Source organism: Lagopus muta, chromosome 1 (genome assembly GCF_023343835.1).
Source record: "Lagopus muta isolate bLagMut1 chromosome 1, bLagMut1 primary, whole genome shotgun sequence".
In the NCBI taxonomy this organism is placed as follows: Eukaryota; Metazoa; Chordata; class Aves; order Galliformes; family Phasianidae; genus Lagopus; species Lagopus muta.
The window spans coordinates 144,178,133-144,746,964 of NC_064433.1; the positions used below are offsets into that span (position 1 = coordinate 144,178,133).

The following is a 568,832-nucleotide window of genomic DNA, read 5'->3' on the forward strand; positions in this document are numbered from 1 at the left end:
TGCCCCTTTCCTTCCCCTTCACAAATGCTATTATCAGGGCCTTTCTGCAAAGCACAGCAAGAATGAGATTACTTAAATGTACACAAACAGGGGGAAGACAGAGCTGGAGCAACAAGGCAACTGCTCCCAGTTGAGTGCTGTGGTAAGGACCTGTCTGCACAGGAGACCTGACTTTCTCAGCTCCTTGAGATAATGGGGACTTCCTGGAACTGAAATAATTCTGCAGTCATCAGTCTTAGGGCATGGTCTTTGGTTTTTATGTGCATTTCATTAAATAACAGATACTGAAGAATAGTGTAATTCTACAAGGAGCTGGTAAAGTACTCACAGGCAAAATTCTCATCTGAACAGGATTCCCTGATTTGGATACAAAACTAATATTTCTCTATGCTACAAGGATGGCGCTACGAAGTTATCACTTCTGTATGTCCATACATCACGTCTATACAGCTCATCATTGAACCCAAACAATTGCTTTACTTTATCTCACTTGCTGTCTGTGTGATTGGGCCTCACCTCCAAGCTATGCCAAGCCCTAAGCAGAAGGCTTGAAACCCTCAAGGTCCCTGGCATCCAAGGGGGTACTTGGCAAGAGCAAACTGCTTCTCATCCACCCTAAGCAAAAGCAACAATGTGTGCAATGGCAAGGCCTAAGTGGAGAGGTCTTGGGGCTACCAAGAGAGTAACCAGATTGCATTGAAGGGAACACACTTGACACTTGAGCCTGGAGGGAAAGGTGTGATGCCTGGGAGTGTGGTTGAGAGCAGCATGGGACAGGCAGAGACCTAGGGGCTGCTAACTGCAGGCAGCAGCATTCCTCCCTGTAGATGCGCTTAGAAGTTATCTCCTGAGCTCATTTTCTCCTGGCACATTATCTCCCCCTGTAATGACACACTTGCTTATCAAAATCATAAATGGCTTTCTAAACCCTTTCTAGCTCCCTGCAAACAGCTTCACCTGATGGCTTCACCCACCAGCTGCACACAGTCTTTCCCTTCTCAGCTTCTAGCCAGCTCCCCCAGAGGATAGAAGGGCTTGTTGTTTTTCTTTCCATTTAAGTAAGCTTTTGCTAAGAAGAGGTATCTGAGGCAGGCATATACTGTTCTTTAATCCTCTACCTCCCACACTTCCCTCTTTTCTTAAACCAAGCTGTTAATAAGAATGCAGATTACTGGAGCCAGAATTTATAGCAAGAGTAAGCAGTAGCCAACTATAAATTTTACAAACAGTGGTAACAGCATGACCAAACTACAGCTCTGCTCATAAACATTTCTTGCAGTATATCTTTTTCACAGTTTACCTATCCCAGGTTATAGCCAAACATACTTCTGTGAAAGTGTAGGCTATTTTTAAGGATTTTCTTCGTTATAGGCATGAGAGACATGTCTCTCATATCTCATTGCACTGCATGTCTCATTGCCTTTAAATCTACATCAATGGAGAGGTCCCGGTGCCCTAACTCTGCAGACTTCTAGCTGGGTCTCTCCACAGCTCATCCATAGGTACACATCCATGTCTACTGTTGTATGAAGCAGTACCGAAGATCTGTATTCATTTTTCATAGATTTATAGAATCATAGAATCTGAAGGCCATCTAGTCCAACTCCCCTGCAATGAACAGGGACACTACAGCTAGATCAGGTTGCCCAGGGCCTGATCCAGCTTGCCTTTAAAATATCCAGGGATGGGGCACCAACCACATCACTGGGCAACCTGTTTCAGTGCCTCACCACTCTCACTGCAATAAATTTTTTCCCTATATCTTGGCAAATATTTTGTGATTTGCAAGTAAAAACTTGCAGTTAGAAACATTTTAAAGGCATCGTTTAGCGTGAGCACATTTGTCTCAGCTGAGTGCAATGCCACTTCTTCAAAAAGCAGCAACCCATCACTAAAAGGCTTCTCTATTAGTAGCATTTAATGTTACTTGTGCATATGCAACATGGAATTGCCAGCGAATGAAATGGACATTACAATTCCCAATTAAGTTGACATATACTATTATGCAGCTCTCCCATCACCTCTATAACTGTCTTGGCTGCTTGCTCCAAACCTTGGCGATAAACAGCTCTTTGTGGCAGCTTTCCCTGCAAGTTCCTTACTATGAGAGTGGTGAGGTGCTGTAACAGGCTGCCCAGAGAAGTTGTGGATGCCCATCCCTGGAGGTGTTCAAGGCCAGATTGGATGGAGTCCTGGGCAGCCTGGTCTAGTATGAAATGGGGAGGTTGGTGGCCCTGCCTGTGACAGGGGGGTTGGAGATTCATGATCCTTGAGGTCCCTTCCAAACCTGCCCATTCTGTGATTCTGTGATTCTGTGCAAGAGGTGATGGGACTGGATACCTCCAACACTGGTGGGCATTGGCGTGCCATTCAGCTCAGTATCCCTAAGTAGACAAAGAGAGCTGTGGCCCATGTAAGAGACATCAAATGGAGGCTTATTATCCATGTTGCTGACTTTTAACATTGTTTCATTCTCATACTTCCTGGCTAAGAAAACATGAGATGTGACAGACATTAATTAATTGTTTGAAGCTCCACTTCAGTCAGAGGACGGCAATGCTGGTAAAGGCACGGAGGATTAAGCAGGTTGTGTTGCTGAGTTCACACTAAGTTCACAGATGACAATATTCAGATAGCCTGGGGCAGCATGCCTGCAGCTCCCAGCCCAACAAGACGGACATCAGCGTGTGCAGGTGCAAAGGAAGTCCCATGAAGCAGAGAAGCAGAGTGTGTCCAATGACAGAGTGCAGCTCTGCTGATGGCCTGACCATCTCGAGCACTTTTCAGATTTTCTGCTTTATCAGCCTGCTCTAAGGAAATCTGAACTGCTGAAGTACATACTGGTGTGCTTCAGGCAAGCTTATTTTGCTGCTGGTCAGGGAGATCTCTGGCAGCTAAAGGCATCTGGCTTCACTCTCATTTTCCTTATCAAATTCTCTTATGAGGTTCTGACCTTGACTCCTCAATAATTGCTGCTCTTTGTGCCAGCAGATAGGATGCAAGTGAGAAACTCCAGGAACGGATGGACATCTTTGCTCTTAAGCACTGTTTTCATCACAACAGATGGCTGCTGGGTGTGATTTTTTTCTGGGGTTCATACCCCAGCTGCCTGAGCCCTTGGGCAAACACCTCTGGTACCTCCCAGCCTGCTGCCTGCCTGCCCTGCTCAGCTCAGACTGGGCGAATGTACAAAATATTCACTGCAGGGGGATGGAGGATGAAGCTGGCCACCTCTACACTGGTGAGATAATGTGATCTGGGTCCTCGTCTTCTTGTTATTATGTTGCTCCTGGGCACAAGTTTGACACTTACGATCTCCTTTCTCTCAGACCTTGCTCTGGGAGAGCATAGACAAAACCTGAAAAGTTGCTCAGGAATAGCCATCCTGGTGGAAAAGATCTGACCACATCTAGCTGCAAGGAAGCTCCAACCTGCAGGGCTGGGTCCTGCCTTTACATATGCCCTTCCTATGCTCAATCCTTGTAGCAGTTCCTCAATGCATGCCCACAAAACAGTTGCTGCAGGGGCATGTATGTGAGGCATGTTCAAGATCTGGCCACAGAGAAAGATCTATGAGCAAAAGCAAGTAGATAACTACAGCGCAAATGAAAACGGTAACAGCCCATTTCTATGCCTTGGGCATCCTAAACTACCTCTCAGACAAAATGCTTTCATAAGATGAATGTACATCAAGACTCAAGACAGGGGTTTGAAGCTTGGTTAAGTAGGAGTGCTTACAGGAAAGGAGAGCACCCTTTCTCTCACCTTGTCAGGAATCATCAGCTGAAAGTGCCATAATACTCTCTTTCTGTCAGTTATCCAGCAGCAGGAGAACAAATTGAACAGCAAGGCTAGAAATCATCATGGGCCAGGCTGGGGCACCAGGGAAGGACTTTCTACCTCCTGGGAGACATCTGTTCAACAACAGCATTGTCTGTGTGCGCACTGAGCAACGTACTGACCATCTAATGACATAAAAAGTACGTCATAAATTTTAGCTTGCTATTCTGCTTCTGTGCCCTGCACAATTCCCTTCCAAAGGGCATTTATGTCCTCAGACTTCTGCTCCATAAAGGTATGATGTTTATTATATTTTAAGACAGGCCTTATCAATTAGAGTAGCTGAAGAATTCAACTTGCCATAGTTTTTCTGGAAACCTCCTTGATATTCATTACCTGCTTGGCAGATTGCATGAATTTGAATACTGATTTACAGAATAGAACTTAAAACCAGTGTGATACACCTTGCTAGTTGGAGGACATGAAGTCCCATTTCTAGTTATATTGACAGGAAATATTAAATGCTCTGTTTTATTACAGCAGTTCTGATAGGGCCTGTGTTATGCTAAGTAACAGCTTCTGTATTAACCCATGCATATGTTCAGAAGGTCCTAAGCCTAACGTGGCTTTCACTTTTAATGAAACAGAAACTGAAAAAATTTATACAGATTTTAAAAAAGTATATTTTATTTTCTTTTCCTGACCCCCAGAACCCTTTCAGTTTCCCTCAGTCAAATTCTTACAAATCCTTAAATTTTCTCATTGTACAGTTCTCCCAAGCATCCTGTCAGTAGTCAGCAGGACCTCTCCAAGCAGGAGGTTCAGTGTCATTGCAGTACCAACAGTGGACTTGTATATTCCTTCAAAATCAGTATTTAGCTGGTGGCTTATGTTTATGCTTCACAACTACAGCCTCATGTGTATTTTCTGTGCCTCAGCAGGGCCCCCAGAGATGGTAACTACAACAGATGGTGTAGTGTAGTGAGTCAGCACCTAGGGTATAGTTTACAAACAAGACAAATTGAATCAGCTCTTAATGTTTGGTAGGAGAGGGAGAATCAAGCCTTTTCATGTTCAAGCTGATCCTTGTGGAAAACAATGGCAATGGTTTCCTTTCCACATTTGAGGTCTGTCTTATAGTCTGATCCAAGCTAATCCAGCTAAGGGCCTGGATCTTGTATTTGCTAGAGCGCAGGGTACAACTGGAGAACAAATAAGATCTCCAAAACAAAGTCGAAGTACAAGATCCACATAATAAACATGGCCTTGAAACCGTAGCTTGTGTAAGAAAACACGGAGATTGAGTGCACTCTCAGTAAGTTTGCAGATAACACCAAGCTGGGAGGAAGTGTTAGTCTGCCTGAAGATAGGAAGGGTCTTCAGAGGGATCTAGAGGCTGAATTGCTGGACTGAAGACAATGGGGAAGTTCAACAAGACCAAATACTGAATCCTGCACTTCATCCACAACAACCCCACAGAACACTAAATGCTTGGGGCAGAGTGGCTGGAAGATTGTGTGGAAGAAATGGACATGAGGGTGTTGGTTAACACTTGGCTAAACAAAAGCCAACAGTGTGCTGAAGGCTGTGGTGAAGTGGAGGTTGGCCTCTTCTCCCAGGTAGCAGCAATAGGATGGGAGGGAATGGCCTCAAGTTGCAGTAGGGGAGATTCAGGTTGGATACTAAGAAAAATTTCCCCTCCAAAAGAGTGGTCAGGTATTGGAATGGACTGCCCAGGATGGTGGTGGAGTCACCATCGCTGGAGGTGTTCAAGGAATGTTTAGATGCAGTACTAAAGGACAAGGTTTAGTGGGTAATATTGGTGGTTGGTGGATGGTTGGACTAGAGGACCTTTGAGGTCTTTTCCAACCTTAATGATTCTACAATTCCATGATTCTATGAAAACGTTACATTGGGCTGCATAATTAATTCCAATTTGAAATCAAATGAAGATTAAAAATAAAATATTTGTTGGAAGAATATAAGATTAGAACCAAAAAGCCCACATACTATCCATAAACATATGAATTGTACAAGGCAAACAAAATGAATCCATAGACCTCAGCCAAAAATTCTCACTAGGAAATACAGGTACACAGACATTTAAGGGCCTATCATTCTTTTCACAGTACCCTACCTCAATTTAAAATGGACAGAAGATTTCTTGTCTGCTATTCACTCTCTTCCCTCACAGTTCAGTTCATCTTTGCCCTCAGTTGTATGGATGGCCATGCCAAGTTCTTGGGAAGAAGAAAGAGCAGCAGGCTTAAAACTCCTTGGACCAGAAGGATTCATAACCTGAATCTATACATTTCAGTCTCGTTCTCCCATTATGTTTGCAAGCAAGAGAGGAGCAGATCACCCAGACCCACATATTCACTGTCAGTATCAGAGCATTAGGAGTAATACAGACCAATTTGGCAGAGATGTCCTGTTGCAGCCAGGTAGGCAGTAGGTGCCAAGCTGATTTGGAAAATGACTTTTTTGGGGCTCGCTGGGATGGTTGTCACCAGCCGCTATCTCAACACTGTAAGTGCCACTCCAGGGGCTGGCTGCCAACTTATACACATTTCAGTATGAATATCATGAAACACGTTGTGAAATACACGAAATACTAGTAGCCAGTATTTATGGAAATGTTCTGCATTTGACCTGGTGTATTGCTTTGATGTTATCCTTTGCAGCAAAAGGATACTCCTATAAGTTTAGGGCACAGAAGTCCACAGAGATTTATTTCTCAGTCACGTGACCATAGCCATCAAAAATACGAACGACCAAAAGAAATCAAGATGAAAATATTGATATTCATTTTCCTTACAGATGAGATTTTATTAAAAAAATATATATTAAAAAAATAGGAATAAAGAAAGAAAGAAGGAAAGATAATTCTGTTTCATTTTTCTCAGGCATTCCAACAAGGACAGGACGTGACATCCCTGATGGAGAGTGTATCCACTTCTTGGAGGTAAGGAGAAGGGAGAAGCAAGACAGGTTCTCTGGAGCCTAGAGTAAAAAAAAGTTCTGGAGGCCCCAGGGGACTAAGCAGTGATCCCCTTGCAGCTCTGTGGCTGTTCACGACTGCTGCTGTTCCTTGCATAGCATCTGCCCAGCTGGCAGCAGCTGGGATGGATTTTCTTGGGCTTGCAGCAGCTCTCCTTGGCACTCTCTGTACCCTCCAACAAATGGAACAGGGAATCATTGAATCACAAAATGGTTTGTGTTGGAAGGGACCTCAAAGTCCCCCTAATCCTAACTCCCTGCCTTGGGTAGGGCTGCCTCCTACCGGATCAGGACTCCATCCAACCTGCTCTTGAATGCCTCCAAGGATGAGATTTGCTTAAAAAGAACATGTTTCTTGTGTATGTTTTCCCACAGACTTCTACTAGTATGGCTGTGATGACAGATGCACCCTGGTGGCCTTCTCTGTGCCGGGTTAATTTGTCTCTTGTGTGAGATGTTGTGGCCATGCTGGATGGCTGAGGCTCTATCAGTTTTGAGAGTCCCCTCTGTCTATACAAGTGTAAAACATTATCATTACCCAAACAGAAAAGACAAACTGGGAGTTTGCCAAAGACTTAAGCAATTATTAAGCTAAATTTCTTTCCCTCCTCACTGAGGTCCCAGTGTTGTCAGAAGGGCATCAAGGACTTCTCTTTGTTTATTGGAATTAATTTACTTCTTCCCCCAGATGACAACTGCAGCTCGCTTAAAGTAGTCACCCTCACGCTAATTTATTTGTTCAGTGAGTGCCATTCAGCTCCCTGCAAAAGATACCAAATTAAAAATTGTCAGTTTCTGTAATGGCCTGACCTTTTCAAGCTGAAAAACTTCCAAGTTTGGCCCACTGGGTCCTAAAGGAAAACTGCCAGAAGCAGCCGCCTGCACTGCAGCATTGATGTGAATGCTCCAACAGGTAAACAGCCACTTGGAGAGCTGGGGAAAATATTTTTCAGGTTGAGGAAGGAGACAAGGTGCTACGTTGAGAGTAAACTAGAAAGGAAATAGTTTTAGTGATGCATCTGAGGGAAAAGGCAGAGATCAGATATCTATCGAATCAAAACTAGTTCACATGTTTTCATATTCTGAATTCAGAACAATAGAAATAACAAAAAATCCAAGCTTTCTTGTGCAGAAGCTATTAATCTTCTGTTGCCTGATTTTCATTTTTAATTAGTCTCCTAATTCATTAATTCTGTCGAGTAACTTTAGGCTTCAGTAGCACTCAGAGCCATTGTGTTATGCTCAGTACGAGCATACACTTTAATCTTTTCTCCAGGTCTTCCCGTTGGTGCCACACGCCCTATAGCACTGCAAGTCACTGGCTGTGGTCTGGGGAATGCCAAAGGCTTTGGGCTCCTGTAGTCTCTGCTGGAGGACAACCAGCACAATGCAACACTAGAGCCCTTCTGTTCCTCCTGACCTAATCCTGCAGATGGGTGAGATTAAGGATGGTTTCCTGCACAGATGCAATAAATTAACACAGAGAAAGACAAGGACTAGCAAAAGAAGCTTATTAGCATGCAGAATGTGGGTTTGTTGCTATCACTAGCTCTAATGTGTGTTTATTGGAAGGGCTTGGGATTTTGTTCTGTTTGTTTGTAGTCCTTGTGCTGTGTGGGACTCCTGTGACTCCCACAGACAGATGACTTCAGATACAAACTTACCAACACATTACAGTATGTAATTTTCTAATGATCTTCCCACTAATGATGCAGATTAAAACCAACAGTTGACAAATCTTTGTCCGGAAGAAAGGTTACAGTTCTTGAAGCTGGCAAGGCACAGGGAGCAAATCTGAGGGAGGAACTCATACAGCTGCTTCTGCCTCCCGTATGGCTGCAGCAGCAACGGTGTTAAAACACACAGCTTCCTGGGGCTTATCTCACACCTTTAATGAGAAGTAAGAAAGAGACAGGGCTCTCTTCTTTTTTCTAAGTCCCTCATAAGTTTCTCAGGGACTATGGATTTTCTTCTGGCCTCCTGGAAGGGCACCTACCACAGAGTTTAAATGGTAATTGCTCCATGGGATGCTCTCTGCACTGACAGAGCAACTGCAGTCTCTAGGATTTTGGTTTCTTTTTAATCAGAGATTAAGCAATTTTACTAATATCTAAGAGGCAAAGTTGAAAGCTACAGGGCCATGCATGCTAATTACACTATTTTTAATAACAGTGGGGATCTTTGGAGATTTAAGAATTTGAAGAAAGACTTTGGTTGTTTATTTTTTTGGTAATCTTTGCCATAAAGTAGAGAGCATTGAGAAGGAAGAATCAGCAGAGAGCCTGCTGACTAATTATACCCTAGAAAACACCATTTCTAGTCCCTGAGATTACTCTATTTTGATTACTGTACTTCAAGACCACATCTTGGGCTCTACAGACCTCTCTGAAAACATTTTTCCAGTGGAATTAGGAAGTCGATAATTGATGTCACCAGGCCTTCAGCAATTCCTGCTGTCTACCTAGCTTTCTTTCTCCAAGTAGTTGAAAGTATAAAGTAGGGTTAAGTTTTGATTACTGCACATGCATTCTTCGCAGAGTCTGAACTTGCCTGCCTCCCATACTTCTGATCCAATGTCTAGCTCCTTGCTGCCACGTGCTGCTAGAACTTCCTCCCCAAAAGTGTGTCCAGACCTCTACAGGTCCCTCCTCTCAGCCAGTTTTTCTGTGATAAACTGTAAAGTCAAACTTTTAAGTGGGTTTCTTGCTTGCTGGGAAACTTGACTGTAATCTCATGCATGGATCTTTACGATCAGTAACACAGTTTAGAGAAGTTTTTTAGTGGACATGGAAGAGCATGGAAGAACGTACCAGGAACAAATTTCCATAAGAGATGCTGCACGAGGATAAACATTGACTGGTTTCACATCTGCCAGGCTGAGGTTCCTTCCCTGGGTTATGCTAAACCAATTCACTGAGTGTAAGAGGTGACCAGACCTGAGAATTCCTAGTTGTCAGAAGAACCCTTTCATCGCATTAACCCCACACCATAGCCAACCAATGCCCATGGTTTTCCCACCTATCTTTGCAGACAGTATATAAATATTCACTATATATTTACAGCCTTGGCATGGATATGCATCTCCTCATACTGTTATATTATTTATAGGCTAGGCCAAACACTGGGATATTGAAGTGAGACTACGAGATGTTTTCAGTATCAGAAGCAGCTCATAAATAAGAAGTTAAGTCTTAAGAATTTTAAGAAGAAATGCTAAGGTTCTTGTCCTTGAGTCTTACAGGAAAAAAGCTGAAGAAAATGCACTCCACAGTACTGCCAAAATCCATTAACTTGTTTCTTCTCCAAATCACCTTTACTGTAAACCAGCCTGATCCCAGGGCCATCCTGCCAGCAGAGGGGAATAAGGTGGCTGCTGCCTTTGTTTGAAAAGACCAAAGCAAGAGGGAGGGATTCACCCAGTGGGTCTCCCTGTACACCCTGCAACAGTACCCTTCTCTTGTTGCCTCCCACTCACCTGTATTTCCTGTCATGCTCCAGTAACTCACCCTGACTTCAGAGGCTACTTTTCTCCTTGTAATCTGGGACATTTTGGGGACTTGTTCATTAAACTGACTTTTGTTCACAATGAACACTGAAGTCAGAAATCAGGGTTTTTTGCCTCAAAATGGCTTTGATATCCTTGGGCACCAACCTTGGGTCACCTGTACACTCCAGGGGAAAATAACTGCACATACAGATGGGGCTGTAGGAAGGTGTATTTTGGACCCCATTTTTCATCCCTTCTAAAGTGGATGTCTCTTCCCTCATGTCTCCCTATTGCACGCACCCAGAGAAATACATGAGCCCAAATTCCTGTGTACTGTTGAAATATAAGAATAACATCACTGCAATTATACGTCTCCAGCGGTTGCTAGGGTGGCGGGTTAGACTATCAAGCTTCCAAACCGAAACAATATTAACAAGATTTTTGCAGAACTAAAGCATTCCCCTTTTTTCTTGACAGTCTCTGAATGTGGCTCAGCCTTGCTTCCCACTGCGTGCAAATAGTAATGTGCCTATCAGTGCATTTTTGCAATAGTTCCTAAATGCGGTTGCATCAAATTAAATCAGAAGAGGAAGTTTATAGCACTTCACATTTTCCATACATGTTCTCAAGCTGTTATACACGGTGTTCATCACATTTTCCATATCTTATTTGCTGTGAGATATCTGAAATTCTTTGTCTTATCTGATCCACGATTTAAGATCCTGACCTTTTCAGCTTTCTGTAATTTGATGGCCAGCTCACTCAATCCACCTTTATTTATAGCCATACAGCAGAGAGAGGCGAAAATGGGAGCTGCTTGTGTGCTCAAAAGACACAAAGTCCTATTTGCTAAAATCTGTGTGCGAAAAAGGGAAACAGTCATAAATTCAAAAGTTTTAAAAGAATTTGAGAATACAGATGAGAGAGGGGATTAAACACATTTTCAGTATGACTCTCTGCTGAAAGAACGAACCAAAAAGCAATACCTTTCTGTTTATGGCAACCTGTGTGAAAAGCAATTTCAACATTAATAAAAACTGATTTTTCACCTCCATGGTGAGAGCAGCAGAATGGGAGCGTACATCTCAGCACTTTCATCAAAATGGTTGGGATGGTAAATGAAGCCTTTATATCTGCTATTGGGATGCTGTATCGGCTTGCCTCAAGTTCTGCTCCCCTGCTGCCTCGTCAGCTTGCAGAATGAGCTCTGGGGACACTGATCTACGCTGGAAAATAGCTGCTAAATTATTCAGAGTACTAAAGACAAGGGCTGAGTGCGAATTGCAGAAGGCCCTGATGACAAGGAGTGACAATGATAGAGTGACAGATGAAATTCAGCTTAGATGAATTCAAAGTGGGAGACATGGGAAAAAATAATCCTAATTTTTCATACACTGTGCAGAGTTCTGAGCTGAATATTACTACCTGGAAATAAGTCCTCCCCATTATAACAGATAATTTGATGGAAATGTAGATTTGTGCTCATAACTGGTCAGAAAAAAATCAAAACTGAATTCTAGGGAAAAAAAAAGCACCATTACAATAAACAACTTGCAGCACAATTATTCTGTCAGCATACAAATCCCTGGTGAACTTGTACCTTGAATTCTTGGGCAGATTTTTCCCCTGCAGCTCCAATGGAGGGTGAAGCAGAACAAGAAATGGTGAAGAAGCAAAGTTTCAGGAAACTAATCACCTTCTCCCAGTGCCTACATTTCCCAAGCCTAGGATCATTATGACTCAACAAGAGCATGTATTTTGCCCCAGAGTACCACAACTGCATATTTCTTACCTATTTGTTCCTTCAGATTCTTATTCCATTCTGTGATTTATTTAAATTGGTTTAAATGTAGCATAAATTTTGCTCTGTGTTTATAAATAAAGATGCTTTTTTAAAATAAAATCTGGCAAAGACAAGCCTGGCTCAGACCCAGGAGAAGTTTACATTCAGCCCATGATCTGCTGAGCTAGCTTCCTGACTGATCCAACTGAAACATCCCACGACTGTTTGTCTAAACCATTGATAAACTGCAACTCATTTATTTGCTGTTTAATTCTCATAAGCATACAAGTGAGTAAATCTACAGCTGTGTAATTTATATATCTGGTGTCAAGCCCACATCCCACAGTTTTCATCATTGGAGGTCTTCCTACAACCGGAGTGGCCACTGCTCCCATCTAACCCACTGGTTTTTATTTTCCTTGCATGGAGAGCAAGGTACTTGGTTAGGGCAAGGGAATCCTTATGGAGCTGGGGCCCAATATCAAATTAAGATCAGAAGATGAACAGAACTCCCAGTTTGTGGCTAACCAGGGGAATTAAGTGTGAGCATATCGGATGGAAAAACAAAGGAGAGAAATCAAGGAAAGCTGCAAGACACCTAAGGTCCAAAGAAGGTAACTTGCTCCATGGTTCATAAAGGCAGTTTGATGAAGAGGAAGAGATTCACTGTAAGAAGTATTAGTCCCTGAGAGTACTGACACAAATCCTACAGTGTGCCCAAAAATGATAAGGAACTCGGGAAGGGATTTAGCATTTACTGTTTTACCTTCATTTCTGAAATCAGATATGCTCTTCATAACCACTTGCTATCACAAGTAAGTATTTAAATACTAGAGAAAGAATACAAATTTCATGAGGCTTCAGCTTCTGGATGGACACTCTTGTGCTAGCAGATGATGACATAGCTTTGGGCAGTACACCTGAAGGTGACAAGATCTTCTGCTCTAGCAGTTGTGCTGGTTGGAGGACCTGTATCTGGTCCTCACGTAGTAGCTTCCCCCAAATCAAAGCCAGGTGCATGGCTGGCAGTCCAAAACATGTGGGTCCAACATGTAGGAATCAACACAAATAGTAAGCAAGTGGCCAGCAGTGACATTTTGACAAATTTATTGTATGTGTGTGCTTGGACATAAGGACACACTCATCCATCCATATGCACTAACCTTCAGTCACTCATGAGAATTAATCACTCCCTAGCAGTAACTGGAGCTGTGCAGCATTCATGTCTTCCAAAATGTTAATGCTTTCTTGTCAGTGTTTATTTTCATTTGATCTCTTTGCTAACACCCTGTCCTGACTGGAACAACACACATCTACAGACTACTGAGATCATATTGTTAATTAAAATAATGATATGGTTTTATTTTGGTCTTTTGCTGATGGATTTCAACTATGACTTCTTCTTATTTAATATCCTGCCACTTATTGGCATGCATGTTCCAGCATTGTGTTAGAAACGTTTGAAGTTCTAAAGCTGTGACACTGTCATTACTGCTTATTGTAAGCATCCCCAGGCAGATTCACAGTCCCACAGCTGGAGCAGCAACCCTGGTCCTACGCTCACTATAGACAAAGGGAGACTTCTTAGGCTCCACATATGTGTGTGGTAATGCGAGGCTGCTTACTTGTCACTTGGATGTCACATCACAGCAGTGGAATCCCAGAGGGTCTGCTGGGTGGCCTTGCCTATTTTTGGCAGAGCACATGTGGTTTGATGTGACCCCATCAGATCCTGCCTCATGAGGCTGGGACTGAGCATGTATTAAGCAGTATAAAGCTTTCTGAGTAAGACAGTAAGACAAAAACCCACCAAAATCTGCTGTCAGTTATTTCCTTGATCTTTGCAGAGATTTTTCAGGGCATCCACACTTTCTCTACACAGCTGATGTCTCTTTGGCTCTCTGGTGCTTGTACTCCTCCCTACTTATCTTCTATTTCTCAGCTAGCAAACTCATTCTAGTGGTTTTGAGAATTATCTTTGCACAGAGTGTCCTGAGGTCAGCTCTCTCCATCCTTGATTCTACCTCTCTGGTCTTTGCACATCCTCAAGTAACTCTAGTCCTGTCACCTTGGGAGTCTTACTTTCATTTGAGGGACACAGTTAGTGGGCATGGCGGTGATGGACTGATGGCTGGACTAGAAGACCTTAGTAGTCTTTTCCAACCTTAATGATACTATAATTCGTTTCTAGTGCAGGCTTTCCAAAGGTGAAGTACATGTTCTCTAAAGAACATTTGGGGATTTTTTTTTCCTGTTTGCAAACAGTGAGGAGAAGGAGCCACTTCTGGGACAAGTGCCTTCTTGCTCCACAGCAAATTTCTAAAGCAGGCCAGCTTTAGCTTATGCCCCGTTAGGGATTCCCCAAGGGTGGTATGAGAAAGTGGTGTTCCAGTTGACCTCTTGTGGTGTGAAAGGACTCTCATCTATGTGTTTCACAGTGAAGTTGCAAGCTGTTCACCCAGCGGACAAAATCCTGCAGTAGACCTCTTGTATGAGCAAGGCAGGCATTATTTATTCTTACCATTATACATTTTTAGCACTCTGTGCTTTCATATAACAATAGGATTTATAACAGTCATTTACTTACCTCCATGCTGTCTAATTGCATTTTCTCATATTCCAAATTTTCGGGCATAATCAGAAATTTCTTAGCAGATGCTGAAAGGTGTCACACCTTGTATAACCTCTGTAGCTAAAATAGAAATAAATGCGAATGAAACCTCAAAAATGAAAGCCTTTCTCCAGCTGGGTGTAATAAAGTCCAGAAATGCCAATTCTCACACTTGCTTATAACTGTGCCATAACTGTGCATTACAGTACAATTTTCTGACACATTTCTTGAAATGTAACTATGTATGTGGAAAAAAGTTATCTGTCTTCTGGTGGTAAAATCCATTTCTACTTTTGCTATACAGTAATATTTATCAGTAATACAGACATTTATTTCATTTACCGTCTTTCTGCCCCTGCTTCATAACTGCTTTCACTAGAGTGCAGGACTCAAAAAGATAATAACATTCATTTTGCTTTTCGATCACTCACACTGTCCTGCAGTGCATTTGATTTTGTGCTCACTACTGGCAATGATGATGGACTCTCACCTTGCAGTCTGTCTCAATTGATGGCCTCAAATGATACAAGCAATGGGGCAGCAATCTGGGTTTCTAAATATAAGTCTCCAGTAGAGAGATTCTGTTTTTTAGAGACCCGTGGGTATCTGAGACATTTGCACTGGGCTTACAAATACAACACAGCATCTATGCTGAGACTGACATCCTTCTGGAGCAGGAGTTGGAGGCCAGGCAGGCAAACAGCACTGGATGACTCTGTTTAGCAGTCTGAATTGTTCCGCAGTAGAATGAGCTCCCCACGCCATCTGGTCTTCGCTGTCAGGGTCCACTCTCTTTGCTCATTCAGCCATCAGTTTCTGGGGGTCTGGTTTCAAAAAACACTATGTGTTTCCAGAGGCTGACATCTGCCTCCCAGGAATTAAGCTCAGTTCACATCAACCACCAAGCCAGCAATGAGATGCTGCCACATGTACAATTTAGAGAAATCTGGAGATTGCAGAGTCCTCCAATCCTTTCACTTCTCCAAAATGTTACACACTAAAATTGGTACAGGTGATATGAAAACTGAAATTTGCAGCAGGGATTTCATCAAAAGCACGGAAAGGGATACAAAAGCTTATCAAACAGTCCTTTTGCAAGGCACAAGCACCATTTTACCTTGATATTCATGATACTTTTTTGATATATTTAGACCCCAGATGCATATCCACACACATACACAAATATTTCAAGAGAAGACCAGAAGTACAGTTAAATTGAGAAAAAATACAAAACGGGGTAGGATGACATAAGGATAAATTCCAGAGGGGTGCTCGTTCCTATAGACTCAATCAGCCTCCCCTTACAATGGTGTTTTTTAAGCACTAGCTTTGGAGTGTAAAGTTTTGCAAAGAACAGTTTAGAAAACAAAACTAACCTGAACTTTTGAGAACTTCCTTTCTTCCACTGCCCTAAACAACTGCTATTTTCACTGTGTATCAAGAGTAATTTCTCATGTTGACTATATTTTTTATCTTTAATAATGCTTTCCATTGCACTTAGCAGAGGGCAGTTGGCTTTGATGAAAAGGATGTAGGGCAAGGTCACCCACTCTTAATTTGCCACAACATGGCATTTCTTTAAATCAGACTCACCTCTATGGATGTGGCATGTTTGCTTATTGTTGGAACCAAGAGCTGTGAAGGATTTTTGGCCTGATAAAATAGTCATGGAACAGTTTTTCAAACTGTTCTCTGAAGGAGCTAATGTAAAAGTGATCCTGAATTACTTTGTAAAAGAATTCAGAGTTTCCTCCTTACTTAAACCTCTCCATGCTCCCCCATGTTTCCATCCCAGTCCTAGTTCATTGCACTCATCCATTTATATGAGATATTAAGGCTGAAATCACCTCCTCTCAAGGCCCCTGCACTCAAAGAAGATGTAAGGACATGTGGATGAGACTAAAGGTGCAGCAGCATACCCAAACTTCTCTGTTTTCCCTGTGGTAGCTCTCTAGATTACTCCAACGGTTGGGACTGGTAGAAATGAAGTCCAACAAATTCACTAGCTTTATTTCAATCATTTCCATACTTAAATCTTAATTCAGCCCAAGTATGGAAATTCTGACACTGAGGTCACTTGAATTAGTGCTAGTGACTATGCAAGTCTCAGGTTTCATGTCTGAATTTAATCTGAAATGAAGCCCACTAAAGTCAATTGCAATCGTAAGATTCGGGATTGGGTCCCAACATAATTAAAGAGTAAGTTATGTCAACATGCTTCTCCTCTATGTACACTTTATTAAAAAAACATAATTATGATCACGGTGAATCTGTATGCATGATGGAAACCAGTCCATCCAGAAACAGGAATATTTTTAGCCATTTTTATGGCTACGTAGATAAGATGGAACCTTCAGTATTTCAAAGATGCAATCAATGTTTATTTGTTGCTCATAAGTAGTTCATGGACCCAACAATATTCAACAAAACATTTTTAACAGATTTCTTAATGAGTATCAATTTACAGAAAACCACCAACTAATAAATATATGAAAACAATTGCTTTTGACATCACAATGATTAAACACATTAAATAATTCATTAAATTGTGCTTTACATCAATGAAAACCCCTAGGTCTACAAACTACCCTTTAAATAGGAGTAAAAGTAGATATGGTTACTCACAATACAATCTCTTAGTAGCAGAGTTCACACACATTATTGCACATAAACAGAAGGAAAAATCCTAAAGAATAAGATAATTTACAGCCTATTAATTTACTCTTTTATCTCAAATATGGCAACTGATGGGAACTCTTGATTTTTCCAACATTTCTTAGAAATCATGGAGCTATTGATATGGCCAAGAAGAAAGCCAAGGACCTTGTAGGCTATGGAACCCATTTCCCTCCATGAAACATAAACAAATAAAGCATTACAAACTGAATGGAGCCCTTCAGTGCTCAGTACCTTTTCTGAATATCCTTTTGCCATATGAAGGAAGGATACAGCAATCTATTATATGAGAATGATTTTATCATGATCATCTTAATGCCTCATAGAGGGTAATCTCCACTAGCTTGGAAAACAGACATTCCCTATCCCATACAAACAAATAATAATAACAATAATAAAAAAATTCATATGTATCAGGGGAACAGCAATGGAGGAAAAATGTAGTGGAGATAAAACAAATTTTATAGCATCAGTGCTCAGTACCGTAAGGACTGTGGTGGAAAACAACCTACTAGCACAGAATGAAATGTGTTATCTGGAAGGTCAGCCTGAGAAAAGTCCCTAACAACACACTCAGTCATAGTTACTGATACTTGCACCTCTTGAAAATGTATAGGAAACAAGACCTCCCCAGCAAGAAGTGGGAAGCCAATTCTGAAACACCTTCAGATTCAAGGGTGATGTAATCCACCATTTGGACTGGTTGAACAGAGACAATAAAGTTAGGAATTTGGCTGTGGATCTGATTTCCTTCCTAGCTAAGAGATATGATTATGTAGCTTGTGGTAGCAAGGGTAATGGAAGCATGGTTGGACTAGATGATCTTGCAGATCCTTTCCAACATTGTGATTCTATGAATTTTTTTACTCTCTATTTCTGTTTCTAGCAAGCTGCAGGTAACTACCACATGCTGGGCAGAAGTCCTAGCAAGGCTATTACAGCCTCATTGCTAATGCAATTGCAATGAATAATACCAAAAATGATAAACTATATATTTTTTTTTTCATTTCCCCATGGCAAAAAAGCATTTTATTGTTAGCATTGATGAGTGAGGAAGAAAGGAAAAAAATCCATTCCTTAATAAAGCACAGCCCATAGGCAATAGGCTGAATTCTTGGACTAGACATCAAATTACCAAGAACCCGTTTCAACAACACAGCATGTTTCTCCGGCCTCTCCAAGCCTACAGCAAACTATAACTGGAAAAGGCAGCCGGTGATGGGAGAGATTAGTAAGTACATCTCCATTACAAAAGAATGAGACTCGCTTCAGCACCACAGTAGCAGAAGCCAAATTGCCTTGTTTAATCAACAAAATAAAGCCACTGCCATGGACAGAAATTCTACAGTGTCGTTGCTCACAAATGTTTTGAAAGGAACACATTGCTCTCTGATCTTACAGAGCGGGTGTAGTTACAGTGAAGCACTGTCAGAGCAATGAAAACTGGAACAAAAGATTTAGGTTGGATGTCAGGGGGAAGTTCTTTACTATGAGAGTGAGGTGCTGGAACAGGCGGCCTGGAGAGGTTGTGGATGCCCTGTCCCTGGAGGTGTTCAAGGCCAGGTTGGATGGAGCCCTGGGCAGCCTGGTCTAGTACGAAATGGGGTGCTTGTGGGCCCTGCGTGTGGCAGGGCGGTTGGAGATTCATGATCATTGAGGTCCCTTCCAACCCTGGCCATTCTGTGATTCCGTGATTCTGTGAAGAGAGAGAAACCAGGACCTTTATTCTTCTGCTGATTTACATTATTTTGGGTGCTGCCCTAGAGAAGAAAAAGCTGCATGCTTGTGTCTTAAGACAAGTCCACCTGGAAGTATTTCAGAACAGCCTTATTTTGTATGTGTCAGGAATATCTGCTAAGGATGACAGAAGCAGTGTTGACACTGGGGGCTCACTGGACTTAACTGCTGTAGCTGTAGGGAGCTGATGGGGCCATGGGCTCTGGTGACAGCATGATCTCAGACTCTGATTCCACAAAACCAGTGCTGTGTGACACCAGTGCTATGGACAGGCTCCAGGAAAAAGAAAAAACAAGAGAACCCTTAAATTTTAACTAAGTCCCAAGCTTTAAAGCAAATCCCATTAACGTGGATACTACAGCACATTAGCAGCTCTTCAAGACCCTAATCTTGTCTTCTGGGGAATGACTGAGAAAAGGTTAGGCATTGCATTAAGGTATTGCCAAACCATTAAAGTTCATGGAAACTGCCCAAAGACTGCTTTGATTTTCCTCATTAGGTTTTGTTTTGCATTGTGCAGAAGCCTGGAGACTTGTTCGTGTGCCTAGAGAACTGAAACTGATGCTTTGAGCAACTGATGGGGCTGCAGGGAAGAATTTCTGCTCTCCCTCTCTCCTTTCCCCTCGAAAGATAACACTACACTTCCAAAATGAAAAACAAGGCCTCTGTTGCTGTTGAGGCAGTCTGCTGGAGAGAGAGGCAGGGATGAGACAAAGGGAACCCTTTCGGTGCTGATGGACACTTTACAGATGGGACTTATTCTGTTTTCTTGTTTATCTTTCTCCTTAATCCAAATTTGTCCTAGCATCTTTCCTTCCAGGCACACCCAACAGCAGCCCTGCTCCTGCCCATCTCCGCCTCTGGCACAGGGCCCTTCGGGGTCCCCCTGGCACTCCAGCTCCCTGTGCTCACAGAGACAAGAAGAGCAGTCACAGACCCTGGACATGGTGCATGGAGTGCCACAGGCACCTTCCCTTCTCTTGCACGCACAGCGAGAGTCAATCTGTAAATGCTTCAATTCAAACCTCTGAACACGGGTATTTCTGTGTGAGTGAAGAGTCTGGGAGCCTCTTCAGGGAGATGGGGATCCAGACAGGACGTCGGGCAGTCTTTTCTAAGATGGACATCCCAAGCTTGGGCAGGAGAATCACTGTAGTCCCGTGATTTCCCTTCTGAAGGCAGAGGTGGGAGGAGGTGTATGCCATCCACCAATGGAACAGGTATTGCGGACCAACAGCCCTGCTGCTTATCACAAAAATAACACACTGCTGTCAAGAAGCATATTGCCAATAAGCTACATCAGTATTGAGGTGTCCCCCCAGTAGCCTCCTTCACTTCTTAATGTTCTTTATGATATTCCAAGTTGAACATATTGTTGTATGCATTAACTCTCAACAGGATCGTTAGATCATATTTTTGGTATTATGCATAGATAAGCAGCAAATAGCATTGTTGGAACAAAAAAAGATGCAGCATGCATTAAAAACAACATTTGGAAATAAGGGATAAATTTTCAAACTTGATTTCTTTTTCTGCAGCACGTTAAACTTGTAATGAGTGGCTAAAAAGTTGAATTCTGAAAATAAGTGAGAAATGTGCATCCACATCAGGTGCTCCACTATTTCTAATTAGTAAATCTGTAAGGTAAAAGCCATTCATGCATGCAATAATATACTTTCAGCATCTTGATTTAGCAGCCACGTTGAGGCACTTAGAGAAATTTCCTCCTAATGCTTTAGATTTATGCTAGAAGAAGAAGGAAAAAAACTCCCTCAAAAGATCTCTGATGCACAGGACCCTCTTTTCAAAGTTCCACTATTACAAATAGAATCAAGAAAAAAAGATCAGAATAAATAGGTGCAGTTAAGAATGTAATGTGTGGACAAAGAATCCACTGAATCTTTTTGTGGACAAGGAATAAAACCAGATACAGACCTCTCTTCATGAAAACAACTAATTTACAAAGAATCTTCATACAGAATAATGAATATCAAGCCTTCCCAAATATCTACTATGTATCTATAAAAACAAAAGCTGAGGGTTTTTTTTTGTAGCTACTACCATAGTTAGAGAGAAAACCAAATTGTGCTCACTTGGCATTAATGTATTTTAACAGACAATATCATAAACCTGCCTGTCTTCACAGACAATACATCTCCAGGCTTTTGCAGCAAATGTAGAAAATGTCCCACTAATATTCAAGCTTCTCCTGCTCTGTCTTTCCTCTCTCCTGTAGTTCACTTAGCCCCTCTTCACCTTCTGTGAATGTGAAGGCTGATTTCATTGCCTACAGCCAGATAATGTTGGCAGTGTGTGGCCAGCTGCAGCAAGGTCCTCATTTCCCAGTTTTTGCATTCCAGCTTTCCCTTTGCCGCACACACTTCAAAAGATGGCTGCTACCTGGCTGAGTCTGATACCCTTAACATCTGCAGAGAAATAAACTAACCCCCCATCAATTTGCTTACAAATGATCTCTGACCTCTGATCTCTGCAGGTTTACAGAAAAGAACAAGCACTACACCAATCCCACATTTCCTATGTCTTTTTTAATCACCTCAGCAAATTCTTTCCTTAATCAAAACCCAGCATGTAGAAGTTTGAAGGGCAATATGTTTACCTCCATTTCATTCACTAGGAAACTACACACTACAATTGCAAAGGACAATATGAAATAAACCAGCTCTCACAACACAGAGGAATCAAAACAAAAATTTTTTTTTTCCAATTTTGATTCATGTCTGCACAAGTTTTGGTAGCTCAGATTGTAGAGGGTACGTCTGTTAATGCCATAGACACAGCCCTCTCTTCAACCCATTCTCACAGCTTAGGGTTTTGAAGGAAGTCTGTTTGGATAGGAATCTCTTCTACTGCGATTAATAACACTAATTAAAGTACACGGAGAAAAAAAAATATATTCTTCTTACTGACAGAAAGCAAGAAAAACTGAGACAAGGAAGGTTAGCTGTCAGATGCTGTATCATTTACCATGGTGGGTGGCTTTCCTTGGCCGACTTCCAGGCAGCTGAACTGCACAAAGAATCAGCCTCTTTGATCCTCCCATGGGTTAGGCAAGATGGAGGAGTGTTACCACCGTGCAACCTGGCTGTTGTAATCTTCAGTAACAGCTACTTCTGCCGCCTCTTCCCTTGGCCACTGGTGAGCTCTCTGCTCCCGCAGCAGTCTCCGCTCCTCTCGCCTCTTTAGGCGGTTCAGCTGATGCTCCTCTTGCTTGGAGTACTGAAAGCGCTGCAAGAACAGGTCCTTGGCGTAGTCATAAAGCTGCATGTCCAAGAAGTTCAGCTCCTCTATCCGTTGCCGCACATCCTCTCCGATGTCCACATTGGAGGCCCGTGTGACGTTGAATTGGGTGAATGGGGAAATGAATTTCAGGTTGAATGTCCTCTCAAAGAGATACTGTGTTTTCCTCTGAAATTCCGTAAGCCCAAAGAAGGCCATATTTTTCAGATTGTTCTTGGCGCTTTGGAGAAGAATCACGTTTCTCTCAGTCTCGTTCATAAAAGTCAAGTTGTAGCATCCCACCAGGCTGAGATCTGCCAGCATGCGCACCTGGCGGTTGTTGGCTAAGTTGTAGCTACAGTCCATGAACTCCCGTAAACTGACTCCAGACCAGTCATCTCCTTCATAACAGGTTGGTAGCTCGTCTGGTGTTGGGCTTCTTCCATCACACATATGAAGGGAAGTTTTCCACGTTGCACCCCTCTGGACATGCTTCCATTCACTCAAGTATCGTGATACTGGATCCCTCAGCATTGTGATGTAATAGAAGTTCCTGAAACAAATCATTAAACACAGTTTTAAGATGCAGTGGATTTTTCTTTTTTTTTCTCCAACAAAACGATTCCCAGTGGCCATCACCACACACCCCCTTCACTCTTTTCAGTGTAAGGCAGATACTTAAAATGACTATTTCTGAGATAATAAAAAGCTTAAAGCTTCACAAGCACTGAGAATAAAACAGCAGGTACATTGGAAGAAAGAGAAATGAAAGGAAGTAAGCAGCTATCAGAGAAAAGGAGTTGCTTTGATTTATCAGCTGTTCAGTGGTCATTATTTTATGTAGAAGCCAATTAACTGAAGAGTACTCCCTTCTACTTAAAATGTTAAAATTCAGCAATGTCAGAAAATGTGGAAAAATAGATTTCTATAATCCTGTAACCATCCTTCTGGACTGAGACATGCAAGTGTGAGACGATAACCCATACAGCACTTGGTCAGAATATACAAGAAGCATTGGCAATAATACCACGTGGAAGACCAGCGTAAGACTTACTTAGGAAGAGCCCAATTATTAAATGGGTTGGAGTGATGATAACGAGAGGCCCCAGGCCTATTCACATGACAATTTTAGACAACTGCTTGATTGAAATTTGTTATAATCACATAGTAGAAAAGCATTTGTTGATATAAAGATTGTCATTATTCAACCTCATCTGTCGAGAATACAGAAGAGACACTAAGAAGTATTGATCTGAAATAGAGCAAATAAATGCAGCACTCACATTGTCAATTCACCTTTTAGCTATGGATTGAGTTTGAACATCTGTTTACAGCAATCTGAGATGGACTGCAATCGGGTATGGTTCCAAAAGGATTTCACACATAGTTTTCTACAGATAAATGTTTTATACTATAGCTACTAACCTCAGTTACAGGGTGATATTATAAAGACAAAACAAAACCAAAATACTTATGATTTCTGTCAGCTAGAATAATTAGCAGAAGATTCATGACTAAAATTAACACTCAGAGAGGTACAAAAATAGGCTTATGAGTTTGCATGACTCATCCGACTGCAAATAATACATTAATAAATCATGAGTCCTAAGATAAGTTTTCTTAAGGAAAAGTCTTATCTAAATATTCTTTCTCGAACCTAAACAAGAATGAAGCAAACAAGGAGACAAGCTCGCTGTAAACAAGTTACCCAGTACACAAACCAACACAGGGTCACAGAATCACAGACTTGCAGGAGTTGAAAGGGACCTCTACAGATCATCTAGTCCAACCCCCCAGCTAAATCAGGTGCCCTACAGTACGTCACACAGGTAGGCATCCAAGTGGATCCTGAATATCTCCATAGACAGAGATTCCACAATCTCTCAGGGCAACCTGTCCCAGTGCTCCGTCATCCTTACTATAAGGAAGTTCTTCCACATGTTAGCACAGAACTTCATGTGTTCAAGTTGTTCAAGTTTTAGGCCATTACTCCTTGTCCTATTGCTACATACCACCAAGAAGAGCCTAGATTCATCCATTTTTGCCTCCCATCTCCCTACAGATATTTATAAACATTTATCAGATCCCCTCTCAGTCCTCTTTCCCCCAGGCTGAACAGACCCAGGTTACTCAGCGTTTCCTCATACAAGAGACACTCCAAGCCCTTTATCATCTTCGTGGCCCTCCGCTGGACTCCTTCTGGGACCATCTTATACAAGAGCCAACCTGTTAAATTCTTGACACTACGATTTATCTTCAAGACTGATACCCTTATTTTTCAGATATCACTGATTTTCTACCACTAAAGATTCCTGTAGCTTCTCTGTAAACCTTGGGTTTGTCATAAAGGCAGACATGCCCCACATTTTCCCAAAATGCAGATATATTTCCCAATTCGGATAAAGCAAAAGGAAACAGAAGTGAACACATTGTCCTTATTCATTCTGCATTCTCTACCTAGAGGATTTATAATACATTTTTTGGAATGAGGTTATGAGACCAAATTTTGGGTAACATCTTGAATTACTATCTAATGACAGTGGCTGTTTCAAAGATGATTTCATAGCAGAAGAGTTACAGGTGGAAGGGTATAAATTAAGAAGTACCACAATTTGAGAGTATTTGAGTACTTCAGACATGGCTTTCACTTCTCAAACTGAATGTTCATCTCACTTTGGCTTTACTTTGCATATATGAGAGCACATTACGAATAGCTTTCCTACAAAGAGAACAAGTGGACTTTTCACTGGTGTTGCAGAGATAAATTGGCCAAACTCTCAGACACCCATAAACCCTGAGCATAAGACACTGCTATTGCAACATGCGGGAGTCACCAGACATGAGAAAAAATGGACCAAGATACAGGGACAATTGCCAACATCTATATCAATGAAGACCAAGTTTGGCTTAGACCTTGTATTGCTGCTCCTCCCATCTGTGGATCTTTTTAGATGTTGCTAAGTGGTAATAGGTGGATTTAAAAGTTGCTCTCGACAATTATTTATACCTCTAACAGTTCTGTCTTCCCTCACTCATCTCTAACAGTCCTACTCAGGCATGCTTCAGAGCACTAGCAATTCACAAAGATACCTCCTTTGCATCAATCATTTCCATTTCATCTCTGGATATGCAAACGTGCTTGCTGTGCAATAAGCAGGAATATGAAGCAAATGCAGGGAAATGAGCAGTGCATGTCTTTGTGTAACTTCCGTAGCTTTTTTCTTTTTTTTTCCCATTCTGTGCAAGGAACTTCCACCTGTCCATTATGGCTTCTTCTAGTGACTGACTTCTGCAAATTGTTTTGCTATCCTGATTAATTTGCTTCTGATTTGGGCACCTTGCAAAGTTGCTTCCTTGTGTTAACACTGAATGGCTTCTTCATCTGGAAGACAGTCTTTTACAGCATCCTGATACACATTTAGATCCCAGGGCACTAAGAGTGCAGCTACCTGCACCCCATCCACACTTCACAACCTTCTGTTTAGCCTTCTGTTCAAGACTTTTCATCACCCCCAGCCAATTTAAGCTTGGAATATCTTAGACTTCTTCCACCTGATCCTGGACACTGTCCAAGAGACACTGCAAGAAGGCTACAGAGATGCATGGGGAATGCAATCCAATAGTCATGGCACTGCTGTAATTTTTATTTATTTATTTATTTATTTATTTATTTTCAGGAGAAAGGATGCTGTGTATCTAGAATAAGAATATAAATAAATAATATACAGGTTACTCACATGTGTTTCAGTTGGAAAACTATCAAAATTATCTCAGGAAATTGTTTTTAAATTTAGTGCACTAGTGCAGTTTTAAATTTAGTTTATTTAGTGCCAAATACGCAGTTTTCAATCACATTAAGAATGGCTGAGGAGTCAGCTTATAATAAAGAAAAAGAAACAGTTCATAAAAAAATGGCCTTCCATCTCCTTTTTCACTTCAATAGAAGAGAATCAAGTTAACTACAGATTGAATGTTTCTGAGCCAGTCTAAATACAGAGATGCACTTGTTCTTGCCTGTGTAAATGACTCAGAGAATCACAGAATCATAGAATCATTAAGGTTTGAAAAGACGTCTGAGGTCAGCTAGGCCAACTGTCCATCTACCACCAATATTGCCCACTAAACTATGTCTTTAAATACTACATCTCCCCTTCCCTTAAACACCTCGAGAGATGGTGACAGCACTATTTCCCTGAGCAGCCTATTTCAATACATGACCTCTCCTTCAGAGAAGAAATTTTCCCTAAAGCCCAACCTGAATTCTCCCCAAGTGCAACTTGAAGCCATTCCCTCTTGTCCTGTTGCTGTTACGTGGGAGAAAATGCTGACTTCTGTCATGCCACAACGTCCCTTCAGATAATTGTAGAGAGCAAGCGATAAGGTCTCAACTGAGCCTCCTCTTCTCCAGATGAAACAACCCCAGATTCCTCAGCCTCTTCTCATAAGACTTGTGCTCCAGACCCCTCACAGCTTTGTTGCCCTTCTTTGAACACGCTCCAGGGCCTCAGTGTCCTTCTCATAGTGAGGAGCCCAAAACTGAACACAGTACTCATGGTGCAGCCCCACCAAAGCTGAGTACAGGGGAATGATCACCTCCCTGCTCCTGCTGGCAACACTATTTCTGATACAAGTCATGATGCCACTGGCCTTCTTGGCCTCCTAGGCAAACTGCTGGCTCATGTTTAGCCAAGCGCTGACCAACACCCCCAGGTCCATTTCCTCCATGCAGCTTGCCAGCCACTCTGGCCCAAGCCTGTAGCGTTGCCTGGGGTTGTTGTGGCCAAAGTTCAAGACTCAGCACTTGGTCTTCTTGAACTTCATCCCATTGGCCTCAACCCAGCTATCCAGCTTGCCCAGATCCGTCTGTAGGGCCTTCCTACCACCAGGCAGATTGACACTTCCTCTCAAAGTGGTGTCATCTGCAGACATATCACAGAATCATAGAATAGTCTGGGTTGAAAAGAACCACAATGATCATCTGGTTTCAATCCCCCAGCTATTTGCAGGGTTGCCAACCACCAGACCAGGCTGCCCAGAGCCACATCCAGTTTGGCCTTGAATGCCTCCAGGGATGGGGCATCCACAACCTCCTTGGGCAGCCTGTTCCAGTGCTTCACCACCCTCTGAGTGAAAAAAATTCCTCCTGATACCTAACCTAAACCTCCCCTGTCTTAGTTTAAAACCATTGCCCCTTGTCCTATCACTATCCACCCTCGTACTGAGAGTGCACTCAATGACCTCATCCAGATCATCAACAAAGATACTGAACAGGCCTCAATACTGACCCCTGGAGAGCACCTCTCATGACCTGATGCCAGCTGGATTTAACTCCATCCACTATCAATCACCAATGACCTCCTTGCTTTAAGCATGTTCATGACTGTGTGGCTGTGTTAAACTCCAAAGGTAGCCTCAAGGAGTAATTCTCAGAAAAGAATTAAGCATTAACTTGTTACTATGGTTTGACACAGCAAACTCATCCCAGACTTCTTGACTTCATTTCAGTGGACTTCCACAATTGATTATCAAATTGCTGCTGCAGACAACCCCAGTCTTTAAAGGCTAACAAAGCAGAACATGTTGGCACATCAATGAGAAGATGTTTCATACAAAACCTTCCAAATGGATTTAAAAACATGTAGAAAAAAATGCATAAAAAACAACATAGATGGGTACATAAGTAACAGTACTGAAAATGACCACAAATCTGTCCCACACTAGGAGGGTTGCTGGGAGAACTGATAACATACAACTGGTTCAACATCTGAGGACAAATTGAGCACGCATATAAAAAACAACTGATGACAATGAATCAATCATCTTACCCCATAAATAGTGAGCAGTTCAAGAGCCCATTGAGCTCTCCTGCATGGCAGCTGGCTGCATGTCAGTATCTCCTCGGAAAAGGGATACCTCTTGAATTACATCTGCTCAGACATCCTTTACACCTTGATGTCAAAATGCCTTGTTGATACAAATTCTCAGTGTGACTAATTGTTTTAGGCTTTGTTAGCCTCAATAAAATCACATCTTTGATCATAATCTTTGTTAGCTTCACTAAGATTCACACACAATCGCTTAGACATAAACCACTGAACAAGTCTGGGACTAGGTATAAATCCATACTCATTTCAGCTCCTTATGTGCATGGTTTAAAGAATTTAGAAAGCCGGGGTGTCTGCTTTGAATCTTGTGCCTCAACAGGAGGGCCCCCTATCTGTGTATTATCCTACCCTCTATGCAGTAAATAACCAAGTGTTTCCAGCCATCTTGAAATCTTGTTAAGTTGTTGCCAACTTACTCAAGCTCAGTGAAATCGCTATATTGTATCTGTATTGTATCAACAAATGTGTTCTACATTCTCTCTTAAGAGAGCAGTACAGTGTAGTTGTTTCCAATTGCGACCACAGCTACAAGCTCAGTACCAGTGCAGGGCTGTCTCACTCCCCGTAGCTTGAGAAGCTCAATATCTGAAATGTTGCTATTTACAGCAGAATTAGAAACTACCTGGAAATTCAGAAAGCTCTAGTCCCACCAGCATGAAATCTAGACTCTTTGTTAGCATTAGGCAAAAGAAACCCTATGTCCCAAAAACACGTATTTCTTTCACATTATAAGGTATTATAATATAAATACTGTAATCTTACATTAATCCCTCAGTAGCATTGCTCTTCTTTAGAAATCTATTTCAGAGGAGGAGATTATTGAGGGTGAACCCAAACCAGGGCATTTTTTGCCTTCTATCATTATGAAACAGACTTCCAGGGTGAGGAAGATTTACTATACAAATGAAGGATCCCCATGCATGGAGAACAAAACATGCTGTAGGGCCTCCTCAGGAAGAAGGATGAATGACATCTTCTTTCTCTTGCATGGAGCAGCCAGCATAAGGAGAACTCTCACAGCACTTCTGGAGGCTGAGCGGTGAAAAAGCAACCAGCAAGCAAGCAGAGATCTTTTCATTCAAAGAACGAGGCAGGACCTTATTGAAGGGATTGATAAGCTTCATTAAAGGAGAAGGGTGCACTCACAGCAGCTGGTGCAGAGGTGGAGAAATATTTGAGGTGGAAGAAAAGGCAATCATAGAATATTTTATAAGACACTAACAGCCAGATGAAAGAAGAACCAACATGACTGAAAAGCGCAAGTGTATCATAAAAACACCCACACTGGTAGAAGAAAATAAGACCTATTCAAGTTTATGTCCCAAGCTGCAACAGAATGTTAGCAGCTTTAACCCTGGAAATGAGTGTACTCCCCTGGCAGGTTCTGAAATGCCCATCCTGGCAGTACATTTGTGCTAAAGACAGAGGCTGTCCTTACGAGATGAAATGTTAGGAAGGATCTGCAGTACATGAGCAAAAACTGTGTGCTTCCCAGTTTTGTCCTCAAGCCTGCGTTCACAACGTTGCCATTGTAACAGAGCAAACCAGTGGTCAGCTATCCCTCTTCACTCAGCTTTGAGTGACATGGTCTAGAATGGTCATAGGTGTGGACTGAAGGTCGGACTAAATGATCTTAGTGGTCTTTCCAATCTTAACGATTCTATGATTCCATGATTCAGGCTGTAAGTATTATCAGCCTGGTAACAGTGCATTGAGCAGGATAAACAGGTGAAACAAACTGTGGATAGTGCACTATGTAATTTGGGCATATGAACAGACAACACGAATGGTGGGGGAAGGCAGAAAGTGAAGTGGCACTGTTGGGCTGGTGCCAATATAAGCTGGTCAAGTCATACTAGCATAATGCAGATATTTCAGCCCATGGCTAGCAGCACTGCAGTGCTGAGCATAGCTGCATCTATGTTATGCCTAATTTACAGACAATCTGCCCAGTGTGACAAAAGCTGGCTGTATACTTCTCCTGAATAACTGTACTACCAGGAAAATGTGATGAAGTGGCACATGTTCAGCTTAACCAGGTTGGATAAACACCAGCTAGCAAGCAGACTTTTGTGTAGGTGTAGCAACAGCACATAGGTTTCTTAAGCTTAGCATCTGCTAGAGGATGCTAGACTGCTGTGATGGAAATGGTTTTCTAAGCCATCCCTTAAAAAAGTTTGTGATCTTAATACCGTTAGCTGTACTTTCAGGTTGTTATGGATTTCATTATATATATCTTTTACTGAAAGTGTCAGTAGGACAGCAGACACCAAACGTTGACAGAAGTCAACATTTATCCATTCTTACCACATACCTCACCAACTCAGCATGTAGGAAAGATGCTCACCTGGCTGGTTTTCTGGAAGATACGAGTCTCCACCACTTCTATTATTTTTAATTGGGATGGTGAGTTGCACTTACTTCATGCAGTGGCAGCAGTGCCTTACAGACACTCAGCTACTCTACATTAAAGGAGAAATTTGCCAATTCAGATAAGTTAAATGTAAGAAAGAAGTATAACCTGTGTTTTGCAGCACAAAATTAGATGTGTCTCATTATTCCTCTGGGATTTTGCCCCCCGAAATGGCCAGTTTCCAATTTCCAAACTGGTCACAAGCTTTTTGCGGTTTAACTCCTTTCGCCATCCCAGTGATGTATGCTGCAGCAACATCTGTAGGACATCCCTGCTCAGAGATGGAGCAGGATACTACTTCCAGGCTAAGAACTCCCAATTCAAGGATCTACGTAGAAGCTATGCATCTAAGCAACACCAAAAGCCAGCAGGGAGCTGCCTAACTCAGTCAGTAGTATCTGGACAGTTATGCAGCTGGCCAAAGGTAGGCGCTGACTCTAGAATGAGCTGCATCACTTCAGAGACACCCTGTACGTTGTACTGTGTATACTGACCACAGTGGGATCTTAGATATCTGTAACTTCAGTATGTCTACCTTGTAGACACCTGTATAGAAGTCTCAATCTGCAAAGCGGATCCCATGCCTGGAGTCAAGGAATCCCTGCCTACACAGAGTAAAAACTTCAAGCCAACCTTGAAAACTAACTAGTCATGTAACATTATGTAGTGAGTGAGAAGTAACTACTTATTGTGCTTATTGTATACACACCAGTCATGTCAGGATATTTCCTTATAAGCAAGGTTTTAGGGCTGGAGCATTCCCAAAATAAAAAGAAGCTTTAAGTAAGCTTTGCATTATTTCATACGCATCTTCAGACCAAGATAAAGTCTACCATAATTTTGTTGTCCTTGCTGATCTAAGTAAGATGAGGGAAGGGCTTCGAGTCAGACATATAACATATTAGTATATTAGATTTCTAACCCTGGATTGCAAGGGAGATTGCTTAGAAACTAAATTGCAACAACAGCCTGTTACAGCCAAGAGAAATTTGGCATTTGGTACTGGGAAGCACTTACAAAATGTGAAACCTCACATTTCTTTGCATTTTAAGAAGAATACTCCCCGTTAGCAGTTTCAGTTTCTGTTTCATTAATCTGTTGCTTTTGCACTCATTATAAAAGTCCAGATTTTTTATTTAGAAATTGCAAACTTTTTTTTTTTTCAAAAAAAATAACTTCTGGAACACCAAATGAACTTCTGTATCTGTGCTAGCAGAGAAAGCTCACAAAAGCTTTATAGCACCATTTTATTTATTTATTTGCATGGCTGCTGATGAGAAGATTAGTGTCCTACAGCTGATTAAAGAATGTCAGATAACAAAGAATGTCTTTAGAGATCACTCACTCTCAGACATCAAACAACTTTTAACAGCAGTGATTTAGGATAATCCAGAAGGGGAAAAAGAAGAAAGTGAACCTATGGCAACACAAATGCTGCATGTACAACATTAGGAATTTTTCCACCCAAGGAGTCTAACTTGCCTTCAAGTAAAGCTATGGCAAGTTCAGTAGTGGTATATAAAGGAATGTTATCACATGAAAATAATAAGATGCTAGTTAAGCTATTTTGAAAATAGTTTTAATTTTATATTAAATAGAAAATATGTGGCTTAATTTAAAAGCAGTAGTAACAAATACATTTATGTGGATTATATGTATTTTTCTTCTGATGTATGCCACAAATGAATAGGCCCAGGACTATGCAAACTGATGATTTCCTTTTGAAAAACTGTAGGCTTTTGAAACTAGGAACTGTGATTTTCTACATGCATCTTTTGTATGTAAGAGATTTTGCAATTAAGTAAAGAATAACCATTTGAAATAGGAATCATGTTTTCTACACTCACATTGCCATAAGCCCTTCAAAATCATTACTGAACACAGTTCTCAAGATCTACTGCAAAGAAAGGAAACTGAGTGCTGTGACTCTTTCTTCCCGACACAGAGGAACACCTACTTGTGAAGATGCAGACTTTAGCAAAGTATTTTAAACACATCAAAGACATTGGATGGGTACCAAACTTCCAGTATTAGAGGTTACTGAGAAGAAAGACTCTGGTTCTTTGCAGACATACACAACAGGACAATGAAAGAAAATGGTCAAAAATTGAAAAAGGGGACGATACAAGGAAAATAACTTTCACTAGCAGAGTAACTAAGTGTTCAGAAAGCTTTGCCTGAAGATGTTGTGCACCTTCCATCCTTGGAGATTTTGAAGATCTGACTGGAGAGAGCTGTAAGCAACCCTGCCTACATTCAGTAGCCTTGCCCTGGGAAGGGTGTTAGGCTAGGAATATTCCAGGGTCTCTTCCCATCCCAGTGCTTTCAGGATTCAGTGTGACCATGCACAGACTGATACCAAATTCACAGACCTGTCAGAAAATACATCAAAACATAAAAAACCTGCCAACTAGATCTTGCCTATCATCCCTTGTGCCTTCCAGGGTACCCAAGACAGAAGACAGAGTACAGGGAACATGCTTTGCTTTTCACAAGATTGCTTTTTTATATGGTTTTAAGTAGGGAGATAACACTCTGGATGACTGAGGAGTAATGAAATAGCTACCCATGGTTCTAGTCCCAGCATTTCAGAAAATGCACCCAGACAGATATCAATATGCATGAGCTACTGCATAATTGTGTGCTGAATTTGGGCTCAAATTTTCAAAAAGAGTGCATAGAGTTAAGCAAAGTTAGTGAAGAAAGTCTAGAGTTTAATGAGCTAAGGATGCCCAAGCCCATGGAAAGCATAGCCTGCTGTTTTATTTAGCTACAGGAGGCTCCCAAGATTATCAGTCTCCTTCCCTGCCAGTAATCTGTAATCCCCTTCATGAAACACCCTTTTGAAGAATTCTTTTCACTCCTTCACTCTGACTGGGTTGCTTCTTATGGTTAGATTTTTGTTCCTAGATGAAATCTTGTCCTGGCCTAGTTACATCCAGTTGTTCTTGAGTTTGCACTGCACATACATCAAGAGGATTTATAATGGAACATCAAAGGAGGGGAGAAGGCCTCTAAGCCTTCGTTATTCAAAGTTATCTGTTTGTTATTGTATCTTGCGATAAGAAAAGCTAGAAGTGACCATGCTGTATTCCCCCAGTACCCTCAGTCACGCTTAGACTGCATCAGCATCTGATATGAGTCTCATAAAAGTAAATCATGCTGAAAGCACCTGAGACTGGTTCTGGATTTTGACCACGCAAGCAGTCCATCTTTTCATTTAACCTTGCAGTATCTCACATTTCAGTGCACACAACTAGAATTGGGCAAATTTCACATGAGGCTTCACAGACAGTCTGTATTATAAACACTTGCTTAAATCCACTAGCAATGTATTATCTGACACACTCTTCCATTGCATTTGTTGGGGTTTTTTTGTGCACTCTGGAAACTCCTACTCACTGCATTACTGGGATACACATACAGAATCCTGCTCCTCCTTCCATTTCAGCACTCAGTTCATAGAGGAAATCCATTTCAGCAGAGCTGCAAAAGCATGACCTTGCAGTTTGTGCTACCAAACTTCATTCCACCTCTTTCACTGATATCCTCAAGGTCATTAAGTAAATTCCATTAACATACTTTAGCTTTTTGTGCTAACATCATTAATGAAAACATGTAATAGGATAAGAGTTAAGACCAGCCCTGAGGAAATTCATTAATAACTTTCCTTTAAACAGAAATTTCCTTTTTTGGCACATCCCAGTTTGTTAACTTCCATCTACCAGCTTCTTGTCCACCAGAAAATTCTTACACTTAGCTCCACATTTTTCTGTCTTCTACAGTAAGTTTGCAAATGACCCTTTATCAAATTCTTCACAGAAGGTAAATTTGCCATCTCATACCAGAGAAAGATGCTGGATATTTACACGTCTCAGCTCAAAGCCTGAGAACAGTTGCCCAAGCATTGCTGCATGTAAGAACATGGAGAAAGGTTAAGATGAGAAAATGACAATTTATTTGAGAACGAAGCAGGCTGGAATAGAAATGCACAGATTAGGCAATTTGAAGGAAAAACAAAACTGCCATTTTCCATCAAACAACCTTGATACAAATCGTAAATCATTTCTTGATGAGACGCAAATCTAATGAAGTTCCCTCTAGAGATTTCTGCTCTTTGCCTAAACTGTATCAAGCTCAATTGTACTAAGTGTTCTTCAAAATGCTGAAAAGATGGAAGTAGCAAGTGCCTTGATGAAATAAATACTAATATAAAATGTGACAATGAAATCAAATAAGAAGAATTTGATTCAAGTATATGCATAATAAAAACCTCATACTTTGTAGGGGACTGCATGTGAACATACACAGGATGAAATAAAAAATGCTATTTAAAAGCAAGCAATACACAGTGTCCATAGGATTCTTTAAAGATACTGTATGCAAGACCATGCATTCCTTTGTGCCAGAGAGAATAATAAACCCTTTGTGGCCAGGATTAGAAAAGGAGGAATCTGTTCCTCACATCGCTCTCATTCCATTTCATCTTCATGGTGCACTGATCATTGCCAGTTCTCATAAGGACCATGAAAATCTGGAGCACATGTGACACCTTTGCTCCAGAATGTTCCTCCTCCCACCTTTGCCTTTGCCATGCCACTACACAGAGAAGAAAAAAAAGAAACACGGATGCATTTGCACTACTTTCCTTCCTGCCTCCTTGGAAATCTGCCTCTAGCCTCAGCATGGGGAAGGAGCACTGACCCTACCTCCTTCAGAAACAGGTTACAAGTACAGGAAAGATGAGCAGAGGGGATCACCCATAGGCCTCATGTGGCAGCAGAAAGCAATTGCTGGGCAGAGAAAAGAAAGTGATGATAGGCAAGGGACAAGACAAGAACAGACTTGGAGACAGTTCAGCAAGAGGGAGACAGCTGGAGCTTGTTCTGCCAGCTTGACTTCCAAGGTTTACAAAAACTGTGTTGGATAGGGACCCCTCCAGTGTGATACCTATAACCACAGGGAATGCTTTAGCACAACAAAATACCCCTTATTCCACAGGACAAGCCACAAAGTCTCTCTCATGGTCAGATCCCAGCCTCTCAGCTGCTTCTGGAGGACATCCTTGCATTGGGAGCAGTCTCCCTGCTGTGGGGACTGCCTGGGCATTCAGCACTCACTCAGCTCTGATGCAGAGAGCTGGGGACACAGAATTCCCACATGTTCAATAGCTTAACATAGGGTCTCCTCTCTATGTTCATAAGGAAAAATCCCCACACTTCATCTCACTTCAACAGCAACCAAGTGTGTGCCGCAGGTGGCAGGAATCCAGGCCCCATCTCTAATTTCCAGCTCATAGTTCAGTTGTAGGTACTCTCATCCAAATCTGGGACACTTAAATGAAAATTCTGTGGGATTTTTCACTTAAGCATGTTTTGAATCAGTACAGTACTGCTGCTCAATTAATAAAGTAATTAACAATAAAAAGGCCCAGTAATTGAAATCCCTTTGAAAGAACATCAATTTATTCTAAGCTTTGCCTCAAGTCTTTATTAATTCTGACATCAAGCATAATGACCTTAAATTATAAATGATCATCACAAAATCCAGACATCATAAGCATTTTCTTGTCTGCATGCTGAGTTTTTAAAACATCTGAGTTTGGTCACTACAAGTGATGCAAACAAAACACCCTGTGTTTGTTTACCTATAAGGGCACTGCATGCCTATAACGCAAACAAAATGACAATATGGATATCACAGAATTTCAGGTGATTCTAATGAAGAAAACATTGTAAGAGTAGTCTTCCTCATTAACTCAATGAAGCAATTTGAAAAAAAAAGAAGGAAATCACTCAGCTGTAAAATGAAACACTAATTTTGCTTCTCCTAACATTCCTCTTCTTGTGATATAGCTACCTTTTTTTTCCCTGCAAAGCCTTAAGTAAGCAGATGAGGAGGCGTTTAATTATTATAAGACTGCTTCTTTTTTACATTGCACTTTGTGTTTTCGCTGAACTCTTGCTAGCGTCTAACCGAACCCCAAAATGCTTCCCGAAAATACAACTCACAGCTACAAGCAAAATTGCTGCTTTCCCTCCTGCCGGGCGCGCATTTCTACCTGCGGCAGTCGCTATACGCACAACCTCCACTAGGGGGCGCTCTTATCTTCCCCAAATCTTAGCGAGAAGCTTACCGAGCTTTCCAACGGAGCGCGTTACAAAGCTTTTGTCGATCGATACTATGGTAGCACTGCACTTTTTTTTTTTTTCTTTCTTTTTTTCTTTTTAAATAACTGGAATTTATTAAATTATATCATTTATTTTTTTTAAATACCGTAATTTGAAAGTGAATCACTGTTATATATAAAATTTCCACTGCATATTTGGTGTGCAGAGAACTTTGATAAAACTTTTGCAAGTTTACTAGCTGCAGTTATCACTTAAAATAGGATCTTATATACAACTTCCCCCTCCAAAACACACACACAGATACATGCAATCAGCTCAAACTGCCGTGGCAAGGCAACCTCCAAGACCAGGTGACTGCACTTCATTGTAATTTACAAGGTGAGTTCCAAGTAAGCACTATGTGTGGTTCCAGCTCTGCGTGAATGCACCCTCGAGGCAAAACACTTAAGGTACAAATGGCATTAAACTTATTTATATGGTCATCTCAACTCCAAGCAGGTATGGAAAACAAATACTGTTCAGGATAACATGCTATTTGCCTTAATATTATAGAATCATAGCATTGTTTGAGTTGTAAGAGACACTTAAAGGTCATCTAGCCCAACTCCTCTGCTAGATCAGTGTGCTGACAGCCTGACCTTGCATGTCTCCAGGGATGGGGCATCCACCACGTCTTTGACCAACCTGTTCCAGCACCTCACTACCTTTATGGTAAAAAATATCTTTTGTCCAATCTAAATTTCCCTTCTTTTGGTTTGAAATCATTTCTCCTCATCCTAATGTTCTCAATCCTTTACAGAGAGTGTTATATATCCTCATCTTCCTAACTCATGAGATCTTTATTATTTACCATCCATACCCAACAGAAATCAAAACACCTCCTTCTGATCTCACATCTTAATGAAGGCAGCTTGTGAACATGCCAGGCTGTACCCTGTGCTGTGCTGCTATCAGCCACGGAATCCACGCACTGGGAAACAAACAAAAAGGACTTAGATGAGGTAAGGATACCAGGGCTCATAACTTCTATGAGGGATGCTCTGCCTTTCAGGGGAACTAGCAGGCATGCAATTATGTGAATTCAGCCTTGCTGGTACAGCACAAACCCACCAATGTGTAGCTCATCTGATTAATTATCTGTACGCTGATCTCACAGCAAACTAAAAGCAAACTTTTTGTGACCATTCATCAATTCTGACTTATGATATGGTCACATGAAACCACTGTCAATGATGGAATTCAGTTTGCTGCAACACTTCTGCACCCAGGTAAAATAGAATAGCCAAGTTGCTGATGGGACACAGTATGAGTTACTGTCTGCAGTGTGTCATCAGAGGCATCTCTAGCTCAGCAGCCCTCCTCTGAAATGGGCAAATCCTAATCAATGAAGCACATCTGTCCAGTGGAGAGAAAGCACTTCCCAATCCCTTCAGGCCATGAACTGACTACTTGAAGCATGACATTTGATTAGCCTTATTATTGCAACTCATTTATATAAAAATGTTGGTAGGGCCCACGAAGCAATCCAACCCTGAATAAAATACAGCCAACAGCCTCTTAGCTGATGTTTCCACTCTTCTTCTTTTCTGCCTTTAAAAACAAGGTGGAATTTATCCTTCATTTAGTGCAGCAGACTGTTGCTGTGCCTCATGTATGCAAATACATCAGTCTTCCTAGTCTTTTCCCATAGAGATCTTTGACACTGAGACTCGACAGGATCTGGCATCCTTCTGAACCAGAGGCCAAGGGAATAGTGGGCAGGAGTGTACTTTCATATGTATCTTTCGCCAAAATTAATGAACATTTGTGCAGATGCTGAATAGGAATTCAGGCAGTAGAAACAAAACCCATCTAAAATGAAGCCTGGAGCTACAAATATCCAGGGTTAAGCTTCTTTATCATTGCAAGTCTAGATTTCTCCCCTCCCCTTGGAAGAGCCAGAGTACTTTTCTAGTCACAAACGTATCTTGCTCTAAAGGAAACAGAATGATAACATAGTTATGAAAGATAATTATTCATTAACAAGGAGCAAAGTAGCTGACATGGATCCTAAGTAACACAAACATTCAAATATGAAACATTAAGATTCTGTTGTAGATTCTACACCGCTTTCTTCTTCATAACACAATATTACTGTCAGTACCATCTAACAGTGGCGCAGACACCAAACTTCAGGTTAAAACATCACAATGTCACGACCATTTCCCTATAGCTGTAATGATTGCAATGTTTGTATGAATGAATGGGTTACATTATGCAAACTGGGTCAATCTTACGTACACTGAATATTGGTGACCATGCCTGTGGCAGGGGAGTTGGAGCTTGATGATCCAGGAGGTCCCTTACAACCCATGATTCTATGAATATGACATGCTTTTACATAAGTTAACAGCTGTACATATCAAAAAGAAATCTCATTATATTTTCCTGAGAAACCTGCTCTATCAGCAAACCAACAAACAAAAAACTGAAAAGGAGACAAACTGATCAGCTTTTGCTTATTTGCCTTGAAGATGTTCCTTTACAGCCAACAAACCAGCATTAAGCACACTCATGCAAACCACAGCTCTAAAAATAACTCACTTGAGACTTTCAGACATTTTTCCATGTTTCCAGTAACAGCAGTCTCACTGCTAGGAACAAACACGGGCAGGGCTTTTCCATCAAGAAACCACACGTCAAAGAGCAGCTGGAGCCCACAGAGGTGTAGCAGGGGATGAACTGAAGGGCCACAGTAGTGTTCTCTGAGCAGTAATGGAAAAAGCCTGGGAGCAGCCATGCCACTGACTGGGGTAAGCAGGCATGGCCAATCCTTATTCCTTGACCTAACATCCAACAGCCGTCTCAAAGTCTGCTGATCACCAGACTACCGACGCACAGATTGCTGGTAGCCTGGAGAGAACAGATGCTGGTGGGAAGGGAAGGCACAGGCTCTCCTTCCTAACTTCATAAAGACAGGCATAGCTTTGCCCTAATCTGATTCCTCTTCCTTTTTCTCTCCAGTGTTCTCCACATAACAAGAAGTGTTTACGACAGGTGCTGTGCAAACAGTAAGAAAGCAAGCAATGAGGGATGTGTACACAGGCTGAGCTTTCTTTCAAGATTTTTTCTCTCTTAAATGTAATGCTCTTATCTCATCCCAAAACGTGGATGCACTTATTGTGAAACTGCACGCAAACTGAACAAAGCACCAGTCTTCAAACATATGTCACCCAGAGGCTGAGCCCTGAATTAAAAGAAAATAATTTGATGTTAATAAAGAGCCCATGCTAGATGCTTTGGAACAAAGGATCTGTGGGTGAAATGTTTTAAATCACTTCACCTCGAGCACAGTCTCAGCACTCAAACTGAGAAGGCAGCGGAGACTCATTTTTTTTTTTTTTTCTTCTCTACTTGCAGAATTTCCAAGGAAAATTACTCTAAACAAGAGAGAGAAGCATTTGAAAGTGTGGAAAAACATTAAAATACTCAGAACCTGTATAATGGGCATAACTCATTACCCCCAGTAGCACTTCACCATGCTATGCCCATTATATCTGGCTTTATGGCTGCACAATGGGGATACACAGCACTGGGGTAAGAGGTGTGTTGGCCTAGAATCACAGAATGGTTTGAGTAGGAAGGGATCCTTAAGGGTCACCTAGACCAACCACCCTGCAATGAACAGGGACACCTACAGCTCGATCAGGTTGCTCAGAGCCCCGTCCAGCCTGACCTTGAATGTCTCCAGGAATGGGGCATCCATCACTTCTCTGGACAACTTGTTCTGGTGCTTCCAGTTTAGGCACATGGCTGCTTCCCCATCAGCAGTTTCAAAGTGCTGTCCTCATTTGTGTCTCTACATCTACAAGCTGCCTGGATGGAGAGCTTTGTGCAACTTGGGATTTTCAAATTCTGGCTCACTGAAACTGGAACCATCCCATTTCTGAATCCCAGACACACCATTTTAGACTCTTTAAGGGTTCAGTTTAGTTCACTGTGCATCAGATACTTTAATGTCAGTTCAGGTTTTCTTAACAAATGTTAGAGTCAGAATGCTTTTGCAAAAAACCTCACTGTACCTTCCTATACATCCTGTAACAGTTTCAGTATTGTAACAGTGCAAGTGCAATTAACTTCCTTCTGTTAAAGCTAGCCTGAACGTAGCTTTGGCTTTCTGAAATAGAAGAATTGTATTCTGTGAAAAGAAAGCTGCATGGAAAATATCATATAAAAAGAAGTTCAAGGAGCTACTCAAGTAGTTCACGGGAGACAAACTCAGTAAAAGCTATTAAATACATAGAAGTCTCCACCAAGCAAGAAATTCTGAAGCCTTGAGCTTTTAGATGAAGGACTGTATTCAGGAGTAGCACTGTGATGTGCTTATCCTGTTGGAGATAAGGTGCTGGGAGAGATTAACGTTCCCTTTGACTCAGCTTGGCTTTCCCTGTGCTACTATATTCCTCTGTGAAGCCACCACACAGTGTTGCTTCTTTTTAATTAACTGTGATGAGGGAAATGTCTCACATGCTGATGAGTTAATTCAAAGCAAACAAACAAACAAGCAAACAAAAGAACAACAAAAAACCACCCAACAACAACAAAAAAGACAAAAGATGTCTACAATTTAGTCATAAGTGTAAAGAAAACTTTGGATGTCATAAAAAAATGTTCTCTCACCTACATTAAGAAATCTGTTTTCTGTTTTCCTAAAAGCAGATCTTGCAATGCGGGTGCTGCAAATTGCAGTTCTTTCTCTATCACTTGTGAAAACGAACGCTTTCCATTCATTTACAGAAAGACTATCAGGAAATATATTATTAATGCTGGTTGGTAGGAGGCAACATCAAACAGCATGTCAGCTCTGAGAGAGAAATGAGCCATAGAAATAGGCTGTGTGTGGGAACAGTGCATGGGTATTCCTCACACAGGAGAGGGACATCACATCCTGGCCACAGTGCAAGAGGAGCAGCTGAGAAGACCTGCAGGTAGTCTGGAAAATGGCTCACTACCTCCAACACCACTCTACAGCAGGTCTGTGTGTGGATAGGGACCTGCCAATACCAACACAGCCCACAGCAAATGTTGGCATACAACTGCATTTCTGTTGAATTGGCCAGAGTACGTGACATGGTGCTTGTGCTGCTTTTATGCTTTCACATGTGCCAGAATTGAGAAGATAGCTGATATCAGATGGGACATGAGGGCTATGCAGACTGAAAACACTCTTTCTGGCACAAAGTCTTCCAGCAAAAAATACTCTATTGACTTCTCCTGAACAGTAATTGATGCTGGAGTAGTACTTTGCATCATTTGTTCATACCACTTTTGAGCAACTACTAGGAGATCTAAAACCATAGAATCACAGAATGGCTTGGATTGGAAGGGACCTCAAAGGTGATCTAGTTTCTAGCCCCTGCTACAGGCAGGGTTGCTATCCACTAAATCAGGCACTAGATCAGGTTGCTCAGAGCACCATATAACCTGTCCTTGTCAAAGTCCAGCTTTGAACTCTAATCCACTGAAACAGTGCAGGAGTTACTCTGCATTTATGCTTATGAATCCACACCAAGATGACCTGCCCACTATGCCTGCCTGCCTGCCTGCCTTCCTTCCTTCCTTCCTTCCTTCCTTCCTTCCTTCCTTCCTTCCTTCCTTCCTTCCTTCCTTCCTTCCTTCCTTCCTTCCTTCCTTCCTTCCTTCCTTCCTTCCTTCCTTCCTTCCTTCCTTCCTTCCTCCCTCCCTCCCTCCCTCCCTCCCTCCCTCCCTCCCTCCCTTTTTCTCTTCCTCCCTTCCTCCCTTCCTTCCCTTTCTCTCTTCCTCCCTTTCTCTCTTCCTCCCTTCCTCCCTTCCTCCCTTCCTTCCCTTTCTCTCTTCCTCCCTTTCTCTCTTCCTCCCTTCCTCCCTTCCTCCCTTCCTTCCCTCTCTCTTTCTATCTTTTTTTCTTTTTTTTTCTTTTTTTTTCTGGTGTACTACAACTATGTGAATGAGAAGAAAGTAAATGACACAACTGAAATATTAAATTCCTTAAACGTTGAATATCGCATATAAGATTTAAAGGAGTACAATATAGTTAATAACAAAACTGTGGAGTTTTCATGAGAAAATGAATGCATAAGAGCCTCTATTACAAGGTGAAATATTGTCCTCAGAGTTAGAAAATGATGGAAATAACATTATTTGTGCAGTTTTATTTTGCCATTATGATACCATATTTAGTTGCAATAAAAATTATTTTTCCACAGAACTCCTGCTTTGCTCAGAACAAGCAGTGCTCAGCAAGTGAGATGACTGTTCAATATTTCTTTTTATCAACTTAGTGCACATAGTTCAAAGTTCTATTTACTGCACGTCACACAGACTCTGCTCAGACTATAGAATTTCTCATTTCCTTATGGCCATCACTATCATAACCAGCCTTGAAATATACAACTCTTTTTTTTCTGACTCATACTGTTTCCTACGCCTCCTATTAAAAATGTGTAGAAACAAACAAACACAAAACAAAAAGATGAAAGGACAAACTTTCGGCATGTTGGGAGAGGCAGTGCAAGAGGAAGCAGTGTTGCTCTCCTGCTTTCAGAGGGCATGTTGATTTATTAGGGCAGAGATCACTGGCTACTGAAGTCATACTGTCATGTCTTGCACATTGAATGTGATTTCTTTTGGGGTCAAAATGAAACAGCATCAAACCTAAGATTGGGGACAGATCCTTTCCTCAAGGAAGCAGGAGCTACAGCAGCTTTGTGAGCAATAGAAGAGGCAGGCTTAACATTCCTCAGGTGGTGGAAGAATATGAAGAAACACCTCTTGCTTGCTACACACCTCCAGTAGCTGTAGACAGAAGCAGGTGTCAGTACTGCTTTTTGAGGCATTCCCATCTACCTGCAGGTTCTCAGTGTGCTGCACAGCTCCTGAAGCAAGGCAGTCACACAGAATCACAGAATCACAGAATCACCCGGGTTGGAAGGGACCCCAAGGATCATGTAGTTCCAACCCCCCTGCCTAGCAGGGCCACCAACATACATATTCAGATCAGGTTGCCCAGGACCCCGTCCAACCTGGCCTTAAACACGTCCAAGGACAGGGCATCCACAACCTCCCTGGGCAGCCCGTTCCAGGGCCTAACCACTCTCCTAGTAAAGAACTTCCCCCTAACATCTAACCTAAATCTTCCCTCCTTCAACTTAAAGCCATTTCCCCTAGTCCTGCTGTTGTCAGCCCTTTTGAAGAGTTTACTCCCCTCCTGGGTGTAGGTTCCCTTCAGGTATTGATAGGCTGCAATGAGGTCACCCCGCAGCCTTCTCTTCTCCAGGCTGAACAAGCCCAACTCCCTCAGCCTGTCCTCATAGGGGAGGTGCTCCAGCCCCTTGATCATCTTAGTCGCCCTCCTCTGGACCCTTTCCAAAATCTCTATGTCTTTCTTGTACTGAGGGCTCCACACCTGGACACAGTACTCCAGATGGGGCCTCACAAGAGCCGTGTAGAGAGGGACAATCACCTTCCTGTCCCTGCTGGCCACCCCTCTCCTGATGGAGCCCAGGATCCCATTTGCCTTTCGAGCTGCCAGAGCGCACTGCTGGCTCATATTCAGTCTCTCGTCCATCAGGACCCCCAGGTCCTTCTCTGCCGAGCTGCTCTCAAGGACCACTCCTCCCAGCCTGTACAGGTGCCTGGGGTTCTTCCGGCCCAAATGCAAAACCTTGCACTTTGCCGTGTTGAACCTCATCAGGTTCACCCGAGCCCAGCCCTCCAGCCTGTCGAGGTCCCTCTGAATGGCATCCCTTCCTTCCACCGTATCAACCGCACCACTCAGCTTGGTGTCGTCAGCAAACTTGCTGAGGGTGCACTCGATTCCCTCATCGATGTCATTAATAAAGATGTTAAAGAGCACCGGTCCCAAGACAGACCCTTGGGGGACACCACTTGTTACCGGCCTCCACCTGGACGTAGAGCCATTGACCACCACCCTCTGTCTGCGGCCTTTCAACCAATTGCTTATCCATCGGGTCGTCCACCCATCAAATCCACTTCCCTCCAATTTGGAGATGAGGATGTGGTGGGGGACCATGTCAAAGGCCTTGCTCAGGTCCAGGTAAATGACATCGGTCGCCTTCCCTTCGTCCACCAATGCCGTCACTCCATCATAGAAGGCCACAAGATTAGTTAGGCATGACCTTCCTTTGGTGAAGCCGTGCTGGCTGTCTCGGATCACATGCTCATTCTTTATGTGACCGAGCATGTTGTCCAGGAGGATCTGTTCCATGATCTTCCCAGGCACGGAGGTGAGACTCACCGGCCTGTAGTTCCCCGGGTCCTCCCTGCTCCCCTTCTTGTATATGGGAGTGACGTGACCCTTCCTCCAGTCGTCCGGGACCTCACCTGACAGCCACGACTTCTCAAATATGATGGAGAGCGGCTCGGCAACCACCTCGGCCAGCTCCTTCAGGACCCTGGGATGCACGCCATCCGGCCCCATAGACTTGTATTCATTCAGTCTAAGGAGGCACTCTCGGACTTGCTCTGCCCTTACAGTGGGGAGGGATTTATCTCCTCGGTCCCCACATAGAGGTTTGGGGATGCAGGGTTCAGGGACGTGAAAAAGACTAGAATCCTGGCCACCAGTGAAGACCGAGGTGAAGAACTCATTCAGCACCTCGGCTTTCTCTTCATCTGTTGAAGCCAGTTGATTGTTGAAGCAATCCCCACTTGTGCTTCCCAAAAGTTTCTTACAGGGCTTCTCACATGCCCCAAAGCAGTCACATCCACAGAATCAAAACTGAAAGATCCTAAGAAACCTCACTGACCACATCTGATGTTTCATGGGCTCCATGTTGGATCAGGCAGACTTTGAGTATGAGTCTCCCAGACTTGTTACCCATTCCTTAGGTCCTGAGGTCTCAGGAATTCCTCATGAACGCTAATTTTGCTGGAAATCAGTCCACCTCTTTTCAATTCCAACTGGAATCTTGGGCAACTAAGTATTAAAATATCAGCATCTTCAGGATGTAGTAATTAATCTATGTTACACTCTTGCTGTGTGCACTGATTAGAAGTTTGCATGGCCTAGGAAGATGAAATGCTTACCGGCATAAAATATTATAGCTACTAAGTGATCCATTGCCTCTCTCTCACTTTTGGTTTGGAAATGTTTGTGTCTTATTTTTCATTGCACCTTCCACACAGTACAAATCAAAATAAAGCTATGATTGTCATTAATAAGGCAGTAATGTGCTTTCAGACTCATCCCTTAAGTGGTAGTCACTAGGAATAGATAAGACACAGGCAACAGGCAATTAAAAGAAAGATAATCATATGACACGGCTTATTTTTCTCCATGTATTTCCCAGCAAGAATTATATTACTGAGTATAAGGACTGTGTCCAAATAGCTGATAAGGAAAAAATAAAACCATAATGCAAAGGCAGTACCTTGTGTGGGAGCCCCATCCCTGGAGATATTCAAGGTCATGCTGGACATGGCTCTGAGCACCCTGATCTACCTGTAGTTACCCCTGTTAATTGCAGGGTTTGGACTAGGTGGCCTTTAAAGGTCCCTTCCAACAAAAACAATCCTAGAATTCTATTTGATATACTCACAGGAAATATAAATACTTTTTTTCTTTTTTTTTTTTTAGTCCAATAGGCTGTAGGCCAATCTAGTGTCAATCCAGCAATAAGTAATATTAATATACTTTATAAAGCAGTATATCCAGGCTACATAGAAAAGTTCATTTTAAAATCAGCCTACCACTTTATACTGACACATAATGAGCATGGTTTGCAAGCAAAGTTGCTTACAGACAAAAATAGTATGATGAGATATCATAGCAACATAGAATCACAGAATGGCCTGGGTTCAAAAGGACCACAACAATCATCTAGTTTCAACCCCCCTGCTGTGTGCAGGGTCACCAACCGCCAGACCAGGCTGCCCAGAGCCACATCCAGCCTGGCCTTGAATGCCTCCAGGGATGGGGCATCCACAGCCTCCTTGGGCAACCTGTTCCAGTGTGTCACCACCCTCTGTGTGAAAAACTTCCTCCTAATATCTAACCTAAACCTCCCCTGTCTCAGTTTAAAACCATTCCCCCTTGTCCTATCACTATCCACCCTCATAAACAGTCTGAGGGACCAGCTGGATATCTTATCACCACTGCTAACTTGTGTCAAGTTAAAGATGGGCCTGTGCACTTTGCTGAATAAAGACTTAAAGGCTCTAAGCATCTTATTGAACCAAGGTTTCAATTATTCCTGCAAATTTAGAGAAGTTATTATCTAATTCATTACACAGAGAGACAGTTGTGAGCACAATAAATTAGCTGGAGATAGGTGGACTGCACATGCTCTGAATTAAAGTAATTACAGTTTTATTTTCTCTGACAGGGATTAATTCAGTCAAAGCGCTAATAAATGGTGTAAATATGGGTAAGCAAATAGTTGGTGCAATATTGCTTCAGTTCTGGAGATGTTTTGAATTCATTTGTGCTTGAAACTTGACTGCTTCAGACCACAACCGTCTGCGAGGAGACATCACAACTGACAGGAACAGAGAACTGATACGGAAGCTCAGCTCCTGCTTGAATGCCTGCAAGGGTTGAAGGGTTGAAAGGCACACACAGGCTGAGAGGCTGGGTAATGCCTTGTGTCCCTGACTCAACAGCAGCATATTTAAGCAAGAAAAACCAGCAGAGGGCAAACCAACGTGCTTCAAAGAAAATAGACTCTTCCAGTTTAATTTTTCAGACAAAATTGATGTTCACCACTTTTAAAACATGCCCAAAATACAATGATATGACTGTCTATGGGATAAAATATCAGTGATTATAAACAGGATTATATCTGATGTTCGATTTCCTCGTTTTCAATGACTAGATATCTTCAGATAATCAAAGTTTTAGAGATCCTTTGGAGCTAATACATCCATAGAATCTTTGCCTTCCTGTATTTCCTCTGGTCTGTGACTACCAAACAGCTGAACTTTTTCTTTTTTTTTACTTGAACATTCAGTATACTGAAATACAGATTTTTGTGAGATCTCTTCTTGCTAACTACTGTCCTGACCGAGAGACTCTGTTAACCAAATTGCCTCTCACTGCTTTCAGCTGTGTCCTCAGAACTGCGGCGTGTGTGTTTCTCCATGGAGCACAGAAATAATTGGCTCCTGCAAACTGTCCATGGCTTATGTTCCAATGCCTTGGAAATATATTCTCCCAATGCATAACGGTGCTGCTGATCTCGATGAGACCATTGTGTCCGGTTTTCCTTACCTTTTTGATGTTTTATTTTAATTTAACTATGCATCTAAAAACATTTCTTTTGAGAATATGGCAGTGAGAATGAGAAGTTTTGACCAGGAAATAAAACATGTAAAACAAGTGTACAAACTCAGATTTTCTTCTGAGCTCTCTCCTAAAGCCTCCCCCATTCCTGATCTCTTAGCAGAAAAATGTTTACTGCAAGCACACACATTCAAAGTATCTTCCGTTTTTTGACTTTGTTGATAGCTACCTCCTCACACAGGACACTTAGGGTAATAACTAATTCACCCGCTGTCACCCAGTGTTAAATATCTACTCTCATTTAAGGATTTGAGTTCCTGGTGCAGTCAGTAGAGATAGCTGGGTACTTCACCTCCACTGTTGCCTTGTAAGACCAAGCTATGACCCCTGAGATGAACCTGTGTGAAGGTGCTATCCAACTGAACTCCATAGAGTTGCATTCCATTTTGGTTACAACCTCCTGTTGCTGCCGCTGTCACCATCACCACCACATTCTTGATGTGAAAGACATTACAAGAAATTCAACTCAGGGACTGACAGACATCACACTGCATTTGGTAGATGCTGTTTCTTTTCAGCAATTGGTAAACAACGTGGTAAAGAGTTAAGACTCTTTAATGAACAACTAGCAAAGAGATTTTCCCCAGGTGACTTGCCTTACATTATTGGAAAAACAATATGGTTGTACCACTTCTTTTATAAAACACTGACTTCTAAAAGATGGCTCTCTCTGGCATTTAAAAAGTTGAGTGCTGCTTGTTTTGTTTCACTGTTGCTCTAGCTTCATAAGTGTAGCTGCTCAGTCATCCACTGAGTTATTGGTTTATTGCCATATAATTTAAACTAAATGATGGTCCAGTCCATTTATAAACGTCTTCTGCCTCCGAGCTTTTGCCAAGACCCGCTCATTGCTGTCACTTGGTAGAGGAAATTATGATGCACTTTGGAATGTGCATGGTATATGTGGGGCTATTTAGTCCCTTCTGTTTCTGATAAGAACCAGTAACACTGAGAGATTTCATTAAGGAATGCAGTGACTAGTTGCCTGAGCTTAGAGCTTGACAAGCGATCGCAATTTTGCCCATAAATTGTAAACTCAGACACTAAGATTTCTAGAAATGAGAGGTGGAAATTAAGCTTTTAAAGCTGTATCTAGATTCCAGTTCAAGAAGGATGTCTTCTACAAGAGTGCAGCATGAAGCTGCAAGTGATTGCAATCACCACAGTGAAGGTATTAGAGGAGTGCAATCAATGTATACAAACTGCTGTAAAATGTAATGGTGTTCCATAAATCCATGAAAAAAATGGAACCATTTCTCAGTGCTTGACGTGGTCTTATAGCCTGGTAATTAAATCATGGGGAAAAACAGAAATTAATGTCAAGCCTGGAAATACTGCAAACAGAAATTTATAATAGGTGCTGCTTTGATCAATGCTGTTGGATGCAATGTTATCTAGTGTAATATACAATGATTAAAGACTTTTAGTGAAAAGATATCAAGTGAACTAATTAATTGTGAAGATGATAGTAACATGGAAGATGCCAACTAACTGGATGACCTGAAAAGAAGACAAAGACACTTTGAGAATTTAATAAAAAGAATAATCTTTAAAAATGTATGAGGACATATGAAGGAAAATATAACCTGAAACTTCAATTTTGAGGGGTGGAAACACTAGGAATTAGAATTACGGAATAACTTAGGAAATGCTTTTTACACATACAAAAAAACCAGAAATGTTTTCACTTCTCATTTCAAACGACTCCATTTTATGGTACAGCTCTGCTGACTTACAGCAAATTGTCCTGAGTATCTTGGGATAAGAAAAAATACAGACAATCTGGAGGAAATGGCAGCAAACTGCTGCCAGTACAGGAGCAAACCTGTGTAGCCGGGCTGTATTAACTCCTGCTTCTTGAGCACTGAGACAGTCAACTATAGAAACTTGCTCAGGACTGTTTCCATTTGGCTTTCAGGTATCTCCAGAGATTGAAACTCCACAACCTCTCTGCACAACCTGTTCCAGCGTCTGGACTCCATCCATCATAGTAAAAATGTTTTTTTTTCCTATGTTTAAATGGTATTTCCTGCAGTTCAGTTTATGCTCATGGCCTCTTGGACAACACTGAGAAAGTATGGCTCTGTAAGTATCCCCCATCAGGTATTTATCCATGTTCCTATGATCCCTCTTGAGCCTTCTCTGCCAAACAGTGCCATCCCTCTCAAGCTGTTCCTCATACATTCAGATGCTCCTGCTCTTTCATCATCTTTGTGTCCCTTACTAGATGTGCTCCAATATGCTCACATCTAATTCTAGGAGCCCACAACTGAACACACCATTCCAGGAGTGGTTTCTCCAGGTGTGGTTTCACCAGGTGAGACAAGAAAGAACCACATCCCTTAATGTCAACAGCTGTAGGATGCACAAATGATGCTATTTAAAACTATGTAATTTAAAGCACGCAAAAAAGCAGGGAAAGAATCCCAAAGGTAAATGGCTGAACAGTAAGGAAAGATGAAAGAAAACACATGTAAATTAATCAGAATAACTGATACCTGGATGGCAGAGACACAGTTTTGACTGAGACATTATGGCAACTTTAGTAACTTGGAGTAGTACTAATCGTCCCAGAATTAGCACAGGGAACAAATATGCACAGGCAGAGAGAAAAGCAATGTTAGAAAATGCAATATGTCTCTTCCATTTTTAACTTCTAAGGAACACATGTTGCATCTTTTCTGAACGCTGGCAGATGTCAGTGTCCTGCCGACTGGCTTCTCGCTGGAGGAGGAATCAGACTGTATATACTCCAAAGGCAAATGAAGTATTTTACATTTAGACGCTCACTCTGAAGCAGAGATTGTCATAAATAACACTCAGGCAATCCCTTCTTTCAAGACACTCAGCTGAACCCCAGTGCTCTGCTCCTAGGGAGCACCTTCAATCAAAGATCTCGGCAGATAGCAAACGTTCTGGCCTCTCACACAGTGATGCTCTCATCAGAACGGTGTATTAAAATGTCAGCAGGAAAGAGATGCCAATCTTTGTGTTTTTTAGTGCACAATGACATTTTGGAAGTACTGCCACCTGCCAAACAACACTCTGCTGCTCACCAGAGGGTACACTGCCTTGGAAATATCTTAAAGGAGGGTACAGAGTTGAATGGAACACAAAAAAAATAAATAAACTGGATTTTTTCTGCATTTCTTTTTATTATTCCTCGCCAGGTTTTCAAATGCAAAAATCAGTTTTATTTTTATCTGCAAAGTGGTGAAAACAGGCAATGGGTTTAATCGCTGGCATCAGTCCCTGCCTGCTGGTACCGTAATTTATCTCAGTGGCATGCTGTCATCCTCTGCCATAAGCTGCCGTGCCACCACCAGTTATAAATTCTCTTGCCAGCAGTGAGCCTGACCCATAACCAATGGTATCCATGCTTAGTTCAAAGTGGGTTTTGAAGCACAGTTAAGCTGATGCAGGAGCAATCACACTGCCTTTAAATGCTGCAAATGTCCAAATATAGTCTGGAGCAGCTTCTCCTTCTCACAGTGCTGACACACAGGTTTTATGATATTGGCAAATGCATCAGGAATAGACCCTGGACAAACCTGTACATCAGGGCTTGATTAGAGGAGCTGCTGACCTGAGCAGCTGCTTTTGCATGTTATTGTGTCACAGGGAAATCCTATCCCCATTCAGTGGTATTCATCCCTTTCTCTAAAAATAACTTTGTTTTTCCAGATTCAGTTCCACATCAAGCTGTAAGTGTAAGGAAGCCAAGTACCTGCAGGCTGAGAGGCAAGCCAAAGCAATACATTTTCCATAAGCATCTCAAATATGGCAGGGTTGTTACACAAACCAAAAAGCTATTGCTTTAAACTGTCATATCTTTTGCCAGGAGTAGAAGTAGTCTTTTATCTGTCCTCTGGATCCATTTATACCTTCCTATTCCCAAGCATCAGCATTCAGCCAGCAGAGAAAAATCTGCTGCCACTGAAGGTCTCTGCAGCTCAAATTCCCCTTAGGCCCTACGCATGCCGTTCTCTCTGTCCACTGAATGATTGACATTAATTAGTTCAATCACAGCATGGATGCTAGCTCTGGTGAAAGGGATTAAAGCAGGAGTAAATGGAGAAAATTTTCTGTGGGAGGATGCAACACCTACAGACTCAACAGCAGTTTCTCCTGGTGCACTGTGTGCTGCTAACATCAATCCCTACGCTTGGCTTATTTGGATATTTGCATACATCCTGCCATCACAGCACTTCAAGCCCAAGGAATGAATGTGTCACTCCATCCACGAAGGAATATATTATCATCCTTGCCTTTGGAGAAGGAGATTAAGTAATCTCAAAGTCACACAAGCAGCCTGTGGGAGGGAACAAATAAGGCATCCAGCTGCCTTGTGTCCCTGGTTGGTCACTCCTGACCCATCAGCTGGCCTGTCTAGTATTGAACCATAAACTATCTGTGGCCAGAAAAGCTGCTTCGACTTCATAATTTTCTAACAGAAGAAGAGACAGTGAAGGAGTGGATACTGAATATTCACAGGCAGCATATTTCCTTCAGAACATTCATGGGCTGGCATGAAGACAAGCAGCCAGGCAGCAGCCCATCTCCTCATGTTCGTACTGCTTGCCATGGCCTATCACATCCAGTCAACATGCATGCCAAGTTTGAAACACTAGAGAAAACGTAAGTAGCCTAACCTATTTCTCCCTGCCCATTAATGACAAAACTGAAAATAACTTGATCATGAAAGGATTAAGAGCAGTCTCTGAAAACTGGAGCACCCAGTACACGTGCAAATAATAAAAACATCAGAAGGGGAAAATCACTTGTCAAATTTCCTTCAGACTTCTGTTTTCCTTCAGAAACAAATGTTCATTGAATTGGATCTGGGAGGTGTTTTTGATATATGGAACCATCTTGCTCGTGAAGATGAGGGTAAGCAAGGAGAAGACGGAATGCCACCAGGAGAGGTTTAAAGCTCTTTTTCTCGCTTCCTTTTAAAATGGGGATTTTTCTTCTCATAAGGACTTTCTAAAACAGAGACTCTGCCGTTGTCAATCCACGCCTTGGATCTAAATATTTTAAAAGGCAGCAGTAACAATGAAAATATCTAGATGCATATATTCCACCATGAGTCATTATACTGCAATATTACAGTGTCTGGCAAATCACTGAGCATACCCAATATCTACCCTTTGAGATAATTAAGTTTAAAAGTCATAACAAATGTTATGTAACACATAATGTAAATGTAAAATAACACATAATGAAACAATTCAGAAGTTATGTGTTCGTATTTTTCTTGGAATATTTTCTGATTACCCTCTTGCAAACTGTCTGCTATCCAGAGATTGTAAAATTGTTTGAATAATTCTAAGAGAAAAATCAAACACATTAAGTTTTAATAATATTTTATGAGACACATAATTCTTTGGCATGTAATAACCTCTTATCCTACTGCGATTAGTCACTTGGATCCATCATGCCGGTCCCCTGGTATTCAAGACAATCTACATTTTGAGTAATACTGCAAAAGGTAATGGAAATCCAAAATTAATACAGTTCTTCGTGCTTTTAATGTTGTCCCTAATGGAAGCGTTTTCTTTAAAAAAACTTTTTTATACAACTGGGAAGCAAATGGTGAAGAGCCAAAGGATGACTAATTTGCAGGAAGAAAGACTGCGATGGCATCCTAGTATGAGGATTTAATTATTATCTTGAATAATCACCGTTGTAATGATGGTTGTTTGAAATGATACTGAACACCGAAAATCCCTGCTGTCAAGGCCAGAAGCAAAAGGCAGGAAGACAGTAAATCCCTTTACAACTTGATAGAGGGCAGGGAAATATCATGTTAATGTCAGAGGCTCACAACTCACCAACTCCACTGTTTCCTTCTGTGGGAGGTATTTGGTGTTTTGCAGAACACCACTGTATGTCTTCTGCTTTCTTGTCATGGGCCCCGTTTGCAATCATGTTTATCAATTTAATACCTTGGCTAATTTCACCCCAGAATAATGTTTGTTTACATAAATCTATTCCCCACGGTAAAATAGCTAATGCTTGAGCATTTTGAACGTTACCCTATTAATGGAAGACAGGATGGTGAGAGCAGACGTCCTATAGAAAATTACTACACTCTCCAATTGCCTGTGTTAGTACTGACTGTCGGTAAGTGGTGATTAACACCCCGCTGGCTGCAGCTGTACTTCTCAATATAGCTTCTCTGAGTAGGAGGATGCACAGAGAGTACCTCATTACTATGTCTTTAAAGCTGTAAAGCAAGGAATAATGCAAAATAAATCCTTTAAAGTAAAGGTCATAGACCAGAATAAGTCAGCATGAACACCTGCTTGCACTTTTCCCCGATAAAATCACAAAGATAAGTGATTTATCCTCTTTTATTCCATTCCCTTTCATTGCAGGTATGCAGAGGCCACACAACTGGATGTTAGCACTCCTCAGACATAGCAGTGTGGTTTACATGTAATGCCAGAAGAAAGGCTTAGGAGTTTAGCTAACAGTCTGCTCTGCAGGCTGCTGGCTGAGATGGCAGTGCTGGCATCAGTTGTTTCCCTTCCCTGCCCCGTGAACTTTGCTCACCACAGACTGAGGGGAAATAGACAAGTTATCTTGTTCCCCCTTACATTTCTAACACTGAAAAGTTTGATCCAATTCAAGCCCTTTTTTTTTTGTGTGCACATTTAAAGTGCAAGCTAACAGGTGAAAGTCAGTCATGATGGTAACCAAAAACAAAAACTGGCAATGTGAAGAAGTCTGAGTGGCCACCACCTTGATAAATCCGGGGGTCCTTACGGGCTATACTTCTGACCATGGAGGAGGTCTGTGGCTATCCTCATTCTCCATCTCTCAAGTAACTTCAGAGGCCATGCAGCAGCGCAGACAAGTGCAGACTGTAAAGGATGCACATAAAACATGACATCCCTCTGCTGTGACATCCCCATCTAGCTGGAAATAAGCCCATTGATTTTGTCCAACACGGCTCTCTGCCCTGGACACTGATGGGTGTTGCAGGAGTCCAGCACAGCAGAATCTAAGCCCCCTCCAAAGGACCCAGCACCCCAGCAGCTTTTAGACCTGAAACACACACAAAGAATGGCAAAGTATTTGCAGCAAGTGCAGAGTCTTCCGTAAACCTGTGTGAAAAGGATGCTCTTTTGGAAAATCTAGTTCCAAATATGAGCAGTGAAGGTATCTAGAAATATAGAGAAGAGAGGTTTTAATGGAGGAAGTCAGCCTTGGACAGAGAGTGACAAAGAAAAACAAAGGAGGATAGAAACCTAACCACTGCTGGAGAGAGAAGTGCAGGCTGATTCAGAAGTACTTGTATGTGGAAGATTTTCACCCAGGCGAGTCCCACAAGGCAAGGCAATGTGATCATGTCTCATAGAATCATAGAACCCTTAGTGTTGGAAGGGACCTCTGAAGGCCATCTAGTCCAACTTCCCTGCAATGAACAGGGACACCAAAGCTAGATCAGGCTGCCCAAAGCATGATCCAGCTTCACCTTGAAAGTCTCCAGGGATGGTCTATCCAACCACATCTCTAGTCTCCTGCTGCCAGAGGAGCTCAGCACAGCTCCCTGCAGACCACAAAGGCCTCCTCAGCCAGATGTGCAAGCTGTGCTGTCCCCAGAAGACACCACTCCTCTCTGTGCAGAAATACCCACCCACGTGCAGAGAGCTCCCACATCCAGTATGGCCACACAGCCTGCCAAGAGTCATGCCAGAAAGAGAAAGGGTAAAACATCTGCCTTGTGTTCCACCGACTGAAAGAAACGCTACAGCAGAGGCTGAGCAATGCTCTGAGCCCTCTGCAGTGCTGGGAGATGGTTTCCTAAGTACTGGCTGGAGTGCTGCAATTTTTAGGAGGTGTGAGTAGATCTTCTCAGGTTCCCTGCCGTCTTGCTGTACAATCAAAAAGAGATCAATGATACTAGTCCTGATGGGCCCTCTGATCAACCAACATCTGCCATAAAACACATTGTAGTGTTACTGTACCTACAGAAATTACTTCTTATAAATTTCATAAACCAATGTTGACTGTTCAGCTTGCCTCTCCTGTTGGTTCCTGAACTGGCTTGTCGGGGAATTGGGCGCTGCTGGAACTGCTGGAGTTTTTCTTGGTCAGCTCTCAGGCTGAAGACTCCGAAAGACCAGATTCTGTCATTTGAGCAAGGTGCTGCTGGTGCTGCATAAAGAACACCCAGGAAAAGCCAAATTCAAGTAAGACCAGAGTATGCTAAAAGCACATAGCAGCACTCTCAAGAATTAGAAAAGCTGCAACAGAGCCCATGGAGGACACTTCAGGAGATTTACCAGCAGATTCAGGAATCCTGGGACCATTCAGCTGCTTCAGAAGCCAGGGGCTCTAAGTCCCACTGGAGGCAGGCAAACAACTCTCTGCTGCCTGCCCTGTGCCCTATCTGCTGCCTCTAAGCCAGGTTAATGCAGTAAGGTAAGGTCTGCAGTTCCCTGATGTAAAACAGAGAGAAGACTCAAGTCAGAGGATACCACAGAACCAGCCCTTAGGCAGGTCCTCTGTCCTGGGAAGTAATTTTATGAATAGCATAATTCAAGCTTTCTAAACTGATGTTTAATATTTGCACTTTCCTCTAATGCACATGGGATTATGCTGGGTACCTGACAAGTCAACTCGTACTCCATAATCACAACTGCCTGTTAGGATAATTAAACTGTCACCTAACAGGAAGAAGCTTACGAGTGCAGGGGGCAAACGTGATGTAAGAATTACACTTGGACTACAGATATTTATTTTTCCTCTTACTAGTCAGGAATAAGAGTCATGTGATACATGCCAAATTGCAAACATTTAGCACAGCTCAACATGTCATCTACAGATAGAAGCACAGAAAAAAAAAAAAGTAATTTAGAACTCATCATGCTGTTTCACCTACAGAATTATAGGAAACAGATACAGATATGCTTTGGGAAACACTCAGATACTCTGGTTATGTCAAAAGAGATTGGATTAGATTGATAATGCAAATATGCCAGGGCTGCCCACCTGGAGAGATGCAGTGCATCTAAGATTAATAAAGATGTCACCAGGAAAGGCTTACATACCAGAGCTGAGCTGCAGATTTGCAGCTCAAATCATTGAGGCATTCTTGAAAAACAAACCCTTGTAGAACAAAAACATGCTACCAGTTCAGAAAAGAATCCTGACTGCAACAGTCCTTATTGACACTCAGAAACTATTCTGTGAAGTGACAAAACCCTGTTTCCCTGCATTATTTTAAAGCTGAAGATACCTCTGGGCTGTTCCCAGGCAACGGAGTTTTTACCTTCACTGGAAACCTCTGCCTGTCTCTTGGAGTGCAGAAATTTGGAGGAAAAACTTGAAATGCACACACTTTTGCATGTATTTTGGCTGAAATGTTAAGTGATCAAAGCCATAGGGCAGCAGCAAACCCCTCCCTTCATAACTGAACAGCCCAAGAAGTAATCCCATATGGAGCTACCATATGTGGCCAAGGTTGTGAGGTGGTCCCAAAAAGGACTTATCACCATTCGAGGCAACCAGAGGAACATCAGAATAATCAGTCCCTGATCAAGGCAATCCCCTTCAAAGTCTCTGGGCTGTGTTTCACAAACAAGCTGCTCTGCTCACCCCTCAGTTCAGGACTCTGCCAGGGGAGGGAGGACAGACCTTCAGTTCCATGAAGAATGACTGCGCCATGTCACTCTGATAATGCCATTTGCCAAGAGCCACCAAAAGTCATTACTAAGACTACTTACCCAAAGATCAGCAGAAACACTTAACTCACATCTGCAATAATTGATGCTTTCCTCAACAATGAAAAAAGTATGTAACTATTTAAAAATTTTTGAAGTCCATTAGCCAATCACATTTTCTGCTTTAAAAATTGTTATTTTTTCCTTAAATCTGTGATTATGTTTTTAAATTAAATCAGAGAAAAGTGTACAATTTCTTGAGTCCTTCCATAATTTCACTTAGACTCCCAAATAATGAGCAATACTGCAGTAAGTTACCTTGAAGTATGAATACAAACAGTTTGAGACAGTTCAATTCTTTTTGAGTAAGTCTTTTAGATACTTCCATAGTCATTAACTATGACTCCTGGGAGCTCCACATGTAATTGCCTTTCGCACACAAGAAATATTTTATTTAAGTATTCATACTAAATGGTTTTGGTCACAGAGCAACACCAATACCAAACATGTACTAATAGACATATCTTTGTGTAATTTGTGGTGGCTGATCGATGTATTAGAATGAAGACTACCAAAATTATGAAAGAAAAAACAATTTGATGTTCTTCTTTATAAGAGCTGCTTTCACAAAACATGCATAGTTAATATTCTACCAATGTCCACCACTTAACTGCAAGATTTCTAGAAATGGCTACATTCTACATCATGGAAAAAAAAAAACAAAAACAATCCAAAACATACTGGTTACCAAACTGCTGGCATGGATTTTTACTGCAACTAAAGAAGCATTAAACTGCACTATGAGCGTTTCCCAGCTGCCTTAACAAGAAGAAGTGCATATGATCAGACTGTTTTCATCCCACAACATGGATTTTTCAAGAAGCCATTCCGCATAGTGTTTATTTGTGCCTTATGAAACACAGAATTTCCCCCTGATGAAAGGAAATCACTGTTTAGAAGCAATTATGGCTTACAAAGTTTAAAATATCCTTTAATCAAATTGAAGTTAATGACGCTAGATTTTAAAATAAATGCCCGTGGTCTGTTTGGCAGATTTTGCATGGTGCTCTCACTGATGATTGCCTTCATTGCCATAGCTGCTCCCACTTAAGCAGTCAAACCTGCCTTATCAGTCCAGTTGATCGACAAAGCCATATTCCTAATGTTAGTTTTGCAGAATGTCCTGCTTAACAAACATAAGGAGAATGCATATATTCCAGGAAACTGATTCTACAGAAAGAGCAAGCTGCCTTCCTACTTCATTCTAACTGAATTGCAGAAGACTACCCAGTTACCAGAGCAGATCAATCAGACCTAGCAAAGAAAGATTTAAGAAAACAAAGAGAAGCTCGGTATAAGTGAATTTCAGCAGGAGTTGCTTACTGACTAGAGCAGAGAGCAGCCTTCAGCCTAAGAGCCTGAAGGGAGCAGGGAAGTGCTGGGCAGCAGATCGGTACTGCTTGATTTATCACCACACGGCTACGGGCTACGATGTATGGCACTCTCAGTGAAGCACCTGAAGGCAGCTTGGTAGGGCTGTATGAAGATCAATGATACACCAAAGAATACCATTAAAAGACACATTCATCTTCCGCTAATCAATAATGGCCTTAAAATGATCTCCATGACACACTATTCTTACAGGCATTGCTGCTGGGCTGCTGCAGCCCACTTGTCATCCTCTGGTTCAAATCTTATTACTGGCAACTACTTCACATGTTCCCCTCAGAGCAGGAATTTGGCTTTCACTGAAACTTAAAAAACAGAACACGAAAACATAAAACTGGCATCAAATTCAGCACAAACACTGAAGCACCTTCAGTCTCCTCAATAACTTCTCACACAGCTGGTGTAAGTGGTAAGCGATATTTCTGTGTCTCTCATCAGACCAGTGCAGCCTACTGTTGTTACACTGTTCATAGATTTTAACAAGCCATTGTCAGGGGGATTCAGGAGTAATGAAAAGCATCCTCAGATCTGAACGAACGGCCATTAAAGAGAAAGAAGCACCAGACCACAAATGAAAAGCTTGATTTATTGTTTTGCGCAGATGAAGTATCAGTGTGGAGCTGCATTCCTACTGGGATTCTTGTCCTCCTGAGATGAGCGTTGTCCTCTGTGTGGGAAGCTGTGGGAAGATGTTGCAATGTACCAAAATCAACAGCTCCATGTAACTGCATGTTTCCTGGTCAGCTTGGATAGTGTCAAATCCTTTGCATAAGGGTCTGGTTTGTATGGTGGCAGCCTGTGTCTTCAGCTCAGCTGCCAGTGGGATTTTGCTAGTAAGCCCCCTGAACCATCCATGACAAGTCTCTCTGGTTGGGAAACCACAGATAATGGCAATGTTTGCTGGAATACCTGACTCTTTTTGGAAAGCTAGATAGCCAATTTCTCCTTGTGCATACAGACATGACTGAGGCACAGAAGATGCCTGTGTGACCCCAAACCTCCCACCAGGAAATGTTCTTTCTAGGTGATGCAGTATTCATTCGTACCCTGAAAAAAAAATCATTGTAGTTTTGCTTTGTCTGAGACAAACAGATGCTGTTGTTGGTAGGGGGAAGGGAGTAAATGCATGAGTTAATGAATCCCAGATAAAACCCTTTTATGTTAGTTGCCCCTTCTACTCTTGCTTGACCAAGCTGCTAAGTCAAGATATCTAGTGACATTGCTCATCTGCCTTATAATGTGCTTGGTTAACACTGTTAAGCAGAGTTACCACTGCAGCTGTGAGGGCAGAAACCATCCAGGAAGGGCCTCTCACAGTCAATGCCCACCAGTAACAATTCCTTCACCTCTGACACACAATTATCTGTGTGCTCACAAGCCCACTGTGCTCAATTTTCTCTAGCACTGTTCAGCATGCATAGAGACTCTTTGCCTTTACAACCTCCTGTACCCTCAAGGCAGCTGAAGTTTAGTTCTGCTTCATTAAAAACATCATTCTAGTTAAATGAATGAGATTTCATTAAGAGCTTGATAGATACCTAACTGGTAGGGGCTGCAATCATGACGTTATATACACATTTTTCCTGCATCTAAAACAAAGTTCTACCCAAGATGAAAAAAGTCAGATCTGAACCCAATTTGTGGGAAAATCCCAAGAGGATATATACATTTGAATTCAAAATTGTGGTTGAGAAATGTTCTGTTATGGACCAATCTGAGAGGATGAATCCCTACAGAATCCAGAATTAGTATCTTTGCAACTGTGCCCGTGCCTGAGATCAATCTCTCATCTCATGCTGAAACTTGCAACGGTGAGAAGGCTTATATATACTTAAGAAACAATTACAGCTCGTGATGCAGAAATAATTCCCATACCAAAAATATTTCAGAAATAAGGAGAAAATATAACTCAATTTTGATTGTAATTAGGTTTCCTGTGGTTAGTTAAATGTTTTCTCATTTACCCTTTCCTTCTACCAGTGCAATCAGTCACCTGGTTCTTCATGAGCTACACCATGGTGCACACGTAAAAATAACTGGAGATTGGCTCAGGATCAGCTTCTGCAAATGTGACGCCCCAGGCTGGAAATAAGCATCGGGCACATACATATTAAGAAAAATAATAATAATAGTAATTAAAGAACAAAGCTTATATCCACTTTATTGCTTAAAACTAATGCAGTTATTATACTAAGCAACAGGACTTTTAATTTCTAATTACAGTATTTATTTTCCTGAACAGATTTCAAAGTTGTTAAAAAATAAAGGAAAATTGTTTCATATGAGCAATTTAATATCAAGGCTAAACAAACAGTATTACTGAATAATTATGTTGAACTATGTAATTATTTAGGAAAACAAAAATGAATCATTGTTGACTTTCTCTAGCCTTTGGGAAGGAAACCATTTTTGGAGATTCCTATTAAAAGTGGAAGGATTATTCATATCTAGTAAAGTTCAGACTTGAGCTAGCTCAGAGATCTGCTTGTAAACTGAATCTATATTTGCCAACAAAGGCAAAAACTCCAAACAACATTTTTCATTGCTTAAAACAAACTGTTTCTGAGTAGAAAGCAGGGACGTGGAAACAGGATACAACAAAACAGCAGAATTTCTCAAAATCTTCCTATATTTGGCTTCATGCATTCCAGCTTCCTTGCTTTGCAGGACAAAGCAATAAAACACATTAATGATTTTACAGGAACATAGAAGTGGAGCCAGTTCCTGTTTACTACCAGCAGGTGCATTAACATGGGTGTTTGGGACAAGATGAGTTGCATGAACTCTCCCTAAGGTCTACAAGCTTCTGGCTTCATTAGAGCTGCTTTAATTCCCACCGAAATGCATGGCTTTGGTGTTGATTTTTGCTGGAAGTTGCACAGAGTGGGTAGGATAGTGTCTACCTCCTGATGCTACTGTAGGGAACATATTGCAGTACTTTCTCCTATGCTGACTTTAAGTATTCAAATAGCATTTTAGCTAGCAAAGTGCTTGCTAGATCAAAACAGTGATCTTTCATTGTGTTTTATCACTTTGAGGCTAAAAACAAATGAAAACTTCTTTTTTTTTTTTTTTTTTTTTTAAACTGTTATCTGGTAAAAGAATATAAGAGAATAGCATCAGAAAATCATGACAAGTCTTCCCTAGATATTTATGTGTATTTGTGTATCCATATGTGCTTGCTTCAACATATTATCAGTATTAACCAGCTGTTCTCTTTAATAAGTAAAGGGAATACAAGCAATGCTCTAAATGTTGATGTTGTCACTTCTAATTGCCCAAAATAAACCCGAAAATCTTCTAGGGAAATGCACTGCAGATACCACCACATATGCTTAGTGAATGATGAGAACAGCCAAAATGGAGCTTGGAATGGCAGAAAACATCAGTGCTGCTGCCTCAGTTTTAACTGCAATGAACTTTACCAGAAGTACTGATGGCAAAATTTTGAGCTGACAGAGATATTCCTCCCTCTTGGCTGCACATGGAGCTGTGGATACATACGAGCACAGTTGAGCAACCAGTCTGGGATTGGAGATCATTCATTTTGATGAGGAAAAGAATTTCAAGCCATCCAAAATGTTACAAAAAGGGAAAAATGTATTTGGGAAGCTCACACGATGAAGCAACTCATCCAGCAACTAGAAATCCAGACATGTTTTATAAAACAGATTTATAAAAAGAAGGCAAATTTCAGAGCCAGAAACCCATGAGCACAAACAGTCCCAGACAATTTATAATTCTGTACCATAAATAGCTAGTCCATAATTCATTGACGGAGAGTTAATGAGAATATTTGTAACTAATACCCATAAGAAAGATAAGGGGTGGTGTAACATAGTTTATATGTTCCTGAAACGCTTTTCAAGGACAGCTGGGGAAGCTTTCTGACAGCAAAAAGCAACAAGAAATATTGCACTGACCTACTGATTTCCTACATTCCCATCAAAGTAATCCATGTGTAGAGACATTAAAGAACAATTTGTCCCAACTGACAGTTTCCAAATAACGAGATGCCTTTTAATTGCTGGCATCATTAACCTTAATAGTATAACTGTGTAGCTCCAAATAATAATAATAGTAATATAATTTCCCCTCGCTTCCAAATTGTTCAGCAAAACAAAAACAAAAACAAAAACAAACAAAAAAAAGATGCACAGAAAAAAAGTTCTAAGATGGAAAAGAATGGAGGAAAATTTCTGAATAGATAAGAACAAGAACTTTATTGGTTTTATCAGCCACAATTACCAACCTTTAAGGAGTAAGTATATGCATGAGAACTTTTTAGACAAGCAATAAATATTAATATTTACCAGTGCCTATAGGTTTTAAGTGACCTTTTCAAAGAATATGTCAGCTCCCTCCCTTCTTATAATGTGCTATGGAATTTCTTTTAAAATCAGTCTTGTTTTGAATGATTCATTCTTGTATATGCTCAGGCTTCACAATGCTACCTGACAGAGTAACCTCTACTAAAGATATATTGACGTATTCTTTAATTGACAAGTTTAATCACACCTACAAGGAAGGGAGATATGTTTCCTCCTTTAGGCTAAAGGGAATGTGTGATCACATGTTCTCTCTCCCTAAACACACAGAAATACATCTGTCTAAAGTTCCTGAGACCCACAGACAAGGCTGGGTACCGTTCACCACAACCTGCCAACGCTCAACATGGAGAAAAAGACATCTCTTAAAGGCAGTTCACATTCAGTGACTTTCTGAAGGAGGTAGAGGGCTCGGTCTCCCCTTAGCTGTAAATGAGGTGCATTTGGATTATAAACATCCAACATGTTTTAAACAGAACAGCACATGCCAAGGGAAAGGACAATTCATTTTGCCAGACAAATCAGTAGCTGTCATTGGCATAAATAACCAAACTACTGTTTTTACTTCAGTCATCTCTGTGGAAAGAAAAAACCTACTCGATCATTTTTTTCCTCTGCTTTCAGGAGCGTAACATAGCAAATGCCTGATTTGGCACAAAAACGTCCTGTTAAGGAGTCCTGGACTTCATGCAGACAGTTGCTTAATGTTCAAATACATGCTGTTTTAAATATAAAACCCTTGTTACGTAGTTCTCTATCAGTGGAAAATGCAGAACTGAACAATATAACATGACAACATAACATAACATTGTTGGAAGAAAACCTCTTTAGGGAGCAAAGGCTCAAGACAAATAGCCTTCTGGAAAACACGAGGTAGATCTCTGGTTCTGTTCCCATTTTGGCCATTGTTATACTCTTCCAGTTGTCCTTTATCAGTCTCTCCATTATCTCATGACTCTTTCCTCACAGACAAACCAGGGATAATGACTATTAGCTCCTTTAGTGCTTTGAGACCCATAGATAAAAAGCTAATCGCTACAATGAGGTTTTCTACAGTAATTATAATTGTCCTGAAAGACAAAGCAGTATACAAAGAGAATAATCCTTAGGATTTGAGCTGTAAAGTATGCAAAAATAATTATTTAATGAAAGTGCTATTTGATGAACGTTACAAATTAACAAAGTAAGAAGAAGATTAAATTTCTTATTCTTATATCTTTGACTCTGCTTTAAATACACTGATTTTTCAGTGAGGAACCGTATCTAACAGCATACCCAACTTTCTTTCGAATCTATATTCTTAGGGGAGCAGTGCTATACTGTTTCCTCTACAAATACATTTCCAGGGAGGAGCTTATTTTGCTTGGAACACTGATCAATTTTTTAACATTCTTTTACTGCTGTTTTTGACTTTGGTCTCACCCAAGCCAGGGTTATTAAAAACACTCTACCCCATTCTGCTGTACCGAGGTAGAGAACAGATACTCCACAAAAAACTTTCTTCCCTGGAGCAGGATATAATGTGGCCTGTATAAACCAACAAGATAGGCGCTCAGATTCTCAGGACAAGGGTACTAAGTTTCAAACTTAGCTTAGCTAGTCAATTTCCTAACTAGAAAAGTCATGGAATGGCCTGTGGACAGGCGTTTTCCTGTCAAGTACTTTGTCAAGTACTGTCTCGAGTACTTTGATACTTAGCACTTACACTGAATATTATATCTTCTTCCCCACTGTATGTCCAGAGATGATGCTTACGTAAGAATATCATTCTGAGAAACAGATCTATCAAAAATCAAGAGGATCTGATTCGTTGCTGTGTTACTTTCTAATTTATTTACACACACATACACACGCACACATTTTGATTTAAAAACAAGCAAGCAAACAAAAATATGATGAACAGATGTTTACGTAAAGGCTCAGACTCAGCAAAGTTATCCCCAGTGCACTATGAATATTCTTGTTAAAAGAGACATTTAAACACTGTGGCTCCCAAGAGCTGCCTTGTTGAGATCTATGTAGCAGGAGAATTACATACAGAACTCCCAGCAGAAAAGCTGAAGGCTTCAGACATCCCACAGACAACTGGTAGCAATCATGTCATCAATCATCTCCAAATTTTATCCAATTCTGTCTCATAAACTGTTATTTAATACGGCTTTGTCTGGCTAGAGCTCCTAGGAGAACTCCTGCTTCTGAATAGGAAAAAAAATAATAATCTGTTGTTAATCTTTTGTGCTAGGAAAACAAGATTGAACTAATAAAATACAGTTAGCAGATCTGTTCAGCGTTATGAAATCTAGCCAAATCTTCTGCTTTAAAACCTGCTGTATTTTTGTTAATGCTACTCTTTTCTCTTTCTCTTGCATTTTTGTAAATTCCATATCATACAGAGAATCATGCAGAATGATTGAGGTTGGGAGACACCTCTGGCTCCCTCTAGTCCAACCCCATGCTCAAGCAGGGACACGCTAGAAAAAAAATGCACAAAATCATGGCCAGGCAGCTTCTGCAGAGGTCCAGGGAGGAGACCCCACAGCCTCTGGGCAGCCTGTGCCAGTGCTCCAGCACCCACACAGCGCAGCACTGCTCCTGGTTGTTCAGAGGGAGCCTCCTGGGATACAGTTTGTTCCCTCTGCCTCTTGTCCTGGCATGAGGCTCTGCTGAACAGAGTCTCACAGTACTCTTACATTACTTTTAGCTGTGTGGTTTTAGTTATTTTATTATGATGATTGGACATTAGCACTGGGGCAAAAGTTTTTGTTTGTGAAAGACTAGAAAGGTGGGGTAAACTGCATTTTTGCAGTGCCACTAAAAATCCCATTTCTATTCATCTTTTCTGTAGACGTTCCTAGAGCAATGAGAAGAAAATCATCAAAAAGAAATATTCAGGTTGTCTCCTATAAAATGCTGATATCAGCAGAGTGCAACATTTTTGTACGTGGAGGTGATATCTTCATCCATTAATACGTCAACCAAATATTATTGCTTTCTGTCACCTATAAAAGTTATGTCTTACTTTCAGGCTGCAGACTTGCAGTCACATACTGGGAGACAGCTGTATAAGCTGTGTTTGCTACATGCTGCATAGCAAAATAGTTGGCATTTCCTGGGCACAAGTCACCACGCTCACAGAGTTGAGTGTTACTTTGATAGTCAGAGATGTTGTTCATTGGGTTGTGACAGCTGTTTCCAAGTCTTCTCTTCAGCATGCACCATAACACTGAAAGCATATCAAGATCAATTGTAAGTTTCATTTAAAAAAAAATACTGCTGCAGAAGAGCTAGAAAAGAAAAAGTTGGGCTACTGATATCACATAAGACTCGAGGACCGGATAACTGAATCCCACCGTAAAGATCTCTCCTGAGATGCACGTGAACCATAGATGAAACTTTTGTGTCTTCTGAACTAAAAAAGATTCTCAATTCTTGGAGTGATCTCACAAAAATAACTTTGCAGGGATAACTATGATAAAAAAATATCCTCCCCTCATACACAAAGGTGATACCATGGCCGGCATCAGTTAAAAACTTATTTCCGACAGTAACAGTGAGCAAAGAGTAGTTCTACTATTCGTATGCTTTAAGAAGCCAGGTAGGCTAGGATTTCAAAAGACAGGCTACAGATTGTTTAATGTTCAATCAAACAACGAGGAAAAGTTTAATCAAATATTCAGTTCTAGGAGTTCTGGCTTAGTATGACAAAAGCTCAAGAGCTGCCTCTGAGCAGAGGCAACAGATTGATTCGTGGAGACGAATAATTCCAAGTCATCCCTCCTGCCTTTGGATCTTCCATTTGTTTGTCCAAGCTCATAAGGGTGATGATGCTGATGCATAACTCTTCACATAGGCCTAAATAATTATCCATTTCTGTTTAGTCTTAACCAGAAAACTAGTGCAAATTTTCAGACTGAGTCACATGCAGTAGTTCAATCAGTGTGTTACACTGATACTTCTCATGACTTTTGCCATTGTAACTACATTTTTTTTCTCCTTTTCACCTTTGGGCACGTGACTTTTCTGTACTGGCTTACACATACATTTAATTATACTCAAAGAAGAAATACAGTTTGCATTTTGAAGCTGATGGATCAAAGCATTCTGCAAGGACAAGGTATTTGTGTTGTTGGCTCCTTTATTCTAACTTTTCTGATGTTCACATTATTCAACAGGGCAAATTGTTCCAAGGTGACTAAGAAAGAAAAGACTGATGAAAATGTAATATAGAAAATACAATGAAAAAGAAGCTAGAGAAAAGAAAGAATGAGTTCCAACTGTTTCAAGTTGTGTCCAAATGAATTAAACCCATTTGCCTGCAATCACTTACAGTATAAAACTACACTGCTGTGATGTGATCTGCTAGTCTTATTCTCTTTTATCACCCCTGCGCTGATTGGAACTTCCTCAGGGAAGTCCTACCATTCCCCATCCGAGCTAGTGGACCAGTAAATAGCAAATAGCTCACAGTCCCAAAAGGAAGCCTCTCATTTTTTAGAGCAGCAGCTCTATTCCTATGGAAATACTGGAACATGATTTCCCAAATGACTTATTAACCAATCACAGTCAGCTTACTATATTCAGCTAAAAGCTTATAATATTGAGGCCAAAGGTTCCTTCTGCCTCTGAATTTCAGCAATTCAGTGCCTCCTCTCCTCACAGTGTTTCTGAAACAACAAGCTGTTGTGCTGCATAGGAAAACGTCCTTCTAAACTCAGTCCCTTCAAAGGGCCGTTCAGCTCACAAAATCACTCAAGGTGAACAGAATGCAGTTATCAGTTAGGAAATTCTGCATTCTGCAACTATGTTGTGAGAGGTTTCTTTCTTTTAAGAAGCAGCAGGTCACTAAGATGATAAATTCTAGAGTTGAACAAGAATTAATTGCACTGGAAATCATGGCTCAAAAAACTTAGTTGATCTAGCAGCATGCAGGAAATGCTGTCTGTCCAACATATGAAGGACTCCTATCAATACATTTGTCAGTCTTTGGAGCATGGATCATACAGAGAAGTAATGCAAAGAGAATTAAGAGGATATAGTCTTTTCAAATTAAATTTGCACATTTCCTCCAGGTCTTCTGCCCATTATTCCATTTATCATCTAGGAAATATTTGAAACAAAATAAGAATTCACTTTCACGGCGTAGTGTGAACTGGTTTGACTTAAAACGTTTTGATCTGTAAAAAGTATGCTAACAAAACATACAGTATGGCTCCTGTTTACTTAATGTAAAATGTAAACGTAATTCCCCTGGAATTCTAGCACTGTCATTACAATTTCTTAGTTTTATTACATTGGAGATACTTACCTTTTTCAATAATTCTAACAGAAGTAAATTGTTTACATAAATTTTGCCTTCTTTCCACTAACATTACCAATCAAGCCTAGATGATGGTAAGTAATGTCAACATTTTTATGAACGCTGCTCCTCTGATAACTCAGTGCATGCGGCACTTTGTTCCTTTGATATAGCCAAAAATTAGACAGTTAAGGGGAGAAATTTTGAGAAAGTTTTCTGTATAAGGAATAATAGTCCTCTTTTTATGGCTGCTGTCATCGTGACAGATGGAGCAGAGGAACAGAGAGCTCCTGTGCACCTACCCCCATAGTAACAGTCCTCAGGTTCTTCTGTTCACAAGGCTGCAGCGCTGGGAATAGAGCTTGCTTGAGATGCACAAATGAGAAACTGCAGTTTTTGGAGTAGCTGGGCCAAATTCCTTTTCTAGAACTATTGCTCCTTTTGAAGCTGGAACAGGAAAGCACACATCTCCACCTGTCCTCCTCTTAAGAGGTAAACCTTCACCAGGAAGCCCTTAAGGCTTCTGGAATACATTGTCCACTGTCCTTCTGAAAGAAACCTTATCTCTGATACGAGAACAGACTGAGTTCTCCAAGAGCATCATTAATTTTCATGCTTCTGTCTGTTCTAGAATAAAAGACAAGGAACTATCTTTTTCTACCAGGATGAAACATATTGAAAGGATTAAATCAAATAGATGGAGAAATATCAGTTTCAAGAGTGCACTAGCAGGACGTTGGCACCATCTGAGCTACGGCCTGCAGCAGCACCTAGGCAGATGACACACTCACACCACTAAAAAGGAGCAAAGAAGGGTTGGAAGGCAGCAACACATGAACAGCAGAGCTTAGCACCACAGAAGAACCACACTAAAGCTGCCTGGTAGAGCAGTTACATCTAACACAGATTTAGTAAATAGCATTGTCACAGCTCAACATTCCATTTTCAGTTGGAGAGTAAAGAGTAAAGAGAACAGGAGTAAACAAGAACAACTACAATTTACTTTTTAAAATATGTCCAGAGGTCACACTGCTGCTACATTAGCTTCTAACTTTTCCACAAAGTATTTATCTGAGATCTGCACAACAGTTCCAATTTTCTTGGATGAAAACCTGAAAAACATTAAATTATTATTGACCTTTTTCTGGGGGGGGGGGGGGGGAGGGGAGGAGAATAATTTTTAATACTTCTTCAATATATTTACACCACTTTCTATCTTTCTATCAGAGGCAAAAATCCTTATATGTTATTCCAGTTTGCTCAAACCCAGGCATACTTAAGGTTTTCCCTATGGCTATGCAATGTCTTAATTTAAGCAGTTTGTTTCCCTGTAGCAGTAAGTAGTAAGGACCTACTGTAAGGAGTGCACCCACTATTCAAAAGAACATTTTTAAACAGCAGTTCAGACATTTATCCTCACTGATTGGCTAAGCACAGATTGGTGCTTCTTTACATGTCTTTCTCAGTTTCAAAAAAGATGCAGGAATAATGCTCCTACTGCAGATGGGGCAGAGGGAGACAGGAGACAGAGACATTAAATTCCAGAAGAGTTTAATGGCTCCAAAGAGGACACAAGAAAAAATGGTTTATCCTCCAGCTCACAGGTTGAAATACTACCACCAGAGTGGTGTGAACACAGAGCTTGAAATTCTCATTTAGTTCCCTACATGAAGTCTGCTTATCCTTGACTTGAGAAGAGCAAGATGAATATCACTGATGGAGAATTTCAGGACCCTGCTTGATGCATACTGACTTTATAATTAAAAATATACAACTGAAGAAAAGATGGTCATAAAGCATTGCCTAGGGCTGTACCTAATACATGATGATGTTTCAGCCTCCTTCTTACATTATATTTTAATCATCAAGCCAGGGAGTTCATTAAATCTGTAAGTTGCTGAAGTTATCTAGTGGTGGAATGTATTATAGAGAGAACTATTGATCCAAGCTACTCAATCCTATTACAACACTCTTCCATAAAGCTTGAGAGAGGCAACAATCTGTTGCTTCTGCACCGACTGCACTTATTTGTCATGGATGGAATAATGAAATATTTTCTGATGTATAATCATGACAGATTTTATCTGGGATGAGTAAAACAAGTAAAAGTCAGTCATAAAATATAGCTCGGCTAAAGTAAAAGGAAGGAAACTCATCTGCTCTTCCATCAGACTGACAAATAACTAGCACATTGTGCAGCTCTTTGTATATGACATTAAAACTCCATCAGTTGTTTTCCTACTGTGAGATTAAAATAGACTTATTTATCTGGAATATAAGAAGGAGCACTACATCATGAACTCTATAAGCTTCTTGTTTTGGTCCAACATCTTCCCCAATAAAAACTAAACAATATCAAATGGACTCCTCTGAAGATGCAAACTATGAAATCTTTGCTAGTACAGCAAGCCTCTGCTTAATCTTAAACAGGATTTATGTTCTACATAATTCTTATATCTGGATCTCACTAGACTGAAATTCACTGTGAAACTCACAGGACCACAGAATTGCTGAGCCCGGAACCACATCCAGGAGTCTTCAAAGAGCTCCAGAGAGGAGACCCCACAGCCTCTGGGCAGCCTGTGCCAGTGCTCCTGGTGTTCAGAGAGAGCCTCCTGGGTTCCCATTTGTGACCATGGCCCCACGTCCGGACATGAGGCACTCCTGGAAAGAGCATGGCTTGACTCCTGAGCAACTCAAGCAAATTTACAACACACAGGACTCAGAGGAACACTTTCTGACGGTCTTCTGTAATATAAGGTCAAACTCCTGGAAGTTTATTTTACTACATTGACAGCAGAATTATATCTGAGGATAGCGGTATAATATTTCATATGATAATTTTAGTACTTGCAATTTAATAAAATTTGAATATTAGAGGCTGAAATTTTCGAAGACTAGTATGTATAAAAATGTTCTTAGTTTTCATTAGTTTTTCTCCTGGAAAGTCAGTATCAGAGAATAAAAAAAAATCTGTGTTTTCCCTACCAATCTAATCACATTAATGGATTCAGACCTAACTATTGAAAAGCCAGACTATCATTGTGCCTTGGAGCAACAATTCAAAATACAGGTTAGCTGCAGCTCTAGCGTCAAAAAAATATGAACTCTGAGGTGCTATCCAACTTCTGTAATAGAGTTGATACATGACAACACAGACAGATGACCTGGAAAAAGGCAAGGGAGGGCAGTGACAGAAAAAGAAGTGTGAGGAAAGACTGGGGATGCAGCAAGACTGCTCCACTGAGAATGCATAATTTAGGTAACTTTCAGCAATGTTCTGCTGGCAAAAGAGATACCTGGGTAAGGTCAAAGAATTCCACAGTGCTTTGACCAGGTCCTCTCCCAAGAACTGTTATTTTCTGCCTCATGAATTGAAAAAGTCCAGTCCCTGCTGTTGAGTCAGGGAATAATCTTCTTCACATGGTTTATGCAGGATGGCTTGTGTCAAGTGCTGTACTGGGGAATCCTGCCCTACCTTCTTCCTGCACGCTTCTTCAAACATACATTTAATAAGCGCACAGACCACACAGTACAAATGGTGAATGAAGAATTCTGTATGCAACAGCTTGCCTTGTAACACAGATTAGGTCTTAGTGCATTGTCTCATCACAGCCACAAAATAAGCTGAGGTGAATATACATAACAGGCATCTGTCATTTATTATAAGCCATACATGTACACATACACACTGGGCAACCTGATCTAGCTGTGGATGTCCCTGTTCATTGCAGGGGAGTGGGACTGGATGACCTTTAATTCAACTCTAAAGATTCTATGACTCTATGAAAGAACTAAATTAAGACAGTATGAAACAGCTTTATCTCTGGCATTTCTTGACTTCTATGAGCTTGATTCAGCACTGCAACAGTTTTCTGAAAGCCTTTTCTGTATATGTGTACATCTACCTCCTAGATCATTACAAAGTACACTGTATTTTCATTGCATTCTACAAATGTTTGTTCAGTACTTAGAAGTGTGGTAAAACGTAATTTAATGTGTAAAAGGGTGTCTATAAATGCACTCTATGAAAGCAATCAAAACACAGTAGAATGTGTATCATGTGATCACTGGCATCAGTAAGCAAGTAGGAACAAAAGTTGTGCATCTGGACTAAGGCCTTCAGATGTATCCATTTCTCATGGCCAGAACTGGCAAAATCTTTTCTCTATTCCTTGCTGGGGGACCTCCCACTAGAGACCTTCCAAGCAGATCTCCTCCATCCAGCAACTTAACTTGATGAAATGCATGAGGATAATCATCTTGGAAACCTTTCCACCTCTACCAAATGTGTCCACCACTTTTACTGAGGAAAAATAGGCAAGCAAACACAGAATACATGCATAAATACTGGTAGTATCTGTAAAATTACTTTGATAAAGTACTGTAAGAGCTGAACAGAACCAGTAATCAGTAGCCCAAACAATACAACTTGACAAGCAAAAGACAAGCAAATTTGGCTTGAAAGACAGCTGGCTCCAGAGAGTTCATAGCATGGTCAGTTCCTTAATTAGAAATCTTCTTTAATAGTGCATCCTTAGATGTTGCCAAATTATTTCACAAATGCCTTCTTGATACTTTTGCACAGGGTGGCTTCAGAGTTTCGATCACTGTATCTGAGCTTTATTTCTGAAAATTTGACCTCAAACTGAGTAGCTGCTCCTGTCTGAGCTGAAGAATTACGTGAAAATGAAGCACAAATAATTCTAGCAGCTCTTCTACAAGCAAAAAAGTAAAACTATAGAACACAGTAGATATTTTCCTGTTGTTAAAAGAGCCCAATGCTTTCATAATCTCTAGACTGCCACATCATATTTATTTTCTGTGTTAGAATGCAGTTTCTTTATTAGAGACCATAAAGGTCTTCTACCAAGATAGGTTAGATAAAACAATTAATGATATTGTGTCTTTTCTCTATCAGAAATGACAAATAAGCTGGGCTGAGAGTATGTGACTCAGATGATGTAGCAAAGACATCAAATGTAGCCCTTGTTGGATAAATGGAACAACAATTAGAATAAAGATTACCTCTAAGCATCACATTGATGGGGGCAATACAAGATTATCACACAGCCTTCTGGGATTTTCCTTTTAAAAGAAGAAAATAACACTGGAGAACCTACATAACACTTAACTGAGAGTTGGGAAAATTTCAAAATGCATTACAGTGAAGGACTTACATTAGAACTATTTAGTTTTTCAAAATAAGATGGAGAAAAGATTTGGTTACAGCAAAGTTGTACTTATGGGAGAAAATGTCAATATTAAAGGACTATTTAATCTAATATGGAATGAAATAACAAGAACCAGTGACTAGAAGCTGAAGCTAGACAAATTTAAATGAGAATTAATGTCTCTACTTCTAGCATAGAGTCATTAACCTTTGAAACAAAGTACCAAAGGAAGTGCCAGATACTCCTTTTATGGATAATTTCAAATGAAGATTGTATGACTTTCTGGAAAACGTCCTTTAGTCAAACACATCAGTGGGGTCCACAAGGGTAGATTTTCTGTGATTCCTTAAATACTGGAATCCACTTCTTGACAGGTATTGCACATTAAATACAGCCTTACACAATAACACCTCAAATTTTAAATTTCCCAGCTTTCTCAGAAGTACAAAAACTTCAGTGCATTTGATAAAGACATGAAAGAAGCTGAGACTAAATTGCTCCTCTTCCCTTTTTTCTCCACAAGCTTGTTTAGACAAAGCAGGATATATCTCTCATTTAGCATTTCCACTCAAGTGCTTATTATTGGATTCCCAGCAGAAGAACAAACATTCTTGGTGGATCTCATACTGCTCTTTGTTTCTGTACAGAAACAGCACAGAAACTCACTAGCAACCACTGGATGCTTGTGATGCAGAAGGGCAGGAGGATGAGGAGGATGGTCCCTCAGTGAGGCTGCTCTCGGTGAGTTCTTCGCATATCTGGGATTGCCCTGATCCAAGTGTATCACCTTGCACTTGGTCTTGTTCTCATTAGATCCTCAGGGGCCCAGTTCAAAAGCCTTTCCAGGTTCTTTTGGATGGCATCCCTTCCTGCTGTTGTTTCATATCAACTGCACCACTCAGCTTGGAATCACCTGCAAACTTCTGAGGGTGCACTCAGTCCTACTATCCAGACCACCAATAAAGATATTAAAGAGCATCCATACCAGGAAAGGTCCCCGAGGATACCACTTGTTACTGCCCTCCACCTGGACATGGAGCCACTGACCACAACCCTTTGGCCGCAACCATCCAGCCAATTCCTTATCTACCACATTGTCCACCCTTTGTATTCATCTCTCTCCAATTTAGAGACTTATTTAGAAAGTATTTATTTTTTTAAGGTGTTTTTGATCACTAATGGCATTTCCTGCATGTATAACATCACTGTAAGAAAAACCAAACTCGAATACTTCAGTGTATTCATTTACAAAGCCTTCTTTGGTTTGGCTGAAAAAAATCAAAATAACGTTTGCCTTGTTGTCAAGGCTAATTTATTTCAAACTGAGAGCATAACCGAAGAGCCAGCACAAAGTATAACTCTCTCAAAACACCAGAAACTCTGACTTCTGAGTAAGGGACAGCTCACCAAAACAGCCTCTTCCTCAGCCACACACACAACTGGAGGCATACCCAGAAATTAATTTTTCTATGGTTTCATCACATCCTTCAAAACCATGGCTTGAAAAGTAGGTTCACTGAAAATTCTCTAATGGGAGAATTCCACTCAAAACTTAATGATTTTATGAAGCTGTCAGTTTTAATGAGGCTCCTGAAGGAAATGAGGCATGTTTCCTGTAGAGCCAAATGTATCTCTTGACTGTTTTGCTTGTGATTCTGTAATCGCTCAGTAGAAATTGAAAAACACCAAAATATTCCTTATTCCTTCTAAAAGAAAGTAAACACTTGATGCTTTATTCACTGTGTTGCGCAGTCACTCATAGACACAGGAACTGTTAAAAAGCCCCAGTTTTAGGGACCTCTGCACAGGGTAATGCTTGCATGAGGAATCAAACTCCTATGCAGGATGGTCGCTTATTGTACAGATGGGATCCTTACAATTATGTCTTCAGCTTGCTAGGTGAGACTTGTCCTCTTATACTTAGCTGGCTGATGGTAACAGAATCACAGAATCATAGAATTGCTCAGGTTGGAAAAGACCCTAAAGATCATCAAGTCCAATCGCAACCTAACCACATTACCCTAAATCTAACAACCCACTGCTAAATCATGTCATACATGACCATCCCAGCATATGCATGGTCCTTTGCTACACATTATCTTAAGCTACCTACAAAACATTCTTATTTAAAGAAAAAAAGTAGTCCTAAATTACTATTTGGGCATCTGCAGGAATATTTCCTACTGCCCATGGACAAGTATCTTGTCTACGTAGTATCTGGCCATCTCTGCATTGGTAGTCTCAAATGACCAGATTTACTACCCAAGATGTTATTCAATGTATGGGGCCACATAACTAGTGCCAACCAATTGGTGCAGACATGGCAGACGCTGCCTTGTAGATGTCTAGCCCTGTTTGAAATTCCCTGCTATCACCAATTAGTCAAACACTGTTGCTGTGAAGGTGACTCACAGTGGAGTCCATTGCCTTGTCTCAAGTTGGGCTGCTATCTCAAGCAAGCCTGCTGTCTCGTCTATGCATATGACTAACTGGGAAGCTCCATTCCACACAGGAAATTTCTGATTTAAGTGCATTAGGTGTGTACATGGACACAGCTCTGTTACTCATCTACATCATAATTATAACTATAGAGCATGCTTATATTTAATCCTTTTTTCTCTTGTAAAAATACTGCAGAGCTCTGGTCATAATGAAAATCTCCCCCAGACGCTGTATTTTTCATCTAATGGAATCTGAACAATACATAGCTTTTTCAGAATATGTTTTACTAATAGAAATCAAAGGATCAACATTATTTTTCCCATTTTACAAACAATATTTCACAGCTAGCTGTGTAAAAAGGGAAAAGTGACTTTCTCATAAAATTCCTCAGTCCAACACTGACACAGGAAAGAACATAGGTAACAGAATAGGCAGTTGGCTTAATTTCTGTCCTCCCAGACCTTTCATCAAAAACGAAAAAAATACTTGCCTGAAAGGTTTGTATCATCACCTCAATTTGGTACCAATGTAACAGATCCAGGAAATGTCAAGAGATCCCACTAGCAAACTTGCAACAGAGACACAAAGAAAAACCACATTTTTACTGACTTTGTGCTATATTCTTTAATTCATTAAGCATTTTTTTCTAAATACATTATCAGAAAATACATTGAGGATATATGTTCTTTCAGCCTCAATATATGACAAAGCAGAAGCCAGCTTCACAAATTTATAATCTTGTCATCATCTGATAAAGTAACCTAGAGACAGAATACACAAGAAGAAAACACAGTTTTCCTTAAAGCAAAATGTGCCTCCTCACCTTCCAACTGTACCTTTTAGGATGCTCCTCTCCTTTTTAAGTACAGAAAAAAGAGGAAAAACCCATAATGATTTAGAGGAGCCATTAATAAATAAATTATACTTTGGCACTGCAATTTTTATAATACATGGTTCTTTTATTAAAATCAGCCTTCAAGCACTAAAATGAGAAGTCACAGGAAATTAGACCTATGTTTCCGCTGCACTGCAACAGCTCTGAAAATACAGAGCACTCGCTGATTTACAACACTGACACTGCAGATTCTACAAACTGATGACTACCTACAGGCTTTTCTGTTTGTTTGAAATAGTGCTGAACTTTAGCCAGTGCAGGAGTGTGATTATGGAGGCAATTTCTTCTTGCCCTATTTATTATGCTGATAAAACAGCAGCTAGCCTTGTACATTAGTTGGAACTTCTACTTTAATTACAGGATTTTACTAAAGCTCCTCTTTCAGTGACATTTCAGCAAATGTGCAGACTACATGTGTGATGTAAAAACAACTAATTGTTTCTGTGTCACTGTGCCTGCATTTAATACTTGCAACAGATTATGGCTCTTAAGTATTTAAAGTGTGGAGAAGTAATACAGCGATATGCACTTGCTACCCAGATAAATATTCTGTATGAAGAAAGACCTTTTCCCAGCTGGATGTTAATGCAAGCACAGGGCTAAGTTCTTTCATTGAATCAGATTGAATTTTATAGTAAATATAAGAAGGTTTGGTTTCAAGAATATTTAGAAAAATGGTTACCTGCTGATGGTGACAGATTACTCAAATTTAAAAACTGAGTTAAGCATTGAATGTAATCAATATGTGGTTGCGATGGCAAAGTCAGATTCATGAACAATGTTAAGAGAAAACCTGCTAGGAATAAAAAACAATTCCTTACTAGGAACAAGTGGTACCTCATATGAATGTCAATCCTTCCAGCTTTATCGGTGATCAGAAGGAAATACAGTTGGCTGCAGAGCACTGCAGTAAGTTCCTGCATGAGCCACGGCTTTCCTACAAGTTTCAGTGAAGGACACAGGATATTGGATATTACAGAGACTTCCAAAATTATGTGCTTTTTGTTTCCTTTCCAGAAATCAGAACTTCTGAGGAATCAGTCTCTCTCATCAGGCATTCAAGGATTTATCTTACCTATTAAGAACATCTGCAGATGCATCTATCTATAGCCAACAAAAGTTGCTAGAAACTGGCACTTCGGGGTAAAAAATATCTAACCCTTTTAAATGCCTAATGGTATACTTGATGCAATGGAACACACCCTAAAAGTGTGTATTTCTACTCACAGACTATAAGAAGAATGCAGACAACTAGCTCCAATGCAAACATTTACAACTCATCAGATGAATCCCACTCTTAGTATCATCAAATGGACTCAAACACAGCAACTTGCATGCACACTTCCAAGAAGATCAATATTTTCAAGTGTAAAAGGAGAACTTCTTTCCTTATCTCACTATTCCACTCTAACATAGGTAACAAGTGACCTACCACAGCAAAATACACTTGACAGCCAGGAGGAACCTCTATGTCACAGAGATACTATCTCCTCTGGTGAAATGGTGTAAATACATTGAAGAGAACAGAAACCTGAGGTCCTTTGCCCTTGAGCTGTACCATATTACCTCATTCACTGCCTTAAAGCCACTATCACTAATCAAACCTGAGGTAGATCTCTTGTACTACTGTAACTACAAAAAAGTTGAAAAATTTAATTCAGCCACCATTCCCCATTCCAAAAAGGATGATGATCACATCACCCAACAATTCCAGTAGAAAAAAGATACAAATTATCCCAGAAAATTACTGATCTAAGCATACTTTTCATAACTTAACAGTTCTGTTTCCATAATTGACCTGTAGGCCGCAACCTAAACGTCACTAGCAACATTGAGCACCACTGCAATAAGTGCGACCTGATAAAGTTCTCCTTTTTGTAAATGTGACCCAGGTCTGCCCTGGTGCCAAAAGCTAAACTGCAATCGCCCAAGAAACTTACTGTAGAATGGCTTGCTTGCAGAAAAGGAGGTCTGTTAAGTGCCCATTTAGAAAGGAAAGCAAAGCAAAGCAAAGCAAAACAAAACAGAATATTGAATATTTTTGCAAAATCTTCTGTAAAAATGGAATAAAAAGTTAAAAGACGATATAATAGACTTAATATCAGCATTTATCTGCCCTCCCCACCTCATCCCCTCCACCCTACCAGCTTGTCCCATGCTTCAGTAGACTCAGTGGTGGCTGCTACATCACCAGCATGCAGCATGCTGGATCATCACTTGAATGGGAGCCAGCCAGCCATGGCGAGGATAGACTCATGGGCACTAAAAAGAAAAAAGTCAATTTTGAGGTAATTATGTGTTGAATGCCCTTCTTAACCTGCAGCTGTCGGGGGCATTCAGCACATATGGTTAAGGTTGATGGAATTTTTAAAGTCACTGAAATTTATAAGGTTACCTTGGCAGGTCACTCAGCTTGATTTTTTTTTTTTTTTTCTCACTAGCATACAGAAACAGGAGAGAGCAAGACCACACCATTTACTGACTGCAAAAGGGGAATGCAATTGTGCTGCATCAGAAAGTGCTCAAGGACCACAACTGAACCAGAAGTCCTCAGTGATCCAGGGAAAATGACTGGGGGGAAGGGAAGTGTAGAAGGAGAAGGAAGGCAGAAACCATTATCCATCATCTCGTTTACCAAATGCAGTATCACCAATTGACTCTATCCATTCCTCTTCCTCACCCTCAAAAGAGAGGAACTGCTTCATGCCTTTGGACGTGCATAGCTCCACCAATGAAAATGAGAGCTCCTTATGGGCCTCATAATATCCACTAGCACAGTAAGGAACTCTGACAATATTTTTGGATGGAAAATTACTTAAGCAAAAACCATTTTCTTCTTACTTTTTTCAAAGAAACACATTGATGGGAAGGGATTGTTGTACAGAATGATGATCAACTGCCATTCCCATAGATTTATGCAACACATCTCAGGATACGAGGTGTGTGGTTTCACATATGGCTGGAGTAGCCTTAAAAGTCATTATTACCTGAAACAGACTGAAATCAGTTGGGGTTCCTACTTCTATTCAGGTCTTTGCACCATTACTCATTGTCACAGTGCTGAACTCTTGACTTTAAGAGAAGCAAAACACTGAAGAGCTGTCAAGACCCCAATGAGCTTTTGTGGCCTTGACTGTGCCAGGAGAATTCCCTTCACTTACTTACCAATCCCTGTTCGACTCTCTTTTGATAACTGCAGGGCCTCCACTGCAGCCTGCAATTAAAGTAACCATGACTGCTCCACAAAGTTTACTCTCAGAAGAAAAAACACACACTACAAATTTTCTTGAGTTTTGTTTTCTGAATCAATCTTTACAGGTCTTACAAACAACTGCAGAAAATAATGAGGCAACAAGGTCTTAGCTGAGCTGTAAGTAAAGCACAAAAAATATTCTCCTTTGCTTTTCAGCCAGCTAATACACGTATATAGAAGAGGTTAGCAGATTTGGAAGACCTGAAGTGTTCTTCCCAAACAAGATGACATGGCTGCTTTGCCATCACCACTCTGTAGGAAGGTTCATGTCTTCACTCATATACTGCTCAAGTTCAGTGTTAATACAGAGTATTTCCATGCAAGTCACTTCGGAATTGTGTTGGAATATTCAGAGAACTAATCATGATAAATGTGTTGCAGGATTCTTTATGGCTCTTTAATGAGTAAAAATGTAGTGCTTGCTGATTTATAGATGATGCAAGCTTTGGATGTTCAAAGCTTATGTTACAGTAAGGCATAAAAGGTATCACTAAGTCCTTGCCACTCCTTCATGACCTACTATAACGATATGTAAAAAGATTTGCAAATCTCCATTTTTATTGACGCTGGTTAAAAATCCTTCATTAAATTAAGTGATGAGATACAGCGAATAACAACTGCATGTACTTGGAAAGCCTGGGTAAAGTACATAAAATTTTCACTAGAAGCCAGAATGGCTCATCCTTGGAAGTGTTTGTTCAAGGCCTGTTTGGATGGGGCCTTGGCAACCTGATCCAGTGACTAATTTAGTGGATGGCAACCCTGACCATGGCAGAGGGGCTGGTACTGGATTATCTTTAAGGTCCCTTCCAATTCAAGTCATTCTATGTTTCTATGATCATTAAATCCGATTAAGGGAAATCCATAAAAGGAAAAAGAGTCCATGTATCTGTATGCCACTAATATTAAGGAATACTTACAGAAGACAAACATTCACATCTACATGCAGTGGGTCCCACTGAATAGTTTCATAGTGTTGTGGACAGTTAAACAGCCACACACTGGCCAGATAACTGGTAAAAAGAGGTGAATGGAGCACAATTACACTGATATGTATAGACACCTTAATTTCAACAATCTGCGTACTTTGATGCAACATAGAACTTGAAAAAATTAAGCAAAGCTTCAGAGATGTTAAGTAGAAAATTATCTATGGAATTGTCCCTTTTAGAAAAACAGACTTATTTGTAGTGCTGATTAGCCCTTCATTAGTGAAAGAACAGAAGCCACAGTGACAAAGGCAGTCAAGTAACAGCCATTTGAAAGGAGACAAAAAGGAGATCTCAGCCTTAGGTTTGGAGACTGAGTTAGAACTTCCGCACATGAAAAAACTAATACAATGATAAATACAGGCAATCTGCATAGGATAACATGCCCAATCACCAAACACTAACCAGAAAGTGAATGGGAATCACCCTATGTCAACATATTGACATATGTTTTCTGGGCAGCCTGGTCTGGTGGTTGGCGACCCTGCATATAGTAGGGGGGTTGAAAGTAGATGATCATTGTGGTCCTTTTCAATCCAGCCCATTCTATGGTTCTATGATTCTATTCTGTGAGGTAAAAATCAGGTTGAACTATGCAAAGAGTCTAGCTAGAGCTGCTGGAAGTAACTACAAAGTGGAGTATTACCTACTGATTACAAGGGACCTGCTCCCACCTCCAAAGCCAGTACAGGTCTCCTGACTGGAAGACAGTAGACCTGCTCGTTATTCCAAACCCTCTGATGGATATGGGTGTTACATTCCTGTAACGTGCTGACCCAAAATCTGGGAGGAAAATTAACCTTTTCTTTTCTGCAACCTCCTAGCCAACCTTCTTTCTTCCTTTTGTAATGCTTTTGGTATCTCTCACTTCGGAATCGAAAAGGAGAATGAAGCTGAAGAGCCTCCTCTGCTCTCCTGACAGATTAGGGCAGAGAGTAATGACACATCTGTGCAGAGAAAAATTAACCTAACTGTATTAGTAATGGGCAGTCTTTCTCTGGAAAATATACCATCTTATGCAATGAGAGATTACAGAGATTTTCCCAGTGCTTGGAATAGGAGGAAACTGAGCATGCACCAGAGAAAGTCTTCTAGAAAAGAATGAAGATGGCAGAAACTGTAAATGGGGCAGTAGGCTTGAAAGAAGTCTGCCAAGAGTTCTGTCTGAGAGAGGAATCATCTTGGGAAAATTCGGGACAGAAATGACAGAAATTAGAAAATGAAAAAGAGAGATTCATTCTGACATTCTGGAGAGGACTGGAGCAAGTGTCATGGCTCAATCCTGTCTGACTTCAGAAGTGCCATCACTCAGTGTCAAGCTGTTGTGCCCACTTAGCCTCGCTGCTGAGCCCAATGTTCAGTATCTTTCTCACCTACAGAAAAGTTACACTGCAGTGAGTACTGATTTCTGCATAGGAAACAGTTAATACCATCAGCAAATCTAGTTTGAGTTGAAGTTCTCCTGCTGTCTACCGGAGCTAATTGCAATCATAGGCTTCTTCCTTTCCCAAAGCACTAGCAATAGGTAATGGAAACATTTGTCATAATTATCCTTACTGGAGAAGAGCAAATCAAATAAAATCACCACAACACTAGCTGTCATGAAAAGGTATCAAGATGATCTATTTATAAATGTTGATATATGGCTAGAGAACAAGAGCAAGCTTTGCCTGCTCCCACAGTACAGTCCTGTTTACTAATCAGACTGGAACAGCATTAGTGCTTTTTCCTTTGAAGAAATAGGAAGAAGGGAATCAGAGGAAAAGAAAAGCTGAAAAATCCTGCTTACAGTGATCATGTGTAGCTTCACTGTATTTGTGAGACACTTCAGCAGAGCCATACATTGCTATCATTCCTTTAACCATCCTCTAAGTGTTTAGGCCTCACGCTAGAATGAGAAGTGTGTTTGCATTTCCAGCAATGATACAAATGAATGACACTCTGTTCAACTGGTTTAGACAATGATACAGATCTTAGATAGTGATACAGATTTTAGAAAGTATAATAGAAAAGAAAGGCAAGAGGGGACAAAAATCTATCTGTATCTTGAATGGAAATAGGAATAATTTTAAGGATGCTGTTAGAACAGCAGAAGTTTGAAACTAACGTGCCATAATCCCTTTGATCAAAACATTTCTTAGTATTTCACATGTGATGGAGAGATTTCAGTTTTATTATCTGTATCATTTCTTAATTATTATAGCACATCACATTCGCAAAGTGTTAAAAAGTAAAGGAGGTAGGGAATAAGCAAGTAGTGCAACAGCTGTTTAGAAAGCTCTCTTCAGAAAGTTGTAAAGGAAGATCACACAGAGCCAAAGCTGCTAAAATCTTTTTCAAAGATAACATAGGTTAGTGATGTCACTTCAGGGTGCACTTCAGAAAGCCTCCAGCGATGCAGAAAGAACAAAGCTAGCATCCCAACCAGCATTTTATCATTTCAGTGATTGTCGGGAGCATCGCAGATTTCCAACCCAACGCATACAAGTTCTCAACTTGATACTCAGAGTAAACCAATGGGAGGAATTACCTGCAAAGAGTCTGAAAAGCAGAGCAGGTGGGCAGAAGCAAGGAACTGACTGGATGAGTCCAAAAAAAAAGGGCAAGACAAAATTTGCTGCCTGTGTAGCATTCACATCCTATCAGTTCCCTGGAAGCCTAAACACCAGAGTGGAAAAAAATCCCCACATATTTCCTCTGAAGCTGCCTAGAGTCTAGTCTCAAATCCCATGATTGTGAGTCTCAAGATTCAGGGGTTGATTAGCAAACCTGTTTCCTAGAAATTGGATGCTAGCAAAGATACCTCAGGCACTCATTCTCTGCATACATGCTCTTGTCCCCTGAAGCTCAGCAATACCTACACTACTCCTGGCAGATGTTTATCGAGCCTATTCCTAAAGAGCTCTACAAGCTCCATATATTTCTTCATTATCCCTACTGTTTAAAAATTTACCTAGTATAACCCACAGCTGGCACAACACACAAATTTCTTCCCCCAAACAGAGACTAAGCTTGCTGAAAACCTCCACAGCTGCATTTAGATATCTGTGTTTACTTGTATTTTTAGACACATGCATACTGCTTGTTACGTGTGGATAAACTAAAATGAGCAACAAGTTAACCATGACTTACATTTTAAGACTCTCTAAGTAGCAACTCAGGCTGCCAGAGAACCTCAAGTTGCACTTTAACTACCTGTATAGAAAAACCACTTCATCTACAAGCAATAAGCAGACACCACTGGGATAGAACGCACCATCTGCTTAACAGAACACCATGACACTATGTAACAGTTTATGATAAAAGTGCGATGTTTAAAAGATCCTATATCTATTACTCAATGGCTCTCCTCCTTGTGTGTAAATCCAGTAACACCTGCTTTCCGCACTGCCTCCTTTTGCTCCTTTTAGTTCTGTCTGACCTGGAGAGCACTAGCAGCAAAAGCTCCAGCACTGGACAGCACATTATCAACAGAACTGTTAATTAAATTGCAGGTCAAATTGTACCCTCACTGCTCCAATGTAACAAAGTGACAAAGATTAATGTCATTTTTGGAGGCTGACAAAGCAGACCTCAATGCAATGGAAATAAAAAATGCACTTAAATTTTTTTTTTTTTTTTTTAAGTGTATAAACTTAATCTTGATGTGTGTGCTTTAGCATCAGCTTGAAAAGAATTTAGGGTCTGCGTCATGAACACTGCATTTTTCAGGATGCAATTTTGACATAGGTACATAGATGAATAGTAATAACGGGATTTGTAGCAGGGCCTCAGTTAATGGTTTCAGAAAATGGAGTTGAACAAACTTTGGTTTAACTGCACATGAAGATGTAGCAGTAAAATTAAGGCAATAAATTCACATTGTATGGGTGTTATTTTGTATATGAGGTGCTTTCACACTGATGACCATCTAAACTCCAGCACATTGCTCTCTCCCTCCTCTCTCCTTAAAGGAAGAGGAGGAGAAAATACGACGAAAAAGGGCACAAGAGATAAGGACAGGGAGATAACTCACCAGCTACAGTCATGGGCAAAACAGACTCAGTATAGGGAGATAAATATAATTTATTTACTATTACTAAGAGACTAAAGCAGTGAGAAACTAAAAGCAAACTAAATCTTCATGCCTTCCCGGTCCCTCTGCCTCTGCTCCACATGGGGTCCCTCCTGTAATGCTGTCCTTCCTGAACTGATCCTGTGTGAGCTTCCCACAGGCTGCAGCCCTCCAAGCGCTGCTCCAAAACAGCTCCATACCACAGAGCTCAGTACCACACAGCTCCATACTATAGGGCCCACCCTTCAGGCACTAATCCACACAGGTCCCCACAAGCAGCAGCTCCCCCAGCCCTCCTGCCCCACTGCAGGCTGCTCTCCATGGGCTGCAGCTCCAGCCTGGGCTGCTTCTGCATGTGTATCTGTGGGCTGTGAGTTCCTTCAGGCCCCATCCACTGCTGCCCCATGGGCTCCTCCGTGGCTGCATGGGGAGATCTGCTCTGTGTGGTGCCTGTGGGCTGCAGGTGGACAGCCTGCTCCTTCGTGGACCTCTCCTGAGCTGCAGGGAGCTGCTGCTCTGCATCTGGAGCACCTCCTGCCCTCCTTTTGCACTGACCTGGGTGGCTGCAGGGCTGTTCTCTCGCATTTCTCACTCCTCTCTGCCAGCTGCTGTTGTGCAGCAGTTTTTCCCTTCCTTCAGTCCGCTGTCCCAAAGCACTCCCAGCGCCGTTCATGGCTCAGCCTTGACATGAGGCAGAGCGCCCACAGAGGCCACCCCTGAAGCCCCACCTCTACCAAAATCTTGCCATGTAAACCCAACTGAGCACAACGAGCTATTTGTCTAGAAAAGAAGGAAAACAAACTTCAGTCTGTGTCAGACACAGAAACTAACAGTCATGCTGAAAAGACATACTGGCTTACACAGTATCAGTAACTGGCAAAGCTACATCAGTACAAAATGTCATTAGATTACAGTATGGAAGGAGATGCTTTCGGTTCTCCACACCACTGAAATGTCATAACATTCACAACCGAGCACAGCTTTAACAGGAAAGACTGAGAAAAAAAAACATGCAATGGTTCTACACTACAGTAGTTAAGGTCATACTTAAAATAATAGTTTTCACCGGAAAATACTTATTTTTATGAGTAAACATTTTCTGATATGTCACTTAGCAGCATATTCTTAGTCTCATTTTAGATGGAATCCTGTCACATTCTGAACAACCATTACATTTTCAGAACCCCCTCAGATATTTTCACATCTAAACGCTAACTAGAGGTGATACCTACTTCGAAAAGTCAAATGAAGCCACAGCCCACATTACTATAACAGCAATAAAAGGGCAAAAAAAAAAAACCCCTGTGCTATTAAAGATGAGGAAAATAACAAATGTTGTAGACTTTGCAAATGGGCTGGGAAATATTCTGAAGTGCAAGCATTTTTATTCCAAGAGCTTCATAATTAGGAACAAGATGCCAGGAACAGACACATTGCACTGAGACACACTGCAACGTTTGGACCCCTCCTGTCTGCTTACTGCAGATGAGACAAAAAGTGTAATGCACTGTTCACAGTGTACTCAAGCTTAAAGAACTACTACCTACTAGAGGACAAGGCAGATTTCAAGGAGACCTTGGCACTTTATAAGGAAGACATTGGGATTTTGCTGTATCTTTTGCTCATATAAGAACCATGAAAAGTGGGTTGAAAGTTCTTTTATAATCGGGTAATAAAACTATGGAACTTTGTGAGAAAATCTTCTCCATAGCTGTAAAGTGTATCTGAAGACAGGAAAAATAATTAAAAATACATATATTTTAAAAATATAACAAATATGTTACCAATTTAGGGGGGAGAAGAGAATTTATATAACTTAAAAAAAAAAAAAGAAAAAAAAATAAGGAAAAGAGAAAATAAATACAGAAAGAAGCTTTCTCAGTTTTAATACTGTCCTTGCCTAAGTACATCCTTACAGAATCACAGAATCACAGAATCACAGAATCACCCGGGTTGGAAGGGACCTCAAGGATCATGTAGTTCCAACCCCCCTGCCTAGCAGGGCCACCAAACATACACATTCAGATCAGGTTGCCCAGGACCCCGTCCAACCTGGCCTTAAACACGTCCAAGGACGGGGCATCCACAACCTCCCTGGGCAGCCCGTTCCAGGGCCTAACCACTCTCCTAGTAAAGAACTTCCCCCTAACATCTAACCTAAATCTTCCCTCCTTCAACTTAAAACCATTTCCCCTAGTCCTGCTGTTGTCAGCCCTTTTGAAGAGTTTACTCCCCTCCTGGGTGTAGGTTCCCTTCAGGTATTGATAGGCTGCAATGAGGTCACCCCGCAGCCTTCTCTTCTCCAGGCTGAACAAGCCCAACTCCCTCAGCCTGTCCTCATAGGGGAGGTGCTCCAGCCCCTTGATCATCTTAGTCGCCCTCCTCTGGACCCTTTCCAAAATCTCAATGTCTTTCTTGTACTGAGGGCTCCACACCTGGACACAGTACTCCAGATGGGGCCTCACAAGAGCCGTGTAGAGAGGGACAATCACCTTCCTGTCCCTGCTGGCCACCCCTCTCCTGATGGAGCCCAGGATCCCATTTGCCTTTTGAGCTGCCAGAGCGCACTGCTGGCTCATATTCAGTCTCTCGTCCATCAGGACCCCCAGGTCCTTCTCTGCCGAGCTGCTCTCAAGTACCGCTCCTCCCAGCCTGTACAGGTGCCTGGGGTTCTTCCGGCCCAAATGCAAAACCTTGCACTTTGCCGTGTTGAACCTCATCAGGTTCACCCGAGCCCAGCCCTCCAGCCTGTCGAGGTCCCTCTGAATGGCATCCCTTCCTTCCACCGTATCAACCGCACCACTCAGCTTGGTGTCGTCAGCAAACTTGCTGAGGGTGCACTCAATTCCCTCATCGATGTCATTAATAAAGATGTTAAAGAGCACCGGTCCCAAGACAGACCCTTGGGGGACACCACTTGTTACCGGCCTCCACCTGGACATAGAGCCATTGACCACCACCCTCTGTCTGCGGCCTTTCAACCAATTGCTTATCCATCGGGTCGTCCACCCATCAAATCCACTTCCCTCCAATTTGGAGATGAGGATGTGGTGGGGGACCATGTCAAAGGCCTTGCTCAGGTCCAGGTAAATGACATCGGTCGCCTTCCCTTCGTCCACCAATGCCGTCACTCCATCATAGAAGGCCACAAGATTAGTTAGGCATGACCTTCCTTTGGTGAAGCCGTGCTGGCTGTCTCGGATCACATGCTCATTCTTTATGTGACCGAGCATGTTGTCCAGGAGGATCTGTTCCATGATCTTCCCAGGCACGGAGGTGAGACTCACCGGCCTGTAGTTCCCCGGGTCCTCCCTGCTCCCCTTCTTGTATATGGGAGTGACGTGACCCTTCCTCCAGTCGTCCGGGACCTCACCTGACAGCCACGACTTCTCAAATATGATGGAGAGCGGCTCGGCAACCACCTCGGCCAGCTCCTTCAGGACCCTGGGATGCATGCCATCCGGCCCCATAGACTTGTATTCATTCAGTCTAAGGAGGCACTCTCGGACTTGCTCTGCCCTTACAGTGGGGAGGGATTTATCTCCTCGGTCCCCACATAGAGGTTTGGGGATGCAGGGTTCAGGGACGTGAAAAAGACTAGAATCCTGGCCACCAGTGAAGACCGAGGTGAAGAACTCATTCAGCACCTCGGCTTTCTCTTCATCTGTTGAAGCCAGTTCTCCTTTTAAATTTACCAAAGTAGTAACGCCCGTTTTGGCCTGTCTCTTCTGGGCAATGTACCTGTAGAAGGTTTTCTTATTGTTTTTCACGTCCCTTGCCAAGTTCAGTTCTGCCTGCGCCTTGGCTTCCCTGATCCCACGTCTGCAAGTCCGGACGGCATTCCTGTACTCTTCCCAGGTGACACAGCCTTGTTTCCAGAGCTTGTACACCCCTTTCTTCGCCCTCAGTTAAGATTTACTTAAATCTTACTTAAACCTTACAGTTTAGATTTACCTCCCACAACAGACTGCTAGCAGGTATCTGGTGCCAGGCTGGTCAAGTATCATTTCCATCCTGGCCTTGCTGCTGAGTTGTGCTGGGCTAATCCACTTACTGCACAGCTATCCATCTGCTGGCCTCAATCTGCCCCTTTATCTCTTCCTCAAAGGATGAGATGAAACCCTCTTATGCTCAGGCTAATTCCACATTAACCATGGAAGCTCTGGTAGGTTCTGGGTGCTATTTCTCTCCTTACACCTTAAAAACATGCAGTGTTATAGGTGAGAAATAATGGGTTCCTGAAGGTGAAGAGACATTACTGCTCTGATACACTGAAAGCAGATATTATCAGGCTTTCACAATGGGGACCACACCTCAGCCAAGGAAATATCTCCTGTTGAGGCAGTTTGCTCCTTGGGTGGAGGAGAAGAATACACAATATGCAAGAAAAAGGCCAGTGTGTACATCACATTTTTCTCCATTTAACTAACATTAAAAAAAAGGTTTAGCTACAACAGTGCAAGCTTCTATGTTGCAAGCCCTAACACTGATAGGAGCAGAAGAGCAGCCACTTGCAATGAGAATAACAACGAGCTACTCTTTCCACCCCATTTTCCACAGTTACTCTTGGCTAATTCGCTCACAAACCATAATTACCCATCTTGCCATGGCAGACTTCAAATTAATTTAAACATTTACAGAGGTTAATGCAGCTACTCAAATGTTTCAGCTTAGAGAAGTAGTGCAGCCATCTATAGGCAGGATAAGGCTGACTGGTGTAAGCCCCTGAATTTCCTCCACAAGTAGGTCAAAGGCTGGGAAATAAACTCCAGGAACATCCACACATCAATACATTCCCCAGCACTCTCTGTTCCAGCAGCAGAGCACACATCACTGACACTGTCCTTAGCAGCAGACAGAGCATATGGAATTATTGAAGAAAACCAAGCCACAAATGCAGTAATTTTTCCTATGGAAAAAAAAAATAATGAAAGGGCTAAGTGTGTTATAGGCAGTCTATTGTACTATGGGAAGTACTACAGTGCTGTAATTAAGATGCCACACCTTTGTAATAGCACCAAACCTGGCTTCTCAGTCTTCACTCCTTACACATATACTCCTCATTTACCTGTTATCTACATTAGTTTTCAAGAGGATCATATTGATACTCCACATGCTTTGATGTTTCCTACAAATTTGTCTGGTTTCTATGTTTCTTCCTCAGTGGATTTGATGAACAGTGGCTTTGTATCCACCCTCCCCAAAGCCCTTCAAATTCAAGGTGTCGGTCCTTACTACCCTCCCCTGGAACACCATTCCTGCATATTATCCTCTTTACAGCTCTCACAACGTGTGCTTTGTGTTGCTTACTCAAATATTTGGTGCAAGTGAAATGCTTTCCTGTGCTCTTCTAAGACCAACAAAGGAAGCCTTTTTTGGCTTTCTGTGTGAGTAGGACTGTGCAGACAGATGATCTGTCTGCACCAAGACTACCGAGCTTTGCATGTGTCACTGGAACTTAACAACCATCTTGCCTCGTGGCATCTCTGGACCCCTTCACCTCAACCCCTCTACTTATTTTAACTGAGAGAAGCTTCACTTCCAATTAGCTGTGATGCACTTCATAAGAAATCAGAATTAATGAAGGCTAAGGAAGTCAGAGAAAATCAGAAATGAATTTCCAGCATCCCGACATACAGCCTCTAGGGAATTTATTGGGCTTGGTCTCCAAGATTGCTACAAGCTGGTAAGACCTTAGTGGACAAAATGCCACGACCACAACTAGAAGGAAATGAAAGAACAGGAGTAGCCTGCTATGATTTAGGTTTAAATAGGGACATAAATATTAGAGAAGGATTTGATTTGTGATAAGCATGAAGAGAAACAAAATTAAGAGTATGTGTGTGTGTTGCTATTTCACGACCCACTGTGCAAATGTTGCTGTAGGCACTGTGGGTTTTATTGCTCATTAGTAAATAGTCAAGTTAAAATAAGATGGTTGGGAAACTGCTGATTGATGAGGAATAAAATAACATGACATAAACATCTGTCTCCCAGTGTAATGTGTGATGGTAGAGGAAGACATTTTCAAGGCTCTTGAATGCTCAATGCACTGATGTAATTGTGATTACATTGGAAAAGTATAAGGCAACTACAGCTGCCATTCTCTTTTCCACAAGGGGAACATTACAGAAGTGTGGATCCTGATTGTTTACTTCCAGAAAGTCTTTAATCCCAAAAGACTGCCACATGGCTCAAACTTTCTTTCCAGATAAAATTCTGTTCCCAAGTACCACAGCTCTCAGGCTGTTGCTTGCAATGGTATTCACAGAGGAAACAGAAGCAACATTTTCAGAATTTAGTCAAGGCGTACTGCATTACAACACAAAACTCCACCTGGAAAACAAATACATTCACACTGAAAGCACTTCCAGAGAATATAAATGAAGATAGTTAGTAGATAAGTGGAATAAGTATGAAACAAGGGGCAAATAGAACAGTCCAGAATGATGCTGATGCCTGGGATTTATCTAACATACATCTTAAGAAGAATAAATATTATAGTAATTCTTAATTAGGTCTTTTGTCAAAGTCACAGCCATCATCAGCACATTCTGCTGCTAGGCCTCCCATTTCCTAGGTGAAAGCTCTGGGGTGGACCTTGGCTAACAACCAAACACCCATTCAGACACTCATACAGTCCTCAGCAGGACGTTGGAGGAAAAAAAAGGATGAGAAAGCTCATGTGTCAAGATAAAGACATGGAGTCTGTTTAGCAGTTACCATCCTGAGCAAAACAGATGTAGGAAAATATTTTAATCTGTTGCCAATTAAAATACATACAGCTAGTGAGGAAAAAAAAACATCTTTCTTCCCTACTTTCCCCTATTCAACTTCCCTCCAGACTCCTCCATCTGCCTTGAGGATTGAGGAGGCTGAAGAAGGAAGGAAACAGCAGTTTCTCTCTGCTACTCCTTCTCTCTCAGATTTCCTCTTCTCCAGCACTGGTTTTCCACAGTCTGCATGGAATATCTACTCCAACACACAGCACTTCTCCTCCTTCTCTAACCTTGGTATTCCCTCTACTATTTTTCACCTTTTTCCACCTCCTCCACTGTCTGTCCACTGTCTTGCCCTTTTGTAAGTACATTTTCCCAGAAACACCACCATCTTGGCAGCTGGGCTCAGCTGTGTCTTATGGTGGAACCACTGGAGCTGACTGGAACCAGCACTATCAGGCACCCTACACTTTAATACTGCTTGCTGCCTCCAGGTCACTCAAACAAAAAGAAAAAGAAATTGAGGTTGAAGGTTTTCCACTTGCTCAAAATCTACAGAAGTTAATAGCAAATGCTGAATTGGGTCATAGTAGCAGACAGGTCACAGGACAGACAGGTGGATTCTCCAGAGAGATGAAAAGAGTATGAGAAGGATGGGAAACTCATCTCACTGGAAAGTTTCTTCAAGTGCTTCTTTTTCATCCTTCAGGGCTTTTTTAGATAGTTCTGCCCTCTGCCACCTTCATGCCTGCTGCATTCACCCTCCCTCCCCCGCCAAGAAGCTGCAGCTACTACTTTCACAGCCTTACGAAGTTGCCCTTCCCTTACCCCATCTCCTGTTAGCTCCTTCATAGGCACAGATAAGTAGCAGGTAATGCTCTCCTGATCATCACACAATCACACACACATCTTCCTTTGCTTTTCCCCTACACTGAATGCACCAGAACTGGTCAACCATTGAGTTGTCTCCGAAAATTGGCTGCATCTGAAGATAAACGTGGGGAGTGTTTTCATGAGGGTGCTGGGGTTTGTGTCAATGTCGCACACCAAATACCGTGTGTAGAGGGCTAGGAAAGGTTTCCTATGAGAAGGCATTCTGCTCAGGAAGGGCAGAGGATCCAGACCACCAGAGAATGCATAGATGAAGCAAAGAATGTATAGGGGATGCAACAATGCACCATATGACAACAGAAGTTGCACAGGCTCTAGAAAGCACCCATGGATTTGAGGAGAATAGGTAACAATGGTCTCAAATCATACTTTGAACATCTCTATAATCACTTTTCCAGCAGTGGATATGGGCCCTCCTGTGTGGGTCAGCCATTTACTTGTAAGAACTGGGAAGGTACAAGATAATAAGATTCATTTCTCAACACTGGTTGATACAGCCCCAATAATTCCAGCTCACTGCAAAGTAAAGTTCCTGAGTTGTCTGTGGACAATATTACCACATTAGCAAGGACTGGAATAACAGCCGTCGTAACTGTCTTCTTCTCCAGAGGAAGAACCACCATGGCTGAGACAATAATAGTACACTCAGAGGACTCCTGACACACCTGCTGCAGGCACAGACTTAGTTATGCCACTAAAGAGCCTTGCTGTGCATGCTATTGGAAATGGAAGGGATGAATTGGGTCCAGAAAGTACCAGGATATCTCTCAGAAACATGAGCAGTAATCATGGAGTGCACTGCTTTATATAAGCAATGCTGGTGTATTTACACAGGTACTGCATCATGTTCATGCCATCTGCATTATAATCATCCCACTGTTTAGTAATTTCCATAATGAAGACAGAGTAAAAATTCTCTCACCAGCTGCCTCAAAATTAAGAGATGTGGAAGGTCTCAAATCAACTGCCCAGGTACACACAGTCATTACCACTTCATTTAAAAGTCTAGATTTACTAAAGCAAAACAACTGTAGTCTTGGGAACCTTTTTGTCAGCATTCTTTCCTTCTGAGATTGCCATTTGCCTCTAGTGAATAAAGTCAAACTACCAGAAACAGAGCTGAATTCTGCTATTAGTGGTGGTTGTGCATATGCTTTGTATTAATAGAATCAGTTGCCCCAAGGAATTAGCCATCTATATTCATGAAGTAAATGAAACAGTATTCATTGAGCTGTTGATGACAGCACAGCCGCAGAACAGGTCAGTTTCTGTATTTAGTAAGAAATCTTTGCTTCCTGTTGCAGATGACATTCTCTATAGGAACAACAGTGTTCCACTCAGTTGCCTTTCTCCTTTTACCAATGCTTCAGTCACCTCAGTATAACTCACTGTAACTAGTGTCACTAGATTGAAGAACGTTTCACGGTGACACAAGAGAGCCGAAAGAAAGAAAGTTATTTAGCAAACATGTGCTCACCATCCATATCTTAGATGCTTTTCTTATCTTCAAGCTAAATTACGAGGGGTTCAACATTTGTTCTTTACTCTCAGCTAGAGGGTTCAATGTCCATTTATAGATCCATTTGAGAAAATTAACGCTGAATGTGCACAGAACTGATCCGAGACAATAAAAGAAGGATGCAGCATTGCATGGTCAGGTGTTAAATATAGTCTTCCATTAATTCACTTTTAAAGGTTTAAACCATTTAAGTTCCATTTTTATATTTTCCCCTTTTTGATGACTGTTGTGACAGATGTGGAGCATCTACTGGGAAAGGGGTTCAGAAATTGCCTTTGCTTTACTCTGACTTCAGAAGAGACCAAAGAAAGACAGAATAAGAACAGACTTTTCATTTCCAGCACACAGGCATGTGGTCTCTGGATGTCATAGCCATTTAAGTAGCCTTGTTAGAAGTACTTAACCTGATTTCACACTGCAACTTACTGGGAGAATGAGCTCAAAAGACTTTCTTGGTTTAGATATACTCTAGAATTTGGTCATCCCCTGATTCTCTGTGAATCTCCAAGTCTAATGAAGTCTAAAGTCTATGAAAACATGTGAACCCATACCTTATCCAATTTGTACCCTCAGGACTTGTTCTCTTTGCCCCATACCCAATAATTCTAACAAGCACATCTCTCCTTGAATGTGAACATCTCTGTGTTTCTTCATTGACTGAATAACTCCCAGAGTGCCGTATAAAATTCACTGCATCTACAGTCATGGTGCAGACTCTGTAACACGTCACTCTCTCACATTTCCTCATTGCCTGGGCACACTGTCCATTAAGCTCCAGATTCTTCTGTTTCTCCAAGTCATGATGGAGACTGCTCCCATTATCTGGTGAGGACAGCACCTTCTAGTCTTGACTTGTGCCTTGGTTAAGCTCATGCTTTCTCACCAGTTCTGCCCAGAGGAAATACACTCCTGAGTAACTGTCTCTTGTTCAAACCTCTTGCGCATTCTGTGCAAGTCTCAAGAGCTCTTATTCCCAGACAGTAGCTCTCTTGTTTTGCAACTAGATACTTACAGTGCTCCCATCACCATCATTTGCCTGTTCTCCTAACATGTCTGCTGCTTAGTCATCACTAACATCATTAAGCTTAACATCTCATCAGTATTCCTCATCTGCTAGCACATATGGACGAACTGACAGGCAATTCACATTTCACTCTGTGAAAAAACAATTTCTAGAACTCAAGAATTTTGCACAGTTGGTATCTCAGAGCTCATGTTTACAAATGCACAAAGGATGCATACAAGATGATGCAAAAGAGTATCTATGGCATTATTCAAGAAATACCACAGCCTTCTCTGTTCCCTCAGCCCATGGAGATATTTTTTGTATTTCCACATTAAACTTTTTTTCTGCTTCGCTGGAGGTGGCATATACTCTGTTGTTGTCTATCAAGACATTTTTAACCTTTGCATTAAAATTTTAAACAAAATAGAGTATAATAAAGTCCTGTACAATGACTGTGCCTGACAGTTAGCTGGGGAATACATGCTTTTGCTCTGCATCCAACTAACATCACTTTCATTTGGCTTTTTGATAAATCTATAACATCACTTATTATTTTGTCTGGACTCAAATCAGCAACCGTAGGATGGGAAGTCACATATTACATTTGTTATCCAGTTCCACAGATAAGCACTTCTGCCTCAAAGTCATGCATCAGTTTTGGACATGGAATTTACAGTTGATCACAGGGGGAAACAGTGTTAATTGAAGTGTTGCTGATGTGCTCCTGACTCTGACTAATTGTACATAATCAACTGATTCTCTAACATCAGAATGCTGAATGGTGCCTTAAATCACTCCTACTTGATGGGAAACATTCTATTGCCTGAAGACTTGAAAATGGTTCTTAGTAATGAAAGCCAGGTCCAACACTTCAGGAATAATCTCTTGAATCTACACAGAAACGAAGAACTAACATCTTTTCCCTCCTGTCTTGCAGAAAATAACCTGAGTTAGCATTTTTCTTTCCTACAAAACGGAATAAATACATTAAACAGAAAGTATTAAGATGTGTGCAGTATAAGTACTGTTAAAACTCATAACTGACTGAATTTGTATGGTAAGAAACTGGCAATAGACTGACTGGAAAACAGAAATTCTGGCTTTTAATAGAAGGACATGATTCACACAAAATTTGATGTGTTACTGAGTAGAATTAAGACATTCATTAGCAACCCACAGGGACCATAATCTAAAAATCAACCATAGCCTTCCCTCTGGATCCAACCAATCCCACTTTTATTTAGAGCTCTCCATTTCATATCTGAATTAGAAAAAATATTGCTTGTCAAAAGACACCTTAAAAATCCAACCATAACTAATATGGGGGAATCTTGAAGAGAAAGATTTTTTCCATGTTTGTAAATTCCCAGAGATATGCAATAGCTACAGAAATATCAAGACCACAAGTCTACGGAATACAGTAGACTGGCACTGTGCTTCCTAAAACAGTTTGCAACCATCAACTCATCAGCTTCATTTCCCCAGGGCTAAAGGTAAAATGTATTTAGGTGTAACAGTTCTACATAATTAGAGTGCTGACTTGTATCTGTCAGTATGGTCTCCAAACATTTAAACCTGAGAAACACAGAAAAGAGAAAGGTACTCAGAGTGAGGCATGTCAGTGCTTGACTGCCTTCCTTCCAGGTGCACACTCAGCCATGCCCTGATGGATGGGCGTCCATCATAAAGTCTCAATAGACCACATCCAGACTGCATCAGAGCCCATGCCTTCCCTTCTGCACCTTGATGGCCTCACAGAAGGGTTCAAGCATCTATACCTGGACTTCTGGGTAGGTCAGCTACCTACATCTGAGTCAGCTCCTCAAAATACCCATGTCTTCATATTACATGCTGTTAACACAAACCACCCAGTTTGATACCAGACATTGTGCCTCTGAATTTTGTTTGAGTGGGTAACCTGACCACTAATGTTCCAAGTAATGATTGTTCTCTCATTTCTTCTCATCCCTTCATATGGCTTTATTTTTAAATATTTCATTTTTTTTTAACCAAAGAAAAGAGGGAGAACAAAGAGCCCCTAAACCCAAACAAGCTAATTACTCTTAAATTAAAACAAACAAACAAACAAACAAAGAAACCTACAACAAAACAGCAAAATCAGTTTGCACTATTTATATGTTTTCAAAGAACAGCATCTGCATAAAGACTTCAGGAGAGGATCCTGGAGAACTGGAGAATTGCCAAAGTTGGCAATTAAGTCTGGAAAGGCTCAGAATTCAACATACAGCCTGAACTGCATCACTTGCATTTCTTAATTTAGGGCACTGCTGTGTGCCCTAAATTGTGGATCTTTCTGTGTGCATCAGGTCTGCGCGTAAGGTTTCTCCATGGGGTAAGTGGAAGTTAGGTTCCAAGGTCATAGGTGTGGTTGAGGGCCTGGAAATGCTGAGTATCATCAGAAAGAGGTACTTTGCAGATGCAGTGCAAGTGCAGATGGTATCTTACATGTGTGTGCTGGATCTGGATTTCTTTTCTTCCCAGCTATCCAGAAATAATAAAAAAAAATAATAAAATACATCTGTACCATTGCTACAAGAAGCAGAGATGCTCCTTGGAAAGCAGGAATCTATTGAAAGAATCTCATCTCAGCTAAACCAGCTTAAGCTGGGAGCAAGTACACATAAATCATACGTGCAAGATAAATTTTTTATGGCAGCTTTGCATCACTGTACCTGGAAACAGAACTACAGCTTTGTATTTTAAAGGCCAAATCCTCTTCTTCATTATTATTATTATTGATGTTGTTACTAATACTACTTTCTCCTTTCTTCTTTTTCCTTTTTCGTTTCCCTTCCTCTTTCTTCAAATTAACATTTGAAACACTTGACAATGCTAATTGGGTTTCACTTCATTCAGACAGAAAATAATGACCTCAAGTTAATAAGACAAGTTAATTGTCCCCTGCAGGTAAATTAATACAATACCAAATGCTTGAAGACCTTGAGGATCACAACTGTTAAACTTAAGGATGCATTCAAAGCAACTCTGAGCATGCAACAAAGCAGGTCACAGTTCATAAATCAGAGCTAGTGGGGAAAAAAAGTCAACTCAAAAAGCACAGGTACTGCAGAACACACAAAGTTAACTTCCTGCTGTAACACAGCCAATGGAATGAAGACTTTAAGTAAACAAGCAAACAAACAAAAACAACTGAATACTCAATGTATACTGAAAGGAGTGTTTAATGAAAACAGTGGCTCACTCCAAAATCAAATTAATATATTTCAGTAATCCATTTATCACAGACAGCTGCTTTTCTATTGCAATAATATCAGCTTTTCTTCTTGTAATCACCTTACAGGCTTCAAAATACAGATTTGATTATATTATAAACATGAAGATAAAATACTTACAGAAATCACAGTGCAGTTTAAAGTCACTAAACAAGCACTGCCAGAGCCTGTAAACTAAAAAGTACTATAAAAGTGCCCAAAGCATAACAGGCACTCCACATGTTATCTTGATGTCAGAATGGACAAAGAAACCTGACTTAAGGAAGCTCACAGAAAAATATCCTCTATTTGAAGTACATTTTTGATAATTAAGTACACTTTGACAAACTACTCGGAATTAAACTCAAAACCCTCTATTAAAAATAATGGAAATGTGTTTTAAAAGTTAAAACTGACAGGTGTCAGGAGTAGATTTTCTTTGCCTGTACAACTTCATCCAAAGTTAGGAAATCAGCTCCAAATGGAAAAAGCTTAAAAGTTTGTTCTCTTCCAACATATGAATACAAAGTATGTGCTAAAAAGGGAGTAAATAAAACAAATGGAAGGAGATGCACAGGCATTCATCTCATGATGGGTGTGCAGTGCTACAGACAGGTGATGGACTGATCTTTCAGATCCTTTTCAGCAGGCTTTGAGCTTTAAAATGGCTTTAAAACCATTGCAGAGCATGGCTTGTTTAGGGCTATGTGTCAGGAAAAGAAAGAAAAACATTGAATACGAAGGCTGGAGCAGTCAGCAGCTCCAAGAGCCTGCTAGCTGGTTTTAGTAGCTCTCCTGGTAACAACAGCTGCAGCAATAAGGCTACCAAAGATGTTAGTTAGTTAGTTAGAATATTGCTTCCTTGGAAGGGCTGCCAGCATAACCCTCACACTTCACCTGCTGGGACAGTATATTGAAATCTCTACATTGATAGCTGCTTAGATATCCAGATAAATCAGTCCCCCAGTGACTAGAAGCAGCAATGAAATTTGGTAAATCTGTTGCTTGGAAAGACATTGATAAAATAACAGTAATAAAGATAAAACAAATGCAATCATTAAAAATCTGATAAATTCTAGCATTTTTTTAAGCACCCGTTTCCATCCAAATGGAAAGTGCACAAATCATGAGTGAAATAATAAGCAAATACGAAATATATCAAACATTTTCTGCACAATAAAAATTAAACATTATAATTTGATTAGAGCTTGCTAATGATTATTCTGCTAAAATTAATGTTCTGCATAAATTGTATTCTGCGTTTGCAAAGGGGGGGACTCAAAATTGAGCATGAAAGATTTTCTCAATTAGAAACAACTAGATATGGGTGGCTAGAGTTTCCTGTTCTTTGGTCTTTCTCCTGGAAACGAATGCAAAGCCAGATTGTGATAAACTGCTTAAAGCATACATGCGTATTTTATCATAACTGGCATCACATTAAGCTATCATTAAAGATTTTAAATCTCTTCTATTTAAGCCAGCTCATTTTTCTCTTTTCCACGCCATTCCCTGCACGGCGCAGTTGTGTTTCACAATGATCTGGATTTTCATCCCTTCTGAACACTGTGGAAAAAGCACATTCTGAACAAGCTGCTATACAGTTCTGGCTGTGGAGGTTATATACCTCATAACAGTACTTTTCCAAATGATGTGGATATTATTTTGCAGATTCCAGAAAGAAGTTCACAACCAAAAGGCTGCACCATGCAAGTTGAAGGTGAGCCCTGAGGAGTTACAGTGACTGGAGCAGAGCTAAGAGAAAAAAGCACTTGAAAAGAAGAGTTGATATTTATCCCAACATTTTGCTGCCAGTGTCCCAGTCAAACATGAGAAGCAATCAAAGCACCTTAATGCTTGTAAATGCATCCCATACCATTACAGCACCACTGGGACTAGAGCTCTGAATAGTTTGGGTGCATTCTCCTTCAATGTTTTGCTTTCATTTTCAATATGAACAGTTCCCCAAAGCCATCTTCATCATCCCATTGATATATTGCCTCAAAACTAAAGCAGAGTTCTGAGCTTTTACAAGAACTGTTATGTTGACACCAGCTTCGTAGTACTGAGCGGGGTGACAGTCTATCCTGGCAAAAGAACAGTTAGTCACAGCAGGAATAATCCAGACTGGCCTAATTAGGTTCCTTTTCTACTAACCCAAATGTATTTCTTGATTACTTTTTTTTCACACAGATTTGGTGACACACTGGAACAGGTTGCCCAAGGAGGCTGTGGATGCCCCATCCCTGGAGGCATTCAAGGCCAGGCTGGATGTGGCTCTGAGCAGCCTGGTCCACTGGTTGACGACCCTGCACATAGCAGGGGGGTTGAAACTGGATGATCGTTGTGGTCCTTTTCAACCCAGGCCATTCTATGATTCTATGATTCTATGGTTCTATGATTCTATGATTCTACGATTCTTCTCCATCAGTTCAATAAATTTATCTGAATGGAACAAGTCTTATTCTCTTTTGAATTGAGGCCATCATCATCCATAAGCTTTGAGATTCTAAATCTTGCATTTTGAGATTCCACAGAATTGCTCTGAATGCTACTGAATTCTACCTTGTTTCCTAAATACGAATAGCAAGAAAATCAGGGTAGTTTGTGCAGTACGTTATATTGCCATGTAGAGCACACTTCCTAGAAGCACCTTCACACATAAATAAAATATAACAGAAAACCCCAGTTGCATTTGTATAACTTGTACACAATTCCATTCCAGATGCGATATTTAAATGAGTCCTTATTTTTCACCCTGAGGCATCACAGCCAGAGTTGCTCTGATTTACAGATTTATGCCAGAAAATTACAGGTGCTGCAGTGCCTTGCTTAGTGAAAGAGGAGTAAACGGTACAGCAATTCCATACAAAGTTCTGAGGAATTATTCATGACAGCTGAAATTTAATACAGACTCATATTGTCCTTGTTTAGATGCACATATGTAATAGCCAAATTTAATAATATCAGAGATCTGCCTAAAGAATTTCAATGCTCAATAGGCTCAGTAGACTTGAAAAATTGATAAAGCTGTGTGGAAATACTAGACATCGTTACAACTAAAATTTTACATGACAATGATTGAAACAAGGTAGTGAAAAAGACAGTTAATTTCAGTATTTCCTTATGTCGCTTGTCAGTTCATCTTCTGTGGTTATAAATATTCAGAGGAGAGCAGAGAAAAATTATAAAAATGGTACAAAGATTTTCTGTTTGCTAAAATAAAAAATATATCTATTTTGTCTTGGTACAGCTAGCTCTCATCTTCTTCCTATTATCACCAATATTAGCTACCTTTGAGTTTTTTTAATAATATCTTCTTCCTTTCCTTCATCTTCTCAGGCTTGGGAAGAAATCAGCACTACGGAAATCACCTGCTCCTAGCCTCTTTCAGTTCCTGCTTTAACAATAATTATTTTGTTTTGATGCATATGCATCACTAAATATGCGTATTTTGACTTTTATGAAAATTCTGTTCTTGTTTTTTATACCTCTATCTACATTCTGTCCTTCTAACTCACCTGTTGCACAGTGAAAATTGCATGAACTTGAGCCAGTCTCTTTTACTGAGCATGCCTGACTGAGGCCTTAAACTTTAACTGAGATTCAAAGACATTCTTAATAGAATGCAGATTGGGTAAAACATATCCTCCTACCACGCAGTCTTAATTTCTAGAGATCAGACAAGCACTGTGCTTCTTCCTATGTGTCTGCAAACACATTGTCCCAATTAGCAGTGATGGCGCCAATTGCAAGTGGTCATGAGCTTGTAAGAAAATTAGTGGTAGTGATTTCAGGTTGTAGTCCTCACTGGAGTGAGAACTACAAATGGAAACCAGGTGTCACAGAGACATTTTGAAACACCAGGTACATGACATTTCCAGATCCCTGATACATCATTCTGTAGTGCAACCAAACCACCTTCTGTGTAATTGGCCACTTTCTATCTCCAGCTCACAGCCTACACATCACCAATGCTCTTCATCCAGATTATTTTCAAGTTGGCCGCTGAAGACCAAGTATACAACAGTTCTAAAATTTGGATACATACAGTTGTTATATCAAAGTTTGCCTTATCTCTCTCACTAGCATGAAGCTGTCACTCCCAGTGAGCATCAGCATGACTGAAGACTTTCTCCAAATACTTCAAAATACTGGAAATCCATTTCATGACTATTTTTACATCAGTTTTTACATCCACTGCCTTCCAGTCTTAGAAGAGCAAATATCAGTATTTTAAGAAACAGAAGGATTGAATCCAATTTGCATTAATTATGTGCCTGAGTCATGTGGACTGGAGCAGGGGAGCAGGAAGCATCCTATCTGCCCACCACAACTAATTATATTTCTTCTCTGGAGCAAAAAAGTCCTCCTGAAAGTTCACATAACTGGAATACCTTCTTACCTCTAGTAACTCATAAAGAGTTTGTGCTCTTCCAATTGAGAAACTTCAGGAACTGGAAAAATGATGCACCTTTAGTCACTCAAATCCAAGGCTGGATTTAGGTTTTATCACCAAGGGTGCAATGCAAAGTTCATCCATAGTTTGGTGATCTCTGAGTTGGGAAGATTAGTTCTGCAGCCTACCAGTCCACTAAATCAGCATTTCCCTTACTGCACTCTTCCTAGGCCCAACTTCCTCAGTGCAGGAGATGAAAACCTTTGCAGAGAACAGCTTAAGAGACAGTGGTGTCTTAAGGACAGCCTTCTTACAGAAGGCTAGGTCATTCTCTTCTGAGTTGATGAGTGACCAGTGTCCCCTGCCTCCTGCCTGATGGCTATGAACAAAAATGTAAAGGCCTAACATCAAAATTTCTTTGAGATCTGATGGTATCTTGTTTCCCAAGCATTTCTTAAAGACAGTAGTATTCCCTAAATCAATCTGATAGCACTTCAGGGTCTAAACTTTCCGTTGACTAGTAGAATTAACCATGTACAGACTTTCACAATAAGTAATGACATCAAACATGCAATCAGGCAGCCCCAGAAAGTCATCAGACTGAACGTGTGTCTGGACTTCAACTGTAGGCACTAAAGCCTACACAGCGGGATTTAGAAGTCTAACCTCATACTGATTCACGGTCATCTACAGACCATAGAAAGTGCATCATGAATAGCTCATGATCCAGACCTCAGCTGAGTATGAGTCAGACTTCGTACAAAAGTTGAAATGCTCTCAAATCTGTGGCTTGGCATTTCTCTCCAGCCCTGAACTACCTGCATATATAATCTGTAGTGAATAAAATTGTTATATCAAAAGGTTGCCTTAGTCATGACAATGCATAAATGCCTTCCTGACAGATATTTTTAAAAACCTTCATCACTACCCAAGGAAACTACAGAGTCACTTAATGCATCCTAATGCCTCATTACCCTCACCAGTAAAAATATTCCTAATATACGACCTGAATCTTTTTGGTTTGTAACCAAGTCCATACTTTTCCTATCCTAACCCTTCTATGAGCAGCACTTTGGTAATAAGCACTACATTTTAGGTAAAAAAACGTCCTTATGCATTGAAAGCCTCTGTGTAAATTTCTCAAGTATTACCAATGCCAAAATCTAAAATCTCTGCTTCATAAACTGTAATAGTTGCTTTATTAACTCAGTCGGTATAATTAAAGCAGTATGAACAAGACTGAATTATATCCATCCAACTAAGTGCACCAGCACAATCCAGAAAGTTCCCAATTGCAATTAGCTGTTATTTTCTGTACTTTAAAGTACTGCAACCATATTGATATTTTTGAAGGTCACCATCTAGTTCTTGAGTAAGCACATTACAAAAGCACCACAGAATATGATAACCTCTTTGCTAAAAGACTGACTGTGTTCAGAGTTCTCATTCATAGGACACTTCGTCCTGTGTTTGCTGCTCTGTCTGAGGAATAACTGGAGGTCAAGAATGAGAAGCTGGAACTTTCCCTAAACCTAACAGTATTAAACAGTTGTGCAAGAGGCAAGGCTTCCAGCAGAAAAACTTAGGAGAAAGAAGCACACAGGATGCAACAATCCTGTTTACTCCTATTGGCAAGACTCCCTAATTAGAGCTTCTGATCATTACACTATTTTTACTTTAAATGAATAGAATGTATCTTATGTTAAAAACAACAACACAACATGGCTCTATATTTTGTACATTAGGTGCTTAGGCTTTAAATTGAAAACAAATACAACAACAGAAGAAAACAGGCAGTACAGAAGGGCTGCCTATAAATTTAATCAACTCTCACCCTTCGCACACCCACTTTCCAATAGCTAGGGAAAAAAGAATTAAGCTGTAAAATTTGTTCTGAGCAGGAACTTGGCATCTGCTCTGAAGTCAGAGTCCAGAGCAAATTAGCATCACATACTTCAAATAAATTGACTTAAGTCACATAACTCAAAAACGTAACTTTGACTTAAATCATAAAGGATTAAATCCTGGCAGGTTGAAACACCAATGCGTGGGGCAGCAGGGATTCAAGAGAACGGGGCTCATAAAAGTGGAGTCTCACTGCTGGCTTCTTTAACCAAATGATTTTGCCCTGCCAGAGGAACTGACTATTTCACATCTCTTTTTTCCAATACTAGCTGCAGATGTGAAGACAAATTAATCAATTCCTGTGTCTCTCTTGTGAAATACTACTCAATCAAAAGTGAGTACTGCATTCTTTCAGCCCATCTTTCCTGACTAGGAAGTGTCTCCAGTTTCATGCAAGCAAAAGGTCTTTTTGACTGTGAACTAGAAATGTATTTTTATTTCTAATTAGCACTCACAGCAAACTGCAATTCTGTTGTCTCTCATGCAGCTCTTAGTTTTAGAAGGTATGATCCGATCTAAACATGTGAACTACCTGCTCTTCAATAAAAAACTTAAGCAATGAAAATAATGAGAACTACAACTGGAGAAGAAATACCTCACAGTACAGATTATGAAGATTTTCCAAGGATTACAATACCCTTGAAAAGTAAGATTAGAAAGGGTCAGGCTGGAAAAGATTCCTCTTCAGAAGACATATACAATACAGATGGCAGAATAGAGAAAAATACAGAGATTTTTCATTAAAATTCCAACCAAAACTCCAAAAAAACTCCAAACTTTTGCTTAAAAAGAAAGTACCTGCTGTGGTACCAAAGCTTCCCAAAATTGTAACAATGAACAATTCACAGAATTTACAGCAATAAAGAGATTCTACCTTCTTATTAGTATTCTTCAACACTTTATTATCTGAAATGATCTTTTCAAAACATTTCTATCAGTCATCGCAGATTACACTCTTTAAGGGAGAAGAGAATCAACGTGGCTTTTGCCTACTTCTCTTCAAATGAATTCATGCTAGCTCAGTTCTGAGGCTTTATATGTTAGCTTGTATGCCTGTTGACTCAGGATCAAAAAATCCCAAACAACACAACTAGCTTCTGCACCATGAAAATCATTTTGGTTTCTGTATTTTCAAGGGTCAGATTTCAGAACTTAGCACTCAATCACTGTAGGGGCATCATGGACACTGAGATCAATTGCAAGTTGGCAAATGGCTCCAAGGTAAGTGGTGCAGATGACACACATGAGGGAAGGGATGCCATCCAGACAGATCTGGACAGGCCTGAGAGGTGGGTCCATGCCAACCTCATGCAGTTCAAAGAAGCCTAGTGCAAGGTCCCGCATCTGGATCAGGGCAACCCCAAGCACAAATACAGATTGGGCAGAGAATGGCTTGAGAGCAGCCCTGCGGAGAAGGATCTGGGGAGTGTTGGTTGATGAAAGGCTCAACATGAGCTGACAGAGTGCTTGCAGCCCAGAAGGTCAACCGCATCCTGGTTGTTTCAAGAGAAGAGTGACTAGAAGGGCAAGGGAGGTGATTCTGTCCCTCTACTCTGCACTCATGAGACCCCACCTGGAGTACTGCATCCAGTTCTGGGGACTCCAAAAGAAGAAGGATGCGGAGTTATTGGAGCTGGTCCAGAGGAGGACCACAAAAATGATCAGAGGACTGGAGCACCTCCCCTAAGAGGAGAGGCTGAGAGAGCTGGGGCTCTTCAGCCTGAGAAGGGAAGGCTAGGGGGGACTTTATAGCGGCCTTCCAGTACCCAAAGGGGGTCTACAGGGAAGCCAGGGAGGGACTTTTTATAATAGCATGTAGTGGCAGGATGAAGGGAAATGGTTTTAAACAGGACAAGTGATTGAATATTAGGAAGAAACTCTTTACTGTGAGGGTGGTGAGACACTGGAACAGGCTGCCCAGTGAGGTTGCGAATGCCCACTCCATGGAAGCATTCAAGGCCAGGCTGGATGGGGCTTTGAGCAACCTGTGTAGAGGGAGGCAAGGCGTTGGAACTAGATGATCTTAAAGGCCCCCACCAACCGAAACCATTCTGTGATTCTATGATTTCCTGAAACTTGTAAAATGAGCATAACAGGCCAAGTTCCTAAATGAAGTAAGCCAGAACTTGAGGTCCCTTCCAACCCTGGCCATTCTGTGATTCTGTGATCTTCTTCTGAATGCTGTGCTTATTCTATGCTTTTACTCATCATATTTGATATTGTTTTAGTAGATGAACTTGTACAATAGTCACTTCACTTATTTTCAGATTTGTTGCCTTCTCCAGAATGTATATGTAACTACAGTTTGTCTGGCGAGGAAATCCAGAGTTGAGATTTCCAGGCACCTTGCTTCCCCTGTGCTGCACCCTTTCAGGACACAAAGAAACATGAGGGTTTTCAGATGACATCACATCAACAGTGGCACCTTTCTACTGCCTCCCTGAGGCAAATCTTTTCCTCATGCTGAGGAAATCATTGACAATTGGAAGAATGGTTTGTAAAATGGAACAAAGATCAAGGTAGGACCTGGAGAAGGCAAATTCATTCAGGGGAAAGACAGAATGTTTCAGTTACAGCTAGAAAGCAACCCCAGTCATATTTTGAAGCTCAATATAGCTCTTCCCATTCAAACATTTTTCAAGCACTGTGATTTCAAAGATATTTTCACTACAAGGCACAAATTTTGCAAAGCAAGTGACAACACATACTATGTCCCCTAATTATTTAAAACAGTTCTCATACAAATTGTTTCTAAATAACATTACTGTACAGCTACTGGACTGTAACTGGAACCATTACAAATAACCATAGTGTTCAGTTAGCCAGTTTCTCTTAATTTCTTCTACAATTTGAATTTATAGTTAACACTTCATTGTTCTTAAGCTTAGTGTAATTACTATCAGCTCACATGAAAACCAAACCAAAACTGAATCTCTCAATAACATTTATTGTAGAAACTGTATCGAAATATGAAGTTTAATAATTAAGATTTTTCATTAAATAAAAGGTAATCCTTGAGTATTCTATATGAAAAATCAGTTAAACAGTTTAAAACCAGAAGCTTTCCATGCACAGAAAGCAAACATAAAAATTAAGTAAAAGCTTGAGTATACAACAGTATTTTCAAAGGCTAAAGTAAAGTGAGGAAAAGGAAAAGGAAACTGCATTCTGCTTAAAAAATTGCATGTTCTCTCCTTTAGCTTTTGGAAAAAGTGAAGGCAGTTTTGACCTGGTTGAAGATGAAATCTATAAAAAACATGGCTGAAGATTAGGCAGGGAGCTACTGTTTCAGGAAAGTGAGAGGAATTTATTCTGCAATCAGTGGAAATACCTACTTAAGGGACAAGACAGGCTTTGGGATTTACAGCAGGAGATTGTCTGTTCCTCAGGATGAAGAAAGCTATTAGAGAAGCAAATGTTATTTTAGATTTTATAGAGATTAATGGGAAATATTTGGGAAAACTAAGTGGAAGTTCAGTGAAGCTGAGAATATAGCAAAAGAACTTGCTATTTTAAGGAACAGAATCGGTGAGAACTGAAGAGAAGGGCAACTGTCTTCAGAAGAGGAATTCAACCTATCCAGGGAATAGGTTGAAACAGTCTCCTGGGAGAGCAGCATAAAGGATGGAAGTGTCCTGGAGATCTAAAAATCTTATTAAATACAACAGCAACCAACTATGCCATTGCAGAGGAAGGGTACAGAGAATAGTGATAAAACAATATGACTGCATTTAGAACAGTCAATGACCTGAAAAGAAAAAAAAAGAAAAAAAAAAAGAAAAAAGCAAGCTATACAGAGAGCTTAAATAAGGACACTTGTTTAAGGACAAGAACAGAGGAAGAGTGCCAGCATGTGGGAGCAACACTGGAAAGGTTATGACACAGGCCACGTATTTTGTAAGATACATAAAAGGCAGAAAGAAGGTTAGTAGTTAGAAGAAGACAGGAAAATAGTGCTCATTTCTGTAATGGGAAAAGCACACATAATGGATGACGTAGGGAAGTTTTAAAGACTCAGTGCCAATCTTCTTTCAGTCATTTATTGCCCTCCATCTCATCTCTACTTCAAATTAATTAATCTAGCTATAATGGCTGGACAAGAACGTGAAGGAACCAGGTAGGAGCTATGGAGCAAGACAGAGATATCTGAGTCAGGACAGCCTCTGAGCTGCCCCCTTAAACTCTTGCAGGAAGTAGCCAAAGATGTCTCTGAACTGCATCCATGACAACTATTGTCAGTGATGTCAATTTTTTGGAAATGCAAAAGAATTGGACTGAAATCCCTTCTTTACCAAATTCAAAACAGCAATTTCAGCTGAAGTCACTTTCTTAATAATTGTCCTAGACTGGAATGCTGTATGAGACTCTCTAATACTGTCCTTAATATTTTGCTGAAGCTGTTCCCCATTGCACAAAAAGTTTTACCCAGCGAAACAGATGGCTGTAGAAGAAATACTGTCAAGTTTAGTTGACTAGATTGCAGGCATTTGGTTCCTAGTCATTGCTCCAGTGATTGTTTTCTTGTCCAAAGTGAATGCATGTCAGCAGGAAAGGTGGAGGATGAGATGTGGTACTTTGGACTATTTCCGATGTGGAAGGCTTGGGTTTGTGCCCTTGAAGTAGAGACAGGAACCGAATAAAGCTCTCCCACATCAAGGGTGAATGCTCTAATCACCAAATTAGTTATGGGATTAACAAAGAGAAAACTTCCAATTAAGCCCTGGAGTTTTTCCAGTTTTTCCAATTATTGGATGCATTCAAATGCTTCTGAGACCTTAAGCCATGCTGTTCAGCAAATTTGCTGTTTCTCAGTAAATATAAACAAACTCATACAACCCTAATGATTATTGCCTGAAGGAGAAGAAAAGGAAAGTTGTAATGAGTTGAAGAACGAGGATACAACTTTTGGATAAAGCATTCAGCTGGCAGTTCTGGCCATCATCCCTGCCATGGCTTTTGCTCCTGGTGGACACTCTGGTGGGTGCTGCCAGCTGGGAAAGTGGTATGCTTCTTGCATAGCACTGAAAGCATGACAGAGCTGCAGAGCAGCAGCAGCTACTTTATCGTAATACCAACTACATTGCATAAATACAGAGATTTAAATTTTTTTTTCATAAAACACGCTCCATATGTTGCTACCACTGTTCTCACTTGAAGTTCTCACTCACTTGTCCCCTTCTCATCTTCACATGTACAAAAATAACACATATTTATTATTCACTCTTCCTTATATAAGGCACATGCAGAACACTAATTGACAGCAAAGGGTGAGAACAGCATATTAACTGATTCTTGAAAATATTTGTTCTCCACACCTCTCTTTTATCAGGTTCAGATCTGATTCAGCAATGTTGCACAGGATGTTCCAGGAGCAAAGCAGTGTTCAGGTGATACCACAACGATCCATACTCATGTTCACTGCTTGTTGGGAATTAGGAGAATGGAACCAAGAGAAATGGTCTGGGAACAGCAGTGTGGCTGTTCATCACTTTTGGGACTTCATCATCTCCCCTTCGGAATGCAAACTATCAGCATATTGCAGGGGATTGAAGCCAACCACTCAAGAACTGTCAGCTTGCCTGTCCTTTTTCTGAGACTATAAAATATGTTACCAATGCCATTTGCATTCACTTTCCTTAAGACTGAGAATAGGTAGATTTTGCTACAGTCAGACTTTCTCATAGCTTCACATGAGGAAACCATTATTATGAAGCTATCATTTTAAACTCCTACATAAATTGCATTGTGCCAGCAATTTCGTATGTTCTTCATATGTTTGAAGCCAATCATATTCAGGGTTTCTGGTATCAGGGTTTCTGATATGTGCTTGCTATGGTTTGCTTTGTGTTTCTGATTCAAGAAAAACAATCACATTTAAAAGGTGAGTCTGAACGATCAAACTTTTATAAACCCATAGGCTTTGAATACTGAATCTTCCCTTTATGTTTTATACATTTTTTGTAAGGCTTTTGTTGTTGGAGTTGTTTTGTTTTGTTTTTTCTCTTTTTTCTTTTTCTTTTTTCTTTTTTTTTTTAATCCATTAAATATACAGTCATCATCTAATATAATAATGAAAAGAAACTCATTCCCTTAGCTACAAGGTACTGAAATTGATACTTGCACAACACTAAACTTAACAAATCTCCAATTTTTCACTGTAGGAAATATTACTTCACATCCTTTGTTTGTGATAAGAGATGTAAGGTCCCTTGAGCAGCAGTCTTTAAGCCCCTTGTATCACCTTGGGTAAGTTGTGTAACTGAGCTTTTCTGAAAAGCAGCCTAATATCCTTCAGGTCTCCCAAGAAAAATAATGTTGGCTTTATAAAGCCCAAGGTGTGCCATTTGCTTTTAATTCAAGCACTATAGGAGGCACTGCTCTGAAAAGTTACATCTCACACTCAACAAAAGCCACATGATGAGTCTTCCAAACCCAGAAAGGTTGTATTAGTGACACCATATGCATCTATATGAGCCTACATGACCCTTTTCCTAGTCCTGTAGGACAAAAAATTGGATAAAAGCTGAGGGGCACGAGTGCCAAAACTAATTAGCTCAAAATCATGCTAAATGCATGCGATATGTTATGTGACGTGTACCTCATTGTCACACAATGTGTGCTACAAAAAGGAATTCAAACAGGAAGAGTGAACATCTATTTCTAAGTTAAAAAAAAAAAGTATTAGCATTCACCTAGAAATAGATGTATTTTAAAAACTCCTTATGGAATTGTAACATAATTGTATTTGTTCAGGATAAGCAGCAGCACATTATAGGCACCTTGTGATTAATATCACCTACAGAAAACGAAAAATTTGCAGCTAGCTGCAATAATGTTTAATACAATAGAGGCAACAGTTTGTTTTAATGAAAGCTATTCCCAGCTTCAACAAGTTTGAGCAGCCAAAACAGCCTCAGGATTCATGCTGCCAAACTTGCACCTACCTTTGAGGTAGAAAAGCACTTCTCAGAATGGTGGGGATGAAGGCATGTATCCCTGAAGGCTTCCAGAAGATCTTCCTTGCCTAACTTCAGGCTTTTTTTTGTTACCAGACATATTGGTTCTAATTCTAATAGTTAATCCTATGTTTAGAAATATTTCTCTTTTATTATGAAAAAAATTCTTGTTAATCACCACTGTTTTCCTTCTGGATATAACCTCCCATCCAGGTCTCTCTCACTGAAATGTAAAGGCCTGACTTCAGAAACTGTCAGATGTTAGATTGCTGGGTAGTTTCTGGACAGAAGAAAAATACTGAAATCAGATATAGAAAAGTTGTAAGGAGAACAGGAAAATCTGATGTGCTGGAGAAAACTGCAAATTCAGTATGTAGGATTTTATCTCCTTTCATGTACAGGTCTGCAGAACACCTCAGTTAAGGGAAACACATTAAAACTCAGAGAAACAGAAGGAGTAAGCATTACTGACTGACGGAGTTAACACAGATGAGCTTTTTGATGTTCAGGATTTGCCTCTCCCAAAATATTTCCTGCCTCTGATTCACTCCCCACACAGAATTTTGCTGATTTCTTTGAAGAACAGCAAATGAAAAAGCATTTGGCCATTCCCTTCTTTTCTTCTCATGTCTAATTTCCAGGTTGATAAATGGGTCAACCTGCTTCTGCCATGTTCCCCATTCCTCTCTTCTACAAAACTTCTGCTTGCTGCTTGTTTCATCTGCTGGGAATCATTTCTCCTCACTTAACACATCAGCACCGTAGGTGTCTACATTGCAGCCAAACAGACTCAGCTGTTCATTTTTTGCCTTTTCATCAATATAGAAATATGCCCTCTTAAGGCACAATCCACGTCCCTGAACAGTTTAGCATCTGAAAGATGAGTTGTGCCCTCAGACTGCTTCTCTGCATCACCCACAACAGGAATCTCAGCAGCAAACTCATTCAGATGTAGCTGTCTAAAGTGAAGCAACACGTGTCCCAGTCTATGCTACAGCTGCCAGGTTCAGTATGACTAAGCAAGTACGTAATCTTTTCTTTCATGCTTCCTTTCTTGTTTCTTCTTGTCACCATCACATTTCATGGACCTGCAACCTGTACTTCAGACTTTTTTTTTCCCACTAAGATGTATTTATTTAGGAGATGCCTAAGCCCCACATATCATTTCAGTACAATATAAAAGTGCCCTTAAGCCTCTCCCCAAGGTTCTCCACTGCCCCAACCTCAAATTCTAACCCGATGTCATTCTGCTCTTGTGCAAAGAGCATTGCTTATCATGCTCACCATATGGCCTAACTTTCTGTGTTGTACCAGCAACTGCAATACTGTATTGTTCTCTTGTTCTCCTGAAACTGTTTCTTGTCTTAAATTTCAATAATAAATTCTTAGGTGCAGAGATTCATGTATTTCTGTTCAGCATTTATCAAGTACTTGTTACACTGGGGTGTTGTATCATGGCTATTCCTTCGAGGTATTATAAATATAAATAAATAACAAACACAGTAACACAATTACATTTTGTTTTTGCTTACAGCTATGCAATTTTGCTTGGGCATTAAACATAAGAAAAATTAGACCTAGCATGTGTAGATGCTTCTATGACAATACTGTAATATTTCTTTATATCATAAACACCATTTAACAAGAGTAATTGTAAAGTGTTAACAGATTTACAAAATTATCCATATAGCACAGATACTTTTATCTACTTTATTGCTAATATGTGGGGCTCAAAACAACACATCTATCAGTTTGCTCTCTTTTCACTGACTGCTTCAGGTTCCCCTTTTGCAGTAGCCCTCATGGTGAGTCAACCTGATAGTATTAGGAAAATTTTGCAAGCCTACAGTAAAACAGCTTTTCTCAATTTTATCCAGCTCTATGAAAAATGCTACAAGAATGTAGCATTCAGGTGGGTTTAGGTTAGATATAAGGAAAATATCTTTATAGCGAGGGTGATGAGGCAATGGAACAGGCTGCCCAATGATGTGGTTGATGCCCTGTCCCTGGAGAATTTCAAGGTGAGGCTGGATCAAGCCCTGGGCAACCTGATCTGACTGTGGTGTCCCTGTTCATTGCAGGGGAGCTGGACTAGATGGCTTTCAGAAGTCTCTTCCAACTCTAAGGATTCTATGATTCTGTTCTAATGCCCTACATATTTTGATACTCTGCAACTGCAAACTTTTCCAGGTTTCAAAAGAAAGGTATTGCTCTCAAAAAGAATTCTTTCCATTTGTAAGAGGTCGTTTAGTTATTGCCATCCATCAGTCAAAAATCAAAAACTGTCTTCTTGAATGACAGGCAAATGACTAAGCAAAGTCACTGCTGTAACCCACAGTCTTTTAAGATCTCCTTAGCTGTTTTATAATTCTGCTAGTAATTGCTCACTCAGTCATAGGAAAATATTTTTTCCCAAAACACCATCATTATCTTAATGTTGAAGAAGCATTAAGATATGAATGGTGCATAAAACATTACACTACTTAGACTATTCATTACCAAATTTAATTGTATAGCTACTGGATTATACATGCATACATGCAAGAAAGGTCAGAGCTCTTTTTCAGGGATATACTTTGAGGATATTTTTTCTTTTCTTTAACTGCATGTGATTGAAATCAGTATCTTAATGTTGCACAGCTTTGTCTTCTGATTACTGCAAGTGATTAAGGCAACCAGCGGCAGTAATTTTTCACAGCACTACAAACAAAGATAAAACAACACTTTCCAGTTCTTCATTTATTTGTGTAACATAAAATATAGCTGTATTTACATAACATAAAATATTGGTGTATTGGATATTCCCTTGGACTCCAGAAACTCAGTTCCCAGATAGATGACAGCCACACTCAAGTGCATGCAAAGCTTTAACACTTCCTACTTACAATGCAGGAGAAACATACGTTGCTTATAGGACACAAAGTTATTTATTAAGTTGATTTTGTCTAAGAATGTTTCAAAAGCTGAATGGAACATTCTCCAAACCACAAGTTGGGTAAAATTACCATCAAGTTAATTGTTCAGACCATTAACAAAGCAGTATTCATAGCCCCAGTTAATTAATAGGAGAGTGTAAGTAGGAATTCTGCAGAATCAAATGAACAGTTTTTAAAAATAGGTATTGTGAGAAAACAAATTCTTCTTGGTATTCAAAAACAAGCAAACAAACAAACCTGAAGAAACCTCCACACGAGTGCTCTGTGCAGGACTGACCCTCCCTTTTTAGAGAAGAACTTCTTAGCTGAGTAAAAACAGGTTTATTCCATTGTGATTACTGCAATGTGCAACCCGTTGAAGTTATCACCCAGCTTCACTTTGGTGTGGGGTGTTTTGTTAGATATCCTTGAGCAGCCACTGCTCAGCACTCAATATTCTCCCCCAGACCTCTCTGTGTACCACCAGAGAATGAGAAACTTTCTATTTCAACCCCTCAGAGGCAAAACACAACGCATCTCTGAATCATTTGAGCTCTGGTGACACAGGTATTTTGGGCCAAAGTCAAATCAGAAGGCAAGGCTGCAAGCAAAAGATTCATTAGAGTGTAACATCAAACAAAACAAAAAACAATCAAACCAAACCGATAATCAAAGCAAAGACATCTTCAGGTGTTTGAAATTCCCATTTATAACTTCCCTTCTCTTTACTTCTCATTCACACCACTTTTTTGATGCACGAAATACTTGACCCTGAATATTTCTGCAACGCTTCTGGTACTTCCCTCTCCACCTTAAATCTTCCTAAAGCTTGCTACTACGGCATCTTCACTACAAACTGGCACTTGTTTTGTGAGCTCAGTCTAAGTTTCTGGTACAGATCAGAAAAACTCATTGTACGCTGCACCCTACTGACCAAATTTCTTGAATTGCCAGCATCAAACAAGTAAGCAAACACCTCCATAAAACAAATCAAAAGCATTCAGAAGTCAGCAGAGTTTTTAAACATGCTTTTGTGGTATTTTGTATGTCGCATTCAGCAAGGGGAGCTTCAGGATCCAGAGATGTATATTATTTGCTTCGCATTTTCCCTCCCATGTAGCTACTGCCTTCCTTTTAATGACTCCTAACACTGAGAAAACTTGAAAAACACAGTAAAATTCATCTGACCTGCATTTCATAAGCTTCAAAAGAATAAAAACATTATTAAAGCTGCATAAATGACACCTTAATCTCACATCAGATGGAGGTAAATATAGCGAGAAACCAAATTAAATGTCATTTCTTTTTCTGTTTTTCTCCTTGGACTGCCACACACCAAACACTTCATATGATCTACGAGTTTTCCAGGATAACAAAGCAGAAAGATACATTTGTATAATTCTTTCTGTATTTACAGGAAGACAAATTGTCTTGTTTTGAAACACTGAGTCTGATTGGAGTTATCCAGTAGGGTATAAAATCGTCATTGCAGCAGTCTGTATTTGTGTATACTCAAATGCTGCACTGACAGTATAGCAAGAGTTGATCATACTTTGAAAGAATTGTTTCTACTTTTTTTTTATAAAATCAGATCTAAACCCCTCAAAACCGTTCTTCTCACTTCTAATCTTCTAATTTTAATTTCTTCCTAATGTGTTCACATTGATTCAAAATGCAAATATAGAAGAATAATAGAGTTATTTTTACCTGTGCTGTGCTGAGATGTACTGGCATTTACAATAAACATGTTTTCTGCTTGCAATTCTTCTGCTTTTTGTTCTGTGAAAAAAACTGAAATTATAGGAGTCAATGTTTTCAGTGGTGGAGCCTGCACTTGTCCTCCCAGATTTAATCTTAATGTCTCCATAAAAGCAGATGTGTTAGAAGATGTGAAGGACCATTCAATTTTCAATAAATTGATCATGATCAGAAAATCTCACATCTTATTGACCTATTAAGACCAGATGCTTACATGTGGCATAGTTGATATGGTCCACTTAATTCTGCACCTGACTACCAAAAAGGGCCCAGCATCCCTTATGTCATCACAGAAAAATGTCTAGCATGTTTATCCTTTGTCCCTTTATCCCTTGCACCCCCGAATACTCAAGATCTCACAGAAGTATTTTCCATTGATGTGTGCAGTAATCAATAGTCAATACTGTGGTTTGAGTAGGACCAGGTCATTTCTCAGAACAGAGGTACTGGGTCAGATCAAAGAGTGTATAGCTCAGTATCGGGAGTACGGACATCTCAGTATCGGGAGGACGCAAACAAAAAAGCTGAAGCATAATGTAAGCACTGATGCACTTGCAGCACGCAGCAAATTTTGTTTCGTTCACATTATAACCCAGAGGGGTAACTTTCAACTTCAGTGGATTTTTCTTTCATTTTTTTCAATATCTTTCTGAAGCTCTAAAAAACTTACAGCACCAACTCATTGTCCTCTGAGGGGAAAAAAAAAAATTCTAAAGCTTAAACAAATGTTGTGTGAAAAAGTATTCCTCTTTCACAGTTCTGCTCATTTCTATCATCTATCTCCAGAATTACAGCTATTGACGTGATTTTCTCATCCTTGCAAAACAGACTGTAAAATACAAAGACCATCCAGTTCTAAAAATCTCCCCTACCCCCAAAGTGAACCATGAAATTGGGCACTGAACAATAGATTATCTTTCCTTCTCATCATACAGGAATGCAAATCTATTAAGTATGACTAAGAAAACTTCACAGCCTGCTTGGTGAAAGTACAGAACACTCTTCAGCATCTGTATCCCATAAGGGATTTCAGTACACTAGATTTATACATAAAATAATTTGGAAAAAAAAAAAAAAAGGTAGAGAACACACACTTTGCAAATTTAGACAATAGCCTCAAGAGTTAAGTGCTTGAAGTGATCAGAAATGCTGACAAGAAACAGCTTTTTACTCACTCCTTTGTGGAGACAATATTGATTGAATTTGTATAAAGCTCTTAAACTAAGCAAGATGAAAAACAGACAAGCTGTACTACGTGGCTATGAGTTTCACACACAGAATTGTAGGGGTTGGAAGGGACCTCCAGGGATCATCGTGTCCAACCCCCATGAGTTTGGCATACTTGAGAATGAAAACTCAGGAGCTGTATGGCCACTCCTCCCCATTGTGTGGTGTCCTTATAAGGGTGTACTCATGCCTTCATCTAGGCTATTAAGTATTGATCACTGGTTACTGGCCTCTTCCACATCTGTAAATGGGCTAATTCGGTGCAGCTAATTCACCTTCAACCGCAAGGTACCAGCTGAGATGAGCAGGACCTCCAACTTGAGTTATCAGTGGTGATGGTCCACTGAAGGTACAGACTTTAACCATAAATGATACCACATCACTGACTACAGTTTCCACTTTCATTGTCCTGTGAGATTAAAGTAGACAAGGTCCTGAAGTAGGAAGTATTTGCCCTAATATCCTACTAAGACTTTTATCAGTGGCATAGAAGTAAGATTCTTAATTCCTGTAAGGGGTGGATTATTTTATGACTACGTGGAATTTCTGGAACATGCTAGTCACCATGATATCTGTCAAGTGTCATGTTCCTTGCAACTCTATTAGGAGCAATGAGCTTACATCAGGTCCAGAAAGAAAGCCTTCATTGTTTTGCTGCCTTCCATGCAGCACGTCCGTGATACCAGATTGTCTCCATACCACTGTACCTTCTGTCCAAAATCCAAGTGTTTTACATAAAGCTGGACTAGACAATTGGTTATTCTCATCTACAAACCAAAGTCTGTTCCACAGGCCTGTTTGGCATCTGCAGTTTATAGCTCTGTTGAACTTGCAGGATCCGCAATATAGGACAAGACACACAGACTGACACATCACACTCTCACCTATTTCCTGGTGGAAGGATGACAGCAGCAGCATTTCACAACTATCCAGATAGATTCAAAGGCCACATGCAGGTGGGATCTACTAGATTTTAACTTTTTTTAGTGTGTCTACGCTTTAATTCTTTTCAGTTCAAATGGGAGTTTCAGTCAAGAAAAATCAATAGCAGCTCTGCCTTCAAGCCTTGTTTCTGAGGGCTAGGTGACCCTTTAGCCTGTTAATCCATAAAGGGCCTGTTCCTCATTTTTTTCTGTTTCTCATTTCATACCTTTGATCCTCTCAAAATCTATTTTCCCCAGGCACTCTTGTCTATGATTAATTTGGATATTTCACACTTTGCTGTGTGCGGAAGTCAAGTTTATTTACACTCGTAAATGAACTAGGCTATAAATAAAGTCATCACTGCACAGTCTGATTCACAGAGCTCCTTTCTTTTTCAGGTTATTATTATTTTTTTTAATATTCACTGCATCTGTATTACAAGTTGTTGGTTCCAATTAAAAGGATCAAGAAGCAGGCACAGGGCTAATTTCATCCCGTGTAGTTACTTGCCATTAGACAAAATGAATATAAAAATGCAGCTATTCTCTTACAACATGACTTCAAAACTTCTGCACTCATACATCTGGAGCAGCACACTACTCTGCTGTAGCCTCATTACTAATTTTAAAATTGAAGGGATTGTTACAATTCTCTCTTAATAAAGTCACATAAAACAAGGAAAATTCTTGACAAAATTATTTATTTCCTGGTTTCCAAGTTGAACAGTCACAAATGCTGAGATCAGTACACACATCTTTCTTCCTCATTAATCCAATAACAAAGAAATTACATTAACACTGCCTGCTCATTTCTGTTTTGTCAAGGATTATAATGAATTTCACAGCATGCTGCAGACAAGAACCCCAAAATGTCTGCAGCAGTCTGGCAATAGACTGCTGTCTGCTGATCCAGTGTAAAAGTAACACAGGTGAGAAAAGTAACTCAGCAATTTGAGAAGAGTTTGGTAAGAGATGAATTTAAGAAACTCATTCATTTTTCAACTGTCAGGTGAGCTAATATGAGCTATCACCTCTCTCTGAAAATCAAAGCTCAAAAATGTGTAGAAAAAGTAGTCAAATGTGAAAACGAAGGCCCACAGAAAAATGCACTAGGGTGAATAAGCAAGGGGGGAAAACGACTTTCTGCTTAAAAAAATGCTGTATGCCATAATTGCAAACAAAATGCATTGTTTGTATTTGATTAAGAAGTAGTAGTAGAAACCTCTCTTCAGAGAGTAAAAATCACTGAAGTGCCATTCTCTCTACACTTGTCAGATGGGGGCTTTTTCTTTTTGTCAACAGTAATAAAAATGATATAGATTCCACTGGGGGAAAAGAAGTTGAGGAATGCTGCAACACAGCTTCCTCTTCATGGGCTCAGCTCATAAGCTGCTTCTAAAAGTAAGAAGAGCTGGTGGCAATGTCTGAGTGTCCCTGGCGGAAAATGTTGGCATGCCCTAAATCTGTTCAGTGCGGGAAACGCTTGTGCCCTCAGTGGGTGCCCTGTTGTATCTCTCCAATGAAGTTAAAAGAGTTGAAGGAACTTCTGTAAAGACAGACTGGTAGGAATTTCAGTAATACAACTATGACAGCCTTCCCCCATCCTAATCCTTCTGGAGATGCTCTTTATTTACACATTTAAAATATTTTTAAAAATGAGAGAGAGATGAGAGAGAGAGAAGCTAGGTTAGCATAGGATCATAGAATCATAGAATGGGCTGGGCTGAAAAGGACCACAATGATCATCTAGTTTTAACCTCCTTGCTATATGCAGGGTCGCCAACCACCAGACCAGGCTGCCCAGAGCCACATCCAGCCTGGCCTTGAATGCCTCCAGGGATGGGGCATCCACAACCTCTCTGGGCAATTTGACTTGGCTTCATCTTGGACAGAAGTAGCCATAATAAATTGTGACATATGCTAAGAGCACAGTAGGAAAAAAAAATAAAAATACATGAAAATTCATTTCCATGCACCTTTAAATGCAAAAAGTCCATATTATTTGGACAAATTGACACCCTAGGCCAACCGTTTTCCTTATGGCCTGTTAAAAATGGCTTGCTAAATTTTCGATACGATCTTCCATTCTTAAGTTTTTACCTAAATGATCATATATGTTTATATTTGTGCTGGAAAATACATTCAGTATTATCCCAGGACAAAAGACACTTCAAAGTAATTTAAAAATTCCCATGCCAACAAATCTGTGTCCACTCATGGGACTACAATTTCTTCCACTGTCAGCAGTAAAATACCTAAAACTATTTAACTCAGCCTAAAACTATTAAAATCTGCCCCACAAATGATTTCTGTTTTGCTAGAAAACTGTATGAACTTCCTTCAAAGTTTTTACAGGTTATTTTAAGAAGTCTTTCACTGCAAAGTGCAATATTTTATGGTACAGCTCACAGAATTAGTTCAATCTGGGAGGCTGGTTACCAATCTGATTTCATATGAGCAAGCAGTGATGAAAGAGAACATTTGATGTGTTTAGTTTTTGTATCAACGCCTACTGCCTCAACTTGCTCTTGTAAAGAGAGAAAAAGAAATATTAATCCACACACTATCAACCTCTCCTTCATATTCTACTATTTTATGTGGCTTTAGATACCACATTTGCAGAGACAGGTTGGATTAGGTGTCATTTTTCTTTAGTCTCACTCAGAACTTCATACTGTTACCTCACCAGCCACAATCCAAAATCATACAGTAGCAGAACCACAGAACAGCTTGGATTAGAAGGGATCTCAAAACCCACACATCCCAACCCCTGCCATGGGCAAAGCTGCGACCCACCAGCTCAGGCTGCCCAGGGCCCCATCCAGCCTGGCCTTGAGTGTCTCCAGGGATGGGGCACCTATAGCTTCTCTAGGCAGCTGTGCCAGCACCTCACTGCCCTCGAATGTTCACCCAGCAAAGTTCTCCATAGGAAGAAGGGGAGTTTAGTACATCATGAAGGCCACAAGCACCTAAGAAACTGTTAGAGTTGCGCTACTGTCGCCAAACTGATTGGAATCTGCAACTGTTTTTTGCTCATCAGCATACAAGATGCCATAATGTAGCCCTCCAAATCATGAGGAAGAATATAACTCTGGGACATTTTGGTCTAAAGTGCATCAGTCATGAATATGCAATCGCTAAAAAGTAGACATTATTTTAAAGGAAAGCATTTAGGCTCCTATGTTTCATGAAACAGACAATTCATAATTTAGTATCTGCAGTGTAAATGAAATCTCATAACAGCATGAAATCACAGTCGTGAAGTCACAGAAGCAATCAATTGGTATTTTTAGGTTATGCAAGAAAATGAATATAAATATTTTTCATGTTGTTTCAAAAAGGCACTTATTTTTCTCATTAGCAGGGCAAATGAAGTTATATGTTTTGACAACTGCAGAGAAGTTCTTTTTTTTTTTTCCTTTTCTTTTTTTTTTTTTTTTTCAATACACCCATGCAAAATCTCAAGAAGATCAAGTACCTGGATCATTAGTTTTGAATAAACAGAAATCTTGCTTCAGCTTTTGCTAATTCATTCTACAAATCTGCTTTGAGCACACTGATGACAAAGAAAACAGTCTGAATATGCTAATCTCTGTAACATAATTCCCAGAAACTGAAATGTGAAGATAATCCTGCGCACTGATATGGGCTAAGGAGTACTTACTGACATGTTGACATGACACACTGAGGTTAGCATGCCAACACTTGGTACAAACCTGTCACATTTCTCCATTTCTGGGCCTTGGAAACTCATCAGGAACACCAGCACTTACCATTTTCTGTTTCCTAAAACATAAAGAGTTATCTACACAGGAGACTTACAACAAAGCAATCCCTTTCTCTGAGGGCATTCCAAACCTACTTGGATGCTTTCCTGTGTAACCTGCAGGGAACCTGCTTTAGCAGGGGGTTGGACTAGATGATTTCCACAGGCCCCGTTCTGTGAAAGCACATACACAAAACCAGCCACCCAAGCAGTCCCACAGTAGAACAATTTGTCTGCTAGGCTGGGAGAGAATTTGTACTCAAATTCTTTTTCTTCACTTTCAGAAGCGGGAAAGCAGAAGGCAGGTGCAAGAAAACAGGCAAGAAAATCACTTCATATACCCAAACATAAAAAACTTTAAGAGACATCACTAGAAACTCCACTATTTTCGTCACAAATATTATTATGTGGCAACATTTCCTTAAATTTCAGTTTCTACAGCCAAGCAGAGCACTCTGCCCTCATTCATACAAACATATCTGTAGCCCATTCTATATTTGCTTCTATCTTTTGTTAAGATCAAGTTTGTGTGACTACATTAAAAGAAGAAATGTAGTCATTAACAACCAGGCAGGGATAATTTGTTGATCCACGCACTTTTGCATGGACCACAGCTGCACTCTTGAAAAGGAATGCAAAAGCCTACAGTGCTGCCATCATCTCTTTATATCAGCTCCCTTACTATTCCTCATTTTTTTCCATCAGTTTCAGTTCTTTTCAGATCTATAACTGTTTGAGGTGGTCCTTCTTACTGTGTACCAAGAAAAAGGTGGTGTAGAGTTGTAATAATACCCCAGATTTTCAGAACTTCCCTTAATCTGCACACTTTTCTTCAGAGCAATGGACTTGACTCCTGTACGCCGTCCTTGTTCCTTTCCAGACAAACAGTGGGAGTATAATGAACCACAAGTTTTGCAAAGAGATGAGTAGAAGTACAGTCTTAAAATAGTAATAATAATAACAACAGCAACAACTGAGTAATCTACTTAAGCTTGCAGTTGGCATCCAAGAAGGCCACTTGGGAAATCAACTCTTCCATTTTCCTAGCAAACAGTCTCACCCTACACATAACTGCCTCTCTAAGCCTATATATGACAAGCATAAGCAAACAAAACAAACAAACAGAAAACCACAACAACCAAAAAAGAGGTTCTGCTGAAGAAGTTATCAGAAGTGAGATTATTAGTCATGGACAAGCTGAAAATCCTTGCTGGTAAACTTTAAATCAGCACACCTAGAAAATCCTCAAGCTTCTTTTTAGAGGTATTTGTATTAAGACTCTTTTTCTCATAGAACAAAACATTCTGGAGATCACCCACCTCACAAACTACATTTGAGCTGCTCTTTTATGTCACGTTTCATTTGCAAGGATGCAGGTATGCAAACAGACTGAGAACTTGCGGCCTCCTGACATTCTGACATTTTGGGAAGAGTGGTCAGCTGTGCTTTGCTTTCCTTGCTGCCTGCTGAAAAGCTGGGTTGCTAAGATTACATAGCTTTTCAACACCAAAACTGGTGCTTCTCATTTAAATAATTTAACACAAATGTCCTCAAGTGTCTGTCCCCCTTGTGCTCCTCTTGCTTTTACTGACACTTATGTGGCAGATGGTACAAATGGCTTGACATATGCTTGTAGCCTCAGTGCAGGAAAGGAAAATGACACCACTGCTGAAACCTTGGCCGTAGCCCTCCAGAGCCAAGACTTGAAGGCTGAGAAGAACAATATCTGAATACTAAGTTTGAAGTGTTTGGGGGACTTTATGTTCTCTGTTGTATCTTTTCTCTCTCATTTCTTAGACTCTTTTCACTTCTCCTTTACTTGCGCATTGAACCTGATGAGTGTGAGCAAATTCCACAGCACTGCAAGACATCTTGCGAAGCAATGCATTTATTTCCTTCACTTTATTCCAAGTCCTTACAGAAATAATATATTTCACAAACTAATTCTCTGCTCAAAGTAAGTGGAAATATTCCTTGAACGAAATGAATCTGCAGGAGCATTGCACATAATGTACAGATGATTTTTGTAACAACTGAAAGGTATACCCTTTCTTTTAATTGGATGTAGAGGAAAGGGCATGAGGTGCAACATCCTCAATGTCCTTTGGCTAGTTCTGCCAAATTCCCATCGAAGCTTCAGCACTGTCTCATGAAAAACAAGTAGGAACAGGTAACACAGGATCTTCTGACTAGTTAAAAAATACATCTCACATTGGTTAGTAGATCAAAGTTGACAGGAGAACTGGTCAAAAACCTCTTTTGTTTTAAGTGTTGATAGAAAAATGTTTTTTTTTTTCTTGAAAAGAAAAAAAAAAATCATTCAAATGAAAGTATTGCCATAAACAAACTTCTGAGGGGAAACAAGAAGGTAGAAACTTAATTGGTTTCCCGTGCTGAAAACCCCAGACTTCTGGGCAGTGCATCTTCACCTTGATATTCAGAATCCCAGGGTCTTTCAGCTCCTTGCAACATCATGAAGATACTAGAGCACAATTTTCCAGCAGGAACCCTAACATCTCTGGAGCCATACCTGGTACCACGATTTGCAAGATGCTCAGGCATCTCTCTGCTGGGAAGAAGCTAAGACTCTGGTAAACTAGAACCTACAGAAGTAGAGTTAACACTTTACATTTGTGAACATTTGTACAATTTTGGAACTGATTATTTTCATTTGAGATCCTCTTCCTTACTTTTCACGACAGGAAAATTTTCAGTTTTATACCCAAGAAAAAGGAAATTGAAAATGACTGAATGTGGTGCATCATCCTTCCATAAAAGCTGACCGTCAACAACAAAACTGTAAGTAAATGCATTGCTTATATTTGTATGCATACTCCACAAACAACTTAAAATAGCTATTTGTTACTAACAATGAGGTTTTCAGGGATTCTGATTTCTCTTAGACTTTAAGAATTCCAGAAAAATTCACACACACTTACAAGAAAAGAAAGAGAGAAAGAGAGAAAGAGAGAGAGAGAGAGAGAGAGAGAGAGGGAGAGAGGGAGAGAGAAAGAGAGGAAGGAAGGAAGGAAGGAAGGAAGGAAGGAAGGAAGGAAGGAAGGAAGGAAGGAAGGAAGGAAGGAAGGAAGGAAGGAAGGAAGGAAGGAAGGAAGGAAGGAAGGAAGGAAGGAAGGAAGGAAGGAAGGAAGGAAGGAAGGAAGGAAGGAAGGAAGGAAGGAAGGAAGGAAGGAAGGGAGGAAGGGAGGAAGGGAGGAAGGGAGGAAGGGAGGAAGGAAGGAAGGAAGGAAGGAAGGAAGGAAGGAAGGAAGGAAGGAAGGAAGGAAGGAAGGAAGGAAGGAAGGAAGGAAGGAAGGAAGGAAGGAAGGAAGGAAGGAAGGAAGGAAGGAAGGAAGGAAGGAAGGAAGGAAGGAAGGAAGGAAGGAAGGAAGGAAGGAAGGAAGGAAGGAAGGAAGGAAGGAAGGAAGGAAGGAAGAAAGGAAGAAAGGAAGAAAGGAAGAAAGGAAGAAAGGAAGAAAGAAAGAAAGAAAGAAAGAAAGAAAGAAAGAAAGAAAGAAAGAAAGAAAGAAAGAAAGAAAGAAAGAAAGAAAGAAAGAAAGAAAGAAAGAAAGAAAGAAAGAAAGAAAGAAAGAAAGAAAGAAAGAAAGAAAGAAAGAAAGAAAGAAAGAAAGAAAGAAAGAAAGAAAGAAAGAAAGAACTTGGTCAGACCTATATCATAGTTCTTAACTTTTTCACTTGCCCCTTAGCATTTGTTACATTGGAATGAAACATTAAAAATACTTCACAAAATCACAGAATGGCTTGGGCTGGTAGGGATCTCAAAGCCCACCCAGCTCCAACCCTGGGCACAGCTGCTACCCACCAGCAGCTAGGGCTCCCCAAGGCCCATCCAACCTGTCCTTGAGTGCCTCCAGGGATGGGGCACCACAACTTCTTTAGGCTGCTGTGCCAGTACCTCACTGCCCTCTGAGTAAAGTATAGAATTGCAGCACTAAGCTCATGTTGTGTGACACATGGTATTTGACTTGTGGCACGTGGCTCATAGTGCGTGCTACGTGGCTTATGGTAAGTAGCTTGTATGTGGCCACCACAGGGCTAATACATATCTTTTAAAAAAATTATTTATTTTAATGGTATCAGGAAGGCATGGCTACCCAAAGGGACATGGACAGGCCTGAGAAGTGGGACTTCAAGAACATCTATACAAGCAGTGAGGTAATTTGAAATGTGGAAGAGGCAAAATAGGACAGAAGTTGATATTCTGAGGACATAGGATGTCTACTTACTTTGTCTACCTCTGTGGGTTTATATCTGCATTAACAGTACAATAAGAAAATCTGTGCTGCTACACTGACCTCCAAAATAAAATTTTCTAGGGAATCAGATGTCATTTTGTTCCACCAAGCATTTACATTAATTTTGCATTGTGTATGCAACTCCATACTTTCCCATTCACTAGATACACAGTAAAATCTAATTGAAGTCAATAATATACATTAACAGCCTTTAACTATATGTTTACTAAGGTGTACTCAAGTACTCAAAGCATAGCATCAGCATTTCACAAACCATTTCATCTCAACATGAAGATGGGTGCTTTTTCCTGCTAGGTTAAAGGCAAGTCTACAAAATCAATATCTAACATATAAGCTGAGAGGAAACTCCTTGCTTCCTAAATCCTGTCAGCACTCATGTGCTGAAAGGCCCTGTGGGACTAACTGGATCATACTCTTCTAAAATGTTACTACCAAATGGCAGAGAAGTCATTGTTGCTTTTTATTTTATTTTATTTTATTTTATTTTATTTTATTTTATTTTATTTTATTTTATTTTATTTTATTGGCCTTTGAAGGAAGGGTAGGACTCCCTGGTTAGGCAGTCTTTGCCAGTGAATAATTCACTGGAAAATTGCTTCTCTAGTGCTAGGTTTGGGGTTTTTTCCCATTGAATTGCATTTGATTGTCTCCAGGGATCACATTAATGCACAAACAAGATAGACAGTCCAAGAACTACTTTACCTTTTCTGGCTTCAAATTACATACACTGAGCATTTCTACATTACTCTTTCCAATATTGGCAGTGTATTTTTTCAGTAACATAACTATTATTATATTATTGTTATTATTATTATAACTGGTATCATAACTAGTAACATAACTATCCCAAATCCTTGTTAGAAATACACATTTTGTCAATGTGTATTTTCTCCCAGCTTAGTTCATGACTCACTAAGGTTTTTACACAGTCTGAGGATAGGAGTCCCACATACTTAAAGGACACAAAGGCTGCAGGGGAAAAATGTCCTTTAAGTTACTCTAGGAAGAGATGGGTAATTTCTTTGGATGGACAGAATTGGGCAAGATAACAGAAAAGCCCTTCTCAAAAAAATAACCAAACTAGCAGCTTTCCCCAACATCTCAGCGCCTTTTATATTCCTCTGTGTATCTGCATGCCATAGATCTTGCCACAGATGAGGCAATACAGTTTTGTGAGAGCCCCTGTTTAAGTTACTGGCAACACATCATTGAAACCATCAGTGTTACTGCTAGATGGCATCTCAAAATCAAACTGATATGGAAGGAGACTACCTCTGTCTATGAGATGCTAGATACTTGCATTCCCCATCACATTTGTATACATTTTCGTGTCACATACGCAACACAATGAAGAGAATAAACTTTGTTACAGGAGTAAACACTACTGTTTTCCCAAACAACTCTAAACACAAGTGACCACAAGACTGCAAGGGTGAAATTGCACTTTGAGCAAAACAACCAGCATATATTGCTTCTTCTTAAGTAATAAGGAAGCAGTTAAATGAGAGCTGTTTAATAGTCATTTAAATAAATTCATTTGAATGATGGAATTTGAATTACTGTTGGGGAAAGCTGTAAACGAAAAAAAAAAGTTCTTTTATTGCAACTAACGTTATGCTGCCTGTTTCAATGAAATTTGCACTTGCCAGTCACTGTTATTTTGGTGAAAGACTAAATTATTTGCTGCATGTTATTGTGGGGCAGAGTGTAGACAAAATTTAAGAAGTTGACAAGTGAGACGATAGAAATGAATAAAATTTATGTTCTTATGAACCTAATGGCAAGTAATTATCTCTGAACCTGCAGTACAAATGTGCTTTTTCATCATGAATACCTGACATGTATGAGAAATTTCCAGAAGACATATTATTTATACAGTGAAGCAACAGAGTGGAAAACTTGTTAAATATATGGCTTTTGCATCCTGCATTTAATAGAAAAGTTTAATTGAGTGGTGAACTTTTCAGGAAATTTTATGCAATGTTAAGAGGCAGATGCTAAGAAATAACAATAAAAAATAGGCTCCTAAGTCAATATTCTACTTTTTTTTTTCCTTTTTGTTTTATAATTTAAATATCCATCTGAGTGTCAGATTTGGTTCTATTGCATGCTCTGGTCTCAGACTCCAGCATTAACAAAGCTTGTTATAGGAAGATGTGTGTATGTGTGCCTTTGTAATACAACTCATATTATCACAAAACACAGCAGCTCATAAGAATAGTAGTAGATCCATAAGTCAACACCGTAAAAATTGCAGAAGTCACAATCATGGTAGACTGTCCTAGCTTAGTCCTTTTTCATGTGCTCCTGTACTCTTACATACTCAGCACGGAAGTCTTGATTTGTGCTTTTTTCCCCTAAGATGAGCTCTGCCTCATTTAGATGCAGTGCTTTCTAGTCAGCATTTTGTGTATGACCCTGTGCCTAATTTAGTAAACAATATTCAGATCCTGCTAGAAAGACAGAATGTTTAATTTTCTTGTAAACTTTACTGCATTACTCATCCCTTAAGTACTTAAGTGCCTCACTAATAATTTATCCTCACAATATTCCTGAAAAATGAACAGCTGTTATTATCCAGATTTACAGATGAGAAAACAAAACACAGAGAAATCAAGGTCAAACATACCTGTTAAATGTAGGGAGCTTATTTTGAATATCTAGCCCGTGTTATTGTATGGGACCCAGAATGTGTCAGATCTTCCCCTGCTACATCCACGAATGTTCAAGAGCAGCTGGAAGCAGCCCCAGGAGAGCTCAGTGACAGCTCAAGCCTGACCTCCTCAAACTTGGTCATGGAGAAGCAGGCACAGTGCTGAGGGAGATCCATGCTCTTCTGGGGGAGCAGCTGGAGGCCAAGGAAACATTACAGCAGCACAGTGGCACTAGCTACCAGCATGTGGACAACTGTAATGCATCCCTACGTGGAGTAGCTTTCTTTGCCATGGACAGCTCTGTGTAAGAGAGCTTTCATCTTGTGAAATGTCAGAAATTCTTAGCATGCCTGGTGCATTAGTCTACAGTGAGCTTCAATGCGTGTGCCTCAGAAGTTTTAAGAAGGAAATCTGGCCCACTCACCGCATTTGGCTTTAAAGTACTTTTGCAAAAAAGTATTTTTAAGTTATGTAGGAGTACTACAAGTTAAACTTGTATAAAAATTATCTCCAAGATTTTCTTACATACAAATAGACAGGCACTGTTAACTGATTTCTGAGGCTGATACATTCAAAAGTGACTAAGCAAGTACATCTGATACTTTGGTAGTGTTATTTCTTTCAGCATGATAATGGTTGAAAATAAATTGGAAAACCAGTTGTCTCTTCAGTTTTCAAGGCAGCATTTCCAAACTACATCAGAATACATCGCCTTATCTATTAAACCCATTCAAAGCAAGTAATTTTAGCATGCATTCCATAACCAGTTATATATGCCTTTAGCACGGGCTGTGAAAAATTATCTCAGTACAATCCCTCTGAAGAATGGAGCCATGGCAGTCCAATAGGACTGATGTTAAGAGGACATGTTTGACACTTTGAAACACTGCTGACAGCAGAATTAAATCTTCAAGACTTTTGCATATTGCTGACCTTGGTAATACTGAAACATCCTGTACATTAGCAAGGATGCAACAGCAGCAATTGTGTTCTCTTTTATTGTTGGGTAAGCCTTCCCACAAGCACACAATTGTAAATAACGAATTGCATGGACAGACACTAGACTAGTTTAAATACTACACATCTTACCCCAAGCTCCAGCACATGTACATAAATATTGTGGTTGTCAATGCCATGCATTAATGACTGGCCCTAAATTCAAGACATCTGAATGTGGGTCTCTACATCTACTTCCTCACATGTGCCTAGGCTCCCACTACAGCAGCAGAAACCTGTTGTCTCATTATAAAGGTATGGTACCATTTCAGTGTCCTGGTGTCCTGAGCAGCCTCTGCAGTTGTGGCTCCTGGGACAGTGCAAGCTTCCCCTAAATCCCATGTCACATCTTCCTGGCCCTATGCAGCCACAGTGCAGGTATCCCAGAGAGTTTCTCAATCAGCATCACATGTCTTTGTTGAGTTGACCAAACTCTGTACCAGATGAGCTACTTGAGCACCCTTCCAGACCTCAAGGACTCCCCTACACACTCAGACATCTAACTTATGTACAAGCACCAGCATGCAGACATTTAAACATGTAAGTAGGAGTCTAAAAAGCCAATTCTAAAAGCCCCAGCAGCCCGCATTAGCATGCAGATAGAATCCTGGGCACCACACTGAATATTTCTTGATTTCATCAAGACTTCTTATGACATCCACAGGGGATTTCATTTTCACAAAATCAGATAAGCAATGAGGCAGTCTCCTTTTGTCAATGTGGCTAACAGTAGAGAAAGTCACAGTGTGACTTTCTGAAGGGAGAAGCAGCATACCTTTTTGTATGGCACTCACTGTATTTTAAAAGCATGGATCTGTGTAGACACTGGAGGATTATATTATTATTTGAATCACTGTGCTCCCAAAGTGATTACTGTCTAGGTTCTTCTATACTGGAATGTTGAGATCTAAGAAGAGATTTTCAGATCTTTCATTCCCTGTGTTATCACAAAGCTCTCCGTCACAGCTACCATTAGTTTTAAGACACAACAGTGACCTATTATTAAGGTTGCACCTCAGAGGGAAACAATGAGCGAGCTTAGTAAGAAACTTGGCTAAATTAAAAACCTTCAGTCATCAAAGACAAATAATGAGCTTTGTCACAGTCTTTATCTTTACTGCCTGTCCCATTATCAAAATCTGTTGAATGCTTCTCAAGAATATCAAAGTACTTTATTACAAAATCACTAACTGTTAGTATACATCCTGAATACCAAAAACTACTCTCAGCTGCTGACAAAGTTGGTATTGCAGATTGAATTTTCCATTTTAGCACAATGAAAATCACTTCTTCCAGCAAGTTTGTTTTCATCACATTATTTCATGACACACAGAAAGTGCATTTTATGGCAAAACAACAATAGTTTATGCCTTTAACACATATAAGGCCACATTTTATTATCTGCTACATCCATGAAGGACTGCCATGTATCAAGAAACAGAACTTCTCTCAAATTATTTGTGTGTGACAGAGGGATAATGTGAGTGAAGCACCAAATGATGAAAGAATGTGCATGTCTTTTCACTCATGAAAGAGTCTGTAATGTATTTCCTAACCAGAAATGTCTCAGAAACCAGCCCATAGTTACCAAATAATCTAGTCTGTATACTCTTAGCTGCTTACTGTATGCGTCCGTGGGTTTTTTTGTTTTTCTTTTTTTCCCACCAGTAGAAGGAGCTCTTTATTAAACGAAAAACATACTAATTCAGTTTGTTGGAGGTCTACAGCTTTTTTGGCTCCTCCTAGCCAAAGATCAAAGAATTCAACATATGTGGTATATCTAGGGGGAAAAAAAAGGGATGAAAAAAGCTTGTCAGGAGGACTGCTGGTACTTGAAGCATGTACAAATGTACCATGCTAACTACGTGCAGTCACAGCATCTGAGCTTTACCCCATTAACAGCAAAGAAAGCCAAAGAAACTGCCTGTTCTGAAGTTATAAGAGCTGTCTGATTAAAATAATTGGTTTCGAGACAATAATAGTAAAATCTTATGTTAGAAAGTAGAGAAATGATACCTGCTATTAGGTGTGGGAATATGGGCAAGAGGCAAACTTGAACCAGACGTTAAAAATGAATCTTCGATCTCTGGAAAGTGAACGGTTCCCTAATGATTTCCATTACAGCTTCTCAGCAGGCCTACACATGCTTTAGCAATTCGGTGCAACCAAGCAAAAATACTGAAGGTTTAAGGTCAGCCTCTATTGTCCTAGCAGGAGAGAGGAGATAAAGCACTAAGCAGCAGCTATCTTCAGATACCTGGCATTATATAAACCCAAAGAATTCTCTTTTATTTCAAACTCACGCTGGGCAAATAGAGTTACTTCTTAAATCAGAAGACTGCTGCATTAGCTTTCTGCAGATACATCATTACAGTAGTTATTACAGTAGCTTTTTTCTATCGGGATCACAAGCTACGATTTGGTATGATTTTGGAAACTTTCTCTGCTAAATAAAGACATCTATTTCTCATCCCTGTAACTTGTTTGAAGGGCAATAGATAAAATCTCTAATTCAAGGGAGTATGTGATACTTTCACCTTCTCCTTTATCTTCGAATTTCCATTCTTTCCCTTTCTGTCTCACGTTTAAAAAAATGTGGAATAGGGTCATGTCTGTTTCCTTTAAAGTATTTTGAAATACACAGTTTTGTTGAGATTAGAACATTTAAATCATACCGTAACCACAGTCCCAGCCTGTGTAAGTCTATAAATTCACTAATTTCACTTCATGTTTTGGGCAGAGTTCATCTCTCAGCGACATGTGTAACTTTGGTATCTACTTTAAGTCTCTCTGTGGAGACAGGCAGAGCTGCTGCCAGGAGGCAATTTATCACAATCACCTATACCATCCAGGTGAGGAAGGAAAAAAAATGCCCTCTGGCTTCCTCTTTCTCACTTGGAAGTGGCTAAAAGAAGGCACAAAGATGATGAGCTCAGACTTACACTTTATATGGTACCTTTCACAGGGTAAGTCCCATCCATCATGGTCACACCAGATGTACCTTACAGCCCCAGCAGAATACAAATAAGGAGGGCTTATTTGAGAGCTTTTCAGACTCACAACTCACAGTGTCCAAGTTATTACTTGTCTCTCAGCGAGTGCACTGCCCTGCACCTACTGATCTCATCTTACTGTTACCTACCAAATCTATTACTCAACCACAGCATGAGCCACGTGTTCATTCTGCGTAATGGCTCACCGTACCTTTTCTCCCTGGAGCGCATTCTCCCAGGCTGACCCTCACAGAGAGAGAGACTGCAGTCAAAGCCCTTAAAAAGCATCCCTGTTGTCCTCCTTCAAACTCTTCATTAACATGCATCTTCTATGGATAGAATAGCCTGGCACCATCCAGGCCATCAGAGTTATACACTCAGTCCTTCACTCACACACCCCAAATACGAACAACCCCTGTCATCCGCCTCCTCAAAGCCACCGGTCAGGTATGTATAATCAACCTTTGGAATCTCTCCATAATCTTAAATTTGGAGCTCTCCAGGGAAAAGGTCGCTTTTAACTTAGCGCATGCAGCATACAGGATTGTATAAGCCTCTATCCAGCAGCTACTGCCAGGCACATTATTAAAAATAGCTGTTGCAACCTACTGCTCCTGGGTTATAAAACAAATTTGTTTTTGAAGAGAAGATTACAACGTCTCTTAGTCCTTCTATAAATTCTGAGGATTTATCAGAGACTGAGAACATTTTGCTAAAAGTGTTAGCAAGCCATTCCTAGTGTAGCCACCTCCTCTGAGGATTTAACTGCATCTTGAGCAATTTTTTAAAAAGCTCCTTTCGGAGTTATAACCGTTTGCTGTTATCTTTCCTTTCACATGAAACAAAGAGCTAAGCACCAATTTATCCCACTAAAGCTTAATCATTAAGTTAAGGTGACTAATTTAGGACTATAAATATCTCTGAAGTGTCTTTCACATCTCAGTTACTTAATTCTGAAGGGGCCTATCTTCCTCTATAGACTAGAAGGAAAGTATAAGCAATCGTATTGCTATAGCAGGTACTTCAGTGAAGTGTGTGAAAGTAAGCAAGCTGAATATACGCCTCACAAGTGCATAGTGAAGCTTTGAAACCCAAAGACTACATGTCTGATAAATAAGAGACCACTAAAATCTCCACAGTCGCTGTTTTTTAAAATCCTTTCATTATAAAGGCAGCATCACAGCCTCAGATCCTACTCCATGATTATGAATCTATCACATTTTGCAAGACAAGGTGCTTTTGCTAGGAGCGCGATGGGATAATTTAAGTCTCGGGAGACATGCTGAATGCACATTCCTTCTCCACATCAGTTGAACAAAACAGAGTTTAGCGAATTAAGACAGATGAAGAATAGATGTTGAGTGTGTTGTTTCACATGTGAAGATGAGCTCATTAGGACATGCCTGAAAAACTCCTGTTCCTAAGCAAAGCTTGAGCCTGGGCTTTTTATTTGTCTGCACTGCACAACACTACAATTATTTCTTCCAATTGAGACCTCTGGTCTATTCTATTTTCTCTCTATTTTATCACATACATTCATGAGTATTTGCTGACTGGGACTACACTTCTAGTCGACTTTGAAGAAAAACGGTATCAGCATCAATAGGCAAATTTACTACTATTCACCCAAGCATTACAAGGGTAAATGCTTCTGTTCCCTTGCCCTGTATTTATCAAAGCCAGAGAGACATATGCAAAGGAAAGAGCACACTTCAGTGGCATGCATCCAGCCTTGGGAAACTTGCCACAGCATCAGTTCAGTGGTTCTTAGAGCACACAGCACTCACACAGGTTGCTTGCTTTGACCCTGGAAATCTGTTCCTTTGCTGTAATTGCTACTTAGCATCCAAAGTCACTTCAAGGAACAAATTTTGCCTGGTGACCAGCTAACTTGCTTATACCCACTTCTCTCCTTAATTGGCAAATACTCATTTGAAGAAGACTGGCAATATTCAAATGCATTTGACTTCTAGTGGGAAAAGAGCTTCTCCCAGCAGAAAGGAAAGAAGCAAGCCCAGAAGCTGTTGGTTTGACATTGGGGTTTTTATCTGGGGGATTCTGCTTGATATCTGATAGTGGATTTGGAGAAGCTCCTCCTTTCTACACCACCATGCAGAACCAGGGAGTGCAGTCAGATAACTTTGCACAGCCTCCACTCATTAAATCCACAGCCTCAAAACAGATGGAAAAAGAACAAGAAGGAACAGGCAGAATGGTTGAAGCAACAACAACAACAAAGCCACTCCTGTCACTTGCAAAAGATCTCTCTTACTCCTGTCTTTCCAGCCCACCCAAAATAATAATATTTTTAGGAGGAAAAGAAAAAAAAGCTGGATAAAGGAGAGACTGCAGCAGTGAGCTAATGGATGAGAGGTAATGAAAAACATAAGGTATAAGCTAAAGGATTAATCAAAGTATCTTAGAAACTGAAGGACTGTGCTAGAAGAGGTATTTGTGTGACTGTGGGGGTGCTGATACCTCACTTCTATGCCTGAACAATAGCATTTCTTCATCAGTCATTAAGCACCCAGCATTGTGTCCTTTGTTGGTTTCTTTTTTTGCTTAACAGGGCAGGTGAGCTGCACCTGATGCACTGGACCTGGAACAGGGAGGAACTATGGTATTTCTTGGCACTGCAAACTGATTGCTTCCCAGCAGGTGCTGCCCTGCAAGGTTTATCAGCAGAAGGGCACCTTTTGAGAGATGGCAATCCACTGGGACAGCACATGAGCTCTCTGTGACCCACAGCTCTCACCTCCCAGCACAGTGCCCATCAGGGCTAAGAGCAGACCACAAGAGTTCAGCCCTGTAACAATAAATGGGCACACACAGCTCCCAGCTTCTCTTGCGTGTGCAAAGCTTTGATGGCTGATTTGGGAAGGAGCCTGGAAAAGGCTCTGTGTCCCAGGTATTAAAAACTGTATTCACTCCTTTCAGGACAAGATCATCATCCTACATTTCTCCTGAGCATATGGGAAGTTGTTTGCCCACTTAGCCCTAAGCACTTGTGAAATCTTTCATTTACATCACCCTCTAATCAGGACACTGCGTGCTGCACTCAGTCTTTACAGGTCAGCAGCACCCAAAGGCTCTGGCACATTTCCTGTACCATTAATTGATCACAGAAACAGATTTATTGTCTCTTTTGGACTTGGCAATCAGCTCATGTACTAGTTCAGATTCAAACCAGTAGCAGCAACAAGACATCTAAATTTGAGCCTGACACAGCAGTACTCGAACCAGTGGCATAATCCTGAGCGATGTTCACAATGGCATAGTGCAGTGCTGGTCAGCAGCTGGCTTACAGTCCAGTAGATCAATTCAAACATTTTAATTATCTTGTATTTTGCATGAAATCATTATCTGTCTTGTAATTGCTGCTTGTAATATCACACTAGAAATAGGGAACTTTATAACTACCTTGGAGGCTTTATAACCATCTCTGAGGCAGCCAGGCATTTTATTCTGCCTCCTCAGCATCACTCATGTCCCACGTCCCTATTAAGCAGCAGGTCTGACACCTGTCTCCTTAACAAGCAGCAGGACCCCCTCCTACAGACAGCCCGTAAGCCTGAATGTAAATGATAAATACTCCCCTCTCATGAAGCCACACATCTTTGCGCTCAAGTGCGAATAACTGCTTGTCCTATTGCAAGCCATAAAATGTGCCATTCAGTCCTTGAAATAATAGCTTAAAAGTGAAGGAGAGGTAATGTGGGTGTAAGCCAACAGAAGCAAGTTGGAATCCAAGGCAGCTTAGCAATATTCGTGGGGTCAAGTATGAGTAAATCATTTCTCCTCGTTCTCATGCCTTACCATCATCCTAATCTTCAGAGTTCTGTAGTAACAGGTTATTCTCAGTAAAAGTCCTAACACTGGTTACTTCCCTTTGCATGATCGCCTAATTCTGGAAAATTCAAAGCTGATGTACAGAACAATGTGAATAACTCATTTTTATTAATAGTCAAAGAGTTTACTACTTCCATTTATTTACGGATGGGCACACATCACACCATGAAGCACTACAATATTCCAAGAGACATTTACCAGTGAACCCATACCCAACTGCAATGTAGTTGTATTTCAGTCTTGTAACACCGTGAAGGTTTCTACTGCATGTAAAGACAAGGATTCTTGCCCTTTGCCAGAGATTTCCAGTCCTAAATAAAAGAGTATGTCCTAAATGCAAGCCACTGTGAGATCCAAATATGTGCACAGGAAAAGCATTTGAAATCGACCCAATACTATTTAGTTAGAAAACAGTTCCTTTTCCTACTTCGTTGCTCTCCCAGGACAGTACAGTTTGTCTCTGGTTTTAAAAGTCTACTCACAGAATAATGATGCATGACCTTCCTTCATTCTGCCAAAGTAATATGTTTTTAAACAGAGCCTGCACTGCATTTTACCCTTTACAAATGCTGTTAAAAGTGTTCTTGCTCTTTTACCAGCATTAAGAAGGTATCCACTACAGGATATGCTTAAAGACCGAATCTCTGACCCTTGGAGCAATCCCAGTCCTGGATGCAATAGCAGCAATGTCCAGCTCATGTAATAACTTCATAAGACAACAGAACTACAGGAACCAAATCACATAGCTAAATTCACTGAACCAACAACAGCAAATGATGTTCAGAAAGACAGTCAGGCGTCCTCTTACAGGGAGGAAGTGCTGCACCAAAGCACGCGAAGCCTTGCACCGCTACTATTTATGCAGACCTTTTAGTGAATACCCTCTCCTGGCTTGCAATTTATCAGCTTTGCCCAACCTACGCAAAAGGTGATCTAAGGGCTCACATGCCATTTCCATGGGAGATGGGACATTAAAATAAAATATATTCAAGTTCTTTGATTCCCATTGATTTTGTGGGTAATACAATAACCAGAATGAGATAGCTGAAACCAATAAAAACTGATTTATAGCATTAAAGGCATTCTTTATAGCACTTATTTATGGTACATTACATCTGAAATCCAATTTCACAGGCTGCTGTTTGAAACTTTCTGTTCAATCATAAATACACTACATACAGCATACCTCAGTGCCACAGAGTCCGATTATACAAATGCCTGTGTTCCCAGAAGGAACTGAACTTCTGCTGCAATTGTGGTAAATGAGTTTGACAGTAATTTTTCCCAACCAACTCCCAACCAACAGTTCCAGTCAGCACTCAATAAATTTTAGATGTACAGTTACTCCTTTAATCATAATAAACATCTATTTATTCATATACTTCAGCTACTGAAAAGACATTAACAAAAATCACAGAAAACAAACTTGGCATATGCTACACGATAGTCTCCTACTTAAGTGTGCTAGTAGGGATCCTGTTTTGAACACACACAGAAGCATCCAAGTGTAGAACTCCCGTTTATGGGAACAGGAACACTGTAAACCCACCAGTTTTATTTTAGAAAGGTGAAAAGAGTGAGTTTCCAGTCGCACATTTCAAAGGCACAGACAACGTTCAGGTCACTTACTATAATCATTGTCAAGAAAAGGGCAAAAAATCAGATCTGACTTTTACAGAGGCACTGTCATGTGAATCTGGAGCAAGTTCTTATTTATTTGAAAGGGCTTTTCCCTGAAAGTAAAATTGCTGCAAACTACATTTGTCAGGTTTTGTACAAATTTGAGTTGAAAGATGTTTTCTCCCTGCCCCTGATATGAAGGCAGACTTTGTCTTAGTGTGATGTAATCACTTTGCGGTTCTAAGAGATTATTTTTAAAGATGCAAGTACTCTGATGTGCTACAAAACAGGGTACCTGTACTGTTAATATTTATAGGAATAATGAAAAACAACAACAACCCTATTGTGGCATGTCACATTTGACTCCTTGAGAGAAACTACTTCTCAGAGAAACGCAATGAGACAAAAGTCAGTCTCCACACATACAGGAATATTTTTGGTCTTTGGTTCCTTCGCTATAAAGATACAGACTCCTGTGGGAACAGAAAATACATCATTATTGTCAAAGCAGACAGTGGCTGGAGACCTAGTGAGAACAGCTGAAAACACGTAGACTTGTTGCAGATTTAAGGGGAGAAGCACGATAAGGGAAGAGCAACTAAATCCCAGGTTGCCAACTGAGAACAAATCTGAACTGACACCTATTTAATACAAACTTCCATGGGAAGCAGATGGGAGGGAAGCACACTTTCATTGTGGAAACTTAAGACTGCGAAGCATTAATAATTTATTATACAATCTTTCATTTCCAGAACACCAATTCAAATCCAATTCACATCAGCTGTGACTCAAACATTAACTTTCCTGCACGTTGAAATGATATGGTAGTCTTAATTGGTTTCTTGTACATGAGAGATAAAGCTGGCCGCTACCTCTGACATCAATAGTAAACTATACAAAGCACTGAATACTACAGTGAGAAACACTCTCCCAGAACAGATATTGTCCACTCCAGTAGGGAAGTATTCCCTTGCACTGGAAATAAAAGGAATTTACATAATGTTAAAGCAATTAAAAAAAAAAAGATAATTCATTAGCTTGTGGCATGGATTTTTCCAACAGTTATAACTGCGTATCATGAATTTTATTTGCATACTTATGCTGTCATTGAAAGAAAGGTTTGGCCACTTAAAGCAAGTACTGGGCAAGACCACAGTGCTGGGTGACATGGATATCATGAATCATATAACAGCTCGTACTCCTCAAAAGTATAAGCCAAATCCTATAGGCGTAGCAGATGGAACCCAAGGATAAACTGAAGGAGAATGGGGAAAAAAAAATCAGATCACATTATCCAGGTGCTGGTCACAAGCAGAGAAACACTTCTTCAGTTTCGCTGATACCATTTAAAATGGCTCACATTTGAGAAAATACATAACTGTACACCATCTTAGAATTCTTCCGGACAACGAGCACAGACTTAGGAGCCTTGTGGAAATAAATGTTTGTACAGATTTCATTGAAATGAAGATACTATAGCACCTCTTCTGAGATTTAAGGAAGTAAAATTCCCTAGGCTTGAACATGAAGTGTTCACATCAAGACTAGGATTTCACTTCCAGGCATGGCATATCGAAGTATCTACGAATATATTATTTGGAAGATTTTTAAGATATTTTCAGACTAAAGACCCTTCCACAGTTGTCTTACATGTAATGAGAGACTCTACAACTAGAGAAACGTTTGTGGTCTCAGCATTTTTCAGCAATGTAGGGTTCTGGTTATTCTGCAGCTGAATTTGTTCAAGAATTTGTGAAGAGTCTGCTCAGAATATCAAATAAAACATGTGTGAGCAGTTTGACTTTAATGGCTTTCCCATGGAAGAACAGCCCCAAGTAATGACCCAAACAAGCAGTTTGAGAACCTACAAATTATGCTCTCAAGAAGAGATTATGAGAAGCAGCAAAATTTGCAAACTAAAGAAAGATTTCAGAAAGAGAATCAAGATATAGAAAAACCTGACATCATTAGAGGCTCTTTACTTAGCTACTTCAGTGTACAATATTGAACACATTCTACATTGTACAATGCTTAAAACGTACCTGACTCCCTCATACTTCCTGAATTTTTGGTTAAACTTTACTTCAGTGTGAAAAGAGTGAAACTCATACTGGATAGCTCAATGGCAATGCCTGCTTCAGGTAGAGATTTAGATAAGAAGATGGAAAGAATTTGAAAAGGAATTCAATATATGTATATTTTTTTTACTGTTTTTAAATACGCACTGAATCACCTTGTTTTTTTCTCAGTAGCATATATTCTTCTTGAAAGAGTACACAGGTGTGAGATAGATCAAAAAATACAGTGAGAATTGAAAAATGACATCTCCTTAAGAGGATATATTGTAAAATGATAAACGATCTGCTTCTATTTACATTCTCTTCTTATTAGACAAGATTAAATTCAAAGGTGTGTCATTTAAGTGTGATTAAAGGATTTTTTTTCAAGTTTAATACATTCAAAATGTACTACGGATCAGGTTAAAAATATAAAAGTACAATTTAAAGACATTATGAATTGTAGCATCACCCTCAAATTACCCTAATGTCTTTTTCTTGCTTGTTTTTTTTCCCCTTTTAAATGAAATCCATAACTATGGGCCAATGGAAAGTGACAAATACAATGCTGACGCAGTGCAATGCTTCACATTGACGCATGACTTTTCTCTGAATATTTGAGTAGGAAATTAATAGCATAAGAGATACTAAAGCAAACACTTCATGAAATCTAGATCAATGTGGCTAACTAAAGGAAAGCAACAAGGAATCATGAAACAACTAAGACTTAGCTGCAGCAAAAATCTTTCCTCTACCATCTACGGAGTAGACCAACAGACAACAAGAGACATTCAACCTCTTCAGCAAGTTTTTAGTCTCAAATATCAGGGTGACTTAAAAATCAAGACTTTTTCCTTCTTATGCATTGCATTCACTGTTCTCTTGTTTCAGAATACTTATTTTGAAAAGGCAGAAAATGAAACATAGAAATGGAAACGTTCATCCAGATAGGATGGGGTCAGAGAACTGCACAGAACAGAGGAGGCCAGATCTTGTGCATCCGTAATGCTGTCTGAGTGCAGTGCCTAAATGGAGCTATCCAAGCGAGGTGAACTCACACTTCAGAGAAGCTTTTGCCTTTAGGAATGTCAAGTGCATCCCAGAAATACCTAACTTCTGATAAGACAACAGGTGGCTACCAAAATGAATATTAAAATGTGACAAAAAGTGGGGATGTGGACAGAGTGTGAAAGGCATCGAAACCATTCTGAGGACTGCTTTTATTTCATACATCAGCACTGAGCTGCAAATTCTCAGAATCATCTCGGGGCACAAGGAGCAGAAGTTTGCAGTCTGAAGTCACTGCAGTGCTCTCGTTTCTAGGTCTGAAGCCATACACATGTTGCTAGAATCTAATAGCCTATTTGCAGGCAAACATATATATATATATATATATAAAGTTATTTTGTCCTGATTTTCAGGACCATTTAAAGCTTATTTTCTCCTGGTTTTAAAGGATAACCAAAAGACCACTGCCAGAATTTTCCTACGAGTATGCAAAGTCCAAAATTCACAGTAATAAAGGTACAGAGCACAGAAAATCTCACTGTACTTTCATTTGCCATAAAAGACCCTTCTTGCACTTAAATTTAAAAAAAAAAAAAAAAAAAAAAAAAAAGGATAAGATGAAATAGTGCACTAAAAAGCAAATTGTAAGTGGTATCCCTGCACAGCAAACTTATTTTGTGACAGGTATTACGAATTTTCCTAACTTTTCATTAGAATCTCAGAAACAGGCAGTTCATTACTGTGCAATTTACCATAATTCAGGTACTGAAAAAAATGCCAGTGTCAGCAATCCAAAGCTAAGATTTAATAGGATAATGTTAAAGAATGCTATGAGAAATTATAATTATTAAACCATACTTTGTGAATAAACGAACATGAAATATATCTACTTTATTAAATTTTATTTACTAATTCATAAGATTTAAAAATTTGCAAAGAGCTTTCAATTATTGATGTGACTTATGCTTTAGAATATGCTCAACATATTTCAGCCTCATAACCTAAAGCTGGAGACTCTTAATTTCTTCATTTAGCTCCTGTCCAGCTGTGTGCACATGAAGAAGGGAGACTCCTGAAAATAGCCACCAGCATGCAGTATGGGTTCTGTGGTACCTGTTTAACCTTTATTGTACTGTATGGTGTAACAAACATAGATAATGGCATACACCCTATTTCCTTCGGTTCTGGATTATGTTGCCACAAAGTACATGTGATCATTGGAAATTTTACAGAGTTTGAGGGCTTCACTCCCTTTGTCTGTGACAGGTTAAGTCCTTTAGATAAGACAAACTGCTGCAGAGTGGGTTTTTTTTTTAGTATCTGTGACAGGTAAGCAAAATACATAATGTGTTATCTTTCACAGAGCACCTGCTATATTCTGAACAATTAGAAATTCTCACTTTTAACTGACTTTTTCCAATTAACAAACAAAGTGCTTCTTATCTGCTTATGACCATTGTCAATGAAGTCTATAAACTCACTACAACTGGAAGAGTTACAGTGTGCCAGAAGTGCTTCAGAATTATTCTAAATCAATGAATAATTCTTACCACCAAGTGAATCAAAGCCAATTCACCTCAGTTTCATTTAGAAGAATTCTAAAATGGTCTCGTTTGCAGCAGTTGTACTGGAGAACAACTGTGATGGTGTATTCCCCACCTCTCCTTGCCTAAGCAATAACCACAGTGGCAGCTGTGATGGCTGTATTCTTGGACTCTGGGGACACAGATAACAAGGCAATAACGAAGAGTTATTTTGCATGATAACCTACAAATTCTTCTCAACAGCTGAAGACTAATTGAGCATGTGCCACCAAGGTAAAGATTGTATGTAAAAATATGACAACGAGTCAATCATCTTCACCATAAATAGCAAAGAACCCAACAGCTCACCAAACATTCCCACGTGGCAGTGGGATCCTCCCTGAGCTGTGACAACTCTTGAGGTTACACCTGCTGCAGAGATCCCTTGCCACAACAGATTGAGGGAAGCTTACTGATCTTCACTGGTTTATTGTCTTAGAATAATATTACAACAAATCGCTCTTCAGCCATCTTTCCATCTTAAAAATGACACTATGACATTCAGCATCTCTTCCCTTCTTTAAAAACTGCACTCTTGTCAAAGGCTTACCCTTCAAGGAAAGGGCTTCCCTACTACCTGGAAATGCGTATAACAATGATCCCTCAGGTATCTCACCAAACAAAGTTATACTGCTTATTCTAATAGAGAGAGCAGTAATGTGCATTTGCAGAACTATGAGGCTCAAATATTTTCTCCTGTTGCAGCAAAGCACAAGACTGAAGTATCCAGTTCTGGGCTCTCTGATACAAAAAAGACAGATCTCCTGAAGAGAGTCCAGTGGAGGGCCACAAAGGGCCTGGAGCATCTGCTGTATGAGGAAAGGCCGAGCAACCTGGGTCTGTTCAGCCTTGAGAAGAGATGTCTCAAATTGGATCTGATTAATGTTTATAAATATCTAAAATGTGGAAACCCAAGAGACATAGCCAACGTCTTTTCAGTGGTCTGCGGAAACAGGACAAGAGGAAACAGCCATAAACTGGAGCATAGTTCCTCACCAATATGCAAAGGAACTTCACAGTGAGGGTGACAGAGCTCTGGAAAAGATTATCCAGAGAGAGGGTGGATTCTCCTTCTCTGGAGACTTTCAAGACCTGTCTGGATGCCCATCTGCACAGCCTGCTGTAGCGGGCCTGCTTTGATGATCTCTGGAGATCCCTTCCAATTGCTACAATTCTGCAATTCTGTGAGGTCCCATCTTGGAGTACCTAAACAATCATACAGCATCTCCATCTCCCTTGCCTTTGCTTGGTGCCAAAGAGGAGAAAGAAGTTAGAAGTGTTGTGTACAAGCCTCATGCTTCTCTGCCTTTCACTTCTGTTAATCTCAGTGAAGAGAAGGATCAGATTAGCCCAGAAACCTCAAATTAGTACTTTGGTATCTACCACATAGGAGATCCGCATAAGCATCTGAGAGCAACCAGAACACAGTAGCCCTGCACTTGCAACTTTTGTACTCAGAACATGGAGGACTGCCCAGAGAAAGTGTAGGAGGGCACCCAGTAGAAAGACAAAACCACCAGAAGCTGAAACCCGTGACTGATTCTTCCCTTGTGTGCACCACAGCAACATAAGGAAGACCATGCAGAAGACAGCAGCAAGCCCAGGAAAAAATGGGTAATCACAGCCAAGGCTAAGAGGAAAGCTATTATTTGTCCCATTTGTCACTTTCTTTTTTGTTTTTCTCTACCTTCAACAAGTGCCACTCCTCACACAAAAAGTGACTCTTTTTCATGATAGGCACTTTTGCGGTATGAAAAATTTAATGAGCAGATGGAACAGCAATCCATTATCCATTAAAATATTGCAGAGGGTTAATCCAGCAAATGAAAATGGAGAACAAAGCAGATGGCCATTTATAGTACTCTTGATTTCTTAAATATTCCTTCCCAGTGCACAGCCATTCTTGTATTTAACGTGAAATGCACAGTTCTCACCATGTGCACATTATGCAACCATTCATATGACCTCATAAACATTACATCTTATAGAGCAATTATTTTTTATGCCTCTTTTTAAGGGAAAAGCTGTATCATTTCATGGCAATTATTCCCAGATCTCAGATATCTTGAAATAATTTGACAAACTTGCCAACAGCAAATGTAAATCCACCACACGCAAACGTTCGCTCCTTTTTGGCTGCATCTTAATTTTCTGATTTCACAGAGTAATACAGGAAAAACATTTGGATTTGGATTTAATATTTCAATTATTTAATATTATGTCACGCACACGAGGAAAATAGGTATGTGAACAATTTTCTTAATGTGCTCAACTGGAAACAGCTGTTTCATCAAAGCAATTACAATTCACAGTGAAGCAGCAATTGAGTACTGGCAACTTATTTCAGATGTTACAAAAACATTCTCCATCACTAAAAAGAGTGAAAGTAAAATTTAGTGATTGGCTCTTACCCAACTTTATATGCAACAACCAAAGCTTGTTGTTATTCCTTGCAACAGGTTGACCATAAGAAGCCAAAAAATACTCTTCCTTTATTGAGAGATACACAGAAGGTTAAAATAATTCCTTAAAATAAGTTTTGTCCTTAAGATGCATTAAGATATTAAAGCAGCAAGTGAAACTACTATGCCATTAATGAAAACTGCTGTGTGCATTCATTCAGCCAGTACATATAGGCTTTATATACCAATTAATCTCACATTGACAAAGGGTGCTTCAGTGAGTGGTATGGTTTGAACTGGGGCATTCCCCACCAAGTAAAAACTGTAACCCTCATTTCAAGTGTTACACTTCTGATCCTACTTATTTATTTACTTTGAATTACTTCCTTGGTAAATCGTCACTTCTTTGCACCACGTTACACTCCAGATCCAACTCAACGTGAACAGATATACTGTCTTGGGGAAGGTGGACAAAAGTGAAGTACTTAAAGGCAATACAATAAACTTTGCAAGTCAGGACAGAATTTAAATAACCACCTCCAAAGTAATGATTCAAGGAAGAGCCTACAAAGCTCAAAATAGAAAACTGAAAAGCTATATACATCTACATTGGCAACCAAAGCACTCTCAGTTCCATGGCAGAAATACTGCTACTACCCAAGGACACAGCTGCAAGAGACTGGATGCCTAGCCGCTGTCCAAACTCTTCTGGATCACAGCTGAGACATCATTTGATCCTATGTTTTCTAAGGGCTCAACCAGACAGCTAAGTTACTCCTGCTGCTTATACTGACACCACCACATTCTGGTCTGAGTACTGCAATGAGGGCCACTTTCATTCCTTCAGCTCTGCACCGAATATAAAACCTGTTCTGCAAAACTCTGTTCTTGGTCCAGCATTTGCTCAGATGCGATGAAACCAGCAGCCTTCGGAGGATACAGGGGAGGGAGAAGGCATCCAAATATCCCCTTTGTCCTGAAAGCAAGTAAAAACACTACCAAATCAGACCGAAAACAAAACAAAACAAAACAAAAAAACAGAAAATTAGAGGGAGGGCACAGAGTGATAGGAGAGTGGCACCTGTCTGTCCCTTTGGTTTATGGTGGAGGAACGTGCAATCAGGACAGTGTCCAGGAAAGAAAAGGACAAGAGCACCTAGACAGGACCAGAAGAACCTCCATGGAGAAAGGACTTACCAGCTAAAGAAATAAAACGTTTGAAAAGGAACTGGGCAGAAAGAAAAGACAGAGCAGGATAGGTCAGAAGTGATCTGATAAACAGGGGCAGAGATGTGCGCACCTAAAAGTACACTTTGTTCCAGAGCTGGGATGAACTGAAAAACTCCCACTCCTGGAAGCCAGTTTGTATGAGCCTACTGGAAAAGGGGCAGGTCCCTCAGAGGAGGAGGTTGCTGCATACTGAACTAGGTTAAGCAGCAAACTTCTCCATAGCACATATCAAATTTTTCAGTTCCTCTGACAATCAGTGTGTGTGCTGACTTATTTTCTCCCTTGTGACTCTTCTTAAACCTCTGGAAACCACATGCACAAAATTTTCCTGAAATAACCTTATGATGATTTTAACTCAAGTGCTCCAGAGAGAAAATGCCAGAAATTGGTTTCCATCCGCAAATTTAATTTATTCCCCCATGCACACACACTACAATTCTGTTTTTAATTGACCAGTCTCAGGAGTTTGTGGAGAGTGGATCCAAACTGTGGACCTATTTGCAGACTGATGCCCAACAAAATCCTGAAGGAGCAGTCTGGCTGTAAGCGATAGGTTTTGAAGGGCACAGAAAGGAATTTGGCTTTTTAGGCAAACACTACTCAACATCTAAAAACCATGCAGGTAAAATGAAAGTGTCCTAAAGAGAGTCAAAACCGTATTTCTGACAACCACAGCTACAGGGCCTTGCAGATACGTGGTCAAATATACCTCTTATATTTGTATTACACAGACAACCTACAAATGATTCTGATTCACAGTGAACAAAGATGTTGCAAAGCTTTGTACAGAAGGCATAGAATGAGAAACATAGTGAGAGCAAGGAATGAAAAGGAAGCATCGTGGCTCTTTCGGGTAATAGGAGAGCCTCATGAAGGGAGCAGAGGGGCAGCACTAAGGTCTGCTCTCTGATGACAGCAACAGGACCTGAGGAAAAGGCATGGAGCTGTGTCAGGGAGGGTCGGGCTGGGGATTAGGGAAAGAGTCTGAACCAGAGGGTGGTCGGGCACTGGCAGAGGATCTCCAGGGCAGTGGTTGAAACACTGAGTTTGCTGGAATTCAAGAACCACCTGAACAACACTCTCAAGTCACATTGTCTGATTTTTGCATTGTCCTGCGTGGAACCAGGAGCTGATCTTGATGATCCAGGAATGAGCTGGGACTGGTGCTCTCTAACATCTTCATAGATGACACGGACAGGGGGATCAGTGCACCCTCAGGAAGTCTGCAGTTGACACCAAGCTGAGTGGTGCTGTTGACACTCTAAAGTGAAGGGATGCCATCCAGAAGGACCTCGACAGAGTTGAGATGTGGTCCTTCAAGTTCAACAGGGCCAAGTGCAAGGTCCTGCATTTGGGTTGGGGCAATCTCAAGCATCAATGCAGGTTGGGTGGAGAATGGCTTCAAGGAGAAGTCTCCAAGGACAGTCTTGCAATGGCTCCAAGGAGACCTTATAGAAGCCTTTCAGTATCTGAAGAGGGTCTACAGAAAAGCTGGGGAGGAAATTTTTATGAGGTCAGCTAGCAACAGGATGAGTGGAAATGGTTTTAAACTGAAAAAGGGTAGATTTAGACTAGATATTAGGAAGAAATGCTTTACTGTGAGGGTGGTGAGACACTGGAACAGGTTGCCCAGCGAGGTTGTGAATGCTCCCTCCCTGGAAGCATTCAAGGCCAGGCTGGATGGGGCTTTGAGCAACCTGGTCTAAAAGGAGGTGTCCCTGCCTATAGTAAGGAGTTGGAACTGGATGATCTGAAAGGTCCCTTCCAATCCAAATCATTCTATGACTCTATGATCCTTACAGGTCCCTTCCAACTCGGAATATTTTATTTTATATGCCCGACATACATATCACAGTTATGTAAATGTTTAAATTCAAATGGCATGAATCCAAGCCTGGAATTCCTCACTTTAGGTTGATTCCTTGAAGTATTATCACAGTTGTGCTCGAAAGACGTGAAAGCTCTATCTCAAGAGTGCTAGTACAGTTTCAAAGCATTACATGGTATTTTACAAAGCAAGGAGTTTAAAAACCTAGGTCCTACAGGCATGCATAAAGTCAACTCAAGCATAACAATTTGTCCCATAGTTCCTTGGTGTCACTTTCAGCTACAGAAGCAAAACACAGTTCTTTGTTGTTCTGACAAAAACATGTTTTTCAAACAAATACATCTTACTGTAATGAGGGCCACAGGAAAATCAGCTCATTCTTACAAAGTAAAGCTTAAAAATACTAGTAAAATAAGATAAGGGCAATATACTGTACAAAAACGAAGCAACTTATTATTTTTATGGGAATGGCATCCAATCTACTCAGAGAGCATGGAAGAGACTCTGCATGTAAAAGAACTTAAATCATTTAAATGAAGACTGTCACACTCATAAAAATTAAGTTTGTATACTGTGTTTGCAAGCTTATTACGATCTTTTAGAAATGCTATGTTTGCAACAGATTTCTATTAATATTTCATACTACACTGAAATAAGACAGATGCATTTAAACTGGAAGTAATTGGTCTTGTGCTGTATTTATTTATATTCAGTAGTTTGTATTTGTTTTTCTATTTCATATATTTCATTTGCATCTATTCAGGATTCAGTAGAATATCCAAAAGCAGTATTACAAAATCAAAGATATTTTTACAGCATTAAACAGATTTGGAGGAAATTTTGGGAGGTTAAAACTGGAGCAAGCACAAATGAATAATGGGAAGAAATTTTAACTATCTAAAAGAATTATAATTAGAGACCAAGTCAAAAATGATGAATTTCACCATTTAGAACTATCATGATGAAAATGGTAAATATGAGTTGTCATGCTTTAATTAAAAAGGAGTGGAAATGGCGTGAAAGCGTTCATTGTTAAAATGTTCTTAGCACTATAATTATTTTTATTGATTAAAATAATTATTAATTCATGAATAGGCTCTAAAATGTTGATACTGTAATTCACGAGATGAAGAAAGGAATGTGCTATCTCATTTATTCATGAAACTCTTGGATTTCCATAAATAGATCTTTACAAATGCATGATAGCTAAAATAGCATACCTCAACCTGAGGCAAACTTCTGAAAGTGTTCAAACTTGCATAATGTGATACCTCAACAACAAATTTGCCCAACTGCTGTTTGCCCTAGGTTCAGCCTGCTATCAAGTGTTACCATTGCTCAGCTGCTCTCTGCATTTGAACAGCTTTTCAGGAAAACTGCTTTCAGCATCTCAGCTGAAAAGGAAAACGACCTCATCTACAAAAAGAGAGTGCTCTTCCCTCAGATCTATTATATTACTCCTCCAGAAGATTTTTGCCTAGCTGGAAAAACAAAGCTGATGCCCACATTTCTAAAGTATCTGGGACACTTCAGACCTATCACATATGTACAAGTTATTTCGGACAAACTGGACTCCCTGAATAAACATTGCAGGGTTGAAATGCACAAGAACTGCAGTTCTCAGCTCACTGCACATAGAGTGAGCACATGGCAGCTCCACAGGACTGATTCACCATACAGATGCTGTACAGAAGACTTCTGCCTCTGTACCTCACTCACTGCACCCTGGATGGGCAGGATGGATACCTGGAAAACTACAGGACAGGAAGTTTCACACCTATGCATGGGAAGATCACAGAGAAGATCTGCTTGGAAGCTACGTTAAAGCACATGTAGATGGCAGATTACGACCAATTGGTAGACAAAGAAAATTGACATCATCTACCTGGACTTCTGCAAAGCTTTCAATATCCTTACCACATCCTAACCACATCCTTATCTCTAAATCATAAAGATATGAATTGGAAAGGTGGACTGTTTGGTGGTTAAGGAATTGAATGGATGGCTACAGCCAGCGGGTTGCGGTTAACAGCTCTGTGTCCAGGTGGAAGCCAGTGATCATAAGTAGTGTCCCACAGCGGTCCATCTTGACACCAGTGCTCTTTGACATCTTTATCAATAACCTGGATAGCTGGATTGAGTGCACCCTCAGCAAGTCTGTTGATGACATCGAGCTGAATTGTGCAGCTGATAAAACAGAAGGATGGGATGCCATCCAAAGGGACCTGGACAAGATTGAAAGGTGAGCCCATGGGAATCTAATGAGATTCAACAAGGCCAAGCACACTTGGATTGGCACAGTCCCACATATATGTACAGACTGGGAGAAGAACTCTTTGAGTGCAGCTCTGCTGAAGGACATGGGGGTTCTGGTGGATGAAAACCTGGACAGGAGCCAGCAGCATGCTCTTGCAGCCCGAAATTCCAACTGTATCATGGGCTGTATCAAGAAAGGTGACCAGCAGGGTGAGGGAGGTGACTGCCCTCTTCTGCTTTGCCCTCGTGAGTCCCATTTGGAGTACTGTGTCCAAGCCTGGGGCCATCAGCACAAGAAAGATGTGGAGTTTTTTGAGTGGGTCCAGAGGTGAGCCACAGAGGGCTGTATCACCTCTGAAGACAGGCTGAGGGAGCTGGACTTCTTCAGGTTGCAGAAGGCTCCAGGGGGACCTCACTGCATTCTTGTCTGTCCTCTTGAAAAGCCACTATAAGATCTCCACATAGCCTTCTCTTCTGCTGCTGAACAATCTCAAGCTTCTATGAAACATGAAAGTAAGAGGAGGTCATTTTACATCAAATGCTTTTCAAGATAAAAATAAAAGAAAACCAAACAAACTTGCACAGCCTACCAATCATTACACCTGGTGGAAGCTGATTGATTTGAAAAAGTTATATTGATAGTGATGTTTAAGGTCATGAATTTCCATGCGATGCCTGATACAACATGAGTAGGTTAGCGTACAGTTCCATAAGCTGTGAGCCAGATGGATACCAATTTTGTGACAAGATGACTATATGACTGTAAGAAGGATGTCAGAGTTTTTAATTATGCAACAACTTAAATTTCAGTAACAAAAAAAAAAGAAAAAGGAAAAAAGTGTGAAGCTCATTTTGGGGATGTCAAAAATACTTTGTGTGATAGATTGCTATACTCCTTTGTTTAAGAAGCTTGAGGAGGGTCATAAGTGAGAAATTGAGGGAGCACAGTAACTACTCATTTGTTTTTAATACTCACAATTTTTATTTATTTATTTATTTATTTTCAGATTAGCTTTTTATGATTAGAGAATTGTCAAGTAAAGAGCCAGAGGGGTGTTTTGTACATCATGCCATGCTCACATCCCTCATGATTACATAACTACTTCCATAACACAAGCACCACAAATTGGAAAAAAGTGTAAGCTTGGTGAATTTTGTGAATTTTAGAAATACTATGCTAATGCACTTCTCAAGCATTAGACTATAAGCAGTAAAAAACTATGAATGTACAAGGCACTGTTTCCTGTTCATGGATTTTCAATAACTGTATTTCAGTGTGGTGGAAACAGAAATGGAAGACATGAGATATAAAAAATGAAAACTGAATGCATAATCACTTAAAGATGTCCTATTGTACACGTTCTGGATGTATTTACATACTGTACCTATGCTTCTGACTTCTACTATGCAGCAAGTCAGCTATTTAACGGAAGACTCTATACAACACACCACTCAATCTACATCTAAAGCATGTACTGACAAAATTAGAAATGCAAAAATCCCTGGTGAATTACAAGAAACAGATGGTCTCTCTAAAAGAATTTGTTTGCAAAGACTGAACTTGGACTAATGCAAAGTCTAGAAAAGACTACCAGCAAGCCACTTTATGCCCAGCACAAAACTAGGATTCAAATAATGGAAAGACACCATGGACAGAGACACAACAATTCCAACACTGAGCCTTTGCAATCTTCAAACCCCAATGACCCTACAACACAACATTCCCTAAGAGGTGGAAGCCCTGCTTTATTGAGGATCACAGCGTGCTACTATTAATACTGTTAAGCATCATTTTGCCTAGCAAGCTCTCTGGAATCCTTTCTGTTTTAACTCAAGCGTGCTCTAAATGGATGGACACCAGAGAAGCCTTTGGAGCAGCAACTTCTAGAGGAAGAAATGCCACATGAAAAGTTTCTTCATGATAACTTGGACAAACCAATTTATTTCCAAAGTCAGTTTTAGCTCCATAAGTTTCCAAAGACCTAATAATGCAGAGTAAGTACAGACATCTATTTCCATCTGTTTTTTCAGGAAATGAAGACTTAGCCTTATTAAATGAAGATGATTAATCATTTATGGAAACATTCTCATTTCTGACAGTGCAGGAAAAGAAAAAGACATCAGCAAGGTTGGATTCTCTTATCTTTTTCATGCTAAGGAAATGCCTACCATAACACAGACTCATAGTGAAACTTGTTCTTCATGTGACAATAAAGATGGGGCATTCATCCTGCTAAAACGGAAGAAGGTAAGGAAATTAACAATAATTAATATTCTGGCCACAGCCAGTTATCAGAGGCATTACTGTAAGAGAAAAGATTTGGAAAGTTACTTTGCAGACAAAAGAGAGATGGGCCAGAAACATTCTGCACCATGATTCTGTCAGATCACCAAACCTCACATTATTGTCTGACCTGTACTGTGGCTTCTGTAACATTTTGCTTTGCATACGAGTCTTTTTTATCATTATTTTTAACTACTGGTACTATCACAGCATCCGTAGGTTGAGTAACTGAACCAAATGGGTGCAAACTTTGAGGGAGAAAAAAAGAAATCTTAGACAAAGTGATTAGGTAGCCCTAACTTTTCTAAAAGTGCTGACAGCTATTTGAGCCTGCATTTAGGCCAAACATTTGATTGCCTACATTTTCTGAAAAGAGCAGAAAAATATGAAGGAAGCACAGCTTCCTATTTTGAACTGAATCACTCCACAAATATAAAACATTGTTCTATTTGTTCTCTGTCCAACATGTCATTTTTGCAGACTTTGTTTTTTTGCAGATTTTTGGTTTAGTTGGAAAAATAATCACCTCTGATGTGTGCACAACAGATTTTAAAAACACTTCCTTGACAGGCTTTGAATCTCTTCAAAGAGAACAGGAGGTAAATAAATTCAGAGAATTTTCAAAATTGCATTTCCTAACTTTCCATTGTCATATCAGAAAGCATCAGTGAATAAAGTACTCTTGGAAGAAAGGCCATTGTATTTAAAACATCCCAAATCCATTTCCTCAATCCTACATTATAGCACGTTACTTGAAATCAGTGATGCACACAGTAAAAAGAGATGATTGTTTCTAGAAAACCTTTCCCACTTCAAATAGCACTGAGGTGTGGGGGGAGAAGAGGACAAGGGTTAGGTCAGATTCCCGTATCTTTTGAAAAAGCATCATTGTAATATGTGCGGGCCCATGAGCCCAAGTATGTGCTGAAGCTCAGCGTGCCTCTAACAGAAACTTTTGAGTAGCCCCTCTTGAGTCACATCCTGTTGGAAACAGTCAAAGAATCATAGAATGGCCTGGGTTGAAAAGGACCACAATGATCATCCAATTTCAACCCCCCTGCTCTGTGCACGGTCACCAACCACCAGACCAGACTGCCCAGAGCCACATCCAGCCTGGCCTTGAATGCCTCCAGGGATGGGGCATCCACAGCCTCCTTGGGCAACCAGTTCCAGTGTGTCACCACCCTTTGTGTGAACCATTCTCCCTTGTCCTATCACTATCCACACCTATAAACAGTCATACAAACAACACTGGTCAAAAGTCCTAAACAACTTGCAAGAACACAGTATAGGTAGGAGACAGGTGAAAAAAGGAGCAATGTTCTCCTCTCAGTTGTAGACAGGAAAGGTATGAACACATCCACCATAATACTTTTATATTGGCTTTCTGTTGTACATGTCCAAAGCCCATGCCTACCTTCAGCAAGGAACATTTTGTTTTCCTCTTTGATGGCATTTCCTACTGAGAGGAAATGCTATAGCTGATAAGATCCTTTCAAACAATTTTCTCTCTAATGCTCAAAAACACTTATTAATCCTATAATGCTGTTACAAAATTGAGAGAAATTACATTTATCAGAAAACCAAGTAGGATGTGGATTACACAGCAAAAAATAAGCAAGCACATTCTGGACCCCAGAATTGCTTCACTCCACTTCATTTGCTTTCCAGCACGCACAGTAAATGGAAAATGAGTCTCACTGGGAACATGATCTTAGAGACAGCAATACATGGATGTGTAAAACAAGGGAGCATTGAAGTGAAGCAGATAATTCTGTCTACACATTTATAGCTTTTAATGTTTAACTTCATGATACTATATGTTTACTGATAACTATCCCACATATTTTTAATGGAAAAATCAAGAAATTAAGAAATCCCACTGCATTACACAATTTTTGAGACACTGGCAACATCCTAACTACAAATGCATTCCACCAGTGAGGGAAAACATTTTGTTTTGTATTCTTTTTTTTTCACTTGGATGCTAACATGTGAAACAGAAAGGAAAATACCCTGTGAGGATGCCATGCCAGAGGCATATTGTATAGAATTATCAAGAAAATATTCCTCATTAACTGTCTTGTTTGACAGTACAGCATATTGGAAAAAGGAAAAGAAAAAGGAAACGGGGGAACGCAGAGCAGAGGAAGGGGAAAGGAAAGGAAGAGGCAGGGAAGAGGGAAGGGAGAACAGGGGAGAGGGAAGAAAATCAGTGCGCAGACCTAAGGAAAAAAATTGTATTTCTATCTAACTTTGAATGCAAATGTAGCTCAACTGAAAGGCCTATATTAAAAGCTGACAACATGATTTCTGAATCATCCTGACCTGTATCTGAACTACCTTTCTTCTCACGATCTAGTAACCTACCATAATGAGAATTCCAGCTTAAGCAGCTGTTATGCTTACAGCTAACAGGCATGAATCTTCTCCTCTCTCTACATTTTAAACAATTTTCAAGTGTTTGTTTTTTTTTTTAAATTTCATAATTTAAAGTTGCATCTTCAATTTATGAATTCATTAAACCAATGAGCAGCTCATGATAAATGAATTAAAAACTGTGAAAAATAACACAATAAATGGTTCTTTTCCTCCCATAGTAAAAAAGCTATTAGTGCTGTGAAAATATTACAAATTTATCCTTGGGCCCCTAAGAAATGGCAAATTGTTCCCAAAATACACCACACTTAAAAAACTGTAAATAGATAAAGATGAGTCTTGGTACTGAGAACACTTACCTACTCTCACCAGTAACTGAAGCCCCATTGAATCCTTTGCTCAGCAGACACAGAGTGTTATTTACACAGTCCTTTTGTCATTGCTTCTCCTTATAATAGTTTGACATTTCTTGAAAATACTTACCATACTTTTGGCCAGACATATCAAGAAGAGATAGGAGTCACTTATGTGAAATTTTTTAAGCTAGCGTAGAAAACAAAGCAAAATCCTGCAGTGAAATTCCATCTTCATTCAGATATTCTTTGGATTACGGAGGTTACACAGTGAATAATGCGTTCCATATACCATAGGAACTGGAAAAAAGTAATTCAATTGCTTCTATCCTCCATCATGAAGGTTTACCTTTGGCTTTGCACTTAGTTGAGATCGAGGAATCACAGAATTGTAGGAGTTGGAGGGGATCTCAAGAGATTGAGTCCAACCCCCTTTATCATGTATTATAATGTTCTACAGCATTTGCTATTTTAGCAGGCTTACTTTGCCTAGAAGTCTCTTCAGACTTCTCAGAAGAATCAGCTAATAGCCCTTTTCCATAAAGAATTTTTTGATGAACAGATGCTTAGCTCCTAGTGATATTTCTGAGGACAGTCTACTCTAAATGAAACACATACTTGGATTAGCTAATTTTTAGTCTCTAAAGAATCATTTTAAATAAAGGTCACTGAGCATTTCACTATGCAATTAATAAAGATTCAGCTAGCAATTTTTTGATCAAATATTAGTATTTTTGATTGGTCCCAGAAGAAATATCTTTTTTTATGTAAACCTGGCACATGAATCCGAGCCACAGCTGCTGCCTGATATAATCAGTGTACAATATTCTAATCCCATGAACTCTGACTCAGCAAGCATCTGCTTTCCACATAAACTTTATAAGACACATTTTTTTCAGAACTAATTTTGTCAGCTGAAGTTTAAAAGGAGACATATCTCAGAACCTTTCTGATTACTTGGAAATAAAGCACTACGCTTTGGCTTCTTTCCAGAAGAGCATCCCAGCGAATTCAAACAGTTGTGATGCTGAGTTTGAATGTTTGCTTAGTAAAGAGAATACTGTGATGTTATATTGAGAGTTAGTTAAAGGAGTTGCTGCTTCTTGATGTGCAAGTATTAAATACTAGTTTTGTACTATTCTAACAGTCACCTTGCTAGTAGGTACTGAAGTTTATCTGTAACACCAGGGCTTCAGAACCTACCTTGGATACTTGTTTGCTTCTAAGTACATGCCAAAAGCCATAAGGTCCATGGCCTCAGAAAACAGCTACCATTCTTCAGCTACAGCTGAAGACAGCTGTACTTCCTTACAATTTAAACTACAGTTAAAACAGCTACTTCCTTACAATTAAAATCACAATTTGGTGACTGCGTGTTTTCCACACAGCTTACAATTTCCTATACAGTTCTTACATCGAGATCTTTCCTATGACCATAAGAAAAAATAAATAAATAAAAATATTGTAGACTCCTTTAGACATGAAATAAACCATCTTAATACCCATATATATATAGACTTTCTGGGTGAGGCAAAATTTGAGTTTTTCCTCATCTTCTTGCATTAATGTTTCTACATGCAATCACTGGGATTGTAAATAAACAGTAGGATCATTCTCCACAACCAAGGGCAATCCAGAAACAAGGACATCACAGAAACATCTTCTAAGAGAAACTTAAAGCTGTAGAAATGTTGTCACAGAGCCATGTAACTCTGAGGTCCAAACAACCTCTCACTCAAAATAAAACTATAATCAGCATTATACCGTTAGAGAAGCTGTAGCTTCACGTAGCTAAGTCTTGAAAAACATTCACAATTGTGAACAAATGTGAAAAAGTTATTTATTCAGGCCGAATTTGGTATTTTTGTTAAAACTTTTGTTCAGTTTATAGTTATATGCCATATTAGTTTTATTGATTATGGTCTACTTCATCATTTTTAATCTACTAAGCACTCTCCATTTCTGTAATTGTTAGTGACTAAATAGCTGTACTTTCAAGCCTCATCAAGCTGGATTCAACTAGCAGGTCACTCTTGAGGTTATGACATCATTCTCCCTGAAGATTAAAATCTAAAAATCTAAGTTAAAATCTAAAAATCTAATATTAAAATCTACTAAAATAAGTCCAAGAGGCAGAAGTAAGATTAGTGCTGAAGTCCACACGCTATGGTGCTTTTGAAATGCCAAATGGAAAGGAAGCATCATTGTAAGGTTCCCAAAATGCTGCCTCAGAGGAGAAACAGCAATTGGAGAGGAAGTCTTGAAAATCTATAACTCTTCATTCAGCTTCACTGGTCTCTAATGGCAAGCAGTGTGGAACCAATGTGGAACCAATACTGTGGACTACAGTATCTGTCTTCAAGATGCTTGCTCCAGCATATAGCCAGGAGATACAGATATAGTTGAGCAAAGAGAGAGTCTCCAAGGCAACGAAGAATGCAAAAAGCACAAAAAAGCCTGTCTAGGGGAAGTAAGATTCCTCTGGCTATCATAAGGTGTCTGACCACTGCATAACAAGCCAGAGGTTGAACAGATAGAAAGTGAAGAATAACATCAGTATGGGGCATCCATAAAGAGAGCAAAAATCATATGGAATAACAATAATCCTGACAGAAAAGGAAAAAAAAAAAAAAAAAGAAAAGAAAAGCAAAACTGAGAGAGAGAAGAAAACAAGAGAGAAAACAGGGGGAGAGAAAGTAACATTGCAGTCACAACACTTTATTTATTTCAGATTTATGCGTTTCCATATTCATTCATTGAAGGCACAATTCCTTTTGAACTATCAATCACTTTTGCAAGATGTGACAAGCAGTTTTTCATCTGGGCTCCCTTTTTCCATTTCCTTTTTATATGCCTTTTCAAAGACCGACAGATCACTTCACAAAGCTATCTATCAGAACTGCTGTATGGCAAAGCAGCAATTTTGGGTGCACACACAAACGCACACTCCTTTATGGTTGTTCTGCTGACTCCACCAATATCTGCAGCTCTATACCGCTACTGTTTGTGCACGCACCTCTCCAGGCTGTTACACTTGACTTACACTCTTTCATGTGTGTAATCCACACCTATTTGTAACATCTTGCTGGTTTTGCAAGCATGTTGTTACCAACACCCACTAAAATCTATTAGGCAAGACTTGGCTCCTAAGACATACAGATTCTAGTAAGATGCAAGAGTCTTCTCATCCAATAAATTCTCATTTATTCATGAACAGAGATGTTGTGATCTTGGAGAATTTACGTATTTTATGAAATACGTCTCTGACTTTCAAGATGGAGTAAGTAGTTCTGTTAGGGAGACACCTGTAGCTCTAACTCCACCGTAACAGATGTCTCCATTTAGTAAGGCACGTGATCCTGACAGGTCCTTTTCTGCAATCCAGCAGCATCCTGAGCTACCAGCTTCTTTGTGAACCAAGCACAGAAATATCAGAATTGAGAAGCTGGCCCTAGTACGGAGATATGAAATCCTCTGTGCCTGGAGGTAGGTTCAAAAGCTTTTTCTTACAGAGCATGACAAGGTAGAAGAGCAAAACCATTTCATCTGTCTGGGGATACAAAGCAATTTTGACACTGCTTTCCTTCAGTAAAAGCTTTACTTCAGTATATGAGGGAATGTAAGAAAAGCATGTATTAGACATTATCAAGTTCAATTGTATGTGTTTATTTGCTTTTATTTTTACGAAACATGTGATTCACCTTCAAAAAATCAACAACAAAAAAACACAACCAAAACAGTAAGGTAGAGAGAGAGAGATGGGAGACCTGCCCTTCTGATGAACTGCTGATCATCATCAGAACCTGCTGAGAGAAAAGGGAATCGCAGCCCAGGCTGGGAATGCTACATACAGATGGAGACTGCCCAGAGCCAGGAGCACCCCCAGGCCCCAGAGAGAAAGCTGAAAGGCAAACTCCTCAGCACCAGAAGGTCAGTGCAGCATTTGCTGCTACTGGGAGCCATTAAACTGTCTGGAAACAAAAGCCTTTGGAACACAGTGGGTAGCAGATTTTTTTAGTCAATATGAAAGAAAATATGGAACATTTTATCTCATTTAGCTACTCTGAGTTTTCCAGATTGAAGAAGTTACATATTTTGGCTGTGATTTGCCTAAAATCTAGCTTGAGTTCAAAGGTTTTATCTTCTTCAGGGAGCTTATTACAGGAAAAATGTCTGAGCACATCTCAATCAAAGCTCTGAGTCAAGGCATTCTTCACAGTACAAATAAGGGAATAAGCCTTGATCTGGAGAAGACTTTGTTTTGCCCTGAGCAGATTTACATTCAGGATCTTCCAAAAATTGACCTTGCCAGTTTGTGACCTTGCTAGAGCATGTTGCTGCGTGCATGTGCATACGCACATGAATGTTCCTAGAGGGGAAGAGCACTGGAAATTAACCTCAGCTCAATCCAGAAATTCTGGTTTGCTGACCTGTGGCACAGCAGTACACAACACAGTGGAAGTGTCCAGTAGTGCAATTCTGTCCCATCTCGTGGCTCTCAAAGCAATGAAGTGATGACAACAGCTTACTGTAGGGAAAGAAGGTTCAAGCCTGACCATTTCTCATTGCAAAGAGCAGACAATAGTGTGAGAGACAAGAAATTGGAAACGAGAGGAAGAAGAGGTCTTTGTGATTTGGATCATCTCAAGCAATTTACAGCATTCCAGACCTGTTTAGGTTCATGATTACTGATAAGATGCTGCCTCATGTATCTTACTCAAGTAACCTTAATGCACAAGGACCTAATATGGAGGATTTTCTTATTTCCTGAGTTCAAGAAAACAAAACAAGTCTTGACAGTGCCTGAATGATATGCTGTAATCAAGGAAAAACTGTAGTTGTGAAATTCTGTGAGAAAAAAAGAGACAACTCCAGAGGCCAGGAGCAGCTCTCCTATGAGGAAAGGTTGAGGGAACTGGGCTTGTTTAGCTTGGAGAACAGAAGGCTCCGAGGAGACCTCATTGTGGCCTTCCAGTACTTAAAGGGAGCGTATGAACAGGAGGGAGAACAACTGTTTATGAGAATGGATAGTGATAGGACAAGGGAGAATGATTTTGAACTGAGACAGGGGAGGTTTAGGTTAGATATTAGGAGGAAGTTTTTCACACGGAGGTGGTGATGCACTGGAACAGGTTGCCCAAGGAGGCTGTGGATGCCCCATCCCTGGAGGCATTCAAGGCCAGGCTGGATGTGGCTCTGGGCAGCCTGGTCTGGTGGTTGGCAACCCTGCACATAGCAGGGGGGTTGAAACTGGATGATCATTGTGGTCCTTTTCAACACAGACCATTCTATGATTCTATGATAACTTAGAGGATAGAACACTGAGTACATTATCAGTTACTGCACCTTTTTAAATTTATTTTTATTTTATTTTTTTTTGGCAACAGAGGGAAGTCCAGTGCTTCCCTTCTAAATAAATAAGTCAGAAAGAAAGTTGAAAATGAGTTGAAAATTTATCTTGGTCAAATTTATCTGCCAACTCACAGCATGTGTCATTCTGTAATTAAGACTTTTTCACCTTTCCTCTGGAGGTTCCCTGAAGAGACTACCAGTGAGGATGATTCCAAAATGAAGACAGTACACTCAGGGATCACTGGTTGCCACAACAGCCTCGCATGAGAGGAAAGAACCAAAGCCCAGGTTGAAGAGTGAGGGTCCGTAATTACCAAAGGAAAAACTGAAGAGATAGTTCTTTTCTTTTGGAGACAGGTGATAGCACAGGTCATAATACACTGAGGTCACAAGTTATATTAAAAGTCTTGCTGTTCTCCTCTACAACAGATGTGTGCTTTCATTAAAGTCTTCTACTTTAATCCCACATTGTAAAATAGACAACAGAAAAGTTTAAGCCGACAGAGAAAGTAATGTCTCACTTTCTTAAAAACACAAACTGCCATGAGCAATCAAGCTGCTATTTCCCCAGAACTCCATCCTCCAGTCTCCATAGCATTTTTTCTTCTAGAACAGGAAGCTCTAAATTGTATTTGCTGCCATTATGAGATTGTTACTTGAGCAAATCAGGATGTCCTGATCTTTAAGATGTGATAATTTACATAAGTGATAATTGACAAGCATTGGCTTGTAAATGTTTCCAGCTGCTTCATACGTTACTCCTCCCTTGTTAAACTGCTGTAAAAATAGTGTGTAGTTTAAAACTTGATGTATGCACATATGCCGAAGTACAAGGCATAAGAAAGTTTTGCATTACTGTTAAAATTATCCCGACCATGTGATTACAGAATTATCCATAAAATGCAGAGAAAGCATTTGATTCAGTAGAGTGGAATAACAGATATATCATCCTCAGAATAACATTCATCATCATCAGAATAGCATCCTAACAGAGTCCAAACATCATGCTCTTGTTCAACTGGAAACACGTTTCTTCACTGAATAAGACACATAGGAATGAATATTATTTTTCACTTTCTTAAGGACACCAAAACAAGCTTATTCCTGAGTTTTCTATACTATAAAACAGTTATGCAATCTAAAACTGCAACTTCTAATTTTCTTTTTCAGCTATCTCAATAAAACTGTTATAAAAGTTTCACAAAGTTAGCAGTCTTGAGATCAAATGACTATCAAACAGTGTCTGGATATTTGGCAATGAAACTTCAGGGAAATGTTATTTGACTTAAAATGAATCAGAATTAAGTTGTTTATCAATAAAATTCAGTTGCATTATCATCACATTTCTGCATTATTCGAAAAATTTGAAGAACAGCTATTCCTTTTTAGCTAGGCTTGATAGCTACTGTCAAAATGAATTTTCTGCTTCAACTCACCTTTTTATTCCAGACATTTTTAATTATGCTATTCTTGGGAATAGAAGTGAGTGAAGAATGCAAACTAAGATATTTTCTCTCAAGAAAGAAAAAAACATACGTCCATAGTCTAAACAGACCAGTATGCTGGGCAAGGCAGCAATACCAAACACACAGGTCCATTACTATTCCAGACAGTTGAGACTGTCTATTGCTGAGCTGCAATCTCATAGCTTTTGCATTAACAAGTTTTTCAGAACTCAAGAACAGTCTTGTTCTGAAAATCTAATAAATCTGCTCTGCTGGCATAAAGTAAGAGAAAACAAACAGCCCTTCTTTTCCTCATTATTAGTTTCTAGAACAGCAGTTTAACACTCCATTCAGGCACCCGAAGATATACAAACCAATCAGTTTTCACATTGGGCATGATGAAGAGATACAGAACCCACATAAGGTGTATATGGGAGCTATTGTAATATGCTTGGTCATTCCACTTCACATCTCACCTACTATTGATAATCAGACACCAGAGTGAAATTTCATCTTAGCTAGGTGTCTAAAATTCGTATCTCTAAATACTGAGTCATTGTTACCACCCTGAGCGTACGTCCAATCCATGAGATCCACCCAGAAGAAGGTGGATTAACAGGCAAGGTGCTATCGGGTGAATAATATCAATATGTATCAATACACACTCAGACACAGAAAGGCCCACTGACAAGTAATTTTGAACTGCACTATTATTAACAGGAGAGACTGGTATGAAAAGGACAATCTGATAGCAAGCATAGGAACAGACTCATCATAAATCATGCAGACTGGCAAATCAGACAGCAGAAAAAGTCATAAATCTTGAACATCTCTCAGCCTTTGGGAAGATGTTTCTGTGTTGAAAGGTAAGCTATACTTCATCCGCTTCATATTTTTCTTAGAAAAACAGAAATAAACCGGTCCAAGAGACAAAACTGTTACATCCTTAGGGATCGATTAGTTCTTGTATGTATTCAACTGTCACTTTACACAGATGTACCCGATACAGATGTTCAAGTACAGATAACAAAACTTGAGTCTCCAAGTCTGGAGGGCAACTACATAGGGATAGTAAGGGACAAGCTATGTCATACAAGCTGCTATACGATTTTTCCTCTTCAAACTCTGCTTGTTGTTTAACATTCCCAGATAGCACTTTCATCCCTGATACCTTTTACAGTCAAGGAGAATAAATAATGCCTCCAGAAGGTGACTCTCCTAGCCTCTTCCAGGTGCCTCTCTTAGGATGCGTGAATCGTCCCTAAGAATTCCTATTTCTCCCCCTTAACTAAAACTAAGTGAAGCAACTCAGATGAATTAGCCAATTAGTTCGGACTAGAATGTCAGGTATAGAGTTTTAAATTACACAAAATGAACATGGCTGTATATTTTAATTAAGATGTTGCTTTAGATCGATGGAAAAAATTTACATTTTAATCAGCATCTACATCACTATAGAATTTTTTGTTGGTGGTGGTGGAGACATAAAGGAAAGATTTTATCTCAAAGAAAGAGGAAAAAAACACTCAGATATTTGACTCAAAAACTGATACCATTATAAAGGAAACCAATTTGGGAATTGTATTGTAAGTAGAAAAATATTTATAAACAACTAAATATTGATGCTTGAGGAAACATAGCAGCACAGAAGCATTATTATTTGAACACAGTCTATAAACAAAATACCTCTGGAGCAGTACAGTAAAACAAAACAGTAAATGTGAAACAATTTTCAGAAGACCTATTAGTGACTACCGGTTTTGCTCGATTAATGTCATAATTTTTTTTTAAGACATTACGACAGAGAGCATAAGGCAAGAGACAATTTTAAAGAATCATAGCTCAATTAATAGGAATTAGAAAAACTGTACTGTTATCTTCGTGTCTAGAAAAAAAAAGGCTTTGGACTCTATTATTGAGGCATTAGCACATCAGATTAAAATTTAACAAGAATAATAGCAATAAACAGTGGTGTTAGAAAACACATGCTTGGCCATTCAAAATGGAAATAGGAGGAGAATAGAAAAGATCACCTAGAAGATATTAATTAGCTATTAATCTGAAGCTTTCAATGACAAATTAAAAGAGATTAAGCATCTTAAGGAAGGTAAAATATTCAGAATTAATACAATGGTTTTCAACATCTTATCTACATCTGAATACTTCAAGTTCTCTCTACCATACTCGAGGCACGAACAAAGCAACTGACCTCATTTTTACATGTTTTGTGTATTGTTTCACTCCTGAGTTACCTTGATATTTCTTAACAATATGCTGCAAGTTTGCCACCCATTATACTATCTCCACAAGAGCAGAAAGACAAGAATTAATTGGAAATATCGCAGAAAAACACAGAAATAGTTACAATACATGACTGAGCTGGTGACTAAAACGCTCATGAAAATAGGCAGCCTGGAAGATCTGGAGTTTCCTACAAAAACAAAGCGCCTCATTTGCAAAGGTGATATTCAAAAGCACATCTCGCATCAGGAGGACTGACTCAAAGCCAGATGGAGTAAGACCTTGCTTCTAGACACAAAGCTATTTGAGATTACTTTAACAGAGAACACTTAAGTAATCATATTTGATGACTGAGACTACCTCATTTATCAAAAATCTATGGTTAAATTTAATTTTCCATGTGAGTCAAAGACAGCGGTGGCAACAGTGCTTGTTGTTGCTGATCTGTGCCTGTTGATGCCTTCTGAAGTGGAAATGATGGATGCCACATGTTCTAGCTGTGATTAAATTTGCTTTGACAAAGCAGCATGGAAATCTGATTTTCAATAGACTCTTGCATTTCACCCAGTGCTGAGTAAACAGATACACAACATAATGCTATATGGTTGTCAAGCTGATGGCTAATTCATTGTGCTAGTCCAATCAATCTATCCATTAAAATATTACCTGTCAATATCAAGCAGGTTCAGTTTGGATATTGTGCGGAAACCAGAAGCTATTTAGAAGTAAAGATTAAATCTGAATGTATGTTAAGTTATTTCTCTAGGTTCTCCCAGCAGCTTCAGTCAGCCTCAGTAACAAGGTTGGCAGATTTTTGTTGCCATGTGCTTGACACTTCCCAAATGTGTCATCATTCAATTATGCCACAGAACATACAGAAGCCCTCTCTTTCTGTGCTACTGCTTGAAGAGAACGAAGCAGAAAATAACATTAAGAATACATATAAATGTTATAGTCCCAGTCCTTGAAAAAACTGTACCAATACTGATTTCAAAGAGAGACATTCTTCCTGCCTTGACTGACAAGCCAGCAAAAAAGGCACAAGAGATGTTGACTGCACTGAGCTCAGGTACTGTTATTTAATATTTTAATTTTACCATTCATTTGGAGGAAATTGGAATTATTACCCACTAATCTCTACCAGCAGCAGTTCGGTCAACATTTGTCCCATCTCCACAGTGTCCAAGAAGTCCTGTCCATTACCATAACCACACAGTCATGATGCTCTCGCCATTACCTCTGCTTTCAGCATTCAGCTCCTCACCACACTGTAAATCACCATAGTGTGGCAAATAGTATGAGCATATAACGACTATAACCTGTAAAAGAAGTCTAAAATATCAGTGTAATGTCTTTTTTTTCTCTTTTTTTTTAATTGCAAAAGGTTGTCTAGAAACATAGTATGTATGCTAAACTGTAAAAAATAAAATAATAAAAAAAATAGCACTTTGACAGTGTCAAATAGAGAGGTAATTAGAGAGAGTTATTTTAAGCTTAATTGAATCATGATGAAAAGAAAAAAAAACCCATGCTAATAAGCATTAACAACCACCTCCTATTCTTCCTATTCCCCTGCTATTCAAATCTTCATAGCTAAAACACCACTCTGAGTTAATACAGTTTCCTTTCCAAGAGAAAGAGGAAAGGAGAAGATTCAATTCAAACTACACCACGAGAAAGCTGAAAGCTGAAAGTCACAACGAGCCAACAGAAGCTACACCCAGTTCTTGGCTTTGTCAGACTACTACAATGTAATTATGCTGTCTGTTTTTTTTTTTCTTTGCAGAAACTGAAGAGATACTCCAAGTTCTTGTAAGTTTATTCAAGGACTTTTGCTGTCAACCTAAGATAGAATGAGATTGCTGTCATTCTTGACAGCAGTGCCCATCAAAAATCTGCTAGGCTGCTCATACAGTACTGTACACACACAGAACAAAATGATCGAGTATTGAACTTGAACATTATCTTGGGCCTTTGAGAAAACTACTTCAAGCTTGAAATAAGATAGCTACAGTATGTTTGTTAAATAGTATATCTGTATTTGCATTATTTTGAAATACTTGTTCACTTGTTTGCCTGTGGTCATGCTACTTGGAGCTGAAACATGAAATTCAAGAGCCCAGTTACTGAAGTACCTCATCTCCAATAAGGATAGTGCAAGAGAAAAACTGCACACAGTGATATAAATCTTACAGATTTTTACAAGACTCTCTAAAGAACGCTTAATCTTGACATTAAAAAAAAAAAAATAGTGTGGAGATTCTGAAAAATGAGCAGATGAGCCTGATATTTATGCCCAAATCAAAACCAGAAAGATTGCCGTCAATAACCTTATTTGTGAAAGGATAGATGGTGTCATTACCATTTATTTTACATGTGTGATTACATTTTGTGACTGATTTTACTTTGTGACTTGTTGAAAAGTTAGCTGTGTTTATAGAATTTGTATCTAACATCTCACAAACTGACAAAGGCACACCTACCTCATATCATGCATTACAAGACCATTTATGCCAGTTCTATCTCAAACTAACATTTACACTGGTTAGACAGAGTAATTTGAGTCCAAAGGAATGCAGTTTTGTAAATTAAAAAAAAAAGAAAAGAGTTGACAAGCTCCATCTCTTTGCAGTCATGCAGTCACGCTGTTCTTAATTCCACAGCAGCCCTGGCTGAAGATTTTCCCAATGTCATCTGCAGACATTTGCACTTTGGTAAGGACACGTTACGTGCCCCAGAACTATCTCATGTATTCAGTTCTCATATATTCAGATGTATTCTGGAAGATTGTTCTCTAGAATTCTAATCTGTTTTCACACAGAATCTGTTTAAAGAGGCCTTTCCTGCTGGGTGAGGGTGTGGGGAGGTGAACGTGTGCTGTCAGTAGTTCTTGTTATTTGTATCCAGGAAGCATTTCTTCCTCCCATGGCTCTGAGCATCCTGATGCAGAAGCCTTCTATGAAGGTGGTACCATTTTTATCCACTTCAAATAAACTGCATAAGCTCAGCTTTTGCCATAGTGTCAATTTTCTGCACGTTTTGTTAAGGAAACCTACATTTTTTTTTTTTTTTTTCCCCAGCTAATTCTGCTGAAATTCCTCTTCATTTAAAATCAGCTGAAGTTAAAACCAAGTATTAATTTATCATATTCAAAATAGTCTCAACACAGCTGCAAGTATCTGTAAGAAGGTGAGGAACTAAAAGAAAAAATGGATTTAGCTTGTCTATACCAAGATCAAATCTGAAAGCTCACCCTTCTATCCAGATGACTTTGACGTATTCTGAGAGACTTCCTGCACACCCTACCCTAACGGGGATAATCCTAGCTAGTGACATGTGCCTTCACAGATAAATAACTTTCTCTTTGCAGTTCCTTGGGGGTCCAGACAGAATTAAGTTTCCCTCCTTGAAATGTGTTTATTAGTTCTCCCCCACCTACCCTGCCTCCCAGCCTCCCCCCGTAATTTAATTTCTTTTAATTTATTCAGGGGACAGTTTTGCCACTCCTTGAAAATAACTCTCCTCTCGCTTCCTCGGAGATGCAGATGTCACCTTGTTGGACTAGATGTCATCTCTTGAGCAGTTAATCAACAGATTCCCTTTTCAGTTGGGGTTGAACTCTTCTAGATTCCCTTTCCTTATATAAATCAAAGCATGTTTCAATCTGAAGAATTTCCATCCTCTAAAGCTTACAGTTTGTACCTGTCTTCATTCCCAAACATGCCTGGGACAAATATTCAACTGGGAAATGTTGGAAGGTCTTCATAGGCTCCTCAGTGCGAAGAAGATACCTGTCATTAACTGCTCAGGGATGGCAGTGGGCTCAAAGGGCTGACCCTCCTCCATCTGGCTACTGGGATGGATAAAGGACATAATTCCTCACAGCACTGAGCTGCTGCAAATTAGACAGCTCCAAGACAGACAGTCCTGCATGCATTCTAAGGTCTAGTGCAAGACACAATAACGGAACGAATAAACTTCAGAAACATGAGACTTGAGGCACATTTTCTCAGACCCTTTAGAAAGGACTGCATCCTGGAACTGCAAAGTCTGACCACTTTGAAGAAAAGTAAAAAAACCCCACCATCCATATATTATTGTGTAAGCTTCTGACTAAGTTTCTGTGAAATTTTTCAAGCTGGAATTATTGAAAATAATATCCAAAGAACAAAAAACACCAGTAGAATACAGGAAAATATCAAACTTAAGCTCTAGGTAAATATACAGCAAATAGGAAAGCCTTAATTCTTGTCAAAATAGACTGTGATAGAAAAAAAAATGTGGAGCAAGGAATACTGTTAATCATGTCTTAACCGATTAGCATTAAAGCTAAGAGATAAATTAACCACAAGACATGAAGTAGTAGCATTTCTCTCAACACCAACACAAACAGAACTGGCAAATTTATCTTTGACAAAACAGATACACCTCCCATAATTAACAGGAAAAACAGGGTAATATTTAATGAAAGCAAAATGAAACACTATCACCAGTAGCAGACAGAAGGAGAGAAAGAGTGAAGATACGGGTTTAACAAACTGCAGAATGAAACTACGAAAAGCCTAATTCAAAAACAAAAGCTAATGATAACAAACAAAAAAAATCCAAATGCATCAGCACAAAATGTTTTCCTTTAGGAAACTTTAAAGTCACAAACTCATCAGAAGAAACTCTTTGCAAGCCAACTTTTACAGAATAAGAATACCTACTGATTTGGTTAATTGAAAAAAAAAAAGTCATTTTTAAAAGGAAACTTGAAGTAAGAATGAAATGTTATTTTCTTAATATGAAAAACTGTAATGATCATATTAGCTATATCTGTAATAATAGGTGACAGCTTTTTGCATAAGTAACATTTTCCATTTTTAATTACTGCTTCCAATTTAATTCCTGCTTGCTGCAGCAGCACAGTTAAACTGTTGTAGAAATCAAGATGGGTACTGGTCATTGACATTTTGGAAGGGATAAATATATAGCTTCCAAAATAAAATAGAATCACAGAATCACAGAATCACCCGGGTTGGAAGGGACCTCAAGGATCATGTAGTTCCAACCCCCCTGCCTAGCAGGGCCACCAAACATACACATTCAGATCAGGTTGCCCAGGACCCCGTCCAACCTGGCCTTAAACACGTCCAAGGACGGGGCATCCACAACCTCCCTGGGCAGCCCGTTCCAGGGCCTAACCCCTCTCCATGTAAAGAACTTCCCCCTAACATCCAACCTAAACTTCCCTCCTTCAACTTGGATCCATTTCCCCTAGTCTGAATTTACAACTTCCTTGCAGTGTTTGAAATTCCTTCAGAATTGCAATTTCTTAGCTTCACTAACCGAAATAGAATATTTAGGGTGCACTTTTGGAACCTGTCACTCATAGTAAGTCTAGCTGTTGCAGGTAAAACAGTCTGGACTGAGGGACGTTTACCTTAGTTTTTCTCGACTACTTCTTCCTGCTCCTCTTCTTGAGCATGGTTTCCTCCATGGACCACAGTCCCTTCAAGGGTATCCATACTCTAGCACAGGCTCGTAGGCAGCACTCCTTTTGAGGGTGCCTATACACCAAGGTTTTCTGTGTGTTGTAGACCCTTTGGAAGTGTATCTCCTTTGATGCGGGTTCTCCACGGAAGGCAAGGTCTTTGCTTTGGGGGTGCATCTTCTCTAGCATAGGTTCTACCTGGGCTACAGCTCCTTCAGGGGTGTATCTATTTCAGCACAGCGCGCTTTCCGTGGGCTGCAGTTTCTCTCAGAGGTTTCCCTGCTCCCACGTGGGTCCCTCCACAAGACATAGTTCCCTTCAGGGAGTTTCCTAGCTCCAGCACTAGTTGCCTACAAATCACAGTTCCAATGGAAATGTTCCTCCTCTGCCATTGAGTAGTTTTTTGCGACTCTTCTCTCCGCCTGTGTCTCCAACAATGTCCCCTTCCACACCTCTCTTCCAAACACACTTATTCCTACACATATCTCCTATACATCCTACTCCTGGCAGCTGAGACTTTTTCTTTAATGTGTCTATGCAGAAACATTGTTGGTTTAAATCTGGGTGCACGGTGCAGTGTTTCAGAGCTGGCTGTCTGCTATAAGGGAAACCCCACCAGCACTCTGCTACTGAAACTCTGCTCTTGTGAGGCCGCATCTGAAGTACTGTGTCCAGGTCTGGGGCCCCCAGTACAAGAAAGACAGGAAGCCGTTGGAAGGGGTCCAGAGAAGGGTCACAATGATGATCAGGGGGTTGGAGCACCTCTCCTACAAAAACAGGCTGGGGGAGCTTGGCTTGTTCAGTGTGGAGAAGAGAAGGCTGAGGGGTGACCTCATTGCAGCCTTACAGTACCTAAATGGAGCCTATAAACAGGAGTCAACTCTTTACAAGGGTAGATAACTGCAGGACAAAGGGAAATGGTTTTAAGTTGAGGGAGGGAAGATTTAGCTTGGATGTCATGGGGAAGTTCTTTACAGAGAGAGTGGTGAGGTGCTGGAACAGGCTGCCCAGAGAGCTTGTGGATGCCCCATCCCTGGAGGTGTTCAAGGCCAGGTAGACAGGGCCCTGGGCAACTTGTTCTAGTATTAAATGGGGAAGTTGGCAGCCCTGTCTGCAGCAGAAAGGTTGGAGATTCATGATCCTTGAGGTCTCTTCCAACCCAAGTCATTCTATGATTCATTGATATCAAACACACTAGAATTCCAGAAAGGCACAAATATTTCACATCTTTGCTGTAATGGCAATAGGGAAAAATTGTATCTAAGGACTGCAGAGGCAGAACACAGAAGCAGGATTTTTCTAACAAAGGGCAAGAACTCCAACAGCAATACTTGAGGTGCTCACACTTCATTGAAAGAATTACAGAAAGAGGCTTCTTGAAAGACTCACAAGTGAACTGATAAAATGTTCACTAGTTTTGACATGCCTTCAACCACTGGAAGTTGTTTTTGGTTTTTACTTACTTTAATGTAAGCCATTAATTTCCATTTCACTATTTCATACCTAAGGACATTCTAAAACAAGCAAATAAGCCTTAGCACGTAGACTACACCTAGGAACATTTAGTATTTTCATTTTACACTGCAAATTATGCATGATTCATCACCACTTCACATCCTACTGCTTCTAATTAGCTAGCTAACACTTCAGAAAACCAACATCACTGAAGTAGCCTGGGAGTTGAATTTCAGTACAAAGAAAGAAAAACTGCTGGGTGAAATAAGCCATCCAATGTTTTTATCTTGGAAAAATACAGTTCAATTTTCAAATGAGCATGTCTAGAGTGTTTTGCTCTTTTTGACACAGACCTACTGTCACTGCTAGCCAACATCATTCTTGCAGCATTGCATACCATTAAGGGCTGAATAATGCAATGAATTTGTTGTCATCTTGGTTCTATGAAGTATGCTGCATTTCTCAACACAACAAACTGTGTTGCATACAATGCTTTTATTCGTGGCTTGTTTGTTTTTTGACACTACAAACACCCTTTCTGCTCAGCAAGGAAGACTACACACAATATACTGAAGCCATGGATTCCCATGCCAAAAACAATCTCCAAATTTAAACTGCTTTTGTCACTGTACACTTGTAAAATGATGCTCTGGAATCTTCTGTTGATTCAGAAAGCAGTTTTCCAGCCAAACAAATCCAGACATTTGAAGAAACACAAGTAATTGAATTAAAAAAAAAAAAAAAGGCAGGCTCACTCTTCCATCAAGATTAATTTGATTCTAGATTATGCAAACCTTGCAAAAAAAAAAGTCTAAATAACTTACCAATTAGCAACAGACTATGAAGGAGGTGATCCAACATTAACACATTACCAGTGATAAGAAAACCCAGTAATACTTTATTACTGGGTTTGCTACAATAACAAATCAAATAAGTTCCACACCAATTTTCATTTTGACCCATTGCATTTTGATAGGTGGCACTGATTAGTAAAATTCTTGTAGGTCTAATTTTTCATCTGACCATCCAAAATCAACAAGAATTTTATTGTTATTCAACCATAGTCAGGCAAAAACACTGGTAAATATAAATCATAATGTTATCAAAAGCCCAGAGCAGTGAAAGACTGAATATGAAAGGGAAAAAAAAAAAAAAAAAAAAGGTTTTGTGCGAGAACAATTCATCAGTGATAAATAAGCAATATGCCATGAAGGTTTGCTACATAAATCAGGAAAGAACTGGCTGTGACAGTGTGAGTCTGACTAACACCTTATACCGGCCTACATCAGAGACCTCACTTCGCTTCCAGATGCTGTGACTTAATATTTTCTCCTTCTGCACTGCACAGCCCTGGTCAAGGTCAGGCCCAGCTCCACTGTCCGTGAAGAGAGTCAGAGGCACAAAGCACCCTGAATGAGAGAACTGTAGCATATGTACTGTTACCAACCAGTGTATAAACTGCTCATGACACACACAGTTATCTTTTACATTAAAAATGTAGGAAGGTTAAACAACATACTACGCAGAGCTTATCTATCTCACTGCTACGGCAACACATTCCGACATAAGGTACATCTGTATAACTCTCGGCTATCAAAATTGGGCAAGCTCTAATAACCCTATAAGCAGGTATTTTGCATACACAGTTTCAAATTATAGTGAATTTATAGCATTGTTTTCAGTCAGAAGCTAAAATGAATTCTTTTGTTGTCAAATATTAGCATTCTTTCATCTTTAAATTCATGCGTGAAACTCTTACTGATTATACAAACAAGACTTTCAGCTACAGAAGGAGCATGTTAATTCCAACAGACATTATTTGCTTTACAATTAAAATACCTGAATAATTCTCATGCTCAGTACTTTCTTCTCTAGATATTTGTTCACTCAGGACACTCAAACTTTAATCTAAATTAACCAAACATTTGGCTTAAAAGTTCTTTAGTTAAATTATATCAAACTCCCTGATTTGGAATCTCACTGAGCACAGTTAGACTTGCCTCATTTTTTAAGTGAATTAAAATAAATCAAATTAAGGCCAATGCAATTCTGAAGTAGAAAGGTTAAACAAGGATTTTATCTAATTTAACTAACTTAAATTTGGTCATTTAGTAAATTCGAAGAGATGGAACCTAATTTAATTAATCTACTTTAAAAATCAATTTGGATTAGTTTTCTTGAATGACCCTATATAGACAAACTGGTGTTCTCCTAACACAGATAAAAGTATTACTGTGCTAGCCTGTGCGGATTGATAAGAGATTATTAGCTCTTAGGTAATAAAGTGCTGAATCAGCTAACAGATATCCCAGCTGGCAGTGTAATTATGCATCTCTGCAGGACCGATCAAATTGCTATGAATTATTATCAGTGAAAGCATGCAGAGAAGTATAAACTTGCTATGGATTTTCCATACTTGTTGTCCTGGAATGACTGTGTTTTGGTACTGATTCTGGTCACTGATAACAGCAACCAGTCGCCATCAGCTAAGCACGCTCCTTTGGCAATGCTCACCTAAGATCTGGATGACAGAAGTGCCAGCTTGCAAGAGCTACCAGGATAGACCATGTCCTGTCATGTACAGGTGCTGGATGGACATTCCTAGGTTTAGATTAGCTCCTACACATCCTGTGCACGACAGATAAATTCACTAGCAGTAAATACTGGGCAGAGAGACATAGAGAAGCATGGTCTGCTGTACTATGGCACCTGCCTTGTGGTAGAGTTTACAATGAAGGCCATACTCACAGGTTGTATCCACACCCACATAGCTTCAGCTACTGAAGTACAGTGAACTGGAAGGCTCTCTTACATTTTTCACAGTACCCTATATTGACCAGAACAAGTATGGTTCATCACCTGCTACAACCCACTTAGGATAATGGTGAACACCAAATGAATATTTAAAGTGGGTATTTTAATGCTTTCTGTTCCTTCTGTTAAAACTGTTGTGTTGAGAAGGCATAAAAATAAAAAATAATAATAATAATTAAAAAGCAGCCCTCATTCTGCATTCAGAGACAGTAAGACAACAGCAACAGGTCACTGCAAATGAGCAATAAGAACATTTAACTTGTGGGCACAGAAACTGAAATCCCAGATCTGACTGTCAGAACAGGGATATAACCTGGATTATCTGCACGAGCAATCCTGAAGGCACCTCTTTTCCTGCTCCAACCAGCAGACATCCAAACCATGCTCCATACTAAATGCTTGCACCACAACTGTCTCTTCCTACTCTGAATCAGGAACAACAGTGGTCCAGTTACCTTATTACTGGTATGCTGCCTTATATGGAAGGAAAGCATCTAATTCCTGCTCATTACACAGCTGAAACTCATACATCTAAGTGCTCTAGCTTGCAGATCAAAGCTGTAAATTAGGGAAGCTCTTCTAAAGCTGAAATTATTGAGTTCAGTGCTAAGAAAATCAAGTGAACAGATCTGTCCTTACCATTGGCCCCAGTAGGATTGTGAGAAAAAGCAAAAAATCTGGTACAACTCATAGTCAGGTATTGTAACAAAATAGAATTTGTGAAAAAAATATGACATAGAATGTAGGTTTTCAGCTGTGGAGACAACTGACCTCATCTTCAGTATCTGTGTCCTCTTATGGGGCCAGAGTACACCAGAGTATTTGCTCTGCCTCTTACTACTTACAGCTTATATCCAGAGGTTTCAGATCTAACACGCGTATATAAAAATAGATTGGTATTTCTATCTCTGAAGAATGCTTTTATAGTTCCCAAACCTGTCACTGATTCAGCTGCATCCAGTTACCTAAAAACGACAAAAATAGTTGCCTACAATTTGACAGAAGAAGCTGAGAGACTATCAGATACTTAATGTGGCAGTACTCTACAGCTGTACTCTGGTGTGCCACTGTGAAGTACACCGCAGGAGGCACAAGCCCACACTGGCTCTCCTACAAATAAATCTAACCAGTGTATTTTGTTCACCATACCAAAAAGGAGCGAGCCTCAAGTCTTTTACACAAACACTCTCAAAATCAAACATTACAAAACAACAGTGAGAGAAGTTTGCAAGGGTTGCATTGGCCTGTTTCAGAAGACAACAGAAGACTAAGGCATTCCTGTTGAGGAAATTCCCATGGATTCTAAGGTTTCTTGCATTTTGACTGTAACATCTTCAAATATCTTTGATTTATCTGCTTTCTAAACTATATGAATAGAACTGTGCTATTTAATTATTTATATCTAAATTCCACTGTTCTTAATAGTTTCTTAAATTATCCTAGAATGTGGCTGTACTGTTTTATTTCACTATTTTCTTAGTATTCTCATCTCCAACTACTATCAGTTACTCAACTAAAATCTCCTTCCACTTCTTTAATATTTAGAATCATAGAATCACAGAGTCGCCTGGGTTGAAAAAGACCTCAAAGATCATCTAGTTTCAATCCCCCTGCTATGTACAGGGTCGCCAACCACCGGACCAGGCTGCCCAGAGCCACATCCAGCCTGGCCTTGAATGCCTCCATTTAAAGCATTTATGCTTTAACGTTTCAGAAATTTCCCATCAAAACATCATGCCTTTGGGTACTGAACTTAATACTGTAATGCATACAAACATACATACTTGCATCCAGAAACTACTGACCCAATAGTTTTGACTAGAGATGAACATTACATAGCTTTGTACCCACATAGCAGTTTCATAGAATCATAGAATGGTCTGAATTGGAAAGGACCTTAAAGATCATCTAGTAGACTCACAGAACCATTGAGATTGGAGAAGACCCTCAAGATCAAGCCCATCCATCAACCTGACCTACTGAATCCCATCATCAACCCTGCCATGGACAAGGACACTTTCCACTAGATCAGGTTGCCCAAGACTCGATTCACCTTGACCATGAATTTGCTCATTTGGAGCTCTCTCATTTTGTATGCTTTTTTTTGCCATCCTAATTTCTAACACACGTTTGAAAAAACATAGATGAGCACAATCAAATTTTCTTCTTCCTCTTTAAATTCAGCAAACAGAAACACACTACAATTCAGTAAATCTTTAACAAGCAACCAGCATTCAGAACGAGTGCACATTTACTTTTGCTGTGCGAGCTTCATGCCTCAGAGGTACTTTATTCTGTACTACCTCTCACATATTGCATAGAAGAGGAATGCACTTACCTTCAGGTACCACGATAGCCTTGACAAAGTAGCATTTTACTGTTCTCACATTACTAAATACAAAGAAGAGTTTTAAAACACCTGAGTCAGAACTGTGACATAAACACGAGTTGAACACCTCCATTTTTGGAGCTCACACCATCTTGTGATGCTCTAATATTTGTATTCTGCAATGAGGACTTTCAAACAGGTGACAATATATTTTTGAACAAACTACAGTCAAGAAAGAATTGAAGAAACTAAGTGAGGAAATAAAACCCATGAATAAAAGAATAAGACCCTGTACTACTAGTTTCAGTTCCTCTATTAGCAGTCAGTAGCTCTTTAGGACTTCTTCATACAAGAAAAAGGCACCATACCACAAGTCATGCATTGCTTATGTTCCTGAAAAAATCGTATTGCTTCACTCTAAATTTTTTTCTTATTAGCCATCTAACTCTGCATGTACATCTCTACACACTACTATTTGATCTAAATACGAACATAAAAGTGAACCGTCAATTTTTTTTATTGCTGCTACTAAAACAAAAATATAAGTGGAAGTGATAATTATGCCCAAATGGCTATTTCATTAACTGGATTCTTTCGCAGTTCTTCAGAGTATCATAATGACAGTCATCAATTCTGGCACTCAAGGACAGCAAATGATTCATAGCTGACTACACTGAACTAATTAAAAGCATATTCCATAGTGCAAGATGAAAATACTGTCATCTGCTCTAAGGAGTGCAGAGGTGAAAATTAAACTGCAGAAACTTTTCAAGCAGGGCTCTTACCTGTTGAAATTGAATACATCCCAAGTAAAAGTCAATGTTCCCAGCATCTGCACAGATGACAAATTTGCCATTCAGAATAATCAGATCAAAAGGAAAACAAGATGGAATGAAATTAGGAGTTTTAAACTCAACAGCGGTATCTCGGCTCCTGCATCGCACTATTCATTAGTGAATATTAAGGATGTTTGACTATAATTACACAAAGCTAATAATTAATCTATTTCAGTATATAATTTACCAGGTGTTTTTACAATTTTCTACACTAAAAAGATCTGTTGACTTTTAATGAGACTAGTGAAAATAAGCTTCAACTTTTATAATTTGTGGAAAAATGAGGAGAAAAGCTTTGAAGATGCTGATGGCAGTGTATTTTCCTCTCATCTGACACACTTAAAACCTAATGTAAGGAGTCTATTCTCTTTGAAACAGTACGTTGCCACTAGCTCTCTGTCAGAGTTGCAGTACTTCCCAAGTAGGCCTCGATGCAATCAGCGGGGATCATGGCCAAAGCAATAAGTAGGGTTTATATACTGTATTGTCAAGCAAAACAAGGAGGCAGGCACACAAGGAATATGAACAATATATTTTCTAGAAGCAGTGCACAATTAGCTTTCTATTTAATATTGAAAAAGGAGTGTGTAATGCTAGAGTAGTGCCATAAGGGCTAAAATCCTTGGGAATGCTTACGAGACCAAGCAATAGTTGTTCCTGATCAACAGTAGTATTTGCAAATTAAAAATTACAAGTATTTGTAAGAAACCAGGCAAGACCAGTCTGTTATTGGAAGAGAGTATCTAGTAGGTGAGGTAAAATTCCCACTGACCAAAGCTTTACATTTGTTAAATTGATCAGGATTTATGGAATGTGCTATTATACTTCTTTCAATATAACCTGGTTGGGTTTCCCAGCTTCACTGTGCTATAATACAGATTAACATGGAATAAACAATTGCAATATCTTGTCATGTACCTGACAATAAACGCTCTGTTAGGCACCATACAAAATTTAGGAGAAATCTGAGGCACAGAAACCTCAGAGGCTAAAGACAGAAGTAAGCAAAGAAAAGTGTACAAATGAGCTAATGTGGAGCTCAGAAGAGCAAGAGAATAAACAACAAAACTGACAGACAAATAAATTTAGCCTCAATAAAGATCTTTTAATTTTAAAATACTTTTTATTTGTTTTATTTCTAAATCATCAAAGTCTTTCCAGACACATACATATGGAAACTATAAGGACACACTTGCAGCTGTTATCCAAAAAGCTGAGAGGGATCTGGAATGAGATTAGATACTTTTAAAGATATTAGAAAATTATGTAAGATGATGGCAATTGAGAATTACAATAGATAAGAAAAAAAGAAAAGCATGAAAACCTGCAGTGCTCCACAGAATAAATCAAGAAAGATGCTTATCGTGCAGCACTGTCGGATGTTATTGGCCTGCTCCAATGCAGCCGTTCCTGATTTTCTTCACTGACAATACTGAAAGTGAGGGAATGAGCAGAACATATACTTGCATCTGTCCCATTTGAACTTGTTAGTTTGGGTTCAGTCTAAGAATAAGAAAAGCATAAGCATACAATGCTTTAGTCACTGCTGCTTAACTCTGTTGTATCTCATCTCAATCCTCAGATCCTCACTGACAGCTTGCTGGGCTCTTGTATGAATCCCTGTTTTCTGTGCGAATGGGATGAAAAACCTGACTTTTTTCAGGAACGTTGCAAGCTGAGAAATATTTTGAAACAAATGAATGCAGAAATGGGTAATGCATTAAAAAGAGCGTGGCCAGCAGGTCGAGGGAGGTAATCCTCCCCCTCTACTCTGCCCTGGTAAGACCTCATCTGGAGTACTGCATCCAGTTCTGGGCTCCCCAGTACAAAAAAAGACAGGGATCTCTTGGAAAGAGTCCAGCGGAGGGCCACAGAGATGGTGAAGGGCCTGGAGCATCTCCCCTATGAAGAAAGGCTGAGTGAACTGGGTCTGTTCAGCCTTGAGAAAAAAAGACTGAGAGGGGACCTGATCCAGGTCTATAAATATCTAAGGTGTGGGGGGCAGAATGGCGAGGCCGGACTGTTTTCAGTGGTGAGTGGAGACAGGACAAGGGGAAACGGCCGGAAACTGCAGCATAGGAAGTTCCAAACAAATGTGCACAAGAACTTCTTTACAGTGAGGTGATGGAGCACTGGAACAGGCTGCCCAGGGAGGTGGTGGAGTCTCCTTCTCTGGAGATGTTCAAGACCTGCCTGGATGCCTACCTGTGCGACCTGCTGTAGGGAACCTGCTTTGGCAGGGGGGTTGGACTCGATGATCTCTGGAGGTCCCTTCCAATCCCTACAATTCTGTGATTCTGTGAATACTGTGTTGAAACACTAAGATATAAGCCTTTTTTAGGCATCAGGAAGAAGATCTACACATAAGAAATTCTTGAAAAACTTGAGAGCTGTAAGACAAAGGACACCAGCTCATAAGAATGCTAGGGATGTTCAGGGATAACCAAAGTTCTTTGTACACAAGAAAGGCTTTAGAGCCATCTACTTACAATTGAATATGCATTAATTAATGGAAAGCCTGAAGGGATAACAAAGGATTGATGGCCATCATCCTCTGCATAACCCTACAAATGAGCTTGCTTGGCCCACCGAAGGCTGAAAGGCAGCACTTACCTCTCCAGGAATCTATTTTTAGAGGTGTCATGAGGAATGCTGTAAGACAACTCCTCATCCACTGCCCCAGTGCTGTTATCAATCAGATCAGCATAATTTCCAGGTGAGGAAGCCAGCAAGAGGCCATATGGCAGGAAGGGATGGATGTTGGACTCTTCAGCTCACCTGGAGCCACACAAGGCAGTCAGTCACAGAAGGCACAAAACCACGAGTTGAGGGGCAAATGTGGGATGGCAGTGAAATAGGATTTTGGTTTTATTTTTTTTTTTTCCCCAGAACTTCCCTGGGAAAAAAATAGAAATGGTTCTCCACTCCACACTCCAACAGGTCAATGAAGAGAAACTAAAGGCAAAAAAAAAGCATTAGTAAAAACTGAACAGAAGCACTAGCTAGAGAAAAGCTATTCATTTTAAGAGCATTTAAGGGGATTTATAACCAGTCAGGCTCCAAAGAAACTGCTTCCATGCCAAAAGCCACTGAAAGTAATCCACTCTCACTGCTCCCTGCAGTCCCTTACTGGGTAAGGTTGAATCAACTGATATACATGTTTGTTTGGCAGAACTCACCTACAAAGCAATTGTTGAAGGAACTCTACTAGACAAAAGTGTGATCTTCCAACCGTGGAGAAACATGCGCCTTTCTCAGAAGGAATATTTGCTTCTACACCAATTGAAAAGAAGTGGCACTGATATACACACATCCTGTCTCAGAGCAAAATCTTCTTTTGACTCTGGTAGCGAGTTGATAACGCATTGATCTGAACAGCATTTGAAGTCAAGACGCCAAATGAAGAACATGTTTCAATTAAGCTTAAAAATAGAGAATGAAGTAAAATGTATTGGAGCAATAAACTGATCCTGATCATTCATATATAACCCATCACACTGAGTTTTCAGCATCCTTTTCTGCCCACATCACAATGGAAAATGTTGACTGAACACACTGTTACTCCAGCAGTTATAACTTGCACCTATTTTCAGAGATGGTAGAAAAAGGTTTAGGCCCTTGCTTGTCTTTGTGGTCAGTAAGGAGTGGGGTGCTTCACAGCAGCAATGAGCAATGAAGATCCAATGTGCTGAGCAGGAAACTGCCATGATTAGTGCAGCCAACAGCACATTTAAAATGTCAACCCATATCTCAGATGCAAACACCTCGTTCAATTAATTAGGTAACTCCGTAGCCTCAAGACCCAGTCCACAGGGAGCTTTATTTAGGTAGGACCATAATTAACTGTTGAAGGCTGTTGAGAAGGATGCAATACTCATTCCAGGAGATTCTGAAATCTACAGGATGGACAGCAAATGGCCCGTTTCACTACTGGCTCCATAGTCACTGTACAAGCCCCTGCTACATTTCCAGCTGTAATAATCTACATGCAGCTTTGTGTCCTTTGCCCACAGTTCCAGTCCTGGTGCATACAGTATGCTCTGCTTCCTTTAAACACACAGCAGGGCCACCAGTATCACACCTCTGTATTCTTTACTCTTTGTTCTGGAAACAATTCAAAATTAAACATATATATATATATAATTTAAAACTCGTTTACTAATTTGTGGCAACTCAACTCTCTTTAAATCAACCTTTCCATTTAGTATGCATAGACCATCAAAGATGCAGCGGGCATGAAAGGTCACATCGTCACAATTCCTTATCTTTAATCAGACTTCCCTTTCCCCCTCTGCTGTAATCACTTTCCATCTTATTTTAGATCTCAACAGACTTTTTCCCTCCCTCACTCTTGCTGTACTTTTCCTTCCTTTCATTAGGTTATGTGATAAAAAAGCTCATCTTGTCCCCATCCCCCTTCAATTACTTCTTGTTTCTGTAGCTACGTTATTTAGCCTGCACAGGATTTTGAGAACATAAAATCCACGGACAATAAAAAGTCTAATACACCCTGCTATGTCTTATACCACACTACTGAGGGCAAAAAAAGGAAGCTTAGGCTCATTTCTGGTAATGAATAAAAGACAAGCAGGATATAACAAGGCTCTGCCCAAGAATCCTTCATGGGTTGCTGTATTAGAATGATCTGCTCAGATATCTGCAACAAATGAATGAACCTAAATGCACACCTCTTTTGAACTCTAGCTTCCCCACACTGCAAGGAGAGCATGCAAAAGCAATGGAGCAGCACTTATGTCAGACCAAAGAAAGGGGGGGGGGGAATCTTCAGCAAAAGAACAAAGAAATAGAGACACATCCCAGGGATATGCTCTCAGCTATACAGACACTAGCAGTGCCATCAGTCATAGCTGTGGTTCCTCTGTGCTGTGACAGATTTTTCTGCATTTTGTGACATTATTTTATTCTATTTTACTCGATTTCTCTTTGCTTTCTGATCTTACCCAAGTGTTTGAAAAACACAATATCCCCAATCACACAAAGCATCTCTCTTTTTTTTTGAACTTGTCATCTGTTATCTTCATTTGATGCCTCTGAGATCTAGAAGGCAAAGATCCTGTATGAGAACACTGACTGTTCACCTTTTCCATGCCAATCTGCGCAATTATAGATCTCCTTATATCCACTGCTCAATCATCTCCTTCCAAGGATGATGGAAGGGTCCTGGGTTTATTTAATCACTCACTACTTGTGCAGAAGCTCTCACATACCTTTATATGTATTTATGATTCTTACAGAAACTGGACACTGAACACAGTTGCTTATTGCCATTGCTATGCTTACCACTGGGGTAAGAAGACGTGCAACACGAAGAGGTGTCCAAACAGGAATATTCAACAAACAGCAACTGCCAGGCACCCACCCAGCTGCCGTGCTCCAGGCACACACGTTCTAAAAAATATCAATGAGCATTTTAAAAGATGGTGCATTCATGCATCACGTCACATTTCTGATGCTGGACAAAACCCAAACTGCATTGCCGCTAGCGGGCTGTGTTAAAATGGAAATCTATTTTACTAATTTTTGAAGTATTAAGTCATGCAGAATGTATGCTGTCCTAAGTATTAAAAGGGTCAGACAAGTGCAAGGCGCAAATATGCGCATCTTCAAATTCAGGTGATGATACAGACTGACGAATTTAGGTAACAAGATTACATCTCTGACATAAGCTCTCTGCATTTCTAAATTCCTGAATCAGTGTGCCAGGCCACAACCCCGTGCCACACTGGATCTAGAACAAGCCTAGTTTTCTACACATGGCTCAGCTTCCCTGATAAGGAAATTCAAGTGGAAACGCACAGAGGATCCTTGAGAACACCTGGTACAACAGTTCTGTGGCAAATGGCTGTGGTCACAACAGGCAATGGGAAGCAGTAGATCCCGCTGAAGTTAGAAGCCTGAACTCAGATGAAAATTAGATCTCTAAAGTCTGTATCTGTTTGTCACTGGCAGCATTTTTTATCAACAAGTAGACATTAACAACAACAGTTCACCTACACTTAATGTCAATCTGTGTTCCTGTTCCAAGAACAGTTAAGAAAAAAGGAAAGCTAGCATTGCCTCCTAATCCATTTCCCATTCTTCATCCAGCACAGAACTGTAGTACCTGGGTATCAACCACTTGTTTGGAGTCTAGAGCTGCACAGACAAGTCATCTTTTTTAGTTACCAACACCTATGAACTATCAGTTTTGATGCATTTCTGAGCCAAGGTTACCCTGCCCAACAGATGCTGGATGTGTTTAAGTCCCTCTGCCTGCTACGGTGGGTGGAAGTGCAGACAAGCAGAACACAGCATGCTTGCAAGGGCCTCACTGATTTTTGTATGTGCTGCCCAGATGTTACCTACTGCAATAGATTTACTATGATCTTATTAAAAAAAATAAGATTTCTTTTTCTGCTCTTAAAATACTACTGACGGGAAACCTGACCCTCATGAATATTAGATGTTTATACTCTCACAAGCAACGGCAGGCATATGCAATTATATAACAACTATTAGGCTGCTAGAAAGGTAGATCAGATTCTGCCATGGACTACCCTAAAAAAACTACCCATGCTCTCTTCATGCTCCAAGCTCCTAATTCTCACAAAGCGTAGATTAGGGAAGCCTTACACTCAAAGGATCTTACATTAAAAACTAAGTCACTTGTATGTCATGGCAAATTGCAAAAGACAAGTTGCAGAAACTGCAGTGGGGTGCTCAAACCTCTGAAATCTTCTACCAAGTCTTTAATTGATTTGTGTAACTTCTTGTGATAGGCAAGAAACATTTGTTAAAAGTAAACTCAAATTGAAGTGTCACAGAATATCTAGAGATAAAATGGCAAGTAGTACCACGAGGACTTACAAAAAAATGCTTACATGTAATCTTAATTTCCTCATAAAAGGAAGTGACTTTTGATTTTTAGTATAGAAGGTCTTTAGCAAGCTGCATAAATCAAAAAGAAACAATTTGCCCTACAGCTATTATTAGATAACACCTTAAAAATAAAATAATAGGAAAAAGAAGAAAATGAATTATATGCAAGTGAAAACTGAAAAAAAGCCATTAAAAGGGAAGGGATGCTGAAATACCCCTGTCAAAATTTGTCTATCCAGAACAATTTATATCCTCTGAGTGCTTCATTTAACCCACACACAAAAATTCAGTCTCCATTTTCTAATGCATAAGGTTAAAAAGAAGGCAGTATTTTGCTGGCTATTTACTGGGGCAAGAAACACTGCAGACTGGAGCTAAAACTGGGCTGCGCAGTTACCAGGAGGGCAAGAGGACAGCCTGAAGAGCCTTCCACTGTTCTGCACTCCTTGAGATCACAATTCTTGTCGCTGCTCTTCCTCTGCTTAATAAATATGTAAATCCATTCTGGGGGCAGAAATATAGAGAGTGGGAATTAAGTAAGACTCATGGTGAGAGCTGGAGGCGCAGGTTACGCCGTGGCCATGCTACACTAATAACCTCTGCTCTCAATGGGCATGGTCTACTGCAGAACCCATTTTGATGGTATGCGCAGCCATGGCTTCACTTCTAATGTCCCAGCATAGATCAAAAAGAGGGATTCAACTAAGCCAATGATGGAGAAAAACTAATTTCATGGTAAAATAATTCTAAAATATATTTAAGGTACATTGGTAAGGCTACTTTAAAGGGAATCTGCATTATAAAGCATGTAAGGGAATTGAAGACTATATTCTGACGTTCTCCAGCTGCTAAAAAAATAGTTATTCTTTATCACTTTCTGACTGTGGTATTTTATGTAAACAATTTTCTGAGAAGAAAACTTCGTTCCTTCACTGTATTGGTTTGGTACTTATTTTTAAGACAGAATAGAAAGAGCTACATCTTCTCTATTATTCAGACTTCCTTTTTCCTCTCAGAGGACTCAGAAGAACAAGATGCACAGAAAAATTTAAAATAATATTTAAGGAAATACTCAGCTGTCCAAACGTGACTCTTAAGACCTGAAGCTGTTTAGAACAAATACAAAACTGTCATTTGGATTTTACATGTAACAGTCCCAGGAATCACTGCAGAAAGCTTGTCAAAGCAGCTGTAGCTACACTTTGTGCATTCATGGAGAATGCAGCACTGATGCAGCAAAACTTTCAGAGAAACAGCAGCTTATCATCAGACAAAAATGGAATAGGTAGGTTTTCAAAGCAGTATTCGTTCAAGAGCAAAGTATTAGATGTTTGAACAGTACAGTCCTGAAATTTGGACATTTATTTTTGACTAGGACACAGAGTGCCTGAAAATATGATCAGAGAATGTAGGTTGCACTGTATTCACTAACAGATTAATAATAAAATTAAATTTAAAACAAGTCATAAAAGCATGGGAGTATTTTAAAACAGAATTGTAAGGGTAGAAAATTACTAAGACCAATGGAAATTAAATAGTAATCCATTTACTAAACAAAAGCTTTATTAAAGCGGGCAATGCCATTTACAGTCCAAATTTCTGGCTAAAGCTCATTTAAGTTTGCAGTGTTGATCTAGATAGAAAGTACACTTAAAATACAGTATTCTTCTCTCTTACATGCATCTTGTAACTGGAGAAGAAAGACTTCTGGCCAGACAAATTCAATTGAAAATCTCAGTATTTAAATTACATCACTTCTCTGTAATTACAAGGTTTTGTTATTATTAAATACGACACTATTGGATGTAGCATAACTCAGATGTAACACTGAACTTGCAGACCTGAGCTGAAAAGGAGCATTAATTTCATTTCCACAGTAAAAAAAAGAATAGCTGAAATGGATCACACATGGAAATAACTCGGTTCATTCTCATTTCATGCATAATGTGAAATTAAATGGTCAAAAAATGAAAGATGGGAACAATCTGACACCACTCAATTATGCTTTCTTTAGCAACTCTTACTACTCTGCAAGACGTATTTTTTGTATGTATGTTGAAATTGCTTATCAACTCCATGGCCAGTCGCTCTACAAAGGCTCGATTTAGATAGAAAAAAAGATGGGGATGAAGACCATAACAGAAGACTATTTTTCTTATCTTTTTTTTTTTTTTTTTTTTTTTTTAAGAACAATTCTATTTAAAACATTCTATTTTACGTGCAGAAGCCTGTAACAGCAACTTATCCTATTGCTTTCTGTATAACTCTTCATCATATCAACGTTGGAAACAGCTATTTAAGGAAGTCTCATAACTCAGACTTGTATTATCTTGATACACACCATGCAGTGCAACCCAATTAACCCTCATCTTCATCTTGACACTGCTCTGCACCACCTGTCTGAGAAGCAATACCATACCACAGAGAACAAGTTTTACTTACACTCCAGAACAGTAAACCACAATTATCTCTGTTCAGCCACATTCTTCTTACTTCTCATAAGGAAGCTAAGATTACAGTTATTTTTATGGCTATAGTTAAGATTATTATTAGCTTGCTGCTTTTTCCACATCTAAGGGATTGAATTGTGCTACGCACTCTTGTATTATCCACTTCCACATTCTGCCTATACTCTTCTCTGTTTGTTTCATCAACCTACACTGTAGTACTCCTTTGTTTTGCTAATGGACTTATTGCCACACAATACATAGAAGTAATAGTAATGCGATCGGGGATTTCAAATCCCAAGAACGCAATCTCAAAACATTTTGGTTTCTATACTACGGCGTTGCTGTAGCAAGGAAAGTGTTCACAGCTGAGAAAAAGCTGAGAGTTAGAACCTAGGAGGCAAAATTGGGCTCTGCAAATCTTAACATCACATGCACCTATACGTGATTCTTCATCTGTTTGAATTTAGCATAGTTGTTGGCTTTTTGGTTTGGTTTTCCCAATCCAATTGCACTTTCATTTGTTCTGAGTTTTAGGCTACAGGTGATAAGAAAACATATTCTAAGGAAGACACCCTTTCAGAATTAGTCCAACAGGCTACCGATGAAAAGCACTTCAGCCCTAGACATTGTTGAGCTTTACTTTTGGATCATGCACCTGAGTTAACTGTGGCCTCAGGCAAATCAGTTAATCTCACTTTATTCTACTTCCTCTCTCAGAAGTCACACCATTACTCCTTTATCTAAGGGACAGAATCTGTGAGTGATGGTGGTAAAAATTCTACAGGGGAATTATAGGCCACAACGGCTCTGTTTTCATTTTGCTTTTGATACAGGAGGGATGGCACACAGATCTTGCTAAAAATTAATGTGTTTCAAGTGAAATGTTTACAAAGAGAGAATCGTTATTATGCAGCTAATGAAAGATAGATAAAACTTGTCTAAATTAGTATTATGGGAGAACTAAACTCTTTTTAAAAGATAATGAGGGAAAATTCCAGTGACTTGGACAGACTTGTACATATTTAACAAAAACGCACTTTCTATTCTACATCAGAGGCACATAATGATGATATTTCCAGGGCTAAATTAACACGGCCAACCTTCTGCAATGTAAATAGGCTGCTATTGATTAAATTAAGCATGGGGTGAACTTAAGCTGTTTTATCTGACTGTCAGTAAATGTTTTGCTGGCTGGGAATGTCCCCAAAGAGGAACAGAAGTGCTTGGAATCGATACTGTCCAATCCAATTTTTTTTCACTGTTATCAAGGACAACTCTGTAATTAAGAAGCAATTCCATTACACTGTCCACCACACCACATTACATAGGGATCAGTCTGAGACAGCTTCTCACGCACCTCGTCTGGTGGCTTTGAATAATGTATTACCAAGCAGATTCTTAAGTGTATATAAAAGAAGGCTTCATCGCAATTAAATTTTATTTGATGGTTTAAAGAGGAATGCTTTTCATATTTACCTTGGTTTAAGCAGTGCCATCTGAAGAACCCAAGACCTATCAGATTACATTATGTACAGTCACATTGGGTTGGAGCTTTTTGTTCTGTAGTAACTATGATATCTAGGAAATTCTAGCTACATTGCAAAACTTCCCCACTCCACAGAGATAATGATGCTTACCCATCTGCCTAATAAATACTGCCGTGTTTGACCTGACATTCCATCTCTGTGCACTCCACAAGCATATTCAGTAGCTCCCCTGCAGCAGGAGTTAAACCACATTCTCAGAACAGAAATGTTCATCCACAGTCCCATCTTGGGCCTCCCCTTCTTACATCTGAAGTTAACAGAGCATCATTTCCAATGCTGGTCTTATTTTTCTACCTCTTCACTCTCACTGCATTTATATGAAAGTTAGAAACAAGTTCTTCAGAATTCAGAACGTTTCAAAAGTAAAAGCTCAAAATTAAATAAGGATACAATGTCAAAATAGTTGCTGTACAAAGGAAAGATCAAAATGGTTCAGAATGCAAGTTCATCTTAAGCTTCTAGAAGTGAACCTAAGGAGCTGATCAGCCTTACAGGCTGCTGGATTTGCTTTCAAACCTGGATTTTCCATATGAAACATGAACTGCTTAATAGATCATCTCTAAATTTGGCAAAGCTATTTTATTAGAAATAAGCACTAAATGAAAACAGACAAGGTAAAATGTCAGTGAGATTTCAATACATTTCTTAAAAAAAAAAAAAGAAGATTTGAATCCAATGATTTCATCCACATGAACTGTTTATTAACATTGACACTTATCTTGGCAAAGACTATTGATTGGTTAATAACATTTGATATTGGATTGTTTAGTTTCAAACTCAGTAAGTGGCAAATCATTTTTGACACGTTCCTTATTGACAAGCTTTTTTTGTATTAGATACACTAAGAAATACATATTTTAGGATACATTTACCTGTAAAAACGATCATTTCTCTAGTGACATTTTGTGCGTATCTCAAAAAGGACTTCTCAGAATGAAGAAGATAGCACATCAGTTTGGAAAAAAAAATGGAACATACTAATTTACCCTTATTATTCATTAAAACTTCAATACTCCACAGATCTGCTTTTTCTCCCTAAGCATTTGAACTGCATGTGGTTCCAGAAGTCCTGCAGGACTGGGGAACTTAACTGGAACAAAACTAGCTGAAAGTGGATTTGGGGCATGATGAAAAGTGGATGAAGGTTTGGATGACACAATCCTTAAATTCCATTCAGGTGCCACTCAACAGCTACCAGCCTTGGTTGGATACAGCTATTAGGAGAACAAAATCAGCTTAAAATTAGGTTATTATTAGAAGTCAATGTCTGTTTGGAGGAAGGGACAACTTATTGCAAGCTTGGCAGGATACCTAGGAATGAAAGAGAAACTTTTTACTCGACATAAAAAGGCGCAGCTTAACTCCATGGTGAAGAGTTCATGAACTCCTTGCATTCAAGAATGGGAATATTTTTAGAGGACCCAGGAGACCTGAATGTCATAGAGAAATTCATAAAGGTAGCAAAGTACAAATTAGAAATGTCCTTAGAACAAGGCGAAACATTGCTGCTCCCTCTTTAAGCTCTGTATTTGAAATAAATAAAAGGAAACTGAAATAGCAGCAATGAAACTGTTGAAGCAAGTATGTGAGACAGAAGCAATGACTCCACGCTGGGAATGAGCCACTTGCAACTTTCTGATACGGAAAAATAAATTGGTAAATTTATAATAAATAATTAACAACCATTACGCAGTTTGACCCTTTTCCCTCTGAAATTGTAATGCACCCATTACTTAGTCCAAGGAAGATGCTGTCCAGGACAATGTTTTTAATCTGCTATTCTGTTTCCAACAGCACCCAGTAGTGGAGACCTAAAAGCCATAACAAAAATAGCCCAAACGTGGAGTACTTTTTCCTTCACATACCCTTCCTATTTCAGTAGATATTTCAGCTCAGAGACTGCCTGAGCCAGAGATGGTATCTTTCTGTTTAATAACCCTCAGCAGATTTTTCTTCCATCAACCTCTCTTTTTCTATCCATGAGGGCTTTTTAGCACACAGTAAGTATTCTGCAGTAAAAAAAAATTCACTATTTCATTATGTCATGGGAAAATGTGTCTTTGCACATTTGTTGAACCTGCCACCTGCTGACATTTAATAACTCTTGGTTCTTGTATTACAGAGGCTAACGAACAATCATGTCTCATATAAAGCATTACTCAGCTAGAACATTATTTTACAAATGCTCAAAAGATACCTTTCACTGGAGGCTAGAAATCTAGAGAAAAGAATTGGTGTAAGTAACAGTAGAAGTATTATTTACATACATTGGTTTTTTCCTCCTGTCTTATTCAAGTTGATCTTTTGGTACACTGCCCTAAGTGTTTATTATATACTGCATTCAGAGTTGTCAAGCTAAGACCCACAAATATGCTTGCTATGTCTTCATTTTGTAACAGGGTTATCATTTTGCAAACAGTAACCTAAAAGGATAGGACATTAAGAGCATGACCAGCCTCATCAGATATAATGGCACAGACTTCCTAATGAGGGGAACTTGCAGGGAAGAAGAAAAAATATGCCATGGATGTCCCTAATTCATTTTTTTTCCTATACAAGCAATAAGCTAATTATGCTTCCTTGCTTAAACAGCATTTAAGTTTGAGACTTATATGCGTGACTTAAAAAACACCACATGCACACACACAACAAAATAAAAATCCAGGCTTCCCTTTGGGAAGCACAGAATTTTGTGAAACCACGCTATGAAGATTAGTTCTATGGTATCACTATATTCCACTTCAAAATTTGGGAGAGACTAAAAAATGAGCACCAAACCTGAGAACATAAACTATATGTGACTATAAAACCACAGCCAAGTGTTAGCTAGTTACTATAACCACATTGTTTTCTGTTCACGTTTTCATATTACAGTTTGGCTTTGTGGTTTTCACTATGTAAGAAACACCAAAAGTTGATAATGTAATGTAAACTAACAAACATTGTCTTACTTTTAGACTACTTTAGATTCCAATTTCTTATGGCTTCAAACTTCTCAGATGTGAATCATAAGCCTTCTTTTTCTTTTTTCCTTTTATCCCAGTAACCATGCATTCATAGAATGAGTTGGTTAGAAGGGACCTTTAATCACAGAATCATACAATGGCCTGGGTTGCTAGTTCAACCCCCTGCTACAGGCAGGGACACTTCCCTCTAGACCAGGTTGCTCAAAGCCCCATCCAGCCTGGCCTTGGTCTCTTCCAAGAGAGGACATCCACAGCCTCGCAAGGCAACCTGTTCCTGTGTCTCACCATCCACACAGTAAAGAATTTCTTCCTAATGCCTAAATCTACCCTCCTCCAGTATAAAACCACTTCCTCTCATCCTGTCCTTATAAGGGTGCTACCTGCCCTTATAAAAAGTTCCTTGCCTTTAAATACTATGCAAATTTAATGACGAGATGAATATTTAAAATATATATATATATATGTATATAAAATGTCAGTGGGACTTCTCAATGATGAAAAGTATTACACCCAGGTCCTCTGAAAGTAATACCTCCTACTTACATCCATGGAAAGAAACTACAGAAGATACTGAGAGTACAGTAACACTGTTTGATAGAGCAAATTCTCAAATACAAAACAAGAAGGGAGACCATGGGCACAAACTGTATCCCAGGAGGCTCCCTCTGAACACCAGGAGCAGCGCTTTGATAAATTAAGCATGAGGAGTGACCTCAGCAGCTTTCCCTTAATTTAGATGCACGTACGTAAGCTAAATAGGCTAGCAAAGTGACCTGTAAGGCCATTTAGTGCATTGTGCTAGCCCACAATGAGATTAGGTTTCCTAAAAACAATTCTTACGTTTCATTTTTTTCCCCATTAAAAACCCAGAGTGGGATCAATCTACGCCCATCTCACACCCAGTAGGGGTTGGCACTGGATGCTTAGGAAAAGAATACGCCATCCTATTTCACACAGCAATACTTCTTTCCCTCTGCCCAACCCTCCAGCAGCCTTTCATCTTCCTGTAAACTGTGGTTTGGGGATTCCCAATTCCCATCATCGTGCTTAACAGCCCTAGATGGAAGTAGCCGTCATGAATTTCTCTAATTGCTTTTGAACCCATTCAGACTTTAAGCCTCCGTAACACTCTGCAGCAATGAATCCTGCAATTTAATTATGCACATCATGAAAAAGTACTTCCCTTCATTTGTCTTAAAGCTACTGCTTGATCATCTCACTGGATACTCCCTCACTCTTCTGCTGTAAGAAATAGCAAACGATTATTCCTTATTCACCTTCTCTGTGACATTCATGATTTTATATACTTCCCTCTATTCCCCCTCAGTCATTCCTTTACTGAACTGAAGAACTCTTTCATAAAAGTGTCTTCACATAGAAGTTGTTCTTTCCTCAGGATGCAAGATATCTCACTATGGACTTAGGGAAGAGTATGATGTCTTCAATTATGCTCCCTTCCCATCTTCTTATCATTTGTAAGATTATCAAAACCCTCCTAAAACACCTATTCAATTTGCTGAATTTTGTTTTAATTTTTTTGTGGGCAGAGAATCTGTTCCATCCACTCCTTAATGCCATTCTGTCCTTTCTGAGGTTGGGAGACCAGAGCTGCATTCACATGGGTACAATACATAATAGCACAATGGTGTTTCATTCTGTTCTCATTCTGATGCTGTATCTATTCCATTTTCATCACAGATTTTTAAACCTAAACTTTTTCTTCATAAATCCAGAGATTTAGGCAGCTCTTTCCTCTGAAGATCCCATGTGTTTCTCTGCTCAAAAACTTCTGTGAGCTACTGGCTCAATGTAAGCACAGTCTTCGCAGAATTAAGCAAACTGCATGCTAGATATATACAGATACACACAGAAAGAACTGAATATTTTGCACTCCTCCTGTTTATTCACTCATGATAACTTTCCTTTCCTAAAACTGTAAAAGGAAGATTCTGTACTGCCCCCTGAGACAGCAAGAAGGAGGATAAATAAGCACTTCCAACAAGAACTCAGAAGAATGAAGAATGTGGATGAAAGATGTAGGATCCAAAGAAGACAACGAAGAGAAGGCAAAATAGGAGTGGGAAGAGATCATGAACAAAGAGAAACAGAGAATGGTTGAATAGAAGATGACAGCTAGCAGAAAAACCTGGAGAGAACAGGATGAAAAGGCATAAGCATGAACATACATGAACAGCAAGCAATACGTTCAAGAGAAAAAAGGAAAAATATTATGCAGTGAGGAAAGGGGTGCAGTTGGCATTATGGTGACTGAAGAGCACTTCATCAGAACATCAGTTCTATTACTCTGGAATAATGCTGCATTCTTTTCTGATCCCTGTGGGATAGTCTGTCATTCTCCAGTAATGCTATCTACTTTTGGGATATCCTCAGGACTTGGCCACTACATATAGGTGCTTGAGCAAAGTCACTGTAAACATCACTCTGCTGTCACTCTTCTTCAGGGAAGTCTGTACAGAGATAACATTCTGCTCATGATAAGAAAAGCTTGACTGAGAAGCCTGCTGCAAAAAATTCAAATGCCACAAACAACTCATCAAGGAGAAGGAAAGAAGAAACCATCTTTTCAACACATTCAGTTATTAAACCTTTTGTACATTTAGAATACAAAAAGGACGCTACCATATCAGTGATCAGGAAATGAGAAGACAAACCCTGCTTTAGCAGCATTAATTTATCATCTGTGTATTAGGCTTCAGTCTGTAATTACATGACCATGTACTCTTTTGTTCATTAAATTACATAAAGGACAGACTAATCTGAGAGCATCAGTGATGCTTGCCTACAGAATCAGTCATATGGTTCTCCTTATTTCTGCTGTCGCAAACGTTAGAAAATACATAATGAACCAGGCAGGAGATTTCAGAAGACAAGCAAATCCTGCGGCTCAGGATAGTTCTGCTCTCTGTATCTGGAGAACCATATACCATTAGTAACACTGTGCAATCCCTCTATGATGTTAATCAACAGAGAATCACAAAGATCTAGATTCATCTCAACTAGCTGGAGGTACGTCAGACAAGTACAGTCTACACACTAGCTTAGGCTCCTGCTAGTCACAGGTAGCCAGGTATACTGTCTGCTCTCTTGCAGAGCTTTTCTCCTCTACAGAGTTCAGATAGGACACAGAGCATCCAATATTTTTCACAACCTAGATGCCTCAGTTGTATAGAATGAATTAAAGCTTAGCCAGACTAGCTTGCGCTTTCTACATCTTTGCTATGCCCAGTATGGCAGCTTGAGGTTTGATTCACTACTTAATAAATAGAAATAGATATGACTGCTGTTGATATAAAAACACCATACTTCAGTAAATTACGTCTAGCCTCAGATATTCTTCAAACTCTTCATCCAAAAACTATGTAGCATAAGCTTATTTCATTGCATGTGAACAGAGACTACAGCATTGCCTCACCTCACGATGACGTTCCATAAGTTGTTTGCAAAGATCTGCCATAATCAGAGAGGGGTAGGTGATTTTTCAACTTTGCCTTTGATAACCTGACACTCTGCAATGAAGGCTACAAGAACAGCTCAGGGAAATGAAAAGATTCTATCTGTTTCAGGATGTGGCCATCTTACATTAATGATGCATAATAGCACACAAGGAACACGAGCAAATGGCAAGTGAAATGGGGATGTTTGCTGAAGATAATGCTTGAAGAGTCTATATTTTTTATATTATTTTCTTAAAATATATGCAACCTTTCTGTAATAGAAAAAATGATTCAGAAGCATATCGTTGCTTTTTAAATATCCTGCAAACAAGGCAAAAAGCTAAACATTTCAAAAAGACTGCATTTTTTTTACATTATTACCTCTGTCCTATTTGCAGAGAGGGAAAAAAAAAAAGTTTTATGAACATTAGCAAGCCAGGTTGATTTCACATCTCCACAGCCCATGGAAGTCATCCGTCTACGAACCAAAGACATATTGTAAAAATCAAAAGCCCTAAGAATAGCTCATTAAATAGAACACCGCATGGTGTAAGAACCTGTATTCAATGGAAATAAACAATTCCTTCCGTAAATGCAGTCTTGTTTTACTACTTTTCAAATATATATATATACAAAACTCAACAGGAGTGAATACACAACACAATGAATCATCTAAGCAACAAATTAGTTCCATTAATTCTTCAGTGTTAGTTTATAAATTAAATCTGATAAGAAGTCTGAGTCAGTAGTGCTAGAAACGTCAAAGGAATATGCTCTGCTTATAAATTTTCATGATTTTGAATTGCTAGGGAAGTGTGACCAGATTTCTCTGTTGCTTTGTGCTGTTGTTTTTTTAAGCTGTTCCCCAGGTGTCATCAAGCATGTAATCAAGAAGCACCTATACTGTATTTTAAAAGACCTTAATATTTTCAGTGCTTTGCCAAGCACACAGAGGTAGTCACATAAATCTCACAGTGGACGTTAGGGCAGCCAAAGTATAATTGTTACTGATCCTAGACCACAGTCATCAAGTACTACGTGTATGAATGGTAGCTGCATAACATTACAGACAACAAGCACTATTTGAAAACACCTGTTATTACTTTCTCATTATCTGTCCCGAGAACTTTTGTCGTCTTTCTCATATCCTCAGTTATGAGTCCCAAATACCAAACACACTTCTTATTTGGAAGCATGTATTGCCTTCAATACTTTCAAAGAACATAAAATAAATATTTAAAGCACTCATGCCACACGTGGATAGGTCAAACAGTTGCTTATAATTAAATTCTGCCTCAGCTTATTGATTTGAATAAATTCTAGTGGACATGGAAACAGGTGACAAAACATACTCTCACTCAAGAATGCCACCACTTTCACTAATAGCTTGATTATGTAGAGTGATTCAGTATTACTCACAGGAGAGTTTTAAATAATTTTAGTTGTGGCTTGTGTTTAGATTTTAACAGAGTAAATATGAATTTACTAATGGAATCATGAAAGACACCTACACACATCTGCAACAGAATCACAGAACGGTTTGGGTTGGAAGGGACTTTACAACCCACCCACTAGATCAGGCTGCCCAGGGTTCCATGCAGCCTAGCCTTGAAAATGTCCAGGGATAGGTCATCTAAGAAAATTGTGAAGAAAACTTTCAAGAGTATTCTCTCCTATTCACAACTGCCTTATTAGTTTTACTTTAAAATATTTTGCTCAACATCACACGGTGATCTTTAATGTCACACACAGTGTGCCCATCACCCTGAGTCATTCATCTATAAATATGTGAAGATCCTTGTTCATAACATAGAATTATCTAAAAGGGCAGAATAACATATTAAGAAAAAAAAATAATAATCTGTCAAGTTATTTCTTTCCTCTTTCTTCAACACACTGTACAATTACTAAGGCAGTTCTGAATACTCAAACAAGTTTGACCCCAGCACATATGGTTTAACAGGGTCTGTCGTGGCAGAACAAGGGGAAATGGCTTCAAGCTTCAAGAGGGTAGATTTTGGCTAGATATAAGGAAAAGGTATTTTACAGTGAGCAAGATGAGGCACTGGATCACAGCCATACATGTAAGACAAAATTCTGAAAGTATTTTTGAAAGATTTCAGCACAAGCATTAAGTTTGTAATATGTCCATTCCCATTTTATCTATTCAATTTCTTCCAAAAGGCTAAAATATAACTAAACACTAAAATATAACATTGATAAAATATAGATTATATCTTATATTATGCACTACTGTCTAATTAAATTAGCACTAAATATCAGTGACTAATACTGCTGGGATGAGATTCATAATTAGAAGAATAAAGGACTGAAAAATTGGAGCATTAACATTTCCTCTATTCTCATAATCATGCAATTGTTAATATACTTCTGCTTTTACATGCAAGTCTGTTTCTCTGATAATAAAATTAAACACAACACAGATAGAATGGGAGAAAAAAAAATCAGAAATACTATAGCTGGTATATTCAAAAGAACATGTAAAAGATTTCTGGTGTGCAAAGTAAGAGTATGACGAAAACTTCCCTCTTCATCCTCTCCCTTCAAAGCAGTTCCTAAATTCATTGGTCAGTGCCTTTCGAGATATTTTTCCTTTAGAGTATGCTGTTAAGTATTTAGTTGTCTTCAGAACTGAGCAACTAGTTACCTACCAGCTTATATCAAATTTGAGATCATGAATCTACAGAAAGCAATACAAGAGCTTGCAGAAAAGCTAATCACTAAGTATATCCACAGCAGCTTGCTAAGTACCAACCTCATCTAGAGGTCAACTTTGGTTTGAGACCTACTGTCCAGGCCTTACTACTTCAGAGATGTACAGTTGGACAGTATGAAACACAGCAAACCATTTGTGAATGAGTGTCAAAGGAATATGCTGCAATGTTTTACAGACTAATGTGAGACGTATTGAGGATATCAATTCCTCATGCTTCTGAGTGATTCGCCATTCAAAAGACAAGGTATAATACATAAATTTTTTCCATGCAGCCACACTTCTCTATAGGTGTTCATCTGATTTTACCTTTTCACTACAAGTTGAAAAGTGAGAACTCAATATAACAGAAGTCCAAAGGTCTTCAATTCCTGATTTAACACATCTATGAAATCAACACATATTGTGTTCCTTTCCACAGTTGTTTCATGGTCTTCCATCGCTAGGCTTTCTCCATACCAATTTAGCCTTTATTTTCTACTCAACTTTCTTTTACAATATATTTGTGTACACAGGTTTGGAGATCCAGCCTTGTAAACTTTAAATCTCCCCTCATATTAAATCTCCCTCATATCTGCTTCTCAAGTTCTGGCAAATTTCCCAACAACCCTTTGATTTCTAACCCACAGACTTCAATTCTCACTGAACTGTAGTCTCCTAAATGCTTTTCTTCCAACCTGAAAGTTGAAATAGAAAAACATGGTACTATGTTTAAAAAACATTACTAAACTCCAAAATCTACCCTGTCAACAGTCAAGTGAGCTGTAAATCTACTAACAAAACACAGGCTCTAACGCTGCTCTTCCTTTTTACTGATTTCTAATAACCCAGGCCCCTATTCATAAGGATCAAAACTTTCTATATGCACACCTTATACAATGGACATCTTGCTATTTCTCCAACACTGTAGATCATATAAACCTATCCGTTTGTACTGAGGACCAACCAGAGATACATACAGTTCCATCTATTTTGAGTAAGTGCAGTCAGGAGTCTATTTTAGGTGACCATTACTATGCATATACCACTTCTGGTTAAGTGCTATCCTACCTATAAAACCAGATGTACTGGGTGAGACCAAGTGTCAGTTTGACCAACCCTTTCTCTCTAACAGCAGCTGATAGGGGTTGTTGAAAAAAATGGCATAAAGAAAAAAAGGGAAAATGCGTAATCAAATGTCTCAATTTTCAGCAATCTCTATTTTAAAGAGTTCTCAAGCTGAAGAATGCATGCACATCATTGTGTTTATCAATCTTTTATTTACTCACCCTGCCTAATCTGTTTGGTGAACATGTGTTTCACCTTTACAAGAGCTCCACATAATAATTATGCACAGTATGAAAAGTCTTTTCATTAATTTATTTTACAGATGCTTCTTGTTCATCTCACTTGATATCCCCAAATTCAGTGCTTTGAGGAAAAGGCAAAAAATCAGCCATCATTTACCTCCTCCAAGCCATTCTTTATGCACCTCAATCAATTTCTCCTCAATCATCTCTTTCATAAACTGGAGAGCCCTTAATCTCCCCTGATACAGGAGCTGCTTCCTACACAAGATGAAAGTGCATAATACATTTACAGAACACTTTCTATTTTGTTTTCTCCTCTTCTCCTAATCACTTTTAATGTTGTTCCGACTGGCACTAACCACACTATCAGAGTTTTCAGACTCCTATCACAATTATTTCCAGACTTATTTTCTGAGTGCTAATGGATAATTTACAGCCCATCACTGTGTAAGAAGCAATAGTTTTATCCCTGATGCACTACTCTAAATTTATTGCTACAATTTCATTGTTGCTGAGTATCATGAGATTCTTCTGTAATTCTTTGGTTTTAATTTAATGCTTTAATTAGACAGAATTACATCTTTTCATTATTCATCACTTTTCCAGAATCGGGAATATGTTTAAACAGTGCACATTCCACGAGATTCCTGCTGGATACTGTTCATAATCTCTTGATAGTATAAAAATATAGCTCATGTTCTTTGCCCACTGTCTTTAACCAGTCATAAACCCATCCATAAAAAGGCCTTCAATGCCTGTGAAAGGCGACACCATCAAAAGCTGTTTGACAAAAAACATCCAAGTTAAATTCATCAAGAAGCTCAATCACATTCTCAGCCATCCATGTTCCTTTAAAGACTTATAACAGTTTTCACAGAATGTCAGGAATTGGAAGGGACCTCAAAAGATCATCTAGTCCAATCCCCCTGCTGGAGCAGGAACACCTAGATTAGGTCACAGGTTTTCTGGTTATCTCTCCTAAGAACTCAATATAAGGTATGTTTTTTTCACTCCACACACAATCTCATGTTATTCTCAAGTTGAGTTTGCTGATAGAACTCAGCTCTTCCTTTTCCTGCCCAAACAAATAATGATGATGTCTCCAAGATCTCAAAACTTCAAAGAGATTAATGACTGGAAAGACAGAAGTCGTGATACCTGAAAAAGGGAAGACACAGGACAAATGTACTCCAGTGACTGCAGTGACTCCTCATAGCTCTTCTTCATCCAATCTTCCTACTTTCTCCAATTGCTTCCTCAAACAGGATTTAATACTTCAGACAACACCAATATGAACAACTGGATATTGCTTTTGGAGAGTGTCAATCTTCACACATAAATGTTTTGGTAACACTGACCCAGACTAAGAAGACAATTTCACAACTACCAGCTAACCTAGCAGCTCACTGTTGGTTAAGGAACAACAATTTGCCTCTTTCCCTGCACATTCAAACCACTGGCATCAGCTCTAGCATCTCACATCTTTTCATGCGTGGATTCAACTCACTAACCAGAAGGAAATTTAATTTATTTCATTAGCCTAGTTTCTTTCCAGGCTGGTGAGTTTAACTGTTATGCAAAGAGGTGCAGTGAGTGTTAGAAGCATCGAGTGAGAGCACAACTATCTCCTTTCAGAGGGCTTACACTCATCTCACACAGCTCCATAGCTCTGGGGAGGGCAGAGGAGAAAGCAAGTTCCAATGGCAAGACTGCTTCTCCTTCCTTCTGACATATGGATTTTCATCTCCAACTTAAGAGATGGATATACTCATGGAAAACTAGAAGTTTCCTTTTTAAAAAGAGACTTCATTAGATTACCAGAAAATAAATGCAAAGTGTCTTTGAAATCATATAAATAAATTTTCAAAATCACATTTAGAACTACTGCATTAAATTAGTCATGCTCAAATTATCATTTATTCCTGTAGGAAATATGAAGATTAATTGCCTGTACATTCCCAAAGATACTGAATACTAATAATATCACTATTAAAGTGCATTTACTTTAATTAAACTGTAAATAAGCTTCTGGTCTGGAGACTTAAGCGTCCATTCAGCGTACCACGAAAACTGCTGTTAGTTATCACAGTCAGAACATTTTGCTATCAATATTAGAAAAATTCTATTCAATTACTTAGTGCCTGCAATTTGTGCACCATGAAGTGCAGTTACAATCACTGTACAATGTGATTATAGTAAGGTTCAGAGGGGGGCAAGCTTCAAAATGATTCAGGCTACCTTAAGACTCATCATACGTGCAAAAAACAGATTTTTTTTACACTTGAATAGACAGATTAAACACCTAACTCCTCTTTAGAATCATGGTCTGATGCTTTCTAACTAAAAGCACAACATGGAGCACCTCACTGCCAACTTTGAAGCGTCCTTATTAGGTGGGACATAGAAAAATCTTCTCAGAGTCAGAGTGATTGTGCTCTGAGCTTCTAGAACAGCTGTCCAAGCATTTGGTGCCTTTGGCTACCCCATGACATTGTATTAGTCACATTAGAAGGCTGAGATTGCCTCAGGTTATGCCCGTTAAGTAATAACTAATTCATCCTGCTCTCAGCAACAGGGCTCTAATGTAGCTAAATCTCCCAGAAACATGCACTCAATTGTTATTAGATTATTAGTAGAGTCTCCCTGACCTTTGCTGTCTTAAAATTAAGCTGCTCAGAGACTGAAATAAGCATCTCATTTAGGTGCGCAGTAGTAATCTCATTTCAAAGTATAATGACTGGAAGCCATCTATAAGTATTTTCTAAGGTATTTGAAACCGTTACATAGTAGCTGACATTTCCAAATTGCAGACCTCCTGAACTATTCCACATTGGGTAAAATGGCATCCGATTCAGCTTCTCATGCTCTTAGCTACATGGAACTTGCCATGCCATGCATCATGTTACAAAAGTTTGTGCACACATTCATTCATTCTCCTTCAGAGGAGGGGGGGTGAGGGGGAAGGAGAGGGTCATAAGCATTTTCCGTAAATACCTGCAATAAACGTTCCATGCACGACAAGAAAAATAATGATTTAACTACTGAAGCACATTCAAGTTGTCTGTTACCTGTGCATATTCAGATCTGCTGAAAGTAGGAAGCACTGATTCATCACACAGTGAATCTGCAGAAGGTAGCAGTCGACTGCATCCAATCATCAAGGTTTTAAGGCTCATTTAATATGAAGATAACACTTATCTCCCTACATTATGTTCACCTGTATAAATAGGTAAGCATCAAAGACCCACTTCTCTATTGCCACTGAATTGCCATAGAAATAAATGAAACAGATTTCCCAAGCCCTTGCAATTGGGATCAGGGAAAGTGCGAAGGGAAACGAATCGCCTGCTCCACCAATGAAACAACATTAATAACCACCACTATAGATCGCTACAAATGAAGAAAGAAATGTGGAATACTACTAATGCTTTCTTCAGGAGGACTGCTTTCTCAACTGAACCTTCTAGCAAAGGAACAAAGACGTAATCTTAAAAACAGAATTGAACTGTGAGACATAGAGGATAAATAGATAGTGAGGAGTTTGTGGCTAAGTTTACATCTGATGGAATCAACCCCAATTCCCATCAGTTGTAGTATCTTGGACCTACTAATTTCAGAGATGAATCTATGTTTACGTTATTTTAATTTCAACTAACAGATTCAGTGTTTCTGAACATAGCCTATTATTTGTTTAGGGTAATAAAGCAAGCTCAAGTTGAATCTCACACCTTGCAACCAAGACTAAAGAAAAATTAGGACAGTCTGCTGAGAATTTTTTCTAATTTGTTTCCTCAAAGAAATCTGAAGTTGTTGCACAAGGAATTTAGTACAGAAAACAAAAGAGGTTCTTTTCTTCATATATTTTCTTCATATATATGTATTGCATCTGCCTTTGGCATACACGGTTGACCAAAATTACTTTATTAAACTTGCATCCTAAGATAATCTAGCTAGAGAGAAAGGAAAAAGAAAAGCCATTTGGAAAAGGTTTTCTTCCTTCTTGCTGAAAGAAAGGGAGACCTTTTACTAATTCACAAACAGGGTAGTCATTTTGGGTAGTCCTGTGTGCAGCTAGGAGTTGGACTCAGTGATCCTTGTGGGTCCCCTTCAGTTTGGGTTACACTATGATAAGAACGCATAAGGGCATACAATGCACCAATATGCTGAGGACAAGCAAGGTTTAAAATAAGCATGAGGTGAATCAAGCACTGCATTGATTTACTGGATCACTTAGAAATAATGATTGGTGACATTTCTTGCAGCTTCTCTGACTGAAGCAAGTTTTATCAATTTTCACAAAAAGAATATATGCATTCTCCCCCCACATCACTTTTGGAGGCGGGAAAGGATCAGAAAAATCAGTGTTGGTAGTTATGTGCTAACAGATTATTTGAACAAAAGATAGCAAAAACAGCATATCAAAACAGCATAAACAGCTGGTGCTGAAAAGGATTAGTGGTTACCCTCTTTTAATAGCTGACTGCACTTTGCAAAACCACAGGAAAGATATCTTCTGTCTTTCCAAGAAACTCACACTGTAGTTTGTAACCACTCTGTCATACTGAACATCCTACATTACCCTCATCAGGGCTGTCACTAACATCTTAGAAGCAGACCCTTACCATTTTTTAATTCTCCCGGTGAAGGGTTTTGGCATCTTATTTAAGGAGGTCTGTGTTAGCCAGCCAAAGCAAAGTTTCCTGTCACTACAGAAAATATCACAGAATCATAGAATCTTCTGAGTTGGAAGGGACCCTCTTAAAGGCCATCTAAGCCAGCTCCCCTGCAATGAACAGGGACACCTACAGCTAGATCAGATTGCTTGGAGCCCCATCTCGTCTGACCATGAACATTTCGGGGAGGGAGCTGGTGGGGGTGATTGCTGAGCCCCTCTTGGCCATCTCTCAACACTCCTGGTTAACTAGTGAGGTCCCAGAGGATTGGAGGCTTGCTGATGTGACTCCCATCTTCAAGAAGGGCTGTAAGGAGGATCTGGGAAACTATAGCCCTGTTAGCCTGACCTCAGTACCAGGGAAGGTTATGGAGCAAATCATCTTGGATGAGAGTGCACAGCATGTGCGCAGTGTCCAGGGAATCAGGCCCAGCCAGCACGGGTTCGTGAAAGGCAGGTCGTGCTTGACCAACCTCATCTCCTTCTATGACTGGGTGACCAGACTGGTAGATGAGGGAAGGGCTGTTGATGTAGTCTACCTAGACTCCAGCAAAGCCTTTGACATGGTCTCTCACAGGCTTCTTCTGGGGAAACTGGCTGCCCGTGGTCTGAACAGGTACACTCTTATTTGGGTAAGGATCTGGCTAGAGGGCCGTGCCCAGCAGGTAGTGGTGGATGGAGTTCAGTCCAGCTGGCGACCCGTTTCAAGTGGTGTCCCCCAGGGGTCAGTACTGGGGCCCATCTTGTTTAATGTCTTTATTGATGACCTAGATGAGGGGATTGAGTGTACCCTCAGTAAGTTTGCAGATGACACTGAGCTGGGAGGTGGTGTTGATCTGCCTGAGGGTAGGGCAGCCCTTCAAAGGGATTTAGACAGGCTGGATCACTGGGCTGAGGTGAATGGGATGAGGTTCAACAAGGCCAAGTGCCAGGTCCTGCACTTTGGCCACAACAACCCCATGCAGCGTTATAGGCTTGGGGATGAGTGGCTGGATGAATGTGAAGAAGAGAAGGACCTGGGGGTGTTGGCTGATGCTTGGCTGAACATGAGCCGACAGTGTGCCCAGGTGGCCAAGAGGGCCAACGGCATCCTGGCCTGCATTAGAAATAGTGTGGCCAGCAGGAGCAGGGAGGTGATCATCCCCCTGTACTCAGCACTGGTGAGGCCGCACCTTGAGTACTGTGTTCAGTTTTGGACCCCTCACTACAGGAAAGACACTGAGGCCCTGGAACGTGTCCAGAGAAGGGCAGTGGAACTGGTGAGGGGTCTGGAGCACAAGTCTTATGAGGAGCAGCTGAGGGAGCTGGGATTGTTCAGTGTGGAGAAGAGGAGGCTCAGGGGAGACCTCATTGCACTCTACAACTTCCTGAAGGGAGGTTGTGGTGAGGAGGGATTTTTTCATGACTCAGGTGCAAGACCTTGCAGTTGGCTTTGTTGAACCTTGTGAAGTTTTCCTTGGCCCATGGCTCAAGCCTGAGGTCTCTCTGAATGGCATCCCATCCCTCAGGCATGTTGACCGTACCACACAGCTTGGCATCATCCGCAAACTTTGCTGAGGGTGCAGACAATCTGACTGTCAATGTCACTGATTAAGATGTTGAAGAGTACCAGTCCCTGTATCAACCCCCAAGGGACACCATTTGTCATCAATTCCCATTTGGACACTGAGCCACCACTCTCTGGGTGTGATCTCTCAACCAGTTCCTCATCCATCAAACATTCTACCCATCAAATCCGTATCTTTCCAATTTTGAGGAATAGACAAGAATAGAACACAAAAGGCCTATATGAGAACAGGCCATGTTGTGCTTCTGACTCCAGACTACAGAATCTAATTGCTGGGACTGTAAGTCATTTATCTGGAAGACATTTGCAGACATTACATCTGCAGAACTACACTGCACAGTTACTCCGAGTTGCTCCTGGCAAATTTAGTTCTATCTTAGTTTGACACAGCAAAAATTCACTAGTCTGCACTTGTTCATAGCTGGACAAACTTTGTTGATTCTACATCTAAAATACTAGCAATTACTTGTTTTTGTGCTAATTCAATCTCCTAGACCATAGCAAAGATACAGGCTTTCAAGTGGGAGGGCCATAAAAGCCCTCAGGAAACAGCTCTGCATTTGCAATTTTTTCCCCTTGAAAGCAGTGAGGTTTTTAAAGACAGGTACTAAATGATACTAAGATACGACCTTTTGAGTGATAAATGTCTCTTCAACACACCAATATGTAACAGCAACAATTTTCTTCAGGTTTACTCCATCTCCTGTTCCAGCATGGGTAGAACAGAAATAACAGAAGTTCTTGTTCATAACTGCATGATTTATCACCACTTTCCCTTGCTACTAAAAGATCTGAAAATATGAAAAATTTATGCATCTACATTTTTACATCCTGTGGCACACAGTTTAAAATACAGAATTAGTCAGCATTCTTGCTTTTTTTTTTTTTTTTCATAAATCAATATTCATATTTTTCCACCTCTTTCTACTCCTGAGTTTATGACATTGTATCCTGCATCCATATTTTCTTCCCAGTCAATTTCAAATACAGTTTTCTTCAGTTCTGGAAAATCAGCCCTTTTGATAGAAACTTGTGACTGGACTTGTCTTGTTTGCCTATACCAAATACAATCAGGTCAGGATTACTGGTTCCTTGGTGTCAGTTTCCAGATCAGTGGTTAGTTCAACTTCATCCATCCTCCAGAAATGACTTACCATAAATTCAATGTTATATTTTTTTGTTTTAGCAAATTATTCTCTATCTTCTGGCAACAATATTTTGTTTTATATTCAACTGCAGAGAACTTCCACTAAATGTCTCTTGTATTGAAGTTCCCCTATAACACCACCATTTTATTAACCGTGAATTACAGAGGTACTTAAAGTCACTCTTCTGCTCTGTACCATCATTTGATGGTTGGTAACAGATCCCTCCAGCAGCATATTGATCCACACATTTGAAAAGCCATCGTTTTGCTTTCCATAACTCTATAAAAGGTAATGAAATCTTTAAAAATCAGTATTACCTACCTCATTATTTTCTCTGTCTATCATAAAGTGACTATAATTCAGTACAAATTATTCTACCAATTACATCCAACTTCTCATCACATCTTTACTTGTTATCTAGACATCTACCATTACTGAAAAGGGAACTGAAAAAACACCCTCCAAATTTTATTCAGGTTTACTGCAATTTTTCTTGACATACCAAGCTGCAGTCTATATGTATTTGACATTCTTACCAACTTACAATAATGCTAATTTGAAATTCACCTGGTATGTTTTATGAAGTTTTCAGCCAAAATAATTACTCTTTTCGCAGACCATCTTGTTTCTATGACTCTCCTGCCAACAAGTGCAATCTAAGGTTTCACAAAAAAAGGACTTTCAGCTTTTCTTTTTCTTTGTTTAACACAAAACACACACTGGTTTAGAATAATCCCATTGGGAGCTAATAAGAATGTGCATGATAAACACCCTTGACTTCAGTAAGCACTGATGACAAAAGGCCAGTGATGGGTTGTTTGTTGTTTTTTTTTTTCCATAATTCAAGCAAATCAACCTCACTTAAAGAGCCAGATCATTCAAAATCAAGTGGTCAGTACAGAAATTCATTACAAGGAATGGGCTTTCTGATGAAGTTTTATTTTCCTTTCTCATGGTATTTAAACAAAATGTTACAATAGTTAATTAACAATTCCCATCTTCTACACTGAATTAATACATGATTTTATTGCTGTAAAGGGACATCAATTATTTATTGCTCCTAACTCCTGTAATCAAGAGCGCAGTTTTTTATAAGTCCAACACAATGAAGTATAGACTCCAGTTTTGGTAAGAAAATATCTAGATTAATTTTCAACCCTTATCTGCTTGACTTCTTTCTGAAAGGAAGTTGGCTACTGCTCAGCTTAACTCATGTAACATTTTGTTGCTTATGTTTAATGTAATTGCAAACATGACATGCATTCATAATTAAGCCCAAAGGGTAAGCCTAGAGCCTGAGACATTCTGGAATACACTAAAATAAGAGTAGCTAATCTCTTCAAAAGCAAAAAAGGGAAAATATGCTATAATGAAAATCAAATAATAAAAATATCCATTGTAGTTCAAACATGCTGCATTATCATTGCTCACCACATCAAAAAGCATATAGTAATACTATTGATGAAATTAAATTATACTTGTTACAACAGACATGAGTCTGCACAGTCTACTTAATGAGTCTGTAAATCTAATAAGAGGAACTTGTGATAGTCTGTTCCTGTCAGAACAGACAGAAAACTTAGATCAAAAGACTTACAAGATTTTCACTATTATACAGCAGCAAAACTTACAAATCACGCAACGTTCATTCTGATACTTGCCTCTCCCTCTCCTGGCATTCAACCTGCTGGAAGTACAGCATTCTACATTACTCCAGAAAGACATTTAAAAAACCTCCAAACACCCATAAAACTGTAGACATATCCATACAGACCCCTTTGACACTGTGACCTTGCCAGAGACAAATTGGTTATAGCAGTCTTCATAGCTTTTGACTTCAAGGAAAGGGGAAATAAGGCAACCTTTGAGCATGACCTGAGGAAAGAAACAAACGTTAACCTGGAGGTTACTAATCCCAAAAGGAACATGAGAAAATAACCCCAGTGATCAGTACTAAAAAGTAACACAAAGGAGCGACCAACAAGAACAGAAAAGTGGATATTAGATGAAATTATTCAAAGCTGTGTTTGATTCGGGAACACATGATGCTCAGGCCAAGACACTGGTGACATTACCCAGCATTGGATCAACCATGTATTTATTTTATAAAACAACGTGATGTTTGTGTGGATGCCTACGTCCAGTTTTAGAATATAACTTGTTACATCTTGTTTTCATTCCTGAGAACACAACCAAAGAAATTGGGCTAAGGTACTAACAATTATGGATCATAAAGAAGAAGAGCAAAACACCACTCCATAGCATATCTTTCTACCTAACTGAAGAGAAAAAAAACACCTACAGCCACAAAGAAGAAAATTCTTCGATTTCTCATAGAGCTACTATTAGAGGGAGACTAATAACCAGAACAATATTCATACATGCAGGCTTACTTACTTCAGCTTAATAAGCAGAGCAAAGCCAGGCTTACTCCTCAAATGTACAAAGCTGAGGGGCACTAAGATGGCAGCAACTCCAGGAAAAAAAGCTGATCTTCAACATTAAATGTCCAACAAGATACATCAGAAACTCAAATAGCTTATGGTATTATAAACATATAAATCCATTGCAGTAAAAAGATCAAAAGATAAAGATTGCCATTATGAAATATGAGCACACTGCCATGTTTCTTTTTACAAATCATATTGGTGTAATGGTATAAGTGTAATCAGTGTAATGCTGGTTTTTACTCATCTTTCATATCCAGATCCAAATGAAAACTAAATATGAAAGGAGATTAATTTTGATGTGGGACAAATTCTGAGGAAGAATCTAATAAAGCTGCAATACACAGAGGAAAGTCCTGACAACCACTGGTATCAGTCTATCCAAGCAATAATAAGAGAAGAACCTGTAATACATACACGAAGTCCCTTTTCCCAGATAACGTGTTTCTTTTTTTATGCTGCTTCTATAGCTCTATAGGATTCCGGGTCCACAAAATCTCCAGTTTTACAGCAACTACAAAGAACTTGAGAGCTATTCTGAGATTTAGAAAGTAGAAGCTGGAAAACTGAAAACAAGGGAAAACCAACGCTACCACTCTTGTAAAAGGGCACAGTATTTTTTTTTTTTCATGAAAATCACAGAATCCTTAGTCAAAAGGGACTTCTGAAGGCCATCTAGTACAACTTCCCTGTAGTGAATAGGGACACCACAGCTAGATCAGGTTGCCCAGGGCCTGATCCAGCCTCATCCTGAAAGTCACCAGGGACGAGACATCAACCACTCCTCTGGACAGCTTGCTGCAATGCTTCACCACTCTCACTATGAAATACTTCTTCTTTATACCCAACCTAAATCTACCCTCTTCAAGCTTGAAGCCATTTCCCCTTGTGAGGTGATGTTCCTTTCCACAGATCATTTTTGTGGCCCTCCTCTGGACGTGCTCCAATAGGTTCATGTCTCTCCTGTACTGAGGACTCCACATCTGGACGCAGATGCAGAGTAGAGGGGCAGGATCGCCTCACTCACCCTGCTGGCCACGCTTCTTTCGAAGCAGCCCAGGATACAGTTGGCTTTTGGGGCTACAAGGGTACATTGCTGGCTCATGTCCAGTTTGCCATCCAGCATTACTCCCAGGTCTTTTTCAGCAGGGCAGTGCTCAATGGTTTCATCTCCCAGTTTGTACTGGTACTGAAGGTTGCCTCAACCCAAGTGCAAGACCTTGCATTGGATTTGTTGAACCTCCTCATGTTCACCTGGGCCCACTCAAGCCTCTCTAGGTCCCTCTGGATGGCATCCCACCCCTTTGATGAGTTGATCACACCCCACAGCTTAGAGAATGATGAAAATGATGAACTCTAGGAAGCACTGGAGCTGATTAAGGCACTTTGAATTCATTTCTGAGAAAACTGTGTATGTTTTTGCAATTTCACTATATAACTAAACAACATTTTGAAAATTAACGCCAAGTAACTCAAATGCACTTGCATAAACACTGGGTTGCACAAAGACCAGCATGAAAGATGACAAAACCCAAGCCCATCTGAAGCTCCTAACCTTCCCAGCACAATCAATTTTCAAGAAAAGCTTTTATACAAAGCTTTACAAAGAGTCTTCCAATGTCTTCTTGTAGATCAATGAACAGGTGTGAGGGTTTTTTCTAATCCTACCTATACGATCATGAGTATTTCCTTCGTGATGGAGGATCAGACACTCGCAACACTTTTTAAGAAAAATAAAAGATGCTGACATCACATATTACCTAATTTAAGTAAGTCTAAAGAAAATCATGGAAGGTACCATCAAACTTGTTGCTCCCTTTCCAGTCTGCATTTTTCATTCTCTGTCTGCTTACTACAGCAAAAATCAACAGACATCATCTTTGAAAAATTTTGTAACATAAATAAACATAAAAGCACTGCATGAATACAAGTGTGAAAGGGCAAGGAGAAAGGTGAGCATCACATCTCTGTATATCTTCCTCCCAAGTAATAATGTCAGGCAATAGCTGCAGGCTTTCACACAAGAAACGTCCAAAAATGGAAATACAGTGCAAGTATACATTCTGCCTTCTTAACTTCTTATTAAGTATTTCAAAGCATGTTGAAAAATAGCAAAACTATAAGCCACCGTTTCTGTAATTTCTTCCAAAAGCAGAGAATAAGCACACCAAACAATTATGTCAATACAAAAGTATTAAATAATCAGAAGAAAGTATCTTACGCAAATACAAATATTAAAGCACTTCTCATTCAGATTTCCATTTAAGGATTAAGAAAGCAACCATTTTCCCAATCTATTCAGGTAAGAGATCTCAGCAGTAGAAAACAGTATGCCTTATGGTTGTGGAATATGAGACAGCTTTGTCCCAGCATCCCCATAAATATGTAGGTTGCTCCAAAAGTAATGCCTCTTATTAACTTCCACAGAAACTACGATAGCTACAAAGAGCACAATAATACTATTTGATAAAGCAAATTCTCAGCTACAAAACACTCTTTTTTAACAGTCACAACATTAGCTATGCATTTTTGCCAGCGATGAACAAGAGACTGCATGCCACACTCTTCACCAGCAGAGGAGACCCACTGTCACCACTGCTGAAATGCACAACCCACTGCCAAGTCAATGAATGTCAGTAGGTGTCATTTTTTTTGGCACAGAGGAATTCAATGCCACTCCTTTGCTTCATACGCACTTCTATGTAGGACACCATTTTGCCAGACTGCCCCTCTGCTGCCGTTTGACAAACGGCAATAAAATGTAATGGGATATTGTGGAAAGTTTCAACCTCTACTGCCATACCACAAACATCTGTCTCTGACATCATGGGCCTACAGAATAAAGTAGGAGGCATAACCTTCAGAGCAGCCCTCATAAATGCAATCTTAATAAGTATTAACATCTCGACTGTCACCTGTGAAACACCCCTAACTTTAAGGTAATGAGAGCATTTGACATTCACTTCTCCCTTGTCTCATACTGTACAGTAACTACAGTATGGAAAGCCAACTCAAGTAATTTATTTTTAGAAAACTAATTATTCTAAACAGGTTGTTCATTTTTCTTGAGGAGACCAAATAAAATGAGTGAGTATATTTAAGTCACACTATTTAAAGAGTAACTGCATAATGATGAGTCTGTAAGCAGAAGTACTCTATTCTCCAATTATAAGTGATTAGAAGAATAAGAGCACAGTAATAGATGCTTTAGCTTTGTGGCAATGAAAAACACTTTTTTATTCACCAAAAAGACAGAAGAATTAGTCAAAGACTGCCATTACATACTAGCATGTGTCCTGCAATGAACTGGGAAGGAAAAAATAATAATATAAAAAGCAGGACTGCAGTCCCTCTCCTAGGCTCTATCCCCACATCTTTCTCTGTCTACTGTCTCTTCCAAATTGAGAATGAGAACAGGGGCAATAGCAGAATTTGCTTTCTGATGGAAGGAGGGAGTGTTTCAGCTTCCAGTCCACGTGCATCTCTGACACGTGCATCTCAGACCCACTTTTTCCAAGAGCACTGCTATCTCCTTTGTTTTAGCATCTCTCTCAGTTACACAGTTGTTGCACTACTCCAAGGGACCGCTGCACAGCCAACAGGCTCTTCTTCTTATGTGAACGTGAAGCAAGAACAGTTGCAAAACAAGAGACACACAACCCCTATTGACCCAGATTGCTTCTCTCTGGCCACATCACTTTATTTATTAATTATGCTCTCAAATACATGCACTGTTCAGACAGGTCTATATTAACAATGCTCTACATAACTCAACATTTGGGTTACTTCCCTGCTGACTGACAAATATAAATGGCAAAAATGCCCTACAAGTTCATCACTATTTCTTACTGCTTTCCAACACAAACCAGAGGGCTCCATCTAAATAGGATTATAATAAAAATCTAATCCTAGTTCCATCTTTTTTTCCCCCACATCATGTAAAGAAAGATAGCTATTAGGCTGATAGAATGTAAGAAAGGTCAGAAAAGCAGTTAAGTATCTTGATTGTAACTGCCTGCAGCACGGCCATGGAAAAATGATTAAAACACAACAAGACCTAAGATTTGAAGACAACTTCAAAGAACAGGCATGTTGCAAATAGAGCCTGAAATAGCAGAAGCAATTTCTGCATGAAGGAGACCTGAGGAGAGGCATGAAAATACATTTTTTTAAAGTGTCTAAGAACTATTGTGCATATTTCATGTCTACAATGAAGCCATGCAACAAGTCAATCCAATTTTCATGCTATTCTTTAAGTTCAAAAAACCTGATTATTTATTCTGAGTTTGCATTTTTTTTTAATATATTCTGTCACAACAGCTTTAGACAGAGCACCACAGCACCGTACAAATGCTCACAATAGGATCCCACTGTGGGCATTTTATTTCCAAAGATTATTTGTTAAAGCTGTATTCATGCCTGCATTCATCTTCTGTACAAGCAGAATATATAAGCAGTATAACTACATTGCAGTATGATACACATCTGATCTACAGACTGAAACGAAGGCTGCCTCAGTTCTGACGAAGTACACAGAGAATGCTAACTACAAAACTCAAGCAGCTGAAGTCTGTAAGCTTTTACACAGAGAGTTAAACATGGTGAACAATAAAGGGAGGTACTTTCCACGATGCATAGCTTGGGATGCATTCTCCATATACCTGCCTAAACTGTGAATTGAGATCCTACAGACTTTAGTGGAGGAAGCTTGCCATTACAGTACGTATAATGTATAAAGGTATATAGCAGGCTTCTCCTTTTGCTTTACAGATCTACAAAAACGATGTGCCATTTTTCCCCTCAATCCCCTCTCATCAGGAGGCTGCCAGGACTGTCATCCACAGATGACAAGGACTAAATTTGAACAATCGATTTTAACTCAGTTCTACTGCTAACTGTTCCTCGTGTTCTTGTTATGTGCACTTTTCCACTGCAAGGGACTTCAAGCATGACACTTCTAAACTCTCGGTTGGGATATAAATCTCAGAGTCTTTTGGAGAAACAGTGACTAAGACAAGTTACTCAAGTGGAACAACACTCCTCAGTACATTAGCACTGCACTTTCAAGTGTCTAGAGCTAGTTGTGATTAAAAGTGACTAGGATTACGCGGAAGCAACGTATCAGGAATGGCAGTCATTTTTCAGTAAAGCCGCTGATAAACACTGACCTTCTGCAAAGCGAAAGTATCTCCAGTTTAGCAAGTCCTACACAGTCTTGGGCATTCATCAAGTAGCCTCTAAAAGGAAACGGTTGGACTTTGGGTTTCTTAGCTATACTCACTAACAAGAAGGACATGTGGGAGGTAGAAGGACTGCATTACATAAATTGCCTATGAGAGCAGCTTGGCCAAGCCCCTGGTTCCAGAAGGTTAGGAGAAAAGCAGAGACAGCTATGTTCTGTGATTCAGAACATAGGAAGAGGTAGGCACAACATCAGGAAGGAGCTCCTCAGAAACCACTCCAATACACTAAATATAAGACAATCACTTCTTTCTCCCTTCCTCCACACATCAACTATAAGTCTCACACTGATGCTGACCGTACATAAGGCTCCTTACTCAAAAGTTCAAAAGCTCTGGGTGATCTGTATGCAATTTTGTTTCCTCTCTCTCCTCCCCTTCAAATAGCAGCATTAGTATGTAGAGACATAGGGATTTCCTGTGTCTTTCTGTTCAGTTCAGACCCTTCCATTTTGTTCTGTCCACCACTGAGCCCCCTTCAGCTCATGCTTCCATTTGTGCAACTGTTTACACGTAACACTCGACTTGAGAGTGGCTTCAGATGTTTCCAGGACCTGTTCAGACAAACGTGGTTCATACACACAGACCAGGGCAAAGCAATCTCTTCCATGGGCTGGTTCCTATTACCTAACCTTTTCCCTTACCTCCATAGCAGCAGCACCTTTCAGAAAGATGCTCAGTCTTGGCACTTGGGCAGCTGGATGCCAATACATACTACAGCGTATGCTGACCAAAATAAAAACAGCCATACTCTTTTTTTTTCTTTTTCTTTTTCTTTTTTTTTTGGGTGTGACATAAAACAGAATCATCCTTTGTACAATCTCTCCCAAGCATCTTGGGTGAATTTACAAATCCAGAGAAACCCTCAGTAAGTGTACTTTGTCCTACTTCCATCAACATCAATAAAGCTGTGAATATAGAAGACAGAGATTCTGCATCAAACAGACACAACTAAATGTCATCCTTCTCAAAATCACGCACCACGATCCACATGAAATAAATGGGGTCTGTACACCTCAAACATTAAGTATCCATTTTCCTTTGCTCTTATTTGTTCTCTATACAACAACAGAAATCACACTTTGCAGATGCTTAAGCAGGAAGACATACCCTCAAGGATTTGGCTTTGATGCTCACTCCAAGCCTTAAATGCTTAACCAAACCTGTCACAATCCCTTGTTGCTTTGTAATGTAAGCACAGAACACCTGGACGCATGTAAATTTCCACAACTACTTGTGCCCCTGATCAAAGAATAAGATGTTCAAAGGAAATGTTCAAAGGTTTTAGTTCTACATGGATAAAACAGTCACCAACAGTTCAGACTCTTGGCCACTCTGCTTTGAATGTTAAGGACTACATTTGGTAAGGAATATTGAAGTTAACTTCACATTAAATCTTTGAACGCGTGCTTTGTGCATAGCACAGAAGACAAATCTACTTCCAATTATGAAACACAAATTGATCTGTCCTTAAACAAAGGAGATGCGGACATTAGGGCCGGATTATCAGTTGCGCTTACAAGGAACTTGTTAGAAACACTATACTTGACATGGAGAACTCACTATGAACACCACTCCTTTGAAGAAGAAACAAACACTCATACAGCGTTCAGAGGTGGGAGAACTACAGTAAGAAAATTATCAATGAAAATAATCACAAATGCTGGAAAGAGACTTCCGTCTCTGTGTTTCAACACATTTTAGCACAAAACATTATTAACAGAGTGCTCGGAATGCATCAATCAACTGATTCCTTCAGCTTCACAGATTTCACTTTCATATTTGCTAACATAACTCTGTAGGGGGACAGGCAGTAGTCACCTGTTGTACCAGTTTCATTTACCAGAATTCCTTCATGGCTCACACTGCTAGACAAGGCCCTTCTATTAAGATTGACTGCCCAATTACCATGCAACGTTTTGTTTTCAACTGTTTAAAAGACTGTCTGATTTCCTTCCTTCAAAGAAAAAAAAAGAGCCACATTTATTCGTTCTATGAATACCAGCACCACAGCAGCTCAGCACAGCAAAAATTTATTTGGTCTTACTCTTCTACAACCAGAATTGCTGAAGAGTAATTCTGAATTCAGTTTGATAGGAAGTAATGACATCTGCATATTGTGGTTGCCACTGGGGAGTCCCAATTGGGACCCATTGGGAGTGTAACACCACCAGAATGCCTGTTTCAGTGGTCTTGATTTTACCAAACCTGCATAACGTAAGGTAGACAAAATCCTGACAGCTTGAAGAGTTCAGTCTAATTACAATATAAAAACTGAATCTACTTAAACATCATCATTCAAACGTTTTTTTAAATAACAGACTTTCAAGATAAAAGAAAAAAGAGGGAGCTTTCTCAGTAGATATTGCTCTTCAATTATATATTATATCAATTACATTAGCTCCAATTCTAGTTGTTGTCTGCTTCCAGAGTTACTTTTGTTGTTACAGCTCTTTCCACTAAAAATTGGAAACATTAAATTTTTTAAATTATTTTTCTGAAAACAAAACTAATTGGAAGACAACTGAACAGGGCTACCAAACCAAAGAAGGCAAAACGCTACTTGAAGAGGTAAAATAATACAGATGAATATCCCCACCCTATTACACTTCCTAAAGTGAAATCCTGAACCCAAACTGAACTAAACCTGAACTACTTCCTCTCTCTACCTCCAGCCCCATGTGATGGCTTACTGCTTCTTCTTCAGAGACAGGGGAGAACAACTCCCTTGGTATGAAGTGTGCCCCTAGCTCAGCCTTGCCATCAACAGCAGCAAAGGCAAGCTGATTTACTGAGGCGTCCTCACAAGCAACACAGGCAGTGTAATCCTGATCATTCTGCCACCACTGCCATTTTGATAACCAACAATTTGTATTCAGTTCTCTGCTGGGACTTCACTTTATATGACCATATAAATGACCCAGTCCTGTATTTCTGATGTCAGGTAACAGCACTGTTGCAAGCTCTCTTTTTATTATTCCCATAATTACGTTACAGTCAAGGTATCAACAATGTCTAACAACCTCCCGCATTTGAGTCAGAAGAACAATTGTTTTTTAAGAGCAGTACTTGAAGGAATTGCACTGACTTCCAAATTTCTGACAAGTCTTATTGCGGGCGTAAGACATCCAAAACAAGGGAGTTTTGTTCATTTTGATATCTCAACTGTTGACTATTGATGCCATAGAATAATATGCATATAGACTATGGAACTAGCTAAATAACACTGTGTCCTAGCGAAGCAAATTACCAAAGATCCTTCCCTCCATCTCAGTGTGCTTTCATTCATTAAATAGACATTGCTGTTTGCTGTCAACCCCCAAAAGCGATCCAATGATTTGGGAAAATTATAGAACAGAAAAATTAACAAAAACCTATACTGAAATTGTGAACTTTCTGCTTAAGAGAGCAACATCAAGCTTTTAATTTAAATAGGTTGTATAAAGATATACTAAGGTTAATTACCTGTTAAATAGTCTACAACAAACTGCTTTAATGCACACAAGAAATATGGGTGACACCTACGACATCACTAAATCAAAATAGTAACAGCTTAAGTAGAAGGACCCATATGGCTTGTCCACAGCTGGTGGCTAAAGTGATGGTGGCAGAGACAGCAAAGCGCACTTCATTCCTCCTCTGCTTTTGTAATCTCTGGGCTGCCTGAACTAAAATCCCTGGGCTTCAACTTGCTAAGCTCTCCACAATATCCTGAAAATAAAGGGAGGAAACAACCAAAGCACTTGCTGTATCACATTTTCAACCAGTTGCAAAAAAAAACCAACAAACACCAGTCTTTACCCAGTACCCAATTCTTCCCACTTAAGTATCCTCTGCAAACACCTCCCACTGCTTCCTCCTGTGATAAGAAAGTTAAGACTTTTGTGGTCTTCTCAGCAGAGGCTTTGAGAACCCCTAATATTCAGTAATATTCCTGTAAGTACCATTATTTAAGGCAAAAGATTAATCTAACATCACAACATACATCCCAAAATTTATTGTTCAATTTTCTAAACTAATGCATAAACTGATTTCTAAACTAATTATATCAGCATGAACGAACTGAGACACACACTAAAGAAATGTAAAAACAAATACTGTGTCATTTAGGTCCCTCTTTAATTTCACAAACAAATGTTTTCCATGTTGTTTAATCTTCACCTGCTCTATTAGCAGTGGTCACACCTCTTATTCTCTAGGAATCCAATTTCACACAGGTTACAATCAGTTCAATTACCATAAGCTTCTGTAGCCACTGTCTTCACACTGCAAGTGGAATATAGGAAGGAAACAACAGAAAAAGTAAATACGGACCAGTACTTAGGAATGTAATTATCAGTGAAACGTAGTACAAGCTGTTTCCCCTTATTAGATAAACAATAATGCAGTTTTCAAATTTTAATTATGTTACAATTAGCTGCATAAAGTGAACTAGAATTTTTATATTCTCCTTCATTTGGTTAGTGAAATTTAAAAGTATTTGAAGTGTAAACTAGTCCTTCTGTTCATCAGCAGTTCTAAACATAACATTTGTGAATATAATGTGACCGTAATTAACATGTTAAAAATAGGCCATTAATGCATATTTGTGCTTGATTAATTTTACTGTACAACTTTTTATTTTTTGTAACTCTTGCAATAAGTACTTTAGAGATGTGAAAACAAGAAAAGAAGCCAAGACTAGAAGAATGAAGCACATGTGTGTGTGATCTGGGACAATGGGGGAAGTGTAAGTCTTTCTGAAGCTCTGAGTCAAGGCTAATTACCTGCTATTCAGGTTTTACCTATACACAGCAAGTAGGCAAAGTGAGTGCATTGAGCTAATTGACCTACTCCAGCTGGATACTCACAGGTCTGAAGACTGACACCATGTCCAACTTGGATGCAAACCCAGACATCTGCTGATTCTACTAAGGTTTCATTACTGCTTGTATACATACACCTGTGCTGCACTCAATTCTGGCTCTTTGGCTAGACCAGCTTCGTGGTATGAGCAAACTTCAATTTGTTATACCTTCGGAGTAGTGTATAGACATCAGAGATTTCTTCACTGCTGCACTTCTGAACTTCTAAAGTATGAACTACTTAAACACTGATAGGTTTTCTGAGCTCCTCTGCAAGTTTTGAATGTAGTCGTTGGCTCTAGTCCCTCTTGAGGCCTCACAAGACTATCCAGATGCCATTGTCAGTGCCTGATCCCAAGCCCCCACCAGCAGCAGCACAGCGTCCCAGAAGGGAGGTCTACCTGCCCACCTCCACTAACCTTCAGGCCTGTCTTGTAGCTCAGACACACACCTTGGACAGCTCCATCTTTACCTTGAAAAGCGCATCTCATGAGACAAATACTGCATGAGCTGAGGACATTACACTTTGCAAAGGAAAAGAAGCAGGAGCCACAAAATCACAAAGGAAGAACATGCAGCCCAGGTGAGGTAATGAGAGCTCCGAGCTTGCTTTGAGTGTGCTTCATTGCATTGTAAAGCAGCACATGGCCCTGATCTTGCCTCTGCTCATTTTGTCAGCACAGACAAAACTACCAGCTTCCACAAGAACTGCATCTCCATTAATACTTTCATCCATATGTTCTTATTAAATAGTAGGTATGTTAAAAAAATAAATATATATATATATACATATATATATATATGCACACATACATGCACAAATACATTTAATTTTAAGGTAAAGGAGATAGAAACCCATCAGTTGAAGAGCTGTCTAATTTGGGGGCAGTACATACACTATTTGATGCTAAGTCAAAGCAACGAAGTTCAGCAACTCATAGGAATGTAGCCTACACAGTATTCTCCATGGTATGCCACCCCAGTACTTCAGAGACATCTGAGTCTTCAGACTTCCAAATTCTGCGTAACCATAAAACAACACTTTCAGAGGCACTGAGCACCTATTTCTTTTTCTTTACAGTAAAACCTTGCTTTGCATAGACAGACACCTATTATAACTAAAAGAACTTTGTGTAAAATAGTATCTTGTTGGCACACCTTCCTGCACAGAGCACCTGAAAAATACCGAGTTACAAAGCACTTCTGACTGCATCCCACACAACTACTAGCTGCAATCAACACAATATTTGCAGCCATGAGGACAGCAGCCTCTCAGCCCGAGCCCAAGAGAAACATCTCAGGCTTCTCACTTTTCTACCTCTCAGCTCCTATATTTCTCTGCAAGCAAATACCACTTGTTCCTCTTCTGCTGCCAGAACAGTGAGAAAGGAGGAAACATTGAACCATTTCAGTTTTACACTGAAGATGTCTTATTCTTCAAGAAGCAAACTGTTACTACAATTTTATTTTAAAGCAGAAACCTCATGCTTTACTTTCCATCTAATGCTAGTATATTCACAGATATAAAGATGGGATGGTTCTCAAAAATTTACCGTTATTTCCCCTCCAGTTGCATCATCTTAACAGATGCCATTCTTACTCTAACGCTCTTTTTTTTTCCCTCCAGGATATTCCAGGTTTGGTTCTTCAAACCAAACATCCAGCTTGGTTGGTTATTAGTTGAATACTCCAGCTGAAAGATTCAGAATCAGATGATGTTGCTGGCATTGTTTGGAAATCAGAATTAATCCTTGCTGACTAATCACTATCTCAGCATCCCATGAATACAAACGTACTTTCTACAATATTTACATATTCTGGAACTCAACCTGCTTTGTACTCAGCAAGTTTTTTTTGTACAAGTCCAAATAAAAAAATACAGATGATATTTTAGTGACTGAAAATGCAACCCCATCATTAAGACTATTTGTATCATTTATTAGTCCTAAATAAAATAAAAATAAAACAACAGAGAAAACATTTAGAAAACATAAGCCTGCTTTGAACACAAGTCTCAGACTCTAAAAACCTAGTTCTACATTCTCCACTTCAGAAAGGACTTACTGGTCCTCTTACTCTCCCCCCCTTTTCATTCTTATTCAAGTGTAATGAAGCAACATGAAATCACTTTGCAGAATGACAAAAACTCTCCATTCTTTATTCTTTGTTTTTTTCAGTTTTGTTTTTTTGGTTTTTCTCCCCAGTGCTGCTGCAAAGATTACAGAGGCCACACTGAAGAGCTAACAAATAGGCAGGTGTGAACAGAGAGGGCACAGATTTGAAAATAAAACTGTCAGTAGATTTTTTTTTTTCCTTGTCATTCAAGGAACTCTAAACACTGGAATATATTTAAACCTTAAGAAATACTCCAGAACCAACTCCGTGCCTCATAAGACTGCAGCAGTACAGCAGCAGAGATAAATGTGACCTGCAGTGGCAATGAGGCAGCTGTTAACAATACTCCAAGAATTTGGGTATTTTAACAACTAGACTTTCTGCTCAGCTTTGTAGAAGACAAGGGAAAAAAGGCAATCTATTGTTTCACTTCTTGGCATTTAGTCTAATTTTTCTGATATTCACATTGGGTTGGGTTTAGGTTTTTTTGCTTTTGTTTGTCTTTACAAGGCTCAAATGTAGAGATTTACCACAGCTGAGTTAGCAGAGGTCTCTAATATTAGCATTTAATGAGGAAATAATTAGGTTACATGAAAGATCACGTCCTCCAGGAGGAAAGAGCCTACACTCACAAATGCTTCATTTCCAAAACACTATGATCTATGGGTACAACCTGTCGTATTTGCTGTTAGGTGGAAGGGCCTAGAAGGAGTATATAACAGAGCACAGCAGTATTTAAAATTTGAGAGAGCTTTTGGAGACCCATGGTGCTCAATTACAGGCTCTCCCGATCATCTCTAGGATCCCACAGATTCGCTCCCACATAGACAGATGAGGGGACTGTTGTGCTCCATATCTAACTGAACAGGTACAGAGAGGCTACAGACTGGAAGGTGGCTTTTAGAGCAGAAGTAGGGGAGGGAATGGCGATTGTATTTTTTGTTCTCACCTGTATGAATAATGTTATTATATTCAATATCATTGTGTACTTCTCAAATTTCTTGCATTATAAGGACAATTTGGTTTCTCTTTAGGGAATCCAGCTGGTGATGCTGTGTTTTCTCACAGAGAAAAGTTGGCTTCTGGCTGTTATCACAGCCCTATGAATGTCAGACTCCTTCACACTGTGTTTCTCTGGTCCACTCGAAGACCAGAGTGGAGACTGACAAGTTAAATTCACAGACCCCTACAGTTCTGCTTTCCTCACTGGCTTACGTGCAAAAATAAAAACTGTATTTGCAAAGGGAGAACAGTGTTATTAAAATAAACTTTATATTGATATTAAAAAAAGAGAGCACCAAAGAACAACTTAACCAAAAGCGACTGTTCCAATTCTCCCTTTCGCATCCAGGATTAGTTCTGCACATGAAAGAAATACCACAATAATACAAGTAGCACACACACACACTTTAGGTAAAGTGGGCCAGAATACTCATATGCATTGTTAGCCACTCATTAAACAAGATTATTAAACAAGATGGGGCATGGTTCATTTGCCTGACAAAAGTTAATGTTTTTCCAAATCAGAAACATCTCCAGTGTCTGAGCAAATGCTCCACACAACCCCTCGTAAAAACCTGGCCTCAGTGGAGGAATGCCTGGCCATAGCTAGCACCATGGCCTCTACCAGCTCCTGGCCGAACTTTTCAGTAGCCCAATCAGCACATGTTGGGATACATCAAGGTAAGTTCTCACAGGAGGTTCCACCCCAAAATCTAAATATTTATGCTATCTCTAGAGGACGTTATTCTAAACTTTGTTTCCAAAATCCTCCTTTGCTAGTGCTTTAGTCATCAAAATTGATTATTGTTCTCCCAGGACACTACTGTATGATCCTGTCATTTCTTTAAATGTTTACATTAGGCATTGCATTTAATAGAGAAGTCTACAATGAACAAATACACTTGACACCAATATTTATGACTGCAACTTCCGACTTTCCTTATTCACTTAAAATACAATTAAATTACATTAATCCATTATTATGGCAGTAAAACCACTTGTATTTTACAACTTTGTTTTTCTGGTGGGGTGAGAACAAAACAGTTGATGGTTAAGAGCATTTTAGGATGTTGTAATTTACGTTTTTCCATCATAATGGAGCATGCACCTTATTAAAGAAGTACATACCACAAGCTGTATCAGGAGAAAAATGAAATAAGCATCATATGAAATTTAGATATTAATTATGAAATCACAAGGACAAAAATACATCCGCATATAGTGCAAATTCTTGAGCATCATTCTAGTAATAACTCTATGAAGAAAGATTAAAAAAATGCTTACTTAACCTAGAAATTAGAAATTATTGTCACAGTCTGGTGTTAGCCTTTGAACTTTGGTGTTGGGACTTTGGGTTACGACTGCACACCTAGCATCAATGTTCACAAGTCTGACTTGCCAAAAGAAACTGAGAAGAAAGGGAATCTGTTACTTTCTACCGCTGAACAAGAGGAGCACACAAAGGCAGCCAACCCTGATTTGCATGTTTATAACCTAATATCACTGAACTGGTGTGTATAAAATTAATGGTGTATCTTTACTGCATCTCCAAGAGGCAAAGCAACTGTACTCACACCCTAAGCAAGCAGCTGTCCTAATGCACATCACAACTGTATATCCTGATAATGGAATTGCTGAAGTAAATTGGTAAATTTGAGTGTGGAAAAAAAATAGATGTTGCCAAAGTTAACAACAAAATTCGTACATCTTTTCAAAAGTGTAGATGAGTCATGTTTGCAAATAAATCCAATGTGTGACAATGCTTATAAACAAGGATATTTTATAGGAGCAAGGTTGGTTTGTTTAGAGGCTAAAATTAGCTATATTTTTCATTTATCAGAATAGAAAAAACAAAATTTAGTTTTCAAGGGGAAAACTCAACATTCTCATTGCTATCCACTCACTTTGAGCATTTCAAAAACCCTCTTCAGGGCAAAACACTCAACTTGAAATCATCTGAAATGGGTCTTGAAATATTTCAATGGGTATGCCAAGAGACAAGGAACCTTGAAACCTTATTCAATTTTAAACTTAAAAAGGTTAGTGTATCACCTGACATCTGATTTTTCTTTGGCTTTCCCTTCTCCTAGATGGAAGTGGCAGAATATTTAAACAGATCAAAAATGAGGAAATAAGCCCACAGAATTCTTTGACAAACAAAATAATTTAAAATATTTTCAGCTCACTGCTTCATGAAGGTGAATTTGGGAATAAAACATTAGTTTGAACACTGAAACAGCTATTACAGTTGATTCAACTTCGAACTGTGAAGCAAGAGGATTCCAGAGAGATGGGCAGGGAGAGATAAAAAAAAAAATAAAATCAAAATGTCTCGTGGGCAGGTATTATGATCACTGGCTTTGCATACTGATTTTCAGAAGAATATGCACTACTGACATATACTAGAATTAAATGAATTGGAGAAAGTTCTCTGCAGTTTGCAATGTTATTCATCCCAAACTCAAGGTGCCAGAGGAAAAAATGGGCAAGCAGTTTTTGAAATGGCGGTTACATAAAGTTAAGCAAGATGTGCAATTAACTCCTGTTTATGTCAGAAAATTCATTAGATTCTGAAGTAAGGATGAAGGATCCTATTGCAGAACATAAGAACTGCCTATGGGCCCTACTAAATCTGTAAATCTAAAACAGAAAGAGTAACTACTTACCTTCAAAAACTTAAAGGACATATTTGTTAACTGCAAGGCCTTGAGAAATAATACAGATACTAATCTTAGAGGAAAAAAAGTATTCTTTGTGCAGGTTTTCTTTTGATTTCTTTTTCAGACAAAAGATATTTAAACAATGCTTTAGAGGAAAAGGTTGGTGAGAAAGGGGAGGCGCAGACAGAAAGACACTGGAAACAGTCTTTAGGACATATTTAGCAGGGAGGTACAACACTATTGACAAAAACTTTTAGTGATTGATTACTCTTGGTTGGGTGAGCCAAACTGTAATGTCGGTGCTCATACTGTGATAATTATGACTGCTAATGCACTCAGTCAGATCACAAGACTGAAGCATATTATAGAGATACTAAGACCACACCATGAAAGCAAATGAGACCTACATTCATCCAAATACGTCTGAAGAACAAGTCTTACTAATGAGGTATATCAACCTTGGATTCAAGGGGCACGCTGCTGGACAGGTCTGTCCCATTACTGCTTATGCTCCTGCTACAGTATAAGACGAAGGTAATTTCAGTAGAAATTGTGAATCTCTCTCCTACTGTTTGCACTCAAACCTCATCTCCACTTAACGAGAAGCAGCTCCCCACTGTGACCCTGCTATTTACACCCGGAGGCACAACATTTCCAACTGAGAGTCACCAAATGAGCTGATAGTTTTTTTAGATACAAACAGCATAAATTGCACCAAGGTTCACCGTGGAGATGGTATTTCAGTTGTACCATGTGCATCATCTTGTGCACTAGGTGACCCTGGGTAAGAACAGAAGATGAGGGGAGGAAGAATAGACACGTCAGATTCGAGTGGTTTAATGGTGTTATCAGAATACCTTTTTTACAGGAAGTAGATCTGTTCAAGTGTTTAAATAAATTATATTCCCCATTCCGTAAGTCTTAATGCAACTCTGAACAACTTACCAAGCCTTACGCTCAGTACGTTTCAGATGTTTTAAGAGCAAATGAAACTGTAAAAGTTGAATATTTTTATGTACATATTTCACATAGACCAGAAAGCATTTAGCTAAGAATACATCTTTCATTCCCCTTTTCCTCCAATCCTACACCAACTATTTAAAACCACTCAGTAGTCTGTAATCTCAAAATAAATCCCTAAGGAAAGGGAATAATGGCAATACTGAAGGTGAGTCTGAAGCATGGCAAATCTGATTTTCTGAGCAACTGTATAATTCCACATACTTATCATTGTCCACAACACTTTACCATACTAATATTTTACATTTATTTTAACATGTTAATATGCCACCGCATGTACCATAGCAGGGTCTGCACTGCATCTGCTCTACAAATACAAAAGGACACCACGAACTCACCAACAAGGATGGCTAAAAGACATTATGCCCACTTTGAACAGATCCTTTCCATTATTTAAAAAAAAAAAAAAAAGCAAATAGCTTTAATAAATAGGAGAAATACAAATTATCAAAAAATCTTCATGTAAACACACGACCTACTCTGAACCCCTTTCCCTACATTGTTCAACATCTCCTACAACCTTTTGAGACAGGCTCAATAAAAGACCACTTCTTGCTACAGAAGCTTGACACTAATGGTGCATGTACCTCCTGCATGATATTACAGGAAATAAGATGTATCATGACATTAAAAGCTTTTCTAGAAGAAACCTTTACTGTCTCTAAGTAATAAAATCAACAAGTTTTCCTCCTAATATTGCTCATATTCAATTTAGTGGAAGGATAAGAAATGTACCCAGATGAATGAGTTTTGCATTTGATGCCAATAAGAACATTTTCAAAGCATACTGAATCCCTTGAACAATAATTAAGCACCAAATGAACCATTTAAAAATTCACTGCTACCATTAGAACAAATTAAATTAAGTCAAGATTAACATATTAAGTTTGTTCAACCCAAAGGCACATCATTTCACCTAGTTTCTGTTTAGCTGTGTGTAAGCTGTCTTTCAAAACATCTGACCATAAAGACATGCCAACAAATAAATGCAAGTAAGTGCATTACAAGTTAAAGTAACTTCATGTTTTGCTTAAGTAGAGGAAGGAACACTATTCTTGGAGAACTGATATGTGGCCCATCGATAATCATTACAATAAATAAAGGGTAGTGTTTACCTGCATGAATATTTACAGGTTCAACACTATTTACTCCAAGGGCTACTTTTTTTTTTTTCTTCTGTTTTTTTACTATGCAAACAAGCATGTTTCCTATAACAAGCTAAGTAGGGCCATCTTCGTAAAGTCACCTAACAACTAGTAAAGAGTAACTGGTAGGACACGTGGCTTTATATAACATAACAATGAATGTTAATAAAGGTGATGCATATGTCTTCAAATGCTTTAAAAATTATTTAAAAATTATCTCAAGTTAGTTTCCCAGGAGATGATTCAGGAATAAATTCCCAAAATTTTTATATTAAAAACTGCTTGGTAACAGACTAAGCAATTTTCAGTTTAAGTACTATTCATCTCATTCAAGAACCTCAGAGTTCCATGTTTAGAAGCATCTCCCAAGATCTTTACATTCTTCTCATAACAATTTCAGTGTCAACTAACTGAGCAGTGACTTAAAAGTCTGGCCAAATACAAAGGCTGAACACTTCAGCATTAAGTCTGAACATGGGTTTATGCTGATGGTGATATTTCTAGGGTGGTTACTGATGAACCTTGCTCACACAGTGAAAAGCTGAAGAACAAAGAATCACACAGTGTCCCCAGTGCTGCAGACCTCCCAGCACAAAATGACTAACATGACACTGCAAACAGCGTTTAATTCCAAACATACTCCAAGATAATTTTTTCAAGGAAGCCAGACATGGACCACAGACCAACATGGCCTTGACATTTAACATTGCTTATGCTTAATTTTATGCTACTTGGAAAGCTAATAATCCAAGTCAGTCATTTTATGAAGTCTGAAATCTATTCAAAATCAGTTTCCTTTTATATCAAAAAGCTTCACTTGTTTTTGTGGTTAATTCAGTGATTAAACCATTATTATGTATTTCTATAGATTATATCTGGAAAATAAAAAAGCATATCAGCCGAGGGAAAAGAAAAGGGGGGGGGATCTAATAAATGTTTATAAATACCTAAAGGGAGGTGGGAGGCAAATGGATGAGGCCAGGCTCTTCTTGGTTGGTATGCAGTGATAGGATAAGGAGTAATAGCCTAGAACTTGAACATAGGATGTACTGTGCTATCACAGAGAAGAACTTCTTTACAGTAAGGATGACAGAGCACTGGAACAGGCTGCCCAGAGAGGCTGAGGAGTCTCCTTCTATGGAGATACTCAAGACCCATCTGGACACCTACCTCTGCAACCTATTGTGGTACCTGCTTTAGTGGGGGGTTGGACTCTATGATCTCCTGGGGTCCCTTCCAACTCCTGCAAGTCTGTGATAACAATATAGAATAAAGAATATTACAAATACCTTTCTAAGTTTCTACTTAACTCTTCAATACTTAGTAAGCAATCTAGAGAGCAATGCAAATAAGTAGATGTCAATGTTTATCAAATAAGGTTATCAAAGAACCTCTGTAAGAGCAGCTGAGGTAGTTTCACTTTCTCTTGATTATAATCATGAACTTCTCAGGCACAATTCTCAAATTTATAATTCTTCACAGTTTCATAAAACATCTCTCTCTACTATGTATACTTTATATATATATATATATATATATATACTTACATACATACTTTTTTTATATATAAACATACAAATAGCTAACAAACAACCCATTATTATCAACTAGTTCATCAAACTGGACATCAGGGACTTTCTCCCAGCATTCACAAAACATCTCCTCCTAGGGTTCTAAGAAGTGCCCATGAAGAGGTCTGCTGGGAAGATGAGATGAACTGTTACAATTTTCTAGAAATCACATTTAGTAAAAACAGACATCAGATATCACCGTCTGTGCTGACAGCTATCATGTATTAATAAACTCCTATTTTTTACCAGGAACTGAAATATTGTTACATTCTACCAATTCAGTTCATAGCTTGGTTGACAAGACTTGAAAGAGATACAGCATGCCTGAATCTCCCAATAATGATTAATTTAAATCTTCTGCAGAGACAGGGCATTAAGTCAGTCATTTTTTTCACACTGAAGTAGTTGACAGTACACTACTGGACATCAAAACTTCCTCCTTAGAAGCACTTATACTTCCTCATGCCTTTCCAAGGTCAAACACATTGAGAAAGATCTATTGGACTACAGGTACTCGTGATGTGAAACCGGCAGAATTGAAACAAGCATCCTGTGGCCCATTTCTCTTTCTCCCTTCATGAGAAAGAGTTTCTATTGCCAGAGATTCTTTCTTAATCTTGTCTCCACTCTCAAGTTCACTACATCTTTGTCAACGTTACAAATACACACGCAGGACTGTAAAATTAACAGCAGCATCTTAAATTCCAGCTTACAGTTCTGAAGTTGTTGAAACAGTAGCCACATTGAAATGCTCGTAGCACACAGTTAATTAGTCTGCATCTTAAAGACTCTAAACCAGATAGCAGAAAGCAACAAAGACCATTTAGAATACTTGCAGTTGTGCACCCAGTGAGAAGGTGTGGCTAACCCAGGGAGCTCACGTGCAAGCAATACACCTGAGTGATGAGAAGGGTTGGAGCCTGGATCCATTCCTCCTTACCCTCATTTAAGGGTTAGCAGCCAACAGAACAGCATCTCTACTGGTATAGACTGTACTCCTCTTGAGCCTTCACCAGTTTTTGGAAGGGATGAACCAATTTTTCTTCTTTGTTACCTGCTATTGCACCATAGTGCTCATTTGATTAGAAGGCACTGTCATCGCATTCTTTTGCCAAACAGTACTCACAGTGTGTTCATTACCACATCGTGGTTACTCTGCAACCCATGTCCTGTAGTACTGAAAGATGCAAGTAAGCCATAGAGGTACTGTTTGGTACCAATAACAGAAATGCTCTCTCTATGCCATGTAGGCAAGGGAGAGCACTGCTGTTACATCTGCTCTAGTTTTCAGTGTGCACATATCCTAGAGAGTCCAGCACACACATGTGGAGTCGGCTACAGCAGCATTCATGCCAAAACCTAAAAAGAGCATGCCTAGCATGTTCTGATGCTAGGCAGATGCTTTCTTACCCTTTCTTACCCGTCATTCAAAGGTGGCAGCTCTTAGCCAAACTGGAGGCTCTTGGCCAAACAAAATATGGCCACACCATATGAACACAACAACTAACAAGTCTCCTTTACCAGAAATTAAAGATTTAGATCTCAAGAGAGGAGCAAAAAAGAAGACATGTTCACCATTTGATCCCTTCCCCTATAAAGTAGCAAAGCTGATGTAGATCTGTAACAGGAGTTCCTCCCCTAAAGCAATAGCAATTCCACTGAAGATGCAGACTATCAGGTCATAATGATGCTGTCCTTCAAGCGGTGTTGGTGCTGTTTTCCTATTTCAATCCCAGCTGACTGCACAGATATTATTACACGAATGAATGATGTTGGCATTGATATTGTCTTCCCATAAAAATTATTGTTGGAGTTAGTACAGTTGAAAAGCTGAGGGAAGATAATGGATGCTGTTCACAACAAACAAAAATACAACACGTTTGAAAAAATTTGTATTAAGATTTAAAATAAAAAGTTATGATCTATCACTTTAGAAAGTTAAGCCAGTTTTTGGATACAGAGAACAGAGTAAGGGACTGGAGGTGTTCAGAACTGACTTAGCACATTTGAGGTTTCTATTAATAAAAAGTGGAGAGTTCTGCTGAAAAGAACCTGTAGAAAGGATTTCGAGTGCCTATAAGGCCAAAAAACTGCCAAATATTTTTTCTACTAACGCATGATAACCAAAACATTTCGAAGCCTGCCTCAAGTGTACACATCCAGCTCAATGCTTCTCAGTCACAGAAATACAAACAACAAGGAAGAATGTATTTTTATATAACAAACAACGTGTACACTTAAGAAGACTTTTTTGGAAGCAATGACTCAGGAAAGCTTCCAGTATTACAGTGTTAAAGGTGTTTGCCTGATTTTGGATTGCAATGACTTTATTAGTTTTGAAACGCGATACGTCTTTCTTTTAAAGCCAAAATAAAATTAGAAGACAATGTTTCAACACTGTCATCACAACTGCTGTAACCTAGGTGCTACCAGAAAAGGGCACTCTTGCCTTCCAAGCAAGCGGTTAAGCACCTAAGCATGAATTTCAAGGAACTTACTCAAGTACCAGGGGAAGAAATATCAACAGTGAGACAGATGTTGAAAGACAGCTGTAAAATGAAAAAAGACTTCAAACTGGACTTCTGCCCCGCCGTAGCCATAGTCAGACAAGTCACATTTTATTTAGAAACTGTTGAGAAGAAAGAAATAGCTGCAGTTCAGCAACAACAAAAAAAAAGATGAACTTGTCGTTCTTTTAAAAAACCTTAACACGATAAGAGAACAAAATGACCTTCCTTTCCCCACTTCCTACCAGCATCACTTCTACTTATAGAAGTGCAGAAACAAGAACAGCGTAAGTGTTAATTTAAGATTACAGTAATAATTAACAGGTTAAGATTAAAAGAAGTATGCACTACAGCGTGTTGTAAAGTGAGTTTTCTCCTCTTTTCACTGATTTTCACATTAAGCTGTATTTAAATGTTATCATGTTCAACATTAGTTAATCACCTGCACAATTCCTTTAAATGAAATCAGTTCTCCTTTTCTCAACAACAGATACAAGGTGATGCCAATCCAAATGAAGCACTTATGTCAAAAATCAAGTCAAACCACTTTCCTTTTTATTCACTATAATAGTCTTTAAGTGTGATTAATCAAGTCAACATTCCCTTTTTCACGCAGAGCAATAATTGCTAAGTGCAAATTAAAGCATATTATACATGACATACGATACTTAATCTGTCGACAAATTTTTATTAAGGTTTAAGTCAAATTTTGTTAAATGACTTGATGTTAAGCTATATTCAGTGGGTATCTTTATGTGCGTGCCCTGAGGGAAAGGAAAAAAAATATTACAAATGTACTTCAAACACCATCAATAGTCCATTTGCTTAACCAAAGAAAAAGAAGAGTAGCAGTAATAGTATGTTTGTAAGAATAAATACAATAGATTCACAAATCATAGCGTACAGTTTAAACTAGGATAGTTCTACACATATTGTCAAACACAAACAAAAATAAACCTGACGTCTCAAGCCTAATTCTTTTTCAACATAATGCACAACAATTCTTCATAATGATTATTCGCTACTAGAGTCATCTGATGCAACTCTAATGACTTTAATAATTGTTGACAACTGTTGTGAAATACATTGCCATCAAATACGGACAAGAAAATTCCCCCAGAAGGGGGATTTAAGGATGAGCATTAGTACTCTTGTTCAGTACCCTATGGCTTATTTCCCTTTCTTGATTTTGCAGGTATTGATACTCACAACAATGCTTTCCGATGCAACTAAAAAGTTAGCTGTCCCACCATGCCCATAAGTAGCTAAAACATATTTCGCTAACAAAACCTGAAACAGAACAAAACTGTTCTGGAATTGCAAAAAGGAAGAACAACCTCTGAAAAACCTTCATAAGCTTAAAAAAAAAAATTAAAAAAAAAAAACCAAAAAAACCCACAAAGTATGAGATATGACTTTAGTTAAAAGAAGAAAGGGTAAAAAGAAGAATTTGGTGACATAGTGTCAGCAGCTGAATCCACCTTAGGTGAACAGGGACATTGCAACATATTTAAAAGATGCTTAGCTATGAAGAACTGATTCATTCAGGCCAGACTGGATGTGGCTCTGGGCAGTGTGGTCTAGTGCTTGGCGACCCCACACATGGCAGGGGGTTGAAACTAAATGATTATTGTGGTCCTTTTCAACTCAGGCCATTCTGTGATTCTATGATTGTACAATTACTTTTAAGACAGTGTTTTGTCCTAAGAATTATCCTCTGCATAAAGCACCCACAGACTCCAACTGACTTTATTTTTTAGGTCAATACCTTTGCATCTAGAGAATCCCTAAAACATATCAATACCCTCGTATCTAGAGAATCTCTAAAACATATCTATAAAGTAACTAAGAGACTGATTCAGTGTTCTGTGCTTTCAAAAAATCATTACCAACACAATGAATATATTTAAACCTAGTGGAAGCAAAAATAACCATTTCATCCAAACAGTTGGAAGAAAAATAAAAGAATGAACCCTTATCCAACATCCTTTAAAGGACACCATCAATCCTCTTAAATAGATCTTATCTACTACAACTACTGAGCTTTACATTTTATGAAAAATTATGTTGTATCAGCTAATGCAATGTTTTCTACCCAATTCATGCCACAGGTCACCCATGTAGAATGTAAGCAAAGAAGTAAAATAATTCATCTCTGTGTACGACAATCTCATACCTAATTGGCTTGGTCCATTGTGGTATTCAGGTAGAGCAGACAGGACTGTCAATACCTAAAATCATTTCTGGAGAGTCTTTGGTGTATGTACAACTCATGTAACTATTCCACATCACAAGTAGTAAAGCAAAGAACTTCATCTCTAGCAAATAGTCTTTACCCAGAAAAATCACCAGCCCAGGCTTGAAGCTCAGCCTTCCAGTCTCACAGCCTGTAACACAACCACCACACACTGTAGTCTGATATCACACATCTAGTACTGATATGGCAGATACACGATGGCCAGCTCACCTGGCTGCCAGTATATGGAACAGGATGAAAGCTCAATTTCACCCAGCTCCCCATCTAATAGGAAAAAAGTGCTATTTCACTTCCAATCTTCAAGAAATCAAAACTGAGAACCTTTAGTATTTTCTTTTTCCTTTCTAATCTGACAATTGGCCAATAGCTGCAGAAATTATTTTAGAGAAAAAGGAAGATGCATTTGGTGCATGTCAGCTGACAGACAGACTTTGATGTATCATCTCAACGCATACAAAATAGTAACAGGAGAAGGGGGAATGTTTTTAAGCTCAAAGAGGGGAGGTTTATATTGGATGTCAGGGGGAAATTCTTTACAGAGAGCTGCCCAGAGAGGTTGTGGATCATCATAGAATGGCCTGGGTTAAAAAGGACCACAATGATAATCTAGTTTCAAACCCGCTGCTATGTGCAGAGTTGCCATAAAAGGGTGCTCTGTCCCTGGAGGTGTTCAAGGTCAGGTTGGATGGGGCCCTGGGCAGCCTGGTCTAGTACGAGATCTGGAGATTGGTGGCCTTGCCTGTGACAGGGGGGTTGCAACTTGAGGTCCCTTCCAACCCAAACCATTCTATGATTCTATGAAAAAAATCACAACTATCCTTGAATAAAAAACTCATATAATCCAAGTCTGATTTCCTATTTCAATCCCAATTTTCATTCAGTAAGACTTGTTTCCAGCAGGAAAAATAAAGTAGAGACTTTAGGTTGATTTCAAGCAGCCTTCACCATTTGAATCATTCTAGGAAAGCTGAACAGAGACTTATTTGTTCTGCTAAGCAATTGCTAGACTGTTTCTCATACCTGAAATATCTTAAATTTAACTGAAAGCAGTCTTATGCTGCAATTACTGCACTTTTGTTTGTTTTTTTTTTCCCCATTAATTGTTGAATAGTGTTTATAATTGGCTGTCGCAAGTTTAAAATGTAGTTACAAAATGGAAACAAACATTTAATTCCATCCATGCTCCATTTCTGTCACTACACACATTTCAGATTAACAGTTTATTATCTAATTTCTGGCATGGACAGCAGAGTATGGAAGGAGAAAGAAAAAGACAAAAGAGAGGTGAAAGGAGAAATATGAAGGTGTACAAGACAAAGAAGTGCAAGAAACATCTAACTCTCCATACCACGTCAATACAGTATTGTCCAGTTTGGAAGGGACTCCAACAGTAAATAGTTTTGATTCTAAGGAATGGGTGTCTGCCTTCCTCCGCTGGGATACTAAAGGTCAGAAAGAAGTTTTCTTTTTTTTTTCCCCCCGTTATTCCAATTCTAAAGGTATGGAACAAGCCAGCACCATCTACACGCTCATCTCTGAAGAACATGTGACAAGCTGATGTACAGGAAAATCATAGAATCATAGAATCACAAGGTTGGAAACGACCTGCAATAGCATCTAGTCCAACCATCCTCCTATCACCATTGCTACCACAAGCACTAAACCACATCTTGCAGCTCCTCATCCAGGCACCTCTTGAACACTGCCAGGGATGGCGACTCCACCACCTCCCTGGGCAGCCATTCCAGTGTCTGACCACTCTCTGAGAGAAAAAGTTCTTCCTTATGTCTAACCTAAACCTCCTCTGGTACAACTTGTACCTGCTAGTTAGAGAAATAAACATCTGAAAAGCTCTTCCTTAAGAAGTAATTTTTTTGTGAAAAAAACAGCAGATCCTAAACTAATTGCTAAACAATGGCACCCTACATGCAGACTTATGTTACCATCTGCTATACCTATCAAGTATTTCATCATCCCCTGGAAAAGTTTTCCCTTTACAACACAGTTTATCACACTTAAAATTTGTTCTAAAATTCTGCGTATTAAGAGTGCCACTTTTTGCCTGAACATACCCACACATTTCATGAAGTCATTGGATTTACAGAGTTTCCTCTGTAGCTGCTTTAATTATAGAAAGTTTTCTGTAGATTTTTATTATTATTTCTTTTTTTAATTAAGAGATAAAAAAGCTAAAGACAAGATGATTAGTAGTCACAGCATTAATCTTCTCACTGTACCTAACAACTTCATTTAGTGTTTAAGACACAAACCCTTCTAAGGTTGCTCTTCGGTTGAACTCAAGTCAACGTACTTGCTGGGAAGTTACCTCTACCTCATCCATCCTCTGCTAAGACACAACAGGCCTACCCTCAGGAAACTGAAACTGATAGGAAATACTCACTGACTTCATTGAACTCTAAACAGAAGAATAAATTCTGCTCAAACAAAAGAGTAAGATACAAAAATGACAGAGGAATCCAACAGATTCTATTTAAACATTAAGACTTATCTGACAGTGGAAAAGAATTCTTCTCTTCAGACTCATATCAGCAACAAGATTTAGAAAAAATATTTTATGTTAATATTACCATTAGCACTTAAGAGAGGTTATTTTAGCAATTTCTAATGCAATTATTATATGCAATGCTTTTATCACTGTAAAGGAATAACACCACTCATACCATACCCATTAAACAGCAGACTCCAGACCTTAACTTTCCAGTACAATTGAGCAGCTTCATGCTACATTAGCCTGGTAATGCAAAGAGAGCCCAAAAATAGAGGCATTTTTAACCTGGACTGTTTAAGGCTCCAAGGAAATGAGGCTTAGGCAGTCCCACATCTGTTCACTTGTCATATTTAACTTCTAAACTTGCTGGCCAACTTCAACTAAATTTGACAAAGGGATTGGAGACAGCAAATAATATAGGTTCTGCAAATTCTACAGAAATACAGCAGAGCACGGAGGAGATGCCTACACAATGCTCTTACAGAAGGCAGAGGAGTTTTGACTGATCTATTACCTATCACCTAACTAATGAATACTGCACTTTGTGGGAGGAATCCAGAACTCTCCCTCCACACTGTGCGGTATTCATATATAAGAGTATATATAGATCCTGGACAATCTGCTCTAGACTGTGCTTGAACCAAGGGATAAATAGGTTATCTCATGAGATCCCATCCAGTGTAGATAATCCTGTAAGGGCTGTCTGTATGGTTTCAAAGAAGCCAAAATATCAAATGATTATCAGAGATGCTTGTAGAGAAACTCAGGGAGAAAAGACAGAATTATGCTTGGAAGATAAAGCATATTTACTTGCTAGATGGTCACAGCTTGAGAGTTGTGTTCAACAAATCTATGTCGAGGTGAAGGCCAGTGACAAGAGGTATCCCCCAGGGGTTTGTCTTGGGATCAGTACTCTCCAACATTTTTATCAGTGACATAGGCAGCAGGATCAAATGCACTCTCAGCAAGTTTGTTGACGATAGCAAGCTGAATAGTGCAGGTGATACAATAAAAGGACAGGATGCCACCCAAAGGGATCTGGACAGGCTTGAAAAGTGGGCCAATGTGAACATAATGAGATTCAACAAGGCCAAGTGCAAACTGCTGTATCTGGCTCGGAGGCAATCCCAGACATGAGTAATGGAAGAACGTGTTGAGAGCAGCCCTGTGGAAAAGGGGTTCTGGTGGACAAAAAGCTGGACATTAGCCAGCAGCATGTCCTTGCAGCTAAAAGGCCAACATTACCCTGGGATGAATCAAAACAGGGGTGGCCAGCAGGGAGAAGGAGGTGACTGTTCCCCTCTATTCTGCCCTTCTAAGTCTCTATCTGCACTACAGCAGCCAGGTCTGGCACTCCCAGTTCAAGAAGGACATTAAGCTGATGGAGCAGGTCCAGAAGAGAGCCACGAGGATGATCAGAGGGCTGGAGCAATTCTGTGAAAAAAAAAGATTGAGGGATTTGGGCTTGTTCATTCTGGAGGAGAGAAGGCTTTGAGGAAACCTCATTGTGACCTTCCAGTACTTAACGAGAGCTTGCAAACAGGAGGGAACCAACTTCTTACACAGGCAGATATCACTAGGACGAGGGAGAATGGTTTTAAACTAAAAGAGGGGAGATTCATGTTATATGTCAGAAGGAGATTCTTTATTCAGATGGCAGTGAGGCAAAAGTTACTCAGAGAAGCTGTGGATGCTCCATCCCTGGAGGCATTCAAGGCCATGCTGGATGGGTCACTGGGCAGCCTGTTCCAGGGAGTGTGTCACTGGGAGCTGGAGAGGCAGGGGAGTTAGAACTGGATGGCCTATAGGCTCCCTTCCAATCCAAACCATTCTATGTTTCTATGACATAAATCCAAAGGCAGTTGAGCTTTATCAGTCTTGCTATTAATGATTCTTTTTCTTCAGTGACCTTTAGAATTTCACTGAAGACTCGTCACTCCGCTGCTTATGTGCTATTAGCAAAATCACTTTAGAAATCATCTCTAGGGATGCTAGCTGCATAACTTTAATTAGACTTGTGTTAAACATACTTTTCCACATTTTATACCAATGTTAATGTATCCACATTGGGATTAAGTATCTTCCTCCTTATCAAATAGCTAAATAAATACAGAGAATGTACAGCAAAATTTATAATGCCCTGCCATTTTGTGGTGGGAGGAAACTGGACATATAGGAAATTTGGAAACAATTGCTAGTAAAAAACTGTGAGAATTTGTTTCAGTCTCACTCAATCCTACTGAACAGTAGCCTTATAACTACTAAAAGGAGTGGGGTCTGGAGTGAGCAGTCCCACAGCTGAGACCTCTCCCACCAGCAAAAGACTTCTTGAACAAAGCGTGCATTCCTATATGGACAGGAACAGGAAAAAGTTGTGAGGAAGAAAAAGGTTACAGCATTATATAGCCAACTACACAGTAAAACCAGAGCAGATGCAGGGTGGGCAGCCTGGTAAAGAGGTGACAGATCACAGTAGGTGAACCCCGATCAATAGTGGGGGCATGCAAAAAAACGGTATCTACATGTGAGCTTGTTACCTAAACTCCTGTCTGTATCATTGGCATTAAATCAAGTTGTTATGAAGACTGCGATGAGCCAAATCAGGAACACACCAAACATGTCAGAAGAGGACTTCAGAAGCCTGAAGTATTTAAGATGGAAAATCTGATCCTAAACAAGTTAAAAAAATGTCATTGAAAATGGACTTACTGAAATTACCAGGATAAAATTACAATTCTAACAGACCAACAGATCTAGAAAACAAGAAATCATGCCAGAAAAGATTTAAGAAACAATCTGGAAAAGACACAAACTCTAAAAATCCAGCTTCTCACATAAAATTTTCTCTGTACTAAAAGACTAATATGGCTAATGGGGCATGAGCTATTGAAAATGTTTCATGAGAAGATCTAGCTAAGTACAAAGCAATAAGCCTTGCAACTGTTTCAGACAAAGTGAGAGAAGCCACTCTGAAAAACAGAGTTAATGACTACACAGATAAACAGGATATATCAGGAAAGAGACAACGAAGTTTTGGGGAAGCAATATCAGGATTGACAAATGTTAAAATAAGATTCACCATGTGAGCAGCACAAAGTAAAAATCTAATCAGGCAGAACAAAAAAAGCATCTTTGAATGTCCTTCACACAAAGCTGCCACAGCAGAAAAGTAATGTTCTCGCTTAGATAGATAACTTTATGAAAGACAGAAAACCAAAGAAACAGGCAGTACTGCAGACCAGAAACATTTTGCCCAGTAGTATTTCATAGGAATCTGCTCCATGAACCTGCTGTACTCAGCTGTCTACAGATAATCTAACTGTTCAGCAGTCGGAGCAAAGGACATCATGTCCTGGTATGAATTCATGAAGCAACAACATCTGCAATACTCTGTGCACTTTTAATGCCCCTTATCACAAAAAGAATGTAAACAGGACAGTTATAAAGGACAGCAAGCAATCACCTTCAAATACACAAAACAGATTAATCTGAGCAATTGATACACATTTACTCTTCAGTTCAATGAGGTAATTAAATTAGGACAGTAATTTATAAAATAATGAATGCCATGGTTTCACATCTGACAGTGGGGCAAAAAGGGGATGGGGAACGCCTCCCTGGACCCTTGCACTCTCCCATCCCCTTTTTGGGTGAAAGAAAAACAAAAATGACCCACTTAGGATAGGGAGAAATAACAAATTTATCACACATGGTAAAAGAATGTAAGATAATGATATAAAAAGGAGCTACAGCTAATAGATCAAGCAAATAGGAAAGAAGGATTTTCCAACTGTGCTGACTGGAAGCAAAGAGACCAGTTCACTCCCATTGCCTGGAATCAGAGACTACATAGGGAGTAATGGAGGCTCCTGGGAACTGTAGTCTGTCTCTCCAACTCAGTGCATCTTCCTCTTGGAGAGCAGGAACTCACATGAGACTGCTAGAAACACAGGACTAGGAATCACAGCTACAGCACTGTGCACTGTGCTCCAGAACCCAACAGCTTGCCGCATTGTGTCATTGTATGTAATTCTGATAAAACCAGGACAAGCAAGCACCTGCAAATCCATGAAACAGATTTATCTGAGGAATTAGTACTCTTGCACTCTTCCACTCGGATGCAGTAACTAAAGTAGGACAGTGCTTTATAAATGAACGACGTGAAAACGGAGACAGAACAATTGTTCAGTGCATTTTCCAACTTCAGCACCAGGGAACATTCAATGAAGCTAATATGTGGCAGGTTTTCAAATAGAAAACACTCCTTACTGTTCATTAGCCTGTGAATTTCCTCGCTCAGGCACCTGCAGCAAGCCTCAGAGGGTCTGTTCCAAAAGCAACTGGACACATTTTTGGACAAAAACTCTTCCAAACTGTAGACAACAAAACTGACCACAGCCATAGAGCATTATATTCCAGTATGTTCACTCCCGCTATCCCACTGCCAATAGGAGACAATCAAATGGACTTTAAGTTAATACATCTAGTTATATATTTCATTTGTACATTTCAAGTAAAAAGCACTGGGGTAAGGACCATCTTCAGAAACTTGGACTATGCAAGTTCTTATTTTGATGTAATCATCCAGTAACACCACATTCAGAATAAGTTAAAAAAAGATCTGTGCTCCACAAAGAGACAAAGAAAAATTGGCTTTCATATATGAATAATTCATAAGACAGACCTACTTGTGATTATTTATATCATCCCAGATTTCCATGAAAATCTGTACTTTTCACATGAGCCTTTATAATAAGCTTCTATTACATGGATTGCACGTAGATTTGTGATCACCTTCAGAGGGTATCAAAAGAACTAATCTCAGTTCTCTATGCTCAAAGCGGTATTTTAATTACATTTCTTGGCCTTAATTTCCAAGTAAAGAGTCAGAGTTGTAATGCATGTGAAACTTCTCAAGTTTGTAACGTATGCAGGATAGATACAATACCAGAGAAAGAAATACTTCAAAATCCTCATATATTGTACATGAAGGAAGTCAGTCAGATAAATGAAAGTCCGATACAGTAATAGTAGCTAAAGGCACAAAAGCAGAGAGGGGAGCAGAGGGAAGCAAGATACGATAGTATTACACATTTCTGACAATGTGAACAAATTATTTTGCTTGCAGTTTATCTTATTATGTCCTCCTTTCCCAGCTTTAAATTTAATTTATCAGTGTATGTTGGTAAACTGTCTGATGCACAGGCAACACTTTCATATATGAATTATTCTTGTGCAAAAACAATAAAGACTTGATCCTTATTAAACCTTACTGCAAGAAAAAAACCAAACAGTTATTTATATTACTTCTTTTTCCCATCAAATAGAAAGGGAATATGTTCCACAAACATAATATTCAAAGTCTCCCTTGAGGTGGGAGGAATGTTACCAAAAGGGAGAGAAACTGGTCCACAATCTAACATAACAAGTTAACTGAATAAATTGACATAATGCTTTATAAAATGAGAGAAAAACCATAAGGAGTTCAGATTTATCTCTCAGTGGCAATCAATACAGGTTTTCCTTGGGAACCAGTTCTAAATCATAGAATCATTTCTGGGGACTCTGCACTAAGGTGCACTGAAGCACACATTTGCCACCCAGATAATCTCTCAAGAAGGGTTGCTGCCTTCTGGGATCCAGCATCTGGGACATAAGGAAGAGGCTACTAGGTAAGATGAACTCAGAGAATGCCTTTGTAAATTAATCTGCAGAAACAGATATAGAAAGTAATATTCAATATTCATATTCAATATCATGATAATGACAATGCTCTGTGTGTTTCTTCTAATGAGTATCTTTAGGGAGGTTAGAATTCAAATAAATCCTTTCCACCTTAGAATGGGTACCTCGAGGGCGCCAACATCACTTCTGGTTAGATAGCAACAATATATACGCACTCCTGGAGGTCATATTTTCCTGCTTAGAAAATCAGTCCAAGAAACTCCACCACCAGGCAGCTTCAGTAGATTTAGAGCCTTTCAGCATTTTGAAGGCAGACTGAAGAACAAGAAACTTTGTGAAGCATTTAAGTCCCAAGACAGAACCCAGTACATCACACCCGACTGTTCTTTCAGTTGCTGCCAGTGATGCAGCAGCAGTTGGACAAAAGGATGCAACTGCATTCTACCATTCACCTATTATTAGCAGAGGGATCACCTTACCCTTTGATTTGACTTGAAAGAGAAGGAACCTAACCTATCCTCTAAAATGGTGGATGTCTTTAATTTCTAAGCAAGCATTGCGATATCTGACAGAAATGAAAGAACTTATCAAAGGTTTGAAGCTTACATTACCAGACCATAAGGCCACAGCACTTTCTAACAGGATACCTAGGATGTTGAGATAACTTCTTAATCTTCACAGCTACCACTCCCCACATGTCCATGCAGTAAGGTATGAATTATGTCTCCGAAGCTGTGAACACTGTCAATACGAATGGTAAGCCTTTAAAAGTGATGCTGTGCAATGGAAGAATATGAATTGGTTGGAGCACAAGCTTTTGATTGCCTGAGAACTTCTAATACTTCCAGCACTGACAACCACAAGCTGAAGTATGCCACAAAACAGGATGTAACATCTAGACACATCTGCTGTGGTTCAGGACTATTCAAAACATCAGGAGATGCCTCTTAAAGACTGAGATCTGTGATACTCAGCAAGGATGCTAGCCAGCTGGTGATGTTAGAGAACATACACACCAGCTATGCTGGCAATCGATGCTCCAGGCACAGCCTCAAGAGATGCCCTCCTCCTTTTAAAGGCAGGCTAGTCTACAGCTGGGTGTGCACTGATATATATGTGTGTGTGTGTGTGTGTGTGTGTGTGTGTGTATGTGTACGTATGTATGTAAACAGTTGAGAATGCATGTGTATACACTGACACAAGTGGTGTCTGTCAAGCACAATAAGACAGAAGCCACATACACACTGAGCCAAAGTGAACACAAGAGTTTTTAACAGGCTTCTGAAAAATAACCTGTATGAGTGCATTTCTGTCACTGTAATTTCAGAAAGCTTTTAGAAGTTGCCTTCAGTTTCAAGCCAAGTACTTCACATAGATATGAATGCAATTTGGTTGAAAATTCTGCTGACATGCACCATTTCCATGGTGTTAGACCTTGTCAAGACACACAGTGTCACATACACTTCATATTAGCCACCCACCTCACATTACTCACAAACAAAACAAACAACTTCATGGAAAAAGCAGTTTGTTTAGTGTATAATAGGGAGCTCGTGATGAAAGCACTTAACCTAGCTTAATGCATGTATAGCAAGTGACAGGTGCAGTTCATTGTGTCCTTTCCATCTCTGCAGCTTCAGCTTCAAAAATGAGTTTTCAGTATAGAAAAATGAGTTTGAAGAAATTCCTAAGTTGTTCTGTTTAATGAATCCTGCCCCATGATTTAGGGTGCACTTTTCATCAGGTAGTTCACATCAGTATGATGTTCAACCAGTAGTTCAGAGAATACCCAAGTAGATACCTTAACAAAACAGGAATCCCTGACATCAAAACCTGTGCATATAGAAAAGCAGCTTCTCACCTGAGCATATCATACTAATGAGGTATTTGTCACAAAATTAGTCAGATACAGCTGTTATTCACATTAATGAACTTCTCACAAAGATCTCTGTATTTAGAATCATGAAATCATTAAGATTGGAAAAGACCATTACGATCATCCAACTACCAACCTCAGTGCCACATCTACACGTTTCTTGAACACCTCCAGGAATAGTGACTCCAGCACTTCCCTGGGCAGCCTGTGCCAGTTCCTCAACACTCTTTATAGAATCATAGAATAATTTAGCTTCAGTCCATGTGCACTGCATATACACTGATTGCATTTTGTAATCATTCACTTATGGCCTGCTTTAAGTAAAAGTTACACGTCATGATAAAAATATACATGGAATTTACTTTGACTGTCTAAAAAGTGGGATCAAGAAAAAACAAAAACAGTAAGCTTTTGGATTAAGTCACCTCCATCAGTAGCCAAACTGACTGAATAGATCTGTTAGGTTGTGGTTGGACTTGATCTTTAAGGTCTTTTCCAACTTGAGCAATTCTACAATTCTATGAAAAATGCAAAGACTTTCAATACTCTTGTAATATTGATTAATGTTCTCAATTTGGAGTATCTTCACATGAAGATTTTACTGAAGTACTAAAGCCAATTTAATTCTGAGTTGTGCACAAGGACTACCTGCCACTTAAATCATCACCCTCTACTTTTACTTGATTTTTTTTTTTTTAAGTTCAATTCTATAGGCAAAGCAAATCCCACAGACCTACTAGCCTTAACTTCTTCCTAAGAATAGCTAAGACAGCAAAGTAACTGTGAAAAGTATAGAAAAAAATATACTGAAAGGAAGAGAGGTATAGTTTTACACAGAATGTCTAGGGAGGAATTCTTCAGACAGAAAAAAATAAGTCATGGGAAAAAGGTTTTGCCTGACACCAGGTTTTACTGACCTGATTCTCTTCAAATACAGCATCTTAAAAGGTAACTTCTGTGCTCAATTCTGTCAGCTTTTTGTCTGTTTGTTTGAATCTAATATTACGCATAAGCAGCATTCTATTAAAACTTTCAGAGAAGCTCTACCAGGTACATAGTTCACACTGAAAACAAAGCATTGAATAGCACAAAAAGAAACTGGTGTTATATACATCTTAACTTTTGGCAGGAATGAACAGCCACAGTTCAAAGTAGTAGCACAGAACGTTAGACAAAAGCAAAGAGCTCTTACCAGGTACCACACAATGCAAGGTATAGAATTATAGAATGGCTTGTGCTTAAAAGGGACTTTAAAGATCATTTAGTTCTCTCAGCTTTGCATACTTGACAGTAGTTCAAATCAAGCATTAAATCAGTTGACTGCACGCTAAATTCTGCTTTTTGCCAATTCACCAAATTTGCAATCCATCACCAAATTTCATGAGTACTTGATACATGGTACTTAGCTTCCCAATGAAAAAGTCCCAGCACAGGTTAAATTAGCCCAGCACATCAAAATATTGTTAATCTTATTAAAGATTCTACAACCCCTTAAAAATGATCACTTAATTATATTTTAACTTATTAAATAAAACAAGATATCTCTTTAAATAAAAACTCTAACAATGCAACCTTGCTCACAAGGTCAAAAGATGTTGTGCTTCTGATTTCAGTGAATATGCAAGTTAGTAAAATCTTAGAGAAAAGGATGATAGGAAGGTATTCTTCTGTTACATTTAGTGTGTCAATAAACAACGAGCAGATAGCTACTATTAATCTAGTCAATTTATCTTCACATTTAGGCATCACAAGTTCCACCAGGAGGTCTAGAGGAGTCCATCTGGGATGACTTTGTGCCCAGATTAACAGCCTGCACTAGACATGCCATCAAGTAGCAATCAATTGCAGTGTTTAAGTCTGCAGCCGTAACTGCTTTCTTAAAGACTTACAAACTACATCTTTTCCCTAAGGGAATCTGAAGTTTGACATACTGTAAGGGCAGAAGCACACATACCAAAGAAAAGCACTGCTCACCATTACCGTACAAGCAACCTATAAACAAGCAGGGTTCACATTTTAGCATAATATTATGGAAAATGACTCTGGCATAAAACCCCCTGGGGTCTCGCCCCTGGACACGCACCCACTGTGTTAATGCCATTCAAGTGCAGCAAAGTCCTGAAGAGATATACATGCATAAATCAAGTCAATACGAGGTTGACCAGAGTTTGTGTAGTTATTTCTCTGCCTCCTGACAGCTTTCACCAAAGACAGGAGAAAACTGGAAGCTAGGCTGCTGACCTGCCCCTCAGCTGCTGAGGGACTCTGCTGATGCACAGGGCTAAGGTTGTAAATTAAAAAGCTACGGTAGTCTGACAAAGAGCAGCATCACTCCATATAAGTACAAAAGCTCACTAAGATGTGAGCAGTACACTTAGGTGTGCGCTTTCAACTTTGGAGACTTCTGCTCTACAGCAGCAAGCTATCCATTACCAGTGTACTGGTCCCACTGTGGGACAAAGACAAGGGGGCTGTACTTTCAGCAATCCAAGACACTATGCTGTACAGCAGAGACAGCTTTCTTCTGCAGAAACCACTTTCAGTGGTATGCAGCCACAATTTAATAACAGTACCAGCTGAATGCTGTGACGTATTACATAAGCAAATTACCTGGATTTTTCCAAACTCTTTTCTTGTCTTCCAGTCTTCGTCCTAGATAACGAGGAGCTGACAGTGGAGTTGTGTTGCTATTTCAGTCCTACTCCTGAACAGCTGACTGGTGTGGAAATTCAGACATTAGCTGCTATTACTCAGCTGGGGTGAAATTACATCTTATAATTCAAGTCATTGTCTTAAGAAAAAGGAAAAAAAAATAATCAATAGCATAGAATCTCCACCGCCATTTCACTGTCAAAATAACTAATTACTGAATGAAACCCATAAACTTAACTACTTCTCATTACTAATAAGAGTAGGAACCAGGGATTCTCACTCTGACATGTGCTTCTTAAAAATTGCACCTGTAATGACAGAAAGGGGAAGCTGCATGACCATCAGTGCTCTTAAGAAAACATCCTGAACACACATCAACAGTTCCTAAGAAAGGAAATGTTTTGTCCTCTGAATTGTAAGTAAAAACAAGTGAACATGATGCAGAAAGGACTAACTTCTCAAAGAGTCATTTCATTGCAACACAGGTATTGGGTCTTAATGACTAATACTCCAAATGACTCCTTTTCAAGTTATGAATGTCTGCAGGTCATTTAGGCTGGCTTCATGCATAAGGAGTCAGTAATCTCATAGGAGGCTAAAAATCAAAAAGTACGTTCATTTATTTATAGCAAAGTAACTAAGACTTCAGCCAAGATCAACCAATAGGTAGGAAACAAACTTCTCAAAGAGCTATTGATTTCTCCATTGCAAAAATCAATTTAAATCATATTCAACCTTCATTTTTTCTGGTTTTCAAATTTCTAGTATTCTGAAATGCTCAATACAACGCTCAAAACTAACACCCCTTTTTTAGAGCTTTATTTCAATAGACTGCAAGAAGCAGTGCTTTTCGTCAGGTCCATTTTAACAGCTTTGATCATCTGCACAGAGCATGAGAAAAACAGCCATGAAAAATTATAAAACACTCCACTCCATTTGAACAGACTCAGCATCCTAGTTCCTGTCAAAGTCCTGAAAGGAATGAGAAATGAGAGATCTCAGAAAAGAGGTGTTAAGTTGTAATTCCGACTGCATGCAGAAATAAGACTGAAGTTTATACATTGTCAAATCCTACTTTGCTAAAACACATTGAAATTTTACTTACTTGAATAAAAAAGGAGTTTCTACATATATTTTTCCTTTCTTATTGAGCTATTTTCTTCTATTTAAAAGAAAAGCTTTTTTAGTATTTATGGGGTTCATATGTTTAACGATGCACAAAAATAAGTAGTCATATTTTCAAAGAAGGAAAGAATGCAACAGTAATGTACAAGCACACAAAATCTTTTATTTTAAACATTTTTTGTTTACAGATGCAGGGTCCAAAATCCCCAAATAATTATTGGGAAGGCCCACTGCCATCTAGTTGTATAAACACAAATAAACCCAAGATAACACCCCAAGCACCAACAGTAATGACAAAGGTGGAAGAGATAGCCTAGTCAGGCATGAAATTGATTTTATAATAGCAAATATCTGTTGCCTTCCATGTGCTAAGTAAATAATTCTAAAGAAGAGAGTAAAGATAATAAAAACAAAATCATTAACTGCTCCTACTAAATCAAATGAAAGAGAGAAAACTGTTCTCACATTGACCCTGAAGCCTGTTTAATAGCTAATTAAAGCAATTACTCCAAGCATGACGAAGCATTTAATCATCAACACCTTCAGATGCAGAGGTGTTTGGTTGGTTATTTTTGTTTTATTCAAAGATACCAGTATTTTATTTAAATAAGAGGCTTATGCCAGAAGAACTTTCACCAGTTAGCCACTGCACTGTTTGGGGACCGCGTCAATGGTTAACTCTGACTAGTCCAGTTATTAAGAAATATTCTGCACAGACTTTCCCAGGTTTTACTGCTCACCAAAAGTAAGACTGAACAACATCGAGAGCTCTTATAAAAATGATTGCTCTAAATCATTTGAAGATAGTTTGACTTTTTTTTTTCTTTGCATGGGAAATAAAATTGATAGCCAACTGAAATCCAATGTTATTGCAGTGCAGCTACAAAAATTACTCTGCAGGACTTCAGACACACTTCAAATTCTATACCCCTTCATATCACTCACTCTTTTTAAACTTACTGCAGTTACTTTTGTTCTCTCCTCCAAAGCAGACTTATACAGACTTAAGATCCCTTGATTCATAAGCTCCAGTCACAAATAATTTATTTTTAATAAAGCTTTTAAGTTCAATAACTTTATGTAGCTTTTTAATAATGATCAGCTATCTCATAACATACCTAGTGCTGTAAGGGAACTAATAAAGCTTTTATTTAGATCATTTGCAAGTTACTACATAACAAAAAGTTGAAGTAATGGCTTGATCGTTAGTATCGGTCAAGTATTAACTGTTTAGCTTTACAGTTTATCCAGTCATGTTCTTGAAAATTCTATATAATACAGTGATAACAGCAAAATGGTATTCAGTTTTCATGCTAGAAAAGAGCCAAGAGAAAAGAAATCCTATGTGGACCACAGATGAAGGGGAACAGGCCGTTTAATGCACAAACTGCTTGTACTTCAGAAGTGCTACTTGGGCTGCTAGCAAAGGCTGAGGCATCACTATGCTCATCTTGTTTCATTTAAGATGGAAAACCTCTTACTGCACTGACACAGACAACAGTGTACTTAGTACAGCCTGAACACAAGTACTTGTATGCACATTGAAGCACTTATATGGCACAGTGCTCATTTTGATTTATAGAAAGTTAAAAACTGGCCTTTAGATTCATTTTGATGTATCTAAGGCATCTCCTCCATGAACCAAAAAGACCAGAGCCACAGGACAAGATCGCATTTGGCACACCCAGAAATATATCCAGACTTCAAAACTTTCTGTTACTTCTTATACCTCTAGAGCTCTCTGCATCTTGGAACCCTGCATATGCCTTCAGGCATAGCTGTTGGCATAAACTTATGCAGCCAAGCTACAAAAAAGTAGGACCAACAGTCAAATCAAGATACACTTTGCATGCTTGCATGTTCTCATCACGCTGACACACTGCTCCATTTGCTTCAGCTTTACGTTCCCTGTTTAACAGTGGCCTTCTTCTCTCAAAACAGCCTCACATACGCAACCAGTAAATTTCAAGAGCAAACCCTCTGAAAAAACAGAGGCAACACAGGCAAGGCCCTAAAAGGAACCTTTCCACAGCACCAATTTATTTTGGAAGTTTCCATCTGCTAACTATCCTGTGCCATCACCATTGTAACTGGTACCTCGTGCAGCCTTGCAAGGACCACTAAGAATTCTGTCAGGCTTCAGCAGAGTTTACACACACTAATATTTTGCCAACCACCCATTATGAAGGACTACTCCTGCCAAGGCATCCTGTCCTACTCCTCTTCCATATATATTTATCCTTGACTCTTTATATTTCAACACAACACCTAAACAACCTGTGAAGGCTGAGCATGCCGGAAGGAAGAGCCAGTTAGAAGGATAGAGAAAAATGTTATGTTCACAGTGTTGCCAGTATCATTCCAAAACTAGAACCAAGGAAGGAAGCCAAACTTGTTAATAAAATAAATTTAAGTGCATATACATTTATTTTTCCCAGAAAAAGTTTGCCTTCAGTCAGAAAACATTTCTGGTTGCAATGCTGGCCCCTTAGTAAGACACATAGCAATCCTGCATCTCTTCCCATAATAATTCTGTCTTCTGAGTTTAACTGCCAGAAATTGCTACAAAGCTGTGCAAACCTCTGAGCTATATGAAACTCCTCTGTATTTGGCAAGATAAAATTATCATTGACTTTAAATTTAGAGAAATTATTTTTGAAACACTAGACTTGTTAAGTGACTGGAACTCCTTACCACTTGTACTGCCCTTGGGACATAACCCAGCAGACAGCTGAACACCACACAGCCATTTGCTTCTCATCAGTTATCTCCCCAACAAAGTAACAGTGAAACACACCGGGCAGAACCCCAGTCTGGCTGAGGTGAGCAGGGCCCTCTGTGTCCCTCTGTGTCCCCGTGTCCCAGCCCCTGCTCCAGCAGCACCACCCAGAGCAGGGTGCCCAGGCCCACGGCCAGGCGGTTCTGGAGAGCTGCAGGGAGGAGACCCCACAGCCTCTGGGCAGCCTGTGCCAGTGCTGCCAGTGCTCCGGCACCCGCACAGCACAGCACTGCTCCTGGTGTTCAGGGGGAGCCTCCTGGGATACGGTTTGTGCCCCCTGCCTCTTGTCCTGGCACTAGACCACTATCCAAAAGAGCTTAGCTCTGTCATTTGTGCATTTCAGGTATATATAGACACTGATGAGATCCCTCTCAGCTGCCACCTCTCCAGGTGAGCAGTTTCAGCTCTCTCTTCATAGGAGAAGTACTCCAGACCCTTCACCATCTTCATGGCCCTCCATTGGACTTTCTCCAGTATGTTCCTCCTGCATTGTACTGGGCATCCATTACAGTGCATAGTACACCATGTGGCTTGCCTCTGTAGTCTCCTACACTGATGGGATGCTCCTGAGCCTCCTGCTCTCCAGTTACAGTCCCAGCTCTCTCAGCCTCTCCTTATAGGGGAGGTGCTCCAGTCCTTTCATCATCTTTCTGATTTTTTCTTGGATTCTTTCCACTATGTCCGTATCTCCCAAACTTTAATGTGCATAATACCTGGACCTAATGTAGATAAACTCTATACCATATCTTAACAAAACCAGTATAAATTACACAATTAAGCTAACAGAAAAAGATGATTAATGATGCGGTACAAACCCTCTTTTGACTTTACAATATAGCTGTGTCCTTTTGAGAATTCCTGCCACTCCTGCCTTGAATGGCAAGGTAAACAAGACTGTTTCTTTTCAGAGCATCTGTGCCAAGTACAGAATGATACAGAGGAATATTCTTGTTCTTAGAAATTGCAGTAAGATCTTCACATTCACTCCACACAGTACTTCAGCCACAAGTATTATAATCTGAAGTAATTTCTATAAATGTGAACTGTAAACAGGAAAGTTCTGATAAATGAAAGGTATCTTTTAAAGACTATGCACTAGAAACACTGTGCTATAGCAATCAGAAAATGTAAGGTGGGAGTGGCTGTTTACATGATACTGGCCACATACTGTCCAGTACAAGTCCCATCTAAGTGGTCTCACTTTCAAATAAATCAACATCACTTATTTTGAGTTTTAAGTAGAAAAACTTACTCGAATTTCAATACAGGGCAGGATCTACAAAGAGCCGACACTTCCTTCAGACCAAAGGAAGGACAAGGGGGACCACAGGCACCAGCCTCAGTGCTATCTGCAAGAAATGTGACAGAGACTCCTTGAATCACCAAGAGTTCAAGGAGCTCACTCAACCTGCAGGTTAACCTATGTCAAATTTGGAGTAGCTCAGTGAGATGGTAACCAATCTTCCAGTTAATGGTCTCACAGACTGACAGTGCTTTGCTATTGCTATACTTCTGTATTGATGTTCCCCTGGTGACTTCTCAGCCTCTCTTTCCTCTCCAAGAACGTTTACCCTTTCAAGAGGGAAGCAGCACGCACTCCACACATTTAGCCACCAATAACATCTCCAACGGGAAGCAAGAATGAGCCACACAAGACATGGAGGGGAATTTGCTTTTGACACAGCAGCAATGTTGTCTATAGGCAACAAACACACATTTCAGCAGATGCTGTTAAGCTCCTGTTGCCTTCTCTCCTCTAACATGGCTATGAGATGGCAGTTGATTTTTTTAATAAAGGCGTGTAGCAACAGAACAAGGGGAAATGGTTTTAAACTGAAAAAGGGTAGATTTGGATCAGATATTAGGAAGAAATTCTTTACTGTGAGGGTTGTGAGACACTGGAACAGGTTGCCCAGAGAGGCTGCGGATGCTCCCTCCCTGAAGGCATTCGAGGCCAGGCTGGATGGGGCTGTGAGCAACCTGGTCTAGAGGGAGGTGTCCCTGCGTGTAGCAGGGGATTGAAACTAGATGGTCTTAAAGATTCCTTCCAACCCAAACCATTCTATGATTCAGCACGTTGTAATTTAGGAAACATGAAAATGTTCATCTAAAAATATTTTAAAACGTTTTTCATCAATTACCATTTTTTCTTTTGCAATCACCCATGTCTCAAACAACTCATAATAGAATACAGATTTAATAAGCTCTTATGAAAGCTCCATCAACTACTTCATTCCTGCAACAAGACTAAGTCAGATGTTAAAAGCCAAATCACCTCATTTTTTATAAAAGTATTTTTGCTGAAAGGCTGCTTTATTAGATTTGGGGGCTGAAGTAGCTCTTTCCCAAATTTAATCCTCAAGAGGTTTTCTCTGTACCATTTTAGAGACACAAGCCAATCCCACTGCCATTCAACATCTTGTGTCAATGCAGCTCTACTTCTGCAACTTTTTTGTTTCAAGCGCCAATAAATCTTAAGACTTTATTTACTCTCACTTAAAAAAAAACAGTGTTTTCAAAGTTGACTTTGAAGTCACTTTGACTATATATTGATGGAAATATGCCAGATCTCAGCGTGAAATCAAAGCCCTGGACAGTCACACTTCAGGAGTAAAACAGCAAAGGTGTTGTCCATCTTTCTTCAGACTAGCTTGACAACTTCCATTTTTTAGTTGCTAACCGCAAAGATTTCCTTATGCTTCCAATTGAATTTATTTTACTAAAACACACAGTATGTCTAAAATAATAGACTAAAGTTTCCTGCATGTCATTTCCAAATTAGAGTCCTTTCAAAAAATCAAGCTTTTTTCATACTGTTTCAATAATATCACTTAAGTATCATCTACATAAAATCCCAATGAACTCTCTTTCACAGCAGTAATGAATGTCATCACAGCTACTTTCCTACTACATTAATTTCACTTTAAATTTTTAGTACAGCAGCTACATTCATAAAACATGTAGTCTCCCAATGTCTGTCATTTCAGGCATGATGACTTCAGTTATGATAGAAATAACTTATTTTTATGGGCGACTGCAGTAAACATGCTACAAGATTTTCTACTACAGGATGTTCTTGATATGATTAAACTGTTTTGGTTTTCTGTTTATCAAAAACAAAGTGATTGCCATTTCACTCCCCTTTTAATAGAAACCAGCATCTGTCACAAATACCTCATTTTTTAAAAAAATATTATTTTAAATTTTATATGTACTCATAACAACCCTACAATCTTAGTAACACTGGGAGACTGACAAATAATCGTAATCTGTGAACAGGATAAAATCATCATAGATGTATATCAGGAATCAGAAGGAAAGGATCTACTGCTGTGATGGTATCCTTGTTAACCGAAGTTTTACTGTGCAGGCTTTAGTTCAACAAACAAGAACTATAAAAGATCTCTCTGCCCTCTAATCTCTGCTTATGTTCACACTTTTAACCTTGGAAATAGCCATTCCACATATGCATGAAAGTTTACTTGCAACAGCAAGGGAGGAAACATGATTTTCAGCAGTACCACGCAAACATAAAATGAGAAAATGTTAAGACATTAAGATCAATCAATAAATATTATTCCTTATGTACTTGCAACTTTCTATAAGGAACCCAGAAAATTTCAAAGAAAGCACATTTTCATAGTTAAGTATGGTTGAAATGTTAAGCAAAATGGCTAGCTGCTCATATTTCTTCAGGCAGAACAATTTATGATCAGATAGAGCTGATGCATTACAAACACAATTGGAAGAAAGATTTCCAAGCAACATCCAGAACAAAAGTAGGTTTCTTATTAGACATTCACTTCTTCTGTTGCTGTATAAATTACACTTCATACATGAGAAAAATAAGATGAAATTTTGTAAGCTACTTGAGTCCAATGTATTTAAGAGTATAAAACACAAAATTTCTAAAGAAAAAAGTAACTGCAATGTAGTGAAAGTGAAGAAATTCTCAAATGTTGTGTGTAGTTTGGAAGCAGCTGTTAACACTCATTGGTCTGAACAGTGTATGTAGTATTTAATATTTACGTAATATTTAATAACTTCATCTATTCTGGCACGCGCCTACCAAGAATTGTAATACTACCAAGTCTAGTGGGGACTTCAACTGCATGCATTAAAAATGAATACACAATCTCTACCAATGACATCTGCAAGGACAAAGCCATTGAGACCTCTCCATTCTCAGTAGGTGGCTTGTCTTAAAGTCTTAAAAGGGCATTTTCTAGGCCAAAACTCAAAATCTAATTCCAAGCTAACAACATTTTATATCACATTATAACACCTTCTGCATCACGTATGCAATACCTATTACTGCAATGGAAAAAGCAATGTTAACACAGTTCTTTTTTAAACTGCTTTTAAAACTACAACAAATTTATATTCTTGAAGATTTCAAAGTTATTGTGTGAAAAGTAAACTGTCTTTACTGTGTAGATTAAAATATTCTCTTATAAAGATGAAAATCTCTCTCTAAAGAGGGCTTATGCTTACACACCTTGCTCCACAGAAACAATGTCAATTACCTGACAACCAGCGACCTCAACTTTCTTGGGACTGCCCATGATAAGCCAGCTGTTTACACTGCTATTGTTCAAAATCTCTTCTCCTAACCTTACCTTCTCTTATGCAGGCTGTTGACTGCAAATAACGGAAGACTCTTTGGTATTTAAAAGTGAAAGCCAAAAGTTCTTATGATAAACTGGTAAAGCAAGTGTCTTTCTCCCTCCTTCCCCCCACCCCCATAGATGGATTTCCAATCCTTTTTAGTAGCAAATGAGTTGCACTGACATACAACCTGTGTACACAAAGCGAAAATGAACATTACCCTTATGCTACTCATTTTAATATGAAGAATTCCATTACTGTTGCTAAAGTTCCACATGTTTCTTAGGATGGAAAAAAACTGAGCAAATGGGCAGGTCTGATCTGGAAGCTATTCATCACAATGAAGGATGACACACTAAAAGCTAGTTAATGTTTCAGGTAATCTTTGTCTTATAGACCATCCTCCAAAGCAACTTTTGCTGGAAAACGCTTTGGGAAAGTAAAAAAGATGCTTTCTGTTTAACTGTTGATAAATAAAGTATTAAAAGCTACTCCATTCACTCTTGTCACAACAACGTACAAACACATTTAATCATAATATGGCTCCTTCAAGCAACTTCTGAATGTTATCACCAAAAAAGTCATCCAAAGCTAAAATTTTAAGATCTGAGGAGATAAAGTCTCCTTCCTTAGCACTGCTTCATCCTTTTTTTTCTAATTGCAAGAGAACATCCAGAATCTTGCACTTTGTCAGTTCATATTCTCCTCACAGCATCAGAACTTGGAGAGAAATGTCATTCCTCAAGTCTTCTGCACAAACTCTTTCCACTGAAAAGCCAACTCACGCATTGTGCAGGTTCTGGAAATTACCCAGAAGAGTTGACAGGGGAAACATATCTGAGCTGCCAATTAATAGTGTTCAAGCAAATTTCGTGGCGATAAACAGAGAAATAATGCTTCAAAATCACAAGATGAAAACACAGACCTTACTTGCAGATTTCATCCTGTTTATCCATTAACCAAGTACTTCTGCAAGCGATTCACAATATAATAACAGCAGATTAGACAAGAATACAAATCTTGAAGAGCATAGTGCCCATTTTTCAGTCACTGTGTTTAACCAGGCATATCACTGTAAATCTCTAGTGCTCATGGATTTGCATTCTGGAGGATCCCCATGAAGTGAATTAGACCTGTACCACCTTCAGCCTTTTCTTGCACATACACAGCTGATGAAGAGTTCCAAAGCATGGCAGCTGCAGAGAGTCAGACTGATTGTCTCTTCAAAACACCATCCCTTGTTTCTCAAGAAATAGGATCAGAGTCCTAACTCTCATATTCTCCTAACAACTCTGTGAGGCTGCCATTAATTGAGGACACCTCAACCACTGGGCATGTGAAAAGCAGCAAAACAAAGCAATGATTTCCTCCTAACTAAAGTAAAAGAAGACAGTAAACGAGATAGCATGGAAAAATTGTCACTAGGGTAATTCACTAGAGTGATGTGAGAGCACTAGTAAAGTCTCTTCTGACATTTTGCTGGCACATACATGCATTGATGGAGTAGGCCAAGCAAGCAGCATAAATTTTGCTTTCTTTAATAGTTTGCTAGGCTGAAGTAGTGTTTTGCTAGAGGCAACAAGAACCAAGGAGAAAGAATTAAAAATAAATAGGCCAGAACAAAGTGTATTTTCAATTTCAGTTGAAAAACCAATGTAGCAACAATTTTCTCTTCTTTTAGTATGAAAAACATTGCTGGCAAATTGCAATGCCACCAATGTAAAGCAAAGACTAAGCAATAAAGAGTATTTGGTGTTTGCTTTTTTCATTATTATGAAAGTTTCTGCTCTACTGAAAAGTTCACTTACCTGCAAAGGTGCAAAAACAACACATAAATCTAATATTATACTCAATCTTTACATTTGAGTTTCCAGTGAGATAAAGTAAATGAAACCAGGATTTTTATTTATGTCTGGGTTCGCATTTTTTCCCCACACAGGTCCCAAAAAGTAATAGTTTAGGTCATGAAGGTAAAAAAAATTCAAAGATCAGATGGATTAATTTAGAAGGGTTATGAAATTACCGTATCCTAAAAAACGTGGGTTTTATTTCATTCCTAAGGACCTGAGACACTGGAAACTGAAGTTCTATGCAAGAAGTCTCAATGATGCACCTGTATCCCGACTAAGAGTCTCCTAATCCTTAAGATGAAAATGAAAATCTTACTGCAATTTGCTGTTGTTAACTTCTTTGCAGATCTATTAGAGATAAATAGAGTTCTCCCTTGCTACACTGCTTCTCCGTTGTTTTCTAATATTTTGTTTATCTTAACATAGGATAAACTACCTCTGTTCTTCACTTCTGCTTTGGAAGTCACAAATGACAGAACATGAAAAATTTTGGTGCCCAAAACAGGGCAGACTGATGCAGCAGCTTAACCACTGCTGAGCAGAACACAAACTTCACGTGCAGCAGAGCTTGACATCACTGAATTCCGTGCAACTTGTCATCAGCTACAGTCTCACACCATTTCTGAGGAACTTTGCTTTGAAGAAGAATCAGTTATTCCCGGATTTCATTTCTGGGGTTAATGTTTAGCAGTTCAGGCAGGGGGTAGTGCAGAACCTCAAACTCATTTACTTCAGATACTTCTCCAAACTGCCAAGCTCCTTTGAAATTCTAAATACATCCCTTCAGCATCCTAGCAGAAGCTCACTACTCTGTCACAAATACCCCTACCTCTGCAAAACTAACTCCTGAAGTCTTCAGGCAGACAAGCCTCAGGTCTCCCTTCTATACAGTAATTCCTCTTAAAAGTGGAATGCTGAAAACTGTGCTGGATACAGTTTGCAAAACAATTTTGAGCCTGGATTGCAATGCTCTCCTCTAAGCTATTCTTCCCATGTTTACCTTATGAATATCCCATTTCAACAGTTTACAAAGCTAATGTGGATGACATAGAATGTTTCTTTTCATAGATTCCTCAAATTTTGGTAAGCAAAAGTCAGGAGACTCAGATCTCACCTCTGAAATTGAATTCCTCCTCTCTCTGAGCTCGTCTTTAAAGAGGCAACGTTGTCTTATTTAGAATTACTTTATTCAGAATGGCTATGCTCTACTTTCTTCTGTTAGGCGGAGTTTTATTAGACTTGACCACACAGATTCCTCCAGATGATCCCACCTGCTTTTCAAAGCTCCAATTCTGACTTACCAAGGCAACTGGAGGGCCTTAAGCCCTCATGCCTTGAGATGTAAAAGTCAGATCACATGTGATGTTCTTACAATACTATTCAGAAGGTTTTCAGCAAAAAGCATATGGCATCGGCGCATTTAGAAGAGGATTTATACAGGTTTCATTTTAAAGAAACACGTTTACTATGGCCTTCATTCATACTCTAGAAACTAGAATACTCTTCATTATAGAATAAATCAATGTGCTACTAATTGAATTTTAAATAGTTTTGCTGTTTTACTGGTACTTTCTCAAAACACGAAATACTTAGTTTCACTTCAGTTGGCCTTCAGGTCACTTAAATCCAGAGCCTGGAAGATAAACAGATACTTAGCTGCTACTGCCATCAGAAGCCTAATACATCTAAATACATCTGGAAATCTGAGCCTAGGTCTCTTATTCTCAGGTCTCAACTGGCAGAACAGTGACAGTTTTTCCTTGTTACATCCCATCATCAGACAGCAAATATATCAAAGGCTTGCAGCTAGTCAAATAAGATTATAACAGACTATTTAATCACCTGCATCTTTTGGAATTTTTGTATTTTCTTTCATTAATATCTTAAAATGTTTGAGCTTCCTCTAACACTACATTTCTATGTAATGCAAGAGAGATACCTGCTCCCATTTCTGAAAGCATTGCTTTTAATGCTTGCACAAGCGCAGCAGGAACAACAGTAATCAATTTGATTTGGCCTTATGAAACAAGTGTCATTTTGATAAATGATCCTAATTAAGCTGATATTTCAGGTATAAAGAGTATTGAGTTAATGTGTTGGCACCTCTCTAGTTATAGTCAGACAAGTACAGATGTTGCAATAAAGCAGCAGTAGTACATTATTAACATTGCAAGTCACTCAGTTTGCATTCGCTAGTTTGATCAAAGCCACACAACTCAGCAACTGAAGGAAAATGCTGATTTTAAGTTTTAATTATTCAGCAACATACACAAGTAGTAGCTCCAGGAAGTTTCAAAGCTATAGGTCATTCCTTGATGATCCATACCCAGCATGGAAATGATTAATTAGCTCAGCAGCAGCACACTACGTAGGGCAGAGAGTCACATTTGTTTAGAAAACCTTGCTCAAACAGCAAAAGACAAACCTGTGTTTCTTCTCTTTTACATAAATCTAATTACAGGATGTCCTGTTAAGGCTAAAAGACATCATACATTTGCATAAACCTAATTAGAAGATGTTAAGGCTAAAAGACACAATACACTTCTATGGAGTGCTTTCTTACGCTGTGGAAGAGTCTTTGATATAGGGCACATGGCTGGCAAACACAGATTTGTTTTATATTTAGCAATGGCGGCAGGTAAACTAACACACTAACTATCTGCTCCAAAGTCAAACTGCTCTAACATGTTCCTCATTTTCCTAGGTTTTTTTTGTAGCCCTAATTTAATTTATTGCACTTAGCAATACTTGCTAAGACTTGAAGCTATATTCACTGCTAAAATACAACTTTCTCCTAGCATGGCAGCTGCTTTCTTATCTTTCTTTTCTGTTACATCTACTACAGAAAAGCATTGGTTTGCAGCGTAGGCACCACTAAAAGCAATTACAACACAGTAAGGTAGGTAACCACTAACATTGCTGGGATATTGCATGCAGTTCTATTCCTGAATGTTGCTGGCACTTGAGCTGAAGGTTGAGCTAACTTCTCCGGTAACTTGGTTTCCTCTAAACATCAAAGGACTACACACTGCTTCTAGAAACAACAATAAGCTTTTAGCTGTGTAGCAGTGTATCCTGAAAGCTCCTTCCACTCTCAACATACATCTCCTTGGAAACACCTCCAGAACAGTAGAGTGAAGGGGGCAAAGCACACTCTTCCTGCAACAAGTTTCAAAAGGCATTTCAAGAAGCCTGCCACAGCTTCTCAAAATCCCACCCTTCAGAAATTGCCTTCCCTAAGCTTTTTGTTCTGTAAACAAGCACAAGCTGAAAATAAGGTCTGATGTTTCTTTCTTGTATCCAATTACTTGTCTACTTAGGGGTTTTCTCTTGCAAGACAGCCAAGAGAAATGCTTACTGCATTACCTTCCAAAAGGTTCCCTCTGGAGTATAGAAAGATCCTGTTTTTGACATGCCCCAGTCAAAAGTCAGGGTATTCTGCTCCAGATGTTTGCCCCACAGAGGTATCTTGGTACTACATCAGTCTGCTTTCACATTACAGACCATGAGGTAGGAATCCATTCCCATGGTTGTAGTATCTTTCAGGCTGACGCATTAACTACAACAGTCTGCACTGGTATATATATTTGAGGGAGCTGGCAGAGGTGATTGCTGAACCACTCTTCATCATTTTTGAAAGGTCTTGGTGAATGAGGGACGTGCCTGAAGACTGGAGGATAGCCAATGTCACTGTCTTCAAAAAGGGCAAGAAGGAAGATCTGGGAAACTACAGGTCAGTCAGCCTCACCTCCGTCTCTGGAAAGGTGGTGGAACAACTTGTTCTGGAAGCCATCTCCAAGCAATTGGAAGAGAACAAGGTTATCAGGAGTAGTCAACATGAATTCAACAAGGGGAAATGATGCTTGACCAACTTGATAGCTTTCTGTGATGCAATGACTGGCTGTGAATGTTGTGTACCTTGATTTCAGCAAGGCATTTGACACAGTCTCCACAACATACTTGTTATGAAACTTAGAAAGTGTGGACGGTGAGGTAGATTGAGAACTGGCTGACTGGCAGAGCTCAGAGCATTGTCATCAGCGGTACAGAGTCTGGTTAGAGGCCTGCAACTAGCCATGTTCCCCCTGGGTTGGTGCTGGGTCTGGCCTCGTTCAACATCTTCATCAACAACCTGAATAAAGGGATGGAGTCCACCCTCAGCAAGTTTGCTGACGATACAAAGCTGGGAGGAATGGCTGATGCACTGGAAGCCTGTGCCAGCATTCAGCAAGACCTGGACAGACTGGAGAATTGGACAGAGAGGAATCAATAGTACCCTGTGGTGCATTAAAATAAGCTACAAGTGCATAGATATAAAAAGAGCATAGATGTGTATTCTAAGAACAGTCAGCCAAGAAATATATATTGCAATCATGATCTGGGAGGAACACACATATTGTCACATTTGAATCAAAAGATGACAAAGATGCACAAAAAATGTTGGTTGTACTAATAAGGAGTGTTTGCAGGAAAACAGCACATAGGCAGCCTGTCTGCACATTCAGCTAGTCGCTGCAGCACCTAACATATCCTTCAACTATGAAGCATATTTCTTCTAGCAGGTACTAGTATCTGACAACTTTGCTTAGGTCTGAAAACTTCTAATCAGTAAGTCAACAACAGGAGCAAGTAACTAAATGAAAAGAATACAACTGCATAGCGCTCTTTCTCTCACTAGAAAGCCTTTCTGACTTGTCCTATTGCATATACAGGACAAATACAAATGCCAGACAAGAACTAGAAGATATTACTCATATCATTTCGGGGACTTTTTTTTTTTTTTTTGTACTTCAAAATGAATTTGAGTTTCCATTTTCTGCAGTTTTGTCAAAAACGCAGTGTATTTAACATTGCCATGAAGTCTTGGTGGATGGGTGAGGAACATTAGGAGTCAAAGATCTGTAATCCTTGACCACAGACGTTCCAGACCTTGAAAAGCAGACAAATAGGTTGGAATGCTTTCAGGTCGTTAAGCACCAGAATGAGAGCCACAAAGATTGATTCATGTGCAGGAACGTAAGCAGTCCTGGCAAATGACATCAGCTGCTGTGGACAATGGTACCCACACTTGAAAGAACTTTTCATGCTCATGCTTGCCATCAGATAGGAAACTGCAGGGAAATACAAAACAGGAAGATTCTAGAATAGTTCAACAGCACCAAAATGTTGCAGGTAACAGCAACAGCATAGCTGACCTCATCTATAATAATGAAAAATGGAAGGATTTAAAAGAGCTTGATTTATAAAGACCACTGTGGAATCTCAGCAATAACAAGTCCCTCCTAATATTGGGAAAAATGTGTTCTATCCTAGTGAATACCTTCAGTTAACTGACTTTTCTACGCATCAATGATGGTTCCTGCTGTGTCTCCTGGAGGGACTGGTACTGGTTACATGGTTGCTTCCTGCAAGAAGGAATCAGTAAATACTAGGTTCCGTGAGGTAACACCACTGCAGAGAATTGAAGAGATACAGAGAATTGAAGAATTTGCACCACACAGTTGATCTACATGCAAACATCACTTGAAGGAACCACATCACTCACAAGTAGAAGCTCAACACAGAGACTATGTCAATACTACAAATAAGAAGACTCTTCCAACCCTCAACAGAACATTTTCACTCCCTAGACAGCATTTTCATTCCCTAGACAGCACCTCCATCTAGACACACAGCTTCACCTTGCCCTGATGTGGGTTGTGCCAGTCTGTAGTGCTGAAATAGCAGCCTGCAGAAAGGTGAAAAGAATGGAAAATCTCTGATCAAAAGCATGGATCTTTTAGTGACACCACTGCTATCAGTTTTGCAGATGCCAGCTTGCTAAAACCTCAGATGAAAGGTATTAAAAAAACAAACAAAAAAAAAAAAACCAAAAACATCCAAGGTAGAGTTAAAACTACTTCTTGTGGACTATGAGAAAATGCAGGTGCTGACAAACATCTCTGAACTTTCCATCTCCATTGAAAAGGTCTAAGAAAGACACAGAGTTCAATAGGGAAAACGCAATATAGCATAACATGCAGCTTTCTGTGGCTGCCTGTAAAGGACTTAAAAGCATATAAGGGACAGGAAGCATTGAAATGGCCAAGACTTTACTTTGATGACAACCTGGTTAACATCTTATTAGAGAAGGAGGGGAAACCAATGCATCTTCTGTTCTTTGAAAAAAATAGTGGAAAAAAAAAGTTCAAATAATAAAAGGGAGAAAGGAAAACAGAGGGGTACATCCTAACATGATTCTAGCAAACCTAGCAAAGCTATCAAAGGTCAGAGAAAGCAGAACAAAATGCAGTTTGTAAGGGAAACAAAGTAAGTAGACTTCACCTTTACAAAATGTATCTTGAATTATTTATTTTTTTTAACCACCACAGATTGCTGAATATTCCCAAATTAGTAACTCAGAAGCAAGAATGCACACAGGTTGCAACTCACTTCACTGCACCATCTTGTGGTTAACAGCAGCAGCCACAGAAAGAATGATCCACAGCAGCGCTGCAAGGGATTGACAAAACTCCTGCCCTACCTCATGATTTTGGGATTCAAACCAAAGCAAAACTTGTCACAGAAAGCCACTGGTCTCATTGTCTCAGTAAAGTTTCAACACAGGGCAGGAAATATGCAGCTTCTCAGCTACTGAGCATTTATTTGCAGATGTAGCAAGTTTTAACACACTACAATACAGCCTTGTCATCTTGCTTCCCTAACAGTGCATTTTCCCCTCCCCTTACCCCAAACTCCCCAAAGACAGCAGGTGTTAGAGCAGAAGTCACACCTGACCAAGTTCTGCCACACAAGGTTATAAGTTGAACTAAGGCCCCAGTGAAGTACTGCATCCAAGTCAGGGGTCCTCAACATGGAATGGTTTGGAGGTTTTGAAGAGGTTCCAGAAGAGGGCAACAAACATGATCCAGGGGCTGAAACATCTCTCCTGTGAAGAGACAGGCTGGTGAAACTGGGCTTGTTCAGCCCAGGAAGAGAAGGGTTTGGGGACACCTCAATGTAGCCTTCCAATACTTAAAGGGAGCTTTAAGGAAAATCAACTTTTTGCAAGAGTAGATGGTGACAGGATAAGGGAAATAGTTTTAAAATAAAGGAAGGGAGATTCAGATTGGATGTCAGGGGGAAAGAGGTTATTCACTGAGAGAATGGTGAAGTGCATGCACAGGCTGCCCAGACAGGTTGGGATGTCTCATCCTTGGTGATGTTATATCCTTGGTCCCTGGGCAGCCTGGACTAGCACCAGATCTGCAGATTGGTGGCCTTGCCTGTGGCAGGGAGGGTAGAACTTGGTGACCCTTGAGGTCCCTTCCCACCCAAGCCATTCTGTGATTCTAAGTGGTACGTGATACTGCTGAGGGTTATGCCACAGAAATGCAGTTCTGAGCTGTCACAGCAGCAACAGTGGAAGAAACCCAATGCACAATGGCTCCTCAAATACTTGCTTAGAAAACTACCTTGTGTTTGCAGATTACCACAGGCCATGGCTAATGCCAACTATAATTCCCTTTGAGAAACTCCTGTGAGCGCACAAGAGCAAGGGCAATTTTCACACAGCTGTTAAATCAGCATAAACATTGCTTATAAATCAGCCCAGGTTTGTTAGTCTGCCAGAATACTTAGGCCATACCGAAATAAAACAAGCAACCAGCTCCCTCCCTCACATACTTTTAAGTATCTTAATGCTGTTTTGGAGATTTGTGATTGTGCTACAAACGCGTACAGCTACTTGGCTACGCAGGGCACCCACAGGGAGGGAAACTGGTAAACACTTCCCTAGATCAATCGATACACTCACAGAAAGATGAGCTTTTAATGGCTATTAATGAGCATCCAAATAGTTAATATTTGGGAGGCATTTAGGTAACTAAACGATAAAAATCTCTCAGAGAGTTTAATATTTTTCAATAAAATCACTTTCTCAAAACTTCAGAAAATATCAATAAGATATTTGCTTCCCAGGAGCACAGAGCTATTAAGTCATTCTGATTAGCAAATTTAATACATTCTCATCACCTCGAAAACCATTAGCCGCCAAAATATTTATGCACAAGCTGTTATAAAAGCCACTTTACTGAAACTAGATCATTTTACTCTTTAACAATGATAAATGAAGCAGATATCAGTATAAATGAAGAAAACAGCTTAAAAGATGAATAATTGCTAAGAGGAAAAGGAGGGAAAATCCTCATTGCTGATGATATAAATGAAGACCCCTTAATAGCCTAAGTTTTAAATGGCATAATTACTTACACAAAAGTTACTAACACAGTAAATCTGTATAAATAACTGCATGTTCTAGTGCTGATTCGCTAACACTTAGAGTCGTCAACACAATTACTAGCTGTTAAATAATGAGCTCTCATTTAAGCAACAAGTACAAATAAAAGAAAAATGCTCAGTCTTAAACTGGGCATATTTTTTCCTCCTTAACCACACCAGCCAGTTAACAAATACTGTTTCGACAAGGTATTGCTGCCTTGCAAAAATGGTGATGCCCCTCGGTTAGTCTGTGTACCTCACAACCAATTCTTATCCCATAGGCTATCTGCAATTGCTTTACCTACAGTATCCAAACCTTTCTTTGCTTCATAGTGTTTATGCCCCACACAAGATGAAGAGCATGGAACTTGTTTAGAAACACTGGTGTTTCCTTTCTGGTCATAAACTTCAAAAGCACCAGCACAAAAGCCACTGCTCAGTTCCATATCAAAGGCACATAGCTGCTTCCTACAGCAGTAGGAATATAATACATATAATCTGGCAGACAGTCATTAAGCAAAAAGTTTCTATTCCTACTACATGATAACTTTCTTTGCTTCACAGAACAAGTCTACATCTTAGATATTTCTTCCCGGATTTTACAAAGCATACTTGAGGATGCATCAAAATGCCTGAGCTGTCCAAAAATCTGCACAAAGCAAAGGGGAATAAACTCATTTCAAATTCATTTAAAATACTGGTTTTAACTAACTGATATGAAATGACATTCAAAATGATTAAAGCATATGCTGGAATCCAACACAACCAAAATCTGTTTTTAGAAAGCTTAAGCACTGTATTAAAAGGCACTACATGTCTTCTACTGTTGCATCTGTATATAGCACAGGTGGAACTACAAATTCACAAAGTGGTAACACAGTTTTGTCTGTAGCATCCTATCCTGCAGGAAGAAAGGAGCATTCCTTTTCCTTTCTATTTTATTCAAATAGTTTCACTTATTGCCTAGCTCCTTCATAATTAAGAATCTTACTGGGAGCAGCAGGAAAACTTTATGCACTTTCACAGGAAGAATGAATATCTCAAGGCTGACATGACAAAAGCAAACACATACACACACCCAGTAACTAAATACAAGAACACATAAGAACATACCCACACACTCTAAAAGGATCATAGAACGGCTTGGGTTGGAAGGGACCACAAGGATCATTAAGCTCCAACCCCACTGCGCAGGCAGGGCTGCCAACCTCCATATCTAATACTAGATCAGAATAACTAAGTACAAGAACATATAAAAAAAAAATGAATGTTATTTTTGTAAGTCTAACGTGGCAAAGAACAAAGCATTTAAAAACAATGCACTTGTAGCTTAGTATGGGACATAAACAGAGGAGGAATGCATACATGACAGACTCATCGCTAAAGATACACAGAAATGCACCCTACTTGTTAACTTTTTCCACACAGGTGAATGAGCAAAGGCTTGGTTTCATTCATTAATAAAAAGCATATGTACAGTTTTATGTCTTAGCATATTTCTATTTAATTTCACAGCCCTTTAATGAACACTGCATATTTTTTGCATCCAAGTGAACAGCACAGTTAATAAGAAAGTAATTTTACAGCAGCTTCTCAATTTAATCAATCCCTATCAGGTTCCAATATGGATGTAAAGACAAGATTCGTTATATTGCCTACTATCTCTGAAGTACAATTAAAACCTCATTTGCTGAAAAGCTCTTTGTGACATACATGCAATCCAGGACCTGATGAACACGCAATTAAACAAGTTAGACTTTCAGAATTGTAGAAAAACTCCATATGTTATGAAATGTATTTAATGTAAAAATAGCTTTCCAAAAAAGTCAAACATTGTGTCAGCATTTTCAATCAAACATCAAAAAGAACATCCAAACATCAGCGTACATCCAGCAACTGGAAGCCCTTTTGCTCAAGCAGCATTATCGTCTCCCTTTCCGGCCCACTCTGGTCAGCTGTTGGTAAATAATCTCTATCACTATCTAAACAAATACTTCACCTCCTACTTCCATGATTTGGACACACTCATCAAAATCTGCTTTTTTTTTTTAAGTAAACTAAAACCAGAAACAAGTTGAGGATTTTTGTGGTTTATGACATAATTTTCGTTATCAAAAGAATTAGACTTGGATTTCTACTTTGTTACTATCCCCATATTTCATCTTCTTTGAAATTGGATTATTTGTCCTATACGCAGGATATACAAAGGTCAACATTAAACACACAAAAATGTATTTCAGTGAGTCATCATCCACAAATGTATTATGAAAATAGAAGCCTGTGCACACAATGCCAGAATTCCTGTTAATCCTAAGTATCCTCAAAAAGCAACTATCAAGACAAATGATTTCCAAATGTGTGAGCCATTCCTACCCCTTAATTCTTTCTGACAGTACTGAAGGCTTCTTGGAGGGAAAAATCTAAGCTTTTTATAGGCCATTGAAGATTATAAATTCATAGAAAACTGAATGAAACTGAATTGTGTCGCAGTTTAAAATAAATATTATCTAAGAAAACAGAAAGAACTGACTGAAGAATAGGGAATGAACATATACATTCACATGTATACATACACACTACTTAGTTATTATGCAGCACACAGTAGATCTGTAAAAATCCTGACATCACAGTAATCTCGGAGAAAAACACATGAAAGATCTAATACAGAAAGACTGAAAAAACAATTAGAACAGTTTCCATAAAAAAAGAATAAAAGCAAGCAAGCACAATCCACTATCTTATTAAGAAGTTAAAAGCCTCTGTGGTGTATATGTAGATAGTTAATAGGTACCCGTCTGTACTCCACACAGAACAGGACAGTTGGTAAATTAAATGAATAAAAAGCCAACAAAATAAGTGGTAATAGTGAAAACCATTATGTGCTATATAAGACCTCTGAAACGATTGCCAAAGCTGGTCAATGTAGAAACTCAGAAGGCACTTATGGTAATGGATTTGTCACAATTAATAAAATCTAGGTGCCCAACTGCTCCTGGCAAAACAGAATTGAGGAAGAAAGATCATAATAATACTCTATACTGATTCTACAGACATTTTTTTAATTTTTTCTTCATTTTCTCTTAAAGCTCTGGCAGTGACGATAGCTAGTTAGCAGTCATTCAGACAAGGTAGCACATTTCATCCAGCATGGCAAACCTTATTTTCCATTATGCTTTTCAACATGTTAGAGTGAATCTTACTAGCAATGACGTAACTCCCAAAGACACGTAGACTGAGTTACACACATGATAATAAAAAGGCTCTCAAATTAGAAATACATCACTAAAAATTTAAGTCTGCCTTCCACATCACTGAATCACAGAATAATTTAGGTTGGATAGGACCTCTCGAAGTCACCTAGTTCAAACACCTGCTCAAAGCTAGTCTGATCAGATGGCTAAGGACTGTGTCATCTGCTCTGAGGCTTCCCCACCCACCCTGAAGACCCAGTGGGCAAAACCATGTCTGAGGCCACCTTAGCACTTGACTAACCCAGGACCAAGGCCTCTTCAGGTCCTTCCCCCATCCCAACCATCCCATGTCAGATCTTGTCCAACCATCCAGGGGCTACATCCACTTAGAAGCCCTATACACCCAACCCCACCAGCCACTCTGCATCCCATGCCTTTCAAGCACTGCTTTTCCTTTTCTCCACACTACGAGGACAAAACAGCTTTGCTATTCACTTCACTTGCACTTACCAGGGTCAGTCATCCCATGTTTCTTAGCACAACTTACGGGAACAGGGCAGATGTGAAATGTTTTCTCTAATAATGGACAGAAAGAAGGATCTGAATGCAGTGAGCAGGAGGCTCCTACCTTTTCTGACGCACATGAAAAGAGAGCCTTATTTGATGTCTTTCTCAAGGATCGCCTCGGAGGAGTATGGTTTTCTATTTCAAATATCAACTGCATTTAGACTTCAGTCTGGTAAGCTTCTTAGATCCTATATCTGAGTGGTAGGATTGGGTGGGTGGGGGAGATATGTGAGACAGAAGGAGCAGTAAGCAATAGAATTAAAACAGAAAATAAGGGTGAGGTAGAAACACAACATGGAAAAACAGAAGACAGTAAGAATAGGGACATAGAAAACCAGGGAATCCATTCTAGGAAGAGCAACCAGGGAAAAAAAAAAAAAAGGAGATGAAAAAAGGGACAGGTTTTTTTTTAAAGAAAAAAGAAGAAAAAGTAGAAGGAACAAAATCTTGGGCATAAAATAAATTAGACATTTTTGTAGTATCAATGCTGATTTACAATGCCACTCATTAAGCAATGTTCCAAACCCAATTTAATCTTCATATTCTCTGGAGTAAAGGAGTATAGCCTTCATTTTTTTCTTGATTTTGAGTTATTTCTTCTTGGTGAAGGAAGAAGTTAGTCAGAAACATTCAAGAACAAGAGATTTCTAGTGCTTTTTGACTCCTTAGTACTGTATACCTGGTGTTCTATATGCATGCTTCTCCCCTACTTGAAAATATCACTGTGAAACCTCCAAGCTGCAGACTGTGATGGAAAATGCTAAGACTCAGAGGTGCAATTTGGTATCAAATTTGATTTCAGTGTGATCTGAAGGTGAAAGCACGTAGGATATTTCTGCAGCTAACAAGCTCAACTGATTGTAACCCATGGCACTAATCAAGGAGGTACAAGAAGGAACCACTTCAGCCCTCCTAGCCCCAGTTGTTATCCTCACACTATTTCCCATCCTTTATATGTAACTGCATGCACAAAAAAACTTAAGTGAGATAGATAGTTCTCCAATTCATTTCACAGCTTTGGGAAAATGATAGCAGAGAGAGGAAGAGAAATGAGCATTGGCACAGGATGTGAAATGAGAGCTACGAGCTCTGGACTTCTTTTTGAGAAAATGCTAGTTTATCCTGGCTTGAAGTCTTCTGCTGTGATTTCACAACCATTTTAAATCAGCTCACAAGACTTATCTACATGAACACCTACAAGTCCCCCAGGACAAAGTTGTAATCATGTTTTACCACAACACAATTCCTTTTTAAAGATAAAATGGTAAATAAGACATTGTGTACCATATACCCAGCCCCATAATAACCCCTTCCTTGGTTTTAAAAATGAAGAGCTTCTCTTTGCACAATCACATTTCCAGAAACAGCTCTGAACAGGTAGTACAGTTAGATCATGGTTGGATTCGATCTTTAAGGTCTTTTCCAACTTGAGCAATTCTATGATTCTGTGAATAACTAAACGTGTGCTGGAAGTGAGGGCTTCTGTTTCTACAGGAGCCACGTGCATGGACAGCCAATCTCTTGGATTGGAAAGAGGAGAGAGAACCCGGATAAACCAAACCCATCTAGAACATGAAAACTACATAAATGAGGCATAGTGGATTAGGATGAGGAAGTATTACTTTTCATGAGGAAGTATTACTTTTCAGAAAGGGTGGTCAGGCACTGGAATGGACTGCCCAGGGAGGTGGTGGAGTCACCGAGCCTGGGGGTGTTCAAGGAAAGACTGGATGTTGTGTTGAGGGACATGGTTTAGTGGGAGCTGTTGGGAATAGGTGAACAGTTGGACTGGATGATCTTTTAGGTCTTTTCCAACCTTGGTGATTCTATGATTCTATGATTCTATGATTCTATGATTCTATGCATATTAGGCAGTTAAAAGTATAGTGGAGAAGATCAATGTCAGTGATGCTGCCCACCAAAGAACACAGCAATTGCCAAGCCAGTGTTAACTCAGATTTCTCACCCAGAGCGAGAAGCACCATTTGGACTAGTAAACTCAACAGGTCTGGTTTGTACAGAATCTGTGCCTTCTACATCACTTGCTATTCTGAAGTTGGCAAAGCTGAAGTTTTAGGGTAGCATCTAAGATACCATGCCTTGGTTTCAGCAAAGTCAAGAACACACTGATCTGAGAAAGCAAAAGACGTGCTTGCAGGTACCAGTCAGTACTTTAAAAGTTTCTCTGCACTGTAAAATCTAATCCCCCTACAGTCATCAAAAGCAACCATAGCTGTATAGCAACCAAGGAGTTATATTGGTCCTGCAACCAGCTGCAAGTTACTCAAACTCTTTATATTACCACAAAGCAAGACCCTGCTGTCACCCTTCTGCCCACTACATGGCTAAGGAGTTTGAACAAAGTGGTGGCTTCTCCTTTCCACACCACTCCCTCCTGGGTGTGCAAAGGACTGATGAACTAGCCCACCAACATTTCTTACAGCAAAAGGTAAACACAATGGAACTACAGCATTCCAACAGTTTTATTAAATCCTAGAACCCCAATACATGAAAACACCATTGGATAAAACTACAACAGCTTTTCCTGTGATGCGTGGTTCGCTACAGAACAAGTCAAACAATAAGATCTTCTCAAAAACTCCTGTAACAGCATCCTTAACCTTTCAAGTATCTGAATTAACACCTTGTAGGACTAAAGTATTAATTAAGCAACAGTTTGAAAAACATCAACAGTTTGAAAGATGTCAACTACTACAATAAACTATGGCTGTGGGCCTCAAGGGCTTCAATTAATCTTATTTTCTATATACTCATACATAACATTTATTTATGACATCCTTCAAATAAATGTCTGCTATGTTTCAATATCTTTCAGCAAAATATTTTTACATGACATATAATTATTTTCAGAAGATATCCATGGTGGATTCTGTGTAGATATTAATATATCTTACCAGAGGAAAAAGCTTTCCTATTCTGCTGTTAAGGGTGGTGTATTACTTCAAGTAATAAGTGTCAGAAAAATCCTTGATTTTCAAAGAAGCGCTTTTTGCAATGCTTAAATTCATACCACAAATACTTAACTATTTGTTTGACTGGAGGAAGTCAGAGGGGGGGGAGGAAAGTTAAGGGTGTTTTTTTATTATTATTATAAGTTAGATGGAGAGAAGTTTGGGGTTCATTTGTGAGGTTGTTTTAAATGAGAGCTAGAAACTAGCTATCACACATTTTGCATACATCACTAAATTGGATAACAGAGACACACAGGAGGCTGGTACATTCACACAAATAGATTTATGTAGCACAGGTGACTGTACATGTGAAAATCTCCAGGTAGTTCATCTTTGTGAATAAGTAAATATTGTAAAAACAAGTAGTTGCATGCCCAAAAGCCTCAGAGGCGGTCAGAGGCATCAAAAGAACTGTCCTAAGCAATATCTATAAACGGGTTACTCTTGAGGAATACAGTAAAAATTTTAAACTTAAGAAGTTTCCTATCCCAGACCTCTTCAATAGATGATCCCCACCAACTGCTCTCAAATTCAATCGTTCTGTGACAGGCACAGCCACTCAGATACAAATCACAGAATATCCCAGGATGGAAGGGACCCACAAGGATCATGGAGTCCAACTCCTGGCTCCACATAGGACCAACCAAAATTCAAACTCTGTGTCTGAGAGTGGTCTCCAAATGCTTCATGAACTACGGCAGGTAAAGTCAAGAAGAAAACTATATTGTGTACAGAAGGCTAAGAATACCAGAGTGTGGGCACTTGTTTGTATATGCTTCAATATTCATGTATCCAAAATGAAAATCAAAATATCAAAATAACACAGCCAATATGAAGCTCACACATAGCCACATCTCTCTGTTGTCTTCCTCCTTCAGTTACAGCTCAGATCAATTTTCTCCCAGGCAACGAGCAGGACACGGGGCAATGGCCGCAAGTTGTACCAGAGGAGGTTTAGGTTGGACATAAGGAAGAACTTTTTCTCTCAGAGAGTGGTCAGGCACTGCAATGGCTGCCCAGGGAGGTGGTGGAGTCGCCGTCCCTGGCAGTGTTCAAGAGGCGACTGGATGAGGAGCTGCGAGATGTGGTTTAGTGCTTGTGGTGGCAATGGTGATGAGGAGACGATTGGACTAGATGCTCTTATAGGTCGTTTCCAACCTTGTGATTCTATGATCCTATGAAAGCTGCTTCAGAGTTTGGTTACCTTTATAGCACTGGGTTTACAGAAGGACCAACATTATAGAATTTGAGTGGCTTCTATCTGCTTCAAGGTAGAAGAAAAGGCACCGACTGTCCATTTGTAACACTGGCAACCAGAATCAGCTTTTGCGTTCCACTGTTACAGCTAAAGACCAGCCAAGGTCTTTAGGTTAACATTAAGTACCACTTAACACATGGGTTGTGGTTTCACCAGGCAGCAGCTCAGCACCACACAGCCATTTGCTCATTGCTCAGGTAGGAAGAGGAAGAGAACCGGAAACAAAATGGAATTCGTGGGTTGAGACCAAAACTATTTCCTAAGACAGAAGAAGAGAATAGAGGGAAAAAAAATGCAATTCTAACAGTATATGTGTATTTCCTCAATGCAATTACTCACCACTTGCCCATCAGTGCTCTGCCAGCATCACAGTGTCTCATCCCACTAACTGCCTGTGGTTTTATACCCTTCCACACGGTGTCACATGGTACAGAATGACCTGGCCTCATTCTGACACCTCTGCCAGTCCTGCCCTGCCCCCATTTGTCTACTACAAACACCTACCTTATAAATCCAATTACCCAGATAGGTAATTTGCCCTTCTATGATTTTACACAAAGAATGTTAATCTCAAATGTTTTATATGCTGAAATTAAACTGTAAAACAACATTTAAGTTTAAAAATGATGACAGCAGTCAAAGAATGGTCTTTGCTGGTCTTACCAAAGATTCACAGATACAAGTTGGGCTACAGAGATGCAAAAGAAAACAATGCAAACATGGGCTGTGGATAACATTTCCTTCCCTGAAAATTCCATCAGCATCACCAGTTCTGTCACAGAAGCGCCTCAGGCACTTAAGAATGCCTTTGTGTTCAGTGGCTCTTGATTTTAGATGCTGGTTTCAAAAATAGTCAATTTTCTTCTGTTATGCTGAAGTCTTCATTCAAACTCCAGGAGGTGGAGGACACATTTGTAAGGAAGCTAAATGTTACTCCCGCTTAGATTCGCTCTTAGGGATGGAAAGCTTTCTTCTTTTTTGAAAGGTTATGATGACAGAAAAGTTCTTTCTACAATCAATGTTTGAAAATGTTGTTATCTAATGATAAGTCTTGTCATAATAATTTCATGATGATACTCCATGGGAATAATAAAATGTTACAAATACAAGTTGACTTGATGTTGTATGCAATTACTTACCATATTTCTATCAAGCAAGAAATAAACTACATGCTGTTAATAGTGCAATTCCTAATCAAACAAAGACAAGAGCTTCCTAATAACTGACAGAACGAAAGCACTCTTGCTGGTGAAGTATAAATCTAGGAAATATAACATCATCTTTAAAATGACAAAAGAGCTGGGAGATGAAGTTTTTGCATGAATTAGTATGACAACAGATTGCCATTCAAGCAAAACCAAGCCCTCAGAATAAGCATGCTTTGAAAAAGGCCATGGAAAGCACACTCTTTTTTTTGTACTCACACCTTCACTCTTACAGCATACTCACAGTAAATCTGTTTATTGCATCCTGACAGTCAACAAGTGGCTTAAACGTGACAAATGGTTGGAAAGCTAAGTGGTACGTACAGATTATAAAGAAGAGGAAGCTAGCAGAGTAATTTTTTCAAAACAAAATTTTGAAATATTAATTTGAACAGGACAGTGACTCACCATATTCAGCTCTGTTTGTTTGACTTGGAGAAAATGGATCAGTGTAGTATTTGGAAGCAAAGAAAAACCATGGAATTTAGTTTTTAATGGCTAAGCTAATGTATTTCAAAAATACACATTTAACAGCATCATGTAAATAAGAATTATTGTTCCAACATTCCAGAACACTTATGGGAACTAATCTTTCCCCCTTAGCATTTTTTTCTTAGTTACACCTGAGATATGGTGAAGATTCCCAAACATTTTGATTAAACTTTGGTTGCCAACAATGCACAAACATAGAACTTTCTAGTAATTCTTGGAAAACATCTATTTTGATCCAAATTACTTTGAGAAGAACAGTTCAACTAGAAGTAAACCTGCCACCACGCACGTAATCCATACAGAAAGCTACAGCCTACAGATCAGATATTTACACACAGAATCACAGAATCACAGAATCACCCGGGTTGGAAGGGACCCCATTTGCACTGGCTATTCATTTATTCTAACATTGATTATTTTCAGTCCCTTAAATAGTTAGCAACAACATTTTTAACATTATACAATAAAAGCTAGCAAAGAATATCTGAAAATTAAGTCTAGAACAACCGAATCCTACTTCTGATTTGAAAATGTAACTAGGAAAAAATTCTTGCAGTTCCAGGATATACATGTCTGTCAGTTTGGGTCCAGAGACCTTAAACACAACTTTCCTCTAGCCACTGAATTTCTCTCAGTGTCTTATTATTAGAAAAAAAAAAAACACTTATACATCATGGCTGACACCTATCATACCCCCTTATCATTTACTTTGTTAAGATTTGACCAACAAAATAGCATTTATCTTGCTTACTGTCTGTATGAAGTTTAGGGAATGTTTTGGAGAGGATGAGCAACAGACCAACAAAATAACACATAGACAGATGTAAAGGAAGTAGTGGAAGGGTAAAAATTCCTGTGAAACCAGTTTCTGTTTTATCAAGAAAAATGTTTGTACATATATATGGCTGCGTGTACTAGTTTTGGCTGGGGTGCAGTTCATGTTCATCATAGCAACGTTGCTATGTTTTGGATTTGTGATGAAAACTCTATTCTAACCAATGGAATGGTTGTTGTTGAACATCGCTTGCACAGCATCAACGCTTTCTCAGCTTCTCCTGCTGCCCTGCCAGCAAGGGGGCTGAGGGGCACACAGCCAGCAGAGCTGCCCTACACTGATCACAGGAATATTCCATACCATATTGCATCTTGTTCAATAGTGAAAATGGAAGAAAGAAGGAAGGCTTTGGGAAGGGGAGGGTGCTGTACGGGGTGGGATTCAAACATGGCATTTATCTTCCCAAGTAACTGTTACACATGATAAACTCCAGCTTTCCTGCAAATGGCAAAGCATCTGTCTTCCAATGGGATGTAGCAAATGGATGTTTCATTCTCCTTTCCTTTGCACACACAGCTTTCACTATTGTTATTAACATGGTCCTGCCTCAAGCCACAAATTCTTGCACATTTCACCTTTTCCAGTTATCTTCCCCATCCCACTGCAAGGGGAGTGAGCAAGCAGCTGTGTGGTGCTGAGCCGCCTACCAGCATTAACCCATAATAGCTTGCTTCACAAGAAATTTGAAATCCCTAAACTACGAAGTGAGAAATTTCACAGAGGGTGACATGGATATCATGAATTTGCCTTTTTTAAATAAGAGAATTTATGCAAACATGACAAAGCTTGAAAAATCAGAGAGCTGACAGAATCTAACAGTCCTCTCTAACGCATCTCGAATTCGAGAGCATTTCCAGATACTTTCAATTAAAATAAGGTTTCACTGAAACAAAGTAGCTAGGATTATACTGTGACTTGCTAGGGCACTTTCTTTGGTGGTTGGCACAGAGGCCTATCCCACTGAACATGCTGCCAGCATACCACCTCCCACTACCACTACACAGAATGTGCGCTAATCCTACCCCTGTATTTATGACCAACTATTCTTACGCCCCCACCACAAAGGCAGTGAATTTGATATATCATGGTTTCTTACCCTTTGATATGAAAGGGAGATGTAAACACATTTCTGTTTCCTATGTTTTTCCTGTAACTGTTGCTCCCAGCTCCACAGAAGCCAAAGCTAGCCCACACACTGTGCTCGCAATTAACTTCTTACCAGCTGCATGCTAGAAGTAGTAATCTGACTAGGGATTAAATCTAGATAAAGAAGTCTTGCTTAATTGTAAAACCAATGAGAAGTTTCTCTAAGTTTTCTAATATCAGAGTACTGCCAGCAAGTATTCCTGCATACACCTGGGTGTGACTCCGTGTGCACCTCCACTCCAAGAACATCCTTGCTGAGCTCCATAGAACCCTTGCCCTGCTCACTGATTAGGAAAGATCCACCCTAGGGATAAATCAGAGCTGAACTGGCCAAGAGGTCCTGAATCCACAATGTAAAGCTTTTCCCTCTCTTGCCTCCCTGTTTATAAGCTCTTTTCCTCATTCACCTTATCCTCCTTTTATCTCTTTCTGTCTGTAGTTTAATTGGAGTCTTTTTCAGACAAGACTGGATCTTTTCTTGCAAGCCTGAAACTACTGAGGCAATCAAACACAGAATCTTCAAAAGCCAGATGCTTGGGCAAGCTTGGCAGGTCTCCAAGTGTTTTTTTAACACTGCACTGTGTGCCAGCCTAGGCCAGAAGCTGCAAAGTAAGGGTCAAACACTACAGTGTTCTACCTTTTAATCTTTCATATTCTTGTGTTCTTCCTAACATATCTTTATCTCAAAAGACTGTTGATGTTTTTTTGTGAAGTACTCAAACACGACATCAATGAGTACCAGAAAAGTCCACCTGGAAGTACTGTAATAGGGACTTAATAGCCTATAGTAAACAGAGCCTGAGGCTCACTTTGCAGAACCAGGATAAGATAAAGTATTGATTAGTAGCCATGAAATTGAATACCATCTGTCCTTACTGAATGAGGCAGGACTGTGAGGAGGAGAAGAGCTGCACAGGTGAATAGGCAAGTGGAGGTTCAGTCATGCTGCCCAAATACAAGGGAGCAAATTAAAAATACACACACCACCTCAGTTATGGGATTCCTTAAGTGAAGTATCTGATGCCCATTTAAAAGAATCTGTGCTTGTACTTAGCCATGCCTTCTATCATCAAAATATATTAACAGTGAATTCAGAAACTTTTAAATCAGCTTGTATTATTCATTATATTACTGTGAAAGTAGGATACATTAAATACTGAGCAGCATATTAATCCATTTTATTTCTGACATGTTATACTCCGGTTTTAAAGATCCTCAAATGTAATTTGCAAGAAGAGTATGTTACTAGAGTTCTGTTTGAATGTCTTAGCCTTCAAGTAAGGTATAAGTGCAAACGTTCACGCTATCTCAATGATCAAGCAGTAATGAAAAACAAGGATTCTGCCTGAGGAACATTTTTGTACTTAAAGATGTGTACAAAACCAAAGTAAATGTGCCTGCATTTCTGCACAGAGACAGATGCAGCCTCTACTGGTAAAGCACAAGGTAAACTGATTTCAAAATGTTGAAGCATACAATATTGTTTCTTAAACTGTTTCTTTCCTTCTGGTTATTTTTGACATTCCCAAAATAATAAAAATAAATTAAAAAAAAAAAAAAAAAAAAAAAAAAAAAAAACAGCAGGAAATCTTAAAAAGACTTCCTAGTCTGATTTTTGTTCTTTGGTGCTACATTTTTGTCTGTCACTAAATTACAACACCTTAGATGTGTAATGTGTGTGACACTGAAATCATAAAATTTTAATATTATATGTATCTTACATGCAAAATAGAAACTAATACAGTCCTAGAAAATCCACCAAGGCAATTCTGGAGTACTGGAAAAGAATAATTATTCCTCTGCCTGCATACATTCATACTTCTGTGATATTTAAGTCCACTTTAAAAGTGGACTTGGACAGCTTGTTCAGTGGGCGTACAGGCAAAGATGCTTTTACTCACTCCAGTAATTCCTAGAAGACATCCAGGGTCAAGTAAGATTCAGTCTAAATGTAGACAAGTAGTTTGACTTCAAGCATTCTAAGGTAACTTCTCCCCCCACCAAACTCCAGTACTCTAAACTGTAAAGTTGCTCTAAAATACCATAGGTCACCTGAAAAATCCCCAACTGCATTTCATCTACCAACCAGCTTCAAGTACCTAGTGTACTAGAACCATCCAGTAGGGATAGGTTGAGTTCCCTTAGATGTTTGCAGTGAGGCACCCACCATCTCTGATCATTTTTCAAACTGTTTTTTTGTTTGTTTGTTTACAAAACACGTATTCTTCACAATATTACACATTTGGCTTAGACTTCATACAGGAGAGTCTTACTCCTGGCGTTTTATACAAATATTTATTTTCTATCAGTTTCTTCCTTCTCTTTTATTCATTTTGAAAAAATTTCAGTCTCATTCAATATATTGTTTCTTTTTTTATAACCTTTAAAATTACTGAAAACATGTCATTACCTAGTATCAGAACTGATTTACTTCCTGTTCTTTTCCATACATAATATCCAGCAACAGAGAACAGACAAAAAAGTGATTCGATAGCTGAGTGTTTACAAAACAGATCAAGCAAATTTTCTAGAATTGTCCCTAGCACAAAAACCATTATTGCTATTGTAAATCAACTAAAGCTTTGAGTAGCAGCTTGCAAACATCCCACTGCAAAATGAGGTGGTTTACACACTTTTCAGAAATCTTTTAAAATGTTAAAAGATTTCCTGTGGATTTGCAGCTACATCCTTCTAGAAGAACATATTTTTTACAAATGTTAGATTTTAAAAAAAGATTTAAAGCCTGAAATTACACATTGAAACAAACCACGTGCAATTTACAGCACTCCTGAGCAGACTATTATTGCACCTTTCAATGCAACAAAAAAGGACAAAGCTCTCTGACTGCTCATGGTGTTTGTTACTTACAGAAATTTCCTTGCTACAGGGAGGGCAGTCTACCTCTGTGATGTTTCTATATTCATAAAGATTGTTCTTGGTAGACACCAACTTTAGTTTGTGTCCACTCTCTCTTGTTCTGTCACTAGACACAACTGAAAGAAGCCTGGCTTCATCTTCTCTGCACCCTCTCTTCAAGTATTTATAGACACTATTGAGATCCATAGATATCGATGAGATTCCCCTCTCCTCTCCAAGGTGAGCAGTTCCATCTCTCTCAGCCTCTCCTAATAGGAGAGGTGCTCTGGTCCTTTGATCACCTTGGCAGCCTTCCTTTGGACTCCTGGCAGTATGATCCAGAACTGAATTCAGTACTCCAGGTGCAGCTTCACCAATGCTGAGCAGAGGGAAAGGACCACCTCTCTAGATCTGCTGGTGATACTCAAAATACTTTGTCTGAGGCAGCTCAGGATACAGTTAGCCTTCTTGGCAGCAAGGGCACATTGCTGACTCATGTTCAGTTTGGTATCCACAGGGATCCCTCAGATCCTTTTCCACCAGGCTCCTTTACAGCTGAGTGGCCCCCAGCACGCCTTGTCCTAGCACTGTCAGTCCCCAGATGCAAGACTTCACACGCCTCTACTTGTTGAAATTCCTGGACAGTCTGATCTAGCAGCTGGCAACCCTGCCCACAGAAGGGGGCTGCAACTAGATCATCTTTGAGGTCCTTCCAAACCCAAAAAATTCTAGGATTGATTCCACAATTCTCTTCAGCACACCTCTCAAGCCTGTTCCCTTGGATGACTGCACAGCCCTGTAATGAATCAACCCCTCAGTTATCCAAACGTTATCATGCTGTACAATAGCATGTACAAGCCAGTGAAGAGTGGGTCACTATTCACTTAAATGAGGTGCTAGCAGCAGCTCAACAGTCAGGCTACTAGCTGGTATAACAGTTAAATTACAACACAGAACTGTGCAAGCTTACAATTAGCTCATTACCCACTAGAAGAAGATTTCTCTCAAATCATCGGATCGATAAAGCGTAGGTTTGAAGAAGTTGCCCCTAAGCGATATCAGGTTCTAGGTTGAAAAGATAAAGCGACCCTTTCAGTGGTGTCACTGAAATTGTTGAGAGTTGCAAGAACAGAAGAATAAACAGATCTTGAATGTAAGAGGCAAATTATTTTGACTGACAAATTATTTTGGGGTCTTTGTATGAAGATTTCTACTAGAAGGTGAGTAAATTTAATGCCTTATCAAAGAAACTGAGTGACAGCAACCCTCTGCATTTCTTTGTTTCAGAAGAGTTTCCTCCCACTGGTATTACTGGTGAAGATCTCACAGGCAACTCTGAACCTTCACAGCATAAATTATAAATTCCTCTGGAACAAATGATGCTAGCTAAGTATGTGAGACAATATCAAACACAGATAAGTAAGTGGCAACAAGCCATAAAGTACTTAAGACTGCTCAGTGATTTGACCTCTGCATTAATTACTCTTTCTCAATAGCAACATGGGCATATGGAAAGACACAGATGAGCATTCCATCCTCTGAAATCAGATGCTGCTGACAAACCTTACTCACTGATACACGTAAGAAAGGAAACAAACAAACAAACAAACCATCCTGCTCTGAGGAACTGCTTCCTCTTTCATTTTTCCCCAACAGCCAGAAGATGTAAATACAGGATACATTATTTTACACAACTGCACAATGCACGTAACTGAATGGCAGAGGCACATGCAGCTTTTGCATAGATTAGGATGTAATAAAGTTTGTCTCCTCTAGACTTATCAGTTAATTGTAGATTTTATCAAAATTCCTTGAGCAGTTTAGAAGATAAATTATTGCAATCAGTGGAGGCATTAGACATTCAAACCATCAGGTATGAATGCAGATATGAAGTTTATTTCCATTCACATTAAATAAAAAGACTTTGCAATGCAATTATATCCTAGCTATTTACATCCAAATCAATCAGTAATGTTGCCTCACATATGTTACAGTGGAGAAAAAAAAAAAGAAAATAAAGCAAGGAATTTTTCATGTAAGTTCCTCACAAGGAAACCGTATACTGTCACTCCGGCTCTAGACCTGCTCTTGTTCCCTGCTTTTCTCTTCCCCTTGCAGGCAATTTAACTTAAAAAGAAACAGTACTAAACAACACAAGGAAAAAACCTCTGGAAATTTATCTTGTAGTCACATCAAAATACAAAAAGCTGTAGTAGGTGGATGTAACAGAGAATTACTTTGTCCCCTTGTCCCCACTCCATTCTGTACACTGTGAATAACCAGTCATCTTTACCTAACAGTGAAAATAATGATCTATTTTTATGTTAAACAGGGCCAAAAATCAGTCTTGACCTACTTTCAACAGAAAAAAAAAAAAAAAAGTACCAACACTGGTATGTTGTGATGTATAGAATATGTTGGAAGAGAGAAAAAAGATGATTTCTTCCCTACACATTGAGCAGTCTCAGGAAGGCAGAAAAGAAGCACGCAAGTGACAGAAAGGGAAAGTCAGCAAGGAAGGAAGCTTTGGAGCAGTTAGTGCTGACAGTGTTCTTGACAGCTTCCAAAAGCATGACTGCAATCAAGCCTCAGAAGGTGACTGAACAAGGAGATGGAAAATGCAGATTGCCTTAAGCTGAGCAACCACTGGGAGAGGGGAAAATGAGCTGGATTTGAAGGAAGAAGAAAAAAAGAAAGACTAAAGAAAAGCCAACACACTTGAATGGCACTTAAAGCAAGCAATAGATTTGTTTTCCAGCCTCGTAAATGATTCTCCCTCACTCTGAGGTTTTCATATATTTTTTTTAAATCCTGGTCAGATATATTATGCATTATCAGAAAGACTTCAGTTTCAGGGATTTCAAAGTTTGGTATGCTCAATATTAAAATGGAGATGGCAATGCACAGAGGAAATAATTCCACCAATATACACTGTCTGATTCAAGGTCCTAGAAGACTGTACAGCATTTCTGAAAAAGATCCCATCATTTCTTTAAAAAGCTTCATAGTTGAAGATTTAAAATTACAGTTTCAAGAGCCAGTGTATTTTATCTTAAAAGTGCCAAATGAAGGTAAAGGATTTCTTTGCTTTATACACCTTTAAGCATTTGCTTTATACATCTTTCTAAGCATTGCTATCATACATACGCTTGCTAACAGCTGTACCACTGAATAAAAAGCTGTCAGAATTTGCAGATTCAGAACTTCAGGTGAATAGGATTTTCCACGGCAGATGTATCTAAGCGCATCTTCTCACGTGCAAGTACTTTTCATGCCAACATCTCATCATGCCGAAAAAAAAAATGCATTTTCATTATGGAAGGGATTAAAAGGTGCATATACACACAGCTCACAGAAATTTCACTCTAAGTTTACTGTATTCCATAATGACTATTTCGATTTAGCAGGATTATAATCCATCTACTGCAATCCAAGTGCCTGCATAAAACTGAGTTTGAGTGCTACATGGGCAACCAGACCAATAAACTTGAAACTGATGTGACAAAGTATCTGTAAGGTGTGAAAGAATAACAATTGGTACTAACATGTCCTCTTTCTTCAGGAGTTTGCATTTATTTCAAAAAGTTTTGAGTAACAGCAGCGAAATCCTTGTAAACTATTTCTCTACCAATGATTCTCATAAGGAGTGCTGTCCTAAAAAGGAGTCTTCTTTGAATGCTCAAATCTTGGATAGTCAACTGCTAAGAGTTCTAGGATTTGCATTATTTTTGAAGTCAGGAAAAATACATTAAGCTCATCTACTGTGAGTTTAAAAAAAATAAAATTATGTGTTCCATGGATGGCAGTTCAATTTGGATATGAAAATGTAAAACAATTACAGCCAGTTTTCAAAACTCTTAAAACCTCCAGCTACTTCTATTCAACGTCACTGCTGAGCCACACATATACTTACAGGCTATACTAGACATTGACCCTACCCTTCTCCTGCTCCTCTTCACCACTCATTTTCAGATCTCAAAGTCTCTGTTTCTCAGCAATCCCAAAACCTTACTCTCTCTTCAACTCTGACTCCACACTCGCAATCAACTTCTGTTTAAAATACAGTGCATCCCATATTCTTTTTCTACCAATCTTCATTCATGCCCTCCTAAAACTATTGTCCTGTAGATGTTCTGCATTTAAACAAAAGCAGGAATTAATCAAAGTAAGCCTTCAACAATATCAGTCTCTGGTCACACAAAGCACCTAGAGCACGGATGTTCAACCTTTTGGCTTGCCTATGCTGCACTGAATGAAGAGGAATTTTCTTGGGCTGCATATAAGATAGATAATACAGTTAGTGTATGTAAGTAACAAAACTTTTCAATATTTTTATTAAAACAAAAAAGACAGCAATAAAAACTAAACTTATTTGACCTTGTTTTAGTGAAAAAAATGTGTGTGTTAACTTACTATCTTGTTATTTTACAAAATAACACAAGCCCAATTTTAATAATTAAATACAACGTACGAGTCTGTTTAATAACAAATATTACACGTTTTCAAAGGCACACACAAGTGGGTAGATTGAAATATTATCAGCAATCATTGCACTCTGCCAGGAAGCACAAGCACCTGTAACGTGTGGCACACACTGGTTGCCATTCAGCTGAGTGCATGTGGCAGACTCAAAAGGTGGAGTCAGCACTGCACCACTCTCTCCCCTCCACAGCATTCTGTTGTCATCTACATGGCTAGCAATCAAGCTACATGCAACAAATCCATGAAAAATATTACTAAGCATCACAATGTTAAAAAGTTTATAATCTTGTGGGGAAGCATTACTAGCTGTCCAGGGCCAGGGCTGTACACATATGACCTAGAGCATAACTTGTAATGATCTAGTGAGTAATGAATCAAGTGTATCATGTGGCTAGCAAAGCCATGTCATCCTATACTTCAGAGGCACTTGAGAGATGTGCCAGTGAAGAAGTAGATAACTTCCTTCTGCACAGACCATCTCTGCCATTCACTAAATTCTACCATTATATGCATCCAAAAGCCTAGAAGTGACTTGTCTACACCCTCCTGCTTGGAATTCTTGTTCCCATTTTCCACTTACCCACAAACCTGCATTTCATCATCCAGGTCATAACTATAGACCTTTAAAAAGCATTGATCCCCGTGTTACTTGTTCAGTGACACCACAAGTAACCAGCTACCACCTGGCCTTTTATGGTTGCTCACATCCACTTGGAGAGCAACAGTTCAGTTCGTCATATACCATATATCATATACCATCCAGTCCATTTCTCATTCATATTGCTCAAATGCCACTAGGGAAGAGCTTGATTTAGTCCTTGTTAAGATCAACCCACTGGTCTTCATAGCCAGTCCTCTCATTGCAGAAGACAGTGGGGTTGGTTCATCACAGCTTGCCACTCAACTTTGTACTGGCTGTTCCCAGTCCTCTTCTGGTTCTTCACATGGTTGGAAGTGGCTTCCAGGGAAATTTGCTCAGTCACCTTTCCAGGGATGGATACGAGACTGACTAACCTGCAGCTCTTTGAATCTTCTTTGCTGTCTTTCTTGAAGAGAAGTATGATGTTACCTCAAAGTTCATACTGCACAAGGAAAAACTTGGATTTTATAAGCATCACTGCACACTTACTAACTAAGAATGCCAACTGTCATTTTAGCAATGACTTACCTAATAAAGACCCACCACAAGTCCTCACAGTCAGCTTTTTCTTAACAATCCACAGCATCACTATCTTACCACTCATTTTCTTTCTGCATGATATCCCTTCTCTTTTGTCAGCATTTTAGAAAATAAAAAAGTGAACATACTAATAACAAAACACAGGAGGACTATTCCTACACCCAAGAAAAAACCTTCCTTCTTATTTGGTAGCAAGTAAGTGTCCCACACAGCCTTTGTCAAAAGAAAAAAAAAGAAGCCAACATAATCTTGTTGAATGCCCTTGGCAACTCAAGCAGACTACAATCACCAGACCTTCCTTGTAACATATTTTCTTCATCTTTTCAGAAATCCTCTCACATGACAACTGAGGCACAGTTTCATATTTCAAAAGTCACTTGGATCTCCCACTGTGCCATATTAGGTGAGTATAATTCCATTCCCTACAGTACTTTCTCCTAGTTTTCCCCTTGGCAGATGTCAAGCTTACTAGTAAGCAATAGGGCTCTTTTTAAAAACTACTTTCAAGTTTTCCAAATACCAAGCTTTAAGTAGAAAGTCACATCCACATGAAGTAGTTTGGTTGTTTAATTCTTGAGCTTCTTTAAATGCCATCTGGTTGTGGTAAGTGGTGCCTTTAAATACCATCTGGTTCTTGTCAAAAAAAATAAAACACACACCTTGTTCCATAATTGCCTCTACCAACTCTTCAATTTGAAGAAAGATCCAGAACTTCTTCAAAGCTCAAAGATGAATACAAATGCGAGTGGTAAAACTAACTTCCTGAGCTTTATTTCCAGATTACTGAAGGACAGATATCTATTAGCCCTATACATTTTCTAGCAGGTTTCACTTTCCAAGAGTATTTCAAAAAGTGCAATTTATACCTTCTGAAAGTTTTTCCTCAAACATCTTCCTTAGTTGCATTGCATTTTTACTATACCCTGCCAGAATTTATGATCCTTCCAACTTTGTTCTTGCAGACAAAATTTGACCTTTAAAAAACTGAACAGCTTTGTGTTCTACCTCCTGTTTATGCTGCTATGCCCACCTCAGTTTGATAGGTGCATGCATTTGCTTCAGGACTCCCATACAGCACCTTTGTAGTTCCCATGTCACTCACAAGGATTTTACTTTCATAAATTCTTTTCAATTTTTAAGTAATTTCTATTAAAAAAAAAAAAAAAAGAGATTTTCAGAGGGGAGAAAACATGTTTGTTCTTGTAAGAGTCATAAATATATTGTACAGAACAACTATTTATCACACATACTTTGAACCACATACTACACACGGTGATCAGAACTACAGAGCAAAAAACTTTCTCCCTGTTCAGGTTTGCTGACTAACTGCTCTATGTAATACTCATTAACTGCCTGGTACTTGAGTCTCCAATCAACCACAGCCACTACCACCATGCTGACTAGGGAGCAATACAACTGAGAAGCCAGAAGAGAATGAAAGGACTTCAAAGACAAAGAAGGAGAGGAGAATGACCAAATGATAAAGGCAGCTTCTGTGCATCTATATACCATGTTGCTCTTAGGGCTCCAGGTCTTGGAATTAAACATTTACCATTTTCCGTGAACTGCTGTTTTTCTTAACTTATAACTGCAGAAAGAAAGTCAGATAGTCAGCATGAATTCAAGAAGCATGAAGCAAAAAAAAAAAATTAAAAAATCTATTAAGAGATAAGAAAAAAGATGTAAACTCCTTAAATTTAGCTCTCAACTATTTGAGAGCAACACAGATTTGACCGAGACTGAAAAACCACTGCCCTGCCAGAACAGCTGCTGAAAATTCACTTGATAGAGCTCTGCATATTCCAGTGTTTTGATGCAAACACAGATGTACTATTTGGATTTCTTTTGCCTTTTGTCTCTGTTGTGAGATCACGTTTCCCTCTGTGTACCCCAGGACTATCTCCTACCCTACTTACAGATAACTTCTTCACTTCCTAACTTCCTAGTCTCATCAAACGACCACCTTTTTTTGCTGGGCTCCAGGGGCATTAGCAGTCTTCCTTCTTTCCTTCTGTGAGAGGGGGAAGAGCTGGGACTCATCAGCCTTCGTTCACCTGCTGGAAAGGTGAATGAATCTAGTGGCTATGAAGACTGCAATATACTATAAAGCCAGAAGAGAGGCAATATTTTGAAAAAAAGCTCTCCTAGAATCATAGAATTGCTCAGATTGGAAAAGATCTTAAAGATCATCAAGACCAACCACAACCTAACCATAGTACCCTAACTCTAACAACCCTCCAGTAAATCATGTCCCTGAGCACCACATCCAAATGGTTTTTAAACACATCCAGGGATGGTGACTCAACCACCCCCCTCAGGAGCCTATTCCAATGCTTAACAGCCCTTTCTGTAAAGAAGCTTTTCTTTACTCTATAGGGGTCACCCTATAGAGCAGAGATTTCAGTACTGCCGACCAACAGTTGACATTAGAGCACAATAACTATCAATACCAATCTTAAATACCTTCCTCTCCAAGACATCATGAAAGTAGAACGATGAAGCACACACCATAGAGACTACTTCCAATCATTTAATATTCTTCTCCTTAAATAAACTGAATACAAATCTAAGAGAAACAGTTATAAAAACTGAGTAGCAGCTTTAGGAAGCAGACAGAAACAGAGTTACAGAGAATATGTTTCAGGTAGAGAGAAGAGCAGTTATTTCTCCTTATCAGCTTTTGTGTACTGCTAGGAACAGAGAGAACAATAAAACAAAGAAGTTAGGGCAGATTAAAGTAGTAAATTCAGTTAGCCCTCATACATCTCAGACCAAAGAGCTAAAACTCCCAGAGCCCCATTGAACTTCAGCAGGTCAGAGAAGCTCAGAACTGAACAATTCAAGCCTGCAGTTTGCCAAACAAGCAAACAGAGACAAGTACCACTTCAGCCTGCTCATTGTACACACACAGCAAGCAAGTACACTGTGAACAAGAAAAGCACATAAGACAAAAGCAGAAGAGCAACCAAAATAGGGGGAGCAGCAATGTGTGAGAATGGGTAAAGACAGGCTGACAAGAAGTTAAATCACAAGTGTAAGACATAACCCTGGATAACACAGGAAACAGCAAGTCCTTCTCCTACAGGCGTGGGAGTACTAAAACATATAATTGTGGAAAAGGTATCTTTAGTACTCTATGTGCTTTTGAACTTTTCTCTTACCTACTGATACACAAGAAAATGAAAAGCCTCTGGTCATAGAGCTAAAATTTAGCTCCTGAAAGTACAGACTATTTTATTTAAAATATCAATGTAACCACAATAATGTGCGTACTATGAACACTTCCTAATTCATTTTATTTACTTTAAATATTTTCTTTGGAAAAATCTCATAACGGACTGAAATACAAACAATTGAGCATGAAACAAGAATGATAAACATTTACCATCCCAACTGATCTCCTAATCCAAGCTGCAGTTCTGTGTGGCTGCAGTTAAGCTTCTCAGTCAATCTGTTTGTCAGATGCCGTCCATCAGTTTTACTATTACTCTATACCAATGCCCAGCAGCCGTTTAGATGCTTGCTACTGACCCATATCACAATAGGATTCTTTGTCATATTGTCAGGTATTTGACAATTTAATCAAAAGAAAAAGAGATATACACTAATGTGAAATAATCTGCAGATGTCAGAGGCAGGGCTACAAAATAAGGCAGTGTGCATTTACATGCTCATTGACCTGCCAGCTTTAGAGTGCAGATGTAGGCGACAAGAGAACAAAGCAAAGACCTTGCTGAAAAAAATGACGCGTTACAGAGGACCAGAGCACTTTAAGAAAAAGCTACATTCAGTTAATCTACATGCTCTGCAGAGATACAAACAGGAGGAAACTCTTCACAGAATCATAGAATGGCCTGGGTTGAAAAGGACCACAATGATCATCTAGTTTCACCCTGCTATATGCAGGGTCACCAACCACCAGACCAGGCTGCTCAGAGCCACATCCAGCCTGGCCTTGAATGTCTCTGAGAATGGGGCCCCTGAATCATATAGTTTGGAAAAGACCCATAAGAACACTAAATCCAACCATCAACAAGCACTACCATGTCCACTACTAAACCATGTCCCTAAGCTCCTCAACCACACATCCAAAACATAAGTCAGAAAACAGGAAATTTCAGCTAGGTGAAAAGGCAAGCTCTTTCCTTCTACAGATGGTCAGACACTGCAAAACGTTGCTCAGAGACACTGTAGTTTCTCCACAGATTCAAACCCTGTGGATGAGGCCCAAAGCAACCTGCTCCAAGTTCTACTTCTGAGCAGAAGACTGGGCTCTATGGCTGCCAGAGATCCCATCCTACTGAAATAATTCTGCAATAAATAAAAGTAACTAGTAGCAAAGAAAAACAGAATAATTCACGAAGTTATTCTTCTCGTCTAAACCTTGTTAAATCAACAACAGAAAAGATACGGCTTGAACTTGACAAAGGCTCTTCTGCCTGGTTTTCAACAGTAAGAGAAGGTCACTCATGTTTGAAACCTCTTGGAAGCTAATGGTCCTAATCCCATAACTAAAACAGGAGGTCTAGTTAATGGATGAAAAAGTTACATTACAACTACACTATGTGGGATTTACAGTACAAGAGCTGAGAATGCCTAATTTAACATTTGGTTCTCTTACTAAAACACGTACCTGACTTGATGAGCCAGGTGGGAAGAGAGGGACAGTAGGGGATGTGGAAGTCTGTAGGACAGAAGCTCAAACTAGCTAGTTCTTAAAGTACTTCATTATATCTAGGTCTTTCTCTCCTAGTCAAGTATAGAAAAACAGAAGGTGAGCTCTAGACCATACACCAAGTTTTATTTGGAAGAAAAAAAAACTCACAAGCTTCCACATTACGTACCTGTGATCCCTCCTTGACCGGATTCTGTAGCAAGGATTCAGGCATCCCTGAACCTGTCTAGGTGGGAACTAGGGGAGCATACATCACTCTATTGTAAGAGCAGAGCAAGTCTGAGAGCTGCTTGTGAGACTGAAAGTGTACAAGTCCATGGGTCCAGATGACATGCATCCCAGGACGAGGTTGCTGAGCTGCTCTCCATCTTATTTAAACAGACATGGCTGTCAGGCAAAGTCTTCAGGGACTGGAAAAAGGGAACTATCGCTCCCATTTATAAGAAGGGGAAGAAGGAGGACCTGGGGAAGAGGCCAGTGGGAAAGAGAAGGCTGTGAGGAACTTCAGTGCAGCCTTTCAATATTTAAAAGGAGTTCATAAACATGAGGGAAATCAACTTCATACATGGGTATAAAGACAATGACAGGACAAGAGGGAATGGTTTTAAACTAAAGGAAGGGAGATTTAGATTAGATGTTAGGGAGAAGGTTTTTTTTTTTTAACTGAGAGAGTGATGAGGTGCCGGAACAGGCTGCCCAAAGAGGTCGTGGGTGTTCCACCTATGGAGGTGTTCAAGGATGGGGCCCTGGGCAATTTGATTTAGTACTGTCACAGAGGGCTTAGAATTTAATGATCCTTGAAGTCCTTTCCAACCCAAGCCATTCTACGACTCTGAAACAGTTTATGCTGTTCATACCATTTATGTCTAATAAAATGATTGGTGTCTTCTTCCTAAGTGTTGTCCCCCCATGTCATGGCCCTGAATCAGCACAACCAGTGAGCCTGATGTGAAGGGCTGGGCACTCAAAGACAGTTTTAGATTCATTTGACTACTGGCCCAGGACAGGAGAGAGCAGGATGCAGCAGGGTAAAGACAGTAGCTGTTCCTTGCTAAGGCAGATGGCCTGTTGCACATCTAAGTGCAGTGTTAGTGGCAATGTTTTACTATGCCTTTTTTTTTTTTTTTTCTCTCAAATATTCAGAAAAAAAATGAGCATTTCAGGTAGCTCTGTGTGAAGCCAAAAGTTGGACTTGGTGAGTTGGAAAGAACATACAAGGCTCAAGATATCCTATTATTTCTTCACCTTGCAAGACTGTAGCTGTATTTCTGCTCTCAGCCCTTCTCTGGTATCTTTCAGCCTTAGTCCTTATTTCATGCTCACAGTTGATTCCTATGCTCCTCTTTACTTCACCTCCTACTCTTAGGAATTTCTCAGCCAACACAATCAGTTGCTATTCCACTCATCCCCAAATTCTCAGCTGTAGTCTGTATGCAAATACATGGAAATGAAGTCAAGAATTGCAAATAGCTACTTTTGAGTGTGAAAATATACAAAGTGAGATATAAGTTTATTTGCCACTTAAACAAAAGCCAGTGCTAGAATAACAATAGAAATCTGTTACTTGGTTAAAGAAAAATGTACTCTTTTTCCTGCATTACTACCTCTGAAGTTTTATTCCACATGCATTTGAGCTTGCCTAAGTTCTAAAAATGGAAGTCTAAGACTCAGCAAGGTCTGTCCATTAATACTGTTACACCTCATATGAGAATGGGAAAAAAAATCTTTTGCAAACCTTAGTTCATTATAACCCCAGGAGTGATTAAGCTGATCATAACATTGAAAATTAAACTGTTTGTGTATCCTATATTTTAGTGCACGTGTGGTAAATCTACAATTTATTCATTACTGTCAATAAAAAAACCCATCCATCATCCTGGAGATATATTGCATATGTCTACCCATACTTTGTTTCTGTGAGAATTCCTGATGCTTTCTTGAACTATCAGAATGATGCAATTTGGATAAACTGGCATAAATAGGATGTTAGATACACCACAAGCCACTTTTACAACTGCCGCCATTGAAGAAAGTAGGGGCTCTTTCTCCTCAACTCAGTAACAGTGTTTTGTTTTATTGAATATTCCTTCCTTTGTTCAGTGGAGTTTGAATAACAATGCACAACACTTATACAGTCAACATGTGACACTATGTTGAGACGTCTACACCTTCCCTTTAGGAGGCTTTTATGATTCATTAGTTCTGGAGAAAACATCCAACCAATTTCTCGAATGATTTAACTCCTAAAGGCACTTAATCTGAATTGATCTACACGAGTTCAGCTTTTACGAGTGATCAGCTGACAGAGGAACAGCTCCATACTACCTACTACTATTTCTTACACAGTTTACAACCTAAAATATTCTATTACATTTCTTTAAATTTGTGATTACTTCAGCAAAGTATATCACATGCCTATTAAATACCATATATCCAGATTTCATTTTTAGAAGTTCCCACAAAAGTTCCTTCAATTCAATGAAATTTAGTTTCTTTCACAAGAGTACTCTTGAACTCCCCACTTTACATTTCCAAGGCAATAATTTTTAATTCCTGTTGTGATACCATTGAAGATTGTTGCTCAAGAGAATGAAGTATTTTTTCAGCTCCTATAGTCACACAGTTGACCATTTATCAAACTCTTGACAATTTAGCCAAAGGACTTGGAAGAAACTACTCCCACACCCAGATGACAAACTAGCAATTTGCATCCTTGCTGAGTTGGTAGTTTATTTGCATTTCATTCAGCTAATGTTTCCAGTTCCTTTATTAGTTTAACTCATATGCTGTCACACCATTTTCTGCAATGCTTCCTAACTTTTCCAGCTTACATTGAACAGGTTTCTTACCTCTTCTTGGGTATTCTGGAGGAAAGAAACATGTGAAGTATGCCTCTTTCTTTCACTCCTGAGTTTCCAGTTTACTTATTTACCAGATGTAACTGGTCTCTGAAGGGAGGTCAGCACCTCCAAGTGCTCTAACATGCTGAAAAGCACCAAACAGCACCTGGAGCCACATGCCACCCTTCCTAGAAATATCACATTATTTCACAGAATCAGGTAGCAAAGCATCAAGTCAATTATGAATATCATGGTTTGTTTCATCAGTTCTTCACTATGTTCTTTAAAAGGTTTCATTCTTGCACAATAGCTATGTATGCATAGAAAATAACTGCTTCAGTAGCACAGCAACCACAGCCCTCTGGGCTTGGACTGTAAGAACACACTTCATACCATTTAGTCATTACCAAGATCCTAAGCACTGCTCATGGAAGAGACCACAGGTGTTTCAATAATTATCAACATTGCCACACTAGAAATGTTTTCAAAAGATCAACACACATTTTGAACAAAGCTGAGATAGGTTTCGTTGTTAATCTTTTTCTCTTTTATTAGTGGTCATGTACAGATAGGTCATCCAATCAGCTTCCTTGACAGAATTTAAAAACCTTGTTCATCAACAACAGAACATTGAAAGGACTTTAAGATACCTTGTAAGGCAACTCAGAACATTAAAACGATCAATTTAGCCTAACATTTAATCAAGAAATGAGTCTAAGTTTGGGCTGCAAGTACTTCCAGAGAGCAGGCAGCATACCGAATGCTAGATACTTTAAAGAATACAGGTTCCCTTGCTCTTATCAGGTCTCACGCTGCACAGAGAGCAGCAAAGTCTTTGAGCTCCAAGCATAATTCACTATCACTGCTGCACCAAGATCCAAGAGGAAATGCTTTCCTGTTACTGACTTTGAAGACAACATATGGAAACTGCCAGCACACCTGAGGGGAGAAATCATTCAGTTAAAATGGTTCTTTACCCTTTTCGTTTAGTTTCTTGTGATCACTAGAGCTAAGGTGGCAGACCACCCCCCCCCCCCCTCCTCAAAGCAGTCTCAGAAAAATCAAAGTAAGTAAATTTTATCCCTATTGTTGCCAATGACTGCGTCTACAGATTTAATCTCTATCAGCAGAATGACATTACACAGAAACTTTTCCCATTGGACCTCAAAACAACACATACTCCTGAAACTAAGAAGTAGTTTTAGTATCAATAATCAAGAGTACTAGAAGTTTTAATTCAGGCAGCTAGGTAACAGAAATTAATAAGATGCTTTTTAATACAAGAGTTAAACCAACTACCATCTTACAATGCTGCATAGCCCTAGAGGAAGGTACTGACAGCTCCACTCTATTTTTTCCTTCCCTAGATTTTAGTCCACAAGAAGCCAAAAAAGAATTCCTCATTAGATTGGTACTAACAACTTTCATAAATACTAGCAGTTAGCAGAAAACATGGAGTTCTCATCATTTTTGTAGTCCCCAAGCACAGCAACCTGCTGAGATTTATTGCAGCAGCTTCAGAGATCTCAAGACAAGGCTTGGGGTCAAAGGTTTTCTAGGGCTGCACCAACCTCGACACTGGAGATTCCTATTCCCATCAATCAATTGCCTGCTTTTCCTGAAGGTGGGATGCAGGGCAATCATCTCACAGGAGAAAAGCACAGTGAGAAATTAAGCCAGGTAAAATTGTTAGTTATTTATACCATAAAAGTAAAAGGAAATGCCTTTAAAATAGTATGAGTAGACATTTCCTGTTAGTGTCTTAAGAAAGAAAACCAATGTTCTAGAAACAAAACAAAAAAAAGAGGGGGTGGGGGGATAGGGGAAGAACTCCCTGGAAAGCAATGCTCAGAATTAAATTAAACAGAGCATATATTACAATGGAATTGAATTCTATTCAATGTTTACATCAACAACACAGCCACTGAATACAGAACACATTTAAATAAACCCATGATGTAAAGCTAAGGACAAATTATAACTCAGATCAATTTTGCAAATTAAGTAAACTGGCAGAAAAGGAGTAAAATCCAGTGGAGATGAGCATAAACCTCTACAATTAAATGGAAATTATCAGTTGTATAAAAAGACGATGGGAAATATAAGTAATAGCCTTCGAGAAAAGAAGCAGCATCTAAATTTCAAGCTGAACAACCAATATCAGACAACTGCAAAACAGCCAAGTTTTCTTGGCTTTTCTTCAGCCAAAGGAAGGCTGAAAGAGGACTTCCTATGAACCAAACCACCCAGTAGGCTAATGAAGAGAAAAGGATCCATTTTTCTTCTGTGTTCCTCAGAAACGATCCACATTAAGCACTGGAGGGAAGACAGCACCACCTTCTAGCAAGAAGGACAATGAAACCCCTGAAGGAATTACCAAAGGTTCCTCTGAAGTGACCAACACAAGGAAAAAAAAAATCTACAGCGTCAGTAGCAGGATCTCAAAGCAGTTTTTATCCTTCCTATTCCTTAAACTTACAAAAAGGGAAAGAAAAGAAACCTATAAGGGCTCACTGGTTCTAACATTCACTTCAGTAGAAGACACCAAGGTGTGGTAGAGCATTTCTGTGCTTTTTTCCAGGTTCAATACTAGTAACATGTACAGCTTTTTATTCTCTTCTCCCCACTACCTTCAGCATAGCCCTAATTTTTAATTAGCACTCTTACATTTTTGTGATGATCATGGTTACCATGGCTGCAAAGGAAGGAGTCCATCTTATGCTCTTGTTAGAGCCTTAAAAAAAAAAAAAAAACACACCTCAGTACGACTGCATCAGAAGAAACATGAATCTGCTGGCTTCTATTTACCTCTCCCAATTCTGTAACTTGTGGGTTCACTGCTGATTTATACTTCCACACAGTAACACAATTAAAAGACTCTACAAATAGGAAAGCATAAGCAAGTGAATGAATGAATGAAAAAAATCAATACTGCAGAAGACTCTACTGTACTAATAATAAAGCTCATGAGGTTTACAGAATTAGACTAATTTCACCGTTTCATAAGAAAATTAGACAACAACAGTTTCAATGAAGTATTCTTTCAAGTGTGTGGTTTAAAGTGTCACCTTCCTCTTTCAATCAAACTCATAATAAATAACAATGTGTAATTATTAATGATATTACAAACAACTGAGAAAGTGTGCCTTAATAAGAAGTCTTAAGGTCCCTTTTTAGTCTACCATACATAAAGTGGAAAGAAAAAGCAATCCCTACCACATACACCAAATTCTATCTGGTAACCTGAGAGGCAATTATCTTGGAATACCGACTGCAGCCCCAGATAAGGAACACTCCTCATCAGGTTTTTGATATCTAGACTCTCACTCCAGCCTTCTGTTGTATTACCCTGAGAAGAACTGCCTCTCCATCACACCTAGGATCCTTCAGAGCTGTGTTTCTCCACTGTCTAAAGAGGCAGCCTAAAGTCACTCACCTTTCCACACTGCTGCAAAGTTCTGCACCAATTACTTTCCACTGTAACAGCTATTTTTGAAAGACAAAGAAAATAACCCAAGTTACAGACGCTGGATATAGCAATATATTTCCTCTGAAGTAAATGTGGGGATAGTGTTATTGACGTAGAAACCTCCCCGTGAACACCACCACATCCTTGTGAGAGAAGTCACAATGCTTTAATTATGCTAATCATTACTTTAGTTTTCAGTTGCAAATAATAATTTAATTTACAACTGTATCAATTGCATATTCTTCACAATATCCAGATAGCAACTTCTGTAAAGTGAAAGCTATACTTCAGCGCTAGAAACCAGAACAGCATCTAGCGTGCAATCAGTAAACATCTTCTTACACTTATAATACTATAAATGGGATGGAAAGTACCACAATAATAACGGGGTGGCAAAGTCTCTGGCTACAGCAAATGAGAATGAACCCAAATGCAGCAGCCACAGAGTCAGACATGAAGGAAAAGAGAAGCTTACCTTCAGAAGGCCTCAGGTAGGGAGGGATCTCCAGCAAGAGATACCCTCATCCCCACTGCCAACCCTTAAATGAGGTCTGGGAGGTGGATCCTGGGTCTACCACTTCCAGTCACTCAGCTGCACTGCTTGCATGTGAGCTCCCCTGGGTTGGACCTGCCTTCTCTCCAGGTGCTCAATCACTGTTTCAGGCCATCACTTAGCATTTCCACTACAACACTGAAGTACCTAAGCTGGACACAACACACTTTGTATCATCGTATCACTGTGTCACAGATACAACAGTCCACTGGCATCAAAATTAAAAGTTGGTGCTTGGGCTTGAAGGAGTTCAAAGTCACTGATTCACAATGGTAGCTGCTGTCTACTGAAGTCCCTTCAACAGCTTAAGGAGATTTCAGGCCTAAAATCTCTTTCATGAGCAGTATTTTTAAAAGAAATAATCCAGGGAGAGGTAGTGCTCCACATATTTCAGAAACCCTTAGGGCCATCTTCCATTCCTTCTCTACCCACCACACAGTCCGCACTCCCACAAATTCAAAGTACAGTTTTTCTAATCAACTCTTCTAAATACCTGTGTTGAAAGATAGGACTTAAGAAAACAGCAAATGAAATACTCGATAACGTCAAACAAGATTATATGAGGCTCTCACTTGTTTCCTCTTGACTTACATTACTATTACCAGCACTGCAAGGAGCAAGTTTCCAAAACACACAGATCTATATTTGTAGTTAATGTTACATACGTTGAGATCTGAAACAGTTTATACCTTGCTATGAAGGAAAAAAGGAAGTTAGAGATACATCCTCATTGCATCGAGTGTATTATACTAGAGATCAAACACATAATACGATTTGTCCCACTGCCCCACAAAGAAAATCCAGTATCATATATTTACCCGAATTAGTCTAATTTTCTAACTCTGTAGCTGGAACACTGAAGAAAAAAAAAAGATATTCAAAGAAGTCTAATGCCTCAAATATCCTCAAAAGCTTTGAAAGACAACTTTAAAAAAATTTTTGTTTTAAATCATTGTGTTCTACTTTAGGCTCATATGATGGTCTCTTGCTTAGTTTAGGCATGCAGACACCTTGCGCTCAATTTGCAGTTCATACATTAAAAAGCCTTCAATCCATGCCTCTAATAGTACAGTCCTCCAGCAAAGTATTTTAGGCTTGACTCCAACTTCACCAGCAGCAAAGGCATTCATAGCAGAGACAAACCATACCTTAGGGTTCATTCTAAAACTCACTGAAAAATATTGAACTCATGCTAACTGACTATATGGAGTAAGCAAAGATAAAAAGTAAAAGGTGCCAGCACAGCATATATTATACAAGGAGCAACTTTATTTACAGGACTTCCTCCCAGAAAGTTCACCCAGGATGCTACACTAACCAAACAAGAACAAAAATTAACACTTGTCAGCTGTAGCTGGTGCCTCTACTTGTCTTCCTTCAAGCAGAATAATTACTAACAATCCACTGAATAACTCCCACATCGTCTTTTGCAATTCAACTCAAAGTCATAAATTGACCTAATTTTTTTTTCTTAATTTTAAAGTACAAGACCTGTTATTTTACCAATTTTACTTCCTACCTGCTATCGTTGTGATTCAAAATAACACTTGGTTATTTACTTACTAATATTTTCCACAGCAGAGGAAGAGAGGAAGCCAGAGACAGACTGCATGCTTTCAGATACTGCTGTGATCACTGCTCTTTGTCCTCCCTTCCCTGATTTACACTGCAACTACTCAATATTCCTTGAAGCTGTAGAGTTACCACTAAATTATTTTGTACTCCAAGACATTCACTGTGCTTTTCTCCTGCTAGCACGTTTTAAAGTTTTATCCTAAGCTGAATTTTTTAAATATATAAATGGTATGAGTTGCCCTAATTGTACCCTGCAAGTCCAGTCCAAGTCCTCAGCAATCATAATTACGTTATGCTAACTGGAATAATGCCAAATGTGTCTGGCTTTGTAATACAGGAGGGCCAGCTGTCAGTCACATCAAATAAACCAGCAGCAGCTGAGCAGTTGAAGATACCTTCTTGACGCATGGGGCCAGTGAAAGCAAGCCCCTGTATGCCATTGGGCCGCATGCGTTTCTGCAACACCGCACACAAAATGATATGTCAGCGGTGCCTCTGAAAATACCAAGTCTTCAGACTCAAAATTAAGACGGGTGGTAAAATGAATCATTATCTGAAAAACTACACAAGTGGAAGTAGGATTTTTCTTAAGTATTTTACATATATTGAAGTTACATTGCTAACAGTGTAAAAGTTCAGGAGAACACCTCTGTTTCCTCATTACCACACACGTCCAGGAGCTATCGCACAAGTAAAGACAGGATCTCTCACATTAACCTGGGAAAGCTTAAAGATAAATAAACCAGAGCAAAGCTCGCAACCCACTGCATTTTCTGTACCCAGTGGAGCTGCCCTTCGACTATTTCTCCATTTGCAACTCAAAGACTCGTTGCCAGACCCGACAGAAGCACGGGACAGAATACACAGAGAGGCCGCACATCCACGGAGCAGCAGCGCGGCTCCCCGCACGAAGCCTGCCTTAAAGCCGGGCACCGCTTCGCTCCTTTCGCTGCGGCCGCACACGCGGGGGATTATCAGAAGTTTGAAGAGAAACGAAAGCCTGGTATGCAGCAAAAGGGAAGGAGGGCACCCAGAGCTAGCAGCTCCGCAGGAACGCGAGCCTCGCCGAGTTATTCGGGGGCTTTTCGGCCGTTCTCTCCCCCGGGCCGCTCCCGCCGCGCGGCACTGACCTGAGCGTGCGGTTGCCGGCGCAGCCGCGGCGCTCCATGGCGGCGGGCACGCAGCTGGTGAGCTCGGTCCAGTCGGCGTGCAGCCCGCAGCTCCAGCCTGTAGAGAAGCGGGAGAAGAGCCAGGTGTCCTTATCGCCGCCCGGGCGGTGGCAGGCGCACTTCTTCTGCCCGGCGCGGCAGTAGCAGGGTTGCTCCAGACGGATGTTGCGCACCAGGTGCCGCCCGAAGGTGGTGCCGCCCGTCTTCTGGATGTGCAGGAAGACGATCACGTCGCGGCCCCGCATGTCGAAGCGCACCCTCCGGCACAGCTCCCCCCGCGCGAACGGGAACTTGGGCTCCAGCCGCGGCACGGCGGCCGCCGCCTCCTCTTCGTCCCGCTCCGCCGGCTGCTCCTCGCGGCGGGCGGCGGGGGCCGAGACGGGCGGGCGGCGGGGGCAGGCGGCGCCGGGGCAGGCGGGCGACACGTACTGGTAGACGATGAGCAGGAAGAGCAGCGCCAGCAGCGGCGGCAGCAGCCACCTGTTGAAGCGCTCGTCCATGGCGACGCGCGGGGCACGGCGCGGGCTCAGGCGCTGCCGGGCGCTGGCGGGGCGGCCGTCCCGCCCGGCTCCCCTCCCGCGGCGGCCAGTGGCATGGCCCCCGCGGGATCGCTCGGCTCAGCGTGGCCCTCCAGACGCGGCCATCCCCGCGCCCCGGCCGGCAGAAGCCGAGACACCGCGAACCGCCTCCGCGCTGCCGAGCGGCGGCAACCCCCAACTCCGCTCCGCCGACAACTCTCCGGCCCGAACGCACCGCTCAGCCTCCCGGGGGGGCGGGGTGCCGCCCGACCGCCGACCAATCGAAGTGAGCGGCCGGCGGAGTAGCCAATAGGCTGGCCTAGCACGCCGCGTGATTCACCAATGAGAGCGCGCGGTGAGGAAATGAGGGGGAGGTGGGAGCCGCTCCTCTCTCCCCTCCAGGTATCAGGCGCGGACCAATAGAACGTGAGGGGGCGGCGGGACCGGCCAATGAAACAGAGAGGGCGGGGCGAAAGGCAGCCAATGAGAGGCTCCGCCAGGTAAGCGGGGTGTGAAGCTCTCCGCCGTCCCGGCCCGCCTAGCGGGGACTGCCGCGGCACCCCGCACCTGCAGCGCGGTGGTTGAACGCTGTTGGTAATTAGCTGTCTGCCCTGAGCTCCCCGCGTGTTTGCAAAGTCTGTCACAAACGCCTCATATCCCACACGAGCCTCGGGCAGCTCCGGGATGAGCATGCATTTACATGCAAAGCACTTCAGGTCGGAACTGATTGCTCTGAAGGTATTTAATCACGGAATGTCTTTATTTAACGAGGGATTAATTAGGTATCTGGCAGTGCCACAGAACGACTTTCCTGCTTGGTACCTTTGGGAGGTCTGATAAAAGCAGCATGGCACCTCCCAAGGGACTGTTTCACTTCAAACTATAAAAACCATCCAGCCTCTGTATTTCAATTTCAATCTCTGTATTTCAGTGTGGAGAGCCAGAGTGTTTGGACAGTACTTCTGCAAGTGTTGATGAATGTCAGTGTTGATGAATTGTCCTGTGACAATTCCAGTGCCACAGGAATTCAGTGACACCCCTTTGCTTCATGCATGTTTCCATGTCAGATGCCATTCTGTCATGCTGCCCCTGTGCTGCCATCTGTCACACAGCAACAACACGGGACAGAGCACTGATGGGAAGGCTCAACTCTTCTGCAACATTCGCCTCTGACACCGAGGGCCAGCAGGATAAAATAGAAGGCATGGCTTTTGTAGCAATCTTAGTATAAAGCTATAGAAAATGGTCAAGCTGAAGGGTGGTTTCAATTGTTGTTACTGCAGGAGCAATGGCATCCATCACCTGACTGCAACCACATGAACAAGCTGCACACGCACTGCCAGGATCCCACTGCGCTGTTAGGATTTAGGCTGAGAGCAGGGTGAGAGCAACCAGACCTTGGTCTTGCCAAGACATCAAGAGAGAAGCACTTCTGTCTAACTAAAATGTCATGGGCCTGTCTAACTAAAATGTCATGGGCTATCTGGTGAATGTTTACCTCGCACAGCCTCAGGCTCCTAAATGGGGACATAAGCACATTGCCTTCTCCTTTCCTGGCTGATAGGGAGCCTCTCCCATAGACAATTGTGTATTTATAAATGTAAGGTAAGGAAGCACTTTGTTCTCACTTTTAGTCTATTCATTACCTAACAAATTTACATCAAAATAGAGAAACAACATCAAATATAGCTTTGTTTCTGTAACAAACAGCTCTGGTATTGCTTGTATTGGTAAATCCGTATTTGGAATAAAAGCACTGCTGAAGTATTTAGACTGAATTATCTATCACAGTGCTTTTAGTGAGGTACAGAAATGCTATTGCAATTTAAGATTTTCTCATTAAGTACCAGATTGTTCACACAGTACCTTCATTTCCCTGAAAAGGAGATCAAAGGTAAATTTGCTAACAGAGAAACTGTGAATTACAGTTACATTTAACATTTATTCAGACTTGGATAAGAGAGAGCCCGATTTGTGAAGATTGGCAAAAATCAGTATCTCTATATATATTTTATTGGGCAGAAAGGATGTACAGGAGAAGTCGGAGTATTTATAATCAGGCTCAGATGAAAAATTTGACTTTTAAAAACCTGTCACATTTCTGAAACTGGCAAAAAGTACACATGAATGAATGTGCTTATGCATCTCTCACAGACAGCCTTTCACTTATGAATTTTAATATTCCTAATGATGTTTTGCAGACCGCATTTTACACAGCTGTGCAACTCAGAGTACATCCAGCCCCCACTCAGTCACACCGTGAGGAGTACTGTCAGCTCTGCTGAAGGCAATCCCAGTTGGAGGAGAAGCCAAGGTCTCCAGAAGGTACCCATGTGGCATTATCCCTATAAAGAGAACGCAGTGTTTCTATTTGATACCATCTTATGTTCTCCTTTAGAGAGGTGTGTTACGGTGCAAGGCCCTGTGGGATGAAACTTCAATAAAATTTAGGTTCTGTAGAAGTCAATGTCTATAGCTCGTCAGCCTCAATAGAGCAAGGATAAGAGTCATTTTGAACCTAGTTGTGTTTCCACTGATTTAATGTGAATATGACTGGATTGAAAACATAAGAACTGCAAATACTGTTAAGTCCCAACATTTTTCCCTTTAAAATATAACTAATCTTTAAGCCTCCAGTGAATGCTTAAGGAAAATCCCTAGTTAGTTGCAGGCTAGTTTTGAGGTACTCTTACAAAATGAATGGAGTTTCCGTGGATTTCAAAATAAAACAATTACAAGATCGAGGTTTCACTTATTTTTTACATAACACTTCTCCAAGACCCAATACTGCCAGAGTAGAGCTCAGAGTTCACCAACTGTCCAAAGAAAATAATCGATGAGATAAATAAATACAGCAAAATCTATTCCTCATTGTAATTTCAGATGGAGTACATCCCCCTGTTAAAAACAGCATGTAAAACTCTGTCATTTCTGCCAGAGAATCTGTTGATGTGAAAATATGAGAACAATGCTGTATTACATTCCGACACAGAATGTCCCTTCTGCTTGGCGCTTCACAGGTAACACACAACAGGTTTTCTGACTTACTAAAAATCAAAACTGGCACACTCACCATTTATTTTAGAAGTCAATATAACATGGGCTATTCAGAATCAATGGGCATATGAAACAGTGTCTGTGCCAACACCAAGCTATGTATAAAATGCATGAGTAAGCAAATGATATTATGAAACAAAGGTACAAAAGTATGATTTCATCCAGCACTTACCTGTCAGAAAAGTTTAAAATCTATTAGATCTGTTAATGGAAAATTGAAGTGACACTTCCACATTGGTTTCTTTAAATTATTTATCACCACTTGACCCGAGCTGTTTCAGCATTTGCAGACAGTTGAGATTTCCCATAAAACATTTTTTTCTCTGTGTAGCAATTCCCTGGTGTCTCCCTTGTCACAGGGATGCAAACTGTAAAACCATAATAGCTAAATTAATAGACTCGTACCAACTTCAGTCATCTCCTTGGGATTAATTTGTAGCAAGGTTTATAGTATAAACCTCCCCTATTTTTTTTTCAGATTAAATTTTATTACATGCATTTATTGAACCTTCTATTTCAATGGCAAATTGAATGCTTCATTCTTCCTTTGTTCTTCCTTTTAAAGTAATCTATGCCTTATACCTATATCTATGCCGCCCACCAGCCCCACCACCCTGTAATTCATTATGATGTGTTAATTTTTAATTCTTGTGCTTGCCATTCTTTTCTGTAGCTTTCTTAAACTTACAGCCCCCTTTCATTACCTTTACTCAGAACACTGACATCACAGAAGCAATGTTTTCAGTCTAGCAGAGATGATGATGCATAAATGTGAGTCAAAATATGTTCTTCAGTCACCCAGGCTGTTTTCATACACTGTCCTGGAAGTGACGTAGTAGCAGTTCACAATATCTACACTACCTTACTATTTCATAGTCTTAAACGTTTCATATGTTCTAGTACATAAGAAATCACATCTACAAGTCATACTTTACACATTGCTGCTTGCTGATAGTTCCACAAGTGAGAACTGAGCTAGGAAAACTGGGACAGTCAGCATTTTATTCCTTTCTTCTTTGTTCAACTCGGTTGAACTGTTCATAGGATTTTTGTTTTTTTATTCTTAGTAACAATTGTTGTGAAGATAGTTTCTTGCCCAAAAAGGAATATTTCTGAAAACTCTGAGTTAGATCTTTTACATTGATGCCAAGGCTTTGCTGCACATAGATGGACTTCTTTTCTACCAAGCAGACTTGGTCATCTTTTGCTCTTGCAAAAGATTCACAGAAGGCATCTGTACCAGCAAATGAAACAGTGATAATTCCTGGGCATCGCTTATGTTCATCTAGCAAAGTAAACAATAATAAAGTGGTCTAACATGTTTTGGCTTGTGTCCAGCACTCTGCCAAACAACCCATGAACATAGTTTGGGAGTCAAACCATTCCAGAAGACATTTCCAACCAGCACTCAGTCACTGAGAGCATCAGCGCAGGTCAGATCGTAGTATGGCGTATGGCTTCAGTATCCAAGAAAGATTCTGAGAATGTTTAATTTAACATAGACTACACCACTAGATCATTTATATTTCAAAATTTGAGGAGGAAAATCTGTTTTCTCTCTTGCCATTTGCACTGTGACATAGGCAAGCATTACAAAATTCAAGTTGAATTCCAGTGTGTTTGCTGGCAAAGAAAATCTCTTTGTAGCCAATGTAAAAGGCTTACTGGAGTTCACTGCTTAGAGAATATGATGGCCACCAGGGACAAGGAATGGTGAGTCTTGCTAGTGTCCAGCTGCAATCAAAATTGTAGCAAGAATGATGTGAGGTGTAATCCCTGTCTGCAAATTAGCCAAATACTAGCCTCTGGCTGATGCTGCTGTTCAAGAAGATGTGCACATCTTCATAATATGCCAGGTGAGTCAGTGAATGGGAAGTTACTTGAGTAAGTGCAAGATCAAATGACAAGGAGCAAACACTGGTTCTTCAGCAAAGGGAGAAGGCAAACAGTATGAAATGCAGGGTGGTGGTGTTCGTTTGTTGTTGTTGTTGTTGTTTTGTAATCCCAAAAAAACTAAATATAGGGTCATTTGGGTATGCTCCTTCTACAACTGAAATCTGCCACACAAAGACAGCATTTACCAGGACAGACACAGCAATTGGCTCTTCCACTTCTGTTGCAGGCAGAGAAAAATCTAGACCTGCTGTCACACATTCCTGGCAGTCTCCAGCCCTTTGAATCCTGCAGTACTTATGATGCAAACCCTGGAGTACAGGGCTGCTTTTGTTGACTTATTAGAGAACAAAGGCGTATCAGGGAATCTTAGAATCATAGAATCGTTTGAGTTGGAAGGGACCTTTAAAGGTCATCTATTCCGAATCCGCTGCCATGATCAGGGACACCTACAGCTACATCAGATTGCTCAGAGCCTGACCAGTCTGACCTTGGATGTCTCCAGGGATGGGGCTTCCACCACATCTCTGAGCAGCCTGTTCCAAAGCTTCACTAGCCTTATCGTAGAAAAAGTTTAATGCATTTATTTGATAATCTGCACACATCCACTTACACTTTTCCAGATTCTGGTACAAGTAGAAGTGCTACAGACTCAGTCAGTGTCGATCATGTCAAGGACATCTCTACTAAATTTGCATTTTGTCTTTTGTTTTTCCCATTATAGAGCAACCTAAGAGGATCCAATTCATTCCCTTGTTTAAAGACTGTGGTGCCCATGCCAATGTTCAAGACCCCAGACTGCAATGTCATCCGAAGACCTGATTCTGATGCAGGAAAATCAGGGCGGAGAGAGACTGGAACTTTCTTCTGCCTAACAAAAACTAACAAATATTCCTATCAGTATTCCTTCCAAGATCCCAAATTTTCTTACAGAGCATAGGAGCTGCAAGACTGTGTAACACTGCCACCTGGTGACACGCACTGTAGCAATATTTTCTTCCTCCTCTCACTGCACAAAAAAAAAAAAATGCTTTCTTTCAGGTAATCTTAATTTGCCCATCCCTATCAAATAGAACTTACCCACCATCACTTTATCTTGAGCACTTCTGATTGTGTCTAGAAGTCAAACTACTGAAGTCTGAAAAGTTTTTTAGGGCATACTTTGTCTTTTCCTTCAGGATTGACTTTAGTATGCATATGGATAATTGAGGTCTAACTTGATCCAAATCCCCATCTCAGCTTTCTATAAAGTTTAAAATTGTAGTGTCTCTTGGGAAATAAATCTGAATTAATATTAGAATTGATCCACGTGACATAACCTTTTTTGTCCATCTTTTAGCCATGAGATGTAATTTTAAAGACCAACCAATCAACTAAAAGCAACAAAAAAGCTCCAGTAGCAACAACAAAAAGTCTTCCAGGAAGTCTCCATTTCCGATACTTGATCTTAGACTCTTTCATCTCTTTCATCTGATCTTTGTGGGATATAGATGGAAAATGGAGAGAAGTGTAAATCAGGATCAATGTTCAGCACCTCTATCTGGCTTTCACAGCTGTCTGCAAGTCTGAACCTTTCTTTTATGACTGACCTCCAACAGTTTACTCAAAATCATAGCGAGTTCTGAACTGTTATCACTTTCTGGGTTGCCACTTCTTACTGGACCTCACTTGGATTCATTTCAACAAGCTGACTTGGATACTTTGAAGTTTGAATTCACAAACCAAGTATTGTTCATGCGCTGTTGTTTTTAGTCCAATTTGGTCCTTTCTGAGAGACTCCAACTTTTGCTTGGGACTTTTTTTTAACTCTTTCTTATTCACCTCTAGTTCTATAAGCACCTGAGTTAGTAGCACCACTTTGATAGAATACTGCTTCATTGTTTTCTCTTCAGTATTTCCTTTTGATTTTCTCATTCAACCATAAAATTCTGCAAGCCCTACACACTTGGTGAAGGCATTATTTCAAAAGTGCTGGTCATCATGAAGATGCATTTAGAATAGTTTCCAATAAGTAAACAATGCTTCCACTTATCTCTTAGAATTCTTTTTTTTTTTTTTCTTCTTGAGACACTTCTCAATGTTCTATGGGAAAAACATGTTCATAAAAGGGTTGTACAGTCTTCATAAAATAAGCATTTTCCCCACAGTTTCATTTTTCTTCTTGGCTCATTTTAATAACTTAAAGGTTTGTGATCAGCGATTCTTCCATACACAAAGATTTAATGTCATTCCATATGTGTTTTCATAAAACCTGTGAATGGAAATATGTACTGGAACAGGCTGCCCAAGGAGGCTGATGATGCCCCATTCCTGGAGGCATTCAAGACCAGGCTGGATGTGGCTCTGGGCAGCCTGGTCTGGTGGTTGGTGACCCTGCACATAGCAGGGGAGTTGAAACTGGATGGTCATTATGGTGCTTTTCAACACAGGCCGTTCTGTGATTCTGTGATTCTATGAAAGTTATTTGTACTCTAAGTGGCAAGTTAGATACTCACACTTAGTATGAAGCCGTGATCTGAGGCATCTGCTTCCAGCATTAATTTACTGCTTTTTATGGTCTTGGATTAAGTATGCTGGGAAGCATAGTAATCAGAAGAACTGGGAACTTTAATCTACAATACCAAATTGTGGCAAGAAATGTAAATATATGAATTTTTTCTCTAGCTCTTAGTATAAGGAAGGATCTGTTGGCCTTGGAGTCTTTCTGAGACAGACCAAAGATTAGGGAAAAATACTAGCAGGAAGAAAAATTGTTCACCACAGACAGGTTAGAGATGAAAACTGTAAATTCAGAGGCAGAGTTGACATGAAGACTGTTCAAGTGTTATTTCAGATTTAAAATGGCAAAAAAGTCAAGGGAATAATTCTCAGACAGTCAGAACAGGAGATCAAAATACAGGTTAATCAAAGCAGCTAGTGCAGACCAAGAGTCTATGGGCACCTGAAATGTTTCAATAAAGAGGTGCATGTACGTACAAACTACTAACACTGCACATCATTTTCTGGCAAAAGGAATAAACAGAATGTGAATTATGTTGGTAGGAGGGGACAGAAGTAGCATACAGCAGTACAGTCATACTGAAGGCGACAGGTTCCTAGTGGTGAGCAAAATATCAGAATTTGATCTATTGAACAATTACCAGTAGTAACAGCCCATGACTATGTGCAAGCATAACCGAGGGCTAGCAGACACTGAAACATTTTGAATTGATGTTCATAACATAAAAATGTATATGCCATTTTATTTAAATAGAGACTATTTAAAATAATTATCATCTCTTCCTCCAGTTGATAAGGAATAGCAATATTAAAGTTATCCAGAGATTTTAGAATTGCATTCTTTTAAGAAAGTTTCTGAGAACCACAGTTTTATAGTTAAAACCTAGGGAAGATGGGAGCTTACACTTTCTTTGGAAGAAATTTTAGAAAGACTTCTTTGGAAAGGTTTGTTGGGACTGCCAGTACTAGTATCTCTTTTTTATTCCTTTAGTACAGACCTACAGTACATCTATTATTTAACATTAATTCTTTCAGGATGTCTACATATATCAGCCTATTATAATAAATTGTTTACAATAGCTGTCAGAAATAGTTATCAGTATTATGTTATTAACAGCAGATTAGCAAATGTAAATGACCAGTACAGGCAGCACGTTTGACTTCAGTTACTCTAGGAAGTTATGACCAAGTAAAGTGGAAAACAGAAAGAAAGACAAGTAATTCCACTATGGAAACCAGCTTTATTACAAACTAAGGGATAAATATAATTTTTTGTTAGTTTTCAATTAGCTATTATGTATATGTTTACCAAAGATATGTTTTTAATATTAGAAATTAGCCAAGTACCTAACCGTAGGCATGATTTTATTTCAGTGAATGATATTGAAGAGTTCTACATGAAGACAGCATGCATCCAACACTGATCTTGTTGCCTTCTTTTTCATTCACCTTGAGTACAGATAAGATGTGAAAAAGCCTGCAGAACCCATACCACTGGTTCATGTCTGCAGTAAGCTTGCATGTCTGGGAATCCTTCTGCCAAGAGAAAGATACAAGAGATGCAGAGGCTAGCACATTAGAGGTTAAGTCATTTACATTTCGTTAATAACTCTTCATTTTTGCCCTCAAAGTTTATCTACATTAAAACATTCTAAATGTAGTGTGTTTCTGTAAGTCTAATTACACGTGGTATGTGAAAACATATTTGATAATCACATTGCTAATTACATGTAATCACTTCAATATGCAGGTGCAAAGCTCCAGAAATCTGCATATTTCAATCTCTTCATGCATAGCCATAAACCACAGCTTTGCAGTTGGGTTTTCTGGCCAGTTATTTCACCAGGACTGTGCTTGTTTGGATTTCAGAGTGGTCAGACATTGGAACGGGGAGGTGGCGGAGTCACCAACTCTGCAGGTGTGCAAGCAATGCTTAGATGTTGTACTGAGGGACATGGCTTAGTGGGGAAATATTGGTGGTAGGTGGACGGTTGGACTGCATGATCTTGGAGGTCTTTTCCAACTTTAGGGATTCTGTGATTGAATATATACATTCATGTTCCAAAAAACAACTTTGCCATATTTCATGAACTTAAAGTATGTATTTTATAATTTATTGATGGATACATAATACTACTGTCTGAGATGTGGGAATCAACTTTTTTTCTTTGGGAGTTTTAACTCTCAAAGTGTTCATTTAATACATATTTGACTGGAATGTCATACATACATGCACATGAATGTGTCTTTTTCAGTTTGGATTAAACTTAAAGGACCTTCTTAATGGTTTAATAATAGAAGGTAATAAGAGACTTAAGCAATAAATCCATGTTCATTATATGTGTAATAGCTTGTGGCTGCACTTTTTGCTTCTATTTCATTTATGTGTAACTGTTAGTTTTTACATTGATTTTTCAAGCTGTCTTGACAATGGATTGTAATTAGCTCTGTGTATAAATCATAAAAATTGAAAATTTTATATACTCAGATAAATTGAAAAGGACATAAAATATTAATTTACATTATTGAAAAGTAATACTTCTATGTTCCCTCTAAATACATTCAGTATAAGTTATTGAAAGGAATGGATTTAGATGACTTATCCAGAAACGTTCTTCTTCAGATTAGGGAAGTGAGTTGAAATGAGCCCTGACAGACCAGAAGCCCACATACTAGTTCACTACTGTTACCAAAATAATAGACAGAGGAGAAGAACATTGCAAAATCTGAAGAGCAGCATTGGAATTTGTTCCACTGGTAACAAATTCACTGTATTTCACACAATAAAGCGGCATGACTTGTTCTATTTTTGTTTTAGTTCCACAAAGCTTTAATTAAATTATATTTACGTTAGTCACAGACTAACATAGGCTGGAACAGCACACTGGAGGTCATCTTGTTCTACTTGTGCATAAAGCAGGATCAACTTCCAAGGTACCTCAGGCTGAACGGTGCGTTGCCTATTCAGGAGTTCCAGAGCTGACTGAAAGCCAGTGTCACTATGCCACTCCAGACATCTGAGATCAAGGAGTTACTGCAGAGGTTACCTCTCTGGTAGCATGGCAAAAGCAATTTGGTTGAGGACTCCCTGGGTAAACACAGAATACCCCAAGCTGAAGTGATCCACAAGGGTCACTGAGCCCAACCCTGGCCGATAGATGGCCATTCAAAACTGAATGCTATGTCTGACCATGCTGTCCAAATGCTCTGTGAATTCCAGCAGCTCAGTGCCACAAGCACTGCCATGGGGAGCATGTTCCAGTTGCTCAAGCGTTCCACGTACCACATGAAGCCTGTATTACCTAAGCATACTGTGCATATATATACATATATATCACTTTTTAAAACACAACTCCGTTTTTCCAACTTAGCTTATGGTTTTTAATGTACTTCCTTCAAGCAAGGATTTGGTGCTCAGGTTACTGAGCTGACTCAAAAGGAAACACCACTGCCAGACTTCATTGGAAAGGCATATGATCTTCAGTTGTTCCACCTCACACATAGCAGCACCTTTTGATTCACAGGTAATGCAAATAGAATTCCTTCTTTTCAGGAAATACTGTATTTGTTTCAGTAAACTCACCAGCAGCATCACACTAAAGACTTTTTTGCTGCTGCTGTTTTTCCTATGTGTTCAGAATTATCCTGAGTCATTTTTCTTGTGCATATCATATAATGATGTAAAACAAAACCTCACCTTAGCACTTTTTACATAAACATCCTTTACCTGCTGAACTCAATCTCTCACACATATGCCTGTGGCAAACTACATTTGGGACATAAGTGTGTGGCTGTTATTTAAATCACTAACTGAATCAGTACATTTTAAGATAATTTTTGTATTACTGGTGCATCACTCGCTTATCTTTTTTTCAGACCATATAACACCATTTAAGAATTGCTGGGTTGGAAATGGTGAACATGAGATTTGACATGTGAAATGGTGAACATGAGATGAACATGCATTACATTTGCAGAGTATTTTTCAGTAGGAAGCAAATTTATTTAAATAAATTTAAAACCCACATCATAAGTATCCATATCCTGGGCTGCATCCAAAGAAGCATGGTCAGCAGGTTAAGGGACAAGGAGAAACGATTTCAAACTAAAGGAGGAGAGACTGGATTTGAACAAGCTTTTTACAGTAAGGGTGGTGAGAGACTGGAACAAGTTACCCAAGGGTGTGGTGGATGCTCCACCCTTGGTGCTACTCGAGGTTAGGCTGGACTGGGCTCTGAGCAATCTGACCTAGCTGTAGGTGTCCCTGTTCACTGCAAGGGAGTTGAACTAGACGACCTTTAGGGGTCCCTTCCAACTCAAATGATTTTATGATTTTAAGTCAAACACTGACATTTTCATGCCATCTTTGACCTGGATTTCAAAACAAAACCCCAAACAAACAAACAAAAAATACTGAAACTAAAACAACTTCTTTTCAGTTCTTGACTTATAGTTATCTGGAGTCAGGTCATTCTAAGGCAAAAGATGCCAAAAGAATTTCTCCTTGAATTGCATAACATGACCAAAGTGAGTAAGCTCACTCCTGCTTGGTTTCACTCTGTATCTTTTAAACACACCATCCCTGCCCCACATTTGGAAACTTTGAAACAATACATGCATGCCAGTCTAAGATTCACCTGCTATGTCTGCTACTTTGCTGAAGCTTTCAGACATTTTGTGAATGCTTTTTGCTGTCTAGAATAAATATTAAGGTCCCATGCAGATTTGTCCCACATCAACTTACTGTGCAAGTTAGAATACTGTCGCAATAAGATTGCCTGTAGGTTGCTCACTGATAACCTTTATTTAAAAATTAGTTGTAGTACACAGACCTGTACCCCTGTCAAATTTATTGGCAAAGATTGGACAAACATTATTTAAGTGTCACAAAAAAATATTTGCTTCTGAGTAATAAAAACAGAAGTAAAATGACATTCTAGGGATTACAGACATATCTACAACCATTTATGAAGGTCTCCACTAAAACCCCATGACATTCTACATATGTTCCTTTCACTAAGCACACATACAAACTCACAATTAGGGAAAATGGGAGAAATGCTTGTTCTCAACAAAGAAGAATGTCTCAAGGTTTTGTAAATTAGGGAATAGTTGTGAGAGCACCCCAGGTAGTAAGATCTTAACTCTCAATTCACGTTACACGATGAGCTTGGTTGAGTAAGCAAAGATCTGGCATTGTCAGATTCAGGAAAGCTGTGCTAAAGATAAGCTCTGGTTTTATTCGTTGGCACAGTCAGTTGCCCAGGTGAGTCAGCATGGTTCAGAAATCACTGCAAACACATTTTCCAGTTGGCAAAACAGAACTGCATCATTGCTTACAGACTTAAGCTGGTGTATCCACAGAAAGCTGTAGCTGCATTCCCCCAAATTGGTAGTCCACTAAGTACTACAAATAAACCTAGAGATTCATAGTTGTCTCACCTGACCTAGGAAGTATTTTCTTTATGGTTCTAAGGTGGATCATAAGCAGTTGTAACTTCTATGTTCATTTCAGAAAGCAAAATGTTGTTTGTTTTTTTTCTAATAAGTTTGAAAGAGAAGAACATTTACTACAGTAGCATATGTAGGCTTACAGCAAAGCAGCATAGATTATGATCACCAGAGTTGCCACTGAACAGCTTCTAAGCTGCTGAAATCAGGCTTGTTACTTTTACAACAGCTTTTGAATTTGCTCTTCTCCGCAAATCATAAAGAAGAATTAAATTATAAAATAAATTCTGCATTGTTTATTGCATAATATCACTATATGGTCACATGCTTATTGCATAATGACATAGACATATGCTAATCTTATAATTCAGGTTGGTCTTCATTTCCAAGGGAATGGATGAAAAAGTACTCAGTACTTAAAATTCATACTTAATCTCTGCAGGGAAATACCTCAGAAGGCCTGTTCTGCTCATAACACAGAGCAACACTGATAGGTTCTGAAGAGATCAGCATCCAAACTCACAGCAAAGTAAAAGGAGGCCAGCAGTCACTGCTCAGAAGTTGTAAATCAATGACTAGGTAACAGCAGTATCATGTCTAGTGTTTGTCATTTGTCTTTCCTCCAAGTGAGAGAGAAAGGAAGCCTTTCAGCTCAAAAATTTTCAATCTATAAAAAAAAGAGTTGCATTTTCAGCTAACTGATTACACTGATGAAGTTCAACTTATTCTCACTTAGTACTACTGTTTCAATTAAGTAGACATAGCTTACTATGACTTACACTACAAAACATTTGCATCTTACTGAGAAACCCTCATTAATCACTTCCTCTATTCACACTGAAACAGCTATGATAATCAATTCTTATTTACACAGCTGTGAAATGAATAATTTTAAAGTTCCATTGTAATGGTTTTTCTGTTCCGCTGAAAAATGGTTCAGGAGAACTGAGGGTTTTCTTCATACATATGGAATGTGCATACAGCAATGTCTAAGTCTCTTATTTGGAATACTTAATTGCATAAAACTCTGCAGGAGAAATGAAGATTAAGTCTCCTGTCCATCTCCTAGGTTTGCACGCTGCTTCGAAGATTAAAATCTGCCTTCACATAAATATGAAAGAATTGATTTCTGAAAGGCATACCTTGGCACTCTGTGGCTAGAATGTAGTCAAGGTACCAAAGGAAAGGGAAGATAAATATAAATATTGAACATAGAGGGATATACACAAATATTTTCTTTACAAGGAAGGTGCTGCTCTGTGACAAAACCATACTTACTTCTGAAGAGCAGAATCAAGCAACGGGTCAAAATGCTCAAAGGGGTGTAGGCCATCCTTGAGATGGACAAAGACCTCAGAGACCTGCTCTGAGCAGGAGGTTGGCAAGACAGAGTTAAATTAACTTATCTATGACCCTCAATTTTAGGCAACTGATAAAAAATAACCCTAAATTGGAGAGCTAAATGTGTTGGGAAAGAGATTGTGTCCAATGGAGACCTCTGCATTTAAGCAGAAAGGATCTTTCTGCAAGACAGAAAACCCAATTAATGATTTTCTGTAATTCAGCCAAGGCTAATTATCTTACAATTGATTTAGAGCTCCACTTTATCTCACCACAGTATCCAAAGTAGTATTTCCGTAACTAATGGCAACAAAGCTTAGGTTCTTTTGTGTGGTAAATAATAAACTGTGTGAAGAGAAAGTACAACCTATTAAGAAATCACAGCAAAGCAGCAACAGCAGTCTCTCAAATATCAATGTAAAATAAAATGTAACACAGCTGCTTCATAGAGAACAGTAGCTGACAGATGAAGGTAAGGTAGAAAGATCCATGGAGCACACAGCAGTATCACAGAATGGTTGGAGCTGGAAGGGACCCTTAGAAGCCATCGAGTCTAACTGCTCTGCAATGAACAGGGACACCCACAGCAGGATGCCCAGAAACAGAGCTTGCACCGCCTCTCTGGGCAATCTGCTCCAAAGCTGTGCTACCCTTACAGCAGCAAACTTTTTCCTTGTATCTTTCCCTCAATAAAACCAACGATTCAGCTGGAGATGAACTCCGCCTCAGGACCCAACCGCTACCCACACCCCATTGCGCGCGCAGCGATGCCTCCCCTCTACCAGCCGCTACTCCACGCATGCGCTGAAGCTCTGAGGCCGCGTGTCAAAGCACAAGCGCGTACAACTCCACTATATTTATATGCCGTCTGTCCGTGATTGGCCCCTAGCGTGGCCAATAGTCCGATAGAGAGCGCACAGGACAGCCAATAGGAGTACGGCATTGGCTACGTGGGCGGGGCGAGGCGCGCACGCCGAGCTCCGGGCAGCGGGGCCGTGTGGGCGGTGATTGTCCGAGTGTGGTTCGCGCTGTCTTATGGCTGCCGACTCGCTGCTGTTCGCCCTTCTGTTCCTCCTGGGGGTGCGGCCGTGTCCCTGCCGCGGGGATCCGGCCTCTTCCCCGGCCGTGACGGCTCGGCTGGCGGCGAAATGGCCGGCGACCCCACTGCTGCTGGAGGCGAGGTGCGTGCAGCCCCCGCCGCCCTCCTCGAAGGGAGCGGCGTTTGCTGCCCAGGTCGGGGATCGGGGGGCAGGCGGGCGGGTCTCTGTTCTCTCTGTTGCTCGAGTTAGGAAAACTGCTCAGCTTCTTCGGTTGTAACGTGCCGTTAGCACCCTTTCCCCTGTCCTCAGTGTGCTATTTCTCATTATTCTGTCGTTAACCTACTCAGACGCTTTGCTGGTGGAGTTGATGAGGTGGGTAACTGAGCAAAAGGGCGTCCCGTCCCTGCAGGTTGTGCCCTGCTGGTGCTCAGGGCCGTGCTGGATGGGCCCTGGAGCCTGGGCTGGTGAGTGGCAGCCCTGCCCACATCAGTGGGCTTTGAGGTCCCTTCCAACCCAAGCGATTCTATGGTTCTCTGATGATGTTCCTCTCACCCAAGTTAAGGAAACGCATTAACAAAGATGAGGAGATGCAGTAGTAAACCGTGTCTTCTAAAAGCGTACTGTTAATTTGCAATCATAAATTCAAAATATTGAAGCCTAGATGCTTTCCAGTGTTGGATGTTTGTGGCTCCTGAGCCGGTTTGTTTTACAGAATCTTTTGTTTATTTAATTTCAACGTGCTTAATGCTGTATGAAGGAGTCCCACAAAAGGGAGAATTGCAAGCTCCTGTCATCGAAGTGGCAAAGTTCCAAAGTAAACATTAGAAAACAATGCACTCATGATAGCAGATGTAAGGGGGAAGGAAAAAAAAAGCACCTGATGTTGCCTTAAAAAAGGCTTTAGAAATGTTACCAGTAAGTGTAAAACTGTATTTAGAATAAAGTAACCCCAGCCTTTTTCAATTATAACGAACAACCCATCTTTGAAAGTGTTTGAGAGGTTGGGATCTCCCTTCTTTATCAAAGTAAACATTGTAATGGATAAAAGTCTGTGACTGAATTAAAAATGTAACCCAACACTGTGTTCTTATTTGTATGTATAGCTGCTATTTAATAAAAGTTTGTATTCTCAACTGGTTTCATATATAACAGTATATTGGTAAGCGTATGGAAAAAATAAAGATAAAATATATTGTGTTTATTAGTAGTCTCTTTACTTTACAACCCTGGCCATAAAGTTTGGTAGTATTTTGTTCAAAATTTAACCAAAACATACCAATTATTAAGTGCTCTATTCTACTGGGTATTTGTTTTTGTTGTTACTTCAGAACAACTGAGGTTTTTTACTATGGTATGTCTTTGAAGAAAGTCAACCTATGGACAATTCCATTTTTATTTTTTAAACAGTGAATTTATTGCAGAAGATGGTAATGAGAAGTTTTGGCAGTTCTTGGAAACTGTACGAGAATTAACAATTTATAAACAAGGAGGTAAGTTGAACAGCATGCCAGTTTCAATAACCCTTCTATAATTTTTGAGCATCAAACTATGACATTGGCTAGTTGCAGTCAGGTAAATCCTCTCTCTTCCATGATTGCTTGTTAAGTATTTATCTTTCAGAAATTTCAGCTTATGTTTTCCCAGAGAAAATATTCTACTACTGCAGGGCTATTTTAAAAACAAGGAAGATGAGATGGACTGAACTGCTTTTACAGCATGGAACAAAAATGCTAAGATTAAATACACCTACCCTCTGATATGATTCAGCAAGAGTTTATAGGATATTCAGAATTAATGTGTTGTGGAAGAAGTATGTTTGAAGAGGAGAGAATCCCACACATGGCTAAAATGAGAATGATGGCTAAAGGAAAAAAAGGAAGAAAACATAGACATATTTAATACTTCTTGCTGACAGAAACTATGTTAAAAGCTATGTTAGTGTTTTAGAATAATACTGATGGCAAAACATAATAAAATCCCTTCTGTGATGACAGAATATTAAGTTCCTAGAATTTTTGAGATAAAATCAACTGAATTAATCGTAAAGGTAAGTGAGCCATCCCAGAAAATATCTTAGGGAACAGTTTAGTAGAAAGTACAAGAACTAATAATGAAAAATGCTTCAACAGGTTAGTCAATATTAAGTCTATTTGGAAGTTTAATAGATGAGCTAAGTGAGAAGGCTTCTGAACAAGTTGTTTCATTTGCTCTTTATTTCAAAACAGTAGCATTCATTAGGCATGAGCATGAGGACGTACCACTAGAAGAAGCTTTAAATACATTGAATGCTAAAGTAAGTAATCAGGAGCTGAAAAGTAGGAAAATCATACCAGCTACATAAGTGTGATGATGGAAATGAATCCCTATCGTGCCTGGAATATAATATATTGGAGGGAAATAGAACTCAAGGAACAACATGTCTCTGCAACTATGACTGAATACTAGTCAAAAAGATTTTTGTGTCCCTGTGGGTAAGTCTGTGAGAGCATTGTTTGAGTGCTTAGCAATGCCCAGAGAAGTGATAGACTTAGGAAATTGCTGGAAAGGGAACAGAGACCAGCATAGTGAACAACATTTGCTTGCTTATGATTGCATGGAGCGTTTCTGTGTTGAGTAGAACATGATGTTCTGTTCTGTTTTCTCACTGCCCTTATCCCATTACCTTTCATTCTTTCAGAAAGGATCTAGTAGAAGCAGGTAATGTACATAGAATTGTGATTGTAGGTGTGGGGTGTAAACTGAAGAACAAAAAAAAAAGTTATGTGAGCTAATGAAAACTTGAGGATAGTCTGATGTCAAGGATATGAACAAAATCGGAGAATAACTGACTACAGTAAGCCTGAGTAGCGAATGCTGTATGGAGCTGTTCTGTGTAAGAGTGTGAGGATAAAATGAAACAAAACTCAGTCTGATTTGTGTCTGACTGCTAGTGGCATTTGTTATGTTATGTACTGTGGCTAACTGTTTAATGTGTTTATCAAAGCTCAGGGTAGTGTCTTGCATTACAGCTGCCACAGGCTTGTGGGTGGTACAGAACTGGGGTAAATCACGAAGCTGGCAGGCTGGAGAGATGGGCCAGGAGAAAGATCTGAAAGTTCAGCATTAAAGACACTTAAAGGATTCATGCACGTGGGCTGGAATAACTTCAGCAACAGGGTAAGAGTGGCACTGGATGAGTGGAAAGCAGTTCTTGAGAAACAGAGCTTGCATTGAGTTTCATTGCACCATTAGGCCCATGAAGGCCAGTTATGTACTGGGTTGCTTGAGTGTAGTGGCAAGCAAGTTGAGAAGAGTGATTATTTCACTATGGCACTTGCAAGACTGCTTCTGTACTACTAAGCCAATTTGGCACTCACATTATGAGAAAAACATTGGCATACTGAAGCAAGTATAGGATAAGATCGTCACAGTGCTTATGGATCTGGAGCAGATTCGTGAACTGGTTTGTATTCAGCCTGAAGGGGAGGAGAGTAAGGGCAGATCTTATATCTCACCTACCTGATAGCATGATGTACAGAAGATGGAACCAGGCCCTTCGTGGAGATCTGCAGTAATACAAAAGGAATCAGTGGGCAGAAGTTGAAACATGGAAGTTCTGGTTAGAGAGTGGGAGAAATGCTTTTGCCGTGGGTGTGAGTAAACAGTGGAACAGACTGTCCAGGAAGGTTGTACAGTTGGCATCTTTGGAGGTATTTGGAACTCTGTGTGCAAGGCCCAGAGCAGCTATATCTAGCATTAAAATTGGATCTCTTCTAAGTAAAAATTTAGGTGAGATGACTTCTAGAAGTCATTTCTAGATTTATTATAGGGTTTTTTTTGTCAAAATGAGAAGGTACGGTTGATATGATGTGAACAGTAGGTAAAAAAGATTGGTTGAGGTAAGTGACTTTTTAAGTTGTAATCTTTATGATATGAACAGTAGGTAAGCTGGATAACGGTTGGTTTTGTACAGGAAAAGAAAATCTTAGAGGGTTAAGAAATTCTTGATTTTAAGCTTAAAAGCTGGGCTTATAGCAGACTTAATGGTAGATTTATATCCCAGTGTACCGTTGAGTATTTTAGAAAAGAATGGAGTATTGGAGGAGATACAGGACAATCAGAAATATCAAGTATACTGCCTTTTTTTTTTTTCCAAGTCATTCCTCAGATGATTTCAAGTCTGTTGTTTTACCAGTCTCTGAAATGTGTTCTTTTAAATTCAGAATAATCAACATTGATTGTTAACGTGTTCATTTAAAATTTTTTAGCCGTAGCAAATTTGGCCTATAGTTTGCTTAGCTATTGCATATGTAGAAATTTAACAAATTTGGAAGGAAAAACATGTGTGGAATTTAGCGTAGTATTTTGTAGAGTTAGTGTGATGGTTACAACACTTTCTTTAATAATGACTCAAATCAACTTGGACATGAACAAGCATATATGCTATGAAAAATATCTGCAAGGGTAATTATGAGATACACACTATTAAATTAGACTGAGATCTTCAGGTGGCATGGACAACATTCTGTATATCTATTATGAAAGACATTTGGATCTGGGCTTGTGGAAAGTTTTGAAATGAATTTGCTGCTATTTTGAGCTGCATGTAAGTTATAAAGAACTCAAAGATTTAAACATTTGATGGTAAAGAGAAACACTGTTACAATACAATAAAATTGCAGTTTAAACTTGCTGCTGGTTTTGTATCTCAAAAAGTTAATTTAGGAACATGGAGTGAAGGTAAGTAGTTACCTGCTGACAAACAATAACCAGAGTGCTTATTGTCTTCCTAAGTGATTTAGTTTATATGTAGATTTCAACTACCTCACAAATACTGAAAAATACCCAAAGCCAACTACAATAACAAAACAGAACAAAAAGCCCCACATAAGCCAATAAGGAAACTTCTCCAGAAGAATAGAGCAATGTATTCCATATAAACAGCAGTAATGCAGATTATCTTTTGCAGATATAGAAAGTTTATCAGTGCACACTTATTAGATCAACATTATTCAGAACTAAAACAGGTAAGTGTTTTTATGCCCATACCAACTATACTGAGGAATAATACAGTCTCACAGGCATGGCACTTTTCCGTAATAATCACGCAATACTGTGCACTGTTCAGTTTATACTGGCATCTGGCTTGAATTTATGGGGTTTCAACTGGCCGGTGATTGCTTGAACTGCTGTTACCTAGGTGCCCTAATTGGGGAATACAGACCCTGACAGAGTCTGTAGATACAAATACACATATAGATGCTTTTGGAACAGTCCCCATACTCTCATACTTCAAACCAGTAAGTCTATCACTCTGGTCTTCTGAGTTTATTCCATCCCTTTTGGTTGCTCACCCTGCCTCCTGTGCCTCAGTACTTTCAATTCTTCTGTGAGGCACCAGCGTATTTTCAGATTAATTTTGGGGTGCTTGTTCTTACTTGGTATGGAATCACAAGAGCTCTGATAAAGACCTTTGCTTCCCTTCTGTGACCATCCTGGTCCTCTCCCTTTTGTTACATTGTATTTAATCTACCTGTTTTATGAGATACAGCTGTAGATTTTGGACAGAAAATGCAGATGTTAAATACGGACTTACTTCTTAGCTATCTACTTCGGTTCTTGTTATAGTCAGCTTGGCTACAGAAGTTTAGAGAGCTATTCAGCTGACAAATTTAGGCATCTCTAGGGTGAGCTAAATAGCTTTTCATGTTTTGTTGACTGCTAGACTATATTGGTTAGAATGGCAGTTTACAGACTGTACATTGCAGGCTTGTGCATTTACATTTGGATGTTTCAGATCTGGAGCTGTATCCCTATCATTGCCATCTCACTTGTTTTTTAATCAACTTTGTTAATGAATTTAATGGCTCTATGCTATCATGCAACACTTTATGACCAAAACATCTGTTTCTCCTTGATTCCTTCTAACATCCTAGAAATTTATTATAGCTTCCACTTTTCAGCATGGAGTATGTCGTTAACAGTGTGCCTGAAGGGCAAGCAGTTGTCAAGTTTCAAGAAGCAAATACTATATGAAAGCAATTTGAAGCATATAATAATCTTAGAAAAAAATGTTTTTGCATGTTTGTATAGTTATTGGTGTGGATTGATTTAACATGCTGAAATTTAAAGAGGTACAACTGTAGCCTGAATGAAGCCAGCAGGGTTAGTGTAATTAGAAATAGTCCAGTTAATTTAAAGTTTGATGGAAATGATTGTACACAATTTATGGGAAGGCAACTCCTTAGAAATCCTGATTTTTTTTTTTTTTTTTTAATAGTAAATTATAACAAGTGGAGCCTTTCTAAATAGTGAATTTTAAGGAGGAGAAGGCAGAAAGTGGGTCCTAGAAGCTCTAAGAACAGAAGTTTGGAGGTTATAAAAAGGAAAGTCAGAGGATAGGAAGTGCTTAGTTATGAATATTGTATACAAAAAGCACTGCCAATCCTAAGGCAAATAGTAAGTGAAAAGATAGTTCCGTGATTCATTTTTGAGTATTATGGTATCAGAGAGAGATTTCATAATTTCCAGAAAATAAAAAATAACTTAACAAGCTTGAGATACAGATTAATGAGTAAACATTAGAGAAAACACTCCTTGCTAGCATAGAAAAGAAAGAAGTTGAGATGGTGTCTTGCAATAGTAGAAGTATTCCTACAGTACTTGGGCAAGGAAACAAGGCAAAGAAAAAACTGCTTAGTAGGTGTGTTCTATTTAATAAATAACGGGAATGAAATCTTGCAATGAAAACTCAGGGTATCACATAAGCTGTAATTAAAATTACTGTACAGGAACAGTGAAAGACTCTGATATTTTGGTATCAGAATGATGAATGATCAAGTGTTGCCACATTTCTTCTGCAAATTTTATTGTGTGTTTTTTTCCTTAATCTCCCAGGTTATGGGATTTTGTTGATTTTTTTCTTTTTTTTTTTTTTAAACTCCATCTGAAGAGATCCTTTTCATGAGGACTTGTAAGCTCAGAAGTTTATTCACATCTAGAGTTGGGCGCAGTTAACAGATAGTTCCAAAACTGTGACCTGCTGGTTATGGTATATGTCTTGGGACCATAGCAAAGTAGTATCATGTTGAGAGCTGCAGTCATCATTTAATACAAGTATTTCTGAGATCTGCTGCATCTGAGTCAGGTAAAATGGGACATGTAAGGTCATGAGAGATGATTTTCAAGCTGTAGAAATCCCTCTGGGATGATAATTCCGTTTGTGCAGAAACAGTACCTTTAAAATACAAGAACACAGATAGACTTGAGCTGGACAGTGGGACTGGTTTCTCCCCTAAGTTCACTTTCCCTTAGAATCATAGAATCATAGAATCACCAAGGTTGGAAAAGACCTAAAAGATCATCCAGTCCAACCGTTCACCTATTACAAACAGCTCCCACTAAACCATGTCCCTCAACGCAACATCCAGCCTTTCCTTGAACACCCCCAGGCTCGGTGACTCCACCACCTCCCTGGGCAGTCCATTCCAGTGCCTGACCACCCTTTCTGAAAAGTAATACTTCCTCATGTCCAGCCTGAATCTCCCCTGCCGTAGCTTGAAACCATTCCCTCTGGTCCTATCACTAATGACACGAGAGAAGAGGCTCTTGCTATAAGTTTTCAACTATTTAGGAAAATATGGTAATTACACGTGCAAGAGATCCTGAATTGCTGCAAGAACAGCTAGTATTTATTCATATAGTAAAATATATGCTGATTACTTAGATTTTTTTTGGCCACAGTGTCAGTTCTGCATTGGCCTGTGCTTATTTCAGCTGTTCTTCAGTGGAAGACCAAGCTCTGGAACAGGGATTGTGCACAATGTGTGTTATGATAACAGCTTTTGTTCTCTGTGTTTTGTGTTCAAAGATATGTAGCCCTGTATAATACATACAGACCAGTTCAAATTTTTGATACACGTTATTTCTTAAATTCTTTAAGAAGACACTGGTCTTTTTCACAACTTGGTAAAGAGTACTACAGCTTCTTCTAATTAGGCTTCTTTGTCTTGTGCCTGAAGAGAGCATGAGACTATTAATGTGTATCTCAGAAAGTCAACCCAACTCTGGGCTGTATCAGAAGGGGAGACTAGCAGTGAGGTAGGTGATAGTCCCACTTTGCTTTGCCTTTATGTGGCCCCACCTGGAGTTCTGCATTCAGCCCTGTGGTTCTCAACATAAGAAGAGTGTGGAGCTGTTGGAGTGGGTCCATAGAAGGACTACAAGGATGATCACAGGGCAGGAGCACCTCTCCTATGGAGACAGGCTGAGGGCTGGGCTAGTTAGGCTGGAGAAGGAAGGCTCTGGGGAGACCTCGTTGCAGTCTTCCAGTATCTGAGGGGGACCTACAGGAAAGCTGGAGAGGGTCTCTTTATAGGGAATGTAATGATAGGACAAGGGGTTATGGCCTTAAACTGGAAGAGGGTAGGTGTATGAGAGCGTTGAGGTGCTGGCCCAGAGAAGCTGTGGGTGCCTCATCCCTAGAGGTATTCAAGGCTAGTTTGCATGGGGCACTGGACAGCCTGACCTGGTGGGAGGTGTCCTTGCCCACAGGCAGGAGGTTGGAACTGGATGATTTTTAAGGTCCCTTCCAACCCAGATCCTTCTGTAATTCTGTAAACATTTCACTTCAAGAAGAAATAGAAATTACAGAATCACAGAATCACAGAATTGTAGGGGTTGGAAGGGACCTCCAGAGATCATCGAGTCCAACCCCCCTGCCAAAGCAGGTTCCTTCCAGCCACAGTTCCTTATTATATCTTCTGTTGTTCCCAGACAACATTCACCTTCCTTTTTTACTTGGAGTCCTAATTTTGTCTTTGAGAAGGAAAGATTGTTTGAGTTACTGGGATGAGAAGCCACATCACTTCTCATAATCTTGTTCATCATGTATTTCTAGGGAAGAAATATGATGTGAGAGTAGACTAAAGTATATCACCTTCAGAGGAGCTTTATTAATATAAGCTGCATGGTTCAAATGTTCCTAGACTAAATATGAGATAACAATTTGAAAATAATGCTGATTAAATGTAAATAACCTTCAAATGTTGCATTAAAAGTACAAGGTTGAAAAATAGAAAGAAATTAATAAGCTCTATTCAGTACTTTGAAAATGCTTTAGGTGTTAACTAGTGCTGTTTTGCTCACTTCTGGTTCATTTGTATTACATTAGAATTGGTAGTAAAGGCAATTATCAGTGGACAACACTGGAGTGCCTGACAGTGATGAAGTTGCATATTCAATTGCACAGATAGATACGTCATGCAGTTAGAGGCTGAATACTAAAAGTTTGTCCTTTTTTTTCTTCAACAGATACAGAGTATTCGTATTACAATTTAATCTTGAAGAAAGCAGGACAATTTTTATCCAATTTCCAAATCAATCTGTTGAAGTTTGCGCTTTCCATACGGGCATATTCTCCAACTGTTCAGATGTTTCAGCAGGTATATTCAAGGAATATATTCTCAGATACATTTGGTGAATGATTTATGTGGTATTTTGGCTTCAGAGTAAGCAATGTTTATTATTGCAGTTCAGCAATATACATGCTGGTGTTTTTATTTTTGGTTTTTTTTTTTGCAATGAAATCTGATCTGTATTATAAAAAGCATAATATTATGTTTTATAAGCTAGTTTTATTGTGCAGAATAATAATTTGTGCTTAATTAGATGAATAGCTTTATTTCCAGGGTAAATTTTTTTGAATTGTTCTTTCTTAAAACTCAAGTGGTTTTATTTGTTTCTTTGTTCTTACATTGCTTTAAATACTGTAATGCGAATTCAGACATTTCCCAAAGCGTGAAATTTTCAAAGCATTTAGATCTGTTATTTAGTGGAATTCTCTTCCATTATTTTAATCTTTCAGAATTTGAAAGATAGAGTAGTCAAATACTGACAGTAATTAAGATTAAAAATGCCTTTAGTTCAGTCTGTGACGCCAGCCTATGGAGGACATTTCTGAACCCCATCATTGCAGAGCATAAATAGACTTGCATTTTCTGGAATCCGATCACATTTAATAGATTGCATCTCACAAAGTTTGGTCTCAATCTTCTAATATTTTCCATTACTGTTTTCACATGTACACAACTTTGAATGGGCTTAATTAGAAACACAACTCAATGACAGCTGTTATTTTAATCAGAGGGATGTGAGTTTAAGTTGAAGTGCAATCAAAGTATTCCGGTTAAGTATAATTGTTGAAATATTAGATTGCAGCTGATGAACCTCCACCAGAAGGCTGCAGTGCATTTGTGGTTATCCATGGGAAGCACACCTGTAAGACTAATGAAATTAAAAAGCTTCTGAAGAAGGCTAATAAGAGGTAAATGTAATGATTTTGTTTTAAGTGAAAAAAATGCATTGCTAAAAAAGCAAAATGCATTATAGCACTTATACTTGTAATATTTTGCAATTTTACATTCTATGTACTTCATATTCTATATACTCTATATACATCCTCATAAATCAATGCTTACAGCATGTTTAAAATACACATTATTCCAAAAGAGTTACTTTTGGTTCTTGGATATTTTAAACACTCGGTGTTGTGGAAATTCATTAATTACATATCAAAATACACTTTTAAAATAAAATACAGAGCTTTGCTTCTCTAACCATGGGAATATTTTTTTTTGCCCTTTTTGTTGGTGTGAAATAGTCAAGTTTACTCTACAGTATGCAAACACACCATTTCATGCTTCAGAGTCAGTACTTCCACCAGCAGTTTTTTATGTAGTCACTGTCAATGTATTTGAGGGTTTCTGAACTGTAGGAGTGAAAGAAGAATCTGCATAAGCTGGCATAACTTTTCTTACCTTGTGCTAGACTTTGCACCTATCAGAACTCTGCAGGTTTTGTCCTGTAGAAACTAGCATTAGACCAAAATGAGTTTCAGCCGTGAGATAATGTAGAACCTATCCAAATAAATATATAATTATGAAAGCAAAATGTTTAACCTGTATCAAAAGGAGATTTGAACCTGAAAGATAATGTAGTTGAGCCATAATTCTTGGAGTCTGATTTTGACCAAATGTAAACTGTGGGGGGAAAAAAAAATAAGAAATTACCACAGTGTCTGTATATAGTGTTCTTATAAAGCAGTTTACTGCTCCTTTTAGGTGGATTCTGCAAGTTCTTCTTTCTGGAGATACTATTCCCAAATTTGCAAGATTCTAGAAAATTAGGACACTAAACAATAGAATTATAAAGTTTTCACAGTTGAAAGAGACTACTGGGAATCATTAAATTAACTTTAAAAACTCACAGGAAAACTGAAGGGGTTTTTTTCGGTTGTTTTTCTGATTTTGTTTGGTTTGGGTTGTTTTTTTTTTGTGTGTGTGTGTGTATGCACAGGTTACATTGCAACCCTTATAGCTGCAGGGACAAAATCTTACTGAACTTCCTCTACTTTTACCAAGCCCAAAAATAGCTGAATCACTCAGACATTTAGAGTTCCCACAGCTAAACTTTTACGAAAAAATGTTCCCCTGCAAGTAGTTTCCACTGTTATTTCCAGTTATGCTCTGGGTAGCATACGCTCAGTCACTTGTGCTGGAGACTTAGAGCTTTAGTGATATAAAAAGGGCTGTGCTCCTCCTCTGTCTTTTCTGTGTGATGTACATAATGGCATATGGGACGGTGTTCTGTCTTGCTGCTGGCTCCTCTATCTCAGTTGTTCTTTTTCTCTGTGGCGTTTAGGACAAGTAAATTTTTGTAATGATGTATGCTCCTCCCTTTTTTATTTCAAACTATTTTTCTTCTTGCTCTTTGCTTTTTTTTGTCTTTTGTCTGTCATAACTCCTTCAATTAAGCCAGGCATAAGCTAGGTTTTCAGTTGTATTTTTAAGTTCCCTGTATGGAATGGGAACATGAAGAAATACTCTGTTTTTAGGGATTTTAGATTCAAATTTCAGAGAAAGAGAAATAAGAGCTTACAGCATTATTTTGTGCAGATCCATCAGCTCAGTCGGAGGTCTAGGAAGGCTCCAGCACTTTGGACTGAGGAGAGCCCAAAAGGATAAGGTCTACGTGTCAAGGTCAACGTTTTATTTCTGCCATTCCTTTATGCAGCAGCCACCGTGATTTGATTTATGTTATGTTCCAGTGGGCTGTGTGGCTCTAATAGGAACTATTTTGTGAAGATGCAAAGGCTGCTCAATAGCCTTGGACATTTCAAAGAAAAATCTTCAGTAGTAAAATGATTAGACTTGCATATCTTGAAAACAACACTACGATTTTTGGGGCATTTTCAGCCAAGAGCAGAAATATCTGATGCTGTTTTTGCAGCTGTCTCTACAAGTTGCCTGCAGTACTCTAGTAGCTGGCTAATGGCTGCCAGAACCCACATCCACATTTATTTTATCATTTCTGCCTGCTGATCTTCTGTTCCTTACCTTTCAGGCAGCATTCACATGAGAGTGTCTTTTGGCAGGAAATTAATTAGCTCATAGCAGTAAGAAAACCAATTCTTACATGGCTATTCAGTTTCAAAGAGAAGCAGAGAATGGAGGCTTATCTTGGGTTCACTGAATGCTTTAGTTCCGAAATTACAGGTCATTATGGTAGCCTTGTGCTGTGTTATTTCACTCAGTGCTTAAGTTTTTAGTGAAGCTTGGTTGCTGTAACATGAAATGCATTCTTTAAGACTGTCAGTGAGACAACTGTTGGTACTTACTGAGAGCAGGAATCATTCATCTCCTCTGCCTAGGTGATTGGTGAAGGAAGGAGAAGCTCCCTTTATTTAGATTTTTGGTGCCCTGTGAATGACTGCAGCAGTTGTATTCTCTCTGGGTGTGGGAAGGAAGTTTCAGAAGTCACATCACTATATTTGCTTTCATAGGGACAAATGTGGATCTGTTCTTGAAGACAGCTTACTCATTCAAGAATTGTTTTAAATGTCCTGATGACATCTACTTTGCATTTCTTGTCCTGCAATGAGCAGGGGAAAGCTTACCTGACACTTCTGCAACATATGGCTGCGTGCTCACAAATTTATTCTCAAGCCAGGCTCCTTCTTTGATCTCTGCCTTGCAAATGTTGACTCTTATTGCAACGCCTGCTAAGCTTACATAGGATGTCAAGGCCCTGAGCAGCTTGATACAAATTGACTCCACTTTGAGTGAGGGATTGAAGCAGATGACCTCCAAAGATCCCTTCCAATGTAAATTACCTGTGATTTTATAAAGAAGATGTTCCTAAGCTTTGCAGCACAGAAACTGTGGCATGTGGAATTCTTCTCAGACCTTACAAGTATAATTTTTGAATGAGTGTGTAGCTGCAGTACACACATTTATGCAGAATGTGTTGGGTTAGAATTTCTTGGCTTGCCTTGGGGAGATTTGGAGAGAGTTTATTGATCCTTCCAGTGTGACTGTACAAAAGCAACTTTGGAAAAAAAAAAAGAAGTTCTTATCAATAATTAGCACCTTGAGAATATTAGTTAATTGTATTATCTGTTACTTTCCCACTATTTATTCAAATAACATATGCAGTCATCTAAGAAAATATTTAACTTATTGCAGGTGCAAAAGCGTAACTTTTCTACAGTCTTGGCATTGAATGAGGAGGGTAGGTGGGCAATTAAAATTAGCAAAATGACTAAATTAAAAAAGCTTGATGATGAGTGATAACCTCACTTAGTTTCCATGTGTGTTAGCAGCTTTCTCAAACTTTGCTGAATTTCCTTCTGCTGTTGTGTTACTCAGTGATTGCTCTGCATATCTCTAATAGATCTAATGTCATTTCAATTAAAATGTTCTTGCTGTAAGCAATTATTGCCCCAAATGCCAATGCTGTGCTTTTTATTTTGCTCTCTCTGTTGCAATTTGATAAAATACATTAAAGTACTTATAGTTGATGCTGATTTTTCAGTTTTTGAGACTTTAATTTGAAAAGTGGTGTTTCAAGTTCTTTTGTGAGCAACTGTGATTATTTTGAAATGGTTTTATGTAGCTCGTTCACATCTAGTGTGTGAGTATAAGCTTATCATATAATCGTTTTTCAATTTTGAAGTAGAAAAACTGCCACTGTTTTTATTTCACTTCTGAATACATAATAACACAATTATTTGTTTCTCAAATCAGACCCAGGCCGTATCTTTTTAAAGGAGATCATAAATACCCAACTCTCAAAGAGGATGGCCCAGTTGTTGTTCTTTATGCAGAAATGGGCACAAGAGACTTTGTTAAATTCCACAGCATTTTATCTGAGAGGGCGCAAAAGGAGGAAATTGTTTATGTTCTCCGGCATTATGTTCAGGTATGCAATTCAAATTAACATTGATTCAGTAAGCTGTTAACATTCTATCTCTATTTTTCTTGGTTTTTGTTGTTGTTGTTTGTTGTTGTTTTTTTTTTTTATAGACATGCTTTATACGTTGTTTTTTTTTTTGCATAAGCCTAAATTATGTGTACTACACGTACAAGTTCTAATTTAGAATCACAGAATCATAGTCACCAAGGTTAGAAAACACCTCTGAGATCACCCAGTCCAAGCATCCACCTATCACCAATGTAGCCCACTAAACCATGTCCCTCAGTACAATATGTATATGTTTCCTGAGCACCTCCAGGGACACTGTCTCCACCACCTCCATTCCAGCCCATTCCAGCGCCTGGCTACTCTTTTGGAGAAGAGAGTATTTCCTAACATCCAAACTGAATTCAACTTTTTGAAAGGATAGATAACAGCAGGACAAGGGAAAATGGTTTGAGGGAGAGAAGATTCAGGTTGGATGTCAGGGGGAAGTTCTTTACAGAGAGAGTGGTGAGGTGCTGGAACAGGCTGCCCAGAGAGGTTGTGGATGCCCCGTTCATCCCTGGAGGTGTTCAAGGCCAGGTTGGATGAGGCCCTGGGCAGCCTGGTCCAGTATTAAATGGGGAGGTTGGTGGCCCTGTGTGTGGCAGGGGGGTTGGAGATTCATGATCCTTGAGGTCCCTTCCAACCTGGGCCATTCTGTGTTCTGTGAATCTCCCTTTGCACAACTTGAGGCCATTTGCTCTAATCCTGTTTCTAGTTACGTGGGAGAAGAGACTGACCTCCACTGCACTGCAACCTCTCTTTCAAGTAGTTGCAGTTTGTTGTAGAAATTTTCTAGATGAAATGGTAGACAATACAGCTGTAAAGTTGGGAAAGAAATGATAATATTATCAATCTTTTCCTCTAATCTCTGGTTATATTTCTGGAGTTTGTACACTCTATGAGGATCTTAGGTGAAACTTGGTGCAGAAGGCAGAACAAATGAGTTACAAGGTTTAGAAAAATGGGAGCTAGAGTAGAAAATCAAGCTGTAAAATGAAATAAATAATTACATATGATTTTATAATTTTATATGTTCATTATAGTAAAGCAGCATGTCAAGAGTCAATGTCATTAGACAGTTTTGACATTTGTGTTCCTCAGTGTCAGTGAGGAATAGTGTCAGTATTTTAAAAACAATGTTTCTGAATGTTTTCCCTATCTTACTCTTAACACAGAAACAAGACAAAACTAATTCCAGTATATGGAACCATATCATCTCCTGGTTTTGATTCTCAGAAAGTTTGTGGAATTTATATTCCAAGTATGGCTTTTAAATAGTGCAACTAATATAAAAATAGTCTGAAGCACCAAGAGCAATTTTTGCAGGCGAGGCATTTCAGGGAAATGAGATCTGTGGTTTGCAGATTTTTTACAGAATTGTTTGCTCACAGTAACGAAATAGAGAATTTGAGGAAGGCAAACTTAAATTCTAAGATGTGTAGGGCTGTAGTTTTTACTGAACTTTTGGCTCTTTTATGTACCTACAATACTCAGTCTCCTTGCTCTTACCTGTCTATGCAAGGTGGTCCCACAAAATGCTTGTTGTCTTTTTCCCTGCACTTTCCCTTTCTATACAACTGCCCTTCCCTTTTCCTCCTTCCTCACAACTTCCTATTTTTCAGTTCCCACTGAGACTAATTCATTTTTCATTAAACACCAGGAGAGGGAGTGTTGAAGGAAGAGAGATGGTCTTTCTGCTGTCTTTTTATTTGCCAGAACCTCTTTAGAGAATGCAGAGCTCTCTGCATTGGGATTGGCTTAGATGACCTGTAGAGAAAACCCCAGTGCTGCTGGAGTTTTGACTTGTGAGCTGGAGGAGTCTCAACACAAAATGTTTCTTGGAAATCGCAAAATAAAGCTGAAGGGCTTTCATAAAGTTCTTGTTGTGCATTTGCAAATCACCTTTTGGAAAGAGGTTTTTCCTACATTTTGGGTGAATTAGAACACTTTTTCAGAAATAACTATTGGTAGTTACCCTGTTGAACATCAGACTTCCCCTCCAAAGTTAGAAAAAGTTAGTTGTTCTTATTGAAAAACCTGGCAACAAGATTTTGGCAGTAACACCTTGGTACAGTTTCTTAACTCTTTTGTTTTGAAGGTATCAGCCTGCTGCAGAAATAGATTCCTCCTAACATTCAAAAGTCTGGCAAAACTACAACAATGCGTGAACTGTTTAATATATTAATTGTAAGGCATCAATAATTGCAGAGTGCTACCAGCTCTGCTTGTTTCAATACTTCTAATAATATGTGAAGGGATTACAGCTTTGATAGCCTTTCCGTGCTCTATAGGAGATAAAATGAGTCCTTATTTTCTGTTTCTAATGTTCTCAATGTTGTCAGTGTGCCTGGCATTATTTTTTCTTTATCTACTGTTTTGTGCTTTGAATCATAAATTGAAAGATGAATTTAAGTTACAACTGTCATAACATTTTATAGTATTACATATTGTTAATCTTCTGTGGAGACAGTTTTTTAAGTTATGTTTTTTTGTTCTGTTAAAATAATATCATCAAACAGAAACCACGCTCCAGAAAAATGTATTTATCTGGATATGGTGTAGAACTTGCAATAAAGAGCACAGAATACAAAGCAGTAGATGACACACAGGTTAAAGGTATGTTGTGTTTGGTTTGTTTTTTTTTCTTTCATTTATGGTATCCTATCAGAGATACTATTAAAATATGCTGTCATTTGTAGCTATAAAGTCATTAATCTTTTGAAGGTTATACTTGTTATATTTATTTCTTTTTACACAATGGAAGCTTACACATTAAGAAATAAGGCATTAAAATACATGGAAACATTGTAAACAGCAGTGCTTAGGATACAGTTCATTGCTTAACCTACAATTATTGTTATCTGTTGCTGTACTTCAAAGTGTACCCCACTCTTTTTCCTTTCAATAACTACAAAACTGTTTGATCTTTGATCTCCAACAATTTTGGATCTGTTGGTATCTCTGGTGAGGTGATTTTTTTCCTAAATTAGTTCAGATTTTTCTAATTTCTAAAATAATTTTTCATTCTTCTACCTCTCTTTTGGTAAGACTATGGTTCAATAACCTTTGAGCAGCTTCAGAAGTAGATTAACTTTTTTTAAAGGAATCAGACTGTTCTCTGGCTTGTGTCCAATGTTGGAGATTCCTATTTGGCTGATAGGAGTTGTACCTTAACCACTCAATCAAGCTGAGAAATTACTTTTATGGGAATTGAACTATTTAATCATAGCAGTTTAATTTATATTGAAATTCTAAACATTAGATGAACTAAATTAAAAAAAAATAAATTGAACATTGGTGTGTTCTGCAAAGTGATTCATTCTGGTGCCAAAAATATGAAGGCAAAGATATAAATCTAATTGAAATTGCATCTGGGAGTGACAGCTTTCTGATTATATGTTTCTGTTAACAGTTTTATAATTAGCAAGAATTATATATCAGAGTACTTCAGTAACTTTCTTTTTTTGTACTGCATATATGTGCTGTGTGTTCAGTAACAAATGAAACCAGAAAAGAGGAAGATGAGGAGGAGGAAGAAAGTGATGTCCAAGGATTTCTCTTTGGAAAATTAAAGTGAGTGGTCAGAAGTTATAATGGAACTATTGCATTTGTTTCCAAAATGTGAACACTCCCCCTGGCCCCCCCCCCCTCCCGTCCCTTTCCCTATATATATAGAAGGGAAATCTGTGTGGAAAATGCTTTCGTTCTCTGTGGCTGAAAATTCTGATTAATTCGTTATTGTATGCCTTGTTAGTGTAAAGATGCAATCATTGTTTAGTCTACTAATTTCAGTGTATTGCTTTTAGCCTTCTGATTTTCTTCAAATGTATGCAATAAACTATTTTCAAAGGCAGAAATTCCCTCTGAGAAACAAGACCTTAGATACAGACATGAAAAAATTGGTGTGATTGCAAAGTGAATAGTCATAAATTTCCTGGGCTTAAGGGGTGATATATTTATTTGTTAATTTGTGTTCTGCTCTTGCAGGAACTTCTGTTTCCAAGTTACAGTCTGTTAATCCAATTGATAGAAGAAATTGGATGCTACTCTCCTATTGAGATCTGTGGGCTATTTCTGTTCATTCATTGATTGATTCATTTCATGATTGCAACCATCAAAAGTGCTTCCCTTTTCCTGAAGCAGGATTGTAGGTCTTCTTTAGTGTCATTTTCTCTTATCTTTTAAAGCAAAAAGTGAACTTGTAGATATTCTCACCAAACTTTATGGCTTCCCAGAGTTTTGATCTGCTAAATTCTACCGTTTTTAAGATAAACACATTGAGATAGAAGTGCAAGCTTTCTTATCGCTTCTTCTATCTGTAGAGAGACCTTTTGCAGCAGGTTAAATCAGATACTTATGGCATATTTTTATCTGAGCTTTTTTCTTCTTGGATTGTGCTAGGTTTAGCTATACTTAGGCTCTTCGTGTTGCACTGTAGCCAATTTGTGAAGCTGTCAGATGATTACTCAGAAACCAGTGTTTCTAGGATCTCATTTTTTCCATTTTTCATACTGGAGATGAAAGAGATGTGACAAGAATCTTTAGATTGTCCCTCAGTTATAGCCATGCCAAAGCTTATTCTTTTCTTAGCTGTGAAATGTTGTCTTTCTAAGGTGTTATAACTTCTGCTTATATCCATAACTGCTTGGTTATGCAAAATAACATAATTCATGATAATACATGATAATACATACCCACAGAAGGACAGCTTCTTTTAAGTAGTCTTTACATGTGCCCAATTTTGTGTTTACGTTGATCTGTAGTATAAATGATCAACAGAAACAAAGTAGCAAGCGTCAGAATTCAATCTTGATTGTAGCTTGTAGCTAAGTCTAATTACTCAATTGCCTTTAATTCACAGAAGAGCTGGGGATCTGAAGAAAAAAAGAATTATCAATATAAATTTGCGAGGAATACAGTTAAAATCGTAATTAGAAAGTTCAAAACTAGTTAAAAGTGCTAATTCATGGAGGAATTTATAGGAGTACAAACCATGTTTGTCATTTCTACTTGTTTCATTTCTGTTATAAGAAAAAAGATGTTTTCTATCTTTGCTTCCCTTTTCAGTTAAGCCTGCTTTCTTTGAGGAACCTAGATTTCATTTTAATCCAGAACAACAAACTTCATATATGATTTATTTTTTTTTCCTAGAAAGGGTAACATTCTTTTATTAAAAGCATCCAACAGCTTTTGGGGGAAGGAACACAAAATTACTTATGAAACTTCTTCATATATATATATATATGAACAGTGACAGAATATAACAGTGACAAAATATACAGAACATATATATACAGTGAGATGAAATATTATGGAAATCAGTCTTGATGCTTTAAATATATGGTTTTTAGCTACTTTTTACTTCTTGTTCTATAATCTCATAGAATAGTCTTAAGAAATCTAAAGGAGATTGTTTGCCATTGGAGAGTCGTATCACAGGCTGAGGTTTTGCTTTCAAAGCTTCATTGCCCAACTGTTTTGGGAAAAGATCATAGAATCATGGAATCACCAAGATTGAAAAAGACCTCCAAGATCATCCAGTCCAGCTGTCCACTTATCACCAGTATTTCCCCTCCAAACCATGTTCCTCAGTACAACATCTAAATGTTTCTTGAACCCCTCTAGGATGGTGGCTCCACCATCTCCCTGGGAAGCCCATTCCAGAACGTCATTGCTCTTTCGATGAAATTTTTCCTAACGTCCAACTTGAATCTCTCCTGGTGCAACTTGAGGCCATTCCCTCTAGTCCTGTGTTACATAGGAGAAGAGGCCAATACCCACCTTGCCACAACCTCCCTTCAGGTAATTGCAGAGAGCAATGAGGTCTCCCCTCAGCCTCCTTTTCTCCAGACTAAACAATCCCAGTTCCTTCAGCTGCTCCTCATAAGACTTGTGCTCCCAACCCCTCACAGCTTCATTGCCCTTCTCTGGACACGCTCCAGGACCTCAATGTCTTTCCTGTAGTGAGGAGCCCAAAACTGAACACAGTACTTGAGGTGTGGCCTCACCTCTGCTGAGTACAGGTGGATGATCACCTCCCTGCTCCTGCTGGCAACACTATTTCAGGATGCTGCTGACCTTCTTGGCCTGCTGGGCAAATTGCTGGCTCACGTTTAGACGAGTGTTGATCAATACCCCCAGTCCATTTCTTACACACATTCTTCCAGCCACTCTGCCCCAAGCCTGTAGCGTTGCCTGGGGTTGTGGCCAAAGTGCAGGACCCGGCACTTAGTCTTGTGGAACTTCATCCCATTGGTCTCAGCCCAGCTATCCAGCCTCTCCAGATCTCTGTGTAGGGCCTTCCTACTGCCAGGCAGATCGACACTTCTTCCCAACTTGGTGTCATCTGCAAACTTACTGAGGGTGCACTCAATGCCCTCATCCAGGTCATCAGTAATGTTACTGAAGAGGAAAGACCCCGATACCAACCCCTGTGGATCACCACTCACGACCTGTCACCAGCTGGATGTATCTGCATTCACCAGATAGCCAAGTTTTTGGGCAGCTGTGCTTGTCTTCAAGTCTAACTAGTGCCTTGTGTGCTCAGTAGCTTGAGTTTGGCAGTGATGTTAATTTATTAAAGATTCTCCTGCCTGGCATTCTCATTCCCTACTGCCACTAGCTTGCTTATGTGTTTCATGGCTAATACAACAAGCTGTGTGTTACTGCACAATTCTGGTTGATTATACAGTTAATATACCATTAGGTATGTTTTATGCTGTGGTAAACTAACTGTACAGTTTAGTTTATAACAACTTTCAGTTTCATGCAGTAGAGAAATCAGACATTGATGGATATCATTAATTTTATCTTCATTTTAAAACATTTTGGTATAGACAATTGCATCCTGACCTGAAAAATAATCTGAAAGAGTTTAAAAAACATCTAATTGAAACTACAAACAGCATGGAACCACTAAAGGTTTGGGAATTACAAGGTATGTAGAATAGTTTTCTGTATTATCACAATGCTATTTTCCTTTATTATGTTGATGTACCAGTATTCTAATACGTTTTTTTTAATTAAATAAGCATATAGTTTCATTAAAAACAGTACTATATCAGGTATTTTAAAAGAACATGTTACTTCATATGCTAGCATTATGTGGTAGAAATTGGAGGAACGTTGAATTCATTTTATGTGATGGAGGACCAATATTAGATTTACTGATTTTAAACACAGAAATGAAATTGCAGTTTTCTGATGGACGTGTTATCTCAAATGTTAAAGTTAGTTTCAGCTCTGATCTCTTTAGTGTCTACCTTTAAAAGCGAGTATAAGGTTTCTGTTTAGTGGTTGCCTTTTCTGTGGTGATGCTGTATAAACAGAAATGAAATTGGTGCTGCAATCCAGACAGCCAGCTCATATAGGTGTTGAAATTATTCAAGCTGGGAAGCTGTTTGTTCAGTGCCAGAAAAGTTGGTGCTGACTTGTGAAGAGTACATTCGAGACCTTTTTAGTTGAGGTCTTCAGCTCTTTCTTTGTATGGTACACTGATACTTGTCATCCTGACGTGATTGTTTTCTCTAGTTCATTCTCAGTAGCTAATGATACTAGGTGTGTTAGTGGCTCAGCTACTTTCTGGTTTTCTTGATTTAGCTTCCAAGTAAGAATTTAACCAAATTTAACCAAAACTCCAGCTGTCAGGCAAACACTAAACACTATTCAAGAATCCAGTTTAAGAGCCTTATGTTTTAGATAAGTAATTAGATTTGCTATTCATAATGAAAAACGATGCACAGAGTATCAATGTGATATTCCCTTTAATAACTCATTCTTTTATCTGTGTGAACACCTTCTTGATTTCTAGTGCTTCATTAGCTTTCAAAGCATACTTTGAGATCTAATTTAAGCTCTGACTCATCTTTTTCCCCAAGATGCCCTACACTGCTCTCTCATCTGTGTTGAGTACCAAAACAGGGAGGTCTTTAAATACAAGTCTCTGACAAGAGAAAACCAAGAAAGTACAAAGACATACCTGCTTTCCTCAAAGAGATTTGAATATTTGTGCTCTAAGCTGTTCAGCATTAGATGGAAAAGATTAGTAATTTTGAAAGATTATGCAAGGCTTTTAAGTACACATCCCCAGTGCACAGCAGATGAGGCATTATTACCTGTAGTAGCAATAACAGCTCGGTATTGCTTCACTTGGTCACAGCTCATGTGGTTGTTGAAAGAGATCTGAAATGTTGGTTATGAAAACAGTGATCTCATTGTTAAAAGTATTGCTATAAAATTAAGAAATTTCTAGTGAACTATCCACCTCTCAAACTCACCTTCTCATTCCACTCGGGTGCACCTTATATCAGGCTAACTCAGAATACAGTCAGAATCAGTACTGACTTCTTAGATTTATTCTATCAGTTCTCTGAAAAACCTGTGAAGTCCCAGAGGTATAAAGACCTTTTTCTGCAGTGCAGTGGGTTGATCCACATCTACGTTTGAACATGATGTATTTATAATACTGATATAATGCCATGTATTATCTTATTTCAGTATGTTTTTGTAAAACCTGGAAATTGCATTTATATTTTGCACAAGATGCCCAAACAGAAGTTGTTTGGGAAGCCCTGATTTTGGTGCTTTCAGCTTCTTAAATGCCTGTCTTTTCAACCTCTATAATCTTGTAAAATGTCTAATTGAAACATTAGAAAAAAATAAAGTGCATATGGAAAGGTTTTCTGATTGTAGGCAATATTGATATTACCAGTGTTTTTTTTTCCCAGATCTTAGCTTTCAAGCAGCTGCTCGAATTATGTCTACCCCTGCTTATGATGTCTTAAAGGTGATGAAAGACATAGCTCAGAACTTCCCAATAAGAGCCAGGTATGATACTTCAACTTGTTTTTCAAATTCTGTTTTTATGTTTGTTTTTGAATTTAATAACTGCAATTCCGATTTATACCTGAATTCTGCAGTCTGGTATTCATGTTTTACAGCTTGCTAGATGCATTCCAGACAGTTTCATTGAGTAGATAATAATTCCTCGGAGAGTTCATGATTGGTCTCTTAAATGTTTTCCTTCTCTTGCATGAGTTATCCTATAGGCATCCTAATCCTTCATGCGCTTGTGGTTGAAGGCCTAGTCCTGGCTTTTACTGGAATTACATTTTCACAGATGCAAAGTTCTGTTGAATTAATAGCAGACCTACTTGCACTAAGAGTAGACAAAATTCTGTTAATTTCATAAGGAGATCGACCCACGCTTAGTTCTAAGTACAGTATTGTTTATTAGATATGATCCTGGCTTCTGTATGTTAGAGTTTTTACAGGGAAGGATCTGTCTTCAATTACAGGTTAGTTAACAAAAGATCAAGGTAAATAGATTAATAACAATTTCCTTTGTGCTAATATCAAAGATTGCTTTCCTGCAAGACAATTGTACTGCAAATGAGAAATGTTTTTCTCTACATTTAATAAGTTCTTCACATAATTTATCAGCACTATTTGCTTGAAGTACTGAATTAAAGATGATGCTAAATATGGTCTTTAACTCAGTGTGCTTTCACATTTTATAACTCTTGTTTAACTGTCATGTAATGTTTCAATGTCATCTCTGATTTTCTGCTAGCAAAAATCTGCACTGTAATGGAAGTAAAATAAGGTTTAAAATTCCTGAAACTTAATTATTACAAAATGGTAAGGTACGAGTTTACACGTGGATTAGCAACTAGGAAATGCAGCTTTTCATTACAAAGGAGTAGAAATGTACATGATGTTGAACTGCAAGGTCAGTTCTATTCTGTAAAGTACTGGAGAGAAGACAGCATGAAATAGTCTAGGTGGCATTCAGGTCACTGATTTCAAAAGCCATTAACTGTTATATCCCACTCCAACTCCCACTGTCTGTTTGTGGCACTGCAGAACAATTTACCTACTCTTGAACCATTTTATTTCGATTTTTCTGGGGAAAAGTATAAGACTTTAAATCTACTAAAAGGGAAGTTCAGTTCTCGCCCTGTATAATTTACTGTTATCTTGAACGTGAAAGGTTACAAATATTTAAATAATTTAAAAAATTAGTAGGTCTCCATTGACAGCAATCATAAATCAGAGGGGTACTGTCTAAAAAGAGTGTCCAAAAATTATTTTACATTCCACATAGTTTAGATATGAAATTGCCTGTTCTTTCATTATGCAAATTTTGGTTTGAAAACGATGTATAAAAATTTTAGAACTATAGTTATGAAAATAAAAGTTCAATATTATATGTTCCTTAAAAATTGAAGGATTCTCTAGGCCATAAAAATTAATATGCCGTCCCTTGAAAGTTTCTTCCACTTTCTATTTTATAACCTGCATTTCTGTGTCAGCTGAAATGGATTTTACAAAATATCATCATATTTGAATAGTCTAACAAGTGATACATTTCATGTTGATGTTTTGATAAGATTTTATAAGATAATTTACAGCTTTGATTTGTTATTTATGTTTCAAAAATATCTGTTATTTAAGAATACAGTAACAGGAATTAAAATACTCTTGGGTTTCTTCCTATAATCATAAGCAATAATCATACACAACAGTCATTAAGCTCACCCTCCACTGACTGCTGAGGGTGTTTTGACTGTTGTTTAGTACTGTCTTTGACATCACAGTTTGAGTTGCACCTTTCCTATTTTGGCCAATTTTAAGCCAACTATGGGCTTGTATAAATACAGTTCCTTCTTGACCATCTACTGCCATTTCATCTCATGTTCCGGAAGGGATTGGTGGTAACAAAAAGAACCTACCAGACTATTTAGAGGGGATCAGGGGAAAAAGGAACTTACATAGAGAAGGCTAAGCTGTGATGAATTCTGCAAACAAAATGTGGAAATCACATTGTTTGCTCGTAACAAGGTCTCCTTGATCACTTGAATTTTTATTTGAAGTAAACTGATCTTAAGTATTATTCCTGACATAGAGAGAATTTATTAACAAGATTTATTAAACCATTTTTTTTTTGGAGAGAGTGGAAGTGAGAGTTTCTATATATATAACTGTTATACTGTACATATATAACTGTATATAAATAACTGTTTTGCTGCTGTGAGTATTGAAGTTGACTTAGTTCTTAATTCTGTTTGGTTAATCTTCAGATTTAGAATGACTTCAGTTTTTCTTTAAGCCCCATCCAGATTTCCTAAACCATACACAGTTACGTACATTTTTTTTGTGTTTGGGGAGAAAATATGTAGACAGTAATTATGTTAGCACTTATTAGGATAATCACATTTAGATTAATATGGCTTGGGACTTCTTGTAATCTGATTAGATTAATTTTCCTCTGGGTGTACTTCACCTTAGCCTGATAGTGATAAACTCAGACCTCGTGGCAGGCGAAGGAAAAACAGTCTTGAAAGGTAAATAAGATAAAAAAGATTATCTCTTAGAAGTAGAATGGCTAAGAAAAGTAAATTTTCAACTGCTTGTGAATACTCAACATGTTCTTAATCAGTAAATCTCTTTTCTAATCTCTCAGCCAATTTTAAAGAAGTCATTCTTTGCATATGTTTTTGCAAAAGAAAGGGCAAAGCATCAGATTGTGTCCTTGGCCACCTGTGCTCTAATGCTGAGTAGCAATGAGTTACTAACATAACTTAAAATATACAAATATGACATTTCTTTAGGTAATATTTTAGATGATCATATGACTTACTTTTTTATAGTATGCATACTATTTTTCAGATAGGTAAGAGGAAAGACTGAGTGTTGTGTAAAAAAAGGTAATAATACTCCTTCAACAACGCAGCATAACTTTGAAACCTACATTAACTAGAGTAGCACAGGAGAAGATATTTGTTTTAAAAATAAAACATAAGACTATGCACTGAGACATTTTGTCTCAATTATAGCATTTTTCAATTCAGTACATTAAATATGATATTAAAATAATTTTGCATTAATTTAATTTTAAAATGAAAACGTTTGAGTGTGGCTGGTATTTTATTTTTACAGATCATTGACCAGAGTGCCTGTCGACAAGCAAATGAGAAATGAAATAGAAGAAAATCAGAAGGTTTGCTTTTATTTCTTCCAGTACCCATTTGAGTTACTGTCGTATTGCTGCGTTTGGACATCTGTATGAGTGCAGCAACTTTCACATGGTTTCTTTCAGAGCAGAAGAGTTATCATCATGTACTACATAAATAATATTGAAATTCTCAATTCATTATTTTTATTTTCTGCTGTTCTTGGCACTTCTGCCTTTCACCCTTTTTGCTTTGCAGAATTAGGCAAGGACAGACAGTTTTTTATGGAGCACTGTGTTCAGTCTTTCACTGTATGCTATTATAGCTGTTAATCTTCTCTATTACTTGGTGTTGAATCTAGGTCTGCTGTTCATCTCACAGGGTGTGTCAGTTTGGAGCTTTCCACATTCCTGGAGTCACCTACACAACTCTTCTGCAGGCTATATTGAACATCATCTGTGATAAATGGTGGATTTATTTTCATCCTTGCTGCACTGCATCTTTTGTTCGTTGTGTCACACAGAGAATCATCTGTGTTTTGGCTGATCTCAGGTCAATGCTAAGGTGCCTCTTTGCTTTTTCTGTCTCAGTATGGAGTTTGGATTTGTTGTTTCAAATTCAGTATTAAACAATAGCCGCCAAGCTTTTAGATTTGGTCACATGAAATGACAAATGGTCATTCTTTTGCTTTTAACAAATCTTGTAAAGACCTGGTTGTTTTTGTATCACTTGGTCATGTAAATGTCATCCTTGACTGGATGGCATATCCATGTACTTAATCTTTCTTTAATATTTATTACCCAGTTTTTAGTTGACATTGCTATTGACTTGACAACCATTGCTAAGCAATGTGTACTCAAGAAGCAGACATTTCTTCAAGTGGCTGTTTGCTGTCAAAGAGGGAGAGTGGTGAACAAACCCTGTAACTAGTTTTGGAAAATCTGATTTCTTGTTGTGTGCCAATTAAGTTCTGAGTAGGCAACATTCAGCTGATTTTCAGTCTGTAACTTTTGTTGGTCAGAACATTTTTGTATGAATGTTAAGACTGACCAGCCAGTGCAGTGATGGAGTTTATTTCTTACTTCAGGCACTCTGCAACTTTTGTAACTTCCTCTTTTGCCATTTTTTCACCGTCTTGTGCCCTTCACCCTTCTTGTGCCCAAGGTGCTGTATTGATTCTTGGGTAGATGATGCATTTCGGTGTTTTCTCTGAGATCTTTGGGTGAGCTTTGCATTATGGAGACTTCTTGCTTCTTCCTCTAGTGAAAAGTTTTATAGTTTTTGCTCATAGAAGCAGCGCAGTATCTGCACCCCCCTCCATGGCTTTCCTTCTACATTTGAGACATGTGTTTTTCTGTATCTCCTTGTTGTAAAGGGCGTAGTCAAGATAAAGCAAAATGTAGCCCTGTCATAGTTTCTTCAGAGTATATGAATGTTAAGATCAGGTCCTTCCATACCACTTGATGAAGTCTTTACAGTGTATTGCTTCAAGTACAGTTCTGTAAACACAAAAACAAAAAACAATTTCTTAAGCAAGATCTACTTCTCTACCCCAAAAATGCAGAAAAATTAAACATGTATCAGGAATTAAAATGAATATTGCTATTAAATACGAGGACTAGGCAAGTAAATAAGATTTGATTTGGAAAGGAGATAACTAAACTTAGACACATCTATATCAGTATCTAAACTCGTAACAGTGGAGGTGTAGTCAGTGGACATGAAAAACAATTCAGCTCACTCAGGGGTTGTTTTGTGGGTGTGACTGAGTTGCTTATACTTGGATTTCTGATGTCATTTGAGATGCCACAGGGCATCTGAGATAGCCACACAAGTCTGGTGATCATGATATGGGGACATCCTTTCTCCATGACTTGTACTTTCCAGACTTCATCTTGAAACCTTGCAGCATCTCAAATGACATTGGAAATCTTTGTGGTTGATTATGTGAATCACTTTTATGATTCCATAGACTGTATTGAATACATTAACTGTAACAGGATCTTAGGTACTTAAGTTTATGTTTCATATTACATCCTACTTGAGACAACAGGTCTTTACACAGCTAAAAACTAAAATATGTTGAATAAAAGTAGGGAAACTTCCTGAACACTGCACAATAAATTGACATGTGCATTCTTGAACTGTAGTACATCCATCTAGCAGCAGGAGAGATATGATCTCATGCTGTGAGTAACTGAATGATTCCCTCTCAAGATAATGAAAGTTGAATAGTAAATGTAATGGGAGAAAATAAAGGTATTAAAAGTTGAAAGGCATGTGATGACTTAGATGTAATTAGTTGATAACTAACTAAAAAATAGACAAAGAACTCATATATATATATATATATATAAATAAAGAAGATCCAGTTAAACAAAACTTCCAGTGCAATAATTTGCTGACAGTTTAGCAAGAAAATAGTATATGGATGTTATGGGCATTAAATTCTAGTCCTGGATGCCTAAATGCTCCTTCTGTCATTGTTTGTTAAGGCAGATGGATGAACTGAACAATCAAATGCCTAGCATCAAAATTATGTAATATGTCTCAGCTCTGATTCAGCTCAGTTCTCCTGCAGTGATAATGAAGGAAACCCTTCAGAGTCCCATTTCAGTATCTAGTGACTGATACTTCTTTGTTCTTACATTTTGCTAAGTTAATGTTTGTATGCCCTAAATCAGCCAGTTGCAGTTTTATTGATATCTTATTAATCATAGAATCATCAAGGTAGGAAAGACCTCCACAATCATTTAGTCCAACTGTCCACCTACCACCAACATTTCCACACTAAAACATATTTCTTAGTACAACATCTAAACATTTCTTGAATGCATCAACCTTCTCCCTGGGAAGCCCATTCCAGTGCCTAACCACTCTTTTGAGAAGAAATGTTTCCAGATGTCCAACCTGAACCTCCCTTGGTGCAGTTTGAGGCCATTCTCTCTCATCCTATTACTGTTACCCAGGAGAAGAGGCCAATCCCCACCTCACCACAACCTCCCTTCAGCTGTAGAGAGCTTCCTCTTCTCCAGACTAAACAATCCCAGTTCCCTCAGCAGCTCCTCATAAGGCTTGTGCTTCAGATGTCTCACCCTGACTGGAATCCTCCTTATGTTTGCTGTCTGTTCCTTGAATCAAGTGACATTAATGGGAAATTTTCTGTAGTTACAGGACTTTGTGGCACAACTCTGGTATTGAAACCATGGTCAGAATTAGATTTGCTAACTACAGATGCAATCTTATAAGTGGAATAATATACAGTACAAGCTGCTTGGTCTAAGTGTGCTTTTCTTGAAAGTGTATTTTTTGTTCTTTTATGCAATAAGTGAAAGCTAAATGGGGGGAAAAAGAAGGGTTTTTTTCCCACTTCCTAGTTCTCTTTTGGGAATTAAGACAGGTGTGGAAATCTGACAGTTCCTCATGATGTAAGCTTAAGTAAACTGCTGTTGTTGCTCCTGTTATCTTGCTATGGCCACTGTTGTTAGTTTGAACAGCATGGTGCCTCGCTGCTTTCTGGGAAAAAAAAAAAAATTAAAAGGCAGTCTGTACTAAAAACTTCCTTCTTCACTCGTTTATTTAAATATTATGGAGTTTTTTCTTCTTTGGAAAGCAAGGATATGCTTCTGCTCCTTGTCTGGTTTTTTTCAAGGTACCTTTGATAAATGAGATTGTTTGCTTCTAGTCTATCTTCACTGTATTCCCCCAAGTTGCTACTGCACATTTTTTGAATACTGGAAGATTTTGAGAAAGCTGGTTTCTAGTAGAGGACTGAAGGCCACATAATGGGTCTCCATTTGGAAGTCAATGGATTTTAGGAAGAGTGTTCTTGGGGTAATTTTTCAAAAAAATATGAGTCGTATTTTTATATTTGTGTGTATTTTCACTTTTGGTCAGTAGACACTGAGAATGTGTACAAGTAGGAGCGATGTAGGTTGTTTTTTGGGGCATATTCACTTATATTTCCTGAAGGTCTGGAAGTGTAGAAGTATGCTTTCAGTATTTTTACTAATAACACTCAGATAGAAGAAGTTACCATGCTGAAGAGATTTGATGTGTCTGTTCTGTAGGATTACTTGCAGTTTTGTACATACGCCTGTGTCTGTGTGTTAGTGTTTACATATACCTAAATAATTAGCCATACTTTTCATTTCTAAGCACCTTCATGAAACACTTGGAATCCAACCTGGTGAAGCACGTTTATTTCTAAATGGCCTTCATATTGACCTGGATTTTCATGATCCATTTAGGTAAGACAATATGTTTGTCTTGAAAATTACAGGATTACAAAGAATACTGGAGTTGTGCTCATGGTGACAATGTGTTGCTCTCTGGGAGCCAGGAAATATTCCAAAAGAGAGTTTAGCTTTGAATACCAACAGTGTGGAAGAAATTGAAAAAAGTATTTTCTCTAGGAATGTGTGTTCTGTCACTTACATATAATTTCATGTCTTCCCACTTAAAATTAATTTGGAAATGGAAGGAATTCAACATGTATGCATACAAAGATGGGAAGAATGCTTCTGAAAAAATAAATAAAGTGCTGTCTCATCTTCATTTTATAAGAGTCAGGGGAAAAAAAAATAAGTATTACATTCAGCTGGATTATTTCAGGCATGTCAGTGAGTCTGTGTCTGGTAATTTTTTTCCAATGAATTCTGTTGTTATGATCTGGCTTAAAAAATCTTTTTGCAGTTTGTGTAATTACAGTATAATTATATTTCCTATGATTTGCCTCTCAAAATTTGTGGACATTTTCCATTCTTTATGTTGTTGACAGCAGGATGGACATGAGTGCTTCAAAATCATCATTGTTGGTTGTTACTGTCCATATATTTGCTGATAGTAAGACAGAAGGGTTCGTTTTTTTTTCCTTATCCTGTGATTTGGCAACCTGCAATTCTTATTTTTTATTTTCTCACCCACAGTGCATTCTCTGTCATGGAGATACATAAACCTTATTGATTCTAGCATTTGTATTTGTTTTGTTTTTTTTTAACTTACCTTTTTTTCTCAGCCAGTGTTGAGCAGAGACAGTTCCATCTTCTTTTTTTTAATAATGATGCAAATAATAGTAGGCATATTAAAATGATAATTCTAAGTCCAATTTAAATTAATTTAGAAGAAACTTCTCAGGATAGGGAAAACTCAGAATGAAATGGAAATGAAGACATGTAAAATCTGTGTTCTAACAAGCGTTTCAGGCTTGTTTCCTGTTGCTATATTGAATTTTCAAATTGCAGCAAGTATTACAGAGTCCTCTGGGGGCTTTCTTCACATCACCTTAGCTATCTGTTTCCTCCCCACCATTTCCATAGCCCTGCCATGATGCAGACGTAGGGCTTGCCTGTGTCTCCATTGATTGCTGCCTATCTTCAGGTCTGCAAAGCTGCTGCTTAGAGTATCCACTCTTGGGTTTCTGCCTCAGCCAGGACAGTGCAACAAGCAGCCTTCCAGTTTGCTGTCCTGCCACTTCTTCTTAAAGATAGAGGAAATTCCTTCGTGTAAAATAAATGTGAATAAACAGGAGTTATATGATCTGTTATAATTCTGTTTTGAAATATGTTGAAGATACATATGGGCAGTAGGGTAGGAATAAACTTTGGTTTTGACAGTGACAGCAGGAGAACATAAGAATTATTTTTAATGCCAAAAATAAGCCTTGGATTAAGAGTCTGTGAAATATTTTTCCTTCTTACGCTTTGAAAAGAATTCTATATAGTCATTATGCATTTTGTTTTCCTGAAAAAGTATTTTAGAGACACTTAAAGTGGAAGGGAAAGTAATGCATGGCCTTCATGAACTTGGAATCCAGGAGGAAATCCTGAGTAAATTTATGAGATTGCATATTCATCCAGCAGATAACAGCTATGCACTAGACATTCGTCACTCTTCCATAATAGTGAGTATTTAAAGAATTATTTATTTAAATACTATATATTTATTAACCCTATCTAAGAAAAGTCCTTGGTTTTTGGGTTTTGTTTTGAAATACTGCGCATAAAAACATATTTTTGAGGGTGGAATCTCTTCAGTGTATTGTAGGGTTAACTTTCTCTTGTGTATGCCTCAGTAAAATTGGAATGTGTAGGATGTTTAGAAGAAAGGAAGAGTGGATTGAAGAGTAGTTGCACATCGTAGTAGAATTTGACTTTGAAGCAACTGATCTCGCTGTGTAACATCTTTGTGTTATGGAAGGCTGCAAAGTGTACCTTACAAATACGATAAGTGAATTGTGGAGAACGTAGAGGTGCTCACAGTTGTCCAATGTCCAACTTTTCAAAGTTTATCTTTGGTCCTGGTTTTCAAAACAAAGATTATGTGCAAATGGAAAGGCATCAAAATACTCATTTTCTTCAACTGAAAGAAGCCTGTAGCTTTCTTTTGTTTGTCAGTTTTAGATAGTTTGCACATAAAATAGTATACGAGCAGTACACAGTCATTAATAATAATGTGAAAGTGAAAGGAAAAGGGGGAACTGTATTTTTAGAGACACATAAATATGGACTGAAATTGACAACATATTAATTACTCAGTTATTCTGATATATAGTAAGTGCTACAGCAGATGACAGATAAACATTGCATGTTTTTCAGTATGGTTATGTTCTGTTACACACATACCTGCCTGATTAGCTGTTAAGACCTTAGTGTTGCAAAAGTACTTTTCACACTTGAAATAATGTTTTTATTTGCATCTTGATACAGAAGACGAGGGATCTTTTTTCCTCTTCCTTACATAATTAGTTTTATAACATACTGTGAATTGAAAAAAAAAATGAAGTGTTATTGAAAATAAAGGATGTATTAATTTTACAATCTATTTTCTGTTGCTAATTAAGAAAAGAGGGTAAGTGATTTTACTTTTCCCGGATTTTCTGTGTATTTCAGTACAGCTTTATTTGTACATCCATATTTTATCCATTAGGTAATGTGTGTTTTTAAATGGTTGGCTTTTTTGTTTTAGTGGATTAACAACATAGAAAAGGACCGCAGCTACGTTACATGGCCTGCAAGCTATCAGGAACTGCTAAAACCCACATTTCCTGGAGTTATACCACAGATCAGACGCAATTTATATAATTTGGTAAGTTTGGAGAAGTTGATTTTTTGCACAGTATGTATGTATTGCTGTATGCACAGACAGTTCATTGAAAAACTCATATACTTTGTGAGCCTGCTGCTTGTGTTGTCAGTCTTATGTGATTATTAACATGATTTCTAGAAGTGTTATTTCTTTTATCTACTGAGCATAGCAGATTTTTGGTGATTTATTTATATGAAATCATCTCAGAATTATAATTAATATTAAATATTGCATTCTGCAAAAAGAGTTTCTTGGTAACCTAGACTTCTTTTCTAGTCATGATGTAAGTATGTGTATGTTGGTACATTTTGTGTACATTTGGCCATGGATAATAGACAACGGATATTAATGATCAAAGGCAGAAGAAATATACAGTACTGCATCTTCAAATTAAATTCTTCAAAGTAGGTAAGAGTAAAGGGTCATAAGTGAAGACTCTAAAACTGGAGTTCAAAAACCTTACTTAAAGTAAGCTTACTATAAGAGCTGTGTATTACTTGTCAAAGAAGAATAGAATTGAGTTGGAAGGACCCTTAAAGGTCATCCAGTCCAGCTCCCCTGCGAAGAACTGGGACACCTACAGCTAGATCAGGGTGCTCAGAGCAACAAGAAATTATTTTTAAATCTGTCTGATTTCCCACAACAGTTAACTTGTGAATGTCCAACTGAGATTAGTTAATTGAGAAATTTCTTATTATAGATGCTGCCATAAAAAGCAATATTTTAATTCCCTATTTATTTTTTCGTTTAGAGGCATTGCAAGCAAGCTGTTAATCTGTTTATGCTATGCAACTGACCTCATTATAAATTAACCTCTTAGTTTACTGAAATCATAGAACATAGAATCATAGAATCACTCAGGTTGGAAAAGACCTTAAAGACCATTGAGTCCAACCACGACCTAACCATACTACCCCAACTCTAACAACCCTCTGTAAATCATGTCCCTGAGCACCAGATCCAAATGGTTTTTAAACACATCCAGGGATGGTGACTCAACCATAGACCAACAGCCTATTCCAGTCCTTAACAGCCCTTTCAGTAAAGAAGTGTTTCCTGATATCCAACCTAAACTTACCGTGGGGAAACATAAGGCCATTTCCCCTCATCCTGTCACCAGTGAGAAGAGACCATCCTTCACAGAGTCACCATTGTGATTAGTAAGTAAACAGCACTATGAAGAGACAAAAGGTGAAGATGGAAATTATGTACCAGCAGGCCACCAACTTCTAGAGGAAAGCTTTGTTTTAAAACTGTTTTAGAAAGTGTTACCAGTTTCCTGGAAGACTCACCTCTGGTTTAGGTTTCCTTCTCAAGCAATTAGGTTGCCTTTATATATCGTTGAAGAGTTACACGTGGAAATGCAAAATAATGGAAGAACTGCCTGGATACATAGTTTAAGAGGTGGAAAGAATACATGGGATTAGCAACGAAGGATGCAGGAAGGGAGTTATTCAAGCCCTGCAAGGAAAAAAATGTTGTGAATTTCTTCCGATTTGTTGGATAAAAGAATTAACACTCTTCAACCTCTCTGCCAAGGAAATTATATAAATGATAATCAAAATGCAGTATTTTTGCAGTTTGACAGAGAAATGCAAACTTTTTAAATTTTTTTTTAGTAAAGAGGAAAATAAATCATGAGCTACTTCCACATAATGAATAAAGCATCAATGACTTTTTTTTTTTTAATTATTACTAATGTATAATTAGTGCTTACCGAACAAAAAGTGCTTACGATTATTTTCTTTAAAATCACACAAAATTAATATTATTTTGGGGGGTGGGGGGTAGCTCTGCTGCTTCCTGCTGCTGTATTGTAATTCTTGGACCTTCATGACAACACATTTTTTTTCCAAAGGACATTTGCTGAGTGCACTGCAAAGAATAGTTTCTACTCAATGATTGAACCAAATATCAGTATTCCATTTTTTTCCTCCCCATAAAATTGTTTTCTTCCTTTTACACTCTGCAATATCTGACTTGGGCATTGTTTTGTCAGGAGCTTTTCCTTAGTACATGTAGATAATTCCCAATTATCAATTTATTTTCTTCATAGAACATTATTGACTAAAGATGGTGCTTAATTGTCCATGTTACAGAAAGATTAGGTTCAAAGGCATACTAATTATAGAGGTCTGTAGCCTATTTTTTCCTCTGTATGTATAATTATGTATGACTTAGTAAGTTAAGGAAGCAGCTATTGCAGATTTAAATTAAAATAATTACAAAAGGAATTTGTATGAAGCTCAGTGTATTAAAAGAAAACAAAAATACAAACAACGTGATTAAAAAATGCATATTTGTAATGAAGCACAAATTGTGTATAATATATATTGCATAAGTATTTAGTGTACCAATGTGATGATTAAATCTGCGTAATATAATCTATCCATGCAGACAAATACCAGATTTAGATTCGATGTATGCTTAAAAGAGTATTTTATACCTCAAGCTTCAACAAGTGAAACAGTGAATACAAGCCTATGTGAGACAGGAGAGAAGAATTTCTTCCAGTTCTCCTTTTTTCAGTTAAAGTCTTATGTCAACATATTCTGTTTACTTGTTTTAGTTTGGTTTTCACAACAGAAGAGAGTTAGATGCAAATAGTAATGGAAAAATTAGCATTACATCCTTTTAAGTATAATTAAAAAAATAAAATGGTGACTCAGTATTTCCTCCAAATTCATTAATTCTGAAGTTTTCTTCTTTTTTTACTATTAATGGTTTCTTACAATTAGTGTTATAGGAAATTGAAAATAGTTGGAGTGCATAGTGCTGAAATCAGCATGAAGAAAAAATACTGGTCTGTAATATCTTTTCTCTTACTAGGTACTTTTTGTTGATCCTGTCCAAGAAGATACAGACGATTATATGAAACTGGTGGAATTATTCTATCATCATAATGTACCACTTCGGTAAGGAAAACCTGAAAGTATTGAAGGAAAGTCTTGAAAGAAAGCTGCTTTCCTTTCTTCATCTTCTATTCTGCTAGGCAAAGGTGTGAATTCCAATGAAGTCCAGTGCCACAACATTCTAATAAGCCATTATCTGTATGCTACTCTCGTTAAGCCTGTGAAGTATTAAAAATTCTGAAGCTAATGAGCTGAAAGAGATTATATATCTGACTGTGTGAAAGATGTACTGCAAACACCTGATAAAAAGTTATGTTCTCAAATACTCCTGCTGGATGCCCATGTGAAATTGCATGCTAAGCAAAATGAATATCCTGTAAGAAGGCAGATAATTGGTAAAAACACAATTTGAGATTTTTTGTTTGTTTTAGTTCTTTGAATTGTGTTTACTGTATGTAATTTTGTTGTTTTAAAAATATCTAAAGAACAAACTGAGATTGACCTCAGAAGAAATTGGTCATCCAAATCTGAACAAGGAATCACCCAAGAGGAGGAGATGCTTTCCAGTTGATCCTTTGCCTACTTTATGACAAAATGAATTGTTCTTTGAAGCATCTGTTTTCTCAGGTTGTGAGAGGGTGCTCAAACAAGATCCAGAGTTCAGCAAGATGAAGTCCATGTTAAGTATTAAAAATCTTCCAATGAAATAGCTTTTGTTTCCCCAGTAAATTACAGGATCTAAAATTTTAAGTTGCTTTTAAACTTTTACTAGTTCTGATCTTTTTTTTTTTTTTTTTTCTTTTTTTTTATCATTATTTGGTGACAAAAAAAAAAAAAGTAACAGAAAGCAGATATTATCTGTGCATCTCTGTCACTATTTGCTTCAGTCCTTGAGGAGAACGTATCACAGAACCTAATTTGCCTTTCCTGGAACAAAACAACATAAGAGCAGCCAAATGGGGTCAGACTGAAGAAGAATGTAGATCAGTTTGTCTGCAATAGGCCGAAAGGAGCTGCCTGAGAAAGAACAGGCCAACTGGGTATTTTGCCTGAATATTTTCACAGTCTTCATACGTTTGGAGGTCAAAGAATTTCAGAGCTAGATACAGTTTCTGACTGTTTAGCAACCTTCAGAGCATAAACTTTTATATTTCTCCTTCGAATTCATGTACTAGAATGTGTATAAAATCAGTGTTTTCTTAAAATGTGTGATCCTTTTGTTTCTTTATAGAATTGGATTTGTTTTCATTTTAAATACAGAAGAAGAAATTGATGGAAATGAAGATGCTGGAATAGCTCTTTGGAGAACTTTTAATTATGTTGCAGAGGAATCTGACACCTTTCAAGCCACTACCTGCATAATTAATGTTAGTTTATTTTACAAGAAATCTATTTTTTTAAAGTTGGTTACTTGTCTACATAGTTAGGATTTTGCTGCCTTGTGTCAGCATGGTAGATTTGCATTTACTTCACATGAAAGCAAATTATTAAGAAGTGTATAGCATTAATTTACCCCATAATTATTTGAAAAAAATATTTTCCTTCTCTGGAAACCAACATTCATGTTTTAGCTATATATAGGCTTCTTTTGAGGACATAAAGAAGTAGACACGTATCTTACGTATGTGGAGAAACAGCAAAATGATTTGGAAAATCATAATGGAAATGTGGAAAAATGATTCTTGGTATTATTCTTGGTAACATCATGTACCTGTCTCTGTTCTGCATCTCTTGAAGATGCGTTGTAAACTTGCTCTGGCAGTTTTATATGCTTTGGAAAACCTTCGTTATTCCGTAGCACAGAACGCGCAGCAGAGTAAGATGAGTTGTCCTGGGTCATGCTTAGGCTGCTTTTGAGTGTCAAAACCATGGAAATATTGCAGAGTTGCAGTTTAAGAAACAAGTAGAAAAGATGTAGATTCATGTAGAGAGAAAAATTTCAGAGACAAAGGAGGAGGTGACTGTAGGGAAATAAAGTGAACAGTCTATGTGAAGAGTCTTCAAGCATGAATGAAAACAGAGTATCCTATTAATATATTATATTTCTTTTCTACACTTTGTTTTCTTCTGTTCAGTGCCTAAAAACTAATGTTAAAGGGATTTTATAAACAGGAAGGAAATCAACTTTTTACACAGGTAGATAGTGATAGGACAGGAAGGAATGGTTGTAAAATGAAGGATGAGGTGCTGGCACAGGCTGCCCAGAAAGCTTGTGGATGCCCTGTCTCTGGAGGTATTTAAGGACAGGTTGGATGGGCCCTGGGCAGTCTGATCTGTGACTTGATCCAGCTGCAGGTAACCCTGGCTGTGACAGGGGGTTGGAACATGATGATCCTTGAGGTCTCTCCCATCCCAAGCCATTCTATGACTCTAATGTCATAAACTCAGAAAGCTAAAGATAAAAAGAATTGAAGTCACGAGGAGTACCTGCGAGTGTTAGAATCTGAAACACAGTCATGACTGCTATCCATGACCACATTAAAAATATCACTTCACAGTGCTTTATTTTTTTTTTTAAGAGCATTTTTTCTATTTCATATTTCCAGTCTATTTCACATAATATCATGATATGAAAAAGAGATGATAAATATAGGTTGACAAAAATAAGATTCAGTAAAACAAAGCCTCAGAGATACCCATAGCTGTAGAGATAAATGGATTAGACTGATCTCATTTGAAAAGAAATGAGAATTGTTTCCTCATTCCGATTTATTTTGTATGTTTGATGGAAGTAATGAAATCTCATGCTATGAAATAAAGTAGTGAGGTAGGGAAAAAATATTGATTACCTATTCAGGTTTGAATTCATCCCATATAGATTCAGGTAACCAATGGTGGTTATGTAGACTAAATTAAGAATTTAGATTCCTTCTCTCATCGGTGAAGGGAAATAAGATTTTACATTTAGCTCACATAAGTGTGTTTTCTTTCCCTCTTCAAATTTAAACTAAAGATATAAAGGTATCTTTATCAAAACAGTGAAAAATTGTGTGTATGTGTGATGGCAGTAATTACTAAAGGAATATAAAGGTTGCAGTACAGCAACTAAAGCAATATAATACTATACCAATATAAAAATTACTGCAGCACTATAAAAACATGAGATTTATTTCATTTTTATTTTCTTTTATGGATTTTATTATTACAGAAATTACTTTTTTTCTGTTACAATGTTTACAGACGTACCATGAAGTGAAAGATGGAAATGTTCTGACAGTGAATCATGTGAAAAATGTTCTTAGAAGAGAATACCCTTATGCTGATGTTCAGAGCATACTAGGTGTTCATTCTGAGTATGATGAAGGGAGGAAGGTATGTTGAGAGCTAAATGGTAAGAAATATTGCAGTTTGTACACAGTTGAGTCTCTACATTTGCTAAGCTGGAAGGCTACTAAATATTAAAGCAAGTAAATACGGTAGCTTTGAGTTGAAGTTTTCTTCGGTCACCGATCAGTTCTAGTAGAAATGCTGAAAGGGTTTCTGTATTGCAGCTCTCACTGTTAAAATTTACTACTGCCAACTGTTTTCAGGAGCAGAATTTTTTTATTTTTTCCTGGTAAGCATGTCTCCCACTCTCAAGAAACTGTTTATCTGTGTGTTCCGTGTGAGGAGCTGAAGCCCATCTTCTCAGCAAATTGCTGGTTCCTTTAGTTGTGCTTTCAGGTTAGTTTTCTTTGGGAAGGACAACTCAGGGACTGAGCTGCCTCTACAGTAGGACTATGGGACTGCAGTGAAATTCTGAGAGGAGACAGTGGGATGGCAGGAAGATGGATACAGATACTGCATAGAGTTTGTGGCCATCCGTAAAAGGTGAAGGGAATTACTCTGGTTCCATTTTTATTCGTATTTTTGTCACTGAGTTTGGTAGTGCTTGCCTTTCAAATAAGCTTGGCTTCTAAATGTGAAAACCTTTTGAGGGTTTTTGGGATGCTGCCTTTGGAGAAGGGCTTTGATACAAACGTAGTTTGAGGTGGATCAATGTAGGCTTTTTCTCAGAAGTTATTGGCTAAGAATACTAAGCAAAATAAAATAATATTTCTCAGCAAGATGATAAGAGCAGAAATTTTAAAATCCATATAGAGGTCAAATCAAATGCTTTGTCATTCTCTTTCAGAATTGAGTGCAGCATGTCCTATTTGTTTCCAAACAGTTCCCATTTTGTCCTTGCTACTCATGAAAATCTGTGATAACAAGCAATACCGAGAGATTTGAGTTTGTTGTCTCTTTGTACTAGTTTCTTTTCTTTTTTTTCTTTCTGTAGTCAGTCACAGTCCATTTAATCCTGTGATATTTCTGATATATTCAGGCAGGAGCAACCTTTTATAAAAAGACCGGCCTGGGTCCGTTACCTCAAGCTCTGTTTAATGGTGTGCCCTTCAACAAAGAAGAGATGAATGCTGCAGAGTTAGAGGCCGTTATTCTGCAGAGAATTATGGATGCCAGTGGGTTCTTCCAGAGGGCAGTGTTCATGGTATGCTTAAAATTTCTAAATGAATGCAAGATGAATTATTTGGCAATTTAAGTTGTGGATTGTGTTTTTTGCAATGAGTTGGTGTAAAATTAATAATATGAAGGCTGAAGTTGCGTTGTTATTTAAATTTACGGTCATTATTTTGAAACAGTGTATTTAGATTATACAGATATAAGGAGCAACTAAGCTTATTCAAGTCACATGGAATTTTTCAACCAGAAACTGAGAACATGTTGTAGCTGTTCTTTGGAAAATGTGCATCTGATATTTTGAATTGCTACCTGCGTGACATATTATTGACTGGAAGCTGTCCATAGCTTTTATAGATTTAGCTTTAAACTCTGTTGACAGACGGTGTAAATGTGTGGTGGTCTTTGTTTGTCTTAAAACTGTCAGGATACTGATTTCTGTATTTTTTCCCCCTTTTAATACAGGGTTTGTTAAATGATCACATAGATGCAGTAGATTTTCTTATGGATCAGAACAATGTCGTTTCTCATATAAACCCCAGTATTCTTGGAGCAGAAAGGAGATACCTACATTTCAGATCTACATCTGGTAACTACTTTTCTCAGCATAATTGTTTACTGTTATTTTCCTTGTTTAAGTCTAACACGTTGTATTTTACATTTTGCAGTTCCATTTGATGTGCAGGACTTCTCTACTTTCTCCTTTTTGGACTCACAAGATAAAAGTGCTGTAATTTCAGACAGCATGAAGTATTTAACAAAAAAGGGTACGTTAATTTTGTTAGAGTATATGACTGTGCGCACATGGTGTGTGTATGGGTATTACAAACTGATGAAATTTGACAGTGAAATATCCCAATAAGTGTCTCCAAGATGTCAAGTATGTAGAAAAATATCCCAGTATGGATTACAGAATGGCTTGGGTTAGAAGAGACCTTAAAGATCATCCAATTCCAATCCCTCTGCCTTGGATTGGGTTGCCACCCACTAGGTCAGGCTGCTCAGTGCCCCATCCATGTTCCAGGGATGCCCCATCCATAGCTTTTCTGGACAGCATGTTCCAGTGCCTCACCACGTTCTCAGTAAAAAGTTTCCACCAAACATCTAACCTCTTTTAGTCTAAAGCTGTTATCAGTGATCCTATCACTATCCGACCATGCAAAAATTTGTACCCCATCTTCTTTATAAACCCCTTTAAGTTCTGAAAGGTCACAGTGAGGTCTCCCTGCAGCCTTCTCCAGACTGAGCAGAATGGTGCTTCGCATGGGCAGAGCAGTGGAGGGCAGTCACTTCCCTCATGATGCTGGCCACCAAGGTGGATCCCTGAAGGAGGTTCCACTCATCACTGGCCTCCATATCGGGACATTAAGCCACTGGCCGCAACTGTGGCTGCAGCCACCCAGCTAAGGCCTCATCCACTGATCAGTCAAACCTTCGAACACAAATCTCTCCAACTAGAGATAAGAATGTGCTGTGGGAGCATGAAAGAGGCCTTACAGAAGAAGTCCAGGAAGATGACAACATCGGTTGGTCTTCCCTGGGCAACTGACGTATTCTCACTCTAGCATAGAAGACCACCAGACTGGTCAGGCATGGTCTGCCCTGAGTGAAGCCGAGCTAAGGGACGGATTGAGGCAGTCTGTCCTGCGTGTGCCTTCACGTTGCTTCTGGAAGGATCTGTTCCATAAAATGTTCTGCCGAAACCCGGGATTGAACCAGGGACCTTTAGATCTTCAGTCTAACGCTCTCCCAGCTGAGCTATTTCGGCTTACAGTTTGGTGTCCCAGCTATCTCCTTTTAGGAGCCAAATTATATCCTGTTGTAAACATAAATGGTAACAACTTGGTAGTTATTTTAGATTTTAAAGGGCATATTCAGTTTTCAGACTACTCTTATTTAACAGTATTAAATGGCTGGAGTTCTTTGTAATATCTATATGCAAATTACGCATTTCTGCAGTTTGATGATTGATTTTATTTATTATTTCCTATTTATTTTGCCTCTAATTAGATTTTGGTATTTGAAGATTCGTGTTTCTATAGCAAAGGAAAAAAAATGTGTTCTGATGGATTGTCACTTGTACATTTTATCTTGCTAAAACCCATGGGTACAGTTAAAATACTTTGATGTAATGTATTGCATGTATATCCCTCTGAGTTACACTGTGAGAACATCTTGTCATAGTTGACTAGTGCTGATTTACAGTATCCCATCATGGAACAGAATATTTCTGTTAGCTAAGTGCTATTCTTTCAGTAATTATTTATGTGGCATTTAAATGGTTTTTACTTGCTCCGCTATCAGAAACATATTTAACATTTCTTTAGGATAAATTTATTCATCTCTATTTGATTCTCCATCTACAAGCAGAGGGATGTATGAGTTGGCTGTAAATGATGACTGGTTTTCAATGTGTAGGCTCATTTCAAAGGAATAGATCTCTTGTAATCCTATAAACTATAAGCTGGAGGCTGCATTTCCAATCTCTATTGCCATTGTGTTTCTCTGGACTTGAACAAACCTTAACCACACCTTCTTCCTAGAATCTCGCCAGAACCTTGTAAAATTCCACTCTCATATCTGCTTGTACCATTTAGGGAACATACAGTAAATCTGAGCAGACTCTCTTTTCTAGAGATGATTTTGTAAATGTTTTTCATGAATCATTGCTCTTCAGTGAAGAATAAAGAACAGGCACGTGTAGACCAGGAAAAATGAAAATTTTCTGAATACACACCTATGATATAGTTATATAACTATGTTATAGTTTCTTAATACACACCTATGTTGGGCTGTATTTGATATATTCCCATTTATACCCAGATGCAGTAATTTTTACCCTGCTTTTGAAGGGCTTTTGTTGCAGGACTCTGCCTTTGCTGTTGGGGAATATGAATAGCCAAACTTATGTTTTCTTACAGCTTTCTTATAACTACTTAATTATTTTCATGTCTGACTATATGATCAAACTTCTCCACAGGTTTATGTCAAACCTCTGATAAAATGGGTCTTGTTAAAGGAAGCTAGCTTACTATTTGGGGCCATAGTGTTTCAGTGTATAAGAACAGATCAACTCTTAATGACTGTTTCATATTCACAGAATCACAAAATATGCCAACTTGGAAGGGGCCTTCAACAATGCTCAAGTCCACATCGTAGTCCCACACAAGACTATTGAAAGTTCAAACCCTATATTTGAGTGTTATCCAAATTCTTCTTAAAGTCTGGTATTAATGTAATAAAATTCCTCCTGAGCATTTTATTTCTATCTGATTTGCCACATCGGATACTTACAGTTGAAGTCTTAAAGTTGAAGTTAGCAGTCAGCTACACTCAGACTTCAAAATCTTGAACAGATTAATTCATTGTTGATGATTCTCCAGAATGTAAAGCAGGATTATCTCTAATTTTCAGATGAAGATGCATTATATGCTGTGACTGTCTGGATTATCGCAGATTTTGATCATCCATCTGGGAGACGACTGCTTTCTAATGCCTTGAAACACCTGGTGAGTTTCTGGCTCATGTATCATAATATTATTTTGAAAATAACTAGTGTGTTTTAACTTAATCTGAAAAAACTAGTGATGTCTTGGCTGGAAGAGACTTCTTCAGCATCTCAGCGTATGTACTGCATTGTGGGGGGCAAGGCCAGCTGCAGCAGCATCAAGTTAAGAAGAAGGATGACTTGCTTTCATTGGCTTGCTGTGCATCTCGTAACGTAGCATGGTGCCCAGCTTGTCCTCCTGCAAGTGAGAGAGCGCACTTCTCTGTTTGAAGAACCCTTTTATTAAGGGCTGATGTTTAAATTTTGCAGTTTAATTACGTTGACAACCACTGATTCATCCTTCAGTTTTGTATTCTTTATTACAGTGGAGTGTATTTACCTTTTCTTCAGTTAGTGACACTGTTTGGTCCTATCCTAGAGTCATCAGTCTCTCATACTAAGATTTAAGTGCCGTCAATTATTTTAGCCAGTGAGAGAGTTTCCTGCTGATTAAGGGCAAGGTGATAAGTGGATAAATTACCTTGTATCCATTCTGTGCTCAGTTTGATATTTTTTGAAAAAACAATTTAAAAGCACATCTACAAAACCGATCCTGAAGTCCGTAAATGAACATTTGTTCATTTGTACTCTGCAGAATGCTTGAAGGTAATTGTTTTATCAAAAAAAATAAAAAATTCCTCTAATGTGCCACAGAATAGGTAAATCCTTATTAATAGCATTTTTGCTGGTAGTTGAAGTTCTGAATTAGGCACTCCTGTGTATTTTCTAAACACAAATTGCTCCAAAAATTTAAAGGGTAAAGGACATTTTAAACTAAGGGCATTATAATACATACGCATGCATTTAGTAACAGCAGATGGAACTGTAAAATTGTGCATCACTCTGTGTTTTCCATTGCAGAAAACAAGCAGTCATATACGAATCGGGGTTTTGAACAATCCTTCATCAAAAATAAAGGAAGAGAACACAGCCATTGCAAGAGGAATTTTGACAGCTTTCCTAACACAAAGCAACAGAAGCTTAAAAAGTTTCCTAAGTAAACTCACAAAGGAAGAGACAGCAAAATCCCTTGCTGCTGGAACTAAAATTGTTAAAATCCTCCTCCCAGTGAGTGCAAACTGAAGTGGGCTACTTTCTGTTTCATTTCAAATGTTTTATTTTTTCTTGTAAGGGCATGCAGTTGAGAGGAACAGATTTAAGCTTCACAGTTTCGGGGCCAGCAGATTCAGTGCTTTTTGACAACCTTAATGTGATGAGGAATAGGCATTTTCTCTAAGGTAAAGGAAGAAAATACGAGAATACTGAGAACTATAGAACGGATAGCGGATTACTGAGATTAAAATAGTTTATTTTTCATCATTATTTCAAAGCTTGCTCTTCATTAATGTTTTAATGTTTATCAAGACTTAAGGGTTCAGAACTAATTATTTTTACCTTGCTGTTGCAGTCATGTAATAGGTGCAGACTGAAGCAGCTGAGATGAATGAGAGTTGTATATGTTGGTCAACAGCTCTTGGTGCATTTCTATGAAAATTCATTGGCTGAAAATACAAATGTTTCTGACTTCGAAGTTTGAATATAGAGTAAATCTGAGTTACCAAATAACTGCTGCAAACTACAGTTTGTTTCTGAAGCTGTGCACTTTAGTATTTTAGAACAAAAGATATTTGAAAGACTAGAGGAACTCAGGCACCATTTTGGAAAAATAATTGATTGGCTCTTCTGGGTCCCGTTGTTCTTTCATTGTGAAATAAACTTTGAAAGATACAAGGTTAGCTAATGTAGGGTATGTTACTAATGAGTAATTACATTAACGAGTCTGCATGTTTCTACCTAGAAAGTACATATCAGTACAGTTTAATATAGAAAGATAATTTTGAGAGGCATTTTGCGGTTTCACTGTAAGCATGGCAGAGTTCCAGCATTTCTTTCCACTTTGGTTTTTGGTTATGTGTGTTACTGGATGCTTTTGGAGTCCCTAAACATGTCTGGGAGTGCTCCGCCCCTGTCCTATCCGGGGCCCTTCCCAGCTCAGTGGTGTCAGGGGGAATCTCTTCACAAAGAGATTGATGAGGTGCTGGCACAGGCTGCCCAGAGAGGTTGTGGATGCCCCATCCCTGGAGGTGTTCAAGGCCAGGTTGGATGGGGCCCTGAGCAGCCTGGTCTAATTCCAGACCTGGAGGTTGATGGCCCTGTCTGTGGCTGGGGGGTTAGAAGTTGATGATCCCTGGGGCCCCTTCCAATACAAGCCATTTTATGATTCCATTCTATGTTTAAGCTGAATCAAATGAACATGTTAAAATAGGTGTTAGTTTTTAGAGTAATGTGTTTTTTATACTTTTTACCTACAGATGAGAAAGCATTTGAAGAGTTAACAGAAAGTGTTACTTTTCATGCAGTTGTGTGCTGGACCTTAGAAAAAGTGTTTGACTTTGGGCTCGGCTTTCCTTTCATGGTTATCAATGATTGCTCAAGGGTAAAATCTGTGCACCAACCAGTTGGGAGACCATGGCTCTGCACCAATAACATATACTTAAATTGAAGCTGAGGTGGTTGTTTTATTTTGATTTTTAGTTGCCACATAACTTAAAGTTCTGTTTAACTTGCTTCAGCTGTTAGAAAATTTAGTTTTGCTGAATCATTTCACAGTCTTGTACTTGACTTTTGCTTTAGGGAATGAATGATGATGCTTTTGAGAAGAAGTACAACACTTTAGGATTGGATATAATTAAAACCCACCAGATGTTCTGTCAGGAGGTTCTTAAGCTGCTCCCTGGGCAAATGGCTGTTGTGAGCAATGGCAGGGTAAGAAAGGAATTGTCATCTCTCTGTCTTTTTGTGGTTACTTTTTATTTCCTGGAAGTTCAGTTTCCAACTAAAGAAAATGCAAGGTATTGATTTCCCGCTTTTGTAGCCTATTGTTAGAGATCATCATAAGTATTTGTCTTGTTTTATTTCTTATTTGCTTTCTTCCTGAATTGTTTATTAGTTCCATCTCACTGACATTACTATCTGTGTACTTATGTCATGCCCACACCTCTTTTAGAGAAAATCTGATGAAATAAATGACAAAATTCTCTGAATAGGTGCTTGATGTATTATTGATGATGTTTAGGAGTAAATATTGATCCTTATGTTACTTGTATTTCACACAGTTGGTGCAGGAGAAACTTATGATCAAAATAAAGTTACCTTGACTAGAGCAGTATTTTCAAACTCTTCTGTTTTAGGAAGGAAAAAAAAATGTTTATAAGCATTACATTGTTCTGTAGTATTAATATTCAAGCATAATACTTTTGGTCTTTAAATTTTTAGTATGCCTGTTCTGAAATCAATAGCCCTTACTGCAGTTTGGCTGTAAATTGACTGTGATTGAAAATACAGTGTTGGGTTCAATAGTATTTGCTAGTGGCAGTCAATGCCCTGCAGTACAAATGTTCTTTTGTATAAATTGTTCCTTCAGTCTTTTTCTAGGAAAAAAAAATGATATGCTGGTATCTCATTACTGGAAACTTCTTAGTTTGTGTACTTACCTACTCTTATACATCCTAAATGACTTCTGAGATATTACTTGAAATTCCACCCATGAAACCACAGAAAGTGTATAGGGCTGTAAGGAGTTGCATATTGAATATTTTGCACTCACTTAAAATATTAATACTGTTTTGCTCAAAAAAAAAAATAAATCAGAACAGTATTAGGATATTCTGTGCTTAGTAACATCATTTTTTCTCCTAGATACTGGGTCCTTTAGGTGAAAATGAATTCCAGACAGAAGACTTCAATTTGTTAGAAAGAATAACATACAGTACCTCAGCAGAGAAGATTAAAGCAGTTGTCAAAGAGATGGGAGTCAATAGTAAAAGGTAAAATTATTTTGGATTTTGAGGGTTTATTATCCAAACGTACGATAAAGTGCTCTGTTTATTGATAGTAACAAAGCAATAATCCTTTTGCACGTGGAATATGAGCAAAGATTCAAATGTGTAGCAGTAGTACTTTTCGTACCATATACTTGTATATACACCATATCTACACTTAGGGTTTACTGTTTTATGTTATGTATTTGCTGTCCTCTTAGCATCCAAGTATTCTAAGGAGACAATTTTAATGGTTCCTTGTTTCCTTTTTAGCACTTTCCTTCTAACCTTTTCCTGTAAACAGTTCCTACCACCTTATTGTCACTTAAAGATAATTACGATGAATAGTAATGAGTTTGGTAATATCCAGTGCATCTTTAAAACAAATAAATATATGAATACTGATGTTTGAAGTAAGTGCACTGTTTTTGGAAATCGTTAGGAAAGGAGCCTGTGGAGGCATGGATAGATGTAGTGCTTTGATATCCTGCTAGGCAGTATTCACACATCTGTTGATTGAACAGGTACAAAGTTGGCTTCTAGCCAGCTTCTAATCTAAGCATCTGATTGGTGTTCAGAGAAGAGAGAAAAATCACATTATTTTTACATGAAGACTGCAGAGAAATATTGCATTACTGTGTCTGAGTGTCATTTCTGCTATTTAGAAGCACTGGCATAACTGAGCAAGTAAGTACCACAAAAACAAAATCGAGAAGAGGTAGCATTATCAAGGAGATAAGTAGTGAGAGGAAAAGCATTTAATCAAATGCGATTAAATGTTCAGTGATGCTGAAATAGAACCACTGAGATAGCTAAAGAAATTCCAGTAAGAAATGCAAAAAATTTAAAAGATCTGGTTAAGTAAACTAGAAATTGTCTTCAGTTATGTCTGTTCCTAGGTGTTGTCATAGAGAAAAGAATAGAGTAAGGAAATATCAGTAGATTACACAATGCAAATCGCAGACCTGAATGTCAATTCTGATAAGTCTATATTGCTTCATTTTAATAAGCCTTATGTAGACAGACACGCACTAAAATCCAAATGTTTTACTCCTTTTCTGATTAAACTCTTTGCAAACTGCGTGTACCTTATTTATGTACCTTGTTTAATACAGTGGCAGTGATTTGATTATGAAAATAGATGCTCTACTGTCGTCTTTGCCTAAAACAGAGATGAGACAAGATGCTAAATTACTTAGAGAGCAGCACAGGTGAGTTCTGTCTCTCATTATAATGCACTTACTGTATTTCCATATTAAAATTAGAATGTCCTGATTATTACAATAGGTGTTTAGAAACGTGGATAAGCATGTCTGTTTTAAAAGTTACTGATTGTGTGCCTGTCTGTCCTAGTGTCACACATTTTTACCTCTCTTTTAATAGATAAATTAGTAATACCTAATGGTTTTCCATCCTTTACGTTCATTGAAGAAGGATTACAATCTGTGTGAATAGAAGTGCTGATGTGGAGTTGGAAAGGTTGGAATACATACTTTGCATTTCTCAAAATGTTAGAGTTAACTTCACAGATCAGAAGTCTGTAAGCCCCCACTATTCTTCATTAAAATGGAAAACTCCAATACAGTCTTTTCAGTTCGTTCTGATTGCCATTGGCAAGGCTAGTATACACATGTTCATACTTAAATAACAATTTGTGGATTAGCAGGGTCACTTAATTCCTGTTCTCAGCTTGATCCTAAAATGCCATTAGATTACATTGAAATGCAAATTGTGTGGCTTATTGGCATCTGGTTCCTTATGAAAAAAAATGAGTGGACTATCTTCAGCTGACAGGTTGATGCTTGGCCAGCTCATACAGTGCCACTTCTGTACTCAGGGGTGTATATTGAATCCTTGTGTTTCTGATCCTAGATTTAGAAAGTGAGTATGCCAGAAGCACAATCTTTGGCTGTCACTGTTATTGAATGAGATCTAGAACACTAGAATTTACATCTGTCATGGGATACTAGTAATAGCCATTTTAAGTTTAACTTAGCTGGAGCCAACCTGCTGGAGCAAAGACAGGTACAGTTTTTGAAAGGACATCTGCACGAGAAACATGATCAAATTTCATGCTGGGCTTTTTCAGTGGTTGCTGTTTGGAAAGAGGAAAATGTCTTCATAAGCGGTGAAATCTCGAGCATCTCTCAGGTTACAAAAAAGTGCCTACAAATGTTGTGTTTTTTTTAATGTTATTTCTACAAATTTAATTCAGGATTTTCATGTCACTTATTTGTTAATTGTTTTTTTTAACAGTGTAGTAAAACTTGAACCCCAAGAGAATGAACCATTCTATGATGTTATTGCTATTGTTGATCCATTGACAAGGGAAGCACAGAAGATGGCTCATTTATTGATTGTAAGATGGTGGTCATTTCTCTTAATTTGTACTTCTTATTTCCATGTATGGTGGCAAGCAGAATTTAAATATTTTTAAATATCTACTAGGTTGTTAAAATTCATACTAAAAGGTCAGGGATGATCTAGTTCATCCTTGTAAGTACCTTATTTGTAGTTAAAATTCTGATATCCCATGAACCAGTCCCCCTTAGAAGTGAGTCCATAAATGCTCTTTATAGTGAATAGGAGGAAAGGAGGAAGTCATCTGTGTTACATAGAGGGAAAGGATCTCCCATTTCAAAATCTTAAGAGGCATATATTTTTTTCCATTAAACCAAATCACCTTAGTTTTCCAAGGTACCTAAATGAGGTGGTCTAAATCTGACCTGCAATGTCATCATAAGAAGATTGGACTATAAACCTTTCAGCTCTTGGAAGAGTATTTCTCAGTTGATGAATGCTATCAGGTGTATCTAGAAGTCTTCCATTGTGTGTAGCTATTGATTATCCAAAGAAAGACTGTCCTAAAAGCATAGCTCCTAAAATGGTTTTCTTTCATTAGCTGCAGAATATGACTCTACCTCAGTTCCTTTATAGTTTTCCATAAAAATGTAAATTTGTCTTCACTTTATAGTCTGTTAGAGTTCTGAAGCCTGCAACTTAATTTTTGCTGTGTCCTGTTTTATCTTTTTCTGTGCAATAATTATGAAAGTTTCATAAATTCTTACATTACTTTTTCACTCCCATTTTCATGCCTTATTGTGCATTTTGTATGGAATGTTGAGAGTTGAGAGTCACTCTTCATACATAATAATGAAGCAATGTAAAACATGTTAAAATTTCATGAAATTCTGATCTTACAGTACTTCTTTTGGTTTGAGACTCTTGAAATAGTAGTTTTTCTCTAGAACCAGATCTTTCATTTCCCCAGTCTCAGTTAAAATGAAATGTTGATACTAACAAATGAAAATATTTTGGTTTTGGAGTTCACTGGAATCTCCATTCAGGCAGAAGTCCATCGTATGTTAAGTTGCCTTGAAGTCCTTGTAACTTGAATCAGGAGCCTCCATTTCTGGTAGTCCAGCAGGTTCTCTAATGAGCAATCTCTTCCTAAATGCTTGTCTAGGCAAATGACTCCCATGGGTGTACCAAGCTCTTCAGCTATTGTAGATGCTATTTGCTTCATCGCAGCTTTCTTATTCAGGAAGCCAACCCATCAGAGAGAACAATATTCTTGAAGCTAAACAAATCAGAAATATTTTAATGGAGATTTTTGTTCATTTGTTTCTTTTATTGTATTAACATATAGTGAATTGTATCTTAAGAACTGCTATCCATATAAGCACTGTTTTGCCTTTTTCAAAAGGTTTTGTCATACACTTCAGCACTGAGTATTTCCAGATAGGACAGCAGTCACATTTGAAGTATAAATCATTTATTCAATCTAATCCTAATTTAAATATTGCCAAGTGGCAAAGTACAGATCACAGTTCTTGCTGAGTATTTCCAATGGTTAATTAATCTGACTGTTAACTCAGACTTGGAACCATAGCTTGTAATTTAGCTCCAAGCTTTATGTATTCATCTTCTGATCATTTCATCAGTTCTATTGAATATTCTGTCGTAAGAATTTTTCTTCAGTATAAATGCTTCACGTTAAGTTGAAGTTCACACACACTTCCAAGTGATCAGTTGAATTATTGTGGTTTAGTGACTTAATGCTTCTCAGATGAGTTGTGGTAATAACTGACTGTAAGCACTTTGCCAAGTGACTTCACACACTAAATAAAACTTGGCCTTAACTCATTTTCAAGGCACATAAACCTACATAACTCAGCCAATTGTTACAGAAAGAAATATTCCCTGGAAAAAAAAAATCCAAATTACTTAATTCACATAAACAGACTGAACTCTTTTAATACTTTGCCATAAGAGGATTTCCAATTTCCTTTTGTTTATTGACTGCGGAAGAATTTTCCTCAGTACTTGCTGCTTAATTAATTTATTCTTACTATTATGAGTTGCTACTTTTAAAAGCACATATCAGGCAATATCTGTAATAAGTCTTAAACCTTATTCTGCCCTGACATTATTCCTCAAGGTTCCTCTGTCTGAGAAGAGTTACCTGAGTTTTATCCATGCTAGATTCATTTGTTAATCTTAAAAGCTTTTTCAGGTAATAAATATTATTAGTGCTGTGTAGGTTCTCATTTCTTGTTTCTTCCCTTGTTCTCACCTTTATGCTGTTTCCTAGGCTTTATTTTTTGTTCTGTACTTTTTCAGTCCTGGTATTCAGGTGACACAAAATGAGGGTGACAAACTGTGAGCAGTGTTTGGTCTATGTAAAGTTGTACCTCTGTAGTAAAGAATGCACAGCTGTGGGCTGAGTTTACTTTGAATAAAATATTACTTTGAATAAAAGAGCCATTTAAGGAAGCCGTTGTCTAGTTTTGTTCCAAACTTACTTACCATTATAGGAATTGTTAGCCTTAGTGGTATCCATATTTTAACTTAGCTTTAATATCGTATTTGCTTTTCTAATAATATCCATAAAGGCAGACAAAACTGCTCTATACTTTCAAATAAGCATGTTTAATCAGAAACAACATAAATGAGGATAATCTGTTAAAGGTTTTGAAGAGTACTTAAAGGAATTCTTAATTTTAAACAAAATAGATTGCTCACAAAAATAATAACGAAATCTATTGTCATAGCTTCTATATAACAGCATCCAGAAAATGAGCATTTTAGTAATAAACAGATGAATAAACTAAAAAAAGAAGTAGAAAAACTTACAATAACTTGAACGTTTTGAAATTGGTAAAATAGTTCAAACACACCATTTATCAATTGCTGGCTATATTAAAATAATTTTCAGAAATTCACTATATTCTACAATTTCCTAAAAAGAGCAATTTCAGAACAGCTCTTTAAAAATCAGTATTGCTGAAAATATACCAGGAATTGGACTCAATGATCCTTGTGGGTCCCTTCCAACTTGGGATGTTCTGTGAGTCTATGACTCCGTATTACTGATTTGACTCTCAGGAATACTGTGTGCTAAATCACCAACTTTTAGAAATATTCAAATCTTTATTTGGAATTAATAACAACATACCTTAATTATCAGACATATTTAGAACTTTATAATTTTTGAGATTTCTACTGAAGTCTGAGAAACAACAATAGGCCACAATGATAATTTTGGCTGATTTACGAAGTTTGGCAGTCATCAAGAACCCTGTTTTACACCAGTTATTTTTTTTTTCTGTAGGTACTGAAAGACATTGTCAATGTGAAACTCAGGTTGTTTTTGAGCTGCAGATCTAAGCTGTCAGAAGTGCCACTGACGAGGTGAGTAGTTTATAGCTTTCCTTACAAGCATGTGCTCTCAGATGGTTTGCTTAAAAAGAAAAAAAAAAAAAAGAAGCCTTAAAAGTACATCTTCCATTAAAAAAGAAATGGTGATTAATGTTTGTGGTTTCTTTTGTTGCATTAGTTGTCTAGGAAAAAATAAACATTGCATCAGAGAGGAGTGATCTAGTCCATCAAGTTTGCCTCTTAGAAGCAATCCCTATAGGATTCAGTGTAGAGTTTTCCATGCCTGTAGAAACTTGTAGAACAGGACTGTCTGCCTAACTTGAACGCAATCCACTGAATGTATAATTAATTTTTCAGATTCAATACACTTAATTTGAAGACAGAATTCATCTAAACATGTGTACAGTCCATATTTGAGATTTAGTTTTAAGTCATTAATGCTTTAAATTAAACTTTAAATTGAATTTTTTCTTGATTGGCTATAGAGACCACTAATTAAGTTCAGAGTTCACTCATTCGGTTACATTTACACGGACGTGAACTTCCCAGAGAGGATTCCTTTCCCTCTAAGAGGCATGTTTGAGTGCTGCTATCCATTGATCAGAAATTTTACCTGTAATCATGTTATGAGAAGGAACTGCCCTTTAGCTGGTAGCCTAAGAGAATTAATTGGTTACCCACAAAGCAGAAGTCCTTAGTTTCTAGTCAGTTTGTGAAAAATTGATCTCATGTCTCTTACACTGCAAGAGAGCAACTACATCATCAGTCTTCTGAGTATCTTGTCTTTATGTTGTCGCAATCAGTTATAAAGGTAGCTACACTATCCAGGTTTTCATACTTGGGAAAGTGAGAGGAAGAAGTGTTCTGGAACCTGCCCTGAGGACAGGTCCTATTTTTCTTACAGAGATAGTTTCATATGAAATGCATCCATATACACCTTAGTCCCAGTACTTTGTGGGAAAATTGTATTCTTCTTGATGGGTACAGGTCTTTTTACCTTTTTACTTTCCACAGTGAAGTTTTTTCCATATGAAATACTGATTGCTCACGCCTTCCATCTTCAGTGCTCTTCCAACTCAGTTCGTGCTTTGGCAGAGGGGTTGGACTCGATGATCTCTGGAGGTCCCTTCCAACCCCTGTGATTGTGTGATTCTGTGTGATTCTGTGATTCTGGTTCTTCTCATTTTCTCGGATATTGGTAGAGGAAGGAAATAATTGTTATTCTGTTGTTCCAAGAATGATCTCACTGGAGAATACAAGAGTTGAAAAGGTACAGAGAGACCTTTCCTTCCCTCTGCTCTCTGCTGGTAGTATCAGAAATGGCTGGTATATGTTGACTTTATAACATATTGTAGAAGAATAGTGTGCTTGTGACTCAGACTTCATACTTGAGTTAACGTGGTTTTGTTTGAACTCTTCTTTAACAGCTTCTATCGTTTTGTTCTGGAACCAGAAATAACATACGGGATCAACAAACACCTTCCTTCTGAACCTGTGGCAAAATTCCTAGAATTGCCAGAATCACCCCTTTTGACTTTAAATATGATCACTCCTGAAAGCTGGTTGGTTGAAGCAGTGAACAGTTCCTGTGATCTTGATAACATTCATTTGCAGGATGTAAGTAATAGTTTGTAAGCATTATAAAATTTGTACTGGGCTTTCCACCACAAGAAGGAAAAGAAAATGTCATGGGATTTCGCTCTGTTCTCCAAAAATGCTTTCTGTGGTTACTGATAATTTGGTCAGTTTTTACTATTTTTATTTTATTGTGTTTTTTTCCAACACATTCTCTCTTAAAAACCCACAAAAACAAGTATTTTAATCGTAGAATCATAGAATGGCCTGGGTTGAAAAGGACCTGAGAGATCATCTAATTTCAGCTCTCTTGCTGCCCTGCTGGGCAGGGTCGCCAACCACTAGATTAGGCTAGTTTAAAGGCAGCAATTAAATTTTTCAAAAGGCAGCAGAATAGAAGTAAAATTGGTTTATCTGCTGTGTTGAGCTTTTTTTTCTTTACAGAAGTATTCATTTTTTGAGATAAAAATGTATCAGTTAAATGTTTCTGTGTGTTAGTTTTCCATTTCTCTTCACTTTTTTATACATTTTTAGTAGTAATAGAAATATGATGTCTGTATCTTCAAATAAGTCTAACTATATTGTTGTTTATTAGTACAGATTAAAATATAGATTTAAATATATTTTATCCTTTTTTAGTTCAGATCTTATAAAATTCTATTCTTAATCCTCAGTTTCATAATAACTAAATTTGTTTAATTCACAATTCTTATGTAAAATGTTGAAGGTGTTTGTTCCACCAAAACTGTATATTTGGAGAGTGTATGATGAAGGTAAGATTGGGGATTGTCTTACCAAAGTTCGGCTTCCTCAAAAGTAGAGGGATGGATCCTTGCGATAGTGATTTTTCCTCTTTGTCTTGAATACTTATTTTAAACTTGAGAGAACTTCCCCCTGGAAGGGCATTCTCTTGGTTTGGCAGTTGAACGTGAGGTAAATCTCATACATTGTGTTTGTCCTTGTGGTAGGTTCATTTTCCCACATAGTTAAATGACATGATTTAGTAATAAGATATTCCTTCCACAGATAAAAGGAACTGTTGTAACAGAATATGAACTGGAATACATATTGCTTGAAGGACATTGCTTTGACGTGTCAACTGGACAACCTCCTCGAGGGCTACAGTTCACTTTGGGCACAAAGAATAATCCTGTCATGGTTGATACTATTGTGATGGCCAACTTGGTAGGTATTCAGTACAAAAACAGTCATTACAATTAGAAGATTATGAAATTCATTTTCTTTAAATCTGTTTCTTTTACTGCAAAATTAGAAGTGTTCAAAATAACAACAGTATCCTGAAGTTGAGACCACCTACAAAACCCCGTTCTTATGTTCCAATATAGATTTGGATTTCTCCTAATTTCAGACCCTTATCTGAAATGCCTAAAGTGGGAGTCTCATTGCCTTTAGTCAATGGTAGGAAGCAGATAACTTCATACGATTGGTGATTCCACCAACAAACATAAGGTGTGAATCACTTTCTGACTAAGATAACCATTTTTGTTTCAAATGATCCAGGCAAAGGAGACTCCTATTTTAGATGCTTCACTTAAGTGCTTAAAGCCTCTGTAAGACAAATCCACACCTCAGAATTGCTCTAGTTGCCTGAAGTAATTATTTTTGATGGCAGCAGTCTGTAGATCTTGTAATTTTTGAAGTGAGAAGATGTATTTTGTCTGGTCTAATTTGAAAGGGAAAAATTACTTTTGATGAATAAGATCTGTTATCAGTCTGCTATTCTCAGCTCTCTGTGAAAATTGTATCACAAGGAAGAGAACGTTTGATAAACTTTGAGTCTTTAATACCAGTACTGAATACTTTCTCAATAGTAGAAGGTCTTCAGCATTTTAAAGCTTCTAGTTGTATGCAGAGTTCCTAAACTGGAGAAGAGCCATGTTTACTTGGAAGTTACTACAGACAAAATTTTAAATTTCAAAGAAGCTTTTTGGGTTAGGTTGAGTTTAATAATTTACTTTTTTAATGCTCAGTTACTTATTGTTTTGGATGGAGATTTTATATACATCTCAAATCTAGCTAGAGTTAAGTGGAACACTGGGAGAAGTTAATGCGGACGTACAGGAAAGTGATACGTGGTTGCATGTCTGCCATATTACTTTCAGGATTAATATGGCTGTAGGTAATGAATGGTTACTAACCTCGGTTGCAGCACCAAACGTTGGATAACTGATGTTTGTATGTGTATATGGCTGATTTTGAAATGATGACAGAACAATTGCGGGTCTTTTTTTCACAGGGATATTTTCAGCTGAAAGCAAATCCAGGTGCTTGGACACTGAGATTGCGTAAAGGAAGATCTGAAGACATTTATCGGGTTTTTTCGTAAGTATTAATCTGTGCTTAGGAAATGTACTTGTAAACGATTCTGTTTAAGTACAGTGTATTTTGAAAGCACGTGTCGAAGGAAAAATTAGCAAAAATAACATGAGAAAGTAGAACGAGAACCAAGATTTCATGTGTGTAACAGATATCCTGTTTCATGAAAGTGTAAGTAAAAGGAATTAATAAAACTTAAGACCAGCTTTGAAAGTCTTTTCAGGAAGACTTTTTATAAATTACAGCACACTACCTATAAATTTTTGTATATATCATCTGCATGGCTAAGTAACAGAATAAAGAACAATTTCATATCGCTCCTTCAAGAATGATCTACAATTGCATGTGTATGTTGAGAAACAGAGCAACTTTATGTGATAGGTTGTATTGTATCCTTAATATTCTAAATAATGTAACGATTTTTTTACTTTTGTCTGGAATTACATTTTTGGAAGCTGCTGAATGACATTTATCTCTGAAATTTTATCCATGACTGAAAGGCTGATACTGTTTTCAATCAAGGTCTGGTTCTGAATAGAAATGTCTATTGAATGTTTGGAGTTTCATTTCAGACTGCTTGTTCTGTGATGGTGGTTGTGTGCCATCTGCTTCTTGCACTTCTGAAACAGTTACTGAGTTGGTATATTTTGTTTTAGACATTGATCTTTTTCAGTATTGCTTTAGTATTAGATTCCTTCTTGTTTTGTTCAGTAAGTACCCCAATCTGATTAGACATCTCTTCTGTTTATATCGTGCTAGATTGTGATTTAAAACACAAAATCCCTTTTGTTTCCTCAGTTGAAAGAGAACATAAAACAGAAGCATTAAATATTTACAGAGGCATAGTTTTCAAAGTATTGTTTAAAAGGCATGCTTTATTAAGAAAGAGGGACAACTAATTTACTCTGCAGCTTTGTTGTGAATACACTCTACATAAATAAAAGTATTTATTTGTAATAAACACAGACAGATTTACGCTCAGAGTATGATCAGCCTTTCTTTTTCCTTTGTTTTTCTCATTTCTGAGTTGAAAATTCTGAGTGTGGTCCCTCCTCCTTCAGAGGATCTCCATATATTTCTGTCATCCTCATTGCTTTTGTGTCTGTCTTCTTTAATTCTGCCCTATCGTTTTGAGTTGGGTAGCTGTAAGTAAAGACTGATTTATTGTGCAATAGTATTGTTAAATTCCTTTCTGGTTCATTTTTCTGTGAAATAGTAACACCCTGTCTTCATTTTTAATATTGCTAGACCCTAAGCAATATCAGGGTCTAGCAATATTGAGCTGATATTCTTTAATATAGAGATTTACAGTCTCTAAGACCTCTTTCCTGAGAATGAATAGCTAATTACTCCTTACTGATTGTTAGTCTTGTCTTTTGTTTTCTGAGCAGCAGTTTCCCATTAAATTGTATTAGAACATTAGAACTACTAGATTCATTATGCTTTAAAAAAAAATTCCTAGTATCTAACGTAAATCTCCCCTCTGTCAGTTTAAACACATTGCCCCTTGTCCTATCACCACCTGCCTGTGTACAAAGTCAATCTCCTTCCCCAAAGCCTTCTCTTCTCCATGCTGAGCAATCCCACCTCCCTCCCTGTCTTCATAGGTGAGGTGCTCCACCCCTCTGATTATCTCTGTGGCCTCCATTGGACCTGTGTGAGCTGGTCCATGCCTTTTTTGTTCTGAGGACTCCAGACTTGGATACAGTATTCTAGATGGGGACTCATGAGGGCAGAGCAGAGGGGGACAATCACTTCCCTCTCCCTGCTGGCCACCCACCCCTCTTTTGATGCAGCCCAGCGTACAGTTGGCATTCAAGGCTGCAAGAGCACACTGCTCCGGCATGCCAGCTTTTTATCATATCCATACTCATGTCCAGCTTTCCATCCATACCAGAACCCCCAAGTCCTTTTCCACAGAACTGCTCTCAATATGTTTCTTTCCCAGTTTGAGCTCAAGTATGGGATTGCCTCAATCCAAGTTGCAGCAGCTTGCACTTGGCCTTGTTGAACTTCATATGTTCATGTGGACCCACTTCTCAAGCCTGTCCAGGTGCCTCTGAATGGCGTCCCTTCCTTCCGTTCTATTAGCTGCACCACTCAGATTGCTGTCAACTGCAAACTTGCAGAGGGTGCATTCAAATCCATTGTCTATGTCATTGATAAAGATGTTGAAGAGCACCATTCATCTCCAGCCCTCACCTGGACATAAAGCCATTGACCACAGCCTTTGGCTAATTCTTCATCCACCAAATAGAGCACTCTTCAAATCAGCATCTCTCTGGGTAAGGATGTGGTGTGGAAGCTTATCCGAGGTCTTACAGAAGTCCAGGTAGATGACAGTGGATCTCCAGTCACCTCCTTGTCACTGTGGTTACACCCTAACCTTGGGACTTGAAGGCACTCTTCATTTCTCTAACCTGGCTCTGTCTTGACTGCACCACACATTCCTCCCTTGGAAGAAAGCCCTGTGTAGGAAAAGTCATATTTTACTTCAGTAACTGGCATTTAGATAGCACCTATATTAACTGGGACACATTAAAGAGCATGGCTGGCAGGTCAAGTGAGGTTATGCTCCCCCTCTACTCTGCCATAGGCTTAAAAATTAAATGAAATAGATGTTATTTAGATTTCTCAACATTTTTTTTTTTTAACTGGGGCTCAGTTAAGCTCATTTCTACTACTTCTGATAGAAAATCTTAAAGAATGTCTTCAGAAAAAAAAAAACAGATAAATTTCCTTTGAATCAAACTGAAAAGCGGAGTAGTTTTGTTTTATTTCTCTTAAATTACAATGGATCAGCTAAATTTTTCATACTTTTCACTCAGTGGGCTGGGGTACAGTCTTTCAGGTCCCTTCCAACCCTGTTGTCCTATAGCCCTGTCTGTTGCCAAACCCAGTCATTTTTGCTAGTTGTGAGTGCCATCACTCAGCAATTTCTAAGATGTTTTCCATCTTTGATAAACACAGGTTAATATTTTAATGCTGTATTTACCTGTAGAATGCATAATACGTATTCACCTCTAGACTGCTGCATTTTTTAATTGGTTGATAAAATCTCATGTGAAAATCTAACCCTCACTTCTTAATTTAGAACTGTGAGCAACGACGAGCTCTGAACAAAGCTCAGAAACTTTCTGAAGTTAGGGTATAATTAGGTGCAAATGAAGAAATATTGTTTCTATAAATACCAGGAATCTTAAACCTCATACTCTAATTGAACCCAAGTGATAATTCATGCTTTTAATGAGTCAGTACATTTCCATGGTTTCTTTTCCCCTCACAGCCATGAAGGCACAGATTCTGTAGCTGACCCGGCAGATGTTATTGTGGTTTTAAACAACTTCAGAAGCAAAATAATCAAAGTCCAAGTATGTAAAGATATATTTGTCTGCACTATTTCATTATATGTGACTAATACTCACACGTCTTAGGCTGTATTTAATTGGAAGTTATATAGTGGAATGTATCATCTAGATTTTGTAAATTTAAATAGAGAGAGGTATGCAAATTAATGTCATTAATTTGATCCAATAGAGTTATACTAATTGTGTGGAGGTTGTTAAATAGTTGTCAGCATAACACAGATAGGATCTGTCTCATCAGGTTTAAGGTGTTTAATACTGGCGTACAGTCTGAACTTGGTGCCTAAAACTCCCTCTCTGCTTAATAGAATAGAAAGACAGTCCAGAGGACTGCTTGTCCCAGCTCACATATTGATTTAAATTTGAGGTGACCACCTCTTGAGGCATCCATTTCTGCCCTGTGACTGGGAAGGGATTTGACATCAAGTCCAGATGCCAGTGTGGAAGCACAAATTAGACACACACTGAATTCTGTTCGCAGTTACCACAACTGTGTAAACAAAATTACTTGGCTTTTGTTCTTACATACAGAAAAAATATGTTACATTGTGTAAATAATATTTTGTTTAGGTGTACTCAGGATGTATGGATGTATTCTGATGTTAGACACTGAGAATGGCAGAATTATGTAAACATAAATAGAAAGAGGTATTTAAAAAAACATTGATTTTCTGAGTCTCTCCCTTGGTCCTGTAACTGAAAGTTTCCAGAATCATCAGAAGAGAATTCACTTTTTGAAGGGTGAGAGGTCTGCCTTTAAGCAACGGAGAAAGGCTGCAAGGGTGCCAAAATAGGAAACTTACTGGATCTGAAAGGTTGTGTGGTTTAAAATAATTACTGGAACATGCAAGCTGTATCATTCAGTTAAACTGTAGAGTCACTTCAGTGTTATTTAGAATATGGCTTCAGCAGCTAAGAAGAGACCGCATGAAAAGAAGTCTGCAAGTGCTAGCTTAACAGTATAAACATGTGTGTCTCAAAAATACTGATCTTCTAATCACGGAAATTAAGGTCAGCACCCAAAACTAACCTGGCACCTTTAGTTAGATTGAGACAACCTGTATAGTTGATTCAGCAACAGATTGGTCACTTCCTCCTTCTGAAAGGCTTATGAGAATCACAGTTTCCCTTCAGATAAGTTTTCTGCATGATTCAACACCCTACTGCCCTTCTGGCAGCTGATGGCTGGATCACAGAATCATGGCAGAGTCTTCTGTAAAGGAGGAAAACGAGCTATGATTCTGCTGACATTTAGTTTCTGTTGGAGTAAAGAAGTACAGAGTGTTTGAACATGCTGTTTGGTTTATTCATCACTTTATTTTTTCATAATTAGTTTCTTTGCTTCTTATAGTAGTGAGTTCTATGCAGGTCTTTAAAGTATGAAATGACAGTTTTTCAGTTCAGCTTAATGCAGCTCAGTAATTATTTTACCGAGATAGGAATTGGGAAGCTGTTATTCCACCATAGTTAGATACTCCAACCAAAGTAGTAATTATTATCAACTAACTTACAAATGACATGAATTCTTTTTTTTTTTTTTTTTTTTTTTTTTAATGACTAGGTACAGAAAAAGCCTGATAAAATGAATGAAGATCTCCTTACTGATGGAACAACAGAAAAAGGAAATTTGGAATCAGTTACAAGGTACAAATTAATTTGTTTTTAAAAGGGATCTAAACAGAAGAAAAATGTGAAAGGACACATCCATCCTAGTCTTCAGCTTGGAAAATGATTCTGAAGTGAATCTCCAACAGTACTGATCCATAACATAACCAGTTTGGCTAAGGCAGCCTTCGCTCTTCAGAAACCTATTAAAGTAGTGCTCTGAGGGAGACTCCAGCTATGGTCCCTTCCCTCTATGTGCTGGAAGGAATATGCAGTTAAAGAACAATCTTTGAAATTTAAAGCAAACAAAGAATACTGTGCAGCAGAAAAAGAAAAGCTCTGGACAGCTTACCTTAAACCTGAGTTGCTATAGGGAGAGTAATGGAATGAATTTATGGAAAAAAAATAGGGAAGAATTATGAAAAACACCTGGAAAATCCTATCACCACAGACTGCTGACTGTTATTCCTTTACCTCATCATTTACTGTTGGTCATTGCTGACAACAAGGTACAGGGCTAAATATGTGGGTTGACCCAGTGTGGTCATCTTTAGGTAATGCTCAGTATTTTAGAATTTATGTATTCGGTTTCAAATATCATAGAATCATAGAATGGTTTGGGTTGGAAGGGACATCAGGTTCCAGCTTCCCTGCCACATGCAGGGCCACCAACCTCCATATCCAATACTAGACCACACTGCCCAGCATGCTGTCCAACCTGGCCTTGAACACCTCCAGGGATGGGGCATCCACAACTCTGCCCTTTGGGAAGCCTGTTCCAGTACCTCAGCACTGTTTTGGTAAAGAAAAATTTGTTCTGAGTGAGTGGGTATGAGCTATTATTGTTTGCAAAGGAGTCACGGAATCACAGAATGGGTTGGATTGGAAGGGACCTTAGAGACCATTGAGTTCCTACCCCTGCTGTTGGCATGGCTGCCACCCTCTGGATCAGGCTGCTCAGACACTGGGTCAGGCCTTGAATGCCTCCAGGGGTGGAGTAAAAGATTTTGGAATCATAAAGATGTGTAATGGAAGTAAAATATGAGTGCATTCTGTCAGTGTATTTCTTCTGTGAATTTTCAGACTTCTCATTCTTTACAACCTTAGTTTTCTTTCTGTTAGATGTATATCTTAGTTGATAATCCATTTGTTTTCTTAGGTTTTCAGAAATTTCACCAGAAGAGAAGGAAAATAAAAGTGATGTACTTAACATTTTTTCAGTCGCTTCAGGCCATCTATATGAACGTTTTTTAAGGTAAGTAAAAGTTCATCCTAAAATTAAACCGCATAATGAAGCTGACCATTTTATCAGCAGGCAACTCAGCACCACACAGCTGCTGACTCCTCCCAAAGCAGGATGGGTGTGGGGGGAGATTCAAGAGGTAGAGCAAAAACTGCATGTGCAAACAAAATGGAAGAAGGCATTCATTCACTGCTTCTCCTCAGCAGGCCACTTCCAGGAAACAAAGACTCATCACATGTAATGGTTAGTTGGGAAGATAAATGCTATCACTCCAACTGTTGGGAAGATAAATGCTATCACTCCAACTGTCCTCCCTTCCTCCTCCTTTACCCCAGTTTTATTACTATGTATGACACCATGTGTAGGACATCTCTTTGTTCTGTTTAAGTCATCAGCGGAGCTGTGTCCCCTCCCAGCCCCTAACGCACCTCCAGCCCACTCTCTGGCAGGGCAGTACAAGAGGCTGAAAGCCCATGTCTTCATGTAAGGATTGCTCAGCAACAATTAAAACATTTGTGTTATCATCACTGTTTCCATCACAAACTCAAAACTGGGCACCATACCAGCTACTATGATGAAAATTAACTCTATCCCAGCCAAAACCACAAGACGTGAAGAAGGCCCAAATGCATATTTCTTAGAGAACAAACTGTAGATAGATGTTCTAGAAGTTGATTGTTCTTTGGAGAAAGAAGAATGTTCTTTGTGCCTGTCGTGAGTGCCTGTGCTATGTGAGAAAATAGAAGATGGAGCTGAATCTCTCTTTATGGAGATGTAGCAGCAGAGACCTCGTTAGAGTTTTTATCTATTTATGTTTATTCCAAAATATGGGTTCTGTATGCTTAGATGACCCTAGTTCTGTTTAATATCTCAGTGTTCATGGATTATGTGATAAGCAATGACTGCTTTGAAGGAACTCTTGCAGTATTGCCTAATCCGTTCACCACTGCATCTGTTATTTTTCTCATTCCTGTGAGTGCTTGTCTATAGCTGTCAGATCTAGTAATTTTCCTGTCCCAAAGTGGATTTTCACAATTCTTTCATTTATGTTTGTTTGGAAAGCAGTATTTTGTATGTATTATTTTGTTTCCTAGTAGTCTGACAGAGTTGGAATGCCTGTGTTCTCTTTTTTTTCCTTCAGGCTTCAACAACTTTATTAAAGGGAAAGATCTGTTTATTTTAAAGGAGGGAAAACAGATTTTGAAATACATCTTTTTCCACGTACCTGAATTTTTTGGAGTTATCAAGGGCTTTCTGAAAATAATCTTAGCTTGAACTGTGCTTTCTTTTTCTCACTGATTTCCTTTTCGCAACCTATTAAACTTTACTAATGTATCCTAAAATATATCATCTCAGTAGCATAGTTAATAGTAGGTATCAATCTGTACTTTTAGTTTTTCAGGACCTCTCTCACAGTAGAAGTTATTAACCGATCCACATTTGAGACTGTTCTAATATTTCTTACTCAATATCATGTGCATGGATCATGTACATCCATTTCAAAGTGGTCTTGATCTCAAAACTTGCTGTTAAAAATATACAAAAACTTTGACTTAAATCGGGTTAAGAAAAGTTTTGATTAGAAAGTGTTAGCCTCTTTGAAGTATAGTTGAAATATAATGACCTGTGTGTATTCGTTTGTTTATTATAGACTTGTATTTCCACAGAATTATGATGCTTTCTGTTCTACGCCATACCAAAACACCAGTTAAATTTTGGTTTCTGAAAAACTACCTCTCTCCAACATTCAAGGTATAGGAAACACCATTCTTTCAATAACTTTTCTTTAAAATGTGAAATACTTAGGCAAATCAGTATTATTGAATAATCAGATAATTAAAAACTAAATTTCACAGTTGGAAATGACGTCATGTGTAAGTTCTTTCTTTTCTGGAGCCCAGATCCCAACAATAGATTATAATTTATTTTCCTTTGATGGACTCAGTGAGCTTGAAAGAAATCCTTTTTATATTGTTATAGCTGAGGATTCTGCTAAAATTAAATGTGTTCATGTGGCTAGTGATCATGTGACTTGATCATGGCCAACAGAGATACAACTGTTGCAGCATTTCCTCCATCGCCTTCTGCCTCTTTGTATGTCATATACATGTGCAACTTATAGTTTCTGAATCTTTTTCTAGGATGTTATCCCTCACATGGCTGAGACATATGGATTCAAGTACGAGTTAGTACAGTATAAGTGGCCCCGCTGGCTTTATCAGCAGACAGAAAAGCAAAGAATTATTTGGGGCTACAAAATCCTTTTTTTGGACGTTCTTTTCCCTTTGGCTGTAGATAAAATAATCTTTGTAGATGCTGACCAGGTAAGAAAAAACAATATTAGATAAATGTATGAGGAGTTTGTTTTGCTTTATTTGATCCATTTTATTTCCCTGTGGCTGTTTTATTCAAATGTTGGTCTCCCAGGATGCAGCAGTTGTACAAGCAGAACCAGCAGTGTTGCAAAAACATGAAACAAAACAATTTGGCTTGTCTTTAGCCAAATTAAGCCAAATTAAAAGAGTCTCATCACACACAGTGCTGTAAATTGTTTCTATTGCCTGTGGATGGACAAAGGCACTTGGAGAGGTGTGATCTTAAAGGTGCATTTCACACTAGGCGTATTGGAGTGATTCAGATTCTGGGCTGTTTATGAGCAGACTTCATTGGCTATGGGAGGTGTCTGAGATGATGGGTTCAGACCAACTCTTCAGTGGATGGAATTTTTGAGTTGAATCCTGTCTCTTTTGTTCTCAAGTTTGTCTGCAGTCTTTCACTCAGAAATTATCATGTACTGAAAGGCAACATGCTGCCTCAGGGAAGATACTGAAGAGTAAAGGTACTGAAGAAAATCTCAGACAAATATTCTGTATTTTATTACTTTTCCAAAGCTAAAAGAGATAAATTAAATTTAGTTATAGCAACACACATCTTAAAAACTGTATTAAATTGTGAAAGTATAACTTTCATTATATTTTTTAATTATAAAAATAAACGTAATTTTATTCTTACTCAGATTGTGAGAAGTGACCTGAAAGAACTCAGAGATCTCGATCTGAAGGGAGCTCCTTATGGATACACACCTTTCTGTGACAGCCGTAAGGAAATGGATGGGTACCGTTTCTGGAAATCAGGATACTGGGCATCACATCTTGGGAAAAAGAAATACCATATTAGGTAGGAGAACTGCATATTTTGTGCAGTTTGTAGAACTGATTAAAATCTGGCTCTGGATATTGCCCACCGAGGCATTCACAAGCAGCTACCCAATAGCCTTTCTCAAAAAGAGATGAATTCATCTGAGTTCAGATGATAAATGGTAATAGCTTCATCTGTTTGCCTTAAATAGTACTCTTTTAGCATGTGAACAGTTTCAGGTTTCTTGTCACTTCTTGATTAAGGTTACAAAGAAGGATATGAAACTGCAGAAGTCTTGATGTATATTTTTTCTTTGCAGTGCCTTATATGTTGTGGATCTTAAGAAGTTCAGAAAGATTGCAGCAGGAGATAGGCTTCGGGGCCAGTACCAGGCTCTTAGTCAAGATCCAAACAGTCTGTCAAATCTAGATCAGGTATACGTGGGCTTAAGAAATTCAGCTTTTTATCTTTCTCAATATGTACGGAATTATTGTATCTCAATATATTTTTTATAGTTCTGAAGAATATTTGGCTTTTTTCCCCCCTCTGTTTCTTGTTTTTCTTCTGTTTTTCCATTAATGTTAATTTAACTTACCTAAGCTAAGTGCTAATGCACTCTGGTGGTTGCTGTACATGGTCGCCATGGGTTGACTACAGTCTTTGTTCATCTAACTCCACCAATTTTTAAAGCTAGGTGGGATAAGTTAAGGTACAAATCACAAGTGTGTATATAGATTCCAGATATGCAGAACTTTCTTCAATTTAGTCTCTTCTTCTCTAGCACAGACTCCTTAGCTCAGTGGAAGACTGATAATACAGCTCATATGGTTTCTGCCTGAGTAAATATTACTTTTTACTTATGTCTGTGGGTGAAATTCACAAGGCTTCAAAAGTAAGGTTGTCATTGTTTTTGTAATTCACCTTGTGGAATTATTAAAAGCACAAAAGGTTTATTATCTGCCTACTGCAGTGAAGGCACCTCTGAGTAGAAAAGCCCACATCTCTCACTGCCACGTTTTTCCCATAAATAGATAAATAAGAATAAAATAAGCCATTCTTATGGTACCAAAGAAAAGTAGAAATACACCTACACTACAAACAGGGACTAAACAGAACACGAGTTAGAGCAGCCTTCATCTGTGACTGAGAAGATCAGAGGACTGATATAATAGCAACAGTTGAGTATTAACTTGCAAAGAAATTGGAATAGTAAAATGACTTGCTGGCTCCTGCACTTGGAGAGTCCTGACGCAATGAGCTGTATGCTTTTCAAACATAGTCTTATCCACTCAGAAAGACCTTCAAGATTCAGAAGCTGCTCACAAGTCTTCTGACATTATGCCACTTCTCAGAAATAGTCATTAGTTTTACGTAATGTCTTCACAGCAGCAATAATGTGCATCTTTCGTCTTTGAGATTCTTATGTTTTCAACAACAGCTTTAATAGCTGATAGCCTCAATGTAGAAGTTTGTTGGATCACATCAAAAGCCATTCGTACCCTTCCCTCAGCACATCGGTACTGAAAGCAGACATTAAGGTAGCTGAATCTTGGCAGAATGGAATTGGAATTATTGTGGAAAGGGAGGTATTTCAAAGTAATATTTCCATACTAATTTGCTTCTTGATTGTATTGGTGGGAATCACCTCCTGGCTCCATTTACAACAAATATAGCATCGTTCCTAGAAATACAAACCATAGTGTGATATATTTTACTGGAGTCCTGGAGAGTGTGTAGCTACCAGTGAATTAAGACGTTTATTTTTAAGATATCTGACTGGAGTGCCTTCAACCTCTGCTAGTTTACCAGTGGTGTGACACACTTGGGCCTGCTGCCTTCATGATTGCTTTTTAGGGGTACTAGGAGTTGGACTCAGTGATCTCTGGAGGTCTCTTCCAACCCCTACAGTTCTTTGATTCTGTGATATGCTGACATAAATCACAAAATGGAAGTAGAGAGAGTGGAAAAAAGAAAAGTACTTTTAAATGACAAAGAAAGATGGTAAGAATGGGTAGGGCAAAGAATTACACATAGTGAAAGCTAGACTTCCAGTACAGCATATGTAACTGTATTGTTGAAAGAGAAGATTAAAGCATAAAGAGACAGCTGTGTAAAGATGAAAAAAGCAATTGGCAAATATTTATAGTAAATATAATTTCATTAAAAAATGGCTAATTAAGCATCTTGTTCTTCACTTGCAGAATTACAATCAGTGGAGGAAATGTAATAGCAAAATATTTAATATCAGAAAATGTTGGTTTTTTTTAAGTGAGGTTTTGTTTTCTAATGCAAAAAGTTGCATTTGAAGAGTACACCATTAAAATTATGTAGGTTATCTGACTAAACGTAGAGACGCCATATTGCAAATCAAATTGAAGAGCAACCTTTGTGTGTTATTTGTGGAAGTCCAGGAAACTTTCATCAGTTTACGTGTTTTGAATGATCAAGATTTTTTGCAATGACAGTATAAACAGCCTGATCTTTTATTTTTATGACTCATGAGTGTTTCCTCTTTGATTCACTTTGAAGTATGTCTATATCTTAGTGCTTTTGAGGATAAGTCACTTTAATTTGAAAGGAAAAACAACTTTTTGTGGAAATTTTTTTAAAAATATGTTTGCTTCTGTATATACTTAAAATGCTGGATCTAGCAGGTGTCTTTCTACTTTATTTAATGATTGCTAAGTTCATGTCTTTTAGAGCTGTAATACTAACTTAGGAATTGCAGTTTCATTCAGAAAGTCATAGAGACCCAACAGAAAAAAAACCACTTCTTTTCCCTTGAAATTGAGGTGACAATAAAACATTTGATTCCTAATATTCATAGAATTGAGGTTTTCCAAAAAAAAGGAAACATTTAAATTAACATTTAAACATCTTGACTCATTATACTTCTATTTAGTGTGTTTTTCCATGCTAATGTCTATATTTGAATTAAGTTATACGCTTCTTATAGCACAGCTACATGTACTATTTTATTCTGTCACATTTAGTAGTGTGATTTGGCAAAGTAACACCCAACTACTACTTACTTGAGTACTGACATTTATTTTTTAAATGTAACGTCAGGGTTGTGCATATGAAAGAGCTTATTTTTAACTGTGGACAGAGAACCTGTACTGTAGGGCTGCCTGGGATTTTTCTCTTTTGTAAGCAATATTCCTAACATGATATTAGATTAGTATTTTTACAATGAGGGTATTTGAGTGTACAATTAAGGTGAAAAAAAAAAGAAAAAAAAGAAGAAAGTAAGGAGGATAGCCAGAGTAGCAGTGTGATAGCTTTTCCTTTTCACACTCACATTTCTGGAATCCATTTTCATTAAAGAAAGCTAACGTTAGAGTAGCGCCATAATTCCACATTACATGGTTTTGAGCTTGCTTTTGCAAATGTCAGGAAGGGAAATATGGTTAAGACATGCTATAAAAATTTCACTCATTCTGCTCAGTAGTGTTTAGAGCATGGCACGTAATATCTGAGCTGTGGGCATTACTTATGCCAACTAAGGATGAACAGACGTAAGTGCAAGAAAAAATTTCTTTATGGGAAATGGAGAGGTGGAATTGGCCACCAAAATTAGTATTCTTAAGTTTTGAATTGCAGAAGAGCCAGGTGAGCAATTACTTAAAAGGGAACATAAAAAGTTGCAGATGTCATAGAATCCCCAAGGTTGGAAAAGACCTCTAAGATCCCTAAGATGACCCAGTCCAGCCATCCACCTATCACCAGTATTTCCCGCTAAGCCGTGTCCCTCAGTACAACATCTCAGTGTCTCCTGAACAACTCCATGGTTGGTGACTCCACCATTTTCCTGGGCAGCCCATTGCAGTGCCTGGCAACTCTCTTAGAGAAGAATTATTTCCTAACGTCCATCTTGAATCTTCCCTGACACAACTTAAGGCCATTCCCTCTGGTCCTATCACAAGTTACATGGGAGAACAGGCCAATTCCCACCTCACCACATGTAACACGGGTAACAAATGGTTAATAGACAGAGATATTATCTGGAATGCCTCATAAGTAATTGTTTGATAACCAGTTACATCAAAATTCAGTGCTAATCCATGATTTTACACACTTGTGCAGGATCTTCCCAATAATATGATTCATCAAGTAGCTATCAAGTCTCTCCCTCAAGAGTGGCTTTGGTGTGAAACCTGGTGTGATGATGAATCTAAGAAAAAGGCTAAAACAATAGACTTGGTGAGTTGATTTTGAGTTAAATTAGTTCTATAGATTAAAAAATTGATTGCAGTTTCTGTGGCTTTTGAGATACACTAATTTTTGATATCATGGAGCCAGCCTTACTGGAGGGAATTGGAGCACTGGGCTGCTTTTGATAGATACTTGAATATATACAATGTCTTCTTTCCTCCAGCACCTCTCCTGTGTGCTCTGTAGAAAATCTCCTTATTTTGAAGCTGAAAACTTTGCCTGAAAATGAAGAGTTGCTATCTCTAATTCGATAGGTGCTGGGTTTTTTTTACTCCTGTATTTATATTTCCCCCATTTTCCTCCATATTCAGCCGTATTATTGGAATTCTAATTAAGTACTGCAAACTCTGAGTATTGTGTGCTGCTGCCTCTGCTGAACCCATTATGCAGAGGCTCTTTTTCTCTGTCCATTTCACCACTGTAAACTGAAGATAAAGCATAGTTTATATATAGCTTAAAAACAGTAAAGCTGAGGAGACATACCCACATTTAGAGAGAAGGAAGCTTCTCTCTTTGGGAATTGAAACAGAAAAGGTTCTGCTCTGTCATTATTACCCCCATTCCATTTTTCCCCTCTTATTAATTTTTGTCACCCTCCGCTCTGCGTGAGTGAACCTTTGGAGCCATAATTGTGAACAAAAGCAGGCAATTGGAATCTGATGCAAATATCCAGTATGTAAATAACTTATTTTGTGCCTGTACAGTTAAAATAAGCTTTTTTGTGCACTAAACATGGGTAGTCTCCATTCTAGAAAATGACATTATAAATGCTGATAGAAACACTTGTTAGGTGTGAGATCTGAGATAACTGAGAGCAAAAAAAAACGTGTTGAAGACAAGATATTTCTCTGGGCTGCTGAGAAATGCCTCTTGCTATAAAATATGAAAATTTTAGCCAGATATGGTGACTAGGAAATGTGGTAAGTAGCACTTCTCTGCAAAATATTTCAGATTTTTTTGTGTGTTGTTGACTTTTTACAACACTAAATTCCTTGACAAGGTTCATAATTAGCTGCAGTGTAGTTTTTGTCTGAGGCTTATCTCTCACATTGGAGTTACTTGCACACCATTTTTAAACACTCAGGTTATTGTCCTAATCAACCTGTGGTTACCTGGCTAGTTTTTAACAGTGTATCTGCAGTGACATTGCATGGTGTCACTGATGATGACTTACAGTTCCTTGGGAAGGTATTATTTTTGCATTGGCTTTGTTTACACTCACTGTGCTTCAAACTTTCAGTGCAACAATCCCCAAACCAAAGAACCAAAATTAGAGGCTGCCGCTCGAATAGTTCCTGAATGGGTTGACTACGACACTGAGATTCGAAAGTTAATACAGCAGATTGAGAAGGAGAAGAAAAGTAAAAAATCATCTTCTAAAAAAGGTAATTTACATTCATATTTATCTGTTACTTCTTTGAAAGACTTTGTTTGAAATGAAGGTTGGGGTCAGTAGACATGTAAGTTGAGTTGTATTTAATAATTTTTCACCCTCTGTGGGAAATGGGCTGGGTTTTAAGAGTCGTGTGATGCTTCTTTACATTGGAGTTATGCTAAGATATGCTAAGATGAAACAAGCCATTTGTTTCATGCCGAAGCCCAAGAGGACAACATTTTCAAATACATAATCTTTTTATTTCATATTGCTGCTCTTTCTTCTTAACGCCGTTCCGCAAGTTTAAATTTGCAGTACAAATGTGGAAGATTTCTAAAGTAAAGGACATTGGCTATTCAGAAGGGTACCTTAGCATGGGTAGAAAGGTGCAATGAGTACGGCTGTACTTTCCACTAAAACTAAGGATTTCCAAGCATGAAACCATGAAGATAACTGAAGCCCACCGTTTGGGAAGTGAAGTGGGGGTTGGACTCGATGATCTCTGGAGGTCCCTTCCAACCCCTACAATTCTGTGAAGTGTCATTTGTCTCATCCTTTTCACTCCTGACTGAGCAGAACGTTTTCCTTCAATTTCTCTGTGCTCCCTGGTTAGCAGTCAGTCTCCCCCTATGCTCCCCTCCTTTTTGATGTTCCTCCCCCTCTCCAGAAATGCCCATGTCCCTGTCTGCTTGTCCAACGCGTTTCTCTTTCTTCAGCCTGCAGTTTTCCTGCTCATATTGGTCTCCAGTCTTGAGTCAGAGAATAAATTCCCTTATCATTACGGGGAATTCCAAGTAGTTGTTATTTATTTGTGAAATCTTTGGTCTGCTTGTGGCAAGGCTCTAAAAATGAAGTTCATGTCACCGAATTGTTTTGGCAGTAACTAGGCAGGCTTTCTCCATGTTTTACAAAGCTAGGCAATAAGTTTCTGCATGCTTGTGCTTTTTAAGATTTTTCTTCCTCTTGTTGCAGGTTTTAAGCACGATGAACTTTAGCATGGCCTGTAAGAAGTGATGGTGACAGCATATTGTCTTCTGCAAAAGATGGAGTGGAAGCCATGGAAGTTGCCTTGGGACTATTTGTAACATTCTTTAGTGTAAAGTGAAATATTTTGTAACTTATGGTGTTTAATTTAAAGAGTTTTACATAAGAAACAGAGACCAGAAGGGAGAAATCCACAGGCACTTGGTTTTATTTAAGTCGGTGTAGACTTGCTTTTGTCATTTCTTTGTTTTTCTTTTCCTTCTCTAGAAGACAATCTGCCCAGGGGATTTTAGAGTATCAAGAATGATGCATTCAGCTCTTCAAAGATGCACTGCCTCAGCAATTGAGAAGGGGGAGGAGGCACTAAATAGTTACATGAAAACTGTTTTATGCAAATTACATTCATTTAGTCTAATGTATTTAAACACAAAGTATTTTGGTTGTACGTCTATAGTTTTTTTTCCTGGAGGAAAGCTGTGGTCACAAGCCAAATTCTCATTGTAGCCAAGATACAATATAAAAAAAAAAAATAGCTTGGGTAATTTAGACCACATGAATCCAACTTCGAAGCTTGCCCAAGTCAGAAATGTAATTCTCTATTCATGATGCAGGATTACTGCCCTCTTAACTAATTGGAAAGAATCCTTTTTGATTCTTGGGCTCCTTTGTCACTCAAATGGTACTACATTAGATTCCACTGTGTGGTTTTGGTTAAGAAAAGGTGAGAAGGTCTGTGCCTGAGAGCTGTTTCCACTCAGTTTTGACTATCATTATTCTGTCCAGAATTTAAAGTAATAAAACACTCGACTTATTTTTCACTCTCAGTGGTGTCTACTGTTATTTTATCAATACTCACTCAAAAATCTGTTGCTCAAATGGGCTGTCAATACATTTTGATTGCACAAAAACTGCAGTGAAAAATTCTGGTAGTACACGTTTGCAAATAGGAAAATTTATTTATGAAACTGATATCTGGTGCCTTAAATACATATCATTTTTGTTTCCTTTGTGCTGGTTTCAAAGCAGTCTGGATATAACCACAAATACTTCCATGAACGATTTAATGTAGTCTTTCAGTGTAAGTGCTTGTAATTATAAAAGATAATGTAATTTGCACTAAGTGGGTAAATCCATCGTGAGCTGCATATCTCTGTACCTGTAAATAAGAGCATAAAGGGTAAGAAAAATGGAGCACATTTCGTATGCAGTCATTGTGCTCAGGTGTAGGTTATTTGAAATTGCTTCCCTTAAGTGCAGGTATTTATAATCTATTTATAATGCTTTCCTGACATTTCTCAAGTCTCAGTAATATGAAACATGCAAATTTTTTTTACAGGCATTTATATATTATGTCGTATTACCTGTCTGCATTTTGAATAGCAGTTTAAACGTCGGTATGGATTTTTAAAGGTCTGTTGTGGGCATTTTATTTGTATGAAGTAACCAATGGGATATTCCCTGTGAAACCCAGCAGTGTTCATCGATCAGCCAATACCAATTTCCATTCTCTCTCTGTCCCTGCAATGTTTGTTTTGTTGCTCCTGTTCTCATGACAAGTAACGTAATCCAGAAGAACACCGGAGGGGGCCCTCACTGCAACAAAGACATTGAGGCCCTGGAACGTGGTCAAAGGAGGGCAACAAAGCTGGTGAGGGGTCTGGAACACAGGCCATATGAGGAGAGGCTGAAGGAGCTGGGAATGTTCAGCCTGGAGAAGAGGAGGCTCAGGGGAGACCTCATTGCTCTCTATAACTTCCTGAAGGGAGGTTGTGGTGAGCTGGGGGTCGGCCTCTTCTCTCATGTCATTAGTGATAGGACCAGGGGGAATGGTTTCAAGCTACAGCAGGGGAGATTCAGGCTGGACATGAGGAAGTATTACTTTTCAGAAAGGGTGGTCAGGCACTGGAATGGACTGCCCAGGGAGGTGGTGGAGTCACCGAGCCTGGGGGTGTTCAAGGAAAGGCTGGGTGTTGTGCTGAGGGACATGGTTTAGTGGGAGCTGTTGGTAATAGGTGAACAGTTGGACTGGATGATCTTTTAGGTCTTTTCCAACCTTGGTGATTCTATGATTCTACATCAAGTGAAACATGCTGGAACCTCACACAACGTAATTATGTATGCTGGCGTTTCTAGAACACTGATGGACTTCTTACTGACTTCATTCTGCAGTTACTACTATACAGTCACTGTATAACAGGAAAACCACTGTTACTCTCTACATAAAGGAACTGCTTCCTTACTGTGCTAGAGGAAAAAAAGCACTGTTTTTCTTCTATTTTACATTATACAATGAACACTACATGTTTGGTTAGTGTCAAGGAGCTCACTTCTACTTTTGTAGAGTCAGAGAATGCCTATTTACCCCACTTACTGACGGGGTAACATTATCTGATTTTACTCTATAGGATCAAATCCTTTATCAGTTTAATCCAGCACCAAGGCTCTCGCAGCGGTTAGCATTCAGCATTGGAACTTCGTGGTGCCACATGTGGGAGAACTGCCTTCCCAGTGCAGTGTTCTGATTGTGAAAGGACAGCGGGATGCTTTTCCTACTGCCTCTTAGTCAGGATTTGTGTTTGGAGTGACACACTGACTCCTTTGGTGCCATGAGAACACTCTGATGTTGCAGGTTGGTTTGGGCTCCTGGTGCAATGCCCTGCTGACTGCTGGACACATCCCCCTGCACTGGGGAGGAGTCTCTTGCAAGGCTGCCTCTTAAACTCACACCTCTGTTAACTAACACTTCATTCTGTACTTCAGACAGACCAGAGCTGTGCCCCAGCAGCACTTTCTGACTTCTCTCAGCTTCCTCTGATGAAAGTCTCAATCTGGTTTATGAATTCCACACCTGAAAGCACAGCTCAAGCAGTTAAAACCATAATCAGCACTGATGTATCTACATTTCTCTCTACCAATGGAGTTTTCAGTTCTGTTTGAATTCTCACTCCTTTAGATGAATGAAACATCCTGGCAGCCTCTCAGTGGCTGCTGCCAAGTCACACAGTTTCCTGCTGCTGCCCTCCCAAGCACAGTGCTCCTCTACCTGATTCTGGGCTCTGATGGCTGCAAAATGTGGATTTATATAAAATTGCAGGCCTGAAAGCATTCAGTCTCTGTTTCAACTTACCCTGCAGGCACTGCCCTGTAAAGTCAGTTTCCCAGTCTGGCTCCATTCACATGGAACTTTCCTGGGAGCCCTCTGAGGGCAGGGCCTGCTCAGCGCTGCCCTCCACTCTCTGTGAGGAGCTGCAGCCACCACCAGGCCTCCCCTCTGCTCCGAGCACGTCAGCCACTCTTCCACCACCCTGCCCTCCTGCCTTTCCTCCATCTTTGCAACCCTTACCACATGCACACTAATAGCTTTATGTCCTCACATCGTGGCCCCAAAGCTGCACTCAGTGCTGGAGGTGAGGCTGCACAGCACAGCACGACAACCCCTCAGCTGGCACTGCTGGGCCCGATGCACTCCAACTTATGTTTACTCTGTTAACTCAGCCCTCTTGCAATGCCTTGGTGAAGCCTGATGACTTCTGCACCAGTAGCAGTTACAATTTACCCCTAAGCAGCATTAACCACACGCCCAAGGAACACCACTTTTCAACACTGCAGAGCACGATGAGAAAAGAAGGGCAGACAAACCACACACACAGCAATGCTTTCTTGTCATCATAAATATCTTTATTGTGAAAAATACCATAAAATAATTCCCACCGTTCTAGAAAAAACAGTTCTTGCTTTTTAGATTTATGATTTCATATAAAGACGTAATTTGAGACATTTGATAAATCTCCAGGTAACTTCACTTATCCTTCTTAAAACAAAACAAAATTTGCAGAGGGCAAAGAAAAAATTCTCCCATTTTCCTTTTTCTTTTCTTTTTTTAAATGGACAAGAGTGTGTATTACAGAGCAAACAAACCATACCTTACAGTAAGGCACTTTTAAATACAACCAACCTGCTACGCTATACTGGCTGATGCCCAGCAAAGCTCCTACAAATCACAGCCCCAAACAAAAGAGTAATTCTCATTCCAAGCACCGGGCTGGAGGCTGAAATAACAAGCTTTTGCTCTTATTATTTATTTATTAAGCTAACAGGTTTTCTGCCACAAGTTCAAGCTCTTATGTTTATAATTCACTCTGCATCCAGTTTAATACTGATTTACAGCACATCAGTACTAAGCATACCTCAAAGCAAGATAAGCCACGGCTCCCCTCCTTCATTTTAAAACAAGTTGGGAAGTGGTTTAGACAAACTGCAAGACAGAATTCAACACAAATAGTGTGCATCTCCACAGAGGCCCATCGCTCCAATGATGCTTCATGAACATCTCAGGCTTCACAAACCACCGAGACTTATTTCAGTGTTCAGTTACTGAACACTATTGCACTACAGACACCCATTATAAACAAAAAGGTGAACTGGGCTTCCTCGTACACAGCGCGCCATCAGCGCTCAGTGCGGTGCCAGCACTCGTTTGCTGAAGTCACATCAGGAACTGCATCGCTGCATCTGAAAATCCTTGAAACCTAACAGCTTCTCCTTTCTTTCTAGGCACAATTTTGTCTTTCTCTATTGTCAGAGGCAGCTTAGAGCTCACGGCCAGCTTGCTTAGCAGTGCTGGTGCTAACGTGTGCGGGAGCAGCACCTGCTTGGTACCAGAAAGCCTCATTCTCCACTGTCATCTTTTTTTCTTCATCTTTCAAGACACTGTTTTTCACAAGAGATATCTACATGAACAGCATTCAAGCATTAATCATCTCCCACTGACTGGATTCAAGCTTTCCCCTGAAAAAAAATAAGCAATTTTCCCTTCGTAACTCATTGTCAGAATTAAATGTAGTCCTTTCTGTTCCTGACTGCTTCCACCCTACAGAAGCATCCATCGCATTAGAGAAAGGAATACGCACAGCTCTAATATCAATCCCTTTTATGAACAGTTTACCTATGAGGGACCACCTTATTCCTTTCCAAAAGAAGAAAATTAAAAAGGAAAATATCAGCAACAGCTTTTAAAACAGAGGAGGAAGAATGATAAGAACAAAAAGCTGCATGAAGGCAGTCCTTCCACATGTCACATTTGTAGCACTTCTCCAGCACACAGAGTGACTGGCTGTGGTATTTACTGTGTCCTGCAGCTGAACACAGTTCTAACTACAAAATCACCACGTGTTGCTCACACTGCTCATTAAGGAGTATTTAAACCAGCCCCTCCTACAGCAGGCAAGGTGGTACAGAACTGCTGATGCCAGGCAGGGGCCAGCACACAACCACACAGCTGCACACCATGAGCCCTCGGCTCTACTGCACCACAGCAAGGGGTGCATCAACCAGGGCCTGCGGCTCAGAACTGGATTCAGCTTCTGCTCACAGCAAGCAAAAACATGCAGGAGAGCTGCCTGAACCAGCTGGCACCACAGGACAGCATCTGGGCATGGACTGTGCAGTGAGCTCCTATGCCTGGGCCCCAGTGGTCCAATGGGAGCCTCACTGACCTCACAAGGACATGAGAAGCATCCTGAGCTGCTACTGAATTTAAACAGGAACACTTCAGATGTGTCAAAAAGCAGAAGCCAAACTTCTAGGAAGTCATTCAACTTGAACATATCTGATGCTGAACTTTAATAGGATGCTGCAGTGCTTTTGTACCATCAATTACTGGATATCCCCCCCCCCCCCCCCCCACTTCATCAGCCAGAAGATAAATTTCTGCTGACCAAACACTGGCCTTTAAACTGCTGCTGAAAAAAACACTTTCCAAAGCCACAGTTTGGTCTGTAAAGTACTTGAGGCAGCAGAAAAGGGCTGTGCTTCAAAAGCAACTGCACTTACAGTAATTAAAGAAATATATGCATACGCTTTCAGATAGAAGATTGCATTTGCTTTGACTGAGGCTGCTCTTGCTCTTAAATGCCACAAACTGAAGTCAGAGAAGATCCCTATTGACTGATTGTAGTTTTCCAGTTAAAATTCAAGTCAGTCAATTAAAGAGTTGTAATTTTTTGCATTCTAAGAACCCAACTGCTGGTGAAACTCATCAGTAATTTCAACATATTCAGTTAGAGAATGACAAGACCACCTCACCTGCAGCAACTGCAGCCCTAGGAATGCCTCCCATCTCACACAGTTCCATACTGTTTTGCCCACCAGGCTATACCACACTTCTGGCCAATGCAAAGTCAGCCTGGTACACAGGCAGCTGTTTCTGCAGCACTGTGGCTGTTACACAAAACAGAAAGTTGCTTCAAACTACTTCAGCATTAATTCACTGTGGCACCACCCGACAGAAAGGAAGCTGTATCACATGGGGAAGGCAACAGCTCGCATTTTATTCCTGCCGTTCACATACAGTCACCTCACAACCTGTGCTGGCTCAGAATTTACATACAGAGAAGTAACAAACTGCTGTAGAGGTGGGAATGTCACATCGCGCTGCCTTGCCCAGATCTCAACTAAATACTTGGTTAAAGTGCAAACTCCTCAAAAATGATGCAATGATGCTTAAACATTCAGAATCACAACAACAGTCTCCTGAAAAGCAAAAGTTTTTTTTTTGTTTTTGTTTCTTTTTTTTTAAGCTTTCATAGTTGCCAGTAGCGGCCAAGAAAATTACCCCAATTAATCCCAGGTTAATGAAGAAGGTGAGCAGACACTTTCCAAATCCTTCCTGACAAGTGATCCTTGTAAGAGATTGCTGGGGCTCAGCCAGTGCGCAGCCTCCTCCCCCTCCCTATGGCACTGCCCACGGTGATACAACGGGTGGTCATGAGGGTTTCCTTTAAAGAATACTGAGAAATGGATCGTTGTGCTGAGCACAGTGACAAACAATTTGTTAACGCAGAGACTACTGTAACTACCCTTCCCACATTTATTAGGCCCCGATTCAAAAAAATATTTACATGCATTTTTACCTGTAAGCATATACTTGAGTCCTAAAGCTGCATTTAAGTGTTGTCCTAATTAGCCTTTTATTGTTTATTCCTACGGATGGAAAAAACACATCTCCTGTATAACCACAACAAATACATAGGCAGTAACAAAACCCTTATTCATTCAACCTCCCCCCACCAGTATAAGCTTGTCAAGCTCACCATGAATTTGCTTCAAATACTAAAAGAAAGAAGTAGCTTTCTTCTAGTGCAGTAAGACTGGGTTAAGGACAACATTAGAAATTAAGATTTTGGGTCTTGAACTGAGAGAGTTTTTATTTTTTTGAACAAATTAAGTAAAAAACAGCAGCAGCCACCTGGAACAGTCCTGGCTCTAACTGAAGTGAAATTTGAATGTAAATGGTCCTCCTCCAGAACCAAAGGGGTTGAATCCTTGCCACGTGTTCCAGTTCCTGTGGAAGGGGTTGCCCCCACCCTGCTGACTCTCTGCATCCAGGGGGTCCTCTCCTGCGTCAAACTTTCGTCTCATTTCTGAAGGAAACAAAACCAAAGTGAAAGGAAGGCACTGTAGTGATGGCAGCAACACAAAGCATCTCTGATGATCAATCAGTGACCAGAATCCCTTTACTTGCCCAGTGGAGTTGACATCAGAAACAGCGTCAAGGAGAAACCAGATGAACGTGCTCTGAAGGAGGTAACATTACCAAATATTTCCAGAGTAAAAAACCTCTGGTTTATATATGTAATTATAAACAAAGATTGCATTAGCACAGAAAAAGGCTTTCTACTAACCATAAGAGTTTGTAATGCAGTTCACTCTTAGACCTCTCCTCTGAAAGTCTGAGCCCATCTACCCAATTATCACTTAGACAGTCTGCTTAGAAAAGCTGAAGATGAAAAAAGAGTCTCAGACATCCACCATTTTATGTGCTTCTCTTTCCAGTAACCATACAGGGAAAAGTTTAGAGACACAAACCTAAGGGATGGCTTTGGTTGAGCAATTTTTTTTACTTGTTTAGAAAAGAAGAGGAGGAGAAAAGTGAGCTAAGATAACTACACACTGCCTCATTTTCTAATACACTATTTAGATTTCATGGCCCACCCCACCAGCTTATCTCTTGGTAGGATGGACACCAGATCTCATGATCTCCACGCCACAGAGTCACTGTATTCCCCACCTTCTTCCCACCCTCAGGACCTGCCAGACTTGATCTAAATTTAGTTTGTATCAGGAAAAGATACATTTGAAATAATCATTTTTTAAGTTCATTTTAAGCAAAAGTCACTAAAACACAATAAATAATTCTAGGAATTTTATCTTCACACAGTGGACTGGATGCAAGTCTGAGCATACTGCTTTCTCAAGCAGGTCAAGAGAGAACAGAAAAGGGAAGCTGTAATGTTTGTTATAACTTACACTTGCTGCATTTTTACAGTGTCATAAAAAAAGGAATAAAAAAGTGAAGCCACTGTGTAGTACAATCATTACCTGGGTCAGTAAGGACTTCCTTAGCAGCTGCTATATCAATGAACTTTTTCTCTGCTTTCTTCTTTTCTTCCTCACTCTGGAAGTTGTCAGGGTGCCACTGGGATGCCAGCTTTCTGTAAGCTTTTATGATTTCTTGCTTTCTAGCATTTCTGGATAGATAAAATTACAGGTAACTGAGAAGTCTTCTAACTGATCCTACAACACAATACTAAATCTACAGGCTTGTTTTAAACACTGGAACAGTAAGTAAAGGCATTGGGAAAATGATGAGAGGCTACTTAATCTTCCGAATATGAAACCATAGATTTACATAGGAACAGAGGTAGCAGAATGCAACCTTAAACAGAGTCATCCTCTCTTTCTCTGGAAGCATTCAAGGCCAGGCTGGATGAGACCGTGAGCAACCTGGTCTAGAGGGAGGCATCCCTGCCTATACGTGGGATTTTGGAACTAGATGATCCCACAGGTCCCTTTCAATCCAAACCATTCTATGATTCTGGGTTTCCTTTACCATCCTAAATTTACTCTTTGGAAAGAGGCAATTGTAAGTTTTCATACACAGTAAAGTTCCCAGTCTGAAGAATTTACAGTAAGGTGAGCCATAAAAAACATGAGTAGAAACTGGACACTTGTTTGGTTGTCATTAAAAAGAGAAGCCATTAGTTTTTTCCTAGATTAGTGGCAGAAAGGTTTTAGATACCACTTTTACTCAGTCTTTTCAAACTCCCAATCCACTGTAATATCTGCCACAATTTTATTTTTTATTGCTTTCAGTAATTCTTTCCAGTCTTTATTTTCTTCCCAATTCATTCACCATATGTGATCATACATACGAAGGATTTTTTGCCAAAGGACTCATTTCCTTCTTGCCCACTGGTAGTTACTTTCCTTTCTTTCTAGAAGAATTTTAAACAAGTACTACTGAAGTACTTAGCACTTAGTATTTAGCCCATATAGTATAGCAGGGAAGTGAAAGCAATAAGACAAAAACTAAGCTGCAGCAGAACAAAGGCAAACCATCAGCTCCAGATAAGCCAGTTTAATCAATCAAATGTAACGTCATCTCCTCAAATATTAATGCCTCACCTTTTTACTCCTAAAATTTTATAGTAGTCTCTCTTCTGTGATTGCTTCAACATCCTCTGAGCTCTTTCCAGCCCCTCTCGAACCTGCTGGTCATTTTCACTATTGGCTTGAGCCGTTTCGTAGTCTTTAATAGCTTTGAAAAGAAAGTGAAGGAAGCATATTGCATAACTTCTCACAAACCTTGATTTAAACAACTCAATCGCTTTCCAAAACTGAAGTTTTGCTACTGCAGTTTATAAACAGTGGAACTTCAACTTGCCAAATATGTTTCTTTAGATTAGGCAACAGAGAAGACAATGTATAACTTAAGGAAGTTTCTTTCTTTAGCTTCACCGTGTTTTTGGGAAAGAGAGAAAAGGTTATTAACAGCTGGTCAGAACACTCTCTAGATATGAGAACACATGAACTGCTAGGCTTGGGATGTAACTGCAATCAAGAAGTGAGTTTCAGTGACTAGAAATGGAAAAGCCAGCTGCACAGCAGTAGTCTCACACATTGAGGGATGCATTATACAGAATCTTACTATTCCTTCTTCTCCACCTTGTGCATTCAGGCACTACAGTGGCTTCTTCCTCTACCAGCAATAAAGACTTTAGATTAACAGCAAGTTTATCTATGCAAACACCACAATTATAACCATTAGCTGTATTTCACTATTTTCTTTTTATGCCTCAGTATAAAAATATTGCTGCAGACAGCCATACTTTAAGCTCTGCGTGTTTTGTCCCCCACATCCAAGGGGCAGGCTCTCACTTTTATTTCAAGAGTTACATTTGCCAGGAACAAAAGCATGAGGGGTGTTGTAATGCATTTCTGAGTTCTGCAGAGACCTCATTTCTTCCTCTTTATTTTTATGTAAACCATATTATTATTTTAAAGTGGTAACTGAAAGCTTAAAACACCAATCTTTGCTATCAGCATTTATCGAGGGAAGCTGCTGCTGAAGCCTCTAATGAAGCTATTCTTCTTTCACTGTTAAAATCCTCACAGTCTCATTTGCAGATCCAAGTCTCCTAGGTTTCTCAAGTTAGACAAAGTACTTGCATCAGATTATTTCCAAGCAGCTGCTATTTCTCAGCAGGTGTTACGTTTGTTTTTCACTGTTTCTGAGCAAGACAGCAGGAAGTGCTAATGAATTTGTACTACTCAGACATCTGATATCACTGCAATCTTGTTTTGTTATTGAAAAAAATTTCAAGTACTTCCAGTGCCCCAACAATTTCATCTGTTATTAGAAACTGAATTTCTATTCATTTTATATCACCAAACATTTGTTGCTTCAACAAAATATTTTGTTTTATGCTGTTTGTTTTTTTTTGGTTTTTTTTTAAATGATTTGTCCACTCGTTAAGAAAAAACCCTTTGCTGATATGTGTGCCTAATTTACACTGATGAAACTGATAAAAATATACGCAAATGCAGGGATTTCATTACACTGTTTTACCACCTCAATAACTTTAAGCACTAACGTACTTCATCTGCTTCACATCCAATCACACCATCCCCACAAATGTGGATCAGGTCATTCAGCTTTGCTGAGCACCACAGCATCTACAGCATGCTCTACTGCTGGAAGCTGAGCTCCTTAAGGGTCAATGGTTTGCAACAAACACACTGGCTTTCTCTTTTTAAAAACTGACTCCCTTATTGCTGGTTGCAAACATTAAGAACATGAGAAGGTATGTTTTGCTGTGACACATGCTGCTGATATACAGCACACAAGTTACATTATGCACTTCCTTTCCACTAGAAGACACTCCAGTTGTGCTGGTATTCTCCAGCATAGGACTGTTTCTCATTCAGACCTGAACCCCATCCAGCTACAGGGTGAGAGCTGGGAGCAGGTGCCTTTGAAGCAGGATGATAGCTCTCTGATGGCAGAAAAGCTGCTACAAAACCAAGAGACTTATTACCCATTCAAGGCATGTTGAATGAGATATTTAATCAGCTCCTCTCAGTCACTACTTCTAAAAGCACTAATACCTCATGAGCTAACACAAGAATTATCACTGCTTCTTATGGGCCTGCTGCTTTACAGAACATCTTATCTTCCTTTCATCCGGTCCCGTAACACCAAGGGAACAATCAGCTTTGAGTATCCATTTCAATTTAAATATTTTAATCAAACCTAACACTCTGCTTTCAATGCAAGAGTCTTCATAATCTCTGAAGCAGCAACTACACTGTATTTCTAAACATCTCAGCTGTCTTCCCTTATCTTGCCTACACAAGACCAGCCATTATTCCATATGCAGAATTAATTTTCTAATCAAACATGAGTATCTGTAGATAACGTATGTCCACGTAAAATCTGTTAGAGGAGTAATTGCAGTAGCAATGCTCTTCTTGAAACAGGGACTGTCTCTTCAAGAGAAAGATTTCCTGAGCAATTTTGGAGCAGTGTGTTTTTTCCTCTTAGAAAAAAACGTGTGCTGGATACTTCACAGACAGACTCTTGTGCTTATAGGGGAAGCCACAAAAGGACTCATCACACATCTGTCTTCACAGACAATCCCTGAATCCCGTATGATTACGAAGTAATTAGAACCTTTTAATGGGAATCAGAATGCAGCTATACATTCTGAAGTACATCTTGAACATTTAACAATAATCTCCTTCAAAGTTTTGAATTATAAGTATTTTGAAATTTCCTGTCCTTAAACAGGAGATAGGTGCCTACAGCTTGAAATTTTCTTGAGGGAAGAAAGGGAATCAATCTACTACCTTAATATGAGACTATGATTTTAATTACTCCATACTGCTCCCCGAAGCAGAAAGGAAATAACCATCATTTTACAGCAGTTAAAAGTGAAGGATAAGTGAAGACACCTTCAAGCATATTAACATTAACGAACTAAACTGTTTATGAAGGCACTGTTGGAAAGAGGAGCATAACTGCAACCATCTGATTACTGTCAAGGGCAGAGGGAAGGCAAGGGATGCACTAATCAACAAGGATTTGGAGGAGCGCCGTTCCACTTGAGCTTGGCGATCCCCAAGAGCCAGCCCAGTCCAAGTCTGGGTCCAGCCCAGGAAATAAGCTTTCTCACTTTAAGTCACACCTCTGCGTAAAGGCCAGTTATTTTCAGAAATGCTGCTGTATTCCACCTTCTCTTATAAGGTGCAAGGAGGCCTGCCAGCATCAGCAGAGAAAGACTGGCAAGCTTCTGAAGCACAAAGCCTACAGAGCTGATAATGACAACTACTTGAAGCTGTACAGCCCTCATTACACTTTGTTTTCAAGTACTTGAGTCAACGAGGCCTGAAACAGTGCAGTAAAAAGCATATTTCATTTTTGAAGTTCACTTCAAGAGGTGAGAGCAATATCTTCTCTCAGTGATAATTTCTCAAAAAGACAAAAAAAAAAAAAGTGAGTATACCATTAATGAGAACAGTTGTCTCATCAATGTTTAAAATGAAGAGGGCTTTTTTTGTTCAGTTGTAAAGCTGACAACTCAGCATCAGAATACAGAAGAGGAAAGCTATTTTATAAGTATTAAAATGAATGGAACTAGTTTTCCAGCAGATTTAAAGACTACAATTTTCTTTTGCTATCATATTTAACTGAAGCAATCCAAGGCTTCAAAAACTGTTACACGAATGAGCGCAGGAGGACAGAACAGATAGATGGTGTAAGCCTCCTTCTTAAGAGTGGCTTTGTGTGGAAATGAGACTTACTAAGCTACATGATGAATATTCATACAGTACACTAGCACGTAGTACCCTGAAAGATGCCACATTACCTAATGGAGACAATTACTCAGTCCCTCCTCTGCGAGGTTGAATATGGAGCAAGTAACATTCCCATGGTACTCTGTCTAAAAGGAAGTGAGGTACAGCCAGTGGGTCCAGCACAACCCCAGCAGACATTTGCCACTTTGTCACTTCCCTGCTCTACCAGTGATTTTTAGTCTCAATGCCTACAGAATATCTACAGAGCTGGGTGCAGGAAAAAAATAAATAGTCATCACACAGCTTGCGTGCTCTTTGAATGGGAAGATTTCAAAGGGCATTTGCAACCAGTGCCACTTGGAAAATGAATACTGATAATGCTGTTCACATAGGCAATTTTCAGCAGCAAGGACACCTGCTACAGAGTGGGGGAAGGTCCACATGAGGCAGCTGACTTCTGTTACCTTTTCCATAAGCTATAAGGAAATCCAGAGAACTCAAATTCAACTCCATCATCCTGGGCCACACAAAGAAGCAGAACTGTAAACTGGGATCTCCTCATGACATTTGCTTTTACTTGCAGACAACACCTTCACCATTCATCCAGTTCGTAGCACTACATAGTTGCTTTCTCACAGCTAGCCCTGAGAGATCCTTCAATCAGAGCCATATCAGCACAATTCCACCATCCTAACAAAGCAAGGCTCCACAGGAACCTCTTCCTACACATAAACAGGCATTTTGCCTCTTTAGCAGTTACACTAACACAGCTAGCCATTTCTCTCACAATGCATATGCACACCAGTAACAATTGCACTGGCGATTCATGCAATTTGGTTCTCTACAACATGTCAAGTTTCCAACAAAGCATCCCAAGGACATCCCGCAAAACATCTGTCAGCCCATTACCTTCCTCAGAACACCTGAAAATTCAGTCAAAAAAAAAAAAAACTTTTTGGAGGCACTTCTTGGTATGTTTCTACATACAACCCAATGGTAAGGGCTGCCAGTCTACAAGCTCAATGGAAAGCAAAGCCCATACACAAAATGCTGCCTCAAGCAAAACCAGCTTACTGCTCTAGGCAGCAGAAAGGAGATGTATGGTGGTGAAACAATGGCCAATACCTTCCTCTATGGTGAGCACGTGGTAGGTAGGGTACAGGAAAATCTCATTTCATGCTATCGTCCAAAAACATTGTAAGGAGTTCCCAGAATGGGTCTCTGTGACCCTAATTATAGTGATCTTTCATCTACGAATGCAATTGTCTAACAATGCTGTTGAAATAAATGTTTGAGTCTGAATAAGCTGTATGCTCTCACGAAAGATCCAAAATGTAGCCCACTGTAGAAAGACAACTGTAGATAAAACAAGTGCATACCACTTGCACTAATCAAGACAAAATTAACAGCACATACTTTCCTAGATCTACAACTGTGCTGCTTAAAGATAAACAACATAGTGCAGAATCAAAGCCCATGTTAAAAAATTTTGAAATACTGACTGCAGAGATGTACAAAATGCATACAAGTGTACCTTCTTCATAAAGGTCTTCCAGCAAATAAGCTTCTGCTCTGTCTTTCAGAGCATTCACATTGGTTGGTTCCAGTTGCAGAACTTGTGTACAAACTCTTATGGCTTCTGTAGCCTGCTGATTCTGAAAACGAGAAAGGAAAACAAGATAGATGGGTGGAGTTATGCTTTTTGTTTTTGAAGAAATTTGGAGAGAGAAGTGGAGGCAGAATTACCTTTGATAAACAGTGACAGATCCTTTCTTTGGCACGAGTAGCATAAACTGGGACATCTGGCTCAGTTTTCATTACAGAGTCGTATTTACTGATAGCATCTTCGTATCTGTTTTATAAAGCACAAGTAGTTACATTTCATACTATTAAGACTGCTGTAATTTATTTAAAATGCAATTTGGCTGCATTAGTCTTAAAGATGTGACGTAAGGCAACATTATGAAGAAAAATTTCGGCCATTTTAAGATTTATATTCCATTCCCTTCAACAAGAGCAAGCACTGTGACCATCAGGTTTCTGCAGAAGACCATGACTGCCATTCCTCAGTGTGCACAAACAACAGTATCCTGATTTGCTTCCTGTCCAATACGTGCCTCTGCACTTGTGGTGGAAAAAGAAGAAAACCCTCCCTCTCTGATGTCTGAAATGGACCAAGTTTGGAGCCTTGCTGTGAGCACTGTCCTGTTTGCCTTTTGTACTACCAATAACCCCCTACTCCTCCCCCCCCCCTCCCTTCCCCCCCCCCCCCCCAAAAAAAAGCCAAACAACTGCAGCCAGCTTCAGTCAAAAAGTTTGTTTTCTCCCTACCTTCTCAGCAAGTCACAAAGGAAAACATATTTCTGCTGTAAGGGTTTAAAGACATGCAAGTTCCACAGTTAATAAGAAACAGATTAAAACTCTCACCCAAAAACACAAATGTGTGATTGAACTCATACGCTGCTACAAACTAGGAGGAATGCAAGCTCTCAGAAGAGTCCCTCAAAATGTGCTGATACTGGATCAAATAAAAAACTAGAATAAGAGCCCAAATGAACTGCTGAGTTAATGAAACTGTCCTCCATTGTGCTGACTCGCATTCCTGATGTACTTCCTTTTAAAAAGTCACTCTGAAAATGTTTAATCACTTGTTAGAGCTCCTTACAGTTGGATGTTGTGCACCTGGGAACATGTAAAACCGAAATGAAGCATGAACTAGAAGAACACAGTAGAACTGAACAGGATACATAAGAGAAACCTATGAACCACTTCCACTTTAGCTAGTGAGGCACTGCAGAATTACCTGTGTTTTTAGTCCAAAGATGAAGTCTTACAATACCTGAGAGTTGATAAATTTTATCCCTACCTTCACCTTTATACCTGCTCCATAAAGTATGTAAAGAGAAGACAGTGGTATCAAAAAAGAATTCAGAATTGACTACATGAATCAATGTAATTTGACTGTAATTTGATAGCTGTGCTCAGTTATCCACTTCAGCTAACAGACGCAAAAAGCAACACTTAATCAGCTCCTCAGTCGATAATTTGTTGACACCTCAGCACTCATTTTTTTCTTTTTTAATACAATGAACACTTACCTGCCTTCTCTGATGAATTCCTCTGCTGACTCAATCTGCTTATTGAGTTTCTTTACTTGTTTATAAAGAGAGAAACATTGCTTATGGTCTTGGTCAAGCTTCAGACACTCCCGGACTTCACTTTTCACAAGAGAGAAGAAATACATTATGGAATTTAATCTGGAGACACAATGCAGCATTTATAAGCTGTCCAAACAAGAGTTTATTTCTCCATACAATCTTCCCCTTCATTCAAATATATTATCATTTATAATAAGCATTTATCAAAGCTTAAGATCTGGTTATTAAAGAGAGGAAGTCCACTGTGGATTTCAGAGGACAAAAACAATGCTTCCCATGATCATTAGGTTAAGTAATACTAGCCACCAAAAAAAAAAAAAAAAAATCACCACAGAAGCAAGCTATATACACCAGATTAAATATACTCTGGAAATGGGGCCTGTAAGGCAAACAAGCCAGCTATTTGACATTTACTAAGTTGAATATACAAAAAAGAATCTTTGACCAGCTGTAGAATCAATTTCTATAAAGTTAATCAAGCAGTTTTTATCCACCAGCCCCTGTCATACACTGCAAAGAAAAGAAAACAAACAAGTTTTTTTTCTAGTAACACATCTGCCATCAAGAGCTTCCCAGAAGCCACTCGTATACAAAAAGATCATAGCATTTGTACAGCTGAGCACAAGGAGAATAATGTTAACAGTGTAGATCAGGCAAGCGCAGTTATCTGCAGGACTGCCTAGGAATGTATGGCAATGCCTTCAACTAAACAGGAATGAAAGGGTAAACAAAAGTTTGGCAGCTCTAGATCCACTACATGGATAACATGGATACTCCTGTATTTATTTATTTATTTATTTATTTTTATTTATTAACTCCATTTTTAAACCAGTAACTTTCATTTCCACTCCTGAAGATACAAATCTCATCCTATGACACATTTAGTACGTTTCTGTTTTCACTGAAAATAATTTAAAAAATAATCTCCAACAAAGCAAGTTTAGAGAAACACTTTCTTCCAGGACAGAAAAATACAACAGCAGCAGAAAATGTAAGCAACTCTGACAGTTTTGCTCTGTGGCATCTAAACAAGATGCTAGGAAGAACTGATGGTTGATCTGACAAGAATAAACACGGAGTCTTCACAGTTCTTAGCTCCTGGAAAGGAGGTTTCTGTACCAGGTCCAGACCAGAGCTGCTGTACCATCCAAAAACCAGACACTGTAGCTATTTCACAGTTTATCGTGACTTTCATCGTTACATTTGGTTTCAGTTCTTACAATTACAGCAAACAATAAAATTACCTGAGTGATAATTCATGGTCCCCCAGCTGATAATATATTCTGCTGATTTTATAGAAGGCTTCAGTGTTATCACTCTTTAATTTGGCAGCAGCTTTCAAGTCACTAATCGCTTTGCTTGGCTCCCCTTCCTTTATATAACACTCAGCTCGAAGTTCCCGTAGGTCTGCATCCCAAACACAAACCTTGAGAAATCAAAATTAAAGCTTGACTTTGGTCCGTAACAGTTCACTTCTTTTCCTCCCCCACATAAGAAGAATCCCATTGAATTTCATTTTGCCAACTGCAATAGCATACGGTTCAAGTTGCATGCAGAGTGCACAAAATTAGCATCCCTGCTTCCTGGTGGATGCTGTGACGCACCTGCCCAAATAGAGAACAAAGGCCTGAAATTTTTCTAAATGATTTAATGAGCTCACACAGGGAGATGAATTAAATCTACTGGCCCTGCTTAAACTGGGACAGTCTGCTGAGCCTCCAGGGAAGGATATCAGGATCATAAATCAATACAACTTCCCAAAAGAATGCAGGGAAACGAACAGCAAAGACCAAGCTGTCAGCTGTCCTTTAGAAAGAGGCCTGCAGGTAAACTTCAGCCATGCAAGACGTCACCTCACTACCTCCACTGTAAAGATTTACACTGAATTAACCATGTCAAAGAAGGACAAAGATAATTACTTACAATACATTATGACAGGCAATTCCTTTTACAGGATTTCTTCTGGGTTATCATTTGCTTTATAAACCCTGGTTTTAGAGAACAAGAATTTTCTACTTCTCTATGCTCCCTCCCCACAAACATTTTGGCACTTTCTTCACCAAAAGCTCAAGTTGTAAACTCCAAATGAATGATTTTAACGTGCATGTAAAACAGCACAGCAGTTAACTGTCATTTAATATGTTTCTATACGACACACCAGGTGCCTACAGACTGAATTACTCCACACAGACTATCAGGCTACTTTTATTGAGTGGGATTCAACAAACACATCTTGAGGAAAAGGCTGAGAATACAGGTAGCTATGTACGTTTTGAACTTTGTGATGCTACTGATCTTTTATTGTTTTGTTTCTCAAGACAAGAGAAGTACTCACTTCTTAGTAACAAACTACCCTTTACCAAGTTTTGTATTCAGCACAAATTGCACTGCGTTATCAACAAAGTAGAATCTAGATGAAAAACACGTCTCCTACATTTGCAAAATTTAGAGAACAAGCTCCCTCACCACTCCTGGCTCCCTCAAGAATACTAACTTAGAGAAAAATGGAGAATGATCAAGACAGCTGCCACAACAGAAGTTTGGCTGAAGCCATATCTTTACCCATAACTACAATGACCTTTTTTAAAATACTGTTGCAGTCAATGCTCTACACTCTCCAACTTCAGAATGTGCTCAAATTGAAGCCAATTACATCATGCATTTTCTCATCAGTGAAGAAGCTAAACCATAATGCACACAGATAAGAGTTCCTATTTCCTTTTTACTGTACCACAGAATCATATGGGTTGGAAGGGACATGTGGAGATCACTGAGTCCAATCTCCCTGCTAAGCTGATTTCCAGCAAAAGGTTACTATCCCAGTGGACAGCACCATTTTACATAACACTTACTGCCAAGATTTCATCAAGAAGAGGAATTGCAGCTTCATAATCCTCTTGCTGGTATGCAGACAATGCTTGTGAATACAGGCGCTGAAGCTCATCAGATTTCGTCAGCTGAGTTTGGGCTTCTCTTTCCTCATTATTGCTGGGATTGGATTTGAGCTGAAAACATTAATATGAAGAGGGACTGAATTGCTTGCTCAGAAATCACTGTGTCCCTTTAATAATCATAACATGGAAAACTGATTAAAGCTGAAAATAAAAAGTTTTAAAATTCCACCAGAAGTGTTTCCAACTTTAAATTCCAGAGACAGACATTTTGAGCTTTGATACAAGACATCAGAAGTTCAAAAACTCTTAATTCTTCCTCTCACCCTGGCTTGATCACTCACCTTTGGACAAATTAATACACAACCAGAGATCTTTTACATCAGCCTTAGGAAGTCACGGTCCTCTCAATGGCAACAAAGTTAATCTTTCTGCAGTTAGTTATTAAATACAAGATTCCTCAGCATCAGTAGGAAGCATATCCATATAACAACCACATATCCCACTTTAAGCACAACACATACAAACAACTGCAACATGTCACAGATAGTATCACTGTGAGGCTGTGGTTCTTAGATCTTCCCAGAAAGAGCAGCAACAGCAGCAAGGCTTCAGCTGGAGGGAGGGCTTACCACGATCAGCTACGAATTCAGGCACTTCACTTCATATGCGGTTTTACACAAGCCTAAGGTTTTGTTAATGGCTAGTTTCCTTCCTCTGACCAAGGAGTTGCATTTTCCTTGCATTCATTTATTTAGGCAGCTTTCTATTTGCAAAGAAGTAAACCAAATAGCTCTCACAGCAACTCTGCTACTGGAACCGGAACAACAAATAAGGGCCAGGAAAAATCTCATCTATTCCCTTGCAAAGCCAGGAAGTCATATGTAAAATTAATACAGTTAGACAACAGCAGTAGCTTCACACTTACAGCTGATCATTATGATTTCCAGAGTTTCAGAGGGGGTGAATCAGTAGGACTTCAGATTTTTTTGGTTTTGTTTTTAAATCAAAACTTGAACAACCTCGTATTTTACACACAGAATGCCCATGGAAATTACCATATCCTCAAAGTCATCCTGTACTTTTTCCTCTCCTCCTGGATCTTCAAGTCGCCCCTTCCTTTTTTTTCCTGAATGCAAGTTCTTCAAATGCTCATACTCTGTGCTCAAGTCTCTAATGCAATTCAACATTAATCCTCAGAACTTCTTCAACAGAATTCCCCTGGTTCTAACACTTAAGTACGTGAAAGCCTCAGTGGAACATGAGAAGCTCGACCAGGTCTCACCTCTGTCTTAGATGCCTTACATAAAGTATTTCTGTACCTTATGAAGTTGTTTCATTTTACTTTGGTGGAAATCAAGTCGTACTTAGACCTGAAAGTACTCCTTTACACTGCTTCTCTGCAAGAACAGTGGAAGGCAATCAAAGAGTTCTGTCCTTTGTAGGTCAACTCTTAATACACGTTTCAAAAAGCTTTTCTCCTAGTTAGAAAAGAAATTCTGCTTATAAACCCTCACCAGCACGCATCCTCATTCTCTCCCAGCACTGGAGAATACAACAGAGGCAAATATCTACATCTGTGATTTTAAAAGTTCAAAGATTAGAAACCTCCTTTAAGTTCTGAATTCTTCAGTTCCGTGACTGACCCAATTTTGTCCCTCAATTTCTAAGCATTATTCTTTTAAAAATTAAGAACTCTTTTCTACAAATAAGCTTTATCCATTACCGCACTCCTTAGACACGGTAAATTATTTGGACCAAACTACCAGTAAAATAGGAGAAGCAATGTTACAGTCATACAGACAAATCAAACTGTATTAGAGATCATTTAAGTGAAGCATCCCAGATAATATGAGATAGTACAAACTGTCCAGTTAAAGCAAAGGAAAAAACCTCTCAAGCTACCATTCAAGTTAAGCCATTAAGCTTTAGTTTAATGCTCTCTATATGACAAAAATATACACTCATGGCTCTTAGTAATTACTTAGTGTACTAATACGTTGTCTTCATCAGTCATGTTAATTAAAACAAAAATAAGTCTCTTCATAAAGCACCCAGGGACAGCAGGAAATAAAAGTTGTTTGATACTCTAATTTTGGTTTATTTTCCAAGTTCCTTCTGTCTTTCTGCCCAGCGATCAGGCAACTATCACACTACTATTGATAACAAATAACATTTCAGTTATTCATCCTTTTCCTTTGGAATGGTGAAGCTGCACAGACCAACTGCTTGCACTAAGCACGTAAGATTTCCTAGAAAGGAGTAAGGTATTAAAGAAATCTCACTTCAGCTGAGCTAATACACATCTAAGGCAAATCTAATAGTTCTCTGCATGCTCATCCTAAGCTGTGCCCTGCAAGCACACTGCTAGTGGTGAACATGTTCCAGAACACAGCCGCTGCTTTTCAGCACAGCATCCTTTGCTGTCTTTGATGGTTACTACATTTGGATTAGAATGCTTAGTTGCAGTTTAAGTTACAGCAACAAGCATTAGCCATCTGTTACAGCAGCTTACATTCACTACCAAAAAGAAAAACCAACCCCAAAATTATAATTCCTTCAGAGAAAACAGAGGCCAGCATGTGGGAATGGTTTTGTTATTGTAAGTAATTTTCTGTTGCAGATTTACCACTTATAGGTGTTGTGTTATTTTACTGTCTAATCTCAGTAAAGTGGAGAATCATCCCAGGGCAAAAAAAAAAAAAAAAACAACTCTCCTTTCCCCCCACCCAGCTGAGAGACATTAAACAGAACAAAAGCATGAGCCACACGATTTTAAAGCAGAGCTTTAAATGCATTTACATGTGCATCTTCCAGCTCTCCACTGCTCATAAGGAAGCTGGCATATACAGCACTTCATCTCAAAGGCAAGACTCCAAACTTTGCTATACTACCATGCTGTATCCAGGACAGTGGAGAAAAACATACTAGGAATTCAATTCAAATTCAGCATTTTTCTTGCTTTTCATGCTTGTGAATACACTGATAATGAAAGTAAATTGATGAGGCTTGTGAAAAAAATCACAGATCACCACAGTTAGAAAAGACCTCCAAGATCCCCCAGTTCAACCATCCACCTACCACCAATATTTCCCCATTAAACCACATCCCTTAGTACAATACCTAGCATTTCTTGAACATCTCCAGAGACAGTGAGTCAACCACACTGGGCCCACCATTCCAGAGCCTGACCACTTTCAGAGAACATATTCAACTCGAACCTCCCCTGGTGCAACTTGAGGCCATTCCCTTTTGTCCTGTCTCTAGTTATGAGGGAGAAGAAGCTGACCCCCACCTCATCACAACCTTCCTTCAGGTAGCTGCAGAGAGATATAAGAATTGCCCTGAGCCTCCACTTCTCCAGAGTGAACAATTCCTCAGCTGCTCCCCATTACATGTGTGCTCCAGACCCCTCACAGCTTTGCAGCCCTTCTCCGAACACACTCCAGGGCTTCAGTGTCTTTCTTGTAGCAAGGGGCCCAACAGTGAACAGAGAGCTCAAGGCGCAACCTCACCAGAGCTGAGTACAGGACGATTATCACCCCCTGCTCCTGCTGACTGCTATACTTCTATACAAGCCAGGATTCCATTGGTCTTCTTGACTACCTGGACACATTGCTGGCTCTAATATTTAGCTGAGCATCAACCAACACCCCCAGGTCCATTTCTTTCACCACTCTTCCATCCACTCTGCCTCAAGCCTGTAGTGTTGCCTGGGGTTGCTGTGGTAGGGCACAGCACTTGGTCCTGTCGAACTTAGATGTTTCAAAGAGGGCTGCAGGAATTTCTGTAGCTTATTAGAAATCAAGACACCGATGCATACAAGAACAGAGCACAAAGGAAAGCTCTGCACTGGCAGAGTGATATATTAGATAACACAGCCATGATATTAAGACAGAAAAAAGTATTTAAATACATCCTTTACCCAGGAAGCTATACATGACCATATCATCTGAGAGAAACATTCACGGTTAACGTAATGTAACATAAAGTTTAAGAGAACTCTGGATACTAAGCAAACTTGCATTTGGTAACTTACAGTGACATAAGATGGTCTCTCCCATCTACATCCAAAATGCTGACTGAAGTAAAAAAAAAAAAAAGTGCATTCTGCAACCACAGCCTTCACTAGATTAGAAAACAAACATCTGCAAACACACCATGCTCAGCCACTTAGTTTTGGCTGACATCTAGTGGAGCTGCAAGTGGAAACTTCAGTTTCTAGCTTTTAAATGCTCATGCAATTGTCTCCCTTGGAAGGGTACTTAGGAAATCTCAAATGGGAGTATTTATTGCAGCACAGTGCAACTGTGAACATCACAGTCAGTCCTAAAAAAAATAAAAAGAGGATTTGAAAGAAATGTGACAACCAGAGGATATAATTATTCCTTCTATTTTCTCTCAAAAATCACATGCTTGAAGACAAATAAATATTCCAGGGCTTTCATGGGCTGAGGCCTCAGTTTTGAGCACTGATGCACTCCCAAATTCACCCTATTGACAGCTATTATTTGGAAGCTACTAATCAGAACCAAATGAACTTGATATTAATGCATAGGAGCATTTAACCAAAATTGAGATTGAAGAAGTAAATACTACTCATACACTGTAAGCAACAACTTCAAAATAAATAAATTCACCCAAGGACTTATGCTTTACCTCTGTTTCATCCTGAGCACTCTGCACACAAGAATTAGACCATTCTGTTGACATCCATTAAGAGTTTTATTACCCTCTAGATGTTAAATTTCCATTCTGACAGCTGAGTTAGAAGGAAAAAGCTACTTTTCTGAAGAGTAAAGAGCTGTTATCTGGTCTTGCTAGGCAAAAAATGCTTCCTGGTGCACGCTGTAACCTCATCAGCTCGGTGCATCCGTTGGCAAAAACGAAGAGTTCCTATAAACACAGTCTTCCTTAACATATCAAGGGATAAGTCTGAATCACTTCCTCTATCCAAAACCAAAGTGATTAACTTCAGCCAAAAGGGAAATGCAGGAAGGAAAAATGGGAAAAACAAAACAAAAAACAACATCAACCTGTAAAACAATGGCACAAAAGCTGAGGTCTCAAAAGGCTCTATAGATGAAAGCAGTGCTCCCACCCTTCCCAGTCAGGCATTCCCACTGCCTGCCTTCACAATGCCACTAATGCCCTTAAAACAGCCAGTACTGTTTCAGGTAGAAGCATCTGAACAGAAGAACTGCTCTATCTGGCAACAATACAATTTTAAAGAGGTTTAGGGTCCTCACAAACTTTTCCCATGTACTATAAAACGAAAGAATTTCTCTCAAGAACAACTTCATCTGCTGAACTCTTCAGACAATCCTTTCAAGGAGCACAACTCTAAGAAAGAATGGAGGAAGGACAGGAAAGAAACTGATATTTCAGTATTTCCACTGGGATTTGACAGACTGAGGGAATATGCTATGAGAAAATAACATTTACAGGCAGTTCACATTACACCACTCGCAGCTTTTGGTACGTAGGGAAAGCAATACTGGCAACAGTGACTCAAGTGTCATACAAGGAAGTAGAAACTGCCTTCCTCCTACATGCCTGTCCTTGAGTAGCCCAAGTAAAATCACTCTCTTTACTTTCCAAATACTGAGCTGGTTTCTCTAACTCAAAAGTGGGGAACATCTTAAGAGCTGATCCTCTGCCTTAAACCAAAAACAAATCACCATCACCAAAATCACACCTCGGAACACATCTACTGTCAGCCAAGGGCATACAACCAAAATGATTGGCTTTATCTCAAGAAAGCTCATCTCATCCACAAAATTTTCCTGGGGAGGAGGGGGGAAAATCATGAAAGCTAACTCTCACATTTACCTCCTCCTTAATCATTTTAGCAAGCAGATCATGTCCTCAGAACCACATTATGTCACACAATGTCCTGAAAATCTCTATACTAAAGAAAGCAGATTATTTTTCTTCATATTAAGATGTTGAAACACAGCACTTTCTTCCCATCTTTACATGATATTCAATTTCTGCAGGCTCAGTCATATGATCAGAATGCTGCATGGTTCCTCTGTGTGGTTACTAAGTTACAGTGACTGCTTGCAGACTTAGATGCATGACAAACGTGGGACAGTCAATGTCTCTCTGCAATTTAGATGCTGGTCTGGATATCTACATTTGCTGATGTATTACATACTTACTGAGAATGAGAGTAGCCTAGTTAGCAGCTATCCAGCCAAAGTGAAAGGTCAGAGAGCCATTTAGGCCCTTACCTACATTTACTCAGCCAAAAAGCAGACCAGAAATTATATACTCAGTTCAAACGTAAAATGTACAATACTAGGAATCCAAGATCAAAACTGAATTCTAGCCTAAAAGCTACAGAGACCCCACTGGTACTTCTTTGGGTCATATCTGCACTAGTATAGAAGGAAGTTTTACTTTGAGCAATGAATTACTTACTCCTTTTCAGTCCTTGACAACTGACTTGCAGTATGAGTCAAAAGTTTGAGTGACTACTGTTTAATTTTCCTCTGTTGCTTTAGCAACTAATTTGGAGAGTCTGGATGTCCAGGTCTTAAAATCACTTAGAAACCATTTAATCTCTAAAAAGTCTTCCACCACCTCTCCCTTTCTCACATATACATAAATCAGTGTCACAGAGAAACAGAGTGTTAATGTTTCACAATACTGTGCTTTGATTTCCTCTCACTTTAAGATTAAACATTTTCATATTGAGAAGTAAGCACGTTGCCAGAACAAGAACTGAGAGAACAACCTGACCATGTACCTGAAAGACTTAGAAGAAAGCAAGAGGAATCTCTCACTAGGCCTTCACAGAAGTATTTTACTTTGGAGTCAAGATACAATAATAGGATCTTCTCTACTGAATGAATAAAGAAACCTATTATAAAGGATTAATTCAATATCGTGTTTTTCAGTTGAATACAATATGTTCAAGCAAAATATTCTTTTCAAAACATACCACTTAACATAATCACTAAGAAAGCACATAAGCAACACTGTTCAGAGAACCAAGGAAACTGGAACTAAGATTTTAGGACCAATATAAAATCTCACTCAATTACTGAGACAAAACTCTGTTCTTCTTCTGCCTCGAAGCCCAACTGAAGTTGGAAACGACATGACTGAAGAAAAGCAGCTATGACTGTCTGGAGTTTCAGTTGGTTTGGAAAAAAGCAAGCTACTCCACAGCTGACTGGGAAAGCATTTCCATGTAATTTCTATGTTATTTCCATGTTACATGTTATTATGCAACAGTCCAGAAAGGAGTCACTGGAAAAAGATGCATACACACACTCAGAATCAACACTGACATCATGTAAATGCTGTTGCAGCAACTATGGCCTCAGTTAATCACAACTGGACGACATTCTCACACAGTGCAAACAGCAGGGCTGCACTGCAATTCGATGTGCAACTGTAGACCAAATGCTTGCTGCTTACTGAGCAAGCAGCAGCAGGAGCCACTGCTACATGACTTTCAGGATAAGCTACTGCAGTTTTACTGCAAACACCAGCATCACCTGGCACATTCATTATCGTAATGGCTACAAAGCTGCCCTGCAAGTGTAAACTGTAACTGCTCTGTTCTCCACTTACAGACTCACTAGAAAGATTCCATGTAGCATCTCTAATCTGCAATACAGAACTGCTTTCTCCATCACACACTTCAAAGAATGCCAGTATGACAGCATCAGTTACACTTGCAAATTCTATTCATGCTGGTATAAAGGACAGATGAGCTGTTTAAACCAGCAAATGCTGAAGAATAAATGAATATAATAATTAATCCTATTTATTCATGTTCTTACAGTAATTTGATGCAACAGAGAGAGAAGCTTATTGTACATATTTCCCAAAGATGAAGTTGATTTTGTTCCAGGGATTATTTTTGCAGCACAAGGTTGCTATAACACAAAATATCCACTGAAATAAAAACCTCAAGTGAATAACAGCCAGCCAGACCTGTACGGAAACTCTGGGCACCTTCTGATCACAGAGAGACTTCTGTCAGTACTTTCAGGAGGGATGCAGAACTCCTCTGCAAATGTGAAGAGATGCAGATGCGTGCCACTGAATTATCTGATTTTTAACATCACAGTGACTGAACTAAGAGCCTAGGACCCTTTGGCAATCACTGGAAAGAGCCTGATCCGTGAGGGCACCCAGTTATTTCCCACTGCCACCTGATTATCATGAAGCATGTAACTGAATGCTGATTTACACTGAGTCACACATCACTAGCCCTACATTTCTGGTCAAAGAAGACTGATCTCCAGTATAAATGCCATCAAGCAGAGATCACAAAGCATTAGGCACATATGCAAAAAAAACCCAAAAACCTCTTCAAAGTGCTGTGCTGCTTCATGCAGCACCTTCTGGTTTCATCTTCTCTATTCCATCCCAACATTGGTCATTTATTCACATGATGCAGCTTAACTGCAATACCCTTCAAGAACAAGGAAGACACGAACTTATGTATACATTCACATTCTCTAAAACATCAGAGTTGAGATCTTGCCTTAGAAGCCAACTTTAAAAGCTGGAAAGCAGTTTTTCCAATTCAGGACTCTGACTTACCACATTTTTAAAGTCATCTTCTGCTTCATCAAATTTTCCTTGCTTGAGCAGTAGCTGTCCCCTCTGTAATCTTGCCTGAAATGAAATAGAAGGCAATTCTTTTCTATTTACACATTAGAACTCAAGGAATTACGAAAATCTGTTTCTATTACCTTTAGCAGAAGAAAATGATTTCATTTTACTGCAGCTAACAAGCTGAGTCAGAGACAACATCACCTGCTCTTTGCCTTCTTAAACCAACAGCATTCTTAAGAGGCGTCTGACAGTAAATAATTACTTTGCACCACAGCTGAGACAGATGCACTTTTCTAATAAATAGCAGTAACTCCAGACATCAGCAAAAGAACTTGTTCACTTTGTTTCGTACAACTTTTAGAACGTTAACCTTCAGCTGCTTTCCTGGTTATAACTTCTCATAGATTTGTTTTGAACCAACAGAAATAAATAATTTTTAAAATTTCCCACATTGAGTTCTTCCACTAAACTCTCAGAGCAACAGCCAGTACATATCGAGGCAAGTTAATGATCTATATGATTTGATTTATGATACAAATACAACACTGAATTTAACACTTGCTACTTTACTGGAAGTTATCCAGGACATGCTACTGAAAATGGAAATGAGGGAATTGGGTGGAGAGGACATCACCCAACTACTTAGTCAGACTCTCTTCATGTAATAAGCACAAAAGAGGTAGGAGTAAGTCAGGACTTGCCCCACGGGAGGGCAGTGAGACCAGGACAGGAGAAATGCCTCAAATCAAGTAACAGGACAGAAGAGAGAAGAGGCATCTGCTCTCCCTTTCCCCACCCCTGAGAGAGCAGCATAACTGAAAATGGAACAGCTGCAAAGGAGAGAAGGAAAGCATACAGGACAAACCCACAAGGAACATGCACTTAATGAAACCATTAGTTTCCAGAATAAGTCTAGACTGCTCTTGGAGTATTTGCAAATTCAAGTACACACACTACTGCTATTACTTTACCGTATTTAAAGCTCTGAGTTATAATGTATTTTCTATTTCTGTTTAGCAAAACCTGACAAACAACCTCCTTTGAAGTAATATTTCTTTTTTACGCTTGAACAGTTTCCAATTTCAAGAATACTTACGGATGTGAAGTCCTGCTTTAATTCAACCACTTTACTTAAATCACGAATTGCTGCTTTAGATTTGCCCATGGCTAAGTACACTGTGGCTCTTCTGTAATAAGCAATGTAGTTATCAGAGTCTCCCTCTGCAAGCAAATGAACAGCAATCAGAATACTGCCTCCAAAGTAACTGAACCTTTGGGTACAGCTGAACTGTAATGACTAAAAATATATTTCCTGAGTTTTAAGCCATTGGAAAAATTATACTTATCAATGAAACATTTTTTTCCAAGTAATTTTATGCAGTTTAATTATTGCACAATAAAGATTAGCAGTATATTCCAAATAACTTAGACTTCTAAAGGTGAAATATGCATATATTTTCAGCTTTGTACAAAAAAAAAAAAAAAAAAGCTCCTAAATACTAACCCTTTATCTCAAACTGCAGGCCCGCATTTGAAAGCATGTTAATTCATCATTGCCCATTTCATCGTATAAAAAGCAAACAAGTAATCCCAAAATGACCCATACGTTAGACCGATGTCATTACAGATGCACAAACCCTTTACATCACCCATTTAGACAGAAGCAACTCGTTCCTTTAATATATGGTGGGCACCAACACCCTCTCAATGGCAGAGGAAAAACATGCACTACATAAAAACCTGCAGGCTAACTTCAAGGCCAATACGTGGTCTGCCATTCAAGCTGGCAAGATCCTGCAATTTTAACATCCTTTAAACCCAGCACATGCACAAATATCACTACAGAAAGGGAACATAAGCCTCTGAAAACAGTACTTAAGTTCCTAATACTCCTCACCATGCAGTATTTCAAAAAAGTAGTGACAGTTACTGTAGGCTCTCAAGGAAAGGTAATTTAGATCGCCCAAACAACAAAATGCAGTAAAAGACAGTAGACTATTTACTGGATTTCAAAAATACACTCCTTTTCACTATCAATGAAATTACAGACAATAAAACGCATCTAAGGAACAAAACAAGGATGTCCCTTGTTTACCTCATCTGAGATTACAGTTGAGCTTTAAAGTAAACATGTGGCTTTGGCAGCCACACAGAGGCAAAGGGAGTAAGAGACCATTTCCATAGCACAAGGCACTGCCGTAGCACTGAAAAAGAGACTCCCTTCACTTTCTGTATTTAAGAGAAGCTGATCTTACAGAACTAGGACAAAATACTAAGAGCTCAGAATCAGCAGATATTTCATTCACATTTCACTTTTATACCAAGACATTGATAGTAATGAGCTGTGCTACTGAGACTTTTCTGTGTAGCACCACGATTTTATTCACTTCAAAGAAAAAACAATGTGCTTGTAAATGCATGTATTCCAACAAAGTCCAACAATTTAAAGCCCACAATATGTGACCAAGAAAATACAGCGTTAATAAACACTGCTTTTTATTGGTGCTGTCTGTGTGCTTGTATTTCAATTCAAGGATGTGAACCATCAAACTTACTTGAAAATTTATAAATCAGAGTTGTTTCAACATAAACATCACTTTCTTCAAATACATACCTATAGCCGCGTGAAAATGAGACAGAGCATCTGCCAGTTGTCCAGCAGCCAATAACTTCTTCCCCATTTCAAGCTGCTTTTCTACTTCGGCATTTATTCCACACTCAGCTCCTTCAAGAAAAACAAAGATTGTTTTCTGACTGAGCAGTGTGATTATACAAAAGACATACAGAAATAATATGATCCACACAATAAGCATCAGCACTGGTGCTGAAATGGAGATCCACATCTTCCCAAGCAAAATGTTTCTGTGGTGCAAATTCTGATGTGAACAATTAAAGTTATCAATGCCTTTCCATTTAACTAGTGGTATGAAATTCATATTCAAGCCATATGTTTTGGAAGGGACAGGTTTTTAGTTCAAAACTAATGAATCGTTGCTGCTCTGTCACCAGGGAAAGAAGGCTGTCATGAAGGAAGGAGCTGATTTTTTAAGTCCATGCTGTAGATACACCAATTCAGGCTCAGTGAAGAGACTGCCCAGAGAAGCTGTGGATGCCCCATCCCTGCAGGCGGTCAAGGTCAGCCTGGATGGAGACCTGGGCAGCCTGAGCTGGTGGCTGGCAGCACTGCTCACAGCATGGGGTTGGAACTGGATGATTCTTAAGATCCTTCCCCATCCATAATCCTATTACTCTATGAATTAATCTTGAATTAAAACAAACAAACAAATAAAACAAAACAGCAGCACCTTGACGCTATTTTACATTCTGAGTAAAAGCTACATTACCTAACTACATTAAAGGAAAGATATCAAAATTTCTCACAGAAAGGTGATCAAGCAACAAAATATTTGTAATAAAAGAACACTAATTTCTGAACATCAAGTCATCAGTATTTTAGAACTAAGAGCTTTCAGCACCCGAGATCTTATTTTTCTTTTCTCACTCTTCAGTACAGATCATAATTCTTTCATCTACACACTGTAAGGAAACTACTGAGCTGCCTATAAAAAAAAAGATGTCTTCTGTATCCACTGAAAGAAGCTCTACCTGTTATTGGTAAGAACTCATGTGACTGAATTCAAAGGCTTCAATGCTATCATTTGCTTTATAATCCCAATATTAAGCAAATTCCTCTAAGTTAATAAGAACAACTAATAAGCCTCGAATTCTTCTTGCTGTAGCTCAAATACATGAAGTTAAAAAGGTAACACTACTTACCACGTAGCCCATTTAGGGAATGGTTTTGAAACACATTTTAAAATCTATTCTGGGTGTTTTGCATAGAATACAAACAGTTTAGCTGACAGTGGTACAGAAGTATTTCTTGACAGCAAGTTTCTCATATACAGAGGTAGATGAGGTTCACTTCAAGGCAGCCTTCATGTGAATATCGTTTTCATGAAAAAAAACTGCTATTCTGTTTGGATTTTGCACCATGGGGATTTTTTTCCTGCTTTTAAAGCCTAAACCTTTCATCATCAACTTGTCCACCCATCATCTTTCAAGATGACATAAAGATTCCCACACGGTTGGATATGAAGTCTATAGCCAGAAGTAAATTGGCAACAAGTCAGATAATACCACAGGCAAACATGAAATGATCTCCCCACATAGAAACATCTGAAATCTTTCAAACTCGAGGAGCTGGATCCTAAAAGCAGGCTGTACGTTGCTCTCTGATACCCCTAACAAAGGCATTCAAGTTTCACAGAATCTCATGGTTTTTTTTACTGAGCATCCTTATTTCAGATTTAGGGACACCGGCAGTGCCCTAAGAATAGCCTCCACTACAGGGTGTGCCTGTACTACTCAGAGCCTTTCATCTGCACAACGCTTGCTACAGTTCTACAGTTACATAACACATTCATCAGGAGAGATCTTTCTCCTTGAAAACACTGAAGATGGTAACAGAAAAAACAGAAAAAAAAAAAAGGAAATGAGGCAAGTGACCGCTAATAGTAAGAAAAGCAGGAGTAACTCGGGTAGAGAAATAAGGCAAAGCAAAAACAACAGAAGTACAAGTGACTGCAGGTTCCTTGCCTGCAAAACAGAACTTGTTACTGGACTTGCATTAAAATCTGACCCTAAAAGCTGCTGAATGTGGTAAATCAATGGAGAGTCTCCAGCCTGTACAACCAGTGTAGCCACAAAGAAAATTGACATATACCACTAGTGCACTGAAACACTGCACAGACCTGATCATTATGCTGCTTTTTCATGTAACTATATGGCTTACGCATTTTTTGGCAGCATGCAAATGGTGGCTCTGAATCAGCTGCCCTAGCAGACAGCTGAGGAGCAGCACCAAGCAAAGGAGCCAGTGCTGCTGACCCTAAGGAACCAAATTCTGCGCATGGCATTTGGGCATCTCTTGGCTCCTCAGTCTGGGAAACACAACAACCAACTCCAGCCAGTCTTTCCAGCAGACAGATATCAGTCAGCCAGATACAGACAGCTCGGTACTACAGCTAGAAAAGCTAGCCTTGCTCCAGCATGAAACTGATGATATGTCCATGCATGCTATTTAAACATTTGCACTATTTTAACTTGGATATTATTATTCCTAAAAGGTGCCTGATGAGCTCAAACCAGCAGACACAGGAGCCCCAGCTGCTGGAGCATCAGTAGGAACAGGTTCAGAGCTTGAGCCAGCCCCAACACAGGAGTGGAAAGATGCACTCCCAGACAAGAACTGGCACCAGTACTGACACCTGAAAGGAAAGAGGTCAGGAGGAAAGATAAACAGGTGCAGCTAACTCGTTTTTCCAGTTAAATATGTTCACTTCAAATAAATCACAGCTTCCTGGGAAGACTTTTGTTTTATTTCAGTAACAAGTGCTATTACGTGCATATGAACTTCCAGTTACATTTTCATGTAATCAGTCTGACTCCTAATGTAAAAAGCTTTAAAAAGCCTTCCAACTTCAGAACAGTGTCAAAATTTTGCATTTACCCAGATTCCTGCCTTGGAATGGTACACTACTAAACTTTTCTTTTTCCATTTTAGCAGAGAACTTGAGTGATTGTTTTGCCACAGGAGGCAGCAATCCTGTTTTGGGATGGTTCCAATTTGAATGATTATGTGTTCAATACAGGTGTCATGTTTGCTGCTGTTTTTAAATAGGTTTGAGCTTCAGTTTTGTATGCATGTAAGCAAACAAGCCTGGAAGAAGCCTCAGAGCACAGCAATGCTTCCCTCACCCCACACCACACAACTACCCTTCACAATTTGTGGGGAGATTCAAAACCTTCCCAAACTCAGGACAAAAAGATACGGAATGGAAGCGAGAGAAACACCTAACTGTACCCACAGTAATGAACTGAGCTCCGTATGCTTGAAACCCGCTTCCCTTTATTCAGTTTCCTTTGTCTGAGGACAGAGCATGGAAAGAGAAACAATACCCCTCTATCCCTTCCAGTTGTCATGTTTTATCACTATTAGTGTGCACAAGTCCTGAAAGATCAATCTTCCCAAGAGTCAACTCGTATCAAATGGGAAGGAATTCAAGAAGCAGGACAGGAAGGGGCAAAACACAACTTCCCACAACACCAAGGATTCAAAAAATATTTCTAACTGATTTAATAGTCAGTCATAATTGCCCCATCCCTGGAGGCATTCAAGGCCAGGCTGAACATAGCTCTGGGCAGCCTGGTCTACTGGTTGGCAATCCTGCACACAGCAGGGGGGTTGAAACACGATCACTGTGGTCCTTTTCAACTCAGGCCATTCTATGATTCTATGGCAATTCACACTCATAGATAATAACTAAAATCTGACTTTAATGCAGCCTGACTTATTCACTGCCTCACAAATTAACTGCCACAAGACATTTCTACAATCAAGTCAGCAAATGCCTCTGAGTTTAGAGAAAAGTAATACTGTGAGGAGAAAAAAAAAAAAAAAAAACACCTCTGAACTCCTTAATAACATTTTCAGGAAAACGAACTTCTGATTAAGGTGTTAACAAATTCAGTAAGTTCCAGAAACATCACTCCTCAGCCTACTACTCTATTCCAAAACTTCTATACTGAACTGAAGTTACGAAAATATTCTCCAAATAACGAAACACAGCATTAGTAATTCTATATAGCCCTTAAATTGCACACTTGAAACTGGTCAACAACACTGAGTAAAGAATCCTTAGAAGGAACATCGCTGTCACACTCAGAGAAAGAAGTATACGTGGACAGTGACCACTGTTTTTCCCCTAGCAGCACCTGAGCACACACCCAAGAAAAGCCATCCAACACCACAGAGGAGCACACCTGGACAGCAGGCTATCTTTGCCACCACATGCCCACATCACCTCTTGGCCAGCTGAATTATTCTTTAGTTTAACACCTTAAGGAGCAAACTTATAATAACAAGCCCAAGTCAGCCCTTAGTCTGGACACTTATCCTGAGCATTGATGGCTTCAGTTGCACCTTGACCTGCCAGCACCTGTGAGAGAAAGTTCCTCAAGTTGAACTACCTGCACCACTGTATAACCAAGCTACACATTTCACAGCAGCCTGAGAATAAGTTTGACTGCACAGGTGTTACTGATAGCGTACTCGAAAAGAAAACGAGGCCGCGGGAGGGGCGGATAAAACCGTCTGCTGATTTTCACACACTAATGGGGAAGCAGAAGGAAAGCAAACGATCAAATAAAATATAAACAAGTTCACCACAACTATAAGAAGCATCGGCAAAGCTGCAGGTCGGCACCGACAGAGGCAGAGAGCCAGGAACGCCCCGGGAGCCCGAATAGGGCACTTAAAGGGACGGAGCCGCGAGGAGCAGCGCTGGGGGACGCCGCCCGGGACGCGAGGCACGCACGGCGCCGCCAGGGCCCCGGTGAAGGGCCGCCCTACGCCCTCGGCCCGCTGAGGTGGCAGCTCCCGGCCTCCTCCCGCCCCGTGCCGTTCCCAGAAGCGCCCTCCCGCGGGACGCCCCGCCGCCACGGCGCTGCCAGCCACGGCTCTCCCGGCCCGGCCGCCGGGCTTCCCAGAAGCCTGCCGGCGGGGTGGGCCCTACGCCGCCCACCGCTTCTCACGACGCTTCCCCGCCCCCCTCACCCTGATACTGCAGGTCGAGGAGCACCAGCAGGAAGGGCAGCGCGGAGCCCAGGCGGCCAGCAGAGGCCGCGGCCGACACCATCGCCGCCGACACCCGCGGCCGTAGTGGCGGCGCCCCGGCCCGACGGCTCCGACTCGTGCAGGGAGGGTCGTGGGCGCCGCTGATTGGCTGCTCCGCGCCCGCCCGCCCCTTTGCACTCCCGGAAGGTGGAAGTGCGCTGCAGGAAGGCGAGGCCGCCGTCGTCACGGCGCATGCGCAGTAGAGCAGCCGTCCTTCTGAATCGTCCCACCCAGCCTCTTCGGGCGGCGCGTGCGTTGGGGGCGGAGTGAAGCTGCCGCCCTCAGTCGGTGCCCTGAGTAGAGATGGCTGCTCCTCTGAGGGCTGCTTAAGCCGGTTAGTAAGCGTTTGCTATCTCTGTGCCCGCTCCCTACTGTTGTAGGTGGGCTTCCCTGGGGCAGGGGAGCTGGGGAAAACAGATTAAGCTTACGGCTGGCAATGCAGATGATTGCCGTTACCCGTCCTGGCTTGAAGGCGCTATCTCAGGACTGCTCGTATTCTACATCAGCAAGAAATAACGCACAAGTAAATTGATGCTGTCTCTTCATTGCTGAGAGAAGCGAGCATGTTTTCAAACTATAGCTTTTACCGTCCCTGGGGCACAATCCAGATTTCCACCGAAGTGGGGCGCTGCTAAGATGGTCAGCATGCAAACACTACTAGGGAACTTGCCGAACTGTAGAAAAATCAGTGATGTGACTGAACAGAGCACAGTGTTCTCATGGTAGGAGTTCATTCTTGACCTGTACACTGAAACTAAAGCCTGTGTGAGATAGCTTGCAGTCTCACAGGCTTATGTTTGGAGACATTTTCCCTTTTTTCCATAATTAAAACGTATGTTTTCTTAGTAGAGAGAAGCTAACGGTGTATGTGCCAAGTTGCTTGTTGTTTCAAGTTATCTGCTGTGCGTTGTTGGACAAACAATTCATTTTGGGGTGTATTATATAATGTTAAAGCCTACCTATGCTTAAAAATAAAAATATAGTTCTCACGAATTCTGCTAAGCAAATGACAAAGCTGAGTCTCAGAGTCTGATGCAGCAACCACAAATTTCCTTTTTCTTTCTGGTTGCATTGCTCTTTTCACCCTAGATGGTATAATCTGCAAGCTTTCTTGAAAGATGAGAATGAATAAGAGAAAAGCAAGTTATCCCTCTCCAACATTTCATTTGTAAGATGGTGCTTCAAGAGTATCACCTTGAAACTTGACCTGCAGAAAATATTCAGAAATAAGACGTTGAAATAATAGGAGAAGTGATAGATGTGAAATGAATAATTGATGATGTTCTGAAGGTGTCAGCATGAGCTGGAATTTGACAACTCTTGCACTATGGATAAGACAATATAAGAAAGCTTAAAAATGAACCAACCAGAATATAATAGCTGTTACAGTATTTTACCCAAGAAAACAACGTAACCAAAGCCATATAAATTTAGTACAGTGGGGCAATTAGCACCTCAAGCCCCTAAGATAACCAAAAATATAATCATGAATGATGGTTTACTTAATAGGCACTCAATTACAAGATTAGCGGAAGAATTTCCAGGGAACTACAGGCCTGTCAGCCTGACCTCGGTGCCAGGGAAGGTTATGGAGCAGATCGTCTTGAGGGAGATCATGTGGCATGTGCGGGGTGACCGGGGGATCAGGCCTAGCCAGCATGGGTTCATGAAGGGCAGGTCCTGTTTGACCAACCTGATCTCCTTCTATGATCTAGTGACCCATCTGGTGGATGAGGGAAAGGCTGTTGATGTGGTCTACCTAGACTTCAGCAAAGCCTTTGACACTGTCTCCCACAGCATTCTCCTGCAGAAGCTGGCAGCCAGAGGCTTGGATGGGTACACTCTTGGCTGGGTAAGGAGCTGGCTGGAGGGCTGGGCACACAGAGTGGTGGTGAATGGAGTCAAATCCAGCTGGCGACCGGTCGTGAGTGGTGTTCCGCAGGGGTCGGTGCTGGGGCCTGTCCTCTTCAATATCTTTATTGATGACCTGGATGAGGGCATCAAGTGCACCCTCAGTAAATTCGCAGATGACATCAAATCGGCTGGAAGTGTGGATCTGCCTGGGGGTAGCAAGGCCCTACAGAGGGATCTGGACAGGCTGGAGAGCTGGGCTGAAGCCAATGGGATGAGTTTCAACAAGGCCAAATGCCAGGTCCTGCACTTCGGCCACAACAACCCCAGGCGACGCTACAGGCTTGGGGCGGTGTGGCTGGAGGACTGCGTAGAGGAAATGGACCTGGGGGTATTGATTGATGCTCGGCTGAACATGAGCCGACAGTGTGCCCAGGTGGCCAAGAAGGCCAATGGCATCCTGGCTTGCATCAGAAACAGTATTGCCAGCAGGAGCAGAGAGGTGATTGTTCCCCTATATTCAGCACTCGTGAGGCCGCACCTCGAGTGCTGTGTCCAGTTTTGGGCCCCTCACTACAAGAAAGACACTGAGGCCCTGGAACATGTTCAAAGAAGGGCAACGAAGCTGGTGAGGGGTCTGGAACACAGACCATATGAAGAGAGGCTGAAGGAGCTGGGAATGTTCAGCCTGGAGAAGAGGAGGCTCAGGGGAGACCTTATTGCTCTCTATAACTTCCTGAAGGGAGGTTGTAGTGAGCTGGGGGTCGGCCTCTTCTCTCGTGTCATTAGTGATAGGACCAGGGGGAATGGTTTCAAGCTACGGCAGGGGAGATTCAGGCTGGACATGAGGAAGTATTACTTTTCAGAAAGGGTGGTCAGGCACTGGAATGGACTGCCCAGGGAGGTGGTGGAGTCACCGAGCCTGGGGGTGTTCAAGGAAAGGCTGGGTGTTGTGCTGAGGGACATGGTTTAGTGGGAGCTGTTGGTAATAGGTGAACAGTTGGACTGGATGATCTTTTAGGTCTTTTCCAACCTTGGTGATTCTATGATTCTATGATAATAGCAACAATCTGAAATAAAACTCAGTATTTAATACTGGAATACCAAGCACAACGGTTCAAATCCCTTAAGACAAGACAAAAGTACTATGACGAAAGTATCAAATAGCATTTTGGATAGATGCTTGACGAGCAGCTATTAGAAGGTCAATATTTCAGGTTGATACAGTAATGTAAAGAGCAGTGTGTAATGCCAACAGTACTGAATGACGTAGTCAAAGTAAAACTGTTTGTCTGTGATAAAAATCTCATCAGGCACACAGATGCCCACACATTAATTCTTGAATGAAACCATAAACCATGTAGGAATATTCTTGATGATCATACATCCTAAAACATTTATAGTTCAATTAAAATGTAACTATAGACTTGAGTGGAAAAAGAATATATCTTTAACACATATTCTCTTTAGCAACTTAAGAAGCTGACAGTGCAAGAGAGGAAAAAGAAAAGACTGGTGCACATGACGTGAACATTATGTTCTGGAATTTGAAAAATAGCAGAGCAACACAACTGTAATGCAAAAAGTCCTTTAAAATGATTAATCAAAATTAGGCTGGCATCAGAAGCAAGTTTCTGTAGCAGTTTTGGAGCAGATGGCAAAGACAAAACTAAGTTTAAAGACAAGGAATTTTCTGTTACTGCTGGTGATACATGGAGAAACAGCAGAGGGCATCCACTAGCAAGGGATGACTTTGTAAGTCACTCATTGCTGTTTAAAAGGCAGGTGAACAGAATGGAGCGACATGGTGTAGGGATACTATTAAGTTTATATTTCTGTTTATTAACTGAGAAACCTACTGAAATATCATAAGATACTGTCTACATTACACACAAGAACACACAACATACTGGAAGGACCCTGCTCAATACCCATGAGCAAATATGCTTGACAATTAATGTTTTAATTAGTAACTCTGTTTCCAGAAACACTCAAGCAAACCAAACCATTTCCTGATGCAGGGGAAGAGGCAGTATGGCAGCTGTTACCTTATATACACAGTCTAGTATGAAAATATAGGTATGGAAATATAGGAGAGAGAAGATGGTAACAGAGATGCTATTCTCAAGGCCTTCTTGCAAGAAATCTCTGAGACTTTATACCTTGTTTTTATTTTCATCTGTTCACATCTCTGCCAGAAACTTGGAGCTAAATGGGATAGTAGTAGTATCCACATATATGGATAACAAAGAATTGCTGTTTATGTAGCCACCTGTTTTAGTAGTTCTGTAGTTTTACATTTGGATTGGTATTTAAATGTGATTGCTTTAGACCTATTTCTTTTCTAGGTCCTTTTGCAGCAAATGGAAGCAGAGAAGCTCCTACAGACTGCAATTCCACACACAAAGTTGTCTAAACTTCCACTTGGAAAAGCATATCTTCATCCATAAACTTGAAAGGGAACATGAGGGACCACTCTTCTTTAGGGTAAGGTTAGCCTCTGTAAATGCTTTTCCCTCCATATTGCCCTAACAAAATTCCACAGGTATGTCTTTGGCACATCTGTGATGGGAGAACCATGTTTCTGGAGTGGAATTATTTAGCTCTCAACCTTGTGGTTAGATGTTATATCTATATACTAGCTACTACCTGCTTTTTATGCTGCTATAAAGATGCTTTTTATAGGTCATTTTATAGGTCATTTTGTCTCTTTTTATGTAAAGCTTATTTTAATATGGGTCCTTGAGTCTGACTTATTCACTAAACTATACCACAATGGTTAATTATAAACAGGGTTGTAGGACAGATGTTGGAAAAGGGAATAAGACATGCATGTTTCCTTACAATTAATTTTAAATGTATTTTAATCAGGGGAATTATACCATGTCTGTAACTTTTCTCCCTAGCCATGGTAGCAGCAACAAATTCCAGATATCTCAAAATGCAGTCACTATCTCCTGCCTAACTTAAACTTCTGGTACAATGAAGCATCAAATGGGGCAGGAGAGACTAGAAATCCCCTATTACTCTTTACCTTGACATCTTAGATTCCTAGTAAGAGTTAGATGAGTAGCAGATACTTTTGTGGGGTTTATTTTGAACAAGAAATATTCCAGTAGCAATTCATATTTAAACTTAACTTAAAATTGAAACAATTAAACCTGAGTTGTATTTTTCAAGTCTTTTGATTCCAGACAAAAACTCACTCTTGTGGATTTTTGATGGGGTGAAGGCTTAACAAAGCAAAGCATATGAAACACACTTACCTCTTTTAAAGCAGTTTTTCATTTCATTTCTTGCAGCAAGGAATATTTTGAAATAAAAATTCTATTATGAAGTTACAAGTCAAGAAATTTTGCTTCAAACATTAAAATATTTTGGTATTTCTACACTATGCTACACTTGATCTAAGCCTTCATGGCTGAGGTACTAAAGTTGAGAAACGGTGGTTCTTTTTCCTTTTTCATACAATTTATTTCTTGTTCAACAAAAATGCTGAAACATCCCAGTCACAGAAAAAAAAAACCCTGTAACTGAGTTGCAATTCATTGCATGCCATTAAAAATTCACCCAGCAAAGCGTTAAAAGTCCTTGATTCAGTTTCAGTGTTTATTGACCTTTCTATTGCTCCTATTATATCACTGATTTCTAAATACAAACAAGTTAAATACCGCATAAGTCATATGATAGACAGTAGATGTTTTTTTCTGAGTGCAAACCTGAGCTTAACTGAGTGAAACTCACTGAGTGAAACCCACGTGTTGGAATGGAGATATCTACCCTGTCTAGTGCTACAGACTGCCTGAAAGCAAATCAAATGCAATTCAGCATAGCATCCCAAGATGAGTGACAGGGCTACAGGATATGCTGACTGCATATCTACATCAGGCAGTGAGCCAGGCTGAAGTTGGCATCACTCCTCCTCTCACAGAGGCATGCAGCATGTGCCCTGAGACTTTTGGACGTACAAAAACTATGCCAGGCCAAGAAAGGAGTTTGAGTGGTCAAGAAAGCATTGGTTTGTGTGCTAAAGCTATGATACCATTTCTCTTTTAAATACCTGTAATTACCTTATTGTATGTACACTGACAAAAAGGCAATGGGAAGGCAAAAAGTCATCAGAAACAAGCCAGTAATTTCGGTTTACACTCACCAAAGAAAAAATGAAAAAAACTCACAATGCTGTTCTTGGCATATGGCTTAAGTATTACCGCAAATAAAAAAGTCAGGAAGCTATTCCAGTAATATCTATGTTTAAAGTAGATAAAACGCACAATCAGTGTGTTTGCAGATATTTCTTTAGAGTTAAGTTGAATTCCCTCCATGCTTGGGAGAAAGGAAGATAAATAAATTGTATGGCTGCCTCAGTAAAATCCAGGTAGAACTGTTGCATGAAGACAAACCTTTGAAAGAAATATTTTATTTGAAGAAAAGAAGAAGACTTAGAGAAGACTAAAGTACTTAAACTTGAAATTCGTTAAACTAAATGAGGCAGCGTCTCTTCAAGCTACTAGATCATAGCTAGAATTGTGTGTTGGTAGATTCACAGGACTGTGAGCGAAATTTAGGAGAGTGGCTCATCCTACCTTTCTTTTATTTTAAATGCGTTGTTTTTGTGTATGGGAATATGTACTTAAATGATTTCCTCATGTAAACTAAGTGATGGTAAGATTGAAAGAATGTAAATACTATAGGTATTGATGTTGAAAAATGTGCAGTAGAGGGAGTTGGCAGGAAGGAAAAGATTAAATAAACTGAGAATCTGGCCAGATTTATTATTGTACCCGTACCATGCTGTTCAAGTCAGCTTTCCACCAGTTAATGATTACCGGCATGCGTCACTCCAAGATCGCTGTAAGAGAAAGATTAGTGAAGAGTCTGTTTCTCAGTTCCCAAGACAATTTCTCCACAGTCCTCTCAAATTAAAACATCTTGCAGAACAGGAGGTATCCTCCTCCATTCCACAAAACATGCAGATAATTACTTCACTTAACATAATTCCTCAGGACCTCCAGGACACCACCAGCCTCACTGTCTCTGCTCATCCATCCCTAGCATTGCCCAGGGCTGAGGACGCCTGATGCTCGTCCTGCTATGGGCAGCCATGGGCCCACATGCCCAGTGTCAGCCTACTGCCTGCCGCAGGGAGTTGTTCCTCATCTGCCCTGCTCCCTGGTGGGTGGGGACAGGCTCTGTCCTGACAGACCCTGTGGAGAGCAGGTGGCCATTCTAAGCCCTGGCACCTTCCCTTGGTAGCCAGGATATTTCCCAAATAGCTGAGGCCAAGATGTTACGATAGTTTCCCCCACAATCAGAATAACCTCCCCTCTTTGTGTTCTCCAGTTGCAGATGCCCTCAACAAGCCTCATAAATGCCTTTCTTTAATCTCAGTGACTGAGGATTACTTCTTGCATTTAAATCACTTGCCTCGTACTATTTTAATTCTTTAGTTCTTTGCTCTCCTCACCAGCAGCCCCGTAGCTGTTTTTTTTCTACTTCCTAGAAAGTTCTGTTCTTCCCTACCTCTTTGTTCCTGTACTGTACTAAGAAAAAGCACAGTCAGCAACACGCTGTGTCAACAGAGCATGAAAAAGCCTTCCAGAACAGTGGATAATGCAAAACAGTTCCATAAAGCCCTCACGCACACAAAGTACCTCTAGAGGACTGCATTAAGTGCCAGAGTCCTCTACATTAAGTAGATGATTAAAGGAGTAATGTAGACTTAAGTACATTAATGTAGACATTAAATCTATATTATTTGATAAATTTGGACTGCTAACTGGGAATGATCTTTATTTAACTGTAGCCTGTAGAAGGCTGGCATGTGGAAAAGAAAATGCTAGGAAGTAATGAGATATACTGGCTAGAACAGGGAAAGAGTGTGAAAAGGACTGGGTAAAACAAACTGGAAATAAAAAAAATGCAAGGGGAAGAAGGTATTTTGAATTAGGACTCTAGAAAGTCTTGAATGCCTCAGCCCTTATTTTAGCTTCCCCAAATTTGCATTCAGCTACCATCTATTACTGTTAAGAAAAGGTTGGGAAGAGGAGGGAGGGGATGGGAAGAAAGCAAAGGGAAGGGATTTATATGTGGGATTTATGGTGATTGTCCACCATTGTCTATGCTTGAACAATAATTTTGTCTGTTCAAAACAGACTGCTGGCCATCATAAGCTTCTTGCATTGAGTCTAGCAGATGGAGAAAGACTAAAATGCTCTTGGTCTCCTCTGCTGCTAAATCCATGCAGGATTTAGGAGAGTACCTTAATCACCAAGCTATATATGATATAAGGCAAGGAAGGAGGAAGCAGGCATTAGCAAGTGGATAGAATAAACCAACCTTGCCAAGTTAGGCTGTACCACTTGTAGGAAGTAACTGAAGATTAATCAAGCTCTAGAAGGAAGGAAGGAAGAGGAAATGAGACTTTCTCTAGCAGACATGGTGATGTCCCTAACCTTACAAAACACAAAACTTTATTCTAGCTCTTGTTGCAAGGCCTGATTGAGCATTTCATATTAAACAGATACTGTAATAAGCAACCGAGATCCAAGTGAATCTGCACGCTTAATGCACATCTCCCATAATCAATTGACAAGAACCTTGAACACTTTCTCACCCAGACAACATTTATGTAATGTAAAACAGCTTTAGCAATAGATTCTTAAAATGCATGCTGAACAGCCTATGGTGTTGGTAACAGCTGGGGCACTTCCAGAGGGACATGAGGTATTAAACTTCTTGGGCACAGAAGGGACTGAGCATGCACTTCTTGCTTTCTGAATGCTCCAGCCATTCCCATAATGTACTCATTAAATTGTATTGTCTATTTTATTTGCCTCTAAGCATTGCCCATAAAAGCTGTGACTGTGACATTGCATAGCTACAGAGGAAGGAAGACACTTTCAGAAGAAATTTGATTCTTTTTGTTTTCAAAAAGTCCTCTCTTCAGTATTGGTGTTAATTAAGGCTGAACACACTAAAGCTTCAATATTGTCATCTTCCTCTAGCAGTGCCTGCTCTGGCAGTTAGTGCAGCCTAATATGAGCAGCAGATCTGCAGAAGCAACAGTCAGTAGTGAGGACTAGATTTCCAGATTTCACCTATGTTCAGGTTTTATGTCAGACTAACTCTAGCCTGATACTGTGGACAGAATGTCATTAGTGACTGCAGCATACTCAGGCACTCTTAGGACATACAAAACTGAAGCATTCATATCTCTTTTTCCAAAAGAGATATGTCCACAGTATGTGTGCCCGCATCAAGATGTTCTCAAGATAATTTCATTTTTGGGGAAGGAAAATTGGGTGTCTTGGCAAGTCTACTGGCAAGTCTTGAGGGAAAAAGTCTTTCCAGAGCTTGGTGTCAATGTACTTTGGAGAACAGTGATGCCACTCTGAACCAGCAGGACTCCTTGATGGACATTAGGTGTTGTGAACATGCAGCAGCCATTTCCTCCATTGCATCTGCAGAATTATTTTCTTTAAATATACACTATTTCAAATGTTCCTCCCTTTCATGTAAGCTGCATGGCATTTCTTTTGGAAAGAGTAATTAGAACCCCTGTGGAGAAGAGGAAGAAAATTGGGAAGGCTCCCAGTACAGGAAGAAGGATGTGGAGCTGTTGAAATGGGTCCAGAGGAGGGCCATGAAGGTGGTCAGTGCTGGAGCACCTGTCTTGTAAAGAAAAGTGGTGGGAAGTGGGCTTGTTCAGCTTTGAGAAGGCTTTGAGATGACCCCATTGCAGCATTCCAGTACTTGAAAGGACCTTATAGGCAGAAGGGGGACCGACTTTTTACATGGTCTGATAGTGACAAGGGGCAATGGCTTTAAACTAAAAGAGGAGAGAGTGAGGCACTGGCCCAGGCTGTCCAAGCAACTGTGGATGTCCCATCGCTGGAAGTGTTCAGTGCCAGGTTGGATGGGGCCCTGGGCAGCCTGAGCTGATGGGTGGCAATCTTGCTGATGGCAAAGGGCTGGAATTCAGTGATCTTTGAGGTCCCTTCCAACCTCAGTCATTCTGTGACTCTGCATGACCTGCCCTGCTGCACCGATTAGCCTGCGTGTCAAGCTGAATGCGGACAGCGCCGGGCTGAAAGGCTCTGCGGCACAGCGAGCCGTGCTGGATCCACACGAGTAAGAGCAGGAGGGGAGGAGGAGGCCCCGGAAGAGGGGAGCTTTCCTCTCGCGTGAGGGACCGCCCGGGCCGGGGGCGGGCAGCAGCCGCAGCCCCGCACCCCTTCCACGTCCGGCGGCCGGCTCTCGGCGTGCCCCCGCCCGCCGCCCGAGGTGAGCGCCTGTTGCGCCGCGGCTCAGCCCTGCTGATGGGAAGTGAGCGGGAGCGGGAAGGCCGCCCGCCGGAGCCGGCGGCTTTGGCCGGGTGATGGAGCTCGGCTCAGGGCCTCCCGCAGGGCCCGGCCTGCTCAGCCGCCTGCCGCGGGCCCGGCCTGCGGGCGCGGTCAGGGCTTCGGGGTAGCGGGCGGCCCGGGGGACAGGAGCCCAGCCCGGCGTCCTACCCCGGGGCCTCGGCTCCTGCTCGGAGGGGGATGGCTTTGCCCCTGTCGTGGAGTAAGCCTCAGCATGGAGTGCGTCTTAACGCGGCCTCCTCAGAACTGCTCGTTTGGGCACTTGAGGCTCCGTGTCCAGAGGCTGTGTTAGAAATGTGGGTTCTGATCCACCTGTGTCTTTCCAGGGCCGCCTGGGCAGCGCAAGGACTCACCCAGGACAGGCACACAGGCAGCGCTTGTCACGGTTCAGTTATAGCGAGTTTAGTCAGGGCAGCATGAAGCTCTGCATGGATGTTCTTAACTAAATATGTCAGTTGAGGAAAATAATCCACAGGTTTGGTTTAAGTTTGCTCGTTTAAAACAACTGTATTTTAGTTAAACCTGTGCATATAGGAGTTAAAGTCAGACTCTTATGTCATGTGTGCTTTTTCAAGCTCCTGCTTGACACGCTGCAGGCGTGGTAGTTCATGAAATTCTCTTGTTTTCTAAGTAAAGAAATTTATCTTAGGTCAAGCGTATAGGGCATGTTAGGCTCAAAGGTCTTGGGGTGATGGATTTCATTATATGTAACTGTGGTTCCTATTACTAGAAGCATACTCTGCTATAAATTTTCGAAATTTTTTTAAGGTGTTCATGGCACTTATTTAGTATGTGAGCATTTTTTTAAATCTAGCTACTTGCAAATAAAAGTGTATGTGAGAAAATTCTGCTTTCTCACCGATGTGAGATTAATACTACATTTTGCTGAAATGTTGTCATTTCAGCACATCTGTAGATATCTCTGTGAAATTTAAAAAATGACATTGCAAGTGATGGAAGATAATGAGGGAACATGTCCTGAACCATAGTTATTGTAGTAAAATGTGACCAGCAGGCTTAAGGTAGGTGGTCCAAAAAACAGGCAGTAGTGCCAAATCTTTTAAAAGATTGCTTTCAGCTATGGTGGCTTGAACCAACAAGCAGGAGAGCTTGCTGTCCTTCATTCTTGATACTAATTTCACTGTTCTAGCTTCCACTATATTTCAGTTCACTCTGTAGTTCAATGAGACCTTTTGCTGGGCGTAGGTATTTTCTTGGAAAGGTTGATTTTCAACTGTTTTACAAGCATGAGAGTGGCAGAAGGGTGTAACTTTTCTTTGTGCCGACAAAGCAAGAGAGACATTCTCATGGTTCTTTGTGAATATGAAAAAGAAGAAGCTTCCTTCAGATTTCCCTTTGAGCAGGAGTGTGAAGAATTGGAGAGGCTGGTAGCGCTTGAGTCTTCTATTGCTAAAGTGTGTGTGATTCTCCCTGTGACTAGTCTGGGTCTCTCTGATACTGGCTGGAGTTTGATAGCTGAGGGCTGAAGGAAAGGCCAGGGTCTGTGCTGTGAACCAGAGATGCATCCTGTTGTTGTGGCTCAAGTGTGTGTCTGTGTTGGTCGCTGACTACAGGAAAGGTACAAGTGTTCAGTATCATACCTGCATTTCTCCTCACCTGAGGTCCATCTTTTTGCTGCACGAGTCTGGTACATGCCCACATTTCTTTTAGAAGGAAAGGCCATATGCAGCCCTGCTTGCCTTCTGGCACAGAGTCAAAATACAGCCAGAGTACATATAAAAAAGTTGTGGTGGGCAGCACAGAGTAACTCTGTCCTAAGGATTACCATGACCATTGGTTGGATGTATGTATTCCAAACTGTGTCTGCAAAAATGAGGGGAGGCTATGTTTGTAGGAACACCTAGTGTGTTTCATTAGATCAATTCACGTATGTGGGAAAAGTAAAAAAGATTTTGGGCACAGCAGACAACTGTATTAAACTACCAAGCTACATAAAACTAAGAGCTTGTGACTTCAAAGGGAAGTTAAAGCTAAAAAACCATTGAGCCAGGCTCTTGTCAGCAGTGCCCTGTGACAAGACAAGAGGCAGTGAAAGCAAGCAGGAATCCAGGGGGTTCCTTCTGAACACCAGGAAACAGTTTAGTGTGAGGGTGATGGAGCACTGGCACTGGTTGCCAAGATAGGTTTTGGAGTCTGCCTCTTTGGACATCTTCAGAAGTCACCTGGATGTGATCTTGGGCAACTGGCTTTAGGTGTTGCGCAAATAACCTCCAAAGGTCTCTTCCAACCTCAACCATCCTATGATCCTGCTTTTCTTACGTTAGTACATAAAACAGTGTTGTTCTAATTTGCATGGAAGTAGACATATGTTGTGATTTAGTGGTTGTCACACCATTGTTTTTATTGGAGTGGGCATTGTAAAAAAACGTAGATGAGAGAGTTGAGGCTCATTGCAAGTCCTATGTGAGGAATTCCTAGGAGTTGAGTAGATTAAAATCTTAAGGGAAGCCTGAGGGATGTGAAAAGGGGGCTGAGGAGAGCTAGCAGGATTAGGGTTCTAACATGAACAACAAAATGAGGTTGAAGAAGCTGGGCTTATTTAGTCTGGTGAAGAGAAAGCAAAGAGGCATTGTAATAGTGCCTCACAGTTGCTTGAAGAATGGTTACAAAGATGTCAGAACCAATTTCTCCTTGGTGGTAGGAGGTGGTAGGTGAGACACTAGGAAAAATGTTTTCACCAGGAGGATAGCACAGCCAGGTATCAGGTTGCCCAGAGAGGTCATGGACTGGCTTTTGGAGCCACGCAGAAGCCACAGCTGCTCTGCTTTGAAAAGAGGGTTGGACTGGAACTTTACCAGAGGTCTCTTATGAACAATATTTCTGTGAGTTTATGATATAGGATGTAGATGAACCTAGAAGTGTATGCTGTGTGAATGTTACTGGAGAGGTGTGTGTCTGGGAAGGACCCCAAGTGTGTTTAAAGTGTGTGTGATGAAAGGACTGTAAGGACAGGTAGATGAAAACATAGAATGTGACAATATGGCAGAGGCAGCATTGGGGAATGATATATTAAGAAACAGTGAGAGGAAGAGCAGATTTTTGGAGAAGAGTAATAAATCATAGAATCATAGGGTGGCCTGGGTTGAAAAGGACCATCAGCAGGACCATGAAAATGATCATCTAGTTTCAACCTCCTTGCTACATGCAGGGTCGCCAACCAGTAGAGCAGGCTGCCCAGAGCCACACTGATTCTATGATTCTATGTTGTGGGGCCGTGGAAAGTCGGTGACAGCGGCTGACAGGAGGGAGGCTGCGAGCGCCACTGGGGTCTGTGCACGGAGCAGCCAGCTGAGGCAGTGGGGCGCAGCGGATGGACGTTGAGAGTAGTGCCACAGGTACCGGTCCTGCGGCGGGGCTGGAGAACGCTGCAGGACGGCAAGAGGCGGGAGGGGGCAGCGGGTAGGAGCCGTGGCGGGGCGGTGGGGCGGGGCGGGACGGTCCGCGGGGCCGGGCCTCACTTCCCGCTCCCCTCCGCGCAGGCCCGGGCCGCGGCTGCCATAACAACGCGGAGGACGCCGGCACCGAACGGGACGCGAAAGACGGTCCGGACATGGTGAGTGCTGTGGTGGGTGGTGGGCCGGCCGGGCTCGGTGCGGTTCGTTCTGAGCCGCCTCTTTTCACCCCTCTCTCCCGCAGCCCTTCACGGAGCGCGCCTATTTCCCGGCGGGAGCGGCCGCGGCCGGCTCTGGATCGTTTCCCGCCTTCCAGTTCCGCGGGCGCCATGAGGGCCCGGACTGGCGGCGGCTGAGCGCCGTGGACGTGGGCCGGGTGTGGCGGGAGGGCGACGTGGCGGCCCTGCAGGAGCACCTGGAGCACGTCACCTTCTGCAGCGCCGAGCGGGAGCGCTGCCCGCACTGCCAGGGCCCCGCAGACCCGCTGCTGCTCAAGCTGCTGCGCCTGGCTCAGCTGTGCACCGAGTACCTGCTGCACTCTCAGGAGTACCTGAGCGCCCAGCTCAGCAGCCTAGAGGAGGCTCTGTGCGCGGCCCAAGCCCAGCGCGACCGCCTGGCCGAGGAGGTGGCCCAGCGTGCCCAAGAGGTCAAGGGGCTGAAGGAGGAGTGCCGGCGCAGGAAGAAGATGATCAGCACCCAGCAGATGATGCTGGAGGCCCGAGCTAGCTACCACCAGGTGAGAGGAGAGGGACTGTGTTCATCTTAAAACAGCTGCTGTAACGAGGGTTCTGACAACAGGGATAAGCTGACAACAAGAACTAAAGATATTTTTGGAAAAAAAGAGAATGGGAAGCTTTAAGTTTGCTGAGAAAGGCATAATGACCCTGTAGGTGATAACTGAGAATAATTTATTTTGCTACAAGGAAAGATGTTTAAAGAGTGAACGTTCAGTTAGTTAGCTGATAGCCTGATTATTATGAATTCTGGCAAGTGATGTCGTTATGACCTTGATTAAACCAGCTAAACCATTTTTGGGACCTAGTTCTCCTATGAACATCTTCCAGGTATCCTAACCTAAAATTGAGTTCTACTTAGACTTGTTCAATTGTATGCAGGTATTCAACTTCTGACAGAAATTCTACTGTGTTTTGGTAGTGAGAGGAATGTGTGGAAGTTAAATCATTCAGGCATGTAAGGGACGAGTCCTAAGTGACTGTACTGTGAGCTTTAGACAGTGCCCCAAGAGACAGTTGAGCCACAGTGAAGAACCTAGTGTCATTTAATGTGAGTGGTATCTCAGCCACTTCTGGAACTGAAGCAAGAGAAGGGTCAAGAAACGGTCAAGTCATAGGGAGGGCCTGGTGTCTTAACCAATCCTGGAACTGGGGCATGTAAGTAGGGGCTATGGGATGGATTCTCTTCCCCATACAACCCCTTTGACTGATCTGATCCTGGATCCAAGGCTGGTGATATCTGTCTCTCTTTCTCTCTTTTCTTCTCTTGAAGTTGTTAATTGAGACAAAGGCTTACTTTGATTTCCTATACAACCACAGAGCTTAGGCAGATGTAGCTGTGAGAAGGCCAGTGTCTACAGGATAACTGTTCTGTGGAAACCTCCCATTGTACTTGATGTTTATGCACGGACCTGGAGTGCTATTTCACCTTAATCCATCCTGAGGAGATTTGCAAATCTTAGTCAGTCTCCCCACAGGTGGGATGTGATATATTAGTTTGTGTCACGGACAGGATCCCCTCAATATTGAAAGGTATCCCTTAGCATGAATGCTCTGCCCAGTATGTGTGAGTGAAGAGAGCTGGGAATTGGCCTCAGCTATAAGCTGTGAGAGTTACAGGCAGTGGCAAGCTGTGGCTGCCCAGGAAATGGTGGTGCTTAACTGCTCCCCTGTTTTTGAAAAATTGAATATAAAGTTTGCCTCACCTCCTTAGGAATAGCATGGGCCCATATTTATATTTAAGGTCAGGCTGGATGTGGTTCTGGGCAGCCTCATCTAGTGGTTGGTGATCCTGCACATAGCAGTGGGTTGAAACTAGATGATCATTGTGGTCCTTTTCAACCCAGGCCATTCTATGATTCTATGGCTGGCTTGTGGCTATGATTCTTGTGGCTCTGAGCCCCACTGAGCTGCCCGGTTCTGATGGGCTGTGTTTGCCTGCTGGGTGAGAGGTTGAAGTGCAGGCGCTGGGCTGCTGTCACAGACATCTGAGAGTGCTGCATCATCTGTATCAAATCTTGTTTACTGTCAAGTGGTCCATAGCCTTGGATTTGCTCTTGACGCATCTGAAGTGTTGGATATATACACACACACACACACACACCCAAAAGCCCACGATACAGGTGCTGCTTCTTTCTGTTGCCTGTGTACCTTATGGTCAGGAAATTCCTAGAGTACATACAGCAGCATTGATGCTAGGGTGTAGCCTGTCTGCAGGCCAGTTGCCACTTTTCTGCAGTAGTGTTCTCCAGGCACAAAGTTTTTGCCCCTTATGTAACTCAGGAGCAATTCACGTTAGGAACACCAGTGGCATAGCTCATCCCTAGCACAACAGTCTGCTCCTTTAGCATATTTCCCAAGAGCCTTAGTGTGTTGCCATCTTTACTTATTTATTTATTTGATGAGGGAATTGTTGTTCTGGATGTAATAGAGTGGTTTGAAAATTTGTCAGCTTCAGCATGTTTCAGGACTGCAGATTCTAGTTCAAATATAATCTGAAGTCTGAGGAGTGTACTGGGTGAAGACCTGATGTAAGATTTCAGGGTAGCTCTTTTTATTTACAAGATTAAAGTTTTGTGGTTTTTTTTTTTCCTTTTGTTAAAATCTTGGAATACTAACATTTCTGGTTGTTGAAATTCTCCTTAGCCACACCATAGTTAAAGCACTGAGCCAATACAAGTTTTCTTATGGTATGCCCACACTTAGACTCACCGTCTAGCATCAGTGTCCTCAGGCTAGCAAAGTTCTTGCAACTGGGCAAAGGCACCTCCCACATCCAATTCTGAATCCCATAAGAAAACAGCTCCTTCCTTTCCTGCAAAAAGGCAGGGAACATAAGTCACAGGATTTATTTTGTTGGAGGTTCATAGGGATGTTTGCACAGTTTTCAAAATGTGGTATAGCAGCCTTAACTGTGAGAAGCAGCAATTTTCCACTTCTAGCTGCTAAGCTGACTCAAGTGTTTCTGTAAGGAAATGCAGGCTTCATGCCGTGGGAGTAAACATACATATTGTAGACTTGATGGGAACATTGCCTCAATGCATGCATTTGAGTGTTAGAATCACAGAAAAGTTTGAGTTGGAAGAGACCTTTAACGGTCATCCAGTCCAACTCCTTTGCAATGAACAGGGACATGCACAGCTAGATCAGGGTACTGAGAGCCCTGTCCATCCTGACCTTGGATGTCTTTAGGGACATCCACCACTTCTGTGGATGGACTGTCTTAAGGACAAGCTGATACCATTTTAAAAAAGCCTTATTACAACTTACAGAGCAGAGTCTGTACTGAGTTGCAAAAGAAAGCTGATCATGTGCAGCATTGTACATGCAAACTTATGTAATTCTCATGCTGTGATTGCCAGCTAAATGTTACCAAGTCTTCCTGAAATGTTGGTGGGATACAGCTGTCTCAGTGGAAGCTGAAGAGCTTGGTAGCAAGTTTAGCTCATCACTTCTCTTTGGTGGCATTCACAGTAACACAGAAATTGGAAATTATTTCTCATTTTTAGTTTCATTTCCCTCTTTCCTCTCTATTAGTAAATTCTCATCAATGTAAGTTACTTAGTTTCATGTGGGAAGAGAACATTCAGTTAACTGTGTTACATTGAATAAATTCTGCAGTTCCAGCAGTGGTTTCAGGACTGTGAGTCTGAATGCCAGAGTTAAAATGAACTCTTTTCGGGGTTTGTAAATGCAAGGCAGTAGAGTGTTCAGTAAGTGTTAAATTTATGATCTATCTGTGCTATGATCTTGGCATAACTACAGTGCCAGATGATAGGAAGTTTGCAGTTGTTCCTTGGGGTTAGTTCAGATTTCTTCTTGTTCACCCAGAATCTTGGTTGTTTTGTAGATGTCTCTTAGTATCTATTCACATCTTTAGTTTTTCAAGTGCAGGCACACTTTCTTTCTCTTAACTGTAATATGGAACTCAAATTTAATGGCTTTAATCTACCACTAAAGTAAACTCAACTGTGAAATGCTACAATAAAATAATTACCTAAATGTCTTAAATTTATGACTCTTGCCAACGCCTTTTGTTTTATCTGAAATTTTTATTGTAATACATTTTTCACTTTTTGATGCTTTGCATACAATTATTTATCTGTTTATGCACCACGTTGCTTGACACACAGCACATTGTATCTAACACAGCGACTGGTAGCTACAAGGGTAGTGCTACATAATTCAGACCCTAGATATTGCCTGTGTTAGTCCTGTTCCCTGCAGTAAGAGCTTGCTTTCACTAGCAGCACCAACCTGACATGAAGTTTGCGCTTGAATGAATAACATGATTTCACAGCCAATTTAATTCCCTAAGTGTTGTGCAATCTGTTACACTGTAAGCTCCCTCTTGGTTTGGTAGCAGTGCTGTGCTGTTGTACTGTTTGTCTTGGCTTTGGTTTTTGTGTTTGTGTGTATTTGTTAGGGTCTTATGTCTGCATTTGTCCATCAAAATTTGTTTTAATGGTTCATAGTTTCAGGGTTTACTGGAAGATACCTCACTATTACTGATAGTATTTTCAATATTAGATGAAATCGTAGAATAGTCTGGGTTGAAAAGGACCACAATGATCATCCAGTTTCAACCCCCTGCTATGTGCAGGGTCGCCAACCACCAGACCAGGCTGCCCAGAGCCACATCCAGCCTGGCCTTGAATGCCTCCAGGGATGGGGCATGCACAGCCTCCTTGGGCAAACTGTTCCAGTGTGTCACCACCCTCTGTGTGAAAAACTTCCTCCTAATATCTAACCTCTCAGTTTAAAGCCATTCCCCCTTGTTCTATCACTATCCACCCTTGTAAACAGCTGTTTCACTTCCTGTTCATATGTTCCCTTCAAGTTCTGGAAGGCCACAAAGAGGTCTCCCCAGAGCCTACTCTTCTCCAGGCTAAACAAGCCCAGTTCCTTCAATGTTTCCTCACAGGAGAGGTGCTCCAGCCCTCTGATCATCTTAGTGGTCCTCCTCTGGACCCGCTCCAAGAGCTCCATGTCCTTCCTGTACTGGGTTGCCGAGGCCTGGATGCAGTACTCCAGATGGGGCCTCACAAGAGCTGAGTAGAGAGGAACAATCACCTGTCTCTTCCTGTTGGCCACCCATTTTTAATGCAGCCCAGAACACAGTTGGCCTTCCAGGCTGTAAGTGCGCACTGCTGGCTCATGTCCAGCTTCTCTTCTCCCAGGATCCCAAGTCCTTCTCCGCAGGGCTGCTCTCAAGGAGATCTTCCCCCAGTTTGTATAAATATGAAATCTGGAACTTTGATTTTGATGACAAGGTCTGGAATCCATTGGGTCAGTATTTATATGTTCATATCACAGTACAGAAAGAAAAGGATTCAGCTGAGTATTTGAAAAAGAATTCTGAGAAAAGGTTTCTCATTCCTTCTGTCTAAATCAGTTAGGGGCTTTGATTCACAGTCTTATCAGTACGTTCCAGAACATGTAAATAAAGCTCCTGTTCTTGTGTTTTCTATCTGTTTCTAATATTCTGAACATTACAGTGATATACTTTGAAGGTGATAAACTTTTTTCCAAACAGTTGGAATTTAAGTTGGACTTCAGATGTGACTGTGAAGTAGAAATTGTCATACATCCCATTAGAATGCAGGACAAGTTATAAAACAAACCTATTGCTTTTTCTGTTGTTTGTTTTCTTTTTAATTTGCTTTGTTTCTTTGTTTTTTTGATGAAGTTTGCAATAAAGGAACTTAGTAAAGTTGTCTATGCAGATGATGAAGGATTATCCTGAGAGTTCCTTGGCTTTTATTAAGAGCCAAAACCTATCAAGACGTAATAACTTTTATCAGTGTTTGACTTTCTTCTTTGTTTGTGTCTTCCACATTATTACTTTTATTACTTTTTTTTTTTTCTTTTCCTTTTTAACTCAATTCCTTTTTTGCTTGTCTGGGAAAATAATAATGAGATGAGAGATCAAGACTTAGAACAGTCTTTCTGCATAGATTTTCAATATACTTTTGATGTCTGGACAAAATAATATAAACACTGCTATATATACCAAGTAATAATAATTGTTATCTGTTTTTTGTAGTGTCAGTTCTGTGAGAAGGCTTTTATGAACTATTCCTTTTTACAAGGTCATATGCTAAGGCGTCATCCAGAAGAATCTCAGATTGGTATGTACTTCAGTTCTTTACAGTGCCTTTTCAATCTATTCCTGCTGAATACTTCAGTCAGCAGCAGACCTCAGAGCACAATTGTTTTTCTTTAGCTATACGTGTTATAAAGGAGTAGGTAAACATGAACACAGTGCAGTAACAAAAACTCATTCTGTGAATCTAGGTGAATGACTAGTACAGAAATAATCCAGCTTACCTGAAATCAGTTTCGATAGGATCAGACTCTCCTGGACTAAGCTGACTGTAAAAATATGATAAGAACAAGAAACTGTCGAGAATAATCCAGCTTCATGTATCTGTGGTGATTTTGGTTGCTATACCACTTTTATTCTTTTCTCTCTTAATTCAAAAGCATTTAGTTTCAAAAGTACTGCTCTTAAAGTTTGCTTCGTTCATTCCTAAATTCTCCCCTTCCTAGTACACTGCATGCTTGTGATTTCTACTAAGGACTAGCATGTATCAGGAAGGGGCAGTGACTGGATAGGAGGAAAAAGAAGAGCATTAATGAGGAAAGAGAAAGGGAATCATCTTGCAAGGTGTGAACTGCATCTTATCAAGCAAATAAGAAAAACAAGAACAGTGAGTGGTTTTCCACTGGTAGAGTGGAAGAAGGAAAAATCTCCCGTGGACTTTATGGTTCATAAAAAAAAGGTTGTGAAAGGAGCTGCAGAGCCAGTTGAACTAACTATCATATAAAGAGTTAGCCAGAAACTGTTGTATTTGTTTCACATAGTTATTCTCTATAATGTAGTTATACTCTGTAATGTAGTTGTACTTCATAATGTAGTTATACTCTACGTTGTGCTTGGATTCCCAGATGATGAGCAGCATAGTAAATCCTTGGTAAACTGATAAAAGAGGTTATAATTTTGACATATTTTAAACTTGAAACATTTTTAAAGTCCTTCACAATGGCATTCCCACTCACTCCAGATAAATAATTAGCTAGACTTGTTATAAAAGTTACTTAGAACAAATTGAACCTAACAGAAATGATTAATTGAGGTCCACTTAGTCCTTCACAGGTTCTTCTTGGAGTCTGTATTCCTTAGACACAGAGACTTCTTAGAGTCTGTGTTGCTTAGATTCCTATGGTACACCTTAAAATTAGTTGATGTAATGCTGTTCTTGCCAGTGGTTTATAAAACTACTTCACCTGTCTCTAATATTGGTATTTTTCGGTCTTTATCTTCAAATAATTTTAGCGGTCTGGAGAACATATGCATTTAAAAGCTTCTTTGGTGAATGTTGATAGTTAGAAGGGAAGTAATTTGAGTCATGCTTGATGAAGATGTCACACTATAGTGAAGCATTTGTGGTAAGGGACACTTTTACAGAAATTGCAACCAATGTTTTTAAAATCAGGTTTTTTGTCTTGTTTTCCTAGCAGAACAAAAGAGGAAAGCGAAGACAGACAAATTGCAGGATGAGATTGAGAAACTGAAGGAGCAGTTGCAGCTCACCAAATCCCAGTTAGAAGCAGAACAGCAAGCTAACATGGTCAGATTTTCCAAGGTAATGTATACTGAATAACATGAACTTCAGAAAGGAGGTAGTGCCTTAGTCTGTGCTCACTCCTTTTGTAGCTAGAATGGAGCAAAAATGTATCCACAGCTTGCCTGCCTGGCAGAATGTTGCTTGGGCAGTAGAACTTAGCAACCCCACCACTGTGAATTTTGAACACCTCCTTTCCCTTTACTTTTTCTTTTACATGTATCTTTAAATTAATACTTCAGGCAACTCTTCTCTTAGCACTGAACAGTTGATAAGGCAGGCATGGCTGTTAAAGCAGCAGATGGAATTGGTCCTGCTATGGTGAAATATAACTTATATTTAACATGATATTTTGTGATGGTTAAAAATTTCTTCAGATATAACTAATTTCACATGTGACCTAGTAAACTAAGATATCCTTTTTGCTAGTAGAGATTTTGTTCTTTGCTGCAAAGAGACTAACAGAGGTGTAAAAGAATTTAAGGTAATGCAGGTTACTGAGAACTTGCATGTCCTACCAGGATTTAAATACTAGAGGCAAGGTAAAAGCAGTCTTTGTGCTGTGTGAATTTAAAAAAACCTCTTAAAACAGAAAGATTTAAAAGCAGTAATTATTTGTAAATACAGTGAAGGCATAATTGGGCGTTACTGACTCTTGTAGTTGTGCTTCCTGCCTTGTAAAAAGAAACAAAGAATCTGTTGCCTGTTTAATTTTTTTTCATCTTCATAATTTCAGATCATTTCACATTTTTCATTTTTGTTTAAGTAAGTGCAGTTGGATAGTTAGCCATCAAAATATGGGTGGGTTTTTTATTTTTTTATGAAAGAAGGGCTTTGAGGAGGAAATTGTTGGTATAAGAGAACTAGATACTTCTAATGATTGAGGTAAACACTTATCCTGGTGTTATAGTTTGCCCTGTATTGTGTTGAAAAAGTAGAGTAAAATAAACCTATTTGATAGAGAAAATTCTCAGCTATGAAGCACTCATTTTCAGTCACCACCATTAGCTGAGCATTTTCTCCAGCGACAAGCAAGAGCCCACATGCTGTACTCCTAAAACCTTTCACCAGCAGAGATGACTGACTGTTGCTGCCACCCTTACTGAAAATACACCATCCACAGCCTCACTCTGCTGATGTTCACTCTTTGGTCTCCAGAAACGTTCAGCAAGAGTTGATGAATGTCAGCAAGCACAGCTTCTGCATGGAGAGATTCAGTTACCCATCTCTACTTCACATACACTTCCATGTCAAACCCTTTGATAGCATCTGTGGCACAGCAACAAATGTAATGGGGTATTGGTGGGAAGGTTCAACTTCTCCTGCATGCACGTCCAACTTTTTGGCTTGCTTAGGCTGCATTGATTAAGGAGGAATTGTCTTGGGCTGCTGTTTCAGTTGGTGTTACAGCTGGAAAGACTGTCATGGTGAGAACAGGAAAAGAAACAAACAGGGAAGGAATGCTGACCTATATCTGAAGATGCAGGTTCACATGAAAGACTCCACAGAGGAGAGATCTCTAGAAAGAGAACCTTTCCCTGTGGCAGTCAGCACTTATATGGGGTATAAGGAGGGGTGGAGCCAGGCTCTGTTCACACGGGTGAATTGCCTTCACCTGTGCTCCTGTGGCTGACTTGGTCCTTTCCTCAGTTGGTGAGTCATTGGTTCAGGCCCTGACTCTACAGTTCCTGCACAGCTGCATGTAAGATAGGTAATATAGTTAATGTATATAAGTAGCAAAGTTTACTTTATTTTTTTAATATTTCTTATTAGAAGATAAGAAGAAAACATAACAAAAACATAAAACTAGTGGAATATTTTATCTTGGGCTAACGTGATAAAATAGGAGGCTTTACTTCCAGAACATCCCTCATATAAACAGACTTCTGTACCTGAAGCGTTGTTTTTTTTCTTAGGGTTTGGAGCTTATTCATAGCAGCATAGAGCAGTTGTTCTTAATAGTTTAAGGGCCTGTTTTGATGTCATGTGTCTTAGCTAAGACTCTTAACTATAAGAGGACTGCCTGAAATGTTCTAGGGCTACAAGCTGCAGCGTTACGTTGGGCTTTTGAAACCTCTTTGTTTTTCTGGGATGTTAGAGAAGATAGAGATATGAACTACAACTAGATGCAGATTGTCTACTGGGAGTCCACAGTCAACTCAGGTGTCATTGTGTCCAGCGGATAACTGAAAACATCTTCCCCATCTTTTATGAGAAGATTTGCTGCTGGAAAGAACTTAGATGAAAAACTTGAAGTTCTTGGTCTGCAGTCTTCTGTTGAGTTGAAAGGATACAGAAGATCTTATTCTTCTTAAGCATGTTGTTAGTGCCTGATTCCTCACGTAGCTTGTAGTAGAGCTCATTGGCAAAGGATGGCTGCAGTTGCTAAAAATGGACCCAGCCAAAAGGGGGGGGATTGCAAACATACAGCAGGATAAACTGAAGGTTGCTAAGTTTATGAAGTTATATCAGGCTGAGGAATTCCTCTGAGCTGAAAACAGTTGGCAGCTTGAAGCCTTGTGAAGAGCGTGCGTTTGCTTGCTCTGCAGTTTTCCTTCTCCACATATAGACTTATGGCCTCTTTAAGAAATATGGTACTGAATTAGGTGCACCTTTGATATGTCCACTTAAGGTGATTCATGTGTGCTTATTCAAAGAAAAACACAGAACTGCCAAAACTTCTTGAACCTTACTTGTTTTCCTGTATTGCTTTAGCACCAAAATTCTTCAGAAATGTATTGGTGTTTTCTGTTTTTATGTTTGTTTTTTCCCATGCTTTTAATATTGCAATGTTGAAAGTGCCTTTTTTCACACATTGTCTGCTTGGAGTACTGTTATATGTGAGTGGAAAAATAATTGGTAATGTTTTAAAAATAATTTTAGGAATGTGAACAGCAAAAATCAAAAGAAGAAGAAATTCTACAATCATTTCATAAATGGAAAGAAGAAGAAAAAGCCAAATTGGCTGATGAAATAGAAAAAGTGAAAGATATGTTTATGAAAGAGCTTAAGGAGTTGTCTTCGAGAAATTCAACATTAGAAAATGTAAGTGTAGCTTTTCTAACATTTTAACACATGAATCCTTTACGGTACATGATGAGCTTCAGATATTTATGATGCAATGTAGTCATCTTAAAGGGCTTCTTAGAAAACTTATAGATAATGGTGACATCATAGCTGTAACTATATCCTTGTAAATGGGTATTTTACCTAGATAATTGCAGCTTGTTTTTAATGACAGTGTTTTGGATGAATGATGCCTTCAGTTACCAGGTCAGTATTTTCCTACTCCTCAACATTTTAAGTGACTGTTTATAGATTAGTCGATGCTGTTGCTATTGCTGTCTATTAGGCATGCATAATACTGGTATTCTCATGAGTGATGTGGAGGGGGCTGATCTCTGCCTTATAGTCCTGACACTAGAGCTGCATGTGTCTTCACTACAGCCAGAAGAAATGCTTCCCATAATTCTGACAAAACCAGAATTGTAAAATATAGGTTGGAAAAAATACATGTGACATTAACAAAGCTCTGAGATTTTGTGAATGCTAGTTTCTGTGTATATTTGCAATGTATGTTTATGTAGGATGTGTGTGTTAATAATCACATGAAATTGTTTGGATGATGAACTCGTGAGAAAAGTAAAGAATCTGCTCTGATCTATGTGTAGTTATGTCTAATGTACATTTTGCCTTAAATGACAGTTCTGTAAAATAAAATCTTTGTATATATTTGGGCCTTAATTTTCCTCCCCACTCCTTTCAGCAACTGTTAGCATTACAAACATCCAGTATGCAGAAATCCAATTTAGGGACACTGAAGGACAGCCATGAATTCATGGAAGAGAAGCCTCAGAGTACTCAGGATTATCACAAAGTGGTTAAACTTCTTGAAAAACAGGTAACACCATTTCTTAATGTATTGCTTTTGACAGACTGTTCTTGTTCTTTCTTTGTACATCTCTGAGTAGAACTTTAAATTCAGAAGTAAAATGTCCATCCCTATCAATGCCTAAAATAGCTGTTTATAGAATTCACTACAATCTCTATAATAGATCTCTATTCACTATAATCTCTATAATAGAAATTGAGGAATTATTTCCCTTATACTTTATTTTTATTCTTTTATTTATTTATACTTTTAATAATAAAGAGTTTAATAATAAAGCTTTACTAACCATGGTTTGGTTGCAGTTCAGTTCTAGAAGGCTCTAATAAACCATTTATGTCTGCTGATCCGTGAGGCTGTTGGAAAGAAATAATGAAAAAATGGAGTTACTTGTTTTCTGAGGTGAAAAAAAATATGAAGATGCTTTTGGACAGTGCTTGCCAACCTGTGGTTTTTCAACCATACGACGCACTTGAACCTGTCTTTTGAAGCTTCTGGATTGGGACTGTATCATCTGACCAGGACAGCTGCTGGGCTGGTGAAAAATTGTTGGACAAGCCTAAGTCAGACCATAGGAAAGAGCTGAGAAGGGTTGAGGCTGAGATAGTTGCACTGAGACTCACTTGCACATCCAGGTCCAGATTTCCAAAGCTTGAGTTGTGAGGCCTTTGGGAATACCCAAAAACCTTTTTACTCTTGTTTCGTGACACTTTGTAACATATGTTATGTATTTCATGCATCTGGGAACTTGAGGAGATAGTGCTGGTTGCTTCTGCTCAAAGATGTGGAAAATCTTAGTGCTACTTCAGTGTTTATTTTGTTAAAGAAAATTCAGTTTACTCTAAAACTCATGTATTAAGGTATTAAGCAAAAATGTAGTTTTCAGAGCAACCAGTAGGAAAAACCTCGCTCAAATGTATAAAATGTGCTGATGAATGCTCTTAAATGTGTCTTAAATGTGGGGCTACTCAAATTTCATATAGTCAGTAATCTTTTTAGTACAAGTCTGCATGTGTTGCAGTAGATTTTAATTTGTTGTAACAGGAATTAATACTGATTTTTTTGTTGTTGTTGTTGTTCAGGAAAGTAAATGGACGTCTAGAATACAAGCCCTTCGTCAAGATCATGAAACAGAAAAGTCCCTGGTAAGTGACACAGCAAGCCACATATGCTAGAAGGAAATGGAATTCTTACTCTTGGAGTAGTTCTTCATGTAGAGTAATACATCCTCTGGGGGTTAGAAAGCCAAGATCTCAAGAGTATCTAAAAGTGTGTCTTCCTAGATGCATTTAAGATCTTTGTATTCCAGTTGTAGCAGGATGTTGAAGTTTCTATTAAGGCCAGAATTGAAGAGGAATTTGTCATTTAAGAATCCAACAGATGCCTGCAACTGTACCTGTCTTTTGAAGGACTTGCAACTAATTCTGTGAACTCTGTATTTGTTTTCTGTGTTGTGTGGATATGCTGTATAGTTGAGATATAATTTGCTGATATGTAGCTTTCATCTGCCCTGCACCTTCAGCTGCCATAGAGCTACAGCATGTCACAGTCTTTTTTTCCTCTTCTCTTTCATTTCCCTGCTGCTTTTTCTGTTATAGCTCTCAAACTCAGAATCTGTTCAGCTTTTCAAAGAAAAAATACCATGGCATTCTGTTTTGCATTGGCATATCTATTTTACTATGCAGATCTTTATTCCTCAGGGCTTTTTTTTTTTTTTTTTGTATGTCTGCATTTCTTTTTAATCTCTTTCCTGCTTTGTTTCTCTTGCCTCCTTTCTTTTCATTTTCCTTTCATCTGCGTGACCATGTAAGAACTGAGCAGATCATAGTGGTCTGGCCATTACTTCTCCTCCTTTGGCAAGAAAGCAGTGGGGAGGAGCCATGGAACATTCCCCAAAAAGGATGTAGTTTATGATACACCCACATACATGCAAGAATAGAATGAGGGAGGAGTAATGTAAGTATTACTTTTTAGATGGTGCACCTAAAATATTGTTTTCTTTCTTCTCCATTCACAGCCATTATATATTAGGTTTTTCATGCCAATTCACAGTTTTTCTCCTTAAAATATTATTTTACACGATTTATAACCCAAACATTTTTATATAGTGATTAGGCTTTTTCCCATAATCTTAATTTTAGGCAATCTCAGCAATGTGTTTGCATGCCCCCTTCGTTGAATTGAGATTCAGGTGGACTTTGTTGTGCAAATAAAATATGATTTAGACAGAGTCCCAAAGAAATCAAGGGATGTTACATTCTTGCTGAAAAAAAGTGTTAAAAATACTTAAAAGTAATATTTGTTTGTTGAAATGTTATAGCATTGAACTATTTTATGCAATATTATTATCAAGCTGTTTTGCTTTTGCTTTCTAGCTCCTATCACAGATTGAGAAGCTTAAATCATCAGTGAGAGAAGACCTGAATAAAAATAACACCTTTTACAAGAGAAGGATAGAAGAATTGGGAGAGAGGCTTCAGGAACAGAACGATCTGATTATTACACAAAAGAAGCAGGTCTGTTTTGTGAAGCAATCTGTTTCAGAGAGCACAGGAAACAGAGAAACACTTTCCTGTATAATCTCCAGTTGCACTGTTAATATTACCTGTTGGTGAGAGTATTACTGGGAGTATTTTGGTTACACTTTGAAAATAACATTGATAAACTGAAGCCTGAAGAAGGGATGCAGGGATTAAAACAGTATTTAGAATGTAAGGTTTAACAAACCAAATGTTTTAGTAAGTTCTACAGCAAGTTAAAGGGTTATTCGATTGTGGTTACCAAAGCCCTCTGCAAATGAAAAATTTCTGATAGTGAACAGGATTTTGTCTGCCACAAGATGATTGTAATGAGTTCTAGTGTTTGAAATATGAAAATGTGACTCTTAAGCAAACTGACAAAGCTGTAGAGCAGACTGGAGAACTGTTGATAGATTTGAAGTCAGTGTGTACGTTAGTGTTTCCATGGAGTGGAGATGGCCTTCCAAACCTGACCGTGAACTGCTGAAGCATGAAGTATTGAAATGCTAAGTACTGAGGTAACTCATAAACTTGCTTTCATTTCACTTTATAGCTTATATTATACATAGTGTGTAAAGTAGGAGCACAATGAGTCTGTTAAGATAACAAACAGAAATAAGTCTTAAACATTGACTAAACGTGAGTGTAATACGCATTGAACAGTAGAACAGAGTTCTACAGAACTGTACGAAAAGCAGTATTTTTCTCCCATAAGCAATAAGTCCTGGAATAGTACTGAAACTAGGTATTTCATACTAAATATATGTTTCTAGATATTGAGCAATTACATTTTAAACTGTTCATGTATCTGTCTTTTCTCTTTTAGATAAAAGAGTTGTCCACAAAATCAGTTGCGAGCATCAAACCCTCTCATAGTAAGTACAAAATGTAAACAACAGCAGATTTTGTTTCTGATTTGAGCAGGTTGTCTGATACGAATCTTATAAGTCACAAAAAACAGATAGCAACTTTTATAATTAAATGTTAAAATCAAATCAACATTTTCATTTTCATGGGGTGGCTACCTGTAACAGTGTTTTTGTGCCTCTTGGTTTCTAAAGTTCATGTTCTGCAGCTCTGAGAGCATGCGAAATACAAAGCTTATGGTTTGAGTGGTGAAGAGATGTGAAAGCAGTACAGTACCACTATTTTGTATTGTGCAAACAACTTCTGGTTTTTTTCTTTATGAAGTGTCATTTTAATTGTCTTCATGCCTGATTGTCCTTAGCCTGTGGAGCCCACAAAAGGGGAAATACTTAAAGGGCAGACAAAATGGATTAATGAATCAGTTAAGATGCTTATATTTACAGAATTGTGAGAGCTCTAATGATATTTTTTGTCTATGCAATGCCTTCTGAAATTTATTACATGTAGCTAAACCTGTTTGTAGCATTTTTGTGATGCAGTCTTGTACCACGAATGTCCCTATTGTTGATGCTGCAGTTGTAGTGACTTGGAATAGATTTACTGCAATGGATGATGAGAGCTGGATTAATTCTGAGCTCAGTTTGCTTTATTAGCTGGACACTGGTTTGAACTGAGTCTTAACAGCAGGGAGTAGGTTGGTTTGAGGAGTAAACAACCACAGTATGGCTGTAGAGCTTCTCAGCTGGACCTGGTCATACTCTGCAATGCTGCAGTATTGACAAGTATAATACTGTGAAACACTAGGCTCAAAAACAGGGAGCCTAAGACTGTAGAATTGATGTGTAAGTTCACTTAACAATTATGCACAACACATGGTATAGAAAGGGTTTGCATTGATCAGTAGGAAGTGTGGAAGAAGTAAAGATACAAGCCTTGATCAGAATAGACTTTGCTTTGGGGCAAGGCTTCTTCCCTGTGACACAGACACCATGCATACGTGACCAAAGAAGTGATCTGACCAGGGAAGTTTTGTGTTCCAGTTCAGTGATGGTTTTGTTACTGGCTTCGTTTCCAGCTTCTGGGAGTATTATAATTATTGAGCATACACAGAGGTTGTAGATTTGTTGTAAAGGACCATTTTTTACTTTGCAGGCTACTTGCTTTTCCCATTAAAGCAAAAAATTATGTAACTCATAATAATGATTAAATATTGCTGCATTTCTGAATCTTTGTCTCTTATTATTTGTTACAATATTTTTACTTTATTTTTCACTTTCGTGCTCTTTTAGCAAACGCTGCAGTTGAGCATCTTGAAGAATCTAAATCAAGTCTACCTGTGATGTATGGTGAGTTTTTGCAATAGGTTCAGATTCAGCATTTGTGAATTTTAACACTGCTCTCAAATGTGGTCACAGCTGTGAGAACAGTTACATTTAATGAATGCAATTTGAATCACTTTGCTGCATGACTGCACTGAGGATTCCTTTGAATTACTTGGAAGGGGATATACTGAAAAGGAAAAACAATAGAATTGAGAGTATTTCCTAGCAGGCTCTTACAGTGTTGAAGTACATAAAGGTCAATGAAAATAATAATGAAGAGGAAATATATATATTTTTTTTTCTCTTAGAAATTGGTTTGCTGGTATATGCGTACACTGGAATTTCTACAGAGGAAAATAAGTGGAGATATTTGTTTTATAAGCCTTGAAATACTGTGATTTTCATGTGACTTACGTCAAGGATGAAAAAGAGCAGCACTAATAATCAAAATAGACAGTCATCACATCTAGATGGTTCCTCCAGGGTCTCAAATAGATCACATATGATGATACATATAAAATGATGTTGCAGAATCACAGAATGGCCAGGGTTGGGCGGGACCTCAAGGATCATGAATCTCCAACCCCCCTGCCACATGCAGGGCCACCAACCTCCCCGTTTAATATTAAACCAGGCTGCCCAGGGCCCCATCCAACCTGGCCTTGAACACCTCCAGGGATGGGGCATCCACAACCTCTCTGGGCAGCCTGTTCCAGCACCTCACCACTCTCTCTGTAAAGAACTTCCCCCTGACATCCAACCTAAATCTCCTTTCCCTCAACTTAAAACCATTTCCCCTGTCCTGCTGTTATCTACCCTTTCAAAGAGTTGATTCCCCTCCTGTTTGTAGGCTCCCTTTAGGTACTGAAAGCCACAATTGTAAGGGAAAATACAGGAACCTTAATTTACATTGTTTGATGCTTTGTGAAAACAGTTTTCTTTTTCTCATTATGCAAACTAATGGCATTGTTTTTATAGCAATAGTCTGTGTTAAATTCTTACTTGCAATTCAAGTAATAAAGTAATATGAATAATGAACTTTGAGCAAGTAAAGTGCTTAAGCCTTAAAAGCACTCGTTTATTATTTATTTGAATTATTGACATAAATACAGATTTATTATTACAATTTCTCTTATTTTTAAAACCTGTTAGAGAAGAAAGGTGGTTTGTCTAAAAAAAAGTACGTAATTTTACTTTTTCAACAAATTCAGAAACTTCTGAAAAGACATGGGGAAGAGAGTGGGCACAATGCAGCAGAAGTGTTACATAATTTGATCAAGAGTGAAAAGATTAAAAAATGAACAGTTGATGTCAAAATACTTGTAGTAATTAATAAACTAGGGAAAAAGGGATTTTTGTTTTATTAAGTGAAGTTATTTGAATGAGACAGATATTCTTGACTAACTTACACTGGACAACTGTTCACTGCTAGAAGCTTCCTAAGTTAAACTGTACCAAAGTGAATTGTTGTGTGGAGAAAAGTAGTACCATACAGTAGAGTATTAATAATAGTACTATAAATAATCCATTAATGTTTTCATTCAAAACAGCTTTCATTCCACCAATGCAGCAGTGCTGATTCTAGCTGAGAAATCTCACAGGAAGTACTTTGGTTGAATTTAAGAACTGAGTTTCATCAATAGTTCTGCTCTTAAACACTTATGTATTTGACAATGCTTGTCAGTCATTGCTTTTTTTAGTGCATTCACTTTCATTTCAACTGAGAGAAAACAATTCTATGAACACTATTTTCTGTGCTCTGACAGTTTAAATCAGCTTATTCAGTTACCTTTCCTGATTTCTTGCTGCTCTAGATATTGAGTTTTTGACATCTTATGAAACTTCTCAAGATAAAATGTATGTTCCTGCCATTGATATAAAAAAAGATTCACAATCACTTTACTATGAAACCTCAAGTAAGGCATTTCCTTCACATTCTTATGCTGATTATTATTTTATTTATCTCTGCAGGTCTCTCTGTCTGTCCCCTTTCTTCCCTTCTGGATTTTCTTAAAATTTACCTTACCTAATTTCTGGATAAAAAGGTTAGCAGAAATTATAGTGACTTTTCCCAAAACTTTCAGGACTCTTCAAGGGACTGAATTACATATGGAGTTAAGATATCATGGCCACATTTCATGCCCTGTGGAAAAGAAAATGCTTCTGGTAACATCTGTATACAAGTTTATTTAGTGTACATCATCTCTGAAACCAGAAGAGCTGAAGCTTTCCTACCAAACAATTACCTGCATTCAGAATCTTTCTTGTCTTTCTTCTTTCTTGTTTGAGAGAAAATTAATGTGGGAGAGAGCTCTTTTACAGCTTAAGGACACTTTTCAAAGTTGCTTGGAACTTTTCCAGTTCAAGATTACTTCTGTGTGTTTCAAAGCTGTACACTTAAAAGATACTCACGTTACAAATGAGCTATCCTAGGTGTAAGGTGGAGTAACTGTGTTAGCTGGGTGCTTTTGTGACGATGATGTGGATTTCTTATTCAGGCTCTTGAGGCAGCTGTAGGTTTGCCCAGATATAATTGAAGTCCTTCCAAAGATGACTCCTATCTCATTAAAAGGCAACAGGTGAATTATAATTTATCTCTTTTTAAGTGGACTTTGGCTTCTAGATAGCTCTTGAAATCTTGATAGTTGTTCAATATTTAATCTTTGGTAGGCCAATAATACTGGGTTGAATTAATGGGCAATCTAATTAATCTTTTGCTTTTTAGCTACTGTCTTTAAAACCTTTGACTCAGTCTTGACATATCTGAAGCAACTGAGGAAAAATTAGTCAAAGTAGTCTTCCTAGACAGTTAACAGAAAAGAAAAGGGACACCTTCAGAGTTTGGTTCAGCTGAACTAAGATCTGAATTGCTCTTTGAAGCTGAATTGCTCTGTGTCTCTCCTTTGACTGTAGGAGTCTGAGATGACTATATTCCTACCTTAGAGACCTCAGGTAAGTGACTGAAATGTATCATATTTAAGAGTAGTAGTTTGAAATTTACATTTATGCTGCTTATGTGCAGTATATGACTACCCATTGATTAATTATGAGGAAAATGTAATATTCAAAAACGGCAGTCAAAGAGACAGGAATCAGGGATTAAGCTCTTAGGATGCAGAATGTGAGTATAAATGAGAAAATTCAAGGAGTAAGCAATGACTGAAACCATGGCTTGCATTCCTCGCGTCAAATTACAGCAAAGAGGCATATTTCTATTTATCCTTGGTTTTTATTTGCAAGCACGAAGTGCTTACTGTGGGCCTTACTTCCCTGTTGTACAATTGTACACTTCTGTTCAGCCTAGAAGTACTTTAACATTTCATATCTCAGAATAAATAGACAGGATTTCTGCTTCAGGTACAGACCAAGAGACTGGTTTTTCCACTAGGACTATTGAAATATTGTGAGGGTTTTTTTGTTGTTTTTTTTTCCCCTTAGGTAAAAACACACAAGTAATATATGATGTGCTGGAAACACAAACAGGCTGAATTCTTCACTACTGTTATTACATTTTCCTATTCTTCCTGTATAGAAATTGTCATCAAGTATTACTTAAAACAGAAATTTAATGATTAATCAAAGTATTCCAGACACAATTATCTCTTCACACGTATCAGCTGGCAGAAGACGTAGTCTAAAAGATACAGAAAAACACTCTCATCATTGTGGAGGTCATCGTAAGATTGCTGGCCTAATGATAATTAGTATTAATATGGCTGGGTTCAGGCCAGCAAGTCAGTGATATATGACAACCAGTTTGCAGTAAGTTGGTGTTGGCAGCTACTGTTCAGTTTGGTTCAAATCTGAACCTGGTGATAAAGCTGGGGTTATGTTTAGGGCTGATATTGGCTGCTGACAAGCGATGAAGACGTGCCTAGAGCTTGCTCTATAGGCTAGATGGAGGATTTAGCAACAATATCAGTGTGAGCCATTTGGTTAGGGTCAGGTGTGGGACTGCTGGAGAGTGCCAAATAGAATTAGGTTTGAGTTACAGTGGTAAAGGCCAGAAGGAAAAAAATAAAATGATTTGCAACAGGGTCTGCAAAATGCTGAATTCACCCAGGAACACCTGGTTTTTGCTGAACAAAGGTTTTACAGGGGTCACTGCGCTTGGGTTAGAATTTGGCTTAGGCAGATGTTGATCAGCAAAAGAGAGTTACAGTTGAGCTGAGATGGAACAATTAAGGTATGTAGCAGCAGCAGAGCTTGCCTGAATAGGTTTAAGTATGAAGTTGATATTTATCTGTTTTGTAACTGAGAAAGGGGTGGATCTAAGAGTCAGGGTTCAAATGATGTCAGTGATCGAACTATAATTGAGGATACATCTGAACTGCAAGACTGATATAATCTCCAGTACTACCAGTACCCTGGTACTTAAGTGATTGCTAACAGTAGGCTTGCTAATAGTTAGGTGCTGCTCATTAGCTAAGAGCTAAGAGGTCTGATCAGACTGCTAGAAGATAAAAATTTCTGGTAAACTTCAGGAGTGCAGTTTCTTAGGGAGTCATCTCTACACCTGTCTTTCTGTAAACTACAGGAATGGTGAATGAAGCTGCTTTTTCTTGAGATGATGTTTGGTAAATATCAAACAGAATACGTGTACAGTACAGTGAAAGAAAGGCCCGCTTACACTGGAGAAGTTGAAATTTCCAGATGTTCCACTCCATGGATTCGATCTCCTGTCGTCATGCAGCACACATTATTCACTTATTTTCCACAGTGGTGATACTTGTTTGTTTTTGCTTTTCCATTTCTTATTTTACTGGTTTTAACTTCTGTTTCTAGTATACTGAGGGAGATACACATGCACCTTTTTTCCAGATTACTTTCAATTCTGAATTCTTGGAGCTGGGCTTTTTCTTCAAAATTAAGTTACCCAGCAAGGCTGTGGTGATACGAGTCATCGCCTTTAAGTAGATTGCATCCGAGTAAAGTAGACGTGAAATGACTGTAGATTAAATCCAATTATGTAGCAACTGGCTGCCTAGTAGGTCCAGTCAACAAAAATGCTGGGGCCTATGCCCATGCAATAGAATTAAATTGCACCAGAGCATCACTCATCTGTGCTTCAGTCTCTGTCATCCCAAATGGAGTCATAGCTTTGCATCCAAGTTGGTAAAGGGCAGCAGTGCATCAAAAACAGCTTTGAGAGTTCAGTAACTTGGACACTTTAGTCCCAGTTCAGATGGAGAATATTGGAAATGGGACATTGTATCATTTAGCTCCAAGTGCTCAATTCACTGTGATAACCCGTCCCAGATCATTGATACTTGTACCCTACTGTACAGGACGTGCTGAGGAACAGGCATCTTTGCAGTAATGTCACTTCTTCTCCTTCCACCAGTCCAGCATGGCAACTACTTACAGTGTCAGAGGATTCCTGAGGAAGCTGAGGCAAATGTATGCTGACCCAAAATACTGGCCAGTGCATATTCTTCTGTACTGCCAGTAGCTGAATGCTGGAAGTATTGCTTGCACATTTCTCTGTTTTTGTGATAAACCTAGAAGAAACTCGGGTTTTAGTTTTTATTGCAATTCCTTTATTCGTGAAAGGTAAATACTAACATTTTAAGAACTTGTTTTTTTATTAGTTGATGTGAAAGCATTTTCATCCATCTCTTAAATATGAAGTCCATAGAATGGTAAATAAACTGTCCTCTGACTTCGCTAGTGCAAAAGCAGTTACTCTTGATAGCCTACAGAATAATAACTTCAGTGTTTTTAGGAAGCCTTCTTTCAGCAGAAGATGTTTCAAGATTCCTTTAAAGCAGATAATACATTTTCAACAAAATTTATTTTAAAATATTCAGTGATTTACATCTGTATAGAAAAATGTTGCGTCTTGCGCATATGGATTCACTGCTTACTAATTCTCTAGATTAATGAGTTATCAGATTTTTTTATATATATATAATTTTAGAGGGTTTCTACATCCATCCATTTCACCTGCCTTTTGTAAACTACTAAGACACAAAATGCACAGAAGCAATATTTATGAATGCATTTTTAAGTGAAAATGATGAATGAGAATATACTTTTATTTGCTCTCACATGGCTTTGTCTTTGGAGATGCCTAAAACCATTCCACCTGGCTACCATTCCAAGAAGACACGGGTTTTCTAGAGTTCTGTGACCTATCAGCCACCCGTGCAGGTGGCTTAAAGCTGAGGTATCTGAGATGATGGACAGCAAGCTTAGGCAATTGAATCACTCTCAAAGTAACCACTGTATTAGGATCTCTTCTGCAAATATTTCCTATCAAGGCAGTATTTATGACCTTCAAGAGTCATATTGCATTGGGATTGTGATTAATAAGCAGTTGTAAGCAGTCAGGAAAATTGACATCAGTGTGTTTTTTTTTTTTTGCCTTACTGTCCCTCTCTGGACCTTGACCTTTTTCTGTCCTGTTTGTCTGGTGTTCCTGTTCTTCCTCGTTATTAGAGCAGGCCCCCTTGGTACATATGCTGGAGCCCATAGAGGAGCTTTCAGAAGAGGAAAAAGGTAATGGTTGGTTCAGAACAAAATGTAGTGGCATGTTTTTCTTGAAAATAAAAATGTGAATATTATTTTATGTGTACAGTATTTTTCATTGTGCTCGAGTATGCTTATCTGGTTTGGGTGGGAACATTCCTTGTACATGTCAATTTCCTTTTTGCCATTGGTGCTTGTAAATATTATGTTTTCCTTATCCAAGTTCAATATGTTTTTGTGGAAGTTTTAATTCCTTAAAGTAGGTATATTCCATATGTATAAAGGCAGTTAAGATAAGCAGAACAAAAATGATTGATGAGGAATAGCCCCCTCACTAGGAAATTCTTTGGTGTAATCTGATGGTGTTGATGCTATTGCAATGTGTGCTCACTTCTTTTACATACTTGTCATAAGCACGTAAATAGTTCAGATAGAGGAAGGAAGTTTGTGGTGAAAGCTGAAACTGCCAACTTTTATACATGGACCAAAGATTCTTTTTGCAAGTAATCTATGTTATGCCTACCTCTGCACAGCCACAACTCCAGCCAGGGTTGTGCTCAGTGTTGGTGACTTGCCACATGTTGATAGCTGCCAGTGCCAACTTGGCAGCTGGTCCTCTGCTTCATTTGAAGAAAACTTGGGCAAGGCCACATTTACAGTGTCAGATCAAGAAGTGTTGGTTCGTTTTTGCATGGTGTTCTGCTGGAGGGAGCTAGCAGTATTTTAGATGAAAATCCAAGTGACTACCGAGCATGATAACCTGTGCTGTGTGTAAATAAACAATAAAATAAAACTCAGTTTTGAACTTTATAGTCAGTGAATTTAAATGTTGTAGGAATAATGCTGCTTTGAAAACAAAAATGTCATCTGAACACATCTGTGGTTAAGTAAGAGGTTTCCCCAGGGAAAACCCAGTGACTCTGTCCAGTCTGAAATAAGGACTGCTTACATTTTTCCCATTCTTTCTGCTATTTCTCTTGCTTGCCATCATCTCTTTTGATCGATTGTTGTCTTCTGTGCCTACAGGCATGGCCTACAGTACAAAAGAAAGAAAGAATGCAGTCTGAAAGGTTAGACCTAGATTTTTTTTGTTTGCAATGACAGCCATTTATAAGGGAGAGTGTGAAAATTCTTGACTCGGCAGATTGTTTCACAGGGTTATATAGAAGCTGAGGCAGTGGACCACACTTGAGATCCCTTGTCTTCAAAGCTGTCCAATCTAATGCTTTTTTGGTTTGATCATTTTTTAAAACAAAAATGAGTAAGAAAACAGTTCCTTAAATAGTTGGCTTCTGACAAAAAAAGCTTTTGTTTTTAATTAATTAACAAGAACTAATATTGTCATTAATTAGGATAATACTGGATAGTCCTGTTACCCGTATTAGTGTATGAAGTAATTGTGAATAAAAAATGATTTTGGATGGACCTATTTTATTGTGGGGATTAACATCAGAAAAGGACAGGATTTTTGTTAAGCTCTGTGGAGCCATCCGCTTAAAATGTACAACGACTCACATCAGGCTTTCTGGGAGAACTTCATACTGTTCATTGCCTCTTTTACAGACTGGGGACAGTCTAGTAGTTCAACCTTTCAGCTCTGACCAGTAGTTTACCTCTTCTAGGACTTGAATCTCCAGCCACGTAACTTTTAACCTCATGTCTGTTGAGGAATGAGTTGTCCACGAAGTTCCCAAAGCCAGATAATATTTTAGCCAGATATTGTTGTTTTCAGTACAGATCTTGTAGCATGGTAGTTGGACTCTTTCAATCTTTATTTCTTTTCTTTCTTTCCAGAATTCAGTGAAAGCATCCTAGAATAACCTAGATATTCTTTGTGTATGTCGAAGCTTTTTCAATTCTTCTTCTGGATGAGAACTAAATGGACAGCTTTTTACGTAGAAGGAAAAGTGGCACATTTCTTTTGGAAAGAAAAAAAAGAAAACATTTGAAAGTCATGGTGTGGCATTATTCCTTCAGTTATATCTTTGTCTTTGGGCTGGCAAGTGACACCAGAGCTCTATAAAGCAAATTGGAAAGAGAGAAGCTCCTGCCCAAGATTTACCTTCTATTTTAGAGAGGGAAGTTGGGAGTTCAGTTCACTGCATGCTTTCCTGCGATGTTCTGTACGCCTCTGTATGCTTTGCAGCCTGTGCTGACTGCTGCCAGTCAGAAGCAGGTACTGTGGAACCACTGATTATTGCTTCACTTAGTGTCTAAGTAGCACTCGGTAGAATTTCCCCCTTGGCAGAGACACTTCACAGGCAGGTTCTAGGTGGGTGTGTTTTGCTTCTTCACTCTCCTGTATGACCTTTTAATACTCTGACTTAACTTAAATGTCAGTCTTTAATTTAGGTTAAGAATCTGTATTATGATTCTTTTTAACTTGTGTGAGAGTTGGTGTTTTTACTGACACCTAAAATAAGGGAAAGAGGTAGAAAGTTCTTTGTCTGCTTTAGTATGTATGATGGTGTCATTGACCTGTAGTAGAAAATATGACACTGAACTTTGTATTTGAAAGAGTTTTAAAGATAAGTAGTATCAGTCGTATATTCTGTGAAACGATTTGCCTCATGCTCTGCCTTTGTTTTTACCAAGATTTTTGAAAGTGTAAGGGCTTTCCAAAGAACTCAGTAGGTCTTTTTCGTGAGACATCACTGTTGCTTGATTCTCCTTCTCTGAACAGGTTTGTTGTATTCCTGTTCTAATTGCTACTAGAGTCTTGCGTTCATTTGAAATAGCAATTTTAGAGGACTTAATTATCAGAAGAGAGTCTTTATCAGAAGTTCCAAAGAACAGTTCTGAAAGTTAAGATGTTTGTGGTTAAATATTCAAGCATGCATCTTTACGGCAATTTTACAACAAGAAAAAACAAGGCGGTTTTGATGGTGAGTGCTTGATGCTGAGGTAGTTTCCAAGTGAGCTGACCAGATTTTAAAAAGAATAGAGTCTGTGTAGACAAAAAGTGGACTTGTATGTCTATGGTGTTTATAAAAAATGCATGCCTCAATGCTGTTTTTAACTGTCTTGTGTAGTGCAGGTGTTTTTGAGATGCCTTTTAAATGCATTTTTTTCGTTCTTATTTCAGAAATCGAGAAAGACGAACTTAAAACAGGTAGAAGTAACCAACATTTAATAAATGCTTTGAAGACTGATCCTTCTTTAACTAAAGAATTAAGAGTTGTTTTGGAGCAAGCCCTGGAGGAAAAACTGGAATCCTTGGGAATCAAAGCAGTGAGATTATTTTGTGTTCTTTAAAAGACTGATAACATTTGACTCATTTATTTATTATTTTCTCATTTCTATACCACAACACTCAACCTAGAAAATCCAGAGCTAAATTTCCAACCGTTATAAATCAGTGTAATTCATTAACCTGAGGGAATTTCCAGCCAATTACAGCTGTGGACAATATGACCGCACCTGTTAGCAGTCCTTTCAGCTTATATGATTCTTCTACAAGCTTTTTAATATTTGAAGTTTAAAGAGCGTTTATAATTCTAGGGTAATAAATTCAAGAAACAATAGGTCTTGTGTTTACAATGCAATTTGTCTCTCTAGGGTGTCCGTGGTATCCCGAATGATCGCTTAAATAAAATCCTGCGTGCCATTGAATCTGCTAGAGAGCACAAACTGAAGCAAGAGCCTGACATTCAACGAATTCGAGAGTATCTTGAACGCCAAGTCAGCTTTAGGGTTGTAGAGAGATCAACATTGTCTAACAGAACTGTTTCCAGTCCTTACATTCCTTCTGAAGGTTAAATTTTTATATATATATATATATATGTATGTATTTTAGTTTAAGTTCTGCTACTATGGTACGTAATGTTTTATCAGTAACAAAATCTAGATATGTTTTTCTAGAGACGCTTGTGTGTAGCTGCTTTCTGAATTTTTCATCTAGTTATTCTATCTAGTTAAGGCCAACGAGGCTGTTTCCTTCCAAGTGCTGTTGATGATGTGTTTAATTGCAGAAAAATTACCTCTTGTATTGGAAAAGATGCATCGGAACTGAACTGTTCTGAAGAAAAAAGAAAAACTTTTTTTCCCCTATAAATTCATAATCTGCAGTACAGACATCTTTAATTTTTGAAAGACACTAGATGCTAATGTTAAAGATGCCAAGCATTGCTTCTAATAATGAGACAGAAAACTTCACTTGCAGGTAAACAGAAGTTCAATCAATTGGGAATTTCCTCCTCTGCCATACCACAAAAACCAGTAAAACGGTCTTTGACAGCTGTCCGCCCAGCTGAACAAAGAGCTGAGAATACATCTACACCAAAGTAAGAGTGCTGCTCTCATAGTCCTCATACCTTGGGTAAAAATCCCCTGTGGGTGTGATTTTTTTTATTTTTTTACCTAATGCATTTCATGCTAGTATATTGTAAGAATTAAGAAAGTAATTCTTTTTTCTGTATAAACTTTAACTGGTTGGCTGTCAGCATTGACATGACTTGTTTCATTATTTTTGGGTGCAGGAAGCTCATTGGAAACGAAGCTTCCAGAAAGACATCTAGTATCACGTATGTTTTTCTTTTCCCATTGTATCTTTGAAGAAAACATTATTGGTGCTTGCAACATAAGACCTATTGCGAAGTTCAAATGACAAACGCTTTTCTGGACTCTCCCTCTCCCCCCGATCCGAATCTGTTGTTACAGTCTCTGAATGTTCTCAGTTCAGCAGATGTTTTCCTTATTGGGAACCAGAGAGAGACAATCAAATCAAAAATCAGTAACTTCCTAGCCTCCTGGAAGCATTTAAAGACCTCAACCTCATCTTTTCAGCCTGTTGATATTTTTTTATTATTGTGACCTGAATTAAGTGCAATATTTCAGGTCTCCTCAAGCTTATTGTTATGTAATTTTTGTTCTCTGGGTAACATTAGTGATGCAACTCTAAATTCATCAAGACAGAAGTAGGTTGGATCTGACTGTTAACATCTAATTAGCAACTCTACAGTTATTCTAACTTGATTAACTTAATTGTTATGGAAAATTCCTAAATTATTTTCATCATACAGAATACATAACAGAACTTGTGTGGTGCAAATTCCATGGCCCTGGACCTTGCTCTCACAGGAAAGCCTATTGTTGTTTGCTTGGCAAGAGTTTTTATATGTTGGTGTGTTGGTTTTGTAAAGGTAGTTACATAGGCGGAAATAATCACATCTAAGAGATAAGAGATCTCTGAGATCTCAAAATATAAGAGATATATTATAATAACCTCTTGAGTTTACTTAGCAGCAGAATTTCTTTTTGAGTGCTTTTATGGATAGCTGTAATTTATGGGAGTTCTGTTTTTCTTCTACATATGGAGAATGCTTATGTTACTGTAAAGGAAAATACAACAAATCTTAAAGATGTATATGTCAGTGCAGTCACTGAAACTCAGCGAGTGCTCAGGTTTATGTGTTTTTGTTTAGAACTCCACCATTCAGTTCAGAGGAAGAAGCAGATGAAGATGATGTCAAACAGTTGCACGTATCACGAGAATTGTTGCAAAAGCAGTCAAAAACATCGAGCAGCAAAGTCAGTGCTTTTCAGATGGCTTCTGACAAAAGTGATCTGGATGGGACAGAGGAAAGTGAAACTGAAGAAACAGGAACACCTGTCAAAACTTCAAAAGGTATTTTCACTTCTTTCATATATGTATGTTGTAACAGCTGTGCATGATTTTTTTTTTATGGTAATATTCCTGTGTTAAAAAAGGCAGAGTATGTATCTTATGTATGTGTATTTGTATGCAATTTGTTCTGTTGGTAATGTATTTATGTTACTGTAATGCTTAGAGATGTCAAATAAAATCATGAGTACCAAGTAGGTGAATGCATGCGGAGAAAGATACAATCTGTGCTTCCATGAGACTCCCTGCTTGAACTCAGATTGGCCACTGCAGTAAAAGAGAACAAGAAGTCCTTTTACAAATATATTAACAGTAAGAGAAGAAACAAGGAGAATTTCCATCCTTTACTTGATGCAACAGGGGATGTGACCACTGTGGATAAGGAAGAGGCTGAGTTCTCAATGCCTTCTTTACATCTGCCTTTAATAGTCGGATCAGTTATCCTCAGGGCATTTTATGCCCTGATCTGGAAGTCTGGGATGGAATGCAGAATACACCCCCAGTGATTCAGGTAGGGACAGCTAGAGAGCTCCTCCTCCATCTGGACTGTCAAAAGTCCATGGGACTGGATGGACTTCATCCTATGGTGCTGAGGGAGCTGGTAGAGGTGATTGCCAAGTTGCTTTCCACCACATATCAGCATTCCTGCTTGCCTGGAGAGGTCCCAGAGGATTGGAGGCTTGCCAATGTGACTCTCATCTACAAGAAGGGCTGTAAGGAGGATGCTGGGAACTACAGGCCTGTCAGCCTGACCTCAGTACCAGGGTAAGTTATGGAGCAAATCATCCTGGGAGAGATCACGTGGCATGTGTGTGGCGCTATCCAGGGAATCAGGCCCAGCCAGCATGGGTTGTGCTTGTCCAACCTAAACTTTTTCTGTGACTGTATGACCAGAATGGTAGACCAGGGAAAGGCTGTTGATGTATTCTGCCCAGACTTCAGCAAAGCCTTTGACTCGATCTCTCACAGTATTCTCCTGGGGAAACTGGCTGCCTGTGGCCTGGACAGGTCTACCCTTCTAAGGGTGAGGAATTGGCTAGAGAGCTGTGCCCAATGGGCACTGGTTAATGGAGTTCAGTCCAGCTGATGACCTATAACAAGTGGTGTCCCCCAGGGTCGGTACTGGGGCCCATCGTGTTTAATGTCTTTATTGATGACCTAGATGACGGGATTGCGTGCACCCTCAGTAATTGCCCTTTGCTAATGGCACAATGGCTGCAATAACCCCATGCAGCATTATAGGCTTAGGGCTGAGTGGCTGGATGACTGTGAAGAAGAAAGGGACCTGGGGGTGTTGGTTGATGCTCGGCTGAATGTGAGCTGACAGTGTGCCCAAGTGGCCAAGAGGGCCAACGGCATCCTGGCCTGCATTAGAAATAGTGTGGCCAGCAGGAGCAGGGAGGTGATCATCCCCCTGTACTCAGCACTGGTGAGGCCGCACCTTGAGTACTGTGTTCAGTTTTGGACTCCTCATTACAGGAAAGACATTGAGGCCCTGGAGTGTGTCCAGAGAAGGGCAACAAAACTGGTGAGGGGTCTGGAGCACAAGTCTTATGAGGAGCAGCCGAGGGAGCTGGGATTGTTCAGTGTGGAGAAGGCTCAGGAGAGAGTCATCACACTCTGCTCTACTCCTGAAGGCCTCCCTTCAGGAGTAGTGATGAGGTGGGATTTGGCCTCTTTTCCCCAACAACGAACAAGACCCAAGGAAATGGCTGCAAGTTGCACCAGGGGAGATTTAGATTAGGCATAAGGAAATCTCTCAGAGAGTGGTCAGGCATTGGAATGGAACGGTGGAGTCACCATCCCTGATAGTGTTCAGGAGGTGTCTGGATGAGATGCTGAGATATGGTTTAGTAGCTTAGTGGGTAGTAATGGTAACAGGTAGAAGGTTGGACTAGTTGATCTTGTAGGTCCTTTCCAACCTTGTGATTCTATGATGATTCTATGATTTTTTCCAAAACAGTCTTTCTCAGGCTTTTACTTTGTAGATTTTCAGGAGATTTACAGTGAAGCCTCAAGATCAGTTATCATGCCTGCATTTTGGATCAAAATGGTGAGGTAATGGTTTTTTATGAACTTGTAGGAGCTGTTATTCAAAAACTGGCTGAACAAGTTGGAAAGAGCCTTTCTAACCACGGAAATAAGAGCAGGCCAGCCGGAGGGATAGATGTTGCACAAGCATTTATTAAGAAAGAAGAGGTGCAAGAACCCAAGGTATTAATTTTAATAACATTATTAAGTAATTGAACTGAATATTAAGTAATTAAGCAAGATCTGTTACATTTATTTCATGTTAAACCTGTATTGGTGAGGATCTTAATTCTCAAAGATGTTTTTGGAGATACAGCTAAGTAATCTTTTTGGGTAATCTAATATCCTAGAGTATTTTTAATTCTAGAGCTCTATAATAGGGAACTTCAAATGGCATTTTAATGAGAGGACAGATTGTACTTTTGAGTTTGGTATTTTGGTTTTCTGTACGTAGTTAATAATCATACTTTTCTTAGACTTCAATACTGGTTCACTGAGTATGGCATGTGTTCACAATCAGAATTCTAACGTAACTTGTTCTTTATCCCCCAGTAAAACCCCAGAATTCCCCTCACTATTGTGTTTTACAATCAGCAAGTCACTTTGGTGCACATCGATCTTTACTTGAACAATTTTTAGTAAGAACAAAAGTTGCTCCAAATCAGAAGTCAGCAGCAGATAATCCAGTTTCAGTTGCAGTAGGTTATTGAAGCAGATGACCAGATACTAGTTCTATCATTCAAGCAAATACATTCATGTACGTTAGTTGTTAATAAACAAATAATAATTACTGAAAATCCAGTTATCCATAATAAAATCAACACCCTTAGTGCTTCCTGACTAACAATCCTGACTAAAAATGAAATTTTTCACTCCTCCCAGAGATAGTGACACTTCTATTCCAGTTTCTATTCCACCAAGGGGTGATGGTATTAATGGCAGGTGTAATGGTAGGGTGCTGTCAGTTGCCACTGCTGACACCTAATTTGTCTGTTGACTGTATGAGAGCTGCACATCATACCAAGGTCAAAATTATCAAATCAGACATGGCAATTAAAATGCAGTTTTGGGTCTAATGTTATTTTCAAATTCTCTGCAAAGCCAGATGATATGATATCGTAAAACAGGCACAGTAACATTTAGGGGCATTAGTTTAATAACGATCTGTAAGTGTTTGGCCACTGCATTATGAAATGTGGGCTTAAGAGCAAGAAGCTATAGCAAAGTAAGCCTTAAAATCTATGTTCAGCAAAGGTAATTTTGCTGTAATTCATTTAAAATAGAACATACAGTGGCATGTTGTGGTATGGACTTAATGAATTAGAAATGAGTTTATGAACCCAGGGCAAGGATTGCTACTTTGTTTCTGGAATCTTTACAAAAGAACACACCCACCTTGCATTCTTTGCTAATTATATAGGAACGTGTGTATCTTCAGGTTAATATTTCCACATTTAAATGTAGGCAAGTTCAAGGTAATTTTCTACATTTTACTTAGGGTTCTCAAAGGTGCCTTAAAATATATGTGCAGAATGCCATCAATTAGGTGATTTCTCTCAAGGTCTGTTTTTTTATTAGCATAAGGAGGCTTAAGTAGTAATAGCTGCTGATGGTCATTCTCAGTACCCACCATACTATAATACCTCTCTAATACATCCACTGTCGTGTTTAACAAAGGCCCATGTTTTACCAGAACATCCTTGAGGAACATCTGAGGGACTCTGTGCTTATCTGAAGGTGTACAAGCATTATCTGAGTTTACCACATACTGTATGAGTTATGAGATTTGTTGATGTGAGTCTTTTGAGTTAAAAATAAAAAAAAAAATTGCCTAGTGATTTTGACTGGGACCATTTATTTTACACTCAATCAATACTGAACTGTGTTTGAAATTGGTAGTTTTCTCTTTATTTTGCACTTTAAAGTCAGCTAAGATTGAGCGAACGAGGAAACGCTTTTTTTGAGTATACGTGACTGTGACTTTCTCACTGCCACACCCTCCAAATGCAGATAATTTGAAATAGCAAAATGTTGAATCCTGGGATGTGAATAATACAGCACACAAAGCTGTCAGCTCCTGAAAAGCTGTTTGCAACAGTTACGAATGTAAAAAATTGAATTATGTTGCAAAAAAGCCAGCATTACTCCGGTTTCTTTTTTCAGAACACACTACGTGTTCATATTTGTGGATTTCTCTCCAGTATGTACGTAACTTAGGTTGCTACCTGATATTATTGGAACCTTTCTTCTGTGCAGCAGAAGCACTTCCTGTGTTTTATTGTAACAGAGACTGTAGTGAAATAAGGTTATAACTGTGAGAAATGATCTTTATCATACTATGGGTGAGCTCTGGAATAATGGCTAATTCCATTGAATCACCACTGACTGGCAAATGGGGAAATGCTGTAGCTCTTCTTTCAAAGGTGGATGACGATATTTGGTTCTCAGGCTGATGAAATAACCCGAAGGCAGCAGGTCCGTGCCTTTTTAATCTGTTTGATTTGACAGTTTTGTGAACTCGATATGCAAATCCATCATATAATTAAAAGTAATCAAACTTGTATACTTGATAGTCGGTCTTTGGAGGAATACATATTTCAATTTTGAGCACCATGTTTTTAAATTTTATTCTTTAATTTTCCCTTTAAATAAATGAGTTTTAGATTAAAATGGCCTTTATCGCAGCATTACTTTTTTAGTGTCAATACAGAAAGCTTATATAGCAAACTCAAGTACAACCTTGCATGGTATCATAGTGTCTCATAGTCTCTCACAGCGTCTCTATTTCTGTGTAAGCAATATTCATTCTAATGTTTAAAGGATTTTCCATCTCATTGGAATAACAACTTTGCAGAAGAAAGAAGCCTTTTAATATGTGTACATAATGTATAAGTTATTGAAACGTGGAAGTTACAATGATGGCGCTAGGTGTCACGGAGGCTGGGCAACCAGTGTATTTTTCTTCAAGGCCTACTTATTTATTTAGTTATTTGGAGAGCCTGATCTCAGAGGATCTTGTTGAGAAAGGCAGAAACAAATGCACGTTTTATCTCCATCAGTTCACAGAAGTAGATGAAGATGACTGGGATATATCATCTATAGAAGAAGACTATTTGTTGATGAAAGATAACAGTGGTCAGAAGGGATCAACAGCTCAGAAAAATGAGTCAAATGCTGCATCTGTTGTACATGCTTGGGGTCTTCCAAAGAAGACTGTGCCAAAACAGGAAGGTAACACAGTCATTCTTTTACGTTATAAATCTTAAGTGCCTGGCACACCTGGAGGAAAACGTTAAGTATGGTATATTACACGTTGTAAAATACCATATACTGAAGTACAGGTAAAAAAACGTGTGTGGTATTTATATATAAGCTGTCAAGAAGCTTAAGTGTGGGATCTTAAAACACATAGAATCATAGAATGGGTTGGGTTGGAAGGGACCTTTCAGATCACCTGGTTCCATCCCTCTGCTATAGGCATGTCTTGAGAATGATAATCAGCTGCGAGGTTCACTCAGGATACTTCTCCAAGTGTTCTGCTGGGTTGTGATATTATTTGAACCAGTGGTAAGGAAACGGCTTCAATCTCACACAGCAGCTTCTAGTTCTACCGTTTCAGCGTGCTTAAAGGCTAAAACTGCATGCTGACTTTTCTCTTTAAAAATAACATGAATTGTAATGTTGGCACTGAGTATTTGTGCTGTGCATCGTATTCTATGACAAAGAGTTTTCTTATTACCAACATTCATAATTTCCTCAGTGGCTGAAGTTGTGGACTTCGTGAGATATTTGCTCACACAGCATGATTCTTATAGATAGAAAACTGTATATTAAAAATGCCTCCAAACAGTATTAATGTTTTTTTGTTGTTGGTTTTTTTTTTTGCTGTTATTTTGACAGGTCCTCGTGAGGCTGATAATACAAGCACATTAAAAAGCAGCTTAGTCACCGTCACAGATTGGAGCGATTCTTCAGATACATAATAGCTGTATTCCTGATGGGAGGTGCTGCTTTTTGGATTCTGTTGAGTTTGAAAATGTAATTGAAATCATCAAGTATTTCCTGCTCATTTCTCATGCTGTTCAAGTGACAACAATGAATACTGCTTACAGAGCTCTTGTGTCTTTCAGTCCTCAGTTTGTACAGAGAATTTTCATATGCACATCGCTGGCCATCAGTATTTGGAAACTGAGAAAACTGTTCTTCCTTGTGAAGTCTGTGGTGAAAATCCTTGATTTCGCTGAGGTGAAGATTTTGCCTCTAATGTTTACTTTAAAGACCAAACCTGGTCTTAGAAGAAAACCTGTTCACCAGTGAGCAGAATTTACTGCAGAGTATTACTTTGTAAGATTTTTTAAATGCATATTTTCTTGTATTTTATCATAAACTTTATAGAAAATGGTGAGCATTTCAAATAGACTGTTTCCATGTATTAAGTGTTAAGTTTCTAACATGGTTTACAATAAATGCCAAAGGGGAAAAACAGGCCTCATAAATAAAAGTTATTACTAAATGCCTCCTCTTTGTGAAGTTACCCTTTCCACCCATATAAGAATCAACTCTTAGTTAACATAAAAGCAAAAAAACACTTCAATCTGTTGTAAGGAAAAATAATGCCCTTCAGTTGAGCACATACATCCATATTTGTTGTGTGCCCACTTTCTTGAAAAGACACAGTGAAGTTTTGACTTAAATTCAAAAATAGGCAAAAGAAAAAGAGCCATGAGTGACTTTGTAATTCCAGTGTATTTTAGGTGGTGTCAGATACAGAATTTTCTGTATTGCTGTGCCATTAATAAATTGGACTTATCTCCTGTTTGTTTTTGCACCTTTGTCCCCAAATAGCCATGGTGGTGAGATTCCAAGGGGGCATCTGTTCAAACCTCATGGCAGACCTGACTTTCTGCCTAATTTTAGCATCTTAGTCTAGAAACAGAGATTTATAATCTCTGACCTTCTTTATTGAATCATTGTATAAATGTTATCTCGACACTCATGAAATCTCTGTAGACAGGCACAGAAAACGGATGAGTTGAATTTTTGAACTGCTGTAATCAAGATTATCCAAAATGGTTCTTTTTAGTACTCTCTGCTGCACTATGACAGCACTGCAGGGATTTCATTCCCAATGCAAGCCACCTGGTATTCCATTCTTGTTCTTTCTTCAGTTTCTTAACCCGGTTATTTGCAGCCACTCGGGAGCCAAGGCTGGCTTGGCTGAGCAGAGATCTGTATTAGGGGGAAAAAGAAAGGCTATGGCCACTGGAAGTCAGGTCAGGAAGGGCTACAGAGGTGGTGTTTGCTGCTGTAGAGAGAAAATTTATGTGGCCATAGCTCAATGGGAGTTGAATCTGGCCAGCACTGTGGGAGACAAACAAAAGGACTTTTTATACACGTTAATGGTGAAGGACCAGAGGTAACATTACTCTGTTACGTGGTGAGGATGGTTACCTCACAAGTAGGGCTGTTGACAAAGCAGAGACATTTAATGCCTCCTTTGCCTCTGTCTTTGATACTGATGGTGGGTTCTGGGATTCCCAGAGCCCGGAGGTAGGTAATAACAAACTCCCAGCTAATCCTGAACTTGAATGAGATTTGCTCCTGCAGTTGAAGCCATATAGGTCTATGGGTCTAATGGGATTTATCCCAGGGTACTCAAAGAGCTGATGCTGTTGCAAGTTCTCTCATTTCTTTTTCAATGGCTGGAAATGTACAGAGGTCTCTGAGGACTAGAAACTGGCAAACATTGTCTCAGTTTTCAAGAACGGCATGAAGGAAGACCTTGGTAATGTCAGCCTCACTTCGGTGCCTGGCAAGTTTATGGAGATTACTCTGGAAGCCATTGAAAAACATCTGAAGAGACAGTGCTGTCATGGTCACAGCCAATGAGTTCAGGAGGGGAAAGTTCTGTTCAATGAATTTAATATCCTTTTATGACCAGGTTGCCCACGTAGTTGACCAAGGGAAGTCATGCTTTTGTATTTCAGCAAGGTTTTCAAGACTGTTTTTCAAAGTATCCTTCTGCACAAAATGCTCAGTGTGTAGCTAGACAGATCCATCAAATGATGGGTGAAGAATTACATGATGGGTTGGGCTCAAAGAGCTGCACTACATGGGGTGGCGTCAGGCTGGTGGGCAGTCACTGGTGTGGTTCCCTAAAGGCTTGATCTTAGGGCCAGTTCTCCCATGTTTTTGTAAATCACTTGGTTGCAAGACTTGAAGGCATACTGCGTTTGTGGGCAACACTAAGTTGGGAGGAGATGTTAACTCCCTCAAGGGTAGAGAGACCTTGCAGAGATCTTGACAAGTCAGAGAGCCGAGCAATCACCATCTGTGAGTAGTCTAACAGGGCCGGTGCTGGGTTCTGCACCTGGGAGAGAGGCAACACTGAGTACATGTATAGAATGGAGGACGAAAAGCTGCACAGCAGCCAAGCAGAAAGGGGCCTTGGGGTTCTGGTTGAGCAAGTAGAACACGAGCCAGCAGTGTGTCCTGGCAGCCCAAAGGGCCAACTGTACCCTGCGTTGCATCAGGCCCAGCACTGCCACTGGGTGAGGGGAGGGGTTGTACCGCACTGCTCTGTGCTGTGCGGCCTCACCTCCACACTGCGTGCAGCTTTGAGGCTGCCATGTAAGGACATAAAGCTATTAGAGGGCACCCAAAGGAGGGCAACAAAGAAGGGTCTGGAAAACAGGCTGCATGAGGAGGTCCCTGGGTGTGCTCAGCCCAGAGCAGAGGAGCTGAGGGGAGGCCTGATGGCTGCTGCAGCTCCTCACAGGGGGCGGAGGGGCAGCGCTGAGCTCTGCTCTGTGACAGCGACAGGGCCGAGGGAACGGCCCTCAGGGGAGGGGAGCTGGGGGTCAGGGAAAGGGGCTGCACCACAGGGCGGTGGGCAGGGAACGGGATGCACAGGGCTGTGGGCACGGCCCCGAGTGCTGGAGTTCATGGAAGAATTTGGATTCTCAGATACAGGGGTTGGATTTTGGGCGTTCCTGTGTGGAGCCTGGAGCTGGAATCAATGATCCTCGTGGTCTCTTCCAGCTCAGGATATTCTGTGGTTCTGATTCTAGAAGAGGGGAATGTAAGTGGCGTGCCACCAGGCAGATGAGTGCTGCGTGGGACAGGAATCCAGAGGGTTGGAATAAGCTCAGAGTGTAGGAGGCTCTGAGGCTTGTCTTGCCTGCCACAGAATGCCCCCAAGGCTGCAGCTTCTCCCCATTTCTGTCCCCGTGATGTGGTCACCATCACGTGTGCGTTCATCTCACACTCTGTGAGTCCCTTTCCAGTAACTGTTTCCGTAACATCGTGCCCTGACTCTCCTTAGCACCTGATTACACTGTGCTGCTCCCCAGATTACATACTTATTTCCACCTTACCCAGGCTCTTGCTCTTATTCCTGCGGCACTGAAGTGACTTACTTTCTCACACTCCTGGCAATATTGTAAGGAGATAAGAGCCTGTGTATTCCCATTGACTGCCATTGCCTGGCAACAGAGTTACAATGTCCTCTGCAGTTCCAATGTCTCTGCTGATCAGTGGTGAGACATTCTACATATTAACCTGCACAGCATATGACCGTTTTGTCCTGCACTGAACCCATCTGAGAATCAGCTGCAGCGATGCACAACAGTAAATACAGTGCATGCAATTGCCATTGCCAAAGCAACCGACAGACTGCATCTGTAAATACCCTCTTTATTTTTTTTTAGAAAGCAGCATCAATGCATGATTTGCAGGTATAAACTTTATAATACAAACATCAATCTTAAAATATAATAAAATTTACATCAACGTGGAAAAAGCGGCAAGATAATACCTTACAAATTCATTGTCTTAGTGGTAATTCCATTGTGTTTTGGGGAGGTGGGGGGGGGAAATCACCCTGAATGAAACATACAAACTCATTTTTTAAACTGGCTTTGTATCTTAGAAAAGTACACTTAAACATAAGCGTTCTTGTCAAAGTGCTTTGGTGAGGTTTGGTCTGGGACACTGTTGTGAACCTTTGTACGAGACGACATCACAGATGCGGCTCCATTATATGCATACGCTCTCCTGCAAAGAGAAGAGAATCGGCCATTTACAGTCATCTCACAGACTGGTAACATCCCTTACCCAAGCACTGTAGTGCTATAAGGCTAGAATGAAGGTATGGCAACGTGAAGCTCCTCCTGCTGGAGGCAGGTGACACCTCCCTCCCCTGTGTGCTCTCATTCAATTTCCCCTCCAGCGCTTCCTGTAATTCCCCTTGATACAGACTGATATTCCTCATTCACAGCCAAGTAAACTGGTGCCAGATCAGATGAAATACTGAGGCTGTAGCAGACAGTAGGTGAGCAGTAACTCCTCCAGCTGTGCCTCTTTACTACCATCCCTCTTCTCCCAGCTCGTTCCCTTTTAATCTGATGATTTGGGAATAAAGAAACTTGTCAGTTCATGTAAGGATCCCTGAACACTCCTCCTCCATCTGTGCGCGAATTTTTTTCGGCTGTAGCAAATGTATCAAGTATTTATAATACCAGTATTTGTACTGAGAAAGTAGCTTTTCTTAATTACATTCGTTACATGAATGATGGAAAGAAAATTATCCTAGAATCCCATTATTTTCTTTCAAGCACACAATCCTTTTCTGACCTCACAGCAAAGTGTTTCTGATAAGTAATCAAACTGCATACATACAGCAGGTACAAAGGTGCTATGTTGATTTATTTCATTAAGTGCAACTTGGATTTTACCTTGAAGATTTACTGTTCTCAGCTATTGAGAAGCAGAATATACTGCCACCAATGATGCAGAGTGAAGCTCCAGCCCATCCAATGAATAAAGCTGCTCCTAATTCATACCTACAGGAGTTAATAAATGCATTTAACAGAGAATTAATTTAACATTCTTTTTCAGAGTAGAAAAACTGATTTTTTTTCTTCATATATATTTTTTCAGTTGACAGACATTCTTCGTGCAAAGTCAGCTGAGCTGTGATGCTCAGCTAGATTTTTTCCATTACTTCCCTCATGCACATGAGGCAGATCTGTCCCAAGGCACACTGCTGCAGCCAGCTGGGTCGCCTCGCCTCCCAGCTCTCTTCAAGACTGATGGCTGAGAGGCTCTGATTCTTTGGCCCCCTTTTATATTGTATGGCTCCCATCCCCTTGAAACAATGCAGGTTTGTTCTCACTGTATCCCAGTCCTGACTGCAGCTTCCAGTGAGCCTTCCTCTGAGGCCGTTCAGCCCCATGACTTGAGCAACTGCCTACAGCTCTGATTAACACGCCCCTCCGTCTCTCTGCATTTCTCCCTCTCCACATCCATGCCCTGGACTGAGTATACATGATGTTTGTATACATACATACCATAGGCAGGTGCAATCATGGATTCCTAGAACCACTGAGGTTGAAAAAGACTTCTAAGGTCATCCAGTCTGACCATCAACACATCTCCACCATGCCCACTAACCACGTCCCTCAGTGCGACATCCATACAGTCCTTGAATATCTCCAGGGACAGTGACTCCACTACTACATAAAGTTTTCATTCAAATTATTTCACCCCTGTGCTACAGTTTTCAGACGACTGAGCAGATTTCTGTCTGTTCAAGGTCTGGGAGTTCTCTGATTTGAAAGCAGATATCTGCATCAGAGTTCATCACCCAGGATCTCATTACAGTCAGCACTCAAGAAATACGCACTCGACTCCAAAGTACACCTGCTGAATCACAGCCTCGAGTGCCTTTTTCAGTGTGCTCCAACAGAGGTGGATCAAAGCAATGAGCACAGATGGGAAGTGGCACAGTGTGAGCCCCATGTGAGGATGCCTCCACGCACAGCGCGGTGCATGGTGTGCAGCTGGGCACCCCTCAGAAGCCTGCACAGAGCACTGGGTGCTGGAGGACACAGTTGGACCCAGACCCAGGAAGGCTGTTGCTGTAACAACTCCACAGACAGACCATTCGCCTAAAACATGGGAAACACTACTTCATTTTCAGCATGAACTATTGGCCTGAGTCATATAAGATAAACAATTGCCACTTTCCCTCTTGCAGCTCCTCAGTTGGACAGAGATCAATATTAAATTGGGTTTAATTGGGTAGAAAAAGGTGGTCTGCCCTTTTTGTAACAGTTGGGAAGTGAAGGCATGGAACCCAGCCTTTGGTCTTGGGACTGTTTGTACTTTCTAAGCAACATTTATTATAACATGCATAAGCAGTTGGCATGTATAGACCGTTCCTGGGTGATGGCGGTATGCCATGTTAATGAGTGGCAGAGCTGGCCTAATTGGTCCTTCCTTCACATCTTCACACAGATAAAAGACTTTTTGATATACACTGGTGCTTACAAGGAATTTTCAATTGCACGTCAACCTGTGTATGGCTCCCTGGATTTTATCTAATCCAGTCTTCCAGGTTTTTTTAGTAGCCAAGAAGTCAATCCTACCCCACCTTCCAAAATCCAATATAGATTGGATTAAAAACACCCTGTACTTCGATGCCTCTTGAAAAAAAGTACTAATAAGAGGAGAAGAAATTTCTCTATTCCTTATTTTTTCCTTCTCTCTTTATCATTAAAACCCTTAAAGGAAGTCTTCTGTTTTTATGGTTCTTGCCTGTAAGGCTCAAAGTAGCCACACTCCAAAGTCTCCAAAGCCTCACACAGCCCCCACCTACTACAACTACCTCCAGCTACACTCACCCAGGTTGGGAGCAGATATTTTATTATAATCCAAAGAGGCAGAATTCCTGAGACAAAAGTAAGTATTAATATCAGTAAAGAAAACATCCTGGTTATCAGATATGTTGGGACCATGAAGCAAATCAGTTATAGCTTCATTAGCCAACTGGGTGAACTCTGGGACGTATGTACAGAACAAACCTAACCACCCAGCAAATCAACACACCTATCCAATGGAAATATATATTTTATATGTCTAGTTCTTACAATTTATGGAAAATGATAAGCAGGTTTGGAGCAATGTGACAGCAGGACAGTGCCAAGGGGGCCTGTGTGAACTCCACCAATCCAGAGAAAAGAAGGTCGAGGGGAAATGATTCTCTCCAAAAAAGGGAAGTCAGTCAGGTTGTTTGGATAAACTCAGCCTATTCATCTGGAAGAACGATGATGGTCATGAATTCAAGTTGTGGCAATGGACAAAAAGGATGAAGGCTAGCACAGCTTTTATTGGAAGTAGTAAAGTGACAAAACAGTCTCTGAAGATGAGCTCTGGAAGTAACATAAGCAAGGCAGTGCATGAGAGAGATGCACAGATTTTTTTTCTACTAGATATGTCTGAAGATAAATGAAATCCAGCACCAAGGTGTACAGAGTCACCAAGTCTCTGTGTTACTGTGTGCGGTCAAAGAACACTTCTGGAGCAATGTTACATCCGTAATCAAACTACTGTGTTGGAACATAAAATCCTGTGTAAGACTTCTTTCTAAGTAAGTCTAACTTCAGGGTATCCTAGAGTAACCGTTATTTCTCAGCTATGCACAAATTCAAACCAGAAGTGTCTCTGGGGAGCTCTCTGATTCCTCCTGCACACGTACGCATCCAGGGCACCTCTTTGCCATCCAAAGACAGCTACAAGGATGCTAAACATCCCATGTTTTCCCAACATTTTCCACTAACAGTATCTCGAGCCTCTCTTGGACACCACCAGAATAACGACAGATGAAAATGTGCAGCAAGCAGTGAACAGCTGAAACCAATGCAGCAACCTCTCTCAGTGAAGACAAAAGCCAAATTCCAACAGTATGCTAGCAAGGCATATTCAATGCTTCTGCAAGGTACATCAAAGTAAGAGTTCCCAGAAGGCAGCAAAATAAATTGCTCCTATAAATTTCATATTGACTTAGAGAGAAAGGAATCAAATGCTACTTTTATCTTAATCTGACATAAGATCACTGCATGAGCTACACCTCATGCACACCATGTGCAAGTCCAATTACAATTTCCCTCTCCACTGTTTTCTTTGTAGTTGCAATTATGTGTGCTGGCAGTTGTGCTATGCTATTTCTTTCAGGAAAAAATGTAATTTCTTCAGAAGATGATTTATGACCTTTATTTTCTCATTTGTTCACAGTAAAACTTTGCCATGAGGTCTGCCTGTTTTTTTCCCAACCAAACTGTACAGGAACACAATGAAGGAAAGGGAATTCTGGCAACAGCCGAAGTATTTTTCACTGAAAACAGCAAGCCTGATGAATAATTAACTTGTGGCTGCATAGCCAGACTCCATTTTCTTCACAGTAGCTCACATCCTTGTAGCTTTTGGTGGCCTTTGGATCCTGTCCTTAACGTATCAAACAAGCTGAAACTATAGGAGAATTATGGAGGAAAGTATTATGAAATTGTTTTCAAGAGAAGCAGCGTCAGCCCTGCTGCAAACGCGATACCAACTAAAGGTATTCAGTCAGTTAAACTGCCTTCTTTCCATCAAAAAGTAAGGGAGAGCTCAGGATACATTACTTGTATCTCAAGGAAATTTATATCCAGTGATTGACATGTTCTGGAGTCAACATAAAGAACGTTTTGAAAATCTTCTCTTTAAAGATAAGTTTACATTACGTAAGAAACCACAGTGTGAAAGCCTATGGTGCTCTAATTTGCAGCCAATGTTTTCAATCTGGGTGGATAAAACATGCTTCCCAAATTCAAACATTGGCTCATGAATGAATTGCTGCCTTTGAAAGTTCTAAGCATTCACAGCTCTGAGTCTTTATGGATGACTATTTCTGGTAAGGATTCTGCTGTTCAGTAAGCACAAGTTCTTTCTTTATGTTCAATTACAGAAAGTATAGTCAAAGCATTGACTTTAGTCTTGCATGATCATGGGTTTTGAAAAGGTTCATGATCCAGCCTGGAGAAAAGAAGGCCCCTGCGAGGCCTCACTGCAGCCTTGCAGTACCTAAAGGGAGCTTATGAACAGGAGGATGTCTTGCTGTTTTACTCACGTAGCGACAGGACAAAGGAGAGTGGTTTTAAATTGAAAAAAAGGGAGATCTAGATCAGATATTAGGAGGAAATTCTTCATTCTGAGGATGATGAGGAACTGGCACAGCTGCCCGGAGAATCTGTGGATGCCCCATCTCTGGAGGTGCTCAAGGTCAGGTTGGATGGGGCCCGGGCAGCCTCAGCTGGTGGGTGGCAGCCCCGTCCACAGCGGAGGTTGGAACAGGATGGGCTTTAAGGTCCCTTCCAACCCAAACCACTCTGTGATTTTATGATCCAAGTTTTAGCCATCTGGATTTGAAAATATGTCGGGAAAAAAAAAACATCCCTTCAAATGGAATTAAGATCATGCACTCCTCAACACTGTTATGGAAACTATCTTCTATCAAAACTATTTTCTTCCTTTCCTATGGAATTATGCACCTAATGAGTGCCTCTGTCTTGTGAAATGCCTTTTTTGCACCTTTGACATAAACGTAAGCTTACTCCAGTCAGCACAGTAGGCTCTGGAACAAGTGCTGCAGAGCCCCACCAAGCTGTGATGAGCCTGGGCACAAAGACTACAGGCCCATCGTTCTACAGAGAGGTGTTAGCTCATTACATTTCAGCACAGTTACTGCAGTTGGAAAACATGATCAAATAAACTGCATCCCACTTTCCCTTTCTGCCCAACAGGAGAAGCATTTGCTTCCTGTATAAATGGGTTCTGGCGTGCAGCACAAAACTTAAGGTATACTTTTTCAAAAGATTTATGGGTATAGGAAAGTACTTACTTTTGTGCAACATAAGTAGGATCAAAGAACTCAGACGTAATCCTGTGTGCATACAGGGAACAACCAGTCATGGAGCACAGCCCTGAAAAGCATAAGACAAACCATTCAGTGGAATGGGCAGAGAAGCTTTGGGCCTCACCCTGAAGCCGATGAAGTGGCGTAGAACGGTGCGTGCAAAGCTCTGGTATGACTCCAAAGACACAAACTTAGAGAAGTAAGGTATATTTACCACACAGTATGAAAATCAGTCCAGCTAAACAAGCTATTCTTGCTTTATTTTTATCAGAGCCGCCGATTTTTGTGCACTTCATCCCAACCAGTCCAGAAATGGAACCGAAGAAACCCAGACAGACAGCAGAGATCATCAGTCCTCTGCAGGCTTGGATATAACCTGCAATGAGAAGGGGTAAGATTCATGTGAGGGCATGGACCACACCGGGTTTCACTACAGCTTCCCTCACCACACACAGGAACAGGCATTAATTAGTTATTTCAAACAGAATCAAAGCTTGGCTGGAGTAATGCCACCTGATTACTGAGCGTGTTCTTCTAGGCGATGGCATGACAGTGTTCTCCAGTGGGCATCGCCATGTGAGCCCAGCACATAAGAAACATACTATGGCAATCAGAGCTGGAAGAAATAATCCTGTGGCACTGAGCATAGCATCAGCAAGAGGCTGGGTTTTGAAGAGCACAGTGCCTGTCACAGGTTGCAGAGCTTCTCAGAGCACATGAAGTCTTGTATGTGCATGTGCCATAGATGCAATAGGAGCGGCAGCAGGCTGGTGAGCCTGGCTGGACGTGCCACTCTGATCTCATTTGGATCAGCTAAGAAGATCGTTGTTATGCAAGGAGTCCAAATACATTCTCAGCGTCATGGATAGCAGTGATCCTTCAGATAAAGCAAACTACTGGACGTGTGCCTTGCCACTGCATTCAGTTGTGTTGCCATGCCAGCTGAGGCTGCTCCAAACCGAACCGCCCAGCAGCTGGACTTTCCCACAGGACAAGAGATTACCTGTCCTTTTCTTCTTTCACAGTTAAACACTGTGATAACCACACAGTACTGTCCACTGCGTGGAACGCCACAGTCTTACACAGTTGAGTAACTGTCACAAGATGTTTTTCTCCATAACCTACTACATCTCATTTAAAATGGAAATGCGCTGCCATTATTCATGCATTCATTCTTTTCTCTTTGATCTCCAGTGGGTGGAAATCTTGAGAGCCAAGCCAGGTTTCCATTGTTTATTACACCTACTTTTACAGAATAACAAACAAACAAAAAAAAACCCTGCATAAAAGCCCTTAATATGTAGAAAATTAATTTATTAGAACAGGAACTAGGGGACATTTAATGAAAACAGACGGCCATAGATTCAAACCAAAAGGTGTTACTGTTCACATAATGAAGCTGTGGGACTCTTTTCCATAGGCTATCTGGATGCTAGAAGTGTACACAGGTGCAAAAAGAGATGAGATAAATTCAGTTAGAAGAAATGTGTGTCTGGCTGGCTGGTCCCTGAACTGCAAAAGGCCATCACAGGTGCTTGCCCTTCTTCTACACTCATTAGCGGCATTCACTTTGGTTGCTGTTGGAGGAATATCAGCTTCAGGATGACGACTCCGTGCTTGAACAATGTTCAAAAAAACTCACTGATTCACAACTTTGCGTAAGACACAGCACACAAGATGCCCCATCTCTGGAAGCATTCAAGGCCAAGTTAGATGAGGCCCTGGGCAGCCTAATCTAGAGGTTGGGAACCCTGCCCATGGCAAGGGGTTGGAACTAGATCATCATCTTTGAGGTCCCTTCCAACTCAAGCCATTCTCTCATTCTCTAACACTGCATTTTGTAGGATATAATGCTGCATTTTATCAGTCCTACAGAATTCAGGTGCTCACTGCATGTCTTGGAACAAAACCCAGTGGCATTTATCTACATCCATCTGCATGCCTGTAACAGGATTCCGTAACCCATCCTGCTAAATGCAGTGTACAATTTAATAACTGTAACTGTCGTAGGACTCTCATGTTGGAATTTGAGAGCCATTTATGCCTGCTCAGGTGTCTAACACAGTCATTAAAATTAAAGTCTGAACTGTAAGACACACTCCTACGGTAGCTGGATGAGCTGTCCATTGGAGAAACCTTTATTACTACTGATAATAAATGAAACATGGGGTAACCAGCTCAGAGTTGACTTCTAATTTTCAGATATCTACAATTACATTAATAGCCCTTATCTTCTATATGCAATAATACCTAACAATTTGTATTTTTAGAAAAAAAATAAACGATAAAAGACATTGAAGAAATGTTTCATTCTTACAGAAACACACTTCAAAATATTTTTCCTTAATGAGGTGCTACTTCAGTATTACTACCACGTTCAAGCTTTGAGCTGAAAAATTATCTTGCTATTTGCATAGAAATCAATTTTTTCCCTTTCTGTTGTGCTGAGTCTATCTACTAGAATCATAGGATCATAGAATCACCAAGATTGGAAAAGACCTCTAAGATCATCTGGCCCAACTGTCCACCCACCATCAGTATTTCCCCACTAAACTGTGTCCATTAGTACCACATCTAAACACTTCTTGAGCACCTCCAGGGACAGTGATTCAACCACCTCCCTGAGCAGCCCATTCCAGATTAGCACACTGACGCAGAATAATTTGATAAGGCTTATATTTTCCCTTAGTAATTGTGAAATAGCCTAGGTTAAAAGGCTTCAAGCAGAAATGTTTAGTGGCACGTTGCTGTACCTCCAAACCTCTTGAATGTAAGTGAAGAGTAGTACTTCCCAGTGCTGTAGCAGAAAGAAAACGGGTAGCTCTTCCTCTGCTCTCCTGAAACCTTAGTTAGGCAACTGCTGCTGCTTCTGATCTTCTCCTTCTCCACTCAGCACTGAAGACCCTCCAGCCCTGAGTCAGGAACCATAACAAGTGTCTCTCTGAGTAGGTCCCTCTTGTATCCCTAAACCTGTAATCAAAAATCTCATACATCATCCTATGGCATACAAAGGAGATGCTTTCACCCGAAATACCACTGAACGGAAAAGAGAAGCACCACAACGTCCTGCAGTATAGGGATTCTGACAAGATTTGAGACAAATCCAGCTGAAGAATTACAGACTGAAGATATACGAAACCACATCTAAAGATTACCATCTGCCTTGAGCACCTCTCACAGGTCCTATGTAAGATATTTTACTTTTTCATTGGGATCTGCAAGAAAATAAAAAGTAGAGCACACCTTTTGATGTTCGCTGGACTGTACAACCAGTTTATAAAACTTGGCATTTCTAAGGCATAATTCACCTAATCCTAACAGAGCTATATCTACAATAGATCATATTAATTACATGTAATTTTTTACTGCAAGCTTTGTAAAGTGAGCCTAAGGGTGACTCACAGCTATTTGGTGGTTATCTAATACCAGGTGAGATGACTACCACTGCTAAGTAAACTGTTTCCTCAACAGTGAAATAAAATTGCACTCCCAAACAGCTCGCTTCAAATTCCAGCAATAATTAAAACTTCTTCTGTGTCAAATTCTGTAACTTTACTCCTTTGTTTTTTTTCCCCCTCAGGCAAAACCCAAAAGATGTCAGTAGGTAAAGAGTGTTGGTAAGACTTCAAAATGTGGCTCTCTCAGTTTATAAAGGCCCAAGTCTGAAGATGGTGCCCTCGCTAATTTTGCTACAGTAGGCATGGAAAAATTTGTCTTTATTACTTTTCCATACAACGTATTTCTTGTAGCACCCGGGTGAAGCAGGAGATGCAAACTGGTGAGGTAACTATTATTTTTGACAGGTCCAATTTATTGACACCGTTAGTAGTTAATTGACACATTAAGGTGCTGAACCATGAACACATCCACCCAGAGGTCCTCTAAACCTTTATTTATGCCTGAGCCTCCGAGGAGAAGCAATAAATATTCACCCCAACCAAAATAACCAGCATATGCTCGGAACAACATGGTTGAAATTCAGTTGTTACTGAAGGTCAATACACAGCTTTAAAATAAGTAGAGGGGGTGAGACAGCGAGAAATGATTAACTCACTCAACAGAAATCATTTTCAACTATAATTGCATGAGTTGGAGCACGGCTCAGCTCTGCTGAATGAATAACCTTCCTCACTAAATATTTCACCAAATTCTGCAGGCCAAGTGAAGTGGGACTTGTTTCAGCTCACCACAGCAATTATCCAACTGCCACACATTTTTAAAACAAAATAACTGAAATGGTCATAATCTATGCCAAAAACATAGAAGAGTAGAAGGCTTTGTTGCTTCTACCAAGCTGACTGTGGCAACAGCATGCGTAAAACGGTGAAATCAATCTCAGGATCAAACTCAGCCCAACTGCTCAGACCTAGGATAAAACAGGCCACTTACAGCTGTGAATGTAACTGTACCTTTTCTTTGCTTCCTGGAAAGCAAGAACCAAGGTTCATCACGCAGAGACTGGGAATCTTCTACTACCAAAGATTGTCTCCTTCCCAAAAATGTGCTATGCATACTTTCATCAGCATCTACAGGAAGCTGGTACCTTGTCATGTACGCACTGACCACCCAAACAAAGCTCTGAAGCAACGAGAAGCCATATGTTTGAAACAGACAAGTAGACAAACATGTATTACTCATAAAGTCATGTTTAGCAGCATTCCAAGAGAAACCTATTTCAAGTATTTTTTTCAAACAAATGTGTTTTGTCTTGCATTCAAATTAATCTTGTTGGGCTATCATCTTTCTTGCCTCACCACTCTCATGCTTGCCTCTCATGCTCTCAAAGAGCTATGAGGAATTCACACATTCATATTGTATGATTCTCACAAAAACATCTGCATACTGTTACGGGGGGTTGCCACTTTCACAATGAATACCCGCAGCGGCACCTTGCAGTCTGCATCATGTGAAGTAGCAGTGGTTACCTTACAGATACAGCTCAGGTTCCTTCTAAAAGTACACACCCATTGCCTTTGTATGATTTTCTAAGCTCCAATACCTTCTTTTATATCATAAGTAAATTTTTATTCGGCTGTGTTCTTTCTAAAGGTCACTGGATACACTGCTGAGAACACGGTAACGGATACAGCATTAGGAGGTGGTTTCACTACCAAGTTTCTGTCTACGACCAGCAAAAGCAAACCCAAAATGATTTGAGTCCTGCAAGAATACTTATGCTCACATACAAAACATGGGGTCTGTAATAAGGGGCCAGCCCTTAACAGTGGTTGGCCAGGTCTACTATACAAGAATGCATGAAGGTGGAAAGGAACACAGGTAATTTTCTCCAGTGGCCAGTGGCGCAGTGCGATGGCCCCAAAGCCGTGAGTGCTGCCCTGCTGCCATGTCACTGCCAGGAACTTGCACTCCATGATGCACATCAGAAACTGGGAACAGGGAGTGACCCCTGGCTACTCCTAATCCAAGCTACAACACTTTCTGAAGAAGGGAGCCCTTTTCCTGCACCCCACAGGAGTGTCCAAGCATCTCTCCAGTCCTGCCCCACCACAAGGAATGGAGCATGCTCTATAGGGTTTGCTGCTTCTGCTCACCAAGAACTGCTCTATTGGGACAGAATGGGCACAAGATCTGTCCTTCTTTGCTTTCCCTGGGTCCACCATCTGAGGTTGAGCTGCCACACGGCAACACCAGGGAAGGGTGAGGGTGAGAAGGTACACAGGTTCACAGCAGAGTCCGTTGCTGTGAGGAGCAGAGCTGGGGCCAGGCAATAGCCCAGAGGCAGCTCTGGCTGCAGCAAGACCCTCAGCTGGCCTACCGTGTGCTGGGGGTCACACTGCTGTATGTGCATCCCACGTCTCCTTTACTGTGCCTGCACACCAGTATCTTGGCCTCACTTGAAGACACGGATCAAGGACACTGAAGCCAAACTATCAAACAGCCTCTGTCAGGAGGATGGGATGAGCCCTGTCCAGATGTGGATTCAGATGCTCTGCCAGATGCACGCCTGCACAGACAACTGCCTCAGACACTCATTTCTTGGAGAACTGGGACATGGCACCCAGAACACAATGTTTTCTAGGTCTGAACTGGGTTTGTGGGGAGTAAAAGGGGCTTTGCTGTTTTCTTTTTTTCCTGTTTGGGGTGGGTGGGGGGTGAGGATTTTAAACATTCCCACATACTTTGTTTGCAACTTTGCCTCTCTCGTTCTAAAACCAGATCCACTCACTGCAAACCAAGCAGCTGAACAACGGATGCCACGGGTCCAACACTCAGCAGTGATTGTGCAGTGCTCCCTCACAGAGCACAGCTCCTCACCAAAGCCTGGAAAACACTGGTTCCTACACCAAGCCCCTGAGTGGTGCCACTGTTCCACTCCGCTGTGGGATCAGCAAAGCTCTCTGCCACCATGGGGCTGGGGCAGAGGGGTTCTGGGTGCAATACTCCTCCATCCACAGGCAGCATCTGAAGCACAGATGCCTGAAGGCTGCCTGCACCCTGACCTCTTGCACGTCCTGAGGGTGGATTCAAGGTTTTCTGATACTGGGACTCATTTGCTTAATGGCAGCATTAATCCCTGCTGTAACAGCATCAGTGTCCCACTAGCAGATGTTTCCTCAATGAACTTTCCCAAGAAGTGGACCAGCCCTGGACCCTGCGCAGGGAGTGCCCTGGAGGCAGAACCGTGTTTGTTGTTGTTGTTTTTTTTTTGGAATATCAAAGCCACGGGCAGGCTATATAGTTTATTCCTTTATGACCATAGAAACTTGGAAAAGGTGCCATTATTTTAAAAACCTCTCCTCCCTTTATTGACAGCCACTCCTGAGGCTATAAACCAGGGCCGGCCGCACTTTCACTCTTTCTCCCGAAGCTATCATATTAACTGGCGGCAAGTTGCTCGCGGTGCGGGCTGCAGCGTTCGGTTCCCCGCAGCGATCGGCCATATCCCCCCCAGCGGGCACGGAGCGCAGCACCCACCCGCCTCATCCCTCGGCTCCAGGCGCTGCAGCTCCGAGCTCTGCTCCGGGAAAGCCCAACGCCGCCGTCCGCCCATCGAGCGGACACATCCCAGTTAAGAAGAACCGAGCAAAGCAGCGCAACACACCGCTATAACCCCATGCCCGCATCACCCCAAGCGCTGCGCCCCGACGCGGTCCCGGGACGCGCCCCGCTCGCCCCAACGCGCGATCGCGGCGCAGGCACGGACTGCGGTGCCGGGGCCGGGGGAGCCGGGGCGGAAGGCGGAGGGTTCTGACCGTCGAGAGCCAGCATGGACGGGAAATCCTTGCAGTTGGAAACGCCGGTGGAGTCGGTCACGCAGGTCTTCCAGAGGTTGGCCCAAAAGGTGGCGGTGGTGATGACCGTGCCGTCTATGGAAGACACCTTCCAGTAGTCGGTGGGCAGCGTGGAGGACACCAGCACCCAGCCGGAGATGGTGAGCAGAAAGGCGACGATCTCCGCCGACGTGCTCGCCATCGGGCCCGGCGGCAGCAGCGGGCGGCGAGCGAGCGGCGCGGGGCCGCGGAGCGGAGGGTGGGGCGGGGCTTGAGGGGCGGCGACCAATCGGCGCCGGCTGCGCCGGGAAGCCGCGCCCCCTCCCTCGCCCCACCCCGCCCCGCCCAAATCCCCTCCGCTTACACCGAGCGGCGGGGGTCCGCGCGTCCGAGCGCTTCGCTCCCCCTTGGGCCGGCCGTGCGCCGTGCCGGCCCTACGGAACGCCCCTCACCGACTGCAGGAAGGGGTTCTCAGCCCTCTGCCACCCGCGCGCAGGTGGCAGCGCTGCTCGGGCTCGGCGTCGTGTTGCAATGCCAGCGGTGAGCGGCGGCTGTACCGAGCCCTGCGGCAGCCCGCGGGGCGAAACCATCCGCCCGGCCCTCCTCTGGTCAGGAGCTGTTTGCTTTCCACATCAGTAGTGTATTTGCTATTGATGTGGAAAGTACACTGCCGGTCTTTACTTTCCGCCTGTTTGTTTCAAAACTATTGTTACATTTTCTGAAGCTTTTTGCCAGACAGGCAATCACTGGAGGATAAGAAGCCACATTTACATCATTCTACGGTGATGAATGCTGTTTGATTTTGCCATGTGGAAACAAACCTGGATATGAGTACCTTATTGCTGTATGGCCATTCACGACGGGGGGAGGGTGGGGGAAGGAGAGAAAAGAAAGGAAAAACCCAGCGAGGGCTGGGCGTACCCTTAGGCACCCGTCAGGGCCCAGTGGCAGCAAGCTGCTGTCAGCCTGTTCATAGAATCACTGAGGTTGGAAAAGACCTCTGAGGTCATCTAGTCCAACTGTCAGCCCATCCCCATCGACCCACTGACCACATCCCTCAGTGCCACATCCACACGGTTCCTGAACACCTCCAAGGACTGTGACTCTACCACTGCCCTGCCCTGGGCAGCCCTTTTCAGTGCATCACCTCTCTTTTGGAGAAGATTTTTTTCCCTAATACCCAACATGAGCCTTCCCTGGCATAACTGGAGGACATTTTCTCTTGTCTTGTCAGTTACCTGGGGGAAGAGGCTGACCCTCACTTCACCACAACCTCCATTCAGGTCATTGTAGAGAGCAATGAGTTCTCCCCTGCACCTCCTCTTCTCCAGACTAGTCAATCCCAGTTCCCTCAGTTGCTCCTCATAAGATTTGTGCTCCAGCCCCCTCACAGTTTCACTGCCCTTCTCTGGACACGCTCCAGAGCCTCAATGTCCTTCTTGTAGTGAGGGGCTCAAAACTGAACTGTTGGTGCCCAGCAGGCTGAGCCGGGCTCTGCAGGACACTGCTGTGGTGTCAGCTGTGCCCAGCACTCAGAAAAAAAGTGCTCCTGGGTCAAGGAAGAGGGTATGGCTCTAGACCAAAGTCTCATCTATGTGTCAGCATGATTTATTTGTTGGAGGGCAGGGCAGCAGACACAACATTTAAAAGTTGTTTATTTTATTTCCCCCTCATAGCACTTTGAGGTCTTGGTGATGGGAAGAAAGTCAGACATTCAATCCCAAATCTGGGTAATTGCATGCTCCTGGTGTGAGAAGCTCACCTGTACATTTGTTGGTAGTGCTGCTTGGGTCGGTGTCATGTGTTGGATCCAAGATCTGCTGCCTGGGCGGCTTTTGGCCAAGGCCCTGGCAAGATTTCCAGTGTGCTGCTAGATTGAAAGCAGGAGGGCAGACTGAGCATGCTTACTAATACCTCTAGGGCCAAATCTGAGCCCTGGGAGGAAGAGAAGGAGGAAGAGGATCTTTCCATCAAGCACAGGGAACAGATTCCCTGCTGTGACCATCAGCAATCACTTCTGCTCTCCCAGGCTCTCCACTTTGGGCAGAGCTGGGCTTTGGCTGTGATATACAGTACAGACCCATGTCTCCTGGACCAGTATCCATCTACCTCCACTGGCCACAGAGGAAGCCTGGGCAGGTGGCTGAGGACAGGTGATATTAATTCCACCTTCAACCTACTCACTGCTTGTGACCAAAGACCTACCAAGCAGGCCTAATTTGTAAGCCCATTCGCCTGTACCCTTTTTTACCCAGAGAAATATGAAGTGTCTTTGGCGTACGCGAGAGTCTCAGTTTAGCTCCAGAGAAAGCCTCCTGTGCTTTTCTAGCCTGACACTGCTGCTCCTGAAATACCTCTGGAGATGTTTGTGTCATTTGTTTGATCACTGCTGTCTTTCTCACCCAAAATCAGAGCCAAATGTTAAGCTTCCAATCTCACCTCTGGTGGTGCAAACCCAAAAAGACATCATGCACAACTGAGTGTTTACTCAGATGAAGGTTAGCAGAAGCTGCAATAGATACTCTTCCCCCGTGGCATGTTCTTTGCACTGGCAAGTATCTGTAGGGATTAGCTGTTGGAAAACACTCATCTGTGAGGTTGTGTTTGTCCCCTTGCTACATCAGCTTCTCTCTCCTGTGCAACAACAAGGTCTTCAGTCATGATCTTAACTCCAGGGTCTTCGACTTCAGGAAATCATGGCCTCTTTTCTCCCAGTTGCTGTTCTAGGAGCACGATGGGCACACAAATACTGGCCTGTATTTCCCCTCAGACTCCACCTCTGCCTTCTTGCCATCATCCTTCACACTGTCTTAGTTACCTTCAAGCTGTGTAGTAGAGAGAAAGGCGTAGCCATTGCTTGGTTTCTTCTTACCATGTTTTGGGACCAGCTACGACTCAGGGATATTTGTCAGTGTCTGTGTCAGATGCCTGCTCATGTCTGTATGCGAATTGAGCAGATCACTGCATTAATGCAGTTTTATGCTAAGTCATTTGAGTGAGCGTGTGTTTATTGCCTCAGTCCTGGAAAGAGAGGTGCTTGAAACTTGTTGTAAGAAAGCTGTCCCTTGGGGTTCATTTGTTCTGTTACAAGTCTCACTGGTCTGGGACATAAAAACGGCATTTTAAAAGACTGATTAGTAAGCTTTAGTAAATGTATACTGCACATGTTTTTAAAATCAGAACGGTGTATTCAACAGTTGAATTTTTATAACATATAAAAGCTTATTGTATTACTATGTACAGAAGTGTCCTTCAGGATAGTTTTCTTAACAAGTCTGAAATACAGGATATTATTTTAGCTTCTGCAGGATCAAAATCACAGGCAATCATTATTGCCTCATAAATTAAACACTGAGTGACAACACCTTTTGTTCTGTGGCCAGGATAAGCAGACTGGGGTCATCGTGCCTTTGTGCCGGAGTAATTTTTCTTGTAATTTTACCATACGCAGGTTGGGCAACTTGAGGCTGTTTCCTGGCTCTGCTGTGTTATGAATTTGAGGGTGCCTAGAGCACCTGTTCAAAAGAAAAAACAACAACTTTATTTTTCTAAGGATGAAGGACGACTTCCTTGTTTGCCAGGGTTTTCCTGAGAAACTGAATGTTGAAGAGGTAATGCAAACTTGCAGGGAATGGTATGACTTGAGTACCAAGCCAAGGTCAGGTGTGCTGCCAGTGGGAATGCACCTCAGCTTGGCATTAGCAGTGGAGGAGGTCAGAATGACTACAGATGGGAAGACTTGCAGTCTTCTGAATTGTAGAGCACTAAAGTGCTGCCTAAAATAAGAACAACTAAATCTTCTCCAACTGCAGAGTAGACAAAGCAATATTTCTTGTTTCCCTGTTCCGTATCAACTAAAAAAGTCCATCAGAGTGGGAACATCAGTTAATAATCACCAGTCCTTGCTTATGTTGGGTCACCACCATTGTTTTTGTAAAGCTATCAGAAATTAAATTAAATTACTACCTGTCTTCTGTAAACCATCAGGACAAGAATGATTGTAAGTTACATGGTTCATATATGCAACCAAAAGTAAGAACTTCATAGGAAATGACAACCCAACACATTTTAAAGGAGTGAAAAATTGCATTCCATGAGTCAATAAACTTTCCTCTCTCCCATTCTGTGCAGCATGTTTGGACATTAGAGACTTTGTTTCTTGACACCAAGATTAATGCAGTATTCTTTTCTTTCAGCTTTGCTTAATTTTGCTGAAAAAAATCTTGTGTTGTTCCCTGAAAGTTTGTAATATAATGCTTTTAAAAATAGATATAACCTGTTTAACAAACTGAGCAGGAAACTTGAAGAAATGCATCCCCTACTTCACTTGAGGTGCATTCCACCTGGCAAACAGCACAGCTGCAGCTCTCAGCAGTTCAGAAGCTGTCTCCACACACAGTGAAGTTTTGCCAAATGCACGTAGATCACAGTGTAAACTGGGGAAACTTTCTGATTTCATCGTAGAATCATAGAATCATTTGAGTTAGAACAACCATTAAAAGTCATTTACTCCAGTCCCCCTGCACTGACCTGTGCAACGGCGATCAGAATGGATTTGCCAAATGAAAGACCTCTGTATTCTAGAGAAACTTAGAAGATTTTATGTCCTTCCAAAGCAGCCTGTTTCCTGAAGCGATCCTTGCAGCAAGCTGGAAAGATGAAGAGGCTGAGTCCAGGCCTTATATCGTGGCGTTCCCTCAGTGGGAACACTTTGCAGCTCAGCTTGAGCTCTGCCCTTGTACACCATGGCTGGTCTGTGCCCTTTTGTGAGCAATTGGCAGAGCAGGACGTGAGCAGTCCGTCATCTTTCACAGGTACCCACCCGGATAGCTCCAAAAATACACATGACTTCTCAAAACAAGAGTGTTTGTGTTTTCAGACGGGGTTGGACTAGGTGACCTTCAGAAGTCCCTTCCAACACGAATTACTCTATTACCTACAATTCTGTGGCCTCACCGAAGCAACAAGTTTAACAAGGGGATCCACATTTGACTTATTTTAGTTGTTTTGAGCCTTTAGTGGTGCCCAGCTATCACACTTCCCAAGTCTTATGGGGGACACCACACGATATGTGGGAACAGGGAGGCCCATAACCGCATGCAGATGGCACACCAAGTGAGCAGAGGCACTGCTTCGTACCCTAAAAAGATTCAGAGTATGTTTGAACCCTTTAATTTTTGGCAAGGCAGTGTTCTCTGAGAGGAACCTGACCACATCCCTCTGCACACGCATGCACGCTCACAAATGAATCTATATTTAAAGCCTTTTTTTTTCTCCTCACACCTCGTTACTGTCAGCTCTCCTTTGGTTCCTTCAGATTTCAGATCTCTCCTCTTCATCGGGGAATTGCTGCTGTGGCTGCAGGCAGCCCCTCTTCTCAGTGCTTCTGTCACTTATTTCACTTATTTCAATGCCTACACTAGTTCAGAAAAGAAGTCAGACCAGCAGGATCAAAAGAAGCAGTATCACCGATAGATTAAATGCACATTAATTTGAACCTCTGTTTATCAATATTTTAAAGGCTGTATTGATCTATAAAAAGCCACATGATTTCCTTATTCCCTTTGTTTCAGAGCTGCTTGAGCGTGTTGTTTTAAGTCAACTTTTAACTCCACTTTGTCACCATGACCTTCTTTGATCCCGGCCAGTTTGCTCTCAGATTAAGTCACGCTATAGAAGCTGCTCTGCTCCAGGTTGTGGTTTTTGTGCTATTGGTTAAACGAAACTATTCACAGCCACTGGCAGGGATGACTGGTGCCTAACAAACAGTGGGGCCAGTGACAGCAAACCACAACACCATCCTGGTGACACAGCCCTTTTCTGAGTAAACAAGGGGCCGCTATGGGAATCGGGGCAAGGAGCTGGAGCTGAGGGAGGGGAAAACTTCCGTTCAGGTAGAGAAGCTGGTGAGAACTCATGAAGCAGACCCTTGCCTCCATGTTGGAAGCAGGGGAAGCTCTGTGCTGAGACTTGCTAGAGCTGGGTACAAAGACCGCAGTGTAAGTTATCACCCTGCTGCTGTCCTGTGCCTTGCTTCTGCCTCCTCCTTTGCCATGCCCTGCTGCTGTCACATCACGTGCTGCCATCTCCTCCACTGCTGCCTCCAGTTGCTATCATCCCCCTTTAACTGAAGCATGTGCTTATCAGCTTTGTCTGTTCTGTTTTTGTTGTGTTCTTTTTTTTTATTATTATTTTATGAAATCCCATTCGGTTATAGAATCAATTCACTCGTGATTATTTTAACTAGTTAATAAAGCCTTAGGTCTTAATCAGATCCAGTAGGGCCATCTTTTTCAAAAGCTGGATTTGCTGACTTGAGTGAAAAGCGTTGACCAAATAAATGGGAATTCTCTGGGTAGGGAGCACGTGTACAGGTTGTGTGCAGCAAGGGGTCTTCCTCCACGCTGTGTGGTGCTCCCAGTAGCTCTTGGGAGGATGCCTAGTACTCCTTCATGTGTCTACTGCATGCAGTAAATGAAGCAGTTATGTTATTTCAGAGAAAGTTTGTTTGGACTTATTTTTGCGGGATCATGTTCCAAGCCATTTTCCAAGAACAGTACACAATGTACTCTGCCTTTTGTTAATGCTTTCGTGCTTCCAAGGTGAAGATATTTTCTTTTATTACATTACCATCGTTCTCCCTTTCCATTGCCCTCGTAAAGAAATAAAGCTTTTTGCAACTGATAATGTATATGATAGAAGATTTGCACTGTGTTTTTCTGTTTTTCACTTTCTTCAGGTGTCTTTTATCAGCCAACTCCTTATTTGAGTGGATCATTTACGTGTTTGTTCTAGCTTTCAAGTTCATTTCAACTGTGAGTCAGGTGAAATCTCTCCTTTTGAGAGATTTAGCATTAAAATTAGTCTTATTTTTTCTTGTCAAAACACTTCAACATTTAGAAAGTGAGATATTTTTCAATAGTTTTGACTTAAGTCCAGCCTGTAAGGGAAGTTTGCAGCACTAAGGGACTTCCCATGTATATGGTCTTTTTTCTGATTTTGATGGTCTTTTTTTGGATTTAAATATTGCCCTGCACTTTCTTATTCCAGCTGTAAACTGGGAGAAAATGGGATAATTGAACAGTCTGCATACTTTGTGTCAGCTCTGCAAAAATTCAGTTTCTTTCTTTGTTCCAGTGTCTGGTATTCTCATCTTATTTGTTATGCATAGGTTTGAAACAGAAAATCTTCCAACAGCAAATTCATTGAGTTCAGAAGACAACAGTGCTTACTGCAGTGACTGTTTGTTGTTGGTGGTTTTTCTCTTTTTCATTTCTTTTTTTTTTTTCCTATGGGATAGTTGACAAAAATGACTTTTTTTTTTGACTGAGGATTAAGGGTTTATTTGGAAAGATGGCCCAAAGCATTTTTTATGTCATAGTTCTGGGAAGTACGGGAAAAACCTGATCCTATAAAAGATGGAGAGGACATAATCTGGCACACAAAAGCTAGAGGTTTGCTGCATCCGTTAACAAACTTGACATACGTGTTACAATACAGATACAGGAAGTATTTGTGTTATTGCTTAACATACTGCTAATGCAAAACACTGCATTTCTGTATGAAATACAAAAACAAAACCGTGTATGAAATTCATCGCACAGTCACAACTCCCACTTTCCTCCAGCTTACACGGCCCCATCAAATGCAGATTGTCCTTAGAGATAGGCGGGTTGGTGGAAAACATTTCACTGACCAGGAAGGAAACCAACACAGTGGGCATAAGCATAGGCGTGAGCATATGGGTGCCTGTGTGCAGGCTGGTGAGTGATGGTGCACACTGAAGCCTCATGAAGCTGCCATCTTGTGCCAGCCATTGTGCTCTTCAGGAACCTTCCAGTGACATTGCCACACGCCCCAGGCTGTGACAATATTGATTTCTGGGGTTGCTTGTTTGATCTAGTTTCAATTTTCTTTCCATCCCACAGATCCCAGCCTGGGATCCCTGTGATTGCTGTAAGTCCTTATGCTGCCTGTGCTTAGCAGACGTTTTTACCCACGCTTGTCACAACTGTTTGTCAGCCCATCCAGGGCTAGGCACACCTCCTCCTTGCTGAGGTTTTGTAAGCACAACCCAAGGCTCCCGTCTGCTCCCCTGCCTAATGCTCTCTGCACAGCCAGATAGCAGCTCTGGTTGAAGCCACCACTTCTGGGAGACATTGGCCAGAAGTTGTAGACATTATACCTCACATCTACACAAAGTGGTCAGAGAGGCAAAAGAAATGTCTTCTGAGCACCAAGTTCAAAGCGTAGCATGGAAAAACTATGCTTGCAACAAAGGAAAAGCGGAACCCTGCCCGGGCCTCACTCCCAGGGCTGCACCAGGAGCACAAGCCAAGAGGCCTTCCCTTGCCCGTGCCACCAGCCATTGCCCTGGTCTCGGGCGGCCCTGCCAGGCCTCTCACATAAATGTACACGTTGAGTTATGGTGGTAGCAGCTCAGGCATTTTGAGCCCTCACCATCTGCCCCTCTCACGTCTCCAAGGGCCGCACCGCCCCTCGTGCAAGCAGAAACTGCTCCGTTTGCCCAGTGAAACTCCTGGGCGCTGGTGCGTTTCCTGGATTTTCACAGGGATCAGCGGCATCCTTGGACTCTTTTCTTGTGGCTGCTGGTCATTTTTCCCTGTTATGGTTGAGTGATTAACCTGTTACCTCCAACTGTCAGCCACAGTATGCCAGAAAAGACGGAAAAGTTAAAGATTTGCTTAGACTTTAAGGGCTATATGATGCCCCAGGGGTGCTCAGACCCTGGGGATGGAGTGGCAGCCACTCTGTGGAAGGGAAACAGCGAGAGGAAAAGCTGCAGAAACTTCTCTCCACAGCTGCAGGCTCTCTGGGTTTGGGTCATGTATTCAAAGGCCAAAACAGGACAGTTTCAGCCATCTGTAACAGCACGAGGAAAAGGCAGAGGCATACGATGGGGAATCAGTAGCTGCTGCAAGGACAGTCATTGGTTTGTATAAACAGAGCCCCATCCATATATTCAGTGAGGGATCTACTGCTTGGTCAGTGCAGTATGGTCAGATATAAAGAAAAGCCCAGTACAGCTCATGCTGCAAGCCTAGTCCTCCAAAAGGCCTGTAGAACTAAGGTTCTTCATTTCCAAGGAGGGACTGCAAGGGATCACTTCACTGTTTGTCCCTGAAGTCAAGCTCTCTTCCCTGCAATGCTCCCTGCTCACCATTGTGTGCTGCCTTGCGAGAAGGCCTCTGCCAAGTTTTCTCAGGCGTGCAGAAGTCATTCCCTTCTCATTTTTAAAGGGCCGTGGTTAATTTCTAATGAGATGTGCCTTTGAACTTCTGAACTTTAAACTTACTGGAGGAAGCCGTCAGAAGTAGATCAAAACCTGTAGCGTTACTTTGAGCAATGATTCATGCCACATACGCATGATGCCGAGATATTAGCTCAGGTCCTTCATACGACACGTGCATCGTTGAATGTATTAAATAGAACAGAAGAAAATAGAATTGTTCAGTTGAAAGGGACCTTCAAAGAACATCTAGTCCAACTGTAATGTATGTTAATGTATATGAGTAAATACAATAAAGTAATTAGGCTAGGATGCGTGTCCCTGAGAGAAGAATTTGCCCTGTAGGTTACCATACAGACTGAAATACAAATCACTGATCTTTACCAATGAAAAACACATTATGGAAAAAAACACACATATACTCTCACATTCATGCATATACTGGAAGAATGATACACTTTGTTATATTCCTGACCTCTATCTAGTATCTCAGCATCACGGGGAGAGATCAGTCTTCTCAGAACTGCTATTTCCTTGGTATAAGATCTGAATTACTATCTAGCAATAAAGACAATTCATTAAATATCGAGAGAAAGAAAGATTTAGGATAAGACTTGGAGATAGAGCAACCCAGCCTCAGACTTTTTTCCTTTTTACAGAAAGCCACAACTAGGGACAAAAAATAGCACTTGATCATAGGGTTTCTCTTTACTCAATTTCCTCTGCCTTAGATATCCCTACATACTGCTACATACCACCTCTGTATCCTTAGGATTTTTTATTGCTAGCAGTGTATTGGCTATGTAATAATTACGGCAATTCGTTAGTCTTATCGGGAATTACCTAGATTCACTTGCAAAACAGAGAGGTACTTCCTTCATAGTTACACCTTAAAAACTCTGACCGAAAAATGCCCATCAAGACATACATTTCTTTAATTTTTGCTTTTTGCACTTTTCCGCCCTCCCCTCTCCTCCCCCCCCCATTATTTATGTTCTTATTGCTAAGAATTTGCACTAATGTGCTAAAAGTTTTAGCAAAAATTTCCTAAATCAGCTATTTGTGAATTGTGGGTCACTGCTCTCATCATCGCCACTCAAACAACGGGTTACAGAAAGGTTTGACATTCTGACTTGATTTGTTTGTGCAGTAGCCCAGATTTCTGTAATGGGGAAGTAAGCTCCTTGAGAAATCTCTGTTTTGAATAATGCTGTAGCAGTCCTGAACTGATAGGTGTCTTTGAGGTTTTTTTCCATTTGGTTACCAGCACTTTATGTCGACTGAACTAATTTTTTTTTTTTTTTTTAATGGTAGCAGTCACACCTGGCTAGATAAGATATCTGAAACCCTTCCTGATACTTAGATGGGCAATAAGGGTGGTGTTTAGCATTTCTGTGGGCATGTTCTATACAGTATTTTTCAATTAGAGTCCCATAAATGTCAATGACTTTACCTCTACTGCCCCAACAGGTCTGTAAGCTTCGGAGTACCCAGAGCTTTGACAGTATACTGGTACAATTACTCTCCCATTGTGCATGATTTGGGGGTAACTTGCACTATCAGTAGAGCTTGCCAGATTTTGGATGAAGTTGCTAACTTATGTAAATTTGTTGTAGTCCTACATTGTCTCATATCTTCCTTCTGAATAGTCGGCTTGCACAATTATTTCTGCACTGTGCATCTGGTGATTTATAGCCTTATTTGAAAGATTTTTCTCATGACTAACTCACTAAATAGTTCACGTCCAAAACCAACTGACAATGGTTCTTTCTACACTCTGAGCCTGAATCCTGGTGGGCTTTATTACCATTTTTGAAGGATAAACACTGTAACAGGTAAGTAAGTGAGGGATTTAGTTTGTTAACGTGCTAGTAATATTTTAATCATGGAATCATAGAATCACCAAGGTTGGAAAAGACCTAAAAGATCACCCAGTCCAACCGTTCACCCATTCCCAACAGCTCCCACTAAACCATGTCCCTCAGCACAACATCCAGCCTTTCCTTGAACACTCCCAGGCTTGGTGACTCCACCACCTCCCTGGGCAGTCCATTCCAGTGCCTGACCACCCTTTCTGAAAAGTAATACTTCCTCATGTCCAGCCTGAATCTCCCCTGCCGTAGCTTGAAACCATTCCCCCTGGTCCTATCACTAATGACACGAGAGAAGAGGCCGACCCCCAGCTCACTACAACCTCCCTTCAGGAAGTTATAGAGAGCAATGAGGTCTCCCCTGAGCCTCCTCTTCTCCAGGCTGAACATTCCCAGCTCCTTTAGCCTCTCCTCATATGGCCTGTGTTCCAGACCCCTCACCAGCTTTGTTGCCCTCCTTTGAACACGTTCCAGGGCCTCAATGTCTTTCTTGCAGTGAGGAGCCCAAAACTAATGGTAATGTAAAGGAACTGTGAATGCATTTTCTTCAGCTGCCTTTTCCTGGCACCCATTTAATTGAGAATCTCTACACTATGGTAGTAAGGGTTGACTTTAGCATCATTCATGAATTTCTCTTAGCCTTATTTTTCTCTTAGCTTTATTTTTCTTGTTTCTTAAACTCAGACAATGCTACTAAAGAATTATTAGCTATCCTGTTTGCTCAGAGCAGTTGGTTACGTTAAAATGAGTTTGTGTCCAGGAAGCAATGTTCAGATGGGAAAACCCAGAGAAATGCAAAACATTCCCCACCTTTGTAGGCTGAGACAGAAGGAGGGCACTCTGTGGAACCTCCCCACTTGGCTGAGTGATGGCTAGAAACATGATGCTTTCTTCACACCTGTGTATGCAGAAGCTTTCACCGAAGCCTTTTTGTGCTATGTCTGCTGTGTCTATGCTTAAGGGGCAGAGGTACGTCTTCCGGCTGAAAGTTTTCAACTCCTACTCGTGATCTGCTGATCTGTGGAGTTTGAGGAACGCTGGTAACAGCTAAGTGAAGTAGTAAGAGGGATTGATGATACATAAATAAATGGAGCTATTAACCTGTGCCATAGCAGGCTGAAGTAGCAGTGTGTGCTAACCACAGTAACACTCCTCTTCCCTTGCCAGAGGGTTTCATCAAAACTTCCTCAGCACCTCTGCGAGGCACTCTTCATCTCAGTCACTACTGCAGCATTGATAATAGTCTCACAGTTGGTGTAATCAGAACTTCCAGTAAGTTTGCTTACATTTACAGTGAATGTGATGCAATATGATAATTGATGTTTGGCAACAAAGACAGTTAGGGTAAACTTATCCCAGGCTTTCACTGCAGAGCATGACTTGACGAACACAAGAGGAGGGATTCTCTTGGACTTAGACATCACAAGTGTCGTTCCTCACATCTGGCCTTTATCTACCTTGTCTCTTTTTGCAGAGCAGGAAAGGAAATCAATGCAATACGTAAAACAGGTCAGCTAAATCCTACCCAACATGCGTACACTTGATTTTTGGCATCTAGTGTTAAGTGTTCACACATTAGGTGTAGGTGTCTGGGCCCCACAGGATTAATGGAACTCCAGGCAATATACTCCAAGGAGGCTGGAGAGCTACTCAGCTGAACAGAGTGAAATGGGATGAGCTGTGTGCCTGAAGTACCTGTTTCTTTTTACTGACTCTAAAGGGAACCAGGACTGATAGATTCATACATAGTCATCTATATTATAAATACCTTGGGGTAGGAGTTTTTCTATGTCGAATTTCGAATCTCATATTTATCACTGCGAATACAGTCTGAAAAGCTTTTGGGATACACAAATGCAGGCTGGCAGGCTACACATTCTTCTGCATTGCCTAGTATGAATTTTGCGCCCTCTCCTGGTGAAAATCCATGACAAATTGATGTAATTAAAAAATAATGGAAGAAAAAAGAAGGAAAAAAAAAAAAAACCTCTGTAGCATTAAGATCTCTTTTCATTTTCCTAGAACAGACTAAGCACAATGAATAGCTTCCTAGGTACTGTTCCTTGAATTCATCTCACTTAAAGTCCTGGAAAATAAGGCTACTGAATTGGGAATTTATCTGTTGATGAGGTTAATCAAACTGTGATCTCTGTGAAATATGACTTTGAAGTGAAAATGTCAAATCATAGGAAATTAAAGATAAATATACATAAAATAAAGTCTTTTGGTATGTGCTGACCTGGTGATACAGAGAAGAAAATGACCTGACAAGTCCAAATATGATCTCAACTAAGACAGTTGTGTAGTAAAATCACTCAGTTTCTACAGCATTGAGATTTATGCAGCTCTGAGTAATCAGATCCCATGTGCAGTCACAGAAAAAGCAAACAGAAATTATTATTCCACTTGTAAGAAGAAATGGCACTTCTCAGGGCTACATCACACATCCCATCTTCCTGAACAAGCTGAAATGCGGCAAACAGATAATGCGAGCAGAAGAAATGGTTGGATCTTGAAACAGTTATAATTTCAGCTATAAATCAGAGTGACTGCCATAGGAATTGAAGGTGAAAAAGTGAGAAAGCAGAAGAAAAGCTTCTATGGACATAGGAGACAGAAAGGTGTGGCACACTGGAATATGCTGCAGCTGGGTCAGAAAACATAGACGTAAAAAGGAAGAGCAAGGCCTGAGAAAGATCTCCTCAGAACTTACATTCTGGAAGAGGATGCAGCAAAAGGAGATGCATGGTCATTCTGTAAGCAAGACTTACTCTCCATTCTGTAGGGCTTTTAATATGGATCCTTGAGGAATCCACAGCACATGAACCACGGTTTCCCATTTGAGCTGCCTGTCTAAGCCATCTACTCATTTTGGATTGGATCTGTCTCTCTGAACTTAGATGTCTGAAGTTTAAGTTCTTAGCCTAAGCCACCAACTCTAAACACCCCATCTAGTCACCAGAGAAGGACAGGTGCTTCCAAAAGACCGTCTACCTCCTCGATCTCATGTGGCCTGCCCTCTGGGGATGTCTGTCTGTATTCACTCATTGCAGAAAAGTGGTTGCCTTAGACACACCTTTTGGACTGCCAAAATTAGTGAAGTCAGTTCCATCTCCCAGCCAGTACGTAGATCAGGGGTGATGTTGCTGAAATGAAGAACTGCCTGTGCTCCTTTGGAAGAGCAGCTTTCAGCCAACTGGGTTGGCTTGTACGCGTGAGGGAGGGCACGGCACCAAATTATGGTGGGAAAGAGGCATCATAGTGCAGCCAACTTGAACACAGTGAAAATGTCACATCGGGAAAGGGGAAGGAATACACCTTTGTTCATTGTCCTCCCAGGAGCTGCTGGCATTTATACGATTTGCCATCTGTATGTGCTGGCTGCCCAATCATTCAGCTTCAAAGCATCTTTCTTTACCCAAGCAGGCAGCAGGTGGAAGCCGTGGGAAGCACGGCCACCCTCCCAGCAGGAACCTCCCTGTTCTGCCTTTTGGGGCGAAGGAACAAGGATGCTACATTTGCTCCACACCTGCTCCTAGAGGAAAAGGTTGTGTCTGATCAGTACGTTGGGAAATGTAACATTTGCATTTATGTGTTATTTATGGTGAGGTGAAATTTCACACTGTGTTGCAAGCCATGTGGAATGTGTTTACATTGGCATTTCCTCTGCTTCTGCCTTCAGCTGAATTACTGCCATCTATTCAAGTATCTATTCATGTAGATCTTGTTCATCGAGTCATTTACTACTTGTGAGGGGAAAACATGGCAGGTGCTGCTGCTCAGGCCTCTAGTTCTGGCTTCTGGAGATTCACAGGTGGAGAGGGATGGAAGTGCAGGAGAGTTTCACCACTTAGCGCTTGCAGAACTGGGGACTGATTAATAGATACCTTGTTTTTAATAGACTGCTCCATTTTTTTTGTGTGGAATGACAGGATTTTTGTCAGAGCTTTTGAGACAAGCCTGTTCTGTGCTAAGTGATCTTTAAGGAAATGTCTGCTTTGCTTCTCTGCTCTCTGGTATTTATTGGGGTAGCAGGGAAGCTCCAGTGTGAGTGGTTTTGTCTACAAAATAATGCTTTTTCCCAATAAGTTCTACTGCTTCAACCACTGCTGTATGAGTGGGCCTGGATTTTTACCAAGCTCTCATGATGCTCATCAGCTCAATTATCTGATGGACTTGTGCATGAATTTGTTGACACTTTGTGGCATCTCAGTGCAGGAGGGAACTGCTTTCCACCTGCTTCATTTCATACCTCAAGTCTCTGGCAATCTTTTTACCCTTCTCTCATTAGTTTTGTTTTTCTTGTGTATTTACATTTACATTTCACAGCCCTGGGGTCAAGAACATTCATTTCCCCTGTGGCTTGTTCAACTTTTACCCATCTGTTTTTTTCTCTTTCAGATACCTCAGCTGTATCTGTGTTGCAGATACAGATGCTAAAAGCAAATTATACTTCCTTTGTAATAGTGCACCTTATATTTCAAGGAAAGTTATTTTCTACTTTTGAGAAATCGTCGCTCTCAGCTGCACTGTAACTGTAAAATGACTGCAAGAGTTTTTTGTATGTGGTGAATCATTCACATTTTGATCATTGAATCATAGAACCACAAAATGGCCTGGGTTGAACAGGACCACAATGATCATCCAGTTTCAACCCCACTGCTATGTGCAGGGTCACCAACCAGCAGACCAGGCTGCCCAGAGCCACATCCAGCCTGGCCTTGAATGCCTCCAGGGATGGGGCATCCACAGCCTCCTTGGGCAACCTGTTCCAGTGTGTCACCACCCTCTATGTAAAAAACTTCCTCCTAATATCTAACCTAAACCTCCCCTGTCCTCCCCTGTCTCTCAGTTTAAAGCCATTTCCCCTTGTCCTGTTAGGGCTGAGAGAGAGGAATACAGAAACAAACACGCTGTTAACATCACGAAATGGCCACCTGCCACCTCTCATAAGAGCTGTCCCATGAAGCTGTCCTTCACTACCCCTTTTAAAGAAAGTTATATTCAAAGCAAAAAATTAATAGCCCTACCCTTCCTGGGCAGGAAATGTCTTTGTTCTGGCAGGGCAAAGTACTGTCTAGGAGAGAGAAGTTCTGTTGCTTTTGTCTTGTCATTATAAAAAGCTGAGCTGACATAGTATTGATCTGCTACATCTGTGTTTTGTTTGTTGTTTTGTTTTGTTTTGTTTTTTTTTCCCAGATAATTTATTTCTCTGATCCTCTGATGGTAAACTTTAAATGTTAATTTTACTATTTGGAGTTGATAAATGAGTTTGTCAGTTGCTTGTCCTCCTAAGCATCAGCATTATTACATTTCAGCCTTTCAGCACAATAGAAAGTAAATCACAGTGGGTGACCATGTCTGTGGTCCTTCTGGGTACACGAAAGCATTTGTTTTATCATCATATATTATTTTTTCCCAGCTGAGTCTTGCTTGAAGAAATTCTTCTACATCTTTTCTCAGAGAATTTTGAATTTATCTTAAAGACAAACTGTTTTCTCATCGACAGATCATTCTTTCAGATGCTCTAACATCCAACATTTTGCCTGTATAGAGCTTTCCTTAACTTTGTATAGGACTTGGGAGGTAGCAGATGCATACCAGGCTGGACTCAGCCATCTATAAGCATCTCATGTTTGAACATCCCAGTATTAGCTCATGTAGCTGCTCTTGCTTTCTGCTCAGCCTTTCTAACGGGTGATGTCTACAGTCACCAGAGATAACAAGGCAAAGCAGAGCAACGTATGTGTTAAAAGTCCAGAGTTCAAATTTTGGACAGTATTACAGATTCATCTCCCAAACGTTGGGTACTGCTCTGAGTCACTTCTGTAAGGAACATTTAAAATTTCATTTGAACTCTACATTTTTCTTCAGGTGATGGAAGGTCTTCCCTCTAGTGGGTGGACAGACAATGTTTGTACCCCTGTGCTACCCAGAGAGCTGAGCTGAAGAAAGGTAGCCCTGACTTTGTACTGCTTCAACAGTTGTTGGCTGAGACACTTGTGATACTTCAGTAAACAGGGTTAATACCAACTGCTCCTAAGATAATCAAAGTGGGTCTCAGTGAACTTTCTCCTAAAATCTGCCAGATTTTTTGTCTTGAGTGCATGGCACTTTACTTCCTGGAAACTTTCAATAAAATTAGGCCAGGCACCTTCTTTGCATTCCACGGTCCTGAGATGTGAAATATCTGAGAACATAACATAAAGACTTTGCAGTCATTGCTTTCACACTATAGAGATTACATTATTTGAACAATAAGTTAAGGAAGGCACAGAGGTACACAACAGCCATTAAAGACAGCACTCTGTGGCCAACTGTCACTGCCACAAATAGATAACAGACTCACTTTCAAGAGGTGATCATCCTATAGCTGCAGGATGAAATGCTATTAAAGAAACTTGCACTGTTCTGTTCTAACACAAGAGCACCTCTCCTATGAATAAAGGTTGAGGGAACTGGGCTTGTAAAGAAGAGAAGGCTTCAGGAAGACCTCACTGTGGCCTTCCAGTACTTGAAGGGAGCACATGAACAGGAAGTTGGACAGTTTACAAGGGTGGATAGTGATAGGACAAGGGAGAATGGTCTTAAACTGAGACAGGAGGGGTTTAGGTTAGATATTAGGAGGAAGTTTTTCACACAGAGGGTGGTGACACACTGGAACAGGTTGCCCAAGGAGGCTGTAGATGCCCCATCCCTGGAGGCATTCAAGGCCAGGCTGGATGTGGCTCTGGGCAGCCTGGTGTGGTGTTTGGTGACCCTGCACATAGCAGGGGGTTGAAACTGGATGATCATTGTGGTCCTTTTCAACCCAGGCCATTCTATAATTCATTCTATGATAAGATTCAGTGGATAGTTTTTCTTATTGTCTAGGCTCTCTTTCTACACAAAAGAGAGACATTTGAGGGGGAGGACAGCTATCCAAAAAGAGTTGTTTGAGATAGGTTGGGTGAGTTCCCTCTTTCCCTAGAAGGCAGGAAGAGTAGAAATGCATTATTCAATTATTAACATCTCTTTCCTCTATTCTTTGGACATTAGAGGGCTTTCACCTACAGAAGTTAACAGCCTGATACGTCCAATCATACAGCGTATGAAAGAAGGTGGTATCTTTTTCTTAATGTTTGCAGAATTAGTGATTTACCTAATCACTAATAGAGAGAGAGAGGATTAGTTATTTGCACTTTGTGCATACAGACTTGGAGAAGAAATATCTGAAGAACTGATTTTTAGTGACCCTAATGTCTGTTATATACTTTTGAGAACAGTTTTCCTGCAAGCAAGTCACGCTCTGAGCAGTGCTTTCTAATGAATCTAATTACTAACCGCTTTATCTCCTTATTTCACTGCTGTAGGCAGATCTGTGTCTACAGGGATAAAATTTTACTGATTTTACACAACTTCTTTGTATGAACAACTTCTTGCTAGAAGATTTATCTTGCATGCTTTCCCATTTTCACACCACTTAATCTTCCCCATCACTCACCAAAAGAACACGGTACTTATTTATTTTTTTGTAAATAATACGAAGCAGTGCTCAGGATTTCTCATTTTACTTTATATTGTTCTCTGTTCTCAGAGGCTTGGACACTTCAGATATCTGGACACAGTTCTCGCAGAACTGGTTATGTCTAATGTTTTGTAGCTGTTCCAAAACACATTCAGCAACAGGCAATCTCTCACCTACTTTAATTCCTTATTTCTTATTTATGAATGTTCTGTTGCTTGTATGGGCTGTATATTTTTGGAATGATCTCAGAAAGTCATAAGCTTATGGAAGCACACTCTTCAACAGCAGCAGTTAAGTGCAAGAGATTGCAGGGCACTCTGCATGAAAAACCAAGATGGATGGTCTTAAGAAACACTGAAGCTAGATTCAGGATCAGCTTGAAGAGCAAAGGAGGTGTACCTTCTTAAAAAAATAGAGCAGTTCAGAATTTGGATCAAGTTCAAAGTATATTTATCAGTAAGGGGCTTAATTTTGAATTTGCTCATCTGCCTTAAAGAGGGTAAAGGTCTATCTATAGAGAACTTCCTTCACAACACCTTTGTAACTAACTCTTTTGACAGGTTCCTAGTTGCAATGGCTTTGCAAACGAATAAGAATGTTCTTTTGCAGCCTCTTTGAACACTGCATTTCTACACAGCTTTGCTGCATTCCTAAATTCAAATGGAATACAGCCTGCACTGGCACGGCTATAGGCACTGCAGCCAAAATTGCAGGATGGCTTATATCTTCTAACTGTCTTTTGTTAAAGAAAATTGTCTATGACAACATTGTATATCATTTGTATTGTTTTGGATGTTTTCTAGGCCCAAAGTGGTAATCCAAAGTCATAAGTATGAATTTTGGAGGTGTTTCTTTTTCCGGTGTTTTCATATCATGAAACTGAACTTTAAGCTTTTCATATCAGGTATAGCTAGGCATGTGCAAGAGAAGGTGCCACTTATAGGTAATGATTTGTGGAGACTGCTGTTCTCAGAATTACAACCTGGTTTATGTTTTGGTCAGATGAGTAGTCACAAAATTACAGAATCACAGAGTGCTTGAGGTTGGAAGGGACTTGGGTTGGTCATCTGGTCCAGCTTCCCTGCTCAAGCAAGGACATCTACATTTATCTACAAATGAGGTCTTGGAAGAGAACTAACTGACACAGTGTGGGCAACGATGGTGAGGAAAATGAAGGGCTTGCTGAAAAGCTTGAAAAGGCAAGAGCAATTCCTCAGTTTCTACTCAGAACACCTGGAGAACTCGGGACCCAAATTGAGAGCTGCCTGGAGTCACTAGGCTGTATCTGGAGCAAGCTAAAACACTAAGAAAGAGCCCTGTTGCTGCTTCCTTACTGCCTGATTAGGGCAATTACATTGGATAAAACAATTATGGAGCAATTTAGGAATCTAAACATTTGTGTATCGTGCCATTTTAAATGCCCTAAGGTATCTTCCAGTGCCCTGAGTGAAGGGTGTGGGCCTCCTATATCATTTTTGCCAGTCATGTGGAAAATGTCAGATATTTTAAGAGCTTTTAAAACGGCCTATGCTTAAACATCTCAATTGCTTCCTTTTCTCTAAGTCAAATAAGCCCCACTCTGACACGCTCATTCATTCGTTTTACCTCAGGAGAATAATTGCTCTCCACTCCCCACACAGAAAGGACTGGAGAGAGATATTTAATTTACCTAAAATCCAATCTACCCTCTCTACCTCCCGCTGGAGCTGTCTAAACAGTAATGAATCTGAACATAAATGCAGGCTGATTGCATTTATTACTCAGATTACAAGTAAGAAATAATCTTATTTCTCACAGTCTACCCAGTTAACAAACAGGTAAATTTTAATCTCCTTTTATTCTTCCCCGTAATTAATCAGACAAAATTACAACTTGCCAGTGTGCCACTCCTACTTGGGCACCTTTTCATCCACACTGGGAGTCATCCATAATGCCTCAATTAAAAGTCTAGATTTCACAGCTTGGATTTAAATCCAAGCCTCATTATAGCAGGGGATGTGCCTCCAACTTTTTTAAACCAGAATCCTAACATCAAGCTGAATGACTGGGCAATCTTGTTGATTTTCAGTGAGATGTGTTTTTCTTGGTGAAAGAGATGAAGTCAAAGAGTCCATCCTACATTTTTCCATCCTTGGAGAGACCAAGTTCCTAGACCAACAGGGTTATTCTGGCATCCTTGGAATTTGCCTTACTCGAGCACTAGAAGTAGGAAATGAGGCACCTTAGAGAGCAATTTCACCTTCTGAGATGAGACATTTCTCATACTCTATTACACCAAAAAGTTCCTTCCAGGATCACATGAAACTGCACTGATATTGCTACTACGCCTGAGAGGTCAAACATCCTCTGAGCATAAGCTGGGGAATGAAGATAACCAGATTCAGGTTTCTGTCCAGGACAAGCCAGTTCACCTCTGTGGTTCACTTCACTGTACCAGAGAACCAGTGTGTGTTCACTACACTGTACCAGAAAACATTTAGGGTTGAGACTTTATTTTAGATAAACTTACTGTGAAAAGCACTGCTAGCTGATAAAATCTATTGCTTTACTTAAATCTTGTTTCTTTGTCTCTTAAGACAAAATAATAACCTTTAAAATATTTATTCCTCTACTTCCTAGAGCTCAAACACTTCTCCAGATAAGGAAAAGACCTGAGCATTGTTTTTAAATGAAAGACTTGATTGATGTTACGGGAAACAGAATAATTCGTTGAATGGCCTTTAGAGGGAAGCAGATCCAAAGAATCCATGGAGAGAGAGGAAAATATTTTGCATGAACAGACTGCGAGATCTTGCTGCACAAAACCAGAAACTGAGACACTGTGCTTGTTGTCTCCAACTCTGTGTAGTTCTGGTTCCAATTTGAACATCCTCCACGTTATCCTTAGGTGAGAGCTCTAGTCACAGCAAGGGAAACCAGGCTTAAGAATTTAGCTCAATTTGTTTGTGTAAGGAGACCTTGCTGCTGACCTTTACTACTATTCCTTCAGCATTCTCACTTGACAGTAGGATTAGATTTAAGATTCGGTGATGACTGAGAATCACAGGAGCACAGAGGGCACATTCTTGGTGGTACTTATCATGTCTGCAAAGGTAAGTCTTTCTGTCCTATAGCACAAGGCATGATTTGATATAAATCTGTGATTTGAAGCTTCCTGACTTCTGTCTGTTATCATATGAGGCAACAGGCAATAGTTTTGTTTGAAAAATATCTTGATAGAGATTTAGAGCCAAAATCATAATGGTTGAGTTTTAAATACTACATATCTGAAGAAGTATACATTTGACATTGTAACTCTAGTTGTTTGAAGCGTTCTTTTTATACTAAAAACAGTTTTTAAAACTGTTTAAAGATCCATAAAGATCAGAAATAGCAGTGAGATATTTACAGGAAAAATTCTTTGCCCTTGCTATGCATCTGTGGCATGAAGCACTCATTCCCCAATGGGCATTGAGCCAGTACAGCATACCTGTGTGCTGCACTTTTGGCAGGCCAGAGGTGTTTTATGGGAAGAAGGCAGATGTCCTATATATAGCCTGGAATTATGAGTCTGAAAGAGTCTTGGAGAAGTTTGATCATTTTCAGCACATATGCTTCTAGATAAAGAAGGTAGAAGATAGTCTATGAAATGAGGTCTAGCATTCGACCTCTAATTGGCAAAACGAGGAACATCAGGGAATTATAAATTTATAACATAACCTTTATTGTTGGAATTATTGGAATACATAATCAAATAAATTCTTTGTAAGTACTGTAAGGCAATAAAGATTTGCATAAACTCTGGAACAGATTATTATATATTATTATTCTTGTCAAATCAACCGACTTATTTCCTGATGGAGTAGAAGGCCTTCTGTCTAGGAAGACGTACTTAATGTTGTATACCTTGAGTTTTTTATGCTCAGCAAAAGCAGCATGAAGTTTGATGAAATTATCACAAATTAGCAGCCCCAGACTCTCACTGAACTTCAGTGGCTTTCTGTCAAAGGCAACCTCAGAAGGAGTTTGTGGGAATCCTCCCTCATGTGCTATCATTGCGTGCTTCGTTTACACAGCTAGCAAACAGAACTCTGTTAATGCTGGCAGAGCTAAAACACAAGCTATTGAAACATAAGGCCTGGAAATTAAAGTATTCCCAATCCTGTTACATGACTTGCAAGATCATTTTTAGACTTCTGCCTAGCTCCATGGCAGCCCCTGCTCTCTCTGCAGATGCTGTCCTGGCAACACAGACTACTTTACTGCTAGTTGCCTGTGCTGCAGTTCTCAGGCTTATGAAAGCAGGGGCGACTTCCCGGTATTGTCTTAAACAAGATGCCATGTCCTAGAATCATATAAAATCAGATTAATTACATCAGCTTTGGTGTATCCCTTTTCACTGAAATTGCTGAAGGATGCTGTAAGCAGATTAACAAGTGCTGGGTGAGGGTGTAATTTTAAACTTTAATAACACATGCTAATGTTCAAGGGTTATGCAAGAGTGGCATTCAGAGGAAACGTGAACAGTGTTTTATGTGCTGTGGAAAAGTTACCAGATTTGTATTCTCTTCATTGTCTTAGTCAAAATTGGACTGATGATCCTAACAGACTAATTGTATTTTATTTTTCACCACTGAGCTTTGGAATTCCTAGGGATAAGAGTTAAATTCATAGGAAAAAAAGAAAAGAAAAAAAAAAAGACAGGAAGGTTCACAGTCTCAGGTATTTCAAGGACAAAAAGGATTATCGACTGTAAAACCTCTCCTCTTTCCAAGTAAAGTCCACTTGAAAATGCCAACATAAAGATCAAGAGGAACTAGAGAAAGAAGAAACACCTGTGCCTGGGTAATGTGACACTGTGTCCTCTTTGTCTGCAAGTGAGAAAGATCTTTCATGTATGCACAGTAATCTGGATTTGAATAGTAAATCCTAGCTGTGACTATTACTCTCTTCCCATTCATGATGTGAAGGAAGGAAAACAGGTTATTTAAACATTGAAGAGAAAAGCATCTGAGACAACAGTCAGCACTGCCTGTTAAATACAATTAGCCAACTCTTTTTCGTGACTGTGGGCAGTTGGACTGGATGATCTTGGAGGTCTTTTCCAACTTTGGTGATTCTGTGATTCTATAACTAGTTTATTAAATATGTGAATAACTTCTAGCCATTCTATGTTGACTAATCAATAAAAATGGACAAAAGATATTAACTCGAAGTATATTTCTATTGTTTTTCTAGCATATATTTAAGATTTAGCCAAGAGTGGAGGCAAACAGAAAACTAAACAGGGGGAACTCAGCGAGAGTTTAATGTAGTTTAGCAAGTGGATCTGAGAGATCAGATGTTAAGAATTTTTAATCCCCAAATAAAAATTTTGATCCTGTCACTAAATCTAACTCTTGATGTGTGTACACAAAGCCCTTCCCTTAATGGTTTTTTCTTTGACCTTGGTTTTGGCTACAACTGGCCATATAAGAGCTTCTGTCATATACCTGTTAGAGGGCGATGATAAATGGATCATTAGCACAAAAGCAAACACGGAATTAAAGAAATACTCTATTTATTCTTATGTGTAACACAGAAGCCCAGCTAAGTGGCCAAAATAAATTCTTGCTCAGACGGTTAGGACCAGACTGGCGCCTACACTGATGCCTGCTTTCAGTGCTCATAGATTAATTTCTCCAAACACAACAAAAGAGGAGGACAAAGTCAGAAACACAAATTGTACCAAAGGGGAAAAGCCAAGCAGTTGTACAGGATATAGACTTCAAATGTTTTGATTGATAGTTCATTATTGATGAAGTCTGCTATCTTTATATCTTCCTAAGTTGTGTCAGTTGACAAGATCCTTGATCATTTTGGAAGGGTTCTGGGATAGCATGGGGCATCTCTACCAATGAGAACTGTGGTAGTTATTGGTAATCTGTATGATCAGAACTTCATTCTTAATCTAATTGTATAAATGTTCCTTACACATATCCTTCTTGGTCTCAGATGTATTGTTCAGATAGTGTGAAAGTTGGAGACATCATTTTCACAGGAAATCTCTGTTGTTTTATGTCCTCTTCTCAAGAAATTCTATCAGAATTCAAAAGGCACCTTGAAAAATGTTATCTGTGCAAAACATACTGGAGCTGAACAGTTGAACCATTTATGTGTTTAAATTATTTCTTCCTTGGAAAACAGATAAATCAATTTTGTATGTGACCTGCCTGAAGTTGTGAGTTGCGCTACCATATGAGTCTTTCTTGTACTGGCACCAATATTCTGGTGCTAACACCAGTTCTAATATCATTAAACAAATTGTAAAAGTGGCCATGGGCTTTCAGAGTGCTACGTACAAGACCTGAGCTTTTCATCCTTTTGCAATCATTTCCTTTTTTATAGGCTTGTTTGCTAGCCCCAACATTGATCAAACATCTAAAAATCTCATAGAATCATAGAATCACAAGGTTGGAAACGACCCATAAGATCATCCAACTGTCTTCGCATCACCATTGCCACCACAAGCACTAAACCACATCCCGCAGCTCCTCATCCAGGAGCCTCTTGAACACTGCCAGGGACGGCGACTCCACCACCTCCCTGGGCAGCCATTGCAGTGCCTGACCACTCTCTGAGAGAAAAAGTTCTTCCTTATGTCCAACCTAAACCTCCTCTGGTACAACTTGTGGCCATTTCCAAACCCCTCTTCACCACAACCTCTCTTCAGGAAGTTGTAGAGTGCGGTGAGCCTCCTCCACACTGAACAATCCCAGCTCCCTCAGCCGCTCCTCATAAGACTTGTGCTCCAGACCCCTCACCAGTTTCGCTGCCCTTCTCTGGACACGCTCCAGGGCCTCAATGTCTTTCCTGTAGTGAGGGGCCCAAAACTGAACACAGTACTCGAGGTGCGGCCTCACCAGTGCTGAGTACAGGGCGATGATCACCTCCCTGCTCCTGCTGGCCACACTATTTCTAATGCAGGCCAGGATGCCGTTGGCCCTCTTGGCCACTTGGGCACACTGTCAGCTCATGTTCAGCCAAGCATCAACCACAACCCAGCAGGTCCCTTTCCTCTTCACACTCATCCAGCCACTCATCCCCAAGCCTATAACGCTGCCTGGGGTTGTTGTGCCCAAAGTGCAGGACCCGGCACTTGGCCTTGTTGAACCTCATCCCATTCACCTCAGCTTATCTAAATACCTCTGAAGGGCCTCCCTACCCTCAGGCAGATCAACACCACCTCCCAACTTGGTGTCATCTGCAATATTACTGGGGGTACACTTTATCACCTCATCTAGGTCATCAACAAAGATATTAAAGAAGATGGGCCACAGTACTGACCCCTGGGGGACACCACTTGAAACGGGTCGTCAGCTGGACTGAACTCCATTCACCACTACCAGTTGGGCACGGCCTTCTAGCCAGTTCCTTACCCAAAGAAGGGTAGACCTGTGCAGGCCATGGGCAGCAAGTTTCCCCAGAAGACTTTTCCTTACGCAGACTGTTTTTGGACTAAAATGCATGAAGGTGTTGTGTGGAACTTGGAGCTGGGGCAGACAGTATCCTGTTCCTAATGTCTGCAGCTCACAGGCTGCCCACCTGCAGAGCAGGCACTGCTGAGCTCCTGGCTGCTGCTGTTGTGTGGGCTGCTTCCTATCCAGCAGTCATGCTGCTGCTAACGCCTTTGGCTCATATCTTATTTTTGGGTGTTGTCTGATTGGACATTTTGATCCTTTTCTTTAAGACATAGAATAACTATAAACTATAAAACATTTCAAAAGGAGAGCCAGGGTACTGCACTGTCTATTTTTTTCTGACAGAAATGATTCCAAAGTGAGATATGCATTGGTAACTGATGGAGTAACTCCCAACATGCTGAAGGAACAGCTTAACAAGGACCTACAAATTCCACTGATCCAAATCACATTTTAATCACATTTTGTGAAGTAAAATGATCAAACAATTTTGATCTTCTTCTCCCTTCTTCTTCCTGCTCCTTTTCAGAATAAACCTACCCACTTCTTTTGAAGTTTATTCCCTAGATCATAAACTCTTTGTGACACAGTTGGCCTTTCTATGCGTTGTTTGCGCAATACCAGTTACAAGATGTAGTCCTAGAAGCCAATAATAATAATTGATAATAAACATTTGTTCTAGTTCCAGTAGTTCCTGATAAGAGCAATGCAAGCACAATGCCTGTGTTTGGTTCCTTTGTGGAGTTCTGCATGAGAGGGATGTAATCCTGAAAGTATGCAAATACAGCTGACCATCAGCAAGGCAGTGAAAATACCTAATGAGGCAAAGTCAAACTCACAGATGCCCTAAGATCCTACTGAGGGTCAGTGGATCATTTGCTCTGTAATATTTGTCAGTTCTTTGTAGTTTTGTGGTAATCATGAAAGCAGCACAGCCTTTCCAATGCAAATACAGTATTGACTTCAATCTAATCCTTCTACAGAAAGAATGAGTCATTACTGATGGAATTAAAATATAGATATGGAATTTAATAATACATAAGTGATTGTTAAAAAAGGAAATAACATGAGACAAACTTCACTAGTGGCCAGATTGGCAAATCTCAATGATAGTTCTATTTCTCCATCAGGAAATACAAAGTTTCTCTGCCTTGAGGATATTCCACTAAAAATCATAAACCTAAAGCTTGTTCTATAGTCACTATTCAGTAGAACTTGATGAGTGCACACAGATGAAACAGCCTTTCTTTTCTGTATATGTGTGTTGAGCAAATGTGATAAAGGCTGCTGCTTTCAGGATATGCTCTACTAACGGACTTGGTAAGAATTTTCAGTTTGCAAAAAAGGTATATCATGGAAACAAATGCTCATTAATCATAACTTCCTCAGCCTCTACTAGGAATCCCTTCATCCAGCTGTAATAAAACGCATAAACAGCTCTTTGCTTTAATATCTGTGCACATCCAGTGCTGGTCATGGCCAGATCCAATGTGCTAAATGGCTAGTGTGCTTCCAGGAGCTGTTCTCCTGGTACTTGGTGCTTGTAGAGAAGGCTGGAACTTTATCAGCCTTTTAATAGCACAGCCATCCACAGTAACATTGCAGAGGTGGCTGTCTGGAATTATATAATAACAGGCATGGTTTTTCCTTAACAACATTACTTAAGCCACTACACTTCTGTTCTCCATGTTGTTGCCCGAGGACTTGGCATAGATGCATAGTCTGAGGTGCCATCTGTAGTAAGGGACTGTGGAGGGACAGGGTACAGAGGGAGGATCCCATGCAGGAGCATGTAGTGGGGAACAGAACAGTTATATTGGTGGAAGTTTCCCGGCTCCTCACACAGCCCTTTGCCAGAAGGACATAATCATCAGCTGCACCTGATCAACGGGGACTTGAAGCAGGATAGGGGTAGCCATGGTTTCACAGAACAGCTGAAAAGTTTGGTTGGAAGGGACCTTGCACACTATCCAATTCCAACCCCCAACACCTTCCACTAGATCAGGTTACCCATGTCTCCTTCCAGCTTGACCTTGAAAATTTCCTGAGCGGAGGCATCCACAGCTTCTCTGGGCAACCGGTTCCAATGCCTCACCACCCTCTGAGTGAAGGATTTCTTCCTGATGTCTAATCTAAATCTACTCTCTTTCAATTTAAAACCATTACCTTTTGTCCTACCACTACGTTTCCCAATAGAGTTCCTCTTCATCTTTCCTACAGACCTTCTTAAAGTACTGGAAGGCCACAATAAATTCTCCCTGGAGCTTTCTCTTCTCCAAGCTGAACAAGCCAGGCTTCCTCAGCCTTTCCTTGTAGGAGAGGTTTTCCAATGGCTTTCTTCTGGACTTACACCGACAGATCTTTGCATTTGTTATGATGGGGGCAAAAACAACAATGTGATGCAGTACTCCAGCTGGGGTCTCCAGGGAATGGAGTAGAGGACGTCAATCTGCTGATGATGCTTCTTTTAGTGCAACCCAGGATACAGTTGGCTTTCTGGACTGCAGCTATTCATTGCTGGCTCCTGTTGAATCTCTCACCAAGTCCCTCTCTTCAGGCCTACTTTTAATCCATTCTCTACCCAGCCTGTGCTTGGAATTGCACCAGGCCAGGGGTAGGACCTTGCACTTGGCCTTGTTGAACTCCATGAGGTTTACACAGACCCACCTCTTGAGCCTGTCACAGGCCCTGTGGATGGCATCCCTGCTCTCCAGGGTGTCAACCACATTACACAGCTTGGGAGGGGAATGCCAAGAGCAGCATAGGGAAGCATATGATGGGAGAGCAGTGGGAGATATGTCAAATCTGTGAGATGTGCTTAAATGCACTCAAGGTAATGGAGAATCAGCCCCTACATCCCTTCAGGACCATATCCACTATGCACAAGGACATTTAGGCTGTGTACTTAACTAACATTAGGTGCTTGAAGGGTATTATTCTGGTCTGAGATAGAAGCTTTTAAGAAACAAACATTAGAAAAGAGAAACTTCCTCACAACATCGTAACTTTCTCAACCCATTTAAAAGAAGTACCTCTTTTCTCTTACAAACTGCAGCCTGGTCACACTGATTCAGTGGGTGGACTCCCATGCTCCTTTTTTCCCCTCCCACAGCTTGATTAACTCTGAGCCTGGTGGCCCAGACATCAAAACTGCAGTAATTTAGAAATAAATTACTTGAATTTCTTGAATTTTGCAACTATATAGTTGAAACCAGCAATTCAGAAACTACTTTTAAGAGCATCTGGAGATCTTTCTTACTTTTCAAAGATACAGTCTTCCTCATCACATACTCTGGAACAGCACACTTGCATTCATGTTAGAAACTTAATTATGCATCAGTTGCATGGGGGAATTTTAAATAAGTTTTGCTGATCCTTTTGTTTCATGGATTTGACTAAAACATTCTATTTATTTTGGTATCACTCGCATAGCTGGCATGACTGATTTATCTGATGACTAATTTATTTGACTCCAGCCTAAGATATACTGCCAAAACTTCAACAAAGGGCTCCTTTGGACAGGGTTTATATTGTTTCAGTGCATTCTAACTATTAAACATTTTATGAAAACGGCCATTGACTCCTCAAAGCATCCTGCCAGCTACACAGTGTTTAACAACCGAGCTGAACAAGTCCTTCCTCCTGATTAGCCTTTTTGCATGCTGCAGCTACTCCTCCACCATCCTGCTATCACTGAAGTATCTTCCAAGACTGATAGCATTATTTCTGCATGAGGATAAAACCTATGAGACCATGAGAGACAGCTTGACTTCAAGTTCACATTTGTGCACACAGAGCATGTTTTATGTAAGAGCTCAATTCAAAGAATAAATGGCAGGCTTAGTTTTTGAAATAGCTGATGTTTTCTCTTGCATGAGTGAGATCCAGGCTGTCAGTGACTTGTTTTCCATACTTGTGCTCATCATCACATGAGTGAACATGGATTTTGTTGGGGCATCCTAGCTGTTTGAAAAGAGACAACAACAGGGCTTTGCACATCAAGGATAGTTTAAGTTTAAAGGTCTACTCAGTGTGGACTAAATACAGTAGGATAGGATCCAAGGTAGCATTTTAGGGGTTGCAGCAGCTTTGAGTGAGGCATTGCTCTCTTCAAGCAGTCTGCATGGGATATGGGGATATGGGGAAAATGTGAAATGTGGGAAAGTTAGCATAGTATGAAAGGAGAAAATTGTTCTTCATGCGCATTCTGGTTTGGATTGAAAACTGTAGGTGTAAATGACATCCAGCTCATCTGAGGCAGGGATACCTGCTGGTATCCATTGAGTCAGGGTCAATCTGTCGATTCAATTGAATCCTGCTTGGTATGTCTATAATTTCCCAAGTCAGTATTGGTTTTGTCATTTGGCATGTATAGGTTGCTCCTCTGATCTAGCACAGGGTGGGGATGGATTGGGTCACCTTCTGGGTTCTGTCCCTGATGAATATAATGGAGCTCCAGGTGATCAGCTCACATACATACACTGTACACCACAGATTTCTGGCATGGACTGGCATAAATCCCAAGCCTACATCTAACATCAAGCACAGCAATTTTAGCACATCTGTGACTGGCTTCAGTTGCCTGGAGAAGCAGGACAACATTGCCTCAGTAGGAAAAAAGAAGTATGGAATGTACACCACTTAAGATTATTTATGAATGTATCTTAGCTTTGTGCACACGATCTCAAGGTAAATCTCAGCTGTTGCAGAGTGGACTTTAAGCTTATTCAAAGCATCACCTTTCCCTGCCAGCCTTGCTTGACTCTTCACTGAGCTGGCCATTAGCTGGATGCTTTTTATTCAAATTCAAGTCCAAATGCTGTTTATATTTGATACAAGGAAGATATGCATAGCTTGTGTAGTTCAAGCATTTTGGCCTATATTGTTTCCTCTTCTCCTCCATTTGTGCTGATTCAGATAGGTTAGAAGGATATTTTTTTTTCAATGAAAATAGCACAGAGCAGTAAAATAGGAAAAATGTGAATGTGCTGTTTTTGCTCAGGGCTGTAGATTCTTCAGCAATATCTAGGCCAAATTGCAAACACGGAACAAAAATACCTACTCTGAATTCAGAAAACAATGAAATATATATAAAGAAAGGCAAGTGGATTTAATACTATTTGCCAACATTTGCAGGCCAGAATTCCACTAAAAGACCTTCGTAGACCAAGGTCTGCCAACAAGTGGACTGTAGATACTGGATAATTCATCTTTTCTGAATAAAACTTTCCACCCAAAGGTTGGAAAGGAGAAGTGAGAAGAGGCCATTTCACTTCTGGTGTCTCAAACAGACCACAGGATACAAGGTTGAACTGATTTGGGTAACTGCACAGAAAAAGAACCATTGAATAACAAAATTAAGCAGGAGGTTGTATCTAGTCTGTCTGTAGGAAGATGAAAAGGGACTGGTTTTTTTTTAGGGCATAATGATGAAACTACTAAAGATCTTCATGGCAACTCAGGCTCACCATTTCTTGTGGTATTACTAGTAGACAGGAGGAACTGATTATTCCCTTCCTGTTAGCAACCACTTTCTACGGTTATTTTCATGCCTACATTCAGTTTAGCCTTCTTTAGACAAATCAATTAACCCTTCCAGTCTTCCTTCATAAGTCACATTGTAAACATGGATTCTGATTGTTCTTATCTGTGTTATTTCCAAGTGCTCTGCATCTTTTTTTAAAAGTGTAGTACCCAAAGTGGACACAGTACTGCAGCAGAGGCTTCTGCTTACAAGCAGAAACCATCTCACATTGAGCAGACAGTCTCTTTTCCTGTGAATTTTTTTGTTTGTGGGTTTTTGCTGTTGTTTGTTGTTTTCTTGGGGTTTTTTTGTGTGTGTTCTTTTTTTTTTCTGTTGTTGTTTTCAACAGAATACAGTCTCTATGCCATTCATTTCTTGATCCCTATTAAGGCTAATCCCTATTGGTCCAACTACACAGAACCAATAGCTGGCCAGAAGCATGCAGGATTGTTTTTTCTGCTGTTTCCATTACGTTGTTTAGAAAGGAGAAGGTGCATAACTCGAGGTGAAGGAGGTGCTATGTTATACAAACGTTATTTGAGCAACTGCACTGGATCAGACATAACATTGAACAGTTATAAGCCTGTCTCTCCCAGTATCATGAAGGAGACACTAAGACTGCAAAGATGTTGAGAGAAAAAGAAACCGATCCATTTAGAAAATATTGCTGTTGGTAGAATTGTGTGAAAGCAGATGTAACCCAGTGAACTTCACAACTTGAAGTAATGCTATTTTTTCACTTACTGAGGAAAGTGAGCGATGCCAGTGAAAAAAGCTCTGGCTCTCAAAATCATTTTGCATGACTAATACATAATAGAAAGGAGTGTTAGGAAACTGACTTTTCCTCGTCATTCTTTCTTCTTGTAAGGAGGTACGGAAGTGCCTATCACATCTGAAATACCTTTATTTCCTAATTCCTCTCCCTTTGTTCATCAGTACTTTCACTTCAGTATTGCAAGCTGGAACCATTTTGTTGCAATGCCACACCAGGAAATGAGCACAACATGGAATTTTATTTTAGTTTGAAACTAAGCAAGGTGGTAAAATTGTAAAGGATAAGTGATCAGAAGTACTCAGGCTCCTTAAATAAGAATTCCCACTCATTCTTTTGATTGAAATGCTAGAAAATTTTGGAAATGATCTGATTTCTCCTGGTTAGCCTTTCCTGAAACTGTGAAGAGCCTGGGCCCAGCACCTCCCATACTGACAGCGGTGGCAAAACTGACATCACCAGCACAAGGCAGAGCCTTTGCACTTCTCAAGCTTCCTTCTTGCTTTCCAGCAGCTTGTCTGCGTGTTACCAGTTCAGAGTAGTGATGAATGAGGAGCCATAAGCTGAGTGCATGTCCTCATTAAGACACTTTCTGCCTCTAGCCTTACTCCTGTGCCTAGGCCAACTCCTCTGCTGTGTTTTGACACCCCTCTGGTAACAGACCAGAGGAGAGAATGTTCTAGAAGTGAAGGTGCAGTGCAGGACAAAGTCAAAGTCAAAGACTGCGAGCACACGGAGGCTCGTGCTGGTGCTTCTTTGGGAGTGACTGTATGTGTTCTGGTTGTGGCAGGTAGACATCCTGCAGTAACGCTGACTGAAGATCTGCTCTTTTTTTACACCAAGCTACTAATAAAACTGCTTTTCTCTCTGTCTCTGTGTAACTCACCCATTTAGTTTCTGAAGTCTCCTAGTGATCTGCCTCCATTAAGCTGACGTATTTTTAGGTAGCTGTGGCCTACCTGCTCTGCTGAGAGCTCTCTCCCTGCCTCTTGGCCCAGCTGATCCTCACTGGGCTCAGTTGGCTGCAAGTGTTTTGTCTCCTTGCAAACTGTTCCTAGGAAAGAGCTGTGGGGGAGTGTGGAGATGTAACTGCACGCTCAGATCTTGCTGGCAGTGCAAATCCTGCCAGATAGTTAAGAAAACCAATCTGTGAATTTATCTGCCCTGGGCCTTCCCTTTAGTCTCCCCAGTAGTTTCAGTAATTCCCACGCTGTGGTGCAACTAGCCAGCGACTTTAGGAAGAAATCAAATATTTGCATATCATTGCAAACCAGGAAAATAATAATAAAAATACGTGGGATGCGTGGTGGTGTGGAGTCTCTCTTATCAACAGGCTCCACAAAAGCTCCTTTTTTTTGTTTATAAGGAACTACAGACCAAAGATGTCTGATTTTGCAGACAGGAAGGGTGAGGGAGGGAAAACAATCCCACTTGTTTTCTCCTTTGAGCAACAACATTTCTCTGAACTAAAGAAGGCAGCAAAGCCACTTGGCAAACAGGCTAAGTGTATGAAGTACCTTGGCTGGAAATACTTATGCTTGTTCCTGTCCTGTAATGCGCACAGCCTTTTGCTTTGTGACAGCATTCTGCTCCATGTGTGCTGAGGAGATGGATGTGCCATCTTGTGTAGCCAAACCCCCTGCATCCTCTGCCTGTGAGGAAGAACAACGATTCTGACCACCTGTGTCTCTTACACCCGTCTCCTATGACCATACCAAATACAGCCCCTCCCAGCTGTTGATTATTTCTTTGCCTTTGGACCCTCTGGCTTGTACTTTTGAAGGGCTCTGTATCTCCTGAAAAGATCTGCTCCTCAGATACCTCAGCAGAGCCCTGTCCCCCTCCTGCCCTTCCCCACGTAGCAGTAATGTGACTGCCTCTCTGCAGCCTGTGCTGTCAGACCCACAGTTGTCCAGAAACGCCAGAGGAGCCCTATGGTGGTCACAAAAGGAGATGACCTTGGGAGAAGAGGGCTGAGGGAGAAACACAAGATGAAGGCTGTGGGAAGCAGGGAACGTGCAGAATGGCTGTGCTGTGGGGAACGCTGATGTTGGCAGGTTGCTGGCAGCATGTCCCCAGCAGGGTTATGGGGCCTTTGGCCCTGCTCCATGCAATTATGGCTTACTGAAGGCTGACACTTTAAAATACAGAATTTCTGCAATGTGAACAACGTGAATGAAACGAAATGTGAACTTCTGAGTTTCCAGGAAGGGTGTTAAGAAATTGTTAGCTAGCCGCCTAATAAAACAAAACTACTTGCAGCATCAAGATGTTGAAACACGGTGTAAATTAAGTTAAATGGCCTACTGCATTGGCTTTGCTGGGGTATATTAATATCATCTGTTTTGTAAACTGGTCCTTTGCCATTAGAAGTATGCTATGGAAAAGCCAGATACCATTAACTGTTACTTAGTGGATTGAATGACCTCTTCTCATCGCTTTGTGAGATAACCACATCTGCCTTTAACAGAGCGTGGCTGGCTCAGGGCCCGGCATGCTGTGGGATGTGTGCATGGGGAGGGATGCCAGCTGCTTGGCTTGTGGTAGGTGTGCAGCAAAGAAGATGTTTATGCCTCTGGAGAGGCTGTTTGTCCTGGTCATCCAACTACAGACTGCACTGAGGTAACAGCCGGTGAGTCACTTTCACTGTTTCTTAGTGGATGGGGTTTGGTTTCTGCTTTTGCTGCTTCCAGGATGAAATGTCAATAGAAAGGCTTTTATGTGACACTCTGTGTTATTGTTTATAAATTCATTTGTGAAGAAGGAAAAGGCAGTCTCCAAATACAAGAATATTTTGGCGGATTTCCATCTGTGCTAGAAATTTAGAACTTCTGAGCACTCACTTCCTTTGGAAATATAAGTGTGCACTGCCCTGAACAGATTTACTGTGCAGCAGAATGTAAGCCTGAGACATGTCTTTGCAGCTGACTGGTAACTGGAGAGGTACGGCCACACATTTCAATTGGTCTCCGCAAATACAAAAATAATGGCAAGTATAAAGACTGGCATAACCAGTAGAAATCACTATATATATTACTATGAGAGCAAATTTTGTAAGAATCTTCAGATATTCTTTTTTTTTTTTCTTGTTTTGACTGCCAGACTATGTAATTTCCCCCATTGAAATACTGATAGTCTATGTAATTAACTTCTGGGAAAATGAGGGCTAGAAGGGAAAATACTGAAAATAATATTATAAAATAAGGTCAGTGAAATAGTTGGTTGATGGTGTACCTTATTAAAAGCTACCACATGAAAGTCTTAATTCATGGAAAACTGTTCAAGGGTACAACATAAATCTCAGCTCAAGATGTGGAATTTAAACTCACACATTTTGTCTTTAAGAAGGTAAATACTGAGGGCATGTTTTATTTGAGGGCTTGGCTAATTACCTCCATAATAAGATATGTTTTTTTTTTAGGAAAGTTAACAAAGTAAATAAGAAATGTAACTGTAAAATGATCATATCAGCAAAGTGTTGGATGTGGTCTTCAATGCCTCTGCTTTTTTCAGATTCTTTTAAAAGAATTAAAGGCCAAATATCTCGGTGACCTGTACAAGTTATTTAAGATAAGAGATGAACAAAAGGCTCTCAGGAGCATGCCTGAGTGCAAAAATGTGTTGTGCTGAATTAAGGCCTTAAAATTTAGTTGATTTCTTTAATATTTGGACAGGCAACACTGTCTCCCAGTATCCCATAGAGAATCACTGAAGTGATAGGAAAAGAATCTGGCTTTCTATCTTTCTCTTCAGGCCAGCTGAAGATATTCACTCATCCCCTGTCAGTCCTGTGCACTGGATGAAGATGCAAGGCCATCTTACTCTACAGGTCCTTCCCTTTTAGCCACCATCCTTGTTCCTGAGCGATCTCAGCTAGCTAAATGCCAGCTGGCTACAGCTGTACACTAACAGATTCTGGTAGATGTCTGCTCAGATGGTTATTTGTGCTTAACCACTAAGTAGTTCTTTTTGATATCTCTTTTTCTGTCTCCTTCATGCCTTTCAGTTTGTTCCTGTGACAGAAAGCTTCCAATGGAGCAGACATACTGTGCTGGTGTATTAGCGGTAGAGAAACCAAGGAAGGTTTGAATGCTTTGCTATGTGGCTTGAATTTTATTTTTGAATATGTGTGTTTTTTAAATAGTAGTGAAATCTAGAAAGATTATAATGTCATTAAAACATTATTAAATCCTGAATACCTTCAAAAAGGAGATGTGGCTTCTTCGCTTGAATAGTGAAATGTCAGCAGAAGTATCCTGTTGCTAATCAGGCACCCCACTGCCATACCTGCCCAATCTCACATGTCCAATTTGGGACCCCCTTCTAATGCATGCTCTCCAGCCCCTTAGCACAGATTAGGAAACCAACAGTATCCCCAGAAAACCAGGATGGAGACATCTGGAGTGAACCTGATGACAGTGGGCCAGAGGAAAACAATCCTTTGTTTCTTCCTGAAGACAAAGCTAGACCTGCTATTAAAACAGAAAGAATTGAGGGACCTTGGGGTAATGCTCTGTGACATGCTATATGAACCATCCTGTGGGACCCATTGCAATTGAAAAATTTGCAAGGAAGATACAGCAGAAATCCAGGTGGAACTGAAACTGAATACTTATTACAAGCATGCTTAAGTGGTGGGGACAAATAGCGTTGAGCGGGGACAAAGCAAATGGCCATTGGGGTCCAGAAGTTTTCTTAAATTTGGGACCCAACCTGGCAAGCATACCCTGTTCTATCACCAGCCAAGAAGTGAATTGGGCTGGGGGAACAGGTGAACCATAATCCCCATCAGTTCTCTAAGTGAGCTCTCTACAGCCAACATAGAAGCTGCTTGAAGACAAGCCACGCAGAAACAAAAGCCCCTTGGTTTCCCACTGTCTGTTACTGTAGATTTTGTGATGTTAGAGTCACTAATTAGGGGAGCCCTGGCAATTCTTAATCCCTATCTAACTGCGACATGGGATGGAATAAGACAAGACATAAGAGATAATGAAGCACTAGGTGACAGTGTTTGTTATGCTCTCAGGCGACTCCTACGTGGGCAGAATTAATGCACAGCATTGTTAATGACAGCTGTGAAATATACTGGGGTGATGCACTAGTGAAAAACAAAACGCAAGTCCTTGGGAAGGAGATCATAGGGTGAGATATGTAAAACAGGGAGCAGAAACTAAGCTGTAAGAAAATAAATCTAAACCCTTGCAAGCAGAATTTCAAAAACAGAGAAATCTTGCAGTATTCTCAGGACTGTGACTTGAGGTCAGCCCACTGGCATTATTTTGAGTCTAACTGAAATATTCCAGAAATTAGCAGCGGAGAGAAAGAGTGCATTTTGACTCCTTTGGCACCAGTTCCTGGGAAGCGAGTGAACATTTTCTCCCCCTTAGCAAGGAATTGCATGGCATGAAACAAAATAAATGAGCACTGTCTGGCGGCAGTTGGGTTTGTCTATCTGGAAAGTAGACACTTATCACTTATATTTTTATTCCAGTTAGTCCTTAAGGATAATTTGTGAAATTTTGAATAGATAAAAGAGCACAAATTTGAATACTAATCACAACAAGATGCCAAGAAGTTGTGTGTGAGACCCAGATGGCAAGAAGTTAACATTATATGTGGGAATGGAGCAAGAGCTGTTTGCCAAACTGCCAAGGTCAGTTTATGGCTCCCACTCAGTAAGTGCATATCAGCTATTTGTTTTGCAATCAAAGACCATGAAGAAAATATTTTAGGTTTCAATGCTTTGAATAGATGGATCTGGAGCCTGCTGAATGTAGTCTTTTGGCTCACATCAATCCCAAGCCCAGCAGAAATAGGGAGGCTGCAATGCATGTAGTTTGTGCAGCCCCTGCACTTCCTGATTCAAATATTACCAACGTACTACAATATCCAATTGTAACTGACTGGGAGAAATGACAGAACTCACTCCACTTATCTCCAGAACTCACCCCCCATCCACTCACCAGTCCAGCCAGTTCAGAAACCAGTCAAGAAGTAGCATCTGACAACTGAATATCAGATTGGGAATCAGAACATAAGGAGACAGTCAAAATTCTAATTGAAGAATTAAGAACGTAACAGTCACTGGAACCAGTATGTCCCTATGACCCTATTATAGGTAAATGGGCTTGTCCCAAACATGCTATTTACTATAATCTGTTCCAAACTGGACCTGGTAAATCCAAAGAGACCTTATTTGTTTAGCTTGACTGCATTTAAATTAATAGAACAACAATAACCTGAATGGGGAAAGGAGCATTTATCTTTACTCCAAGCAGTTAAACAAGTTGAGAAAATACATCAAAGACAGCCTGTGATGATCAATTTACTGTTCACTGATGCTATGCCTATGACCTTAACTAAACTTGGTGTCCCACTTGTCTGGGAAGCTACCAATAGCAGTGGTGCAAAACTAAAAATAGTTCACAATGGATTTTGCTTATTCAGACTCTTCCTGCCCCCCCCCCCCCCCCAAAAAAAAAAAACAATCTCACTTTTCTTCCAGTACGGCAGGCAGAAATGCTGTTGTTCAAGCTGTTATTCCAAAACACCAGTAATGTTGCTTTGATCTGTGGTCAAAGAGCCTTAGAGTGGCCATGGTCTTAACCTCATGTGATCTATTGGATGTATGGGAATAGACTTTAGTAAGGAAGATTTGAATCTTTCCACTGAGATCATGAATGGAACTGAAATATAAATGGATTTGGATATTAACTGAGGAGGTGCTCACTAAGCCACTTTCTATAATTTATCAGCAGTTCTGACTGTTCAGGAAGGTCCCAGTTGACTGGCGGCTAGCAAATGTGACACCCATCTACAAGAAGGTCTGGAAAGAGGACTTGAGGAACTGCAGGACTATCAGTCTGACTTCAGTGTTGGAGAAGGCTATGGAGCAGATCATCTTGGCTGCTATCAGCTGGCACATATAGGACAACCAGATAGTCAGAACCAGTCAGCATGGGTTTATGAAAGGTGGGTCCTGCCTGACTAACTTGATCTCCTATGATTAGGTTACTTAGTGAATGAAGAAGAAGTTGTGGGTATTTTCTACCTAGACTTTCATAAAACATTTGACACTGTTTCCCACATCATTCTGGAGGAAGTGCCTGCTCATAACTTGGATGTATGTACGCTCCTCTGGCTAAAAGTTGAGCTGGCCCAAAGATCTGTGGTGAATGTAGTTAAATCTAGTTGGAGGTCAGTCATAAGTTTTGTTCCTCGGGGCTCAGTATTGGTGCCAGTTCTATTTAATATCTTCATCAGGGATCTGGATGAGGGAATTAAACATACCTTCAGTAAGTTTGCAGATGACACTAAGTCAGGCGGGTCTGTTGATCTCCTTGAGCTTAGGAAGGCTTTACAGAGGGATTTGGGTCAGCTGGATCAATGGACCAAGGCCAACTATATGTGATTCAACAAGCCTTAGTGCTGGGTCCAGCACTTGGGTAACAATAATGCTACAGGCTGGGTAATGAGTGGTTGGAAAGCTGCCTGGAAGAAAAGGACCTAGGATTAGTGGTTGGCAGCTGGCTGATCATGAGTCAGCAGTGTGCCAAAGTGGCCAAGAAAACTAGTGGCATCCTGGCTTGTATCAGAAATTTTGTGGCCAGCAAGACTAGGGAAGTGATTGTTCTTTCTGTACTCAGCTCTGGTGAGGATGCACCTCAAATACTGTGTTCAGTTCTGGGCTCCTCACTGCAAGAATGCCAGTGAGGTCCTAGAGCGTGTCCAAAGAAGGGCAACAAAGCTGCTGAGGGGTCAAGAGAATAAGTCTTAGGAAAAGCAAAGAAATGGTTTCAAGTTGTACCAGAGGAGGTTCAGGTTGGATATTAGGATGAATGTCTTCCTTTAAAAGGTTGTTAAGCATTGGAACAGTTTGTTCAGGGAATTAGTTGAGTTGCTATCCCTGAAGATATTTAAAAGGTGGGCTGGTATAATGCTTAGGTGCATGATCTAGAGCTAGACTTGGAAATGATAGATTAATGGTTGAACTTAATGGTCTTAAGAGGTCTTCTCTGTGATAAAAAAAAAAGCCACTGCTTTTGTCTTAACATATGCAATGCTTTGGTATATATCATATACTCAGTCATTGCACTAGGATTATATCTCAGTGGGAGTATATTCATTAGAACACAGAAGACAGCCAAGAAAAAGCTAACAAGACAGAAACAAATGGCAAACTGTTGATGATAACGCATATGTTGCATGGGACTACGAGGATTTATTTGTGACAGTAATGTGAGATATTTGTCTTGACACTGAACATAATGTTTCTCATATTCAAATAATTCTGATTAAAGCCCTGAAACTGCACAGGAATATATTGGAAAGGGATGTGAGGGAACTCTCGTATGAGAAATCTTTGTGATTTTATACATGTAGAAAATATGGCTGTAGATATAAGTAGTTCAAATACTTGTATTTGTAACTTGACTATAATTATACAATACAAATTTAATTATTCAGCTCCTGTTACTGCTTATACTTATTACAGTCTGATGATACATTGAGTCCAGATTCTATTGGAACAAATCTCATGCTGGTGAGAATGTTGCAAGACGATGACCTGATAGTATCAGCTGCTAGAGCATGTCTGAAGCAATGGACAAAGCCCCTGATCACTATTTATTATGGTGCAGAAAAAACACACCATGCTCTGGAAAAACTGAGAAGAGTACAAAATTGGTGGAAAATTCTTCTTGGGTGATCAGTGACAGCAACAGGAATTTTTAATTACATGCTTCATCCAGCTGTGATAGTACTGACTCTAATGTTAGTGTACCTATTGCTTATAATCATATTGTATATAAAACTTTGGCACATTATAAAGCAAATAACCCAGCTTCAACCACCCAAAAGATACAAAGGAGTGCATAACTAATAGCAACACTGCACGGATCTGTAAGTGCCTATCAATATACTACTAATGGTACAGAGATAAGAGGTGACTGCACCATGACTCTGTGACGGTAAGGAGGATCTATAGTCATGGGGTAGAGTGTGGTGGTGTGCTTCCCCTGCACCTTCTCCTCCCCCCAGCCTGACCTTTCTACTGTAACCCTGCTCCGATGACGACCATCAGTGATGGCTGTGGTGGGTGCATCCAGTGGTGATAGCTGAACTGGACTCAAAGAGGATTCAGGGCAGATAGCATGCACCCACCAAATATAGCTGGTATGCAAAAATGACAAGTGGTCCATCACCGTAGTCCATAAATAGGGGACAGTACAGAGCCTGCTCAGCTCCCCTTGCATGGCTGAGGGCTGCATACCAGCGTCTGTCTTTGAGCAGGGACACCTCTCAGGGTTGCTCCTCAAGGCTGAGGGATTCCTTACCTGTGGCAGACACTCGGTAAGTGACTAATAGTGAACTTCTTGAAACTTCTTGCAAGGCTGAGATTTCTGATCTACTAATAGTTTGCTAACAGGCTGTAAGGTACTGAGTGATATAAAGGATCAATTGGCGGTATCATCCTTTAGATGTAAAATGTTGGCCATTGGGTCCATTCTAAGCCTGGTGACTTTGTTAAATCACTATCTTATAGCAATAAAATATATTGCTGCTTCTCTCTTATGAGGGAAGCGTGTAACATCTTCTATGACAGTGCCTAAAGAATACTCTGACCAGCCTCCAAGCCACAAGTGAGCGCCACAGCATCCACTCCAGAGAAGATTTACAAGGATAACTAGACACTGCAGGACTCAGTGCATGTGGGCTCTGGACAGTCTAAAGATAGAATAACATCTATGTTATTCTATATATAATAGTTATCTGTCTTGTTTGTGTAGAGAATTATTTTCTCTGTCAAAAATGGCATTTCACTCACACCTGCCCATCCTGGTCCACAGTTTCCACAGTGGAGTTTTTTATGCACATAGATTTTTTTCCTGCTCCTGTAGCAGTTGACTACGCTCATTCTCACATGCCTACTCACAAACCATTCATTCAGCCTCTTTCCTCCCTTTCCCACTACCCTTTGGAAATGTCAGATATACTAGAAGGCTGAAGATTTTAAATCTTAAATGTGAATGCCAAAAGGATAAGCTGTAAGGGTTTGCACTTGTCTTCTTCTCTCTCCCATCCATCTGGCATGGCTATTTTTGCCGGGTTTCCTCTTCTCTCCCACTGCAGTGATTTTCAAAAATGAAATGGATTTTATCTCCATGACTTTGAATGAAGGTCTTACTACCGAAAATTTAGAAGTATATTAGCTCTGGGCTCCTCAGTGCATGCAACAGGAAAGCTTCCTGCACCCACCTCAGTGCTCACAAGGCAGACCAGGGTAGAAAACTTGTTTGAACAGAAGTATTTTAAGGCATTGGCTCAATACCAATTACTGCAGAGACCTATTCATTTTGCAGTACACTCTCTGCTGCTCCGTAGGAGTAATCAAAGAAAACTAAAAGCAAACCAGAGATTACAATCTTTTCTAGCGAAGATGAAAGAGCGTTGTTATTAATGCCCCAGTAACAATCTTTGCATTCTCATCCCTGCACCAGCTGCGTGGAAAACATGTTGGCAACTGCCAGCACTTTCCAGACTTCCTCACCAACTTTCTGCAAATAAAGACCACACGTTTGGGATTGTCCCAAGCAAAATCATTAGAGTGAGGATTAGTGAAGAGAAGCACAGGCAGCACTACTTTTTGATCTTGACAAAAGTGAGAAAGATGCTCAGCATCTTAACATCTTCTCATTTACAGAAATGGGAAGGCAGGATGGTCATAGCATAAAAACAGAATTGCAGAAATGCTGACAAACTTCCAGTTGTAAAGAACTAAAAAAGAGAGCTGCTCTGTAATGCCTTACCTTTTCCTAGAATCCTGCAGATTTTAAGGCAGTATCAGAATCTGTTCTTTGTAACTTATGGGTCAGTTGCTCCCCCCCGTAACTGGCAACTGACTGTCAGAGCCTCCACCTCCATGTTTTCCATCAGGCCGTAGGGCAGTCTGGCCCTGCAGTTCTTGGACCCCATTTGTTTATCTTTTATATCTTTGTGGTCATACATCCTCCCAGTAGGCACACCTTTTTCCAGTCCTCCCACAGTGCTGAACTATTCTGCTTCAACAAACCGGCCAGGTCCAGAGCGTGTTCATAGTAAATCACAGCAAGCAGTGATTCATTGTGGTTTAGATTAATGAATTTTCAGAGCTTATGGATTAAAATCTTGGAAACAAAAGGCTAGAAAACAAAATTTGACAGCAGGATTCAGAACCACTCCAAAATCTCTAACCTGCAATGCCTCAGCTCTGAGATTAAAAAAATCCAGGTTTCACAGAGTTGTTCTTGCTCTTGAGGACTCCTGGGCTCTAGATGCTTCTTCAGCAACACTCTGCCACAAGGAATCCCTGAATCTTGCTCTGGATCTACAGTAAAACTGCTGCTGGAGATCCCTGAGTGCAAATGTCTTGGATAGAGGGAGTTAGCCTTCTTCAGTTCACACACACTGTGTAAGGGGTTGTTATATCAAACATGGCTCCTCTTCATGAATGGCCCTACAAATGAATTTTTTGCCTTATTTGAAGCCACCCTACCAAGACTCATTATTTCTCAAACTATCTCCTACCCAGGCTGAACTATTTAATGTACTTTCTTCTTTCTCTTTCAAAAGTAGGGCAGTGATATGTTACAGATAACACCAAAACTTTGCTGTACGTTGTTACTACATCTGAGGATCTCTAGAGCTTTCTCTAGGGACTAAACATGCATTCAAGCTGTCTCAGTTGAGTGGCGAGAAGAACGAGTAATCTAATGTCAGAATTAGTAGCCTTTCATTACCAAGATTAAAAACCTGATTGTTCTGGATAAACAAAACTCTGTGCTGGAACCAGCATTTCCATCAGTCGAAATGCTGACCTTTCTGCCTACTGAGAAGTGGAGAATGCTTGGGGATTAAGCCATAAACATCATGTCTCATGGTCCCTATTCCCAAATTTGAGCTACTGATCCTAGTGTATTCCCTCTCTTCTGATCTCCCCTCCCAAAAGCACACTTCATGAGGTATGGGCTCTGAAGTTGCACCATGGGAGGTTCAGGTCGGATATTAAGAAAAATTTCTTCTCTGAAAGAGTGGTGAGGTACTGGCACAAGCTGCCCAGAGAGGTGGTGGAGTCACCGTCCCTGGAGCTGTTCCTTAACTGTGTAGATGTGGCACTGAGGGACATCGTTATCGGGTATGGTGGGAATGGGTTGACGGTTGGACTAGATTGTCTTACAGGTCTTTTCCAACCTCAATGATTCTATAATTCTGTCATCCTATACCGCGTTGCCACCACTCGGCGGCAAGCTTCACTGCTCCTCCCTTGGCCGCTCCACAGGGAAAGCGGAGCCTGAGCAGCACTGCCTTCACGGCTACAGAGGGAACCCCGCAGATCGCAACACCCGCCGGCGGAGGCGCTGCCGCCCCTGGGCACGGCCGGCTCTGCCCTGGGCCGCGCCTGCAGCACCATGGAGAGCGGGCAGCTGGGAGCCCAGCGCGTGGGGGGCTCCGGACCCAGCCTCGCCCCGGGTCACCCCGCAGCAGCGCCACCGGCGTTGCTCTCCACGTCTGGATGGCGTCCGGCTGAGCACGGCTGCTTTGGGCTGCAATGGAATCACAGAATCATAGAATGGCCTGGGTTGAAAAGGACCACAATGATCATCCAGTTTCAACCCCCCTGCTATGCGCAGGTCGCTAACCACCAGACCAGGCTGCCCAGAGCCACACCCAGCCTGGCCTTCAATGCCTCCAGGGATGGGGCATCCACAGCCTCCTTGGGCAACCTGTTCCAGTGTGTCACCACCCTCTGTGTGAAAAACTTCCTCCTAATATCTAACCTAAACTTCCTAGTCTCAGTTTAAGACCATTCCCCCTTCTTCTGTCACTATCCACCCTCGTAAACAGCTGTTCCACTTCCTATTCACGTGCTCCCTTCAAGTACTGGAAGGCCACAATGAGGTCTTCCTGGAGCCTTCTCTTCTCCAAGCTAAACAAGCCCAGTTCCCTCAACCTTTCTTCATAGGAGAGGTGCTCCAGCCCTCTGATCATCTTAGTGGCCCTTCTCTGGACCCGCTCCAAGAGCTCCATGTCATAGAATCACAGAATTGTGTACCGGGGGCCTCAGGCCTGCATGCAGTAAATAGTAGTTGGTTGTCCTTTTGCAGCTTCCTTCCTGTTTTCAGCTTTACTGCAGCATCATGAAATGGCAGCTCTGAATCTTCAAATCATTAAGGGAGGAAAAGACCACTAAGATCATCAAGTCGAGCCATTGACCCAACACCACCATGCCCACTATCCACGTTCCTCAGTGCTACATCTGATGCATGGCATCCTCCTTTTGGTTCTGCTGCCATTTGGGATAGCTCTACTTGCACTACTTCACTGCACTCAGACAGGCACTGACAAGACTAAGAAATGCCAGTGAAAGATCTGATCAAGCAAAGGGTGAGGAAAGCACATTTCTACTGCTTTCTGGTACACCTCCAGAAACTCATGACAGGGAAAACCAGAGTGCAGAGGAGTCCGTGCCATAGGGTGAGAGTGCCAAATGCTGAACTCATTATTTGAAGAAGTCTAGCAGCTGCCTTGATTGACTGTGGAAGTGTCATAGGAGAGGGGACAAATCTGAAAAATTTGGAGATTGCAGGAATTCAGCACGATCAGCATGAAGAGGAGAGACGACTATTGCCTTTGAAGCACTGAGTTAGGGGGAGATAGGGTAGCAGGTAGTCTGGGTTGCACAGGCTATGTTCATGCCTTTGCTCCTATCAGCATAGCAAGTCAGTTCTGGTATATACCCACATACTGCCAATGACAGCGTGATAGTGCTGCTCAAAGAAAGATCACTGAAATCTGTTTCTTTTCATTGTTTGTTTGCTGTGATTTCAATATGGAGAAAAATAAACATCTTAAAACTTGATAGAGACTGTATGGAAGCCTCTGCTGTAAGAGATCCTGAAAAGTGCAATAAAAACTTTTATGATCAAATGAATCTGCTTTGGAGTAGAAGTGACTTCTGTTATTTACTGGTATTACTTTCTGTGGGGGAACCTGAGGATAGACTGGAATGCAACGAGGAGCTTGTGTAACAAAGTTGTCTTTGGCTGGAGGACAAATTGCAACCAGACTCCATAAAATCATAAAAGTGCAGTGGTACAAGTTATTTTACCAGCTCTCCCGAAGTCAATAAGCCAATAACGATGGTGAATTGATGGTCTTTTACATAAACATTTTAGTGTTTTACAATGAAGAACAGAGTGAGAGTGGAGAGCTCTTTCCCTGCTGAACTCTTGATTTCCTTGGATTAGCAGGAGTTTATGTTTAGCAGATTTTCCAAACAAACAAAATGCCTCTCTCTTTCTCAGTAGTGCTTAAGCTACGTGTAACACTACCCTGTGCTGCTGCCTGCAGTTTAAAATTAGACTTCTTAAATGTCAGTCTAGAAGTTTGCCACCCTCCTGTTTTAACAAGAGCACACAACTTTAATTTGTTGTAGGTTTCTTGTCTACGTTATTCTAAGGAGCAAATGAACAAAATCTTACTCAGATGCCTAAGTATTTATTTAAAAGATATTCACATACTGATGTGCAGTTTGTTTATTCGAATTTCAGTCTGCCTGTGATCTAAATAATAACAGTAAGAATACAAAGTGTAAGTGGCAAATGGATTACAGCTGATAATTCTGAAATCAGCTTTTATATGAATTGTAAGAGGAATAATGGAAGTTTGTAGTTACTAAAGTGCTTTAAACAAATTTGATTATGTGTGCTTGAGAAGAATCTGCTGTTTCTTTTTATTTAAATCTCAACAAAAATAATGTGTAAATTGTTATTTGCAAAAAGGATAACATTCACATTTAAAGCAAAGTAGGATTGAGTTTTAATGCTTGTTAATTCATTTCTGATTGTCGGCATTCTATAAAAGCAGTGCAAATCACCTCACCCATTCAGATCCCCTGCATGTCACTTGTGATGGTGTTGAGCAGGGATGGCAACCTGCACAAAATCTCAAAATCGTCTGTACGTGTAAGGGTTGATCTGTAGGCCCCAGCATGCAGTCTGATGTGGCGGATGGGGAAGGCAATGCATGGGTCTGTAGCATCCCTGTGTTTCCAGGTGTGGGGACGTGTGTGCACAGCCCTGCTTACACCATATGGGAACAACCAAGCAGCCGTGCATTTTGTATCAGCTGCTGCCTGCGCCCGCTTCATAACCATGCTTCTTGCTGGTCTCATAAAAGCATTGCATGACTGATTCTATTTCGGCTGGATTTCTGTTCTCTTTCCCTAAAACACCTGTGTCTTGACACATTTTTCCTACCCTAGCCTGACCCCATCTTGCTCTTACACCGCTCATATCCAGGAAAGAGCAGTACGTCTGCCCCTGCCCTCAGAAGTTACGCGGTTTCACTGAGACCACCACCTTACCTACAGTCTCAAGGCTCAACAAACAGAAAACAAGTCTCTTCACACACTGCTTTATACAGAAAACTTGTTGTGCTGTAGACTTTCAGTGAGCCCCTGCCCCTGAGGAAACCCTTTCCTGATTTAAGGTATGAAGACCCCCATTTGCTTTCGTGCTCTGATAGATGGCTTCAAATACAACGCTTACCATTAAAATGGGAATAATACACCTTTGATCTCTAAAGTTAAAATATTAGCCTGTGATACAGCAAGTATATACACATGCACTTAGTTTTCTGCATGTGAGTATTTGCATAGTATTTGTGGATGTAGCGCTTTTCTACCTAGTTTCCTTGTATACCAAAAAAGCACTGATTGCTGTCATAGATCTTGCTGTCTTTCCTCTTCACCCCATCCAGCAAGCACTATAGCAGTGCTTTAATCATGATCTCTTGCACAAGCTGAAATAATCTCTCTCCTCAGGCTCCCATCCTGAAAAAAAAAAAAGAAAAAAAACCCAACCCTGTGTATGTTGCAGTTAAATTCTACTTACCTTCCACTTTGAGGATAGTAAGGTGAGGTCTGCAGTGAAAAGCACCCAGCGCGTTGCCTGCACAGTTCATCCACAGACCCTGGAAAACCCAGGTTGCAGTGATAACAGATGATGCTCGGCTTGTGACTTTCCACTCGTTCGATGCAGTAGCAGCAATCGTGGCTGCTAACCCACAAAAAGAAAATATAAAAGCTATAATCTGTATTCCTAGCATGTTTCTCCGTAACCCAAGGACTGGGTAATGCCACTGTGTGGAGAAAAAAGTGCTTTAGTCATGTGAGTAAGAAAAAGGCATAACATAAGCAAATTATACTTGAACAAGCTCAGTTCTTCTTGCTACAGAAAGTTAATGTGGCTGAAAGAATTTGTCATGCTTGAGTGATTTAAGAAAGGCCACGGGCATTGCAAATGTTTAGAATGAAAGACAAGGTACAACTTTATGGGAGCTAATTACTGGTACTTACTGATTTCTAATTGTAAAAAATAATTAAAATCTTTTCATCGTTTTTTTTTTCGATTTCATTATTCCAGTTAATGCTTAATTTTTAGTTAATTGGAAACCTAAAAACATCACATCTAGCAAAAGAAGTCCAGAGTCCAAACTGTACAGTGCTATTTAACAGATTACCATAACACTTTAGAAGAAACACACAACAGTTGAAAAATGCATTCTTAAAAGGCTGTGAAATTAATTCACCCATAGCCAGCCATCATACAGACAGCCGTAAGACAGTAATATCTTGGAGGCTGTGTCTGTGAATGTGATATGGAGTGACAAATTTAAAGCAAGAAAAGAAATAGCAGCTGGTCCCTCAACTGTAGTAGTGAGGAGAATAACTTCATGTAGCCACCATCAAGATTTCTTCTCTGGTCAATTTGCTGCTTCTTACGATACATATGACCTGCGTGATGAATATGGTGCAGAAACATCTTACTGCTGACTGAGCTCCTGCAGCTTCATGCCATGCAGAATTCTTAGAGAATATCACTGATTTAATAAAATGTCATCCTTAAGGTAGTAGGCATTGATTCTCAGCAGAGCAATAAGGTACAGCACCACACAGAAGTAGTTTTTCATCCAGTTCCTGAGTAAACTCTCATTACTTGTGTGGGAACTGCACATGGTTTCATAGAATCATAGAATCATCAAGGTTGGAAAAGACCTCCAAGATCATCCAGTCCAACCATTCAACTGTCACCAGTATTTCCCACTAAGCCATGTCCCTCAGGGCAACCATCTGAACGTTAATTGACCACCTCCAGAGTCGGTGACTCCACCACCTTCCTGGGCAGCCCGTTCCAGCATCTGGCCACTCTTTCAGAGAAGTGTTTCCTAATGTCCACCTGAATCTCCCCTGGAGAAACTTGAGGCCATTCCCTCTAGTTCTATCCCTAGTGACCTGGGAGAAGTGGCCAACCTCCACCTTGCCACAATCTCCTTTCAGATAGTTGTAGAGAGCATCACCCTGAAATTCCTCTTCTCCAGACTAATCAATCCCCGTTCCCTCAGCCACTCCTCGTAAGAGTTTGTGCTCCAGACCTCTCACAGCTTCATTGCCCTTCTCTGAACATGCTCCAGGGCCCTCAATGACTTTCTTGCATTGAGGGGCCCAAAACTGAACACAGTACTCGAGGTGTGGCCTATGTCTGTTTTGTAGACATATCTGTCCTTCAGACTTTTGAGATGCTGTCTTCCAGTTTTATTCACAACCATCTTCATGCTCTGGTCCTCTTGGCCTTTTTTCTGATGAAGGAGCATAAATCTGCTCTCTTGCCCTTACCTTGTGCCCTTTGGTGACACATGATCCCATACATCAGGTGCAAATAGATCAGGTGCAAATTTTTATTAACATGGCCAGCTTCAGAGAGGTGGAAAGCAGTTTTGCTATAGTGTAGTGTAACAATATAGCAGATAGTTTTAATGATGGGGACTATATTAGAAAGATAACAATCATTTTTTCCCTTGCTGTTAAATAATTCAGTAATATATTTGACTTACACCAAGAGTTAATCTTCATATACAATGACTTCAGACATAATCCTTTGTATATCTTTTCACAAGAGGAGAACACAGATAATGGCCCACTTTTGGTGCAGATTCCAGAGAACTAATACCCATTTTTTCAGATCAGCTCAGTGACAATGGTCCTGGCTGAGTTCTCACAAATTACCAACGTGGATTTGCAACTGAATTCAGGACAGAACTTTTCCTGAGTGCTCTCCTGGCTGATGCTGGCTTGTTTGGGCTCAGAAACTGAAGGTGGCTGAATGCCAATGCTGCCCTATCCCTCCCAACTCTGCCTTTTGTAATGCACAGCAGTGTGCCTTATCACTGCGGTGTGTGACGAGCCACTAAGGTTCCATAGTTTCTTCTTCATGACATGAACCACAGGCAATGGTGCCTCCTCTCTGACATCTCTCTGTTTCAAACCAGAATCTAGATAGGAAGGGGCTTTACATTTCTGTTTCTAGCCAACTGATGCAATATCCTAAGCACTTTTCCCTTCTCACTCTTGCATACACGAAGGCCCATTCTGGTACACATTCAGACACGAGTGCTGCGTTCATGGGACACTCAAGACCACTTACAAAGTGCCTGCACGAGTCATAGGCACCACTGGAACTGTATCTGGACTATGTTTTTCAGACCTGAGGAGGACTTTGTGGTTTCTTGGCCTTTCTCCCAATTCTCATTTGGTGGATGACTCTGCGGAATTCATGGTTAGACACACTTTCACCAAGCAATGTTTCTGGGCAGTTATTGTGTGAGTGATGAATAAATTAAACAGATACTTAAGTGATAAGAAAGAAGTAAGCAGTCCTGTTTACAACCCTCATTTCTTCTATAAACTGTCAGGAAGCAAGTTAATCAGTCATTTAAGAAGTTCAAGAAAAAGTTGAAAGTTAACCTGTTAATGGTGTTTTTCATTACAAGAAGAACTTCTTTTCTTTGTTACTGAACAGACAACAGTTGGAAAACAGATGATAGTTTAATGAGTGTTTAAGTATAAAGCTGGAAAAGGGAAAGCACTGCTACAGGCCTTCCTTGAACCATTTTTCAAAAACTCCACAGAAGACACTACCTGATTGTGTGACATATACAGCTCTATTGTGTGATACTACTGTTACTACAGATACTCCCTTTGGAAATCAGTCCAATCCCAGATTTTAAACAGGGTTGATACCTTTGCAGATATCTTGCATGACAGCAAGATTTGTAACAGCTACCAGTACTCTTTTTGGTATATGAAGAAATTAAGTAAAGCACTGGGAATACAGTGCAAATATTCACATGCTGGAAATTATGTGCCTATGTACACAACTGCTTTGTACAAAGTATGCTGTTCCAGAATGTCCATTTTAATGGCATGCGTTGCATATGAAACCGTCTACTGGAGCTCAAAAATCAGGGCAAAGACGTTAACAATGGTAAACTGTAGCATCCAGTTTATGATGCCTATGTTAAGTGTTGTAATCTGATCGCTAGAGGAGTAAAGATTTCCCAAAGCTGATATGTTGGCTGATACAGATACGAGTGGTGACAACATATGGTTTCCCCATGAAGACATACACACTTTGCTAAACCAAATTAGCTGTGAGGATAGCTATGGTAAAATCAACAAAAGAACTACATGCAATTTGTTCCAGACATTGGATAAGCAAAAGGAGAGCACTTCAAATGAGACAGTTCAGGTAACACAGGGAGGGCATGCTAGATAAGTAACCAGTAATGCTGAAGCAATCCACCCCTCTGCAGCACAGGTAGGCAACACAAGCTGATCCTGGGCACTGTAGAAGGGGTTATGATAGGCCTAAACAACTGTGAAAAAGTTGGACAAGCAGTAAAACAAAGATTTACAGGGACAAATTTGTGACTCATGACTTCTGCAGAAGCTGAAGAAGTAAAAGCAGTGTCTAATATGGTGAAGTAATCAAAAGGCCTGAAGACATCAGTACAGGGAAGGGCTAAGTTGTGTGAAAATATGATTGGGCTAATAGCACAAACACAAAATAGGTTCCTGAGAACTGGCAGTGAAGTAAGAGATTATGTTGCAAGTAGGAAGGCTGCATTCCAGTAGGTTCCAATTCCTGCTGTTCCTTCCAGATAAATGCCTCCTAGAAACTAGGTAGACAGAGTAGATGGCCAAAGCTGGATGGAAGAAAACTATAGAGGAGCTTCAAGGGGCAATGAAATCACTGGAAATGCAAACACTATAGGAACTGGCAATTTCACACCTCTCTAGCAAAAGGACCACATGCAGTTACAGCAGGATGAAGTAATTGTAGGGTGAGGTGTTTGCTGCCCACCTTTTATTCCAAAGGTGGTGGGTGACCTACACAGCTAGAGGAGGTTACCTCAGAGTCTTATTCCAAATTCCTTGTTTTTTATTGAGCATTGCAGAGACAATACAATAATACAATTACAGTATTGGTATTATATTTTGTAGTATAATCCTATTATTCATAGTGCAGATGTTGTATTGATACAGTATGGAAAGAGAAGCCTCATATTCTCATCACTAGGAAAAAGATTTTGAAGATATACAGGCACAGAGGGCAGCCTGGTTCAGGATTTACACTTTATATCAGTTAGGTTTATGTGTGTATAAGAATATACATGCATGTGCATATCAGTATACGCATGTATTCGATATAGAAAATACAAGCTATGCTTTACAACATTTGTAAGCATTTTATGTTAGTTTTTTTATAAGCTAACTACTTATTCATGTAATATTATTACTTTTTGAGTATTTGCCCAGGAATGTGTGGGATTGCAAACACAAATGGGGGAATTTTTGATGGAAGAATAAAAATGCACAGGATTAACCTTGTTTCTTCATCATTCTCCTTACTTGGACATTAAGAATAGCAGATGAGTTGGGCAATAGGGCAGTCGGTCACTCTTGCTTTACACTTTTTGATTTATGTGGTTAGCACTGGACATCAGCAAACTTATTTAGGTTAATAATATTTACTGTAATTAAGTACATTGTTACTGTTGGCATACTGTCTAGACTTGCAGTGAGTAGCAGAAAGTCGAAATGGTTGTATCTAGATAAAACTACAAGAAATGCAAAACACTAAAATGCAGCAAATTTGAAATTGTAGGACAAGCCATATGTTGGATCAGTGCTGCGAGCCAGGATGAAATAAAGCTAACTGTGCTTTTCTGAGATCTTCTGAACAGGCGTTGATATAATTAGGTGCTCAGTGAAGACATCATGTTTAAATAGAGTGAATTCACCAAATGAAGCCACTGTTAGAACCACTGTGCTACAGTGTGCTGGTAGCATTACTGGAAGCAGTAGGATTGCATGTGAACAAGCTTCAGGGTTCGGTGGACCAGAGCTCGGTGCTTTGAGAAACAGCAGATACAAAGTGAAATGATTGCAGTACTCACAAAGAAGGAAGATACTGGGAAAGAGGACAGTCCCTGCTTGCGCTCCTGCTCCCATCACCTTGCAGCCCAGCCTGTGCTGGGCCATGGACCATTGGTCTGGATATGGACCCTGTCCCTGACCTGCTGGCTTGATTCCTGGCTTGACCTCAGACTTGGCCCATCCCACGGACCTGCCCACCAAGGCTTTGTCTGACCCAGGTCACTGTCACCACGGACTATGGCTCCCCATCTGCCTGGCTCCCAGCTGGGGCAGTGGGACTGACTGCTAGGCCCTGCCCTGCCACCTACCTGCTGTGGGAATCCATGCCCTGAGAAGACATTATCTAAATCTCTGTCTGTTTGTGGCCAAAATTACAGTGGAGCTGACTAATGGGCAATCCTGTCAACGCATAATTCACATTATCTGATTTTTACTAACTTCGAATGAGTGCATTTGAAAGTATATGGAAATCATTCTTTTCTGAATGCTGTGCCACATGATTGAGTTACAGGCACAGAACAGGAAAGCTACAAAAATATAATGGTAAGAATATGCATGAAACAGTAGTGTAAATTTCGAAGATGAGGTCCAACTGTGTCAAATTTGCATATCAAAATTGCATAAGATACTTTGGCATAAAGTAATGATATAAAAATTATAATGCAAATGAGTTGATGAAGGACTACAGCTAGTACTGTGTTTTGCAGATCAGAAAATATTTTCGTGCCTCCACAATATTCCAGCTGATAACATAGCTCTTTAGAGTACAACACTCAATCAGACCTCAAAACTCTCTCCATCAGCCTAGCTCATAAGGAATGGAGCACACTCATCTCTTCTGCCTGCCAGCCTGCGGTGGTACCAGGCCTCTGGGATACTATCGCTTCACACAGGCAAGAAGGAAAAAAAATGCTGTTCCCTTCCTTCACCGGTTCCCATCCACACCTCTCTCACGAGGATGCCTCCACCCAGGCTGCTTCCCATTGTGGTGTGGCAGGGAACCAACCTCTCTTCTGAATGACTACATTCATTGGGCAGGTGCTGCTCCAGGGACTTTTGCAATGCTGTTAGTCATTCTTTGCCTGAAGGCAGGAGAAACATATCTGCTCACAAGAACAGATAGTTATTTTATCTGCAGTAACAGATACTGAACATGACATAAAACACCAACCTCTCCTATTCACATAAGGCCCTTTAATACCACTTCTCCAACAACAGCTAGGTGGTTTCTGCTAAAGCTGATGTGCAGAACAAAGAACTATGCATACACACTTAGGCATCAATTCCTATGACTTGCTCATATGATTCTGAAAGCAGAATTTGGTAGTTTAACTCATTTATGTCACTGAGAAATTCTCTACAATAGGGCTATTAAGATATTTTCTTGTCCCTGCTGACATTCCAAGTCCAAGTCATGCAAGATACAACTCTTCATCACTTGACCCAAGGTTTTTGGGTCAAATCTACCAGCATTTTGGTAGATTTGTCTTGCAAAAGAGCCCAGTATTTCTTCTGGGAACAGCCCAAAGTACTGGATTCTTACTCCAGCCATGTTTGTCTCAGACCATTTCCTTTTCAGGAAAGGACTCATGGGGTTATATATTCTATTTTTCCATTTTGAATCTTGCAGTACTGTTTAGTCTGCTGAAAAGCCCAGACCTAGTGGTTCACACCACACACATGAATTAGCTTTCAGGTCTGGATGGTCTCCAATCATTCTTTCAAAGAAAAGTCTATTGCAGTACCCCAAAATTCCCATGCCTCTTCACTTTTCAGGTAGCAATGTATTAGGCCAAGCCATGGTTGATGGCAGATAATCCTGTCCAGAGCCTAAAGTATAAAACCGAAGACAAAATAGCACTGTTCAGACAGCCTTTCTGAATATTTCTGCCTAGCAAGCTGTCCAGGAGCAGTAAGGTGACTACACACATCTGCCTCACATCTCCAAACAGATCATGTGGAGAGCATGTGTCATCAGCCAGAGGCACAGCTCTTGGTTTGCTGGTATGTAAATAGCTTGCCACCCAGTTGGACTTATAGCCAGTGGCTGCAGCTCTTTTCTTAATTCCACCTTTGCTGCTAATTAAAAACACATCCAGGCAGTCCGTTGCCCATGACACACACACCTGACTGAGAACCACTTAACCACACTAATGCCTTCCAAAACTGTCAGGATCCAGAAGGGCACAATCATGGTGCTCCATGGGCTGAGGCAAGTTTCACTCATCTTGTAGAAACCAGCAGATGAACGCAGTGCTGAAAGTAGCCAGAAAGCTGGCTATTCACTGAGGCCTTGGCCCTGCTCAGCATTTTACTGTTAGTAAGGCAAGATACAGAATAAGAGAAGAATTGCTATGCTACATCTTGATCAGTGCTCATTAGCTGTCTCCCATATACATTACCAGTGCTTGTTACTGCATTATCTTAAAATCATCTCATTTTTATATACGTCCCAACCTGAATTAGATTTCAACCACTTCCCCCTTTCAATGGGGCTATTCTGACTAGTCTTTCTTAGGAAAAGGCATTTGCTTCTGATTTAATGGATGAAGCTGCAGACTGGAATGTGTTACTGAGCAGTTTGCTCCAAGCATGGTTTGTTCAGTATTTAAATTCACTGTCAGCATCCTGTGTCTCTTCTTTTGCTTATCAAACAGCCGTTTAGCACTGACTGTTCTGGAAACAATTTTAAACAGGAGTCAGTACATAAATGATCCTCAGTTTTTATAAACTGAACAGATTAGTCTTTTAGTTTTTATAAACTGAACAGAAAAAGTCTTTTAGTCTCTTTCATCAAGTATCTTCTTGGACTTTCAGAAAATTTCTAGGATTGTTTCCAATTTTTAAGCATTCTTGTGAAATTACAGGCACCAAAATTGAAAGTTATAATCTGATATTTCCTGCACCAGTGCCTTTCCTCTTTTTTTTTTCTTTTTTAATCCAGAAGAATCTCATTAACTTTCTTTTCCATGGCACTGCATTGCAAACTCATATTCAGTTATTACTTTTGAGTACTTTCTAAAGGCATGATTTTCCAGAACAGGAAATTGAGCAATCCTCGTGTGTCATTATCTGATATATCACAAGGAGTGTGTTAAAATAAAGTAATATTTGATGTTAATTATATTAAAGAAACACTTTCTGCCTTATCATTCCAAATGAAAGATAGTAATAAGGTTTTTTTAAGGAAAAGCACAGGAAGCCTTGGTAAAAGTACTAGTCCTTGGAAATGAAGAAACAAGGCCATCCTAAACAATCACTCTTGCGCATGAACAGCTGCTTTGGCACAGTAAATCCAGTCCACTTGGGAACAACTTGTCGAATGACATTTTGTTGTGGTATAACTTGGCAGCAGTTCAGCACAAAACAGCTGTTTGCTCACTCCCCCACAGCATGATAGGGGAGAGAATTGAAAAAAGGAGAAAGGTATAAGGACTTGTGGGTTGAGATAAGGACAGTTTAATAAGGAAGGTAAAAGAAAAACAAAAAAAAAGAATAAAAAAACAAGAGATGTGCAATGCTCAGCCATTCCCCAAGAAGCAGATCCCTTGACCCCAGCTCCCTCAGTTTTATTGTTCAGCAAGATGCCATATGGCATGGTTATCCCTTCAGCCTGTTTGAGTCCTGGCTCTGTTCCCTCCCAGCTCCTTGTGTACTCTCAATTCCTCACTGGCAAAGCAGCACAAGAAACTCAAAAGTCCTTGATTTATTGTAAGCATTGCTCAGCAACAACTAAAACATCATTGTGTTATGGATATTATTCTCATCACCTAAATCCAAAATACAGCACCATCCCAGCTACTAGTAAGAAAATTAACTGCTTCCCACCTGAAACCAACACTAAAACTTACTCCTCTTTAAGATTTTAAACCCTGGAATTATATCAGATGTACCTTTTCAGATTTACAGAACATCCTTTCCTGTTCTGTGCTCTGCTTAATTCCACAGAAGTAGCCAAATGTGTCTCATAGTGCTTGAAAATCAAAATATTGCAATGGTCCCACCATTTCCTATGGGGAATACTTGATTCAATGTTGTGGTTTTAACTACTTTTGCAATTAGTGAAAAATAAGTGCCTTCTTGTGAAACTACATTTATCATTATATACATCGTGCTACTGTTGGTAGTTTACTGGTATAATTACATTTGGCTGAAGAAGGGAAAGATGAAGGTAGGAATGGGGGCTGCTATTGCTGAGAAGCTTTTGGAAGAGTAGCTGGGAAATGAGAGTTTTATCGCTGAGAGGCTAAGCTTTGCCAGAGATGATCATTGTGTATTCCTATGTGGTGCCAGCTTCTCAGGACTCCAGGAGTAAAGTGCATGTGAGAAGAATTGTGCCCTTCTCCCATCTGGTCCTTGGCCCTGGGCTGAGGGAACTCTCTTTTTTTCCTCTCCTCCCCCTCCTGAAAGACAAGCTGTTGGCAGGACCAGAAACAGAGGTGAGGAAAGTGGAAGATGGAAAGGGAAGAGGAAAAGGGAGAGGAGGACAGAATTCTGCAGTCAGTCACTGACTGGTGCTGATCCATTTCTGAATATGGGTAGCCATTGGTACACTCACTGGGTCAATATCTAGAGCTGAAGTCCATGTTAATCTCATAGTAGGAATAACAGCTTTTCTGTTATGTCTCAAAAATATATTGCCTGTGTTTATTGCTCCTGGACGTCCTGAACAAAACCACCATCCTCACTTTGGGTGGCTGAGCTGATCAGTACTGTGCTGGAGCCTGATGGGAAAGAGCTTCGAAAACACTGCTACCGTCCAAGTCAATATCACCTTATTGTCTAAGCCACATTTCATTTTGCAAGGAAAAACTGTCCTTTTGTCTTTCTTTAATATTGAATTCTTCGTTATCAGGCAAGAGGCAATTTAGCCTGGAAACCTTTATGTTTTTGAGGAAGGACTCTAAAAGAGAAGACTGCAAATAGACATTAGGCAAAATAAGACTGCTGACATAGCTTCAATTAGTCTAGAACAGAAAACATCTTTTCATTTGGGCTGACAACTACAATCCTTCCAGTTCTTTATTTCCCTGGCTATCATTGGCCAAATTCCAGAAAGCAAATGGTTCTCAAATTTGGAAGGGACTAAGTGGAAACCTCTTCTGTAACAATCACCTTCTGACCACAATCTCTGGTTTCCTATGGATAGCTTGTAGATTTCAGCAGTGGTGAAAAACATACTCTTTGCAATGGTTGTTGTTGTTCCAGTGCAGTACAATTCATCTCAATAATTTGTGCAAGAAAGTGCAATTGTTTGAAGGTCTCATTGTCTCATTCCTTGCTACTGATTTATAATCTTAAATCGCCGATCTATTTGGGATTTGATGGAAGTAAGAGCTGTATTTTTACTGAGAAGGGCAATTGATGAGTAACTACTGAACTGCCACCTCCTCAGCTCTGGAAATGTACAAAATCTCATTCAGAGAAAAGAGAAAAAACACATTTGAAAGTGTTTATTGACCTACCACGTTCAGCTGCGTGACACACATACTTCAGACTTCTCTGTCCAAAGTCCAGCTCCAAGAGAAGAGCCTCATTCTGCCATAGCTCCACCGAGGTCAGCACAGCTGCTGTTGTGTTAACACCTTCCACAAAGCTGCAGTTACTCATCTGTTTTGTTTTCCTTTCATGTTTCCTTCACATCTCAAGTTGTTGAATACTAGCGCCACTTCTTGATCCTAGACAGAAAATGTTTTGAAAATCATGTTATAAAATGCATTTTTTGTCTTCTCTAAGTGAAAAAATGGAACTTCCATCTATGCCATTGAGTACTTTCTTCTGATAAAAACTTAAGATTAGGACTGGACTAGACATGAAAACAGTGACACAGAAATTAAGAGCGAAATACTGATCTGTGGGATATGCGCTGCTCTAGACAGAGGGAAGGAGGCAATCATTTGCAAGTCCTTTTTGTAAATAGATTGCAAAAAAATAAGGAAGGAAAATGTAGCTAAACAAGAAACCATTTCGGTCAAAGTGACTCACACTGATAAAGACCACCTAGCATAGGAACACTAACCTTGGTAATTTGACCTAAAAAGTAAATAGCTATGAGATTTGGAGTCACTGTGGTAGAATTAAACTAGAGTATTTTCTGAACAGTAATTTAAACATCAGGAACTGATGTAATTTCAAATTCGGTTTTGAAATGTATTCTTTTTTAGATATGGCTCTGGGGAATAGCCTTGACCTAAGTGGTCACTAGATGAATCAACTTCAGATAAAGGGAAAAGAAATCATTGTAGTGTTGCAACTAAGCTCTGTGATTTTGAAAGCAGAAGTTGTGGTGAATTCGTTGGACTTATCAGTAAAATAATCTCCATTAAGAAGTTTAGGGATTTGAATGCAGAGGAAGACTGTAACTTGCAGCTATGCAAGAGTGGAAAGGAAAAAAAACCAGCGTTAGACTTACTGGGTAATAGGGAAAAGTGAGTTAACACATCATTTTAATCTGCTAACCTACTTATCTGTGGTTCAGAATGCAATGGAATACTACTAGGGATGCCAAAAATCAAACTGAGACACAGCGAACTTCGAAGAAAATGACAAAAGGTCTTGAGATGTATGAAATAAAAGAGAACAAAGAAAGAAAATACAGATCAGCTGTATAGAAAGAAGGAAGTAGATGTTAATGATATGTCAACATTAACCCAAAACAGTTGAATCCAATAGGGGACAGGTGTTATGTGGTAGCATCCAGTCTGGCATACCTGTGAAGATGCCTGAATTTGTTCTGTATTGACTGTAGAGAGATGAGCACTAAGTATGGATTTGTAGCACCAGAAAGTTGTAGAGTTAAGGCACATGTGAGACTGTTAAAGGAGTATCAAAAGGTGTCTATAATGCTGTCTCCTGTGTTTAAGCATCCAATGAAGAGTTACAGTAGGTGTCCTAGTGAAACCTGGATCAGTTCTATGCTTAGTATGTACATAAATGTATATGTTGTACATATGCATTATTGTATATTACAAAATTATGTGTTGGGATGCAGATGACTGGCTCACCACTTCCATGGCAAAATGGGAAGAGAAATAAATAGAAAAAGCAGTAATCAGTTTTAATAACGTGTATTAATTGAAACTGTCGGCAAAGAAGTGGAAGTCTCTTCATCAACTTGTGTATAATGAACCTCCTAGTTCCTGTGTAACTCCTGCAGACCAGTGGATTATGAAGTAACTGGGAGGGTGACACACTTCATCCCCAGCTTCCAATGCAAAGTTTGTGACTTCAGACATCCTGGGGCCCAGCAAGCAGGGGGCTTGGTTGGATAACAAGACAAGTGACAACTAGTCTCAACTTTAAGTTCTTCTATATTTTATGTGGTCCTGTGTAACAGGATAAAGAGCTGAAATTGTTTTGGTGTGAGGGACCATCTGAACAGAGACTGATGCAGACAGTTTATATTTGCATTATCTTTGTCCATCAAAATCAGTAAAGCAGAAAAGCTTCCATCTGTTTTGCTCTCTAATCTTTATTTATATGAACACTCAGTGGAACACAAACTCCTTCTGAAGTATGCAAAACTTGCTGGGATTCTGCAGGGCAATTTTAAGGCAAAAATACTACTACGACTTCATAATTTCCAAATAAATGAGGAAATCAATACCTTCTGCCATACAGTGCAGAAACAATCTGTGCAGGGTTCACTTTTAGGATGCAGATTCAAGCTCTTTTTCCTGTGGCAACAGTTTGGTGCTTCTGTATCTTTCAGGTTCCGAAAGGTGCTTGCACCAAGCTGCTGGAAGCACTTCTTTCTCCCAGGGTCTTGAGGGAGTCATTGCCACTAGAACAATTTAACAAATGAAAAATTCCTGCATCTCTAATGACTGGATCATCTGCAAAATCTTTTAATTTAATTGCCAAATGTTTCAAAATAACATCAGTTCCACTCTTTGTTGGAGAAAAAAAAAAAAACAAAACCCACCAGATCTACCAGCTCCCCTGATCCTTAAATAAGATTTTTCCTTCATTTGGGGACAGTCTTACACTTTTCAGTTACTCCAGGGGGCTCATATGGGGATCAACATTTTTTGCTACAAAGTTTGACTTAACTTGTGTATGGAATCTTACACTTGGGGTTCATGAAAATGGTATTTGCTTTGAAATATTTACCCCACGCATTCCATGCAGTTTCAAATGGACAGAGTTCTTTCAGTTGAGAGGAAGTAGCACTACATTCTATGTAAAATGCAAAAAAAAACCAATCTTTTTTAAAAATCCCACTCTTTAAAACTCAGTGGCAATGTTGTTGAAAAATTTGTAATGGATCCAACTCAAGCTTGTTACTATGTGTCAACATTTGGGTCTGTGGACCATAATGTAATGTACTGAAGTTGCTTATTATATCTCACAAAGTACCCCATAGTCACCCACAAGGGTATATACTAAGATCCTAAACCTTCAAAGGTAAATTCATTTTTTAGCAATTACAGTGTGGTGCAACCAAGTTGATTGCCTTAATGGTAAGTATCAGCAGTCAATATTGCTCATGTTTGGAAAGCCCACATACTTAGTCATGCAAACATTTACACTGCATCATTTAAACTAACATAAGGCCCAGGCAACTCAGTACCTGCTGGTGTCAAACGCAGGGGATGTTCTACCAGAGCTTTTCTGGGAAAGCATCCAAAGTCAATGCCTTATACAACCAAATGCAACAGGAAGAGGTAAGCTTATTAGGAATGTAAAAAGCAAGAGCAGATAAAACAGAAAATAAAATTATCCAGTTCAGGGACATACACAGTTCAGTGAAGCAGAGGTAAGTGATGTTGTCTTGCTTCCCACCAGCTAATTGTTGTGTTAGCCAGTGCCATTAGACTTATATCATTTTAATGCAACTACATTACATTTTCAGGGCTCATGTTTGACTGGGCATGCCCCTGCTTCTTTTATTTCTTCAGCCATTAGCAAGTGGCTCAGCGTTGGCACCTGAGCAGCCATCAGCACCACTGAAAGTTGGTACAGAGAATGGGACAAAGAATTCATTCTCCATATTTCATGGCTTTTACGTTCCCTTCCCATCGATCTCTAACCAGCCTGCATCTTGGACACCCACTCTACCCTTATCTTCTCCAAAAACAGAAGTGGTAACATATTTCACAGAATCACAGAATCACAGAATGGCCAGGGTTGGGCGGGACCTCAAGGATCATGAATCTCCAACCCCCCTGCCACAGGCAGGGCCACCAACCTCCCAGTTTAATATTAAACCAGGCTGCCCAGGGCCCCATCCAACCTGGCCTTGAACACCTCCAGGGAAGGAGCATCCACAACCTCTCTGGGCAGCCTGTTCCAGCACCTCACCACTCTCTCTGTAAAGAACTTCCCCCTGACATCCAACCTAAATCTTCCCTCCCTCAACTTAAAACCATTTCCCCTTGTCCTGCAGTTATCAGGACAAAGAGAAAAGAGTTGATTCCTTTCAAAGAGTTGATTCCTCTCCTGTTTGTAGGCTCCCTTTAGGTACTGAAAGGCTGCAATGAGGTCACCCCGCAGCCTTCTTTTCTCCAGGCTGAACAAGCCCAGCTCCCTCAGCCTGTCTTCACAGGGGAGGTGCTCCAGCCCCCTGATCATCTTTGTGGCCCTCCTCTGGACCCTCTTCAACAGCTCTCTGTCCTTCTTGTACTGAGGGCTCCACACCTGCAGTACTCCAGATGGGGCCTCACAAGAGCAGAGTAGAGAGGGACAATCACCTCCCTGTCCCTGCTGGCCACCCCTCTTCTGATAGAACCCAAGATACCATTTCAGAGAGGCCCGATGACACAAGATGACCCACTAGTTGTCCTACTCCTATCTAGTTTCAGACTAGACTGTGTGCAATAGAAGGAAATGCCATTCAGCATAGTCTGTGTTGCCTAGATGGCATAGTCACCTCTTTGAAGCATCTCTTCTATTTATTTGTCTCAGGGTTGCTTGTCTGTGTCCCTTACTGCCTGATGCTTGTATCTGTGCACTCATAGGCAGGAAGGTGGGAAGGGAAGAAGCACTATCCCTCCTGATATGAGCTGAAAACCTCTTATCCTCCCAGCCAAGTGGCTGCATCCAGGCTACTTGCTGGGAACACTCGGTGGCAGCTCCCAAACTGCACCTGGTAGGGCTGGAATTTGGCACTGTCCTAATCCACATCCTTAGCAATGCTTATTTTATTAGTATGTACAACAGTGATGGTGTTGCTCTGTGGAAGCATCCCTTGGCAGGATGGCATCAGGATATAAGATCGTCCGTATTGGCCATTCCTAGGAAATGCAGACTGTTGCCCAGCCCACTTGCTTTAGGGAGGGAAAAATACTTCCAGGACTCTTAGGAATGCATGCAGCTTGCAGAGCTGGCAGTGGGGAAAGGTACCATCACTGACAGAAAGCAAACTTTGCTTTCTCATGTCTGAGGAAAACAATCTTCATGGATTTGTCCTGGAAGAACACCAACACCTGGTTTTAGAGGAGAGCTGTGCCTGAAACAGGCTGTGAGCTCATTCTGCAATGAGGGAGAAACACAAGAGCAGCCTAGCGGCACTGCAGAGGGCCAAGATACGTTGTTTTATCCTTAGGGCTTTCTCATTAGATGGTTATGTGCTGTGCTACCCACGTCACCTGGTTGCATTGCCTAGCCTGAGCAGGCTGGAGCTAAAAGCCTCGGATAAATAAGCACATTTCATTCAGGAGTCTGTGAAAAGGCAGAGCCAGAGAGGCTTCACCTGACGGTTTCCAAATCTTCCAGACTTCTCGCAGGCAAGGCCTGACTGACCTTTTGTATGCCAAATTTCTTAGGTTTCTGCAGCAGTCTGAGCGTAACAGTTGCTGCGAATGAGAGGCTGGGAGTCTACCAGGAGCACGGAATTGCCATTCTTCAGTGATGGTTGTAAGGCTCTGGCATTTTCCCATGGCCCCAGCGAGCAGAATGGAAATTATCTATCCTGGTTATCAGCAATGATACTTGGCTTTTGCTGGACTGCAAAAGTGTCTTGCTTGTGATGGGCGTTATTGCCCAAAGTTCTCCCTTCTCCTAGGTTCATTTCTATACTTTCAAGGATGTCTCCTCTAAGCTCCCATAGTCTGAGCTCTTCTGGGTTTGGAGCATCCAAAAAGAGAGGGACATTCAGGCCTCCCGGCAAAGCCAGGGATGGAATGAAACACACGGCTCAGGGCAGGGTGGAGTGGGGTGGCAGGAAGGCCTTGTCCTGTGCCAACATTTGGACAGACTAGGCCTGCAGGAGTGGGTTCAGTACAGCCTGCCCCAGCAGGGCTGCCAGAAAAACCCTGGGGAACAATATAGAAAGCTGTTAGCCTAGTGCTGCTCGTCTTTCATATCATGGTTAAAAATACATGTGCATGAAGCATGTATTTAATGCTCAAGATGACACTGTTCGGAGGAAGCTTTCTTTTAAAGCAGGCCCCCATTGAAGTGACATACATGAAAATCAGGTCTGTATGTTCTGTGTGTGGGCACAGCTGGGACAAGTGACTCATTGCCCTCTAATTCCTCTGAAAAAAAAATAAATAAAGTACTTGTGTTCAATTATATAATAAATATTTTTACTTGTTGGGGTGTTTTATATGTTAGATCTGGATTTGGGCAGGAGAGGAGAACAGCCATGGAAGCAATTGTGTGTAGGGTGCTAAGGGCAGTGGCTGGGTCTATTGCTATGCAAGAATATGTGCAGTGCACGCTTTTGACCTTGGTCGTATCCTCTGACTAATACAGCAATGCATGCATATAATCCTAAAAATCTGTTTACAGTAAAAATGCAAAAGTTATTCCAGTAACTGTGCAGATGCTACTGATAATTTGTTTTATGTGAAAGAACGTGAACAAAGCAGACAGAACTCTTACTTTCAAAGAAACAAGAAGAATGGAAAAACCCAAATACTGCACTAAATTTCAAAAGCAGAAATTCTCCAGGGAAGGAAAAATCTAAAGTCTGAGGATGCAGAATAGAAAAGTAAGTATTAAAAACTATGGGAAAAGATACTGTTACTACTAAATTCATTAGAAAAAATCTGTTCTGAATGCCCTCCATAAAATACCAAAGCTTCATATTCCAGCAACAAATAAGAACAATAAACGAAACCAGAAATGTTGAATTACATTATACATTGATTCATTTAAGCTTTTAGTTATGTCTTTGGCCTGTAAAGTGCCAAAAATGTTGCTTTACAGGATCAGAAAGAGTAAAAACCTTTAAACCAGATATTGCCTAAATCCAGTGATAAATACAGTAGTCTTGGTTTGAAAGGCCACCATCCTGTTTGACATTTTGCCTTCTTTTTTTTATCCTGGTCACTCAGAGTCTTTCTTGCTTGCAGTCCTACTCAGGTCAACAGTGTGCAGAACGTTCCATGCTGGAAGAGCTATAAGCAGCCCCAGGGTTGAGTTAGAGGCTCATCGGGATAAGGCAGGAATGTCTTCCACATGCCATCTGATTTTGGCTATGAAAAAATGTACCCATGAATTTTGGATGCACTGGTTGGAGTCAGTTTAAAAAGAATGCATGAATCCATAGCCCTAGAGGAGCTGAGAAGCAATGCCTGCAAGTCGTGGAAAAGGGATGCTGATAAAAAGACAAGTAGCGATAAATTCAAGTAATTAAAAAAAAAAAAAAAAAAAAAAAAAAAAAAAAAAAAAAAAAAAAGCTGTTTTAATTGTTTATATGAAATTACTTATCCAGTCTGGAATTTCTTTGATGATTAAAAATGTAAAGTTCTCAGATGCATGGGCTGGAAAAAAAAGCTTTCTCCAACCCCACATTAACCTTTTCTGTGAAATTAGCATCAAGTCAAAAAAAGACTCATTCATTCGTGGGTTTATCCATCCATCTTACCACCAATAGAGAAGCTCTCTTCCATCTCCCTCACATCTCTGACTCTCTATCTTCTGTCATTTATTATTATTTAACTGTACTGCCATTCACCCAAGCCAGGGCTGAACTGTGCTGGTCGCTGCATGACTCGGTAGCAAAACCTTCGAATTTACTGTTTCAGTAAAGAAACCTTTTAGATAGGAGACGTAAGTATAAAGGATTTAATCAAATATTTATCATAGTGTAGTCAACTAGAAAAAAAAATGGTTGCCATGGTAGCTAAAATTTCCCTACACAAGCACTGGGTGCTGTGATAGTTCACTGGTCAAGTCACAAACTTGACAGTCTCTGCTACTACAGATTTCTTCTCTGGCCTTAGAAATGTATGGTAGGTTTCTTTCTTCTCTACTTTTTCAGCTGCCACAAAAGTTAGGTGTGGTTTTGTGTCTGTTTGGTTGTTTTCTTTTTTAAGTTGAAATCTGATAAAGAACAGGTAGTTTTCTGCCATCTGTATTGCTTGCATTTGTATAAGTTGTGTCTTCTCTAAATATGCAGTGCATATAATGCTTTTAGCATCAGGTTCTGCTAGGATGATAAGGATGTGCCTAGCCTAAGCATTCAGCTTTATGATCTATTACAGTTCTCAGCTTGAAGTAAAACACCAAGCTTAAAACACCAAGTTACTGGATACTGTAAGGCGGTCTCAGCAGAAACTTCAGTGCGTTTATGGAATTAGGCTGTTTCACATCACCACTTTGTTGATGTGTTCTCTTTGTGGAGCAGGTAGCAAGAGCTATATCTGTGTGTTTCTTTTATAGTGTTGTCACACCTTTAAGGAAGGATCAGTCATCTGAAATGTCATCTGGTTTGTATAGAGGCGCCAACATGTGGCACATCTGATCTGGATTGAAATCCTGAAATCTTTCGGAGTATGAGCTGCAGGGATGCTTGTTGATATATTTCATCTTTGGATTTCTCTGAAATCTGAAGGGTTGTACAAAGAGTGGAACAGGGTTTGGAGCCTACAGGGAACCTAGTATGTTCCTCCCCCCCCAAGTCCTTTTCCTCCTGTTTACATCTTCTGCCTCTCTCTTTAATTTATACACTGGCAAGTCCAACAAAGCAGCTGAGTTTACCGAGTCACTCCCACTGAACAGGAACTCTGAAGGAGGAAGTGGACTTACCTATTTCACATACTCAGAAACATTCCAGCACAGAAATTAGTAAGGCCATGGTCTTCTTATTCTGGGTGGGCCTTTTTCCTTCACAGAAAGGAAATAGGAAATATCAGGAAATAACATTCTTACAAAATTGCTAAAGGAAAATCACTTTAATTTTTTTACAAGTTAAATGACTCATTCAAAGGTTCATTACTTATTATGTAGAACAAAAGCTGGCAAGGTTATTCTTATTCTTTTTTCTTTCTTTCTTCTTTTTTTTTTAACATAATGTAGCCCATGGGAATCCTGCTCCTGAAGCAGAAGCACTATATGCTGTTCTGGCCCAGTACTGGACAATTAAAGAATGAAAAGAACAATCAAACCCCAAAGGAGCTCAGCATCTTAATATGAAGACAGTGATTTACCATATTTTGCCTAATCCTCTTGATAACTCTGTATTATAATGGTTGCTTGGTAGCAAAATGATGGCTAGGGTTCTCTAAGGTTTTTTACTCTCTGTTTGCTGGTGATAGTAAATAGAGCTGTGAGCTGAGAAGGAAGTGCCACCAGCATAGGTGCTAAATTGGTGCTCGCAGGGAATGCAAAAAGATTCTATTTAGATTGTTAGCAGCCTGATAGGTTCATGGAAAATTAATTTGGAGCTTTCTGTTGGGAAGGATAATCCTGGTGCTGCTTGCACTTAGGAGGTGGGAAGCCTTGATTTTTCCTTTTCCTTGCTGCAAGAGAGAAGAGTTGTACTTTATGCATCTCCTTTAAAGATGCCGCACATGGCACTTTGTCTGGAAAGATGATACAACATTTTGCTGTTGTGGAGTACATTTAGAAGGTTATAAAATGCATTTAGCCACAGAAACAGAACTACAGCTACGACTACTGATAAAGCCTAAAGCTATCTCATGCACGGCAATCTAAGCCTATAAATATACAAACAAATTTATCCCACCTATTCCTGTCTGCTCCAATCACGACTGAAGAGCTTCCTCTCAATCAGACTAATCTTGAATTTCAGTTGTTGCTGGGACCTGGTGCATCCATTGTGCTTGTTGGACAAAGCAGGTAATTCCATACTTCACCGTCTGCTGTCATCTTAATGCTTGACACAACCATCCTTCCCTGTCCCCTTCTCATGGTTAACCTCACCTCTCTTATTTTATCGTGCTCTGACTTCTACCCTCCTTCCCCATCCTTGCTTCTCTCTCTGGCACCACTTCAGCCCCACATCCTCCCCCAGGCCTTGAAGCATTCTTGCCCCAGCCCTTCTGTTCTTTTTCTCTGTGATTCACCTAGGAGTCCTTATTCCACTGCTGTTCATCTTATGCTGATATTTCTAATTTCACGGTTACTTCTGCTTGTGCTGTGTGTGGAACTACCACTCCTCTTCCGAAAACTTCTGCAGTCCTTTTACATCTTTCTGGCCCAGGCCATCAGAATGAATACACAGACAGAGGATTCTTCTCCTTGAAGAAATCAGAATTGTATAGTACAGACAAGGACAATAATGGAGAAAAAAAATAAAATGTATAATGTGTACATAGGTACAATGGCCTTAGCTTGGCAGCTTAAGAGCAAGAGCAGGCAGTGCATATGTGTATATCTGTCCAGTGTAAGTCATGACATGGATGTGCCACAGCTGATGCCACGGCATTCTTCTCTCTTTTACATTTACTTATCTGCCTCTTCTCTCTGGACTACACCCACTCCATGCACTTGGATGTGAAGCTCTGGGCCCATAGGAAATACCAAGAAGTGCAGAATACAAGATGCACGTCCCCATGGTAACACAGAGTGCTACATACACATCTCTGTGTGGTCTGTTCTCCACTCCACCTTCCATAAATTATCATTAACAGCAAGGTCGCACTTTTTGCCCTCCAAGTGCACTGTTGCTACTTCTTGGATGTCTAAATAAATGACTAAAATTTTGAGACAAAGACAACATAAACATCTTCCCACCACAAAGGAAGTAGAACAGCAAGCCTCCCTCTGCAGAAGACAAAATTTTCTACCGTTGTTTGAGGCTGAGAAACAAATAGTCATGATATGGGAGCACTACAGAAGAGCTCTCTGCCCTCTGCTCTGCCTGCAATATACATTACTTCAGCCTTCTTTTCCCTAACCTAAACACAGCTGTGGACATACTAGCCTGAAGCTACACTAAATCAAAACAGATTGAGAGCAAGAGTAAACTACACTTGACATGTGTTAGTCATAGTACTTAATATGTGGAGAGAAGATACTCAGATGCACCAGTGATTAGGATGTGGTAAGAACCTACATACAGAAAAATGTTTTGTATATAAATACCCTTGGTGCTGTGGATGTGTGTGTGTACATACATGCACATACATGCATCATGTACATACATGCACATATATGCATCCCTATATAAATATATATGAATATGCATAGATGCTTGTACTATTTTGGATTACATTTACAATTTTAAAGTGACTCATGTAAACAAGGAATTTAGCACAAATACTGTGCAATAATTACATTACAAACCTTCTAAAGTAAATTTCTGATTCACGAAATGCATTTGATTCAGAAGAAAAATCCTGCTGTCTTGGTCCATGCTTACTTGCAGTACCCAAAATATCAGGATGTCAAGAAAGAATTAATGAAGAAGAGCCTTGCCAGTGGTGCATGTTTAGGTTAATAGGTTATGTGGGCCATGGAAATGTGGACAACAAAAATAAATTCTTGGTTGCTTTGTTTTGGTGGGTAACTGGTGATCTGCTCAGAACTGTACCATGAGTGCCAGAGAAACTTCTGTTCCTCTGCAGAATCCTGGAGCCTCAGAAAAGCTTGAAATTCTGTATGACTCAGCCAAAAATCTAGGCTGTGGACCAGCAATGTTGTAGTCCCTGGTAAAGCTGCAGTGAGCTAAGGAAGGACAAGTGATAACAGTGTTGACAGAATATGTTTGCTAAATCTGAGAGTTAACACCATGTTCTGATGGTAAGTACCTAATATCCAGGTCAGTTCTGACACATTTTGAAGACAGGTTATGTTTTTATATGCAGCTAATTGGCTGTCATCTCATCTCCTGACATATCCACACTCTGCTGGTCTTAACTTATTTTGGGAAATACCTTTTCCCATTCCCATCTGTCAGTAGATTTCCAGAACAGTACTGAGAACCAAATAAGCCATCCTCTCCTGCCTCAGTAGAAAAATAAATAACTATTAAACGCAGAGACATTTTTTATTCTTTTACTGTCCTTAGCATCTTACTAGAATGCATAATCATCTGTGCTTGTATCTAAAGATAATGGTGTATGCACGCAGCTGTATTCGACCTAGCACTGTCAGGTATAATTAAGGGTAGAAGTCAAGTTCTCAGTGTGCAGCATGAATTTGCTATTTCCATTTACTATTAAAACTTATCTGAGTGTTTTAGTGTGTGACGTCTAAAAATTATTTGACCTAGCAGTACTCTAGTTATTCTTGAACTTCACCCAGGATGCTGGATGACAATGAAGGCTGTTCAGAAAAAGTCTAAAGAAAAAAAAAAAGGGCATATATATTTTTAGGTTTAGTGTTATTTGAGGAAAGTGTGTAGACTGAACCATCTTCAGTTTCTGTTTTGAGGTCAGAAGTATTGTCTTAAAAGGAGATAAATTATCTTAATTACATCCAACATCACATCTTAGTTGATAGCATCCAGTAGGGTAAAAGCCATATCTGCGCCTTTGAATTTAAGCAAGCTTTTCTATGACTTTGTATTAGAGAAAGAAAAATCTCAAATCTATATATTAACTTACAGACTTGTCTGTCTTGCCCTCTCTGCCTTTGCTACTGGCAAAACCAAGTTTCTTAAACTTAAGCCTAGCAATGCTGTATGGAATATGAGCAGAATCCAGGTGATTGTGACAATAACTTCTCATTTTGGAAAGCAACTCATGTACCTTTTCTTCTGGAACTTGCTAATTATTTGTGCTTTTACTAGAAAGAAAGGTATTATTTCAGACAGAAAGGTAATTCTGTTTGGCCATGTATACATTGTCTATATTTTAATTTTAGCAATTAGGAGGCAGAATGACAACAAGAATAACCTGAAAAGTTTGGGATACAATAACAGATCTGCTGACTGATTTGTTGTGTGACTTGTAAATGCATGAGTGCTCACCATCTGCTTTTTCCTTCTTTAGTCTTTAGGCAAGTGACAACCTTCACGCTTCCACTTTGGTCTCTCTCCTCTCCTCTTGCCTACTTAGGTTGACACTGAATGAAAGGGATCTGGACAGGCTGGACAGCTGAGCTGAGGCCAGTGGGACACAGTTCAACAAGACCAAGTGCCAAGTCCTACACTTTGGCCATAACAACCCTATGCAACACTACATTCTACAGGCTTGGGGCAAAGTGGCTGGAAGACCACATAGAGGAAACAGGGATGCTGGTCAATGGCTGGCTGAACGTGAGCCAGCAGTGTGCCCAGGTGGCCAAGAAGGCCAGTGGCATCCTGGCTTGTATCAGAAATAGTGTTGCCAGCAGGAACAGGGAAGTGGTTGTCTGTACTCAGCTCTGGTACAGCTTGAGCTCTGGCAGCTTCACACTGCATCTCAAGTACCGTGTTCAGTTTTGGCCCTCTCACAAGAAAGACACTGAGGCCCTGGAGTGTGTCCAGAGAAGGGCAACAAAGCTGGTGAGGGGTCTGGAGCACAAGTCTTATGAGGAGAGGCTGAGGGAGCTGGGATTGTTCAGTGTGGAGAAGAGGAGGCTCAAGGCAGACATTATCGCTCTCTACAGCTACCTGAAGGGAGGTTGTGGTGAGGTGGGTGTCAGCCTCTTCTCCTATGTAAATACTGATAGGACTAGAGTGCCTCAAGGTGCACCAGGGGAAATTCAGGCTGAACGTTAGGAAATGCTTCATCTTCTTTGGGACAGTGGTCAGGTGCTGGAATGGGCTACCTAGGGAGGTACTGGAGTCACCAACTCTGCAAGTGTTTAAGAAATGTTCAGATGAGGTACTGAGGGACATGGCGTAGTGGGCAATATTGGTGACAGGCAGACAGTTGGACTGGATGATCTTGGAGGTCTTTTCCAAGCTTGATGATTCTGAAGAGATCACACAATGGAAATTCCATTCATCTCAATAAATGTAGAGAAGGCAAGATATTCTGTAATTAAGAAACACATTGAAAAAAGCATAAGGCAAATGTTGTTTACTACTAGCTTATTACATCTTAGTCACTTTTGAAAACAGCGTTTTTAATGGAAACCACTGGAGTTGTTTGTTTTTGGTGGTTTTTTTTTCAGTATTTTGTAGCCCAAAAGCTACTGGGGAAAAAAAAAAAGAAAAAAAAAATACACACAAAAAAGAAAACAATAACCAACTAAAAAAAAATAACAAACACCAAAACAAACAAAAAAAAAGACAAAACTCCTGTCCAAGATCCTCACCTATACAACATTATTATATCACTGAAACCAGACTTACATGAAATGAAGTAGAAGTCTACATCCAAGCTCTGAGTTTCTAAAAGTAATTTCCCTCTTTGTTGTGCAGAAGTCATGGTAACACCCTGGGAATCTTGCCTAGTCAAATAAGTCCATGGACAGCAGCATCCATAGAAAATACAGGTGTCAAGAGGCCAGCTAGTCTACTTCCTACCCTTGGACCGTGTTACCTATGTCATGACAGATTAATCTAATCTGGTTTTTCAAATGTCAAGGATGGGAAATCTACTTTACTTGTGCTATTAGTCATAGGCTACACAATACTCACAGAAGTTTGTTTTCTGTTTGCTGACTCACCCTTGCCCTGAAACTAGTTCACCACAATTTTTCTGATACTGTAGTTCACTGTTGCTGGGAGATTATCCTGGGCTGTGCTAGCCAGTATTAAACTAGAAAAGCAAGAGGTCGGGTTAGGAAGAAGGCAAATAAAGGTCAAAAATCTCTATCAACCACTATGATGAGGAAAATATAAAAATTTTGCTCCTCAGAAGCTATATTTCCAATATTAGAAATATGAGTTAAGAAAAGAGAAGACATGAAAATGTAATGAATACCAGCAGAAAGTTTAATGTCTATTACATGGTGAAACTGGAACAGTAACATAAGCTTTAGCTGCTTAGGAAGGGATAATAGAGAGGTGCGTAGCTCAGAATAGCAGTACTGTAAATACACCTTAATATTTTAACTATAAGTACAAGGAACTGTCGATGAAAGCCTGCTGCAATCTCATCTAAACCATACTACAGTTAACAGTCTTTAAGTATCTGCATGAATTACAGAGAGAAAACTGTTAGTTGAAACTTATGGGAGGTAGGTGTGCCGATTATAACTTTCAGTACAACCTTTTCTGCTACTTTTCTATTGCATCAACATTTTAATTTAATAGAAAGTAACTTGAATCCTGTCTTAGCAGATAATCAACTGAAACTATTTGCTACTTACACTACTTTGTGTAAAGCAAATAATCAGACAGCCAAGCATCTTAAGAACTAAACTGTGAAACTAACATCGTGTGTGTGTTTGTGTGCAACACTGAGATAGAAAAATGTGAATAGAAATTAAAAGCTCTTTACAAGAAATCCTAATGGTCTAAATAACTGTAATGTTACAGTCAAACATGGAGAAAGCAAGCTATGGACTCAGTAGTAAAGATAGTAAGGGTGGGATTCAGTGGCCCAGCAGAGGTGTCTCATGCCATTCGGAAGGCACCTGAAACATCATTGTGTGACTGGCAGATATTCTGCAGGTAATGGAAGGCCTGAACTGTTATGAAGTGATACCTTCTGGCTAAGTGGAATACCTTACCATACCCAAAATAGAAGTAGGCATCTATGTTTATGCATCATAATTTCAGAAAAAATGAATAAGATAATTGGTATAAACCATAAAATTAGAGATTTGGGGAAAATACAGATGGCTAGGAGAGTAACAAGAAGAAATAATAAGAGCATTGGTATTAAACACTGACAACCAGGTGGCAATAGCAGAACCATTTACAGCACGTCTCTGCAGCTTTTACATTCCTGTGATGTAGCTGAAGAGGAACAGGCTGATATGTCTGTATTGCAAAAGAACAAGAATTCATTTTTCAGCAGACACGTCAGCAAGATGATGAGTCAGGCCACAGACTGAAGAGTGACAAGCTGGGCTTCCTGCCAGTGGACTGCCTCTTTCTTGTTTGTGGCATGGCAGGAGACAAGGCTACCTTATTGGCTTGTCAGGCAGGCATACAGAGTGCATTTCTGTCTGGCTTCCTTCAAAAAAATTAAACAATGTACTGTTGTAAAGCCTTTACATTCTGCTGTTGTAGCTTGTCTTTGGGGAGCTATTCCACCAAGTGTCTTTCAAACAGCTTTGGAAATGTTTCTGTCCTCATTTCCTCACTTGATGCCACATGATGCTCAGCAAATTCTTTACCCAGAGTTTTCAAACTCACATGTGATACTCAGTCACATGTGCTCTTGATGTTCTGGATACCTGCCTTGAGGTCCCAGAGAGCATTTTGTAGAAACTGATCAGTGCTGAAATCAATGGGAACTTGCCCGAACAAGAAGGGTTCTAGTACTACATCCTCTGAAATATTAAGCTTTAGGTTCATATTGCATAATCAAAATGAGCGCCTATACTTCATCTAAAATCCACATGCTTTTATTCATCATTTGAAAATTAAACCACCCGATTATGCTGTGAGGGCTTTGTGAAAAGCAGATGTTTGTTAACCACTTGTACTCAAGCGGTGAGCACCACTGAACACACACATGAAGAAACTTGTCCGCCTGGAAGCATTCAGAAAAAGGAGAGTAGATCAAAGAGGGCTGAAGGCTGCACATCATACAGGTGTTCATTTAGCAAGCGTTGTCCTTCTTGTGCACTATAGAAACACGGAGCCTTATGTGTCTGTCAGTTTGTGACATCTGCTGTGAAACTAATTGATTACCCCAGGGCAATAAATATGACTAATAGGTGTGATCTAGATGCCTCTGGCTTAGTTTGGCTATTACCTTATTTGAGCAGCTGGCTTTGCTGCACTGACATTATAGATTTAGTAAGTCACACCTTAATTAGTTTGCTTATATATCTTGTACTTTCCATGTTCTGAGCATTGTGCTATCACAGCAAAACATTCACTAGATAGATTGGCAGTTGCTTTTCTTTTCCCCTAAAATAAAATGGAGATTATAAATTCCATTATGGTGTTATTTTTCCTCTTAACTGTGTGCAGTCTCAGATTTTCTTCAGCATCCCTGTTGCTGTTTTAATTGCTACCTGACTCTGTGTTAAAATTCAGTAGCGTCAATGTTTGTTACTGATAATGCTGGCAAAGAATTTTACTTAAGGTTTCTTCTTTGCCCTTTTCCTGCCATTACAATGATCTTGGATATAATTACTTTGATATTTTACTTTAATACTGATAACTCTGTTCATTAAAAAAATTACTTGTTCATAGACCAGTTGTTCTAGTCCAAACTAAGAAAAGTTTGGATAATCTTTCATTGCAATATTACTGGCCTGGTACTTTATTTCACAAAGGTAATGCTTCAGGAGTAGAAGCCAGTTTCAAGATTTACATCTTTCTTTTTCTTTCTACCTGAAATTATGGGACATCCATTGGGCTGTCACACATTTAATTCTCTCATGAAGATCTGTTTGGACAAACTTGCTTTGCAGAAATCCAAACCTGCCAGAGTTTGCTGTTGGGCAGAGTTTGTATGTTTTGGAAGATCAGGGAATACATGAGAACTATCTTGTTAAAGCCTGTCCTTTCAAATCACCACACTTTTTCCTTGTGCTAATTTGCAAGGATCTATAGACAGTTGTTGAAAATCACACTACTTTATTGCTTGTAAAATTCTGTGGCACACTGGATATGCTCAATGTATTCTGCTGCCAGTTTTGTCCATGCTTACTGACAGCAAGCTTAAGCTTGATTTGTTTGGCTTGCAGTTGTTTTGACATTCTTGCAAGCATGAACTGATGTGCTTTCTTCAGTAATACTGTACAGCTCAGATCCTGTCCTTCCTTTATAACAACGTGTGAACTATATTAACGGTCTGAGGTCTGATGCCAGCCCTGTTAATTGTTTCACTGATAAGGCATTTCAGTAGGAAGAGATAGGGCTGGATGCTTCTGAGGGCAAAAGATAAACAAGGAGAATATATGTACAGTGCTAGTCTTCCAGCTGCCTCAGCTGGAGGGGAGGCAGTCTAGCAGACTAGAGTTGAGATTAGTTGCACCAGGTCTAGTTAGAAGCCAGTAACTAGTAGTGTGTCCCAGAGGTCAGTACTGGAGTGGATGAGACACCAGGGGGCTGTACTGCCATCTGTATGGACCTGGGCGGGGTGGTGAAATGGGCTGACAGAAACCTCATGAAATTCAACAAGAAATGCAAAATCCTGAATGTGGAGAGGAACAAATCCATGCACCAGAACATGATGGGGGCTCACTCTGAAGTGAGAAGCTGGACATGATTCAGCAGTGTATGCAGTCCAGAAGGCTATATCCTGGGCTGCATTAAAAAGAGGGGTGGCCAGTAGCGATAGAGAGGTGATTGTCTCCCTACACTCAGCTCTTGTGGGACCCCATCTGGAGTACTGCATCCAGGCCTGGAGCCCCCAGTACAGGAAGGACGTGGAGCTCTTGGAGCAGGTCCAGAGGAGGGCCACTAAGATGATCAGAGGGCTGGAGCACCTCTCTTGTGAGGAAACATGGAGGGAACTGGGATTGCTTAGCTTAGAGAAGAGAAGGCTCTGGGGAGACCTCATTGTGGTCTTTCAGTTCTCAAAGGGAGCATAACAACAGGAGGGGGAACGACTGTTTACAAGGGTGGATAGTGATAGGACAAAGGGGAATGGTTTTAAACTGAGACAGGGGAGGTTTAGGTTAGATATTAGGAAGAAGTTTTTCACACAGAGGATGGTGACGCACTGGAACAGGTTGCCCAAGGAGGCTGTGGATGCCCCATCCCTGGAGGCATTCAAGGCCAGGCTGGATGTGGCTCTGGGCAGCCTGGTCTGGTGGTTGGTGGCCCCGCCCACAGCAGGGGGGTGGAAACTGGATGATCATTGTGGTCCTTTTCAACCCAGGCCATTCTGTGACCTGTGAAGCAGCTTGGAAGTAAAAGGATTAAAGTGTCCTGATGGATACCAAGTTGCACGTGAGTTAACAGTGGGGCCTTGCTACAAGGCTAACAACATTCTGGGGGAAGTTAGGAAAAGTACTGCTAGCAAGCTGAGGGATGTGACCATTCCCCTCTACTCAGCACTGGTGAGACCACACCTGTAGCGCTGGATCAAGTTCTGGGATCTCAAGTACAAGAGACACAAACATACTGGCAATAGTCTAATAAGAGCCAAAAAGATCAGGGGGCAGGTACACAAAGGCTAAGAGAGACTGGACTATTCAGCCTGGAGAAGAGAAAGCTCAGGGGGTTTTATCCATGTGTATATGCTGTGCGGGTGCCGGAGCACTGGCAGCACTGGCACAGGCTGCCCAGAGGCTGTGGGGTCTCCTCCCTGCAGCTCTCCAGAACCGCCTGGCTGTGGGCCTGGGCACCCTGCTCTGGGTGGTGCTGCTGGAGCAGGGGCTGGGACACGGGGACACAGAGGGCCCTGCCCACCTCAGCCAGACTGTGAGACTGCAGAGACACTACAGCACGCTGGAGATCCATTCAAACCATTATTTTTGTAACGGAGAGAAAAATATTATTTTGTTATCTTCAGATACTTGTACTGCATTCCCATTTTCTTAGGCCTCTGTCAATTTATTTCTTCCAGTCACAGCCCCTGTGGCAGGCCATTGGCAACAGTACTGGAAAAGAGTAACAATTAAGGTGCTAAATTTTTTAGTTACTCCAAGGACTTCTGTGACGCACCACCTTGTGGAACTGCAGAACTGTTTAGAACCACTCCACTCTTCTAATCACAGTCGAACTACAGACAGCATTGGTGAGCTGTTGCCTCAGACCAGCCTGGCTCGTCTCAAGCCCCTGAGACTGCAGTCCTGAACTGAGGTGAAAATGAGTGCATCTGGTGGGGTTTAGCCCAGTGAGCTCATTCAGAGGGACCCGGACAGGCTGGATCGATGGGCTGAAGTCAACTGTATGAGCTTCAACAAGACCAAGAGCTAAGTTCTGTGCTTTGGTCAAAACAAGCCCATGCATCACCATACCTTGAGTGCTATGTTCAGTTTTGGGCCCCTCTCTACAAGAAAGAGATTGAGGTCCTGGAGCATGTCCAGAGAAGGGCATTGAAGCTATGAGGGGACTGAAGCACAAATCTTATGAAGAGCGATTGAGGGAATTTTCGGTCTGGAGAAAATGAGGCTTGGGGAAGACCTTATTGCTCACTACAGTGATCTGAAGGGAGGCTGTGGTGAGGTGGGGGTCAGCCTCTTCTCCCAGCTAACAGTGATAGGATGAGAGGGAATGGCCTGAAATTGTGCCAGGGGAGAT

General features: G+C 39.9%; 5 protein-coding genes and 1 non-coding gene across 16 annotated transcripts; 2 read left to right on the top strand and 4 right to left on the bottom strand.

Annotated features, from left to right (window-relative positions):
- Positions 1-20,839: 20,839 nt before the first annotated feature.
- On the bottom strand, positions 20,840-300,365 carry HS6ST3 (heparan sulfate 6-O-sulfotransferase 3). 2 transcript variants are annotated; one of them, XR_007374504.1, is made up of 6 exons: positions 299,827-299,916; positions 297,044-297,614; positions 296,536-296,585; positions 295,908-295,978; positions 295,767-295,833; positions 293,513-294,038 (listed from the first exon to the last, which is right to left on the bottom strand). XR_007374504.1 is itself a non-coding variant. In XM_048933205.1 (2 exons), exons 1-2 carry the CDS (start codon positions 300,363-300,365, stop codon positions 22,159-22,161), a joined length of 1,245 nt encoding a protein of 414 aa, XP_048789162.1. In that variant the 3' UTR covers positions 20,840-22,158. The 2 variants fall into 2 exon arrangements, 1 of the variants encoding a protein (XP_048789162.1); XM_048933205.1 differs by lacking the exons at positions 293,513-294,038; positions 295,767-295,833; positions 295,908-295,978; positions 296,536-296,585; positions 297,044-297,614 and adding an exon at positions 20,840-22,864 and having other exon boundaries at positions 299,827-300,365.
- A 15,232-nt stretch (positions 300,366-315,597) lies between these two features.
- On the top strand, positions 315,598-389,704 carry UGGT2 (UDP-glucose glycoprotein glucosyltransferase 2). 3 transcript variants are annotated; one of them, XM_048933165.1, is made up of 39 exons: positions 315,598-315,805; positions 317,072-317,154; positions 324,956-325,086; positions 325,855-325,967; positions 329,728-329,902; positions 332,464-332,560; positions 333,439-333,517; positions 336,781-336,881; positions 338,671-338,770; positions 341,885-341,945; positions 346,057-346,148; positions 347,650-347,800; positions 348,865-348,984; positions 351,814-351,899; positions 353,068-353,203; positions 355,017-355,148; positions 356,143-356,307; positions 356,742-356,865; positions 356,945-357,043; positions 359,691-359,785; positions 360,685-360,891; positions 362,458-362,589; positions 363,523-363,650; positions 364,760-364,855; positions 365,901-366,003; positions 369,259-369,338; positions 370,733-370,922; positions 371,907-372,065; positions 373,138-373,223; positions 376,504-376,588; positions 378,144-378,226; positions 379,347-379,442; positions 381,098-381,182; positions 381,572-381,754; positions 382,447-382,607; positions 382,888-383,002; positions 386,655-386,771; positions 388,024-388,168; positions 389,131-389,704. In XM_048933165.1, exons 1-39 carry the CDS (start codon positions 315,660-315,662, stop codon positions 389,151-389,153), a joined length of 4,560 nt encoding a protein of 1,519 aa, XP_048789122.1. In that variant the 5' UTR covers positions 315,598-315,659; the 3' UTR covers positions 389,154-389,704. The 3 variants fall into 3 exon arrangements, with proteins under 3 accessions (XP_048789122.1, XP_048789124.1, XP_048789123.1); XM_048933166.1 differs by lacking the exon at positions 315,598-315,805 and adding an exon at positions 320,613-320,670 and having other exon boundaries at positions 317,070-317,154; XM_048933167.1 differs by lacking the exons at positions 382,447-382,607; positions 382,888-383,002; positions 386,655-386,771; positions 388,024-388,168; positions 389,131-389,704 and having other exon boundaries at positions 381,082-381,182; positions 381,572-381,684.
- Positions 357,972-358,044, bottom strand: TRNAF-GAA (transfer RNA phenylalanine (anticodon GAA)). Its single transcript has one exon. It is a non-coding gene; the product is annotated as a tRNA-Phe (tRNA).
- Positions 389,705-392,798: 3,094 nt separating the features above from the next.
- DNAJC3 (DnaJ heat shock protein family (Hsp40) member C3) lies at positions 392,799-424,723 on the bottom strand. The gene is made up of 12 exons (XM_048933201.1): positions 424,530-424,723; positions 419,526-419,636; positions 418,008-418,132; positions 416,897-416,971; positions 408,290-408,442; positions 406,682-406,863; positions 405,378-405,497; positions 404,026-404,131; positions 403,814-403,934; positions 398,608-398,740; positions 397,522-397,670; positions 392,799-396,563 (listed from the first exon to the last, which is right to left on the bottom strand). The coding sequence occupies exons 1-12, from the start codon at positions 424,609-424,611 to the stop codon at positions 396,406-396,408; spliced, it is 1,515 nt and encodes a 504-aa protein (XP_048789158.1). The 5' UTR covers positions 424,612-424,723; the 3' UTR covers positions 392,799-396,405.
- A 4,065-nt stretch (positions 424,724-428,788) lies between these two features.
- On the top strand, positions 428,789-474,764 carry DZIP1 (DAZ interacting zinc finger protein 1). 6 transcript variants are annotated; one of them, XM_048933191.1, is made up of 20 exons: positions 428,789-428,927; positions 438,304-438,377; positions 438,461-438,952; positions 444,496-444,580; positions 445,971-446,098; positions 448,961-449,122; positions 449,844-449,978; positions 451,049-451,111; positions 452,342-452,482; positions 453,312-453,360; positions 454,642-454,698; positions 461,116-461,175; positions 464,231-464,376; positions 464,704-464,899; positions 465,308-465,428; positions 465,624-465,668; positions 466,569-466,771; positions 468,852-468,982; positions 471,859-472,030; positions 472,700-474,764. In XM_048933191.1, exons 2-20 carry the CDS (start codon positions 438,375-438,377, stop codon positions 472,780-472,782), a joined length of 2,472 nt encoding a protein of 823 aa, XP_048789148.1. In that variant the 5' UTR covers positions 428,789-428,927; positions 438,304-438,374; the 3' UTR covers positions 472,783-474,764. The 6 variants fall into 6 exon arrangements, with proteins under 6 accessions (XP_048789148.1, XP_048789147.1, XP_048789145.1 ...); XM_048933190.1 differs by lacking the exon at positions 428,789-428,927 and adding an exon at positions 434,628-434,726; XM_048933188.1 differs by lacking the exons at positions 428,789-428,927; positions 465,624-465,668 and adding exons at positions 434,670-434,726; positions 437,973-438,159.
- A 1,761-nt stretch (positions 474,765-476,525) lies between these two features.
- Positions 476,526-543,562, bottom strand: CLDN10 (claudin 10). Of its 3 annotated transcripts, none has more exons than XM_048933235.1 (5): positions 543,463-543,562; positions 482,746-482,907; positions 482,517-482,598; positions 477,535-477,642; positions 476,526-476,854 (listed from the first exon to the last, which is right to left on the bottom strand). In XM_048933235.1, exons 1-5 carry the CDS (start codon positions 543,545-543,547, stop codon positions 476,740-476,742), a joined length of 552 nt encoding a protein of 183 aa, XP_048789192.1. In that variant the 5' UTR covers positions 543,548-543,562; the 3' UTR covers positions 476,526-476,739. The 3 variants fall into 3 exon arrangements, with proteins under 3 accessions (XP_048789192.1, XP_048789191.1, XP_048789190.1); XM_048933234.1 differs by lacking the exon at positions 543,463-543,562 and adding an exon at positions 538,059-538,441; XM_048933233.1 differs by lacking the exon at positions 543,463-543,562 and adding an exon at positions 489,746-490,017.
- Positions 543,563-568,832: the final 25,270 nt, after the last annotated feature.

Excerpts from the sequence above, each read along its gene's own strand:
- UGGT2 (XM_048933165.1), top strand. The coding sequence starts at position 315,660 with ATGGCTGCCGACTCGCTGCTGTTCGCCCTTCTGTTCCTCCTGGGGGTG. Across the intron at positions 359,786-360,684 it reads CTAATGCCTTGAAACACCTG|AAAACAAGCAGTCATATACG; the intron begins GTGAGTTTCTGG and ends TTTCCATTGCAG. Across the intron at positions 381,755-382,446 it reads TCTTTGTAGATGCTGACCAG|ATTGTGAGAAGTGACCTGAA; the intron begins GTAAGAAAAAAC and ends ATTCTTACTCAG.
- DNAJC3 (XM_048933201.1), bottom strand. The coding sequence starts at position 424,611 with ATGGTGTCGGCCGCGGCCTCTGCTGGCCGCCTGGGCTCCGCGCTGCCC. Across the intron at positions 419,637-424,529 it reads CCTCGACCTGCAGTATCAGG|GAGCTGAGTGTGGAATAAAT; the intron begins GTGAGGGGGGCG and ends TTTTTCTTGAAG. Across the intron at positions 397,671-398,607 it reads AAAATTTTAGGAGTAAAAAG|AAATGCTAGAAAGCAAGAAA; the intron begins GTGAGGCATTAA and ends TTATCTATCCAG.
- DZIP1 (XM_048933186.1), top strand. The coding sequence starts at position 438,135 with ATGGACGTTGAGAGTAGTGCCACAG. Across the intron at positions 438,378-438,460 it reads CGAAAGACGGTCCGGACATG|CCCTTCACGGAGCGCGCCTA; the intron begins GTGAGTGCTGTG and ends TCTCTCCCGCAG. Across the intron at positions 464,377-464,703 it reads AATCCTTGGGAATCAAAGCA|GGTGTCCGTGGTATCCCGAA; the intron begins GTGAGATTATTT and ends TTGTCTCTCTAG.
- HS6ST3 (XM_048933205.1), bottom strand. The coding sequence starts at position 300,365 with ATGGACGAGCGCTTCAACAGGTGGCTGCTGCCGCCGCTGCTGGCGCTG. Across the intron at positions 22,865-299,826 it reads GCCGGCAACCGCACGCTCAG|GAACTTCTATTACATCACAA; the intron begins GTCAGTGCCGCG and ends GATTTGTTTCAG.
- CLDN10 (XM_048933233.1), bottom strand. The coding sequence starts at position 489,965 with ATGGCGAGCACGTCGGCGGAGATCGTCGCCTTTCTGCTCACCATCTCC. Across the intron at positions 482,599-482,745 it reads ACTGATTTTCATACTGTGTG|GGCTGTGCTCCATGACTGGT; the intron begins GTAAATATACCT and ends TATGCTTTTCAG. Across the intron at positions 476,855-477,534 it reads GAGAACAGTAAATCTTCAAG|GAGAGCGTATGCATATAATG; the intron begins GTAAAATCCAAG and ends TTCTCTTTGCAG.